At 47.8% G+C, this 576716-nt stretch overlaps 1 protein-coding gene, 2 long non-coding RNA genes and 1 pseudogene across 4 annotated transcripts; 2 read left to right on the top strand and 2 right to left on the bottom strand.

Moving 5' to 3' along the window:
• Positions 1-123169: 123169 nt before the first annotated feature.
• Positions 123170-398148, bottom strand: LOC138498520 (zinc finger protein 268-like). Its single transcript, XM_069622300.1, has 5 exons — positions 398011-398148; positions 393554-393604; positions 385832-385965; positions 341811-343446; positions 123170-125744 (listed from the first exon to the last, which is right to left on the bottom strand). Exons 4-5 carry the CDS (start codon positions 342943-342945, stop codon positions 125059-125061), a joined length of 1821 nt encoding a protein of 606 aa, XP_069478401.1. The 5' UTR covers positions 342946-343446; positions 385832-385965; positions 393554-393604; positions 398011-398148; the 3' UTR covers positions 123170-125058.
• On the top strand, positions 225752-288611 carry LOC138498526 (uncharacterized). Its single transcript, XR_011278731.1, has 3 exons — positions 225752-225877; positions 273292-273416; positions 288173-288611. It is a non-coding gene; the product is annotated as an uncharacterized lncRNA (long non-coding RNA).
• Positions 264817-267367, top strand: LOC138498743 (zinc finger protein 432-like; annotated as a pseudogene).
• Positions 398149-399433: 1285 nt separating the features above from the next.
• On the bottom strand, positions 399434-529350 carry LOC138498522 (uncharacterized). 2 transcript variants are annotated; one of them, XR_011278727.1, is made up of 4 exons: positions 529246-529350; positions 529012-529072; positions 399836-399955; positions 399434-399688 (listed from the first exon to the last, which is right to left on the bottom strand). It is a non-coding gene; the product is annotated as an uncharacterized lncRNA (long non-coding RNA). The 2 variants fall into 2 exon arrangements; XR_011278726.1 differs by lacking the exons at positions 399434-399688; positions 399836-399955 and adding exons at positions 402337-402688; positions 402836-402956.
• Between the last annotated feature and the right edge of the window lie 47366 nt (positions 529351-576716).

Below are 576716 nucleotides of genomic sequence, written 5' to 3'. Positions count from 1 at the left end.
CTGGGATCTAAGATGCAATGGAGAAGGCTCAGTAACTGTGGCAACATGTTAAATCCTCCACCAAACTGTCTTTATGAAGATCTAACTTTAATGATAGAAAAATCTTCACCTCCATCTATTCTAGCATTTAAGAATCAAATGCTGGACTTGTTAAAACTCATAGCCATGGAACCGGATGATTTAATTTGGCGTCCTAATGTGGTAAAAAAGAAAATGTATCAGTATTATTGGGCATCAATATCAGATCACATTGGGACATGCAGTGCTTTCACTGAATATGCAAAATTTAGACATAAACAACTGCCTAGATTACCGTATATTATTTGTTTACCCTGTACCAGGCTAGGAATCTCTACCTGAGATATAGATTGAATTTATATCATACGTATGCCCGAATTAAACTCTGGAAGAATTCCAAGTAGATCATTAATGATGGTTCATGTCGATTTTGCCATAATAATATTGAGTCTGAGACCTTGAAACATCTGATTCTGGTTTGTCCATTTTTCAAAGATCGAAGAAATGTAACCTTGGGAAAGCAATTGGGAGATGGAACATTATGTTCTTCTGAAATGTTATGGTTGAAATGTATGTGGTGAAGGAGTAATAGTTTTGATTATTGGCTCATATCCAGTCCAAACTCAATGAATTAGACTTTTTGAACCGAGTGGAATGGTTATAGTGTGTTACGCTCACCTGGTATCCAGGGGGATGCCACCCAGCCCAGGTTGGATGATTTGCACTCTCGAACTGTCTCCCGGTCACTTGGTAAGGCCTCTGGTTAAAGATGGGTCTGCAATATAGGAGAGCTGGATTCAATACCAGATTGTCTTTATGTTTTCCCGCCTCCCTTGGCCTCTACTCCTTCCTCCCCTTAAACCCTCTCCTCACCTTAATATTGTAAAAGGTGGATTATCCGTCCTGCTCCTCGTGGCAGGGGCGCGTAGATGTGGGGGGCGGGCAGCAACCAAGTTACTTCACTGGTGCAAGCCCCCCTGTGGTAATCCAGGCCTGCTGCGACTCCGTAGATTTGCTTCTTTACAGTCTCTAAATGCAGTTCTTATGTTCCTCTTAGTTTGAATAATAATGTCTTGCTTCTTTCCTTTTAGGTATGGAAAGGTATTTTGGTGTTGTCATGCAGTTTGAAGATGAGCATGGGCCGGTAGGCGAACGCGTGGTGTGCGCGATGCTGTCCGGTGACTAATGTACGATGCGCAGTGCTGTTTCGCCTTTTATATTGCTAACCTGTGTCTTTTCTCTCCTTGAGGTTGCGATGTTCCTCGCCGAGTGCCGTAATGTTCCAGCAATGATAATAACCAGGAGATGACTACCCAGGTAAGAATTGTGTGGCTTTCTTCAATCGGGAGGAAACGACTTGCCAGTGAGGGCCAGAGGCTAGGGTCATGACAGCACTCCCCCCCCAAGGCCCCTCTCACGGTGGCACTTCTGCCTTGTCCTGGTTTGGCTGGATAATTCTGATGGAACTTTTTAATTAAGCGAGGTGCATGGATGTATTCACTAGGTTCCCATGATCTGTCTTGAGGGCCGTATCCCTTCCAATCAACTAAGTAGTATAGTTTGGATCTGGTGTATTTTGAGTCTAGGATATCCTTTACTTCAAACTCTGGTTCTCCGTCAACTAATACTGGTTTTGGTGGTGTTGTAACCCAAGTACCGGTTTGTACCGGTTTCAGGAGTGATACGTGAAACACAGGATGAATCTGCATAGTGGGTGTTAGGGCTAATTTAACTGCCACTGGATTTATTATGGATTCAATAGAATAAGTTCCCAGATATCGGGGACAAAAGGTCCTTTTATGGGCACATATTTTGATGCTAACCAGACGTCTCCAATTTGATAGTCGGGGGCTTTACTATGATGTTGGTCGGCAAATTTCTTTTGTCTGTTCTTGGCTTGGAGTAAATGTTCTGCTGCTTCTGTGAAGGCCTGGGAAATAGTTGTATGTATGGTTTTAACCGCTGGCATTTCCAAAGGGGTTGGGAGATCCAATTCTGAAGTACGTGGATGTCTACCATATAATTCTGAAGTACGTGGATGTCTACCATATATAGTGTAGAAAGGGGTTTGTCCAGTGCTGGTGTGTAATGAATTATTATAGGCATATTCTGCTATCTATAACAAGTCCTTCCAATTTCTTTCCACTTGATGTTACATGCAACGTAAGTATTGCTCGAGGGTTTGGTTTGTTCTATATGTTTGGCCATCTGTTTGAGGATGGTGACTTGTGGATAGTCGAATGTCAATTTGGGCCATTGAACAGAATTTCCTCCAGAAGTCAGATACAAACTGACTACCTTAATCTGAGATCAAGACCGATGGAAAGCCATGTAGCTGTACGATTTCCTCCAGGAATACTTTTGCTAAATTGGATGCATTTGAAAGACCCTTAAAAGGAATAAAGTGTGCCATTTTAGAGAACAAGTCTACAACTACTAAGATGGTGTTGAATCCTTGACTGTGAGGTAGATCTGTAATGAAATCAAGGGACAGTGTGTGCCATGGTGCGGGAGGAATTTCCAATGGTTGGAGAAGACCAGCTGGTTTCTGCTTTTGGAACTTGTTTTGTGCACACATAGCGCAAGATTGGATAAATTGTATGATGTCTTTACGCCATGTGGGCCACCAATAGTTTAGTTTGACTTTAGCTAGAGTTTTGGCAATTCCAGGATGTCCTTCAATCAGGGAGTTGTGATAATCCGAAATAACCTGCTCTTGTAAATCTTTACTTGGCAAGTATAGACGGTTCCTAAAATATGGTAACTGGTCTTTAATGGTGTAATGTTTTCCTTGAGTACACCACTCTTGTGAGAAAGTGGGATCCATTAAGAGTGGATTTTGTTTTGGAGTTCACCCTGTGTCAATGTTGTCGTAAGACCCAGGAGTTTGTCTTCTGGAATGATGTCTACTGGATCTGGAGTTATGTATACCTTCTCATCAACACCCATGCGGGACAAGGCATCAGCCTTTCTGTTTTGGACTCCTGGCCGGTAGGTGATCACATAGTCATATTCAGCAAAGAAAAGACCCCACCGCAGTTGACAGGATGATGGAGCCTTTGATGTTTTTAGTTATTGCAGGTTTCGATGATCAGTTATGACCGTGACAGTATGTCTAGCACCAAGGAGATAGTGTCGCCATGCCTTGAAAGCTGATTTTATAGCCAAGAGTTCTTTGTCTGTGATAGCATAGTTGAGTTCGGGAGGTGAAACTTTTCATGACCAGAAGGCCACAGGGTGTAACTGGCCAGTTCCTGGGTCCCTTTGTGAGAGAACAGCTCCCATAGCCATGCTAGAGGCATCTGTTCCAACTATTTAAGGGCGATCTGGGTGAGGTTGCCATAGAACTGGAGCAGAAGTGTATTTTTTCTTAAGTTCTTGAAAGGCCTTCTCTGCTTCTTCAGTCCAATGGAACTTTTTATTGTTTTTTTCTCAATCGTGATGTAATTGGATACACTATTTGGGGAAAATCTGGGATGAATCGGCGGTAAAAGTTTGCAAAGCCCAACATACTCTGGATTCCTTTAAATGAAGTTGGTGACGGCCAGTTAAGAATGGCATCTACCTTGTGCCTATCCATTCTGATACCTTTTGTTGTGAGGATAAAACTGAGGAACTCCACTTCGGTGACATGAAAAGAGCATTTTTCAAGTTTAGCATACAGTTTATGTTGGCAGAGTTTAGTAAGGACGGAGCGGACATGCCTGACATGGTCTTCTTTCGTAGCAAAATACACTAAGATGTCATCAATGTAAACCAGGGCGCAAACGTTGATTAACTCCCGCAAAACATCATTCATTAACTACTGGAATGCAGCAGGAGCATTGCAAAGTCCAAAAGGCATTACCTGGTATTCATACAAGCCGTATTTGTTACAAAAGGCGGTTTTCCATTTGTCTCCTTTCTTCACTCAAACAAGATGGTACGGCCCCCTAAGGTCCAGTTTGGTATAGATTTGGGCGTCTTTGACTTGATCCAATAATTCAGGAATAAGGGGCAGTGGATAACGTTTTTTTACTGTGATCTGGTTTAATGCGCGATAGTCGATGCAAGTCCTCAAATCTCCTTCCTTCTTTGGCACGAAGAATAAGGGACTGGCTGCCAGTGATTTAGATGGGCGGATAAATTCATTTGCCAGGTACTGATCAAGATAAGATTTCAAATGGAGGTTTTCTGGTTCCGTAAGTGCATAGATTCGACCACAAGGAATTTGCGCACCAGGTATGAGGTCGATCTGACAATCGTAGGGCCTGTGCGGTGGTAGAGTATTGGCTTGTTCTTTCTGGAACACGTCTTGAAAATCTTGGTATTCATTTGGTAGAGTACTAGTCACACCTAGTACAATCGCCACCGTACTGGGAGTAGCAGATGTACATAAGTCTGTTTTCCTCTTTTCTTGGTAATAACAGGTGCGAGCACAATCATCGGAAAAGGCCAACTTCTTGGCAAGCCAATCTATTAGAGTGTTGTGAGCTACCAACCATGGCATCACTAAGATTAGTCGAAACTGAGGAGCTTTGATGAGTTTGAATGCAATAGATTCTCGGTGTCCATCCTCGCACAGTAGGGTTAGTGCTGCTGTGCATTGGGTTACTGGTCCCGAAGCTATTTCTGTCCCATCAACTGTAGTAACTTTTTCAGTAGTCGACTTAGAGCATAAGGGTAACCCCATCTCTGCTGCCAGATCTTGGTCTACATAATTCGAAACTGCTCCGCTGTCTGTGTATGCTTCGACAGCATGCATCTGAGACGGTTGTTGATGATTGATCAAAATTACTGGTAATGCAAAGTGTGAGGTCTGTGGCTCATCCTTCTCGCTCGACAAGCGGACCTCTATGCTTGCCGGGCTTGGTAGTTTTCCGACTCCTTCTTATTATCTTCCTTCACTGTGGCTCCAATAGTTCTCCTTGGTGGTTTCACTGGACATTCTTTGAGGAAGTTGCCTGATGTTCCGCAATATAAGCATAATTGCTGTTGCCTTCTCTTGTCTCTTTCAGTTTTAGTTAAAGGGGGTCATACACCTCCGATTTGCATGGGTTTTACCGTCTTTTCCAATGTACGTGGAACATTATCCTTTGACCAGACATACACAGCTCGAGTGTCTACCCTTATCCGGTCCGCTTTTCGGTCTTGTAATCTGTGATCTAACTGCACTACAAGGTTGATGAATTCTCCACAGTCTTTAGGTGGGTTAACCACTTGAGCAAGTACATCCTTTAGTTCCCCTCGTAGACCCCGATGAAATAGTGTGGTCCTTTTTTCCTCAGGCCACCCAGCTTCAACGACTAGTCTGTTGAATGTTGCTATATATGTAAGCAAGTCTTGACTTCCTTGACGGAGTGACAAAAGGTTGTTGTCTAATGCTTGGCCTTGGGTATGACGAGCAAAGAGTTTTTCCATTTCCATCTGGAAACCCCCAAAGTCATGTAACAACAGGTTATCCTGACTTACCAATGGAACCGACCAATCCGCAGCACTGCCACTCAGATATGACAAGACAAAAGCAACCCGCGCTTGGTCGTTAGGAAAAGCCCCAGGTCTGCAAAGGAAATGAAGACGACACTGGTTCATGAACGTTGCATGCTTCTTGGGGTCTCCTGTAAATTGTTCAGGGGGAGCTAAAGGAACTGCCCTAGGAAGGGTTATTTGTACTGGATTGGTGGAAGAAGTTGGTACAGGTGCTGGCGGCATGTTACCAGGCAATGGGGTCTGTCCTGCCTGTGATTGGAGCAATTGTCTACTTATTTCATCGCTACGATCCTTAGTAACAATCAAATCCCTCCTAAGAGCATTGGTTTCTTGCCTGGCTGAATACACTTCAGCGCGTAATTGTCCCAACAACTGAACTAACTGGTCAGTCTCTGAAGTCTCCATGACGCCCAGGTGGATAATATTATTGAGGCTTTGCGTTCTGTTACGCTCACCTGGTATCCACGGGGACACCACCCAGCCCTGGTCGGATGATGTGCACTCTCGAACCCTCTCCCAGTCCCTTGGTAAGGCCTCTGGTTAAAGATGGGTCTGCAATATAGGAGAGCTGGATTCAATACCAGATTGTCTTTATGTTTTCCCACCACCCTTGGCTTCTACTCCTTCCTCCCTCTTGGGCCCTCTCCTCACCTTAATATTGTAAAAGGTGGATTCTCCGTCCTGCGCCTCGTGGCAGGGGCGCGTATATGTGGGGGCGAGCAGCGACCAAGTTACTTCACTTGTGCTAGCCATCCTGTGAGAATCCAGGCCTGCTGCGACTCCGTAGATTTGCTTCTTTACAGTCTTTAAATGCAGTTCTTATGTTCCTCTTAGTTCGAATAATAATGTCTTGCTTCTTTCCTTTTAGGTATGGAAAGGTATTTTGGTGTTGTCATGCAGTTTGAAGATGAGCATTGGCCGGTAGGCGAAAGCACGGTGTGCGCGATGCTGTCCGGTGACTAATGTACGATGCGCAGTGCTGTTTCACCTTTTATATTGTTAACCTGTGTCTTTTCTCTCCTAGCAGGTTGCAATGTTCCTCGCCGAGTGCCGTAATGTTCCAGCAATGATACTGACCAGGAGATGACTACCCAGGTAAGAATTTTGTGGCTTTCTTCATTCGGGAGGAAACATGAGTAAACACTTACTAATGCTGTCTTTCTTTCTCCTCTTTCCAGGTTATGGTATTCCAGGATGCATGCGGTGCCGGATGATGGAGTTCGTACCTTCAGGTGAGTGGAAATGAAGTTGGCGATGGATTGAAGACAGGATACTGAGCCAGGTAAGTTTTGTATTGTTCTTTCTCTCTCTGCATGTCCTTGGGTTCAGGTAAGCTGGCATCAAAGAACTGGACAAGGTGAGCGTTACGCTGCCCACAGCAGAATAACGCAAAGCATGTTCTGCTGTTTGGGTGCGGTTTAAATAGTCTCAGGTAAAGTAGTCCAGGTAAAATAGTCCCAGGCCTGCCACACCCAAAGTAGTCCAGGTAAAGTAGTCCCAGGCCTGCCACACCCAAAAGACTAGACCGCATAGCTCAGTTCCTTGTAACTGAGCTATGTGTGTGCCTCCATGTTGGCTGAACCCCCCCAAGTTAAATAGTCCCAAGTAAATATTCCCATTCTAATGCTGGTCTGCATGATGGTTATGAGCCTGGTGCCAAAAGCGCCAGGACTGACTCCAAGAGAGTCTTGGATGAGGTTTTAAGGCCTTTGACCTGGCCCTAACTGGAAGGTTGACTTACCAGTGAGGGCCAGAGGCAAGGGTCATGACATAGTGCTTTAGAGTGATGAATTTTTTGGAGTGAACTTGAAAAGTGTATGTCATTGCTACCAGTAGGCCAGGACTACCATCTCTATTAGACATTCAGGTAATCCGGATTAGACAAATGTTAAGCAATTCTCATGTTATATAGGCCAACTTTAATAACGAGATCCAATATATGATCGGTGCCTTTGTTGATATGTGAAAAAATAAGTATGCATATCGTTATTTGGCCCTTGTCAATATGAATTGGAAATGTATAATATATGATGAAGGTACATACTTTGATCCAATTGGGATAGATGTGAAGCGGAAAGTGATGATCCTTAAGAAATATTGTCAGATTGATGGATATGTTGGACGTATAACCATGAGTTGTGAAATTTGAATGGGGCTTTATCTTGTATATGAAAAAAAACCTCTGTATACTGTCATTTTGTCCTTTGACAATATGAGTTGGAATTGATTACAATATGAAAAGGACACTAACTCTGTTCTATTTTAAGATAGTCGTATGGAGAAAAGAGCTGTATTTTAAGAAACATTGGGCCTCATTACGAGTCCGGCGGTAACCAAGGCGGTAAAACTGCCTGGTTACCGCCGGACTCGTATTACCATTCAGCCTCCGTGACTCCCGGAAACACCAGGGTATTACGACCCTGGTGTCCTGGGAATTCCGGAGGTGGAATTCGGTAAATCCCCATTCCCAATCTGATAGGACTCAATGGGAATGGGGAAGTGGAAACACAGGCACCATCTCGTGATGGTGCTGGTGTTTCCACGTCCGCCTGCAGGCGGGCGGTGTTAAACCCGCCAGGTCAGACCTGGCGGGAACATCACCTCCTGCCTGCAGGAGTCGGGATCGGCAGTTCTGTAATGAGGCCATTGTTAGAATTATGTATACGATGGATTTATTAGAGTCACACTTTTAGTTGATCACAGGATATTAGAATTTATTTAGTTATGATGATTTTTATACTTTATAGTTTCATGTAAATATGGCAAGGCTTGTACAAATGTGTAAAGTTTTCTTTTATTGTTTGTAAAGGTGCAATAAGCACCAAACACACATTTAAAAAAAGAAAAGAAGCCTTGTGGCAGTATCTCGATGAGCATTTACAGAACCTTCCAAATCCCCAGGAGGGGCATCTTTGTTTTTTGTGCTTAAAAAGGAGTCAACTGAACTAAGACCGCGCCTTGACTACCGTGGCTTGAATAAAATCACAAAGAAAGACAAGTACCTCCTGCCACTCATCCCAGACATCCTGGAGGCCGTCTTTGGTGCCAAGATATTCACCAAGCTGGACCTTTGTGGCGCCTATTATCCAATCCGATTAAGAGTGGGGAGGAGTGCAAGACTCTTTCCGAACACCTTTTGGCCTTTTCCAGTATCAGTTGATGGCAATCGGCCTGGCCATTGCTCGGGCAGTCTTCCAGAGATACATGGACCACATCTTGGCCGATTTACTGATGCATTCAGTCATGGTTTAGTTTAGTTAGATGATATCTTTGCGTTTTCTAAATCCCCCGAAGAATACGAAAATCATGTCTGTCAGGCCCTGGAGAGACTACAGGCCCAGCGACTGAAGGTGAAACTTGAGAAATGCCAATTTGATGTACCTTTTGTACCTTACCTGGGGTACATTCTTTCCAAGGATGGTGTTTCCATGGATCAACGGAAAGTACTGTCAATCTTGCAGATGCCTTCCCCTCGTTCAATCAAGGAGCTTCCGCGATTTCTTGGCATGGCAAATTTCTATAGGAAGTTTATTCAGAACTTCTCAAGTACTGTGCTCCCCTTGACTTTTCTACTCAAGAAGAATGTCAGATTCATTTGGTCGTCTTCAGCCCAAAAGACCTTTGAGGAACTTAAGCATGTATTCACGTCAGTGCCCTTGTTGAAACAGCCTGATTACAGGTGCCCTTTCATACTCGATTCTGATGCTTCCGACTTGGCTGTCGGAGCCATCCTCAAACAAGAATTCAAGAACCACAAAGAACACCCGGTTGCCTTTTTTTCCAAGACCCTCTCAGGGGCGGAGTGCAACTACTCAGTATTGGAGAAAGAGCTGAGGACTTTTCGGCAGATCTAGAGACTCGCGTGGTGGAAGGCGAATCTTTCCTACTTCCTACTTCAGCTGTTCACAATCCTACAGCTCCGCGCTTCGTTCCCAGGAGGGGGCGGAGCCTCGTTGGTCACGTGAGGAGTCACGTGACAGGAAACAAGAACAAAACACACTCGCTCTCTGCCGAGTGGCGTACTACAGATGCTGAGGACTTTTCGGCAGATCTAGAGACTCGCGTGGTGGAAGGCGAATCTTTCCTACTTCCTACTTCAGCTGTTCACAATCCTACAGCTCCGCGCTTCGTTCCCAGGAGGGGGCGGAGCCTCGTTGGTCACGTGAGGAGTCACGTGACAGGAAACAAGAACAAAACACACTCGCTCTCACCCTCGCGGCGTAAGCCCTGGTGGCAGAAGGGCTGGTGCTATACTGTTAGGCTGTTCGGCGACTTCGGCATAAGGCAAGAAAAGCCTACAGTCAGCAAAGAGGCCAGCAGACGAGTCAGGTAAGAAGGAAAGGATATGGTGGAGGTGGGACCACAAACACGCTCTAAGCAAAAGCTTGGCACACGGCTTATTGAAAATCCTGCAACTATGAGTGAGAAAACATGTACCAAACCACATGGTTTGGAGGGTTATAATTGGTCGAGTTTCGATCAGCAAACGACAAACAAGGTTTGTTTGGTACAGGAGGTGCCTAGGACATCAACAAGTGCAAACTCAAAAAAATCCAATAATGAATCTTTTTCTGTGTCTCCGCTTGCGCAAATAATCACCAAATATTTGGCTAGTCGCTCCACTAAAAACAGCCAAAGAGAGGTCATGGTGGGAAATGGACACCTCACACAAGCGCAAACATTTACTGGCGCTAATTACAATCTTGAGGCAAATTGTAACATCAATACCAGCGGAATAAACATGGCCAATATAGATACCATAATGCTCGAGTGCGAAAATACTGATGATCAAAATCAACGCAGAGAAAAAACCGACTTGAATGGTGAAAATGACGTTGAAAAAGAAATCCAAGACGGAGCAGTACTTGTCCACCCCATTGAAATCAATACATTAATGTTTGATTCGCCCTTCGACGTGACCGATCACGAACTGCTACAATTAGCGGTCCCAGAGCGGTCAGGCGAAGAGAGTCTTATGCGCTTTGTTTATCCTCCCTCAGACCACAAGAAAAATGATAAAGAAGATAGAAAAGCGCAAACAACTAAAAGCTCAGAGAAACTGGGACTTTGTGAGCTCAATATCTCAGTTGGATCGGATAAAGGAAAGGAAAAAAAAGACATGGCCAAAAAATCAAGGGTCATGGAAGAGAATATGGAAATCAATTTACAACCAGGGCTACAAACATTACACAAACAAACTTATGCTCAATATAATAATGAAAGTTGGCAGAAAAACACGCCAAAACAGACCGCTAGTTTTGACTTTGCAGGTCGAGAAGCACGCCTAGCGGAACGTTTAAAAGCAGATGTTGAAGCCATGAGGCATAAACTTACTGAAAGCTTCACAGACAAATATAAAAACAAAGACAGACGTGATATAACGGGACCTATTGAAACGATCGAAAAGAACAAAAATAACATAACTATCGATCTGTCTCCTAAAAACCATACTCAAATAGAACAAAGTGCGTCGTTCACCGGAAGGCAAACGCCAAAAAAAAATCAGATGCTGGAAAATTCCTCACTTAGCTCAAGCAGCAAGTTACATGAACAGCAGAGGAAAAAAAGCCGCCAAAATAACTACTCACACTTGATGTCATGTTGTTCAACGCCTAGTATAACACAAGTTGATAACATGAATCCAGGGACATCAGCTCCAAACACCGTAAGACATAAAGTCGGAACTGAAAGGGAGCCCGAAGAGAAAGAGGCTTCAAATCAAGATCTGGAAAATGAGGCTGCGACAAAAACCAATATATCAACGGCAGCTGCCATTCAAATACATAATAATGTCCTCGCTGCCACCTCGTTGGCTCTAATTCCCTTCATTAAATTATATGAATCACTTCATGACGAACTTCAAAATAACAACGCATTATTAAGTCAGTTAAATGGCAAGTTCAATAGATTGGAAACCGCTAATAGGGAGCTATTTCATCAAATAGGCAATGAAGCCTCCAGAAACTGGTCACGACACACTGAATTAAGTACACAGATTAAAAATGATTGCATGGGAAAAAGCCGCCTAATGAAATTTCTGAAGGAAAACACGAGGCAAGAATCAAGTACACAAGATAGAGAGATGGAAAATGCGGCCGGCATGACAGACCTTGAAGTAAGAACGCCTAGTCAGACGTGTGGAGATAGGAGTCCTAACAGGCTTACAATACAAAATAACAAAGAAGTAACAAATATCGAGCAAAAAGACCTACCGCAGGAAAAAACTGCACTAAATCAAATAAATAAATATCCAGCAAACAAAGAAAAACAATCAACTATGGAGAACTGCAGTACATTGCTTAAAGAAGTACAAACAAAGTCTACAGACATTCTGCCTGCAAAAGATCTGCAAAGTGATCCAGCAGATGACGCTCAAGCTGGGCCATCTACGTACCTGCAAAATGCAATAATCAAAAAGACAACTTATGACATATTTGGAGGAGCAGCAAAAACCATTACTCACGACGCAAAGGCGGATCAATCAAATTTGGAAAACCTAAAATCGCATAGAAAAAAAACGGAAAAAAAAAAAAACCTAGATGTAACAAAAAAGAAAAAAAATTCCTCTGGTTCAAGAAAGTTTATTCGAAATTTACCCACACCAACAAAACAAAGTTTTTTTGCAAGAGAAAAATCGGCATTAATCGATAAACAAGAAAAGGAAAAACCCTTGATAAAAATAACGGGGATAACAGACAATCCTATCCCATCAAATATGAAAAAAAGAATGAGAATAGACTCTGACAATGCTTCTGTGCAATCGATAGAATCCTCAGTAGACCTATGTGATTTGTCAACTTATACTGACAATTTTGTGGAGGAGCAAACAGATGATTCCGATGTGGACGAAACTAGCGAGTCAGCTTTGAAAGAATCTCGCAAAGGATTTCAAAAAGGTCACTTTGAAAAACAAAGAGCAACAACAACAAACATAAAAGCGGTTAGAGAAAAACTGATCGTAATGAATAATGAAAATAAACAACATGAGAAAGAGAGTGGTAAAAAGGATAGCACGGAGACAAAAAATCAAGCCTCGCTAAATCCAAAATTAACACGTGCACAATCACAGATTAAACTGCGTTCAGAAGAAAGTCAACAACAAACTGAACAGAAAGAAAAACTAGGAAAAATAAGGATTGAAAACATTTTTCAGGAAGAAAACGATGTAAACCTAAACAGAGGGAATGTTATGAGACTATTACATTCAGTCCCTATCCTAAGAACAATCACATCATATGACATAAGAATCGTCGAATACCTCTCAGAAGAACGAGGAGATCTAGTACTGCTACATATCAACTCGAATGCCGTAAGGAAAACACTCATGGGAGCCAAAGATGAATTATTGTTCATGGGATTTGAAATCACAGAGGAGGAAGAATCCAGTTCCCAACCCCCTAGAAGCTCAAATACCAGAAAATCAGAAATTGAGGCTAAGGAACAGCGTCGTGATACCATAAGAAACCAGATGAAAATCTGTCAGGTGAAAAATGTGAAAAAAAATGAGGCGAATCATAAGTTAAGAAAACAATAGGTAGAGGAAAATGGCCGAGAGGAGGTTGTAACTTTAATCTCATGGAACACACGAGGTTTTCAGCACCTCTTTGAAGAATTTCCAGTCGACTTGACGGACAATTTTCTAATTTGTTTACAAGAAACATGGTTGTGTAGTTCGCCGGTAAAGGACGGTTACCTCACTCTGCTAAATCCAGCTGAAAAAAATGCTCGAGGACGTCCGCAGTCTGGACTAATAACCATGGTCAAACATGGATTAGGATGGGAAATATGTGAAACTAACAATCCAAATAGTTTCGTACAAGCTACATTAATGCGGAGATCAACCAGCCAAGAAACGGAGGTTAAATACATACTTTTAATCAACCTTTACTGGAATCCAACAAAGATCTCAATCGAACTGTTCATCCAAACAGTAACATTGATAATTGACAAAAATCAAAAGAAATATCAAGATTTATCAATAATCATATGTGGAGACATGAACCTATCATGGTTCAATACAGAAAGGAAACTCATAACATCAAATATAAAAGAAAAACGAACCTCTGGCGAAAGAAGAGTGCGCTGGGATCATGAAATGGAAGCGAGAGATTGCGATCTAGTAAATGGACATATACCAGGAGATATCCCTCCATTGTTCACTTGGAGAAACTTTGGATACAAAAAAATACTAGATTACATTTGGACATCCAGAAATGTTTGGATAAAGATCTTAAATTTAAGTATTATCGAAACAGAGCGGAGTGACCATAACATTCTAAAAATGTCTTGGCCAATACATCGTAAAAAGGAAGCAGTCACATATAATCAACCGGTGGAAATAAATCAAGGACGCAACCGGCTTCGCATAAATGAACAGCAGATAAAGAACCTCACTAAGGAATTTCGAGTAAGACCAAACAAAGACAAAGATTCAATCAACTACACGTCGTTGTTGCCTTACCAACAAAAGAGCAGCCAAAGTTTCTTAAACAACAAACAAACACACAAGCACGAATGGAGCAATTTGGTTAAAAGCCAAAAAAAAAAACTCAACAAGGACATACGAAAATTGAAGCGTCACTGGGGTACACATACCTATCAACAAATAAAACAAAGGCGTCAGACATATCGTAATTGGCAGAAATCATTTGCCATAATAAGAGATCAAGAACGAGGACAACAAATGATATCTCTGTTTCAATCCAATAACACGCGCGAGATCTGGCGAATTCTAAACAATAATAATGCGCACCAAACTGATATGCTTGCAAACGGAGTGTCTGAGAGAGCGTGGCACCAACACTTTACAGGCGTATTTAACCAAACAAAACAAGTCTTAGCACGTGATGTGAGTTGTGAACCAACCAACTGGAATGTAGTTGAATCTACAGAAGCTATTCAAATCGCAATCTGCAATTTAAAAAACTCAAGAGCAGCAGGTCCTGACGGTGTATCCAATGTACAATTAAAAGCTCAGAAAACTGAATGGGCAAGCTTTATTGCGATTCTGTTTGAAAGAATTGCGAAACAGAAACAACTACCGGAATCTTGGACAGAAGCTATTGTGATACCAGTGTTCAAGAAGGGAGATCGTGCTGACCCAGCAAATTATCGACCCATCGCCCTTCTTGACACAATGGGGAAAATAATGGCAACATTCCTACAACAAAAGATCACTTTATGGGCCACTAAGAAAGGTATAATGGACCACCGTCAAACTGGGTTCACAAAAGGAGTGGGGACAGATATTAATCTGACCATAATAAATCTGCTAAAACTAGAAACCATGGCAAAAAAAACTAATTTATACATAGCATTTGTAGATATGCAACAGGCTTTCGACACAGTTAATCGAGATCTTCTGTGGAAAAAACTTGTAAATTGGGGATGTCCAACCAACATTTTGCACCCAATAATGGCTTTTCACACGAAAACCTCGATTCGAGTAAGATTAAACGGCAAAGGAGATCTAACCGAAGCCATAAATACCACCAGAGGGGTGAAACAAGGATGTCCGTTGGCTGCAGTCCTATTTAAATTGTTTATTGCCGACATTCCAAATGCACTGAACAAGATCCATCGTTTCTCACCGAAAATAAATGGCCAACAAATCTGGTGTATAACCTATGCAGATGACCTAGTCCTTCTGGATCAAACACAAATAGGGCTCCAACATCTACTTCAGGGTCTACATCACTATATGAAGGAAAATGAACTAAAAATCAACGTAAACAAGACCAAAATAATGAAATTTGGACCAGCCAAAGGAAAGAAAAACCGAGATTTTACATGGAGGATTGACGACGACAAAATAGAAGTTGTTAAAGAAATTCGATACTTAGGAGTCTTAATTAATACGTCAATTTGTGAAAACAATTGGGTTACACACCTGATACAACGTATGAAAACATTCTCTCTGCAAGGGGCAAAAATTAACAGCTTGTATGGAAAGTTCAGTCTGCTTCCAGTACGACAATTTTATATTCAAAAAGTAATTCCTGGAATTACATATGGGTCGGAAACCATATGGAACTTGGATTATGAAATTTGGACAAAACTGGAGGGCATTTTTTGGCGGAAAGTGTTATGCTTACCTAATTACATCTCAACTATCGCAATAAGACATGAACTTGCCCTAGAAGAACTGCATGGCTGCGTTATATGGAAATCTCTCGCAATGTTAAGGAAAATGCGGATCACAAACCCTGAACCTGCATATAAAATACTAATGACAACTGGCAATTCAAAGACCAGCAATTTACTTGAGAAATGGGTACACAAGCTCGAGAAAATTTTGAATGTAACTGACATCACACTCAAAACACTTCTCGAACAGCCACAAATAGCAAAGAAAAAACTACAACAATGGCTGTGGATAAAAAATACAGAAAAACTAAAAGATCTCTCATCCACCTTGGACAAAAGTCAGTTAACAAACAAATTAAATAACATGCCCAAATATTTGCAGAGATTTCCCTCGAGACACCATCGGAACGGCTTCTTGAAATTAAGATTAAATGCTATAAAAACAAATCAAATGCTCGTGGCACGTCACATGGTAAAAACAAAAGATGAAGCATGCAGATTTTGTAAAATACACACTGAAACACCTAAACATCTTATAACAGTATGCCCAGAGCTTAAGCTTAGGAGAAAACTCCATCTTGGGAAATTTGCGCCAAAAAATGATAACATGGACGATTGGTGGCAAAGAATATTAGGTGGAAGTTCGATACATCTAACTTGCTCGACAATAAACTTTCTAGATGATTGTTTGGCAAATGAAACTTAAGCCTGGGTGATGAAGAGTGAAATGTAACAGTAGATGTTCTTAAAAGATTTTAAACAAATGTAAAGGAAAATGTTGTGATAAAAGTTTGATTTAAAACTAAAAAATTACAATAAAAAACAAAGAGCTGATCGCTATTAAATTAGCTTGTGCTGAATGGAGACACCTACTCCTTGGTGCCCGGACACCCACCGAAGTATGAACTGATCATCGGAACCTAATGACATTACAGAACTATGAATGCCAGAGTAGCAGGCAGGCACGGTGGGAGCATTTCTTCTCACATTATTTCTTGGTAATGACTTACATCCCTGAAACCAGAAATGTCATTGCAGATCTCCTATCCCAGAATGGCTACAATAATACTGAAAGGGTGCCTCATGGGAAGATGTTTCCTACCATATCCTTTGTATGTTTTATTGAGACGTGGTTACAACAATTAAAAAGAGAGACAGTCGGGGAGCCTCTAGCGGCAGGACTCAGGAAGATACTTAACCTCCAAAATGGCTTGTTCTACCACCAATCTGCTGCCTTTGTGCCATCTTGTGCATTTCATCTCAAAATCCTGGAATTAGGTCACAATTCTTTGGTAGCCGGTCATCGAAGCCACAAGGCCACCTTACAACTGATAGGACATTATTTATGGTGGCCTGCTTTGCCCAAAGACGTTAAGGAATATGTCAGAACCAGTGTGACCTGTTCCCAGAACAAGACACCCCACCAGTTGCCCATTGACGACTTTGTTCTCCTTGTCACCAGCTCGTACCTGGCAGAAGATATTGACAGACTTTATTGTGGATCTCCCAGAGTCCCAAGGATGCACTGTGATCATGGTTACGGTAGATACATACACCAAGTTGCCACATTTTTCTGGTTTACAATAGATTCCTACGGCAGAAGGCATGAGTGCTGTTTTTCTAAAAGACATATTTCGTTTGCACTATCTCCCAGAGGTGATACTTTCCGACCGCTGTTTTCAATACACCTCAAAGTTCTGGGCTGACGTGTAAAAAACGAGGTATTTCTAGGGTTATGTCATCACGTTATCATCCCTAGATCAACGGCCAAACTGAGCACCTGAACCAAACCCTGGAGCAGTATTTGAGGTGTTTCACCAACCTCTCCCAGGATAACTGGTGTTCGTTGCTGCCCCTTGCAGAATTCTCATACAACGCAGTTCATACTGCTCTTGGCAAATCACCTTTCTTTTGCTACTATGGATACCATCCCACTTGGTTTGCTAGGATCGTTCCAGGGTTCACTCCGTCCCCTCCGTGGAACAGCATTTGGAACACCTCCATGTGGTTCAACAAGGGACCCTTCAGGCCCTACAATATGCCCAAAGCAGCGTGACAAAATTTGCCAACTGTAAAAGAAGAGACATAGGCAGTTACCAAGCAGGGGAACTGGTACGGCTTTCTTCCAATCATCTTCCTAGAAGACTTAAACCCGGAAGTTCTCTCCAAGATATTTCAGTCCCTTCAAGATTCTCAGATGCATTAATCACGTGGCCTACAAACTAAGGTTGTCCTCTACGTGGAGTCGAATACACCCTGTATTCCACATTTCGTTGCTAAAGACATTCCAGGGGAGACTCCACAAGGATATAATTCCTCCTTATGAAGACAAAACCGAGGAATATGAACTGAACAAGATCTGTGACTCCAGGTACTATCATGGAACTTTACAGTATTTGTTTGACTGGAAAGATTATCCCAGTTCTGAACGGTCTTGGGAATCTTCAAAGAATATATATGCCTTGCGATTGGTTCACCGGTTCCATCAGCGAAACCTGTGAAAACCAGGAGAAACCAGGTACAGAAGGGGGCATGATGTCATGAGGCTAATCAGCTGGCGCTTGTGTGACATGGTTTCCTTATCATGGCGTTTCCATTTCTTGACCTGATCCAAGAGGGCATCTGGATGCCTCAAACATGCTCTTATGTCATCACGTGTGCATGCAGTGACCGCCCATCATCCAGAAATAAAACAGTAACAGACGGTAAGAGCCGCACATTGCAGTTGCCCTACATTGCTCTACACTGTGTTGCGCTCTTATCCTCTGTGCTTCTGCCTTTCCTTGAACTCATTTTGTCCTGGTTTCCCGTGCCTCGCGTTTAATCCTGGTTGCGCTTGGCTCCTCTTGCGGCCAGGCCGCCACTCTTTCTCCTTTATTCCTGGACTTCATAATGTTTTCCCTTTTTCTTCCCTTCTCCCGCGTACTCTCCTGCCTGCTTTTGTAACACGCCGAAGGAACTGGCGTGTGTGGACCAAGTGGTGCTTGGACGGCCATTAATCTCCCCACCACGTTGTTTCCCACGTTGCATTGTGACGGTCTACAGCCCCGGGCGCGAGACGCCTTTTTTCGTCAGCCGCGACTGGAAGCCTACGCGTTGCAAACCATTCGCGTTAGGCTCCGGGTGAAACGCTGACATTGTTTTCCTCGCTCCGCTGTGTCTTCGCTTCGATTTGCTCTCCTTTCCTGGGCATTCTGTGCCTTGCTCTTTTGTGCTCCCTCCTCGCTTTTCTTGGTTATTTTCCATTTCTCTGTCTGTCGCATTTCTGATGCGACTTTTTTTCCTTCCTCTTCCTCTTACTTGTTATTTCTTGTGTTTGTTCAGCTCGGTTCCGCCTCTACTGCAATTTGATTGATCCTTGTATTTCTCCTTACTGTTTCCATTTTTCCTTTCTTTTTTTTATTATTCAGTTTGCTTTTTTGTCCGCAACCTCTGCAGACCTTTTCTTCAGCACGTGTGCTACTTGTATTTGGATTCCTGGCTCCACCTTCAGTTTGAAAAGTAACAGCCTCTGGAACCTTTTCTTTTTTTGCCCAGAGAGGTTTTTTTTGTGCCGTCAGGCTTTTTCCCCCAAATTGTTTGTTCCGGAAGAGGGTCCCCCAGACTTCTCTGTCTTAAGGTCAGAGTGGCTTCCTTTCGGGGCAGACCTTATCTGCTAACCAAAAAAAAGGCTCTGTGGAAAAAAGAAGTTTGTGCGCCCAGTGGACTCCGAGACTTCAGGTGAGGAGGAGGGTGACTGGTGTGACCAGGAATCGGGGACTACTACAGCTGATATGGACTGCTTTTGCTGCTTCCTTCCAGTCCCTGGTAGCTGGTCCTCTTGCTCTGCGCTTCAGAGCCTCGTAGGACCTATTCTGTCACCGCCATTGGAGATTCATTCTTCCCTCCTCATACTTGCGCAGCAGATTCCTTCTGCTAGTTCTGTTACTTGGCCTTCTTTCACATCCTCAAAGACTCTTCCTGGGATTGTGCCACTTGGACTCTCTACTCTGCAACTTGTTTAATTTTTTTCACCCTTCTTTTTTCCCTGGGACCTGGCTCTCAGGGCAGCCACCGTACTTACCTGTATTCTACTAACCAGGTTGCACAGTGGCTACCTGTAAGGACAGGCCTTAGCTCTTCACACCAAAGGATTCCAGAAGCAAAGAGGTGAGGACTGATCAAGGCACCGGGACATGGATATTTGTTCCAGACGGGCCCACTCACACAGGATCTTGTCCCTAATTTCCGAAATTAAGAGAAGGCCCAGTTTAGGAGAATGTTTGTACTGACGACAGAAGGCCTCTGCAGCCCGTTCCACCACAGATGGCGCCTGAGAACACATGGAGACTTACATCTGGTCCATTACCAGTTGGACCTCTTCCTGGTCCAAGTATTTCCCAGTGGTCTCCTCGTCCTCAGAGAAAGGGGAGGCAGTAGAGGCAGAAGAACAGGAAGATGAAGCATCCGGGGCAAGTTTAGACACCCCCAGACCTTCATTGGAAACACCAGGGGCATCCACCTTTCTCTTCTTAAAAGGCCTGGACGCAGAAGAAGAAGCCTCCTCAGAATGGTGCCGCTTAGAATTGTGCTTCCCCATCTTAGAATGCAGCCGTGGAAAGAAGGAAACACCTCCCGAGGCAAGCAATCCATTTGAAAAAAAAGTCTGGGAGGGGTCAGAAGCCCCGCAACTTCCTCCCCGCCCACACTCACTATTGACCCGAGGCAGGGCATGTAACCCCCTCATCCCAGCCCCAGAAGCGATGACACACCGGGAGGCCAACCACAACACCCGGCAGGCGGAGGCCACTGGAGACCTCCAATGGGCATCCATGCACCCAGTAACACTCCAAGCCCCGCAAAGGAGCAACTGAACTAGGGTTGCCAGCTATTGTGCTCAAGAGCCCCACAAGGAGAGGATACACCAGTTCCGGCAGGAACAAAAGAACTGCCTTGGATTGGGTAAGTGGGAGGTTATACCTCCTGGGTGGGAGGGGCCAGAAGAGGCCAGCTTGTAGAAATGAGTTCCAGTGAGCATGAACATACTCAAAGGTAAGTATTGGGACGAGGAAGAGGAACTTGGAGGTAATGCTCTAACAAGAGACACTCATAATACAACTCTTGAGTGGCTTGACCTCAAAGAAAGTATTGCGAACTTGAAGGGAATCATTTCTTTCACATATCTGAAATACATAACAACATTATGAGGCACCTGGCAGGGACATTTTCTCAAAAAAATCAGGAGAATGCTTTTTTCCAATTGGGTATGAATTATTTTAGGAGGGAGAAAGTAAATAATAGCAACATTGTTATTAAAAGAACTGTATGTCTCCCACCTAAATCGGGAGGGTTGGCATGTTTTTTATTTGGTGAAGATATAGTGTAGCTAAGTAACGTACATGCCAACCCTGCTGATGTAGGCACGAGACTACAGATTAATATATATATATATATGTATATATATATATTCAGGGAAAAAACTTTGTTAAAGGGACGTTATGGTTAAGTTGCGCTGCTAAAAACCTTTCAAATTCAGTGAAAAAACTTTGTTAAAGGGACGTTATGGTTAAGTTGCGCTGTTAAAAACCTATGAAATTCAGTGCAAAAACTTTGTCAAAGGGACGTTATGGTTCCAAGTAAAACCGAAAAACCCTTGAAATTCGCCAGTTATGGTAAGCTAAGCAACCATAACTCACGCCACCACCGTGCACTGCTTAGACTAACACCCAGGACTTCAAAGATGACCTCACAAATGTCATTGATGACATCACTGATGACATCACATGTGTATGTACTTTTCATGAAATATGTGTACAAGGGATTCTTATTATAATGTTGCGAAACAAGTGTCAAGGATCATTGCAATAAATATCATACCCTAATTAGTGCATTGAACGATGCATTGATATAAATAGCATTCTATTATGGGGTTCTAGCTAGTATACTAAGCAACTCATACAGAAACATAACATTGTGTGCAGTGTACAAGATGAAGGTATAATAATCGTAATGTTAATATGTTGAATAATGATATGATAATTGTTTTCTTAATAGATTTTTGTGTACTGTGAAATATGTAATAAGTAACTAATAAAACACATGTATTACATAATTGCATTACTATAGACAAAACACAAAGACGCAAGAACACATACCAATATGGGTATATACAGGGAAAGTGAATTTAGCAAAAAAGCACAAGTAGTAGCAGAAGCAATTCATAATTTAACTGATTATTTTCATGCAAATAAATGATTGCTCTGTTTCAAAGCTGCTATTTACCCTAGGTATATGTATCACTTGATGTGATTGGACCCTAAGGAAAGTAGTGTGAGTACAATGTATACAAACATGACCATATACAGGGAAATTACAGCCATAAAAAAACAACAGAACTATCAGAAAGTGCTCATAAGTCTATTGATTATCTTTATGCACAAAAAGGATTGCTGTCTTTCAAGCTTGTGTTTTCCCCTATGTATATGTTTCATATGATGTGAGTGGACTCTAAGGGAATTACTGTAAGAACCTACTTGAAGGATACATCTACAAATAAAATAACATTTTTAGTTTCTGACTGTTACTGAAGAAAACCATGTGGCCTAGATATGTCAGCAAAAGAAAAAAGAGTGAGCCAGACATGTGATGTCATCAGTGATGTCATCAATGACATTTTTGATGTCATCTTTGATGTCCTGGGTGTTAGTCTTAGCAGTGCACGGTGGTGGCGCGAGTTATGGTTGCTTAGCTTACCATAACTGGCGAATTTCAAGGGTTTTTTGGTTTTACTTGGAACCATAACGTCCCTTTGACAAAGTTTTTGCACTGAATTTCATAGGTTTTTATCAGCGCAACTTAACCATAACGTCCCTTTAACAAAGTTTTTTCACTGAATTTCATAGGTTTTTAATATCGCAACTTAACCATAACGTCCATTTAACAAAGTTTTTTCACTGAATTTCTTAGGTTTTTAGTAGTGCAACTTAACCATAAGATCCATTTAACCAAGTTTTTTCACTGAATTTCATAGGTTTTTAGTAGTGCAACTTAACAATAATGACTTTCTGGTCGATTCATGGAATTAATGTGCGCCGAAAATTCCCGCGCAGAGGTGCCAAAACGTGCGATTCGCAGTAAAAGTGCAAAAATCGCAGTGCAACTGTGAAAATCGCAGGGAAACCAGCGCACATCGATTCATGGAAGTCTGTGCGCGAGAAAAACATTGGATGTGCGCTGAAAAAGTGCACTGCGCATGCCAGCGCACAGGTCATCCAACGGCGTGGCCACGGCCACTGCGAAATCGCACATAGCGCGGCGCACATCACAAAAGTAGGCGGAACACGGGGCGTAACACTCGGAATGGGGAACAACGCGTGAAAATATGGGCGTCACGGGGGAAGTACAGGAGGCAAGTGCGCGGAACGCCCACACGCTCGCCTACAACCCGTATTCATGGAATCGAATAGGGCAAACCAGCGCACGGTGAAAGACGCGCACAGGGCCAAACAAGTACGCCACAGGAAAGCACTCGGTAGCGTCCCTGTGCCTGAAATAAATGTGCGCCAAAATGTGCACTAACAAAACGCACCAATATACAGCTATGATGAATGGTCCATACAGTGGCCCTCTAGGACAAATGAGGTGCAAATTGGTACCGACAAACACGGACACCCGCTGTGTGAAAAATAGCGTGTGCGTGTATTACGGGGTTCGCGGGAAGTTCCACATGCAATTGGCCTGGGCACGTTTATTCCGGGGTGCGCGTGAAGTTTCCCACGTGAATTAGCAGGGTACGTGTATTACGGGGTTTGCAGGAAGTTCCACACGCGATTGCCCTGGGTCCGTGTATTTCGGGGTGCGCGGAAAGTTTCACACGCGAATTAGCAGGGTACGTGTATTTCGGTGTGCGGGGGAAGTTTCACACGTGAATTAGCAGAGTATGTGTATTTCGGTGTGCGCATGAAGTTCCACACACAATTTCAGCAGGGTACGTGTACTCCGGGTGCGCGGCAAATTCCACACGCGAATCCAGCAGCCTACGTGTATTTCGGGGGTGCCGGGGAGACCCACACGTGAATTGGCTTTGTGGGTTCTCCCAGCTGTTCCCTCTACACCCTCCACAGCCCCTGCAGGCGGCCCACACCACAGGGGACTACCCTGCACCCCTGCACATGTCCCGCAGGCAGCCCATTCATCATGGCCATGCCCCTCAGCCAGCCCACATGTCACCTTGCACTACTTCCCACCAACGCATGTCTCCCAGCACCCCCAACCCCCACCAGTCATTGGCAGCCGCCACCAGGCCCCCACTCATGTCTCCCTGCATCCCCAAACCCCAGCACTGTGGGGCACCCTCCACCAGGCCCCCACACATGTCTCCCAGCACCCCCACCCCCCTGCATCCAGGGGCACCCTCCACCAGGCCCCCACTCATGTCTCCCAGCACCCCCACCCCCCAGCATCCAGGGGCACCCTCCACCAGGCCCCCACTCATGGCCCCCTGCACCCCTACCCCCAGCATCCAGGGGCACCCTCCACCAGGCCCCCACTCATGTCTCCCAGCACCTCCACCCCCCAGCACTGTGGGGCACCCTCCACCAGGCCACCACTCATGTCCCCCTGCACCCCAAGCCCACACCAGTCAGGGGCACCCTCCACCAGGCCCCACTCCTGTCTCCCAGCACCCCCACCCCCCAGCACTGTGGGGCAGCCTCCACCATGCCCCCACTCATGTCCCCCTGCACCCCTGTTAGGGAGAATTCTCTGTTTAGGCTTCAATTTCCTAACCTAGTGAGTCCCCCAGCAGCTTTGCTGGATTTCTGGAGTTTGTTTTTTCCATCCTGCCAAGAGTGAGACTCTTTTTCTCCCACTCTTGGACATGAATGTGTGTAATTCCTTTAAATGTCAATGGGCCTCATTACGACCCAGGCCGTAAGTTACCGCCTGGGTCGTACCTTTACCATCATGGGTAAACTATGTTTACGCCATGGTGGTTGGAGGACTTACCGCCCCATTCCGAGGTTGGCGGGGCGGTAAGTCCCCATTAACCCATTTACCCTTCCCCATTCCCATTTTTGCCCCATAGGGCATAATGGGAGTGGGGAAGGCGTTAATTACGCCACCGTAAATTACGGTGGCGTAATTAACAACAAGGTCCCTTAGTGCCATGGATTTTAACACCTGCTAAAAGCAGTTGTTAAATCCTCCATGGCGCTAAGGGACCTCAGAATCAGGCGGTAAGGGTCAGCGCTGTTTACGCCGCCGTAAACCCCTTACCGCCTGGGTCGTAATGAGGACCAATGTGTTCTATCGGCTATGGGGTCTTTTACTCCATAGGGTCTCATATGTTTTTCTATGTGTGTTACCCCGCACCCTACGTGCCGTAACACTGGGGCGTCCTAGCGGACCTCCATCATAGACTCCATACCCGGGGACTGACTACTGTCTCCCCGGGCATGTAAAGTCACCATTGGCTTTACTAGACCTAAATTTACTAACAGAACTAGTACAAACCATCCTATTGTGGACGTACTAGTAGGGGTAATTCGATTACTCCTGGGTCTGTTATTCGAGGGGGCACTGTCCCGTCCCCCCTCGTCGAGTTTTGGCTGGTGGCAGTGGAAACTACTTGTTATATTTGACCCCGAATATAACCCTATGGGATTCTTCCCATTGTTGGAGATTGATACCTTTTTCCTTATTAATCTCTAACATACCACCGGTTTACTTATCTTAAATAAGTCTATCGGATGGTATTTGCTGCCAGAACTTGGTTTTTAAAATGGTGTCTGTGTTCGTCTCTGTGACTCCTAAACCAAAGGTTGAGCCCTTTGTTCCACTTTTGGCGGGCTTCTGTACAGAGACCCTCCAAAGTGGTGCCATTCTGTCTCGGTTACCACAGGGGTGTGGGAGGAGTTTAGGCACCCTGGACCGAGTTGCCTTGCCAACTCCGGTCGCACTCTGGTGTGATTGGCCCAAGTGGTGAGCCTCCCCGCTCACCACTTAGCATGTTTTGAGTAACAGCTAGGCTGAATGAATGGGGGTTTTCTGCATAAAAGCAGGGCTTTTGGGACTGGATCTTCAGAAGTCGCCACAGGACCTAAGAATCCGACGAGGGTAAAGCTGAGCTGACCTGCAACGACGACACCTCCGGTGGAGCCCTGCTGAACCGACTCACCACTTCCCGATGACCAGGGGCGTTGCTAGGAGGGGGCTAAGGGGGCTGGTTGTAGCCCCAGATGGAATCTCAGGAGCTACAGCCAAAAGACTAGCTAGCCCCCAGTCCCAACAGTTCCAACAACAGCTTAGCCCTGGGTCTTTTCCAGACCTAGCAACTCCCCCGCCGATGACAGAGGAGATCTCCCTGCCGGAGAGTTTCTTCCCCTGACTGGTGGGAACAACCAGTCCCCTTTGCTTTTTCTTCGCTCCAGGACACAGTGGTCGAATTGCCTGGCCAAAGCCCTCGACGATCGGATAGCCACTACCTCTGTACCGTGACCAAAAGGTGGTGCCTTGTGACGGAGCACTCCGCGGCTGGTCTCTTCCCTGGTGGTGCAACGATCTTCAACTTTCCTTCGACGACGAGATCCTCTCTTCTCTTGGCAAAGACGGACGTGCATCCACCACCAGGAACAACTGCCCCCGCCGGAGCTGTCTCTCCACAAACAAGGTACTGTGTCCGTCTGGCTTCCCTTGTTGCCGGATAGAATAATAAGAATGAGGTGTCTTAATGCTCGCCTCTCCATAGGGTCGCCTCCAAGCTTTCTCTAGCGTGTTGTTCTGAACTGATCCAATCTGCCGACAACATTTTGCTACAAAGACTCGAACGCATTTCCACTAAGATACTTTTTGGGACATATTTCGCCTTGCCTCTCTCCGAGTGGGCCTGGCCTCTGAACTTTTGGAATCTACAGTGGTTCTTGTCTTCTTGCCTTGCACCTTTTTTCTTACAAGTATTGGTATCGAGTTGATTTCTTAACCCGCCTTTTCTCTCCCGTCCTAACGTATACTAGAGTGCCATCTAGGTTAAAGCATACACCTCTGTCTGCAAATAAGTGATGCCGTTGAACCTAGCCTTGTTGAACTATTGTTAGGGGGATTGATCTTTTTCTGATAGTAATTGCGATTGAAGTTATTTGCCATATTAGTGCCAGAGTGTTTTACATAGATGTGTCGTTATAAATAAATACCTTTATATCTTTACAACGAAGCCTTGTTGCGTGTTTGCTTGTCTTACTGTGTAGAATTACCCTATTTTGTATACTCCACATACTGTCTAACTCTTCTTGAGGGAAGTCTGACTGCTCAGCCACAGCTACCAAGTGAATCTGTGTGGTACGGACTGCTACCAAGTGGGTTTACTGCCAAACACCTGTAGTCCTAAATCTTTTGCAGTGGTCCCAGAGGGAGCTGCACAGGTTTCCACCTAACACTGGTGTACAGCGGTGGGATTTGTATCGAGTATACAGTTTAGAATGCTTTTCGACACTTTAGGATAACTAACCACAAAGCTTAGCACTAAAAAGCAACTTTCAAAAACATGTCTACTATGGAAGCTTACAGTCAAGAATCCTTCTCAGGTGAAAATACTGAGAGTTTACGAGCTCTCTGTAGGAAAGAGAATCTTTCTGTAAGGGGCAAGAGGTTAGAACTAATCGAGAGATTGCTGGCGAACCAAAGTCTGGGTAATGGTTCAGAGGAACCAATTTCTCCAGCAAATGTAGATAACAGTGATGGTGTTGATCTAAATCATAATTCTGATGATAGTGATGAAGAGGCTGAAGAGGAAGGAGAGGCTAACGAAACTGTCTCCCCTGCTCCTCTACCTGCCTTACCAGCTGTACCTACGGGGCCCATACCAGGTCCCACATGTAACCCTGCTTATTTTGAACTTGAAAAAATGAAGCTCAAATTAGAATACAAACGGTTCTTGGCTCAATCTGAACGAAACCAAGAGCTCGAGTTCAGACGGATGAATGCCCAGGCTGAGCAGAAGCAAGCTGAGTTAAGACTCAGGGAAATAGAACTTAATCACGAGTTAGAGATGAAAAAGTTCTCTGTGGAAAATGCTTCTCTCTCCTCTGGTTCCTCTAGGAGCTCCAGTCCCAAAAGACCCCAGATGACGAAGGAATTAGTGGGTATGTATGAACCGAGATTGGATGTGTTGGATTGCTTAAAACTGTTTGAGTACAATCATGGGCTCCAGGACATCACCGGGAATGATTTTCTTCCCTGGTTGTTCTCTAGGCTACCCCCTGTTGTGACTGATGTGGTAATGGAGTTGGGGAGGCGGATAAGAGGGATTACGAATGTGTGAAACTAGCTTTGATAGCTAGATTCGGGAAGACCCCTTCCCAGTATCTTAAGAGGTTTAGAACCCTCAAAAAGCATGAGGGTACCCCTTGGGCTACCTGGGTGAGTGAAGGGTTGAAGAACTTAGAGGGATGGATTAAGGGTTACAAAGTGAACACTTTTGAGGGTATGAAGAATCTTTTTATGTTGGAGTCGATTTATGATGCCTGTTCTCCTGAGCTCAGACAGCACTTGGCCGATTCGAAGGAATTGGATTCCCGGAAGCTGGCTAAGGCTGCTGACTTGTGGGTTGCCAACAGGGCTACTCATAAGGATTCTGGGGCAACTCAGGAAAAGGATGAGGGGAAAACAGCCTAAAAAAGACTCAAAAGAGAATTCGAATAACTCAAATTCCAAAGAGGGCCCCAAACAAAACCAGAAGGTTAAGCCACAAGAAAAACCACAGCAGAATAGTGTGTCTTCTGGTGCCAAACCGGAAGGAGGCCAGATCAAGCCACCATTCCAGAAAGCATTCAGTAAATGCTTTGTTTGTGGCTCGACTGACCACGTGAAAGGAGATCCCAGATGTAAGGGTAAACCTTCAGGGGTCCAGCTTGTCTCCTTAGCCTTCGCTCCAGAGGAGGAAGTCCAAATGGCAAGTGGAAACTTTCTACTGCTGGCTGATGAACCCATCAGAGTCTCAGCCAGCATTTCTTTAGTATCTCTGGGGTTGTGGGAACAACAGAATTTAGATGTCTATAATTCTATCCCCGATAATACTAAAGAGTATTATAAGGACAGTGTCCAGGTGAATGGTCAGGCGACTCCTGCCATTAGGGACACTGGGGCCAGCATAACTGTGGTGGATAAATCGTTTTTTCAGGCTGAGGATGTTGCTAAGGCACCCAAACGCCTCACCAAGTTAGCTGGAGGGCCTGTGCAGATGCTTCCCCAATTACCAGTTCTCATCCAGTGTAACGACATGACTGTGAAGATACCTGTCAGCATACAGAGTGAGGTACCAGGATGCGTACTGTTGGGTAACGATTTGAAAACGCTCGGAGTTGTATCGCATACTCCCAGACCTCCTAGTAAATGGTTACAGGAGCTAACGAGACCCGCAAGAGAGAGGACCATGCGCGGTACTCTCCAGGAGATGAAGAAAGAAATCACTCCTGCTCCACTGGAATTGTCGGCAGCTGTCTCGAAGAAATCAGAAGCGAAAGGGAAACCTAAAACTTCTATCACGAAACCAGCAGCCAGCACTTCAGTGCAGCCAACAAGGACTTCCCCGCGGTTGTCCAACGTTACACCCATAACTCCACCTCCAGCTGAGGCTGAGAGGGAGGTACAACCCTGTGTGGTAGAGTTACACTCTGAGGAAGAGCTAATGGAAGGCCAGGAACTCATTGGAGATCTGGATCCTGTTGACCATCCTGAGCTGCAGTCTTTACTGGCAGAAGGTGGACCCAGCAGGGCAGACTTCAGTAAGGGACAGAGAGAATGTCCAACTCTGGAAGGTCTTCGCCACCAGGCAGAAGCTCAGGCTGAAGGGCAAGAGCCTGGGAACTACAGGTTGCACTGGGAAGATAGCCTCTTCTACAGTGAACCGACTGAGTCTGAACCTGGAGACTACAAGCGACTTGTAGTACTCCAAGAGAACAGACCACAGTTCTTGCAGTTAGCCCACGAGATTCCTTTGGCTGGTCACTTGAGTTTCAAGAAGACTAAGGAAAGGCTCTCGCTCTACTTCTATTGGCCAAAGATGGGGGCCGAAGTGGAAAAACACTGCAGGAGCTGCCACACCTGCCAGACGTCTGGTAAGGTTGGCTCCAAGAATGTGGCACCTTTAGTGCCTCTCCCAGTTGTGGGAGTCCCATTTGAGGGAGTAGGGATTGACATTGTTGGTCCCCTTGATCCTCCAACCTCCTCAGGCAACAGGTTTATACTTGTTGTAGTAGACCATGCTACTAGGTATCCTGAGGCAATTCCTATGAGGACTGTTACAGCTCCGGCTGTGGCTAAGGCCCTCCTTGGTATTTTTACTAGGGTCGGGTTTCCTAAGGAAGTAATCTCTGACAGGGGGTCAAACTTTACGTCCCACTACATGAAAGCCATGTGGAAAACCTGTGGAGTTACTTACAAGTTCTCAACAGCTTACCACCCACAAACTAATGGGTTGGTAGAACGGTTCAACCGAACCATGAAGAGCATGATAGGTGCTTTAGAGGAACCCCTTAAGCGTAAGTGGGACCTTCTACTGCCATGCCTTCTCTTTGCTTATAGAGAAGTCCCTCAGGAGGGAGTAGGTTATTCTCCCTTCGAGCTTCTCTATGGTCATCCCGTCAGAGGTCCATTGGCCCTGATTAAGGAGGGGTTGGAGAGTGCTCCTTCTCCAAGCCAGTCAGAGTGACTGACTACGTGATAGGTCTCCGGAGGAGAATGTCACACATGATGACGGAAGCAAGTGATTGAAAGCTGGGCAAGCATTGGTCAAGCACTGGCACGATCAAAAGGCTAACATGGTTGAGTTCGCTCAAGACCAGCTCGTTCTCGTTATGATCCCAACAAGGCAGAGGGCCTTGCAAGACAAATGGATGGGACCCTTCAGAGTTGTGGGTAAACTCGGAGAGGTCAACTAGCTGGTGGATTTGGGCAATCCCAAGGAGGCTCCGACAGTCTTCCACACCAACCGACTCAAAGCGTATGTCTCAAGACCTGATGTAGGAGCGTTGCTTCTAGCATCATCCGAGGAAGAAGAAGAGAGTGAAGCTCTCCCGGATCTCCTCAGAGGCTTACCTTTGGACGAAAAAGTTGAAGGAGTAAATCTCTCTTCAAATCTGACACCCGAGCAGCAAGAAGAGTGCAAATCTATGTTAAATCAGTTTGCCTCTCTGTTCTCGCTTTCACCAGGCTTGACCCCTTGGGGCTAGCATGACATACTCACTGGTGATTGTCTGCCAGTCAAAAGCAGAGGATACCGATAGTCAGAAAACGTACGAACCCACATCAAAGGTGAGGTCAGCAAGATGCTAAATCTCGGGGTAATAGAGCCCTCTACTAGTCCATGGTCTAGCCCAGTTGTGTTAGTACCAAAGGCTGGATCTAACGAGCTTAGATTCTGCGTGGATTATAGAGCTCTTAATGCAGTCACCAAGACTGATGCCCACCCTTTGCCAAGAGCAGATGAGTTGGTGGATAAACTTGCCGCTGCCAAGTTCCTCAGCACATTTGACTTGACGTCAGGCTATTGGCAAATACCCTGACAGACCATGCCAAGGAGAAAACTGCATTTTCTACCCCCGCTGGCTTATACCAGTTTAAGGTAATGCCTTTTGGACTGAAGAATGCACCTGCTACGTTTCAACGGATGGTAAACCAGGTTCTGAATGGGATGGAGGACTGCTGCATGGCATACTTGGATGACATAGCAGTGGTCAGCAATTCCTGGGAAGAACATGTAACCCACCTGAGAGATGTTTTGCAGGCTCTTGGACGAGCCAATCTGACCATAAAGGCAAGTAAATGCCAAATTGGACAGAGTAAGGTAGTCTATCTTGGACATGAGGTAGGAGGGGGAGAAATAAGGCCTTTGCTCAGTAAGATTGAAGCTGTGCAAAATTGGACAACACCTACTACTCAAACCCAAGTGAGAGCCTTCCTAGGCCTCACTGGGTATTACAGGAATTTCATAGAGAACTATGGGACCATAGCTTCTCCACTGAATGTCATCTCATCGCCCAAATTTCCTAAAAAGGTTAGATGGAACGAGGAGTGCAATCAAGCTTTTGAAACCTGAAAAAGGCTCTTTGCCAAGCCCCAGTACTCAGAGCTCCTGATTACCGCCAACACTTCATTGTGCAGACAGATGCTTCGAATGTAGGAATAGGTGCCATACTCAGTCAACTGGATGGGAAAGGTAGGGAGCACCCCGTTTTCTTCATCAGCCGCAAGCTGAAGGATCCTGAAACAAAGTGGGCAACAATCGAAAGAGAGTGCTTTGCAATCGTGTGGGCTCTGAAGAAGTTTAGGCCGTACTTGTATGGTTCTACTTTCGTCATTCAGACTGACCACCAACCCTTGAGATGGTTAATGCAAATGAAAGGGGAAAACCCAAAACTATTGAGATGGTCGATCTGCCTGCAAGGGTTTGATTTCACCATTGAGCACAGGTCAGGGTGTCACCACCAAAATGCTGATGGTCTCTCTAGGATGTATGTAATCGACTAGAGGTATGAGATTCATCCAGGAGTGGATTAAATCCTCCTGTCCCTTAGTCTGGGGGGGGGGGGGCGAGTGTTAGGGAGAATTCTCTGTTTAGGCTGAATTTCCTAACCTAGTGAGTCCCCCAGCAGTTTTGCTGGATTTCTGGAGTTTGTTTTTTCCATCCTGCCAAGAGTGAGACTCTTTTTCTCCCAATCTTGGACATGAATGTGTATAATTCCTTTAAATGTCAATCTGTTCTATGGGCTATGGGGTCTTTTACTCCATAGGGTCTCATATGTTTTTCTATGTGTGCTACCCCGCACCCTACGTGCCGTAACACTGGGGCGTCCTAGCGGACCTCCATCATAGACTCCATACCCGGGGACTGACTACTGTCTCCCCGGGCATGTAAAGTCACCATTGGCTTTACTAGACCTAAATTTACTAACAGAACTAGTACATACCATCCTATTGTGGCCGTACTAGTAGGGGTAATTCGATTACTCCTGGGTCTGTTATTCGAGGGGGAACTGTCCCGTCCCCCCTCGTAGAGTTTTGGGTGGTGGCAGTGGAAACTACTTGTTATATTTGACCCAGGAATATAACCCTATGGGATTCTTGCCATTGTTGGAGATTGATACCTTTTTCCTTATTAATCTCTAACATACCACCGGTTTACTTACCTTAAATAAGTCTATCGGATGGTATTTGCTGCCAGAACTCGGTTTTTAAAATGGCGTCTGTGTTCGTCTCTGTGACTCCTAAACCAAAGGTTGAGCCCTTTGTTCCACTTTTGGCGGGCTTCTGTACAGAGACCCTCCATGTGGTAGCATTCTGTCTGGGTTACCACAGGGGTGTGGGAGGGGTTTAGGCACCCTGGACCGAGTTGCCTTGCCAACTCCGGTCGCACTCTGGTGTGATTGACCCAAGTGGTGAGCCTCCCCGCTCACCACTTAGCATGTTTTGAGTGACAGCTAGGCTGAATGAATGGGGGTTTTCTGCATAAAAGCAGGGCTTTTGGGACTGGATCTTCAGAAGTCGCCACAGGACCTAAGAATCCGACGAGGGTAAAGCTGAGCCGACCTGCAACAACGACACCTCCGGTGGAGCCCTGCTGAACCGACTCACCACTTCCCGATGACAGAGTCCCCTTTGCTTTTTCTTCGCTCCAGGAACAGTGGTCGAATTGCCTGGGCAGAGCCCTCGGCGACCGGATAGCCACTACCCCTGTGCCGCGACCAAAAGGTGGTGCCTTATGACGGAGCACTCCGTGGCTGGTCTCTTCCCTGGTGGTGCAACGATCTTGAACTTTCCTTCGACGACGAGATCCTCTCTTCTCTTGGCAAAGACGGACGTGCATCCACCACCAGGAACAACTGCCCCCGCTGGAGCTGTCTCTCCACAAACAAGGTACTGTGTCCGCCTGGCTTCCCTTGTTGCCGGATAGAGTGAGGTGTCTTAATCCTCGCCTCTCTTTAGGGTCGCCTCCAAGCTTTCTCTAGCGTGTTGTTCTGAACTGATCCAATCTGCCGATAACATTTTGCTACAAAGATTCGAACGCATTTCCACTAAGATACTTTTTGGGACATATTTCGCCTTGCCTCTCTCCGAGTGGGCCTGGCCTCTGAACTTTTGGAATCTACAGTGGTTCTTGTCTTCTTGCCTTGCACCTTTGTTCTTACAAGTATTGGTATCAAGTTGATTTCTTAACCCGCCTTTTCTCTCCCGTCCTAACGTATACTAGAGTGCCATATAGGTTAAAGCATACACCTCTGTCTGCAAATAAGTGATGCCGTTGAACCTAGACTTGTCGAACTATTGTTAGGGGGATTGATCTTTTTCTGATAGTAATTGCGATTGAAGTTGTTTGCCATATTAGTGCCAGAGTGTTTTACATAGATGTGTCGTTATAAATAAATACCTTTATATCTTTACACCGAAGGCTTGTTGCGTGTTTGCTTGTCTTAGTGTGTAGAATTGCCCTATTTTGTATACTCCACATACTGTCTAACTCTTCTTGAGGGAAGTCTGACTGCTCAGCCACAGCTACCAAGTGAATCTGTGTGGTACGGACTGCTACCAAGTGGGTTTACTGCCAAACACCTGTAGTCCTAAATCTTTTGCAGTGGTCCCAGAGGGAACTGCACAGGTTTCTGCCTAACAACCCCCACCCCCCAGCATCCAGGGGCACCCTCCACCAGGCCCCCACTCCTGTCTCCCAGCATCCCCACCCCCCAGCACTGTGGGGCACCCTCCACCAGGCCCCCACTCATGTCCCCCTGCACCCACACCCCCCAGCACTGTGGGGCACCCTCCACCAGTCCCCCACTCATGTCTCCCTGCACCCCCACCCCCCTGCATCCAGGAGCACCCTCCACCAGGCCCCCACTCATGTCTCCCAGCACCCCCACCCCCCTGCATCCAGGGGCACCCTCCACCAGGCCCCCACTCATGTCTCCCTGCATCCCCACCCCCCACCAGTCAGGGGCACCCTCCACCAGGCCCCCACTCATGTCTCCCAGCACTCCCACCCCCAGCACTGTAGGGCACCCTCCACCAGGCCCCCACTCATGTCCGCCTGCACCCCCACCCCCCAGCATCCAGGGGCACCCTCCACCAGGCCCCCAATCCTGTCTCCCAGCACCCACACCCCCCTGAATCCAGGGGCACCCTCCACCAGGCCCCCACTCATGTCTCCCAGCACCCCCACCCCCCAGCACTGTGGGGCACCCTCCACCAGGCCCCCACTCATGTCCCCCTGCACCCCCACCCCCCAGCATTCAGGGGCACCCTTCACCAGGCCCCCACTCTTGTCTCCCAGCACCCCCCTGCATCCAGGGGCACCCTCCACCAGGCCCCCACTCATGTCTCCCAGCACCCCCACCCCCCAGCCGTGCGATTTGCCTTGGTACGTGTACTCCAGGGGTGCGCGAGTAGTCTCACACGCGATTCCATCAGGGTACGTGTATCATGGGTCTGCGTGAACTTCCACACGCGATACCAGCAGTCTCCATGTATTTCGGTGTGCGGGGGAAGTTTCATATGCAAATTAGCAGGGTACGTGTATTTCGGTGTGCGCGTGAAGTTCCAAACGCAATTTCAGCAGGATACGTGTACTCCGGGTGCGCGGCAAATTCCACACTCGAATCCAGCAGCCTACGTGTATTTCGGGGGTGCCGGGGAGTCCCACACGTGATTTGGCTTTGTGGGTTCTCCCAGCTGTTCCCTCTACACCCTCCACAGCCCCTGCAGGCGGCCCACACCACAAGGGACTACCCTGTACCCCTGCACATGTCCCGCAGGCAGCCCATCCATCATGGCCATGCCCCTCAGCCAACCCACATGTCACCTTGCACTACTGCCCACCAACACATGTCTCCCAGCACCCCCAACCCCACAAGTCAGGGGCACCCTCCACCATGCCCCCACTCATGTCGCCCTGCATCCCCACGCCCCAGCACTGTGGGGCACCCTCCACCAGGCCCCCACTCATGTCTCCCTGCACCCCCACCCCCCTGCATCCAGGGGCACCCTCCACCAGGCCCCCACTCATGTCTCCCTACATCCCCACCGCCCACCAGGCAGGGGCACCCTCCACCAGGCCCCCACTCATGTCTCCCAGCACCCCCCTGCATCCAGGGGCACCCTCCACCAGGCCCCCCCTCATGTTCCCCTCCACCCCCACCCCCCAGCATCCAGGGGCACCCTCCACCAGGCCCCCACTCATGTCCCCCTGCACCCCCACCTCCCACCAGTCAGGGGCAGCCTCCACCAGGCCCCCACTCCTGTCTCCCAGCACCCCCACCCCCCAGCACTGTGGGGTACCCTCCACCAGGCACCCACTCATGTCCCCCTGCACCCCCACCCCCCAGCATCCAGGGGTACCCTCCACCAGGCCCCCACTCCTGCCTCCCAGCACCCCCACCCCCAGCACTGTGGGGCACCCTCCACCAGGCCCCCACTCATGTCTCCCTGCACCCCCAACCCCCTCCATCCAGGGGCACCCTCCACCAGGCCCCCACTCATATCTCCCTGCATCACCAGGCCCCCACCAGTCAGGGGCACCCTCCACCAGGCCCCCACTCATATCTCCCTGCATCACCAGGCCCCCACCAGTCAGGGGCACCCTCCACCAGGCCCCCACACATGTCTCCCAGCACCCCCACCCCCCTGCATCCAGGGGCACCCTCCACCAGGCCCCCACTCATGTCTCCCAGCACCCCCACCCCCAGCATCCAGGGGCACCCTCCACCAGGCCCCCACTCATGGACCCTGCACCCCTACCCCCCAGCATCCAGGGGCACCCTCCACCAGGCCCCCACTCATGTCTCCCAGCACCCCCACCCCCAGCACTGTGGGGCACCCTCCACCAAGCCCCCACTCATGTCCCCCTGCACCCCCACCCCCCAGCACTGTGGGGCACCCTCCAACGGGCCCCCACTGATGTCCCCCTGCACCCCCACCCGTCAGAGGCACCCTCCACCAGGCCCCCACTCATGGTCCCCTGCACCCCCACCCCCCAGCACTGTGGGGCACTCTCCACCAGGCCCCCATTCATGTCTCCCAGCACCCCCACCCCCCAGCACTGTGGGGCACCCTCCACCAGGCCCCCACTCATGTCTCCCAGCACCCCCACCCCCCAGCACTGTGGGGCACCCTCCACCAGGCCCCCACTCATGTCCCCCTGCACCCCCATCCCCCACCAGTCAGGGGCACCTTCCACCAGGCCCCCACTCCTGTCTCCCAGCACCCCCACCCCCCAGCACTGTGGGGCACCCTCCACCAAGCCCCCACTCATGTCCCCCTGCACCCCCACCCATCAGCATCCAGGGGCACCCTCCACCAGGCACCCACTCATGTCTCCCAGCACCCCCACCCCCCAGCACTGTGGGGCACCCTCCACCAGGCCCCCACGCATGTCCCCCTGCACCCCCACCCCCCAGCATCCAGGGGCACCCTCCACCAGGCCCCCACTCATGTCCCCCTGCACCCCCACCCCCCACCAGTCAGGGGCACCCTCCACCAGGCCCCCACTCCTGTCTCCCAGCACCCCCACCCCCCAGCACTGTGGGGCACCCTTTACCAGGCCCCCACTCATGTCTCCCTGCATCCCCACACCCACCAGTCAGGGGCACCCTCCACCAGGCCCCCACTCATGTCTCCCAGCACCCCCACCCCCCAGCACTGTGGGCACCCTCCACCAGGCCCCCACTCATGTCTCCCAGCACCCCCACCCCCCAGCCGTGCGATTTGCCTGGGTACGTGTACTCCAGGGGTGCGTGGGTAGTCTCACACGCGATTCCATCAGGGTATGTGTATCATGGGTCCGCGTGAACTTCCACACGCGATAACAGCAGGGTACGTGTATTTCGGTGTGTGCGCGTGAAGTTCCACACGCGACTGTGCCTGTGAGAGTGGGGTATGTGTATTCCAGGGGTGGGCGGGATTATTTACTCGCGACTGGGCCTGGGAGAGCGTGTTACATGTATTCCTGGGGTGGGCGGGAAGATTTAACCGCTCGCCTACAACGCGCCAAAAAATAAATGGACCAATCCTGAAACACGTACGCCAACATGAAGCAGGTGCACGTCCCGCGCAGCATGAAAAAGTGCGCAAACAACAAACAAGCTCAGACGCCAGGATGAATATACCGTTCCTAGCAGCAGTGGCCATGGGATACCGCAAGAGGAGGAGAAGGATAGTCAGGGCCAGAATATTCACACCCAGAACCAGCCTATTTGGTATGCCAGATGACCAGGTTTATGGGAGGTACAGGTTTCCACCACACATAATACTCGACCTGGTCAGTGAGTGGGAGGATGACCTCACATCAACCACCCTGTGCTCCCAAGCACTCAGCCCCCTGGAGAAGGTCCTCAATGTACTGCACTTCTTGGCTACCGGAACATTTCAGCGGACAAGTGCCATAGTCGGGGGGGGTGTCACAGGCCACGCAGTCACGGTGCCTACACCAGGTTTTGGCCATCATCACTGCACTCCCATCAGTCCGCAGGCACATATACCTGCCCAGAACACCTGCAGAAAGGCAGGCTGTCAGCCAGGATTTCTACAGGGTGGCACAATTCCCCAAAGTGCTAGGTGCCATTAATTGCACCCATGTGGCTCTACGTCCCCCCAGGGCATCTGAGCACATCTATAGAAACCGCAAGCACTGGCATGTCATCAACGTCCAGGTAGTATGTGATGCAAAGGCAATCATCACCTCAGTATATGCCAACTATCCAGGGTCCACCCACGACAGCTTCATTTACAGAATGTCAACCCTAAACCGGGACATGGAAGCTGGCCGGCATGGCGATGCATGGCTGCTTGGTGAGTAGAAATGCCACAGCACACGCATGCATGACAGATACAGAGTAATGCCAATACCCCACTAATGATCCCCATCACCACCTCCCCAGGGGACAGTGTCTACCTTCTGAGCACACACATGATGACGCCAATTCGGAACCCCATCACGCCTCCCGAGGTAAGATACAACACAGCTCATATTGCAACACGGGGCATAGTGGAGCGCACATTCGGAGTGCTCAAGCCACGCTTTCGCTCCCTTGACCGTTCTGGCGGGCAGTTGTTATACGCTCCCCCAGTAGTGTGCAGGATCATAGCGGCAGCATGTGTCCTGCACAATGTTGCAACACGCCGGGGCCTGGCTGTGGACATGGTGGTGCCCCCACATCCCCAACCACATGCAAGCCCGCTGCGCATGGGAGGGGAAAGGGCACGGGGTGAGGAGGCCCGTACGCAGCTGGTGGCTAATTACTTCACATAGAAAGCACACCCCTGTGGAGTGCACACAGCCCTGGCACATACCATCTGACAATCAATGATGACTCAATCTGACAATTATGATGAACAAAGGAACAGTCAACTGTCAGAACCATAGCAGCCTGAGATTGTTCGTCTGGAAGTGTCACAATGTGTGCATCCCTACCTACACAAACACAACCAATGCAGTGTCATCAAAAGACACACTTCCATGCACCAAAAATGAATACCCACTTGCAAAATACAACATGAGAACAGTGGCATGTCACCCAACCCCTCCCCGGCACGGCCACACAACACACCATGGCATGTCATGCAATGTGAGAGCAAACAAATTAATCCCCACAACATGCCCCAAGTGTCACCAACTACAGTGTCCCTAATGGAAACTGGCCACACATGAAATGCTCACAGTTATGCAGGACCAACAACACACATTACCAAATACTTACCAAGAATACCAATCACCTACACAACCTCCAACCTACCATAAACATGACAGTACGGACTTAAAAAATTGGTAGCCTCACTACCTGATAATGGCAGCACTTCGAACACTTCCAAGTATACAGTGTTAGCGCCACGCAAGAGTGTATGTGCACTGCTTACAACATGGACTCCAGTCCCAAAGTAGACCACCTTGTGAAGACATGAGAAATGGACCTGAAAATTAGGAGGATGAGATGGATGCAGAGGCACATAACAATACACCATGCAGTGTACAATACAACAACAATATGCACTAGGAATGTATACACAGTATTGACTACAGACTGCCCACACATCAAATGGGAGTCCAACGTCACCGTGTAAGTCAATGTCACTTGGGCACACCCTTTGCAAGCCCATGGAAACGGGAAGCAGGAGGGGTGTGTGTCACACAAACCCAAGCATCTGACCCAAATTCAGGACAAGCCTGCATGTGCCCAGCCACAATACAGCGTATACCCACGGGAGCCACACAAGGCTACACACTGTCCAAAAAATCAAAAATCAAAAAAAAAAAAAAAATCAAAAATGGCCATGAATGGGCCCAGGGGGGTGGGGGAGGCCACCCAGGAGGTCCGAGGACAGGGTGCACACCAAAACCCACCTGTGTGGATCTTGTGGGAAAGAAAACACCTCCATGGGCTCATGGCCTGCACGGCTACCCTATTGTGGGAGAATCGCTGCTGTCGCTCTCCTCAGTTACCAGTCAATTGGTGGAAAACATTTGGTCGACAGGACAACTGGTCGACACCATTTGGTCGAATGCCAAATGGTCGAATTTTTTTTTTTTTTTTACCCTTTTTTTGATTTTTTTGGGGGGGTCCCCCCCCCCAACCCCCTTTTTTTCTTTTTTTTTTTCCCACACGAAAACCCACAAAACACATATATATATATATAAAAAAAAAAATTCGACCATTTGGCATTCGACCAAATGGTGTCGACCAAATTGCAGTCGACCAGTTTGCTGTCGACCAATTGACTGGACACCGCTCTCCTCACCCTCTGCAGCTGCATCAGGAGGTGGTGGCACTATGGGAGGCAGCCCACGCAAAGCCCTAGTCTAGTCCTCCATGGCAGCAAGCATGCGGGTGTGGGAGGTCTGGTTCTGGAGGATAATTGTGCGGAGGTCCCCATGCAACAACTCACGGGATGCCCGGACCTCTGCCCTAGTTGCCTGCATCTCAGCTGAGAGAGTACGTGTGAGCCGCTCCAGCTGCTGATCTGTCCTCGTGTTAGCTGAAGCCTAAAGCTCAACCAGAGTTGCCCTGAGCTGACGGAGTTCCACCCTCAGGGCTTCCCTATGGCCCTGGGACTCAATGGAAATGGCTTCCCGCAGAGTCTCCAGTGCCGCCTGCTTGTCCCTGTTGGACGCCAACATGTCCTCCCTGTGTGACTGGCTAATGGAGTCTGTTGCCTGCTGTAGTTGTTCAATTAGCCTTTCTTGGGGGACAATGGAAGTGGCCACCCTATCCATAGCCTGAGCCATCATCTCAGTTGATGCTGCCTGTTGGTTTGCCATACCGTATATGGATTGCTCCCATGGGGTATTGCCAGGTGGCGTACGGCCACCGCGTCGGCGGGCACCACACCTGTCTGGGGCAAGGCGAACTGCGCCTTGCTGTCCCAGCACTGCCTGAGGCTGCAGGACTGCATTCCCCCTCTGATCTGCTGGCCCAGGAACAGGATCAGATGTATCAGAGTGTGACCCTGCATCCGTAACCACCAAAGGCTGACCTACCAACACTGACATCCCCATTGAGGGTTTTACCCCTGGTGCAGGTGGGTTGGACAGTACAGAATCCCTCCCAGAGACACTTAACTGCGACGCAACATAGATCTCATCATCCGAATCGACACCTGAATAGAGCTCGGGGGAGGTGCACCCAGAGACACCCCTTGAGATGACAGCCTGCCGCAAGTGTAGGTTCTCACCCACCACCACACCACGTCCCTCACTGGTGCCCGGTCGGGCCTGAGACCCCTCCTGGGTCTGCACCATCTCCACAACCCCAGCAGTATCAAGTGCGTCATCCCCTGCAAAGACATGAAAGAAAAGAAATGGGAACAGGCATTAGCAACATGGAACACAATTAGGGCTGAGAAACAACAGAAACAGTACTTCATTGACACATGTACCACATGACTATAACCCTCCCATGCATGCACTGTCACGGCGTATGAAGGCGAGGAAAATGGCACACATTGATGACACCAAGATGGAAGACCAACAAATTTGCTGCATGCTGCCTAGCAGTGCCATCACACATTGGCCTGTGATTGGCATGTCCAATACACATACATGACACATGTCATCACACAGATGGCATGTACCCTAGCCATGTCACACATGTGACAATAGGACTGAGAAATGCCTAGTGAAAGTGGTGGAATGCAGACAATCAGCCTGAATGAACACAGAATAACATGCAACTATGTTGTGGCAAGATGACAATTCAAGGGCAACTGGCGTGAGGTTGGGCTGAATGTCTACTGTTGCCAGAAGGGATACTGCAACACCCAAATCCTGGTGCGCAAAATGTATTGGATGAAGCACATGGGTGACCCAAACCACTCAGGCACACACCCCCTCATCTGGCACTCAATCAGAAGCACTCACACACACGCCATGCACATGGATGACACACACATGCATGTGCACTCACCGGACAATGCCTCGTAATATGGCAGGTCTCCCACGCCTTGGATCTGTTTCTCCGTGACGTAGGTCCCAGCAACATACTCATGAGGAGTGAGTTCTATGTCCTCTGCCGGAGACCCACCTCCAGTCGCTAGAGTTGTGGCATGACTTGAGGCCAGCTTTTTCTTTGCCCTGCGCTTAAGGTCATTCCAGCGCTTGTAGCAATCATTAGCTGTGCGCCTCACGAATCCAAGGGCACTTATGAGTTCTGCAATGGTCTGCCAGTGTGCCTGACGTTGTTCAGGTGTGGTCTTGCATCCTGCAGTAATCACCATTTCGCTGTCATGTGCGGACACATACTCCACAAGTGCATCAAGTTCGACCCGATTGAAGCTGGGCTTCTTTGGTGGGCCGGACTGTGGAGCCGTGTCTGGGGCATCAGCCTGTACTGGACGAGCACTCTTCCTCTTCCGCTTGGAAGGTGGTGATACTGAGTGTCCTACGCCGCTCTGGACACTAGGGGCAGGAGTGTGGGAATGAACACTCACCATGGGACTTGGTGCAGGCATTAGCTGAAGTGTGATGTAGTCAGCAGGATGGACTAGGACCAAAACTGTCCTGGCTGGGACACTCAGAGCTGGGGTGGATGGAGCTGCAGCTGCCCCTGCAGCCTCCCCACCCTGCCTACTCGGGGCAGCAGATGACTTAGCTGCCCCTGATCCACGTGGGCTGGTGACACCAACGTGCACCGCCACACGTGGCCTAGACCTGCTGACCTGGAAGTCAGCCATGGAGTCACCCAGTGCCAGGTCTGATGCCACAATGGGCTGGTCCAACAAGGGCTGAGCAGGGATGGTGTCAGCCACGTTACCCTCAACCGGGGGGGGCATGGGTATCCCTGACTGGTCACCCACACATGGGGGCTAGGGGCACCCTGCAAGTCCTGGCCACGTCCCCTACCGTATCCACCACGGCCACCTCTTGTGGCTCACCCACCTTTGCCACCCTTACCACGTGCTCGCCTCCCAACCATGGCACTGATGTAGTTGTGCGTATGGGAGTTGCAGTAAACTATTGTCCTGGGCAATTGGGGGTCAAAGGGGTAGGGTACTAGATGGAATTCGTACCCTAGTGCTCTAGCAAGGCTGTATGTGACCCCTGGGGGAAGATGACGGGTCACGCAACGCACAGGCACCCCGAAAAAGGGAGATATTGTGCACGCAACCCCTCCTAGACCACGTGCGTGGAAAAAAAAACCTGCACTACGCTGTGGCACACAGAAACACAAAAATGAACGTATGCATGTCACACGCAGCCTAGAGTGACCTCTGAAGGGGTAGGCAACACACGGGGCAAGCACAGATGTCAAATATGTGCGCAACTCACCGTCTGCCAGGAAAAATTGTGTGTAAAATACGCACATGTGCGCGTATGCAACACCCCCCGCCAAAAGAAGAATTGTACGCTGTCTGAGGAGACAGGACAACAGGAGAAGTGAACGCTGTTTGAGGAAACAGGCCCAGGAAAAAGACAAGAAGAGAAAAAGCTGTCAGAGGTAACAGGGAGTACGAACTTGAAACGCCGTGAAGTAAATCGCGTGTGAACCGACAAGAAGTACAGATTTCACCCACTCGCTCTCCACGAAAAGCATGTACAAGGAAATGGAGTTCTACACGTACCTTTTAAACATGCCCACACGTCCAGCGTCACTTCTGCGTGTACGCGCTAAGGCCCCATCCTCCAATTACACGCGCTGACACTCTGACGTGCAGTCATTGGACGTGTAACATGCACCCGTGTACAGGGAAACGCCCGCGTACGCACGTCACAGACGCGCATATGCGCTGTTGGCCTTTGGGCCAATGAATTCGCGTATGTGTGCTGACGCGCTTACGCGCTAAGGCCCTTTCCTCGAATTACACGCAGACGTGCTGGATTTTCACGTGCCAAATCAATCCGTATCAAGCTGGCCACGCGTAAGCACTCGGGAGACCACGCTCCTGCCCAGAAGGCCGAATTACTGCCCCCCAGAGCCCCGAGCACGCTCCCACCTGCCATCTGCTGCTGCCTGATTGCCTGCTGCCCACGTGCCCTGCCATTTGCTGCCTGCACATCAGCCAGGGGTGCTGTTGCTGTGACCACCCCTGCTGGAACCGAAGACTCCCGACTGGGATTCCATCGCTCCACAGCCCAGCCCCAGGACCCAGTTGCCCACCCACTCCTGCCTCTGGGGTTGTCATGCCGGGCACTGCAACATCTGACACCACTTACAACCCCCGGCCAGAGAGGCAGAGGGGCACCAGCTTCACTGCCACCGAAGTTGATGTCCTGGTGGAGCAAGTCCTGGGGCAGTATGATGCCCTCTTTGGAAGTTTGCGCGCCGACAAGGAAGGATGGACTCGGATCTGGACGGACATCATGACTGCCATCTACGCAGAGGGGGTGGCAGTCCACGACTTCCAACATGTCAAGAAGCGCTGGGAGGACTTCAGGTCCAGGACCCTCAACAAGGCCTGGTGCCTCTTGAAGGCAGCGGATGCTAAGGGGCGCCGGGGCCACTTGTCGGACGATCAGATGAGGGTCCTGGAACCCATATCCCCAGCACTCCACGTCCAGGTCCTTGAGAGGCAGACCCATCTGGAGTCGAGCGGTAAGTGTACATGCATCATGATTGTAAGCTGTGTGTGTGGTGATGTGCCAGTAGTGTGCAGGTTGCACATCTGTTTGTATGGGGCCGAATATGGGTGGGGGTGTACAGGGCCGTGAGGCTAACACATCCGAGGGCTGTCATGTGTGAGACATGGATGGTCCTTGTGTGTGTAGGCTTGCATGCCAAATGCAGTTGTGTGGACACACATGTTTGGATGAATGTGTATGTAAGTAGGCATGTTCGTGATGTCACACATGGATGTTGTTTTCAGCTGCATGTATCAGCACTGTGTACATGTGCATGTGTGTGTATTTGACAAGGGTGCAACAGTGATGCAACATGGATGCATGTGACAGCGGGATGTGGAAGCCTGATTGGCAGATGTGACATGGATGCCCATCTGAACACTGCGACAGTTGGCAGAGGTGTACACATGCATGCAAGTGTGGTGGTGTGCGTGCATGTGTAGTGCACTCCCTGTGTTGCATGTGATGTCTGGCTCACCTTTGCCTGCTCATGCTGTTGTATGTGTATGGATGGTGCTGGCAGTTGCGATATGGCTGTGGTATGGCTCATGTGTGCAAGTTGAAATGGCATGTGTGTTGGCGATTGTGATGCCATGTCTGAGGTTTGCCAATGCCACTCATGTACAACTGTCATGTGTGTATGTGTCCATTTTACAGTGCCCTGATGCCTGTGTTTTATTTTTCCCTGTCTGCAGCGTCAACTGATGAAGAGGGCGCAGAAGGTGCTGTGGAGCACAGCGGCGGGGATCGCACCGCCAGCCGGAGACGCAAGGCCCGGCTCCCCTCCCAGGTTGTGATCTCGTCGGGGAGTGAGGAGTCCGGTGCTGCATCCCAGGCCACAGCTGCCGGGTTGAGGTCCAAGAGGCGGAGGTCGGCGTTGGACTCCTCGGCAGCAGAAGGGGCAGCTGGGACCCCACAGGGCCCAACGGGGGAAGATGGCACAGAGTCATCCAGGTTGGTGGGGGGTTTGGTGGAGGAGGAGGCCATTCAAGCAACAGAGACGGGGTCTGGAGGTGGGGATTCCACTGGTGCTAGTGGTGCAGTGCAGGACCAGGGACAGGAGGCAGCACAGGCCGCCGCGGAGGTGCCTGTGTGCAATCCTGTCCCTGATCCTGTCACTGCATCATCTTGCACCAGCAGGGATGCCTACGTCCAGACCCGTTTTCAGGCAGGGGATGAGCTCACAACAACTGGCCTTCCACTGCCTGCAGACGTGGCTATCCGGGTCCGGGTTGAGCCTGTCCTGACTGGTGTGGCGTTGCGTCAACGGGCCATGCGAGGTGACCTACAGTCTTCTCATGAGGAGACTGCACATCATCTCGAATGGCTCGTTGACCACGTCGGCCTAGTGTGACAGGTCACCCAGGCCGGATTCCTCCGTTTGATGGGGCTTGCTCAGACCCTCTCCTCAACTGAACCCCCTATGCGCCAGTCATCCTCCGTGCCATCTTCCCACCCTTTAGTCACCTGGGTGCCCTGTGGAGCTGCCTCTGACGGTGCGGCCAGGCTGGTGGAGGAGGCATCCCTGCCACAGTCGGGAGTCGGACGTCCAGCAGGGGTGGCCACATCAACGACTGCACCCCAGCCAGTGGAGGATGTGCAGGCAGCAGGAGGCAGGGCACAGGCAGAGGCACAGCAGCAGCAGCAACGAGGTGGGAGCCATGATGGCTCGGGGCCATCGACATCGGAGGGGCAGGCATCGGCCAGAGGGCAGGAGGACCCAGGACGGGAAGTGTCTTCCGTGTGGCAGCGGTTGGGCCACGCCATAGATGCGGAGCCGCAGCGGGCGGAAGAGGCACGGCTCACGATGGTCAAGGCAGAGAACTCCATGCGGAGGGCCCTGAGGCAGGCCGAGTGCCTCGAGGCAATCCGCAGGGAATTGGAGGTGAACATGTCGACGGCCCTGCGGACCCTCGGGACCATGGAGGAGGACCGCCCTCGGGACATTGAGCAGGAGTTCGATGATGCCATGGCCCAGAACATCCTGAAGTGAACCGTCGGACTAGCCCGCTGCCCATTTTTATTGGACCTTTTGGACAATGGGCCACATTTTTATATATAGTTTTTTTTATTAGGTAGTGTTATTAGATAGGTTTCATTTCTTCTGTTGGGATCATGGACCCTGGATTGTTTATCTGTATATAGTTGACTGTTGGATTTTCATTTTTTTTTTTTATGATTTACCCATGGAGCAATGGTTTTCGATTTTAATTTTCCATTGGATTTACTTTTGTGGACTGTGACTTTGGACACCTTTCCTTTGGATCATGATTTGTGGTTTTACATTATTTCACGGACATGCTGCTTTTTTTTTTTTTAAATTCCCATCTTTGTTTGTTTATTTTTGATTCAATTTATGTTGCTTTTAATACATATTTTTTCTTCAAACTTCAATGTGTAGTATCATCTCATTGGTTCATGCATATCATGATATGGGTTTTGACATTCACTGACACCCATTGTGTGTATGTGAGGGACATGTGTTCATTTACAAACTTGCAATTGGGGTACTATCATGTAATTGACATTTCCAAGTGGGTGGATGCAATACTCGGGTGGGTGTTTGGCATTTGGAGGCTGACCATAAGGGCCAGGGATCTAGATTGTGATGACATGTTGGCTGGGGGACATGTGTGGGGGCCTGGTGGAGGGTGCCCCACAGTGCTGGGGGGAGGGGGTGCAGGGAGACATGAGTGGGGGCCTGGTGGAGGGTGCCCCACAGTGCTGAGGGGTGGGGGTGCAGGGGGACATGAGTGGGGGCCTGGTGGAGGATGCCCCTGGATGCTGGGGGGTGGGGGTTCAGGGGGACATGAGTGGGGGCCTGGTGGAGGGTGCCCCACAGTGCTGGGGGGTGGGGGTGCAGAGAGACATGAGTGGGGGCCTGGTGGAGGGTGCCCCTGGATGCAGGGGGGTGGGGGTGCAGGGGGACATGAGTGGGGGCCTGGTGGAGGGTGCCCCACAGTGCTGGGGAGTGGGGGTGCAGGGGGACATGAGTGGTGGCCTGGTGGAGGGTGCCCCTGGATGCAGAGGGGTGGGGGTGCTGGGAGACATGAGTGGGGGCCTGGTGGAGGGTGCACCTGGATGCAGGGGGGTGGGGGTGCTGGGAGACATGAGTGGGGGCCTGGTGGAGGGTGCCCCTGGATGCAGGGGGGTGGGGGTGCTGGGAGACATGAGTGGGGGCCTGGTGGAGGGTGCCCCTGAATGCAGGGGGTGGGGGTGCTGGGAGACATGAGTGGGGGCCTGGTGGAGGGTGCCCCTGACTGGTGGGGGGTGGGGGTGCAGGGAGACATGAGTGGGGGCCTGGTGGAGGGTGCACCACAGTGCTGGGGGTGGGGGTGCAGGGAGACATGAGTGGGGGTCTGGTGGAGGGTGCCCCTGGATGCAGGGGGGTGGGGGTGCAGGGGGACATGAGTAGGGGCCTGGTGGAGGGTGTCCACAGTGCTGGGGGGTGGGGGTGCAGGGAGACATGAGTGGGGGCCTGGTGGAGGGTGCCCCTGGATGCAGGGGGGTGGGGGTGCAGGGGGACATGAGTGGGGGCCTGGTGGAGGGTGCCCCACAGTGCTGGGTGGTGGGAGTGCCGGGAGACATGAGTGGGGGCCTGGTGGAGGGTGCCCCTGGATGCAGGGGGGTAGGGGTGCAGGGGGACATGAGTGGGGGGCTGGTGGAGGGTGCGCCACAGTGCTGGGGGGTGGGGGTGCAGGGAAACATGAGTGGGGGCCTGGTGGAGGGTGCCCCTGGATGCAGGGGGGTGGGGGCGCAGGGGGACATGAGTGGGGGCCTGGTGGAGGGTGCCCCACAGTGCTGGGTGGTGGGGGTGCTGGGAGACATGAGTGGGGGCCTGGTGAAGGGTGCCCCTGGATGCAGGGGGGTGGGGGTGCTGGGAGACATGAGTGGGGGCCTGGTGGAGGGTGCCCCTGGATGCAGAGCGGTGGGGGTGCAGGGGGACATGAGTGGGGGCCTAGTGGAGGGTGCCCCACAGTGCTGGGGCGTGGGGGTGCAGGGAGACATGAGTGGGGGCCTGGTGGAGGGTGCCCCTGGATGCAGGGGGGTGGGGGTGCTGGGAGACATGAGTGGGGGCCTGGTGAAGGGTGCCCCTGGATGCAGGGGGGTGGGGGTGCTGGGAGACATGAGTGGGGGCCTGGTGGAGGGTGCCCCTAGATGCAGGGGGGTGGGGGTGCTGGGAGACATGAGTGGGGGCCTGGTGGAGGGTGCCCCACAGTGCTGGGGGTGGGGGTGCAGGGGGACATGAGTTGGACATGTGTGGGGTCTGCTGGCAGGTGCCCCACAGTGCTGGGGGGTGGGGGTGCTGGGAGATATGCGTTGGTGGGCAGTAGTGCAAGGTGACATGTGGGTTGGCTGGGGGGCATGGGCATGGTGGATCGGCTGCCTTCGGGACATGTGCAGGGTAGTCCCTTGTGGTGTGGGCCACCTGCAGGGACCGTGGAGGGTGTCGGTTGAACAGCTGGGAGGACCCACACGGCGGATTCACGTGTAGGACGGCTCGGCACCCCCGAATCCACGTAGGCTGCTGGATTCGCGTGTGGAATTTCACTTGCACCTTGGAATACCCGTACCCTGCTGAAATCGCGTGTGGAACTTCCCGCGCACCTTGGAATACACATACCCTGCTGAAATCGTGTGTGGAACTTCCCGCGCACCTTGGAATACACGTACCCTGCTGAAATCACATGTGGAACTTCCCGCGCACCCCGAAATACACGTACCCAGGGCAATCGCGTGTGGAACTTCCCGCGAACCCCGTAATACACGTACCCTGCTGATATCGCGTGTCAGACTACACGTGCAACCCTGATATACACGTACACAGGCGAATCGCACTGCTGGGGGGTGGGGGGATGGTAGGGTGCCCCTGACTGGTGGGGGGTGGGGATGCAGGGAGACATGAGTGGGGGCCTGGTGGAGGGTGTCCCTGGATGCTGGGGGGTGGGGATGCTGGGAGACATGAGTGGGGGCCTGTGGAGGGTGCCACTGGATGCAGGGGGGTGGGGTTGCTGGGAGACATGAGTGGGGGCCTGGTGGAGGGTGCCCCTGGATGCAGGGGGGTGGATGGGGACATGAGTGGGGGCCTGGGGGAGGGTGCCCCACAGTGCTGGGGGGTGGGGGTGCAGGGAGACATGAGTAGGAGCCTGGTGGACGGTGCCCCTGGATGCAGTGGGGTGGGGGTGCTAGGAGACATGAATGAGGGCTTGGTGGAGGGTGCCCCTGGATGCAGGGGGGTGGGGGTGCAGGGGGACATGAGTGGGGGCCTGGTGGAGGGTGCCCCACAGTGCTGGGGGGTAGGGGTGCAGGGAGACATGGTTGGGGGCCTCGTGGAGGGTGCCCCTGGATGCAGGGGGGTGGGGGTGCTGGGAGACATGAGTGGGGGCCTGGTGGAGGGTGCCCCTGGATGCTGGGGGGTGAGGGTGCAGGGAGACATGAATTGGACATGAGTGGGGGCCTGGTGGAGGGTGCACCACAGTTCTGGGGGGTGGAGGTGCAGGGAGACATGAGTTGGACATGAGTGGGGGCCTGGTGGAGGGTGGCCCTGACTGGTGGGGGGTGGGGGTGCAGGGAGACAAGAGTGGGGGCCTGGTGGAGGGTGCACCACAGTGCTGGCGGGCGGGGGTACAGGGAGACATGAGTGGGGGCCTGGTGGAGGGTGCCCCTGGATGCTGGGGGGTGAGGGTGCTGGGAGACATGAGTGGGGGCCTGGTGGAGGGTGCCCCTGACTGGTGGGGGGTGGGGGTGCAGGGAGACATGAGTGGGGGCCTGGTGGAGGGTGCCCCTGGATTCTGGGGGGTGGGTGTGCAGGGCGACATGAGTTGGACATGAGTGGGGGCCTGGTGGAGGGTGCACCACAGTGCTGGGGGCTGGGGGTGCAGGGAGACATGAGTGGGGGCCTGGTGGAGGGTGCCCCTGTATGCAGGGGGTGGGGGTACAGGGGGACATGAATGGGGGCCTGGTGGAGGGTGCCCCACAGTGCTGGGGGGTGGCGGTGCTGGGAGACATGAGTGGGGGCCTGGTGAAGGGAGCCCCTGGATGCAGGGGGGTGGGGATGCAGGGGGACATGAGTGGGGGCCTGGTGGAGGGTGCCCCACAGTGCTGGGGGGTGGGGGGTGCAGTGAGACATGAGTGGGGGCCTGGTGGAGGGTGCCCCTGGATTGCTGGGGGGTGGGGGTGCAGGAAGACATGAGTTGGACATGAGTGAGGGCCTGGTGGAGGGTGGCCCTGACTGGTGGGGGGTGGGGGTGCAGGGAGACATGAGTGGGGGCCTGGTGGAGGGTGCACCACAGTGCTGGGGGGTGGGGGTGCAGGGAGACATGAGTGGGGGCCTGGTGGAGGGTGCTCCTGGATGCAGGGGGGTGGGGGTGCAGGGGGACATGAGTGGGGGCCTGGTGGAGGGTGCCCCACAGTGCTGGGGGTCGGGGGTGCTGGGAGACATGAGTGGGGGCCTGGTGGAGGGTGCCCCTGGATGCAGGGGGGTGGGGGTGCTGGGAGACATGAGTTGGGGCCTGGTGGAGGGTGCCCCTGGATGCAGGGGGGTGGGGGTGCAGGGGGACATGAGTGGGGGCCTGGTGGAGGGTGCCCCACAGTGCTGGGGCGTGGGGGTGCAGGGAGACATGAGTGGGGGCCTGGTGGAGGGTGCCCCTGGATGCAGGGGGTGGGGGTGCTGGGAGACATGAATGGGGGCCTGGTGGAGGGTGCCCCTGACTGGTGGGGGGTGGGGGTGCAGGGAGACATGAGTGGCGGCCTGGTGGAGGGTGCCCCTGAATGCTGGAGGGTGGGGATGCTGGGATACATGAGTGTGGGCCTGGTGGAGGGTGCCCCACAGAACTGGGGGGTGGGGGTGCTGGGAGATATGCGTTGGTGGGCAGTAGTGCAAGGTGACATGTGGGTTGGCTGGGGGGCATGGGCATGGTGGATCGGCTGCCTTCGGGACATGTGCAGGGTAGTCCCCTGTGGTGTGGGCCGCCTGCAGGGGCCGTGGAGGGTGTCGGTTGAACAGCTGGGAGGACCCACATGGCGGATTCACGTGTAGGACGGCTCGGCACCCCCGAATCCACGTAGGCTGCTGCATTCGCGTGTGGAATTTCACTTGCACCTTGGAATACATGTACCCTGCTGAAATCGCGTGTGGAACTTCCCGCGCACCTTGGAATACACGTACCCTGCTGAAATCGTGTGTGGAACTTCCCGCGCACCTTGGAATACACGTACCCTGCTGAAATCACATGTGGAACTTCCCACGCACCCCGAAATACACGTACCCAGGCCAATCACTTGTGGAACTTCCCGCGAACCCCGTAATACACGTACCCTGCTGATATCGCATGTCAGACTACACGCGCAACCCTGATATACACGTACACAGGCGAATCGCACTGCTGGGGGGTGGGGGGTGGTAGGAAGGAGTGGGGGCCTGTTGGAGGGTGCCCATGGATGCTGGGGGGTGGGGGTGCTGGGAGACATGAGTGGGGGCCTGGTGGAGGGTGCCACTGGATGCAGGGGGGTGGGGTTGCTGGGGGACATGAGTGGGGGCCTGGTGGAGGGTGCCCCTGGATGCAGGGGGTTGGAGGGGGACATGAGTGGGGGTCTGGGGGAGGGTGCCCCACAGTGCTGGGGGGTGGGGGTGCAGGGAGACATGAGTGGGAGCCTGGTGGATGGTGCCCCTGGATGCAGGGGGTTGGGGGTGCAGGGAGACATGAGTGGGGGCTTGGTGGAGGGTGCCCCTGGATGCAGGGGGGTAGGGGTGCAGGGGGACATGAGTGGGGGCCTGGTGGAGGGGGCCCCACAGTGCTGGGGGCTAGGGGTGCAGGGAGACATGAGTGGGGCCTGGTGGAGGGTGCCACTGGATGCAGGGGGGGGTGCTGGGAGACATGTGTGGGGGCCTGGTGGAGGGTGCCCCTGGATGCTGGGGGGTGAGGGTGCAGGGAGACATGAGTTGGACATGAGTGGGGGCCTGGTGGAGGGTGCACCACAATCCTCGGGGGTGGAGGTGCAGGGAGACATGAGTTGGACATGAGTGGGGGCCTGGTTGAGGGTGGCCCTGACTGGTGGGGGGTGGGGGTGCAGAGAGACATGAGTGGGGGCCTGGTGGAGGGTGCACCACAGTGCTGGGGGGGTGGGGGTGCAGGGAGACATGAGTGAGGCCTGGTGGAGGGTGCCCCTGGATGCTGGGGGGTGGGGGTGCTGGGAGACATGAGTGGGGGCCTGGTGGAGGGTGCCCCTGACTGGTGGGGGGTGGGGGTGCAGGGAGACATGAGTGGGGGCCTGGTGGAAGGTGCCCCTGGATGCTGGGGGGTGGGGGTGCAGGGCGACATGAGTTGGACATGAGTGGGGGCCTGGTGGAGGGTGCACCACAGTGTTGGGGGCTGGGGGTGCAGGGAGACATGATTTGGACATGAGTGGGGGCCTGGTGGAGGGTGGCCCTGACTGGTGGGGGGTGGGGGTGCAGGGAGACATGAGTGGGGGCCTGGTGGAGGGTGCACCACAGTGCTGGGGGCTGGGGGTGCAGGGAGACATGAGTGGGGGCCTGGTGGAGGGAGCCCCTGTATGCAGGGGGGTGGGGGTGCAGGGGGACATGAGTGGGGGCCTGGTGGAGGGTGCCCCACAGTGCTGGGGGATGGGGGTGCAGGGAGACATGAGTGGGGGCCTGGTGGAGGGTTCCCTAGATGCAGGGGGGTGGGGGTGCTGGGAGACATGAGTGGGGGCCTGGTGGAGGGTGCCCCTGGATGCTGGGGGGTGGGGGTGCAGGGAGACATGAGTTGGACATGAGTGGGGGCCTGGTGGAGGGTGGCCCTGACTGGTGGGGGGTGGGGGTGCAGGGAGACATGAGTGGGGGCCTGGTGTAGGGTGCACCACAGTGCTGGGGGGTGGGGGTGCAGGGAGATATGAGTGTGGGCCTGGTGGAGGGTGCCCCACAGTGCTGGGGGGTGGGGGTGCAGGGGGACATGAGTTGGACATGTGTGGGGGCCTTCTGGCAGGTGCCCCACAGTGCTGGGGGGTGAGGGTGCTGGGAGACATGCGTTGTTGATCAGTAGTGCAAGGTGACATGTGGCTTGGCTGGGGGGCATGGCCATGGTGGATGGGCTGCCTGCGGGACATGGGCAGGGGTGCAGGGTGGTCCCCTGTGGTGTGGGCTGGCTTCAGGGGCCGTGGAGGGTGCAGAGGGAACACCTGGGAGGACCCACACGGCCAATTTACGTGTAGTGCTCCCCGCGCACCTCTGAAATATACGTGTCCTGATGGAATCGCGTGTGATACTTCCCGCGCACCCCTGGAATACACGTACCCTGATGGAATCGCGTGTGATACTTCCCATGCACCCCTGAAATACACGTACCCTGCTGATTTTGCATGTGATACTTCCCGCGCACCCCTGGAATACACGTGCCCTGATGGAATCGCGTGTGATACTTCCCGCGCACCCCTGGAATACACGTGCCCTGATGGAATTGTGTGTGATACTTCCCGCGCACCCCTGGAATACACGTACCCTGATGGAATTGTGTGTGATACTTCCTGCGCACCCCTGGAATACACGTACCCTGCTGATTTTGTGTGTGATACTTCCCACGCACCCCTGGAATACATGTGCCCTGATGGAATCGCGTGTGTTACTTCACGCGCACCCCTGATGTACACGTACCCAGGACAATCGTGTGTGATACTTCCCGCGAACCACTGAAATACACGTTCCCCGCTTGGCGTTTGCTGTTTGGCAGCCCTGTGAACTGGTCCAGGGTTAGCGCAGCCCTTTGCGATGAATTGGGAATTTTGAAGGCTTTTCCTTGCGCGAGGGCGTTCTTGGGGGTGTAACTGGCACTGCTGCAGGGTCGCTGCGCCACTCTGTGCCACGGCTGGTTTTGGAGGCTGGAATCCATGAATACGCTGTGCAATGAAATGGATTTTATCGCACGCGGCTGGTGCAGTGTATCGCACGGGGACACTGTGCGCCAGCCGCGTGCGCCACTTTTGTGCGAAATTCTATGAATTACCCTGTTTGACTTTATATACATATCATATGGAACTGACTGAATCTTTTCCACTGTACTTGATGTCCGCGAACTCACTTAATGTTCGCGGACATGTTCGAAGTACAGTACCACTACCTAAAAACTCTGGGGGGGTATGTTTGATTGTTATATCATAACATAGGAACATTTAACAAATTCAAAAAGAAGCACACAAACACATTATATGTACTAATACATAAGAAATGTAACCCATATATACAACACACTAACCATTCATTTAAATGCACTATGTTCTAAAATGGAATATACCACAAGAAAATAAATTGTCTTCCAACATAATTACCTCACAAACACGACAGAACTGAGAACAAGAGCAAACCCACTGAGTGCATAGGACATATCTTACCTGAAATAGTAAGTGTACTTAATTTTATTCATATATTTATAAACTTTCTGTATTAGATAAAAAAATATATTATCTTTTTTTTTTTCTCTCACAGAAATGTCTAGTATTCTAGAATGGCCAGAGGAGCATTTCCCACATGAAGAAATGTCACAAGATAGTGAAACTAATGGTAAACACTTTATAATATAAACCATTTAATTATTATTATTTTGTATACATTTAACATATATATATTTTTTTTGTACAGAGCATACCAAAATAGAAAATACTTCAGAAAAACCTGTTATGGATAACACTTTTCACAGTATAGAAGAAGAAATGGATTTATTGTTGACTAATTTTAATAATTTGAAAACTTTTGTGGAAGATCATTTTAAACCAAAAACCTCGTACCATTGCCCCACATGTACTTGTCCCTCCTCACCATATCCCAGTCAATTATCCCCAAACCCTCTCCATAACCCAAAACGTTTTGATGAGACTTCCATCCCTTCTTCACCTAATAACAATCATGTTGAAACCCCTAATTCTCCTGTTTTTGTTTCTGTTTCTGCCTCACTTTCTCTGTCATAAATTATTAATATATGTTAAATAAAGTTTAATTTTGAAATTGTGTTGTAAATAGTTTCGTTTTTTTTTAAAAACAATGTAGGTGTCCACAGACAGTGCAGGTGTTCTGAAATGTTCGTAAATAAACGAAAATGGAGGTGTCCTGAAGAACACTATACTTGTTCGTACTGTTCGCTAGCAAGATGAAACTATTCTAAGAACACACGCGGTGTCCTGAAATGTTCGTAAAAAAAAAAATTAAAGTGTGCTAAAGAACACTATGGCCCTCATTACAACTCAGGTGTTAAGGGTTTAACGGCGCCGTCGGCGCCGTTAACCCTTAACGCCTGATTACAAGGGTCCCTTTGCGGGTTGGTGTTTAACTCCTGCTTTTAGCAGGCGTTAAGAATCCAACCCGCAAAGGGACTTTGGAGCTAATTACGGCACCGTAATTTACGGTGCCGTAATTTGCGCCTTCCCCATTCCCATTATGCCCTATGGGGGCAAAAATGGGAATGGGGAAGGGCAAATGGCGAATGGGGAATTACCGCCCCTCTCACCTTGGAATGGGGCGGTAATTCCGCCATCCACCATGGCGGAATCGTAACCTTAGCGGCATGGACCATGGTGCTAATAGCACCATGGTCCTCCGCCAAGGTTGTAATGAGGGCCTATATCTGTCCGTAGTGTTCGCTATCAAGTTTAAACTCTTCTAAGAACACAATTGGTGTCCTGAAATGTTCGTACGTAAACAAAAATGGAGGTGTCCTGAAGAACACTATACCTGTTCGTAGTGTTCGCTAGCAAGTTCAAACTGTTCTAAGAACACACGCGGTGTCCTGAATTGTTCGTAATTAAATGAAAATGGAGGTGTCTTAAAGAACACTATACCTGTCTGTACTGTTCGCTAGCAAGTTGAAAATGTTCTAAGAACACAATTGGTGTCCTTAAATGTTCATACATAAACGAAATTGAACGTGTCCTGAAGAACACTATATCTGTCCTTACTGTTCGCTAGCAAGTTTAAACTTTTCTAAGAACACATGCAGTGTTCTGAAATGTTCGTTTCACGTGTGACGCAATTTAAATTAGTTCAGGACCCGAACAGTGTCCATAGAACATCAACGCGCATGCGCTACCCAATCTCCGTGCATTTGGTGTCCTGAGGACATTCGCTTCCTTCGCGGACTTGTTCGCAACCGGATCATATGACCGCACCCAAGCTGATCGCGTGTTCTGAATGCCGACACTGTCCGGGTCCCCGAACAAATTGAAAGTACATTTTCAATTAATCCATAATATTTTTCAATAAAATCTCACCATGGCACAAGTCCCACATAGTAATCCTGAGTTTCTACATACCTTTTGAAACTTTTCAAACTTTTTTTGTGTTCGATCTGTCCGTGGACAGCGCGCATGTCCGCGGACCGCGCACAAGCACCCCTATAAAAGACCACGCCCTAGAGCTTATTCTCATTGTGTTTCTGGCTATTCTTCAAAACACAGCGATTTTTGCTGCCACCTGCAGATTACACCATCATCGAGATGGCATCCCTGGCTGCTGAACTGCCACCTGGTGCTGCACCTGCTTCAGCACCACCCCCACCCCCTCCACCACCACCACCTCCCCAAGGGCCTGAAGAGGGGAACAGGAGTGAGGATGCAGAGGAGGAAGAAGAGGATGATGAGAATGAGGTAGAGGAAAACCCTACTACCCGCACTAGGCGTGAGTCTTGGGTGTGGCGGTTATTTACCATTCATGGGAATGTTCCTAAGGCTTGTGCGAACCGTGTTACCTGCAATGAGTGCAAAATGATACTCAGTCGCGGGAAGCACGGTAAGTACAGCTTTGGGACCACTACTATGAAGCGACACCTGAGGTCATTTCACTCTGGGGCTATTCGCAGGTTTGTACCTTGCGAAGAATGTAGCAGGTTGATTTCCTCTACTTCATCCTCTGTTTCTGATCCTGTCACCACAAGGACCACCTCTGTGGGACAGCGTCTTCCTCAAGCTGCCTCACAGGCCATACAGAATGCTGATGACCCTTACCTTTCGAGGGTCACAGTTGTATGTATGTACTGTGACACAGTACTCTGCAGGGGGGAGCGACTTCGTAGTTCTTTTGAGACTATCGTCTCAGAGCACAAGAAGATCTGCTCACTACCCAAATAAAACCCACTCTACATCTTCCTCTCTCAGCTCGCCCTTTCTTTACCCTGTGGTTGGTGTCCCCCATTTACCTTCCTTTCCCCTCCTCTCCTAGTGTGTCATGTATAAAAAACCCAAAAAAATACAAAATATCAAAAATCCCCAAAAAAATAAGGCTCTTTTCAGAGCCGCCTTTCACAGTTAAAAAATAGAAGTGAAAATAAATGAAGCAGGGCCCTTTGTATTTTTTAGAAGTCCGCAGACAGTTCGCAAACATTTAAAAAATTGGGTTGCTACCCTATCACAAACATTGCAATTTTCTCTGGGAGGAAGTGGTGGCTCTGAAAAGAGCTTTTGGGAGGTGTTTGTAAGTCAAAAATTATAAATGCTTAACACCTACTTCAAAATGGATGTTGTAATTCCAAAAAAGGTTGCAATGCATTTTGTACATTTCTCAGAAAAATCTGATTGCCACCATAAGTAAGATGCACTCCATCTTTGCGAAAAATGTTTGTACTACGAAACAGAATATTTTCATTGTGAAAAGAAGACATGCCAAAATCTTTTAGAAAGGCACACACAGCTTTATTAACATTGCGCCTTGCTTTTTCTATTTGTGGACCAAATGAAGAAGAATGAAGCCACATTTGTCTCTGCGCAATCTGTGAAAATATCACTTGAGAATTAGGAAACATGTCCATAACCTTCCCAAGTCCTTCTTTCATAGCAAATTGCAAATACATTCCAGTCACATGTCCTAAACTGTTCCCTCCACAATGAATTACAATTATGTCTGGATGTTGCTCTGTCTCCAAAGTAGCACAGAGAGGTAGCAAGTCCAACCACTTCATTCCACATACTCCATGCCAGTGTACTTCCACATGTGGGAATCCAAGATCTACAGCTACTCCACAGCTTTCTGCATGCACCTTCAACCAATATATCCATGAATCTCCCAAAATTCATACAATCTTTTTCCTAAAATACACAGACATAGCTATCTGTTGTTCTCTCTGCAAAAACAGTATATGAGAAACTCTCCTCTGGCACAACACACCCAATACACTTTCCTGACCAATCCCTTTTAGTACTCATTCTCATTTGCATGACTTCTGAACCCAAAAATCCCCAGATGTAACTCCCGATGTCCGCGAACTACCGCCATGTCCGCGGACATATCGTAACATGAACAGCCCTTCTACCATTTCCACTTCACTCTCTCTGCCATTCCCTCATTGGATGTAGCTAAGAAATCACATGACCATGCACCAATCACATTCAAGACCTCTACATCTAACTGCATCATCATAGATCAGCACTGCAAATGTACTGTGAATCTCTCTGAGTACAAGTGTCATATCATTGGCAAGCACCATCTACCAGAAATACTGTACAAGTCTCCAAGATTTCTACTTGCAGCTCCATGCATATCCATATGCATGAACACAAACTTCAGGTATGCATATTTTCTGTACACTAGATGAACACATTTTCAAACAGACTTTTAGCTTGTGTAATCTGTAAAATGAATTTACTGTATTTTTTTCAATTTCCTAAAATCAACTCTCACTTATAAACCTTTATACTATTTACTTTCTTTATACACACACACTCAAATCATGTTAAACTAACATTGTTTAAATGAAATGTATAGACTACATATATTCAAACAAAATTGCATGCAAGCACAATCTATGTTTAAATCTTTAAAACAAATACTTATACAATTTCATATTTTTTTGTTTTTATTTATTTATTTACTCAATTACTTTAGTTTAGACATGACATTGAGGCGCTATTACCTAGAACAGCTTAGTTACAGAAATAGTGGTATTCACTGGTATATTATAAATTTCACAAGGCATAGTAAAGATATTTATTTTGCTACAGTTAGTCATTCAATACAAGTTGTTCATTAAGAACATATAATATGTACTGAACTGATGCAATGTATCTTATGTAAATAAATTAGTTTAATGGTTTTAAAGAAGGCACTGAGGATTTCAATTAAAAAAATCAATATCTAAATTAAAAACAGCACTATATACAAACAAAGTTACTAATTTGAAGCTTTTACAATTGCAGTGAAGACCAGTCTCCTGAAAAGAAGCAGCCCAATTTGAAGAACAAAGAAGAACTAAGAAGTTACCTGTTAATTTAAGAAAAAAAGTAAGTAGAATATCACCATAATATTTGTATTATTACTCAAACATACTATAACGTTGATACAAGCTATTTCTGTGCCTAAAAATAGAGATTGTGTACCATTTTGTCCAAAAATCTCCATGTCTTAAACAGCGATTTACAGCCAGAATGGCCCACAAATTCCTATTTTTGGACACACAAATTACCCAACTGAACCGCTACAATTTTCATATTATAGAACAAACAACTGTTTTAATTGTATACATCAGATTTACTATTTGTACTTTTCCACACCACTAGCTTACTTTTATTTTGTCATCTGAACCCCAGTTTAGTAACACATAAATTCAAGAATACCTATTCCTACTAGTTGTAGTTCCCAATGCACAATCACACACCATTACATACATCTTTATCATCTTACTCAAACACTCATGCACACAGCACACATACATTCCAGAACACCCCAACCCATATCTTCTTTATTTTTTTCAACAGACCCTAAAGAATGCCTACCAAAAATCAAGTCCGTAGAAAGCAACGCAAAAGTAGAGCAAATGAAAATAAAAGTGTCCAACATAAGCATCCATCTCTAGCAGAATTTGTAAAAAAAAGTTGAAACAAAACAGCTAATACAGTCATTTAGTGAAACACAAGAAGTTTCAAGTACAAAAACGTTGCCTCCTCTATCAAAATGTAAAACAAACCAAAAAACAATTAACAGAAAATCAGCTATCACTACAGATAAAACTACTTCTTCAAATTTTAATATAGTGCAAAGTAAGCATACCAAGAAAAGTATTTTAGCCAAAATGTACCGTCACAAAGTCCTTCAAAATCTTATAAAAACAGGAGAGAAATCAGGTTCAATGCTTAAAACCTATCGTAGGAAATTAATCTTAGAAGCGTTGATGGACAGTGCAATTCTTCTCAAAACAAAGTTATTTATTTTAATGTTAAACAAAATGAAACCACTAACAAAACTAATAAATAAATTACAAAAAAGACTTCTCAATAATCAAAATGTCAACAGAAAGAACTTCTTAAGTATCTGCAGAGGTGAATGGAATCACACTACGAGCACAGAACCATATTTTAATGAAGAAGCGTACAAACAAAAGCAAACAAATACAATTGCCATACATAGCAGTGGTCGAGGTTATGAAAAAGTGAATAATACCATAATGGAACAAGAAGTACTCCTTACAAAAATATGCCCTGAAAACTTAGAATTACCCCTCCATTCAACTGAATCAGAATGTCTAGTGTACAAATGGCCATGCACGTCAATGTGTAACATTCCCAAACAATGTTTCAAATCTTTACGCCAATTCCTCAATAAATATGTAAAAAGCAAAGACAAAATCAAAATTAAATTACTGCAAAATATGGATACCTGTCCAGTGCGCAAGTACACAGGACTACAAGGACATTCATTGGCCTGCATTACAGGACCTACTTTAAAACCACTTTCCATGATATCAAAAGGATATCAACACATCATTCAACTATAAGAAATCTAGTCTATAAACTGTACTATGCTAAAAGTCCTGCTTTACCACTAGCAAAGTTGAATAACATCCTTCTACATGGTACAGCAAAAGACCTACTTGAAGAAATTCACTATATCCAGAAAAAATATTTTGGAAGTGAAAGCCATTTACAGAATGAAACAGCTTTAAACCAATTAAGCAACAATTCTACATATGGCAACCTTTTGCTAAACACATACAAAAAAGGAAATACTAAAATTTAAAAGTACATCAGCTGAAGTACCAAACCATGTATGTGTATGTTGCCGTAAAACTTTTTATGAAAGGAACACAAAAACTGTAGACCCATCATACAAAATAGAAGACAATGAAGATTCTAAATGGTTTGAATTAGCTCTCTACCTTGTAGCAGAAAACAAATACGAAATAACTGAGCCCTTAATACTTTGCAGTTACTGCACTACAAAACTTGACAACAACCAAACTCCTTCACGTGCTATCACAAATAATTTGGAATTATACCCAGTACCAAAACCCCTACAACAACTTAATTTATATGAGAGCATCATAATTCAAACAGTACACCCATTTCAAGCAATAATGCGTCTTCAACCAAAAACAGCAAAATTACCTCCCTCTGAATTGGTAAAAGGCATTCGTGGAAAAGTAGTTTATTTACCATTAGATCTAAAAGAAAATGTGCATACTATAGGAGTGCAACGTCCAATGCAGCAATCTTTAATTATCTTAGTAAATGGAGTACCTACAAAAGACAAAAAAATATGACAACAGCTGGTAGATTTATATAAAGTTAGACAAGCCTTCCAATATCTTAAATAGAATAATTAATATTACAAAGAAATTAATATTGAAGAAAACTTGAAAGATACAACTGAAATAATTCAAGAAACACAAGAAGCTGGTCAATTTGAGCTACTAGATCCTGCTACAATATCAAATACTTTAGACCATTATACAATTCATCCTTTGCACTGTAATGGCACCGTAGAAGATGTACTGGAAACTTACCAAATGCGTCAAACAAAAGGATCGCCAATCAGCATATGGGAAAAAAGTATAGAAGCACGTGCTTTTCCTCTACTCTTTTCCTACTGGCAAAGGAAGAAGGTATGATGATAGACTTATTCAAATATCAGCTTCAGAATACCGCTCATTACGGATGTATTCTGAAGATCCCAGATTTAGACAAAATGTGGAATACATATTCCACCTACTCTTTGAAAGTGAACTAGCAACTTTATGTTACAGAGTTGCACACATATTAAAATCAGGATCACACTTTCAAAATATGACAGCTACACAATTATTAGAAAAAGTGCAACAAAAGGATGAGGTTTTACAGTCAAATATTACAAATCTATTAGCAAATATGCGTGGTACTAAAGAGTACTGGTTTTGACGTCATGGAGATGTACGTTGTATGATCAGAAACCTTGGCCCACCCACTTGGTTTGTTACATTAAGTTGTGCAGAATATGCATGGGAAGATTTACGTGATTTCCTACGCATATCAAATAAAAACAAAACAAACATAGATATACTAACACCTGGAGAACTTTGTTCTCAGGATCCTGTTAATGTTTCTAGATATTTTCACCATCGCTTCATTGCTATGCTACATTTTATTTGTAATAAATTCTTGTAAAAATCTGATTTTTGTTTATATACAAGTAATAATATGGAGAAGTGCAACACTTCTTTTGGAGAAAAGAATACCAAGCCAGAGGAGCACCACATATCCACATGCTTTTATGGATTAAAGATGCTCCTAAATTTGGTCAAGACAGTGATGCCACTGTTTTACAGTTCATTGAAAAATATGTCACTTGTGAAATTCCATCAGAAGCCACAAATAGTGATCTTCATGCACAAATTTTACAATTTCAAAGACACAAATGTGGAAAATATTGTCGTCGCAAATACAAAAACAAAGGGAAATACTACACCAAATGCCGATTTGGTTTCCCTAGACCAGTTACAAATACAGGTCAAGTGAACAACCTCATCTCTTCAGTTAGACATAGTGTTAAAGGTAAGTCACCTAAAAATACATATTACATAAAAAGAAAAGAAGAAGAAAAATATATATCAATGATTATAATGCAATCATTGCCCACTTATGGAATGCAAACATAGATGTGCAGTACATTGCAGACAATTCTACTGCAGTTGCACGATATGTCACAGCATACTTAACTAAAGCAGAAAAGACAGAGCTCCAAGACCTCTGGAATGACCTGTCATCAGAGAAAACAGTGTCTCAGAAATTATACAGCTTGGGCATAAAAATGCTCACCCATAGAGAATGTGGATAATATGAAGCAGCTGATTGTTTAACTGGTACTGCATTGTATGGTAAATCTGAAAATATAGTATGGCTAAGTGTTGGTCCAGCTAAATCTAGAAAAAGAGTTCTAAAATCATATGAAGATATAGAAACAATAGCCAAACATGATCCCAACAGCCAAGACATTTTAAAAAACAATTTATTAGACACATACTACCCAAACAGAAGTAATACTTTGGAAAACATGTGTCTATACCACATAGCCCAAAACTACACATACAAAAATAATATGAAACCTGATGAAAAAAAAGGTAAATATAGAGTGACAAACTGTGACGGCAGCTTAGTTAAACTCACTAAACCAAATTTAATTAATCATATCAAATTGTCATTAAAGACTCCTCAACATAAAGAAGTATATTACATGTCCCTGCCACAACTCTTCAAACCATGGAGAAAAGAAGAACAATCACTAGATAACTATGACTCATATGAGGATGCTTTCAAAGCAAATGAAAGCACTATAACTGATGTAAACTTTACACAGTACAAAACAATGTTGCACAATGAACAGCAACACGAAGAAGAACTCCAAGCCCAACTAGATAAGGACACTCCTGACAGTAGTCAACCTTCTGTAACAGGAAGCCAAGAACCACTGCGAGAACCACTAATAATAAATGAGGCAGAATTAGCTATGATAGAAGTAGAAAACACCATGTGTCAGTCTGAAGATAAAGAAGACTTAACTATACTACAATCAAAACTAAACAATGAGCAAAATAGCATTTTTCAAGAAGTAACAAAACAAATTGCACATGGTATAAAACATGAAAATAAAGAATGTTCCTGCCATAATTATAAACCTATACTACTGTACGTCAGTTGTGAAGCTGGTTCTGGCAAAACATTCCTAATCAAAATCATTAGTAAGTTCCTTCAACAATTGATAAACAACAAACTGTCCGCTGTTGTCACTGCACCCACAGGTTTAGCTGCCTACAACATAGGTGGTGTTACATTACACCGATTACTACTATTACCAGTAGAACACCAGAACAAATTAGATTATTACAAACTTTCTGCAGAAGCTGCAATGGAATTACGCAGAGTATTGAAACAAATGAAAATGCTACTGATAGATGAAGTGAGCATGGTCTGCAACCTGATGTTAGCTTTGATTCACCTCAGATTACAAGAAGTACTCAAAACAGACTATGAAAAGCTCTTTGCAGGAAAACACATGATTGTTTTTGGAGATCTGCTTCAATTAACACCAGTAAAAGGTGAGCCTATTTTTAAAACATTAGGACACAAACTCTGCCGTAAAACTGTTGGCAGCATTGGAAATGTCAACCTTTGGCAACATTTCCAATACAGAGAATTAACAGAAAACATGCGGCAATCTGCAGATCTCACTTATGCCAACATTTTAAAAAGTATCAGATTTGGTATACTTTCTAAAGAAGCAGAAGCAATATTTAAAACCCGGCACATTAATGCACTTTATGGCGATAATGCATGTGCTACAGATGTTATGGAACAATTAGCCCACAAAAATGTCAATTGTATGGCCTTAATGCCAACTCTTGCAAGCTGTTTCAAATTCAATGAAATCATGCTAAGTAAAGAAATGCAACCAATCATGGAAATTAGCGCCACAGGCAAACTAGATGTACATGGTATGACACTACCCATGTGTGACCAAGCCACAACAAGACTAAATAGTTTAGAAAAATCAATCTCAAATACAGCAGGCTTAGAAAAGATATTAAAATTATCTTTAAATTGCAGAGTAATGCTTAAACGTAACCTTGACGTGGACCAAGGACTAGTTAATGGAGCACTGGGTACAGTTGTTGGCTTTCAAACATACCCACGCAACAACAAAATTCAGTTTGTCAATATACTCTTTGACAAACTTTCAGAAGTAAAAAGGATAGGACGCTCAACAGCAAGATTCCTTCTCTTCAAAGATATGTATGTACGCAGAGAACAATTTTCTCTAACTCTTGCATACGCAGTCACGATTCATTAATCACAAGGTCTTACCCTAGACAAAGCAATGATAGATATTGGTAACACAGTCTTTAAAGAAGGCATGAAGAAGTAGCACTTTCACGCTTACGTACACTTGACGGTCTATTTCTAAACAACTTTGATGCAAGTAAAATAAACGCTGATATTCCTTGCATTTTAGAATACAATAGACTCCGCTCACTATACACCCCCCATTTAAACACATATTCTGTTCCACAAAAAGTAAAACGTTATAAAAGAAAAATAAATCAAACAGAAATGCAACAGGATGTAACTGCAAATCCTCCAAAGAGAGTAAAAGAAACTAATACTTCATCAAGTACCACAAGCAAAAAAGAATCAATTAGGGAAAGTAAACCAGGTACGTCTTTAAAGAAGGAAGACAAACTCCAAAAAAAGCAGTTAGATACAGAACTACCTGGACCATTTAAATTCTCAAATATAGTTGGTGTAAGTTGCTACGCAAATGTAGCAATGAATATTCTATTTCAATAACCACCAATTGTTGACAACATTTACTTACACAGTACAGACCCATTGTGTTTGCAAATGTTAGTACTTCACAGAAATGCAGCAAACAATCCTGAAAACACGTATAGTGTTTATGGAATAAGACAACAATTGGACTACTGTGCTGGAATGGTGAAATTCACTATAAACTCACAGGAAGATCCACAAGAATTTCTAATGTACTTACTACAAGTACTGGAAAACAAAAACATACCTATAAATGAAGTCTTTCAGATTTCATACATGTGGAAACATACATGCACTCTCTGCAACAATGTGACACAAGAAGAAATCCCCAATGAACGCTTCATATATATATATCAATACCAAATTGTGAATCCATTCCATTTCAGCGACTTGTACAAAATGCAAACCATGGTAGATTATGCTCTACCTGCAATTCAGATAATCGGTCCACGTTAGTAATACAAACACATAGTAAATACATAAGATTAATGCTTCTATGTTACAATGCAGATGGTACCAAAAACAACTGCAAGCTGACTGGATTCACACATGGTCAAATATCACTTGGTAAGAAAACCTTCACAACAATAGGTATAATCTACCACGCAGGAGCCACAACCAATTCAGGGCACTACACTGCATATATAAAAAAAGAAATGTGGATGGTTTGAATGTAATGATAGTACCATTACTCTAAAGCAGAGATTACCAGGAAATCTTACAAATGCTTATTTGATGTTCTTAAAACCAAAATTTGATAACTAAACTGTATTTAAACCCTAAGTAAACTTGTGTTAAACAATATAAACTGTTAGAATACTCCAAAAGCTATCTAACTGCTCAAAGATTCTACAACAACTAATCAGATAAATGAATACTACTAAATTAGACCAAAAAATACACAGTTAGAATACGCCAATTGGTATCTAACTGTCCCAAAATTTAACAATATCCAAATAGATAAATCAATACCACTAAAATATATAAAAGAAATAGACAGTTAGAATACGCCAATTGGTATCTAACTGCTCCAAAATTTTGTAATATCCAAACAAATAAATAATATGTTACTGCTCCAAAAAAATGCAACAAGCCAAAGTATAAAGCATTAGCCAGAAACAACAGGTGGTCACTGAAAACAAACAAACAAATAAACTGTAGCATAACAGAAAAAGGTTTTTTTTTTAATCCAACATGGATTTTTTTTTCTCCCACAGACCCAATGATTTTAGCAACAAATACAGAAACTGAGCAAATTGCACAGTACTCTGATTTGTAATCTACCAAATACGAGGTAAAAAAAGTATGTTGATTATACAATGTAATAAGTCATTACAAAATAATAATACTAACATGCTATTTTCTTTTATCACAGAAATTAACAAGAAATACATGTACTCCGGTTACTAGACCAAACAGTAAGTATACAATAATAAGGAGAACCATAGCAGCATATCACATCCATTGTATCTAATACCTTTGTTCCTTATACATTTGTTTTTCACCCAAAGTTATAAGCAAATATGAATGTGATATGCTGCGGTGGTTGTGGCCAGGGCATAGAGTCTTGGGTGCATGGCCAAATGGCACCCAAGACTCTATGCCCTGGCCACAACCACCGCAGCATATCACATTCATAGAGTCAACCATTTCAACCATGGACTATGGAAACTTTTAATGTCAGCGGACATTACGAGTGTTCTTAGAACACTTTCAACTTGCCAGCGAACAATACAGACAGCATTTTCAGGACACCCCCTACGAACATTTCAGAACAACGCGATAGTTCTTAGAAGACTTTCAACTTGACAACGAACAATACGGACAGTGTCCTCAGAACACCCCCATTTCGTTTATTTGCGAACATTTCAGGGCACCGCGAGTGTTCTAAGAACACATTCAACTTGCCATCGAACAATACGAACAGAATCTTCAGGACACCCCCTACGAACATTTCAGAACAACGCGAGAGTTCTTAGAACACATTCAACTTGACAGAGAACAATACGGACAGCGTCCTCAGGACATCCCCATTTTGTTTATTTGCGAACATTTCAGGACACCGCGAGAGTTCTTAGAACACATTCAACTTGCCAGCCACAACCCCCCATTCATATTTGTGAACATTTCAGGACACAGCGAGTGTTCGACAACGTCTTCAGAACACCCCCATTTTGTGTATTTGCGAACATTTCAGGACACCGCGAGTGTTCTTAGAACACATTCAACTTGACAGAGAACAATGCGGACAGCGTCCTCAGGACACCCCCTACGAACATTCCCCGGACACCGCGAGTGTTCTTAGAAACGTCTTCAGAACACCCCCATTTTGTTTATTTGCGAACATTTCAGGACACCGCGAGTGTTCTTAGAACACATTCAACTTGCCAGCCACAACCCCCCATTCATATTTACGAACATTTCAGGACACAGCGAGTGTTCGACAACGTCTTCAGAACACCCCCATTTTGTGTATTTGCGAACATTTCAGGACACCGCAAGTGTTCTTAGAACACATTCAACTTGACAGAGAACAATACGGAAAGCGTCCTCAGGACACCCCCTAGGAACATTTCCCAGACACCGCGAGTGTTCTTAGAAACGTCTTCAGAACACCCCCATTTTGTTTATTTGACAACATTTCAGGACACCGCGAGTGTTCTTAGAACACATTCAACGTGACAGAGAACAATACGGACAGCGTCCTCAGGACACCCCCATTTTGTTCATTTGCGAACATTTCAGGACACCGCGAGTATTCTTCGAACACATTCAACTTGCCAGCCACAACCCCCCATTTATATTTGCGAACATTTCAGGACACAGCGAGTTTTCAACAACGTCTTCAGAACACCCCCATTTTGTGTATTTGCGAACATTTCAGGACACCGCGAGTGTTCTTAGAACACATTCAACTTGACAGAGAACAATACGGACAGCATCCTCAGGACACCCCCTACGAACATTCCCTGGACAGCGCAAGTGTTCTTAGAAACGTCTTCAGAACACCCCCATTTTGTTTATTTGCGAACATTTCAGGACACCATGGGCCTCATTACGACCCAGGCGGTAAGTTACCGCCTGGGCCGTGACTTTACCACCATGGCGTAAACTACGTTTACGCCATGGTGGTTGGCGGACTTACCGCCCCATTCCGAGTTTGGCGGGGCGGTAAGTCCCCAATCCCCATTTACCCTTCCCCATTCCCATTTTTGCCCCATAGGGCATAATGGGAGTGGGGAAGGCGTTAATTATGCCACCGTAAATTACGGTGGCGTAATTAACTCCATGGTCCCTTAGCGCCATGGATTTTAACACCTGCTAAAAGCAGGTGTTAAATCCGCCATGGCGCTAAGGGACCTCGTACTCAGGCGGTAAGGGTCGGCGCTGTTTACGGCGCCGTAAACCCCTTACCGCCTGAGTTGTAATGAGGCCCCATGAGTGTTCTTAGAACACATTCAACTTGCCAGCCACAACCCCCCATTCATATTTGCGAACATTTCAGGACACAGCGAGTGTTCGACAATGTCTTCAGAACACCACCATTTTGTGTATTTGTGAACATTTCAGGACACCGCGAGTGTTCTTAGAACACATTCAACTTGACAGAGAACAATACGGACAGCATCCTCAGGACACCCCCTATGAACATTCCCCGGACACCGCAAGTGTTCTTAGAAGACTTTCAACTTGACAACGAACAATACGGACAGTGTCCTCAGAACACCCCATTTCGGTTTTTTGCGAACATTTCAGGACACCGCGAGTGTTCTAAGAACACATTCAACTTGCCATCGAACAATACGAACAGAATCTTCAGGACACCCCCTACGAAAATTTCAGAACAACGCGAGAGTTCTTAGAACACATTCAACTTGACAGAGAACAATACAGACAGCGTCCTCAGGACATCCCCATTTTGTTTATTTGCGAACATTTCAGGACACCGCGAGAGTTCTTAGAACACATTCAACTTGCCAGCCACAACCCCCCATTCAAATTTGCGAACATTTCAGGACACAGCGAGTGTTCGACAACGTCTTCAGAACACCCCCATTTTCTTTATTTGCGAACATTTCAGGACACCGCGAGTGTTCTTAGAACACATTCAACTTGACAGAGAACAATACGGACAGCGTCCTCAGGACACCCCCTACGAACATTCCCCGGACACCGCAAGTGTTCTTAGAAACGTCTTCAGAACATCCAAATTTTGTTTATTTGTGAACATTTCACGACACCGCGAGTTTTCTTAGAACACATTCAACTTGCCAGCCACAACCCCCCATTCATATTTGCGAACATTTCAGGACACAGCGAGTGTTCGACAACGTCTTCAGAACACCCCCATTTTGTGTATTTGCAAACATTTCAGGACACCGCGAGTGTTCTTAGAACAAATTCAAAATGACAGAGAACAATACGGACAGCGTCCTCAGGACACCCCCTACGAACATTCCCCGGACAGCGCAAGTGTTCTTAGAAACGTCTTCAGAACACCCCCATTTTGTTTATTTGCGAACATTTCAGGACACCACGAGTGTTCTTAGAACACATTCAACTTGCCAGCCACAACCCCCCATTCATATTTGCGAACATTTCAGGACACAGCGCGTGTTCGACAACGTCTTCAGAACACCCCCATTTTGTGTATTTGCGAACATTTCAGGACACCGCGAGTGTTCTTAGAACACATTCAACTTGACAGAGAACAATCCGGACAGCGTCCGCAGGACACCCCCATTTTGTTTATTTGCAAACATTTCAGGACACCGCAAGTGTTCTTAGAACACATTCAACTTGCCAGCCACAACCCCCCATTCATATTTGCGAACATTTCATGACACAGCGAGTGTTCTTAGAAACATCTTCAGACCACCCCCATTTTGTTTATTTGCGAACATTTCAGGACATTGCAAGTGTTCTTAGAACACATTCAATGTGACAGAGAACAATACGGACAGCGTCCTCAGAACACCCCAATTTTGTTTATTTGCGAACATTTCAGGACACCGCGAGTGTTCTTAGAACACATTCAACTTGACAGAGAACAATACGGACAGCGTCCTCAGGACACCCCCATGAACATTCCCGGGACACTGCAAGTGTTCTTAGAAACGTCTTCAGAACACCCCCATTTTGTTTATTTGTGAACATTTCAGGACACCGCGAGTGTTCTTAGAACACATTCAACTTGACAGAGAACAATCCGGACAGCGTCCGCAGGACACCCCCATTTTGTTTATTTGCAAACATTTCAGGACACCGCAAGTGTTCTTAGAACACATTCAACTTGCCAGCCACAACCCCCCATTCATATTTGCGAACATTTCATGACACAGCGAGTGTTCTTAGAAACATCTTCAGACCACCCCCATTTTGTTTATTTGCGAACATTTCAGGACATTGCAAGTGTTCTTAGAACACATTCAACGTGACAGAGAACAATACGGACAGCGTCCTCAGGACCTCACCATTTTGTTTATTTGCGAACATTTCAGGACACCGCGAGAGTTCTTAGAACACATTCAACTTGCCAGCCACAACCCCCGATTCATTTTTGCGAACATTTCAGGACACAGCGAGTGTTCGACAACGTCTTCAGAACACCTCCATTTTGTGTATTTGCGAACATTTCAGGACACTGCGAGTGTTCTTAGAACACATTCAACTTGACAGAGAACAATACGGACAGCGTCCTCAGGACACCCCCTACGAACATTCCCCGGTCACCGCAAGTGTTCTTAGAAACGTCTTCAGAACACCCCCATTTTGTTTATTTGCGAACATTTCAGGACACCACGAGTGTTCTTAGAACAGATTCAACTTGCCAGCCACAACCCCCCATTCATATTTGCGAACATTTCAGGACACAGCAAGTTTTTGACAACGTCTTCAGAACACCCCCATTTTGTGTATTTGCAAACATTTCAGGACAACGCGAGTGTTCTTAGAACAAATTCAACTTGACAGAGAACAATACGGACAGCGTCCTCAGGACACCCCCTACGAACATTCCCCGGACAGCGCAAGTGTTCTTAGAAACGTCTTCAGAACACCCCCATTTTGTTTATTTGCGAACATTTCAGGACACCACGAGTGTTCTTAGAACACATTCAACTTGCCAGCCACAACCCCCCATTCATATTTGCGAACATTTCAGGACACAGCGCGTGTTCGACAACGTCTTCAGAACACCCCCATTTTGTGTATTTGCGAACATTTCAGGACACCGCGAGTGTTCTTAGAACACATTCAACTTGACAGAGAACAATACGGACAGTGTCCTCAGGACACCCCCTATGAACATTCCCCGGACACCGCAAGTGTTCTTAGAAACGTCTTGAGAACACCCCCATTTTGTTTATTTGTGAACATTTCAGGACACCGCGAGTGTTCTTAGAACACATTCAACTTGCCAGCCACAACCCCCCATTCATATTTGCGAACATTTCAGGACACAGCGAGTGTTCTTAGAAACATCTTCAGAACACCCCCATTTTGTTTATTTGCGAACATTTCAGGACATCGCAAGTGTTCTTAGAACACATTCAACGTGACAGAGAACAATACGGACAGCGTCCTCAGGACACCCCCATTTTGTTTATTTCCGAACATTTCAGGACACCGCGAGTGTTCTTAGAACACATTCAACTTGACAGAGAACAATACGGGCAGCGTCCTCAGGACACCCCCTACGAACATTCCCCGGACACCGCGAGTGTTCTTAGAAACGTCTTCAGAACACCCCCATTTTGTTTATTTGCGAACATTTCAGGACATCGCGAGTGTTCTTAGAACACATTCAACACATACGGACAGCGTCCTCAGAACACCCCCATTTTGTTTATTTGCGAACATTTCAGGACACCGCGAGTGTTCTTAGAAGCGTCTTCAGAACACCACCATCTTGTTTATTTGAGAACATTTCAGGACACCGCGAGTGTTCTTAGAACACATTCAACTTGACAGAGAACAATACGGACAGCATCCTCAGGACACCCCCATTTTGTTTATTTGCGAACATTTCAGGACACCGCAAGTGTTCTTAAAACACATTCAACTTGCCAGCCACAACCCCCCATTCATATTTGCGAACATTTCAGGACACAGCGAGTGTTCGACAACGTCTTCAGAAACCCCCATTTTGTGTATTTGCGAACATTTCAGGACACCGCGAGTGTTCTTAGAACACATTCAACTTGACAGAGAACAATACGGACAGCGTCCTCAGGACACCCCTACGAACATTCCCCGGACACCGCAAGTGTTCTTGGAAACATCTTCAGAACACCCCCATTTTGTTTATTTGCGAACATTTCAGGACACTGCGAGTGTTCTTAGAACACATTCAATGTGACAGAGAACAATACGGACAGCGTCCTCAGAACCCCCCCCCCCATTTTGTTTATTTGCGAACATTTCAGGACACCGCGAGTGTTCTTAGAAGCGTCTTCAGAACACCACCATCTTGTTTATTTGCGAACATTTCAGGACACCGCAAGTGTTCTTAGAGCACATTCAACTTGACAGAGAACAATACGGACAGCGTCCTCAGGACACCCCATTTTGTTTATTTGCGAACATTTCAGGACACCGCGAGTGTTCTTAGAAGTGTCTTCAGAACAGCACCATCTTGTTTATTTGCGAACATTTCAGGACACCGCGAGTGTTCTTAGAACACATTCAACTTGACAGAGAACAATACGGACAGCGTCCTCAGGACACCCCCATTTTGTTTATTTGCGAACATTTCAGGACACCGCGAGTGTTCTTAGAACACATTCAACTTGCCAGCCACAACCCCCCATTTATATTTGCAAACATTTCAGGACACAGCGAGTGTTCGACAACGTCTTCAGAACACCCCCATTTTGTTTATTTGCAAACATTTCAGGACACCGCAAGTGTTCTTAGAACAGTTTCAGCTTGCTTGCGAACAAAACGGACACATATTGAGTCCTCAGAACACCCCCCATTCAGTTTATTTAGAACATTTCAGAACACCCGTGATGTCCACAGACAAATCGAACACAAAAAGAACGTCTAACACATAAAAAAACACAACTTTCATCCTATCTCATACACTCCCACCCTCCCCAAACACTCCTACACACCAACACAGTCTACTAAATACAAATTTTGAACAAAGTTTCACCGCGCTGTCCGCAGACGTCCGCGAATCCAAGATGGCGGGCGCTACCAAAAATCTGACGCACTTCACGCTCATGCTGTCCAATCAGCAAACACGTTGCATGTCTGTGGACATCACGCAAGCCGATTGGCCAATCAGGACACTGTCCGCAGAGCGAACAGGGAAGTGTGTCCGCGGACTGAACACAGATATCACTAATTTTTTTTACCTACTTTTTGGTCATTTAAAAAAAAAAATTCCGGACCGGATTTTCACCAAATTTGCAAAAGCACGCTTTCTGGACCAAGCCTCTGCTCCTGGTCCGAATTTGGTGAAAATCCGTCCAGCGGTTTGGGCTGTAGCCGCGAGCAAATTTTTTTTCCCATTCACTCTATAGGGAAAAAAAAAAAGTTTTGGGACCCTCCCTATAACTTTGCCCCCCTGGACGAATCCTCCCCAAACTTTGCAAAAAAATTCAGAGTGACCCAAATACTTTTTTTGCAAAGATTGGTGAGGATTCGTCCAGGGAGAGCGAAGCTATAAGCCGCCCAAAAAGTGCTCTTCCTATGGAAACACCAACTTAACCATAACTACACTGCCACTATCGTGGCAGTGTAATACGTCTTTTATCATAAAAGATGGTTTTAGTTTCTCCTGCAGTGATGTCTCAGGCGATCCCAGCAGGAGAAAAAAGAGGGAGATGTATGAGACGAGATACTGGAGATGTGTAGGGAGAGATAATGGAGATGTAGGGATACTGTATATGAGGGGCAGTGTGTGGGACATGACATTATATTCAGAGGAGGCAGTAAACTGAATACAAAAATACTGACAGCAAATGTAAATGCACAGTAAGCACGTTTTAAAATGATCCACTTCAGGGTGTGTAGAGGAGTAGCCAAGTACCCCCACCTCAACCACGTCATCTATAATGCCTATAGATTTTAAACCAGAGTATGGAACATACACAGAGCAGTTGAAACGGCAAAAGGCAGAGTATGAAAAACGTGCAGTACCTTTGAGAATAGTAATCCTAGAAACAAAATTCCAGAGGAAGCCATACTTGCTTCCACGGAAGTATGACAATCATTTGAATGATATTCCTGAACAAGCAGGTCAGATAAACAATGGGCCTCATTACAACCCTGGTGTTAAGGGGTTAACGGCGCTGTAAAAGGCTGCGGCGCCGTTATACCCTTAACGCCAGATTCACACTTTAACGCCTGCTTTTTCAGGCGTTAAAGTCCAACCCGCTAAGGGACCTTGGTGCTAATTACGGCACCGTAATTTATGGTGCCGTAATTAGTGCCTTCCCCATTCCCATTGAGCCCTATGGGCCAAAAATGGGAATGGGGAAGGGGCCATGGTGAATGGGGATTTACCGCCCCGCCAACCTTGGAATGGGGCGGTAAATCCGCCATCCACCATGGCGGAATCCGGCATGGACCATGGTGCTAATAGCACCATGGTCCAACGCCAGGGTTGTAATGGGGCCCAATGAAGAGGAATGGGGACATCGCACTAAGTCGAGTGACGCACATAAAGGATGCAGAGACATAAAGAAAATGAAGATATTCTATAAGGCATCAAGAAAATATTAAGGAAAAGTGACATCTTGGGATCAAGGTGAAGAAGCTTATGCCACAGAATGAAGAAGACATCAAGTTGTTTTACACGTGGAAAGATGCAAGAAACATAAGCAGCATAGTAATCATGAAGCTAGCCTTATGCTTTATAGTGAATAGTTGCGGCGAGTGCCAAGTGTATATTCAGTGCAAATGATCAAGTAAAGGATCGATGTTTCCACTATACATTATAGCAGTGCTGAACAGTAACAAGAAGGCCTCATTTTCAGTGTGTCGCAGTTAAGAAAGCAATTGAATTACAGGAGTGAATCTCAGAAGACAACGTTGGATGAGCCAAAAAGCCATGGTCTTATCAAACCAGAGCAGACTGACATTAAATACAAAATGTGTGAAAGAGAAATTACTGTTTTAAATACACTAGATACACTAGAAGCTCGATTCCATGGTCTCCAGTCACGTGGAAGGATGAAGTTGGACGAACAAGGTGGTCACACCTACGCACAAGTGCAGTCCGTGCCCTCACTCCCTGAATTTCTCAGAGCACAGAACACTTTCAAGGACGAGCTTCAAAGCCCTAATTGACAGTGAACCATTCAGGTGATGATGGATTATTATGCTAATTGGTGGGAAGCAAGTGTTAAAACATGCTCACAAGCACCTGGATGTTCAGCCTGCCTGCAGCTAGACATAGGTGGTAAAGTACTGACGGGGGTTAGAAGCCAACCAATTGTAGAGGACCGCATACTTAAGGGTTCTAGAGTTTGTTTGTTTGTTTGTTTATTTTATTTCTATAGCGCTCCGGACTCGGGAGTAAAAGGGCGCTTAGTACAAGTTACAAGGCACAGTACATGGTTATAAGCAGTAATAGTAGAGCAACATATATATACAGAATATACAGACAGTGGAGGTGATAGCAACCAATAAAGACAAAAATGAGACATGTGCAATATGTACAATTGAAAGCTAAGTCTAACTTAAAGGTTGACTTTTGTCAAAAGCCACCCAATGGCAAGTTTCCTGAACGACTGGAAAGATTTGGATGACTTAATATTAAGTGGCAGGGCGTTCCAGAGTTGGGAGGCGAGGACAGTGAAGCTCGAGCCTCCGGCTCTTTTAGAGGTAAATCTGGGTACTGTGAGGCATAAGGTATTGGAAGATCTTGTGGTTCTGATGGAAGATTTCATGGTGAATTTGTTAGTCAGGTATGGGGGGGCTAGATGATTGAGAGCTTTGTAAGTGAGGCAGAGGGTTTTTAGATCGGTTTTGTGTTGGATAGTGAGCCATTTGCATGTAGTTCTGGTGGCAGAGATGTGCTCACGCCTGGGAATGTTTAGCGCTGCCCGTAGCGCATTATTTTGAAGGACTTGGAGTTTACTAATTATCGCTTGGTCAGCCCCTAAGTAGAGGCTATTACAGTAATCTAGTTTAGATTGTATAAGAGCTCTAGCTAGTGTGAGGCAGCTGTTAGAGGAAAAAAATGGTCTAGAAGCTCTAATTAGTTTTTCTGTATAGGCCGTGGCTGAGGCTGTTGAGTTGACTTGCTTAGTGAGGTTAATATTGGCATCGAGGTAGAAGCCAAGTGTTTTCATGTTTTTGGCGACCGGGATGGTATTGTCATCAATTGTGATGTTGGAATGGTTGGGACTAAGTTTTTGTAGGTTGTTCGGAGAACCAACAATGAGCAGTTCAGTCTTCTCGTCGTTCAGGCAGAGGCCATGTGTGGCCATCCATGCCTGAATGACAGAGAAGATTTCATTGATCCTGACTACATCGGTATTGTAGTTGCACGAGATGGTGAGGAGTATATGGGTGTCATCCGCGTAATTAGTGTAGGTGACACCCAGACGATCCAGTTTATCAAAGAGGGGCTTTGTAAAGATATTGTATAGGGTGGGTGAAACACAGGAGCCTTGTGGGACACCGCAGGTGATAGGGATGGGGTGTGCTGCTGCCACCGGAGAGAAGACTCTCATAGTTCTATTGGCCAGGAATGACTGTATCCACATGACAGCAGAGGGGGAAAAGTGGGCGGCCGAGGAGAGGTGGCTGCAGAGTATTTTATGGTCGACCAAGTCAAAGGCTGCTGAGAGATCTAAAAGGAGTAGGATGGCAGCCTTATCCTTATCTTTGATTTCGTCAATCTGACTTTTAAGATCAACAAGGGCCGTTTCTGTTCCATGTTGAGGCTGGAAGCCAGACTGCCGCAATCCAAGTAATTGGTTGGACTCTAGGTAATGCTGAATTTGCAAGTAAGCAACTCTGTCAAGGATTTTTAACAGGAAGGGAACGGTTGTGATATGCCTGTAATTTGTGGGGATGGCTGGGTGCAAGGTCTGTTTTTTTAGTAGCGGGAGGACCCAAGACTGTTTCAAATTGTTGGATACCAAATTGGTGGAGAATGACACGTTTATGAGCTTGGAAATGAAAGGGGCGAGGTCTCTTGCTGCATCTTTCATAATCTGTGCGGGACAGCTGTCCCCTTTGCAATTTGACGGTTTGAGGGAGGTTATGATTTTTTGCACTTCTAGTACGGTTACTTTTTTGAAGGTGAAGCCATTGTTAGTGTTAGGTGTGGTAGGTGGGCTAGGGATAGGGGGGCTAGGGGTGGGGCTACTATTAGAGAGTTGTAGCCAGTGATTTTGTTTGCAAGGGCGTCTTGGATACTGGTGCACCAGGGTTGGTCCTTCACGGACATGTGCGTAGGTGGATTGGGATTTTCTAACTCCTTCAGGGTGGTGAATAATTCTTTGGTATTGGAACTTGCATTACTTATTCTTGTATTGTAGGCTTCCTTTTTAGTGTGAATTATTTCTTTTTTATAAAGGGGGGATGCATTTTTGAGATTAATTTTGTGTTCCTCTGATGGGTTCATTTTCCAAAGAGTTTCCATTTTGGACTTTTTATTTCTTAGTATTTTAAGTTCTGGCGTGTACCAGGAGTTAAGGTGTGCTTTGGGTTTACCTTTACGTAGTTTTAGAGGGGCAATAAGGTCGATAGCTTTGGTCATGGCGTTATTGTAGGTCTCTACTAGTGAGTTAAGGTCCGATGTGTTAGGGATCATGTTTAGAGTGGGTAGAGCCAATGGGATGATGGCTTCAGTGGGGATGTTCCGCTTATTTCTCGTCAGACATGCTGGTGCAGGTGGCCACTGTATGTGGTGTGGGTTGTTAGTGCTAATGTCAAATGGAAGTAGGAGGTGGTTGGTCCATATAAGTGGTTGGGGGTCTTTGCAGGTAATGTTACAGTTGTGGGCAGCGAGCCAGTCTAAGGTTCTGCCTTTCTGATGTGTAGGTAAGGTGTTAAATTGAGTGTAGTTGTGTTCGCAAAGTGCAGTAGCAAGGGATGATGTTGGAGTGTCGTGAGGATCATTGTATCCCAAGTTAAAGTCACCTAGAATAATATTCTGTGATAAAGGTTTAGATTTTTCAGCTATGAGGCAGGTTATGTCTTCCTCGAAGGAGCCTATGGGACCAGGGGGTCTGTATATAAGTTCCAGGGTGATAGTATTCTTAGGAGTGGTTTGAATTTTAATGGATAAGTGTTCACAGGAATTTAGAGGGAGGGAGGGAGTTTGTGTAGCCAATGGGACGTCGTACATTTAGTGACGTTCACAGTGGCCATTTTGAGAGGAGGGCTTAGTTGCCCCACCAGATGTTAAGTACCCTATCATTTTCCTTCATAACTCATATTAGTATAGAATGTATGCTTAGATATTCCCTTAACACCAATCCCTACAGACCATAGGTTTTTGTAGTTTGCCATGTAGGATGACGCAGTTTAACTTCATTGATGACAAATTTTGGGTACAAGAACCCAGTTTTTTATGAGATGCTTTGAGTAAGAGGATCGAGCAAGTGCATTGATGTTCGTTGTACTCCCTGTTTTAGATACATGAAAATAAAACAGTTACCCTTTGCCAAACTACCTGAGTCGTTTTGATTATTGGTGTATGAATAAAATTCTGCATCCCCATCCATCTCCAGGGTATTGCTACTCGCATTAAAGGGAGGGGAACAAACCAGTTCAGGTGAATAGGTCATCTGTCCAGTTTGCACTGTATACATATATGAACCCAATTAAACAACTAACACTTTCCCATTAATTAAAAATGTACCCTTAACAAAGCAGTGCAAAATTCTTCAGATGAAATGTCAAAATAATGTGCTGTTTTACAGTAGAATTATAACATGCAGGCAGTTTGCTGGCTGTGACTTCATCGCACAAACTGTGAAGGAAAATATGTGCTCTGGTGAAAAGTGCCATTGTACCGGAGGAAATGATTGTTGCAAATTTTTTTTTGTGAAGCTATGCTTCCAGAGAAGCCAGCTCGGATGATGTGTATACGTCAGGAGAATGGGCAGGTCTTAGTGAGATTGACAGGGTTAGGGTATACATTTTGCTGACAGAAGGGGTGGATGCAGATGTGGTTCTGAGAAAGACGGGAGAGCAGCAGGCAGAGGAAGCAGAATCGTGCACTGCAAGATTTTCCATGAAGCTGGGGCCTTGAGCGGTCCTTCCAGCGTGGCAGAGCTCTGCAGAATTCACAATACTCTCGTGTGCTGATAATCCACTTCAGAGAGGGGTTTCCCATGATAACAGTGCAGAAGTCTCACACACTGCAAGTGAGTATTGGTAAAATTGAGGAGCATGTACAGATAACTGAGTTTATCTTTACAGTCAGTCAGGCCGATTAAGTGGTAACTTTATGACCAGTTTATTTTTAGCATTTGCTGAAGTGTAGTCAGAGAAAAGAAAGTTGGCATACTGTCATGCTTTTGTTTTAGTTTCTTCTCTTAGACTGAATAGTTTGCCAATTGCCTCGGGACCCAAGTTCTGGGTAAGATATGAAATGCAAATGTTTTGTTATGAACACAGGCTGGTCATGTAATCTAATGTAGAGGTGATATTATGTATTAATGTTCATACACATGACCTGTTTTCAAACAAAATTGCATATTAAAAAAAGGCATTTTTAAAACTGAATCAGTGGGGTTATGTTTTTCTGTATCTAAGTGCATTCAATGACAAAGAGGGTGTGAAATTACAGTGAAGAGCCCCAGTGTGTAAAGAAAAAAGGCAACACATTTTACCATGGGTGGCAAAACAGGAGGTAAAGTTTGGGGTCCTAGCAAGTAAGTTTAAAAACGTATGTTGCATGTGTGATTGGTAAATTATTCAAAATGAAACGTGTCTTATAAACAAATCTGTCCAAGACAGTAGTCCAGACTTGTAGATAAGTGACTGGAATGAAAGTTAGTACTGTCGAGTTTCTGTGTGTGCGAGAACCATCGTTCTGTGTTTAGAGTTGACCCTAAATAAAATACAGGTATAAAAGGGAGACTTGTCACCCCACATAGGGCATCACCATAACCACGCTGTACCACCATTTTACCACCATACTAAAATATCACCAAATTATGTATAGCCCTCTGACAAAATTCCTAACATTTCTCTTTGTAGTTCTGCATTGCAGAATGTTTCCTTCTTCAGACTTCAATGGGAGTGAAGGTACTCATTACCTTGTCTGGAGTTAAGAATACATCCTATTTTCAGCCTTTGATTCACCTGATAAGAGAGCATGATTTTGTCCATTTTGCAAGCCTTTTCCATGTCTTTAATTGTTCAGGACTTGGCATCAACAGTTCTTTCCTGCACCTAATCCAAGAGAATGTGTCTTATGCACCTGTCTTCTTAGATTCGTAGGTAGCGGGGCCTTGGTGAGCCCGTCTTGACTTTGAGCCAGATCGCCTCCCCTGGTGTTCTCCATGCATCTGTTATTCCATTGCTGAAGCATCAGCTTTTCTCTTCATGATTTCTTGCTTACTATTTTCATAGTACCGACGTCCATCTTGCTTATAATGGTGGCTTTGCCTGTGTTCGGTTATAGGTCAAAGGATCGAATCAAAAGGATCGAAATACAATAGTAATTTACTATATACAATAGTAAATAGACACAGGGGTGTTCGGTCAAAGATTTGAATACAAAAGGTTCGAATACAATAGGGTCCAATCAAAAGGACTTTTTTTGGGGGGGGGCCCAACCCCCGTTTTTGTGGTAAAACCCCCTTTTTTTTACCTATACAGAAACCCCAAAAAATATATAACAAAAAAAAATTCAAACCTTTTGTTTTCGGTGCTATTGACTCAACCCTATTGCATTCGAACCTTTTGTCTACAAACCTTTGACCGGACACCCCTGTGTTCTATTTACTACTTTAGCAAGCCTCCAAGATTACTTTATCTACCCTGCATTTCAGCATATGTACATCAACTAAGCTTCTTGTCATTTGTCTTCTATTTGCATATACTTCTTTCTCTTTACATCTGTATTTACTTTGTTTCATTGTTTTCATTGTCACTTCGTCAATATTTATACATCGTCTTCAGTGTATCATCTTGCTTCACCATCAGAGTCATATGTGCCTCTTTGTATCACATCCGCTCATGACGTCACTGGGTCTTTTGCTTGGTTCTTGTTATATTCCTTCAGGCATTGGTTCTTGGAGGCTTTCATCAACTCTGGGATACATTCAATATGGTTGTCTCAATGGGAACTGCCTCCCAAAAGCTTGCTGCGGTAATAACTTTATAGCACGTGTCAGGCACTGTACAGTCTCATGTCTCCAGTACATCAGAGGTTACTGGGTGGGGTCTCCTGATGACGTATATTTCTGCTCCTCCACAACTACTTCCCACTACGGTGCTTCTTGGGCCCGGCCCTATGAGGTATTAGAAAGAAGTGGCGTGTGCAACTATCAGATTGCACGACCCGATAGAAGGCTTAAGACACAGATATACCACATTAACCTCTTGAAGGAATGGAACGAAGACCCTGTTCTGTCTTTCTCTGTGGTCATGGCTGGCTTATTGTCAGAAGAGAAAGACAAAAATAATTTGGTACCCTCAGACCTTCCCTTGCACCAACAAATAGATATCCAACACCTCTTCGAACAATTTCCCAATGTCTTCTATGGCGAACCTGGGAGAGTCTAAGGAATCTTCCACCATATCCGCATGCCCTCTGTTTAAGTTGTTATTTGAAACCATTCAGGATCCCCGAGATCTGAAAAGAAATAGTCCTCCAAGATATGGAGAAAATGTTGGCCGCCGATAACATAGAAATATCACAAAGTCCCTGCTCCTCACCAGTAGTCCTGGTAGCTAAACCCAATTAATCGTGAAGGTTTTGATATTTTGCATAGACTTTAGGGAAGCTCAATGCCATATCCCAGTTTGATAACTACTCGATGCCTCGGATAGACGACCCCATTGATCAACTGCAATCAGCTGTCTATCTCTCCACTATTGATCTGGCCATGGGCTATTGGCCGGTCCCCTTAAATTCAGCAGACAAAGAAAAGACTGCATTCTCCAACTATTCCACCTTAAAGTCATTCCATTTGGGCTTCATGGCGCTCCTGCTACTTTCCAGAGATTAATTAACCTAATTTTGCGGCCCTACTCCAGCTTTTGCAGTGCATATCTGGATGATATAGTCATTCATAGTCAATCCTGGCAAGAGCATATGTTACACCTGTATTAAATAACCAGAGCCCTGTTACAAGCAGGCATAAACGCCAACCCCAAGAAATGCCACTTGGCCCAGTCGGCAGTAGAATAGTTGTTTTTTTGGGTGGGAAATGGATTAGTCCCACCCCAAATAGAAAAAGTCTGTTTTGTCCAAGAAACACCAGCCCTAAAGACTAATCGGGATCTGAGAACCATTTTAGGGCTTACCGAATATTGCAGGAAGTTATTTACAACTTATTCAGCCATCACCTCCTGTTTGACCGATAAGTTAAAGAACGTAGAACGACAAAAAATATGATGGAAAAGAGAAGACCAAACTAGTTTTGACACTAAAATCAATCCTTTATAGTTGTAACGCTCACCTGATTCCCGCCGGTCTTGACTGGGTGAATGCCGTATCTTCAAAGGTGATGTGTAACACACGGTTGGCTCTTTGGGCTGGACCTCTGTGCACTGTATGTCTGACTCGAAGAGTAAGATGTCTGCAGATAGAAAATATGGGATTAATGAACTGGGGTTATTGGGTGCCTCTCTCCTCTTCCCTTTCTCTTCTCCTGTAGAACCCCAAAGGTTAACGCCCTCACCTTAGGTAAGTGAACGCCGAGCTTTCCATCTGCCTCGGGGCAGGGTGCCTTAACCAGTTTCTTCACTGGATAAGGGTGCAGGCCTCTTGACCTCAGAGGACTGCTGTCCGTCGTTAACTGCACGAACGGTAACTTCTGGGCACTTCAAATGTCTTAAAAGTCTTTTGTAATGATATCCCTTGTTTTGCAGGGTTCCGGCGATGGCGGATGGCGGGCTGATGAGAATTGAGGATCGAACCCGCGTGAGGAATAGAAGCGCCTGGAAGCACGTAAGTAAGCGCTTGTAGCCTGCTTCACGATGCGCACTTACTGTCCCTTTTATCTTGCAGGTACAAGTTCGGAGCTTTAGAGAAGCTGAAGGGTGCTGGAATACCCACTGGATTCGGCGTGGGAAGGAGTAATGGCACGTGAGTAATAAAGTTGCCCAATGTCTTTAAACGCACCTTCTTTTGTCTTTCAGATGCGGGATGCAGCGCCGAAGGCCTCCGGAGCGTGCGAAGAGCTGGTAAGCTTTTGTCTTTCAGATGCCGGAATGCAGTGCGAAGACCTCCGGAGCATGCGAAGAGTAGGTAAGCCTTTGTCTTTCAGATGCCGGAATGCAGCGCGAGGCGTTGGTGACAGCCGATGGACCAGGTAAGAGATGCGCTGCCACTGAAGACCGTTCTTTCTTTGTCTTTACAGGTGCTGCTGAAGACTGGATTCCAGGATGGTAAGCCTTTGTTCCCTTAAGCCCAGGATCAGAAGCAGAAGACACGATGAGCGTTCTGCTGCAGAGAATGCAGAATAACGCAAAGCAAGATTCATCCATCGGGTGTGGTTTAAATAGCCTCCTGTAGTGCTTAGGTGTCTCCTTCCACAGCCACGCCTAGGTAAGAAAAGAGTTCCTGCTTTCCAGAAGAGTTCCAGTGTTCTGAACCTAGGGAGTGGCTCCTGCCCCACCCAACAGGAAAAGTAGTCCCAAACAGAAGAGGATCAGGGGTTCAACTGGCAGGTAAGTAAGCAGCATGGTCTGCTGCAGGTAAGTCCACCCAAGCATTATGAGCCCGGCGCTTCCAGCGCTGGGACTGGGCATCTTTATGAGCCTGGTGCCACTGGCGCCAGGACAGGGTCCAAAAGGTCCTAATTGGGACTGGCTGGCACTCGGAACCGGGGTTATGGATCTGCTTCCAAGGGAGTCGGGCAAGTCCTGATCTTTTGGAAGCAGAGATCATGACAATAGTGTGCCTGTGTTGAAGGTTTCCAACATCATACTCCAGACGGATGACTCCAAGGTGGGGATAGGGGCCGTTCTCTCACAAGAGTACAAGGACGTGGAACATCCCTTGCTATAGATCTGCCGGGAACTATTCCCTCAGGGACGGAATTATGCCACCATCGGATTATAGGCACTAGTGATAAAATGGGCCATAGATTACTTGAGGTACTTCTTGACGGGTAGGAAGTTTAAATTAATAGCAGACTATTCGCTCCTTACTTGCCTCATTCTTGGAAAGGATACCAACCCGAGGATAAAGCGCTGGTCTTTAGATCTGCAGCTCTTTTGCTTTAGTGTGGAACATAGAAAGGGAAAAGGTCAAGGGAACGTTGATTTCTTATCAAGCGAGAGATGGGGACGCTAGCAGCATTAGGGGAAGGGTATGTGACGAATCCCTAGAGGTCGTCACTTCTCCCCAGGGACAGTGTGGTGAGGCCTCTACCTGATAGTCCCCCCTTGGGTGGTATAATGAGGATGGGGAGGGACTCGATCTCTGGGAACAGAGACAACTATCTAGGATATGGTCCGGGACAGCACAACAAAACCACACACCTCTCCTTTTCTATCTCCTGAGAACTCAGTATCTAGTCAAGAGATGTGCTATTGTAATACTCAATCTTTATCTTGAAAGTACTGGGATGAAAAAGAACATACCAGACTTAATTGGATCTAGGACTGAGACAATTTGGCCCCGCGGAACCATGAAGGAAATGTGGGGATTATCAGAACAAGGGGTGGCACAGACCAAAAAAGATTGGGCCAATGTTTGGAAGAAATATCTCAAATATCTGACATGGCTCAGGGAGCCAGAGAAATCTGTTAAGATCCAGTTACTTGCACGTTTTTTGTTTGTGTTTTAAGGGCGATGGCACAGTACCTGTTCGCACAAATGGGAACAGCAGCTACACACTTTGTGTCGCTGATTTGGCTCGAGGTACATCAGCACTCCTTGATGTGTTTTAGTCTTGTAGATAGTTTGCAAATCAACAATGACCTCCAGCCTGGCGAGGGGTGTGCAGTCTCACTGCATTGCATGTGCCTATCCTTATTGTTCCCTACAACATCTGACACTTGCCTGTTTTGTCCCCTGCGCCCCTTAAGTCACCAGACATGAACACCTTGTTGACTTTGCCTGAACGTGGAGTAGTGAAATTGTTGACTAGAACTAAAAGATCAAATTACATATCCCCAGTAACTACAGAAGCTCTGATGAACATTCCTGAGCAGCATCGGTTATTCAGCGGAACTGAGATGTTCTTTTCTTCTCTTTTGCCACCTGGCGGTTCAAGAAATCGCAAATACAAAGTGGCTTCAGGTCACCCACTATAAGTTTTTACTGTTTGTAAAAAATTTTGGAGTCAACATTCAGTGCAATAAAAGAAGAACTGCGGGCTGTGAGGCTCATGGCTCTGAAAAACAGGTACACCCTCAACCTCCTCACAGCTATGGAGTGGGGAGTGTGCCAAAATATTGGGAGCACGTGCTGTACCTCTGACTTCCTATTGATTCAGGAAATGGGACTCTGACATAGACAATTGCTGCATTACATAATCTAAGGGGGGGGTCATGCAGAAGGAAACAGAAATCACAAATGACCCTTGGATGGACTCTCTTTTCTATTAGGTGCCAATGTGAATAAGCAAAGCTGTGAAGATCCTCATGCCAATTTGTTTTTTTTTTATTGATGATCTTTTGTGCTTGTTAGAATCTCTTATGATGCTGTTCTGCTAAGATACCAACAGCAGCTGCCATGATGACTGCAACACTGTCAAAAGCTAGGAGCAAGGCTAGGATCACTGCCATTTCATATCACAGAGTCAGAGATGGATCCAGATTTGATTGGGCTCCAGGTGCAGCGCTATGTCCTCCACCAAATTGGCATTAGCAGCGTGTAGATTGTGGAACTGTGGGGGGGGGGTGAGCTGGGTTAGTTCAGTGGAGGAGTATGTTTATAGGGGGAATAGTATGAGAGATGTTTGTAGGGTCTTGTTTCCCCAAGATGTTTTACAAGAACAAACAATTGGTGTGTTAGTTAATAAATTAACTAAAGAGGGAAATGTTGGGGTGGTCAATAATGGTTTCAATAGGGAAGAAGGGTTTTTGTTGCGCATGCTATATAGGTGATTGGGGTAGATACAATTTTAGCGGCATGTATCTAGTGTATATAATGGGAATGAAAGGAGTGCTACTATTAGTGTTATTTTGTGTATAGTTGATACATTTTAGATACACACACCTGTAGCAACACAATGACTAATCTGGTGATACAATGTCAACCTAATGTAACCGTGTGGCGTGCAACACAGAACCTAAAAGATGGGAAGCGAAGAGCTTCATATGCGAACAGTGTGGGACAGTTGGGGAACAAAAGGGTACATAGTGAATGCATGAATCTGTATACCGCCCCATAATTAGGTTTGGTGTAGGCCACAGAAACCTGGAGTGGTGAGATAAACTCTACGAGACCTGGAATGCTGGTTGATTAAGTATGAAGGCTAGGGGAAGACGGCCAAACTGCATTCAGGCATTTGTGATAACATCAATGGTCAGATGTGGCAAGGTAAGGGTTAACGACTTTGTGCTATTGTGGAGAGGAGATGTATTCTTCCTGAGTACGTTGGAGTTTTTTATTCAGTGACCACGGAAGTCTGGCCACCTGGTAGGGTCGTCTTGAGGCCAGGTAATAAACCCGGTACAAGGGGTGCTTAAGGGCAGAGTTGGTCAATGATTTATGGGTGGCAATCAGATTCTCAGAAATCACTAGGATGTGGCCAGAGGCCATGCGTGCTGAAATGGTAATCATATAATAGATTAGCGTGAAATAGGAGATCCCAGGGACGCCAGCAAGTCTGGGTGGATATGATGGCTGCCATCAGTTCAAAAAGAACTTGTTTGTCTCTCCCCCTCCTCATATTGTGGAATTGTCTTTGTCAAGCCATGTGCATCACAGCTGGGGTAAAGGCCCCTGACAAGATGGAACTTGTAATAAATTAGGTTTGTTGTACGTGAATATGTAACAATGTCCCTGCTGACTACAGAAAGATCCCACAAAGGGGTTTGCTGTTAACATGATTTCATGCAAATATATGTTGAAAGTACTTGAATGTATCATATGGGAATATGTGAACTTGGGGGAATTATATTTCTTTGTATATGTTTGAACAATCATGTTTGGAGGGATCACTTTATAATAAAATATGTGGGAGTGTGTTAAATGTTGCAAAATGTATATAATGTGTAACCTTTGTGTGGTTAGGAGATAATCAGGTTAGTTTGGCACAGTGTCATCTAGCCCATCCCAGCCGTTTGTACAATAAACTTGCTTTACGGACAAACGTGCACTTACTACTTATGAGGTGGGTCTATTTTGAGCAAGGAGATCGGAGGTCCACCCACACACCCTTTCCATGCACCCAATAGGAACAATGTGAATTTGAGTGTTTGGCCAAATGTCATTTGCGCTGCCTCTTTGGCACGTGGCTCTTGGCTGGCCCAGGTGTTGTTGAAAGCCGATGGGAGCAGTGCCGTGCTCTTCCCTGCTACAGGCTCCCGGGGGGAGTGGTGGTCAATGGCGGGTCAAACCCCTGGGCCTGCAAGTGCACAAGAGGAACTTGCAGGGAGTGCATAAGGGACTCAAACATTGCCAAAATACCCTAATTTCCCTCATGGACATTTTGGGGCAGGATGATTAGGGAAGTGGTGGTACGGCCTTGTTAGTGTGTACTTCTGCGGCTGCTGGCCTGGATGCACTCACGCAGCAGCCTCAACTCAGTTAGCTGCTGCTAGGCAAGAGTGGTCATTGCCCCATGCCTTTCCTCCATTGCAAGTAGTCGCCCATCCATGTCTCCATGTCTTGGATGATGGGCATGGGTAGAGAAGGGGGCTGTGCAGTGTTGCCGGGCTGAAAGACAGGGTCGGGTAGGGGTTGTGGTGGTCATCCTCCATGCTGTACCTGCCACAACGGCTTGGTGGCTGGTGTGCTCATGGTGGTTTGGAGGGCACAGGAGTGGTATGCTGGTGGCAGATGGCAGTCGTCCTGGCACAGCTGGCAGTGGGGCCTTCCCAGGCCTGCCTGCACACGCTGAGACTAGCATTGAACGCCAGGCACACCGCTGTCTGAGTATGTGCCAGTTGGGGTGAGAGTAGTATGCCGTTAGTCTTCTGCGAGTCACATCTGTGGCCTTGCATTACACTCGCGCTACATTGTGTGTGTCCTGCTCTTGACATGCTGTTTCTTCAGTCTGTTTGCTCCAACGTGTGTTTCTACATGTGGGTGGCAGGAGTGCACATTGACCGTCTACCAAGATAGCTTGCTGTTGCATGTGCTGTGGGCCTATGATTCCCGTCCTGGTTTCCCTTGGCACACATGGGCGCTTGTCATGTGTCCATGTGTGAGGCTGTCCATTTTGGCTACGCTGCTTGTGCATGGCTATATCTGCAGGTGTGTGTGGGAATGGGTCATTTGCTGTGACTCACACGTGTTGGACCTGTTCCCTTGCCCATTTGGTGGTTCTCTGCCTGCTGATGCATGTATTTAGACTCAACATTTGCATTTACATGGTGTCTGTTGTACTTGCCACCATTGCCTTGCATCCCAGCTCCTACCTCGGTCATCCCAACTTGCTCTATGCCCTCCATGTGCATGATGGAGCTGCAAGTCTCCCCCCGGGGCATGTGGGTCACGGGTGCCACTGTCCCTCCTCCTGTGACAGCAGATTCCCTCCTGTGGGTGGCCAGGAGGTTTTGGACCCTCTGCCACAAGTCGTCTCTACACTTATGCAAGTCCTGTGGTGTGCGTGGGACAGTCCCCACAGCTATGCCCTCATCTGCCAGCGCCTGCCAGATGTCTGTCTTGCTCCTCTGGCTGATCCTCCAGTTGCAATTCCCAAAGAGGGCCTTGGCATGCATCACAGATGTGTCCGTGAGTTCAGCAAGCTCTGGCGCAGCGAACTTCAGCTTCCTTAGCCAGACCACAGGGAACCGCGATTTGGCACTCCCAGGCGTATCTGCACTTCCGGTTCTGGTGGATGGCAGCAGGAAGTGGGGTAATTAAAGTGAAATGAGTTTTCAAAATGGCCACCGGAGAGCTTCCTGTTCCTGCGGTGATGCCATTTCCGGTGCTGGAAATAGAAGCGCCAGTGATTCCAGCAGTTTGCATGCCAGCACTGCCTTTTCTGGCACATTTCTCATTGGGCCAATAGCCTGGCTGCTTAGAAGGATACTCACTCGCCAGCAAGTTTATGTCCAGGGCCTTCCCACACACTGCAGTGGCTTCTGCAGCACGATACATACTGTGGAGTCATATTTCTTTTGGTCAGAGGCCACCACATCTTACTCCAACCGAGACGGCATGACAACCCAAGGAATGGAGTTCTATTTTTGGGTACATAAAGGGCAAATCGGATAGATAATTGTACAGTCCTACCTGGGATCCTTGGGCTGATTTAAAATTTGCAGATTCGTTGGTTGGCGCCCAGTTCAGGTACTCATGTCTCTTTTTTTTCTTCTGTAAAACAGTGCCTTTCCTGCAGTGTTTAGGGAAATAGGATAGCTGGTGTGTAAAATATCATTGCAACATGAAACTCACTTATACTTTGTGTGCGTGGCGTACAGTGCACACTATTCAAAATTACCACCATGAGAGAGAGCGTCCACACATTATTATTAGAAATATAATCTTTATCTAAAAACACACCACACTTACAGGTAAGTAAACTTAAAAAAGAAAGTGCCACAATGTATCAGGCACATGAATAAATTCAAGGAGAGCGTTTGAGAAAAGTCTCTTTCGTGGAAGGAAAAATGTGGTAATACGTAAAACAAAGGCCTACCAAGGTCAGCAGTTCTGAGGGTAGACAAGGGAGGTCACTTGTGCAAATAGGGACAGTCTTTGGCAAGACAGGGCTACCTTTAGCAAAATTGTTTCAAAAGAGCTTTTCTGGAGTACCAGTGAGCAGGGGTGGGAGGAGATGTTTTGACCACTCAAGCCATAGAAACCCATTGATCGGAAATAAAAAGCCAAGAGTTAAGAAACATGCAAAGTAAATGATTGCCAGTAAAGGCAAAGAGTCAGTATAGCAATGCACTGTGACTGAGAAAGCAGTTCTGCGGATGGTGTTTCCCTGGGGCTGTTGCTATGCACGTTGTTTTGGGACTTCCTTAGGCTTCAGCAAGCAAAGAGACACTGGTGCAGAATGGATTCCAGGCACTTAGAAGATGGACTATTGAATATTGATGTATACAGGGTCCCGGCCACAGGAGTGGAAATCCAGAACAGCTGCGGTCATTCTCTGGCACAGAACGGGGCTTATAATGCTGGGGTTGTGGAGACGAGACCCCGGGAAGAAAGATTATTGAAAACTTGCTTGTAGAGTCACAGGAGAGATGTAGCAGACATAGAGGAAAGACCAAGTGGAGTGCTCACCGGTGTCGCTCAGGCTCGAAGGCAGCACAGGACATTTCAGCATCCCACACAGGTGAGAATGAACCAGGGTGCTTGCGTCCTGGGATGAACATTCTCAGGTCGGTTCAGCATGTCCGATTTCTGGCACTGCCTTCTGGTTCAAGTGATGCCAGTGAGGCGGTCATTTGTTTTGTGCAGCACACCTGCCGAAATTTGACACCAGCTGAAATGACTTTAATGGGTAATCTGAGTGAATTAAATAGAACTGCAAACTGAGTGCCAATTTCTCCATTTTGGGCATGTTGAAACCTCATCAGTAGTCGCATTTGCTGTTTTTTATTGCTCCAACATGGGCACCACTACTTGACCACCAGAGTGCTTTGGGGGGTTTGTTCCTTGTTCCTTGAGGGCCAGTGATTGGCCGTGGCCTAACACTCAGGGCCAATCAGCATCACCAGCAGGCGAATACCAGCCCCCCTCCAAAGGCCCACTCTTAAAGCCCCTGCCTGTGCTCTGCAGGCCCTGTATCATACTACAGGCTAAGAATGTGCAATGATGCTGTGTACTTCATCCTCCCGCACTTGGACTTTGACATCCGCCCTTTCTGTTTTTACGCAAATACTGACTGTTTGCTCTGTTGCCTGCCTTTTCCCTCCTCGACTCTGTGCCTGTGCCACCGCTGACATTCTCATCACTGGTCTATCTCAGCTGGCACTTCTCTCTACTTCATGATCAAAAACTCCTACATTGTCTTCTCTTCCTAATCTCTCACTCCCACTGCGTCCACTCCTGTACTGCTGCTGTCCTGCAATGCATGTGTCTTAAAAATAGAATTTAGGTGTGCTCACATCCTGCACAGTTCTGCGGCTGTTACTCTTACCATCCACTTGCTGCCCGTGCATTGAGGTCAGAACTGTGCACTGCGGCACCCAACCTCATTATCTCTCCACCTCTCCTTTCCTTCTTCCAAGAAGGCACTCTCCATTTCTCCAATCGACTCCAACTGCTTCACTATCAACTATACTCCCTCTCTCACAAAATCTGGATGAAAAAAAAAACATAAAGACACCTTTGCTGCAAATCCTGGTCTCCCAAATGCAGACACCTATGTCAGTGCATCCTCCAGAGAGATCTTCACTGACATCCTTTTCTCTGTCCCATCCCCAGACCTATGGACTTCCCATATAATCTCCCATCCCATCCCATATAATGTCCCATCCCCTTACTCTTCCTCTCCCATTAATGTCGGCACAAAGTGGGAAGTTCTCTTGGAGGGCTTCTTCTCATCTCGCTGCTGCATTGTCTACTTCACAGGCACCATCCTGGTTCAAGGCTCCCAGGCCAACCTTCTCTTTGACCGGATCCTGCCGTCCCTCATCATCTTCCTTCCTTTTCCTGCTTCTCCCCCCAGCTCGGCCACCTCTTACTTTATTACCACGCCCCAGGACTCCACCTCAAAAGACGTTCAAAGGCAGCGATCATCTCGACCTGGCGACCCTCAAATCACGCTCAGCCAACAAACACTATGCTGACATCTGAGGACACTGACCTTGACATACTCGCACTCAGTGAGACGTGGTTCAATGCCAGCTCTGTCACTTACTTTGACTCTCTCTGTTAGGAACACCCCTAGAAGTCTTTGGAAACACTGGAAGATTCACCATCATCGGCGCACCCAGTGGAATCCAAGATGGCGCCTGTTGGATCACGTTTCCACTACCTAATAGTACAGGTCTAGTTCTCGCACTCAGTTTCCACGTGATCACTCCTACTTATACACAGGAAATCTAATACACTCTGCGTTGCTACTCGCTCCCGTGTATGCATTGCTTCCTAACCCATGGTTCTGTGCTCTCCAGCAGTCCTGTCTCCCGCATTTTCATTTTCCTTTCTTCAGTTCAGCTCTGCCGACCCTGGCATTGCGGCGCCTTTTTCCCCGCTCGGCTTTTGCCGTATTAGCTGCTCGCAGCGCCTTTCCTCAGCTCGGCGTCTACCAAACTTTGGCAGTTCGCTGCGTCCTTTTCCACACGGCTTGCCGTGTTAGCTGCTGCTAGCCCCACTCGGCATCTTCTTCTCCGCTCCGGCGCCTGCCGCTCCTGTGCTCGCAGCTTCTGTTGCACTTACCTCTCTCTGTTTCTTTCCGCCGTCGGCCTCTCTCATCCGCGGCTCCTCTCCTCCTGCTGTCACTTTGTTTCTTTCTCCTCTCTCACCTCTGGAGTCTCGTCTCTCGAGTGTCAGTTCGCTTCTCCTGGTATTGTTGGGTTCTCACCAGCTCCTTACCTTGGATTATTCGTATTCCGCATCCAGTCTTCAATTGAACAACAAGCTTACTATTCTACTTCTTCATTGATCCTGTGGACTACCATTCTACACAATCGGAACCTGTCTGATTCTGGGTTTTCTTCCCCACGAGGGTTTCCCAGGGGGGTGGCCCCCTAGGAGCACAGAGTACTACTCACGGTCTCTGGACTCCTGGGGGGACGTCTCTCTACTCTACAAACATCCGGATAAAGCCCGAAGATTCGTGAGTACCATTCCTGGCATAAAAAGAAGGCGAGGTGTTGAAAGAGATTGTAAGAGATAGCAACGCCATGGAGCAGCAGATACAGCAGCTCGTAGCAGCTGTACAAAATCTCAATACCGAAATGCAAACCTTGCGCAATGAAAACACCATGCTTCGCCAAGTAGTACACTCAAGAATCGAACTGCCTCCAGGACCCCTCCCAATGGGGAAATATGACGGCAGTCCCAAGAAGCTAAAAGAATTTATTGACTCTTGTACGGTACAATTTACATTAAAACCGGCCTTTTTTCCAAACGACCGATCCAAGGTCAGCTTCATGATATCCAACCTATCAGGGAGTGCTCTGGCTTGGGCCACACCCCTGGTGACTACTAATAATCAAATCTTAGACTCTCTAGTCGGGTTCTCCAACAGCCTACAGGCCATGTTTGGACGCAGAGAATTAGTGGTCTCTGCACAAGAAAATCTCTTAGACCTGAAACAAGGAACAATGGAGATTCTGGAGTACATCACACAGTTCAAGCAACTGGCACATGAAACGGCCTGGGCAGATGACGCCCTCATTACTATTTTTAGGAGAAATGTAAACGAAGACTTGAAGGACGAACTGTCTCGGGTGCCTCGCCCGCATAACCTCGCAGAGATGATTACACTCGTTCTACAGATGGATTATCGTATCCAAGAAAGGTACTTAGAAAGGAAGAAAGGAAAAGCCAAAGGACTTTCTCCAACTGTACGAAGCGAATTTGCCAAGACCTCACGAACCCATGAGGAAGAACCTATGCAAATAGGAATCACCAGAGGTCCTCTTACCTCAGAAGAGAGAAACCGAAGACGCTCTCTGGGTCTCTGTATGTACTGTGGTTCGGACAAGCATGTTTTGAAGGACTGTAATCTAGTCCCTCCCCGCCGCTCGGGAAACGCCTTCACCCGTTCATAAAGGGAACCATGAACGGGCATGGAACTCCGAGTTCCCTCAACGGAGTGGCTAATTCAACTCAAATGGTGGTTTTACCGGTAACCCTCCGATTCAATGACGTTTCCCTCGAAAACGTTCCAGCTCTTGTAGATTGCGGGGCAGCGGGTCTTTTTATGGATACCGATTGGGCTTACAAGAACAAGATACCCCATATAGCTAAGGAATTACCTGTCCCAGTCGAAGGAGTAGATGGAAAATCCTTATCCTCTGGACCCATACGAGCCAATACCTCCGTCCTCACAATGAGGATAGCTTCCCATGAAGAGGAGGTGATCTTTGACCTCATTAAGGCAGCTCACTACCCGGTAATCCTGGGAATACCTTGGTTGGCCAAACACAATCCCTATATCAATTGGAAAGCTGGAACCATGTTTTTGGGATCCGAATACTGTATCTCCACATGTCAACACAACGGTGCAACTGGTATACACGCCTCCAATGCACCTGTAATCTCTCAGAACTCTAACGCAGTGGTGCTAAATCTGAAATTGTTACCAGAATGTTACCACGAGTACCGTAATGTATTCTCTAACGAGGAATTCAAGGAACTGCCTCCGCACAGGAGAGACGATTGCAGTATAGATCTCCTGCCAGACGCGCAGATCCCATTTGGAAGGATGTACACCCTATCTAATCCCGAAAAGGAAGCCCTGAAGGAATATCTTCAGACAAATCTACGCAACAGACTTATCACTGAATCAAAGAGTCCAGCTGGAGCGTCCTTGTTTTTCATACCGAAAAAAGACTGCAAGGAGCTGAGACCCTGCATCGATTATAGGGGGTTAAATAGGGTCACCTACAAGGATCGATATCCCTTGCCTTTGATTCAAGACATTTTAGAAGCGGTAAGGGGTGCCTCCATTTTCACCAAACTGGACCTAAGAGGCGCTTATCATTTGATTCGGATCAAAAGCGGAGACGAATGGAAGACGGCATTCCGCACCCCTTTTGGGCATTACGAATATCACGTTATGCCTTTCGGCCTGGCCAATGCTCCATCAGTTTTCCAAAGATTTGTTGACCACTTGTTCTCGGATTTATTACTTCATTCACTGATCGTATATCTTGACGATATATTGATCTTTTCTACCAATATACAAGAGCACATTTCTCATGTTTCAGAGGTACTACGTCGCCTTCAAGACAATCACCTTTTTGCCAAATTAGAGAAATGCTCGTTTCATCAAGAAAAGATTCCTTATTTGGGCTTTATTCTTTCCAAAGAAGGGGCTTCCATGGACCCCAACAAGGTACAAGCCATTTTGCATTGGAAGGCTCCACAAGGAGTCAAAGAAATCCAAAGGTTTGTTGGCTTCGCGAATTTCTACAGGAAATTTATACCCAACTTCTCCAAAGTCATCAAACCATTGACAACGCTTCTACAGAAAGGAAGGAAATACGTTTGGTCTACGGAGACACAACAAGCCTTCGACGAACTTAAGTCTGCCTTTTCATCCGCTCCCATCCTTAGACTGCCGGACCAAACCAAACCATTCCTCCCAGAGACTGATGCCTCTCATTCGGCTATAGGAGCGGTCTTGAAACAGACGTCTCTTAGCGGCAAAGAGCATCCCATTGCCTATATGTCGAAGACCTTGACTTCCTCGGAACAAAATTACACGGTTCTGGAAAAGGAATTGCTCGCCATTAAAAAGGCATGCCAAGAATGGAGACATCTTCTGGTAGGAGCAAGACATCCCATAACTATCAGAACCGACCACAGGAACCTTAAAGTCCTTCAGAATTTCGAGTGCCAAAACAGCCGACAAGCCCGATGGGCCTATTTTTTCTCTTCTTTTGACTTTCAGATCACCCACATTCCAGGCACCTGTAACCAAATGGCTGATGCCTTGTCTCGCAGTACACAAACAGTAGACGGTACAGTTAAGGAGAAGATATTTCCGCAAACCACCTTTGTTTTTGTAGTCTCTTCATTTCTCCAAGATGTCCGCCGTCAAATAAAAGACATACAAGATAGTGATATCCAAAACTACCAGCTTCAGGAAGAACATGGTCTATATTACTATGGCACTAGTCTGTTTGTGCCTACAGAAGACCTAAGACAGCAAGTATTACACATGTGCCACGATCACAAAGTAGCAGGTCACAGAGGAATAGCAAACACTCAGGAACTGATCAGCCGTCATTTTTGGTGGCCCACCTTAACTGCAGACGTTAAAGACTACGTTTCTTCTTGTGTCATCTGTCTGCAAGAAAAGACACCAAGGAGACTCCCAGTAGGAAAACTGGTCCAACCCACTCTACCCGACCAACCTTGGGAAAAAATTTCTACAGATTTTATTGTAGAACTACCACCTTCAAATAATAATACCACTATAATGGTAACTGTGGATTCAATGACTAAAATGGCACATTTTATTCCCATGAAAAAACTCCCAACAGCAGCTCAGAAGGCCTCCTGTTTTTTGCAGACAATATTCCGATTGCATGGACTCCCCAAAAACATCATCTCCGATAGGGGACCACAATATATATCGTCATTCTGGAAAGATCTATGCCAATCCCTAGGAATACAACGAGATCTGACCTCTGGATACCATCCACAATCTAACGGTCAGACAGAGAGGCTGAACCAGTCTTTAGAACAATACCTTAGATGCTTTATTTCGGCTACCCAAGACAACTGGGACGACTTCCTTCCCTATGCGGAGATAGCATACAATAATTCTCAACACTCTGCTACCAAAATGTCTCCTTTCTACTGTACATACGGATATCATCCTGAAATAATCCCTACCACTCCTCCCAGAATTACCAACTCTCCTGCAGTAGAAGAATTGGTAGCCAACATTCAGTCTGGACATGCCCTGGCCCGTACAGCTCTCAAGGAAACACAAGAAAGGACTAAAAAACAAGCAGACAAGCGAAGGTCCCAAGAACCCACTTACCATCAAGGGGATTTGGTATGGTTATCCTCTCGATACCTCCCAAAAAGACTGATACCTACTAAACTGTCCCCCAAGTATTTTGGTCCATTTACTATTTCCGGAGCAGTAGGGAAAGTGGCATATCGCCTTCAGTTACCTCCTTCTTGGTCTAGGATACATAATGTTTTCCACGTCTCTCAGCTAAAGGCCAATGTTTCAGACAGGTTCCAAAGGCAAGATAGAAACAAACCTTTGCCTATTGACTCCTCCGAAGGACAGGAATATGAAGTATCGGCCATAGCGGACTCCAGATACCATCGGGGAATTCTTCAATATCTCCTAGATTGGAAAGGTCATGGACCGTCCGACAGGACTTGGGAACCAGCTTCTGCAGTTCATGCACCTGCATTGGTGCGCCGATTCCACAGGTCTCAACCGTGGAAACCTGGACCTTCCACCCCACGGGAAGGGCATACTGTTAGGAACACCCCAAGAAGTCTTTGGAAACACTGGAAGATTCACCATCATCGGCGCACCTAGTGGAATCCAAGATGGCGCCTGTTGGATCACGTTTCCACTACCTAATAGTACAGGTCTAGTTCTCGCACTCAGTTTCCACGTGATCACTCCTACTTATACACAGGAAATCTAATACACTCTGCGTTGCTACTCGCTCCCGTGTATGCATTGCTTCCTAACCCATGGTTCTGTGCTCTCCAGCAGTCCTGTCTCCCGCATTTTCATTTTCCTTTCTTCAGTTCAACTCTGCCGACCCTGGCATTGCGGCGCCTTTTTCCCCGCTCGGCTTTTGCTGTATTAGCTGCTCGCAGCGCCTTTCCTCAGCTCGGCGTCTACCAAACTTTGGCAGTTCGCTGCGTCCTTTTCCACACGGCTTGCCGTGTTAGCTGCTGCTAGCCCCACTCGGCATCTTCTTCTCCGCTCCGGCGCCTGCCGCTCCTGAGCTCGCAGCTTCTGTTGCACTTACCTCTCTCTGTTTCTTTCCGCCGTCGGCCTCTCTCATCCGCGGCTCCTCTCCTCCTGCTGTCACTTTGTTTCTTTCTCCTCTCTCACCTCTGGAGTCTCGTCTCTCGAGTGTCAGTTCGCTTCTCCTGGTATTGTTGGGTTCTCACCAGCTCCTTACCTTGGATTATTCGTATTCCGCATCCAGTCTTCAATTGAACAACAAGCTTACTATTCTACTTCTTCATTGATCCTGTGGACTACCATTCTACACAATCGGAACCTGTCTGATTCTGGGTTTTCTTCCCCACGAGGGTTTCCCAGGGGGGTGGCCCCCTAGGAGCACAGAGTACTACTCACGGTCTCTGGACTCCTGGGGGGACGTCTCTCTACTCTACAAACATCCAGATAAAGCCCGAAGATTCGTGAGTACCATTCCTGGCATAAAAAGAAGGCGAGGTGTTGAAAGAGATTGTAAGACTCTCTTACCAAACGGCTTTAATATCACCTCCAAGCCTCAACCTCGCCGGGCTGGCATTGCCTTAATCGTGTGCCTTAATCTTAATCTTAATCTAAATGGATTCCTTCTTCAATCCTTCCCACTCAGCCCCATTCATCCTTTGAGAGCCTATTCTGCAAATTGGTCATCTCTCCCTCCAGACCATTGCCACCATTTACCAGCCTCCAGGTGCTTCGTCTCTGTTTCTCTCCGAGTGGGCTGATTTCTGTTCCTCCCTACTCTCAATTACCTCCAACCTGCTACTCCTGGGTGACTTTAAATCCAATTAGACACCACTTGCACAGCATCCACCCTTTTCATTGACCTCTGCACCCCTTTATCACTCTCCATTCTTCCTTCTGTTCCAACCCACTCTGCCCGACACACATTGGACACCATCATCCATTCTGACCTCCCTCTCTCATCTCCTCTGGTCACACCTCTATCTTGGTCTGACCACTCTCTTCTCTCCTCCCACCAGGGTCCCTATGGCCTTATGACAACTCCTCCAAAAGCCCTGGCAACCTCGTTCACAGAAATCTGTCTGATGAAACGAGTGTCAGCTGCTGCCTCCACTTCCACTCCCACTTACCCACCCAACTCAGACTCTACCTCTGACTCTTCTCCCAGCAACCTCTATCTTTCCATCACCAACACTCTTGACATCCTTGCCCCAGTCACGAGGATCCACCTGAAACCTGCCTCCAAGCGTAACACCTGGTATGACTCAGAACTTGCAGACATGAAACGTAGGTGCAGGGCTGCAGAACGGAAGTGGCAAACCTGGGGTTCACCTTCTGACAAACTGGTCTGCCGCCTGCTCCAAAGGCATTACAGACTCTGCATCCGTACCAAGAAAAGGGCCGCCATTCAGGCAACAGTATCTGGCGCGTCCAACAACACGGCTGAACTCTTTAAAATCTGCAGGGAACTTGCCAACCCGTCTGCAGTATCCTCTGCCCCTACTCCTTCCCAGGCCCTCTGCAATGCACTTGCCACTCATTTCACCTCCAAAACCCATGCCATACTGAACAGCCTTGTCACACTTCTAACCCAAACCAACCGCCCTGCCTCCCCCAACCACTCACCCTCCTCCTTTACCTCTGTCTCTCCGGAAGAAGTCACCAGAGTTGTCAATTCCATGAAGGTCTCTTTCAAACAGGTTGCCCCTTATCTAGAACCATAAAGGACATTTTCTCTCTCGCTGATCTTTGTCATCTATTCCTTTGCTACTGGTTCCTTTCCATCCTCCCTCAAGCACTCTCTTGTGCATCAGAAGACCCTTCCTGCCCAGTAAACTATCACCCCATCTCCATCACCCCTTTCCTGGGGAAAAGGCTTGAGTAGTTGGCCCTGCCACAAGTTAACCTCCACACTGATCTTGTTGGCAGTCTCCACGACCATCAATCTGGGTTCTGAGAAGCCAGAAGCATAGAAACTGATCTTCAGAACACCCGTGACGAACTCCTTGCATCCCTCGATTCCAACTCCCCTGCTGTCCTCATCCTCCTTGATATCTCTTCTGCATTTGACACAGTGAACCACTCATAAAAAAGGCTCCATGACACCCTTCGTATCTCGTTGCAGGCACGGGACTGGCTGACTTCCTTCCTAACTTACCACTCTTCCAAAGTCATACTGGGCACCTTCTCCTCCCATACTTCCGTCTCCACCTGTGGCGTCCCCCAGGGCTCCATTCTTTTGCCTTGGCTCTATAACATATATCTTGCTCTATGAGCACACCTTGTTTCCTCCTTCTTCTCCCCCAAATTCCAGTGCTTTGCCGATGACACACAACTCTTCTTCAAACTTCCTACAGACGCCCATGCACCCTCCATCATCCCAGACTGCCTCTCAGACATCTAGGCCTGATGTATCTCCAATGACACTGCCCCAATGCCAGCAAAACGGAGACAAGAAACGCTGGATTAATCTTCACCTCCTCTCTCTCCTTCCTCACTGATACTCAGGACATTTACAAGAGGTCCCACTTTCAGCTTTTCCTTCTACCTTTCCTCACCTCCCCCCAGAGATTCAACTTTACACAGGCACTCGTTCTCTCTAGGCTTAACTATTGCAATACCTCCTGCTATAGCCTCCTCATCGGCATACTACTCCAAACTCATCTACGCAGCAAGACCCTTCCTATCCTCACAAAATGGCCTCACTATTGCTAGGGCCATCATAGGATCCAGGTTGGACTACTGCAACGCACTCCTTGGTGGGACCTCCGGTAAAAACATCGCTAAGCTCCAGCTTGCCCAGAACAACGCCCTCACGGCCGCTACAGGTTTTTCCAGGAAAGACCACATTTCTGACCTTAGGAGGCAGGTCCACTGGCTGCCCATTAGGCAGAGGATCATCTTTAAAATCCTCTCCCTCACCCATAAATGCCTCTATGACCTTGCTCCCCCCTACCTTGCCCAGAGAATTTCACGACCCACCTCGGCCAGGCCCACCAGATCTGCCTACACCAACCTGATTTCTACCCCCAAGACTTGTAGAGTACATGCGGGCAGCTCGAGCTTCTCAGCCCTAGCAGCCTCAAATAGGAATGCCCTACCTTCGCACCTCAGGGGGATTGACTCTCACCTAGCCTTCCGCAAAGCCTTAAAAACTAGGCTGTTTGTCTAAACCTACCTGCCTTTATATCTACAGGCAGACAAACGTCATTTGAAACTATGCTCCGCTCCTCTCCTCTCTCTGTAACTAAGTACCTTATGTTTTCTATGTTCACATAATCTTGCTGTTTACGTCTTCATGTAATAGCGCCTCAATGTCTATGGGCTGCAGTGCGCTCTACAAATGTGAAAAAAATAAATAAAAAAAAAATAAATGAATCTACCTTAATCCACACTTTCCCAGGCAGCCATCTGCATATGCCAACAAGAACTGGTTTCAGGCCAACTACAGCCCCCAATCATGGGATACAAGGACCCAGTTGCCAAAGTCGCCAGTGTTAGTTTATTTAAGATAATCAAAAAGAAAGAGAAAAAAAAAACACATGTTAAGGGTGTGGTGGCTTGTAGCAATGCTGTGGGGGTATTATGGACACTTCTGTGGGTTGGGGGAGGGATCGAGGTCAGGTTTTTTTTTCATTCATTTTATTTACTTATTTATACAGAGGAGGAACAATGCTCTTTTGATCACAAAAGAACATACAACAGATGAGAAATCAGATTTCGCGGTGAGTAGTGAGCTTCTTACAATGGGGTGCGCTTGAGGGGTTCACCAGAGTGTGGATGGGAGTAAATGGAGCAGTCAACTGGGACAATGCATGTGTATACTTACACAGATTAAGGCTAACCAACATTGGACATTTTTTAGGTTATGTTGATCAATACCACACACTGCTACCACCCAAGGCACAGTCTCCAGGCACTCAAGTGAAGGTAGGCGGTACGGCCAGCTGTGCTCGGGACGCGGACATTATGGGTGAAGTGCTAGAGTAGAGGAAGAGAAGGACAGAGGCAGGTTAAGGGTGAGGGGAAAAACGTTTGCTTGAAGTAGATGAAAGGTAGGGTAAGAGGATAACTTGGAGGTGAGCGTGTGGGGTCAGAAATGTGAGGCAGACAACTTTGTGAAGGTTTTTCAAAGATGCCATTTTATTAACTCAAATGGTTCAGATAAAACCTGAGGGTATTATCCCAGTAAAACCTCGAGAATCCCATATTCAGGTGGCCAGGAAACGCCCATTGCTGTTGGATCCAGTACCTGGGGATGGACATTTGTGATGTCATCTTTGATGTGGGTGTTAGTCTTAACAGTGCACGGTAGTGGCGCGAGTTATGGTTGCTTAGCTTACCATAACTGGCAAATTTCAAGGGTTTTTCGGTTTTACTTGGAACCATAACGTCCCTTTAACAAAGTTTTTTCACTGAATTTCATAGGTTTTTAGTAGCGCAACTTAACCATAACGTTCCTTTAACAAAGTTTTTTCACTGAATTTCATAGGTTTTTAGTAGCGCAACTTAACCATAACGTCCCTGTAACACAATTTTCTTTTACTGCATTTCATAGGTTTTTATTAGTGCAACGTCACCATAACATCCTTTTCAATAGATGAAGACCACTAGCATCTTAGGTCCTCAAAGTGGGAACCCCAGGTGGTAAAAAAGATTTTTCTTCCCAAACGGGGACGCCTGCGGCGTCCCGGTGCAGGAAGGAAAATCTTTTACCAAGATGGCCACCATGGAAAGGGAAGGCGGGGAGTATAAAGAGAACACAACAGGGCATGAACGGGGGGTGGGGAGGGAACAGGAGAGAGACACGGGGCATGAGCTGGGGTTGGGGGGATCACGAGGGAGACACAGGGCATGAGAGGGGGTGGGGGTAACAGGAGAGAGACACGGGGCATGAGAGGGGGTGGGGGTAACAGGAGAGAGACACGGGGCATAAGCGGGGGGTGGGGGGGCAACAGCAGGGAGACACGGGGCATGAGCTGGGGTTGGGGGGATCACGAGGGAGACACAGGGCATGAGAGGGGGTGGGGGTAACAGGAGAGAGACACGGGGCATGAGAGGGGGTGGGGGTAACAGGAGAGAGACACGGGGCATGAGCGGGGGGTGGGGGGAAACAGCAGGGAGACACGGGGCATGATTGGGGGGTGGGGGGCAACAGGAGAGAGACACGGGGCATGAGAGGGGGTGGGGGGTAACAGGAGAGAGACACGGGGCATGAGAGGGGGGTGGGGGGTAACAGGAGAGAGACGCGGGGCATGAGCAGGGGGTGGGGGGCAACAGCAGGGTGACACGGGGCATGAGCAGGGGGTGGGGGCAACAGCAGGGAGACACGGGGCATGACCGGGGGGTGGGGGGCAACAGAAGAGAGACACGGGGCATGACCGGGGGGTGGGGGGCAACAGAAGAGAGACACGGGCAACACCAGGGAGACACAGGGCATGACCGGGGGTGGGGGTAACAGGAGAGAGACACAGGGCATGAGCGGGGGGCAACAGCAGGGAGACACGGGGCATGACCGGAGGGTGGGGGCAACAGGAGAGAGACACGGGGCATGAGAGGGGAGTGGGGGGCAACAGCAGGGAGACACGGGGCATGAGTGGGGGGCAACAGCAGGGAGACATGGGGCATGAGCGGTTGGTGGGAGGCAACAGGAGAGAGACACAGGGCATGAGCGGGGGGTGGGGGGAACAGGAGAGAGACACGGGGCATGACCGGGGGGTGGGGTGGCAACAGCAGGGAGACACGGGGCATGACCGGGGGGTGGGAGGCAACAGGAGAGAGACACGGGGCATGAAAGGGGGGGTTGGGGGGCAACAGCAGGGAGACACGGGGCATGAGCGGGGAGTGGGGGAACACGAGGGAGACACAGGGCATGAGAGGGGGTGGGGGTAACAGGAGAGAGACACGGGGCATGAGAGGGGGTGCGGGTAACAGGAGAGAGACACGGGGCATGAGCGGGGGGTGGGGGGAAACAGCAGGGAGACACGGGGCATGAGAGGGGGTGGGGGTAACAGGAGAGAGACACGGGGCATGAGGGGGGGTGGGGGTAACAGGAGAGAGAGACACAGGGCATGAGCAGGGGGTGGGGGGCAACAGCAGGGAGACACAGGGCATGAGCGGGGAGTTGGGGGCAACAGCAGGGAGACACGGGCCATGACCGGGGGTGGGGTGCAACAGAAGAGAGACACGGGGCATCAGAGAGGGGTGGGGGGTAACAGGTGAGAGACACGGGGCATGAGCGGGGGTGGGGGGCAACACCAGGGAGTCACAGGGCATGACCGGGGGGTGGGGGTAACAGGAGAGAGACACGGGGCATGAGCGGGGGGCAACAGCAGAGAGACACGGGGCATGACCGGAGGGTGGGGGCAACAGGAGAGAGACACAGGGCATGAGAGGGGGTGGGGGGCAACAGCAGGGAGACACATGGCATGAGTGGGGGGCAACAGCAGGGAGACACGGGGCATGAGCGGGGGGTGGGAGTCAACAGGAGAGAGACACGGCATGAGCGGGGGGTGGGGGGAACAGGAGAGAGACACGGGGCATGACCGGGGGTGGGGGGCAACAGTAGTGAGACACGGGGCATGACCGGGGTGTGGGAGGCAACAGGAGAGATACACGGGGCATGAGCGGGGGGTGGGGGGCAACAGCAGGGAGACACGGGGCATGAGCGGGGGTGTAGGGAACACGAGGGAGACACGGGGCATGAGAGGGGGTGGGGGTAAAAGGAGAGGGACACGGGGCATGAGAGGGGGGTGGGGATAACAGGAGAGAGACACGGGGCATGAGAGGGGGGTGGGGGGTAACAGGAGAGAGACACGGGGCATGAGAGGGGGGTGGGAGGGCAACAGCAGGGAGACACGGGACATGACCGGGGGGTGGGGGGCAACAGAAGGGAGACACAGGACATGACCGGGGGTGGGGGCAACAGGAGAGAGACATGGGGCATGAGAGGGGGGCGGGGGGGTGGGGGGTAACAGGAGACAGACACGGGGCATGAGCGGGGGGTGGGGGGCAACAGCAGGGAGACACGGGGCATGAGCGGGGGGCGGGGGAAAACGAGGGAGACACGGGGCATGAGAGGGGGTGGGGGGTAACAGAAGAGAGACACGGGGCATGAGCGGGGGGTGGGGGGCAACAGGAGGGAGAAACAGGGCATGACCGGGGGGGTGGGGGGCAACAGGAGAGAGACACGGGGCTTGAGCGGGGGGTGGGGAGTAACATGAGAGAGACACAGGGCATGAGCGGGGGCAACAGCAGGGAGACATGGGGCATGAGCAGGGGGTGGGGGGAACACGAGGGAGACACGGGACATGAGAGGGGGGTGGGGGGTAACAGGAGAGAGACACGGGGCATGACCGGGGGGTGGGGGCAACAGCAGAGAGACACGGGGCATGACCGGGGGGTGGGGGCAACAGAAGGGAGACACGGGGCATGACCGGGGGGTGGGGGGCAACAGGAGAGAGACACGGGGCATAAGAAGGGGTGGGGGGTAACAGGAGAGAGACACAGGGCATGAGAGGGAGGTGGGGGTAACAGGAGAGAGACACGGGGCATGAGAGGGGGGTGGGGGGAAACAGCAGGGAGACACGGGGCATTATCGGGGAGGTGGGGGGCAACAGGAGAGAGACACGGGGCATGAGAGGCGGTGGGGGTAACAGGAGAGAGACACAGGGCATGAGAGGGGGGTGGGGGGTAACAGGAGAGAAACAAGGGGCATGAGAGGGGGTGGGGGGTAACAGGAAAGAGAGACACAGGGCATGAGCAGGGGGTGGGGGGCAACAGGAGGGAGACATGGGGCATGAGCGGGGAGTGGGGGGAAACAGCAGAGAGACACACGGGGCATGAGCAGGGGGTGGGCGGGAGAGGATAGAGACACACGGGGCATGAGCGGGGGGTGTGAGGGATACAGACACACGGGGCATGAGCGGGGGGTGGGTGGGAGGGATAGAGACACACGGGGCATGAGCGGGGGGTGGGCGGGAGGGATAGAGACACACGGGGCATGAGCGGGGGGTGGGTTGGAGGGATAGAGACACACGGGGCATGAGCGGGGGGGTGGGTGGTAGGGATAGACTCGCGGGGCATGAGCGGGGGCTGGGTGGGAGGGATAGAGACACACGAGGCATGAGCGGGGGGTGGGTGGGAGGGATAGAGACACACGGGGCATGAGCGGGGGGTCGGTGGGCGGGATAGAGACCCACGGGGCATGAGCGGGGGGTGGGTGGGAGGGATAGAGACACACGGGGCATGAGCAGAGGGTGGGGGGGGGGGAGAGACACACGGGGCATGAGCAGGGGGTGGGGGGAGGGGAGAGACACACAGGGCATGAGCAGGGGGTGGGGGGTGGGGAGAGACACACGGGGCATGAGCGGGGGTGGGGGGAGGGGAGAGAGACACAGGGCGTGAGCGGGGGGTGGGGGTAGGGGAGAGACACACAGGGCATGAGCGGGGGGTGGGTGGTAGGGATAGAGACACACGGGGCATGAGCGGGGGGTGGGAGGTATAGAGACACACGGGGCATGAGCGGGGGGGTGGGTGGGAGGGCTAGAGACACATGGGGCATGAGTGGGGGGTGGAGGGAGGGAGAGAGACACACGGGGCATGAGCGGGGGATGGGGGGAAGGGGAGAGACACACGGGGCATGAGCGGGGGTTGGGTGGGAGGGATAGAGACACACGGGGCATGAGCGGGGGTGGGTGGGAGGGCTAGAGATACACGGGGCATGAGCGGGGGTGGGTGGGAGGGCTAGAGATACACGGGGCATGAGCGGGGGGTGGGTGGGAGGGCTAGAGACACACGGGGCATGAGCAGGGGGTGGGTGAGAGGGCTAGAGACACACGGGGCATGAGCAGGGGGTGGGGGGAGGGAGAGAGACACACGAGGCATGAGCGGGGGGTGGGGGGAGGGAGAGAGACACACGAGGCATGAGCGTGGGGTGGGCGGGAGGGCTAGAGACACACGGGGCATGAGCGGGGGGTGGGTGGGAGAGCTAGAGACACAAGGGGCATGAGCGTGGGGTGGGTGGGAGGGCTAGAGACACACGGGGCATGAGCAGGGGGTGGGGGGAGAGACACACGGGGCATGAGCAGGGGGTGGGGGGGAGGGCTAGAGACACACAGGGAATGAGTGGGGGGTGGGTGGGAGGGCTAGAGACACACAGGGCATGAGCGGGGGGTGGGTGGGAGGGCTAGGGAGACACGGGGCATGAGCGGGGGGTGGTTGTTTGGGCTAGAGACACATGGGGCATGAGCGGCGGGTGGGTGGGAGGTCTTAGAGACACACGGGGCATGAGCGGGGGTGGGTGGGAGGCCTAGAGACACACGGGGCATGAGCGGGTGGTGGGAGGGATACAGACACACGGGGCATGAGCTGGGGGTGGGTGGGAGGGATACAGATACACGGGGCATGTGCGGGGGGTAGGTGGGAGGGATACAGACACACGGGGCATGAGCGGGGGGTGGGTGGGAGGGATAGAGACACACGGGGCATGAGCGGGGGGTGGGTGGGAGGGATAGAGACACACGGGGCATGAGCGGGGGGTGGGCGGGAGGGATAGAGACACATGGGGCATGAGCGGGGGGTGGGTTGGAGGGATAGAGACACGCGGGGCATGAGCGGGGGGGTGGGTGTTAGGGATAGACTCACGGGGCATGAGCGGGGGCTGGGTGGGAGGGATAGAGACACACGAGTCATGAGCGGGGGGTGGGTGGGAGGGATAGAGACACACGGGGCATGAGCGGGGGGTCGGTGGGCGGGATAGAGACCCACGGGGCATGAGCGGGGGGTGGGTGGGAGGGATAGAGACACACGGGGCATGAGCAGAGGGTGGGGGGAGGGGAGAGACACACGGGGCATGAGAAGGGGGTGGGGGGAGGGATAGAGACACACAGGGCATGAGCAGGGGGTGGGGGGTGGGGAGAGACACACGGGGCATGAGCGGGGGTGGGGGGAGGGGAGAGAGACACAGGGCGTGAGCGGGGGGTGGGGGTAGGGGAGAGACACACAGGGCATGAGCGGGGGGTGGGTGGTAGGGATAGAGACACACGGGGCATGAGTGGGGGGTGGGTGGGAGGTATAGAGACACACGGGGCATGAGCGGGGGGGTGGGTGGGAGGGCTAGAGACACACGGGGCATGAGCGGGGGGTGGGGGGAGGGAGAGAGACACACGGGGCATGAGCGGGGGGTGGGGGGAAGGGGAGAGACACACGGGGCATGAGCGGGGGGTGGGTGGGAGGGATAGAGACACACGGGGCATGAGCGGGGGTGGGTGGGAGGGATAGAGACACACGGGGCATGAGCGGGGGGTGGGTGGGAGGGCTAGAGACACACGGGGCATGAGCGGGGGGTCGGTGGGCGGGATAGAGGCCCACGGGGCATGAGCGGGTGGTGGGTGGGAGGGATAGAGACACACGGGGCATGAGCAGAGGGTGGGGGGAGGCGAGAGACACACGGGGCATGAGCAGGGGGTGGGGGGAGGGGAGAGACACACAGGGCATGAGCAGGGGGTGGGGGGTGGGGAGAGACACACGGGGCATGAGCGGGGGTGGGGGGAGGGGAGAGAGACACAGGGCGTGAGCGGGGGGTGGGGGGTAGGGGAGAGACACACAGGGCATGAGCGGGGGGTGGGTGGGAGGGATAGAGACACACGGGGCATGAGCGGGGGGTGGGTGGGAGGTATAGAGACACACGGGGCATGAGCGGGGGGGTGGGTGGGAGGGCTAGAGACACACGGGGCATGAGCGGGGGGTGGGGGGAGGGAGAGAGACACACGGGGCATGAGCGGGGGGTGGGGGGAGAGGAGAGACACACGGGGCATGAGCGGGGGGTGGGTGGGAGGGATAGAGACACACGGGGCATGAGCGGGGGGTGGGTGGGAGGGCTAGAGACACACGGGGCATGAGCGGGGGGTGGGGGAGGGAGAGAGACACACGAGGCATGAGTGGGGGGTGGGGGGAGGGAGAGAGACACACGAGGCATTAGCGTGGGGTGGGCAGGAGGGCTAGAGACACACGGGGCATGAGCGGGGGGTGGGTGGGAGAGCTAGAGACACAAGGGGCATGAGCGGGGGGTGGGTGGGAGGGCTAGAGACACACGGGGCATGAGCAGGGGGTGGGGGGAGAGACACACGGGGCATGAGCAGGGGGTGGGGGGAGGGCTAGAGACACACGGGAATGAGCGGGGGGTGGGTGGGAGGGCTAGAGACACACAGGGCATGAGCGGGGGGTGGGTGGGAGGGCTAGGGAGACACGGGGCATGAGCGGGGGGGTGGGTGGGAGGGCTAGAGACACACGGGGCATGAGCGGGGGGTGGGGGGAGGGAGAGAGACACACGGGGCATGAGCGGGGGGTGGGGGGAGAGGAGAGACACACGGGGCATGAGCGGGGGGTGGGTGGGAGGGATAGAGACACACGGGGCATGAGCGGGGGGTGGGTGGGAGGGCTAGAGACACACGGGGCATGAGCGGGGGGTGGGGGAGGGAGAGAGACACACGAGGCATGAGTGGGGGGTGGGGGGAGGGAGAGAGACACACGAGGCATTAGCGTGGGGTGGGCAGGAGGGCTAGAGACACACGGGGCATGAGCGGGGGGTGGGTGGGAGAGCTAGAGACACAAGGGGCATGAGCGGGGGGTGGGTGGGAGGGCTAGAGACACACGGGGCATGAGCAGGGGGTGGGGGGAGAGACACACGGGGCATGAGCAGGGGGTGGGGGGAGGGCTAGAGACACACGGGAATGAGCGGGGGGTGGGTGGGAGGGCTAGAGACACACAGGGCATGAGCGGGGGGTGGGTGGGAGGGCTAGGGAGACACGGGGCATGAGCGGGGAGTGGTTGTTTGGGCTAGAGACACATGGGGCATGAGCGGCGGGTGGGTGGGAGGGCTAGAGACACACGGGGCATGAGCGGGGGGTGGGTGGGAGGCCTAGAGACACACGGGGCATGAGCGGGGGGTGGGGGGGAGAGACACACGGGGCATGTGCAGGGGGTGGGGGGGAGGGAGAGACACACACGGGGCATGAGCAGGGGGTGGGGGGAGGGAGAGACGCACACGGGGCATGAGCGGGGGTGGGGGGGAGGGAGAGAAACACACGGGGCATGAGCGGGGGGTGGGTGGAAGGGCTTGAGACACACGGGGCATGAGCGGGTGGTGGGTGGGAGGGCTAGAGACACACGGGGCATGAGCGGGGGGCGGGTGGTAGGGCGCGAGACACACGGGGCATGAGCGGGGGGTGGGTGGGAGGGCTAGAGACACACGGGGCATGAGCGGGGGAGGGAGAGAGACACACGAGGCATGAGCGGGGGGTGGGCAGGAGGGAGAGAGACACACGGGGCATGAGCGGGGGTGAGGGGAGGGAGAGACACACGGGGCATGAGCGGGGGTGAGGGGAGGGAGAGACACACACCGGGCATGAGCGGGGGTGGCGGGAGGGAGAGAGACACACGGGGCATGAGCGGGGGGTGGGGGGGAGGGAGAGAGACACACGAGGCATGATGTGGGGGTGGGGGTGGGGGGACAAACAAAAACACGGACATGCCGCACGGACATGAGTTTGTGCGGCAGATCCCGCTCCTCGGCCCTCTGCTGGCCACCGTGTGCGATGGCGTGAGCGGTGGGCTGGAGGAACAGGGGACACACGGAGCATGAGCGGGGGTGGGGGGGACAGGAAGGACACACGGGGCATGAGCGGGGGTGGGGGGGACAGAAAGGACACAAGGGGCATGAGCGGGGGGTGGGGCAGACACGGGGCATGAGCGGGGGTGGGAGGAACAGGAGACAGACACGCACCTGCTGACCTGACAAAGCCTCTCATGCGGGAAAGAAAGATGGCGGGCGTCTCTGAAGTCAGACGCACTGCACGCTTTCACCGCATCCAATGAGAGAGCACGTCAGATGTCCGCGGACATCACGCAAGCTGCTGGCCCAATCATCGTCCTGTCCGCGGAGCGAACAGGGAAGTCCGTCCGCGGACCGAACACAGATATCACTAATTTTTTGCCCTACTTTTTGGTCATTTTAAAAAAAACTACTGGACGGATTTTCACCAAATTTGCAAAGACACACTTTCGGGACCAAGCCGCTGCTCCTGGTCCAAATTTGGTGAAAATCCGTCCAGCGGTTTGGGCTGTAGGCACAAGTAAAATTCTTTTCCCATTCAGTCTAGGGGAAAAACTGAAATTTTGGGACCCCCCCTATAACTTTTCCCCCGTGCACGAATCCTCACCAAACTTTGCAAAAACATTCAGAGTGGGCCATATACTTTTTTTTGCAAAGTTTGGTGAGGATTCGTCCAGGGGGAGCGAAGTTATAAGCCGCCCAAAAAGTGCTCTTCCTATGGAAACAGCAACTTAACCAGTGTAATACTCCCGAAGAAGTACCATAAGTATCCCATTAAGTATTTGGCTTTACAGAAAAATTGGGTTTCTCAGAGTTTAAATTGATAACGTTTAAAGACTCCTCTTCCTTATTACTCTGGGACTCATACAGCTTTTCATTTCTATGAATGTCATTAACTTTAAAAGGGGTTTTATTCCTCCTAATACATGACGGATTATGACTGTCCTTGTTAGGCGGAAACATGTGCAGTTCCCTCTGGGACCACTGCAAAAGTTTTAGGACTACAGGTGTTTGGCAGTAAACCCACTTGGAAGCAGTCTGTACCACACGGATTCACTTGGTAGCTGTGGCTGAGCAGTCATTGCCTCAGGATACCTAGTAGCATGGTCTACTACAACAAGTATAAACCTGTTGCCTGAGGATGTTGGAGGATCAAGGGGACCAACAATGTCAATCCCTACTCTCTCAAATGGGACTCCCACAACTGGGAGAGGCACTAAATGTGCCACAGTCTTGGAGCCAACCTTACCAGAGGTCTGGCAGGTGTGGCAGCTCCTGCAGTGTTTTTCTACTTCGGCGCCCATCTTTGGCCAAGAGAAGTAGAGAGAGACCCTTTCCTTAGTCTTCTTGAAACTCAAGTGACCAGCCAAAGGAATCTTGTGGGCTAACTGCAAGAACTGTGGTCTGTTCTCTTGGGGTACTACAAGTCGTTTGTAGTCTCCAGGTGCAGACTCGGTCGGTTCACTGTAGAAGAGGCCATCTTCCCAGTGCAACCTGTATTTCCCAGGCTCTTGCCCTTCAGCATGAGCTTCTGCCTGGTGGCGAAGACCTTCCAGAGTTGGACATTCTCTCTGTCCCTTACTGAAGTCTGCCCTGTTGGGTCCACCTTCTGCCAGTAAAGACTGCAGCTCAGGATGGTCAACAGGATCCAGATCTCCAATGAGTTCCTGGCCTTCCATTAGCTCTTCCTCAGAGTCTAATTCTACCACACAGGGTTGTACCTCCCTCTCAGGCTCAGCTGGAGGTGATGTTACGGGTGTAACGTTGGACAACCGCGGGGAAGTCCTCGTTGGCTGCACTGAAGTGCTGGCTGCTGGTTTTCGGGGTAGAAGTTTTAGGTTTCCCTTTCGCTTCTGATTTCTTCGAGACAGCTGCCGACAATTCCAGTGGAGCAGGAGTGATTTCTTTCTTCATCATCTCCTGGAGAGTACCGCGCATGGTCCTCTCTCTTGCGGGTCTGGTTAGCTCCTGTAACCGTTTACTAGGAGGTCTGGGAGTATGCGATACAACTCCGAGAGTTTTCAAATCGTTACCCAACAGTACGCATCCTGGTACCACACTCTGTATGCTGACAGGTATCTTTACAGTCATGTCGTTACACTGGATGAGAACTGGTAATTGGGGAAGCATCTGCACAGGCCCTCCAGCTAACTTGGTGAGGCGTTTGGGTGCCTTAGCAACATCCTCGGCCTGAAAAAAAGATTTATCCACCACAGTTATGCTGACCCCAGTGTCCCTAATGGCAGGAGTCTCCTGACCATTCACCTGGACACTGTCCTTATAATACTCTTTAGTATTATCGGGGATAGAATTATAGACATCTAAATTCTGTTGTTCCCACAACCCCAGAGATACTAAAGAAACGCTGGCTGAGTCTCTGATGGGTTCATCAGCTAGCAGTAGAAAGTTTCCACTTGCCATTTGGGCTTCCTCCTCTGGAGCAAAGGCTAAGGAGACAAGCTGGACCCCTGAAGGTTTACCCTTACACCTGGGATCTCCTTTCACGTGGTCAGTCGAGCCACAAACAAAGCATTTACCGAATGCTTTCTGGAATGGTGGCTTGTTCTGGCCTCCTTCCAGTTTGGCACCAGAAGTCACACTATTCGGCTGCGGTTTTCCTTGTGGCTTACCCTTCTGGTTTTGTTTGGGGCCCTCTTTGGAATTTGAGTTATTCGAATTCTCTTTTGAGTCTTTTTTAGGCTGTTTTCCCTCATCCTTTTTCTGAGTTGCCGCAGAATCCTTATGAGTAGCCCTGTTGGCAACCCATAAATCAGCAGCCTTAGCCAGCTTCCGGGAATCCAATTCCTTCGAATCAGCCAAGTGCTGTCTGAGCTCAGGAGAAGAGCCATCATAAATAGACTCCAACATAAAAGGATTCTTCATACCCTCATAAGTGTTCACTTTGTAACCCTTAATCCATCCCTCTAAGTTCTTCAACCCTTCACTCACCCAGGTAGCTCAAGGGGTACCATCATGCTTTTTGAGGGTTCTAAACCTCTTAAGATACTGGGAAGGGGTCCTCCCAAATCTAGCTATCAAAGCTAGTTTCACACTTTCGTAATCCGTCTTATCCGCCTCCCCCAACTCCATTACCACATCAGTCGCAACAGGGGGGAGCCTAGAGAACAACCATGGAAGTAAATCATTCCCGGTGATGTCCTGGAGCCCATGATTGTACTCAAACAGCTTTAACCAATCCAACACATCCAATCTCGGTTCATACATACCCACTAATTCCTTCGGCATCCATGGTCTTTTGGGACTGGAGCTCCTAGAGGAACCAGAGGAGAGAGAAGCATTTTCCACAGACAACTTTTTCATCTCTAACTCGTGATTAAGTTCCATTTCCCTGAGTCTTAACTCAGCTTGCTTCTGCTCAGCCTGGGCATTCATCCGTCTGAACTCGAGCTCTTGGTTTCGTTCAGATTGAGCCAAGAACCGTTTGTATTCTAATTCGAGCTTCATTTTTTCAAGTTCAAAATAAGCAGGGTTACATGTGGGACCTGGTATGGGCCCCGTAGGTACAGCTGGTAAGGCAGGTAGAGGAGCAGGGGAGACAGTTTCGTTAGCCTCTCCTTCCTCTTCGGCCTCTTCATCACTATCATCAGAATTATGATTTAGATCAACACCATCACTGTTATCTACATTTGCTGGAGAAATTGGTTCCTCTGAACCAGTACCCAGACTTTGGTTCACCAGCAATCGCTCTATTAGTTCTAACTTCTTGCCCCTTACAGAAAGATTCTCTTGCCTACAGAGAGCTCGTAAACTCTCAGTATTTTCACCTGACAAGGATTCTTGACTGTAAGCTTCCATAGTAGACATGTTTTTGAAAGTTGCTTTTTAGTGCTAAGCTTTGTGGTTAGTTATCCTAAAGTGTCGAAAAGCACTCTAAACTGTATACTCAATACAAATCCCACCGCTGTACACCAGTGTTAGGCAGAAACCTGTGCAGTTCCCTCTGGGACCACTGCAAAAGATTTAGGACTACAGGTCTTTGGCAGTAAACCCACTTGGTAGCAGTCTGTACCACACATATTCACTTGGTAGCTGTGGCTGAGCAGTCAGACTTCCCTCAAGAAGAGTTAGACAGTATGTGGAGTATACAAAATAGGGCAATTCTACACAGTAAGACAAGCAAACACGCAACAAGGCTTCGGTGTAAAGATATAAAGGTATGTATTTATAACGACACATCTATATTAAACACTCTGGCACTAATATGGCAAACAACTTCAATCGCAATTACTATCAGAAAAGATCAATCCCCCTAACAATAGTTCGACAAGTCTAGGTTCAACGGCATCACTTATTTGCAGACAGAGGTGTATGCTTTCACCTAGATGGCACTCTAGTATACGTTAGGACGGGAGAGAAAAGGCGGGTTTAAGAAATCAACTCGATACCAATACTCGTAAGAACAAAGGTGCAAGGCAAGAAGACAAGAACCACTGTAGATTCCAAAAGTTCAGAGGCCCGGCCCACTCGGAGAGAGGCGAGGTGATATGTCCCAAAAAGTATCTTAGTGGAAATGCGTTCGAGTCTTTGTAGCTAATTGTTATCGGCTGATTGGACCAGTTCAGAACAACACGCTAGAGAAAGCTTGGAGGCAACCCTATGGAGAGGCGAGGATTAAGACACCTCACTCTATCCGGCAACAAGGGAAGCCAGGCGGACACAGTACCTTGTTTGTGGAGAGACAGCTCCGGCGGGGGCAGTTGTTCCTGGTGGTGGATGCACGTCCGGTCTTTTCCAAGAGAAGAGATGATCTCGTCGTCGAAGGAAAGTTGAAGATCGTTGCACCACCAGGGAAGAGACCAGCCGTGGAGTGCTCCGTCACAAGGCACCACCTTTTGGTCGCGGTACAGGGGTAGTGGTTATCCGGTTGCTGAGGGCTCTGCCCGGGCAATTCGACCACTGCGTCCTGGAGCGAAGAAAAAGCAAAGGGGACTGGTTGTTCCCACCAGTCAGGGGAAGAGACTCTCCGGCAGGGAGATCTCCTCTGTCATCGGGAAGTGGTTAGACGGTTCAGCAGGGCTCCACCGGAGGTGTCGTCGTTGCAGGTCGGCTCAGCTTTACCCTCTTCGGATTCTTAGGTCTTGTGGCGACTTCTGAAGATCCAGTCCCAAAAGCCCTGCTTTTATGCAGAAAACCCCCATTCATTCAGCCTAGCTGTCACTCAAAACACGCTAAGTGGTGAGCGGGGAGGCTCACCACTTGGGCCAATCACACCAGAGTGCGACCGGAGTTGGCAAGGCAACTCGGTCCAGGGTGCCTAAAACCCCCTCCCACACCCCTGTGGTAACCCAGACAGAATGGCACCACTTTGGAGGGCCTCTGTACAGGAGCCCGCCAAAAGTGGAACAAAAGGCTCAACCTTTGGTTTAGGAGTCACAGAGACGAACACAGACGCCATTTTAAAAACCGAGTTCTGGCAGAAAATACCATCCGATAGACTTATTTAAGATAAGTAAACCCGTGGTATGTTAGAGATTAATGAGGAAAAAGGTATCAATCTCCAACAATGGGAAGAATCCCATAGGGTTATATTCGGGGTCGAATATAACAAGTAGTTTCCACTGCCACCAGCCAAAACTCGACGAGGGGGGACGGGACAGTGCCCCCTCGAATAACAGACCCAGGAGTAATCGAATTACCCCTACTAGTACGTCCACAATAGGATGGTTTGTACTAGTTCTGTTAGTAAATTTAGGTCTAGTAAAGCCAATGGTGACTTTACATGCCCGGGGTGACAGTAGTCAGTCCCCAGGTATGGAGTCTATGATGGAGGTCCGCTAGGACGCCCCAGTGTTACGGCACGTAGGGTGCGGTGTAACACACATAGAAAAACATATGAGACCCTATGGAGTAAAAGACCCCATAGCCCATAGAACACATTGACATTCAAAGGAATTACACACATTCATGTCCAAGAGTGGGAGAAAAAGAGTCTCACTCTTGGCAGGATGGAAAAAAACAAACTCCAAAAATCCAGCAAAGCTGCTGGGGGACTCACTAGGTTAGGAAATTCAGCCTAAACAGAGAATTCTCCCTAACAGTCCTCACCCCCATTCTGACAGTCAGTTTGAGAAAATAAAAGCTCTCTCTGACAAGCCATTTCATATTTTGGCATCAGGGATATTCTCTTCCTTGAGGAAGACTACTCCCACAAAATCCTCCTGTTCCCCTGGGGCCCTTCTCCTCCCAGTGATCCTCTGGGCCAATACTAATCCTGTGAAATTCTCCTATTCCCCTTCTCCTCAAGGCTAATACTAATCCCGTGAAATTCTCCTGTTCCCCTGGGGCCCTTCTCCTTCCAGTGATCCTCCAGGCTAATACTAATCCTGTGAAATCCTCCGGTTTCCCTGGGCCCTCCTCCTCCCAGTGATCCTCCGGGCTAATACTAATCCCATGAAATCCTCCTGTTCCCCTGGGGCCCTTCTCCTCTCAGTGATCCTCTGGGCTAATACTAATCCTGTGAAATCCTCCTGTTCCCCTGGGGCCCTTCTCCTCTCAGTGATCCTCTGGGATAATACCGCCCCCAGGGTCAGGAAGCATCTGCCTTTCCCTGGCCTCCTGGGAGGATATTTTAGGTAGGGTTTTGTGAGCACCAACGCTCAATTGAGTCTGCTATGCGGTTCATGGCCTGCCGCAGTTGGGCCATTTCACTGCAGATTTGGTTGGTGCATGCCTCCATGTTCTCCCTCATCTGCTGTGCAAGTGTAGCAATGTCCTCCCTCAGGCGGACTGTCTCTGCCACATGTTGCCCTACTAGGCCACTCATCTCGGTCTGCCTCTGAAAGATGGACGAGAGGTCATGTCGCATGGTGGGTGCTGGTGGGATGGCTGATGCACCTGGATCCATTGCACTTGCATCAGGAGAGAATACCTGGGGGCTCCATGGCCCTTCAGGGGTGGGTGATTCTCCATGACTACCCGGACCTGAAGAGAACCTCGGGCTTGCCAGTAAGGGGCTTGTTGGTCTGGGGCGCTGGCTTTCATCATCAATGGCAGATGTTTCCTCCTCATCTGAAGGTGGGGCAGTGGCTGCTGCCTCACCCGTTGAGCTGGTGGCAGCAGAATGCTTTCCCTCGATGCTGCCTTCACCTGCTGGGAGACACACTTCCGTGGGTGCCACGACGGGAGCAGGCATGGCCTGTGGATGCGTGCAACTGGTGTTCCGGCTGCCTTTGTCCCTGTGGTCATGGTCACTCGTTCTGGCTGCCCTTGCGGATGTGGCGGTGTCCCCTGTGGCATCCCTCCTGGGTTTTTTGCTGGATGTGGGAGCAGGTGTGGAAGTGCGTGCCTCCTCAGTGTCAGTGTGTGATCCTGTACGGGTGAGAAATGTGGAAAACCATCAGTCATGGGTCGACCTGCCTTGAGCTAAATGAATACGTCATGCCGTTCTATGCATTTAGGGCTCTTTAGTGTGGATGCAGGTAATGGGGATGTTGGGTGGGTCATGCATGAATGGCTCTGTGTTGTACGGGTATGTGGTCATGGCATGCATGTTTGTTTGTGGCTGGATCCACGGCATTCATATGGACACATGATTGGGGGGAACATCACACTTGTTTGATGCATACACTCACCTCCATCGGACGAAATGGCCACGACATGCTCCATTTGTCCAACCCCCTCGATGGATTCCACCCCGATAGTTGATGCACACGTCTCCTCCCACTCAGTGAGCTTGATTGGCGATTCACTGCCTCCTCCTGTGCCCGTAGCCAGGTTGCGGTTACACGGAGCCGGAGGTTATCCCACCTCTTTCGGCAGTCTTTAACTGTGCGGGTTGTGGTGCCTACCGTGCTGACCTTGTGGGCTACCTCTTCCCAGATGGCCTTCTTCTTCACAATGGTCTCCCGACGCATGTCATTATTGAAGACCACCTGTGCATTTTCTGCTAGTGTCTGCGTGAGCATAAGGAGCTCCTCCTTGCTAAATTTCTCCTTGCGTTGCCGCTCAGATGATTTTTTAACGGCTTTGGGCATCTTTACGGTGTCCTTGGTGTATTTTCCAACGTGGTTCCTGGTAAGGTGTCCTGGATAAGGAGGATGGCAATGGTTTGTGTTTTTAAAGATGGCCGCCGTGCTCTTTCCCGTTCCGGTGCGATGACGCTATTTCCAGTTCCGCAAAATTACAGTAACCGCTATTTGCATGTGGCGGCAGGTCGGGAGTGCTAACAGCGCTTTCGACGATGCCGTTAAGGGACTTTTTGGGGACTTTTGCGGCATGGCGGTAGGCTCATTACCGGCATGGCAGTAGGCTCGTGCCCGCGATCTCGTAATGGCACGCAATTTGCGGCCTCTTGCGAGGGCGGACACGCTAATTACGCCATGCCGGTAATTGGCGATTTTTACCGCCTACCGTGTAATGAGGCCCATTATCCTTTTCACCATAGAATTCATTTGTTTAGAGTTCGAGGGTCAGAATAGTACTTTGGGCAAAGGGTGGTTTTGTTTTGGACTTCGGACACAGGCGGATCCCTAGTTTTGAGTTTAGGTAGGGATACTTTGCTAGTGCAGGGACAGCGAGGCCTTTTCCCAACCCAGTTGGTGTTATAACAAAAGTCTTCAGCCAGTCTAACTTATGTCCCAGTATTATTCCAGACTCCACAGTTAGCACAATCCTATCGAAAAGAAAGTTCATCCATCGCTTTTGAAAAGTGGCAGGTCATGCTAGCAAATGTTTATACAAAAACAGAAAATGTAGAGTGCGGATTTACTTGACTGGATTGATTACACTATTTTGTATCAATCCATTGATTTGTAAACACTTATCTTAATTTCCTCCATTTTTTCTTTAATGCTGATGAAGGTTAAGGTATGGAAGGGCACACCTTGCAAATTTGAACACAAGCACCAACTCATCTTTACCCCACCTCCTCCGTCACTACCACCTCCCACCATGTTCACCTCTTTCCCACTGATCCACTAAAACGATTACCATCTCCTTCACGTGACCCCACCTCCTCAGTCACGATCAGCTCCCTACATGATCATTTAAGACAACATTCCCATCACAGTGTCTCAAGTAATCAAGACTCTGGGCATGTATCTCGAACCTAGCCTTACCATGGATAGGCAGGTCAATGCCATCGCATCTTCCACAGCCTATCACTCTAATGATCAATGCATGTATCTCGAGCCTAGCCTTACCATGGATAGGCAGGTCAATGCCATCGCATCCTCCGCAGCCTATCACTCTAATGATCAATGCATGTATCTCGAACCCAGCCTTACCATGGATAGGCAGGTCAATGCCATCGCATCCTCCGCAGCCTATCACTCTAATGATCAATGCATGTATCTCGAGCCTAGCCTTACCATGGATAGGCAGGCGAATGCCATTGCATCTTCCACAGCCTATCACTCTAATGATCAATGCATGTATCTCGAGCCCAGCCTTACCAAGGATAGGCAGGTCAATGCCATTGCATCCTCCGCAGCCTATCACTCTAATGATCAATGCATGTATCTCGAGCCAAGCCTTACCATGGATAGGCAGGACAATGCCATTGCATCTTCCGCAGCCTATCACTCTAATGATCAATGCATGTATCTCGAGCCAGCCTTACCATGGATAGGCAGGTCAATGCCATTGCATCTTCCGCAGCCTATCACTCTAATGATCAATGCATGTATCTCGAGCCTAGCCTTACCATGGATAGGCAGGTCAATGCCATTGCATCTTCCGCAGCCTATCACTCTAATGATCAATGCATGTATCTCGAACCTAGCCTTACCATGGATAGGCAGGTCAATGCCATTGCATCCTCCGCAGCCTATCACTCTAATGATCAATGCATGTATCTGGAGCCCAGCCTTACCATGGATAGGCAGGTCAATGCCATTGCATCTTCCACAGCCTATCACTCTAATGATCAATGCATGTATCTCGAACCAGCCTTACCATGGATAGGCAGGTCAATGCCATTGCATCTTCCGCAGCCTATCACTCTAATGATCAATGCATGTATCTCGAGCCTAGCCTTAGCATGGATAGGCAGGTCAATGCCATTGCATCTTCCACAGCCTATCACTCTAATGATCAATGCATGTATCTCGAGCCTAGCCTTACCATGGATAGGCAGGTCAATGCCATTGCATCTTCCGCAGCCTATCACTCTAATGATCAATGCATGTATCTCGAGCCTAGCCTTACCATGGATAGGCAGGTCAATGCCATTGCATCTTCCGCAGCCTATCACTCTAATGATCAATGCATGTATCTCGAGCCTAGCCTTACCATGGATAGGCAGGTCAATGCCATTGCATCTTCCGCAGCCTATCACTCTAATGATCAATGCATGTATCTCGAGCCTAGCCTTACCATGGATAGGCAGGTCAATGCCATTGCATCTTCCGCAGCCTATCACTCTAATGATCAATGCATGTATCTCGAACCAGCCTTACCATGGATAGGCAGGTCAATGCCATTGCATCTTCCGCAGCCTATCACTCTAATGATCAATGCATGTATCTCGAGCCTAGCCTTACCATGGATAGGCAGGTCAATGCCATTGCATCTTCCGCAGCCTATCACTCTAATGATCAATGCATGTATCTCGAGCCTAGCCTTACCATGGATAGGCAGGTCAATGCCATTGCATCCTCCACAGCCTATCACTCTAATGATCAATGCATGTATCTCGAGCCAGCCTTACCATGGATAGGCAGGCGAATGCCATTGCATCTTCCGCAGCCTAGCACTCTAAACTGATCAATGCAATAAGGTCCTTCCTCTCCCAACAGAACTGCATCACCATCACAATGGCCATCATTGGTTCAAGGCTGGACTATTGCAATGCCCTCTTTGTTGGGACATCCCAGAAGAATCAGGCTAAACTCCAAATAGCTCAGAACAATGCCTTAGGGGCCGCAACAGGCATCTCACGCAGGGATCACATTTCTGGGGGCAGGAGGCAGGTACACTGGCTACCTGTCAAGGAAAGGATTGTCTTCAAAGCACTGGCCCATGTCGTCATGGCCTGGCGCCCCCCTACTTAGCACACAGGATCACCAAACAGACCTCCTCCAGACCATCTAGGTCTGCCTATGCCAATCCTATCACTGCACCTTCCACACGTAGAGCACGTGCTGGGGGTTCCAGTTTCCCCAACCAGGGCTGCAACATTTTGGAACACCCTCACAGCCCCGATCAGGATGATTGATTGTCATGCAGCTTTCCGGAAGGCCATCAACACCAGGCTATTTGTCTGAATGGCCCATCCCATCATGCTATGCATTCTTGTATCTGTATTCTTTATGTCACTAATTGACTGTTTGTTCTGTAAAGTAACTTATTAGCCTGTAACCAAGTAAACTGTATTAAGCATTTCTCCATGGGCCGCACTCCTATAACCCTCGAGCAAGCTCCCTTACATGTCCTTATAGTGCCTCAATGCCTGTGGGCTGTAGCACGCTCTCCAAATCCAAAAATAAAATAAATACATTCCAGCATAAATCTGGAATAGAGGTGGTCCCACTAATTAAAACAAATGAATCGCCTGTTTCAGGATGCAGTTTACACACAAAGTCAGGGAAAAAGATTTAACACAAATGGAGTTACTAACAATTTATTTTTAATGTGAACACAGTGGCATATTGGCTGAAGCTCAATATTCATTTCAACAGCATTTCACTCAGTGTATGAATCCTGGTGGGAGACTTTTACATTAGACATGTCAGTTTATCCAAGACCAGCTTTATTTTATAAACATTTTTGTCCACTATTCCTTCTTGGAATTTAGAGAACAGCTGTGATATCATTACACCCACAACTCTCATTTCAGACTGAAAGGCACCATTTAATTTCCAAATGTTCATGCCTTTTACTGTCTCACAACACAGAGGATATGTCTATTCCATTTGCCCTTTCTACTCTATTCACAAAATGTCACTTTTCTAAAATAAATGTCCACATAATTTGACACCTTCTCTGTGCCCTTCTCATCAAACCAATTTCTTTTAATTTAGTGTTTTAATAGTGGGCATGCACCCTCCCTTGTGTAATCACACCCCCACATGTCGATCCCAGGCTAGGGAACCATCTACTAATCCTAAATGCTCCAACAGAGATAGGCAATAGTGTAATACAGTACAGGGGATCCTGAGGAGAAAAGAAAACTGTAGTGCTGTAGAACATGCTACAAAAAATGGAAACACTGCAGCATTCATCAAGGATGGCACTCCAGGTGAGGCATGCATTTCTTGGAAACGGGCTTCTAGAGTAATATTGGAGATTCCAGTTTTATGGATGCCATTATCCATGTTTTCCCTTTGCAAAACAGTCTTTGCACATGTGTTGTGCCAAGCTTAGTCTAAATGCCATGTGAGAATATAGCCTTCTCCATTTTTATTATTCAGGAGGGCTCCCAATAATTTACATTTGCAGTATTTTAATCCCTATGTGTTGATGTTGAGAGTAAAATTACCATATGGGGTTGTACAAATGTAATTCCCAGTAGAGGCATTTCTAAAGGATTCCTTCCTGCCACAGTTTACTCATTTATGATATCCATATGCCAGTGCAGCTGTTCTCTAGAAACATTTATGCCAGCAGGGAGGTTGGCCGGCTCTGTGTCTGGTCCGTCCAAAGCCTCTATGTGCTTTGCACCAGGAACAACATTGAGGCCAGTGTAAGTAATGGAGCCATGCCCCATGACCTCCGTTCCTTTTTCCTCATTCATGACTAAACGTGAGCTTGCCAGAGACCAGATATCCAGTTCCATTCATAGTAATTAGTATGTATTGGTAAGCACATGAACAATTTTATAAGTTAAAGGGACACACCCATTTATTTATTTTAGAATCAAGACTATGGGCACTATTATAACTTTGGTGGTAGGGTGTGAACGGTGCCGTTATGGAACCGGCACCGTTCACACTGTACCGCCAAAGTATGAGTTTTACTCGCGGGTGCCTGACAGCCCACCAGGTCTGACCTGGCGGGCTGTGCGGCACCCACGAGCAAAACTTGTGGATGCACCGGCACCGTTATTAACGGTGCTGATGCATCCATGCTCCCCATCTCCGGGAGTGCGGTAACACTGCCACCCGCGAATGGGCAATTACTGGCCCATTCAACTCATTATGGGCCGGTAATTGCCCATTCGCGGGTGACGGTGCCGGAGGCTGGCAGTAGCCAACCTCGCCATACAGGCACGGCTACCGCCAACCTCGTAATGAGGTCCTATTCTACTACACAGCAGTTACCAAGCGTTAGCATGAAAGAGAAAAGTTGAAGAGGGGCCATTAAGAATCACTGCAAAAAGGGAGTATACAAATTTGACTAATTTTTGATTCAGTGCTGGTAAATAAGACGGACCTTATGACTAAAGCAGTTCCCACATTCAATGCAGTTATGCATTTTCTTTTAACTGCATGTGTTCTCTGGTGGCTAATGAGATGTCCCTTCCAAGCAAACCCTTTCCCACATACAATGCATTCTTAAGGTTTCTCACCTGTATGTGTTCTCTGGTGCTTACTAAGAACTCCCTTTGAAGCAAACCCTTTCCCGCATTCAGTGCACTCATAAGGTTTCTCACCTGTATGTGTTCTCTGGTGGATAGTAAGTTGTTCTTTCCGAGCAAACCCATGTCCACATTCAGTGCACTCATAAGGTTTCTCACCTGTATGTGTTCTCTGGTGGTTAATAAGATGTCCCTTCTCAGCAAACTCTTTCCTACATTCAGTGCACTCATACGGTTTCACACCTGTATGTGTTCTCTGGTGCCTAATAAGTTGTCCTTTCTGAGCAAACCCTTTCCCACATTCAGTGCACTCATAAGGTTTCTCACCTGTATGTGTTCTCTGATGCTCACTAAGAACTCCCTTTGTAACAAACCAATTCCCACATTCAGTGCACTCATAAGGTTTCTCACCCGTATGTGTTCTCTGGTGGATGGTAAGATCTCCTTTCTGAGCAAACCCAATTCCACATTCAATGCACTCATAAGGCTTCTCACCTGTATGCGTTCTCTGGTGGATAGTAAGTTCTGGCTTTGTAGCAAACCCTTTCCCACATTCAGTGCACTCATAAGGCTTCACACCTGTATGTGTTCTCTGGTGCATAGTAAGTTGTCCTTTCTGAGCAAACCCATTTCCACATTCAATGCACTCATAAGGCTTCTCACCTGTATGCGTTCTCTGGTGGATAGTAAGTTGTCCTTTCCGTGCAAACCCTTTCCCACATTCAATGCACTCATAAGGCTTCTCACCTGTATGTGTTCTCTGGTGGATAGTAAGACCTCCCTTTGTAGCAAACCCTTTCTGACATTGAATGCACTCATAAGGTTTCTCACCTTTATTCATTTGCTGGTGGCTGATAACTGTATCATGCAAATGGACGTCATTATCAAATTCAGTGCACTGATACGGTTTTTCACCTATCTTCTCATGTGGGCAGTAAGTATGAGCTTGAGATGTCAATTGTTCCCACATTTTGTCCATGTGTAACGTGTCTTGGCAGTTTATTTTGTCAGGTTCTCTTAAGCGGAGCCCATTCAATTAACCATTTCCAAATTCAGAGCACAAATGAAAAATGCTTTTCTTACTGCACATTGTCATTTTCATGCTAGATATACCTCTCCCCTAGGATTTACAGAATGAACACGTTTGGTTACTGGATGTTACCACAAAGGGGTTGGATGGATGGAAGCCATCATGTATCAACAGGCTTCGCAATCCCAGTTCCTATTTACTCTGAAAAGGCAACTTGACCCCACATTTGTGCACTTCTAAGATGCTTGGAAATTGTATATTCCAACAATGAAGCTTTTCACTGCAATAGTCCAGAGAATCGAACCATCACTGTTGTTACATTTCTGGGGCAGTCACCTATTAACATAAAAGGAGAAGCACATTATTAGTTTTAATACGTTCACAATCGCAGGCAGCACATGTAACAAGACTCTACTCAGTAGTAGTGATGTGAACTCCTCCCGTAGTAACTTATTTGACTTTGAAGTGCCATCTATTGGGAAAAGGCACCCTAATAGGTGGCAGAGAAGTGGTGCTCCAATGGGAACATTTAGTGGAACAGAGGTAACATGCAGCAGGAATAATGCGATTCATTTTTATTTAGAAATGTTTTGCATCCAAAACACTAGGGAAAAACACAGGCTTGGTGAACAAACATTTTAAATGCATATTTTATATATTTATTCAGAAATGGCTAAATTAGCACATGGAAGCTCCCAATTTCCATACACAAACGATTAAAAGGCAGGCGTTTGCCACCAATCGGGCGCTTGTTTGACTGGAACAGTCCATTATGTAATCACTGATGACTTGTGTATTGGCCCAAACATGAATAATATAACCCAACAGCACAATCGAGGAAACAAGGACAGAATTGTGATTTAAAAGGGAAAGCACCAATCTCTTCCCATGGTGAGAATGGCACAGGCCATGCTGCCACTATATTCAAAACATTATGCCTCATTACACGGAAGGCAGTAAGGGTTAACGGTCACCGGTAAGGGTACCGGTGACCATTAACCCTTACCGCCATACTACGAGGTCCCTTTGCCCCCCAAAGGGACTTTGGGGGCAATTATGGTACCGCAATTTGTGGTACCGTAATTGCCGCCTTCCCCATTCCCACTGAGCCCTATGGGGGCTCAAATGGGAATGCGGAAGGGCCTTGGTGAATGGGGAATTACCGCCCCGCCAACCGTGGAATGGGGCAGTAATTCCCCATTTCCCAAGGCGGAATCGGTAAAATACCGGCGTCCGTGTAATGAGGCCCATTGACTTTAAACCTAGATAAGCTTATTTTTTCTGTCAATCCTGGAGATGAGGGATGGATTTGGAGTTTGTGTCAGAGACCAAAAGAATATAATGTATGAAAGACTCTGTGAACTCCACAATATCACCCCATTTGCATTCATAATTTTTTATATAAATGCCCCCTTGCCAAGAACTACATTTAATTGGCCAGAGGGATCCCACTTCCGTTTCCCTGTTCAAAATACCACAGTATTGTTGGGTGTAAATGGGTATGTTACCAGGCTCCTCTAACCCAACCCAGACCACTTTTTGTGGATTCTGATCCTTGCACCTTAGGTTGAATCTCAGCATGCCCTTGTACCCTCTCTGCTGTGACCAAAAACTGCTTTCATCACATCCCTAGTAACTAATGGAGATGTTGCCCATCGCAATTGATATCCACAAATTGATGCCACCATTTAGTGATTACACACATTATTCCTATTGATCTACTGTGGCAATGCTACTCCAGGGGAATCTGCTCAACATAATCCCACAGATCCATGACCTAAAAGGGCTAGAATTCCAAAGCCTGCATCTCTTGCAACCCATATGGCAGTGACCCTGGAATAAGATGTATGTACGTGTGAATAGTATGCATAACCCCAACTGTCCACCTGTTGGTCTGCCAGACCTACATTTATTGTGGGTCTAGTGTAGGTATTGTGTGTCTAGTGTAGGTATTGTGTGTCTAGTGTAGGTATTGTGTGTCTAGTGTAGGTAGCCATCACAATAGTATATGCGAGAACCTTTGAGCGTTCCAGTATGGGGGGACAAACACCAGTTTGAGGTGACACGACGAAATCATTTTTTTGGGAGTGCTCTATGCTCGGAGTGGATAATCCTTAGACGACAAGCTCCCCCTAATCTGCTCTCAAGTGTGTCATCTGTGTAGCCACCACCTTAGGCTGTGCGAGATTACCCACCCTTCAGAAGCAACACCTCTGTTTATTTATCATCTTCCTTTACCACAAAGTTGACTAGTCTAGTCAAAAAAGTTGCCCTACTTCATACCTGGATCGCAACAACTCTTGACGACATTGCCAAAGAAAAGCCCTTCACCCCATCACGCAAGAAAACTACAGAAAAATGGTTCACCCCACTACTCAAAGCCATTAAAAGCAAAAACCGAAAACTAGAATCTGAATGGAGGAACAACAACACCGCAAACAAATTGAAATACCTACAACAGATCCGTGCATATAAAAAGGAAATACAAAAAGTGAAGAGGAAACATTACGACAACCGAATCTTCAGAGCACCAAACGCTCAAAAAGAACTATTCAAAATCATAAACGAAATAAAAAACCCACCGGCCTGCAACAACATGCCAATCCCATCGACGAAACTTTGCAAGGACCTCGGAGACCACTTCAAAAACAACATAACCTCCGTCCAACACACCATACAAAACAGACCAAGCGTTCACAGCTCAAACCCCACCAACACAGACGAGGAACACACAAACAAACTATGAAACTTCCCAGAAATATCAGTTGAGGCTTTCGTCAAACTGGTAAACCAAAGCAACAAATCGGGCTCTCCTGAAGACCCTTGCCCCCCGGACATATACAAAACAATTCTCAAACAAGGAACCCCCATGGAATACCACAGGAACCTCCTCAACCTCTCAATCTCAACAGGTAAAGTACCGCAGGCCTTCATATCGGTTTACATCAAGTCACTAATCAAAGACACAACAGGAAACGTAGAGGACTTATCTAGCTATAGACCCATCTCCAACATACCCTACATAGCCAAACTGCTAGAAACGTATGTCTACCAAATAACCCAAGAATTCATAGAAGAGCATTGCCTACTAGACCAGGCACAAGTTGGCTTCAGACCTATGAGAGGAACAGAATCGGCTCTCCTCTCAATATGGGACGACCTAAAAACAAACGCAGACGCAGACAACAGCACCGCCCTGATTCTCCTTGATCTGTCTGCAGCCTTTGACACTGTCAACCATGCCCTCCTCATAAAGAGATTAGAAGGACTAGGGATAACAATCACTGCCCTACTATGGATCAAATCCTTCCTAACAAACAGAAAAGAAACAATATGGATGAAACCTTGTAAAACCAAACCCAGAGTCTCCACGTGCGGAGTACCACAAGGATCATCCTTCTCCCCGCTTCTATTCAACATCTACATGTACCTATTAATCAAACTCATCAAGAAACACGGCCTCACATGCTACAACTACGCCGACGATAATCAAATAATCTTCAACACACAAGACACCCGAGAAGAAAATACCACACTAGAGAATTGCCTTTGTGACATATTCAACTGGATGAATCTCAACCATCTCAAAATCAACCCAGGCAAAACAGAGATAATGATTGTTTCAAAAAAGGGAGGAGACATCAACTACATCCCCTGGCCAAGAGAGCTCGGCACCACACCAGAACCATCATCAACTGTAAAAAACCTAGGGGTCCTGATGGATAACAACCTCATTCTGGAGCCACAAGTAAACTCGGTAATCAAGAAATGTTTCTTCCTCCTGCGAGCAGCAAAAAGGATCCTACCGTTCCTGTCATTCGCCAACAAAACACTTACCATCATCGCTCTGATCATGTCCAGAGTGGACTATGCCAATAGCCTATACCTGGGCATGCCCGAACGACTTCTAAAAAAAACTGCAACGCATACAAAATGCTGCAGCCAGACTCCTCCTCAAGCTACCCAGAAGAGAACACATCACACCCGTGCTAAAAATACTACACTGGCTACCACTGAAACAGCAAATAAAGTTCAAGGCCATGTGCTTCACGCACAGAGCAATACACAAACAAGGCGCAGAATTCCTAAGCGACAAACTACGCCTACACCAACCGACAAGAACACTAAGATCAAGCACCGACATACGCCTGGTACCAAAACCCTACAACAGAAAAAAACTTGGAGGATCGTCTTTCTCTCACCAGGCACCCAAAACCTGGAATGACCTACCTAAGAATACACGGAATACAACAAAACACCTAGCATTCAGGAAACTCCTCAAATCATGGCTCTTCAAAGCGTAACCACAACGGAGACGCACTAGAATGCCCAGACATTAAAACAATGACAAAAATAACTCCAACCTCGACCACTCTCAAATTGGACAAACACTCAAACCAAAGAACCAACCACTCGACAGAGCATAAGACATCATGGAAAATAGCCACAAAGGAAGGCTGAAGAGACTGACCACATACCTAGACCCACACGAAAGCCCAATTGACTCTCCCACTCATACGTACCGGACGAACATATCCAGACCGGCAGACGCCTCTAGATAGACGTTGGTGTCATGCCTTCAGACTCACCCAATCAGGATCGCGTGGTATGCAGGCGGCGGAGAGAAACGTGGACCCCTCCCGCGATCACCTCCGTTCGACCTTTAGGGGGACGCTGCGCTCCGAGGCATCCCTGGCGTCGCTTTCCACGCCTGCATTGGGGATTGCCTTGGAGACTGCAGGCGCGGAGGGGAGCGCCACTCCATGCTGCGGTCCTCCGCTCGACACGGATTGTCACAAAGAAGGGGTCACGTGACACGGCCTCCAGGAAACAGGCACCAGATGAACCAGTGGGTCACGTGACCAAGTGAATGATCACATGACCAGGAAATCGTCCACGATTGGCCAGCGAAGCAGGAAGACTGCAATAAAAGGGGCTTGGCCTTTGCACACATTGCTTCTCAGCTGATCTCTTGGCTTTTAGCGATTTTCTGCATTTCTGAACTTCATGGTTATCGAATTCTTGGATTTTGGACTTCGTTTTCTCTTCTGGATTCCCTCAATTTTGACGCTTGGATTCTTACTGACCTGTATACCTGGATTACCTGAACTTTGGACCGATTCTTGGATTGTTTATAGATTGACCTTTGGATTTGGCGCTTGGTAAACCTTCAGCTACCGTTTGTCTGAACTCTTGGAACTCTGTCAAGTACTGTTTACCTTCAATCAGACCCTCTCCTCTCCCTTCAGATCCCGTGATCCCATCCTCTCCTCTGCACCACCCATCTGACCCCAGGGGGGGAATACAGCTAGGTTCAAGGCACTCATCATTCACCTCAAGGGTAGGTCTTTCTTATTATTATCTGTTTATGTTTGTTGTGAATACCGTGTAGCCACTAGCTAACCTGGTATTTTCTTTGCAGCCACCCGGGACCTGGTGTTTCCTGTTTACCTCCCCACCGGTGGCTCCAATAACCGGTCAGCGAGTATTTTTACCCCTCTCTGACTGGTGCTTGGGGACGGAGGTATACTAATCCACATGGACCTCAGGATTTGACAGACTGAGAAGCCTTTTTACCACTGGATTATGGATACCTCTGCCGGGGACCTGGTGGCTGCCCTTGTATAAGCAATCACTGTCTTAAGGGCTGATATGACAGCCGCTAATACGGCTATTCATCAGCGGTTAGATGCCTTAGAAAGTGAAAGACATGCCTTACCACCAGATGAGGAGTTTGGAGATGTACCCGAACAGGCTACACCGCCTGTAGGGGCAGTGGCACCAGCCCCAGTCTACGTCCCCACCCCATTTCCCTTGGCAGCCCCCGAGAAATTCCAGGGTGACCCACGTAAATTTCACACTTTCCTGAATACTAAGGCGGCCTTCACTTTATCTCATTTAAGCGGCATTGCCGCTACGTGGGTGAATCCCCTGTTGGAGAATAATAGCCCCATTTTGTACGATTTTGATAGGCTGGTGGCAGAAATGACTAAGGTTTTTGACACACGAAATAAAGCACAAACACGGGACCTAGAATTTCTAGATTTGACCCAAGGAAAAACCACCTTAATAGAATACATAACCTGATTTAACCAACTGTCTGTCTAAAACTGCCTGGCCAGAAGAAAAAAAGGCAGTTGTATTCTATAAAGGTCTCAGTGAACGTATGAAGGACGCTCTGTCCGTTATACCTACATTACCTACCCAATACCCTGAATTGGTTGACTTGGCCCTACAAGTTGATGCCCGGTTCAATGAGAGAAACACTGAAACCAAGAGAACAAATCCGGTATTTTCCCTAAGCTCGACCTCTACAGAACAAACTAGCGAACCCATGCAAATAGGGGGAATACACAGTCCCATATCGCCCTTAGAGAGAGAACGACGCAGACAGGCTAATGCTTGTTTTTACTGCAGAGTGTCAGGTTATTTCGTCAAGGAATGCCCCCAAAGGCCCAAACAAAGAGCAACGGGTTTTCCAAAGGCTCGTCCTTAGATAAGGGGGCGCAGACGAGCCTACCAGTACAACCGTACGTACCCCCTTCATTGCCGGATTCAACCCGGCCCTTGTTCCTTCCGGCACTTTTTTTTTTCCTCTGACAACGTCAAACACCAGGTACACTTGGTCATCGATTCAGGGGCGACAGGTAATTACGTTGGCAGTGCTTTGGCTGCGTCCCTAAATCTCCCATTACAGAATAAAAAACACCCAGAACCTGTACAAGCGGTAGATGGTTCTCTGTTGATTTCGGGCCCTATCAGACAACAGACGGCCCCAGTAACTCTCATAGTGCAGGACACACACCAGGAAATCCTTAGTTTTGACTTGATAACGACTCCTCAATACGGTATTATCCTTGGTATCCCCTGGTTACGCACACATAATCCGCTCATTACCTGGACCTTGGGCTCTATTTCTTTCGAATCTTTGTTCTGTCAGGAACATTGTTTGTTATCCCCAGAAAAGGTAACGACACCGGCACAAGCGCTTGGGGCATTAGCTCATTTGTCGATACAAGAACCACAAATGGAGGTTGACACCCCTAGGCATGTGGTCGGTCTGGTCTCGGCCCAGATACCCTCGCAATATCATGACTTTCTGGAAGTGTTTGATAAAAAATCCTCTGAACACTTACCCCCGCATCGTCCCTTTGATTGTCCTATAGATCTGGAACCAGGGGCTCTCGTGCCCCACGGGCGCATCTACTCCCTTTCAGCATCAGAAGATCTGATTCTTAAAGAGTACATACAACATTCTTTACGTTTAGGCCACATCAGACCCTCACAGTCTATTGCAGCCAGTCCTATTTTCTTTGTACCCAAGAGGGAAGGCGACCCTCGCCCTTGTATTGACTATTGTCGTTTGAACAACATCACGATCATGAATAGATACCCCATACCACTTATCACCCCGCTGTTAGATCGTCTCACACATGCCACTATCTTTACCAAGCTCAATCTACGAGGGGCGTATAATCTCATACGAAAAGGGGATGAATGGAAGACAGCTTTTTGTACCAAATGCGGCCTCTTTGAATATACTGTCATGCCCTTTGGGCTATGTAACGCACCCGCAACCTTTCAAAGGTTTATGAATGAAATTTTCCACGATATCATAGATAACTATGTGGTGGTATATTTGGATGATATTTTGGTATTCTCTCAATCACACCAAGAACATGTCACTCATGTACGAGAAGTCCTGAGTCAGCTGCGCACTCACTCCCTTTACGCTAAACCAGAAAAATGCCTATTTCACGCCAAGGAAGTAGACTTCCTAGGTTTTCACATCACACCTGGCGGCCTGGCTATGAATTCAACCAAGATCCCTGCAGTCGCAGACTGGCCCATTCCACAAACTGGCAAGGAAGTGCAGTCATTCCTTGGCTTCGCCAACTTCTACAGGCGATTTATTGCAGGGTTTTCGACCTTGGCTGCCCCCTTAACTCAACTCACTAGCCCCGTACCCCGTTTGTTTGGTCCTCTTCTCAACAAAATGCTTTCCTGGCTCTCAAGACGGCCTTCACCACAGCCCTTATTTTACAGCATCCTAATCCAGATCGCCCTTTTATTCTTGAAGCTGATGCCTCTTCCTATGCTTTGGGAGCTGTCTTATCTCAATCATGCCCATCCACAGGTCTCCTACATCTGGTTGCCTTTCATTCCCGAAAATTCACACAGGCTGAAATCCATTACACAGTCACAGAGAAATAACTTCTCTCCATTAAAGATGCCTTCCAAGTCTGGCGCCACCACCTGCTTGGGGCAAAACATCAGGTCAAGGTTTATACTGACCACCGCAATCTCCAGGATTTGGCCACATTCAAGTGCACTAATAGCCGCCAAGTCCGCTGGCATTTATTCTTTGCAGCATATGACTTTGTCATTAAACACCGACCGGGCATAGCACATGGCAAAGCTGACGCTCTCTCCCGCATCCCTGGGGGCTTTTCTTTGCCTGTCTTTCCGGAGACACTTCTGGACAGAAAACACATCATATGTCTCTGTACACCAACAAAAGACTTACTGACCTTAGTTCAACAATGGGTTAAGTTACATCCAGAACAACTTCGGGAGTGGGAGATAGAAACGTATGAAGGCCTACCATATATACAGGGGAGATTATACTTACCAACGCCAGACACTCGCTCCATCGCATTAGAATGGTCTCATGATGCCCCCATAAATGGTCATCCCGGCCAGAAGCGCACACTGGCCTTGCTCCAACGTTGATGTTGGTGGCCTTCCATGAACAGGGATACAGTGGCGTATGTTACTTCTTGTTCGGTGTGTGCTCAATGCAAAAACAGAAAGGGTCGTCCTCTAGGCCTACTACAACCATTGCCTCTCCCAGTTCAACCATGGCATACTGTTACTATGGATTTCGTCACTGATTTACCTAAAGTTAATGGGTTTGATACTATGTGGGTAGTGATCAATTCCTTCACGAAGATGGCCCGATTCATTCCCTGCACCGGTATACCTACAGCACCTGCCCTGGCTGACCTCTTCTTCCGCCATGTCTTTTGTCTTTTTGGGTTAACCGCTATTGTCATTTCTGATAGTGGCTCCCAGTTTACTTCCCGTTTTTGGCAATCCCTTACGAGACAACTAGGTATAGACACACGTTTCTCGTCCTCCTACCATACCGAAACTGACGGGCAGACAGAACATGTCAATCAAACCATGGAGCAATATCTCTGGTGTCTCTCTTTACAACATCAACAATCCTGGCACAAACTCTTGCATTTAGCTGAATTTGCGTACAATAAAGCACCCCACTCATCCACAGGCTACTCACCTTTCTATTCCTTGTACGGGCAACACCCTCGTATACTTCCTATTCCAGATGTACCTCCTCTACTCTCTCCTTCTGTTTCTTCATGTGTACAGAATCTTAAACGCATCCATCACCAGGTTACATTACATCTTCGGGAATCACAGGCTTCTATGTGTCAGGCTGCTGATAGGAAACAAACAATAGCCCCCACTTATGCAGTTGGGGACCGGGTATGGCTTTCCACCAGACATCTACCTATACCCGGTTGTCGTAAGCTGCTTCCTCGCTTTGTGGGGCCGTATCGTATTACCAAAGTCATCAACCCAGTAGCCTACAGAGTTTCCCTGCCAACTACTTGGCGTATAAACCCTGTGTTCCACACTTCCCTTCTCAAACCGTGTCCACTCTCCACTCGTATCATCCTTCCCCCTTCCCCTGTAATGAAAAGTACCTCTGAGGAATACGAGGTCAATGACATTCTTGGATCCCGACTCACGAAGGGCCGTCTCTACTACCTAGTGGACTGGTTGGGCTACGGGCCGGAGGAAAGGTCTTGGGAGCCTGCTGATCAGGTACATGCCCCGCTCCTGGTCGCCCGGTTTCATAGGAAAAACCCCCATAACCCACGAGGACGTGTGCCATTGAGGGGGGGCTCTGTCATGCCTTCAGACTCACCCGATCACGATCGCATGGTATGCAGGAGGCGGAGAGAAACGTGGACCCCTCCTGCGATCACCTCTGTTCGACCTTTAGGGGGACGCTGCGCTCCGAGGCATCCCTGGCGTTGCTTTCCATGCCTGAATTGGGGATTGCCTTGGAGACTGCAGGCGCGGAGGGGAGTGCCACTCCATGCTGCGGTCCTCCGCTCGACACGGATTGTCACGAAGAAGGGGTCACGTGACACGGCCTCCAGGAAACAGGCACCAGATGAACCAGTGGGTCATGTGACCAAGTGAATGATCACGTGACCAGGAAATTTTCCACGATTGGCAAACGAACCAGGAAGACTACAATAAAAGGGGCTTGGCCTTTGCACACATTGCTTCTCAGCTGATCTCTCGGCTTTTAGCGATTTTCTGCATTTCTGAACTTCATGGTTATCGAATTCTTGGATTTCGGACTTTGTTTTCTCTTCTGGATTGCCCTCAATTTTGACGCTTGGATTCTTACTGACCTGTATACCAGGATTACCTGAACTTTGGACTGATTCTTGGATTGTTTATGGATTGACCTTTGGATTTGGCGCTTGGTAAACCTTCAGCTACCTTTTGTCTGAACTCTTGGAACTCTGTCAAGTACTGTTTACCTTCAATCAGACCGTCTCCTCTCCCTTCACATCCCGTGATCCCATCCTCTCCTCTGCACCACCCATCTGACCCCAGTGGGGAATACAGCTAGGTTCAAGGCACTCATCATTCACCTCAAGGGTAGGTCTTTCTTATTATTATCTGTTTATGCTTGTTGTGAATACCGTGTAGCCACTAGCTAACCTGGTATTTTCTTTACAGCCACCCGGGACCTGGTGTTTCCTGTTTACCCCCCCACCTGTGGCTCCAATAACCGGTCAGCGAGTATTTTTACCCCTCTCTGACTGGTGCTTGGGGACGGAGGTATACTAGTTCACGTGGACCTCAGGATTTGACAGTTGGCTTGCGTCGCATCTGGATAGGATCGATTGAAGGATATGCCCGTACCTAGAACACCAGCCTGCGTGGCGCTCAGATGGAGTTGTGAATGTTAGCATGCCCACACCTGGATGGGTCTCTAGACACTAGCCTGCGCCATATCTGGGAGGGAGTGTGAATGTTGGCATGACTACACCTGGATGGAGTCCTAAGCATTGGCCTGCACTGCGTCTAGATGGGAATGTGAGGGCCAACAAGTGCCACACTCAGGCAGAACTGTGAATGTTAGCATGGTAAAGGTCAGGTAACCCACTAACCAATATAAGCTCAAACTCTGCATACTTATCTCACTCAAAAAACTCACACAACCATCTCTCGCACAACAAGCCGCGCGCACTTCACAACACTGTAACAACACATAAGCCGGATCAACAGCACACGCGGACTGACTCCGATCCGATACCCGCACCAAAGCTCAGCACCCAGTGTATACCGAGCTGAAGCTGCTAACAGAACACCACTCCTTTCACTATCCTACTCCCTTCTTCACTTTACTAACCCATCCCACCTTTATCGTTTACAGATCCGCCTGGGGACCAATTCCTTTGGTGGCGGTGCACGGTACAAATACCTTTAACATTTAACATTTAACATTACCAAATGTAATGCACAGGTTTTCCCAGATCCTTGCATTGTTTCACAAGTTGGCGAACTGCTCTCAGCTGGGCTGTCAGGAACCTACAGCTGCACACTACCACAAGTTGGCAATGTAATTCTAGCAGGAGTAAAGGCTGTGCATGGCCCAGGCCCTCTGCCTCCCTGCATCATTAATATCGCATCAGCCTGCCGTAATACTGCGAATAATTTGCCCGCCAGTGCTTGGTCTATTAAACCGCACCTTGCTGCTGCCTTCAGCCATGCCCATCTCTCTGTACTATAGTGCCTGGCTATCACCATCAATGCTTCCTTTTCCCAGGACGTTTTCCCAATGGACCATCCCACCATGGTAGGGGCAGACCTGCAGGAAGCCTGAGCAACGGGTTGGCGGGAGATCTCTGGAAATCCTAGATATGGATTGCTTATTCGTTCTCTCCTCGGCCTTACAGGTGTTGTATTGTGCTGTTGCCCTCCACAGCCGCCCTCCTCTGCATTGGGTATGCACGAGGAACGAGGCATACTCCTCTCCAGACCAGATGATCCATGTCCACTTGCCTTTCTGACATTCCCCTGCCCGGTAGTGTTGGAAGGTTTAGGAGTCTGTGTAGGCTCACATGAGATGCCATTTTGGCAAGCATATAGTCTAAGACGGTGTATATGCAAAGCTATCATAGTATACAATAAGTGGCGAGCACCAACGTTACTTGAGAAACTAAAAAACAAACTGGGGTGACATCTGTGAAGCAAATCACATTAATGTTGGTCTCAAATTAATGTATTCTATGCAAATGGACTCCATAAATTTGTTATAAGCAAATCTTTCTCCGTTGGCTAATTGTTGGCTAAGCCCAAATTGTCTTGTTATTACTTACAATCCATTACTGTTGTGTGTTTACGTTAGAAGTACGCAAGATAATTAAAACACATATTTCCTATAACCTAAAACCCACATTACATCAGTGTTTTATTAAAATCATCCATTTTAATTGATACACTCTAGAAAAAGTAAACTCAGAACAAAGCTCTAAGTACCTCGACACCACAGGTCCACCAACCACTTGTAAAACACAAAGTCAAGACACCTGCATTTTTACTGAATGATTCAATGATCTTTCTTTAATAGAGAGGGCCCGAAAGCCTCCTTTAATCCTTCATTCTGGGATGAGCTAGACCAACCCTAACTTTTTTAAAAACACACAAACTTAAGGCTAATCAAATAATGCCTAACATGTCAGCAAACCTCCATTACAAAATTACATTTTTTATTTTACAACAAAACAATCTAAACAAAATCTCAACAATTCATATCATTCAAATACCACGGGAACCTATGTGTGCATCATCGTGCCAACTGTTTAGCCTACACAGTTGGCACGATGAAATCTCTTGGCACGCTGAAATCCGCGCCTCCCTGAAATCTCCTCTTCTCCATCCCCCGCCCTGACCTCCTTCACTACCTTCACTTCTCTCTGACTTCCCTATTCTCCCTCCTGACCACCTTTCCTACCCTCTCCTTTCCCTCTTATGCCTCCTCCTATCCCCTTGAAACTTCATCTATAGTCCCCATGTTGACTCCCTCTGCTCTTCCCTTACTCCTCTCCCCTCCCTTCACCTTTCTACTACCTAGGTAAATTGTTTCATTGGTTTGTTTCATGTTTGTAAATATGCATCTATTTCATTATTCTTTGTAATCCTGTTATAATGTAAAGCACTTTGGATTAAAGCGCTATATAAACCTAATAAATACAAATAATAGACTTCACTGCAAATCAATGGACACATTTGAGAACACTAATGAGATCGTTATATTTTTTTCATAACATTTTATTAGGTTGTACAATTCAGCAATACATCAACAACAGCATTGTGATTGATAATCTCAACGTTCAGCAATATACATTTGTGTGGAAGATAGGTTATTAGTCGGCGTTAGGTAGAACTCCATTGTCCAATACTATATTTGATCTTGGTGGATATATCAGCAGTTATGGGCTAGGTGATTCTAATTGAAGGTTATGGGCTGATCAGTAGAGGGGGCTGCTTTGTAGCCATCTGGTGAGCGGTGGCCTTCTGGTCAGAGCCGGGAATCTTGTAGCATAGTCCATGAAGTGATCCCAGATATTCATGGATTTGGTGAAGGAATTATTTTGGATCGCGGTTACCTTTACCGCCACCGCAATGTCCCAACATTTGGACCACCATAATGCTATCGAAGGTCCCTCCTCATGTTTCCACAGGCGGGCCATATATCTAATTGGTTGTCTGTCGACACGCTGTGTTTCCGTCCACTTCAAGCTTAATGTCTTATGGCTATGCTGGAAAATGATGCGAGTACTTGGCCATATGATGTCAATGTGTGCCAAATGTCTATCCTATACACAAGCCAAAAGTCTTGGCTTTGCCAGTGCTTTTTTTTAACAATACATCAATGCAAGGAACAGATGTGAGGAGACGTATTGCTTATAAATCAAGTAGCTGAAGGCACACTCAGTGATGGTATCTTTATTACACCAAATGTTCCTTTACAGCTGCAATTGAGCCATTCTCAGACACAAATAACACTGGCAGGCCCTATATACACAGCATAACTTTTGATGTTGCTGCTAGACAAAGCTATCTCAAAGAGGTTTCAGAAGGGTGTGTTTTGAGTGGGGAAGGGTAGGTAGTGATTGGGAAAGGCCAAAGAGATTGGCCTGGCAATAGGCAGTCAATTGAGTCAGTAAAATGCCAAACACAGACAAGCTGTGTGTCCCTCACTCCTATCTGATCTCCCTCTTATCGATATTCTAAGGCAAAACATTTGGCTTCTAGCACCAGCTAATACCCAAAACTAAGAAGGGGTGTACAGATAACATGCAATCATCTTGTCACCCTCCTTTAGTAATAAAAGGGAAATAAGATGGTCGGTTTTCACAAAATGATTGTTCAATATAGGTAAAGAAAGAGAAGTTTTTTTTCTTAGAGGAGAGAGCTAGTCAATAATTAAAGTGGTATGCATAGTTTGCTAATGAGGTGCTAAACCTTTAAGGTTTTCTTCAGTTGTACAACTATTGAATAGTCAAAGATGATCGTTGCACGAGACGCGACGGAGGGCGTGCTATAAAAGGGCAAGGTGACCTTCTTGGTGTTCCAACCGCATCGGGAGAAGTACAGAAAAGCCAACAGCTTTTGGGTAGTACAATTCTTTTTACAGGTATTGGTATCCAATGGAAAGTTAAAGACAACAGGCAGTCAATTCAAATGGAAGGCACTCAGCATTATCAGGTATTGCTATTATGTGCAAGGTACTTGCAGAATTTGGCACAAGTTTTCCTTGCTGGTGCCTTGACACTCCTTCCCACGTTTGGACGCCTCTCACTCTTAACTAGTCATGGTCACCAATGCTGAGAGGCGGGGCACGATGAGAGAAAGGCATGGCCCTGAGTGGTCAGGAATAATCAATTTTTTCTCGCGCCAACCCAAGCACTTTCACCGGCTTCCAGTTGCTGCAAGGATTAAATTCTGCATGTTCCACAAGGCTTTCTGGGGCCTGTGACCCTACTACATCTAACTCTCTGTCCTGAAATACCTAACCACTAGAGCCCTTAGGTCACTGAGCTCCAACTTTCTTCAGATCAGGTGTTTCTCCAAGCAGAGAGTAAGGGGATAGAGCTCTCCTCCACAGGAGGCTTACGCTGGAATGGCCTCGTGAGCTGGATCTCCTTAAGTTCCGGAAGCTTCTCAAGATCCTCCTATTCTTCTTCCCTCCCTCTCCTACTCCCCTGCCACAGTGACTCAAGACCTTCCCTTTCTCTTCTTCCTTCCCTCTCCCCCTGCCAATTGTACCCCTCTGCCCTGGTTCCTTCAGAGTCTTACAGGGCACTAGCCCCCCCCCTGTCCAGTCCACCCATGCACTTGTTCTCCCCTGACCCACAACGCCCTCCCTCCCTGGTCCCCCCCCCCCACCTGCACATGACTGGATGGCTATTCCCTCCCTCTCCATTGCACTTAGCTTTATTCCCCTTCTCTTACCCGGCCATGTCCTCGTCACTGGCCCAACTGCCCTGTTCCAGCACTTCGCCCTTCCTTCTGCACTTCTGGTTACTGCACTTGCATGATCTCAATGTCACATGGCCTAGTAAGATCACTTTTCGTCTCCCCTGTTTCCATACCACCCCCCAGCCTTGTTGCACCTCGAAACACTTGTGTATAGGCACATTACAAATAAACAATATCCAGAGCTAATGATTTGCTACCGCTATACTTCCAGTTAGATGAAACTACATAGGGAAATATTGGTTCCCCGACGTCACCAGAACAGCCAGGTCTGTGGCTCAGTGGACTAATGCATCCACTACAGGGGCCTTTGTTTGACCTCATGGTCACAAGTTCGAATCCTGGCAGGTTCCCTCAGCCCTTCTTCCTTCCGAGGTCGATAGGAGTACCATTAAGTTGGGAAACAAGCAACTGCTATTAGCGCCAAGATGGGGGTGAAGGTGCGCTTTATAAATACACTGGTTATGTTACAGAGTTGATAGCGGGGGTGGGGGGAAAGGAGAGTGCAAGTAACTAGTAAGTGCTGCCAGGAAACGGCTCATATGTGCAGGGGGTCAGGGGATTGCAGGGTTGAAGATACAGTCCCTTAAGTGGCTGTGTAGTCCGGAGGCAGTGCAGGGGCAACTGATCATGCAGGAGCCTGGATCCGTAATATCAGTGGGTGGCCAGATAGCCAGTATGCACAGCAGTCAGGGACATCAGCAAGGGAGAGGAGGAGAGGAAGTGAAAAGGAAGATCTTGAGTTGCTTACAGAACCTGCTTGGAGAAGCGTCTGACCCTCAGAGAGTTGGAGGTGGATGAGCGGAGGACTCAAGAGGGAAGATGTTTAGGAAGATAACGTTGCATGTAGTGTGGTTCCTGGCCCCAGAAAGCCATGTGGACGATGCAGAGGGTCTTGAACTTGACCCTCGCAGCAGCTACAGAGAGCCAGTAGAGAGATTTCACATATAATGTATGGTATATATTTTCCTGTACTAAACTTTGGTTGTATTGTACCACATGTGTTGGTTGAAACTTCACGTTTACGGTTTCCAATATGGTAAATTAAAATTAAAAAAATATATATATTTCGGGTTCGCCCTGATCCCTTCTGTGTTACATATAGACGTGTCTACCTGGATGAGTCAGGGAAGTGCCAGGAGTCTCTTAACATATCCCAAGAGGAAGCACATTGAATTGAAAATGATGGTTGGATACATTGAGCTGCAGATGTTGGCAGTAGCCTGGAAAAGTCTGCATCATGTTGCCATGACATCGCCCTTCTTTTGCAGAGGGATATCTTGGAGGGTAATCATCCTGAATTTCTGGGATTTTACACATTTTCTTACTAGCGGTTAAGTCCAATACTGGCCTTTTGGTTTGTCTTTATTGGGTACACGGAAATCGTGAGAAAATACCCCCTACTTACCAAATGGCTGGTACTAGTTCTATTGCTCCTTTTTGTGGCAGTGCCTTGACCTCTTTAAGGAGATGTGAGAAATGATTGTGTGGAGGCAGCTCTAGTAATTCTCTGACCGCGCTTAACATCCGCTTGTCTGACAATCCCCTCCCGTTCGTGGGTGAATGTTGTTAATCAGTCCTAGGAACCGACACTTAGCGGGACCCAATCCAGGGACTGAAAGTGACCACTGCATCCACGACACCTGGACCGTCTGCAACCGAATTAAGGGATCCCAGTGAATTTAGGAAGCCTAGTGGTGGTTCTTAGATTAACTGGAATAAGGGGGACAAGCTTGCATATTAATTATACTGCGCACACACCCATAACAGGGATTAAGGGGTGGAAGGTAGTCACCCTACCTCTTCCTTGCCCTATCAGGATTGGTGTAGTTCTAGCCAAGGCCCCAGATGCTTTTTTTTTTAAGGATTAAGTTGACTGCTTTTAATGGAAAATATAAGCAGTAGAACATTTGCTTACATTGTAAAGAGCATGGGTCCCCCTGGACATCCTTTAGGCCCCAACAAAGGGGAGGGGGGCAACTTGTAGGTGGGGGGCCAGAAACAATATGTTTACTTAAAGCAGTGGTGGGGGGGCTAAGTATGAAACGGTTTGAAGACCACTGCACTAGTGTGATCAGATTGGGAAAGGACGCCTAATCTCCCACACTTCATTGGAACAATATACTCATCTGTTGGCTTTAAAGACTCTTGACTAACTACAAAAAATATTCTTCAAATTAAAGGCCACTGGGTCTACGTACCTTAACAGGGAAAGGCTCCACGCTAGAGGGCTTAAAGGCCACTGGGTCTACGTACCTTAACAGGGAAAGGCTTGAGCTAGAGGGCTTAAATGCCACTAGGTCTACGCACCTTAACAGGGAAAGGCTCCAAGCTAGAGGGCTTAAAGGCCACTGGGTCTACGTACCTTAACAGGGAAAGGCTCCACGCTAGAGGGCTTAAAGGCCACTGGGTCTACGTACCTTAACAGGGAAAGGCTCCACGCTAGAGGGCTTAAAGGCCGCTGGGTCTACGTAACTTAACAAGGAAAAGCTCCACGCTAGAGGGCTTAAGTGTATGATTGGAGGATTTACCATGATGAATGGCTGAGCGCAGAGTCTGCCCTGGTGACACATGGTTCATCGGAAAAACTCTGACACTCCACTAGGTCTTTGTTAGTCACAATGTACTGCCACTTGTATAAGGTTTGACAATCACCAAGAGCGAGCATAGTGACCACTCTATCCTCAATCTAATTATTAGGGATTGGGGAGAGGTTAGCAGACAGAAGATGGTTGGAGACTGTTAGGAAAAATTTCTCTGTACTGTACCTTTCCTACATCTTTATGGAACCCCCAAACTTTTTGCTTTTGTTTTTGATGCTGACTTACTCTTTTTGCAGTGCAGTGAAGCTTCAAGCTTCACTGCACTGGCTTTTGCTCATATGTCATGAGGAAACAGGCATGTCCTTCTCGCTGTTGGTACTGGAACACATTGTTTCCCTTAGTAGTGTTACAGTGTTACTACTTTTGGTTACTTTTTTTTATCACTTGTGGTTAACTTTTGTACAATTCAGCTGATACTGCAGTACAATGGGGTACACTTTTTGGTTTTGCCCTAAACTAACACTCAGAGGATTTTTGGTTACTCTAGGTGTGCTAAAAGGAATGGTGGCAGCAGTGACTTTTTCCCACTTTTTCGGGACTTTTCGTTTTAACCTTACCACGTTTAGCTACTAACTGTGGCTAGTTTCCAAACATGGCCGTGCCACATGGTTTTTCACATGTCCTTTGGCCATCTAGTTCTTTAGCCATCTTCCTGGTCTGTGAGGCCAGGGAAATCCTAATGTCATCCGCCGTCATGGCCATTGCCGTAATTGGCAGTTGTATCCGCATTGGAGCTGGAGACACAGAGGTAGAGTGTTTTAGTCCTTTCTCTGTGTTCTTGCTCCCAGTCCCAGTTACGTGACGCAGCACCGCTGGAAGTATTTAGACTCCCCGCCTCCGGGTAGTCGCTGCGTTGCAACCCACTTTGGACACTTCCTGTTTCTGGGTTTCCTCGCTCAGATCCTCTGCCGGATCTGCCAGAGGGTTTCCTGTTTTTCCTGTGTTTCCTGTTTCCTTCCTCGTAACGCCACTATTTCGTTCCGCTACTCCGGGCGGTACTCCGGGCGGTACTCCGGTGTGCCTATTTTCAATTTCTCTCTCTCTTCTGATTCCGGGAATCATTCCTGTTTCTCTCTTCCTGTTGGCTCCTCCAAGCTGGCTTGCTGCACACCTATTTTCCTCTTTCTGGAACCATTGCCATTTATTCTAAGTGCCACAAGGAGCCTCCGTCTCTCCTGACTCGACGATTGGACTTCTTCTACTCAACAACCCGCCTCGCTCCATTGCTCTCTTCAGCGACTATTCTGGGATTGAAGAGTCTACACTGCTTCGCAGGGTTTTTTCCCTTTTGGGTTTTTCCCTAATTCCGGCTTGGTTCCGGAAAGGGAGTCACGGGACAGCTGTTTATCCAGCGGTCACTGTGGCTTCCCTCCGTGACAAGCACATTCATCACAAGAAGGAAAGAGACTATCTTGCACGACGACGTCTACAAGAAACCGTCAACTCAGACAGCTCAGGTGAGGAGAGTGTGCTTGTGGGGGAGAAAGAGTTTGAATTGCACCACTCATCACAGATTGCAATGCCCAAAAGCTTCAAGGATGTCCGCTGAGGATCAGGTTCAAGAACTGTGGAAGGCTTTTCAAGCAATGTCTCAAGAGCTACAAGGAGTGAAGACCGAGAATGCTCTGCTTAAACAGATGGTATCAGCTAGAGAACCTGCCCCCCCGGAATTACCACCCATGGCGCTGTCCTCCGGGAAATTCGATGGATCTCCCAAAAAGGTGAAGGAGTTTCTGGAAGCCTGCATGGTTTATTTCACTTTTAGGCCTCATACCTTCGCTACAGATCAAGCCCGGGTGGGTTTCTTAATTTCAAATATGACAGGAAACACCCTGTCTTGGGCTGCACCATTGGTGACTAGTGGAAACGCCATTTTGCAGGATTTTCCAGGGTTTCAGAATTTGCTGAACAGACTTTTGAACAACCAGGCGGTAAAGGACTTTTGTCCTTTACCGCCCGCGAAGATTTACTGGATGTCAAACAAGGTTCTCTAGATGTATTATCTTACATCTCCTCTTTCAAAACCTTGGCAGCTGGAGCGGGGTGGCCTGAGACAGCACAATATGCCATATTCAGGAGAGGATTGAAGGTAGAAATCAAAGATGAACTGGCCAGGTCTCCTCGTTCACCCACTTTTTCAGACCTACTAGCGGCTGCTCTTCACATAAGAGTATCGTTTACAGGAAAGAAGGGCGGAGCGTCGCAAACAAAGAAGCCCTGGTTATCCTTCAGAACCCTCTGCACACTCACTCCCTGGGCGCTCTACTGATGCTTCTTCCGAAGAACCAATGCAGATCGGCGCCACCAGAGCACCGTTATCAGCTGCTGAAAGACGTCGCAGAAGAGAAAAAGGATTATGTGCCTACTGTGGTTCAGACCAACATCTTCTCAAGGACTGCACAGAATTACCAAACAAAAGGTCGGGAAACAAATACCCTCGGCGTCAGTAGGGACAAACGACTGGGGGTCTCCCAACATTTCTCATCGTCCCCATGTCTCTCTTTCAGTTGCATCTTCCGAGTCTAAAGAGGACTTCAGACTCATGGTGATTCCTGTTCATCTTGACCTAGAGAACAGACAAGTTAAGACCGTAGCCCTACTGGATTGTGGAGCAGCGGGTAACTTTGTTGACACCCTGTGGGCAGACAAGGTGGGTCTCCGCCGGATACCACGGAAGGAAGTTCAGAAGATTGAAGGAGTGGATGGGACACTATTGTCTTCTGGTCCTATTACCTATACTACAGAAGAGCTTTCTTTGACGATAGACCAACACAAGGAAACCTTATGTTTTGACATCATCAGAGCCGCCCATGTTCCCATTATATTGGGCATCACATGGCTCTGCAGACATAATCCATTGATAAACTGGTCTGAGAATAGGCTAAGCTTCAATTCCCCCTACTGCGCTACCAACTGTTTTCGGTTAGAGAGTAGGAGAGATCTACAGCCAGTCAAGATTTTTCCCAACAATCACGTGGGAGTCCATGCGTTGCCCAGTTTTTGCTCAGTATTTTCTGAAGTTTTTCAGGAGTGCCTTCATGCCAAATTGCCGCCTCATCGGCCAGAGGACTGTACCATCGACTTGGGACCCAATGCCCTGGTTCCGTTTGGTCGGATGTTCTCTCTCACACAAACGGAGAAACAGGTTCTTCAGAAATACTTAGATACAAATTTGGAGAATGGCCTGATACAACCTTCAAAATCCCCTGCAGGAGCCCCTTTATTTTTCATTAAGAAGAGAGACTCCATTGATCTTAGACCCTGTATAGACTACCGGGGTTTGAATAAGGTTACCATTCGTGATAGGTATCCGATGCCCCTTATCACTGACATCATTGAGGCTGTACAAGGAGCTAAAGTATTTACCAAGCTTGATCTTCGAAATGCATACCATCTGCTACGGATTGCCCAAGGAGACGAATGGAAGACTGCATTACGTACACCTCTGGGCCTGTTTGAATATAAGGTAATGCCGTTTGGTTAGGTGAATGCACCAGCGGTATTCCAGAGATTTATGGACCAGATGTTTTCCGACATGCTTTTGATATCAGTCATCATTTATCTGGATGATATCTTGATTTTTTCATCTAACTTGGAGGATCACATCGAACAAGTCAAGCAAGTTCTTAATCGCCTGCAAAAGAACAATCTTCTGGTTAAGGCAGAAAAATGCAAATTTGCTGTTCCTTCGGTTCACTATTTGGTATATGTACTGTCTGTGGAAGGGATCGCCATGGACCCAGACAAGGTACACGCCATTCTCAACTGGTCGACCCCTACTTCTGTTCGGGAGGTGCAGCGGTTCTTGGGTCTCTCGAATTATTATAGGAGATTCATTCGAAACTTTCAGAAGTTGTGTATCCCATTACCCGAGTGCTCAAAAAGGAGGCCTACTCGTTTTCCTGGTCCACTGAGGCGGAGGAGACCTTTTGGCATCTGAAAAGCCTTTTTTGCTCAGCCCGAATTCTACAACATCCGAATCAGACTCTACCATTTATTCTTGAGACGGACACTTCTGCCGTTGCTGTTGGGGCCATTTTGCTTCAGAACTTCCAGGATGTAGAACACCCGGTCACCTACTTATCTAAGACTCTCTCCTCCAATTCAATTATTCTGTTCTTGAAAAGGAGTTACTGGCGATGAAATTGGCTTGTGAAGAATGGTGGCACCTCCTCATGGGTGCCCGTCATCAGTTCCTCATTCGCACAGATCACAAGAATCTGAAAGCCTTACAAGAGATGGAATGTTCAAACTCCAGACAGGCAAGATGGGCTTATCTGTTTTCACAGTATGACTTCCAGATCACATACATTCTGGGGTCGCTCAATCGACTAGCTGACGCCTTGTCTCGAAAGGACTCCCATACTGAAACAGAGTCTGTCAAGACTGAGCCCATGTTCCAGCGAAACCAGATTCTAGCAGTTGTGGGTTCTTTTCTTCAAGAGGTGAAGGCTGCTGTCACGCAAGAATTGCCTCAAATCTCCTTATTTTCTGATTCCCCCTTTCAAGTAAAGGATGGATGGGTGTTTTATAAGAAGAAGTGGTATATCCTAGAAGGACCGCTACGCAGGAAGATTCTGAGATGGTGTCATGACTCACGCATGGTGGGACACATAAGTGTAGACGGCACCTTAGAACTCATCTCAAGGTCGTTTCTCTGGCCCAACATAAGAAAGGAGGTGTTGGAATATGTGAAATCTTGTCCAATTTGTGCCAAAGCCAAGTATGCCTCGGGCATACCTCTAGGACTCCTCACCCGGGTGGAAAAGCCGACTCGCCCATGGGGACTCATCTCCACAGACTTTATTGTGGATCTTCCGGAGTCCGAATCATGTACTTGTATCATGGTGACGGTGGATGCTTTTTCCAAATTGGCACATTTCTCGCCTCTTCTGAGATTACCTACCGCAACTAGGATGGCAGAGACCTTTGCCCAAGACAAAGGTAGAAAGAGCCCTTTCTTCCGGTTTCCATCCGCAAACAAATGGACAAACTGAGCGTCTCAACGCAACTCTCGAACAATAACTGAGATGTTTCATTTCTCAGCACCAAGACAATTGGGTCTCTTTACTTCCCACGGCAGAGTTCTCCTACTATAATTCCAAACACTCCGCCACAGGCCTTACTCCATTTTTTTGTACTTATGGAGTTCACCCGAGATTTCTAATACCAGATGTACCCCATTTTTCCAACTCGCCAGCAGCTGAAGAGGTTTTGAGGAGTATCCAAGAGCATAGACCAACGCATTGCAAGGAGTGGAAGATAGCAGACGAAGAAATAAGGTTGGAGCTGACAAGCACCATAGAGAATGCCCTTCATGGAAGCCAGGAGATAAGGTGTGGTTGTCTACTAAGTACCTTCCCCGATGGACAGGACCTTCCAAACTGTCTCCACGCTTCTTGGGGCCTTTTTCCATTCTCTCAAAGATCAATCCTGTGACCTATCATCTTCAACTCACCCCTTCTCTTAAACGCATTCACCCTGTTTTTCATTCCTCTCTCCTCAAAACTTACTATCCAGATCCCCACCACAGGTCTCTCTCCCGACAAATTCCTGTGCCTACATCCACTCAAGATGAGTATGAGGTTTCTGCGGTTAGAGATTCTAGGTTTTGTCGTGGTAGATTGGAATACCTTTTGTCATGGAAGGGTTACCCAGAGTCGGAGGACTCCTGGGAACCGGCTTCCCAGATACATGCCCCCGGTTACTTGCCAGATTCCACCGCTTGCACCCGGGGAAGCCGGGGTGTTCGGGGTCCATGGAGGAGCATACTGTCATCCGCCGTCACGGCCATTGCCGTAATTGGCGGTTGTATCCGCGTTGGAGCTGGAGACACAGAGGTAGAGTGTTTTAGTCCTTTCTCTGTATTCTTGCTCCCAGTCCCAGTTACGTGATGCAGCGCCGCTGGAAGTATTTAAACTCCCCGCCTCCGGGTAGTCGCTGCGTTGCAACCCACTTTGGACACTTCCTGTTTCCGGGTTTCCTCGCTCTGATCCTCTGCCGGATCTGCCAGAGGGTTTCCTGTTTTTCCTGTTTCCTTCCTCGGAACGCTACTATTTCCTTCCGCTACTCCGGGCAGTACTCCGGTGTGCCTATTTTCAATTTTTCTCTCTCTTCTGATTCCGGGAATCCTTCCAGTTTCTCTCTTCCTGTTGACTCCTCTGAGCTGGCTTGCTCCACACCTATTTTTCCTCTTTCTGGAACCATTGCCATTTATTCTAACTGCATCAAGGAGCCTCCGTCATTCCTGACTCGACGATTGGACTTCTTCTACTCAACAATCCGCCTCACTCCATTGCTCTCTTCAGCGACTATTCTGGGATTGAAGAGTCTACTCTGCTTTGCAGGGTTTTTTCCCTTTTGGGTTTTTCCCTGACTCCGGCTTGGTTCCGGAAAGGGAGTCACGGGACAGCTGTTTATCCAGCGGTCACTGTGGCTTCCCTCCGTGACAAGCACATTCATCACAAGAAGGAAAGAGACTATCTTGCACGACGACGTCTACAAGAAACCATCAACTCAGACAGCTCAGGTGAGGAGTGTGTGCTTGTGGGGGAGAAAGAGTTTGAATTGCACCACTCATCACACCTAAGCACTTCCAGTGCCCGGGAAAGCAGAAGCTTTTGGCGGGATACTGGTTTGCTGGCAGGATGTGGGCTGGGACTGTCTGGTTCCAATCCACAAACTGGTTTCAGTATGTCCGAGTCATATGCATGAGTGTTACCGCCAGTGGTGCTGATTGGACCACTGGAAGGGTGTGTGTAGGCTACCTCCGTCTTTGGCTAGTGAGGGCAGCTGCTCTTACCTGGCTTTTAGGATTAGAATGGAACTCCTGCATCAACTCTACAGAGATCCTGGAGAAACCTGAAGGAGGCAAGACTTCTATCCAACTGAGACCTGCGAAGAAACCAAAGACCCGTCGGAAGCAGACCTGGCTACCGACTTATGCTGCTGTCCTGGAGGAGCGCTGTCTTGCTGAAGATCTTCAGTGCTCCTGCGAAGGAGCTGCGACCCTGGGAGCGGAGGGAACATCCATGCCCGATGTCTGCTCGGTGCCCTGCACCAGCAGACCCGTCGGAAGCAGACCTGGCTACCGACTTATGCTGCTGTCCTGGAGGAGCGCTGTCTTGCTGAAGATCTTCAGCGATCCCGCGAAGGAGGTGCGACCCTGGGAGCGGAGGGAACATCCATGCCCGATGTCTGCTCGGTGCCCTGCAAAGAAAAGCCTTCGGAATTGCCCCTGGACCGTCCTGTGGCTGACCAGCTCAGAGTTTGGGCTACCGCGCTCCCGTCGTCACTGTTCCGTGTTTTGACTTGGAACTTTGGGGATCATCACCTGGCCCTACAAGACTTGCCTCTGCGAAATCTCGGCGTCCTAGCTTCAAGGGGAGTTCCTTTGCATCACTGTGCTGACCACCATTCAAAATCACTTACCTGACTCGAGACCAGTCCCGAGAGGGGTCCTGCATTGTGTTTAAATACATTCTTCATTCAAGAGTCCTTGCAACAGTGAAAGACACCAACCAGAAATCAGCTAGAACCTGCAACCCCTGCGAATCGAGGACTGCGACTTCGGTGGGAAAAGCAACCTCAGGCCCTCTTCCTTTGTCCTGCCAAATCTGGGGAAGAATCGGGAGTATGGGGGGAAGTTACAGAGCTTCTTCCCTACCCCTATACTCACATTATAAGTAAATGGGCTTATAATAAACCTTTATTCTAACTATTGGCTTTGCCATTGCTTGTGTAAGACTTCTGAAAGTTGGGGCTACTTCTGTTAGCTAGTTTAACTTGTACTCTGACAATTAGAAACCTTCACTGGACCCCAGAGACCCTACCTGCATTTTCTCCTGCCTCAAAAATTCTGAGGAACTTTACCTGAACTATTGGGCAAAAGACCCCAGACAACGTAGGGCTGGACACTTAGTTGGGGCTCATTCTCTGTAGACCTTGAGTGCATAAATATAACCTTACCTTTCCTTTGCAGGGGCTATGTATATTATGCCCTGTGATAAGTGAATGTATATATGTATCTATTTTGCCAGTAGTCATTTTTCTATAGTGTGTTTTTGGCCAATAAATAATAATTGTATTTTTATAAATCCTAAATGTCATTTGTGATTTCCATTGTGTGAACTCATGGTGGACCCTTTACAAGTTCATCACCTCTGAAGAACTTAGCCTGTCAATGCTACCTGAACTGGTTTGGGTACAGCTCCCCAGAGTTGTCTGTCACAATATAGGTTGGCATTCTATACATCCGTCAACCAGGCCAGAGTATAGAAAATCAGTCCTAACAGGGACCTCGACATACATTGTGGTGGAAATAGGATTAGCGGGTCGCACAGAAACTTGCAGAAAGTACACAATCTTGTCAGCAATCTTAGCACCACTGACTGGGGATCAGTTTGGCAGCCTATCGGTGGACGTGACGGAAGATCGGTTAAGAGAAACAGTGGCAGCAATACAAAAGGGTAGCTTTATAATATCATCCACAGTCCCTACTCAGTACTACTTCCATAAGGAAGTCAGAGACGCAAAGAGGGAGATGGGAAAGGCCAATCGGGGCATTAAGCGCAATACTCCTATAAAGTACTTAAGCGCAATACTCCTATAAAGTACTTAAGCGCAATACTCCTATAAAGTACTTAAGCGCAATACTCCTATAAAGTACTTAAGCGCAATACTCCTATAAAGTACTTAAGCGCAATACTCCTATAAAGTACTTAAGCGCAATACTCCTATAAAGTACACAGAGATCAAGGTGATCAGGTTGAATAAAAGCAAGTATAGGAGATTTAATCAATCATCACCATAAAAGCTTTATTTTGACATACAATGGCCCTCATTACAACCCAAGCGTTAAGGGTTTAACGGCGCCGTTAACCCTTAACGCCTGATTCCCATTTTAACGCCTGCTTTTAGCAGGCGTTAAAATGCAAGGCGCTAAGCCGCCTTGGTGCTAATTACGGTGCCGTAATTAGCGCCTTCCCCACTCCCATTATGCCCTATGGGGCAAAAATGGGAATGGGGAAGGGGCCATGGTGAATGGGGATTTACCGCCCCGCCAAGCTTGGAATGGGGCGGTAAATCCGCCATCCACCATGGCGTTAACGTAAATTACGCCTTGGCGGTAAAGTTGAAAACTTACCGCCAAGGTTGTAATGAGGGCCAATGTAATTAAAGCACATGCATACAATACACATTGTAAAAAGAATATAATAAAAATACAATGAATGTCAATATTCATAAATATTACACCCTATTGCACAGAATTGGTTTATTTTTTTATTGAACATGTGTTAGGTGCTTGTACAACAAGTAAATTGTGTTTCAAAGCGCCCACAGGGAAACAGGGAGGGGACATGGGATAGAAAACAATACACTGGAGGATAAAGACAAATCTACTAGGCCTTGTGAGCATTCAGAGCATGCAAGTGCAGAGAGAGGAGAGGGGAAGGGTGGAGTGGGGGTAAGTGCTGAAGTGCTCGTGCGTGAGCAGCAGGTGTAAAAGTGCAGGTCTGCAGTGGCAAAGGCCAGTAAGTGTCAAGGCAAGTGCAGCGTGCAGGCAGTGGCAGAGGCGATTGGGTGTGGAAGGCCAGGGCCCCAAACACCAATCACAGCGACTGAGATTAGCAGAGGAGGGAAGAAGGGATGGACGAGGTGAAAAGGAAAGTCTTGAGGAGCTTCCTGAATTTGAGGAGATCCGGCTCAAGAGGAAGGGGGAGGCTATTAAATAAGAGGGCGCCAACTGAGGAAAGAGATTTGCCTCCGGCCCTCTGTTTAGTGAAACGATTGACACACAGATACTTGGTACCAGAGGAATGTAGAGGTCTAGAGGGTGAGTATTTAGTAAGAGCAAGTTGTAGATAGCGTGGCCCCAGACATCTGTATTGGATGATACAAAGGGATTTGAACTTGATCTTTGCAGAAACTCATAGCCAGTGAAGAGTTTTTAGGGAAGGAGAGATGCGGTCCCTGGTCTTTAGGCCAAGGATAAGTCTTGCTGCCCTATTCTGGATTAGCTGGAGGGGTCATGGAGAGGAAGAGGGTAGATTCAAGAGAAGGCTGTTGTAGTAGTCTAGCCTAGAGAGAACCAAAGCGTTGGTAACATTGAGCTTTTGTGGGAAAGTGAGAAATGGGAGAATTCCTTTGAGAAGGAAGAGTTGAAAGTTGAACTTCTTAACTAAGGCCTTAACGGATGAGGTCCATCCCGCACCCCTCCTGCCAGGATGGTCCAATATCAGGATTTTAGATCCCTCACATAGCACGTCATGCAGAGCTAGTCACGTGTCATGACTGAATCATGCTGCTGTTCGGAACAGTAGCTGCAGGGTGAGAAGACCTAGGCCCAGTTAATGGAGCCACATCTTGGAGCTTCCCTCCCAGGGCAATTTGTGGGAGAGTGCTTCAAAGTGGGTTGCCGTCAGGAATGCACACGGGTTGCTAGCCAATAGGGGATCCCAACACCTACCAATGGCAGTTGGTCATTTTATCCCATAACTGGCGACAATAAGTTAATAACTAAGGGATGCAGATGATTTCAGGAGCCTGCAATACTCGGGTCACCTGACTTGCTAACAGTTCATGAACGCGTGCAAGTGGGCATGCCACTGTCCTTGACTCACCGTCCTTCACAATCATGAGGGCGACCGTTTCAATCACCTCATGTTGTGACTGCTCTGGCGGGTGGGCAGGCAAGGGGAGTGTGTGTATCTGTGATACTTCTGCACTCCATACCATCCTTTCCATTGACTCTACCGTATGCCCTCAATTCCCCTCCAGAACGCTCACTCATTCATGCCTAGAAACAAAACACCCACCAAAGTGCAGATCTGGTGTTCCGTTTCACTCAGCCCCTCCCGATTAAGGCTTTACCATCAATCCCTTGCTCCCTAGGTGATCAGCAAAGAGGACAACCAACACTAGGTGTAGCTACCAATGTGCTTATTTAACTCACTTTTACAACTCCACTCCTCCACCCCTATAGAAAAGTGCTGAGATCCACCATACAGGCCCAATAGCGAATTACCAATTGAGTTTAATAGGACGGCACAGAGGAAAGGATTAACATAACATACTATGTGTATTTGCAGAGTGCACCCCATCCCCCCTTTTCCCCCCCACACACACACACACACTGATGTATTTTGGTGTTATAGACAGAAGGTAACATTGGTCATTGTTACGTAACTCTGAGGCTCATTCTTTCAATCTTGGATGGAGGGCTGGGTGGACATGCAGGATTCAAACTAGTGACTATGAGATCACACAACCATGGCACCATAGAATGCACTAGTCCACTGAGCCAAAGACTTGTGGGTGGGAGACCGGCTATCTCAGAAGCATAGAACAACCTGTGCAAACAAAAACTACAGCCGTTATTTACCTTCTGGTGCCTGTGCTTCTTATGTTTTGCAGTGTCGGATGACGCAAAAAATTTTTGAGTTCTAGAAATGGAAGACATTATTACGTTATTAAATACTACAAACGCAAGACATCCTAAAACGATATATAATCGAAACATCCAAAGAGGAGCTCCCGTCCTCTCCCCGCCTAGGAATGCACCCTCCATCACATACACAGAAGACAGGATTAACTGGAGGAATATGTAGAACAAGCAGAGACAACGTAAATAACACTTGGCAAAAACAGATGATCACTTTCTCACTAAAAGAGGAGTGAATAGTCACTGGTCTCTCACCCACAGCAAATGATTCCCCAATGACTCCTTAAGACATATTTTATGTTTAAAAACGTAGCATTTGCAGTCCCAGGGAGACAAAAAGGAGACCATCCACCAAGGACAGTTACTAGTCCAGTTGGTGCCCAGGGCGAAACACTACAATGCGCTGGCTGCGCTCGGCATGCACGCCACTCCCAAACTACACCCCACAGTTAAGTACCTCCTACCCAATATCAATAAATCACTGCTATACAAAGGAAACCAGTTTTATTACATTGCTAGTCAAGAACTTTGCAAAAGCGCACAATGCTAGTGGGGGAGCTTTTTCAGTCAAAGTGCGCCACTTTGAACTAGTAGTTTTGGACACTGTAGCTAAATAAATATCATTTAAATTGCACAATTTGCATTACATATTATCAACCACAACCCCCCCCCAAATGGGTACTATTCAAACAGCCTGCAGTAAAAGTAATGAATTGCATTTTGCAAGTATGGTGCACTTTTTCATTGGCATTTTATTTGTATCGTGCTCGTACACAAGTGTTTCAGAGCGTGACAAGGCAAGGGAGGGGGACAATGGAGAACATAAACACCACCACTCATCCTCCTATGTACATCCTTAAATACATCTGCGCTGCCTTCACCACCGCCTGTAACCTGTCCGATTTCGACTGACACTCAGCCGTCATATTAATAGTTGTGATAATAAAACACAACAAAACCGCCATTCTGATAGTGACACCCCCTCCAATCACTCCATCAACCGCCAAAGACTGCACCTCCCCCACCTCCAGTCGCTTCACCACTACAGCAGGACTACCCACCACAACCACCTGCTCCTCCCGCACCTTCTGAACTGCTGCAGCATAACTGATGTTATCGGCCACCTTCGTACTGACAACCTTACAGGCCTCCACCTGTGCAAAACACCCCCTAAAGGAAGCAACATGATCCCCACCACAATTGCAATACTTCAGTGTACATACCGAGACACTCTGTAATATCATGGGGACCACCACACTTGCCACACCTCCTCTCCCTCCTACAAGATCGTGCCACGTGATCGCACTCCTGACACTTATAGGACCAAAAAGGCGCTGGAACATAAGGATTCACCCAAAAACGCTGAAACCCCAAAAACACATGCTCCGGCACCTCACTCCCCCTAAACCTAATAGCCACAGTCATAGAAACTACACCTCCATTGGGATCTTTCCTAACCAAATGCCACACCTCCAAAAAACCCAACTCCTGCAAGGAACTCACAATATCCTTGTCATACACACACAGAGGCACCCTATAAATCCCCCCCTACACACCACACTGCCATGTTCTGACACGGAAACAGGATGTCTCCCAAGACATCCCAAATTCAACACCTCATTCCTGGTCCCGTCACCCACACCCTTAACCAACAAACACCCCCACAGATTACCTGGACAGACTGCACAGCACCAATGCCTTTCCAGACCCACTCTGATGCCACAAAAGGGCTAAACCCACTAAGATGCTGATCAGGCTTCTTTCAGAGAAGTCCTGTTATAAATAAAAGCATTGGCAAAGCCAACAGTTGCTGGCTTGTGTATAGGCAGAAGGCTTTTGTGAGGCACTAATAGATGCCCAAAATCAGAAGAGTATAAGCATCTCTAATAGGACTTTTTCTGCATTTTCCTCAGTTCTCTCCTTTTCTTCCTTCAAAGAAAGACTTTCCCGCCTAGTGATTCTTAGCCTGGCATTGCCAAGACAGGATCAAATCAACATTTTCAAAACAATCACTGCAAAAGGTGTTGTCGTCATTGTAGTAAAGTGATCTCCAGGCTTCTGTCTTACCCTCCTACTATGAATTGTAACATTAAAGAAGCGTACCTTTTCTACGTGCCTGGCTCTGGAATGGTTCCTGTGTGTCCTGCCTAAGTAAATTACCACTCCAGAGCCAGGCACGTAGAAAAGGTAAGCTTCTTTAATGTTACAGTTCTTTAATTGCTTACATTCGTGCCAGGAGTTCTGCTACTGTTCGAGCTGTTTACGCTGGTAATACGCGGCGTGATGGAGAGAGCAGTCATACGAAAGGTTGACGTTTGAGGAGAGGACCCAAAGAAGCATGCTGACGTGAACCGGAAGTCTGTGCAACGTGAAACCAAGGTTGCATCAAGTTTAAAAGTTTGTCGAGAGACCTTGCGCATACATGGAGAGGAATGTAGTGACAAAGGAACTACTGCTTTGAACTAAGGCACGCAGAGGCCTTAAGAAGTGACCAGCAAGGGGAAGATTGTGGGCGATGTGGACATGTAGAACAGTGAAACACTTCACTGAAGGTGCTACAGTGGAGTAATAAGTTACTGGGTAAACGCAGAGATCCTTCTCCAGCCAGCATGGGATTCCAGGGATTGGAGACCCAGCTCATAACGTAACCTAGCCATTGATAAAGAAGGTCTTAGATTGAGTACTTTATCCTTTTCCAGCCAGCATGGGGTTCCAGAGATTGGAGACCCAGCTCATAACGTAACGTAGCCATTGATAAAGAAGGTGTTAGATTGACTACTTTACCCTTCTCCAGCCAGCATGGGGTTCCAGAGATTAGAGATGCAGCTCATAACGTAACCTAGCCATTGATAAAGAAGGCGTTAGATTGAGTACTTTATCCTTCTCCAGCCAGCATGGGATTCCAGAGATTGGAGACCCAGCTCATAACGTAACCTAGCCATTGATAATGAAGGCATTAGATTGAGTATGTTATCCTTCTCCAGCCAGCATGGGATTCCATAGATTATAGACCCAGCTCATAACGTAACGTAGCCATTGATAAAGAGGGTCTTGAATTCAGTACTTTATCCTTCTCCAGCCAGCAGGGGATTCCAGAGATTGGAGACCCAGCTCATAACGTAACCTAGCCATTAATAAAGAAGGTGATGGATTGAGTACTTTATCCTTCTCCAGCCAGCATGGGATTCCAGATTGTCATATTCAATGTGACAATGATATCTAATCTGTGGTCACACTGTCTTTCGGTCCACTTCAAGCTCAATGTCTTATGGCTCTGGCTAGTAGGGGACCTTTATCGGGACAAACAATTGAATATGTGACATAACAATTACCTCCCATGTGTGTTTTGTAAAGTATCACAGATTCCTGTTGGAATAATTTGTTATGTGCCAATCTTTCTAAATGTCACTTAAATACAAACATTTTACTAACCTTTGCCAAAAATCTTAAGGTCAGGCAATTATTTCTTGTATTTCCACTAGTGACATGATTCACAGTGTCATCCTCATGTCTGAAAATTGCATGTGTCTGCAATATCTATATACATCTTTCTATATGCCTCAAATTGATCTGTGAATTGAATACATCCCTCCTGATGCGAGGGAAATCCTGCAGCAGCTAAGCACTTTCAACTGTATTTCTCCTCTAAATCAATCACTGTCCTCTGGGTCATACTACCCCCATCCAATGACAGTCCTCTCCCTAAGCTCCACCACTGGTGGCCATCATCAGATTTGGTAAGCAAGTGGCAGTATGAACCAAGAAGCGCCACAGAGGGGAAGGTGGGAGGGTTTGCATGTGAATACATGCCAGAACCATACTGGAGAACAATAGTTACAGGTAAGTAACTTAAACATTCTCCAGCATGGGGTCAGGCATGGATTCAAATGCTCATGAATAACGAGTACACAGCAGTACATATACACAACCATGGGAGGCGGCAAGGCTCAACAGAAGCAATAAACACACACCTCTGGAACAGACTTACTTCAAGCAAACAGATTGCATAGCACGGCTTAGCCGACTCAGACCTCCTCCCTGGAATCCCCATCAACGCAGTAGAACCTTGTGAAGGTGTGCGTGGACCTCTGTGTCGGAGCCCAACATATGTCGAGCAGAGGCACACCAGAAAGAAACGCTGTTGTCACTGTAATGGCTCTGGTGGAGTGGGCTCTCGGCTGGTCAGGTAGCTGTCTGCCAGCTAGTCGATGCCAGTGCCTGATGAAGCAAGAGAGCCACCTGGAGATGGAAGGCCATTCCTTGATTTACAGGTCCAAAGTTGACGAAAAACTGGGAAGTCTTCTGAAAACTCTTTGTATTTGCCACATAGAACTTCAAGGCATGAGCAACGTCCAGAGAATACTAGGTCTTTCCGCTGGTGACGACGAGTTTGGGAAGAAGACAGGTAACACCAAAGGTTTGTTGTGGTGGAATTCCAATGGCACCTTTGGCATAAAGGTTGGTTGGGTACTCAGTACCACCTTTGAAGCGTGGAAAAACAAGAAAGGCTGCCTGCAAGGCCGTGCCTGACTCTCCTCGAACTGCCTGGCCAGGGTGATAGCCACGAGGAAAGCCGTTTTCCATGAGAGAAACTTGAGCGGGGTTGTCATCGGCATAAACGGCATCCTCCTCGATATCTCGGAGATCAGCGTATTCAGCGTACAGAGAATGTCCACTGAGAGGTCTCTAGGGCAAAGCTGATGCGCAGGGCATATTGGAAGCTGGGGCACAGGAGCAGAGCCCAGGACCTTGTCATCCCGAGGCCCTCGTCGCCTTCCTCACTGGTATTTTCGTCATTGTCGCCCTCATCTGTACTCTCGTCGTAGGGCGCGACTCCGATATTTCCCTCGTTGCCATAGCCTTCCTGGACAGTCTGTAGGTAGACGAGTTCCTCCACTGAGGAGATATCCGTGCCCTGGAGGACTTCCGCATGCACCCCTTTCGTGGAGTCCAGAGGGAACTGTCTCGGGGCGATGATCGGCATCCCCTTCTCCAGGGTCTTCTGGGTGGGTTGGAACGCAGCCTCCCTCCTCGGAGGGAGGGACACTCTTGCCTTAGGAAGGGTGCCCTGTGGGTCCGCCCCCACGGCTTTCGAAAGGGATACTACCACCACCTCGATGGAAGGAGGCACCTTCGTCTGATGCACCTGGGCCTTCATGGTCTGACAGGTCTCTTGTCCTCCGTGGTCATCCCAGACACCTTGTCCTTCTTGACTTCTCCTTGGGGGGCGGGTCGGGACTGGGCCTCCTTTGGCCTTTTTTCCAACAAGGGTAGGCCGGACGTCATACCCTGTTTGGTCTTCTCTTTGGTTGCCTCTGGGGCCTCCTTGAGCTTGCCCGGGTGGTCCGACTTCCTCTTAGATGAAGATTCAGAGTGATGACTGGCAACCGAAGCAGCTGGACATGTCGAACGTGCCCTGGCCACCGAGGAGCCCGCTGCAACGGCGCTCCAGACAGTAGTGGAGGGGCACCCTCAAAGGACTTTGAAGCCAGCTCAGCTTTCCCAGAGCCGGAAGAGACATGCCCCTGGGTGCCACCCAGGGTAGAGGCCTTGGCCTGCAGCCACTCCTCCAGTGGTTTACGTCGGTCCTTCAATGTGCGTTTCGCGAGCTCACTGCAAAATGCACAATCTTCCTCCTTGTGCGCTGGGTGCAGGCAGTAGAGGCACTGGGGATGTGTTTTGTCCATATAAACATTCTGCAAACCGTATTCAGTACAAAGCTTAAAGAGAGAGGGAGAATCCTTCTCCTCGTCGCTATGATCCACGCGGTGTAGGCCTTGAAGAATCTTCTGGAAGCCTCCATGAAGAAACTCGATGAAATCCGCCCTTGAGGGGTGCTGAAGAATCCAAAAAACGGGTGCCCGTTAATCGGAAGGTTGATAGATGAAGCACAAGGGCTCAAATGACCGAAAAATAGAGTAAAACTCTTCCAAAAAGTGAAAAACGCAGTAAAATCTCGAGAGCTAAGCATGAGGACTCCCAACACTTGAACGAGCGGTAAAAATTTGAAGATGGCTGCCAGAGGAGGGGCTTATGTAGAGCACAGTCATTGGCTAGGGGCATTATGACCCAGAGCTCAGGGATTAGTTAGGAGAAATACAGTTCAGAAATGAAACAGATTATTTTTCTGTTACCGAGGATTCTCAGCCTGACGACAGGGAATATTCATGAGCATGTGAATCCATGCCAGACCCCATTCTGGAGAAATATTAATTAGCAAAGGCTGCTAGTCAATTTTTGAAAACTAATTTATGCTCTGTGAGAAACCTGAAGGTGTCTCACCCGCTAGTCCCCGAGGATCTGTCATCCAGGTGACCAAGACATGGTCATCGCTATTGGATACAGTTCCTGGGGGTGGACGGGTGTGGGAGGATCGCCTGGATGAGGGGTCCTTGGGGAGTGCAAGTGGGACACCAACGGGTGAGACGCGGTACCACCTTCCCTATAACACATTTTCCCCATCCTAACCCATAGGATACTCAGATATTCTATCCCCTACCTCTTTTCCAACACAAACACTTTCCAACACCGTGACAGACAACGGCCTAACAACCAAGACGTTTACCTGACATGTCCCAACACAAGGGTAGACGAGAGAGACCTGGTGGTCTCGGGCTTCCTTGAACACTCCAAAGTAACCATTGTATCAGTCTACTGCCGAAACACAGGCCAAATGCAAGTTCTGAGGGAAGCCATGTGTGAGATATTGAGTAGGACAGAGGGTCTTCTTATCCTGGGGGGAGACTTCAACATGTGGGCAGACAAGGAAATGGACCACAGGAGGGCAAATCACCTGCGGGGGCAGATCTGGAGCCACGCGAGAGGGACTGGGAGTCTTCATGTGGGACCGGGGGTTGGATGATGTATGGCGAGACGCCAACCCGACCGTGAAGGGTTTTACATTTTACTCGGCAGTCCACAGGTCTAGAACGAGGATAGATTACTAGTTCATGCAACACCAGCAAATCAACAGGGCTAGTGTTAGGACAGTTTTTCTGAAGTGCTACCCACTTCTTCAAAACCATTCAACTGAGGCAGTACAAGACTCCACTCTTAGTATAAGACTGTACCACCTGAGTACATGGTAGCGTAGGCAGAGCAGCCAGGCTTATTTTAGGAGGGAGAGAGGGCAGTAGATACAGTACAAGTGAACATTTTAATACAACTGATCCAAAGAAACACTGAAACACTATGGGCCTCATTACGACCCAGGCGGTAAGTTACCGCCTGGGCCGTGACTTTACCACCATGGTGTAAACTACGTTTACACCATGGTGGTTGGCGGACTTACCGCCCCATTCCGACCTTGGCGGGGCGGTAAGTCCCCAATCCCCATTTACCCTTCCCCATTCCCATTTTTGCCCCATAGGGCATAATGGGAGTGGGGAAGGCGTTAATTACGCCACCGTAATTAACTCCATGGTCCCTTAGCGCCATGGATTTTAACACCCGCTGAAAGCGGGTGTTAAGACCTCCATGGCGCTAAGGGACCTCGTAATTGGCGGTAAGGGGTCGGCGCAGCTAACGCTGGCGTAAACCCCTTACCGCCAGGGTCGTAATGAGGCCCTATGTATTGTAAAAATAAAGGATTTATTTAAATACAGGTAGGCCCAGATAAATCTAGGGGTTAAGTAAGTACTAACACATTATATGAAATCACAATATAAAACACACACTATACTTGAAAGCACACAGGCCCAAGTATAAACCTTATTTGGAACACCTAACAGTAGTTCTAGTGAAGTCGAAACCTTGTTATACACATTTAGTATAAGTCAAGCCTATTCTTTGGGAGTAAAAAACCAATGGTTACTTTTAGATTACTTTTGGTAATACAAGGACAGTAGGCCCTTCCAGTTGTAGAGTGACTCTTGGAACAAATCACATAAACAGTCAACTGGACAATATACTTTTGGTGAATAGTGAAACACTTATTCTAGGTGCAGTAAAAACCTATAACTACTTTTGCCATAACACACAGTTATACCAGGTAAGTAAAACCTAAGGATGTAATATACAATTACAGATGTTTGGAAATCAGGGAACCCCAGATTGAGGTAAGCAATAACTCTGTTAACTTGTTTTGGATGGCACCCAGCTAACACAAGGTAAGTAAAACCCACTTACTTTAACTTCACAATGAAGGGGAAAGTAAAACCCAATGTCACACTTTACTGAATAGTTATTCTAGGTAGGCAACAACCTAATGTAGACTTATTAAAGACAGTCTAGCAGCAAGTCAGGGGAAGCAAGACCCAGTTGGGGGACACTCATACAGTTATGCTAGCAGGACGAACCTGGTGATACCAACAGTTGGAGGACACTCATACAATTACCCTACAGGAATAATCTAGTGGAACCAACACATTACTTTTGTAAAGAGGCACAACCTAATCACAGGGGAGTAAAATACCTTTGCATCTACTTTCTTTTAGACTGGCAATACAGTGGCTAAGGAAGAAAAGATGTTAACCATACTTTTAAGAATAGTGTATCACACATTCAAGATCAGTAAGAACTTTTGTAACTGTTCACTCTTAGAATTACAGTTACCAACTAACCAACTCTTTAGAGTGTTATTGTTCAAAGGCAATCCCATGCTTAACATATGGACTTGAGCTTTGTTCAGAGGCTTTGGTACCTTATTTGAAAACAATTGAAGCACAAGTGTGGCGTAAGGTTTTAAGATACATACCGAAATGTTTACCAATGGAACTTTTACATTACGAGCTGGGCTTGCCCTCTTTAAAGAGTATTATACATTGGAAAAAGCTGTCATTATTACGCAAATGTCTTGTCTCAGAAGCAAATACGCTGTATTACTTTCTAGGAACAGAATTTGAAGGGTTTTTATGTGTGAGCTAAAAAGTGATTGTGATAAAATACTAAGTGATTTGGGTCTTTCTATGGAGATTCTCATAAGGAATCCGGTTGAAGTGAAAGAACTGTTAAAAGCCTCGGATTGGTTGGATGATAATGTGATGATTTTAAACTCTCGGTTGTACTCACAAGCAATTTCATTTTGGAAATGGAAACCTGCCCCCGAGAATTATCTAGAAAAACATCCATCAAGAGTATATAGAAATTTGACCATGAGATTCCGTTTTAATGTTGTAAACACTCACGAAATTCAGAATATAAGGAATAGTAATGCTGTAATCAAATATTGTAGACACTGTAATGAAAATGGTGTCATTGAATCTCTAATGCACTTACTGTTGATATGCCCAGCACTTTTGAAACAAAGAATTGAATATTTTGCAATGTTTGTACAGGATACTTCAAATGTGAATAGACTTAACCTATGGTATGAAATGCTGCATGGGAACTCCACGGTTTTGAAAATACGAATTAATGAATTTTTAAGAATTATTTGTGATTTAGTATGATATTGCTCCTGTTTTTGGCTAAATGTTTTATGTATTTGGTAGGATATTTTAAAATTGTTATATGTAGATTTGGTCTGTTAATATTCTTAAGGAAATTCTGATTACATTCTTATTCAGTAATAATAATTCTTGTTTTATCTTGTAATTGGATTCAAGTGTATTAATATGTAAATGTTTAAGTAAGTATGTTTGTAGCTGTTTTAGATAAGAAATGTTTTGTACTTTCGGTAATCATTCAATTGTACTTTGTACAAAAATTTTGTAAAGGTTTATACAAACCAAAAACAATAAAGATAATAACAAGTAAGTAAAAAACTTGATTTCTTTTCTAGGCAGAAGTCCCAATCCCTTCAAAGTCTTTCTCTTAGAGCATGAATGTTCTCAGTGGCAGAAGCGGGAACTAGGACTAGTGACCAACAGGCAGTGTTAGAATAAGTTCTTTAGTAGCAAAAGTCAGAGTTCCTTAGGAAAACTGGCAAACAAGTGAGTACTTTACTTCTAGGGTTAGAAGAGGGTCCAAGTGCTTCACAGAAGGCACCCCAGCAGGATTCTAGCAGTGGGACTGGGTGTACTGGATGAGGGACCTCCCAATCACAGAAAACACCCCAGGACTACACAGAAATCCCAACAGGCTTAAGGTAAGTATATACCCAAGCCAACACAGTACCTCAGCAATGAAGAAGAGATTGCAGCAGGAGAATTTCAGGGACTGCAGTCAAATACCCGGTCAGTGGATTCCTTGTCCTGGAGACTGAACACAAGACCTCAGAAGGGACTTTGCAGCAGGGATCGATGAAGAAGGCTCTAGGCAAGATTTCTCTTGTGGCTGAATGCAGTTCTGCGGGTTTGGTGCCTTTTCAAGGAGCACAGAAAAAGACAGAAAATCGCAGTTGAATTCTCGTGGTTTAAAAGGTCCAGCACTCTTCTGAGGGTACTTTTTGGACTTGCTTCATGTCTCTGGAGATACACCAGGATGCCCATGAAGATTCAGCGAGATTCGGAATTCGGAAGACCGTGCACCGCACAGTGGCTGGAGGTCCCAGGGTATTCGGGTATTGCAAGAACGCAAGGTTGCAGCAACCCGTTGGATGGCTCAAAATGCAGGTCGTCTTGAGTCTAGTGGGAATCACCAGGCTCTTGGTTCGGGTCGTCGTTTTTGGAGACCCCAGGTCAATCGGAAGGAAGGGCGGCAGCAGGCTCTGGTTACACAGCAGGCTCTCCGGTCGCTGGAAATCATTCCCGCCGATTTTCCTTCGTCATCCTCTTTGGTTTTCTGTTCCAGTGGTCGACATCCCTTCAGCTTCCAGGTTTCCAGTATTTATCAGGAACTGCAATACAACCTCTGCATTCTCTCCCCGCATTTTACAAGAAAGGGGCGTCTGGCTGTCCAATCAGGACAGCCAATCCCCCACTGGGATTTGGCCCAGTTGAAGGAAGGCCTAAGACAAAGGAGGGGGAAGTTTTGGACTCCTCCCCCAATTCCTGTGCTTTCAGACTGACTGGAGCCTGGGCGGGGTGTCCAGGGGACTCCCGCCAAAGACAAAACACAAACAAAGGAATGTCCCACCCTGGATGTCAAGGGAAGGAACAAGAAACGACAAGAAACACTAAAATGGCAGAAAAAGAAGACAGGGGCCATTTTGGGAAAATTAGCACCCTTAGGTGCCTTTACTGCAGCTGTGATCACAGCCCGCGGTAAAGGTGCACCAAATTAATACAAGGTATCACTGCCACCAGCCATTAAAGGTAAGCTTGTCACTGTAACAGAATTGTTACAGTTTTAATGTGAAAGGGGATACATTGTATCTCCCCAGCACTCCACACAAGGTGGGGTGTGCTGGTTTCACAGAATAAAATGTAAAAGGGGTCCAAAGATCCTTTCTACCCTTGGGAACTGTAGTTCACTCAAGGTTAGCACAAGAAAGTTAAATGGGAAGCCCCTAGGGCAACCCAGCAACAACAGGCACTTATTGCCAATAAGTTGTTAGACATGATAACTTTAAAAAGACACTATGGAGAGTCTTAAAAATGACACCCATAAAAAGAGTTAACGACAGGTGAGTGTGGAAAAAGGTTCCCACTCACTCAGGTATTAATGAAAAATATCCCACTAGAAAAGCAAAAAGTTCTGGAGTTGAACCAGCAAAGGAAGATTTACCAGCTCTGTGGAAATCTTACCTAACAGCTAGTAAAAGCGAGCATCTCCCGATCAGCTGGTCAGACCATGACATGGTGAGACTCGACGTGGTCCTGTCAGGCCTGAGACCACGGGAATCTATTTGGAGATGCAATGACCTCCTGCTCAGGGACACAGTCTTCGCCGAAGAAATGAAGGAGGCAATTGGGGAATACTTCTGTCTCAATGACACAGGGGATGTCGAGAAGGGTATGGTCTGGGACGCGGCAAAGGCAACATGGCGGGGTCTCCTTATTAGGGAGGGCGAGGCCAAAAAGAGAATTAGGACCCTACTAGCCCGAAACCTCTGGGGGGAGATTTGCAACCTAAAGGGGGTGGAAGGTAAGAACGACGCAAAACTGGCTGAAACCTTGGGGCGACAAGGGGAAAATGCCAGGAACTCAGAGACATAGAGATGGGTAGGTTGTTGTCGAGCCTGCAGTTCCTGAAAAAAAAATATTATGAAGAATGGGACAAGGCAGACACAATAATGGCGGCGAAACTCCAGGGCCAGAGGGCGGAGAGGTGGGTGACGGCGGTCCAGGGGGACGAAGGGCCCAAGCGCACTGAGGCAGGGGAAATCGCTGGCAAATTAGCTGCATTCTACGAATATTTATACAGAAAAGAGGAGACCCTGGATGAGGACTCCCTAAAACGGTACTTGGCCAAGGTCCCCCTCCCAAGCCTCCAGGATGGAGAGAGCCTTGAGTTAGGCAAGCCAATCACACCGGAAGAGGTCCTGAAAGCCATAGCGGGGTTGAAACTGGGAAAAGCCCCGGAGGAGGATGGTTATACAGCAGGCTTTTACAAGACCTTTGCAGGGCCCCTGGCGTGACACTTGGCAGACCTCTTCTCCAACATTATAGCCACAGGCACCCCTCCCCCTTTTGGGAAAGCATTGATTACTGTTATACCGAAGGCAGATAAGAACCCAGAGATCTGTAAATCGTATCGTGCCATTTCCTTGCTCAATGCCAAGATCTTCACCAGAATTTTGTCCAAACGAATGGAGGGCCTCATGCCGAGAATGATTCACTTCGGACCAGGTGGGGTTCATCGAAGGTAGACAGGGAGCCGACACCATGCGCAAGACCCTGCATCTTATGGAGGCCTCTGCAGGAAAGGGGGGCAACCCGGTCCTGCCGGCCATAGAAACAGAGAAGGCTTTGGATCAGGTGGGCTGGGGCTTTCTGTATGTGGTTCTTCAGAAATGTGGGTTTGGCAAAGGGATTCAGCAGGCTATTCGGGTGTTGTATGAAAACCTGACGGCCAGAATTACGGCCAGAGTTACAGTCAACGGAAGGTTGTCACAGACCTTCTCTCTTCAAAGGGGAACCAGACAGGGGTCCCCTCTGTCACACCTGCTCTTTGCTTTAACGATGGAAGTGCTAGCAGAGGATCTGAGAAGGACCCCGCAAGTAGAAGGTATCAGAGTTGGTGATCGAGAGTTCAAACTTGGGTTGTATGCTGACGACATCATGCTACACTTGAGGAATCCTGTTCAGTCCATCCCTGCTTCCATGGAAGTGATAGAGAACTTTGGGAGGCATTCGGGATTTAAGGTAAATATAGGAAATCAGTGGTATTCCCGTTTGCGCCAGATGGGGACAGACAGGTGGGAGAACTGAGACCCCTGGGGCTTCAGATTTGGTTGGAGGCAGTGATGTACCTTGGAGTTAACATTGCCTGGCCTAGGCAAGATCTGGGCCTAGCTATCTACCCCCTGTCTCCATTTGACAAACTTTTCAACGAAATGGAGGCATGGTGTAAGGGACAGATGTCTTGGATGCCATAAAGATGAACCTACTTCTGAGGGTGGTTTACCTCTTCCAAATGCTTCCAATTTGACCACCGGAGGTATACCTGAAAGAGGCCAAACGGCGTATCCTGCGGTTCCTGTGGCCAGAACCCCAGGGAGGTATATGAGAGTCTTATTCTGCCCAAAGATGAGGCAGGGGTAGGTCTCTCAGACCTGACAATGTACTATAGAGCGGCACAACTTAGAGTGCTGGTGCCACACTTGAGGGAGGACGCGGACAAACAGTGGGTGTTCCTGGAAAATCAACACCTACTCCCTGTAACAGTGGGAGAATGGCTCTGGGTTCCTTGAAATAACTCCCGAGGCGGATCAGAGATCATCCAATACTGGGGTCCACTTTGAGGTACTGGCCAAAGGAGCTAGGGGGGGAGAAGATCACCGCTTGGCCCTCCCTGATGAGCCACAACTGGGCACCACCAGTCAGGGACGCTATTCCGGAGGTCGAGCATTACCAGGCCTGGTTCGAAGGGGGATTAGCCAGAGTGGGTCAACTAGTAAAAAAAGGGGATTTCACAAGCATTTAGGAGTTGGAGGAGGCACTGGGCCTAGGCACACAGTCAGTACTGTTATACCTTAGAGTGAGGGAATGCTCATGTCTGAGAAATGTAAAAAAGAATGCCCCCAGAGAGACCTCCTTCCAGTTGAGAGGGTTCTAGACGAACCTCCGGATATGAGGGGACTTATCTCCCGCCTCTATGGAGCCCTACTAGAGCCCAGGGGAGGGGCTGTACAAGGGCTCTGAACACACTGGGGGGAAAGACTTAAGCATGGAGCTGGGAGACAACCGGTGGAGGCAGATGTGTAGGCAGGCTTTTAAAACATCCATCTCCTGTCAGTACAAGTTGCATGCCATAAAGCTGCTTCATCGTTGGCAATATGACTCTGTACACCTCTCCAGAATGTTTCCAGCAGTTGATCCCTACTGCTGGCATGGATGCGGAGCTAGGGCCAACTACTGGCACATGTGGTGGGACTGCCCCAGGGTTCAGGTGTTCTGGACAGAGGTCCTGGGATGGATCAGGGACGCGGGCGGAATAGTACTCAGGTTAGACCCGATGCTGGTTCTCTTCGGCTTAAAAGATGGGGAGGAGAGATGGGTAACACCCACGCCCTTAGTGCATTTTTTGCTACTGGCGGCTTGCGCATGTCAGGCCAGATTCTGGAAAAGGGGGTCCCTTCCCACGATGCAAGAGTGGTCGTCAACAGCAAAGGACATTTACCTTACGGAAAAGATAACGGCAGCACTCCACCGGAGTAACGCCACAGTGGAATCAGAATGGTTGCAATTCCACAATAGGTTTCAGTGAAAGGACAGGCCCGGCGTGACAAAACGTTGAACATGAGAGGAAAGACACAGCTCGAAAGGTAAAGAGCTCTCTCGTAAATAGTCCACTTGGTCCAGGACTTACACTGTTCCAATCATAAAATTACGAAGAGAACGAAAAACTCTGGTTGCAAAGGGGTGGGCGCAGAGGGGTTAACAAGGCCGTAATGTGTCCAATTGATTACAGTACGTTAAGAGAGTCCACCCCTCATGTTGTTGAAGTGCTTCAATGCTTGACCCTGTCAAAAGTTAATAAAAAGAAATTTACAAAAAAAACAAATTGGTATAGAAAGCTGCATGTCCCTCAGCTCTCTGGTTCTCATCTTGGAATAAAGGCTACAAAAATCTTACTTTGGTAGCATTTTTCAATCAGCTGTCAATGCTCCAAAACAACTTTTCCAGACAGTGGGCCTCATTACACGGACGGCGGTAAGGGTTTACTGGTACCGGTAAGGGCACCGGTACCGGTAAACCCTTACTGCCTTACTACGAGGTCCCTTTGCGGGTAGGTACTTTAACGCATGCTGTTTAGCAGGCGTTAAAAACCAACCCGCAAAGGGACCAGGGTGCTAATTACGGTACCGCAATTTGCAGCACCGTAATTAGCGCCTTCCCCATTCCCATAGAGCCCTATGGGGCAAAAATGGGAATGGGGAAGGGCAATGGGGGAAGGGGGAATTACCGCCCCGCCAACCTTGGAATAGGGCAGTAATTCCCCTTTCCACCAAGGAGGTGCCGGTATTTTACCGGCATGGACCAAGGTGCTAGCAGCACCTTGGTCCTCCGCCTACTGTGGAATGAGGCCCAGTGAAAGATCTTTCTGGCATCAGTAGCACTAGATTCCCAGAAACGTTGCAACAATCGGGTCTCCCCCCACCCAAAAATAAAATCAAGGTTATTAGGGATAACATCAGAAACCAAGTGTACCTCCTTCCGAGACTGTGGTACCTTTACAGAGGTTCCAGTCTTTCCAACTTATTAGCCTCTCCACAACAGTAAACGCTGGGTTTGTCTAAAATCGGCCTCATCTCTAGATGAGAATCTTCTTTCCATCTTTAACTCTATAGCCAAGGAGATAGGTGTGTTTCTCGCTGGAGACCTCAATTCGTCCCTTGCTCATGGTTTCTTTCCTGCCACTCTGAAACATGCGTTGGTTATCCCACTATTGAAGAAACCATCTTTGGATGCTACAGTGGTAGCAAACTATAGTCCCATTTCTTTACTCCCTTTCTTTATGAAATTGTTGGAGTCAGTAGTCACTCCCCAGCGTAGGTCTTTTCTGGAAGACCAGCAAGTTCTGGATCCTGCACAATTGGGTTTCTGCTCACTTATGGGCACTGAGCCTGTACTGGTTTCCGTCCTGGATGATCTAGCCTGAATTAAAGATCAGGGCGGTGTGACAGGTGTGATGAATCCTGTGGAGTCATCACTGATTCCCTGGCGTCAATCTCCTCCCATGTCACCAAGGGACAGTAGTCGCTACCTGTTCCTCACCCTGGGGGTGGTACTAGGGGGGAGGATCACATGGAAGGAGTTGGCTATATCAGAAGCATAGAGCAAGCTGTGCAGAGAAAAAAATATAAAAGTTATTTACCTTTTGGTGCCTGTGCTTCTTACGTTGTGCAGAGTAGGATGACACAATAGTGTGTGCAGATCTAGAAATGGAAGACATTCTTATGTTATTAATTAAATAGTACAAACACAAGACATCTCCTCTCCCCACCAGTAATGCATCCTCCATCACATACACAGAAGACAGGATTAACTGGAGGTTTATGAAGAACAAGCAGAGACAACTTAGCACGAGGCCAAAAAAGATGATCACTTTCTCACCAAGAGGAATGAATAGTTGCAGGTTACGGATTGTGAAGGATTCCGTGGTCAATATGTTTTTTAAAAATGTGTGGAACTATGTTCCCTCACCCTGCCCCCATTTCTGCCCACTCCCCCATACTCATGGGTCCTTCCTTTCCTCCACTGCGCCCTGCAACATTGTGCTTTACAACAGTTCTAGTAAAACTGAAGAAAACGGAAGGAAATGGATTTCAATGACCACCATTAGTGTCCCATTCAGCATGCAGCTTCATGCAGTCTCCCCTTCACTGTTCACACCTCTTTAAAAACATGCCTAGCCACATGCAACCCCCACCCACCCCCCACCCATTGCCTGCAAACACAATCCCACAATAGGCAGATCCAGATCACTGTCACACTGGGCTTCTTGGCTGTTTGGGAATGGGTTTTACATCCCAGGATATTGAAATAAATGATCCCTTTCCCACACGTGAGAGATAGAGCAGTGCAAGGCTACACTGGCTTGATCTCGGGGAGGCCCAGGTTCGAGTCTCCAGTAGAGATGAATTTGAAAAGAAAGTATTCTTTAAAAAAAAAAAAAGGGTACATCGTACCCTTTAGTTTCCGCCCACTTTGATCGCTGGATGTATTTCACAAAAGGCTCGGTCCTCGAAGAGTGAGTGTAGATTGGCCGAAATAAAGATCTGCATCAGCAAAACCGAAGAACAGACATGCGCAGTGCCGAGACTACTCCTCAGAGCATGCGCAGTGCTCAGACACGGTTCCGAAGATCTTGCGCACTGCTGAGAATGCTCCTCAGAGGATGCGCAGTGCTCAGACACTCTTCCGAAGATCTTGCGCACTGCTGAGAATGCTCCTCTGAGCATGCGCACTGTTCAGATATTGTTCTGAAGATCTTGCGTACTGCTGAGAATGCTCCTCATAGCATGTGTAATGACGAGACCACAGATGTGCATGCGCATTGCCGAGTGTCCTCCTGAGAACATGCGTAGTGCTGAGACATGATCCCAGAGCATACGTTTGCTCAGATATCATCCCCGAGGCACGCGCAGTGCTGAGATGTGAGATACTGATCCCCAGAATATGCGTTCTGCTGAGAAACGCATCCTCAGAGCATGCGCACTAAAGACATGATGAGACGGGCATGCGCAAATCTTGGAACACCGGATGCTGAAAGATCCAAATCTTACTCAGAGGCGTAAACATGCCGCGCGCTGAGAGAGCAATAACACGTGCAGAGCACTGAGAGAGAAGCACCAAGTATACGCAGGAAAAGGAACACACTGCGCATGCTCAAGGATCTGCGCATGCTCAAAGATCCAAGTCTTATGCTGAGGAGTAAACATGCCGCGTGCTGAGAGAGCAATAGCACGTGCAGAGCCCTGAGAGCGAATCACCGAAGAATACGCAGGAAAAGGAATAAACTGCGCATGCTCAAGGATCTGCGCATGCTCAAATATCCAAGTCTTATGCAGAGGTGTAAACATGTCGAGCCCTGAGAGCGAATCACCGAAGTATACGCAGGAAAAGGAGCAAACTGCGCATGCTCAAAGACCAGCACTGGCACGTGATGAGCGCTGAGAGAGAATCCCCAAAGTATACACAGGAAAAGGAACAAACTGCGCATGATCAAGGATCTGCGCATGCTCAAAGATCCAAGTCTTATGCAGAGGTTAAACATGTCGAGCCCTGAGACATCAATGGCACGTGCTGAGCGCTGAGAGAATCACCAAAGTATATGCAGGAAAAGGAACAAACTGCGCATGCTCAATGACCAGACATCCATGTGATGAGCGCTGAGAGAGAATCCCCAAAGTATACGCAGGAAAAGGAACAAACTGCGCATAAAAAGGGACAATAGGGGCGAGGGGGGCACTATCTTTCCCTTGTCAGCTTGCCTTTAATTCTAGCCACTAAACCTGCATCTGCCGACATTACAAGGTAGTCATTTATCAGCGAGCTATTCCGCTCAGTTCCTTCATATTGCTGCTATGCGTGCATGCATGTACTATTTAAAATTTTGAGCACAACACATAATGGGTCACAGTGGAATGTTTTTCTCTTTTCATATGCGCAGAGGTACAGAAACAGCTGTGACTTATGTGATATCTTGGAGGGGACCGCCTCACGCTGCATACATATTCAGCCTCTCGTCATGCACACAAGAAGGAGGCCGACAGCTTGTTCTTCTTCTTGCTGATAGATTTTTATCTATCAGCAGTGATTTTTTGATACCGAGGCTTGAGCCTCATTACTCCATCTTCCCGGGTGAGTATTTAGTCGTGGGTTTTTTATTCTTCTTGGAGCTGGGGTGCAACACCTCTTTATTCATACAGTGGCCGCCAGGAATTGGAGCCTTTCCCTTCCATGGCTCCTCCCCTTCCCTCTGTCCCCGGGTACTCCTCACGTGACATGAGTGCAGCGGCGACACCACAACTTACATAACAGACAAGTCCCTGCAGTCTCTTCATTGGACCCCTTGCCTTCCTTCTTGACCTATCGCTGACCTTTAACACTGTTTATCACTGCACCCTCATAAGCATTGTGCAATTCCACTTTGGCATTCACAGCACATCCCTCCAATCAATCCCCTCTTACCTGTTTTACCAGACCTTGCCAGAGCATGCTGAATTGATACAGATCTGTAATTATTAACCGTACAATCCTACTCTGCAAACACTTGAATTTCACAATTTAAAACTCAAAATCTTTCTCTTTAAATAATCATTTGCTGGGCCTCAGGTTCAGGGGGCAGAACAAGAGGCTGCATTGATGGAGGCAGCATGTCAGAAATTGTGCAGGAGGCCTGCCAACATGGACTGCATCACTGCAGGAACTGTGGAGAATTGATTGTTGCATAATGCCATTATACATTCCTGAACGCTGTTAAGATGGCTTAGCAAATTAAGAGCTTGCTAGAGTTATCTGTGAAACATGCAGACACAGGTTCACATCCTGGCAGGACCAAGCCCACCATCCATCCATGTATTGTCAATTACACGCCATCCCATGAAACTGGGTCTAATTACCACCTGTGGTGGTCTCCTCTTTCTTTGTTGCCAGGCCCACCGCCCTAAAATATCTGGGGATTCACCACGCCACCCCTGCTTGCCACCAATAAAAACAACTTGTTTTTTTTGTATTGTTATGTCTGAAATTATTCAACCTTACAATACAATTAAAATCTCATACATTAGCAAAAGAAAACATTTATTCCAAACTCAATGTCATAAGACAATCAAATATCAGATTCTTATTTACTCTGCGTATGCCCTGAATCAGGTAAAATGTCAATTGCAAGCAAAACATCTAATAGTCCCTAAAATCAATGATATACATTGTCCACTAAAAATCATCACCCGTCCTTTTTCTTCAGATAAATGTCTATAGTTCACAAAGTGCTTAGTCAGGTATACATTTCTTATTTCTGTTAATTTAGGTCAAGATACCAGTAAACGTTTCAACGTTTCCAGTTCATCAGGATTATCACGAAAGGGACAGCATCGCTCCTTTTCAGACCAATTCGGCCTTCTCTCTCTGACTTCCTTCTTGGCCACAAATGAAAACGTAGTCTCAGAAACCAGGTGCAACATTTATGTCATGGGAACTTCTTTAAATAATAAGGTATGCAATTAACTGGCTTTATCTCATATTTACATTTTTTAAAAACCTTTACATTGTTCCAATTTCATAGACCAATCATACCACCATAGTTTCTGTTTTGCCTTATCCGGGGTCAACAACAAGATATCTAGGGAGATATCCACTGCGGATAGCAATTTGAAACATGTTCTCTTCCATTTCAGCATTAATCCGTCAGTTTCAGCCTCTAACGAATTTCCAATAAGGGGGAGAATCGAATTTGTACTAACAAGCACTTCCTCGAGAATGCTAGGGCTCTCCACTTAACCAGGATACACCAAGGTTGGGGCCAGCTTTTGCTTATAATATATTACCACAAGGTCATATGAGTACCTACCAAACCTCCTGTGAATGATCAGCCCTTGTGAGACAGCTTTTTTGGACTTCTGCCTTAGCTCAGCTCTATAAAGGGCCTCTATGGTATTATCATTGCTACAGACGCCCAAACATCTATATTCTTTCAAACGTGGCTTTATACAGATATCATTTAAGACAAGATTTTTTCCTGACTGTTTTTGATGTAAAAATCATCACATTTGATTTATTCAGATTAATGCTCTATTGCAAATGCTTCGAGCATCGTTAACTGTCTCTGTAGGCCAACCAGCATCTGGTCCAACAGGATGAGATGGACTACGTATAATAACCATGAAATTGGGCTTTTGCCTAATTTAGGAGGAAAAGAGGCTGCCTTAGTGGGAACATTTTAATTTGAATTGAACTCAACAACCCAGTAGAAGGGAGCCATACTCCTGGACAACAAACACTTTATTTGCCTTTAGTTTAATACAAGTGTGAGGGACAGAAGTAGGGATTTTGACACAGGACGGTAGATGTTTAAGTCGATCAGACATTCTGACACAATCCTAGGTGTTTTCGTTGAGGCTGGGAAATCCCTCATAGAAGTAGGTACAAATAGGTTTTCTTCCATTCATTTAAGACTAAACAAAAGTATATAGCCAAAACCATGCCATCTGCTTGTCCTTCTCTTCCTCCTGCACCCTTACAAATGGTGTGATCTGTGTGATTGGACCCAGTTGACATAAACTGGGGCACCCTAAAATTCTAAAAGTTAAGTGGCCGAGCCTCAAAACCCTCTTTAGCTACCAGTGAGTCTATAGGGTTTGACCTCTCCAGTAGGTGAGGTATCACTATAGAGCCTGGAGAGCGACAACTGATACCCCACAGGCCTAGTTTTAGTAGCTCCCAAGGGCACATACATCCATCTACTATACAAGTCTGGTCTTGCCTGGAAACATGACTTGGACGTTATGGCCAGGGTAAAAGATTCAGACTACAGAGGGGATGTCAACATTTAAATCCAAAATAACAGGAAATGTGCTTATCATATCAAGACTGGGAAAAAAATTGCCATGGGAACCTTAGAGAATGCCCGATTTCCCAAACTCTTGGAAGTGCCTGAACAAGATCTAACAGATAGGGGGACTAAGGGCTTTGGAGAGGCATATTAAGAGCCAGACCCGATCATGGAGACCCCCAGCACAACGTACAGTAGAGGAAGAACCCAAGATTTTTCCTGATCTAGCACTTGCTTAATGCAATTACCTTTTTTAGCCTGCCTCATAGTTAACTCTGAGGAAGAAGGAATAACAAACGATGGCCCATTCTTTTCTCTTAAAACAGTGATTGCTGTACCATGGAGTCACCATTAATCAGGGGCCCCTAGAACCCAGCTAATGGCACCGAGAAGTAATTGAAGTGTTGTTAGAAATCACCCACTTAAATTCAGGACACTTGGGGATGGCCAAAACCCAAGGGCAAGTGGTGAGCAGGTTCTACTGGCCGGGTGTGTACGCTGACATGAAAAACTTTGTTGCAACATGGTCCCTGTGCCAGAAGACCACCCCATCTAACCTTCCACTAGCACCATTGCAACCTTAATAGACATTCCTTTCCTCCAAGTAGGGATGGACATAGTTGGCCCGTTAGAACCCTCTAGACTAGGAACCAAATATATTTTGGTCTTCATAAATTATGCTACATGATACTCTGATGCCTTCACAAGAGGAGCAATATATCACAACAGATCCTCAAACACTGTATCCCTCTTCTCTCACATTTTGATTTCATGAAGGAGATATTAACCGACCAAGGAACTACTTTTATGAGCAACAATTATGGCAGAGGTTAAATAAATCTTGCAAATTAAAACCCTGAGAACCTTTGCGTATCATGCCCAGACCGACGGCCTAGTAGAATTCTTTAATAAAACCCTCAAAAGCAAACTAAACAATTTAGTAGAAGCTGACAGTCAGAACTGGGTCATGATGGTGCCCTGGCCAATATTCGCCAAACAGAAAGCACTCCAAGCTTCCCTCAGATTTTCTTGGACATGTTGCGGGAGACATGGGAAGAAAGGGAGGAGGCTATATTACCTCTATCCCAAGCTGCATAGCAGATTAAGGAACCCATGGCTGTGGTGAGAGATATAGTCCACTCCCAACTCAAGGAAGTACAGGAACAACAAAAGACCCAATATGCTAAAAAGGCAGTCAGTCTGTCTTTTTCTGTGGGATAAAAGGTATTAGTACTACTTCACACTTCGGAACATAAAATGCCACCTCTCTGGCACGTCCCCTTTGAGGTATTTGAAAGAAGTGTGCAGGATTCCAAGATGCCCGCCGTGCACTGAGGATGTGAACTGTTCCAGAAGCGTTGATAAAGGGCACATGTAACGGTGTTTGTCGGATGGCCTCCTCTTTCAATGAAGGTCTGGGCCGCACTGCGGTGGTTGGTACTCCACTGGACTTAACTTGGTTTGAATTTGGAGTCAAATTCAGAGGCTGAAGGGGAGATATGCGGTCTGACCATGCCCGAAATTTTGCTACGCGGCCCAACCCCATAACAAGCATGGGTTGTTCTCAACACATGGCCCGTATAAGCTAAGCATGTCAAGCTGCATCAAGCTTTGCACGGACCTTCTGGAGACATTGGTGGGCAAATGATAAGTCGGCATGATGCACTGAAAGATCCTCCTTTTCTGCTGCGGCACAGCAGAGGATTAAGCAAACTCGTCAGGTGGACGCCACCTGTCCTCATAAAAAAGGGCCAACATTGGGCCTCATTAGGAGTTTGGAGGTAGCCATTGCGTTTTTAGTGGCATGGCAACTCCCAAACCGGGTACCGGGTCCGGGTCCCAAAAATAGGGAATTACCGGGCCATGCTGACTTTGGCAGGCCCGGTAATTCCCATTCTCGGGACCCGGACCCAGACCCGGTACCCGGTTTGGGAGTTGCCATGCCGCTAAAAACGGTACCCGGTACATCCCCATTCCCATTTGAGCCCCCATAGGGCTCAATGGGAATGGGGAGGATGCTAACAACGGGCCTGTTAATGACGGGCCCGTTGTTAGCATCCTGGACTACTAGCGGGTCCCGCTCTGCACGTCTGGTCTGGCCAGGCGTCCAGAGCGGGACCCGCTGTAGACCTCGTAATGGGGCAGCCCAGAATAAACGGTGCCGGTCCCCTACCAGCACCGTTCATTCCACGGCCGCCCTCATTGTTATGAAGCCCACCTTGACCCCAAGCTAGTACCACGTATAAGGATACGATAAGGCTACAAAGTGTGGGTCATCCCTGATGAACCTTAGCATGGCACATTTAAGCCATGACTTTTTGAGGTCTGGAAGCTCACAAGCCTATGGGATGCCTAGTCACAGGTTCCCGGTTCCTCTGCCAGTATCCATTTAGGACTGTGGCAGTTCCCCTCTTGCTGCAGTAAACTTCTAGAGGCGGATCTGAAGCTTTAGTCTGTTCTGGGTAAATAACAGACAAGTGGTTGGCCCTAGAGTGGGAAGGATACACAATTCTGGATTTTGGCTGTCTTTGTTTTTTATACTGTGTAATCACACCCTCAGAGATTGTGCCTAATGCTTCTGCATGGACGGAAAACTACAGGTGGATTAGGTTCTGGGGGCAACTGTCCAGCAAAGATAGCTAAGTGCGCTGTTGAGTAGCACCACCAAGTATCACCAGGGGGGTCAGATATTATCTACACTGCCTTGGCCACAAGCTTAATATAACGGAGGATACCCCAATAGTAGTAGGCACATATGCCAGGGATAAAAAAGAAAGTCGGTGTGCCTGGCCAATCTACGCCCCAAGTAACTCAGGTCAGTCCATTGCAGGACATATGGGCCAGGACTTCCAGGCTTCAACAACCCAGTACTCCCACTTCTCTGACAATCCTCACCCCAGCAATGGCGGGAGATAAAGAAGATTTCACAAAGAGTTTTCAAGACTTTCAAAGCTCATTTACTGCCTCATTCCAAACGCAATTTAGGACATTCACTTCGGAGATCAAACAAATGATTAACGACTTTAAGAAAGGTCTAACAAACCTGGGGGAACGTATGTAAGCAAATGAACGGGCGATACAGGAATACACTCAAGACAACAGACAAATGGAGGAACTCGTGGACCATTTGGTGAAAACAACACATAATTTAGAGATACACAGGCTAATTCATAGAATCCAGCGCACAAGTAGCGCACGCGGCTGGCGCTCAGCGTGCGCCTGCGATAGTCTGCGCCAGGCACGTGCGCTAAAACGGACTTCCGCGCACAGCGTATTCATGGATTTCAAGCTCCCAAAACAGCCGTGGCGCAGAGAATCGCAGCGAGCCTGCAGCAGCGCCAGTAACGCCCCCAAGAACGCCCTCGCGCACGGAAAAGCCATCAAAAGCGCTAAATCATCGCTAAGGGCTGCGCTAACCCCGGACCACTTCACAGGGCAGGCAAACAAGGAAAGCAAAGCGGGCAATCTCCAAATCAGGAGTACGCGGGAAGTACTACACGCGACTAGGCAGGGAACGTGAATCACAGGGGTACGCGGGAATCATCACACGCGAACAGCCAGGGTGCGTGTATTACAGGGGTAGCGGGAAGTCCAACACGCGATGGGCCAGGGAACGTGTATTACAGGGGGACGCGTGAAGTAGAACACGCGATAGGCCAGGGAACGTGCATCACAGGGGTACGCGGGAATCATCACACGCGAACAGCCAGGGTGCGTGTATTACAGGGGTAGCGGGAAGTTCAACACGCGAAGGGCCAGGGAACGTGTATTACAGGGGGACGCGTGAAGTAGAACAAGCGATAGGCCAGGGAACGTGCATCACAGGGGTACGCGGGAATCATCACACGCGAACAGCCAGGGTGCGTGTATTACAGGGGTAGCGGGAAGTTCAACACGCGATGGGCCAGGGAACGTGTATTACAGGGGGACGCGTGAAGTAGAACACGCGATAGGCCAGGGAACGTGTATTACAGGGGTACGCGGGAATCATCACACGCGAACAGGCAGGGTGCGTGTATTACAGGGGTAGCGGGAAGTTCAACACGCGATTGGCCAGGGTACGTGTATCACAGGGGTGCGTGGGAATTATCACATGCGAATAGGCTGGGTGGGCCCCCACAGGTGTACCCTGTACACCCTCCCCGGCCCCTGCAGGCAGCCCACAAAACAGTGGACTACCCTGCACACCTGATCATGTCCCCCTGCACCCCCATCCACCAGGGGCACCCTCCACCAGGCCCCCACCCATGTCTCCCACCACCCCCACCCCCCAGCAGTGCAGGGGCACCTGCCATCAGGCCCCCATCCATGTCTCCCACCACCCCCAACCCCCATCCACCAGGGGCACCCTCCACCAGGCCCCCACCCATGTCTCCCACCACCCCCACCCACCAGCACTGTGGGGCACGTGGCCAGCAGGCAGTCAGGCAGCAGCCGATGGCAGGTGGGAGCGTGCTCAGGGTTCTTGGGGACTTAAAATCGGCCTCCTGGCCAGGAGCGTGGTCTTTCGTGTTAGAACGCGTGGACAGCCTGATAGGGAGTGATTTTGCACCTGAAAACCCCACACTCATCGCGCGAAAACCCGCATCGCGCGAAAACCCGTCACCAGCATATGTGCGTCAATAGTTACCTGCACGTGCAGTGTCAAAGCGTGTGATTGGTGAAAAGTGAGCGACACGCAGGAGTGTCGAAGCGCGTGATTGGTGAAAAAGGATCCACATGCAGGAGTGACAAAGCGTGTGATTGGTGAAAAGATACCTACACGCAGGAGTGCCAAAGCGTGTGATTGGTGAAAATGGGCCAAGCACGTACACGCCGTAAGTGACGATGTACGTGTGGGCCTGTATAAAAGGTAGTGTTGAACACTATTTCCTTGTACGTGCTTTTCGTGGAGAGCGAGTGGGTGAATTCGGTACTTCTTGTCGTTTCACACGCGATTTACTTCACGGCGTTTCCAGTTCGTACTCCCTGTTACCTCTGACAGCTCTTTTCTCTTTTTCCTCTTGTACTGGTTTTCCTGGGCCTGTTCCCTCAAACAGTGTCCCCTTCTACAGTTGTCCTGTCTCCTCAGACAGCGTACACCTCTTCTTTTGGCGGGGGTGTTGCCAACCAAAAGTGCTATTTTTTCACGCTCTTTTACCTGGCAGACGGTGAGTCACGCACGTATCTAACATCTGTGCTTGCCCCGTGTGTAGCCTACCCCTTCAGAGGTCAATCTAGGCCGCGTGTGACACGCATACGTTCATTGTGTTACTGGATGCCACAGCGTAGTGCAGGGTTTTCCATCAGCACACGTGGTCTAGGAGGGGTATTGTGCACGTTCCTTAACTTTTTTGGGGTGCCTGTGCGTTGCGTGACCCGTCATCTTTCCCCAGGGGTGTCATATAGCCTTGCCACTGCACTAGGGTACGAATACCATCTGGTACCCAACCCCTTTGACACCCAATTGCCCAGGACAATTGTGCACACCCACTCCCATACGCACAATACCATCAGTGCCATGGTTGGGAGGCGTGCAAGCCGTAAGGGTGGCAAAGGTGGCCGAGCCACACGTGGTGGCCGTGGAGGATCCAACAGGGGACGTGGTTGTGACTTGCAGGGCGCCCCTGTTCCCCCCAGTCTGGAGGAACAGTCAGGGACACCCATGCCCTCCCCCCCCCCCCCCCCCCAGTTGAGAGTCATGTGGCTGATACCAACCCTGATCAGCCCATGTCGGACCAGGCCATTGTGGCACCAGACCTGTCCGAGGGTGATTCCATCGCTGACATCCAGGTCAGCAGGTCCACTGTACGTGCACCGGTGCACATTGGTGTCATCAGGGCACGCGCATCTATGCCAGATAGGTCATCTGCTGGCCCCCGTAGCCAGGGTGTGGCTCAATCCACCCCACCTCTCATACACCCTGCCAAGACTGTGTCGGTCCTAGTTCATGCACCTCAGATCAGGCCTGACCCCATCCCACTACCCCCAATGCCTGCACCTACTCCCATGCTGAGTGGGCAATCACACACACCCAGTACAGAGTCCACCACGGCTCCTGCCCCTAGTGTCCACAGCGGCGTAGGACACTCTGGATCCCCACCCCCTTCCAAGCGCAAGAGGAAGAGTGCACGTCCGGCACAGGCTGATGCCCCAGACACGGCTGCACAGTCCGGCCCATCAAGGAAGCCAAGCTTCACAGACGCCGAACTTAATGCACTTGTTCAGTATGTGTCAGATCATGATAGGGAAATGGTCATCGTTGCAGGGTCCAAGACCACACATGCCAGACGCCAGGCACACTGGCAGACCATTGCTGACAGAATAAGTGCCCTTGGAGTAGTGAGGCGCACAGCTAGTGATTGCCAGAAGCGCTGGAATGACCTTAAGCGCAGGGCAAAGGATAAGCTGGCCTCAAGTCATGCCGCAACCTTGGTGACTGGAGGTGGGTCCCCAGCACAGGAAATAGAACTCACACCACACGAGTCCGTAGCTGGATCCTACGTCACCGAGGGACAACTCCAAGGTGTGGGAGACCTCCCTGATTACGAGGCATCATCCGGTGAGTGCACATGCATGTGTGTATCATCCATGTGCATGTTGTGTGTGTGAAGCATTCATGTTGGGTGCCTGTCAAGGGGGTGTGTGGCAGAGTTGATAGTGGCACCCATGTGCCTCATCCAGTATGTTCAGTGCAACACCATCTGGCCACAGCACTATCCCTACTGGCAACAGTGCACATATGGGCCAACACCATGGAAGTTGCCCTTGATTAGTAATTTTGTCACTACATTGTTGCTCATACTCCCCTGTCTATTCATCTGATGTCTTACATACCATTCCTCTCCTTTCCCCCAGCCATCAAAGTTTCATCTTCACATGCCTGACATGCAATGATACCACATGCTAATGCGTCCTCTGTATATAAATGCCTACCAACATGCAGTCATAATGTGGATGTAGCCTTGACATCCACCTCCTTCCTGGGTCCTTTGGTACCGTCTGGTTTCGAGCCCCATTCCCTCACACTCCATGCTGCTCTTCATGGTCTATCTTCCATGACTTCTACAGTTCAGACCATCGTGCCCTACGCACGACACCTGCTTGCCAAAAGTCAAATGAGGGCAGCCTGCCCTCCAATGCGACCCACCCTATTGCTGACCAGTGCATCTGAGCCTACTCTAAGCTAACTCTCACTGACATCTGCTCATACATGCCTTTGCCTGTCCCATAGACCCTTCACATGGTCCCTGTCCTCTCTCCTTGCTCCTCTTCCACCATCATAGGTGGGACCCATTGGGGTGTACTCCTGGCCTCCTTCCAATCCTCAGATACCACTAATGATGTGCATGGTAATGGGAGCGTCTCAGTCCAAGGCCCTTAGGCCAACCTCAATCTCCTTGAGAAATGCTACCCACATCTCATCAACTTCCTTACCTCTCCTGCTGTCCCCCCTCCTCTCTCCTCATCAATCCTGCACTGCCTCCCTGCACCCTCCCATGAACCTTCTCCGCCTCCCACTCCAACTCCTACACATGCGGCACCTCTGATCTCTAGCACTCCCCGTAAGTCCTACAAGGCTGTCAACCTCCTCCACAATTACACTCCTTTCACTGCGGCTGCATCAGGCATTCCTCCGATAACTGTCACTTACATGAGGTTATGCATCTTGACATCCTTGGTCTCATGGAAACATGTCTGACGGCCAGCTCTGTCTGCATCCTTGACCCTCTCCTTGGCCCGCCACCACTGTGCAGGGGGTGTGTGCCCTTGTCTTCCCTGAGGGTATTCCTGCCACTGTCACACCTACTTAGACCTACTCCACTCTGGAATGGCTTGTGTGAGGTTTCTGTCCACCACACCTTGACATTCCAAACAGTGCGTACTGTGTCTGGGAAAACTGGTCAAATGTACTACTTCCTTTCTGAGTGTCCTCACCTCTCCTCCTCACTCATGTCCCCAGACACAGAATTCCTCATCCTTGGTGCGGTACGCATCCACCTGCATGCCTGTTGACGCCCCCACCTGACCTTTCTGTGACCTCAGCAACTCCCTCTCACCCTCTAGACTCCCGTCTGTCCCTACTCATTCTGCAGGGCACACTCTTGATGCTCTGATCTCATCTGACTTTCCCCTCTCCGTCCATCTCTGCACTCCTCTCTCCTGGAGTGATCACATTCTCCTCTCCTCCCAGCTCACCCTCAACACCCCACAGGCAAAGCCACCCTCACCACTGTCACACACCTTCTTGGTATTCCGACCCATGAAGTGTGTGTCAGTCGAGGCTCATGCTGCCAAAATGTCCCCCCCATCCAGCTCCCCCTTAGGCTCACTCCCATCCTGACAGGGCCCACTCCATGCTCCACTCCATGTCAGGTACACTGGATGTCTTAGCCACGGTCATGACCACCTGTCTGAAGCCCCATGCCAATGCAGAGTCCTGGCATGACTCGGATCTTGGGAACCCAAACCACAGGTGCCGGGTGGCAGAGAGGGAATGTCCTGCATCATGGCCATCCTCTGGCAAACTGGCCTGCCACATGCTCCAAAGGCAATAGCGCCTCACCCTTCTCACCAAGATGAGATCCCCAATCCAAGGGCACATATCTGCGGCATGTGACAACTCTGCAGGACACATAGAAATCTGAAAGGACCTTGCCGAGCCAGAGGCAGTGTGTACCTCCCCTGTCCCCTCCGAGCCCACAGCACAGCATGATTGTCTCTGTACCCCTATAGGCCACCCCCCCAGCACTTGTCTGCGCCTAACACCATCTGCCCTTGACGTCAAGTCCTACTTACCTTGTACAGCACTTCCAGCCGCCACTCCCCCTTGCACTTCATTGTGCCACCCACCCCTGCACTTGCGTGACATGAATGACACCAGCACCAGTAGTATTGTTGACTGGCATCCCCTTCTGCCCCACCACCCCTCAGTGCTCCGCTGCACCTACAAACATTACTTGACCGGTGCTTCACGAATGCAAAATTATTCCGTTACAGGTGTTGGGGAGGTGGAATCACAATGTTTACTGCATTATGTTGATCTAGACAAGGCACTGTGCATCGTTGCCAATTTGGACTAGCAGATCCATGTACAACATGTATACTAATTGATGTGACGATGCAATGTCAGGACCAGAGTGGTTGAAATCCAAAAAAGTAGCCCTCCTCTCCCTCTTCACTTGGTGGCTATGTCACATGCCATGTGTGTGATGGCATGTGCCTTTGACATGGCAATCACCGCCCAATGTGTGATGGCAGTGCTAGGCATCAAGGTGAGCAGGCGTTGCTCTCCAATCAGTACATAGTATGCCCTGAGCCTCCCCTACAGACCCAGTGATGGTGAATGCATAGGAGGACTCCCAGTCATGTAGGACATGTGTTGTAGGACTACTGCCTATGTTGTTCATCAGCCCTTGTTGCATGCCATGGTGCTAATGCCTGTTTCCATTTTTCTCTTTCATGTCTTTGCAGGGGACGAAGCACTTGTTGATGCTGGGGATGTGGTGGTGGAGCCGTCCCAGGAGGGCAACCCGGGCCGACCTACCACAAGTGAGGGACGTGGTGTGTTTGTGGGTGAAAACCCACAAGTGCTGCAGGCCGTGCTGTCGAGGGGTGTCTCTGGGGGTTCCTCCCCCGAGCAGTATTCAGGTGTAGACTCGGAGGATGACACCTATGTGCAGTCGCAGGTGAGTGTTCTTGGGAGAGAATCTCCTCTGTCCGACCCACCTGCAGCCAGGCCATTGGCCTCAATGGGGATGTCAGTGTCGGCAGATCAGCCTCCGGTGGTTACGGATGCAGGGCCACACCACCCAATCTCTGATCCTGTTCCTGGGGCTGCAGATCAGAGAGGGAATGCAGTCCTGCAGCCTGAGGCCTTGCCGGCACAGCAAGGCGCAGTCCGCCTTGCCCCAGGCAGGTGTGGTGCCCGTCAACGTGGTGGCCGTATGCCACCTGGCAATACCGTATGGGAGCAATCCATCTACGGTATGGCCACCCAACAGGCAGCATCATCCGAGATGATTGCACAGGCCATGGATAGGGTGGCCACTTCCATTGTCCCCCCAGAAAGGCTGATGGAGCGACTGGAGCAGGCTACAGAGTCCATCTGCCAGGCACACAGGGAGGATATGTTGGCGTCCAACATGGACAGGCGGGCGGCACTGGCGACTCTGGGGGAATCACTTTCCATGGAGTCCCAGCGCCACAGGGAAGCCCTGAGGGAAGAACTCCGTCACCTCAGGTCGACCCTGTTAGAGCTTGAGGCTTCATCCCATAGAAGGACAGAGGAGCAGCTGGAGCGTCTGACACGGACGCTCTCGGCCGAGATGCAGGCAACTCGTGCGGAGGTCAGGTCATCCCGGGAGTTACTGCATGGGGACCTCCGCATGATTATAACCCAGAACCAGAACTACCAGACCCGCCTGCTTGCAGCCATGGAGGAGCAAACTCGTGCTTTGCGTGGGCTGCCTCCCATTGTCACACCATCTTCTGAGGCAGCTCCCCCACCTCCAGAGTCAGCTGCAGGGTCTGGGCAGATCCATAGCGACTCATCTCCCACAACAGAGTAGCCGTGTGGGCCACGAGCCTATGGGGTGTTTTCCTTTCCCATGATCCACACAGGTGGATTGTGGCGTGCATCCTGTCCTCGGACCTCATAGGTGGCCCCCCCCCCCCGCCGGCCCTTTCATGGCCATTTTTTCTCTTTTTCATTTTTATTTTGCAAGAGTGTTGCCTTGTGTGGGTACCTGGGCATACACTGTATTGTGGCTGGGCACATGCAGGCTTGTCCTGAGTTTGGTTTCGATGCTTGGGTAGCAGACATCCACACCCCTCCTGCTTCCCTTTCCATGGGCTTGCAAAGGGTGTGCCCAAGTGACAGCAAATTACACGGTGACATTGGACTCCCATGAGCTGTTGGCCAGTCCATAGTCAATACTGTGTAGACATTCATAGTGTTCATTGTTGTTGCACCTAACTATGCATGATGGTATGATATGTGCCTCTACTTACATATGTTTTGCAGGTATTTCACAGGTATTTCACACAGATCTTCACAAGGGCATTCTCTCTGGAGTCACACTACATGTCGGTAGATGTGCACTGACACTTTTGCATGGCGCCATCACTGTACATCTGGACGGTGAGGACATACCAGCTGAATCAGGTAATGAGACTACCATTGATTACATGCAATGTGTCTTGTTTGGGTGGGCTTCAGGGTGGGTTGGTGTGTAATTTGATAGAAATTACTCTTACACAGGTGTGTAGTAGTGGCTCCAGGGCGGTTAGCTGCTCAAGTGCGGCTATGTTCCATTTGGGGCACTGCTATTTGTGACACTGGTGTCATGTTGTGATGGCCAGTTTGTTTGCTGTCACATACCATGACATGGTGTCCTCAGTGGCGGGACTGTGAAGGGAGTGGGTGACATGGCAATGTTGTCATGTAGTGAATCGCCTGTGGCAATGCATTTTAGATTGATGGAGTTGTGTCTTTGCGTTGTGATGCATAGCTGGTGTATGTGTAGCTAGGGGTGCACACATATTGACACTTCCATGTTAACAATCTCAGGCTGATGTGTATCTGACAGTTCATTGTCAAGTAATTTTCAGACATTGTCAGGTAGAGTCATCATTGATTGTCAGATGGTATGTGCCAGAGCAGTGTGCACTAGCCAGCACTGTGATTCCTAGGTGAAGAAGTTGGCCACCAGTTGCGTACGGGCTGCCTCCCCCCGTGCCCTTTCCCCTCCCATGCGCAGCGGGCGTGCATGTGGTTGTGGATGTGGGGGCACCACCATGTCCACGGGCAGGCCCCGGCGTGTTGCAACGTTGTGCAGGACACATGCTGCCACTATGATCCTGCACACTATTCGGGGAGCATATAACAGCTGCCCGCCAGAACGGTCAAGGGAGCGAAAGCGTGACTTGAGCACTCCGAATGTGCGCTCCACTATGCCCCGTGTAGCAATGTGGGCTGTGTTGTACCTTACCTGGGGTGGCGTGGTGGGGTTCCGGATTGGGGTCATCATGTGGGGGCTGATAGGGTAGGCACTGTCCCCTGCGGAGGTGGTGATGGGTATCATTAGTGGTGTTGTGTCATGACCCAGTATCTGACATGCATGCATGTGGAGTGGCATTCATGCTCACCAAGCAGCCATGTATCTCCATGCTGGCCAGCCTCTAGGTCCCGGCATAGGGTAGACATTCTGTAGATGAAGCTGTCGTGGGTGGACCCTGGATAGTTGGCATATACTGATGTGATGATTCCCTTGGCATTGCATACAACTTGGACGTTGATGGAATGCCAGTGCTTGCGGTTTCTATAGATGTGCTCTGTTGCCCTGGGTGGACGTAGAGCCACATGTGTGCAGTCAATTGCACCAAGCACTTTGGGGAATTGAGCCACACCATAGAATTCCTGGATGCACGTCCGCCTTTCTGCATGAGTCCTGGGGAGATATATGTGCCTGCGGACTGAAGGCCGTGCAGTGATGATGTTCAAGACCTGGTGTAGGCAGCGTGACTGCGTGGCCTGTGACACACCACCCACTATGGCACTTGTCCGCTGAAAGGATCCAGTGGCCAAGAAGTGCAGTACATTCAGGACCTTCTGCAGGGGGCTGAGTGCTTGGGAGCACAGGGTGGGTGATGTGAGGTCATCCTCCCACTCACTGACCAGGTCCAGTATGATGTGTGCTGGAAACCTGTACCTCCCATACACCTGGTCATCAGGCATCCCGAATAGGCTGGTTCTGGGTGTGAATATTCTGGCCCTGACTCTCCTCCTCATCCTCCTTTGGTAGCCCACTGCCACTGCTGCTAGGAACGGTATGTTCATCCTGGCATCTGGCTTGTTTATTGAAAAGTGCGCAAATTAATGCCTTGCGCGTGTAGTAGGCAGCGTGTGAGCCTCGCACCCCTGGAATTGGGTTCCCACTCCAATCGCGTGTGGAAATTCCCACGCTGCAGGCATACAGGTGCGCTGACGTACTTGCCTGTGTAAGTGGCCGCGCGCCCCTGAAATACACGTATATAGGCCAATGGCGTGTAAGCGCACTTTTGGCCAATTACACGCGATGAAATACACGTACATAGGCCAATGGCGTGTACGCGCACTTTTGGCCAATTACACGCGATGACACTCTGACGTGCAGGATTTCCACGTGTGCTCCGTCTTCACGTGCTGAGTGGGGAACGCCCGTGCGGATCACGTCAGACGCGCTTACGCGATGAGGGACTCTGGTCCAATAGAATCGCGTATGCGTGCTGACGCACTTACGCGCTAAGGGCCTTTCCTCGGATTTCACGCTGACGTGCAGGAATTTCACGTGCCAAATCACTCCGTATCAAGCTGGCCACCCGAAAACACACGGAACACCACGCTCCTGCCCCGAAGGCCGAGTTACTGCCCCCCAAGTGCCCTGAGCAGCCTCCCACGTGCTATCTGCTGCTGCCTGCCTGCCTGCCTGCCTGCTGCCACCGTGCCCTGCCATTTGGTGCCTGCACATCAGCCATCTGCAGGGGTCCAGTTGCTGTGTCCACCCCTGCTGGAACTGAAGACTCCCAACTGGGATTACATCGCTCCACAGCCCAGCCCCAGGACCCAGTTGCCCACCCACACCTGCCTCTGGGGTTGCCATGTCGGGCACTTCTACATCTGGCACCAGTGGCAACCCCAGGCCAGAGGGGCAGAGGGGCACCAGCTTCACTGCCACCGAAGTTGGTGTCCTGGTGGAGCATGTCCTGGGGCAGTATGATGCCCTCTTTGGATCGTCCCGCGCCAGCAAGGAAGGACGGGAGAGGATCTGGGCCGACTGTGTGGTTGCCATCAACGCGGAGGGGGTGGCAACCCGCAACGTCTTGAAGATCAAGAAGCGCTGGGAGGACTTGAGGTCCAGGACCCTTGTGAAGGCCCGGCGCCTCGTGGAGGGGGGCCGGGGCCACATGAGTTCCATCCAGAAGAGGGTCCTGGAACGCGTACGCCCAGCGCTCCACGCCCAGATCCTTGAGAGGGAGACCCGTCTGGAGTTGAGCGGTAAGTGTCCAAGCATCACTGTGTGAGACAGGGCATGTTGCGGTGTGCTGGTTCTATGATACTTGCCTGTATGTGTGCCATGTGCCATGTATGCATGTATGTGTGCTGGGACATCATGGTAATGCATGTGCGACCAGTGATGTGTGACCCACATGGTTGTTGCATGTGTAGAAATGCGGCATGGGGAGCACTATGCAGATTTGGGACATGAGAGCATGCCAGTCTCTGTACCTGGACATGGATGGGGGTGAGGATGGGTGCTGATGCCAGGTACATATATGGTAGCCATGTCTGTGTGCCTGACCTGCATGTCTGTGACTTGTGCATGCCATGGATGCATGACTCATGTGTGTGACAATGCACAGATTCAGTGACGCACCCACCTTACCCTTGTTTTGCCTGTGTTTGGTGTGATTGTGGCCAGATGGATGTGACTGAGGTGTAGTGTGTGCATGTGATATGCATGAGCCATGATGCATGTGAGTTACATTTCATTGAATGTTTCAAGAGTCAATTGGACATGCATGGAAATGTGCATGGCATGCACCATGCCTGTTACTGTGTGTGTTTTGCCTGGACTGACCCATGTGTTGTGGAGGGACATGATGGAAGTGTACTTTGACAGGGGTGCTCATCTGCTATTGCTTCCTGTCTAGGGGACCATTGTACAGTAGCCTGATGCTTGTGTTCTTTGTCTCCCTCTACGCAGCGGCTAGTGAAGAAGAGGGCGGAGACGGCGCTGTGGAGCAAGGCGGCGGGGATGCCCCCACGGCTGCAGCGGAAGGGGTGGGTGAGCCCCCACAGGGGCCTGCTACGGCGGGAGACGGTGAGGAGCCATCCAGGTTGGTGGTTTGCACAGAGGAGGAGGAGGCCGACACTGGTGCACACATGGGCCCTGGTGGGAGCATCCCTGCTGGTGCAAGTGGTGCAGTCCAGGGCCAGGGGCAGGAGGCAGCACAGGTCACCGTGGAGGGGCCTGTGCATGTCGCTGTCCCTGACCCTGTGAGTGCACCACCATGCACCAGCAGGGATGCCCCGTCCCAGGCCCGTCCGCAGGTAGAGGGGATGTCCATGTCAACTGACTCCCCTCCACCTGCGGCCGTGGGAACCCCTGGCCGCGTGGAGCAGGTCCTGATTGGGGTCGCGATGCGCACGGCTGTGATTCGTGATGCCGTGCGTGCTTCCCGGGAGGAGCACGCACGTCATCACGAAGTGCACCGTGCCGACGTGGCCCAATTGGGATCAGCCATGTTCGGGGGGTTCCTGCATGTGTTGGCCAATCTGACGGCCCTCTCCTCCTCTGTGCAGGCTATCCACCAGTCGTTCTCCTTGCCGTCTTCCGGCCCAGATGCCACCATGGCCCCCTGTGGACCTGCCCCGACCAATGCAGCCAGCTCGGTGGGGATCCCATCCCTGCCACAGTTGGGAGTCGGAGGTCCAGCAGGGGTGGACGACACAGCAAGTGGACCCCAGCAGATGGAAGATGTGCCGGCATCATCGGGCAGGGCACGTGCACGACGGCGTCGGTGGTTACCATCAGCCTGGATGCCGTCGTGCTGGCAGAGGCAGTGGCGTCGCAGGCAGCAGCGGGCTCGACGTGGGAGGCATCATGGCTCAGGGCCATCAAGATCGGAGGGGCAGGCATCGGCCGGAGGGCAGGGCAACCCTGGCATGGCGGTGTGTTCCGTGTGGGAGGAGTTTGGCCAGCGGATAGGTGCGGAGCGGCAGCGGGCGGAAGAGGAGCGGCTCGCCATGGCCAGGGCGGAGATCTCCATGCATCAGGCATTGAGGCGGGCTGAGTGCCTCGAGGAGGCTCGCAGGGAATTTGGAGAGCACATGGGGTTGTCCCTGCGAGACCTCGGGGCCAGGACTGAGTCCCGCCTCCAGGACATTGACGTGGAGTTCGAGGATGCCCTGGCCAGCATCACCAAGTGAGCCGCAGGACTAGCCCGCTGCCTTTGTATATAGTTTTTTAGTTAGTTAGTGCTAGGTTTCCTTTATTTAATTTTTTTTTTTTGGACCGCTTGGACAATGGCCACTTCTTTGTACATATTTTTTTAGATAGTTAGTATTAGGTTTAATTTTTGGTGTTGGGCTCATGGACCCTTGAACAATCCTGTAAATATAGTTATTTTTTGTGAGATTAATTTTTTAACTTTCATATTGGTCACACCATGTCGTAATGGTTTATCTTTCATTTCATTCTACATGTGTTTACTTTGGACAAAATCTATTCTTTTTTCTATCCTTTGTTTTTTGGTTTCTCAATTTTGTTCCCGGACATGGACCTTTTATTTGCTTTACCAGATAGTTGTCAGAGTTTACTTTATTTTTATTTTTAATACATTTTGATATTATCTTACACTTGTGTCATTTTTTCTTTGGTTTCTTACATGCCATGATATGGGTTTTGACATTGACTTGCACCCATTGTGTATGTGTGTGTGGCGGCCATGTGTTCTTTTGCTTACTTGCCTTTGGGGTTGTGTCATGTGATTGCATTCACTATGTGGGTGCATGCAATCCTTGCCTGGGTGTTTGTGCTGGGTATGCTGGTCATTACTGCCATTATTGTGTATCGTCAGGGCCAGGGGGACATGGGTGGGGGCCTGGTGGAGGGTGCCCCAGGTGGATGGGGGGTTGGGGGTGGTGGGAGACATGGGTTGGCCATGGGTGGGGGCCTGCTGGCAGGTTCCCCACAGTGCTGGGGGTGGGGGTGGTGGGAGACATGGGTTGGCCATGGGTGGGGGCCTGCTGGCAGGTTGCCCACAGTGCTGGGGGTGGGGGTGGTGGGAGACATGGGTTGGCCATGGGTGGGGGCCTGCTGGCAGGTTGCCCACAGTGCTGGGGGTGGGGGTGGTGGGAGACATGGGTTGGCCATGGGTGGGGGCCTGCTGGCAGGTTCCCCACAGTGCTGGGGGTGGGGGTGGTGGGAGACATGGGTTGGCCATGGGTGGGGGCCTGCTGGCAGGTTGCCCACAGTGCTGGGGGTGGTGGGAGACATGGGTTGGCCATGGGTGGGGGCCTGCTGGCAGGTTGCCCACAGTGCTGGGGGTGGGGGTGGTGGGAGACATGGGTTGGCCATGGGTGGGGGCCTGCTGGCAGGTTGCCCACAGTGCTGGGGGTGGGGGTGGTGGGAGACATGGGTTGGCCATGGGTGGGGGCCTGCTGGCAGGTTCCCCACAGTGCTGGGGGTGGGGGTGGTGGGAGACATGGGTTGGCCATGGGTGGGGGCCTGCTGGCAGGTTGCCCACAGTGCTGGGGGTGGGGGTGGTGGGAGACATGGGTTGGCCATGGGTGGGGGCCTGCTGGCAGGTTCCCCACAGTGCTGGGGGTGGGGGTGGTGGGAGACATGGGTTGGCCATGGGTGGGGGCCTGCTGGCAGGTTCCCCACAGTGCTGGGGGTGGGGGTGGTGGGAGACATGGGTTGGCCATGGGTGGGGGCCTGCTGGCAGGTTGCCCACAGTGCTGGGGGTGGTGGGAGACATGGGTTGGCCATGGGTGGGGGCCTGCTGGCAGGTTGCCCACAGTGCTGGGGGTGGGGGTGGTGGGAGACATGGGTTGGCCATGGGTGGGGGCCTGCTGGCAGGTTCCCCACAGTGCTGGGGGTGGGGGTGGTGGGAGACATGGGTTGGCCATGGGTGGGGGCCTGCTGGCAGGTTGCCCACAGTGCTGGGGGTGGGGGTGGTGGGAGACATGGGTTGGCCATGGGTGGGGGCCTGCTGGCAGGTTCCCCACAGTGCTGGGGGTGGGGGTGGTGGGAGACATGGGTTGGCCATGGGTGGGGGCCTGCTGGCAGGTTGCCCACAGTGCTGGGGGTGGTGGGAGACATGGGTTGGCCATGGGTGGGGGCCTGCTGGCAGGTTGCCCACAGTGCTGGGGGTGGGGGTGGTGGGAGACATGGGTTGGCCATGGGTGGGGGCCTGCTGGCAGGTTGCCCACAGTGCTGGGGGTGGGGGTGGTGGGAGACATGGGTTGGCCATGGGTGGGGGCCTGCTGGCAGGTTGCCCACAGTGCTGGGGGTGGGGGTGGTGGGAGACATGGGTTGGCCATGGGTGGGGGCCTGCTGGCAGGTTGCCCACAGTGCTGGGGGTGGGGGTGGTGGGAGACATGGGTTGGCCATGGGTGGGGGCCTGCTGGCAGGTTGCCCACAGTGCTGGGGGTGGGGGTGGTGGGAGACATGAGCAGGTGTGCAGGGTAGTTCCCTGTGGTGTGTGCTGCCTGCAGGGGCCGTGGAGGGTGTACAGGTAATGCCTGGGAGCTCACAGCCAAATCGCGTGTGCAACTTCCCGCGCACCCCTCAAATCCACGTTCCCTGCCATATCGCGTGTGGAACTTCCCGCGCGCCCCAGTAATCCACGTACCCGGCCATTTCGCGTGTGCAACTTCCAGCGCACTCCTGCAATCCACGTACCCGGCCATATCGCGTGTGGAACTTCCCGCGCACCCCTGAAAACCACGTACCCGGCCATTTCGCGTGTGCAACTTCCCGCGCACCCCTCGAATCCACGTTCCCTGCCATATCGCGTGTGGAACTTCCCGCGCGCCCCAGAAATCCACGTACCCGGCCATATCGCGTGTGGAACTTCCCGCGCGCCCCTGAAAACCACGTACCCGGCCATTTCGCGTGTGCAACTTCCCGCGCACCCCTCGAATCCACGTTCCCTGCCATATCGCGTGTGGGACTTCCCGCGCGCCCCAGAAATCCACGTACCCGGCCATATCGCGTGTGGAACTTCCCGCGCGCCCCTGAAAATCACGTACCCGGCCATTTCGCTTGTGCAACTTCCCGCGCACCCCTCGAATCCACGTTCCCTGCCATATCGCGTGTGGAACTTCCCGCGCGCCCCAGAAATCCACGTACCCGGCCATATCGCGTGTGGAACTTCCCGCGCGCCCCTGAAAACCACGTACCCGGCCATTTCGCGTGTGCAACTTCCCGCGCACCCCTCGAATCCACGTTCCCTGCCATATCGCGTGTGGAACTTCCCGCGCGCCCCAGAAATCCACGTACCCGGCCATATCGCGTGTGGAACTTCCCGCGCGCCCCTGAAAACCACGTACCCGGCCATTTCGCGTGTGCAACTTCCCGCGCACCCCTCGAATCCACGTTCCCTGCCATATCGCGTCTGGAACTTCCCGCGCGCCCCAGAAATCCACGTACCCGGCCATGTCGCGTGTGGAACTTCCCGCGCGCCCCTGAAAACCACGTACCCGGCCATATCGCGTGTGCAACTTCCCGCGCACCCCTCGAATCCACGTTCCCTGCCATATCGCGTGTGGGACTTCCCGCGCGCCCCTGAAAGCCACGTACCCGGCCATTTCGCGTGTGCAACTTCCCGCGCACCCCTCGAATCCACGTTCCCTGCCATATCGCGTGTGGAACTTCCCGCGCACCCCTGCAATCCACGTACCCGCCAAGCCCATATCGCGTGTGGAACTTACCGCGCACCCCGGTATGCACGCACACGTTTATTTTTTCTCTCTGCGCGTGTCTGTGTTTGTGGGTACCCCTTTGTACGTCATTTGTCCAGGAGGGCAACAGTATTGTACATTGGTTATGTCTGTATATAGGTGCTATTTGTTGGCGCGCCTTTTAGCGCACATTTCTTGCAGCCGCAGACACGCTACCGCCTGCTTTCTTGTGGCGGTCGTGTTTGTGCCTGTTTGTGCCTGTGCGCTGCTTTGAGCGTGCGCTTTTTTGCCCTATTCTATTCCATGAATACGTGTTGTATGCGAGCGTGTGGGCGTTCCGCGCACTTGCCTCATGAACTTTCCCCGTGCCGCCCACATTCTTCCCCATTCCGAGTGTTGTGCCCCATTTTATTCCCCATTCCGAGTGTCCCGCCCTGTGTTCCGCCTACTTTAGAGCTGTGCGCTGCGCTCGGAGTGATGGCGCAGTGGCCGTGGCGCACGACGTTGGTTGACCTGTGCGCCGGCCTGCGCCGCGCGCTTTTTCGGCGCACGTCCTCTGCTTTTCTTGCGCACGGACTTCCATGAATCGACGTGCGCTGGTTTCCCTGCGCTTTGCGCTGATTTTCGGCGCAGCGCACGTATTGGCCCCTCTGCGCCGGGATTTTCGGCGCACATTTATTCCATGAATCGGCCTGACAGTGTGAAGACCTAGCGAACAGGTCCCGCAGTGCATATATCTGAGTTACAAACCTTTCGGAAACAGTTGGGGATCCTGACTTAGAAGAAGCAATAATTTCTATCTTTAAAGAGATATTGGGTTCAGATGAAGAAGCGACAGTACCAATAGATTGCGTCCATAGGGTGGCCCCAAAAAGATCGGGTCCTGGAATGCACCCTAGAGACGTCCTGTTGGCAAGCAGAGACTATCCACAAAAGGAAAGAATACTGAGGGCAGCCAGGCAAGTCAACCCTATCAGATTCAATGGCTCAACTATACAATTGTTTCAGGATCTTTCCCAGCTCACACTTCAGAAATGCGAATAGTAGTTAAAACGTGGCAAGTCAGAAAGATTAAGTATAGATGGACATTCCCATTTGGTTTAACGTTTGCAATTGACAGGGAGACAACATAGGGTCACTTCCCGGAAAGAAGGTATGGATCTGCTAAAAATTGCAGAGGATGAAGGGGACATTGCTCAGGATCAACAGCTACAAAGGAGCAACCTTACATCTGGAGCTGTGCAAGGAAATCACAACTGCGACAAGGGAGACACACAAAGTAGAACTTCAAGCTGGACCCGGTGGAACCCCTGTCTTAAAGGCCTGCAAAATAGGTCTACTAAGTGAAACTGAATGAGAGGGCGAAAGGAATTGGATGAGCATTGGGCCAGATATGCAACAAAACTACAGGTTCAGGTTGAGTTACTCCGACTTGGAATCAGTGGTGTGGAGGTGAAGAGGGTGCTAGTATACCCTAGTGAGGTCCCTGGAGGAAGAGATTACCCAAAGCAGAAGAGTGATGGTAGTAGGTACTTTAGGTACAATGGGTCACACCAGGGAGAGCTGTTGGGGAGGGTGAGGGTTATTGTGGTAAATGTTATACCTTTTGGGGGATTTAGGTTAAATATTTGGGGTTCGGGGTTGGTCCACACTGCAGTTGTTTATTGATATACGACCAGGGAGCAAGGTCTGACATTAGGGCAGTGTACATATTTTTAAATTAAAATCTCAAAACTTTGAAGTGTATAACCCTTAATATTCGGGGGTTTAATACCCCAGTAAAACACAAGAAATTGGCATCGACCAGACATTTTAGCTTTACAGGAAACCCATATACAACAACAGGACAGGTCCCGACTTTATATTACACACTATTCCATTATCATATTATCATTATCATTATATTCAGAGAGATAACCCTAAGCATGTCCCTCTTAGCCATTGTCGTGGTGCGCCCATCAGAATGCATCTGTGGTTGACAGCCTTTGATTGGGACCCCATCCCCTCCCCCACTTCCGTTTCCCTTCCCCCTACCCCACACCTCTCCACTGTGCGGGCTCAACCAGCCTCTAGCCCCTCACTGACCCTCCGTCTCACGAGTTGAGCCCTAGCTCCATCCCAGCGTATTTCTGTGCTGGTACCCTTGACCCATGAAATATTCCAAGATAGCCTTTTCTCTTAACCCTCTCCCGGTGCCTCCTTCTAAACACCCAACCCAGGTGGGCCTTATGCATAATCCTGTGGGACCAAAATCAATCACTTTGTAGTGATCTTGGACACCGTCCGGGGGTAAAGGGGGTCCCATCTCCCTCTGACCCTCTGTGTGGGCCATTTGGAACACATTTCTTCTTGGAGCTCTTCGATGTGTGTTTAGTCCACTCCCAGGACTTCCTCTTGACCGGCACCCTTTGTAGATTTCTAGGTCCAATTGTGGTCTCCTTCCTCTTCAATTCCCAAGAGTCTCATTCCTTCTTCACATGAGGTGATCCTGTGCTGCCTCCCTTTCCATTCAAGCAAGAGACCGAATGGAAATGTCCATCTGTACTATATCTAATTTTTCCTCAGTTCTCTGACCACTGAACCCATCATCTGTCCCTTTGTCAAGGTGATCTGTGCTACATCCTGATAAAGTTGCATGCTGGATCCGTTATACATGATTGCCTTTACTCTTCTTGCCACTGCCAACACTCTCTCTTTTTGCTCATAGTTATGAAGTGCGACCAGCGCATCCCTGGGTCTTGCACCCGGTTTGCTCCTCTTGGGTCTGATGCACTTTTATCTCTGTACCATCTTTCAGCTCTATTAAGCCTTCAAGCACTTGTTTGGCCATCAAGCTCAGGTCATTGTCACGCACTTCTTCCGCCAGGACTTTAATCCTTATGTTAGAGTGTCTTGATCAATTTGTGAGGTCCTCAATTTGGATCTCTAGGTCTGCGTAACCCTGGATAGGTGCTCTACAAGTTCATCAATCTTCTGTGTCTCCTCGGATAGATCCTGCACTGCAGTTTCCATCATGTCGACTCTCTCCTCAAGCTTACTCATGTCCCCCTTAACCTCTTGCAGAGCTGAAGAGAAGTGATATCTCATCTTGCTCATTTGTGTCTGCAGGTTGTTCGCAATTTTGTCACCAAAGTGCTGGAAGCACTAGCAAAGGACTTCTTGAGTAACTACCTGGTCATTTGCTGGCTTGTCTCGGGGCCCCACCTCCATTGGTCCTTCCTGGTCCTGCCCGCCCTCTAACAGATGTCCATCATCTTTACACCACAGTTTCTGCAAGTTGCCCTCTTATTTGTTTGTGTGGATTTCGTTAGATTTTGGGCTTCTTTTCCTTTACTTTTAGGCATCTTATCCAGTGATGGCAGGGGAAGGTACTAGTGGTCCTAATAGTGGTTGAGGATCGACATGCTAGACCCTGCAGTGTTGAGGTATGTGCCAAGGGCTGTCCCTCAGTGAACTGTGATCCTAGCTCTTGCACCTGTCTTCTCCGGGGTGGGATGCTTATTTCCTCTTGCTGTTTCAGGCCAACCCTGCCGAACCCTGTCCGTGGACAAGGAGTCTCCCCTAGTCCTCTGGCCACCCGGGTCCTGGCACACTAACCGGCACATTCTCCGTGCTGGCTAGTCTACTCGCCAGTGACCAGGGGCTGGATATCAACAGCTTGTGGTGCCCCAGTGGTGCCTTTCCTTGGCTCTTCACGCTCTGTGGGGGGTCTCCAACCAGCTGTCTCTGCCGGTCTGCCACTCCTCCACAAGTTTTGCCATTGATCTAGGTGTGGGGCTAGGGGTCCTCCTCTCCCCCCCCACCGCAGTCGGCTCTGCACCCGAGTGCTTCTTAGCTTTCCCTGCATCAGACCCGGTTGGCCGCACTGTGCTGTGGTCTCCTTAGTTCAGTAATATGTCCCTCAGTTCAGTAGCAATGGTTTCGGCAGTTACTTGTTTACGTAGCCTGCACTTTAATGACTTTTTTGTATTCCTTTTGAATCTTTTGATGGGTAATCTATAATGCCTTTTTGTTTTGCAGAGTGCACATGCTTAGTGTCCTTTTCTGCATTCTGTTGTCCTTTGTACGCAGATTACACATGTCCCAATGTCATTTCTAAGTTTTGTTTTGCCGATGACTGTAGAATTTGGCGGCCACGAGGGCATTAGATCTTATAACGGAGTGCCGCGAAGTTATGGGTAAGTGGCAGCACGATCCGAGAATGATGCTGTATTGTGCAGTGGTAAAAGCGGATTGCTCGCTAGTGACTGCGTTGGGTGTTTGCCGGGACGGGAATGAAACTGGTGATCACGTCAGGTTTATGAGCTGAAAGCAGAGCTGAATGCCGGTGGTCACGTTGGGTGCTGGAGCTGTTATCTTGTCCGTTTGCTCACTGGTGTTCACTTTTTCTCCATTGAGATTCTGGGCAAGCGGATTGTTGATTATGGTGAACCATGGCAGGCTCCCTGCTGGCGCTGACAACAGGACTTTGGTAAGCCCCAGCTTCCCGGGCTCTTTATGCTCTGTGCGTTGGGTTCACATGGCTATCTCACTCTTTTTGCCGCACCTCCACAAGTTTCGTTGTAGAACTAGGTGAGGGGATGGGAGTGCCCCTGCTTGGCTCCAAACACGGCGTCTTCCCAGTGACTCTCATATAGGAGTCCTGTGTGCCGTGTTGAGCCCACCCCCGTTACCCTCAACAGGGGGCTAGCAGTATCTCAGATGCTGCTGAACTGCTGTCCCCACAGGCGGGCCTGTGGGGCTACTCCTCTCCTGCTTCCCTTGTGGCCGCACTGCAACCGCGGGGGACCTCTGTCCCACATGTCTCACTCTATTGCTTGCCCATTCACTGCTTTGTTGCTGGCCCCCAACCACCGCTCCGGGCAGTTTGCACTCTATTTCGTGCCAGTGGGGCTGTGGATCACCTGGGGGAAGGAGGACTCTGTTTACACAGCTCTCCGCATGGCAGCCATTTTTGGAATCCCCTGATAAGAGATTTGAAGCTCACCTCTTAATATGGGTCCCACATAACAGATTTTAAGGTCATCTTCCCATCCAAACTTGATTGCCAGACTTTCAATGTTTAAAAAAAAGTTGCCACAATCCTCACCTTCATGGTATAGTTGTAAAATCCCTTGTGGGAGACGGCGTCTGGTTTGTATGGCAATAAATTGTTCTAACCCAGTTTGTAAGCGAGTTTTGGCCTGTAATTTGTGAGCAGCCAAGCAGATTACGGCGTTCTCTAGGGAGGCCATGTGAAAACCTGGAGTTAAGGTCTGATCAGACTCGCTTCTGAATTCCGAGCAAACTGAAAGAGACTCAAGTTTATGCATGCCTTGGGTCTACCAATGAGTTTATCCATGAACAACTTCAGATTCGAACTGGGCCTTAGATCACTAAAATCTCAAGCGGGGTCGAAACTGATGGTCTTGTATCATCGTATTATGACAACCCAAGATCATTCATTATATACAGACATGAGAAAACATCTGGAGGCAGGTAGCTCTCAATATCTGGCAAGGCTAGACTAGCTGGTGAAGGAGTGGCTTGGGAGCGCGGACATAGACACAAGATTGTTGGAGGAAAACCCAACAAAGGCCAAAAAAAATGGGAGGAAATGGATTGGATCCAGACTCTTGATAAAATAAGATCAGGGCCTAATCCGAATCCTCTCCAAATGTCAGAATGAAAACTGGGCTTCCTCAGTAAATATCTAATACAATTCCCAGATTGGAGACTGCGGAACACATTTCTGAGATTAAGATTAAACATCCTCCATACTGGGGAAATTCTAGCGAGAAGAGGATTGGGTGCCTTAGCCTTGAATCTGTGTCAGTCCTGTGCCAAGCCAGAAAATCAGTCAATCAATCATCTGACGATGGAGTGTGAGGGCACGAGAAACTCCAGACAACAGTTCTTTAGCAGATTCATTTTTGAATCAACGTATTGGGTACATGACCATTTTTGGGAAAGCCTGATTGATGGTCAATCCCAACAAAAGACGATCGCTGTAGTTAAGATGCTGGAGGACTGTAAGTTAGAACTGTAAAATCTATGCAAATGTCTGCCCGGGGGTCTGGAGAGAAAAAATGTTGTCCCCTAGGAGCGCCAAAGCTTGGACAATTTGATTTCCTGCGGAAGTTCCCTCTATTTCTCCTCAGTTTTCACTCCTTTCCTCTTTTCCTCTTTTCTCTTTCAATTATTCTAGTCTGTGTTTCCTTGTTCTTTTTTTTGTAAGAGTCGAAGGTTGGAAAAAAATAGTTTTTTCTGTTTTGGATCTGCTTCTTTTTAAGCATTTGGTTTTATTCTCAGCTTAAATATTTTGTATGTTTGTGAAAGGTTACAATTTTGTAACCATATAAAATAAAATAAAAATAGAAAAGAGTTTATCCTCTGCGTAACACTCAAGAATGAATTCTGATTGCGCTATATCCGAATCAGTTTTATGAGGGGAGGATTGATCTTTTACTTTAGGAAAAAGAACATTTTAATTGGAAGGTAGGTTAATTCCAGAGAGTTTTCCTTGCCAGTGTAATCCCTAAAGTGCTGGGTTTTATATAAGCTTGGGGAGCTCTGATTTTTAGAACAATATGGTCCCACTGTTTCAACTGGAAATGGAAAGCAGTAAGAGTATCCCACATTATTTGAGACCAGAAAACTAAGTCCTGGGGCCTCATTACGACTCAGGCGGTAAGGGGTTAACGGCAGCGTTAACAGCGCCGCCCCTTACCGCCTGATTACGAGGTCCCCTAGCGCCATGGTGCTTTTAACACCTGCTTTTAGCAGGTGTTAAAATCCATGGCGCTAAGGGACCATGGAGTTAATTACGCCACTGTAATTTACGGTGGCGTAATTAACGCCTTCCCCACTCCCATTATGCCCTATGGGGCAAAAATGGGAATGGGGAAGGGTAAATGGGGATTGGGGACTTACCGCCCCGCCTAGGTCGGAATGGGGCGGTAAGTCCGCCAACCACCATGGCGTAAACATAGTTTACGCCATGGTGGTAAAGTCACGGCCCAGGCGGTAACTTACCGCCTGGGTCGTAATGAGGCCCCTGGTCTCTTACAGGAGTATGGGTCTGTAAGAAGATTGATTGTCTGATGGCTTGTATCCTGTCTGTGCTCTCAATATTTACAAGAATTCTTTACTCAACGGGAGGTAATATAATTAGAAGCATAGATTCCTCAACTTGTTTCAGTTGAGACGCATCCCGCAGCTGACACCATATGCGAGGCATGCATGGTATCACAAGTGAAGACACAGAAACAAAAGCTTCAACATTTATTAAGTTTGACTGGGGTTGGAGACTTCCTATCTGGCCCTAACTCTATAATGGGAGTAGTCACGACCATCAAAGTAAACCAAATAGTCCAAGTCAGTCAGTCAACAAAAGGAATAGTCTGTGTCATAAACCTATACTTGCCCTCATGCTTTACAATATCTAAGTGTGGGTAAATGAATGTAAAAATAAAAGAGTGTATTCAAAAGAATGTCAGAATGGCTGACAAAATGGCCCTCCACTGCCTTCCCCAAGTTAAGTTCACTGGGGTATTCACAACGTTCTTCAAGGTAGTTAGAATGCACAATTCACCAGTTCTCACAAGTTCCATAGGATTCCTCTTCCTATGCTGCTTAACCGTTCAATACTTGACAATGGTAATTTCACTTGACTTTCTCCGGGCTTCCCTCGCTCATGTGAAGTTTCTCAAACAATATGTTCTTTTACTTATTATTCGCTCTGGCGAATTACTTGATTCACAATGGTTCAAAACCAACACACATCTGTCTGTGCATCACACTGTTCTTCAAGGTAGCTCCACCTCGTAGAGCTTGGGAAAAAATCCTTCCCCCAACCTTTATACTTGGTACTTTTCGTCTGTTAGAGACCTTTGCAACTGATGGTACTATCACCCCCATATGTGACCACTCCAACAGCAGGGTTCAAATTAGGTTAAATATCAGCACTTTTGTCAGAGACCTTCGCAACCACACAGTATTGTCACCCCTGTGTGTGACCACTCCAACAAAAAGGGTTTCTCTTTATAGTTAATTTACAGGTCACTTAGGTAGGCCCACAGCCCCACAATCAGAAACAGCTAACACCCTTCGCCGACCATTTTTAGCCTTAAGGATCGCAGCAAATCTCTTATCCCTTTTTTCGCCCGTTCCATTGAAATATCCTTGACATTCGTTCATTCGTTACTTTCATCTTACTGAGGCATATTTCCAATGTGCCTCCTCTTATGGCACCGCTCCGTTACTTTATATTGCTCTCTGAGTCCCCTGCCGGTTTATCACAAAGTCTCTCCTTAATTAAAAAGCACTTTTCCTCTTCACACGCAGCCTCGCATGCAACATTGTCATTTTGTTTTCACTCGTGCATATCACATATCGGCTGTTCCCTTTACAAACTCAATGGCAGTGAATACAATGTTGCGCTCTTTGGTTTTCTCCACGACTGAGGTCAGGGTCTTGCCCACCTGCTCCTCAGATGCTCCCAGGCACTCTCGCAGCCTTGTGGTAGCAACAAGCACTTTGGAGTCTCTCGAAGCCAATGGTCGAGCACACCTGCTCGCTGCCCTCGTAGTCGACTCTTTGGTTACTTGGAGACATGGCTCCCTTGCCACGCGGCTTGCAGCCCTATCCTGCAGCTTACCAGCGTCTCAGCATCCCATTCTCCATGACCTGCTTTCTGAATCCTTCGTCGCTCCTCTGCTCCGCCATTCAGCTCGCCTGCCCCGGTCTTGCCTCTTTACATTTCTTGTGCTCATCTTTTTATACTCATTACAGCCCTCAATATTATTCAGTTGTGTGCGATTGGGAGTAAGTGCCTGACCCCATTAGTGGGACAGGGCTGTAGACCAGCACAAGTGGTAATCCTCACAACCTCACTCTTCCTCGTCTCAGTAGTTCGGTTTGCATGTAAAGAGGGGGGTATGAGATGTGCAATATCCCATGAAGGCTGAGGGAATATGGGATATGTGGTTGGCAGGGACAGAGGGATACCTTGTCTTGCCGTCGGGAATTTCGTCCCCACTCGCCAAGGACCCTCTATCCAGGTGATCCTCCCTCGCTTATCCACCTCCAGGGTTGGGATCCAAAGTGATGGCCACCTGAAAAAAGGATCCCCTGGGACTTGGTTGTGAAACACCCTTAGGTTTTTCACAATAGTCAGACTAAGAAGGAGTGAGTTTAGGGTGTCCTATGGCTGGCGAGGATGGTTGGAGTGAGATTCAATGAGGGTCATGTAGAATTCCCTTTTTGCTCTACTAAGAGTGGACTTATTTGTATTTATTTATTTAATGTATTTATTGTTTGCTTGTTAGGGTCTTATAATATAAGAACATACTGTTTCAAAGCGCCAACAGGGAAGAGAGGGAGCAAGGCTGGGAAATACATTACAACACAATATTTAAGATCAGTGGGGGGGAGGGACAAACCTACTATGCCTTGTGATTATTCAGAACATGGAAGTGCAGCAAGAAAGAGGGATGAGGGAATAGGGGGTAAGTGCTGAGAGACTTCACGGCAGGGAGGTAGAGTTGCAAGTCCTAATGCGTGTGGGTAATCCTACATTTGTGCAGCAGCCGACACATGTCTGTTCTGAGATAGCGTATGAATGGGGTGACCCATGGTTGAGGATTCTGAGACCTTGTGGTGAAAGTAAGCAGTTGGAAGGGAGAGGAGAATGAGTAATATAGTAGGGATTGGAAGCGGGCGAAGGCATAATTAGTATAAGAGGCCTCAGGTATGAAGGAGGAGAGAACTGTAGGTCTGAGAGAAAGGGAGGAATAGCAGAAAGTTTACATTTCCTTTTAGTAATATGTGAATCAAGCGGTGAGGAAAGGTCAGAGGATGGAAAGGAGATGGGGACACAATTGCGTGGTCAGATAGGGATGGTGTGACAGTAGTATTAGTGGCTGAGAGCGAGGTGGGGATGAATATGAGATCCAGAGAGTTACCCCTTTGTAAGAAAAGACTGAAGTTCAGATTTCTGAGAAGTGGTTGGAGAGGGAAGGTTAAATAGAGGTCATTTACCCATAGACATGCAAGAAGAATGCACCCTATCAGAACAGCTTTGCCTTTAGAGATTTAAAACATGCAGGGCCTCGTTACATGGTAGGCGGTAACCATGGCGCCATGGTTGCCGCTGGTACCGTACCGAGTCCGCCATGGTGAATGGCAGAAATACCGCCACATTCCAAGGTTGGGGGGGTGGTAATTCCCCATTCACCATGGCACTTCCCCATTCCCATTTGAGCCCCCATAGGGCTCAATGGGAAGGTGAAAATAACGGTACCGCTGTTAGCGGTACCGTAATTTGCTCTGGAGTCCCTCAGCGGGTCCCTTTCTTAACGTGTGGTCTGACCACATGTTAAGGACGGGACCTGCTGAGGGACCCCGTAGTATGGCGGTAGGGGATTACCGGCACCGGTGCCCTTACCGGTGCCGATAATCCCCTACCGCCATCCGTGTAATGAGGCCACCAGCGTTTAGCCCAGGGTTGCAGGTGTACAATATGTATTGTAGTTTAAAGGAATGTTTTTTCAAAAAGCGCTCTTGCAACCACAATAATTGGAGGATATAACAGCAAACCTACGGCCCCACCAAAACATTTATATTTTCCATTCCCTTCCATGTGGGATGGTGCCAATAGGATGCATTGGCACGTTTACCCTTATAAACACTGGCAGAGTGCTTAATAATTACATCAGCACAACATGCTGCCATTTAGAAAATTCCACTAAGCTTCTGACTACTGCAGACAAGGGTCATCAGCCCTTCTCGCCTTATGCTTTCACTTACCCATAAACCTGCTTTTCTGTCCTATGGATTGATTCTGTGATCGTCAGCGGTGTTAGTGTAATACAGAGGATATTGTGCCCTTTCCCATGGACCATAGAGATCATGGACTGGGTCTTCTAGCAACACAAAGGTCAAGGACAGCCATGGGTCCTGGTGCCTGTTAGAGAGAATTCTCAAGAATGTGCTAATTTCCCTTACCGTTTGAGACCCCCAGCAACTTTGCCGGATTTCTAGGATTTTATTTCTTAACCTGGAAACAGTGTAAGCCTTTTATCCCACTCTTTCATGTATTTTGATGTGTGTTTTACTTATGTGTTCTTTGGATATGGAATTTTAAAACAACTCCATAGGCATCGTCTTTTTCTGTGTGTCACACAGCACCTTCAGTGCAGTGTCACACGGGTGTCTTTCAGACTCCCCAAGGTTTAAATACCTTCTCTGGGGCTAACTACTGTCTCACAGAGCATGTAAAGTTAAATTGACTTTACTAGTCTCTTTAAATTTACAGACCCAGCACACCCTATCTTACTATAGAGTGCTCATGTAACAGTCAAATGTTACCCTTTCCCTCTTGAAATGGCTGGTGGCAGTGGTTTTAAACAAACTACCATGATTTTTCCCGACCGCAAACACCGGTAGCTAAAAATTAGGTCAGCCATGTTTTCCAATATGGCGCCCACGACCTATCTGTAAAAACAGACTCCGGTAGGGGGCGTGGCTTGGAGCCATGATGGTCGGATCGGCTCCATAAGAGCTCCCAGTTTACACCACGCATCCAACCGTAATGCTCCAGTGAAAGGCGACCTCCAGCTTATCCCGACGGTGCTCCTGATGGCTAAAGCGACCCTGCATAGAAGGGTCTAACCCCGGTCACTACACGACGCTTGGACCCCGAGGCGAATTGAGCCTGAAGTGGTGCCGGGGGGTAGCGTTAACCCGCTCTCAAAATTGTGGGTGTCACCATAAGGTTCGCCTAACCGCTACGGAGACGCACTGAGGCACAAGCATCCCCCTGAGCGAGGCAACCACCAGCCTGCTGTGCGCAGCACCCAGGCGGCGGGGAACACTCGCTGCGGACAGTTCCAGCCAAGGTGCCCCAGCCGAAGCAGCAAACCGGCACTGTCATCCCCGAGCAAGCGGCTACACTGGACCAGACGCTGCACATCGGCGCTGGGGGCACTGAACCATCGGGCCCTAGCGAACCGGGCGAGCCACCAGCCCCGGGACGGAGACACACTGTGCGCATCCCAGGAAGACGGTCCAACAGAAAAACACCGAAGCGCATAGGGGGTACCACCAACATGAGGAATCCGAAGTGGCAGACTGCACCCAACACACTCCTCAGCATCTCCAGGAAATCAATAGCACCCCGCGTAGTACGCAGTGCTGTGGAGGTGAGAGGAGGGGGGACCGCGGCTGCGAGCCGTGGCTGGGTAATTCACCTTCCCCGAAGCCCGACCCACAGGAGAGAGCAGCAGATCGGAGGTGAGGGCGGTCCTGGGCTCCCATCGCTTCCCAGCACCGAGGCAGAGCCGGGCCGCGGTGCTGCCTGGCAGAGCGGGCAACCTACATCACCTCCTGCAGGGAGGACAGCAGACCCTGATTGACTGGGAGTGGTGGAGTCCCGGGATCTGGGGACCTCCCGTGGGAGCAGCCGCAGTGGCCCTGGGCCCTTGTCGCACAACACACATCAACCCGGTGAAACACGGTGAGGCATGCCACCTCTTCAGCCCCGCTTCCGCACCCACAGCTGAAGCAGAGCCAGGTCCAGCAGCAGACGCAGCCCAGGGCCCCCCTGCAGCTCCACCCCCCCTCCAACAGGGGCAGAGAACGCTCACCCTCAGGACACAAACATTGCAGGTGCTGGCACCTGGGGGACTGGAGGTCCTCAACTCTGCATCTGGCAATGGGGATCCTTGGAGCATCCAGCCAACAGCAACATCCTAGCTCCTGCCGTGCTGCAAACTCAAAGCGGGAGAACTAGCCCGTCTAACGAACCCCCCCATCCCCACCCGTACCACTGGGATAGAACCGAGCAGTGTGGCTGTTCAACAACATAATCGGCCTGGCACCCACATGGCACTCTCACATCAATGGAAGCACTGAATCCTAACAGCAACGGCGAGGGGGAAGAGGGACGCCCGAAGCGGTCAATCACCAACAAGAACTGGGCCCACACCGCACATCGCACTCAGGGCCAAGGAGCCAGGCCACAACGCCACCCAATCTGCAAGCCCCGCGGAGGAGACCCCACCACAGGGGCATGCAGATAAGGGCAAACTACACTACAGCAGTCAGACCCAAGCGCACCACACAACAGCGCAAGTGACAGCAGCCGGGAGTAGGATAGGCCGGCCAACCCCATGAGAGACCGGTCCGCCGGGAAGAACCTGCACACCCGCACCCAGTCGAAGCCCACGGAAGGGTCCCACCCAAACTCTCACTGGAAGGGCTCAGGGCAATCCATACAAACCCACAGGGGTGTCATAAAGCCCTGTATATGCTGAAGTGACCCACAGCCCGGGAAGCACGTCACCTGCCACTGGTCGCCGGCCCAGAACACTCGCGCTAGCACCAAAGGAAGGAGTGAGGGCCATACCCAGGAAGCCTCAGGAGGAGAGTAGCCACCTAACACCGGCGGGCCCCTACCCTTGGAGTGTCCTACCAAAGGCAACCAGGCACACCCGGACACAGCTCCCCCCGCCCTGAGGCTACCCAGTGAACGCCTGACTAACCTTCTCCTCTGTAACCCCAGCACGCTGCACTCCAGTCCCAGGGACAGCCTGGAACTCACCATGGCTAAAAAGACAACCAAGCAAGCAGACATTGCAACTCTGCTATCCACCCTTGCACCAGATGGATCCAGAAGAGGGGACCGCCTGGAGCTAGGATAAACAATCGCCGAGAGCACACAAGCAGAATCACTCTGGGAAGCCTCAACCCAGGCGGTCACGAAATTGAACCTCCAGGACCTTCTGGCAGCATTATCCAAGGAATTCCAGAGGGGCACTGAAGAGGTGAAGAGCACCATCACGGTCCTCGAGGCGATAGTGGAGGAACTGGCGACAAGGACAACAGAGGTTGAAACAACCATATGCGAGCAAACCTACAAGATCGAGAAGGGGCGGACAGGCTAGCCGTTTTAGAAGCCAGGTGTGAAGCCCTTGAACTCAAACAGGAGGACTCAGAGAACCGCTCCCGCCGCAATAATATACGCCTGAGAGGAATTCCCACATCCGTCCCAGAGGCAGACTTGGAGCATTACGTGAGCGACCTCTTTCACTTTATCCTGACTCTACCGGATGACTACCCCCCTGGTGCTCGACAGGGTCCACAGAACCAGAGTTAGATTGAACTCCTCGGCTCCGCCATATGTCCTCGCTAGACTACATTATTTCAAAGTCAAGTCGAGAAACTCTCTGCGAATACTTTTCAGAGATGCCTCCATCTCCCTATACCAAGACCTTGCCTCAATCACACTTCTGAAAAGGAAAGCACTGAAACCAGTCACGGAATGGATGAGGGAGAAAGGCACACCGTACCACTGGGGCTTCCCCACAGCCCTAATCTTCACCTGGAACGGGACCGTCCGCCATATACGCAAAGTGCACGAAGCAGAGAGACTGTTGAACCCAGACGCGGGAGAAGGAACCAACAACGAAGAAGCTCCTTCAGAACAGGAAGAACCACAGGACCCCAACTGTTCATGGTCGCAAGTTGAGAGGTGACGCCGGAGAATCAGGGGCCCCCCACTCAGAAGCAAATACCCAAGTAAAGATGGCTAAAGTGGGGTGATACCGGTGCCCCGAACCCTCGGATCCAACAAGCACCACGAAGTTCCAGATGCCAGCCACAACCACGGGCCACACATCGTACTCCCGAAGCAAGACAACACTCTAATCTTACATTCAGCTTTCATCGCCATACAGCAGAGGCCTAAGTGCCTCATCCTCAGCAGGATGCGTTGGTCCAGCCGGAGTCCCCGTTGGTCGAAGGCTGGCCCAAGCAACCAAGTTTTGTTCTATTAGGGGGGGATGAGGGGTGGACACCGAAAGGGGCACAAATCACCAAGACATGATCCAACCCAACCGACGGCCACCCACACGGGCCAGTGGCACATGGAGCATAACAGCACCCACCAACCGCATCCAGATTGCCCCAAAATGGGTTCAACCATAAAAAATCTGACTATGAGCAACTGGAATGTCCAGGGCTTGAATTCCCCCAGGAAACTGAAGTCCGTGGAACACCGCCGAGCCCAACTGGAAGCAGACATTAGGGGTGTCACGGTATTAGTTTTATGACGGTACAATAACCTTCTTGCCAAATGACGGTATATCATGGTTATAGCGGTATAGCAGGTGGAGTTAACTAATCTTAACAAATATTTTCTAAAAGGTCATAAATTGTCAGGTTTATCATCACAAACAAAACCAGGCACCCAGGGCCAGAATTGGGCTTTTCAACATACTTTCCACTGAAATGCCACCCCTTGCTTGCACCGAACACAAACGCACGTGTGGAGAGGAGGGGGGGGGGAGCCCTGCTGCAACTGGCAAAGCAAACTGAATAGCTTTTCCTAAATGGTCCTTTAGGCTTTTAGCTCCCCCACTGGCTACTGGTGAAGATGAACATGTTGCCATCTTGATAATCTGCATACCACAGATCAATGGAGCCTGATGGTAGTATACGCTTGTGCGCATACACACGCACACACACTCTCTCTTAATGTTACAGCCTTTAGTTTACTTCCTGGCCACAAGGTGTTCAGTAATCACAGACATGTTACCCTTTGGTATGGCAGCAGGGAATACCCACAGAGATGATTACATTTCGCAGTGTGACTTATTATATGTAAATTCAATGAAAGAACCAGGCAAATCCCCCAATGTCATATGTTTAGAAAACGTTATCCATTATAAATATATAAACCCCAAAGCCACAAACCCAAAGTCCCGGGAGGATAGCTCAGCGGCAACGTGCGTGCCTTGGAAGCAAGACGACACGAAGCAACACAGGTTCGATCCCTGGGTCCGCGCTTAGAAACCTCTGGGTGCTTAAGTGGGTTATAAATACGCAACGAAGACAAAAACAATTACGCAACTAAATAAACAAAACCAATTTCTTTAACAGTGCCTCGATGCCCGCAGGCTGTATGAGCACTTTAAAAAAAAATGTACATAAAAAAAACCTCTTCCTTCTTGGCACTGTATTTATTCTTCCTATTGCTAACATATTGCTTTTGTGTCAGGCACGTGTGGTTTATGGAATGGCATTAAAAATTGCTCAAACCGAAACTACTTAGCAGACGGCACATCCAACAGTGCAAGACCAAGACTGTGCAGCACTTGCTTACTGCAGCCTTTCCAAATCAGATTGAAAAGCCCACTTAACGGTATGAACGGTATACCGGTATAAACAATGTGACGGTTATTATTGTTCAATTAAGTGGTTCACAGTATCTTTAACGGTATACCGTAATACCGTTACATCCCTAGCAGACATAGGGCCTCATCATGAGTTTGGCGGTAACCCTTAAATGCGGTGGTAGCGCTTTTACCGCCGCATTTAAGGGTCCGCCAGATCATGGCCTTGGCGGATTTCTCCCCAGCTCTGAGCTTGGGGGAAATCCGCCAAAATTTCACGCTCTTACTGCCGACGGGAAATCCGCCGGCGGTATGAGCACGAAATTTCCCCATTGAGCCCCATGGGGAATGGGGAATTCCTGAATGGGCTCAATGGGGAATGGGCAATACCCGTTCCGCCGAACCCGTGATCCGGCGCTATTAGCGCCGGGGGGTTCAGCGGTAGGGCTATTAGCGCTGGCGCTAATAGCGCCAGCGTTACCGCCCAACTTGTGATGAGGCCCATAGTCTGCCTATAAGAAACCCACCTCTTGTCCGCGGATGAGCAACGTGTCAAATACCAAAGATTCCCTAAAAGATATTTCGCATCCTCTGGACAGAAGAGAGGAGAGGTGGCGATCTTGCTCAGCCAATTAGTGATTCTGTCAAGGGTTACAGTCAAGCGGGACCCCGAGGGTAGGTTTTTGCTAATCAGGGGCCTCCTGGTTGAACTCCCAATAACTATCATAGCAATTTATTGGCCAAATGAGTCCCAGGAGTGCTTCCTGCTAAGGATTCTCCCAGTGATAACGTCCTTCACAGAAGGCAAACTGCTAATTGGAGGCGACTTCAATCTCACCCTGGACCCAACTACGGACAAAACCCTACCACCCTCAGGAACTGACTTCTCAAAGGCACTGGGGCTCGCAGAATTTCTGAGAGAGACGGGAACGGTGGACGCCTGGAGGCTATCGAATGATAAAGCTTGTGACTACACCTTCTCACATGTCCACAGGGGCCTCTCCAGAATAGATCTCCTACTCGTATCAAGTGTGCTGGTCCCCCTGCATCGCGGATATCTACATAGGGCTAAGGGTAATCTCCGACCATGCCCCAGTTAATGCACAGCTCCATACAGAGGGTCTACCAACACCGCAGCAAAGGACCTGAAAGCTGCAGGACTATCTCCATGTGGACATAGCAGACAGCCAGGAACTATCGGGAGCTCTAATCAGCTATTTCGTAGAGAACTTAGGCAAAGGACCCTCGGAGGCTACAGAATGGGACACCATGAAGTCAGTGATTAGAGGGGTGGCCATGAACTGTTGAGGGGCACACAGGCGCAGACACCAGCTCAGACTAGAAGAACTGGAAACGGAGGTGGCACAGAAAGAAGCAAACCACAAAAAACGCCAATCGACAAGGTCATGGAATGAGCTACGCAAAGCTAAAGTAATCCTGGAAATGCACCTGGCAGACCGAATAGCCTGAGTTTTAACATACACGAAACAGTATTACTACTTGAACACCAACAAGGCCAACCGCCTGCTCATGCACAAGCTCAAGAAAGTACACACCAGAAACAACATCACAGTCCTACGGGATCGAGATGGGATTCCCCGTTGCTCGGACCCCGAAAAGCTAACTATCATGACCGAGCATCACAGGAAGATGATGTCAGGGAAGCCCACAGAGGCGGTAGCACATGCCACCTACCTGCGAACAGTCCCAGAAATGCCCCACCATCCGCAGATCGACACTCGTTGCATCCCTGCTGTCAAAGAGTGATTAATAGCTTTTTAGTGGGCATTTAGTTAGTCAGCTCCCCACTGGCTGCCTATCCATGATAAAGTCCAGATCTAGCGATGTGCACACCTATTATTGAGTTTTTAGAAAAGATGCTGAATGTGTGTTGTTAATTCTGACAGAGTATGTTGTGGATGCGGGGGAGAACACGCAGCTCTGGCACTAAAAGCTGCTACTATGTAACAAGAAACAAATAGTGTCCCAATTAATGGACACTCCAGTCCCCTGCACACCAAAACTGTCTGGGAGAACTCAGTCAAGGTTCAAGCATGTTCATATACAATTAGACAATCGATTCATTTATGGTTTGTTCTGACAAAAGTAGTGGTAGACCTTTGTTTACATAACGTCACTGACGTGATGTCCTCCTGCCCACATTGATGGGAAAACACGCGGTTCTTAAAGCAGCCATTTTGACCACAGTGTGCTGGTGTTTTTGCCCTCACAGCCGAACAAGACAAAGTTAAGACTCAGTACTGCTTATTTGGAACTTATTACATCCATGGAATGGCAATACCTATGGCCATACTCATGATACTGATCACTATATACCTCATATTTACAGAGTCAATTGAGCTGAATCCAACCATTCACTCTTTTGAGTTGAATTTACATCGACCACATCCAGATCCTCGAATTGACCTCTGCATCCATGATTATTTGAATCCTTCACAATGTGAGTATGTCTCACTGCTCTAACATTGACCATATGTGTTTTTATATGCATGATCATATATTGTTAAGATTCTTTTATGATTACAGTATGCATATATGTTTTCAGAATATCTATGGTGAATCAGCAGTTAATAAATGCCCATGAGGGGCCCCACTGCCTTCTACCTACCTGTGAGGTGGCTACCTCTATTATAGGGTAGGCATTACTCTAGTCAGACAACTCTATCCTACCAGTTTAAGTATACATTTTGTACATTGTACCTTCCTCATATTTTACAAAAGGTGGAGCAACATCCTTCTCCTTATGTTGAAACTCATTCAGAGTACCTTTCCTTGGAAGAATTGATAAGTTTATTGAGTCGCAAGTAATGACCAAGGGGACGTTATATTGCACTTATCCCACATCACAGTCGAAATTAACATACTTAAACATAAAATATTGACTCTGCTAAAAGATCCTTGGACGTAAAGCATTTTTTTTCTCATTTACCTTGTTGTAGAAGCTTGAAGATAAATTGTCACTTTATTTAAGAAGTATTGCACCTGACGAAGGCACTAGGATCCCGAAACACATAGAGCGCATGATTTTTGTTCATCATTATTTACTACATACTATATCACAAATTAAAGTCTGACTTTTGGATAATTGTTTAATTGTATATTTATTTTATTTCATTAATAAAGCTTGCAGAAACCCGTAGGCATTGAGGCGCTGTTACAAACCAGTTACTTGCATAAGAGATAAACAGACAGGTGAGCAGTTTGAATCAGAACACAATGTATCATGTCTTTAGTAGGGAAGGCAATTAGGCGAACAACCAGGTTTTGAGGTATTTCTGGAAATACTCAGTAAGAGGGTTCTGCGCTCAGAGTGGGAGGAAGTGAGTTCCTTTGATCGGCTGCAATGGATGGGAAGTTTGGGCCTCCGGCTTTTGCACGTCTGACTTTGGAGGAGGCAGTGTGCATAGGTCATGGTAGGCTTTGATGACTAAGCGTTGCTGATTTTCTGAGAGTGGCGGGGGAGCACAGTGTTGGACAGGCATCTGTGAGTAAAGGGCATGGTTTTCAAAATTGCCTGTTCTTGGATTGGCAGCCAGTGAGCTGCTTTTCTAGTGGCAGAGATGCCTTCCCATTTGGGAATGTTGAGAGCTGTTTGGAGCCTAGAGAGACCGCTCCGCCTCCTCAAGCCCAGCACCCTCCTCCCAGACACTGCTCCGCCCTGCCTGAGTCCGCTCGGATCTAGTTCCCATCTGAGGAACGGACCCTAGCAATGCAGTGTGTGCACACGTCGGGCGTGCCCGCGACTAGTTCCCATCACAGGATTAGCCCACTGTGCTTCTATAGCTACTTGCCAGTCTCACTTCTAAAACACTGCTTCTGTGCACATGCGCACTGTGCTTCTATAGCTACTTGCCAGGCTCCCTGAAGACAGACTTCTTCTCTGCACATGCGCAGTATGAGTTCTTACCCGCGCTGTATTTGAGGGCCATTAGATTGAAGACCCAGGGCCATTTTAGGGACCTCGTAGTATGGCCCTGTACGCCATCCGTGAAATGAGGCCCACAGCGTTTAGCCCAGGGTTGCAGGTGTACAATATGTATTGTAGTTTAAAGGAATGTTTTTTCAAAAAAAGAGCTCTTGCAACCACAATAATTGGAGGATATAACAGCAAACCTACGGCCCCACCAAAACATTTATATTTTCCATTTCCTTCCATGTGGGATGGTGTCAATAGGATGCATTGGCACGTTTACCCTTATAAACACTGGCAGAGTGCTTAATAATTACATCAGCACAACATGCTGCCATCTAGAAAATTCCACTAAACTTCTGACTACTGCAGACAAGGGTCATCAGCCCTTCTCGCCTTATGCTTTCACTTACCCATAAACTTGCTTTTCTGTCCTATGGATTGATTCTGTGATAGTCAGCGGTGTTAGTGTAATACAGAGGATATTTTGCCCTTTCCCATGGACCATAGAGATCATGGACTGGGTCTTCTAGCAACACAAAGGTCAAGGACAGCCATGGGTCCTGGTGCCTGTTAGAATTCTCAAGAATGTGCTAATTTCCCTTACCGTTTGAGACCCCCAGCAACTTTGCCGAATTTCTAGGATTTTATTTCTTAACCTGGGAACAGTGTGAGCATTTTATCCCACTCTTTCATGTATTTTGATGTGTGTTTTACTTATGTGTTCTTTGGATATGGAGTTTTAAAACAACTCCATAGGCATCGTCTTTTTCTGTGTGTCACACAGCACCTTCAGTGCAGTGGCACACGGGTGTCTTTCAGACTCCACAAGGTTTAAATACCTTCTCTGGGGCTGACTACTGTCTCACAGAGCATGTAAAGTTAAATTGACTTTACTAGTCTCTTTAGATTTACAGACCGAGCACACCCTATCTTACTATAGAGTGCTCATGTAACAGTCAAATGTTACCCTTTCCCACTTGAAATGGCTGGTGGCAGTGGTTTTAAACAAACTACCATGATTTTTCCCAACCGCAAACACCGGTAGCTAAAAATCAGGTCAGCCATGTTTTCCAATATGGCGCCCAAGACCGGTAGGGGGCGTGGCTTGGAGCCATGTTGGTCGGATCGGCTCCATAAGAGCTCCCAGTTTACACCACGCATCCAACCGTAATGCTCCAGTGAAAGGCGACCTCCAGCTTATCCCGACGGTGCTCCTGATGGCTAAAGCGACCCTGCATAGAAGGGTCTAACCCCGGTCACTACACGATGCTTGGACCCCGAGGCGAATTGAGCCTGAAGAGGTGCCGGGGGGTAGCGTTAACCCGCTCTCAAAATTGTGGGTGTCACCATAAGGTTCGCCTAACCGCTACGGAGACGCACTGAGGTGCAAGCATCCCCCTGAGTGAGCCAACCACTAGCCTGCTGTGCGCAGCACCCAGGCGGAGGGGAACACTCGCTGCGGACAGTTCCAGCCAAGGTGCCCCAGCCGAAGCAGCAAACCGGCACTGTCATCCCCGAGCAAGCGGCTACACTGGACCAGACGCTGCACATCGGCGCTGGGGGCACTGAACCATCGGGCCCTAGCGAACCGGGCGAGCCACCAGCCCCGGGACGGAGACACACTGTGCGCATCCCAGGAAGACGGTCCAACAGAAAAACACCGAAGCGCAGAGGGGGTACCACCAACATGAGGAATCCGAAGTGGCGGACTGCACCCAACACACTCCCCAGCATCTCCAGGAAATCAATAGCACCCCGCGTAGTACGCCGTGCTGTGGAGGTGAGAGGAGGGGGGACCGCTGCTGCGAGCCGTGGCTGGATAATTCCCCTTCCCCGACCCACAGGAGAGAGCAGCAGATCGGAGGTGAGGGCGGTCCTGGGCTCCCATCGCTTCCCAGCACCAAGGCAGAACCGGCCCGCGGTGCTGCCTGGCAGAGCGAGCAACCTGCATCCCCTCCTGCAGGGAGGACAGCAGACCCTGATTGACTGGGAGTGGTGGAGGCCCGGGGATCTGGGAACCCCCCGCGGGAGCAGTCGCAGCGGCCCTGGGCCCTTGTCGCACAACACACATCAACCGGTGAAGCACGGTGAGGCATGCCACCTCTTCAGCCCCACTTCCGCAACCACAGCTGAAGCAGAGCCAGGTCCAGCAGCAGACGCAGCCCATGGCCCCCCCGCAGCTCCATCCCACTCCAACAGGGGCAGAGAAGGTTCACCCTCAGGACACAAACATTGCAGGTGCTGGGACCTGGGGGACTGGAGGTCCTCAACTCTGCATCTGGCAAGGGGGATCCTTGGAGCATCCAGCCATCAGCAACGGCCTAGCTCCTGCCGTGCTGCAAACTCATAGCGGGAGAACTAGCCCGTCCAACGAACCCCCCCATCCCCACCCGCACCACTGGGACAGAACCGAGCAGTGTGGCTGTTCAACAACATAAGCGGCCCGGGCACCCACATGGCACTCTCACATCAATGGAAGCACTGAATCCTAAAAGCAACGGCGAGGGGGAAGAGGGCCCCCCGAAGCAGTCAACCACCAACAAGAACTGGGCCCACACTGCACATCGGGCTCAGGGCCAAGGAGCTAGGCCACAACACCACCTAATCTGCAAACCCCCCGGAGGAGACCCCACCACAGGGGCATGCAGATAAGGGTAAACTACACTTCAGCAGTCAGACCCAAGCGCACCACACAACAGCGCAAGTGACAGCAGCCGGGAGTAGGATAGGCCGGCCAACCCCATGAGAGACCGGTCCGCCGGGAAGAACCTGCACACCCGCACCCAGTCGAAGCCCACGGGAGGGTCCCAGGTCCCACCCAAACTCTCACTGGAAGGGCTCAGGGCCATCCATACAAACCCACAGGGGTGTCATAAAGCCCTGTATATGCCGAAGTGACCCACAGCCCGGGAAGCACGTCACCTGCCACTGGTCGCCGGCCCAGAACACTCGTGCTAGCACCACAGGAAGGAGTGAGGGCCATACCCAGGAAGCCTCAGGAGGAGAGTAGCCACCTAACACCGGCAGGCCCCTGCCCTTGGAGTGTCCTACCAAAGGCAACCAGGCACACCCGGACACAGCTCCCCCCGCCCTGAGGCTACCCAGTGAACGCCTGACTAACCTTGTCCTCTGTAACCCCAGCACGCTGGACTCCAGTCCCCGGGACAGCCTGGAACTCACCATAGCTAAAAAGTCAACCAAGGAAGCAGACATTGCAACTCTGCTATCCACCCTTGCACCAGATGGATCCAGAAGAGGGGACCGCCTGGAGCTAGGATAAACAATCGCCAAGAGCACACAAGCAGAATCACTCTGGGAAGCCTCAACCCAGGCGGTCACGAAATTCAACCTCCAGGACCTTCTGGCAGCATTATCCAAGGAATTCCAGAGGGGCACTGAAGAGGTGAAGAGCACCATCACGGTCCTTGAGGCGAGAGTGGAGGAATTGGCGACAAGGACAACAGAGGTTGAAACAACCATATGCGAGCAAAGCTACGAGATCGAGAAGGGGGCGGACAGGCTAGCCGTTTTAGAAGCCAGGTGTGAAGCCCTTGAACTCAAACAGGAGGACTCAGAGAACCGCTCCCGCCGCAATAATATACGCCTAAGAGGAATTCCCACATCCATCCCGGAGGCAGACTTGGAGCATTACGTGAGCGACCTCTTTCACTTTATCCTGACTCTACCGGATGACTACCCCCCTGGTGCTCTACAGGGTCCACAGAACCAGAGTTAGATTGAACTCCTCGGCTCCGCCATATGTCCTCGCTAGACTACATTATTTCAAAGTCAAGGAAGAAATCATGTTGGAAGCGAGAAACTCTCCGCGAATACTGTTCAGAGATGCCTCCATCTCCCTATACCAAGACCTTGCCTCAATCACACTTCTGAAAAGGAAAGCACTAAAACCTGTCACGGAATGGCTGAGGGAGAAAGGCACACCGTACCACTGGGGCTTCCCCACAGCCCTAATCTTCACCTGGAAAGGGACTGTCCGCCATATACGCAAAGTGCACGAAGCAGAGAGACTGTTGAACCCAGACGCGGGAGAAGGAACCAACAACGAAGAAGCTCCTTCAGAACAGGAAGAACCACAGGACCCCAACTGTTCATGGTCGCAAGTTGAGAGGCGACGCCGGAGAATCAGGAACCCCCACTCAGAAGCAACTACCCAAGTAAAGATGGCTAAAGTGGGGCGATACCGGTGCCCCGAACCCTCGGATCCAACAAGCACCACGAAGTTCCAGATGCCACAACCGCGGGCCACACATCGTACTCCCGAAGCAAGACAACACTCTAATCTTACATTCAGCTTTCATCGCCATAAAGCAGAGGCCTAAGTGCCTCATCCTCAGCAGGATGCGTTGGTCCAGCCGGAGTCCCCGTTGGTCGAAGGCTGGCCCAAGCAACCAAGTTTTGTTCTATTAGGGGGGGATGAGGGGTGGACACCGAAAGGGGCACAAATCACCAAGACATGATCCAACCCAACCGACGGCCACCCACACGGGCCAGTAGCACATGGAGCATAACAGCACCCACCAACCGCATCCAGATCGCCCCAAAATGGGTTCAACCATAAAAAATCTGACTATGAGCAACTGGAATGTCCAGGGCTTGAATTCCCCCAGGAAACTGAAGTCCGTGGAACACCGCCGAGCCCAACTGGAAGCAGACATTAGGGGTGTCGCGGTATTAGTTTTATGACGGTACAATAACCTTCTTGCCAAATGACGGTATATCATGGTTATAGCGGTATAGCAGGTGGAGTTAACTAATCTTAACAAATATTTTCTAAAAGGTCATAAATTGTCAGGTTTATCATCACGAACAAAACCAGGCACCCAGGGCCAGAATTGGGCTTTTCAACATACTTTCCACTGAAATGCCACCCCTTGCTTCCACCAAACACAAACACGTGTGGAAAGGGGGGGGCCTGCTGCAACTGGCAAAGCAAACTGAATAGCTTTTCCTAAATGGTCCTTTAGGCTTTTAGCTCCCCCCACTGGCTACTGGTGAAGATGAACATGTTGCCATCTTGATAATCTGCATGCCACAGATCAATGGAGTCTGATGGTAGTATACGCTTGTGCGCATACACACGCACACACACTCTCTCTTAATGTTACAGCCTTTAGAATTCCCCCAGGAAACTGAAGTCCGTGGAACACCGCCGAGCCCAACTGAAAGCAGACATAGGGCCTCATCATGAGTTTGGCGGTAACCCTTAAATGCGGTGGTAGCGCTTTTACCGCCGCATTTAAGGGTCCGCCAGATCATGGCCTTGGCGGATTTCTCCCCAGCTCTGAGCTGGGGGGAAATCCGCCAAAATTTCACACTCTTACCGCCGGCGGGAAATCTGCCGGCGGTATGAGCACGAAATTTCCCCATTGAGCCCAATGGGGAATGGGGAATTCCTGAATGGGCTCAATGGGGAATGGGCAATACCCGTTCCGCCGAACCCGTGATCCGGCGCTATCAACGCCGGGTGGTTCGGCGGTAGGGCTATTAGCGCCGGCGCTAATAGCGCCAGCGTTACCGCCCAACTTGTGATGAGGCCCATAGCCTGCCTATAAGAAACCCATCTCTTGTCCGCGGATGAGCAACGTGTCAAATACCAAAGATTCCCTAAAAGATATTTCGCATCCTCTGGACAGAAGAGAGGAGGGGTGGCGATCTTGCTCAGGCAAACAGTGATTCTGTCAAGGGTCACAGTGAAGCGGGACCCCGAGGGTAGGTTTCTGCTAATCAGGGGCCTCCTGGTTGAACTCCCAATAACTATCATAGCGATTTATTGGCCAAATGAGTCCCAGGAGTGCTTCCTGCTCAGGATTCTCCCAGTGATAACGTCCTTCACAGAAGGCAAACTGCTAATTGGAGGCGACTTCAATCTCACCCTGGACCCAACTACGGACAAAACCCTACCACCCTCAGGAACTGACTTCTCAAAGGCACTGGGGCTCGCAGAATTTCGGAGAGAGACGGGAACGGTGGACGCCTGGAGGCTATCGAATGATAAAGCTTGTGACTACACCTTCTCACATGTCCACAGGGGCCTCTCCAGAATAGATCTCCTACTCGTATCAAGTGTGCTGGTCACCCTGCATCGCGGATATTTACATAGGGCTAAGGGTAATCTCCGACCATGCCCCAGTTAATGCACAGCTCCATACAGAGGATCTACCAACACCGCAGCGAAGGACCTGGAAGCTGCAGGACTATCTATTTGTGGACATAGCAGACAGCCAGGAACTATCGGGAGCTCTAATCAGCTATTTCACAGAGAACTTAGGCAAAGGACCCTCGGAGGCTACGGAATGGGACGCCATGAAGTCAGTGATTAGAGGGGTGGCCATGAACTGCTGAGGGGCACACAGGCGCAAGCAACAGCTCAGACTAGAAGAACTGGAAACGGAGGTGGCACAGAAAGAAGCAAACCACAAAAAACGCCAATCGACAAGGTCATGGAATGAGCTACGCAAAGCTAAAGTAATCCTGGAAATGCACCTGGCAGACCGAATAGCCTGAGTTTTAACATACACGAAACAGTATTACTACTTGAACACCAACAAGGCCAACCGCCTGCTCATGCACAAGCTCAAGAAAGTACACACCAGAAACAAAATCACAGTCCTACGGGATCGAGATGGGATTCCCCGCTGCTCGGACCCCGAAAAGCTAACTATCATGACCGAGCATCACAGGAACGTGATGTCAGGGAAGCCCACAGAGGCGGTAGCACACACCACCTACCTGCAAACGGTCCCAGAAATGCCCCACCATCCGCAGATCGACTCTCGTTGCATCCCTGCTGTCAAAGAGTGATTAATAGCTTTTTAGTGGGCATTTAGTTAGTCAGCTCCCCACTGGCTGCCTATCCATGATAAAGTCCAGATCTAGCGATGTGCACACCTATTATTGAGTTTTTAGAAAAGATGCTGAATGTGTGTTGTTAATTCTGATAGAGTACGTTGTGGATGCGGGGGAGAACACGCAGTTCTGGCACTAAAAGCTGCTACTATGTAACAAGAAACAAATAGTGTCCCAATTAATGGACACTCCAGTCCCATGCACACCAAAACTGTCTGGGAGAACTCAGTCAAGGTTCAAGCATGTTCATATACAATTAGACAATCGATTCATTTATGGTTTCTTCTGACAAAAGTAGTGGTAGACCTTTGTTTACATAACGTCACTGACGTGATGTCCTCCTGCCCACATTGATGGGAAAACACGCGGTTCTTAAAGCAGCCATTTTGACCACGGTGTGCTGGTGTTTTTGCCCTCACAGCCGAACAAGACAAAGTTAAGACTCAGTACTGCTTATTAGGAACTTATTACATCCATGGAATAGCAATACCTATGGTTATACTCAGGATACTGATCACTATATACCTCATATTTACAGAGTCAATTGAGCTGAATCCAGCCATTCACTCTTTTGAGTTGAATTTACATCGACCACATCCAGATCCTCGAATTGACCTCTGCATCCATGATTAGTTGAATCCTTCACCATGTGAGTATGTCTCACTGGTGTAGCATTGATAATATGTGTTTTATATGCATGATTATATATTGTTAAGATTATTTTCTGATTACAGTATGCATATATGCTTTCAGAATATCTATGGTGAATAAGCACGGTTATAAGCTGCCCATGAGGGGCCCCACTGCCTTCTACCTACCTGTGAGGTGGCTACCTCTATTATAGGGTAGGCATTCCTCTAGTCAATTAAACAACTCTATCCTACCAGTTTGAGTATACATTTTGTACATTGTACCTTCCTCATATTTTACAAGAGGTGGAGCAACATCCTTCTCCTTATGTTGAAACTCATTCAGAGTACCTTTCCTTGGAAGAATTGATAAGTTTATTGAGTCACAAGTAATGACCAAGGTGACGTTATATTGCACTTATCTGACATCACAGTCGAAATTAACATACTTAAATATAAAATATTGACCCTGCTAAACGATCCTTGGACGTAAAGCATTTTTTTTCTCATTTACCTTTTTGTAGAAGCTTGAAGATAAATGGACACTTTATTTAAGAAGTATTGCACCTGACAAAGGCACTAGGATCCCGAAACACATAGAGTGCATGATTTTTGTTCATCATTATTTACTACATACTATATCACAAATTAAAGTTTGACTTTTGGATAATTGTTTAATTGCATATTTATTTTATTTCATTAATAAAGCTTGCAGAAACCCGTAGGCATTGAGGCGCTGTTACAAACCAGTTACTTGCATAAGAGATAAGCAGACAGGTGAGCAGTTTGAATCAGAACACAATGCAGCATGTCTTTAGTAGGGAAGGCAATTAGGCGAACAACCAGGTTTTGAGGTATTTCTGGAAATACTTAGTAAGAGGGTTCTGCGCTCAGAGCGGGAGGAAGTGAATTCCTTTGTTTGGCTGCAATGGATGGGAAGTTTGGGCCTCCGGCTTTTGCACGTCTGACTTTGGATTGCGGAGGTGGTGTGCTAGGTCATGGTAGGCTTTGATGACTGAGCGTTGCTGATTTTCTGAGAGTGGCGCGGGAGCACAGTGTTGGACAGGCATCTGTGAGTAAAGGGCATGCTTTTCAAAATTGCCTGTTCTTGGATACGCAGCCAGGGAGCTGCTTTTCTAGTGGCAGAGATGCCTTCCCATTTGGGAATGTTGAGAGCTGTTTGGAGCCTAGAGAGACCGCTCCGCCTCCTCAAGCCCAGCACCCTCTTCCCAGACACTGCTCCGCCCTGCCTGAGTCCGCTCGGATCTAGTTCCCATCTGAGGAACGGACCCTAGCAACGCAGTGTGTGCACACGTCGGGCGTGCCCGCGACTAGTTCCAATCACGTTCCCATCACAGGATTAGCCCACTGTGCTTCTATAGCTACTTGCCAGTCTCACTTCTAAAACACTGCTTCTGTGCACATGCGCACTGTGCTTCTATAGCTACTTGCCAGGCTCCCTGAAGACAGACTTCTTCTCTGCACATGCGCAGTATGAACTCTTACCCGCGCTGTATTTGAGGGCCATCAGATTGAAGACCCAGGGCCACCTTGTTTGCCTCGAGACCTCTTCTTCGGCTCTGGAGTTTTGCCCGCCTTTGCACCTCGTGGTGACATGAGAGAGGTGAAAGTTTTTTTTATCCCTGACTGTAGCTTGGGTCCTTTAAAAAGGAGGACTGGTCAAATGATCCTACACCACGCTCGGCATTTGGCATAGCAGTTGTAGTAGCAGTGGCCTCAGAGGCAGTACTGAGAACTGGTGCAGTAGCCTTGCAATCATTAGGCACAGGAGCATTACAATCATTAGGTATGGCATTTGGCATGGCAATTGTACTAGCAGTGGGCTTGCAGGCAGTACTGAGAACTGGTGCAGGAGCCTTGCAATCATTAGGTATGGCATTTGGCATGGCAATTGTACTAGCAGTGGGCTTGCAGGCAGTACTGAGAACTGGTGCAGTAGCCTTGCAATCATTAGGTATGGCATTTGGCATGGCAATTGTACTAGCAGTGGGCTTGCAGGCAGTACTGAGAACTGGTGCAGGAGCCTTGCAATCATTAGGTATGGCATTTGGCATGGCAATTGTACTAGCAGTGGGCTTGCAGGCAGTACTGAGAACTGGTGCAGGAGCCTTGCAATCATTAGGTATGGCATTTGGCATGGCAATTGTGTTAGCAGTGGGCTCATAGGCAGTACTGAGAACTGGTGCAGGAGCCTTGCAATCATTAGGTATGGCATTTGGCATGGCAATTGTACTAGCAGTGGGCTTGCAGGCAGTACTGAGAACTGGTGCAGTAGCCTTGCAATCATTAGGTATGGCATTTGGCATGGCAATTGTACTAGCAGTGGGCTTGCAGGCAGTACTGAGAACTGGTGCAGGAGCCTTGCAATCATTAGGTATGGCATTTGGCATGGCAATTGTACTAGCAGTGGGCTTGCAGGCAGTACTGAGAACTGGTGCAGGAGCCTTGCAATCATTAGGTATGGCATTTGGCATGGCAATTGTGTTAGCAGTGGGCTCATAGGCAGTACTGAGAACTGGTGCAGGAGCCTTGCAATCATTAGGTATGGCATTTGGCATGGCAATTGTAGTAGCAGTGGGCTCATAGGCAGTACTGAGAACTGGTGCAGGAGCCTTGCAATCATTAAGCACATGAGCATTACAATCATTAGGTATGGCATATGTCATGGCAATTGTACTAGCAGTGGGCTCATAGGCAGTACTGAGAACTGGTGCAGGAGCCTTGCAATCATTAGGTATGGCATTTGGCATGGCAATTGTGTTAGCAGTGGGCTCATAGGCAGTACTGAGAACTGGTGCAGGAGCCTTGCAATCATTAGGTATGGCATTTGGCATGGCAATTGTGCTAGCAGTGGGATCGCAGGCAGTACTGAGAACTGGTGCAGGAGCCTTGCAATCATTAAGCACATGAGCATTACAATCATTAGGTATGGCATTTGGCATAGCAGTTGTACTAGCAGTGGGCTCATAGGCAGTATTGAGAACTCGTGCAAGAGCCTTGCAATCATTTGGTATGGCATATGTCATGGCAATTGTACTAGCAGTGGGCACGCAGTCAGTACTGAGAACCAGTGCAGGAGCCTTGCAATCATTTGGTATGGCATTTGTAGTTGCAGTGGGCTTGCAGGCAGTACTGAGAACTGGTGCAAGAGCATTGCAATCATTTGGTATGGCATATGTCATGGCAATTGTACTAGCAGTGGGCTCTAAGGCAGTACTGAGAACTGGTGCAAGAGCATTGCAATCATTTGGTATGGCATTTGGCATGGCAATTGTACTAGCAGTGGGATCGCAGGAAGTACTGAGAACTGGTGCAGTAGCCTTGCAATCATTAGGTATGGCATTTGTCATGGTATTTGTACTAGCAGTGGGATCGCAGGCAGTATAGAGAACTGGTGCAGGAGCCTTGCAATCATTAGGTACGGCATTTGGCATGGCAATTGTAGTAGCAGTGGACTCGGAGGCAATACTGAGAACTGGTGCAGTAACCTTTCAATCATTAGGCACATGAGCATTACAATAATTAGGTATGGCATTTGGCATGGCAATTGTGCTAGCAGTGGGCTCTAAGGCAGTACTGAGAACTGGTGCAGGAGCTTCGCAATCATTAGGCACAGGAGCATTCCAATCATTAGGTATGGCATTTGGCATGGCAATCATTTGGTATGGATGGCATTTGTAGTAGCAGTGGGCTTGCAGGCAGTACCGAGAACTGGTGCAGGAGCCTTGCAATCATTAGGCACAGGAGCATTACAATAATTAGGTATGGCATATGTCATGGCAATTGTACTAGCAGTGGGCTCTAAGGCAGTACTGAGAACTGGTGCAGTAGCCTTGCAATCATTAGGCACAGGAGCATTACAATCATTAGGTACAGCATTTGGCATGGCAATTGTGCTAGCAGTGGACTCGGAGGCAGTTCAGAGAACTGGTGCAGGAGCATTGCAACCATTAGGCACAGGAGCATTGCAATCATTAGGCACAGCATTTGGCATGGCAATTGTGCTAGCAGTGGGCTCAGAGGCAGTACTGAGAACTGGTGCAGGAGCATTCGAATCATTAGGCACAGGAGCATTGCAATCATTAGGCACAGCATTTGGCATGGCAATTGTGCTAGCAGTGGGCTCAGAGGCAGTACTGAGAATTGGTGCAGGAGCATTCCAATCATTTGGAGGAGTTGTTGGGAAACAAGTTAATCAAGTTGTGTTATGGGTAGTGTAGTAAAGAATGTTAACTATGTTAGAAGATTTGGACTATGACTAGTGCTGTTTGGAACAATGCAAAAATGTGTTTGTGAAACAGATGCATATCTTGGTTAGTTTTGTGCTGGTGATTTTATAAGAGAAATGCGGAGTGAGGCAGCAGAGTGTAGTTGCAGACATTGGCAGACTGTATCCGGTGTCCTGGAACCCGAGTCTTTCTACTGCTACTATTGTGGAAGGTGGAGCCTGTTACCATTCAACACCTTTAAAAATCGATTGCGGCTGCGGAGCGGGCTACAGAGTGAGGCAACAGAGTGTAGCTGCAGACCTTGGCAGACTGTGGCGGGCATTGCGGCTTGGGCGTCTGCAAAAGGTGAAGAGGTAAAGGCTTTTCAATCAAGGAAAAGACGGCGTGCGTGCTTTGTTTTTGATTGTACTTCCTGGCTCGGAACTCGCTTTCCGCAAGTACCTTATGAGGAGTTAACGTATTATTGACATTAGCAACACTCAATCAGGGGCTTTGTCCCGTGTATTAATTCTGTCTTACGACTGTCTGCTTCAGGGTACTTTGCCTCTCGAACGGATTTTGACATTATTGTTTGCTTTAGCTGCTAGCCGCTGCAGCATCCGTGATAGCCACTGATAGCTGCTGTGGCGTCCGTGTTCTGAGATGACACAGTGATACACATACAGTCGGCTCGATTTGCATATCCTGTGAATAGTGCCCAGTACCGATTTATGAGTCGGGTGGGGACTGCGGGTAACTTACCTTTGACCCACCTGACGGTTGTTGGGCTAGTTGCGTCATCACTGTGAAATTGCTCTCTTGCCGAGTAAACCAGGCAAAGTCCTCTGCTGGGGTGGGGACTGCGTTCCGGCTGCTCTCTGTGTTATCGGGTGGTTGCAGCACATTACTCTACTCTTCTGTGAGTTCGGTTAAGTTTCTTTTCTCCTTGGAGGGCGGGGGGAAGGAAAGGAAGAGAAGAAGGGAAAGAGAAGAGAGCCAAGGGTAAAAAAAAGGGGGGAGGGGAAAGAGAGACCTCTACCTTTGATCTAATGAAGACCTATAATTTGAGAAGTGCATCAGCTGGCTTAGACCTCCGTACTCCCGAATTAGAGGATTGTGGCACCAGTTCATCTATTACACCAAGAGTTAACAGAATCACATCTTTAGAGGCCTTGAGGAGTTGGAGATTGACGTGCATCCGAGAATGGATTGCAAGAAGACCGACAGAGATGGTAGCGTGAAGGGAATCGGAAAACAAGGAAAAGAAAAACATATCTGAGAATCGTCAGCATAGAAATTACTTTCATCAAAGATCCTAATCTACCAGCCAACACATTCTTTACGTTCTCTTGACCAACATCTGCTGGTGGTACCTCGTTCTAGATCAGTTTATTGGGTAACAGACGATTCTCTTCTAGGGAGGACCTCGGCTGTGGAATGACCTTCTTTTGGAACTCCGTCAAATAGACTCTTACAATTGTGTTAGAAAAAGTTTATAAACTAACTTGTTAAGCTGAGTTGGCTGTTGTTGGTGTTTTGTTATAACAGCTGCGTCCATATGCAGGTTCCCTGCTTGGTTCCCAGAGATATGCACTTCATAAATAATTAAATCAAATCAAATGAGTAGATAGCCAAAATGAAGAGGAAATATTAGCGTGACACAATTTAGTAGGGGAAAAGTGGAAGAACATTTCCTAGCCCAGGAAATTGAGAAAACATGATTAGATAGATAGAAGGAAGACCATTGCAGAAAGGACCCAAAGAAATCCTGCGACAATGAGTAAGAGTGGGAGTAGAGTGGTCAACGATATCAAATAGAGAAGAACGGTCAGGGAGAAAGTGAATAGAAGAAAGTTTGGAATGAGGAGCCGTTAGAAGTGAGTTAGATATGCTAAGGATAGCAGTGTTAGTGAAGAGCAATGTTCAGTTGATGAGGTGTGGAAGAGTAGAGAATTTGGGTCTCAGAGGAAGAGAGGGGAGGTGAATAGGTGTAAGAGGACGTATGGTTACCTTGTCAGCTTTGTTTGTTGGAAGGTTGTGGAAGAGATGGAGTAGTAGGAGGATCAGCAGGAGTGAACGCGTTATAGGTGAGTAGTACAGGGTGGAGTGACAGTACAGTAATTAGGGAGCGTGGGGTACTCACAGATGCAACAGGGAGAAAGGCAAAGGCTCATAGGCAAGGGCCTAGTTATGAGTCTGGCAGTAATCTGCTTGTGCTACCGGCAGGTTTCCAGTGGACTCATTACACAGTTTCCGCCGCCTGAGATCCCGGTGCCACCGTGACATTACAAGTCCCGGCAGCCAGGGTATCAGGCAGCAGAAAGTGTAAGTCCCCATTCCCATGGAATCCGATAGGACTCCATGTGTCCTTGGGAATGGGGACACAGAAGCACCGGCACCGGTGCTAACAGTGCTGATGATTCTGTAACAACCCTGCCTACTGGGACCGTTGTTCCCCCTAGGTCTGACCTGCCGGAGGCAACAGCCCACGGAGCCAGAGTTGTAGTGTGGTGGTCCGGAAAGGGTGCCGGTACGGTGCGACCGGCAGCCTTATTTCTGGACCACCTAATGTGGCCCAAATAGGCTGGTCAACAGCTGGTCTTCACCCTTCACGGTTTCACCCTTAACTGGGACGCCCATAGGTAGTTCAGAAGGGATGACACACGCTCTGTTCCATCAGTGGCTGGTCTCTCTGATATTGTCCCTGCTGTTGCTGGGATGAAGTAATTTCTTCCTGATTGATGTTCCCAGAGGAGCCCCTTGTGGCCTTTAGCTTTTTTGCCACTATTGCCAGTAATAAATGCAGGCCTAGAATGCAGTGCAATGGGAGCCTAAAAATTCGGGACACTCTCTGCCTCTCAAATGGGCTAACAAGAGATTTCTTTAAGAGATATGTGTGATAACATCACCTGATGTTAGTCATTATTTGATAAAGAAGTGATTGTTATTGTTGTGCATGGTGTGAAAACAAGTTGCATTCCCACATAAAATCTAAACATACAGTAAGTTAGAGGAATCAAATGGTGTTTTCGACTTTTAGAATACCGTTTTACTTTGAGGGTTTAATTTTGGGAGAAATTAGAATTCTCTGGGCTCAGAGGATTGTAGCAAGGAGGGGGTTGGGCTCAGAGGATTGTAGGTGGCAAGGAGGGTGGTGGGCTCAGGGGACTGAGCATGGAGGGGGCTGGGCTCAGCCGGATTGTAGCAAGGAGAGTGCTGGGCTCAGCTGGATTGTAGCAAGGAGGAGACTGGGTGCACCTGGATACTGTGATAAGGCCTGCTGGCACACTCGGATGTGAGAGAGTGCTGGGCATGGGGGAGTTAAGTCCTAATGACATTCGTCAATACTGTATTTCATTCCCTGCCAGGCAAATGCTGCCAAAAAAATGTTCCAGGCCACAGCAAAATAAGGGCCAGACTCTTTAATTCTTTAGTCGTTTCAAAATTGTATATTTAACTTTGACTATCATGGCAATGCGGTTCACATGAGCATATGCTTTATGAAAGAAACACTTAAAATACAAGTAATAACGTGTACATTTTGCCAGCACATGCACGGTGTGGGTCAGGGTGGGTGAATTGTAAAAATCTTTTTCTCTAAGAAAGTGCCTCTGCTAGTTAAAGCTCAATTTTTGATTTTTCCGATGTATATTGTGTCAGTGGTGGAACATCCATCACCCTGCAGGTCACCCAGCGGTTTAAGCATTCCAATGGATGTGTTGTCTTTTACATTTTGCTTTGTACATGCAGGTGGCTCCTCGTAGTTGGGGTCAGAGACCTAGGATTAATGTGTTTGAATTGAGCACTGCTCCGATGGTGCTCAGCTACCAATAGCGATGAGTATTCACTCGTCCCTTTAATGAAAGCGTGCTCCGATGGTGCTCCGCTACCAATAGCGATTAGTATTCACTCTTCTCTTTAATGAAAGCGTGCTCCGATGGTGCTCAGCTACCAATAGCGATGAGTATTCACTCGTCCCTTTAATGAAAGCGTGCTCCGATGGTGCTCAGCTACCAATAGCGATGAGTATTCACGTGTCCCTTTAATGAAAGCGCGCTCCGATGGTGCTCAGCTACCAATAGCTATGAGTATTCACTCGTCCCTTTTAATGAAAGCGTGCTCCGATGGTGCTCAGCTACCAATAGAGATGATTATTCACTCGTCCCTTTAATGAAAGCGTGCTCCGATGGTGCTCAGCTACGAATAGCGATGATTATTCACTCGTCCCTTTAGCGAAAGCCTGCTCCGAGGGTGCTCAGCTACCCATAGCGATGGTGCTCAGCTACCAATAGCGATGATTATTCACTCATCCCTTAAATGAAAGCGTGCTCCGATGGTGCTCAGCTACCAATAGCGATGATTATTCACTCGTCCCTTTGATGAAAGCGTGCTCCGATGGTGCTCAGCTACCAATACCGATGAGTATTCACTCGTCCTTTGATGAAAGCGTGCTCCGATGGTGCTCAGCTACCAATAGCGATGATTATTCACTCATCCCTTAAATGAAAGCGTGCTCCGATGGTGCTCAGCTACCAATAGCGATGATTATTCACTCGTCCCTTTGATGAAAGCGTGCTCCGATGGTGCTCAGCTACCAATAGCGATGAGTATTCACTCGTCCCTTTAATGAAAGCGTGCTCTGATGGTGCTCAGCTACCAATAGCGATGAGTATTCACTCGTCCCTTTAATGAAAGCGTGCTCTGATGGTGCTCAGCTACCAATAGCGATGAGTATTCACTCGTCCCTTTAATGAAAGCGTGCTCCGATGGTGCTCAGCTACCAGTAGCGATGAGTATTCACTCGACCCTTTAATGAAAGCGTGCTCCGATGGTGCTCAGCTACCAGTAGCGATGAGTATTCACTCGACCCTTTAATGAAAGCGTGCTCCGATGGTGCTCAGCTACCAATAGCAATGAGTATTCACGTGTCCCTTTAATGAAAGCGCGCTCCGATGGTGCTCAGCTACCAATAGCGATGAGTATTCACTTGTCCCTTTAATGAAAGCATGCTCCGATGGTGCTCATCTACCAATAGCCATGATTATTCACTCGTCCCTTTAATGAAAGCGTGCTCCGATGGTGCTCAGCTATCAATAGTGATGAGTATTCACTCGTCCCTTTAATGAAAGCGTGCTCCGATGGTGCTCAGATACCAATAGCGATGAGTATTCACTCGTCCCTTTAATGAAAGCGTGCTCCGATGGTGCTCAGATACCAATAGCGATGAGTATTCACTCGTCCCTTTAATGAAAGCGTGCTCCGATGGTGCTCAGCTACCAATAGCGATGACTATTCACTCGTCCCTTTAATGAAAGCGTGCTCCGATGGTGCTCAGCTACCAATAGCGATGAGTATTCACTCGTCCCTTTAATGAAAGCGTGCTCCGATGGTGCTCAGCTACCAATAGCGATGAGTAGTCACTCGTCTCTTTAATGAAAGCGTGCTCCGATGGTGCTCACCTACCAATAGCCATGAGTAGTCACTCGTCCCTTTAATGAAAGCGTGCTCCGATGGTGCTCAGCTACCAATAGCGATGAGTGTTCACTCTTCCCTTTAATGAAAGCGTGCTCCGATGGTGCTCAGATACCAATAGCGATTAGTGTTCACTCGTCCCTTTAATGAAAGCGTGCTCCGATGGTGCTCAGCTACCAATAGCTGTGAGTATTCACTCGTCCCTTTAATGAAAGCCTGCTCCGATGGTGCTCAGCTACCAATTGCGATGAGTATTCACTCTTCTTGTGACACATTTATGTAGATTGTTTTAATTTACAGAACGTTTTAAATATTTGCAGCAAATTCAAATGTGTATCTTGTTCTCTTTTAAAGCACACTAGCTTTTATTCATCCGTTCCTTTATGCCACTTAAAGTTGTTCAATTAATTTGGATATTATTTTGCGTAGACTGATAAATAATGTTCCTGATTCCGTTTAGTTTGTGTCTGTTGCTGTACTGCCCAAGCCAACGTCGCCAGTGGCTGCTACAAAAAGTGGAAATGTGATTTGACCATGTATGTTCGGTGCCGATGAACAACTTTACTTCAATACTTTGTGTTGTGGTACAATTTAACACGACACACCTATGTGTCTTGTTAAATTTACCGGCCAATAACGACAGTCCCCTTTCTACTCAAAATCATTGATTAAAATAGGCTACAATCAAGTACAAACCCATTTAGAAAATAACCAACTTCTTGGCTCAAGACAATCCGGATTTAGGCCAAACGACAGCACCGAAACGGCTCTAGTGGACCTTCAAATCCAAATGGATACTATTAGAGACTCAGGCAAACTATGTATTCTCCTGCTATTAGACCTTTCTGCTGCTTTCGACTTAGTGGATCATGTGCTACCCTAGCTAATGACTTCAATTTTTCCACGGATGCAACCAGGTGGATTAAATCCTTCCTAGCTGAGCGAACTTCTAGAGTCACTATAGGAAAGGAAGCAGCTGACCCCATCCCCGTCCCCATTGGAGTGCCACAAGGCTCCTGCCTTTCACCCACACTTTATAACGCATACACTAAGCTCCTATTCTCAGCGTTAGATGATATGGGTGTCATCTACACCAACTTTGGAGATGACACCCAGATCTTCATCCCGCTCTCAGGCAACTACATCCAAGATACCTTATTCATTAGTAAAATATATGCTATCATCCAAAACTGGTTGGCTCTAAATAGCCTTTGTCTCAACGATGAGAAGAACGAAATTTTGATGGTGGGCTCTCCATTAGCACCCTCCACTCTGACTATGCATCCATCAACATTGATGGTACCACCAAACCAGTCTCAAAACAAGTAAAAACCCCAGGAGTTTACTTGGATTCCAATCTCTCCATGACTAAACATATCAGTAATCTCTTGTCCACCACAGCACGCACAGCAAAATTAATCTCACTAAGTGGACAATTCCTCACCCCTACCAACTGCGTCACCCTGGCTAGAGCACTGATTCTTTCGCGACTCGACTATTGTGATGTTTTACTATTAGGTACCTCTAAATCTAACTTTAAAAAATTACAACTCATACAAAACAAAGCCCTAAGAGCAGCTCTAGGCATCAGGAAATCAGACCATATTTCTAAGATCAGGAAAGACCACCACTGGCTTCCTGTTGCAGAAATAATCTTATTTAAGACACTCTACATAACCTACAAATGCCAACCGGACACAGCTCCTAAGAACTTAAAAAAAGCCATTCAAAAAATAGTTTTCACTAGAATACTAAGGTCCAATAATCTCCAACTTCTAGAGACACCCAGATACAAGAATACCAAAGTAGGAGGCAGCAGCTTCCTATATTTAGCCCCCAAACATTGGAACTCCCTCCCCAACAGCATCAAAGAAGAAGGCTCCTTCTCTGGATTAAAAATAAATCACTCAAAACTTGGCTATTTAAATAGCGGTAATGACAATGGTTTTGAGCGGGTTTAAAATATGCTTTATGTAATCTGTATCATCCAATTGTGACTAAATGTAATCATGTTTTTTAATAACTGCTCTGTGCAATATGTGAATTATTGTGTGTAATATGCTAACTTTGCGCTGTTACCTCGCCGTGACACCTAAGGGTCTGGGCGTGTAACAAATATAATAAATAAAATAAATAAATATGTGACCACTGACTTAGACGTGTTATTCACACGGCCTTTTGCTCAGTTGAGTTGGGTAGGGTTGGTTGCTTTGTGAAGCGTTTCGTGGTTTCGGATTTGTTACAGTGGCTGCGCATTAGAACATGACTAACTACTACCTAGTCCGGATCAAATCTAAGAACTGATTTACGTTGTCATTAAACTGCTGTGCATTGGTCTCTTGCGCCGTAAAAGCATGATTTCAGTACACCCCAAATGGCTCAAACAGCAGCTGCCTATCATTTCAGAAGATTAAAAGGAGCACATGTATTACATCTGCAGACGGAAAGTCCCCCTGGGGCTGGACTCTGTTACTTTGAAGTGATCTGGATGACTTGAATGCAGTGCACCCTCCATCGCTGAAGGATACATTGAACGTATTAAGTGAACAGAGGTAATTGGGCATGTTGTTTGTCCGTGTTTCAACAGGCCTTTTAAATTTGGTGTCTCCTGTTTGCCCTTTCTTGCTTTGCTGACTAAGCCAGGTTGGGTAACTTGACATGCCCTTTTCCCCAGCCCGACATTTCATTGAACAGTTTGGTAAATAGAGGTTGAAAGGTGGCCTCAGCCAAGTCTCTCCCCGGATTAAATAAGATAACCCCAAGGTACTGTATTTTTTTCTGTCTCAACTTCCAACCCCAGGGGCCGCAGGATCTCCACCTCTCTTAGGCTCGCCCCCGCAAATATAAAGATAATGGATTTCCCCTTATTTACCATGAAGCTGGAATATCTTCTGTATTTTTCAAAAATGTCTAGGGCTGGCAGGACCGAGCTCGATGGATTCACCAGATGGAGCAGGGCATCGTCTGCACATAGTCTTAGCTTAAATTCCCTCTCCCCACCCTAAACTCCTCCATCTGTGGGACCTGCTGGAGCTGCTCCGCCAGCAGTTACATTGACAGAGCGAAGGGAAGCAGTGATAGGGGACAGCCCTGCCTCGTGCCCTTCCACAATCTAATAGAACTAGATAGCCATCCATTGGCTGCCACCCTCGCCACTGGGGAAGCATACAATGCTCTGATTCCCTTCAACAAATCCATATTTCTGCAGTAGCCCATCGAGAAAGCCCCAATTCACCCAGTCGAATGCCTTCTCGGTGTCAAGAGCCACCAGCACCGACTAACCTGTCCCCTTCCCCGCCTCCTCCATCAAGTGCCACGTTTTACCCAATGTGTCTGCCCCCTGCTTCTCCTGTATAAACCCCACCTGGTCCCCTTCCATCCGAGTGGCCAGTATTCTGGTGAAAATGTTGGCGTCCACATTTAAAAGCGATATTGGGTCTAGGACTCTAGGGTCTTTCCGCTCCTTGGGTATAATTGTTTTCAATGTCCTACCAAAGGAGGCGGGCACCTTCCCCGTGAACAGGATGTGATTGAACAATCTAGTCATGCGGTACGCCAGGCTGCCTTAGAACACCTTATAAAATCCTGCTGTGAATTTGTCCTCACCGGGGGCCTTCCCCACCTTCAACCGGTTGATTGCCTCAAGTACCTCCTCCTGGGTGATAGGGGTCTCCATGTCTTCCAGCTCCTTCTCCCTCAATCGCGGAAGAGACATTTTTCTTAAGTACCCCTCCACCTCCTCCACTTCCAAGCCCCCTTCTTCTCGGTATAACTGCTCATAGAATACCACAAATCCGTACAAAACAGCCCCCGTGCTTGTATGCAGGACCCCCTTGCATCCTCAACAGCTGATACCCATCTGTCCGATTTCTGTCCCCATAGCTCCGCTGCCAGATGGGCATCAGCTTTATGCCCCTTCTTGTAATATTGCTGTCTCGATGATTAGAAGCCTAGGCCCACCCTCCCCACCTCGATTTCCCTCAACTCCTGCCATTTACCCCTGGCCACTTCCAGGTTCTCTCTGATGTTATCCCTCCACCCCTGGGTCTCCTGCCTCGGGGTCCTGATTTCCCTCCTAAGTGTTTCCGCTCGAAGTGTCCGGATTGTCTTTTTAGTTGAGCCCTCACGTATCAGAAGGCCCCGCCATGTGGCTTCAGCCGCATCTCAGACCATACCCAGATCCACCTCCCCTGTGTCATTGATGCTAAAGTATTCTCCTATGACAGCCTTCATTTCCTCGAGAAAGACTGCGTCTTTCAACAATATGTTGTTGCAGTGCCAGAGAGATTCCCTTGTTTATAGGCCCAACAAAGACACTGACATGACGACTATGTCATGGTCTGACCAACTAATGGGGATATGTGTACTAATTACCACCCTCTGTAAAACCAGTAACCAATACGAGTCCTGGACCCATGAGATGAGGAAAAAAAGGTGTAACTCCTGTCAGCCGGGGGACCTTACCTCCACCCTCCACACATCCACCATGTCCTGACGCCTCATAAGGTCCAGTTAGCTCCCCCATGCTTCCCCCGTCCTCCCGCTCCCTTCGCTACGCCCCCCCACTGCACTGTGATCCATGCTCTGGTCCGCTCACATATTAAAGTCCCCCCAGTAGCAGTAACCCCACTGCCTGGCCCAGTAGTTCGCCCATAACCTCCTGTAGAAACTGGGGCTGTCCCGTGTTTGGGCAATACATGGTAGCTAGGGACACCTGCACTCCTTCCAAGATCCCCGAGACCACCATGGACCTCACGTCCGCCCATTTCCACACCCGTGGCTCGCCAAAGCTGATTCTCGTATTGATGAGGATGCCCACCCCCCCTTTCTTAACCCCACTAGATGCCCAGAAGAGCGGCCCGATCTGAGAACCTGGAATACGTCGTTCTCCCCCCGAGCAGCCTCGTCTCCTGGACTACCAGCACATCCAACCCTCCATTACGGAATCCCCACCCCAGTAGTGGTGGTTTCCTTGGTGAGTTCATTCCTTTCACATTTAGGCTTCCCACCTGTAATACATCGGCCCGGCCACTGTTGTCATCCTCCACCATTCAGAGTTTCCTTCCAACCTCTCGGCCCCTCCACTCCCTGCTGACCACTCACACAAGCTGTTCACTATATTCTCTATTCTCCCCCCTTCCAACTCCCTCCCCTTCCACCCTCTCTTCCTCCCCTCCTCCTACCTCTGCCTCCTAACAGAGAACCACCTTCCTTTCAAGACGCCCACCTTGTGGTAGGCCACCAGGGGTGACTATTTGCCTCGCCCCATCTCAATTAACCCCTCACTTCCCCCCAAAGTCACTTCAGTCTTTTCCAGCAAGATCTCTGCCCTTATGTGACTCAAAGGGTGGGTCCCCCCTCTCAGGGGTCCATGTGCTTCATCTGTGGAGGGGAGTTAAGCTTTTTGAATTTCGTGCCACCCGGCATCTTCTTCTTTGCTCCCTGGGGTCCCTCCTGCCCTCGTTGCTCCGCCACTCCAGCCACAGCCCCTTCCGGGCTTTCATTCGGGTCTTCTCCCTTGATGACCTGCAGGACCTGGTGTGCCTCCTGGCCACTGGTCACCCGATTGTCCGCCTCACCTCTTTCGAAAGACAGGGAGAATGTAAAGGACCAATGGTATCTGATACCCTTCTCCGTCAAACATTGCTTTAGGGGGTGACAATCCCTCCGGTGAGACATGGTGACGCCCGAAAGTTCCTGGAACACCCTGACCATGTCCCCCTTTTATTGGAAGCTCCTCAGACGCATTGTCTTCTCCAGGAGCTCCATATTTTCTCTATTTCTTAGGAAGCGTACTACTTTTGACTTTAGCCCTCTTCCTCCACCACCTCTGCCTCTGTGTGCCCCCTCCAGTTGCACCTCCTTTCTGCCCTCCAGAACAAAGAGCTGGTTGATCAGTCCTTGAACCTTTCTTCCGACCTCTGCCGCCATTTCTCCCTTCTGCTCTCTGACCCCCAAATTGCGCAGATTATTCCGGTGCTCCCTGTCTTCCAAATCCTCCAATTTCAGCAGGGTTTCTTCTTCCCTTACTTACAGGTCCGTCAGTCGTGCCTCGTATTTCATGTCCAGGAGGTCCATCTGTAAGTGGTTATTCTCCATCCCCTCCATCTTATCCTCCAACCTATCCACTCGGCCCTTGAGATCACAAATTGACGCCTGGATGTCTGTCCGGATTGCCTTAATTTCTTGGAAGATGTCCTTTAAATCCTCCCTAGTCAGGGCTGGAGCCGGTGCACCTTCACCTGCCGCCTTCTTGTTTTGGGGCGCAGGGGCTTCCCTTGGGCCACTGCCAGAGCTTCTCCTGAAGCGCTGTAGGGACACGATCCCAGTCAATTCACTGCCTCTCAGTCTAAGGGGTCCCTGGGGCTTCTCCAGTGTGGTCGTGGACAAAAGTCTGCTGGACACTTCCACCCCCAAAACACCTTTAAACCACCACAAAGTCACTCTTCAATCCCTCTTCTCCATGTGGCCTACTGAGCACTTGCACTTACTTTTGAGTTCAAACTCTGGGCCCTTCTGGATCCACTCCCACAGGCCTCTGTGTGGCCCCTTTGCCCCCAATCTCTGTCCTCCTCCTGCTCCTGTATGTCCCTCAGCCCCTGTGTCCAATGCGCGTTGTCCTCCCTGGCTTGTTGACGCCGTCCGCTCCGTTCCTTCTCCCCTTTGTGACGGGGATCACCCATGTAATGTGGGCGAGCCTGTTAGCCCGTCTGGTCTGCGCTAGCTCAGAGGGACCCCCGGGCCTCCTGAGAACTGCTCCAGATCTCAGCTCTCTGGGCCCAACCGCTCACCTTCTCTCTTCTCTGTGGCCCGACTCTCTGTGGCCCAGCACTGCTCCAGTGGAGGTACGGCCGGGTCTCCTCCTCCGCTTCACCCTTGTTTGCAGGTCCGCTCCTTCCTCCCAGCACCATGCTGCTGGATTAGCTTGTCCGGGTTCTCCTCTGCCCTCTCCAGCCTCCCCTGGGCGGCGTGTCTTCTTGTCCCATCCGTGCCTTCCTCCATTAGCCGGCTCGCCCCTTGCAGCTCCGCTGTGCTTCCCTGTCCTGGAATTCCTCTCACCACTCTGGCCTCGCCTGGCCCATAGTTCCTCTCCTGACGTCCGCTGCTCCCTCTCTGACCCAGTGGGCCCTGCTCAGCACTGCTGGGCTCCTCTGTCCGGGTGTGCTCACCACGACTCCCGCCTCACCTGTGCCGCGTCTCTACACCTCCCGTTGTGGGATGCAGCCAGCCACCACGGACCAAACATCTGCTGCACTGCGGCCTCGGACACTAGTACACCCTTCCGGGTGGCTCGGCAGGGACTGGGAGGAATCTAACTTTTTTAACTAACTAATCTAACTTTTCTCACTGTGGACGGCCTGTGGCTGAGCACCGCCACTATGTGGCCATCTTGGTCCGCGCCCCCTGGTGGTCTCCAGTGTGTCTTTTTAATGTGGCTTTCTCAATGCACACTAAAAACGGTCACTTTAAGTTCCAGAAAGCATCATAGCTTTTCAGTGTGACTTTCTCAATGCCACACACCATTTGTTTTTACCTCATGTATTCCCCTCCGACGCCATGAGTCACCAGGTCTTTGCTCAGTCTCCTCTCCAGAGTAAATGCTAATCCCAGGGACTCCGGGCTAGTCCTTGGTCTCAGCATTCATCCATGAGCCTTCCACCTTCCCTTGGTTCTCTCCTCCCCCTGCCCTCTTCTCCTTGTCCACATGTTAGGGCCCCCCCTCTAGTGCCTCACACTTTTCCTTTACTCCCAGCTCTAGTCATCTCTCTGCGTCACCATTATCTGTGCTGATCTGACAGGTGTTCTTTTCTCATCTTGAAATGTTGCTTAGGGACTCCCGGGAAGGCTTTTGCCTACTCTATAGGACCTCGGCCCTTCTCCTTGGCCTCAGAGATGGAGTGTTTACATCAGCGACAATGCCTCTCTTGCAGTTCCATGGGCCTTTACTGCTGGCCCCGGTGCCATGGCCTGGGCCACCTGGTTACAGCAGTCAGGGAAGAGTGTGTGTACAAACACCACCATTACAACGACCATAAAGAAGCAGCAAATATTACACATATCATATATGTCAATGTGTTATGCGTGTTTTACACTGTGCCACTTTGCAGTAATTTTGGATGGTGAAAGAGCAGACCGCTTACGTCGACCCCTGAAAAGGTCATCATATAGGAATCTGTGCACCTCCGATGACCCTGGCTTGCCTCATGTTCTATAATGCGCTGGTAAATATGTCTTCAGTTTATCGTCCCACGGTTGAAAGGACCCCTCTCGCCACATTTAGTAAACGCCAAACAAACTGTGACAAAAATGTCCTTTTGTATTTCAGAGTAACTTAACCAATGTCTTTTACTCCCATCTTTCCTCCAAAATGCTATCTCTGCTTTAATTTGTTTATGTTTGGGAGGTTGAATTGGATGGCGCTGAAAGAATTGGGAAAGTTGATCTGTTTTTGGACGTTGACAGTAATAGTCTGCCACCTGTGGATCATCTTTCCGTGGTCTGTGCTGCACACACCAGTTCCCTGAGTCTTCAGTATGTGGTAACGCAGATAAAGATTCTACCGAATGACTAGTACCTGCCACTTCTTCTGGAGGGCAGGGGTGATGCCTCTATTCTTTCAGACAGACTGGTTTCTGCCACGTCGTCCTTGGGGGAATCTTCAATTGTTTGTGACAGCAGACTGGTCCCACTACCACCTGCCACTTTGTTAGGGATAATTTTTATTTCTGTGCAAAATTCCTCCGACCTTGGAGACTCCCAGCTCTTTGGATGATATTAGGATTTTTTAATTTTAACTCCTGAGTGAGTGGGAACTTGTTATCACTCTCTCTCATGTGTTTTCCCTGATTTGGATTTTATGAGTTTGACAAACTCCATAGGCATCTGATTTTTGTTTATTGACACACAGCACCTTCTGTGCAGTGTCACCGAGACGTCCTTTGGATTTCTCTTACGGTGTAAATACCTTTTCTTGGGTAAACTACAGTTCCCAAGAATAGTAAAGTGACATTGATCTTATTTACCTTTCTACTTTGTAGATCCAGCACACACCACCGTATGTGGAATGCTGGGGGGTTACTTAATAGCCCCTTATCCTACTTTCTCCTGTAACATTTGTTGTTACCATCACTATTTTAAATGGCTGGTGGCAGTGGTTTAATTTTTACTCCCATTGTGCGTTTCTACCGCAGGCTGAATACTCGGCTGCAGTCCAGCACCCATGGGTGTCCATTTTGTCTTCATTGTTTGCCATTTTCTATCTGTGAGGTCTTTTTTGGCTTTTACTCTGTGCAGTGAAACAGATTTCAGTCCTTTGCGTGTTTTGCCTTTGGCGGGCTTCAGCCCTGAAGCCCGCCCCTGGCACCAGTATGTCCGGAAGGACAGGATGTGAGGGAGGGTCCTGAAACTCAACTGTCCTTTGTCTCTAGGAGTGCCTGAACGAAACCAGTGCTGATTGGCTGGCTGGCTGTCCTGAAAGGACAGTCACCCTACTGTGTGATTGACAGCCTAGGCAGGGCATGAATGGGAAAATGTGCTTAAAAGGCGAGGGTTTTGGGACTAGAGGCTGTTAAGGAGAATTCTCAGAAATGTGCTAATTCCTCTACCTTAGAGACCCCCAGCAACTTTGCTGGATTTTGTGAGACCCTTTTTCCCCACTCTCTCATGTATTTTAATGTGATTTTGTGCACTGTGTTTCTTTTGGTAGTGGAGTCTGACAAACTCCATAGGGTCATCTTTTACATTGTGTCACACAGCACCTTCAGTGCAGTGACACAGGGAAGTCTTTCAGATTTCCCCGAGGTTTAAATACCTTCTCTGGGATAAAAGTGAAATTGACTTTACTTACATTTGTAACTTTTCTAGGCCAAGCAGACACTATCTTTCAATAGGGTGCTGGAGGGGTTACTTAGTATCCCCTTTGTCTAGCTTCTCCTGTAAGTTTTGTTATGTTACCCTTTCCTCAATGAATGGCTGGTGGCAGTGGTTTACTTTTACTACAATTGTGTGTTTTTACCGCGGGCTGCTTTCGTAGCCACAGTAAAGCACCTATGGGTGCCATTTTTGTCAAAATGGCCCCAGTTTTCTTTTTACGCCATTTCTTTGTGGAAAGGTCCTTCTTGAGATTTACTCTGCGCGCCAAACCAGGTTTGGTCCCTTTGTCCATTTTGCCTTTGGTGGGATTCCCGAGTGAAGCCCGCCTCTGGCTCCAGTGTGACTGGCGGGGGCAGGAAGCGAGGAAGGTGCCCGAAACTCCCTGTGCTTAGTCTCCTAGGAGACAGGTATGCACTCTTAGGTGATTGATCGGCTGGCTGTCCGGCAAGGACAGCCACCCTCCTGGGTGACTGACAGCTAGGCCGGAAAAGAATGGGAGAAACTGTCATAAAAGGCGAGGTTTTATGGCTTGGAAGGCAGAGTTGACCACTGGACGTAGGAATCCGAAGAAGAACCTGAAGATGATGCCTGCTGCAACTCCTGGACCATTGGTTTGCCCGGTGAAGTCCTGCTGCTGTGCTGAAACTCCAAATTCGTATCGACAGAGAAGCCCCTGCATGGACGACTTCTCCCTTTGAGTTGGTGGGACCAATCAACTCCAAAGTAAGCCACCTGGACAGCCTCTCGGAGCTGGTTGAAATTCCACTGCAGTTGCTGCTGGAACCGAATAGCCAGGGAGAGGAACGCTATATCGTTTGTGTTGCTTTTAAGCTGGCCAAGAGCTCCAGGAAGATCCTCCAGACTCCCAGGATGCAGGACTCACCGTGCCTGAGCCTCCTCAACAGAGTGCGGGATCCCAGATGCAAGGAAATCCCATCTCAACACCCAGGAACCGCAGTGCTGCTATTTGTGGTAGACATAAGGAGCTGTAACACCGAAGTGCCACTTGTTTGAAGTTTGCCGGTTGCGAGCGATGACCGTCCCATTACATTGCAGGAATCCCCAGACGTCCTCCCTCTTGTCTCCATTACCTAGGCCCAGGAACAACAGGATCTGCAGAGCTGCACAGGAACAGAAGTCATCTGCTGCACGTTTTCTTCAACCTAAAGGTACTGTAAAGTCTGAGAGAACTTACCTCTAGTTGTGCTACCTTGCTTGTCCTCGCTGGAGACTTGTCTCGGTTGCTATTGTAGAGTTGCTTGCAGCTTCTCTACCTCACACGCCTAATCAGCTTGTGGCCCTACTTTGATTTCCTCTATTCTACAAAGACTTTTTAAACATTGTGAAAGACTTTCTACTTACCTGTAAGAAGTGCTTCAGCTCACCTTGACTTTTGCTAACTTAACTTTGGCTGGTCTGGCTCCCTGAATGACTCTTCTCTCCCCTGCTTGTGTGTTTTGCCTTCCTTCTAGGAAAGGGTTATCTGACTTTGCATTGGGGGTTATTTTGAAAGTACTTACTAGCTTAAGATAACTGTGAATACTTTTATTCTGAGCTCTCTTTTCTTTGACACTCCTCTCAAGAATATTCTAAATGCAACAGTGATATATTAATGCCAACAGCACCCTAGCTATTGAAGTCACCTGAGGGTGTAGCTAGTGCCTGTATGCCATTCCAAATGGGTATTTGCTGATTTAGAAAACTAAGAGTGTGTATTTGGTGGAGTATATTTGCGTGTTGCTTTATATTGCTCTGTTCTGACGAAGGCTTATTCTAACTGACTGATAAATAAATTAATACTTGTTTAATCAAGAAACCTTGTGTGTAAGAGTTTATTTGAATACTTGTCACTGTGATTCTCTGTGTAACTCCCCTACAGCTCACATCGACCCCTCTTGAGTTAGGCCTGGCTACTCAACCACACTACCAACCTGTGTAGTACAGGTTATACTATAGACTTATACCAAAGGTTGGGTTCGTACTGCCAGGAGGTCCGGGTTGTTGTAGTGAACCCAAAGGGTACTGCATACAATCTTGCCTAACAGAGGCAGAGTGGACCACTTGAAGAAACACCCGAAGCAGAAATTGTGAAGAGAAGCATGCTGCAACCTCCTGGACCTCGAAGTACCAGTGTAGCGCTGCTGTTGTGCGGACCTCCTTTTTCGAATCGACAGAGAAGCTCCGGAAGGAACGACTTCTTCTCTGTGCGCGGTAATGATGAAGCGAACTTGCGGCTTGTATTCAAGTGTCCATAACTTTGTGATGGATACTGAAAATGCACAATGCTGCCTGAAATTCCAGATTAGTAACTCTCTCTTATTACCTCTTTCCCCTCCTTGCAGGTTGTGGGACCGCGGCTGGATGGTGGAGCAGTGAGAAAGAAGAAAGCCGACGTTCGAAAGGTTCACAGAAGCCAGCCCAGCTGCTCGAGCTGAAGAAGACACTGCTGTGGTACTGGTGAGTATTACTATGACTGTCTTTTGCTCAGAATAAAGTACTGACTTTGATTTTCCTCTCTTTTTCAGGACAGGACCGGGACTGTGGGTAAGCGTTGTACAGCGTACTGCAGGAAACAACGCGAAGCACGGGCTCAGTCTTGGGCGTGGCTTAAATAGGCAGCCACGCTCAATGACTAGAGCTTTCATTAGCAATGTCAGCAGCCAACTAGTCGGCCACCTTAGGAATACCAGGAAGTGCCTGATTCTCAATGTTAAAGGCCTTTTGAGACTAAAATAAATGCCAGGAGCACTAGGCTAACACCCAACTGGCCCCCATATTCTTGATCTGGTCCCCGTTAAGACCCCGGTGGGAAGCATACCCTGGCAACTTGGTGGTGATCATGACAGTGCCCCCCACACACCAAAGCCACCCCTCCAAGGATGAGTGCCCTGAACCGGGTTTAGTTTGATGATTTCAATGGAATCATCTTAGAAATCGGGGGGGGGCATGAAAATTCTTGCTGGGTTCCCATGTTCTGTCTTGTGGCCCATACCCCTTCCAATCCACTAACTAAAACAGTTTTTTCCTCACTACCTTGGAGTCTAATATGTCTTTCACTTCGTATTCGGGTTGATCTCCTTCAACATCTACTGGAGCTGGTGGTGTCTGCACTCGGGTATCTTCTGGGTGGACGGGTTTTAGTAGGGAGATGTGAAACACTGGGTGCATCTTCATATGGGCCTGTAACGCCAGTTTCATGGCCACCATAATGGCCACGGGATGGATCAACGCTACTATAGCGTATGAGCCCAAGCATTTTGGATGGAATATCTGCTATCCTTTCAATGCAATGTGTTTCGAGGCTAACCAAACTGCATCACCCACTTGGTACCTCGGTGCTTCCCTGCAATTACGATCTGCAAACTTATTTTGTGTCTCTTTTGCGGCTGTAAAGTGTGCCCTGGCATTCTGTACAGCTTGAGAAATGTCTTTGTGTAAGGTCTTCACTGCTGGCTTTTCCAGGGGTTTTGGAGGGTCATAGACTGAGGTTCATAGGTGTCATCCGTGCAAGATATAGAAGGGGCTGAGTCCTGTAGATGCGTGCACTGAGTTGTTATAGGCTTACTCCGCCACCCATAGGATATACAACCACAAAGGTATTGCTCTAGCATTTGATTGGTACGTTCCGTTTGCCCGTCCGTCTAAGGATGGTGACTCGTGGAGAGACGCACCTAAATCTTGGCCAGGTCACAGCATTTCCTCCAGAACCTTGATATGAACTGACTACCCTGATCCAATACCACAGCGGACTGGAAACCATGGAGCTTCACAATGCTTTCTAGGAAGGTTTTTGCCAGAATTGGGCCGTGGGGATTCCCTTCAGAGCCACGAAATGAGCCATTTTGGAAAACATGTCTACCAAAACTAGGATGGTGTTAAATCCTGTGCAAGAGGGCAGATTGGTAATAAAATCCATGGAGACAGTGTGCTATGGTATCGGTGCCACCGTTAGAGGACGGAGTAGGCCTGCTGGTTTCTGTTTTTGGGCTTTATTTTGGACGCAGATTCCGCATGTCTGAATTAAATGATTGAAGTCCTTGCGCCAGGTTGGCCACTGTTAGGCAGAAGCCTGTGCATTCCCTCTGGGACCACTGCAAAAGATTTAAGACTACAGGTGTTTGGCAGTAAACCCACTTGGTAGCAGTCTGTACCACACAGATTCACTTGGTAGCTGTGGCTGAGCAGTCAGACCTCCCTCAAGAAGAGTTAGGCAGTATACAGAGCATACCTAATAGGTACAAAGGCACAGTAGCACAAGCAAACACTGACCAGAGCTTGTGTAAAAGTATATAATTATTTATTTAAAAGACACACTTGTAAATTACACTAGTACAGAAAAAGGTAAGTACATTCAAAACACAGTCCTAATTACTATATGTACATCCCTAGTTATTTGTTGGACAAGTCTTAGTTAACACCACTTATTTCCAGACAGAGGTGAGCGCTTAACGTTAGATGGCACTCCAACAAGTTGTTTAAAAAGGGAGGAAAAAGGCAGAATTAAGAAGCAATACAGCAAAACACTTTTCAGAGAACCACAGTAAGTATTAGAGAAGGCAGTCTATTGAGGAGCAAGGAAGTTCAGTGCCAGGCCCACTTTAGAGAGAGCCAGGCCAAATATGCCCAAGATCACACAATGTTACGAAGTCTCAAAAGTCTTTACAGGTGAGTAGAAAAGTTCTGTTAAGCTTAGAAAAGTTTAGTTAGGGTGTCCCAGGCGGTCACATACACCCCCTGAGGTGTTAATTGGTGAAGGTTTGTGCCTGTTTGACTTGGCCCAGCAGAACCGGAATGAGTGGGAGCGGGTACCGGTTTTTAACTGTGATTTGGTTCAGCACACAATAATCAAAGCATGTTCTTAAATCTCCCTATTTCTTAGGCATGAAGAAGAGGGGAGAGGCTGTGGGTGACTTCGAAGGTCGGATAAACCTATTGGCTAAGTACTGATCTATATACGCCTTCAGAACAATATTTGCCTGTTTGGTCCGTGCGTAGATTCGACTGCACGGAACTTGGGACCCTGGTATCAGATGGATCTGGCAGTTGTATGGCCGATGCAGTGGTGTGTATTTGCCTGCTCCTTCTCAAACACATCCTGGAAATCGTGGTATTCGGGAGGCAAAACGCCTACTAAACCTAGGGTCGTTTCGCTTTTCGGGATGGTTCATATTGGACTCTTGGGTGTATGGTGGTCCACCCCTTAACACAAGTGTTTACAGTTGGGGGCAAAGGTCAGTGTTCATGGGCCTCATTACGACCCAGGTGGAAAACCATGGTGCTAATAGCACCATGGTCCATGCCGGTAACTTACCGACTCCGCCATGGAGCAAGGGGGAATTACCACCCCATTACAAGGTTGGCGGGGTGGTAATTCCCCCTTCCTCCATGGCCCTTCCCCATTCCCATTTTTGTCCCATAAGGCTCAATGGGAATGTGAAAGGCGCTAAGTACGGTACCGCAAATTGCGGTACCGTACTTAGCACCAAGGTCCCTTTGCGGGTCCCTACTTTAAAGGCTGGTGTAGACCAGCCGTTAAGGTCGGGTCCCGCAAAGGGACCTCGTAATCAGGCACTAATGGGTTTACGGGGCTGCAGCCTTTTACGGCGCCGTTAACCCATTAGCGCCAGGGTCGTAATGAGGATGTGCGGATTGTGTGTTTGTAGCCAAGGTAAGCCTAAAATGATCTTAAACTGCGGGGCACTGATAAGGTTGAATGAGATCCTCTCCCTGTGTATTTCTTGGCAAAGCAAAGTTAGCTTGTCAGTGCACTGTGTTACCGGTCCTGACACTAACTGGGTGCCGTCGACAGCGGTGACATTCTCGGTCTCTGATTTGGAACGAACCGGAAATCCAATTCTGCTTGCCAAGCTGCAATCCATGTAATTACTGATAGCTTTGCTATTCACGTATGCTTGCAAGGCGGGCATCCGGGAGTGTTGCTGGTGGCAAATCAGGATTATGGGAACAACAAAGTGTAAGGTCTGTAATACCTTTTCTGCGCTCGACATGTTGACCTCTACACTTGTCGGGCGCTGGAGTTTTCCAGACAGCTCTCCTCTTCAGTCTTTTCCAATGCCCCCAAAGCCTTTCGGGGTGGTTTTACCGGACAGTCTCGGAGGAAGTGTCCAGCCTTACAGCAATAAAGACATAACTGCTGTTGCCTTCTCTTCTCCCTCTCAGCCTTTGTGATGGGGCCCCAAACTCCTCCCAACTGCATTGGCTCTGGATGGGTATCTGGAGCATGTCGCACTGGACTTCCTTTTGGGCGGACATAATATGTCTGCTCTCCGAGCCTGCACGATATGCTATGCGATCTTGCAATCAGTGATCCAACTGTATGGTTAAATCGATATACCCTTCACACCCCTCGGGAAGATTTACCACCTGAGCCAAGACATCTTTGAGCTCCCCCCTTAAGCCTTGCTAAAACAATATCGTCCTTTTCTCCTCTGGCCAATTCCTTTCTGCAACCAATCGGTTAAAAGTAGCCACATAGGCCAATAGGTCCTGGCTACCCTGTCACAGTGAGAGTAATTTGTTGTCCAATGCCTGTCCCTGAGTATGACGAGCAAAGAGTTTCTCAAGTTCCTGTTGAAAACAGGGGAAGTTCCGTAACAAAGGATTGTCTCTGTTCACTAACGGAATTGACCAGTCCGACGCATGTCCCACAAGATACGACAGCACAAAGGCAACCTTTGCCTGATCTGTGGGAAATACTCCAGGTCTGCAGAGGGAGTGCAGGCAGCATTGATTCATGAAGAACGAAAAGCACTTAGGGTCCCCTATGAACCGCTCCGGGGGTGCCAGCGGAATGTTCCCGGGTTCCACCACTTGAACCGGAGCCACAGGTGGTGGTGGTGGTGGGGGCGCGGGCGAAACTCCACCCAGAAGGACCACCTGCCCCGCTTGCGCCTGTAATACTTGTCGGGCCAACTCATCTGCCCGATCCCTGTTTATGACCCATTCTCTTCGCAGAGCATTTGTCTCGGACCGGGCTGCGTGTACCTCGGCCCTCAGCTCACCAAACAGCTGGTACAAGTGATCTACCTCCGAGGTCTCCTTAATGCCCAGGTAGAGTAGTTTCAGTAGGGCTTTGCATTCTGTAACGCTTATCTGATCTCTACGGGAGCGTACAGAAGCCTCTTCTCTCAGGGGGCCTATGGGCATGATCTGGCTTATGGCTGGCGCCATGCTCTGCAAAAACGTGAGACACAGATTAGTCCCTTGACGATTCCCGGGTCATGCCCTCCCTGCAATGTCCTGCTCTCCCCTCGAACCTCTATAATGCGAGTGGATCCCAGCTCACCTGTAGGTTATGTAATGTGGGCTTTCCGTCCTGCATTCTTGCATGGGCGCTGATTCTGAAGAAGGGTTTTCCCAGTTAATTCACTGGAGTCCTGTTAGTCTTGGTATGGCTTAGAGTTCTGCTAAGCACAACTGATGCTTCTCATACTGCTGCTGGTCAACTAGTAAGTTCGTTTGGCGACTTCCTTTGCTCTGATGTGCACTTTTCATCTCTGTATTCTTTCTCCTCTTCCTTTGCAGGTGAACGTGCAAATCCTGTGATGGTGAGTAAAGTGTTCGTAGGAACAAGCATTTTATGGTAGGTCTTGTAGCTGGGGAGACAATTTAACTCAGTGCACGGTAATGCTGCGGCGCACATGCTGCTTGTCCGTAAATGTTCTGAACTCTGTGCGCGTTAATGATGCAGCGCATGTGCTGCTTGTCTTTTGAGGTTTATAACTATGTGCGCAGTAATGATGCGGCACACGTGCTGCTTGTCTGTTAATGTTTATAACTCTGTGCACGGTAATGATGAAGCGCACTTGCGGCTTGTATTAGAGTGTCCATAACTTTGTGCGCGATACTGAAAATGCACACTGCTGCGTGAAATTCCAGATTAGTAACTCCATCTCTTTACCTCTTTTCTCTCCTTGCAGGTTATCGGACGGTGGCTGGATGGAGCAGCGGGAACGAACAAAGCCAATGTTTGAAAAGTTCACAGAAGCCAGCCCAACTGCTCGAGCTGAAGAAGGCGGCGCTACAGTACTGGTGAGTATTACTATGAATGTCTTTTGCTCGGAATAAAGTACTGACTGTGATTTTCCTCTCTTGTTCAGGACAGGACCGGGACCGTGGGTAAGCGTTGCACTGCGTACTGCAGGAAACAACGCGAAGCACGGGCTCAGTCTTGGGCGTGGCTTAAATAGGCAGCCACGCTTAATGACTAGAGCTTTCATTAGCAATGTCAGCAACCAACTAGTCGGCCATTTTCGGAATACCAGGAAGTGCCTGATTCTCAATGCTAGAGGCTTTCTGAGACTGAAATAAATGCCAGGAGCTCCAGGCTAACACCCATCTGGCCCCCATATTAGTGCTCTGGTCGCCCTTAAGAACCCAGTGGGAAGCATACCCTGGCAACTTGGTGGTGGTCATACACATATCCTACTTTCTCATGTAACATTTTTTGTTACCCTCATTACTTTAAATGGCTGGTGGCAGGGGTTTAATTTTTACTACCATTGTGCTTATCTACCGCAGGCTCAATCCTCAGCTGCAGTACAGTGCCCATGGGTATCTACTTTGTCAAAATGGCCCCTGTCTTCTTTTTTTTGCCATTTTCTGTCTGTGAGGTCTTTTTTTGCTTTTACTCTATGCATTGAGACAGATTTGAGAGCTGGCTCCAGTGTGTCTGGAAGAACAGGATGTGAGGGAGGGTCTTGAAACTCCCCTGTCCTTTGTCTCTAGGTGTGCCTGAATGAAACCAGTCCTGATCGCTGGCTGTCCTGAAAGGACAGTCACCTTACTGTGCGGTTGACAGCCTAGGCTGTGTATGCATGGGAAAACTTGCTTAAAAGGCGAGGCGTTTGGGGACTAGAGGCAGAGTCGACCACTGGAAGAAACACCCAAAGCAGAAATCGCAACGAGAAGCCCACTGCATTCTCCCAGACCTCGAAGTACTGGTGAAGCCCTGCTGATGTGCCGAGTTCCTTTTTTGTATCAACAGAGAAGCTCCGGAAGGGACGACTTCCCTTGGATTAGTGGGAAAAACGAACCCCGAAACGAACTCCACTTTGCGCAATCCCCGACTTGCTGTGCCTCTCCCTTGCTGCAGAAGCCCAATGCTAGGGGTTGAGTGTCCATAACCGAGTGCAACATCTGCCGCAAAATGAATCCGGATAACTGTTCCAGGAGCCTCCTAAGGACACTCCAAAAGCAGGAAATCCCGATCCAGAGTCCCTTCACCAGGGTCCCGGACCGAGGGAGTAAGGAAAGTCCAACCGGAGATATTCGATCTGTATCAGTGCTGTTTACGAAGCGCTGAAACCCGCGAAGTGCTGCTGAATTCAAGAGAGCCCGTAGCTGTTAACGACCTTCCTGAGTACCGCCGCAGGAGCCCTCCAGACGTCTTCCCTCTTGTTCCCACGACTGAGGCTCAGGAACCAGGGCCTGCTTGGCTGTAGCAAGATGGAATCCAGCTGCACCGCTTTTCTTCTAACCAGAGGTACTGTTTGGGCTTGGGGGTACTTACATTCTTGCCTTAAATCGTGCTGTCTCACTTGAGATTTGCACTTGCTTAACTTTCTTAGTTGATTTCAACCCCCCTTTGCACAGGCCTAACAGCTTGTGTGTCGTCAGTGATTTCCTTTGAACTGTTTAACTTTGTGAAAGACTTTAGCCAAGAAGTGCATCAGAACTATAGACATTGCCCAACAGACAGTGGCTGTCCTGGCTCCCTAAAGGCACCTTTCTGAATCCATTGACTTTGGCATTGCTTGTGCCTCCATAGGCTGTAGCTTGTTGAATACTGTTACTGCGGGGAACGGCTTACCTAGATTTCAATGGAGGATTCAGTCATCCTTACATTATAAGAAACTGCTCTAACCTTATATTTTCCTTAACCCTTCCTTCCTGAAACTCAGAATCTGAGAAGTTGTGTAGTACAGACTTATACCAAAAGGTGCGTTACCTAATACCAAGCAGATAAGTCTGGTGTAGACTCACGCAGTGTGACTGCACCAGTGTTTACCTAACGCACTCCGCCTAAAGGGGTGTCCTCCGTTCTTTCCGACACACTGGTTTCTGCCACTCCCTCCTTGGGGGAATCTTCAATTATTTGTGTCAGAATGGTACCACCACCAGCTCCCAGTGCCACTTCCTCCAAAGGGGTGTCCTCAATTCTTTCGAACTAACTTGTTTCTGACACTTTCTCTGTGGGTGCATTTTCAATGGTAAGAGAATGGTACCCCCCATGGCCACTTCCTCGGGGCTATCCTTAGAGAATGGTATCACTGGTGGCCACTTTCTCTTGGCTATCCTTAGAGAATCGTTCGACTGGCGGCCACTTCTTCTTGACTATCCTAAGAGAATGGTACCACTGGCGGCCACTTCCTCTTGGCTATCCCAAGAGAATGGTACCACTGGCGGCCACTTCCTCGGGGCTATCCTTAGAGAATGGTATCACTGGTGGCCACTTTCTCTTGGCTATCCTTAGAGAATCGTTCGACTGGCGGCCACTTCTTCTTGACTATCCTAAGAGAATGGTACCACTGGCGGCCACTTCCTCTTGGCTATCCCAAGAGAATGGTACCACTGGCGGCTACTTCCCCTTGACTAGCCTAAGAGAATGGTACCACTGGCGGCCACTTCCCCTTGTCTATCCCAAGAGAATGGTACCACTGGTGGCCACTTCCTCTTGGCTATCCCAAGAGAATGGTGCCACTGGGGCCACTTCCCCTTGACTATCCTAAGAGAATGGTATCACTGGTGGCCACTTCCAGAATGGTACCACTGGTGGCTGTTAGGCAGAAACCTGTGCAGTTCCCTCTGGGACCACTGCAAAAGATTTAAGACTACAGGTGTTTGGCAGTAAACCCACTTGGTAGCAGTCTGTACCACACAGATTCACTTGGTAGCTGTGGCTGAGCAGTCAGACTTCCCTCAAGAAGAGTTAGGCAGTATACAGAGTATTCACAATAGGTCAAAAGAACACAGTAGAACAAGTAAACACTGACCAGGGCTTGGTGTAAAAGAGATATAATTATTTATTTAAAACCACATCTAGAAAAACACACAGGCACTAATAGTAAGCAATTGAAAAACACGGTCACTAAAAGATATACACTCCCTTAGAAGAATATTAGACAAGTCTTAAGTAAAGCCCCACTTATTTACAGACAGCGGTGAGCGCTTAACACAGATGGCACTCTAATAATTCGTTTTAAAAGGGAGAGAAAAACAGAGAATAAATTGAAACAGGTCCCAACACTTTTACAAGAACACATCAAGAGAGGAAGGCAAAGTAGAACCGTGAAGTTAGAGTTCAGTAGGCTGGATCCACTTTAAGAGGATCAAACGAAATGTGTCCAAGGTCACACGGTTGCAGTGCACAAAAGTCTTGAAAAGGTTCAAAAAAAGACTTGGACCAAAGAAAGGGACCAGTTAGAAGGTCAAGGCGGCCAGCCCAGTCCAGAAGGTTAAGGGGTTATTATTACCTTGTAGCAATCTTTAGAAAGGCAGGGCTGGCGGACACGGTACCTTAAAGTGGTGAGAATACTCCAGCGGGGGCAGTTGTTCCTGGCAGCGGATGCAAGTCGGTGCTTCGTCCGGGGGAAGAGAGGATCTCGTCGGGGAGGAAGACCAGAGTCTGTTGCACTGCCAGGGAAGAAACCAGCCGCGGAGTTTCTCAGGTAAAAGGAGCGATCCTTTGGTTCGCGGTCCAGTGGTAAGTGGCTATCCGGTTGCCGGGGTGCTTGGCACGGGCAATTCGACCACAAGCCGGTCTGGGGTGCGAAGAGAAGAAGGTAAACTGGTTGTGCCCACCAGTCAGGGGAAGAAGCCTCTCCAGCCGGGAGATCTTCTCTGTCGTCGGGAAGTGGTGAGTCGGACCGCAGGGCTCCACCGGTGGTGTCGTTGTGGTAGGTCGGCTCAGCTTCTCCCTCGTCGGATTCTCAGGTCCTGTGGCGACTTCTGAAGTTCCAGTCCCCAAAACCCTGCTTTTATGCAGCACACCCCCATTCACTCAGCCTAGCTGTCAGTCAAACATGCTAAGTGGTGAGCCGGCAAGAGTGCGACTTGAGTTACCAAGGTAACTCAGTCCAGGGTGCCTAAACCCCCTCCCACACCCCCTGTGGTACCCAGACAGAGTGGCACCACTTTTGGAGGCTTCTGTGGAGAAGCCCGCGAAAAAGTGGAACAAAGGGCTCGACTTGGGTTGAAGTCACAGAAGAGAACACAAACGCCATTTTAGAATCGAGTCCTGGCAAAAAATACCAACCGGCGAATTAATATTAAATAAATAAACCGGCGGTATGTTCGAGGCTATGAGAATTAAATAATTAAAGTTGGTAGCCTCGAACAATGGGAAAATCCCATAGGGATATATTCGCGGTCGAATATAAAAAGTAGTATCCACTGCCACCAGCCAAAACTCGATCAGGGGGGAACGGAGACGTGCCCCCTCGACTAACAGACCCTGGGACAATCAAATTGCCCCGACCAGTACGTCCACAATATGATGGTTTGTACTGGTTTCTGTTAATAATTTGGGACTAGTAAAGCCAATGGTGACTTTACATGCCCTGGGAGACAGTAGTCAGTCCCAGGGTATGGAGTCTATGGTGGGGTGTCACTATGACACCCCTGTGTCTCTGCACGGAGGGTGCTGTGTAACACACATAGTAAAAACACATGAGACCCTATGGAGTAAAGGACCCCATAGCCCATAAAACACAATGGGCCTCATTACGACCCAGGCGGTAAGTTACCGCCTGGGTCGTACCTTTACCACCATGGCGTAAACTATGTTTACGCCATGGTGGTTGGCGGACTTACTGCCCCATTCCGAGGTTGGCGGGGCGGTAAGTCCCCAATCCCCATTTACCCTTCCCCATTCCCATTTTTGCCCCATAGGGCATAATGGGAGTGGGGAAGGCGTTAATTACGCCACCGTAAATTACGGTGGCGTAATTAACAACAAGGTCCCTTAGCGCCATGGATTTTAACACCTGCTAAAAGCAGGTGTTAAATCCTCCATGGCGCTAAGGGACCTCGGAATCAGGCGGTAAGGGTTGGCGCTGTTTACGCCGCCGTAAACCCCTTACCGCCTGGGTCCTAATGAGGCCCATTAACAGTCAAAGGAACACCATAAATCATGTCCAAGAGTAGGAGAAAAAAAGAGTCTCACTCTTGGCAGGAGAAAAAAACAAACTCCAGAAATCCAGCAAAGCTGCTGGGGGACTCACTAGGTTAGGAAATTCAGCCTAAACAGAGAATTCTCCCTAACACTCGCCTCCCCCCCCAGACTAAGGGACAGGAGGATTTAATCCACTCCTGGATGAATCTCATACCTCTAGTCGATGACATACATCCTAGAGAGAGCATCAGCATTTTGGTGGTGACACCCTGACCTGTGCTCAATGGTGAAATCAAACCCTTGGAGGCAGATTGACCATCTCAATAGTTTTAGGTTTTCCCCTTTCATTTGCATTAACCATCTCAAGGGTTGGTGGTCAGTCTGAATGACAAAAGTAGAACCATACAAGTATGGCCTAAACTTCTTCAGAGCCCACAAAATAGCAAAACACTCTCGTTCAATGGTTGCCCACCTTGTTTCAGGATCCTTCAGTTTTCTACTGATGAAGCAAAAGGGGTTCTCCCTACCTTTCCCATCCAGTTGACTGAGGACTGCACCTATTCCTACATTTGAAGCATCTGTTTGCACAATGAAAGTTTGGTGATAGTCAGGAGCTCTGAGTACTGGGGCTTGGCAAAGAGCCTTTTTCAGGGTTTGAAAGGCCCGATTGCATTCCTCATTCCACCTAACCTTTTTAGGGAATTTAGGAGAAGAGATGACATTCAGTGGAGAAGCTATGGACCCATAGTTCTCAATGAAATTCCTGTAATAACCAGTGAGACCTAAGAAGGCTCTCACCTGGGTCTGAGTAGTAGGTGTTGTCCAATTTTGCACAGCTTCAATCTTACTGGGCAAAGGCCTTATTTTGCAACCTCCTACCTCATGTCTAAGGTAGACCACTTTACTCTGTCCAATCTGGCATTTACATGCCTTTATGGTCAGATTGGCCTTTCCAAGAGTCTGCAAAACATATCTCAGGTGGTCCACATGTTCTTCCCAGGAATTGCTGAACACTGCTATGTCATCCAAGTATGCCATGCAGAGGTCCTCCATCCCATTCAGAACCTGGTTTACCATCCTTTGAAATGTAGCAGGTGCATTTTTCAATCCAAAAGGCAAAACCTTAAACTGGTATAAGCCAACTGGGGTAGAGAATGCAGTTTTCTCCTTGGCATGGTCTGTCAGGGCTATTTGCCAATAGCCTGACGTCAAGTCAAATGTGATGAGGAACTTGGCTGCACCAAGTCTGTCCTTGGCAAAGGGTGGGCATCAGTCTTAGTGACTGCATTAAGAGCTCTGTAATCCACACAGAATCTAAGTTCTTTAGATCCGGCCTTTGGTACTAACACAACTGGGCTAGACCATGGACTAGTAGAGCCCTCTATTACCCCGAGATCAAGCATCTTGTTGACCTCACCTTTGATGTGGGTTCTTACATTTTCTGACATTCAATATCCTCTGCTTTTGACTGGCAGACAGTCACCAGTGAGTATGTCATGCTGTCCCCAAGGGGTCAAGCCTGGTGAAAGTGAGAACAGAGAGGCAAACTGATTTAACATTGATTTGCACTCTTCCTGTTGCTCAGGTGTCAGATTTGAAGAGAGATTTACTCCTTCAATCTTTTTGTCTAAAGGTAAGCCTCTGAGGAGATCAGGAAGAGCTTCACTCTCTTCTTCCTCCTCTGATGATGCTAGAAGCAAAGCTCCTACATCAGGTCTGGAGACATACGCTTTTAGTCTGTTGGTGTGGAAGACTTTTGGAGCCTCCTTGGGGTTCGCCAGATAGTTGACCTCTCCAAATTTACCCACAACTTTGAAGGGTCCCATCCATTTGTCTTGTAAGGCCCTCTGCCTTGTGGGAATCATAACGAGAACTAGCTGGTCCTGAGTAAACTGTACCATGTTAGCCTTTTGGTCATGCCAGTGCTTGACCAATGCTTGTCCAGCTTTCAAGTTATCACTTGCTTCTGCCATCATTTGTGACATTCTCCTTCAGAGACCTATCACATAGTCAGTCACTGCGACTGGCTTGGGGGAAGGAGCACTCTCCAACCCCTCCTTGATCAGGGCCAATGGACCTCTGACCGGATGACCATAAAGAAGTTCAAAGGGAGAATAACCTACTCCCTCCCGAGGGACTTCTCTATAAGCAAAGAGAAGGCATGGCAGTAGAAGGCCCCACTTTCTTTTAAGGGGGTCCTCTAAAGCACCCATCATGCTCTTCATGGTTCTGTTGAACCTTTCAACCAGTCCATTTGTCTGAGGGTGGTATGCGGTTGAGAACTTGTAAGTAACTCTGCAGGTTTTCCATATGGCTTTCATGTAGTGGGTTTCAAAATAGGGATTGCCTTACTGCCACAGGTTCTTAAGGCTAAATATAATGGGACAACAAAAATGAACCTGGGCGAAATGAGATCAGAACATCTATACACATTTAAACAATACCAGGTCTTGTCAAAAAATATATATATTTATTTATAAACAATTTACACAAATATTTATTGTTCTCAACATCCCCATTTAAACACCACCATTCATTTACACTCTCACTATACATGTCAATATTCCACACTTGTGGCACTCAGACCACCTAGAACCAAAATATTAACATAAATTTAAACACCTCTTGGTGATTACAGTAAGTGTTAATACAAAGACAAATAGCACCATGCTTATTTGCTGTAACTCAACATATGTTTCGGTCGTCACAATAGGCCTCTAATTTAAGCCGGTAAATATAAGCGACCTTCTTCAGGAGACGGATGGTTCTGTTGCAACCATTCCAAAATGTCAAAAGGTGGAGGATGTCATCAAACCTCAATCTACAAACAATATACATAACATCAGAATTCCGATCTCTTATTTGTTTAGACACAGATATATCTTGTGTGTATATCTCAGTTTATGTGTATACAGATTGGCACTCACCTCCACGGGAAATAATGGAGACGCGTGTCAACGATGGACTAAATCCTGCAGTGGTGCTAGATAACTCTGCACCTATACTGCAACGTAAGAGGAGGACAAAGCATCTTAGTAAGCCTGCCCTATAAACAATACACCATTGTATAAATGGTCTGGACACACTGTCTTACCTGATCAAAGATTCAGGTATGGGGGTGTCTTGCGTCTTTAGTCAATAAATCCAAAGAGGAAAAATCCCTGTTCTCGCCTGAAATGCAACACAGAGACTCAATACTCAAATATTTTCATCTTGACCGCTCATTAGCAAACTATGGATACCACTTTAATTATTGACTAGCTCTCTCCTCTAAGAAAAATAATTTCTCTTTCTTTACCTATATTGAACAATCATTTTGTGAAAATCGACCATCTTATTTCCCTTTTATTACTAAAGCAGGGTGACCAGATGATTGCATGTTATCTGTACACCCCTTCTTAGTTTTGGGTATTAGCTGGCGCTAGAAGCCAAATGTTTTGCCTTAGAAGATCAGATAGGAGTGAAGGACACACAGCTTGTCTGTGTTTGGCATTTTGCTGACTCAATTGACTGCCTATTGCCAGGCCAATCTCTATGGGCATTCCCACGCACTACCTACCCTTCCCCACCCAAAACACATCCTTCTGAAACCTATTTGAATTAGCTCTGTCTAGCAGAAACATCAAACGTTATGCTGTGTATATAGGGCCTGCCAGTGTTATTTTTATCTGAGAATGGCTCAGTTGCAGCCTTCGGTGTAATAAAGATACCATCACTGAGTGTGCCTTCAGCTGCTCGATTTATAAGCAATACGTCTCCTCGCATCTGTTCCTTGCATTGAAGTTTTGTTAAAAAAAGCACTGGCAAAGCCAACACTTTTGGCTTGTCTATAGGATAGACATTTGGCACACACTGACATCATATGGCCAGGTACTCGCATCATTTTCCAGCTGTTATCATCGTATTGCCAGGTACTAGGGCCTGGTAAATGCTGAGCCCTTGTCCATACAAAAGCCAAAACGAATGGTTTTGCCAATGCTTGTTTTTGTCCTGATGAAGGTCCCCTACTAGCCATAGCCATAAGACACTAATCTCGAAGTGGACGCAAACACAGCGTGTCGACAGACAACCAATTAGATATAAATGTCACATTAAATATAACAATCTCATTAGTGTCTTCAAATGCGTCCATTGATTTGCAGTGAAGTCTATTATTTGTATTTATAAGGTTTATATAGAATAATGAAATTGAAGCATATTTACAAACGTGAAACAAACCAATGAAACAATATGTAGAACAATTTACCTAGGTAGTAGAAAGGTGAAGGGAGAGGTGAGGAGTAAGGGAAGAGAAGAGAGTGTCAAGATGGGCAGTATAGATGAAGTTTCCAGGGGCCTAGGAGGAGGCATAAGAGGGAAAGGAGAGGTAGGAAAGGTGGGTAGGAGGGAGAATTGGGAAATAAGAGAAGTGAAGGAGGTCAGGGCAGGGGATGGAGAAGAGGAGATTTCAGGGAGCCACGGATTTAATCGTGCCAAGAGATTTCAAACTGTTATGCTAAACAGTTGGCACGATGATGCACACATAGGTTCCCGTGGTATTTGAATGATATGAAGTGTTGAGATTTTGTTTGTTTACATAGTTTTGTTGTAAAATAAAATATGTAATTTTGTAATAGGTGTGCTGACATATTAGGCATTGTTTGATTAGCCTTAAGTTTGTGTGTTTTTAAGAAAGTTAGGGTTGATCCAGCTTATCCCAGAATGATGGATTAAAGGAGGCTTGCAGGCCCTCTCTATTAAAGAAAGATCATTGAATCATTCAGTAACAAAACACTGAGGTAATGTGGGTTTTTAGGTTGTATATGTGTATTCATTATCTTGCGTACTTCTAACGTAAACACACAGCGTTAATAGATTGTAAGTAATAACCAGACAATTTGGGCTTAGCTAACAATTAGCCAACGGAGAAAGCTTTACGTATAACAAATTTGTGGAGTCCATTTGCATAGAATACATTAATTTGAGACCAACATTAATGTGATTTGCTTCACAGATGTCACCCCAGTTTGGATTTTAGTTTCTCAAGTAACGTTGGTGCTCGCCACGTATTGTATACTATGATAGCTTTGCATATACACTGTCTTAGACTATGTGCTTCCAAAATGGCATCTCATGTGAGCCTACACAGACTTCCAAACCTTCCAACACTACCCAGCAGGGGAATGTCAGAAAGGCAAGTGGACAAGGATCATCTGGTCTTGAGAGGAGTATGCCTCGTTCCTCATGCATACCCAATGCAGAGTAGGGGGGCTGTGGAAGGCAACAGCGCAATACAAAACCTGTGAGGCCGAGGAGAGAACGAATGAGCAATCTCCCACCGACCCGTTGCACAAGCTTCCTGCAGGTTTGCCCCTACCATGTTGGGATGGTCCATTGTGCAGACATACTGGGAAAGGAAGCATTGACGATGATAGCCAGGCACTAGAGTACAGAGAGATGGGCATGGTTGAAGGCAGCAACAAGGTGCGGTTTAATAGACCAAGCACTAGCGGGCCAATAATTCGCAGTATTACGGCAGGCTGGTGCGATATTAATGATGCAGGGAGGCAAATGACCGGGGCCATGCACCGCCTTTACTCCTGCTAAAATTACATTGCCAACTTGTGGTGGTGTTCAGCTGTAGATTCCTAACAGCCCAGCTGAGAGCAGTTCACCAACTTGTGAAACACACTAGGGAAAAACACAGGCTTGGTGAACAAACCTAGAGTGCATAGAGCACTCCCAAAAAATGATTTCTTTTTGTCACCTCAAACTGGTGTTTGTCCCCCATACTGGAGCGCTCAAAGGTTCTCGCATATACTGTGGTGATAGCTACCTACACTAGGCCCGCAATAAATGTCGGTCTGGCAGAGAAACAGGTGGACAGTTGGGGTGACTATGCATACTATTAACACATACAAAAATTTTATTCCAGGGTCGCTGCCATATGGGTTGCAAGAGATGCAGGCTTTAGAATTCTCACCCTTTCAGATCATGGATCTGTGGGATTATGTTGAGCAGATTCCCCTGGAGTAGGTTGAGTAGAATTTCCACAGTAGATCAACAGGAATGATGTGTGTAATCACTAAATGGTGGCATCAATTTGTGGATATCAATGGTGATGGGGCAACATTCTCATTAGTTACCAGGGATGTGATGAAAGCGGTTTTTGGTCACAGCACAGAGGATACAATGGCATGCTGAAATTGGACATAAGGTGCAAGGATCAGAATCCACAAAAATGGGTCTGGGCCAGGTTAGGGGAGCCTGGTAAGTAACAGACCCATTTACACCCACTCCTTAACAGTAAAACAGAGTGTGTACCACCTCCTGAAAACGACACTGTGGTATTTTGAACAGGGAAACGGAAATGGGATCCCTCTCGCCAATTAAATTTAGTACTTGGCAAGGGGGCATTTATATGAAAATTAGGAAGGCAAATGGGGTGATATTGTGGAGTTCAGTCTTTAATACACTTTTTATTCTTTTGGTCTCTGACACAAACTCCAAATCCATCCCTCATCTCCAGTTTATCTAGGTTTAAAGTCAATGGGCCTCATTACGAGTCCGGCAGTAATCGCGGTGGTAAAACCGCCTGGTTACCGCCGGCCTCGTATTACCATTCCGCCTCCATGATTCCTGGAATTACCGGGGCATTACAACCCCGGTTTTTCGGGAATCACGGAGGCGGAATGGTGTTAATCCCCATTCCCATTGAGTCCTAAGGGACTCTATGGGAATGGGGATCATGGAAACACCGGCAGCATCTCGTAATGCTGCCGGTGTTTCCTCGGCCGCCTGCAGGCGGGCGGTGTTAAACCTGCCAGGTCAGACCTGGCGGGAACATCACCTCCCGCCTGCAGGACTCGGGATCAGGCGGTCCGGAAACAACGGTGGCGGTGGGTTTACCGCCACCGTTATTTCCAGACCGCCTGAGTTATAATGAGGTCCAATGTTTTGAATGTAGTGGCAGCATGGCCTGTGCCATTCTTACTATGGAAAGAGATTGGCGCTTTCCTTTTTTAAATCACAATTCTGTCCTTGTATCCTCGATAGTGCTGTTTGTTGGGTTATATTATTCATGTTTGGGCCAATACACAAGCCATGAGTGATTACATAATGGACTGGTTAAGCAGGCGTCCGATTGGTGCAAACGCCTGCCTTTTATCATTTGTGTATGGAAAATGGGAGCTTCCATGTGCTAATTTAGTCCTTTCTGAATAAATATATAAAATATGCATTTAAAATGTTTGTTCACCAAGCCTGTGTTTTTCCCTAGTGTTTTGGATGCAAACATTTCTAAATAAAAATGAATCGTATTATTCCTGCTGCATGTTACCTCTGTTCCACTAAATGTTCCCATTGGAGCACCACTTCTCTGCCGCCTATTAGGGCGCCTTTCCCCAATAGATGGCACTTCAAAGCCAAATAAGTTACTACGTGAGGAGTTAACGTCACTACTACTGAGTAGAGTCTTATTAAATATGCTGCCTGCGATTGTGAACATATTGAAACTAATAATGTGCTTCTCCTTTTATGTTAATAGGTGACTGCTCCAGAAATGCAAAAACAATGATTGTTCGATTCTCTGGACTATCGTAGTGAAAAGCTTCATTGTTGGAATATGCAATTTCCAAGCATCTTAGAAGTGCGAAAATTTTGGGTCCAGTTGCCTTTTCAGAGTATTTAGGAACTGGGCTGCGAAGCCTGTTCATACATGATGGCTTCCATCCATGCAACCACTCCTTGGTAACATCCAGTAACCAAGCCTGTTCAGTCTGTAAATCCTGGGGGAGAGGTATATCTAGCATGAAAATGACAATGTGTTATGTGCAGTAAAGAAAGCATTTTTCATTTGAGCTCTGAATTTGGAAAAGGTTAATTGAAAAGGTTCCTCTTACGAGAAAAAGGGGGAGCTTGCTATCCACCAGAGAACACATACAGAAACCTTATGAGTGCACTGAATGTGGTAAAGGGTTTGCTACAAAGCAAGAGCTTACTGTCCACCAGAGAACGCATAAAGGTGAGAAGCCTTATGAGTGCATTGAATGTGGAAAAGGATTTGCTCAGAAAGGAAAACCTATTAGGCACCAGAGAACACATACAGGAGAGAAGCCTTATGAGTGCACTGAATGTGGGAAAGGGTTTGCTACAAAGCAAGAGCTTACTAGCCACCAGAGAACACATACAGGTGGGAAGCCTTATGAGTGCATTGAATGTGGAAAAGGATTTGCTTGGAAAGGAAAACTTACAATCCACCAGAGAACACATACAGGTGAGAAGCCTCATGAGTGCACTGAATGTGGGAAAGGGTTTCCTCAGATCAGAGGTTTTATTATCCACCAGAGAACACATACAGGTGAGACGCCTTATGAGTTCACTGAATGTGGGAAAGGGTTTGCTACAAAGCAAGCGTTTACTGTCCACCAGAGACGCATACAGGTGTGTGAAGCCTTATGAGTGCATTAAATGTGGAAAAGGATTTGCTTGGAAAGGAAAACTTACAATCCACCAGAGAACACATACAGGTGAGAAGCCTCATGAGTGCATTGAACTTGGAAAAGGGTTTGCTACAAAGCAAGAGCTTACTATCCACCAGAGCATGCATACAGGTGAGAAGCCTTATGAGTGCACTGCATGTGGACATGGCTTTGCTTGGAAAGAACATCTTATTAATCACCAGATAACACATACAGGTGAGAACCCTTATGAGTGCACTGAATATGGCAAAGGGTTTGCTACAAAGGGATTTCTTAGTAAGCACCAGAGAACACATACAGGTGGGAAACCTTAAGAATGCATTGAATGTGGGAAAGGGTTTGCTTGGAAGGGACATCTTATTAGCCACCAGAGAACACATGCAGGTACAAAAAAATGCATAACTGTGTTGTCTGGGAACTGGTTTCGTCATAAGGTACGTCTTATTTACCAGCACTGAATCAAAAATTGTCACATTTGTATACTCCCTTTTTGCAGTGATTCTTAATGGCCCCTCTTCAACTTTTCTCTTTCATGCAAACGCTTGGTAACTCTGCTGTGTAGTAGAATAGGACCTCATTACGAGGTTGGCGGTAGCCGTCCCTGTGTGGCATGCATGGCTACCGCCACCAGCGAATGGGCAATTACTGTCCCATTACGAGTTGAATGGGCCGGTAATTGCGGGTGGCGTTGTTGGGCAGAATGGAGATGGGGAGCATGGATGCACCGTTCACACCGTACTGCCAAAGTTATAATGAGGCCCATAGTCTTGATTCTAAAATAAATAAATGGGTGTGTCTCTAACTTATAACATTGTTCATGTGCTTACCAGTACATACTAATTACTATGAATGGAACTGGATAGCTGGTCTCTGGCATGCTCACGTTTAGTCATGAATGAGGAAAAAGGAACAGAGGTCATGGGATCGTGGTTCCACTACTTACACTGGCCTCATTGTCTTTTCTGGTGCAAAGCGCATAGAGGCACAGAGCCGTGCCGAGCTCCCTGATGGCAGAAATGTTTCTAGGGAACAGCTGCATTGGGATATTGATATCATAAATGAGTAAACTGTGTCAGGAAGGAATACATTAGAAATGCCTCTACTGGTACACCCCCATAAAGTAATTTTACTTTCAACATCAACACATAGGGATTAAAATACTCCAAATTTCTATTATTTGGAGCCCTCCTGAGTAATAAAAATGGAGAAGGCTATATTCTCATATGACAGTTAGACTGAGCTTGGCACAACACGTTTGCAAAGACTTTTGCAAAGGGAAAACATGGATAATGGCATCCATAAAACTGGAATCTCCAATATTACTCTAGAAGCCTGTTTCCAAGAAATGCATGCCTCGCCAGGAGTGCCATCCTCGCTGAATGCTGCAGTGTTTCCACTGTTTGTAGCATGTTCTACAGTTTCCTTTTCTCCTCAGGATCTCCTGTACTGTATTACACTATTGCCTTTCTCTGTTGGAGCATGTAGGATTAGTAGATGGTTCCCTAACCTGGGATCGACATGTGGGCGTGTGATTACACAAGGGAGGGTGCATGCCCACTATTAAAGCACTAACTTAAAAGAAATTGGATTGATGAGCAGGGCACAGAGAAGATGTCAAATTATGTGGACATGTATTTTAGAAAAGCGACATTTTGTGAATAGAGTAGAAAGCACAAATGGAATAGAAATATGCACTGTGTTGTGAGACAATAAATGTCATGCAAATTTGGAAATGAAATTGTGTCTTTCTGTCTGAAATGAGAGTTGTGGGTGTAATGATATCACAGCTGTTCTCTAAATTCCAAGAAGGAATAGTGGACATAAATGTTTATAAAATAAAGCTGGTCTTGGATAAACTAACATGTCTAATGTAAGTGTCTCCCACCTGGATTCATACACTGAGTGAAATGCTGATGAAATGAATATTGAGCTTCAGCTATTATGTCAATGTGTTCACATTAAAAATAAATTGTTAGTAATTCCATTTGTATTAAATCTTTTTCCCTGACTTTTTGTGTAAACTGCATCCTGAAACAGAGGCGATTCATTTGTCTTAATTAGTGAGACCACCTCTATTCCAGATTTATGCTAGAATGTATTTGTTTTATTTTTGGGTTTGTAGAGCAAGCTACAGCCCACAGGCATTGAGGCGCTATAAGGACATGTAAGAGAGCTTGCTTGAGGGTTACAGGAGTGCACCCCATGGAGAAATGCGTAATACAATTTGCTTGTTTACAGGCTAATAAGTTACTTTACAGAACAAACAGTAAATGAGCGACGGGAAGAACACAGATAGAAGAATGCATAGCATGATGGGATGGGCCATTCAGACAAATAGCCTGGTTTTGAAGCTGCATGAGAATCAATCATCCTGATCGGGGCAGGGAGGGTGTTCCAAAATTTTGCGGCCATGGTTGGGAAACTGGAACCCCCAGCATGTATTCTACGTGTGGGAGGTGCAGTGATACAATTGGCATAGGCAGACCTAGATGGTCTGGAGGAGGTCTGTTTGGTGATCGTGTGTGCTAAGAAGGGGCGTGCCAGGCCATGAAGACATTTATGTGTGAGGGCCAGTCTTTTGAAGACAATCCTTTCCTTGACAGATAGCCAGTGTACCTGCCTCCTGACCCCAGAAATGTTGCCCCTGCGTGAAATGCCTGTTGCAGCCCTTAAGGCATTGTTGTGAGCTATTTCGAGTTTAGCCAGATTCTTCTGGGATGTCCCAACAAAGAGGGCTTCATAGTCCAGCCTTGAACCAAGAGATGAACATTGTGGGAGGTGGTAATGACAGAGGAGGTGAGTTAAGGGGGTGGGAAAGAGGTGATCATGGTGGGAGGTGGTAGTGACGGAGGAGGTGGGGTAAAGAGAAGGAGGTGGTGATGGGTTCAGTGGATGGGTGGGAAAGAGTTGATCATGTAGGGAGCTGATCGTGACTGGGGAGGTGGGGTAACGTGAAGGAGGTGGTAATGGTTTCAGTGGATGGGTGGGAAAGAGGTGAATATGGTGGGAGGTGGTAGTGACGGAAGAGGTGGGGTAAAGAGAAGGAGGTGGTGATGGGTTCAGTGGATGGGTGGGAAAGAGGTGAACATGGTGGGAGGTGGTAGTGACGGAGGATGTGGGATAAGGAGGAGGTGGTGCTTGTGTTCAAATTTGCAGGGTGTGCCCTTCCATACCTTAACCCTCATCGGCATTATAGAAAAAATGACGGAAATTAGTGTTTACAAATCAATGGATTGATACAAAATTGTGTAATCAATCCAGTCAAGTAAACCCGCACTCTACATTTGCTGTATTTGTATAAACATTTGCTAGCATGACCTGCCACTTTCCTTACAACAAAAGCGATGGATGAACTTTATTTTCCATAGGATTGCGCTAACTGTGGAGTCCAGAATGATACAGGGACATAAGTTAGACTGGCTGAAGACTTTTGTTATAACACCAACTGGGTTGGGAAAAGGCCCTGCTGTCCCTGCATTAGCGAAGTATCCCTACCTAAACTCAAAACTAGGGATCCGCCTGTGTCCGAAGTCCAAAACCAAGCCATCCTGTGTCCAAAGTACTATTCTGACCCTCGCACTCTAAACAAATGAATTCTAAGGTCAAAAGGATTATGTCTTTGGCCTTCAGTGTTTTTTAATTGTTCAAAAGAAAGGAAACCTGTAGAACTCCCACAAAAAATAAGTCTTTCAAGTCTGGGCATCCTTGCTCCAGAGGTTCTTCCATTCCCCTGGATTCTTCATCCCTTTTTTTGGGTTACAAATATAGATTTCCCCCCCCCCCCTTGCCGTGGCGGACGTGGCGTTTAACGGCCCACCAGCCTGAGCGTTGCAGGCCCGAGCTGTGGGGCGTTAAACCTGGCTATGGATAGCTTTTTTTGTTGTTTTTTCCTGATGGGGGGGATGACTCTGCGTGAGCGCATCTCTTGACGGAGAAAAAAAAATGACATACAAAATGACATCTGCCCTAATAATGGAAGATGGATTAGGTTCCTTTCGGATGACAGCAGCCATTGAAAATATGTATTTTAGAAAAATCTCGCCAGGGAAAGGTGGATTCTGATTGGTCGTAGGCACATTTTTTTTGGCACAGAAGGAGCAGATGTCTCTATTAGAGAGTGGAGTTCTTAGGACTGGTGTGAGCGTGATCATTTTTCTGGAGGTGCGAGATAGTGGTTTTAGCTTCTCGCTTGCCATGGGAGGAGTATTTATCAACAGACCTAAAGAATCAGGCATGTTCGATTTCAAGGAGTACAAACGGTGTAGCATATACTCTTGTTGTCCCTCTCTTTAATTCACAACTTTCTTTCCCAAGGCACAAAATTCCCAATACACACCACAAAGACAGTTCCTACTACTACTTCTGATAGAATGAGTTAGTGAAATCTGGCAACACCCTGTATAAGTAGCTGTTTGAAAAAGGCGCAGAGCAGCAGCAAAGCAGCACAGCAGCAAAGCGGATAAGCAGTACTTGAAAGGTACTTGCTAGGTGCGCGCGCGTGCACAATATATAGTACGCCTCAAAAGGGGTGTGTCACTTGCCCCAATGCCTACAGAAAAACAAGGAAAAAGGTGCTGTAAGTAAAATTTCCTTAGTGTAAATTGTAGGCAATAATGTCCTTTCAATTTGTTCACCTTCTGGGGCAGTTAGTTTCAATGTAAAAGTCCAATAGTCTCGAGGATTGCAGCCGCCGTTTAAACGCACAGTCTCACTGTGGCACTTGAAAGGTACTTGCAAGGTGCGATTCTATTCTCAAAGTCTGGATTGTCCAACCCAGAAACGTGTTGGTTTTTAATTCTGAATTGTGGGATCTCCTCCCTTTCCATTATTCGCTGAACTAGTTTCTCATTAATAAAACTCCTTTCTTGCTCAAGCGCTAACAGGGCTTTTATCAATTCAGAATGACCGTTTAAACCAATATGGATCCATGGCTGTTCATCACCCATGTGTATTTCAGAAAGGGTTGTAATATGTTTTCCTGTTGTCACCTCAGGGATAGTATTTTGCTTGTACTTCTCTTCTTTTAAGTAAAAGCGTAATGTATGCTCATCTATTTCAGTCTGCCATTTTTTCCTAAGATCCAAATCAATCTCCATGGATTGTTTCTCTTTTTCACTTCGCATTTCACCCTGTCGCATCAGGATGACGGTGACACTAGGCACACAACCATTTTGAAGACACACTTCCACTGCATCATTTGATTTAGCAACAGTATGGCATTTGCTTACACTGTTGTTTTGTGACTTTGTTTTCTTAGGCCTCAATAGTTTTTTTTGTTAGAGACCACAGGACTCTATTTACCCCATCAATGAGGGGTGACAAGATCTTCAGGCAATCTATTCCCATCAAGAATGGGATTTCACTGATAGATGTGATTAACACTTCCTGTCTCATTCTGTGTTTTCCTATCTTTATGTTAACCTCAGTGACACCTTCGATAGATATCTCCTCACCATTGACATTATGTACTGGGCCTTCATTTTGTCTGTCGATGTGATTTTGTGAGGATCACCCTTCAGTGATACTTTTTACCAACTCTTTGGATATAATTGTGGCCTTTGACCTGTGTCAATCATTGCAAATGTATGGCACTTCTCCTCCGCAGTAATGGAAGCATAATACCTGTCGTCAACTTCTTCTAATACACACAAAAAGTGAGAATTTTTGATGATTCAGGACCCACTTTTTTGCTAAGCACAGGGGCAAGTGAAAGGATATCTTTCCCTCCTTTTTGCCCATTTCACTTTGAGAAACTTTGTTTATCTCCCCATGTTCAGAAGTCATCTGGAGTGTAGCCACTGTTCGTCCTCCATCCGGGGACCATCAATGTTCACACTGCATTCCTTTGACTGAGCATCCTTACAAAAATCATGCGGTGACTTATCCTTTGTTGCTCAGGATGTTCATCTCCCTCTGATGCGGTTACTGTATCTTAATCTCGTGAAATAGGTGTGGCCCAAAGTACTCCTCGGGTGATCGATCTGTACCCTCTTTTTTGGTACTCATTTTTTCTGTCAGCATTTTATAGGCATTTTGAGCATCTAGGGAGGATGTTTTACCAGTCAAGCCTACTCCTTCATCACTTGTCTTATCATGGCATGTGATGTCTTTTTTGAATCTGCCTCTTTGCTCTTTTGGAGTTTCTTGTTCATTTTCTCCTTTCCCTTTTTCATTTGCACACACTTCGATAGTCTGGTTCAATGCTAAATTAAACCAACTCCCCTTTTTATGTGCATTTGCATCCCCTACCTCATTCTCATGTGTCGTCATCTTCATGTTTAAGTCAGCAAGCAACTCGGGGCCATTACACAAGACTGGTTCATGGGATTCTGTACCTTTATCATTGCAGGATCTATAAGTACTTAGTAACTTATTATCAGAAGGCGCTAGATCGCTCCTGCAATGTTCTGCCCCCTCATTTGATGGCAGTTTTTGAACTGCACAGAGCTTTCCTATTTGTTCAGACAGCATCTTAACTTGGGCATCAATGCATTGAAATCTGTCCATTTCTCTAGCATCTTCTCTTGGCAGTCTAGGCTGGTACTGGTTACTTTCGCCCTGGTTGAATCTGTTCTGGTATCTCTCGGGAGATTGATTTCTATTTGAGTTATTCCTGAACTCTTGATTCATGGGAGGTGGGGAGCGGGGTGTAACCATTCTTTGGTTGTGATCCACTGGTGGTGGTGATTGATTATAATGGCGTGGGCCATAGTACATGTTTTGTGGTAACTGTCCCCTATGCTGATTTCCATTTTCAATTAACCGATCCATGTATCGTGGTCTGTCCCGATTGACATATACCATGGTATTGGGGTCAAAACTGCGTTGTGCTCCCAATGTCTGGTATGGACCATTGTTTCTTTGATCTTGATTTTGTCTTTGATTGTTATTTATGCCTGACATAGCGGGTCGGTACCCCCCCACCCCCGGGTCTGTCTCCCATATACCTTGGACTAATGTAAGTCTCGCTATTGCTCGAATCATGTGACTGGAAAATCAGCATTTGGGATGGTGGCCTCAGTGGAGCGCCTCTCTGATCAGATGTCATATTATTTCTGACTTGAGTTTGGGCTGATTCAAGTGGCATTTTTGCAGATCTGATTTCCATTACTGTTGCTGAGGAGTCGTTAGATTTTGTCTCTTTAATTCTATCTCTCTCTCTCCACTCTGACAATATTTGACTTCATATAGTTTGGTCCCTTGTTCTACAATCCACTCCGGTGACTTCTCGCGATCAAACATGTGAATTAACTGTGATATAATGTCTTTCTGTAAGCCATAAAAGTAGGCAGTCTTAAATTTAGTTGAATTAGGACTAAAGGATACATCAAAGCTAGAGAAAGCCCTTTTTAAATCTTGGAGACATTGACGAGGCGATACATTTGGCTTGGCTGTCATGGTATATGCGGCTTTCTTTGCATCCTGCAATGACTGATATAGTGAAAAATGATGTCTAACCTCTTTTTCAAATTCTGCCCATGACCTGTTTCTTGTTCATTTAAGCCCTGGATAATGCACTGTTCCCAGGTGGTCCTCTATGCAGCAATCACCTCCCTTTTTGAATTTTTTAATTAGGGCCTTGATTGATTTCATTATTTTGATAGGGCTACTTGGCACTGTATTTGGAGTTGCATTATTCTGTTGTGCGCGCACCCAGCAGAGTACCATATGAGTACTGACTGCAGTACCTGCACACCTGGCTGCCAGTTTCAGCGCCGCTCGAGGATCGAGGGTTTTTCTCCATTTTCCATCTCTACTGCCACTCTGGTACAAGCACTGAACTTTCTACATGATTCTATACTATAACAGATGTTATTCTGAACTTCAACAACCGGATTGTAACTAAATATATATGTTTTTTACTTTGTAGATGACAAGCCACGCCCCCAACTTCCCATGGCTTGACAAATACAGAGACGTGCATGCACCCAGCAGAGTACCAGACGAGTACTGACTGCTGACCGCGGCGCAGCGAGTCAGCGTGTAACTCTACTAGTAAGAACCTTTTTCTATCTTATTCTTTCTTTTTTCTTTTTTACCTCTATCAGAGTAGACTGAGGCAATAGAATTGTATTGTGATATTATGTAAATCAACTTTATAAATAATTTCCTAAATTCATTTTTTTTTTTTTTTTAATTAAAGTTTGATAATTGACTGGTGTTGTGCTACCACTTACCAACATCTGCTATAGTACATTGTAGTGCGGAGGCGCGATCATGAATCGCTTAACTTCAGGGATGCCCCGGGTCCCAAGTCTATTAACGAGCAATACCTCAAATAAGTCCCCAAGTAATATTGGCGCCCCTAAACCAGCAATTCTATCAACAACAAAAAAAATCTTGGCTTCTCGCCAGACATACGCCAGTTTTTGGCAACTCTGCATTCTGACTGTGATATTAACAATATGCCGGCCAACATGGAATTACTTGACCATCTTCATAAAAACTCTGATAAACATACAATGTTCTTGTCTGATAAAACTATGCAGCGCTGTGCATCGTTTTCCTCAAGCCCCGCAAGTAATGCTTCTTTCCATACTTCTACTTATTTACCAGAATTCACTATGGAAGCACAACAAATTACATCTGAATTATTGGCTGAAGCCACAAATCAAAAATCGCTTTACTCTGATATTGTAACTCCTGATATAATTAAACCTTTGCCTATAATACAAACAGTGGCAATTGATCCTTGCTTGCCTCAAGCTCCTTGCTTCCTCTACACAAAATTTTGATGCGAATAATTTGAATCAATTACCGATTCCAAATGAAGTAACAAATGCTTCGAACGCTTCGGTACCTATTAAGACACCTGAGCCCTATAAAACAGATGTTCCTGATTATATCATCTCCCCAAATGAGGTGACAACTATTCCGAACACTTCTGCTCTCCCCAAGACACCGGAGCTCTATACAACAGATGCTCCAGACGACATCATTTCCCTAAATGAATCTCCTTCTTCCTTTGTTGCTTCGTTTTCCAAACCGACAGCATGTCCATCGTTTGGCTTTCCTTCTGTTAACAATCCTTCACTGGACGCTGCTTTAACAGCTATTAACACAACTATTTTTTCACTAGTTAAGCTTTTTGAAGTGTTGGACCATAGATCGACAGGTCAGCAAGATTCTTTATCTCTTTTGCACAATAAAATAGACTGGATTGCAGCCTCAAGTATCAAGTGTACTTCTCCTGTGGAAAGAAATGAGCTTCAATCTGTGATGCCTTTGGAGAGTTCTGGCCCTGAATTACTAAGTGAAGATGTACATTCACACCTTGACTCATTTCCAGCAATTAACGAAGATGATTTAATTATAAATTCCCCTGATGTGCAAATTGTTGAAAAACCTCTATATGAAGCTTTCAGTAAATCGGCTCAAATCTCCAAAAGAAGGAGAGGAAATCACAAAATCTAAATTTCTCTGCTAGAAATCCTGATATTGAACAAAGACCAACAAAAAAATCTCCGAAAAATAAAAAGAGCCAAAAAGCTAAAACAAAAAAGTTTCTTGCAAATTTAGCATCTGGGGATAAATTGTCTCATGATCTATCGAATCAGGATTTGGAAGAGCCAAATAAATGCCCTTTGCCTCCAAGTGCTGTTACATCGACTCTGTCTTCAGTTCCAGAAATATCTGAAAGTAAGAAGCCAATTCATCCTCAACCAAGCTGCACTGTAAGTGAAGATTCAAATGCAGTTGAGTCTAATGACATTCAAGATGAGCTTATGAATATGTCTGTGTACCCTAATGGTTCAGTTACTGAAGTTGTTCACCGCGGTTTACATAATCCTACATCTAACAAACAACAAGGGCTAACTACATTTCGTGTTAATTTTGGTACTAACTCCATAGCCGTCGAGTCCCTTGGTCAAAGGTGGAAAGACTTGCAAGCAAACTGTCTATGTCTGCAGGATAGGACCGATCAGTTAGATACCCCTATGGTGGGCAGTCATAATGTCGACAGTCAAAATGTCGACAGTCAAAATTTCGAAAAATAAATGTCGAAAAAAATAATGTCGACAAACAATAATGTCGACATTTTTTCGATATTTTTTCGAAATTTTGTATTTATTGTATGAATAAATAAATAAATATATATAACTAAGATATGTTGAGTATGAGGGGTGGGGGATTTGGGGGGTGGCAAGGGGTCTTGGGTGAGAGGGGTTGGAGGGACATCCCCATAGTAAATGATACTCTTTTTATTTATTTAATTATTGAATAAATAAATAAATATATAATTACTATGTGTTGAGAATGAGGGTGAGAGGGTGGTTGGGGGGGTGTGTGGGGGTGGCAGGGGGGTGTTGGGTGAGGGGGGGTTGGGGGGACCCCCCCATAGTAAATTAAACTCTTTTTGGTTATTTATTTATTGAAAAAATAAATAAATAAATATATAATTAGAATGTGTTGAGTATGAGGGGTGAGAGGGTGGTTGGGGGGTGTGGGGGGGTGGCAGGGGGTTGTTGGGTGAGGGGGGTTTGGGGGGGACCCCTCCCAATAGTAAATAATACTCTTTTTGGTTATTTATTTATTGAAAAAATAAATAAATATATAATTGGAATGTGTTGAGTATGAGGGGTGGGAGGGTGGTGGTGGGGGGTGTGGGGGAGGGGTGGCAGGGGGGTGTTGGGTGAGGTGTTGATACTTCTAAGTGACATTTTTTTTGTCGACATTTTTTTTTTCTAAAAAATGACTTTTTACATTATAAGTATAGGATGTCGACATTTTTGTTTTCGAAATTTTTTTGTCGACATTATGACTATAAACCTACCCCTATATTAACCAATCTTAAATATTGTGGAGATGTATCACAAAAAGGCTTAATCTCAGAGCAACCTTTGGCAAATACGGATATTATCCATGATGAGCATAGGCCAGACATATATCTTCCAAATCCTTCAATGCTAAGAGACGAATGTTTGCAGATGACAATGCTTGATAGGATACACTTGGATCCATTCCCAAAACGTAAGACTATAATACATATATTGAATACAATACCTACACTATCCCAAGTTAACTCAAATGACATTGCTTCCCTATGGTACCCAATTCCAGCACAACAAGATGTCAGTGCGATTGATGTGGACTCGGTAATTGTTAAAAACCTTATCTGGAATGAAAGATAGGAACTGTACAACAGAGGGTTAAAGATTGAAGCCTTCTTTCCTCCTCCTAAGATTGACAAAACTATGTCCAAAAATGCTAATTCAAATATACCACATGCGCTCAATACTGAATTGACTTGCTGTATGTGTCAACAGAAAAAGGCCCAAATCAAGGCCCTCCACCATCCAAATGGGACTGGCTTAAACATGACAAAAATGTCAAAAGCTTTCAACTAAATCACTAGACTAACCCTCCTAAACTATCTCATTCCTGCACTCTGGCATCATGGAACACAAGAGGGTTTTCACACTTATTATCCACCAATAAATCGAATCTCAATTCTTATGACGTAGTTCTACTCCAGGAAACCTGGCTACAAACTAGTCCCTGTTGGATTGATCATCACCTTACCATTGTTCCGGCCTCTAAGCCAACTAAAGGGCGTCCTGCTGCTGGCCTCTTGGTTGCTGTCCGGAATGATAGCCAGCTTACTCTTAAAGCTTGGCCATCACCTGACAGTGGAATTCAGGTTGCTCAATTATCAATGACAAATCACTCATCCTTTCTTTCCCTCTTGTTTGATACTCAATGTCTATTGGAATCCGCTTTCTCCTTCTGAGTTTCGATTTGTGGATGAAATGGAAAATGTGTTAAATCAGGCTTTATCCATTCCCAGTATTAGAACAGTGATTATCTCTGGTGATTTTAATTTAAATTGCTTGAGCACGAAGAGAAAGTACAATTCAAGATCCTATAAGTGGTCCAAGCTTATTGAAGAAAGAAAGATGTCTATGTTAAATGGATCCTTCTCTACCGATACTCCACCCAAACCAACGTGGGAAAGACACAATAGTAGTTCTATATTAGACTATGTTTTCGTATCTGTTGAGGCCATCCCCTTAATAATATCATTTAAGGTATTAATGACCAAACTCAGCGATCATAACATCCTAGAAGTCTCTTGGTCACCCCATGAGGTTAGAAGTCAGGATTACTATAACTTGACAATTGAAACAAATAATGAAGGTAACCGTCTCAAATGGTATCCTTCGCAGATAGCTAAATTGGAGAAAAAAATATTTGAATTAGCAAATGATAATTCTACTATAGATAATGTGTTTTATAGTGACTGCATTCAAATTTTAAATCAGGAAACAACTATACTACCACGTACGATATATTCACACAAATACCCGCGATTAACACAGGTAGCAAATTTAAAGAAAGCAATGAATAAGGAATTGAGATCCATAACTGCAAAGTCATGTAAAAATATCAAGAATCAAATAAGAAACCTCTATAAAAATCTAATTAAACAACTCTTGTACAATTATAATCAGGATAGAGCTGAAACTATGTTAAAGCGTTAGTCTCCAAGTCTACTGGAGAGATCTGGAAAGTTCTAAATTCCACGCCTCGTAATGCCCAAAGATCTATTTTGCTAAATCCTATTGATGAGTCATCATGGTCAATCCATTTTGAGTCACTGTTACAAGAAGCAAATCAGAACTGGGATTTACAACTTATACCGAATCCTCGTTTATCTGACCTTGTATTTGACGAAGTAGACATTTTACTGCTAATTAAAAAACTAACTTAATCTCGAGCTCCTGGACCTGATTTACTCACAAACGCTATCTTAAAGAAAAATCCAGAACTGTGGGCTAATGTCTTAAAATCTATTTTTACGAGAGTCATCGATGCAAACCAAATACCTGTGTCATGGCAACAAGCAATTATTATTCTGATATTCAAAAAAGGAAACAGATCAGACCATGTGAACTATAGACCGATAGCCCTGTTCGATGCTCCAGGGAAAATTTTTGCTAAACTTATTCTTAGAGACTTCTCTAAATGGCTGAATAAAGAACGACATTTCGACATCAATCAATCTGGTTTTGTGGCTGGTATCGGCACTGTTTTAAATCTTTTCATTTTATCAGTATTAAAATATTAAGCGATTTTAACCAAACAACTGGTTTTTATGGCTTTTATAGATTTTAAACAAGCTTTTGACTCATTGTCTAGAGTAGTTTTATAGAAGAAACTCAGAGATATTAATTGTCCTACATACATTAGATTCTTAATTACTACATTTTACTCTGACACTTCTATAAGAATCAAGCTTACATCGAATGGACTATTATCAGAGCCAATTAGAACAAACTCTGGTTTAAAACAAGGATGTACTTTTGTGGCAATTCTATTTAATCTGTATATTAATGATATTTGTACTGTTTTTAATTCTGTACTATCCTTTCCTCCAAAAATCAATGTCTGCGATATGTCATATTTATTATACGCTGATGATCTGGTGGTAATAGACAGAACCCATATTGGGCTACATAGGAAATGAACAGCACTTTATGAGTATACATCAAAAAACGAAATAATAATCAATACCTCAAAATCTAATATTATGATGTTTCACCATGGTCGTTTGCCAGCCAAAACAAATTTTACCTGGAAACTAGGAAACTGTAACCTAGATATGATTAAAGAATATAAATATCTTGGTGTTAATGTTAATTCGCACTTGCTTGACTTACCGTATCAAGATGAAATTGCTTGCACAATTAAACTGCTTGCGATTCAAGGGAAAGCACTTCCAAAAAACTATGGAAACTGTTCAATCATACCAGCAAGAATATTCTATCTACAGAAAGTGGTCCCAATAATAACTTATGGTAGTCAAACTAAAATTAATCCAAAAGGTGTAAAATGGGACTATATCGAGGGCCTATTCTGGAAACATATTTTACCAATACCAGTATGTACTCCTATCGCCCTCATTAGATTCAAACTAGGTCTTGTGTCACTAAATGCTACAGTCTCTTGGTTTATGTTATCTCTGTACCGAAAATGCCTAATTGCCACTGATTTAGATATGAACTTATTTCCAGTTCTAAAAAATGCTCTTGAGAAACCACTATATAAACCACTATAACAATGGAAAAACCGCTGTTTGTCAATTCTCAATGATGCTGAGATATCTCTAGATTTGTTACTAAATTTTCCTGACAAAGCCAAATTGAAACTTTGGAGAAGTGATTGGATCAGTACTATCAAACATATTAGTGCATATCAGGCTTACAAAAAAGGTGCCTTTCAATTACGAGCAGTCAATGTGCTTCCACAGTATCTAATCAAATTCCCTGAGAGAAAATATGCCGATGCATTCCTACGGTTTAGGTTTAACTTAATACCTACAAAAGATAAAATAGCTTCCCTTAACCACTTGGTTCCTCTATCTAGAATATGCTCTTATTGTAATGAAAGTGATGCTATCGAAACTACAAGACACCTTCTGGTTGAATGTCCAGCACTTTTGGATATTACAACTCGGTATCTATATAAACATTTTAAATACAGATTGTTAATATCAAAAGATGAATTATGGGACTCAATTTTTAATACTGCTAACACTTCTTTGATTATCGTTATTATTGAATTCCTGAAAGAGCTTAAATTGTTATCACTAGATTAACAATATTTTTATAACCATGAGTAATTAAGTTATAATTACATATATAATTAAATGACTTTTTCTTCCGATTATTGTGAATTGATATTATTAATTATTAATTCTCAAATTGGATTTTATACAAATAACAAGTTTTATGTCTAGAAATGCAGTCTAATAATCAATTAATTTTGAATGTGTTTTGATATTATGCTATTTAAGGATGTTCAGTGATTCTAATTGTTTATGAAATATTCTCTTATCTTGTGTAAATTCGAGTTGAATGATAAAGCCAAAAGTGAAATGTAAAATAATTGATAAAGTTGTAAACTCAGCTAAAACAATAAATACATTAAAAAAAATATTCGGTTGTTCATTCTTCTTTTCAGGTGTATGGGACTGGTGGCAACCCCCAATGGGTGAGACAAACCTCCCGAATGCGTTACAACCAGGCCCAGCCACCTGTATAGCCACTGGGACATTATTCCCCCGTGTAGAAATTGGGCTAACCTCAATCCCATTGAATGTGGCGTCTTGTTGCTTTTCCTGAGATCTGAAATTGCACGTTTGCTTTTCCAAATCTTTGAACTTTTTTTGAAGCCAGTCTACCTCCTGACACAGGTCATTATTTCCATCGCCCAATTTATTAATCTCATCCTGCATCTCACTTATTTTCATTTGGCATTGATTAAACTCCCTATTCTTTCTGTCCTTCTCTTGGAACATTTTAGCTATCTCTTGTTCAGTAGCTTGGATCTCACCTTCCTTCTCCATGCTGTCCCTCTGGAGAGTTTGCATCTCTAAGATAACATCATCTTTATCTTGCCTAATGTCGCTTACCAACCCTTTCACGTCTTAGTTATTGCTCGCTGTCTTCTAATTGTTTCCTTCTCTGAGACACTTGTGTCTCTAATTCTTGGCATTTTGACTGCATTTCTTTTTGACATAACTCTTATTCAGATTTTAGATTTTTCTCCTGCTCAGCAGCTTCATCTAATTTGATCTGTAATCTGCTAATTATCTCAGCATCATTTTCCTGCATCCGTAAAGATCGATTCACAATGAACCAGATCTTGGCACAGAGCCTTGTCAGTCTTTTTCAGCATTTCTGTCAGTAGCTCTAAACAATCTCAAAAGACACACCTGGATTATACTGCCCTCTTCAAAGATGCTGTTCAGTGGTTCTTTCTGCACTTCTCCACAAACGCGGCCATGCTACTGTATGGCATTGTCTGATTACCACACCCCATGCGTATCTGTTATTGCAATTATTATTTCGTAATTCAGCTAACTCCCAGCTCCGAGAGGCGGACGGTGGCTACAATCCAAATGGGTTCTGAACATGGAAAAATAGACAAAGATTCCCAAAATGAAATTGGGCAAAAAGGAGGGAAAGATATCATTTCACTTGCCCATGTGTTTGGCAAAAAGTGAAAAGGGACTGAGAAAGGCGAGTCCTGAAATCAGCAAAAATGCACACTTTTGTGTGTGCTGGAAGAAGTTGAGGACAGGTATTATGCTCCCATCACTGTGGAAGAGAAATGCAAGGCGTTTGCAATGATTGACACGGGTGCACAGGCCACGATCATGTCCAAAGAGCTAGTCAAAAGTATCAATGAAGGGAGATCCCCACAAAATGATACCAAAGTGAGACAAAATGAAGGTCTGGTGCACAATTTTAATGGTGAGGAGATACCTATCGAAGGTGTCACTGAGGTTGACATAAACATAGTGAAACACAGGATGAGACAGGAAGTATTGGATACATCTCTCAGTGAAATCCTGTTTCTGATGGGAACACATTGTCTGAAAAGGTTGTCGCCCCTCATTGATGGGGTAAATGGGGTCTTATGGTCCCTAACCAAAAAGCCTTTGAGGCCTAAGTAGTTGAGGTCACAAAACAACAGAATAAAAGAATGCCATACAGTGGCTAAATCAGATGATGCAGTGGAAGTGTATCTTCAGAATGGCTGTGTGCCTAGTATCACTGTCATTCTAATGTGTCAGGGTGAAATGCAGGGTAAAGAAGAGAAGCAGTCTCTAGAGATTTATTTGGACCCAAGAAAAAATGACAAACAAAAATAGATGCAACACATTATGCTTTTTCTGGAAAGAAGAAAAATGTAAGCCACCTGTCATGCCAGAGATGAACACAGAGAAACACATTTCGACCCTTTCTGAAATACAAATGGGAGATGGGCAGCCATGGATCCCTACCCGTGTAAATGGTCATTCTTAAATGATAGAAGCCACTTTAGCACTGGAGCATGAAAGAAGTTTCATTAATGAGAAAATACTCCAGTGAATAATTGATTCCGAAATTCAGAATATAAAAACACATTTTTGTGTTGGATGATCCGGACTCAGGGAATAGAGTCATAGGAAGATGCATGTTAAAAATCACAATTGGTCCTAAAACTATCTGTCACAATGTGTGGATAGTGAGTGGGGCACAGAATACATTTTATTTGGGAAATTACATTATGCATAGAATTTGTAAGGTGCTGGACTTCCAAAATCACAAAGTGTGGTCCAGATTGGGGGGGGCCTGCACCTGAATTTGAAGACAAGACAGGCTTATCATTGTGCACAGATGGTATCATATGCGATTGAGCTACAGGGGAAGAAGGATGTTACCATTCCTGCATTCACCAGGCAGGTTACCATGATGCTAAAACACAGAAAGGGACAGCAGATGATGGATTCTGATGCATTTATGTGTCTAAATGAATCCATGAGGCAGCAAGGGCTAGAATGTGAATATACATCACTGATGGAGATTAGGGATGGACCCCTTAAGATACTGGTGGACAACTAATGGTGCCAGGATATTAATTTAGAAGAGAATTCAGCATTAGGAATGGCAATACAAAAATCACATTATACTGCAGATTTTAATAATGCAGTGATCGGGAACATCCCTGTAGGATATGTGAATGCATAGGATGAGTTGTCAGGGTATTTGGATTCTCAACCTAATGGAATATTTAAAATTCAATCTGTGTATCCTTATGAATCAAGTGAGACAGTGTGCCGTCACCAAGATTGCATCCTATTTGACTTAAATGAGACTGAAACAGGAAAACCGCATGTTGAACTGGAAGCCAAGATTCCAAAATATTTCAAATGTGTCAACTCTCCAAAGAGATACAGCCACACAGAGGAGAGCACAGAGGTTCCTCCATTGGAGGATGTCCCAGAATGTTCAAAAATGGTAGAGGAACAGCTTCAAGCTGCAGATGCATGCACAAATGAAGAGGAGAGAGATCAGTTGAGAAAAATATTTATGGAGTTTAAAGAGGTTTTTGCTAAAGACGCGTATGATTGCGGCCTAACCGATCTGCATGCTGCCATATTACCGGAGGGACACGGTAGGAAACCAGTATTTGTGCTTCAATATCAGTTGCCCTTAGCATGTTTGGAATCATTAGCTGAGATAATTAAGAATTTAGAATTTAGAGGAATCATTAGGCCTATTCATAAGACATCAAATACTCCCATTTTGGCATGCTAAAACCTAATGGCCAGTGGCGTTTGTGTGCAGACTTACGAGAATTAAACAAAAAGCTGCCTGTTTCCTGGTGGCCACTCCCATGTATTGATCAGGGCCTCGCACAGGTACACAGTTCAAGGGTGTTTACCACATTGGATCTTACAGCTGGATACTGGTGTGTGAAGCGCCACTGGCTGAAGATATACAAAATGTGTTTACATTTTTGTTTGATAAATCCCAATGTGCATGGTCCCATACACCTTTCGAGCATGTCAATAGTGGGAGTGAATTCGGAATATTTTTGAGGCAGGCACTACCAGATGCTGCAGAGAGGGGGGACAATAGTTTATGGAGATGATGTGCTCATTAACCATGAGAATCTGGAAAGTCATTTTATTGAGATTAGACATGTGCTTGGCCAGTTACAGAAGGCGGGAGCCAAGGTATCTTTGCAAAAGGCAAAAAAAAAAGTAAACTTCTTAGGCCACGAGGTGACTGAGAATGGGTTGAATCCAAAAAAAAAGGTGGAGGCAATACAGAAGTTGAAAGATCCTACTAATTTGAAAGGATTAAAGAGTTTATTTGGGATGACAGGCTATAACAGAACATGTATTGAAAATTATGCAGGGATTACCCAAACTTTAACTAGGTTATTGAAACAGGATGTACCCTGGAGGTGGTAAAAGGAGCATTGTGAAGCGGTGGCGAGGCTGAAAGAATGCCTCATGAAGGCACCATATCTGGCATATCCTATAAAGAACCAAGATTTCTTTGTAGATATAGGGTTCACTGATCAGTGTTATCTCAGAGGCATGATTTAAATATTAAGACTATTGCATATGCGAGCAAGGCATTATCTCAGGTTGAAACTAAATTCAGTGAATGTGAGAAAGCACTCCTGGCCACTGTCTGGGCATTGCAACATTGATGTCCCATCATTCAAGGGGAAAGAGTAATTATTGAAACGAATCACCAACCCTTACCGTTTCTGCAAAGTAAAAGAATTGAATCAGGGAATTTGGCACAGTCCGGTATTACCTCCTGGATGTTGGCATTATAGGTGTTCCCTGTGGAAGTAAAATATGGACAGAATATAAAGAGCCCAGTTGCCCAAGGGCTGGCGGATCAGCACGATTGCACGGCTGAATGGGCACCTGATAAAGCAGAAATCTTTTTTTTTTTTTAATTGAAACTTCAGCTCAGTAAGCCTGGTAGCGAATTAACAGGCAACCAAACTTTTGTTACAGTAGGACATCATTGTTCCTTTGATAAAAAGACTTCCCATTGAAGACATTGTGTGACATTGTCATCTATTGACATTTTGTTTTGCACAAATTCCTTAAAGTTATTTCCCATTTAGGTATAGAGAATCTACAAAGTTCACAATGGCACAGGTCAACTTGAAGTTCTTCCCTGTTACCGCGTAAGACCACCAGTTCTGGGAATTGGAATCCACAGGTGTAAAGTCTCCTAGATTGCACACTCGTGTGGTTGTGTGGTTATCGCAGGGCATCTTGTGATTAAATGTTCGATGGATTCAATTTGGAGATTACAAAAGCGGCAAAGATTGCCATTTATTTTGTCAATGTGTCGTAGAGATTGTATTTCTCTGGTGTGCAGGGCATTCAAACGCAGCCTCAAAAATTGGTTATGATGATGTCGTGATGGACACGTGACCAGATAACGACTTTGGACATTGAGTTTGTGCTCGTTGATTCCTGATCTCAAGAATGTAGGTTTTGTTAGTAGCAAGTCGTAATCCTGAATCCAACACCATAATTCAAATTTCTTTTTGACACATTGCGGTCGGTTAAGTAGATCATCTAGACTTAGATCTGCGTTGGTTAAGGCTGCTTCCAGGAGCTGTTGCCAGGTTTTAAGTAGGCTTGGTAGCCCGCTTCCCGATTGATGTTCAAATATTTTGTATGCTGGGTTTAATGGATTCAGCTTCATCTTGCGTAGTAACATTAGGGACTTCCACATGACACAACTAAAGCCGAAATACAATCCAATTTGAATGAATTTGAACAATCTTCCCACAAAGCATTTAATGAGGATGTGTGTAGGGATTTACCAACAGTGTATGTAGATGGGTGCGCATATCATGTGGAAAATAATACGGAAAAATAGCTTGTGGCAGGAATAGGAAATATATGGTTTAAATGTGACAACATCCCAATAGTGAGCATGAGAATTGGATCTGGGAGTAGTCAAATAGCAGTTATCTGCTATTTATAAGGCAATTGCTACCGCAGTAGAAAATAAACTCAGGGAGAGTTTTAGTGACTGACTGAATAGTTTTGTGGAATATTTACCTGGCTGGAAAGCGAAAGGTATGCTCACATATAACAAAAAATATGGATAGACAAACTAGTGTCAGAAAATGATTTAATAGTATATTGGAGAAAAATCTGAGGCCATTTAAAGACGCCAGGTGAGGACAAGGAGGGTAATGACAACGCAGATCAATTGGCCAAAATGAGAGCTGTAATGGGAGAGTTGTTTCCCATTGAACACCTGCTTGGTGAAATACAGGTAGATGCGATCACACGCTCCAAATCTCCAAAAGAAGTCGAACAGCCTGTAGTGCAATGGAGTTATGATACCCCAGACCAGGACCTAATCAAAGAGCAAAAAGAAGACCCAATGTAGTGCCTGTTTTATAATCACTTGGCGGATGCAGAACACAATCCCCCAACTGAAAATGAAGGGAAAGAGGAATGAAGGGAACTGTTGAAGAACAAAAGAGAATTAAGTTACAAGATGGATTGATGATTAGAGAATCTCTAACATGGCAAATCCCATGGGTGGTGCCTTTGTCATTGCGGGGACTGATGTTACATCATGCACATGATGCAATAACTGCGGGACACAGGGGTTCACAAAAACTTTGGATATTTTAAAAGATTACGCCTATTGGCCACATATGTCTCAGGATGTTGAACTATACAGCAGAGGGTGTCTAGTATGTGCACAATTTCAGCCTCCTTCCCCTATGCATAGGGCTCCATTAATGAAAAGAGGTTTGACCCTTCCATGGTCAGATTTGCCAATTGACTATATTAGGCCTGTAAAAAGATCAGCCAGGGGAAAGAAATAATTATCAACAGTGGTTTGTCTGTCCAAGACGGTGGAATGCATTCCCGCATTGGATTGCAGTGCACAAATAGCAGCCACGCTACTGGTAAATCATATCTTTTCAAGATTTGGGTTACCCCAAAGGATAGAATCAGACTGAGGAAGTCATTTCATGAGTCCCCTTGATGACTAAAGGTTGGCAAATATTGGGCGTGAAAAGGAAACTACACATCTCATATCGGCCACCTTCTTCAGGTAGGGTGGAAAGGAACAATAGGTCCATTGTGGACATATTGAAGAAGTATGTTGCTGAGGCAGGTTCTAGTTGGGACCTTCGGTTGCTCTTAGTATTGAGGGCCACAAGATCGTCCCCCGCTAAATCAACAGACCGGAGTCCTCATGAAATAATGACAGGGAGAAAGATGGTGTGGCCACAACACTTATTGTACAGAACCCATGAACAAACACTTCTAAATGCCTCCACAATTCACGAATATGTGGAAGAGTTGAGGAAACACTTACAAGATGCATTTGCATTTGTGCAGTGGAATTTGGAGAAGGCCACTGATTGTGCAAAAATATATTATGATAGGAAGGCATCTACAAGGGAATACAAGGTGGGAGATCAGGTATATAAATTCAATTTTGGGAAAAATAAGCATAAACACTCTAAGTTTCTTGCAGTGTGGCAAGGGCCATTTAAAACAATAGACAAGGGGCCTCATTACGGCTTTGGCGGTAGCCATGCCCTTAATAAGGACATGGCTGCCACAAAAACCGGGTCCGGGTTCCCTGAATTACCGGGCCATTCCAAGTTTGGAGGTCCCAGTAATTCCTCCTACAGGGAACCCGGGCCCGGACCTTCCCCATTCCCATTTGAGCCCACATAGGGCTCAATGGGAATTGGACCAGGGAGCTAAAAATGGGCCGATCACGACCGGCCCGTTGTTTGCTCCCTGGTCCCCTCGCGGGACCCAGGAATGATGCCTGGTTTTACCAGGCGTCCTTACGGGGTCCCGCGAGGGGACCTCATAATATTGCAGAATGGGTTAACGGGCGCCGCCACCATTAGCGCCGCCCGTTAACCCATTCCGCAATAGTCGGAATGAGGCCCAAGGTGTCCCCTGTGGTATACTGAATAGTTAAAATGGAGGGTGAAATGACAGTGGTACAGTTTGTCCTTGTAAATCAAATCAAGCCTTTCCACCCGAAACATGAGGTGAGAAGTCTGGAGCAGATTGAGACTAGTTGAATGGAAACAAGGTGTGCCGAGTAAAAAGAAATTGAGTTAACAGGGGAATTAGGATAAACATACCCGTCTTTCAGTGACATTATTGAGGAATACTGAGTGGTTCTGAGATGAAGAGATATAACATGAGGAGGCGTGCATTTTTGTCAATTATTTTAGTTGTATGATGTGGGATGTATGTTTTAAATTGTATAATGATAAACTTATTTTCAGGTGTTCCAGTGTGGCAAATAAACCCCATGGAGCCACCATAAGGATAACAATAATCTAATTTTATTTTCAGACATTGCAGCAGAAGAGGGATAGAAAATTGTGTTCTGCTAGGTAATTAATTTGTTTTGTTTCTTTTACTTTAGATGACTAATTCATTGCCCCGGCAGGGCTGGATTCTTGGAGCACTCGACCCTTGGGGATGCCACGGGATTGAAGGCCCCGGGAAAGCCCCCAGACCGAGAGAAGGGGGTGAAGATAAGGAGCCCAAGAGGCCATAAAGATGACGCCTGTGGAGGAGATTCCATGGACTGCCGGATTGGAGAAGTTCTGCTGATGACAGCGTTGTGTCTTTGTAGTGCAGAGACTTTTTGACAGGACATCCCGGCAACGTGGTCCTGCATATTAGGAGTACCAGGAATCAAAAAGACTGGTCTTCACTATTGTTTTTATTTTTAATTTATATACATTCCGAGATAGTGATCAGATAAAAAAAGGGATCGCAAACTCTATTAAAAAAAATATTAAAAGAGACATATTCTAAAAAATAATACAATGAAAATGGATATCGGACCACTGATAAAAGATGTGATCTTTTTTTTTTAAAGTTACTAAAAATATATACTATTTATTGATGTGTTGACACAGCATTAATGTATGTGATTGAATAGTTGTATGTTGTGTAAAACTGGGGGATATATGTAATTTATGATGCCTGGGGTTAAATGTATATGATGTGTATTTTAAATGTGGATATTTCATTTATCTCAAATATGGACCCTTCAATTGGGAATACACACACACACATATATATATATATATATATATATATCTTTTATCTTGAAAGATGGTTTTAGTTTCTCGTGCAGTGATGTCTCAGGCGATCCCAGCAGGAGGAAAAGGAGGGAGATATATGAGACAAGATACTGCAGAAGTGTAGGGAGAGATAATGGAGATGTAGGGATACTGTGTATTTGGGGCAGTGTGTGGGTCATGACATTATATTCAGAGGAGGCAGTAAACTGAATAAAAAAGAATGAAAAACGTGCAGTACCTTTGAGAATAGCAATTCTAGAAACAAGATTCCAGAGGAAGCCATACTTGCATCCACGGAAGTATGACAATCATTTGAATGAGATTCCTGAACAAGCAGATCAGATAAACAACTAGGAGGAATGGTGACGTCGCACTAAGTCGAGTGACGCGCATAAAGGATGCAGAGACATAAAGAAAATGAAGATATTCTATAAGGGATCAAGAAAGTATTAAGGAAAAGTGACATCTTGGGATCAAGGTGAAGAAGCTTATGCCACAGAATGAAGAAGACATCAAGTTGTTTTACACATGGAAAGATGCAAGAAACATAAGCAGCATAGTAATCATGAAGCTAGCCTTATGCTTTATAGTGAATAGTTGCGGCGAGTGCCAAGTGTATATTCAATGCAAATGATCAAGTAAAGGATCGATGTTTCCACTATACATTATAGCAGTGCTGAACAGTAACAAGAAGGCCTCATTTTCAGTGTGTCGCAGTTAAGAAAGCAATTGAATTACAGGAGTGAATCTCAGAAGACAACGTTGGATGAGCCAAAAAGCCATGGTCTTATCAAACCGGAGCAGACTGACATTAAATACAAAATGTGTGAAAGAGAAATTACTGTTTTAAATACACTAGATACACTAGAAGCTCGATTCCATGGTCTCCAGTCACGTGGAAGGATGAAGTTGGACGAACAAGGTGGTCACACCTACGCACAAGTGCAGTCCGTGCCCTCACTCCCCGAATTTCTCAGAGCACAGAACACTTTCAAGGACGAGCGTCAAAGCCCTAATTGACAGTGAACCATTCAGGTGATGATGGATTATTATGCTAATTGGTGGGAAGCAAGTGTTAAAACATGCTCACAAGCACCTGGATGTTCAGCCTGCCTGCAGCTAGACATAGGTGGTAAAGTACTGATGGGGATAGAAGCCAACCAATTGTAGAGGACCACGTACTTAAGGGTTCTATAGTTTGTGTAACCAATAGAACATCACCTCCCGCCTGCAGGATTCGGGATCAGTCGGTCCGGAAACAACGGTGGCGGCGGGTTTACCGCCACCGTTATTTCCGGACCGCCTGATTTGTAATGAGACCCCTTCTCTGTCGTCGGGAAGTGGTGAGGCGATTCAGCAGGGCTCCACCGGTGGTGTCGTCGTTGTAGGTCGGCTCAGCTTCTCCCTCTTCGGATTCTTTGGTCCTGTGGCGACTTCTCAAGTTCCAGTACCAAAGGCCCTGCTTTTATGCAGAAAACCCCCATTCATCAGTCCTAGCTGCCACTCAAACATGCTAAGTGGTGAGCCGGTAGGCTCACCTCTGGGCCAATCAGAGGAGAGTGCGACTTGGGTTGCCGAGGCAACGCAGTCCAGGGTGCCTAAACCCCCCTCCACCCCTCCTAAGGAACCCAGACAAAGTGGCACCACTTTGGGGGCTTCTGTGCAGAAGCCCGCCAAAATAGTGGAACAAAGGGCTCAACCTTTGTTGGAGTCACAGAGGCGAACACAAACGCCATTTTGGAACCGAGTTCTGTCAAAAAATACCAACCGGTGAATTAATATTAAATAAACCGGCGGTAAGTTCGAGGCTATATTATTTATATATTAAAAAGTGGTAGCCTCGAACAATGGGAAAATCCCATAGGAATATAGTTGCGGTCGAATATAAAAAGTAGTATCCACTACCACCAGCCAAACCTCGATCAGGGGGGACTGGACAGTGCCCCCTCAATCAACAGACCCAGGGGCAATCGAATTGCCCCTACCAGTACGCCCACAATATGATGGTTTGTACTGGTTCTGTTCATAATTTAAGACTAGTAAAGTCAATGGTGACTTTACATGCCCTCGGAGACAGTAGTCAGTCCCAGGATATGGAGTCTATGTTTGGGGGTCACTATGACACCCCTGTGTTACTGCACTGAGGGTGCTGTGTAACACACATACCAAAAGCATATGAAGCCCTATGGAGTAAAAGACCCCATAGCCCATAAAACACATTTAAAGTCAAAGGAACACTCTCAAATCATGCATACGAGTGGGAGTAAAAGAGTCTCACTCTTAGCAGGAGAAAAAATAAACCCCAAAAAATCCAGCAAAGCTGCTGGGTGACTCACTAGGTTTGGAAAATTAGCCTTTACAGAGAATTCTCCCTAACAGAGAAGTATTCCAACTTTTCATGAGATGGCCAGGTAATGGGGAGCTTTCACAGTCACAATTATCAGGCAAGCTAGCGATGCTACTATGTCTCACATCGTGCCGAGGAGTATCAGATGTCAAAGCACTAGAAATTGTCAGGAAAACATTCTATCCTGAAGGAGTGGCTTTTACCATAGCTAAACGAATGAAAACAGACTCTTGAGTTATCTTGTACCCATATTTCACAGAAAATAAGAAATTATGTTTGGCCCAGTGTATCAAAGATTACACGACCGCCACAGCCCAGTTGAGGCCACTAGGCACGACACAGTTGCTAATAGCACGCAGGAAGCCTTATCACACAGTAGCATCAGTGACAATTGCTAGATGGGTGCGCGAGGTTATGCATTGGGCAGGGATAGACTTGTCTCAGTTTGGCACGTCTAGAGCTTTCATAGCAGGGGTTCCACTTCAAGATATAATGAAAGCAGCGGATTGGTCTTCTGAGTCGACCTTTAAGACATTTTATTTCAAGCCTGTATCTGATATAACGAATACGGTGGTAGGAAGCTTTGAACAAGCATAATGCAAGCCTCCTGTCTTGTCATAGAATAAAGATTGCCCACGCTTACAGCTCAGGAAAGTCTTCATTCAATTAAAGACAAGGAGGCGAGCATTATATCCCACCCAGATGATGACGAAAGTTGAACTTATGTAGTGCATATTGAATGCTCACCTTTGTCTGGATACCCACCCTCAAATAATTTTCTCCGTTTCTCGTAGGAGATGACCAGAAAGCAGCTTGATCGCAATCAGAGAAGATCAGCTTGAAATCACGTTTCATGAGCCCATGGTTTCGGGCATTTCAGTTCAGAGTCTCTGTTCACAGTTCCATTAGTGGTCTTGTTGACGGACCACAAGACTGTTCGTGTTATTACAGTTCTGGAAGGAAGAAAAAAAGAAAAAGGAAAGGGCCTGATGCAGAGGGTTCTTATGGGCTGACCTGAGAGCGGATAGGTGCAAGAGAGAAGCTCAAGAGTTCTAGACTCCATAGGTTTTTTGGGACTTTTAGTTTAAATGGACTAAAGATAGAAGAGATCCTTGGAGAACTTTGAAACCTAAATTGGTGTATTTTTATGTTGGAAATAAAAAAGTGCAAATGTTATGTTCTAAAAGTTTATTTTGAGAAGTTATTGGCAGTAATAAAAAGAAAGTAAAGCATAATGCTTGCCTCCTTGTCTTTAATAGAATGAAGACTTTCCTGAGCTGTAAGCCTGGGAAATCTTTATTAATCCACAAAACACCACTTTAGTGGTTTCTTCAAATTCTATTTCAAGATGTTTAACCACACAATAGTACTTCAGTGGCTTCTACCTGGTCCACCTGGTCCACTCACCTGCCAGGTGTCAGAAACCCGTGGGTTTTCTCCCAGTAAGACCTCGAGAATCACATATTCAGGTGGCAAGGACACGGCCATCTCTGTCTGATCCAGTTCCTGGGGGTGGACCAGTGGGGGAGGGTCACCTGCTGTTTTTTTTGGTTATTCCATTTCTACCTCCCTTCCACCCACAGAAGATCCCTTAGTAAAGTCCTATCAACCCTACACCTCTGGTAAACTAACTGGAAGTCCAGACCCCGTGGCATCTCAAAACCATGTCTCCCAGAACCTCTGTTTCCCTGTTTGATACCTGCATACTCCCGGCCATTCTTTTCCACGCCCCGCTAGTCAGTATTCCCTGCGCTTCCCATTTGCGCAGAAGAAACACTACCGTTCCCACAACTCCCCTTGTTTATTTTGTGAACCCTATCAATCCCATCCCTTTGATTGTCATCTTCCGAACATCCAATCTGCTCAGATAAAATGCTACAATTCCCACAATCCCCCATGTTCTATCCTCCATCCCAGTCATTCTCGGCCATTTCACAAACCCTACCCATTCCGTTATTCTCAGTCTACCCATCCACCCCCTTCTTACAATAGCACCGTTTGCCGATCCTATCCCGTAGGACATTCCGAGATGTATTCTGCTTTACCGACTGGTAATAAAGCTGTTTACCTGACATGTCCCAACAAGAAGGTCAGGCAATTACTTCTTATAACACACACCTGATGGCCCTTCCTTTTCTCCGCAGGAATAAAAGGTGAACAAGAAGGTACAGGACGAGCAAGGTGAGTATAGAAGAAAGCACGTTGAGACGGCTAACACTCGGCAGTTCAAGAGAAGGAGAAAGACTGCAGGGAGCGAGAGGGTGACGAGGAGAGAAGACCCGCAAACAATAGCACAAGAGTCCTGCACCAGATGTCACTTTTACACGAGGCAAGCCTATGCCAATAGGCAGGAGCGAGGGAAGCTCCTGCGGCCGCGGTACCGGCCTTAACTCTAGAGAGAAAAGTCAAACGGTTCATTACAACTAGAGGATCGAAGAGGGCACCAATAAGAACTGGGCTGTGTTGAATGAGAAGCGCAGAGTGGCTAATTTGAACTGTTTTCCAAGAAACCTTGAGTGAAATGTAAAGTGGTAAAGGGGAGACCAGCTACAGAGGGAAAACTGCACCACGTGGGTGCTAAATCAAGAGACTCTGGTCGATATCCCCATGTGAAAGAACTACAGAAACCAGTAGGCCATAGGAAGGCCACCAAAGGAATCAAAGTGGTCATACGTGAGGGTCAAGCAAAATCCCTGTACAAGCGAAAGACTTTGATCTAAAAGTTGATTGAATGCAAGGGAAGTGAATCCCGTAAATATTGACGTGTATAAAAAGTAAAGAGGGGTGAACCACTATTGCCCTGCTCGAGATCCAAAGAAGATTTGGTGAGGAGAGGCTAAAAATCGAAGGATCAGAGCCCGGCAGAGGGGGATCTAAGGCCAAAAGGTTGTTGCCCCGACATAAAAGAAGAGTAAAAGCTTTCACATAAAGAAACGGCAAGAGTGGACCAGAGGGAGGGATGCCGCAGATGGAGCCATCACCCAAGTACTAACCGTCAAGAGGTGTCCAAGCCCGAACGAGGGAGATCCAGGAGGGGTGGAGCTAGCATCCAAACTTCAAGTGAGAAAGAAACTGAAATATATATCTCATATGACGATCAATTATGTTTCTGCCCTCTGCACCTTTTTAAATCAACTTGGTTCACAACAGAAGAATGTTTTACATTATTGCAGTATTCAAAATGATTCTTCCCTTGATCACCCCTCCACCAGTAAGTAGTACGTATCAGACATCCCCATATAGACCTCCCAAAATACTAACAATACAAGTTCAGGCATCATACCGATTGGCAACACTAATCACTCGTATGCGAACATAACCTCAATTGCCCATATCAAGTTAACATGCACAGAAATGTAAATACATTGAACACAGTCCCACATAAACAAAAGGTGATCTAGGCACCACCCACTCTTAGAACAATCAACCATATCTACCTTTGCATAGTAGACCCGACCTTAGACATGTCCTACTTTATGTACCCTCCCGGAGCATGAATAAAAATAACCCAAAGTTCTCTTAAACACCCCAATATCCCCCATAAAAGCATACAGATACTTTCCTCTCAATTGACGATACGACAACCAGTTCACCACTTCGTACTCCATTAAAATGAAACCCTTCATTGAAAGTGCTCAACAATTCATCCATCCGAGATTGCCTCAACTTATATCGCTTATATAATATAACTCTAACAACACATTAGGACCAGGCCCCATCCCAGAAAACAAGTGGTAGATAATAAATAGGCCTGGAAAATGGAGGACATGCAAGGAAAATGAATAACCAACTATTGAAAAGACAAGAAATCTAAGAAATGTAATGGAGCACCCCAAGAAAAAATTGTATTATACAAATATACTGCATAGTTGGTGTAGGTACACCATCCCACCAACCCAAAGACCCCCCATAGGTGACATAAACATCAAAATGAAATCAACATATATAATAGAACAAAGCCATCAGTACCTAAAAAGAAATCATGGATGTATACTTTTGGCCTCATTACCGCCCAGGCGGAGAACCATGGTGCTATTAGCACCATGGTTCATGCCGGTAACTTACCGACTCCGCCATGGAGAAAGGGGGAATTACCACCCCATTCCGAGGTGAGCAGGGCGGTAATTCCCCCTTTCTCCATGGCCCTTCCCCATTCCCATTTTTGCCCCCTAGGGCTCAATGGGAATGGAGAAGGCGCTAATTACGGTACTGCACATTGCAGTACCGTAATTAGCACCAAGGTCCCTTTGCGGTCGGGACCAGCCGTTAAGGTCGGGAGCCGCAAAGGGATCTCGTAGTAAGGCGCTGAGTGGTTAACGGCGCCGCAGCCTTTTACGGCGCCGTTAATCACTTAGCGCCTGGGTCGTAATGACCCCCTTTGTGTGTGGATTGCTCATGGTGATGGAGAGATTATTATGCATGATCTCTACAGATATTGAGGTGAGTGTCATGATGGAATTGTTTCTACATAAGGTAGCGTTTGACTTGTTGGAATATCTTTGGGGGTTTGTTTTTAGAGAGTGTTCTTAGGCTTATAGGAGGGGTGTCCAGGACTCTGGACTATTTAGAATGTTAGATCTAGGGTACAGTCTTTATCTTTTGTTGCTGACTTGCTTCTATTTCAGAGGGGGGGGGGGGTTTGTTCACATCTTGTGGTTGTCTTTTGAGATTTTCTGGTTTAGTGGAGGATCCCGTTATTGATATATTTGTCATTGATAGTGGGTCAGAGAAAATGGCTAATGATTTACGTGTGCTTACGTGGAATGTAAATGGACTAAATAATTCAAAGAAAAGGATAAAGATCATGAGTCACATGAGAGAGCTGAAGTGCAACATTAGTTTTATTCAGGAGACTCATCTGCTTAAAGATGAGGTTGGTAATCTTAGAAAAGGTTGGGTTGGAAGGGTTTATGGCTCATGTTATTCCACTCGATCGAGAGGTGTGGCGATTTTGGTTAGGAGGAATTTTCCATTGAAGATTTTACGTGAAATGTCGGATGGTGAGGGCAGAATGGTGGCTTTGTTGGTTAATATTCAGGGTTGTTTGGTGATGCTATGCAATATTTATGCCCCTTCTATAGATGATGGTTCATTCTTTAGGAAGGTGGCTCAGACGCTTCAAGATTTGGGTTCTGATAACATCATTCTTGGTGGTGACTTTAATACTGTTTTGATTAAGGATTTGTATAGGAGTGTACCGGGAAATTTTAGACATAGTGATCGCCATTATGTTTCTCTTACGAATTTACTAGAAGAACACGCTTTGAGGGATTGTTGGTGGTTGTAACACCCCCATGCTAGAGAATATAGTTTTTACTCAGGTGCACATTCGGTTTATTCCAGGCTGGACATGCTGTTGACGGCTGGACTAATGACAAAGAATTTTAAATCAAGCGAAATAGGCACAATCCTATTGACGGATCATGCACACGTGACGATGTGTATCGACTTGGAAGGTCCTGTTCAGAGACAATATACATGGAGAATGGATAATAAGTATTTGAAAATGGATAAGGAAGTGGACAAGTTGAAGGCAGAAATTGATTTCTTTGTTTCAGTAAATCACAATGGCAATTTGAGGCCGGAGGTAGTTTGGGAGGCTTTAAAATGCACTACGAGGGGTTACCTGATTAGACTAGAGAGGGGAACGCGACAAGGCTGCCCGCTTTCGCCCTTGTTATTTGTTCTGGCGATTGAAGCTTTGGCGGCTGTCATACGAAATGAACTGGATGTGGAAGGTGTCTTGTGTTGGGGTTTACAACAGAAAATTTGGTTGCTTGCAGATGATGTACTTTTGATACTGCGGGACCTACATCTGTCTTTACCGACGTTAATGGATGTCTTAACTTCATTCCAGGGTATATCTGGTTATAGAGTAAATTGGAGCAAATCAGAAGTGATGCCGGTAGCTCCTGGGTGTAACAAAAAATATGTTACTGATCTAGGATTTCGATGGTGTCCGGATAAGATGTTGTATTTGGAGATTTGGATCACTCCGAAGATTTGAAACTTGGTAAGAGTGAACATGAATGTGATAATTGTGGCTTTCAGAAATGACTTGGAAGATGGAGTCTTTCTGAATCTGTCACTTTGGGGGAAGGTCAATGCATTAAAAATGATGTCGGCCCCTAAAATCAACTATATTTTAAGCATGATCCCATTGAATATTAAGGCTTCTTATTGGAAAGAATTGGACAGGTTTATACAAGGATTCTTGTGGGACGGTAAACCAGCAAGATTGAGTTTGTGGAAGTTACCATTACCTTTGGAGAAGGGCGGGTTAGGTGTACCTAATTTCAAGACCTATCATCTAGCCTTTAGATGTGCTTTCATGGTAGATTTCATGGAAACAATTCCTAGTGTATGGGCTGTGGCCGAGGCTAGTGCTAATGGTCCTTTGTCACCTAGGACGTTCTTGACCACAGTATCGAAAGGTGTGAAAGATGTATTGACTACTTCATTGAGGAATTCATGGAAGAATTTGAATGTCTTGTTGGGTGTGGCTGCATGCAGGGATCCAAATGCATCAGTATGGATGAATCTGACTATTACATTGAATGGTAAATCGTTTTTCTGGACTGAATGGTTTTTGGGTGGTATCATTTGGATTGGTGACCTCTTCACTGAGGGTGGATGGAAAAGCGCTAGAGATTTACAAAGGGAATTCTGCATTGAAGGTTTCAGATTCTCGGACTATAGGAAACTGAAGCAGGCTGTTGGTGAGATTGATTTTCAGAATAGTCTAAATCTGGGATTTCTTACAAGGAACTCATCGTTGAATGAAGGCGGCTTGGCGAGCTGGATATATAGGCAGATCCTACTTGAGTATAAAGGCAATGATTTGCTAAGAATTGAATGGGGTCGGAGAATTGGGGCGGACGTTACTGTGGAAAGTTGGACTAGGATTTGTGAGAATGTCAAACTGTGTTCCTTGGGTTTGACAGAACGGACAAGACAAATTAAGATCCTAAATAGGCTCTATTGGACCCCAGAACAATTGTGGAGGAGAGGTTTGAAGGACGGTCCAGAATGTTGGGCGTGTATTCAGGAGGAGGGTACGATGGAACATATGATGTGGGATTGTGTGAAAGTTCGAGGGTTTTAGAGCGATGTTGGTGGAATATGTGATGAAATACTAGATGTGACGATTGATTTCAATTTTGAGACAATTATTCTGGGGAATGATTCAATATTGGATGATCTCTCTCAATGCCAAAACAAGTTGTTATTTAGAGGGGCTGCAATGGGTAAGAAAATTATCCTTCGAAATTGGAAATCTGTTGCTATAATAAATAAAGAAATGTGGCTGAGTGAAATGCAAGATTTGGCAGCTATGGAGGAACGTTTGTATAGGAGACAGGGCAAGGAAGGTTTGTTTGCAAAGATATGGGGGACATTTGTGGAACTGTATTGATTGCTCAGTTTGTAGGTAATGAGATGTGAACAAAGGGTGCGGTGGGTTTCTGTGACTTTTTATTTACATTCTTTACTTTCTTATGTATATATGTTCTTGTATTATATGTTGATATTCTGGATTTCTGCATTGAAAATAAATGTTCAAAAAGATTCTTCCTCTTTAATGCTACTGTGTTTATCTCGTTTCTGTCGTTCAAATCGATGGACTTGGCCAGCGGACAGTCACAGAGTGCTATGGGGTCACAATGTAACAGTGAACTCACCGGGTCTGGCGGGCACATCCGTTCTCCTCGTTACCTCCAGGTCTTCTTCTTGAGTTTCCCTGCACAGCCCAGCAATATCTCCTTTGCAGTTTCTTCTGCTCTGCGTCTGCCAACCTCAGAGCTCTCCTGGCTCCCACTGCTTACCAGCCCTCGTCTGCCAATGGTGCTCATCTCACAGAGGGGAAAACTGTTAAATGGAGTGCTTGCCGCTGAGCGATCTCTAGTTGAAAACTCGAGCATAGGAGACCCTCTGAGGACCAGCATTCAAATTACACACCACGGTGGTTCCGTCATTTCGACTCACATACAACTTCTGCTGTTAGATGAGGTGGGAAAACTACCCCACCTTCTTCCTTATGGCCTGCATCTGAAGGGGCTTTTTATGCCTCTCAGCCTCCATTAGGTGTGGGCCATGTTTCCTAAATGACTGCAACTTGCAGTCTTATGTCTCTTAAATCCTCTTCTTCGTCCCAGTATTTTGGGAGTTATAAGGCTTAAAGCCCACAACGTCAGATTCAGCTTTACCAATGAATTCATCATCACCAGGGTAATTACTCTCCTTATATATGTGTACTCCCCGAAGAAGTACCATAAGGATCCCATTAAGTATTACTCTCCTTACATTTGTATACTCCCCGAAGAAGTACCATAAGGATCCCATTAAGTATTACTCTCCGTACATGTGTATACTCCCCGAAGGAGTGCCATAAGGATCCCATTTTTTTTTTTTTTATTTATTGTTTGGCTGTATAGAACAACCTTTCAACAATTACAAAATAGATAAAACCATATCGAAAACATATTGCAATTCAATTCATCTATATATAACACATTTTTTAAATTTTGCACCTGACGCCCAATATATAAAAGAGTTTTATAGCAGCAGCATTTTGTTTTTTTTTTTTTTTTGTTTTTTTTTTTTTTTTTCCCCTTTCTTTCTTTCCCTTCTATCATCATTCTCTCAAGACAGCATTCACAATCACCTTGGATATATTTCGTTTAAAAAGCCCGTTGTAGCTAATCTAATTGACATTCTCTTTGTACCAAAAATCAATAGCCATAATTTTTCCATATCAGTTACAGTTTGCGTTGTAAAGCAATGGAAATAGTATTTACAACGTATGACATATAATGCAGGACAGTAGACAATAACATGTTTCAACGTTTCTGCGTTTGCAGGATCTAGACAAAAGCGACAGATGTTCTCGCTGGCATCAATTAGTTTTCGCCTAAGTAAAATATCCCTTGTGTGCCACAAATTTAGACGAAAACGAATATAGTCATCTCTGAATTTTGGAGATGGGTATTTTAAAATGTATGGTTCCGCAACTCTAAATTTTTTATGGCCAAACTGGGCAGTGTTCCAATCTTTAGAGTGGGAACATTTTTCTAAGGTATGTATCCAGTCTTGCCGATATAATTTGGTTTTAGCCTGCGTTGGATTATGAATTAAAATATCTACGGAAATGTCCGCATCTGAAAGGATATTTATAGCTGTGTTTAACCAGCGTTTTGGGTATTGATGATCGGAGTACAGTAAGTATTTACCCAAGATACCAGATATGTCTAGACATTGTAATGACAGAATGCATTTTCTCAACAAGGCTATCAATTTCCATGCAATAGTACTGTATAGCGATAGCAGCCCTAATTCAAAACGAATCATTGCAATGGGGACACAGGCAGGCAAATTAAAAATTGAGCGCCAATATTTTCCTTCTAATCGATCCCACACTAAACGGGGCAGCATCGATGCAGCTTCAGAGCCATACGAGATAATGGGTTTTACTTTCATGGAGTAGAATGTTATTATATGATTGCATGTAAACTTTCCAAATTTATATAAGATGGCCTTAGATTGGGAAATTAGGGTTTGCAGTTTCAATTAGAGTTCTTTTTTGATCACCTTATCATTGTTATCCTGGGTGATCATAATACCCAAGTATTTATATGTTGAGGTTAGAAGAATCGGCTCTTTTTTTATATACCATTTGTATTGTAGGTGTTTTGTCATTTTACGATTTTGGCATATCATAATTTGAGTTTTCGTTAGGTTTACAGTCATGGCATTTTCTACAATATACTCCGATAATCCATTAATCAAACGTTGCAAACCTGCAGGAGTTTTTGATAATAAAACAAGATCGTCTGCATAAAGGATCCATGGTATCTGTTCTTGGTCCAATTTAGGAGCATCAGAGTTAACGTTCTGAAACTTTTCACCCATATCAAGGATAAATAAGTTAAACAATGTAGCTGCCAGGATGCATCCCTGTTTTAGTCCTCGATATGTAAAAATGGGGCGGGTTAATATCCCGTCACGGGTAAGACGAATATGAACTGATGTATTTTCATGAAAGATAGATATTGACTTAAGCAAAGAATAGGGGCAGCCCAATAGTAACAGTTTTTGCAGCATTAGATTGCGATCTATAGAATCGAAAGCTTCCTTGAAATCTACAAAGGCAATGAATAGCGATTGTTTTTGTTGAGAACAAAGTGCCTTGATTGCAGTCAAGGAGACAATATTAATAGCCGTTCCCTTACCAGCTACAAATCCTGTTTGAAACCTATCTCTCATATTTGATGAATTAATCCATTGTTGAAGATCTCTTAGAATTAATGAGGCAAAGATTTTCCCAGGAGCGTCTAACAGGGCAATTGGCCTATAGTTTGCGGGGTTTTGTCTGTCGCCTTTTTTATAAATGGGTACAATCAATGAAGTACACCATGATTTGGGGATCTTTTGGGTAAGTACAACTTGAGAGAAGATTTCAAACAGGATGGGGGCCCATAGGTTCGGAAATTCTTTTAGCATGGCATTAGAAAGGCCATCGGGGCCTGGAGCACGGGATCTACTTGCTTTGTGGATAAGATTAAGAATATCATCTATTGTAAAATCTATTGAGAAGGATCCCTCAAGTTTTACAGGAGGTACGCAGTTAGTAGAAGGGAGAAGAGCATAGAGATCAGTAAAATGGGAGATCCATGTGGAGGAAGCAACGTCATTAGTCTGCATCTGACATTGGGTGGTGTTATATGTGTCTGATATTAATGTCCAACATCCTGCAGTGTTTTTAGTCAACATTTTAGCTAACATTGCCTCTCCATCTTTCTGGTATAATAGAGAACGATAAGTTCTTCTCCAGTTCCTATATTTGGTTTTAATTGCTTTAAGAGCGGCCAAGCGCTGATCCACTGGTAGAGATTGAATCGTTTTCTTATTTTTTCGGAATAGAGCTTTCGCTTTCTGCATATCTTGGTTATAGGAGTGTGCTGCTACCGAAGATCTTGTTATCTTAGTAGAACTGGCAAATTGATACATTAATTTTGTGTAATCAATATCAGAATTATAGTGGTTTAGCGAGGTTTCGCTTGATATTTTAAGAGAATCTGTGAAATGTAATATAAGGATCCCATTAAGTATTACTCTCCTTATATATGTATACTCCCCAAAGAAGTACCATAAGGATCCCATTAAGCATTACTCTCCTTACATGTGTATACTCCCGAAGAAGTGCCATAAGGATCCCATTAAGCATTACTCTCCTTAGTACCATAAGGATCCCATTAAGCATTACTCTCCTTACATATGTATACTCCCCGAAGAAGTACCATAAGGATCCCATTAAGTATTACTCTCCTTACATATGTATACTCCCTGAAGAAGTACCATAAGGATCCCATTAAGTATTACTCTCCTTACATATGTATACTCCCCGAAGGAGTACCATAAGGATCCCATTAAGTATTACTCTCCTTATATATGTATACTCCCCGAAGAAGTACCATAAGGATCCCATTAAGCATTACTCTCCTTATGTATGCATACACGCCAAAGAAGTACCATAAGGATCCCATTAAGTATTACTCTCCTTATGTATGCATACACGCCAAAGAAGTACCATAAGGATCCCATTAAGTATTTGGCTTTACAGAAATTGTGTTTCTCAGAGTTTAAATTGGTAATGTTTAAAGACTCATCTTCCTTATTACTCTGGGATTCGTACAGCTTTTCATTTCTATGAATGTCATTAACTTTAAAAGAGTTTTTCTTCCTCCTAATTAATACATGACGGATTATGACTGTCTGTCAAGGTGTGTGTCCCGGGATCGGGCAGCACCTGTGGAGGCAGGATTCCTGGAAGGTGTCCGAACTGGGGAGGCCAGGCTGGTGGGAAGTGTCACCGGCTGATGGTATACAATAGTAGCAACTCCAACCCTGCTCGGTAGGACAAGGGAATAGGATACACCTCCAGACGTTACAAGACTTCCCCTGCGGGTCAGATGAAGTGACTGCAGCGGGAGGGATGGTGATGCTACAGATGAAAGGAGTGGGAGATGCACAGGAGGTTCTTGCAGAGTCTGGAAACCACAGCGAGATGGGCGGAGGGAGAACCAGAAGCGTGGTGTTCAGGAGACTGGAGATGAGGAGGAGCAGGCAAACTTGAGAAACCAAGGGGAACAGGAGAGGAGATCCGATTGGCGAGGCAAATTGTCAGAAACCAATCAAGGTGGCTAATAGGCTGGCTGATTCCAGAGCAGACAGCACAGGAGGGGCCCACAAAGGGACCCAAGGGAGACTAGGGCCAGTGAACCGGCTGGAGAAGTCTGGAAACCGGTAAGGCAGGCAGAGCAGGAAACAAAGAACCAGGGAACCGGCAAGGAAGGGCAGAAGCAGGTGAAGAAAGCAGAAACTGGACACTGGCGCTGCTACGGCTGGTCATGAATGAACCGCGTTAAGACGCGATTCGTTCTCTGACTCAACCGCTATTTACGGCCCTCGGCATGAAGCCGAGGCCTGAAGCGCAGGCTGGACCACACATGCGCAGCCGCCCTGGCCAGAAGCGAAAACGAGGGTTGACACGCAAGCCGCCGGCCTCTGCGTATTGTGGTACATGCGCGCGCCGAAAACAATTAGAGGTTTCTGACGTCGGGAGGCTTCTCCCGACTAGCAGAAACCTCGGATAGACCCGCCAAAACCGGCAGCGTCTCGCCGTCCCCCAGGTAAGTGGCCTAACACCATGACCCCCCGCAGAAGGACCAGGAGCACCAGGCTTCCAGGGATGAGCGAGATAGAACTCCCGAACCAGACGAGGTGCATGAACATTGGCAACTGGTTCCCAGGTGCGATCACAGGGGGGGTAGCCCTTCCAGTCCACTAAATATTGCAATTTTCCCCTATAAAAACGGGAATCACAAATCTCCTGGACCTCAAATTCTGGTGTACCCAAAACATCAATGGCTGCAGGTCGAGGATGGGAACGACCATAGGAGTTGGGACGACAGGGTTTCCGCAGTGAAACATGAAAGACTGGGTGAACATGCGAAGAGGTAGGTAAAGCCAGTCTAAAGGCTACCGGAGACACCTGCTTAATTATACGGAAAGGACCATGGAATCTAGGGAACAATTTCAGTGGAAGATTTCGGGCAGGAAGATTTCTGGAAGATAACCACACCAGGTCTCCTACTTGAAAAACCGGACCAAGACTCTGACGCTTGTCAGCAGCCTTTTTCATACTCGCCCTGGCCATAGTCAAGGAACCTGTCGCCTGGCGGTGACAACCTTGTACATTGGCTATCAACCGATCAGCCGAAGGAACTGAGCTGGGTTGTACGGGAGGGAGAGGTAGTAACTTGGGGTGTAGGCCAGAGGAACAGTAGAAGGGACTAAACCCGGTAGCCTTGTGCACAGAGTTGTTGTAAGCTACTTCTGCCAGGGCTAAATGAGACATCCAATTGGACTGGGAAACATTAGTGAAACAGCGTAAATACTGTTCCAAAGTCTGATTGGTCCTCTCCGTCTGCCCGTTAGTTTGTGGTTGATGACCAGAGCTAAGGGCTCTATGTATACTCAAATGTCGGCAGAGTTGACCCCAAAAGGCAGAAACAAATTGAGAGCCCCTATCTGATATCATCTTCTCTGGCAAACCATGTAGACGGTAAATGTTCTGTAAAAAGGACTGGGCCATCTGAGCAGCTGTGGGTATCTTCGGGAAAGGAATGAAGTGGGCCATCTTAGTAAAGCAGTCTACTACTACCATGATGCAGGTCTGGCCCTCGGAACATGGAAGATCCACAATAAAGTCAGTGGCTAGTGTGTGCCAAGGGTAAGGTGGAATTTCAGTAGGATGCAATAGGCCTACAGGTCTCTGTCTCGGAGTCTTAGCCTGGGCACAAATCGGACAGGACTCCACATATTGCTTGACTTGGGTAGCCCAGCCAGGCCACCAAAATTGACGGGCAATCACCTCTTGTGTAGCTCGAATCCCGCGATGTCCTCCTATTTTGGAATCATGTAGTCCCTGCAATACAGCTCTACAGAGATCTTCAGTGGGTAAGTACAATCTTTTCCGAAAGAGCAGAAGGCCATCTCTTTCGCTTATTTGTAGAATCTTCAATAAGTTGGTACATTTAGGGTCCACTGTCGTCTCCTGGGCTACTCTCTGTAAGTAGGGTACTAGGGCTAGGAGAAAATGTTTCGGGGCTAGCACTGGTTCTCCCTTGTTTTCCTGCACAATATCGTCTTCCAGAGAGTGAGATAAAGCATCGGCTTTGACATTCTTATTGTTGGATATGTAAGTGATATGGAAATCAAAATGTGAAAAGAAGAAGGCCCACCGAGCCTGGCGTGATGTTCTACATTGTAAGGAACGTAGAAACTGTAAGTTTCAGTGGTCCGTGCGCACTTCCACTGGGAATGCCCTCCTAATAGATGGTGGCGCCATTCTTCGTAAGCAGTTTTTATGGCTAGGAGCTCCTTCTCGATGATAGGATAGTTTTGTTCACTGGCGGTGAGTTTTCGGGAATAGTATGCTAGGGGAAATTCAGTCTCCAAATCTGGATCAAGTTGTAACAATACAGCCCCCACAGCGTAGTCCGACGCATCAGCTTCCACAATAAAGGGTCTGTCCTCCCGTGGGTGTTGAAGAATGGGAGAGGTGCTGAAGGCTTCTTTTAATCGCAGAAAGGAATCAGCGGCCTCCGGTCCCCACTCAAAGGCCCACTTAACACTGGTCAGGTTAGAAAGAGGAGCTGCCCATTTGGAAAATGATGGTATGAATAGACGATAAAAATGTACGAATCCAAGGAAGTGTTGAAGCGATCGCCGATCTCTGGGAGGCTTCCACTCCAGAACAGCACGGACTTTAGCAGGATCCATATGTATACCTGTAGCACTGATGACATATCCCAGGAACTCCACTTGATCTTGATGGAAATGGCACTTTTCTGGCTTGACGTATAAGTGATTCTGCTGTAACCTCTCTAGAACCTCTTTAACTTGAACTATGTGTTCCTTGCAATCCTTGGATTACACAAGGACATCATCCAAGAAAACCCAAACTGATACTCCGATTAAATCAGGAAATATGTGATCCATAAGATGTTGAAAAACTGAGGGAGCGTTGCACAAGCCAAAGGGCATCACGCGGTACTCGTAATGCCCCATTGGAGTCTTAAAGGCGGTCTTCCACTCATCACCAGATCTTATGCGCACTAGGTGATAAGCTCCTCGGAGGTCCAGCTTGGTGAACACCCGGGCTTCATGTAGTGACTCCATAATGGTTCGTATCAAGGGGAGTGGATACCGGTCTTTCTTTGTGATCTTATTTAATTGACAATAATCGATGCATGGCCGAAGGGTGCCCTCTTTCTTCTTAACAAAGAATAAAGGAAATCCCGCAGGAGAGGTGAAGGGTACGATGTATCCCTTTTGTAGGCAATCCTGTAGATATTCCTGTAGTACCTCCCTTTCTTGTGCTGTTAGGGAGTACACCTTGCCATGTGGTATAGTAGTGTCTGGAAGAAGATCTATGGAACAATCAAAGCTTCTGTGCGGAGGCAACGGGATATCCTTTGGGTCAGAAAAAACCTCCTGGAATTCAATGTATTCTGACGGTATTGTAGAGACCGAGTAAAGACTTGTTCTACTGCAAACATCGGTCTGGGTTGAGGTTGTGGTCTTCATTGCCGGATGGTAGGTGCCTAAGCATTCTTGTGTGCAACGGGCTGAACAAAACTCTAGAGTCCTTGTCTCCCAATTGATGTTAGGATTGTGATGCAACAACCAAGGTAAGCCCAGGATAATTGGGTACGAAGGTGTCTTGATGACATCAAAAGAGATCAGTTCCAGATGCTCCTCTATTTGTAGTTGTAATGTTCTTGTGTGCTGATGAACCGGTCCAGAAGACAGAGGAGTCCCATCAATAACTTGCACCACGGAAGCACATCTCTTCTCCAGCAAAGCGATCCCGTTTTTGGCTACAAAGTCAGCATCAATATAGTTACCGGAAGCTCCACAATCCAAAAGACCAAGGACCTCTACAGGTTTGTTTCTTGCCCACGTAACCTTGATTCTTAAGGCCATGAGTACCACTGGCTGCATTGGTTGTTTTTCCCGGTGATCATCCAGAAGGACTGAAATTAAGGAAGAGGGGCCTGTCGTTGCCTTCCCTACATACGACAGGCTGTTTAGTTTTACGATTTACGGAGAGGTTGTTGAGGGCACGTAGAGAGGGAATGCCCGGAGGCCCCACAGTACAGGCACAACCTGAGATCTCGCCTTCTTTTCCTTTCGGCGTCTGACATGGAACCTCTTAGGGCTCCCAATTGCATGGGTTCCGATGCTTGTTCTTGAGAGCTTGAGACTTTAGGGATTTCTGACAGGACTCTCGAAAGCATCTTTTCAGATCTACGCCTCTCGTTCCGTCTCTTAGTCAATCTATGGTCGATACGTAGGACTTGTTCTTGAAGAGCCTGCAAGGTCTCTGGTTCTGGTATATGTAACAACTCGTCCTTGTATTCCTCCCTTAGTGCCCTACGAAAGAGCGTCTTCTGGGTTACTTCCGGCCATTGGGAATCCGTGGCCAACTGGTGAAAACGACTGATATATGCAATAATGTCACTGGAGCCTTGTTTTAAGTCCATGGGCCTCATTACACGGAAGGCGGTAATGGTTAACGGTCACTGTTAATGGTAACGGTGACGTTAACCATTACCGCCTTACTACGAGGTCCCTTAGTGGGTTGGTGCTTTAACGCCTGCTTTTTGCAGGCGTTAAGAACCAACCCGCTAAGGGACCTCGGAGCTAATTACGGCACCGCAAAATTGCAGTGCCGTAATTAGCGCCTTCCCCATTCCCATAGAGCCCTATGGGGCAGAAATGGGAATGGGGAAGGGCAATGGCGGAAGGGGGATTTACCGCCCCACCAACCTTGGAATGGGGCGGTAAATCCGCTTTCCGCAAAGGCGGTGCCGGTAATTTACCGGCATGGTCCAGGGTGCTAATAGCACTCTGGATCACCGCCTTCCGTGTAATGAGGCCCCATTAGTTGGTTCTGGGCTGTAGCTGCTAGGTTTGGTGACTGGAAAACTTCCAAAAAGGCCTTTTCAAAGGCTACAAAATCCTCCAATATTGGGCTCTTGGCGTAGCCCAGGCCAACGCATTGCCAACCAGATTGCCCAAAATATATCCAATCTTGGCCTTATCCTGATTGAAATGGGTTGGACGACACAAGAAATGGATTTGGCAATGATTGCAAAATTCAGCAACTCGTCTGGGATCTCCGTCGAATTTCACAGGGCTGGTCTGTGCCATCACAGTCTCAGGCGAAATATTAGCACTGGCCCCTTGAGCCACCATCTGTCTTAATGCCAATTTCTCCTGATGAAGTGCCGACATCTCGGCACGTAAGGCTCTGATCTCACTCCTTAAATCCTCCATGTCATCCATCCCTGGATCAGTACAGATAGGTAGGCGTCTTAATCTGTTAAGGTGTGTGTCCCGGGATCGGGCAGCACCTGTGGAGGAAGGATTCCTGGAAGGCGTCCGAACTGGGGAGGCCAGGCTGGTGGGAAGTGTCACCGGCTGATGGTATACAATAGTAGCAACTCCAACCCTGCTCGGTAGGACAAGGGAATAGGATACACCTCCAGACGTTACAAGACTTCCCCTGCGGGTCAGATGAAGTGACTGCAGCGGGAGGGATGGTGATGCTACAGATGAAAGGAGTGGGAGATGCACAGGAGGTTCTTGCAGAGTCTGGAAACCACAGCGAGATGGGCGGAGGGAGAACCAGAAGCGTGGTGTTCAGGAGACTGGAGATGAGGAGGAGCAGGCAAACTTGAGAAACCAAGGGGAACAGGAGAGGAGATCCGATTGGCGAGGCAAATTGTCAGAAACCAATCAAGGTGGCTAATAGGCTGGCTGATTCCAGAGCAGACAGCACAGGAGGGGCCCACAAAGGGACCCAAGGGAGACTAGGGCCAGTGAACCGGCTGGAGAAGTCTGGAAACCGGTAAGGCAGGCAGAGCAGGAAACAAAGAACCAGGGAACCGGCAAGGAAGGGCAGAAGCAGGTGAAGAAAGCAGAAACTGGACACTGGCGCTGCTACGGCTGGTCATGAATGAACCGCGTTAAGACGCGATTCGTTCTCTGACTCAACCGCTATTTACGGCCCTCGGCATGAAGCCGAGGCCTGAAGCGCAGGCTGGACCACACATGCGCAGCCGCCCTGGCCAGAAGCGAAAACGAGGGTTGACACGCAAGCCGCCGGCCTCTGCGTATTGTGGTACATGCGCGCGCCGAAAACAATTAGAGGTTTCTGACGTCGGGAGGCTTCTCCCGACTAGCAGAAACCTTGGATAGACCCGCCAAAACCGGCAGCGTCTCGCCGTCCCCCAGGTAAGTGGCCTAACACCATGACCCCCCGCAGAAGGACCAGGAGCACCAGGCTTCCAGGGATGAGCGAGATAGAACTCCCGAACCAGACGAGGTGCATGAACATTCGCAACTGGTTCCCAGGTGCGATCACAGGGGGGGTAGCCCTTCCAGTCCACTAAATATTGCAATTTTCCCCTATAAAAACGGGAATCACAAATCTCCTGGACCTCAAATTCTGGTGTACCCAAAACATCAATGGCTGCAGGTCGAGGATGGGAACGACCATAGGAGTTGGGACGACAGGGTTTCCGCAGGGAAACATGAAAGACTGGGTGAACATGCGAAGAGGTAGGTAAAGCCAGTCTAAAGGCTACCGGAGACACCTGCTTAATTATACGGAAAGGACCATGGAATCTAGGGGCCAATTTCAGTGGAAGATTTCGGGCAGGAAGATTTCTGGAAGATAACCACACCAGGTCTCCTACTTGAAAAACCGGACCAAGACTCTGACGCTTGTCAGCAGCCTTTTTCATACTCGCCCTGGCCATAGTCAAGGAACCTGTCGCCTGGCGGTGACAACCTTGTACATTGGCTATCAACCGATCAGCCGAAGGAACTGAGCTGGGTTGTACGGGAGGGAGAGGTAGTAACTTGGGGTGTAGGCCAGAGGAACAGTAGAAGGGACTAAACCCGGTAGCCTTGTGCACAGAGTTGTTGTAAGCTACTTCTGCCAGGGCTAAATGAGACATCCAATTGGACTGGGAAACATTAGTGAAACAGCGTAAATACTGTTCCAAAGTCTGATTGGTCCTCTCCGTCTGCCCGTTAGTTTGTGGTTGATGACCAGAGCTAAGGGCTCTATGTATACTCAAATGTCGGCAGAGTTGACCCCAAAAGGCAGAAACAAATTGAGAGCCCCTATCTGATATCATCTTCTCTGGCAAACCATGTAGACGGTAAATGTTCTGTAAAAAGGACTGGGCCATCTGAGCAGCTGTGGGTATCTTCGGGAAAGGAATGAAGTGGGCCATCTTAGTAAAGCAGTCTACTACTACCATGATGCAGGTCTGGCCCTCGGAACATGGAAGATCCACAATAAAGTCAGTGGCTAGTGTGTGCCAAGGGTAAGGTGGAATTTCAGTAGGATGCAATAGGCCTACAGGTCTCTGTCTCGGAGTCTTAGCCTGGGCACAAATCGGACAGGACTCCACATATTGCTTGACTTGGGTAGCCCAGCCAGGCCACCAAAATTGACGGGCAATCACCTCTTGTGTAGCTCGAATCCCGCGATGTCCTCCTATTTTGGAATCATGTAGTCCCTGCAATACAGCTCTACAGAGATCTTCAGTGGGTAAGTACAATCTTTTCCGAAAGAGCAGAAGGCCATCTCTTTCGCTTATTTGTAGAATCTTCAATAAGTTGGTACATTTAGGGTCCACTGTCGTCTCCTGGGCTACTCTCTGTAAGTAGGGTACTAGGGCTAGGAGAAAATGTTTCGGGGCTAGCACTGGTTCTCCCTTGTTTTCCTGCACAATATCGTCTTCCAGAGAGTGAGATAAAGCATCGGCTTTGACATTCTTATTGTTGGATATGTAAGTGATATGGAAATCAAAATGTGAAAAGAAGAAGGCCCACCGAGCCTGGCGTGATGTTCTACCTTGTAAGGAACGTAGAAACTGTAAGTTTCAGTGGTCCGTGCGCACTTCCACTGGGAATGCCCTCCTAATAGATGGTGGCGCCATTCTTCGAAAGCAGTTTTTATGGCTAGGAGCTCCTTCTCGATGATAGGATAGTTTCGTTCACTGGCGGTGAGTTTTCGGGAATAGTATGCTAGGGGAAATTCAGTCTCCAAATCTGGATCAAGTTGTAACAATACAGCCCCCACAGCGTAGTCCGACGCATCAGCTTCCACAATAAAGGGTCTGTCCTCCCGTGGGTGTTGAAGAATGGGAGAGGTGCTGAAGGCTTCTTTTAATCGCAGAAAGGAATCAGCGGCCTCCGGTCCCCACTCAAAGGCCCACTTACACTGGTCAGGTTAGAAAGAGGAGCTGCCCATTTGGAAAATGATGGTATGAATAGACGATAAAAATGTACGAATCCAAGGAAGTGTTGAAGCGATCGCCGATCTCTGGGAGGCTTCCACTCCAGAACAGCATGGACTTTAGCAGGATCCATATGTATACCTGTAGCACTGATGACATATCCCAGGAACTCCACTTGATCTTGATGGAAATGGCACTTTTCTGGCTTGACGTATAAGTGATTCTGCTGTAACCTCCCTAGAACCTCTTTAACTTGAACTATGTGTTCCTTGCAATCCTTGGATTACACAAGGACATCATCCAAGAAAACCCAAACTGATACTCCGATTAAATCAGGAAATATGTGATCCATAAGATGTTGAAAAACTGAGGGAGCGTTGCACAAGCCAAAGGGCATCACGCGGTACTCGTAATGCCCCATTGGAGTCTTAAAGGCGGTCTTCCACTCATCACCAGATCTTATGCGCACTAGGTGATAAGCTCCTCGGAGGTCCAGCTTGGTGAACACCCGGGCTTCATGTAGTGACTCCATAATGGTTCGTATCAAGGGGAGTGGATACCGGTCTTTCTTTGTGATCTTATTTAATTGACAATAATCGATGCATGGCCGAAGGGTGCCCTCTTTCTTCTTAACAAAGAATAAAGGAAATCCCGCAGGAGAGGTGAAGGGTACGATGTATCCCTTTTGTAGGCAATCCTGTAGATATTCCTGTAGTACCTCCCTTTCTTGTGCTGTTAGGGAGTACACCTTGCCATGTGGTATAGTAGTGTCTGGAAGAAGATCTATGGAACAATCAAAGCTTCTGTGCGGAGGCAACGGGATATCCTTTGGGTCAGAAAAAACCTCCTGGAATTCAATGTATTCTGACGGTATTGTAGAGACCGAGTAAAGACTTGTTCTACTGCAAACATCGGTCTGGGTTGAGGTTGTGGTCTTCATTGCCGGATGGTAGGTGCCTAAGCATTCTTGTGTGCAACGGGCTGAACAAAACTCTAGAGTCCTTGTCTCCCAATTGATGTTAGGATTGTGATGCAACAACCAAGGTAAGCCCAGGATAATTGGGTACGAAGGTGTCTTGATGACATCAAAAGAGATCAGTTCCAGATGCTCCTCTATTTGTAGTTGTAATGTTCTTGTGTGCTGATGAACCGGTCCAGAAGACAGAGGAGTCCCATCAATAACTTGCACCACGGAAGCACATCTCTTCTCCAGCAAAGCGATCCCGTTTTTGGCTACAAAGTCAGCATCAATATAGTTACCGGAAGCTCCACAATCCAAAAGACCAAGGACCTCTACAGGTTTGTTTCTTGCCCACGTAACCTTGATTCTTAAGGCCATGAGTACCACTGGCTGCATTGGTTGTTTTTCCCGGTGATCATCCAGAAGGACTGAAATTAAGGAAGAGGGGCCTGTCGTTGCCTTCCCTACATACGACAGGCTGTTTAGTTTTACGATTTACGGAGAGGTTGTTGAGGGCACGTAGAGAGGGAATGCCCGGAGGCCCCACAGTACAGGCACAACCTGAGATCTCGCCTTCTTTTCCTTTCGGCGTCTGACATGGAACCTCTTAGGGCTCCCAATTGCATGGGTTCAGATGCTTGTTCTTGAGAGCTTGAGACTTTAGGGATTTCTGACAGGACTCTCGAAAGCATCTTTTCAGATCTACGCCTCTCGTTCCGTCTCTTAGTCAATCTATGGTCGATACGTAGGACTTGTTCTTGAAGAGCCTGCAAGGTCTCTGGTTCTGGTATATGTAACAACTCGTCCTTGTATTCCTCCCTTAGTGCCCTACGAAAGAGCGTCTTCTGGGTTACTTCCGGCCATTGGGAATCCGTGGCCAACTGGTGAAAACGACTGATATATGCAATAATGTCACTGGAGCCTTGTTTTAAGTCCATGGGCCTCATTACACGGAAGGCGGTAATGGTTAACGGCCACTGTTAATGGTAACGGTGACGTTAACCATTACCGCCTTACTACGAGGTCCCTTAGTGGGTTGGTGCTTTAACGCCTGCTTTTTGCAGGCGTTAAGAACCAACCCGCTAAGGGACCTCGGAGCTAATTACGGCACCGCAAAATTGCAGTGCCGTAATTAGCGCCTTCCCCATTCCCATAGAGCCCTATGGGGCAGAAATGGGAATGGGGAAGGGCAATGGCGGAAGGGGGATTTACCGCCCCACCAACCTTGGAATGGGGCGGTAAATCCGCTTTCCGCAAAGGCGGTGCCGGTAATTTACCGGCATGGTCCAGGGTGCTAATAGCACTCTGGATCACCGCCTTCCGTGTAATGAGGCCCCATTAGTTGGTTCTGGGCTGTAGCTGCTAGGTTTGGTGACTGGAAAACTTCCAAAAAGGCCTTTTCAAAGGCTACAAAATCCTCCAATATTGGGCTCTTGGCGTAGCCCAGGCCAACGCATTGCCAACCAGATTGCCCAAAATATATCCAATCTTGGCCTTATCCTGATTGAAATGGGTTGGACGACACAAGAAATGGATTTGGCAATGATTGCAAAATTCAGCAACTCGTCTGGGATCTCCGTCGAATTTCACAGGGCTGGTCTGTGCCATCACAGTCTCAGGCGAAATATTAGCACTGGCCCCTTGAGCCACCATCTGTCTTAATGCCAATTTCTCCTGATGAAGTGCCGACATCTCGGCACGTAAGGCTCTGATCTCACTCCTTAAATCCTCCATGTCATCCATCCCTGGATCAGTACAGATAGGTAGGCGTCTTAATCTGTTAAGGTGTGTGTCCCGGGATCGGGCAGCACCTGTGGAGGAAGGATTCCTGGAAGGCGTCCGAACTGGGGAGGCCAGGCTGGTGGGAAGTGTCACCGGCTGATGGTATACAATAGTAGCAACTCCAACCCTTCTCGGTAGGACAAGGGAATAGGATACACCTCCAGACGTTACAAGACTTCCCCTGCGGGTCAGATGAAGTGACTGCACCGGGAGGGATGGTGATGCTACAGACGAAAAGAGTGGGAGATGCACAGGAGGTTCTTGCAGAGTCTGGAAACCACAGCGAGATGGGCGAAGGGAGAACCAGAAGAGTGGTGTTCAGGAGACTGGAGATAAGGAGGCGCAGGCAAACTTGAGAAACCAAGGGGAACAGGAGAGGAGATCCGATTGGCGAGGCAAATGGTCAGAAACCAATCAAAGTGGCTAATAGGCTGGCTGATTCCAGAGCAGACAGCACAGGAGGGGCCCACAAAGGGACCCAAGGGAGACTAGGGCCAGTGAACCGGCTGGAGAAGTATGGAAACCGGTAAGGCAGGCAGAGCAGGAAACAGAGAACCAGGGAACCGGCAGGGAAGGGCTGAAGCATCTGAAGAAAGCAGAAACTGGATACTGGCGCTGCTACGGCTGGTCAGGAACGAACCACGTTAAGACGCGATTCGTTCTCTGACTCAGCCGCTATTTACGGCCCTCGGCATGAAGCCGAGGCCTGAAGCGCAGGCTGGACCGCGCATGTGCAGCCGCCCTGGCCAGGAGCGAAAACGAGGCTTGACACGCAAGCCGCTGGCCTCCGCGTATTGTGGCACATGCGTGCGCCGAAAACAATCCGAGGATTCGGACGTCGGGAGGCTCCTCTCCCGACTAGCCAAAACCTCAGATAGACCCACCAAAACCGGCAGCGTCTCGCCGTCCCCCTAAGTGGCCTAACACTGTCTTCACCCTCATTCTTACAGTCAGTTTGAGAAAATAAAAGCTCTCTCTGACAAGCCATTACCTATTTTGGCGTCAGGGATATTCTCTTCCTTGAGGAAGACTAATGCCGTGGAAGCCTCCTGTTCCCCTGGGGCCCTTCTCCTTCCAGTGATCCTCTGGGCCAATACTAATCCCGTGAAATCCTCCTGTTCCCCTGGGGCCCTTCTCCTCCAGGCTGGTACTAATCCCTTGAAATTCTCCTGTTCCCCTAGGGCCCTTCTCCTCCCAGTGATCCTCTGGGATAATACCCTCCCAGGGTCAGGAAGCATCTGCCTCTGGGGAGGATATTTTAGTTAGGGTTTTGTGAGGACTCTGCAGGATTCATCACATAGGGAGGTAGGCTTTTAATTTGCTTTCGAACAAATCCATGTGGACTTTCTCAGATGTCCTGTGGAAGAGAATTCCATGCAAGTGAAGCATGAAAAGAGAAGGGAAGCAAAAGGTGGGTGAGGAGCCTCAAGGGTAATCAAGGATGCAGAAAAGAGATTGGAAGAAGGCTTGTAGATTTGGATAGATACATGGTGGCCAGGAGAAACAATTTAAATCTGGTCCTGTTTTGCATTAGCAGCCATACAGCCTGGTGGCGGTATGAGGAAGAAGGTGTGAAGTAGTTCAAAGAGAGTCCTGGTAGCAAAGTTAATGATATTGTCGAGTGTACAAAAAGCCTAGTTGGGGAGACACACAAGGATGCTAGCACAGTTGTCTACTTTAAAGAAGGCACTCTCCCCAACACCCTTACAAACCACCTTCTTATTTCCACCAATCTCTTTTTTAACCCCCCTACCTTAGCAGGAATAGGGGCGGGGGTGGTTGAGAGGCGGGGGGTGTAAGGATAAATACATAACGGCTGATGCCATAAACTCTGCTTAACACATGTTTCACTTCTCAACTATTTCAGATTTCAGGAGCACATGGTGCCCAGCTGCATCGTCATAAATTGGGATGCATGGACTCAGCATCACCCTCACATCAACACATTAACACCCGAATCCCATTTGAATTCCACAGTGAAACAGCACTCGGCCACGCTTCAATCCTCCTCACCACTCCCACCAGTCTCTCCGATTTCTGATGCCTTCTGCACTGTTGCCAACATCTTCCTTTTTGTCTGTTGCACCACCTGGCTTGTATTGCTACCCAATTACTGGTCCTCATTACGAGGTGGGCGGAATGGGTTTAACAGCTCCGGGAATGGTGCTGGCGCCGTTAATCCCATTCTGCCCTATTATGAGGTTCCAGAGCGGGTCCCGGGAGGGGACGAGGGAGCTAACAATGGGCCTGTAATTAACGGGCCCGTTATTAGTTCCATTCCCATTGAGCCCTATGGGGGCTCGAATGGGGAAGGTCCGGGTCCGGGTTCCCTGAAAGGGGAAATACCGGGCCCTTCTAGGTCGAAATGGCCCAGTATTTCCCCATTCAGGGAACCCAGACCCGGACCCAAGTTTGGAGGCAGCCATGCCCTTATTAAGGGCATGGCTGCCTCCAAACTCGTAATGAGGCCCACTGAAATGCCTGCTTTTCTCCTCCTTGCGTTTTGCAACATCCTCTTGATCCCCGCTATCAGAGGAGTTCCGCAAGTGCCTATTCTTTGACCTCTACAAGTTACTCTTTACAAGCAGCTCCTAAGCAAGCACATCTCCTGCTGTGGGTTCCCGTACCAGCTCTTATCCAAATACTTTTCTCTTTCCCTCTTTTAACCAGAGCGTTCTTCCCACAGCACTGATTATCTGTCTAAAATTCCCCAGTGTGCGACAATTTACCACCCGATACTCAATTTCTCGAAAACTCATGTCATCACCACCAAAACCTTTCCTCAAATTCTTGCCCCTTTCCCTCCACCATGAGAGGTTCACTTTCCCCATGACTAGGAACCCATAATGACCTTTCTGACTCCAATAGGAAAACAGGTGGATTCTGGGTGGGCACAATGTTTTTATGCCCTGAATGAGGCAGGAGTCTGAAACTGTCACACTCACCTGTGTCTCTGCAGGAGCGATGGACGAGCCTCCCTTGACCCCGAGTCTTCACTTCCCCTGTTTCACCCAGAGGAATACCTATCAAATACAAGGTGTACACTCAGACCTGAATTCACCCGATTCCCCATGGCCCTTCCCTTCTCTTTACTGTGTGCTGTGATGTCCCCCTATGGGCTTACCTTGATCGTTAGTAGGGTGTGCACTCCATCCTGCATTTGCAGGGGCACGATTCACTCATGTGATTGGTGCCGATGTCTGTAGGCTGAGTTCAGATGCCAAACGCTTTTTTATGCCTTCACAGCGAGGCCGAGAGTTCAAGGGGCCAGTTTCTTCACTGGCTAGAAAGTCCTTCCCACAAGTGAACGTTGCGCGGAGAATGTCGAGTGTCCAAAATTGTCTGTATTGTCTTTGTTTGTAGGGTTTTTTGTGGGTGAATAGCGCTGCGTGTAGGAGCTAGCTGCTGGTAGGTTTGCGGAGCGCCTTCAATACGAATGCGCCTTGTAATGTCTCTCCCTTTCCCTTGCAGGAGAAATTATGTGGTATTAGCGCCTCGAGTCCGGGTTCAGCGCTACTGGAGACTTGGTGGTTAGGTGAGTTTGCAGAGGCTTTTGGTAAGTATGCACCGCGTAGAGAGAGAGAGCGGTTAGGCAGAAACCTGTGCAGTTCCCTCTGGGACCACTGCAAAAGATTTAAGACTACAGGTGTTTGGCAGTAAACCCACTTGGTAGCAGTCTGTACCACACAGATTCACTTGGTAGCTGTGGCTGAGCAGTCAGGCTTCCCTCAAGAAGAGTTAGGCAGTATACAGAGTATTCCCAATAGGTCAAGAGAACACAATAGAACAAGTAAACGCTGACCAGAGCTTGGTGTAAAAGAGATATAATTATTTATTTAAAAACCACATCTAGAAAAACACACAGGCACTAATAGTAAGCAATTCAAAAACACGGTCACTAAAAGATATACACTCCCTTAAAAGAATATTAGACAAGTCTTAAGTAAAGCCCCACTTATTTACAGACAGCGGTGAGCGCTTAACGTAGATGGCACTCTAATAGTTTGTTTTTAAAAAGGGAGAGAAAAGCAGAGAACAAGTTGAAACAGATCCCAACACTTTTACAAGAACATAACAAGAGAGGAAGGCAAAGTAAAACCGTGAAGTTAGAGTTCAATAGGCTGGATCCACTGTAAGAGGATCAAACGAAATGTGTCCAAGGTCACACGGTTGCAGTGCACAAAAGTCTTGTAACGGTTCAAAAAGGAGTTGGACCAAAGAAAGGGACCAGTTAGAGGGTCAAGGCGGCCAGCCCAGTCCAGAATGTTAAGGAGTTATTATTACCTTGTAGCAATCTTTAGAAAGGGAGGCCTGGCGGACACGGTACCTTAAAGTGGTGCGAACACTCCAGCGGGGGCAGTTGTTCCTGGCAGCGGGTGCAAGTCGGTGCTTCGTCCGGGGGAAGAGAGGATCTCATCGTGGAGGAAGACAGGGGTCCGTCACACTGCCAGGAAGGAAACCAGCCGCGGAGTTTCTCAGGTACAAGGAGCGGTCCATTGATTTGCGGTCCAGTGGTGAGTGGCTATCCGGCCACCGGGGTGCTTGGCACGGGCAGTTCGACCACAAACCGGTCTGGGGTGCGAAGAAGGAAGGTAAAACTGGTTGTGCACACCAGTCAGAGGAAGAAGCTTCTCCAGCCGGGAGATCTTCGCTGTCGTCGGGAAGTGGTGAGTCGGTTCCGCAGGGCTCCACCGGTGGTGTTGTCGTGGTAGGTCAGCTCAGCTTCTCCCTCGTCGGATTCTCAGGTCCTGTGGCGACTTCTGAAGTTCCAGTCCCCAAAGCCCTGGTTTTATGCAGCATACCCCCAAGGTAACTCAGTCCAGGGTGCCTAAACCCCCTCCGACCCCCCCTTTGGTACCAAGACAGAGTGGCACCACTTTTGGAGGCTTCTGTGGAGAAGCCCACCAAAATGTGGAACAAAGGGCTCGACTTGGGTTGGAGTCACAGAAGAGAACACAAACGCCATTTTAGAATCGAGTCCTGGCAAAAAATACCAACCGGCGAATTAATATTAATTAAATAAACCGGCAGTATGTTCGAGGCTATGAGAATTTAATAATTAAAGTTGGTAGCCTCGAACAATGGGAAAATCCCATAGGCAAATATTTGCGGTCGAATATAATCAGTAGTTTCCACTGCCACCAGCCAAAACTCGATCAGGGGGGACGGAGACGTGCCCCCTCGACTAACAGACCCCGGGGCAATCAAATTGCCCCGACCAGTACGTCCACAATATGATGGTTTGTACTGGTTTCTGTTAATAATTTGGGACTAGTAAAGCCAATGGTGACTTTACATGCCCTGGGAGACAGTAGTCAGTCCCAGGGTATGGAGTCTATGGTGGGGTGTCACTATGACACCCCTGTGTTACTGCACAGAGGGTGCTGTGTAACACACATAGTAAAACCACATGAGACCCTATGGAGTAAAGGACCCCATAGCCCATAAAACACATTACCAGTCAAAGGAACACCATAAATCATGTCCAAGAGTGGGAGAAAAAGAGTCTCACTCTTGGCAGGAGGAAAAAACAAACTCCAGAAATCCAGCAAAGCTGCTGGGGGACTCACTAGGTTAGGAAATTCAGCCTAAAGAGATAATTCTGCCTAACAGTAGCCCCTGTCATAAATCACCAATGTATCAATTGAAAAGGATATGGTAACCAAAAAAGGATACAATTGGTAGGGTTCTTCCGGATCCTTTTTCACACAACTTGATTGTAGGTAGGTCAAATTAGACCTTCCAAATGATACAACTCTCTGACTGATGAAACAGGCAGAGAGATGGATCACTGGAAAGGGCGTGGGCATTGTATTGAAAGTACGCCTAGGATAGATAAAGTATCATAAGAAACTGTCCCAAACTCAAATCACTATGATAGCACAGTATTAGCATTAATTCAAAACACTGACCTTATGGCAAAAAACTGAAGTATTCAACTAAAGTCTCTTGAAGAAAACCAGGAGTTGAACCAACGACAAAGGAGGGGAAGATTAGTAAGGGAGATTTATCCCGAACGACACGAGGCTCACGCTAGATACCGGGTTGGTGCACCACAGGATAGCGTCCAAAGTACTGTGCACAATCACCTTCCAATAGTTCATGAAATACTTCCTTTCCCACGAAGAACAAAAATTAGAAGTTCACCTGTTAACTGTCACAGGTACCAAAGGTTCAAAGTAGTTCAGAAAACCACGTGCAGGATTGCACGCGACAGCGTACACGCAGCCAGGACAGCCGCGCTTGGAGACAGCGTTTCTGCATGGAGATTTAGTACACAAACGGAATACATGCAGCCCAGGACAGCCGCGCTTGCAGACAGCGTCTGCGTGGAGATTTGGCACGCGAACAGGATACACGCAGCCCACGACAGCCGCGCTTGGAGACAGCGTCCGCGTGGAGATTGGGCACACGAACAGGATACACGCAGCTCAGGACAGCCGTGCTTGAAGACAGCGTCCGCGTGGAGATTTGACACGCGAACAGGATACACAGCTCAAGGAATTAGCGTGTGGAGGAAAACACGCTCCAAAAGGCCAAAGAAGTTGCTGAGGGGAATGCGAGGACACAGGTCCAGAGTTCAGCTACAAAACGCCAAATAAGAATTAATCAGAAGCAGCGATCGACGTTTCCACACTGCTTATGTACGTACTGCCGTGATACACGTGACGAAATTAAGTCACGTGAATTTAACAACGTGAAAAATGCATGTCGTTTTCTGGGCAATGCATCGAACAACCTCAATTTCGAATAGAATGGTCTAGCGGTTCTATGGGCGTAACTCATTTTGTATGGAGAGGTTGTTCCCGGTCCAGAGATATGTCCAGCAGGCATGACAATGCCACCCCCCAAAGGAGCAACCTCTCCCCTTTTCGAGTGGAATCGCCTTAATAAAGCAGGAGCATGAATGTTAGACAGTGGTTCCCAGGATCTATCCTCGGGACCATAGCCTTTCCAATCCACCAGATAATACGGCTTCCCAGACCGTAGCCTCATGTCCAGTATGTCCTGTACTTCATATTCGTCTGACCCTTTCACAGAAATAGCAACAGGCCGTATAGGCAATCTAGTAGCATCAGAGCACAGTTTGATGAGTGACACCTGAAATACAGGATGCACCCGCCACCGTTGTGGCAATGCCAGACGGACAGCAGCCGGATTTATAACGTGGAGCACTTCATATGGCCCGATGTATTTAGGCAACAATTTCTTTTTACCGGGTATCCTCAAGTTTTTAGTGGACAGCCATACCTTCATACCTGCTTTGTAGACAGGTGCAGGGATTCTATGAGCATCGGCATAGGTCTTATCTCGTTTTTTAGCTTGCTCCAATTGCTGCATAACTTTCGTCTGTAGACTCTTTAGATCTCTAATATTACATCCTGCTGCAGGAGTATCCAAAGACAAACTGGAATCCAAAGGAATGGATCAGGGGTGTTGCCCATACAGAGCATAGAAAGGCGAAGTACCTAAGGCACTATGGTAGGAATTATTATAGGCAAACTCTGCTGCTGGCAGGACATTGAGCCAATCTGACTGAAACTGCAGACACAAACATCGCAGATATTGTTCCATAGTGCTATTGACTCTCTCAGTCTGTCCATCTGTTTGAGGGTGATAAGCACCCGACAACCTGTCATCAATTAGTAATGCCGAATTTAGTGCTCTCCAAAAACGTGACACAAATTGTGAGCCCTTGTCAGTGATTATCACTGAAGGTAGGCCAAAGAACCGGAATATATGCCGGATGAATAAATCAGCCAGACCAGCAGCTTGTTGGTAAACCAATACAGGGGATAAAAAGCGCCAATTTTGTAAAGTAGTCCACCACAACCCATATGGTATCGTAGCAATTATTTCTTGGAAGTTCTACCACAAAATCCATTGATATCATGTCCCATGGTTTTTTAGGAACAGGTAGGGACTGGAGTAAACCCACTGGTTTGCCTGGAGTGTTCTTGCATTGACTGCATACAGAACATGTTGAAACATAATTTATAACATCTTGTGTTATAGACGGCCACCAACACCATATTTTCAGCAACTCTAGGGTCTTCTTCTGTCCAGGATGGGCTGCAATCAAGGAATAATGACCCCAACTGAGGGCCTTGTTCTGAGTGGTACCAGTTGGTAGATAGAGTACTCCTTGTTTGAAAGGCAAACCATTGTATATATCAAGATTCAATTCCTGAATCAATTGTGGATCTAGTTTCACCCACTCCTGTAACTCGTTTTTTAGGGAAGGTTGTGCAGAACAACTACATATCACTTGATCTGCCAACAACTTATTTTGCATAGATGGTTCTTCCTTCATCTCTTCACCAATGCGAGACAAAGCATCCGACTTGACATGTTGTCTGGCAGGGCGATAAGTAATCTGTAAATCGTATTGAGCAAAAAAAACATGCCATCTGGCCTGTCTAGCTGTAAGACATTTCATAGTTTTGAATGCCTGAAGATTTCTATGATCCGAGTACACCAGCACCTGATGTTTGGCCCCAAGAAGATGATGTCGCCATTCTCAGAAAGCATCCTTGATTGCAAGTAATTCACGCTCAGTGACAGTATAGTTCTGTTCGTATGAGGTAAGCTTACGTGAGAAGAAAGCAACTGGATGCTCCTCCTTGGTTTCTGCACAAACCTGCGAAAGTACAGCTCCTGTAGCGACACTGGAAGCATCTGCTTCAACGATAAACTGACAATCCGGATCAGGATGTTGAACTACAGGTGCAGTGGTAAATGCTTCCTTTAACATCTCAAAAGATGCTTGGGCATTCTGGTTCCAACAGAATGGAACTTTGAAACGAGTTAAAGCTGTCAATGGGGCCACTGTTTTGGAGAAAGAACGAATAAATCTGCGATAATAATTTGCAAAACCTAGGAATGACTGTAATGACTTGACATTGTGTGCAACGGGCCAATTCAATATGGCCTTCACTTTGGAACGACTCATTCGAACACTTTGATTGGTAATGTCGTAACCCAGAAATTCCACTTCTTGTGTATGAAAGACATTTCTCGGCTTTAACAAAAAGCTTGTTCTCTCTCAGTCTTTGTAAAACAGCTAACACGTGTTTAACATGTTCTGGAAAAGACGATGAATATATCAAAATTTCATCCAAGTAAATCACCACAAATTGGTCCATCATATCTCTGAAGATATCGTTCATGAAGAACTGAAATGTGGCGGGAGCGTTACAAAGACCAAAAGGCATCACTAAATATTCATAAAGGCCGTACCTTAAAAGCAGTCTTCCATTCGTCTCCTTCACGAATGCGAACCAGATTGTAAGCACTGCCCAAGTCCAATTTAGAGAAGTACTTGGAAGTTCTTAATTGATCTAATAGACCATTTATCAGTGGTAAAGGGTACTGATTCTTTATGGTGATGTCGTTAAGAGCCCTGTAATCAATGCAAGGCCTTAGATCTCCTTCTTTCTTCGGAACAAAGAATAAAGGAGAGGCAGCCGGCGATTGAGATGGCCGTATAAATCCCATATCAAGAGCTTTATCAATGTATTCTTTCAAGACAACATCTTCTTTGGGAGTTAAAGAATAGACTTGACCAGTAGGGATTTTAGCTCCAGGAATTAGTTCAATTGGACAATCATACTGTCTATGTGGAGGCAGCTGTTCTGCCTGGCCTTAGTCAAACACATCAGCAAAATCTGTATATTCACTTCGTATATGTGTACCGCTCTGATGTACCACACTAATAGTGGAAATTCCCTCCATAGAGGCCAAAATATGTGATTTATTTGACACCACCTGACTGGTAAAGCAATGTTCATTGCAAAAAATGGAAGGATATTGGATCAATCCTGTAACCCAGTCAATGGCGGGATTATGAAGAGTCAACCAAGCAAGTCCAAGTAATATTTTGTAGTGAGGAGCCGCAATAACATCGAAGACTATTTCCTCCAAATGACCATTTAATAAAGTCATCTGAATAGGTACAGTCTCCTGAGTTACCATACCGGAAATCAAGACTGATCCATCCACAGTATTAACAGTTTCAGGTTTGTTCTTGTCTACAAGGGGTATAGAACATTTCTTGGCATATGTGATATCGAAGTAATTATTAGTGGCTCCAGAATCAACCATAGCCTTGGAAACCAATTCTTGATCATCAAAACGTAAAGTCATCTCAACAGCTATAGGTGCGTGCGCTGGAAATGTAATGGAGTCTGATGTAACACTCGACACAGGGACTCCTGCTACTGTCGAGTTTTGGTGTTTCCCAAAGGCTTAACTGTTTTTTTAGGACATGCCGCCAGTAAATGCTCAGATGAACCGCAATACATAAATAAATTGTTTTTTCTTCGGTTCTATCTTTCTGCTCTAGACAACCGGCCTCTCACCGCACCAATTTGTATTGGTTCAGGATCATTCGAAGAAGCTGCCGGTGTCTAAGAACGAACCGGTGCATGCAGGAAAGGTTTTCTCTCTCCTTTGCGAGCATTTCTTCTGGCATCAATTTGTAAAATCAAATCAAGAAATTCTGAGAAACCTGTAGGAACCACTGGGACCGTGGACAAGGCATCTTTGAGTTCTTCTGAGAGACCCTTGTAGAAAACAGCCGTCTTCCTGTCTTCATGCCATTGGGTTTCGGCTGTTAATTGGTTGAATCGGGCGATGTAAGACAACAGAGGTTGACTGCCTTGTTGTAGATTCAGCAACTCCAGATCTGTGGCTTGAGTAGCGTAGCGCATATCAAAGACTTTGCTCATAGCAGCCAGAAGATCATCGTAATCGTAGAACAAGGGGCTATTTGATTCCAATAAAGGATTAGCCCAAGCAGCCACTGTACCCCCCAAATGGGAAAGCACGAATGCTGCTTTAGTAGTTAGGTCAGGAAACAAATTAGGCCGGCAAAGAAAATGAAGTCGGCACTGATTAACAAAAGTTCTATAGGTTTTAGGATCACCTGTGAACTTTTCCGGGGGAGCCAAGGGAAACTGTGTTGGCATAACCATTTTAAGAGTTTCCTGTGATAATGATGGTGCCATAGTCCCTAGATCCAGATGCAGTGGCTACTGGAACCTGTGCTCCCTGAGGAGTGGCATGCATGGCATCTTGCATAACATCCATTCGATGCCGTAGCATGTCCTGTGCCGTAATCATTTAATTTCTCAAGTCAGTGATTAACTGAGTCAAAACAGTTAAAGGGTCCGTACCCTCCATGGCTTCTGATTCTGTCATAAATCACCAATGTATCAATTGAAAAGGATACAATTGGTAGGGCTCTTCCAGATCCTTTTTCACACGACTTGATTGTAGATAGGTCAAATTAGACCTTCCAAATGATACAACTCTCTGACTGATGAAACAGGCAGAGAGATGGATCACTGGAAAGGGCATGGGTATTGTATCGTAAGATATGCCTAGGATAGATAAAGTATCATAAGAAACTGTCCCAAACTCAAATCACTATGATAGCACAGTATTAGCATTAATTCAAAACACTGACCTTATGGCAAAAAACTGAAGTATTCAACAAAAGTCTCTTGAAGAAAACCAGGAGTTGAACCAACGACAAAGGAGGGGAAGATTAGTAAGGGAGACTTATCCCAAACGGCACGAGGCTCACGCTAGATACCGGGTTGGTGCACCACAGGATAGCGTCCAAAGTACTGTGCACAATCACCTTCCAATAGTTCATGAAATACTTCCTTTCCCACAAAGAGCAAAAATTAGAAGTTCACCTGTTAACTGTCACAGGTACCAAAGGTTCAAAGTAGTTCAGAAAACCACGTGCAGGATTGCACGCAACAGCGTACATGCAGCCAGGACAGCCGTGCTTGGAGACAGCGTTTCCGCGTGGAGATTTAGTACGTGAACAGAACAGAATACACGCAGCCCAGGACAGCCGCGCTTGAAAACAGCATCCGCGTGTGGCGATTTGGCACGCGAACAGGATACACGCAGCCCAGGACAGCCGCGCTTTGAAACAGCATCCGCGTGTGGCGATTTGGCACGCGAACAGGATACACGCAGCCCAGGACAGCCACGCTTGAAGACAGCGTCCGCGTGGAGATTTGGCACGTGAACAGGATAAACGCAGCTCAGGACAGCCACGCTTGAAGACAGCGTCCGCGTGGAGATTTGACACGCGAACAGGATGCATGTGTGGAGGAAAACACGCTCCAAAAGGCCAAAGAAGTTGCTGAAGGGAATGCAAGGACACAGGTCCGGAGTTCAGCTACAAAACGCCAAAAATGAATTAATCAGAAGCAGCGATCAACGTTTCCATGCTGCTTATGTATCTACTGCCGTGATACACGTGACGGAACTAAGTCACGTGATTTTAACGAAGTGAAAAATGCAGACGTCGTTTTCCGGGCAATGCATCGAACAACCTCCATTTCGAATAGAATGGTCTAGCGGTTCTATGGGCGTAACTCATTTTGTATGGAGAGGTTGTTCCCGGTCCAGAGATATGTCCAGCAGGCATGACAGCCACCCCCCCCAGACTAAGGGACAGGAGGATTTAATCCACTCCTGGATGAATCTCATACCTCTAGTCGATGACATACATCCTAGAGAGACCATCAGCATTTTGGTGGTGACATCCTGACCTGTGCTCAATGGTGAAATCAAACCCTTGCAGGCAGAGTGACCATCTCAATAGTTTTGGGTCTTCCCCTTTCATTTGCATGAACCATCTCAAGGGTTGGTGGTCAGTCTGAATGACAAAAGTAGAACCATACAAGTATGGCCTAAACTTCTTCAGAGCCCACACAATAGCAAAACACTCTCGTTCAATGGTTGCCCACCTTGTTTCAGGATCCTTCAGTTTTCTACTGATGAAGCAAATGGGGTGCTCCCTACCTTTCCCATCCAGTTGACTGAGGACTGCACCTATTCCTACATTTGAAGCATCTGTTTGCACAATGAAAGTTTGGTGGTAGTCAGGGGATCTGAGTACTGGGGCTTGGCAAAGAGCCTTTTTCAGGGTTTCAAAGGCCTGATTGCATTCCTCATTCCACCTAACCTTTTTAGGGAATTTAGGAGAGGAGATGACATTCAGTGGAGAAGCTGTGGACCCACAGTTCTCAATTAAATTCCTGTAATACCCAGTGAGACCTAAGAAGGCTCTCACCTGGGTCTGAGTAGTAGGTGTTGTCCAATTTTGCACAGCTTCAATTTTACTGGGCAAAGGCCTTATTTCTCCACCTCCTATTCTGTCCAATCTGGCATTTACTTGCCTTTATGGTCAGATTGGCCTTTCCAAGAGCCTGCAAAACATATCTCCGGTGGTCCACATGTTCTTCCCAGGAATTGTTGAACACTGCTATGTCATCCAAGTATGCCATGCAGAAGTCCTCCATCCCATTCAGAACCTGGTTTACCATCCTTTTAGGTACGAGTTCTGTCAGCAGGTGGAGCACCTTCATGAGAAGGTGCTGGGACAAGGAACTGATATTTTATTTATTGTTTGCTTGTTAGGCACTTTTAACCAGATTGAATTGGCTGTATAAGAGCCCACAGGGCAACAGCGGGGGGACATGGAATTGAAGTACATTAAAAACACAAATATAAATATAGTGGGGGAAGGAACGGTCAAACCTACGATGCCTTGTGAATATTTAGACTGTACAAGTGCAGGAAGAGGGCAGCGTAGTAGGTGCTGGGCTGTCCGTGCTCATGGGTGTCTATATGGAAGTAATGCAGACTCCCATGTAAAAAACAGAGCAATCACTGTCCCGTACAAAGAACCAGCAGAGGGATCAAAACCCTGTGCACAAAACAGAGGAATCACAATCCCATGCTAAAAGCATCAGTAATGTGATATATTTGATGGTATCATCACTCCTTTACCTGTGGTAACCTCCTCCCATGTGGCCGGGGACGGCTGTCAGTACCTGACCCTGGGGGGCAGTTGTATGAGGGAGGATCACATGGGGGGGATAGCCTCCAGGAGAGGGTTATGGCATGATCGGGTGAGACAATGTACCCCCCTTTAATTTCTGAAGATACAACTCCAATTCCCCATAGCCTATTGTAACACCTTCCCTCTTTCCCCCATGGAGAGTAGTACAAATCATGTTACACCCCGAAGGCCAACTCTCAAAATCTAAAGGGCCTTACAAAACCCTTTTTCCAACTCCACCTACTCTTCTTCCAAACAGTCTGCCTTGAATACCCATTGCAAACATTCATACAGTGCATTCAGTAAGGCACTACTATTCCCACAACACTGGGATGAGGAAGAGGAGTGGAGTAATGCAGAGCACAGGTATCCACGAGCACAGGCAGCGCTCTAGTGGCAGCAAGTGCACACCTGTGTCCTGTAAGGAAGGCACCACTATCCCCACAACATGGGGAAGAGGAGTGGAGTAATGCAGAGCACAGGTATCCACGAGCACAGGCAGCACTCTAGTGGCAGCAAGTGCACACCTGTGTCCTTTAAGGAAGGCACCACTATTCCCACAACACTGGGATGAGGAAGAGGAGCGGAGTAATGCAGAGCACAGGTATCCACGAGCACAGGCAGCACTCTAGTGGCAGCAAGTGCACACCTGTGTCCTGTAAGGAAGGCACCACTATTCCCACAACACTGGGATGAGGAAGAGGAGCGGAGTAATGCAGAGCAAAGGTATCCACAAGCACAGGCAGCGCTCTAGTGGCAGCAAGTGCACACCTGTGTCCTGTAAGGAAGGCATGGGTTCAAAGTAAGACAGACACAAGTGATCACAGTTCAAGGGTGTTTATTGAACTGTAAAAAAATGTGAGAGATAAATTCTTGATCTAAATCTAAGATGGGGGCAAGCTACAACCATCAAACAATAATAATAATAATTATACAGTCCTAGTGGAGTCTAATCAGATAAAAAAGGGCCTATACTAAAAAATAAAACTATTGCCAATCCTTACTGCTATGCTACAAGCTAGAGTGGGATAATGTTCACAAGAAAAGAAAGAGTGTTCACAAAATGATACGTCAGGATGCTACGGTCCGGGTCTCCCTTCACCACTTTTTTAGCACAGGACAAGGCGGGACTCTTGAGCACAGCGCACTTTAGGGTTTCTCCAGCACAAGCGTAAAGTTTCTTTCCACAATATCAAGGCCTCCTGTACCCAAGTCTCGCTCAAGCAAAGACTGTTGCTTCTGAGGACCTGATAGCTATAGACACAAAACAAAAGTTCCTTCTATTAATCTTCACGTCGGCCGATTATTCTTCACCCTTGGTCCCCCTCAGCCGGGGTCCGATCCTTTTCTCAAAGTTAGCCTCCCTCAATCTGGCTCAAACCATCAACTCACTGTGGACATCCCTCAGTCGGGTTCATGCTTGTCATCACAATGCTCACGGGTATCTTACTATTTACCCCAATTGGCAGGCATCCCTCAGTCAGGTTCACGTTTGCCAATTATAACCGTTCACTTCGTTTTCACAACATGTCAAAGACTTTCGACTGTACGAGGGGCTTGGCTTGACCCTTGTATGACCACTTTGACACTTCACGCTCACCTCTGCAAGGCATCTTGGTCTCTGTAGTTTCACTAACCAAAAGGTTCTCAGTTCAATACTTGCTCTTTCTTTCAGGTGAGGGGTGCCAGCTTGAGTCTTTCGAACGAGCACCCATGTGACACTGGACCACTCTATTGCTGGTACCGATTTCACTCACAAAATACCTCTGTTATCCTCACATACAATGTTGCCACTGCAACCTTGAGCCGAACACAGTCTGGTCTACTATCCGCTTATTCCGACTCACTGGCTGTGCTGAACTCATTAGCATTTTCTTCGCCTCTGGCTTCAAGGATGGTACCACGATGGAAACCATTTCTCCCCACCCTGGCAATCAGTGTGGGAGGGTTCCACATACCGCTGACATCTGACACCACTCACCAGCTGCGATTTCCAGTGTTCTGTTTCCTTTCACTGAGGTTTTGCAGGTCTGGGTTGAAAAGAGCAGGGGTAATTTCCTCCTTTCTCCATTTTAACTGCTGTCCCGGAATGGCTGCTTCCTCGTGCGTTCAGACTTGCTCAAGTGTGCTCTCGTGAGCCGCCTTTTATCCCAGTGGGGAAGGGAAAGGGCAGTCAGGTGTGTGCATTTATCGGCAATTGCCTGACCCTTGTGTTGGGACATGCCAGGAAAATCGCTCTGGTGTTTGTCTGTTTTTCACAGTGTGAGAAAGGGTTTGTGTTGGAAAGCGGGCAAGGGTAGAACTTCTATGTATCCTACAGAGGGGGTGGGGAAAAGGTGTCATAAGGAAGGGGATACCGCATCTCATCCTTCTGTGTTCAACTTCCATGCCCAAAGACCACCCCATCCATGAGATCCCCCACACTGGTCCACCCCTAGGAACTTGTTCCAAAAGCGTTGGCCATATCCTGGCCACCTGGATGACAGATGCTCAGGGACTAACAGGTGAGACACGTTCAGATATCTCTCACAGTTTGGGATATTTGAATCACTCAAGCAAGAAACGCAAGCAGGCTGCTGGCAGGAGAGAGTTGCTAGTCTCCGTGCAAATTGAGGTCTGGAAGGAAGTTGGAGAAGCCAACTGTGTCAGAAGGGAGAAGGCTGCTGGAAGGGATAACACAGCTTGAACACCAAAAAGCCAGCTCCTGGGCATAGCGCTTTGCTCACCGGAATCCCATGCAGAGCAGACAAGCACAGCAGAAGCGTCCGTAAGCATGAAAACAGCAGAGAAACGGTTGCAAGCAGAAAGCAGCAGGAGCCCATCAACAGCAGACCATAGAACAAACGAGATTCCATCAAGAACCGGTGCATCCATAAACCAGGGTGGATTGGCGGCCGCACCAAACTTAAATTACTGATAGCGGTGCCAAGAAAGAGAAAAAAGGAATGGTTTCTAAAACCAGAGAAAGACTGAAAGAGCAGTTTTCTAAGAGGAGAGACTTTCAAGTTCGTCAATACATGCAAGCATTTAAGAGACAAAGACCATATATAAGAAACCAATTATATTTGCCAATGAGGCTAAAAAGTGGGCAGAAGTTGACATATGAAAAGCCCTGGCAGGAGAGTGTACCAGGTTTCCGAATCACACATAAAAAGGAAGACAACCAGTTTGAAGAGAACTTTTGTTGTTGACCCAAGGGAACGCCAAGAACTGTTCTTCGCACCCAGGAAAGACGGTCTGACCCATCAGAATCCATATTTCCCGGGCAAGATTTTTCTAAAATACATATTTTTCAATGGCTGCTGTCATCCAAAAGGGACCTAGTCCATCTTCCATTTTAAGGGCGGACAACATTTTTTATGTCATTTTTTCCTCGGTCAAGAGATGCGCTCACGCAGAGTGCATCTCCCATCAGGCAAAAACAAAAAAAAAAGCCATCCATACCCAGGTTCAATGCCCCACAGCTCGGGCCTACAAAGCTCAGGCTGGTGGCCCGTTAAACGCCACGTTCGCCCCGGCAGCGGGGTGTGAAAACTATATTTGTAACCTATAAAAAGGAATGAAGAATCCAGGGGAAGAGAAGAACCTCTGGAGCAAGGAGGCCCATACTTGAAAGACTTCTTTTTTTTGTGGGACTTCTACAGGTTTCCTTTCTTTTGAACAAATAAAAAACACTCAAGGCCAAAAGACATGATCCTTTTCGCCTTAAAATTCATTTGTTTAGAGTTCGAGGGTGAGAATAGTACTTTGGACACAGGATGGTTTTGTTTTGGACTTCGGACACAGGCGGATCCCTAGTTTTGAGTTTAGGTAGGGATACTTCGCTAGTGCAGGGACAGCAAGGCCTTTTCCCAACCCAGTTGGTGTTATAACAAAAGTCTTCCGCAAGTCTAACTTATGTCCCAGTATCATTCCGGACTCCACAGTTAGCGCAATCCTATGGAAAAGAAAGTTCATCCATCGCTTTTGTTGTAAGAAAAGTGGCAGGTCATGCTAGCAAATGTTTATACAAAAACAGCAAATGTAGAGTGTGGGTTTACTTGACTGGATTTATTACACTATTTTGTATCAATCCATTGATTTGTAAACACTTATCTTAATTTCCTTTAATGCTGATGAAGATTAAGGTATGGAAGGGCACACCCTGCAAATTTGAACACAAGCACCAACTCCTCTTTACCCCTCTTTACCCCACCTCCTCTGTCACTACCCACTCCCCCCATGGTAATGACCAGAAAGTTTAAGACAACATTCCCATCACAGTGTCTCAAGTAATCAAGACTCTGGGCATTTATCTTGAACCAGCCTTACCATGGATAGGCAGGTCAATGCCATTGCATCTTCCACAGCCTATCACTCTAATGATCAATGCATGTTTGTTTTATGTTTGTTTTATTATTTATAATGCGCGAGCGTACCCGGGGGTATCAGGGTGCAGACTTTACAAGAATTTTCGAAGCTTGGTTACACTACACGAGGAAAATACATAATACAAATATAGGTGCACAAATGTTATATACAATATATACAAATCAACAGTAGGCCAGCAGGCCGTAATGTAATATACAGATAAGCAAGAGGCACACGTGGTTACGATGTGTGCGTGTAGCGCTGGACACTACCTGGTTTTAGTGGGTCTCCAGTTTCAGCCAGGAGATTAACTTGGAACGGAAGTTCTGATAAGGCAAGTCTGCTCTGAGGTTTGGAGGCAGGGAGTTCCAGAACTTGGCAGCTTTTACCGGGAAGCTGTTGCCTCCTATAGTGGCCCGTTTGTAGTGGGGGACAGATAAGCAATCTTTGTATGCGGTTCTGATGGGTCTTGAGGAGGATAGTTTGTGGAACCTGTTGATCAGGTAGGTTGGGGCTGCGTTGTTGAGAGACTTGTGGGTGAGGGTTGCCGTTTTTAAGAGAATTTTATCTCTGGTGGGGAGCCAATTGTTCTGTTGGCTGAATCCTGTAATGTGTTCTCTTCTGGAGATGCCCAGAGCTGCTCTGAGAGCGTTGTTCTGAAGGGTTTGCAGTTTATTGGTGATGGCCTTGGTGGATCCTAGGTAGAGGGCGTTACAATAGTCAAGGCGAGACAGTATGAGGGCTCTGGCGAGTGTCAGACAACTAGTGTCGGACAGGAAAGGTTTGGCTGCACGGATTAATTTGCACGTGTAAGCCGTGGAGGATGCAAGGGAGCTCACTTGTCTTTTGAGGGAAAAATTGGAGTCTAGATAGAATCCCAATGTTTTGACCTCCAGTCCGACTTTGATGTTGTTCCCGTCAATCATGAAGGATTTATAAGCCGGGCCAAGTTTCTTTATACTGATTGTGGTGCCTAAGATGATGAGTTCTGTTTTATCATCATTCAGGCATAGTCCATGAGTAGCCATCCATGCCTGGATGATGATGTACACCCTATTTAACAAGGCCAAATCCTTTCCATAATCTCCTGAAAGCGGAAGGAGGATCTGAGTATCATCTGCATAGTTAGTGTAGGTGATACCAAGATGATCCAAATCATCGAAAAGGGGCTTGGTAAATATGTTATATAATGTGGGGGAGACACAAGAGCCCTGAGGAACACCACAGGTGATGGGTATAGGGTCTGCTGCCGCTGTGGGAGAGAAGACCCTCATAGTCCTGCCGTTAAGGAAGGATGTGATCCAGGTGATGGCCTCGCTGGAGAAATGAGCCGAGGAGTGGAGGTGTGAGCAAAGGACGGAGTGATCGACCAGATCGAAGGCTGCAGATAGGTCGAGGAGGAGGAGTAGGGCGGCTTGTCCGTTGTCTCTGAGCGAATCGATCTGCGCTTTCAAGTCAATAAGGGCGGTTTCAGTCCCGTGTTGGGGACGGAATCCAGATTGTCTAGAGCCTAAGAGGTTGTGTTCTTCCAAGTGCTTCTGTATTTGTACATAGGCAACCTTGTCCAGAATTTTTAGTAGAAAGGGAACAGTAGTTATGGGTCGGTAGTTTGTGGGTGTGGCTGGGTCGAGTGTAGGTTTTTTCAGTAGAGGTAGTACCCAGGATTGTTTTAGGTTAGTAGGGATGGAGCCAGTGGCAAAGGAGGCATTGATCAATTTTGTAATGAAAGGGGAGAGGTCGCGGGCAGCATCTTTAATGAGCTGTGCAGGGCATAGATCTCCCTGGCAGTTAGACGGTTTCAAGGACAGGATAATTTTTTCGACTTCCAGTATGTTGACTTTGGTGAATTGGAAGCGGGCTAGGTCAGTGGGTGTGGGTTTGTCTGGAATTATTGAGTTGAGGGTGTCATTCAGGGATGCTCTTTTGCTAGTGATTTTACTTTGAAGAGTCGCAATCTTGTTGGCTAGGGCACTTTGAATTTCTGAGCACCAGTTTTTATCTTTGGTGCACGTGTCAAGGGGTGCTATGGGGGTTTCTATTTCTTTGAGGATGGAGAAAAGTTCTTTCATGTTAGATTTCGCTTGGGATATACGAGAGTCAAAGGAGGCTCGTTTGGCCAGGTAGATTTCTTTTTTGTAGAGTGCGGCTAGTTTGGAGAGTTTTAGTTTATTAGAGACTGAAGGGGATTTTTTACAGATGGCCTCGCAGTTTCTTTTTTGCTGTCTTAGTTTTTTGAGGAATGGTGAGTACCATTTGTTGAGGTGCGTTTTCGGTTTACTGGATCTCAGTTTAAAGGGGGCGATGCGGTCCAGTGAGGTGGCCATAATCTTGTTATATTCTTCAACTAAGGACTCAGGGTCCAGGTTATCAGGAAGTGAGTTGAGAATGGGGAGGAGGTCAGGGATAAGTCTTTCTGCTGTCATGTTCTTCTTGTTTCTAGTGAGAGTGGGTGGGGCCTTGATGGTGGGCGGGAGTGGGGGTCTGTCGGTGGAGAGCATGAATGATACCAAATGGTGGTCGGTCCAGGCTTGGGGTGAGATATTAGTGATGTTCGCTAGGCAGTTATGGTCGGCCACCCAGTCAAGTGTTCTACCTTTCGTGTGCGTAGGTGTCATACATCTTTGCACAAAGCCTAATTCAGTAAGAGTATTAGCTATGGTACTAGCGGAATGGTCTTCTAAGTCATTGTAGCCCAAGTTAAAGTCTCCTAAGGTGAGGGCTTGAGTGGAGCTTTTGAGGTTGCTGGATAGGATGGAGTTAAGGTCTTCATCGAAGGTGCCGATGGGGCCTGGCGGACGGTAGATCAGGTAGATGTTAAGAGTTTGGGAGTTAGTGAGTGGTATTTTGACTGCTAGTGATTCGCAAGAGAGGGCGTCGGTCGAGGTGGTTAGTCTCATGGTAAAACTGCACTTGTGGATAAAGGCGACACCACCTCCTCTAGAGTTAGGGCGGTCTTGTCTCAGGATAGAATAGTTATCTGGGACTGCCAACATAAGCATAGGGCCTGCTGCTGGGTGTAGCCAGGTCTCAGTGATGGCGAGGAAGTCAAGGTTTTCGGTGAGTATTAGGTCTGCAATTTCTGTAGCATGAGCTACTAGCGACCTGGCATTGATCAACGCTCCCTTGATATTGGGGCTAGCTTTGTTTTTAGAGATGGTAGCTATATTTTTTGAGGTAGTAGTATGGCGCTTGTCTTGTGTAAGTTTAGGGGTACCCTGGTTGCGGGAGTTCTGAAGGGTTTGTAGTGGGTTACTGGGTTGTGTGGAGGTAATAGGTCGCGGTGGCAGCGATCTAGAGTTATGTGTAGTGGACAGTGAGCGGGCAAGTGGTTCATGGATTTTGGCTAGTCTGGCTCTAAGTCCTAAGTTCCTTTCTGTGGTGGTGCGAGGGTGACTGGAAGATAGTGTCTGAGAGGCGTTTAAATCTGAGTAAGGTACTTGGTTGTTACGCCTGGGTAGGGCTGGCATGTTGGGTAGGTGTGGAGCCATCTTGGTTGGAAATGTGGTATTGAGGCTGGTCATGACGTAGGCAAGCAAGATGGAGGTGAGTAGATACATGCTAAATGGTGGGGTCGAGAATGTTATGGAAACGCTGAGTAATACCTGGTTAAGGTGACCGTGGTTGGGATGGTCTATGTAGCCCATAGATAAAGGTAGTTGATAGGGTTGTGATGCCGGGGGTCTGGCCGTCGGCAGGCACTGGCGTGTAACAGGTATGAAATAGGCACCCGCCTTGTTTCAATAGTGTGGTCTAAATACGACCATAGGCACAGCACAGTAGTGTGGTCTAAATATGACCATAAGGCACGACACAGTAGTGTGGTCACTATGCGACCATAAGGCACGACACAGTAGTGTAGTCTAAATACGACCATAAGGCACAACACAGTAGTGTGGTCTAAATACGACCATAAGGCACAACACAGTGGTGTAGTCTAAATACGACCATAAGGCACAACACAATAGTGTGGTCACTATGCGACCATAAGGCACAACACAGTAGTGTAGTCTAAATACGACCATAAGGCACAACACAGTAGTGTGGTCTAGATACGACCATAAGGCACAGCACAGTAGTGTGGTCTAGATACGACCATAAGGCACAACACAATAGTGTGGTCTAAATACGACCATAAGGCACAACACAGTAGTGAGGTCACTATGCGACCATAGGGCACAACACAGTAGTGTGGTCACTGTGCGACCATAAGGTACAGCACAGTAGTGTGGTCTAAATACGACCATAAGGCACAACACAGTAGTGTGGTCTAAATACGACCATAAGGCACAACACAGTAGTGTGGTCTAAATACGACCCTAAGGCACAACACAGTAGTGTGGTCTAAATACGACCATAGGCACAACACAGTAGTGTAGTCTAAATACGACCATAAGGCACAACACAGTAGTGTGGTCTAAATACGACCATAGGTACAACACAGTAGTGTAGTCTAAATACGACCATAAGGCACAACACAGTAGTGTGGTCTAAATACGACCATGAGGCACAACACAGAAGTGTGGTCTAGATATGACCATAAGGCACAACACAGTAGTGTGGTCTAGATACGACCATAAGGCACAACACAGTAGTGTGGTCTAGATACGACCATAAGGCACAACACAGTAGTGTGGTCTAAATACGACCATAGGCACAACACAGTAGTGTAGTCTAAGTACGACCATAAGGCACAACACAGTAGTGTGGTCTAGATACGACCATAAGGCACAACACAGTAGTGTGGTCTAGATACGACCATGAGGCACAACACAGAAGTGTGGTCTATATACGACCATAAGGCACAACACAGTAGTGTGGTCTAGATACGACCATAAGGCACAACACAGAAGTGTGGTCTAAATACGACCATGAGGCACAACACAGTAGTGTGGTCTAAATACGACCATAGGCACAACACAGTAGTGTGGTCTAAATACGACCAAAGGGTGTGTGACTGGTAGTAGTGACCATAGACCATCTCAGTAGAGGTGGCTAAAAGTACATGCATGCAGTAATGTCCCGGTACTTGCAGGAACTTACAGTACGTTCTCCTTATGCGAGAGGGTTCTGGTGGAGGGTAGGGTGTAAGTTGAGCCGAGTTGATGGCCACTCCGCGCTGCCATGCGCGTAACAGGCGCAGAACAGGCCTTTGTATGGCTTTAGGATTGGCCGCTGGCGATTCCGCCTGCCGGCGGTTCTTTCGAATCAAATCGAGGTTCAGCCTCGATATCGTGCCGCGATGCGCCCGGCATGGGCGAGTCAGGCACTTCTTCAGGACAGGGTCAGGCAGGCCCTGCACAGTGGCACGCTCCGTATCTGGGTCCTGCTGTGGATCCTCTGCTGGGCTGTGGGGGCTCCTGCCCTCACCCCTCTGGGTGTATAGGAGAAGTGGGGGAACCTGGGCGCAGAACAGGCCTTTGTATGGCCTTAGGATTGGCCGCCGGCGATTCCGCCTGCCGGCGGTTCTTTCGAATCAAATCGAGGTTCAGCCTCGATATCGAGCCGCGATGCGCCCGGCATGGGCGAGTCAGGCACTTCTTCAGGACAGGGTCAGGCAGGCCCTGCACAGTGGCACGCTCCGTACCTGGGTCCTGCTGTGGATCCTCTGCTGGGCTGTGGGGCTGGGGGGGCTCCTGCCCTCACCCCTCTGGGTGTATAGGAGAAGTATCTCGAGCCTAGCCTTACCATGGATAGGCAGGTCAATGCCATCGCATCTTCCACAGCCTATCACTCTAATGATCAATGCATGTATCTCGAGCCTAGCCTTAGCATGGATAGGCAGGTCAATGCCATTGCATCTTCCGCAGCCTATCACTCTAATGATCAATGCATGTATCTCGAGCCTAGCCTTACCATGGATAGGCAGGTCAATGCCATTGCATCCTCCGCAGCCTATCACTCTAATGATCAATGCATGTATCTCGAACCTAGCCTTACCATGGATAGGCAGGTCAATGCCATTGCATCTTCCGCAGCCTATCACTCTAATGATCAATGCATGTATCTCGAGCCAGCCTTACCATGGATAGGCAGGTCAATGCCATTGCATCCTCCGCAGCCTATCACTCTAATGATCAATGCATGTATCTCGAACCTAGCCTTACCATGGATAGGCAGGTCAATGCCATTGCATCTTCCGCAGCCTATCACTCTAATGATCAATGCATGTATCTCGAGCCAGCCTTACCATGGATAGGCAGGTCAATGCCATTGCATCTTCCGCAGCCTATCACTCTAATGATCAATGCATGTATCTCGAGCCTAGCCTTACCATGGATAGGCAGGTCAATGCCATTGCATCTTCCGCAGCCTATCACTCTAATGATCAATGCATGTATCTCGAGCCTAGCCTTACCATGGATAGGCAGGTCAATGCCATTGCATCTTCCGCAGCCTATCACTCTAATGATCAATGCATGTATCTCGAGCCTAGCCTTACCACGGATAGGCAGGTCAATGCCATTGCATATTCTGCAGCCTATCACTCTAATGATCAATGCATGTATCTCGAGCCTAGCCTTACCATGGATAGGCAGGTCAATGCCATTGCATCCTCCACAGCCTATCACTCTAAACTGATCAATGCAATAAGGCCCTTCCTCTCCCAACAGAACTGCATCACCATCGCAAGGGCCATCATTGGTTCAAGGCTGGACTATTGCAATGCCCTTTTTGTTGCGACATCCCAGAAGAATCAGGCTAAACTCCAAATAGCTCAGAACAATGCCTTAAGGGCCGCAACAGGCATCTCATGCAGGGACCACATTTCTGGGGTCAGGTGGCAGGTACACTGGCTACCTGTCAAGGAAAGGATTGTCTTCAAAGCACTGGCCCTCACACATAAATATGTTCATGGCCTGGCACCCCCCTACTTAGCACACAGGATCACCAAACAGACTTCCTCCAGACCATCTAGGTCTGCTTATGACAATCCTATCACTGCACCTTCCACACGTAGAGTACGTGCTGGGGGCTCCAGTTTCCCAACCATGGCTGCAACATTTTGGAACACCCTCCCAGCCCCGATCAGGATAATTGATTCTCATGCAGCTTTCGGGAAGGCCATCAAAACCAGGCTATTTGTCTGAATGGCCCATCCCATCATGCTATGCATTCTTGTATCTGTGTTCTTTCTGTCACTCATTTACTGTTTGTTCTGTAAGGTAACTTATTAGCCTGTAACCAAGCAAATATGTATTAAGCATTTCTCCATGGGCCGCACTCCTATAACCCTCGAGCAAGCTCTCTTACATGTCCTTATAGCGCCTCGATGCCTGTGGGCTGTAGCGCACTCTCCAAATCCAAAAATAAAATACATTCCAGCATAAATCTGGAATAGAGGTGATCCCACCAATTAAAACAAATGAATCACCTGTTTCAGGATGCAGTTTAAAGTAGGGGAAAAAGATTTAACACAAATGGAGCTACTAACAATTTATTTTTAATGTGAACACAGTGACATTTTGGCTGAATCTCAATATTCATTTAATCAGCATTTCACTCAGTGTATGAATCCCGGTGGGAGACTTTTAAATTAGACATGTCAGTTTATCCAAGACCAACTTTATTTTATAAACATTTATGTCCACTATTCCTTCTTGGAATTTAGAGAACAGCTGTGATATCATTACACCAACAACTCTCATTTCAGACCTAAAGGCACCATTGCATTTCCAAATTTTCATGCTTTTTACTGTCTCACAACACAGAGGATATGTCTATTGCATTTGCCCTTTCTACTCTATTCATAAAATGTCACTTTTCTAAAATACATGTCCACATAATTTGACACCTTCTCTGTGCCCTTCTCATCAAACCAATTTCTTTTAAGTTAGTGCTTTAATAGTGGCCATACACCCTCACACCCCTACATGTCGATCCCAAGCTAGGGAACCATCTAATAATCCTAAATGCTCCGACAGAGATAGGCAATAGTGTAATACAGTACAGAGGATCCTGAGGAGAAAAGGAAACTGTGGTGCTGTAGAACACGATACACAAAGTGGAAACACTGCAGCATTCAGCGAGGATGGCACTCCTTGTGAGGCCTGCATTTCTTGGAAACGGGCTTCTAGAGTAACATTGGAGATTCCAGTTTTATGGATGCCATTATCCATGTTTTCCCTTGGCAAAACAGTCTTTGCACATGTGTTGTGCCAAGCTTAGTCTAATTGCCGTGTGAGAATATAGCCTTCTGCTTATTTATTATTCAGGAGGGCTCCAAATAATTGAAATGTGCAGCATTTTAATCCCTATGTGTTGATGTTGAATTTAAAATTACTTTATGGGGGTGTACCAGTAGAGGCATTTCTAATGGATTCCTTCCTACCACAGTTTACTCATTTATGATATCCATATCCCAGTGCAGCTGTTCTCTAGAAACATTTCTGCCATCAGGGAGCTCGGCACGGCTCTGTGCCTCTATGCGTTTTGCACCAGAAAAGACATTGAGGCCAGTGTAAGTAGTGGAACCACGATCCCATGACCTCTGTTCCTTTTTCCTCATTCATGACTAAACGTGAGCTTGCCAGAGACCAGCTATCCAGTTCCATTCATAGTAATTAGTATGTACTGGTAAGCACATGAACAATGTTATAAGTTAGAGACACACCCATTTATTTATTCTAGAATCAAGACTATGGGCCTCATTATAACTTTGGCGGTACGGTGTGAACGGTGCATCCATGCTCCCCATCTCCATTCTGCCCAACAACGCCACCCGCAATTACCGGCCCATTCAACTCGTAATGGGACAGTAATTGCCCATTCGCTGGTGGCGGTAGCCATGCATGCTACACAGGGACGGCTACCACCAACCTCGTAATGAGGCCCTATTCTACCACACAGCAGAGTTACCAAGCGTTTGCATGAAAGAGAAAAGTTGAAGAGGGGCCATTAAGAATCACTGCAAAAAGGGAGTTTACAAATTTGACCATTTTTGATTCAGTGCTGGTAAACAAGACGTACCTTATGACTAAACCAGTTCCTGCACTCAATGCAGTTAGGCATTTTTTTTTACCTGCATGCGTTCTCTGGTGGCTAATAAGATGTCCCTGCCAAGCAAACCCGTTACCACATTCAATGCACTCATAAGGTTTCTTGCCTGTATGTGTTCTCTGGTGCTTACTAAGAACTCCCTTTGTAGCAAACCCATTCCCACATTCATTGCACTCATAAGGTTTCACACCTGTGTGTGTTCACTGGTGCTTACTAAGAACTCCCTTTGTAGCAAACCCATTCCCACATTCAGTGTATTAATAAGGTTTCTCACCTGTATGTGTTCTCTCGTGATTAATTAGATGTTCTTTCTGAGCAAATCCTTTTCCACATTCAATGCACTCATAAGGTTTCTCACCTGTATGTGTTCTCTGGTGGATAGTAAGATTTCCACTCCAAGCAAATCCTTCCCCACATTCAGAGCACACATAGGGTTTCTCACCTGTATGTGTTCTCAGGTGAATAGTAAGTTCTTGCTTTGTAGCAAACCCTTTCCCACATTCAGTGCACTTATAAGGTTTCTCACCTGTATGTGTTCTCTGGTGCCTAATAAGGTGTCCTTTCCGAGCAAACCGTTTTCCACATTCAATGCACTCATAAGGCTTCTCACCTGTATGTGTTCTCTGGTGGACAGTAAGCTCTTGCTTTGTAGCAAACCCTTTCCCACATTCAGTGCACTTATAAGGTTTCTCACCTGTATGTGTTCTCTGGTGGATAGTAAGCTCTTGCTTTGTAGTAAACCCTTTCCCACATTCAGTGCACTCATAAGGTTTCACACCTGTATGTGTTCTCTGGTGCCTAATAAGGTGTCCATTCTGAGCAAACCGTTTTCCACATTCAATGCACACATAAGGCTTCGCACCTGTATGCGTTCTCTGGTGGTCAGTAAGAACTTCCTTTCTAGCAAACCCTTTCCCACATTCAATGCACTCATAAGGTTTCTCACCTGTATGTATTTTCTGGTGGATAGTAAGATTTCCCTTCCAGGCAAACCCTTTCCCACATTCAGTGCACTCATAAGGTTTCTCACCTGTATGTGTTATCTGGTGATTAATAAGATGTTCTTTCTGAGCAAACCCTTTTCCACATTCAATGCACTCAAACTGTTTCTCACCTGTATGTGTTCTCTGGTGGATAGTAAGCATTCCTTTTGTAGTAAACCCTTTCCCACATTCAGTGCACCCATAAGGCTTCTCTCCTGTATGTGTTCTCTGGTGGATAGTAAGCGTTCCTTTTGTAGTAAACCCTTTCCCACATTCAGTGCACCCATAAGGCTTCTCTCCTGTATGTGTTCTCTGGTGGCTACTAAGCGCTCCCTTCAGAACAAACCCTTTCCCACATTCAACGCACTCATAAGGTTTCTCACCTTTATTCATTTGCTGGTGGCTCATAATGACGTCCATTTGCATGATGCCGTTATCAAATTCAGTGCACTGATAAGGTTTTTCACCTATGTCCTCATGTGGGCAGTAAGTATGCTCTTGATGGCAATTGTTCCCACATTTTGTGCATGTGTAACGTGTCTTGCCAGTTTATTTTGTCAGGTGCCTTCTCTTAAGAGGAGCCTTTTCAATTAACCTTTTCCAAATTCAGAGCTCAAATGAAAAATGCTTTCCTTACTGCACATAACACATTATCATTTTCTTGCTAGATATACCTCTCCCCCAGGATTTACAGAAGGAACACGCTTGAATACTGGATGTTACCACGAAGTGGTTGCATGTATGGAAGCCATCAATGTATCAACAGACTTCCCAGCCCAGTTCCTAAATACTCTGAAAAGGTAACTGGAGCCCAAATTTGCGCACTTCTAAGATGCTTGGAAATTGCATATTCCAACAATGAGGCTTTTCACTGCAATAGTCCAGAGAATCGAACAATCACTGTTTTTGCATTTCTGGGGCAGTCACCTATTAACATAAAAGGAGAAGCACATTATTAGTTTCAATACGTTCACAATCGCAGGCAGCATATTTAATAAGACTTTACTCAGTAGTAGTGATGTGAACTCCTCACGTAGTAACTTATTTGACTTTGAAGTGCCATCTATTGGGGAACAGCACCCCAATAGGTGGCAGAGAAGTGGCGCTCCAATGGGAACAGAGGTAACATGCAGCAGGAATAATGCGATTAATTTTTATTTAGAAATGTTTTGCATCCAAAACACTAGGGAAAAACACAGGCTTGGTGAACAAACATTTTAAATGCATATTTTATATATTTATATGGAAATGACAAAATTAGCACATGGAAGCTCCCAATTGCCATACACAAATGATAAAAAGCAGATGTTTGCCACCAATTGGACATCTGCTTCACCAGTCCATTATGTAATCACTGATGACTTGTGTATTGGCCCAAACATGAGTAATATAACCCAACAAACAGCACTATCGAGGAAACAAGGACAGAATTGTGATTTAAAAAAGGAAAGCGCAAATCTCTTCCCATGGTGAGAATGGCACAGTGTCATGCCCGCACCGCTGGCGCACGCATTGGCAACCATCATGGACTACTTGGTACTCATTTATCCTCCTAATACTCCTTGAACAACTCCTTTTCACGCCTTGGTCTTTTATTTCCATTTGCTCAACTTCGGTTCTTTCTTATTTTATTCAATTAACTACATTTACCATAATGCACCTGGCTGCAGTCCTTAATTCCTGGCTATTCTCATTCATCGTTATTGGGATCACAATCCCCAGAAGCCCTAGCAGCCAATGCTGCTTCCACCTGCTCAGGACCAGAGAGGGAGGAGGCAGATTGTCTTCAGGTGTGCTGCTACAGGTGCTGTCAATTAGCCTGCCTCAGAACAGGGCAGGGCTGTATATAAGCAGCTGCCTGCAGGAGCACAGTGTCTTGCATCTTGAGTTCTCCCCGCTCCTGTTTGCCTCGACCCTTTACTTTGTATGCTGTTCCTGTTGCTGCATTATCCTGTTTTGTTCCAGTGCCCTTTCCGGGCTCCCTGCCTTGCAGCCGATCACGCTCCGCTGCCTTCTACCTACAGCCCTTGTCCTCTGGGCATCCTGCCTTGCAGCCTATTACAGTCCTATGCAGCCCTCTACAGTCAGCGGCCCTGCTCCTCTGGGCTCACTCCTTGCTGCCCTGCTCCTCTGGGCTCCTTGCCCTGCAGCCTGCCTCACTCCGGCTTACTACAGTCCTTGTCCTCTGGGCTCCCTGCCCTGCAGCCTGCCTCACTCCGGCTGCCTACAATCCTTGTCCTCTAGGCTCCCTTCCCTGCAGCCTGCCTCACTCCGGCCGTCTACAATCCTTGTCCTCTGGGCTCCCTGCCCTGCAGCCTGCCTCACTCCGGCTGCCTACAATCCTTGTCCTCTAGGCTCCCTTCCCTGCAGCCTGCCTCACTCCGGCTGCCTACAATCCTTGTCCTCTGGGCTCCCTGCCCTGCAGCCTGCCTCACTCCGGCTGCCTACAATCCTTGTCCTCTGGGCTCCCTTCCCTGCCTCACTCCGGCTGTCTACAATCCTTGTCCTCTGGGCTCCCTGCCCTGCAGCCTGCCTCACTCCGGCTGCCTACCGTCCTTGTCCGCTGGGCTCTCTGCCCTGCAGCCTGCCTCACTCCGGCTGCCTACAGCCCTTGTCCTCTGGGCTCCTTCCTTGCAGCCTGCTCACTCTGCTGCCTTCAGCCCGTATCCTCTGGGCTCCTTCCTTGCAGCCTGTCTCCCTCCGCTGCCTACAGCCCTTGTCCTCTGGGCTCCTTCCTTGCAGCCTGCTCACTCTGCTGCCTTCAGCCCGTGTCCTCTGGGCTCCTTCCTTGCAGCCTGTCTCCCTCCGCTGCCTACAGCCCTGCTCCTCTGGGCTCCTTACCTCGTGGCCCTATTCTTTTGGGCACTCAGTCTGTCGCCTACTACTAATCTCTCTCTGTCCTGTTCTTCTGGACTTCCTGCCTTGCAGCCTACTACAGTCCTCCGCAGTCCAATACAGTTTGCCTGCACCTAGTGCCACTCTTGACTGCAGACCACCTTCCTACTTGCAGCCCTTCTGTTTTCCTGACTGCTGCTCCTTGTTCTCTTCCTTGAGTCCTCTGTACTCCACCTTAGGTTATCTAACTGCCTTTCCTTCATTTCCTTCTGCTAGATTGCTCATTGACTTCCTTTTCGCTGCATATTTCTGTTCTTGTCTTCTCATGTGTCTTATGTAATCCCTTTGTACAGAGCTTGCCTGTTGGTTTCCGGCAGGCAACCTCAGCCCCTTCCTTTGTCGCGTTTTCAGTGTTACAGACACCCACTGCTGTTGTTCCCAGCCATGAGCATACAGCGTGGGCCTCTGTTATAGCAATCTGTGCAGAAGGCTGGCGTTTCCTAAGGTTCGTGGAACACTCTTTCCCTTTTCAGCATACACCCCAAGAGGGAATCCAGTTTGTTTGTACCTTTGTATCTTTTGCCCCTTTTGGCTCACAGCTACAGTTTCCTATTCTTCTTTCTTGTTGAACTTCCTGCTGTGTGTGCTTATCTGCTACCTTACTTCAGCACAGCCACCCAAACCCTACCTGGGTACACTGTGCCACTCTTGACAGAGTGCCATTTGTGACACACAGGCCATGCTGCCACTACATTCAAAACATTGGGCCTCATTACAAATCGCCCGGTATGGAAACAACGGTTGCGGTAAACCCGCCGCCACTGTTGTTTCCATGCCGGGCGTTAGGTAGAACTCCATTGTCCAATACTATATTTGATCTTGGTGGATATATCAGCAGTTATGGGCTAGGTGATTCTAATTGAAGGTTATGGGCTGATCAGTAGAGGGGGCTGCTTTGTAGCCATCTGGTGAGCGGTGGCCTTCTGGTCAGAGCCGGGAATCTTGTAGCATAGTCCATGAAGTGATCCCAGATATTCATGGATTTGGTGAAGGAATTATTTTGGATCGCGGTTACCTTTACCGCCACCGCAATGTCCCAACATTTGGACCACCATAATGCTATCGAAGGTCCCTCCTCATGTTTCCACAGGCGGGCCATATATCTAATTGGTTGTCTGTCGACACGCTGTGTTTCCGTCCACTTCAAGCTTAATGTCTTATGGCTATGGCTAGTATGGGACCTTCATCAGGACAAAAACAAGCATTGGCAAAACCATTCGTTTTGGCTTTTGTATGGACAGGGGCTCAGCATTTACCAGGCCCTTCCATAAGACTAGTACCTGGCAATAAGATGATAACAGCTAGAAAATGGTGCGACTACTTGGCCATATGATGTCAGTGTGTGCCAAATGTCTATCCTATACACAAGCCAAAAGTGTTGGCTTTGCCAGTGCTTTTTTAAACAAAACTTCAATGCAAGGAACAGATGTGAGGAGACGTATTGCTTATAAATCGAGCAGCTGAAGGCACACTCAGTGATGGTATCTTTATTACACCAAAGGTTCCTTTACAGCTGCAATTGAGCCATTCCCAGACAAAAATAACATTGGCAGGCCCTATATACACAACATAACGTTTGATGTTGCTGGTAGACAGAGTAAAATAGGTATCAGAAGGATGCGTTTTGGGTGGGAAGGGTAGGTAGTGAGTGGGAATGGCCATAGAGATTGGCCTGACAATAGGCTGTCAATTGAGTCAGTAAAATGCCAAACAAAGACAAGCTGTGTGTCCTTCACTCCTATCTGATCTCCCTCTTATCGATATTCTAAGGCAAAACATTTGGCTTCTAGCACCAGCTAATACCCAAAACTAAGAAGGGGTGTACAGATAACATGCAATCATCTGGTCACCCTCCTTTAGTAATAAAAGGGAAATAAGATGGTCGGTTTTCACAAAATGATTGTTCAATATAGGTAAAGAAAGAGAAATTATTTTTCTTAGAGGAGAGAGCTAGTCAATAATTAAAGTGGTATGCATAGTTTGCTAATGAGGTGCTAAAACTTTAAGGTTTTATTCAGTTGTACAACTATTGAATAGTCAAAGATGATCGTTGCACGAGACGCGACGGAGGGCGTGCTATAAAAGGGCAGGATGACATTCTTGGTGTTCCCACCGCATCGGGAGAAGTACAGAAAATCCAACTGCTTTTGGGTAGTACAATTCTTTTTACAGTTATTGGTATCAAATGGAAAGTTAAAGACAACAGGTGGTCAATTGAAATGGAAGACACTCAAATCATTGTCAGGCATTGCTATTATGTGCAAGGTACTTGCACAATATGGCACAAGTTTTCCTTGCTGAAGCCTTAACACTCCTTCGCACATTTGGACGCCTCTCACCCTTAACTAGTCATGGTCACCATTGCTGAGAAGCGGGGGACGATGCGAGAAAAAGGATGGCCTTGAGGGGTCAGGAATAAGCCATTTTTAAAAACATAGCATTTGACGTCCCAGGGAGACAAAAATGAGCCCCTCCACCCAGGCGCAGCTTCTAGTCGATGTGGTGCCCAGGCTGAAACACTACAATGCATAGCACCCATAGATGCACACTGCAGAGCCCCCATACAGATGCCCACGGCACAGCACCCGTACGGATGCCCACTGGAAAGCCCCATGTAGAGCTGTCCACTGCGTATCCCTCTTGCAGATGCCCACAGCACAGTCCTCTGCAAAGGCGCCCACAGCATATTGCCTCCTTGCAGACACCCACAGCACAGCCCCATGTAGAGCTGCACTGCATAACCCCTTTTGCAGACATTCACTGCACAGCCCCCGTACAGATGCACACTGCACAGCCCCCTGCACAGTCTCCCACTGCACAGTCCACTGTACTGGTGCCCACTGCATATCCCCCCCTTGCAGACGCCCACAGCACATACCCCTGTAGACATGCACACAGCACAAACCCCTGTACAGATGCCCACAGGATATCCCCCCTGTGTGAATGTCCATCTCACAGCACCAGTGGTGGAGTGGTCTAGGGGGAACTCCTGCGATTTCCCGGTGGGTCTCTGTACCATGGGCCACTTTTGAGTGGGATGAAGTCAAGTTACAAAACCTCCAATATATGTTAACATGGGGCCACTTGGAAACATTTCCAGGGCCACTTTCGGTTCCAGTGCCCTGCACTGGTGCCCAATACACCCCCACACCGTGCAGATGCCCACTACACGGCCCTTTTGTAGATGCCCATTACACCCCCACCCTGTGCCGATGCCCACTGCGCGACTCTTGTGTACGTGCCCACTACACCTCCACCCCATGCAGATACCCACTACACCCCCACCCCGTGCAGATGGCCACTACACCCCCACCCCGTGCAGATGGCCACTGTGCGGCCCTTGTGTAGATGCCCATTACACCCCCACCCCATGCAGATGGCCACTACACCCCCACCCCCTGCATATGCCCACTGCACAGCCCTTGTGTAGATGCCCACTGGACAGCCCTTGTGTAGAGGCCCATTACACCCCCACCCCTTGCAGAGGCCCATTACACCCCAACCCTCTGGAGAAGGCCTTTCTAACACCCAGTGAGCGGGATCTGATGTTTGCATCGGGGAGCGGCAGGGAACCCAAAGAAACTGTGAGTGATCGGAGCATTGCTGGAGAATTACCCGTTATTAATTGTACCTGCATGATGTATAGCGCTGTGATGCAACCGTGGTGCTTAAAGGCACTGTAGAACCCTATGGAAGGTAATGTGCCCCCACCCAGGCTGCAGGTGCAATTCCATAATGTATGTAAGAGGCAGCACCTCAAGACAATGTGAGCTCCGGTAACTCGTGGAATGACTGCCGATTGCTGGGGCGACGGGGTGCAAACCCAAAGAACAGACATGAGACATGAGACATTGCCCACCAGAGCATGCGCAGTAAGGCACGCATGCACCATGGAACACACTGCGCATGCCCAGTATTCGTGTCTTTCATCACGGAACACATTGCACATGCTCAGTATTTGTGTCTTTCGCAGAGGTGATAAACATGCCGAGCGGTGAGACACTCATCACAGAAGTCTGCACAGGGAAAGTATGGTGAGCAGCGCATGCGTACATCGTGGCATGGACTGCGCATGCTCAGTGATCGCGTACTATGCAGACGGCAAGGGATTAATCACTTCAGCATGCGCAGGAAAGGACGCGAGGCATGCGCCGGGAGAGCACCTGCAAAGACAGGAATACGAATCAGCAGAGCATGCGCAGTAAAAGGTTGCACAGTATTCATGGTTTACACAGAAGCGATAAACACTCAGAGCCCCGAGGTACCACTCAGGCGGTACCAAGGATTGGAGGTTCTGTGTGGACTACAGAGGGGTCAATGCCGTCACCAAAACTGACGCACACCCATTGGCCAGGGCTGATGAGCTTGTGGACACCATAGGTGCTGCCATATTTGTGAGCACCTTTGACCTTACCTCAGGCTATTGACAAATAGCTCTGACGGACCATTCCAAGGAAAAGACTGCATTCTCAACACCTGAGGGCCTCTACCAGTTTAGAGCCATGCCTTTTGGGTTGAAAAATGCACCTGCCACCTTCCAGAGATTGGGCAATCATGTGCTCAGTGGGCTGGAGGCCTTTTGTGTGGCCTACCTAGACGACATTGCCGTCTACAGTTCCACCTGGGAAGAGCATTTGACACATCTGGATAAGGTGTTGCAGGCCTTGAAAAGGGCTAACCTCACTACCAAGGCCACCAAGTGCTAGATAGCTCAGGAGAAAAGTCACATATCTTGGTCATGAGGTAGGAGGGCGTCAAATCCAACCCCTCCCAGTAAGGTACAGGATGTACATGACTGGGCGACTCCCACTACTCAAACCCCGGTGAGAGTCTTTTTGGGCCTCTCTGGGTATTATTACAACTTAATGGCAGACTATGTTTGTTTGTTTGTTTAGTATTTATTATGCGCACCAGACCCTAGGGTATAAGGGCGCAGGAGGTAAGAAAACTTACAGCTTTGTGGAAAGTTACAGGTTACAGAGTGTCATACATGTGAAAGGTTAACAAGTGATGATTGGAAAAATAGCCGTCAGGGGATAACAGTTGTGGCAGGCATGTCGGTAAGCAGACAGGTGCAAGTTCATTCATTCATTCATTTAACATGTGTTACTATCAGCCAGCTAATCACATTTTGCCTGAATTTGGTAAAGGATTGTTCTGTTCTCAATGTGACGGGTAACTTGTTCCACAATTGCGCAGCTTTGACTGGGAAGCTAGTTCCGCCTATAGTGGTGAGTTTGAATCGGGGTACTTGGAGGTGATTAGTGTTAGCTAGTCTAGTTTGTCTAGTGGAGTTCGTTCTGGAGAATCTGTCGGCTAAGTATTGAGGGGCGTTATTGTGTGTGAGGGACACAGTTTTAAGTCTAATTTTCTCATAAGTGGTAAGCCATTTGTGTTTCCTTCTTGTTTCCGAGATATGTTCTCTCTTAGGAATGTTCAGTGCTGCTCGAAGTGCATTGTTTTGTTGTATCTGAATTTTGTTGATGGTGGATTTAGTTGCTCCAATGTACAGGGCATTACAATATTCTAGTTTGGAAAGGATTAAAGCTCTGGCTAGAGTTAGGCAGCTATTCTGAGATAGGAATTGTTTCCCCGCTCTAATTAGTTTACATGTGTAAGCTGTTGATGAGGCTAGAGTATTTACCTGTTTGGTAAATGATAAGGTAGAGTCAAGGTATATGCCTAACGTTTTTACTTTCTTAGCTACTTGGATGCAATATTCGTCAATGATGAAGGAAGAGTAATTTGTACTTCGTTTGTTGATGAGGGAGGTGGGGCCCAGGACATGGAGCTCTGTTTGGTCATCGTTCAGGCAGAGGCCATGAGTGGCCATCCATGCCTGAACGATGCTGTACATTCTGTTCACCATTGCTAGATCCTCATCGTAGTACCCTGTGAGAGGGAGGTGGATCTGGGTATCATCTGCATAATTGGTGTAGGTGATACCCAGATGGTCCAAGTCATCAAACAGGGGTTTAGTGAAGATGTTATATAGCGTTGGCGAAACGCACGAGCCCTGTGGCACGCCGCAAGTGATCGGGATGGGGTCAGCTGCTGCTGTAGGTGAGAAGACCCTCATGGTACGGTCACTAAGGAATGATTGGATCCACACTATTGCCTCAGTAGAGAAGTGTGCTGCTGTGTCTAGGTGGTTGCAGAGTACCTTGTGATCCACTAGGTCGAATGCGGCAGATAGGTCTAATAGTAGGAGTAGTGCTGCTTTTCCAATGTCTCGTAGTTTATCAATGTGGGCTTTTAGATCGATAAGTGCGGTTTCTGTGCCGTGCAGTGGTTGGAAACCAGATTGATGAGAGCCTAGTAACTGGTTCAGTTCAAGGAAGTTCTGGATTTGGGTGTATGCCACCTTGTCTAGAATCTTCAGGAGGAACGGCACAGTAGTGATTGGTTTATAATTGGTAGGTATAGCCGGGTCCAAGGTTTGCTTTTTGAGGAGCGGGAGCACCCAAGATTCCTTGAGGTTGCTCAGGATGGTACCGGTGGTAAAGGAGGCATTAATCAGTTTAGTGATGAATGGTGCTAGGTCTCATGCAGTGTCTTTGATCAGTTGTGCTGGGCAGAGATCTCTTTACAGTTTGAAGGTTTGAGTCCAAGTATTGCTTTCTCCACCTCCATTATAGAGACTTTGGAGAAGTGGAATTGGGTGGAAGGTTTAGTTTTGGGAGATGTTATTTTATTGGGCAATGTGGAAGTGGCTAGTGTCTCTCTCTTTAGTTCTGTTTTCTTTTGGAGTTTGAGGACTTTGTTGGATAATGCATACTGGATTTCAGAGCACCATTTTTTATCTTTAGTACAGTTGTCTTGAGGGGTTATGAGATTTTCTATCTCTCCAAGTATAGAGAATAACTCTTTCATGCTTGAGTTGGCTTGTGTAATTCTGTTATTGTAGGTCTCTTGCTTTGCTGAGAGGATCCCTTTTTTTATATTGGGATGAAATATTGATTAGATTCAATTTGTTTTCCAGCATGGGGTGAAGTTTCCAAGTGTTTTCGCATTTTCTTTTTTCTAGTCTGAGGTTTTTTAGGAGGGGGGTGAACCAATTGTTTAGATGGCTGTGTGGTTTACTATTTCTAAGATTTAGCGGGGCAATATTATCAAGAGTTATGTTCATGATTTTGTTGAATTCTTCGACTAGAATATTAAGATCCGAGTTGTCTGGTATAGCATTTAAAGGGGGCAGGATACCAGGGAGTAGTTTGTCTAATGTCATATTTTTTTTTATTTCTGGTAAGTGTAGGTGGTGCACAGAGTCGTTGGGGTTTAGGGATTTTTGTATCTAGTGAGAATGATATTAGATGATGATCTGTCCAAATTTGAGGTGAGATAAATAGGGTAGAGATGTTGCAGTTGTGGTCAGCAACCCAGTCTAGGATTCTCCCTTGGATGTGTGTGGGCTCATTCACTCTTTGGGAGAAGCCCAGTTCTGTCAGGATGTTAGATACTGGTGTTGCTTGTGGATCGTTGATGACATTATAGCCTATATCAAGGTCGCCAAGTAGTAATGTTTGGGTAGTGTCTTTTTAATTTTCTGAGAGGATGATAGATGGGTCTTCTATGAATGTCTGGATAGGACCAGGAGGTCTGTGTATCAAGTGGATGTTGAGTGTTTGAGAGTTGGCCATAGGTATTTTGGTAGACATTATTTCGCAAGAGTCAGTGGCAGGTGAGGGAGCAAGTCTCATGCCAAGCTTAGTTTTGAGAATAATGGCTAAGCCGCCGCCTCGGGCTTCGTGTCTATCCATTCTGAGGATAGTGTAGTTGTTTGGAACTGCTAAGGACAGTGCTGGGCCCAATGCTTCATGGAGCCATGTTTCAGTAATGGCTATAAAGTCATAGCCTTCAGTGGAGATAATTTCAGATATTTCTATAGCATGGGCGACTAGAGATCTGGCATTAATTAGGGCGCCTTTGAGTTTTGGTATAGATTTGGTTGGAGGGAGTAAGGTGATACTTGTTGGCATTGTATGGCTAGTAGTTTTGTCTCTATTTATTTGAAGGTTATTATGACTTTTATAGTTTGTGAGAGATAGATTTGGGAGTAGGTTCGGATGCCGCTTTAGTACGGCGGGTGGGTTCCATGTGATAATATCCCCGCACAAATATCACCATACAAAAGTGTTGCCGTAGCTTTGCGCCGATATTACCCCATGGAACCTGCGGGGGACACCCCCGCAACCCCCATATGTTTTTAAAAGGAGCGGGGGACATCCCCGCAATCCCCGCTCCTAATATTATCCACACCAAAAATATTGCCTATGACCATATATACGGCGATATTTTTGGTGGGGATAATATTACCTGATACCGGCGGGTGTTAGTTTCATATTTAATAAGAGGATCACAGATTCTAGGTAGTTGTGCACGTAGTCTAGCATTTCTCATGGCTACTGTTAGGGAGAATTCTCTGTTAAGGCTAATTTCCCAAACCTAGTGAGTCCCCCAGCAGCTTTGCTGGATTTTTGGGGTTTATTTTTTTTCTCCTGCTAAGAGTGAGACTCTTTTCCTCCCACTCTTAGGCATGATTTGAGAGTGTCCTTTGACTGTGAATGTGTTTTATGGGCTATGGGGTCTTTTACTCCATAGGGCTTCATGTGTTTTTGGTATGTGTGTTACACAGCACCCTCAGTGCAGTAACACAGGGGTGTCATAGTGACCCCCAAACATAGACTCCATACCCTGGGACTGACTACTGTCTCCCAGGGCATGTAAAGTCACCATTGGCTTTACTAGTCCTAAATTGTGAACAGAACCAGTACAAACCATCATATTGTGGACATACTGGTAGGGGCAATTCGATTGCCCCTGGGTCTGTTGTTCGAGGGGGCACTGTCCAGTCCCCCCTGATCGAATTTTGGCTGGTGGCAGTGGATACTACTTTTTATATTCGACCGCGAATATATTCCTATGGGATTTTCCCATTGTTCGAGGCTACCACTTTTTAACATAGCCTCAAACATACCTCCGGTTTATTAAATTAATATTAATTCACCGGTTGGGATTTTTTGCAACAACTCGGTGCCAAAATGGCGTCTGTGTTCGCTTCTGTAACTCCAAACCAGGTTGAGCACTTTGTTCCACTTTTTTGGTGGGCTTCTCCACAGAAGTACCTTTTAAACAGCGAACTCCGTGGCTGGTTTCTTCCCTGGCAGTGCAACGACCTTCAGCTTTCCTCCTCGTCGAGATCATCTCTTCCTCTGGACAAAGCCGTGTCTTGTACTCGCTGCCAGGAACAACTTCCCCCGCTGGAACGTCCTCTCCATTTAAGGTACTGTGTCCGCCTGTCCGCCCTTGCAACGGTCTGTGTAAGGTGTCCCTTAAATCCTTGCCTTTCCAACTGGGTTGACCCTAGGCTGGCTAACCTAACTTTTCTGAACTGATCCAACTCCTTTTTGAAATATCTGCAAAGACTTTTAAAGTGTACTTCAACTGTGTGATCTTGGGCACATTCAGCCTGGCTCTCTCCAAGAGTGGGCCTGGCCTATGAACTTTTTGCTCTACAGTAGACTCTGCCTTCCCTGACTTGCCGTGGTTCTTTTAAAGTGTTGGTATTGTGTGCTTTTCTAATTCTGCCTTTTCCTTCCCTTTTTAACTAACTTATTGGAGTGCCATCTTAGGTTAAGCGCTCACCTCTGTCTGTAAAAAAGTGGTGTTTTCAACCTAAGACTTGTCCAATAAGTAATCAGGGATGTATATATATTAATAGTGAATGTGTTATGAACTTGCTTGCCATATTAGTGCTAGTGTATTTTTACAAGTGTGTTTTTAAATAAATAATTATATATTTTTATACCAAAGCTCTGGTCAGTGTTTGCTTGTGCTACTGTATTTTGGTACCTAATGTGTATACGCTATATACTGCCTAACTCTTCTTGAGGGAAGTCTGACTGCTCAGCCACAGCTACCAGGTAAATCTGTGTGGTACAGACTGCTACCAAGTGGGTTTACTGCCAACACCTGTAGTCCTTATCTTTTTGCAGTGCTCCCTAAGGGAACTGCACAGGATTCTGCCTAACAGCTACAATGCATTGGGTAGTCAGCTGTTGTGGATTATGCCGATGGCTAGTTAGTGTAGTCGATAGGAGATTATTGGGGGTGTCTGTTGTGGTTCCTGTAGAGGATGACATGGTGTGCAATAATACTATTGTGAGTAAATAAGTGCATTGTAGGATGTAGGAGGTGTGCTAGGTCTGTGTGGTTGGACTGGCTGGTCAATTAGTGTAAGGCAAATAAGGTAGCAGGTTGCGGGTACATGGTGATAGGTTCAAGTAGGACAGTTATTTAACTCGGGGCTAAAGAGTGGTACTTATGTTGCAAAGTCTAGGCTAAACAATGGTTTAGGCTGTTCTGTGGCCATATGGACTCATGTTTCATTAAACACCAGGGTCATTAGATTATACAGCATTCACTGGCTGGAGGTGCGCCTAGATTTGAATGTCCATGAAAATGCCCAGATTCAGATTTTCTAAAATGACAGAAATCACAAGATATGCATCATTCACTGGCTGAAGGTGCACCCAGGTTTGCTAACAGGCAGGGTGGGAGCTGGCTGCCGTAGTCGTAGTAGGCAAGTGGCTAGCCTAAGTTCTAAATAGAAGTATACGCGTGTTTGTAGTAATTACTTGGATGGCATAGCAAGTGGGAATAGTGCAGTAGTTAAGTTGTAGATGTAGTGAGGGCCGTGAGGCCAAAAAGGCTAGATGAATGGCAGTTGAATACTCCTAATGTCAGTGGGCTGCTTAGGTAAGGCACTATGTCGTAGGGTTAGCGACAGTATTCCGTGTAGAAGTGGAACAGTACATGAGGCCATATGACACGTAAATATACGTGCTTTAGCTCTTACCGCAAAGTGTGAAACAGAGTCGCTGTGGACTTTAGGAAGGAATCGTGCAGAGCACCAATGGGGCAGCAGTATATGTAAGGGAAACCTCCAGGCCTCCCGGCCTCCGACAGGCTCGGACAGGCGTTAGCCTTTGTTGCCAGCCTTCGTTGTAAAGCCGGTTACGCCTTCCGGCTTGATTCTGATAGGATCTTAAGATGCTTGCGGCCAATCAACTGTGCAATCAGGAATTCTCCAGGCTGCCAGGGTGGAAATCGCTATTCAGTGGAGACGGCATCCATCTTGTAGAGATGGAACCCTCGTGGATCGTAAAGGCGAAGAGATGAGGGATGCTGGTTTGCGTGTTTGGATGGCAGTTTGCAGGTTGCAGAAGTGATTTAAGTATCAGACGAAATATTCTGTGCTCGAGCTGTGCTTTTTCCAACTTGCATTGGGGCCCATGTAATGCCCGCAATTGTAAGGGGAAAGGAGTTTCTGCTTACTTTCTCATCGAGGCAGGGTGGGGGCGACGCTGCTCCTGCAGCATGGTGTGAGCTCCAGCTCCACGAAAGGCTTCTGCTGGTTTCAGGCTCGGACAGGGGTTAGCCTTTGTTGCCAGCCTTCGTTGTAAAGCCGGTTACGCCTTCCGGCTTGATTCTGATAGGATTGAACTATAGCTGCACCTGCTCTGACTTCACCCAAGCAACCAAGGAAGGTTAATTGGACTGAAGACTACCTGTGTTTTGTGCGCCCGACTACAGCAAACCCTTTATTATTCAAACTGACGCCTGCAACACCGGAATTGGAGTGGTCTTGCCCCAGTTAGAAGAAAAAGGAAGAGAACATCCGATCATATTCATCAGTAGACAACTCAAGGGTAGGGAACTTAGGCGGGCTACTGTTGAAAAGGAATGTTTTAGTATAGTCTGTAGCCTTAGGCGTTTTAGGACCTACCTTACCGGGTCGACCTTCAAGGTCCCAACAGACCATAAGCCCCTGAAGCAGCTTATGCAGATGAAGGGTGAAAACCCGAAACTGCTGAGGTGGTCCATTAGCCTACAAGGGCTAGACATCACCATTGAGCACAGACCAGGGAAGAGTCCCGATAATGCAGATGGCCTTTCCAGAAGGTATGTTGACCGTGTGATGCTGGAAATGCATCGGAGGGACAGGGCCTCTGTATCCTTGCCCTTTATTGCTTGTTATCGTGTGTTCTGTTGTGTTTTCCACGCAGGAGTTCATGTGGGACTCCTAGGGGTGCAGTTCCCTCTTTTGGTTTGGTGAATTGACCCCTGGGATACCCTTAGGGCACCCATGGGTGGGAGTAAAACCCTGTACTCCTAGTGTATGTTTTTGGGCACCTGTTTGTGGCCCACAGAGCACCGTACGGGCTGGTGGCAGCTCCGTGCTGAATTTGCAGGTACCCTGAGGATCCTCTATTTTGGGATGCCCAGGTCCTGTCATTGGGATCTGTGGATACCTGATGGAGACAAGATGGCCACCGTGGCCTCTTGCTTTCCATTGCATGTTACCTTGTTTCCCGAAGTCCCGGAAGCCCTGACTCTGTCCCTTTCCCCGGACTGGCTGTTGGGTGGAAGTTCCATATATGGTAGTGTGGGGAAGTGACTGGCTGGAACCTTCACAACGACCGTATGTTGTGGGTATGCCATGGGGTGGGACTTAGGTGAATGGAGTGTGTGACGAATATGCATTTCTTGTTGTGGATGTCTAGTATTTGGTATGTATCAAAACAAAAAGGTACTGTTACGTAAAGGATTGGTCCTTTTGGTTGAATTATTTGAACACATTTACACAGTTACCTAGTCCAATCCGTTTTTTAACAAAGTTTAATTTCTGCATTCAATCATAAAGAACAAAAAATACCTCATCAGTGTGTATAAAAAATCAACAATGATTAAAAAACAAATCATAAAAAAGTATTCAATATGACAATCACAAAGAGGAATAAAGGAAAACAACAGTGAAGCCCAACTCATAGGGCCACATTGAAAAAAGTTGACATTTACATCAACAAATATATATTCTTGAACATGATGTATATATAGTTAACACAAATCAGAAATAAATGCAAGAACCATTAATTGAGGAGAACTTAAATCCAAAAGCAATTACATAAAACACAGTGAATCAAAAGAAACCGGTTTAAATTGACCGATATCTGAAATAGGACAAACACAGAGGAGGGCCTGTGGAAACTACATGCTCGATCCATTCATCTTTCAATTGAAGAAAAAGCTATCTTTGAATCCAGGTGTTGTTACTGGTTCAAATCAAAATAACTGGTTTGAGATGAGAGAAGGAAATAGATCCTTTTCTAAAATTGTAGAAATGTCCACGAGTCAGAAACAATTCTTATCTGGGATTGGGTCTGCCAACGCAGAAGGGGGAACCAAGATGGCACCCGAGGGGTGCTCCTACAGTTGGTGGGGTATTAATAGTTCACGGTCCATGTTAATGAAATGGTCTGTGAATGACCTTCAATCCCCTCTTGTAGCAGTGTGTTGTATTTGGTATGTGACACAAAGACTGAGACAGCCCTGCCCGATACTTGTATGAATGCAGTATGGAGTGTTGAATGGCTGGGTACTTGTCCCAATACACATTACTTGTTGTGGGTGTCTGGAGAGAAGTGAATGGCCTGAATGCACTGTGCGCCTGATTGGCTGCCCGACTGCCTGAATGCCCTTCTGAGTGATTGGTTGCCTGAGTGTGACACAGCAGAATGAAGGAGAGACCAACTAGTATATCTGGGGGCCTCTCACTGCTAGAAATCGTTCAGAAGCTGAAGTAGAAACCAACATTGAAAATAATGTTTATTCTTGAAGCACTGCTGGAACAGAAGAATTGCTGTTGCTCTACTCGTCGATCTGAAAGCTGTCGGGTCTCCAAGAACTGATCCAAGAGAGGACCTGGTAAGGAGGCCTCTTCCCGAGCAACAAGGGACCATCGTGTACTGCTAACCTTCACCGAAGCGTCCTGAAGCCAGCCTACAAAAGACTGTCAACCGAAGACCGGAACCACCGACGAGACCGAACAGAAGCACCGGACATTCCATTCACCGTCGTCGCCCACGGTTCGCAGTTTGCTATAACCACTGGAGGCCCATCGAAGCCGTGTTGCCCAGAATTGGGAACCACTTGACGCCGTGCCGCCAACGACTGGAGCCGCAACGCTCCACCTGATTAAGACATTTGAATCCAAGGAATCTCTCGCTTGCCCTGTCGACTGCTTTGTCCCGGAGAAAGTCAAGGCCAGTGGGGTTCCCGCCACCGGACGACTCGACATCCTTGCTGGTCCAAAGTTCTTCATAGACTCTTTGAGGTCCCGAACTATCGACGATGAGGTGCCACGCATGCCTCTTCCTCGCAGGACGTCCACGACCGATCATCGACGAGCACCGCCAGGACCGAAGCTGCCGCCTCACCGCCATTGTTCACCCTTTTCTTCGTAGGATCTTGATGATCCGTGGCTCCTGCCTTATAGGGAGCCGCTCAAGAAGGATCCACCGACGACCCGACGTCAAACTCTGCAATTCCAGTTACATTGGGGTTGTAGAACTATTTAGAAGGAAATAAGACTTGTATTGAACAATATATGGACTGGTCTTGTGTTATATCTTTATTTACAGGTTGCCCAGGTGGGGGGGATCCTCACACAGAAGTATGTTTAGCGGTAGGGGCCAGTATTCTGACCATTGTTCTAACCAACTGCTTTCCCCCCATGTCTATTGTTGGTTCCCTTTATTAATCTGTGTGACATTTGACCACAGTACAGTTGATGCACTTTAATGAAATCTGATAGTAATTGTGGTACCACGTAGAACTGTGCATATATTTGCCATTGTAGATTAACTAAGCACATAGTGCATTATTGTGTATATAACCTTAAACATACACACAAAGACTTTTTTCACTAATACAGTGCGTGGACATTCCTTTGTGGCGGCTTAGGGACTACACTGTACTTAAGAACCAGCCTGCATCACCTCCTGAGAAGCTAGGCCTTGATTGCTCGCCAACGTTTTACCAAACACCGCCGTTTATACCTGAAGGTGTCTCCCTAGCTAGTCCCCGGGGGATCGGTCATCCAGGTGCCCAGGACACGGCCATCGCTAGTGGATCCAGTTCCTGGGGGTGGACCAGTGAGGGAGGATCACCTGGATGTGGGGTCCTTGGAGAGTGGAAGTGGGACACATACGGGTGAGACGCGGTATCCCCCTTCTTTCAACACCTTTTCCCGCATCCTACCATGTAGGATATTCCGAAACACTGCCTTCTCCCCTTTTCGACGCCGACACTTTGCACACCACAAACAATGGAATAACACCTAAGCAGTTAACCTAATATGCCCCAATAAAAGGCAATTGACCAGAATCACACACCCAAAGGCCCTTTCTCTTCCCCAAAAGGGATAAAAGGTGGAGCACAAAAGCATGCGACGAGCAGATGAGCCAGCTACCCAGGCACGGTAGTTCAAGAGGAGGAAAAAGGTGGTAAATATCAATAGGCTGACAAGGAGAGACACGGCCTTGCCCTTTCCGACCCAGACGCGCAAAACCTCAAGAAGAATTCATCATAAAACCACGGACAATAGCTCAAGGGTGTTGCAGCAGATGTCAACAGTACACAGAGTGCTTACGCTGATAAGCAGGGCAGAGGGAGGCGCCTGCTACAGACTCCAGATATTCTGAAAAGCAAAGTGGTTCATCACAACCGGTGACTCAAGGGGAGAACCGATAAGAAACCAGAACTGTGTTGAATGAAAGCTGCAAAGTAGCAACTTAAGGGAAGTTCAAGAACTGTTAAAATAAGGGGAGACCAGCTGCAGAGGGATCCGGCGCCACGTGGGTGCTTACATGAGAGACTCTGGTTACTCCCACGTTTGTTGAAACAGCTAATGCCAGAAGGCCTCGGGAAGGCTGCAAAAGAACAGTCAAATTGGTCATACAGGGGGTCTTGTAAAATCCTCTGTAGTCGAAAGTCTGACTTACAGATGATTGTGAAGCAAAGGGAAATTAATCCCGCTTGGTGAAGTTGGCAATAGTGAATCCAGCAAAGGGATGCTGACAAAAAGGGGCGAAGCATGAAGTCCCCATGAACAGTGTGTTGACAGGAGTGAAGCCGACTGAGGGATGTCCACAGTGAATGGTCTGAAAAGACATTAAGACTTGTGAAAGTAAGAAAAACCACAGTGAACTCGGCAGAGGGAGGCTGACGTCTGAAAGGGATCCGAGCCTGAACAAGGGAGATCCAAGGGTGAGCCATTATCACCTTAACTACCGTATAAAAGGAACTTTTTGCTTTGTTATTTTCCGACCCTCGAAGGCAAGAGACTTTTTGTAGGAAAAGAGACTTGGCCGTCGAGGTTCTTGAAGGTTGAGCGGAACGGTTGTCTCGGGCTGGGAAAGCCCGAGACCTGTGCTATGCTCAGAGGTTCCGCCTTATCTCGTGCTCAAAATGTGGGGAAGGGAGACCCGGACTACTGCATCCGGACACATTATTTGCGAACACTTCTTTCTTTGTTATGAAATCTATCCCACACTCTTTGTAATTAGCATAAGGACTGGAAATAGGTTTTTCTTAGTATAGGCCCTTTTATTTGATACAACGCCACTGGGACTGCCTTATTTTCATTTGATGGTCGAAGCTTGCTCCCATCGTAGATTTAGGTTTACATTAGGCGTTTATCTCACCTCATTTGCAGTTTAATAAACACCCTTGAACTGTGATCACTTGTGTCGTCTTTACTGTTGCCATCATGAGTTCCTTACAGGTGTGAGGGGGCATGAGAGAGGCGGCAAATGAAGCTACTTGCACTTGCTTCATCATTCGAATGATGGCAAAGGAGACTGGCATTGTGGGCAGAGGCTTAGCCGGGGAGCCCAGGAGCTCCAGCGGAGAGCATGGTCAGACTAAGAGGTGTAGTGAGGGTTGGGGAAAGGGATGTCAGTAGAGAAGAGTGCATCCAAGGTGTGCATGGCTGAGTGAGTCGGACCAGAGGAAAGAATGGTGAGGGGAAAGACAGAGGTTGCAGAAGAGTAATCTAGCCGCATCAGGAGAATCGAGATGAATATTGAAGTCTCTGAGGAAGAGAAGCTTAGAGGTCAGGAGAGAAGAGGCGAGGTTGGCACACGTCGAGAGGAAGAGGGAGACCAGCCCAGGGGTCCTGTAGATGGTGGCAAGTGTAGGAGAGACACAATGCTTGCATACAAGGCAATCAAAGGGAGAGAAGGATTGTGTGGGTATAATGGAAGCAGGGACCCATTCAGGGAAAACAAGGGGCATTCCACCACCAGACCGGTTAGGCCTGGACTTGGAGAGGATCTTGTAGCTCTCAAGAAGGAGAATGTCAAAAGCAGTGACAACATTGAACCACATCTCAGTGAGGGCAAGGACGTCAAGGCCAAAGTCTTCAAAGAGCTGACAGATGACAGAGGAATGTTTAACAGCAGATCAAGAGTTCATGGTAGCTAAGTGAAGCTGGTTGCTATCTTTAATTTAAAGGTCTTCCGGGGAGGGGTACAGGGACGAGGAACACCCGTCGGTGGGGGGCAAAGAGCCCAGCAGGGTGGCAGATAGAGGAGTGGCAGAAGAAGGAAGAAGTTATTGAGAGATGGGAGGAGCATGTCAAGAAGGAGGTGGTTGGGCTGATAGCCTTGGGCCATGATTGTGCATCATTCATGTGTACCGGATTGGCACTTAGATGAGAAGTGAGCCAAAGGCACTTCCCATCTGGTTCCTCCATTAATGATCGAAGAAGAGAAAGGGGAGAGGACTGAGACCATATGGGGAGTCCATAGGTCCAGTAAGAGAACGACAAAGAGGATGTCAGTAATAGTCTGCCTGGAGGAAACATGGACATAGGTGCCAGCAATGGGAAGGCCTGGGTTAGAGACCAGGAGACCTTAGACATTTTCCTTCCAGGCTTCGTAAGAGAGGGAGGATAGGCAATAGAGTCAAAATTAGAATAGACAGGGGAGATGGAGAGCACCATCGGTGGGCGGTGAGGGGTGTGTAGAGGCATACCAAGAGGAGAGGGAGAGAGAGAACTGCACAATGCACGAAAGAACGCACCAGGCGGCTTAACAGCAACAAGTGAATCAGGTGCAGGGAATTTAAACAAGGGCAGCAGATTTAAAAAAAACATCCAGGTTTGGAATTCGGGGATGCAGGAAAGATTCCAATATTTAAAAAAGGGCAGCAGAATTAGAAACATCCAGATTTGGGATACCAAAATACAGGAGAATTCCAACATTTAAGTTAAATGTTGAAGATAGATTGGAGATGGCCCAGACCCAAAGAATGCTGCCGTGTAAAACGGACGTAGTAGCAGAACAAGGTATTTTCTTTACGAGACAGAAATTCTGGGAATGCGGGGATAAGAGTGGAAAGTTGCTAGCTAACAGATTAAATGGGATAGCAGAGAGGTTGCTTATTCAGAGCGTTGAGAATGAACAAGGTTGTATGTTAAAAAATACGGACATATGTAAATGCTTCAAGAGATTCTATGAGAAATTGTGTACAGAAGAAGTATTTCCGTTGGAGGATTTATTTGCAAATTTAGATATCCCTAAGCTAACATTAGAGGAAAAGGCATGTCTGGAAGAGGAAGTGGAGGCTAACGAGATCCTGCTGGCAATTGAACAACTTAGGGTAGGAAAATCCCCAGGAATGGATGATCTGCCGCTGGAATTTTATCAGAGATTTAAGACTTTTAGCACCTATTTTGTGTAATTAGCCAATCTTTTATACAGGAAGGGGAAATAGGCCAATCGATGAGTGGAGCAATGATCACTTTGATACCAAAAGAGGGAAGAGAATGTAAAAATTGAAGTACAGACCCATTTCATTACTGAATGTGAAAATCATTTGCTAACATTATGGCAAATAGATTGGAAACATGTATTGGAAAATTGATTGATGAGTCACAGGTAGGATTTATGACCAACATATTTGGTGTGTGTTGTTGGCTGGAACTCTGGGACATGCCTATCCTTCAATAGTGGATGCCTGTCCTCTTCTTCGGCCCAGTACTTGAGTGGAGTTTCATATAGGAAGTGTGCATTACTCCAGTCCCCTTCTTCATCTCAGTACTAGGTAGGGGTGAATGGGGAGATATGGGTTGGGATTGCATATAACCCATAAAGGCTGAGGAAGGGTAGGGTGGGCCAGGTCAGTGAGGGGTTACCATATCTCACCCTCAGCTACTCTATCCCCAAGGACCGTCCACCCAGGTAATCCTCCCTCACTTGTCCGCTGCCAGGGTCAGGATGCAAAAGTGATAGCCCTTCCCTGGCCACCTGAATAGTAGATCCCTGGGAGTGTTTGTGAGAGTATGATATGATAGGTTATTTATAACGCGCTTAATACCCAGAGATTTCTAAGCGCGGACCTGGGGATCAAACCTGTGGTGTTCTGTATCGTCTTGCTTCCAAGGCGAGCATGTTGCCACTGAGCTATCCTCCCAAGTACCTTCAGGTTTCTCACATACCCTTCCCCTATGCACGGGGACAGTCATGCTTCACAGGGGAACAGGGAGAGGAAGTCCACATTCCCTTGCACTCGACCTTCCCGTTTTCCACTGAGAGGCAGTATGGTTGGTGGTCCCGAAACCACCACATATCCCTAGGGTTCGATTCCTCTCTCTGGTGAATCCAGACTAATGGAGAGTGGTCTGTAATAAGTCTGAATCTTGATCCTAGTAAGTAGTATTTAAGATGTAATATCACACATTTTATGGGTAGTGCTTCCAGTTCAAAAACTGTATATTTTTTTTGCCTGAGGAACAACTTCCTACTGATGTACAGGATGTGATGTTCTATGCCATCAAGATTTTGAGATAAGACGGCACCCAGAACTGACGCTAGACCCAACGGGTGTAAGGAACTCATGGTGGCAACAGTAAAGACAAACAAAAGTGAATATGATTCAAGGGTGTTTAAACAGTATGCAGGTTGAAAAAACGCCAAATCTAACCTAAATCTAAGATGGGTGCAAGCTTCGACCATCAAATGAAAAATAAGGCAGTCCTTTTGGCATCTGGTTAAAGTAAAAGGGCCTATACTAAAAAACCTATTGCCAGTCCTTACAACTAATATAGAAAGATTTTGGGATAAGGTGTACCATAAAGTGTTCACAAATAAGTCAGGATGTGCTAGCCAGGTTTCTCCCTTCCCCACGTTTTGAGCACAAGACAAGGTGGCAAATCTGAGTACAGCACAAACTCGAGCTTTCCCAGCACGAGCTGACAGCTACCAGGTTCCCAGACAGTTAAGTCTCCTTGCACAAAAACTTAAGTTCCTAGTTACGGTGATAGTGGTTCACCCCTGTGTCCCACTCTTCCAGGCGCAGGCCCCTCTGAATTCTCAGCCTCCCTCTGTCGGGTTGACTATGGCTCTCATTCACAACTTTTCTCCTGTTCTTTCGATTTATAGTGAGTATTTCAAATGACATTTTTTCAAATGCCATTATCTTGAAAACATTAAGTCGAATTTTTTTTCCGAATGTTTATTTTTTTTATTGTAATTTTTTTTAATGGGTGGGGGCTTCCCCCCAAAACCCCTGTTTTTTTTAACACTTTTTTACTTACAAAACCCCCAAAAAAACGTATTAAATAAAAAAAGAATACATATGGAGAAAAAAAATTCGACAAAATGTTTGAGATAATTGCATTTCGAAAAAATGCATTCAAAAAAATGACCGGATCCCGTTCTTTCACCAGTCTTTGGGTAATGACTTTTCACCAGAGTGGTTTCGAGTACTCACCCACGTGGTGCCAGACCCCTCTGCAGCTGGTTTTCCCTTAAAGTAAACAGTTCTTTGAACTTCCCTTTGTTTGCTACTTTGCAAGTTTCACTCACAGTTCGATTTCTTATCATCACTCCCCTCAACTCAACGACTGTGATGAACTGTTTGGTTTCTCTGGTATCTGGAGTCAAGGACAGTACCATGGTAGCAAGTGTCTCTCCCGGGCATGCTTCATTGACATCTATTGCTACACACATAAACTATCGTCCACAGTCTTACAGTTCCTTTCAGGGAGGTGCCGCAGGTCTGGATCAGAAAGGGCAATGTCGCATCTCTCCTTGTTGCCCCTTCGGTTCTCACCACCTTTCGCCTCCTCTTGAATTGCTGTGATGGGTTAGCCATCTCATCGTGCAGTTTGCCTTGCTCAGTGTGCTCTTGTGTTCCACCTTTTATCACGGGGGTGGGGGAAGGGCTGTTGGGTGTGCATGGTTTTGGTCTATTGCCTGACTTTGCCCGACCCTCATATTAGGACATATTAGATAAATTGCTCTGGTGTTAGTCTGTTGTCTTTTGTGGTGTGTGCTTGTGTCGGAAAAGGGGGGTAGTGTTTCTGAATATCCTACGTGGTAGGATTAGGTAAAGGTGTTGCAAGAATGGGGGGATACCGCATCTCATCCGGTGTCCCACTCCCCAAGAACCCTCCCCACCCCCATCCAGGTGATCCTCCCTCACTGGTCCACCCCAAGGAACTGGATCCAATAGCGATGGCCATGTCCTGGCCACCTGGATGACAGATCCCCGGGGACTAGCCAGGGAGACACCTTCAGGTTTCTCACATACCCTTCCTCCATGCGATGAAGCCACATTTGTTCACAGGGGAAAATGGGAAGAAAAGAAATCCACATTTCCCTGGTCTTTTCCCTTCCGGTGTTCCACTGTGAAACAATAGGGTTGTAGGTCTAGAAACCATTGCATGACCCGAGGGTTGGACTCTTTGCGTTGGCTATTCCAAACTAGGGGTGAGTGGTCTGTAACGAGTTTGAACTTTTGTCCCTATAGGTAGTACCTAAGATGGATAATGGCCCACTTGATGGCTAGGGCCTCTAGTTCCACCACAGAGTCATCTTTTTCACGTGGGAACAATTTATGACTGGTATATAGTATGGGATTTTCAAGTCCATCGCAAATTTGGGTCAGGACGGCTCCTAACCCTGTAAGAGAGGGGTCCATCTGTAAGACAAACTCCTTTGAGAAGTCAACTACCTTCAGGAGTGGGTCCTGGCATAGAGTCTGCTTTAGGAGGTTATAGCATACTTCATCGTCGCCGTTCCAATAAAGTTTCTGGGGTAGAGCATTTTAAAATTTGTGAGCTGGGCCATTTTATCTAAAAAGATGGGGATAAACGTATGGTAATATTCTACCAACCGAAGGAAAGCTCCAAGGTGTCTTTTGGTCTTGAGAGTTGGTGTATCTAAGACAGCGTTTACCTTTTCATATTGGGGCTGTACACTCCCATTCCCTATGAAGAAGCAAAGATATTTCACGGTTGATTGGACCAATCTGCATTTAGCTGGATTAGCAGTTAAGCCAGCATTTCTGAGGACTTTCACGATGGTATAACGATGAAGAGATGGTCCTTCCTGGTCATACTATAAATGACGATATCATCAATGTAAGCTCCACAGAAATGAGAATAGGGCTGTAGGATTTTATCCATGAGGCGCTGGAACATAGCTGGCGCACAGTGTAGGCAGAAAGGGAGGACTTTAAACTGGAATAATCCTAGGGGTGTTTGAGAAAGCAGTATTTTTCCCTTATCTGGCCCATATACGGGAACTTGCCAGTACCCCTTGGTCAAATCTAGGGTGGATAGAAAGGAGGCTGTTCCAGGGTATCAATTAGGTAATCAATGTGTGGCATGGGATAGGCATCGAAGTCCGATATGGCATTAACTTGACGGACGTATGTGCAGAATCTACAGGAACGGTCATGTTCATTGACCAGCATGATAGGAGAGGACCATGGACAAGGAGGGCTCAATAACATTGGCTCTCAACATTTTGTTGACTTTCTCGATCACCATCTGTTTAAGGGCTTCTGGTAGACGATGGGGTTTTAAGTGAACCACTTTGTCGTTAGGTGTTCGAATATAATGGAATGTACCTTTTACGCTTCCTGGTTTTTCTGAGAATACATCAGGAAATGAGACCACTACATCTTTTAGATCTTCTCGTTGTTGGATAGCTAACATAGAAGGAATGAAGTCAAAGTTATCTATGGGCCTCATTACACGGATGGCGGTAAGGATTTACCGGTACCGGTAAAATACTGGTAGCGGTAATTCCTTACCGCCTTACTACGAGGTCCCTTTGTGGTTTGGGGGATTTAACGCCTGCTTTTTGCAGGCGTTAAAAACCAACCCGCAAAGGGACCCAGGGAGCTAATTACGGTACCGCAATTTGCGGTACCGTAATTAGCGCCTTCCCCATTCCATTGAGCCTTATGGGGCAAAAATGGGAATGGGGAAGGGCAATGGTGGAAGGGGGAATTACCGCCCCGCTAGCCTTGGAATGGGGCGGTAATTCCCCTTTCAGCCAAGGCGGTGCTGGTATTTTACCGGCATGAACCATGGTGCTAATAGAGCCATGGTTCTCCGCCATCCGTGTAATGAGGCCCTATGTCTTCAGGAAACAGGCAGGATAGTACTTTGGTATGGGCGGCATTCTCTTTCCACTCCTTCAAGAGGTTCATGCGATATACGGGAACTTTCTGTTTTCTGTCTAGTTGGGCGATTGAATCCTTGAAGAAATATGACATCTTCTATAAATCAGGCCGGCAGGCAAATAAGGGACATTCACCCCAAACTAAAAGATCACTTCTAAAAAAGAAAAACCTTGACCAAGCACTCTGAGCAACACAAAACAGCAAAACCGCCCTGTAAAAGAGGACAGATTAAATGTGCAGGTAGTCAAAAACTGGGAATTAGAAACATCATTGTTCCAAAGACAAGTGGTCTGTCTGCTGATGCAAGATAAAGGTCCGGATAAAGGTCCTCCCGAACAGGCGGAACACGTGAGGCCCTTCAACCCCAACATCAGACGCCGATAGAGCATACCAATGCTGAAGACGACATGACTAATCTTTCGACATATACCATTACGGAAAGTGAGAATAGCACAATGGAAGTAGACACCTGTGAAACGACACTCATCTCCCGTAAGGTTGAGCAAATCGAAGTTGCAGGAGAGGGAGTGACCCTAGTGGATGAGGAAGAGCTATCACCATTCCACAGGGTTGCTCCCAGGAGGGGCACTCCTAATAGAAAAATCATTGAGCTTGATCTCTCTTTGGGAACACAAGTTAAAAAAGGAGGCACCTCTCATTGGTCACGTAAGAAGATGCAGATGAACCACCTTCCCCTTTATTCGGTTAAAGTGCCCTAGGTTGACTGAAACAACGTCCCGGCGATTTCAAACAGATCAAAAAAGAAATAGCCTAAGAAAGGTATTCATGGAAATCGGGAGACTTGGCTGGCCTAAAAGGAGCCCAGGACAGACGATCAAAGTGAAATACTTAAAGATCAAACTGTCCAATGGCTGCTCTTCCAAAGAATCATACCATTTAAAGATGATCTGATTCTAAACAGGGCAAATACACTACGCTTCCTGCATTGTGTACATCCGTTAAGATGTCTAAAATTGTCAGAGGAGGAATTACTTGATAAAGTCATTGTGTATGTCTGAACTCTACAGAAGAAACATCTCTTAACGCGAGACGGGAAAAAACAAATGCCTCTAGGCTTTGCCCAATCAAATTATGATAGGGGGGGACGAGTTGCCTGATTCCAAGATAGAGAATCAGCAAGATCAAAGATGGAAAAGAGCAGACAACAGCAGAAGGGCTAACCTGATGTTGGTGGCCCAGAAACACCAAGTCGAGGAGATCACTGGGACCAAATCTACAAGGCCCAGAAAGGCAACCTGCAAATTACAGTCGAAAACACTCGGCCACGGACGCATGTACATCATAGTGATAACAACTCAAGGAGTGGCTCTGAAGAACCCTCTTGGGCAGGGTTGGCAGAGGTGTTGGCCAAAAATCAGCGATCAGCATAGCCGTTACCAGGCTATGCTGATGGCTCCTGGGAAGAACCGCCCAATGACATCTCACTAGTCTCCTGGAACACAAGAGGCTTCACCCATCCATGACATTGTGTGTCATCAGGAGACATGGCTCAGTGATAAACCACTCATACAGGACTTTACAGTTTACATAAATCCAGCCATCAAGGGATCTACTGGCTGTCCCATGGTGGGCATTTGTACGGCATTGAAAAATACATCTGCAATGAGAGTGATTATGGACAAGTGTCCATCCCCTCTGATTCAGGCACTTCTAATAATAACAGGTGTGACAGAGTAAAGACCTGTGCAACCACTTCTATCTCTACTGGAACATCGATTCTCCAGTCGCAGAGATATAAGCTGTCTTGTCTCTAATTGAAGAGGCAATGGGGACCTGGGCGACCTTGGATATTCTAATTTGTAGTGATTTAAATATTCACTTATATCATACTGTTCCGATGCCTCTACTACACAGGAAATGAGGGTCCTATCCTGGAGGGCTGACTTGGACAGGAATGTCTATATGGCCAAACCTCTCCCCAGGCAGCCATTATTCCTAGTGCCGTTACAGAGGGTGCATGGAGAAAACATTATAGTGACCTTTTAAGATCAGTGAAACAGAACATCTGACCAGGGTAACTTGAAAGGAGGTTGGTCATTTCCAACCGATAGAGAGACCCTAGAGATACTAATAAAAGTAGCAAGTAATTACAGGGCGGCAGTGCCCGATGGAATATCTACATCATATTGAAGATGCACATAAATGGGCTCACACTCTTTTCCTTGAGATTAAAAGAACAGGGTCTATTCTGATATCTTGGTGATCCTCGATTGTAGTTCCTATCTTCAAGAAGAGTGATAGGTCTGTAGTTTGCCGGGTCTGACCCATCGCCCTCTTGGACGTCTCAGGCAAGTTATTCAGAGCTTTACTGCTGAAAGCCATCACATCTTGGAGTACGAATACAAGCCGAAATGACAGGTGGCAGGCGGGCTTCGTCAAGGGGATAGGGACTACCCTTAACCTCTTCTTGATTAATCGCTTTAAGTCAACAATAAAATAGAAAGCAACGGGCAAGATATAGCTTGTGCAAATAGATCTGACCCAGGCGTTCAACACCATCGAACAACATCTCTGGCAGAAATTAAAACCATATAACTGCCCTAATGACATTACGGAAGCTTTGATAGCGCTCCATTCTAATACCATTCTGCGGGTCAGTCTCGACAGAAAAGGTTCCCTGTCTGCGCCTATTAACCAAGTCAAGGGCCTGAAGCAGGGGTGTACTTTAGCGCCTACAACATTTAATCTGTTAATCTCAGGTATGGACAATGTTTTCAATGCCATCAGATGTTGTCCACAGCGATAAGCAGGTGTACCAGTAATCGACTGCTATACACAGATGACGTTATTCTGCTAGATCAAATCAGGGTCTACAAAGACAACTGTATGCCCTAGAGCTTTATGTCGAGGATAACGGATTGAAAATTAAAAGCATAGTCCAGTAAAAAATTTTATTCTCCCTATGGGTCGGCCATGTTTTTTTAAGCCTAAGTGACTCGATTTTAGAAAACTTTCCTATGGACCTTACCCGAGTTTTCGTCCATTAAACGCACGTGAAAACAGGCACCAGGGAGCCGCCATTTTGTGATAATCCTATCACTTGCCGCATCGCCCTGGCTGACCTGCTTCTGCGGCACTAAATCAATTCCCCTGCCCCTGAGCCAGTCATCAGCAGACTCGTTCCGCCCATTTCCCAATGCCAAAGCACGTCTTTTGTCAACATTCGCTGCGCTTCAGCTAATGACGTGTCGCCATGGAAATGGCAGGACGCCTCTTTCCTCAATAAGTATAAACAGACCGTTTCACAACACAAAGCAGCAGATTTTCGATTCCATTCCTCTCTCTGTGTTAGAGTATTTTGTGACTCGTTTCTGTGCTCTGGTCAGCTACCTTCGCCGCTTGTAGCCCGTGTGAACACCTGTACCATCTCAGTAAATTATTTTATTTTGTTTACCTCACAATGGCTACAATAAAGCCCTACATGTACGAACCCGAGTATACCGAGGAGGAACTACTGGAAAGGGAAGCATGCGAAAACGATGGGGATTCGGATGGCAGTTGGCAGGACGAATCAACAGATGAAGAGCCTGGGCCTAGTCGCATGGACGGTGTCTCCACCTGGTGCACATGCAATCGGTGCGAGCTAATCCAACCGAGGAGGAGAACTGCTGCTGCCGAGAAAACTCAGGATGCCTGGCCCACATTTCGGAAGGCGAGCCACGACCGCAATGCATCACCGAGCTGCCAGACTTCAGGGCAGCCTGCCTCACACAGGCCGTGTTGAGAATAATGATGGTGCTTATGCACAAACTTTGCGAAACTGTTCGTCCTCATAATCCGAGTAACGAGTAAGTATACTCTGCTTGTCATGCCACTCCTATTTCATGGTCTTCTACTATATCCAAAATTATATATTCATATCATAGTAACGCATGAAAGTCGTTCAATAGTGTGCATTGTCTAGATAGCATTTGTGCGTGCAGAATGCCATTAGTTACAAGAATTGTCATTGACAACAAACGTTTATTAAACTTATCTTGGTCATTTAAAAACAGTTTGTTTCATTCCTTTTCACGGGTGGTACAGGCTGGTGGCCCATCGTTCCTTTACATGGTGGCTCCACGGGAGGCTTGGACACCGCGCTCGAAGAGTGATACCCGCCTGTGCCGTTCGTGCCATAAGAGAAACGTTCCCGAGTGGCAGCGGTCAGTACAGGGGATTTTCTCTCGCTGTGCTGCAACCTGACCTGTATAATCTTTAAAGTCTTGTATTTTTGTGTCATGAAAATAAGATACAAAATAAAACACCACATATATTTTAACAACGGTTGTCTCGATTTTTTAAATGAATCAAGTGTGTCTCCATTCAAGGATGGACGCCAGACTTCTGTGCTCCGAATGGGTGAAGGTCTGGTCGCTGTGAAGCAGGGTGGTCACTATCTATCGAACCTAACATAACATATTCTCGATAGTGCATGCACTAAATAACACTTGTTCAAAGTCTTTCAGTAGGTTATGTCTCTATAAAAGTCACACATATATCTATACTAACAATTACCATTGGATTATACAGGCCTTAGGGTCTTGACCACTATAATACACCGGTTAAAGTGTGGGTCTGTGCTCACAAGAATCTCCAGTATGTGGCATTTGTTATTGATAAGCAACGGTATACTATCAAAGGCGGTTCGCGCCAGTGGATGAGCGCTGGCATGGGGGGCTGTCACGGGCGTGAAAGGCCAAGGTGCCAAACTGCATGTACACTTCAAAAGGTATCCCACGCCAAGGGGCCATCGGTCACATCGTCTCTTCAGACTCGGTGTCTCCAGCCAGGCCTCCCCGTGAAACAGGCCGCCCCCCTGCAATCCACATAGTTTGTCTCCATTCAGCAGTCTTCCTGTGCCTTATCTGAACGCCCGAGGCCCCTCCATCCCACCCACCCTCTATCAAAGGCGGTTCGCGCCAGTGGATGAACGCTGGCATGGGGGGCTGCCAGGGACGCGAAAGGCCAAGGTGCCAAACTACATGTACACTTCAAAAGGTATCCCATGCCAAGGGGCCATCGGTCACATGGCCTCCTCAGACCCCGTGTCTCCAGCCAGGCCTCCCCTTGAAGCAGGCCGCCCCCCTAATACCATGACATACATACGTCATTCATTCACAAACAGACCCGTTTCTAATACTTTATAAACCACTTGATATGTCTCATGAGAACATCTTTGTGCTTTGCAAGTCAACTCCTGAAAGTGCTACCTGGCAACCACTGAGATCTACGCTAATCTGCTCGTCGTCGTGCTATCCGTGAACTTCTGTGACCGCTTAGAGCAAACCCATCAGTGTGCTACCCATGGCCACCCACCTCTTCTCCTGCAACATACTGCTCTGCTTGCTGAATCCAACTGTTTGTTGGTCAAGGTAAGGCCATGTATCCTAGTCATATTTCGTTGAATTTTAAATTTCTATCTATTTGCGAGTAGAGTACCCAATAATGCTATGTTCATTGGTCTCATTGCTATTGACTTGAGTTTCAATTGCTATGCTATCAATAGATCTATTTATTTTCATCGGCGTCTGTTGTCATCGAATTGCATCCTTCGGGGGTCCAGTCTATAATGTAAGCATGTTTCCTTCTCGTGCAAGACAGAACATCCAAGGGACGAGTCACATGTTCAGATTTTAGTCACATCATTTATACATTTCTGCAACTTATGCAAATACTAAGCCGCACATAATGAACTGGTATAGTTCCTGCGACCAAAACAAACCTTGCATTGATCATTGTATGATTCATTTACTTTTGTATCAAATCTTTATTCTTGAAGATTGTATAATAATGTCGATATTTACTTTTCAGATTTATCAACAATGCCTGCCTGTTCGATTAGCGGTTGCCCTTCGAAGACCCATGCGAAATCTGAAGGTACTACAATGCATGTATTCCCGAAAACTGTTGATCGAATAAGAGAATGGGTCAGACATTGCGCATATCCACTGGATGAGCTGGAAAGTAGAGTCCAACAAGTTTTACAGGACAAGAAGGCTGATCGATACCGCATCTACAGCCGGCACTTTTCCTTGGACATGTACACACCATCTTGGGTAACAAAGAAGAATAAACGACGAGCGACACGGAAATTGCTCGAAAACGCTATTCCCACTCTATTCGTCCACATTTAGCTTTAGGCCTTGCAGTAGTGTGTAGGTACCCAAATGGAGTAATTGATATTGTAGGTGTTCTATCCCTTGAAATAATTTTGATATTGATATGAGTTTATAGTTTTTTTAATAATGACATTCATCAATATATTCTTTTTCAATTTCATAACCCACAAACGCACTGTATATATATGGGAACAGAGAAATGTGCTGTATTGAGTATTTTTCAAGTATTCGGTCGCCTTACATGGCTATTTTTAATATTGGAATTTCATTATCAATCATTAATTTACCTTTGCAACTTCTTGACTATCCCTTGAATCTGAAGCAAGAACATTCTACATCCTTGACGTGGTCGCAGTTATCAACCACTTGTAGCGTGTATCAGGTAATCTTACTAGGCTAATCCGCTACAGACTTGTTTTATGCATGTCAAGTAATAGTTTTATTCTATCGTGTAATTATTTTACCGAATGTTTGGTTAGTGCTTTCCAATTGATATACACCTTAGTTATCGTCCACTAGTGTTTGTTTTCAGTTATAATTAGTGTTATCCATACTAATGCAAGTACTGTCTTTCAGGGAGATGCTGAAGCGTCCGCCACATCTACAACATTTCTAGATGTTCTTCACCAGCAGGAGGTATGGCTACTGACAGCTCCAACGAGCGTCATCATCAGAGCTGGAATTCTTGTCGTTTGATCTACACAATGTTTCATTCGTGGTTAGCCGTTGATATGTACCTGTGCTGTCGACCCCAGGTGTGTGTTATGTTTTCACTATTGTAATCCTCACTAATGCAAGTACTATGTTTCAGGCCGTTGATGGAGCGTCAACCCCTGCACTTGATGCAGAGCCTGACATTGAAGTAATTCCAGGGGAAGTGGAAGCGGGACCATGCGTATACGAATCGGAGCAACAGCTTTCGGAAGTGCGCACTACATTTGCAACATCCATAGATATTCTTCAGCAGCACGAGGTATGGATAATGACAGCTCCATCATGCGTGATCATATAACGTGATTCCATTTGCTATACTTTCTTCCCTATTAACGCAAATGCTGTGTTTCAGGGAGACGACAGAGCTTCCACTACAATCACAACATCCCATTTAGATGATGCAGATGTAAATAAATCGGAGAAATAAGTCGATGAAATGTGATCATATTTAGATTTTCCTTGATTCTTTTAGACAATGCATCATTTGTGGTTATCTCTTTATATGGTCCTGTGCCTTCGACCCCAAGTGTGTGTTATGTTTCCAATATTGAAAACCATACTAATGCAAGTACTGTGTTTCAGGGAGACGGCAGAGCTTCCACTACAATCACAACATCCCATTTTGATGATGCAGATGTAAAGGAATCTGAGAAATAAGTCGATTAAATCTGCATATTTATATTTTCCTTGATTGTTTTAGACAATGCATCATTTGTGGTTATCTCTTTATATGTACCTGTGCCGTCGACCCCAAGTGTGTGTTATGTTTCCAATATTGAAAACCATACTAATGCAAGTACTGTGTTTCAGGGAGATGCTCCTCTCCAATACAACCATTCATGGCAGTCGATGCAGAGCCAGAGGTATGGATACTGACAGTTCCATCGAAATAGATCATCACGGGTCGTTTGATTGTTGCACACAATGTTTAAATCGTGTTTGGCTATTGAGATGTACCTGTGTGTTCGTCCTCACGTGTGTTTTATGCTAACAATATTTTGACACATAGTAATGAAAGTAATATGTTTCAGGGAGACGATGGAGCCTCATTCCGTGCTGTCTATGCGGATACAGAAAATATAGTCGTTGCAGCGCAAGAGGAAGGGAGGACATGCGGAAATGAATCGGAGCTACAGCGTGCAGATGTTGTGTCAAAAAAGTTGCAAAGAAAAAAAACCAAAAAAAGGTTAGTTACAAACAGTTCATAACTTTAAAAAAATGTTTGTGCTGGGGACTATTTTATGTTTTTTTCCAGTCAATTGGACTACACTTTATCTTGTGTTTAAACTGAACATGCCTTTTCCAATCTCTCCTCTAGTTACCCGTGGGTGTCAGAACTATACATACACAGACAGTGAAGCGAATGAGAGATGTTGCTTGCCAGACCATGTACACTATGGAGGAACTATTAATTGAGGCAAGGCGTGTTCAGGCTCGAGATGCTCATGTCCAATGGCCAGAACATGAATTAACTGTGTTTGGAGAATACATCAAATTTGCATTGGACCATTGCTACAGTGCGACCGCACCACCACAAGAAGATGATATTGAATGTATTGAAGATAGCTCTGAAGTAGTTGCAGATCAATTCACACAATCTACACCCGCCAAAAAATTGCCACCCAAAAACCTGTCGACATTTTTCTGTTCTCCCATCAATGTTGAAGTAACAGATGTCGAAATGACAGAGAATGAACCAGCCGCAGCATCCATAGACGCATCAGAACTTGATATCAGCGATATTACTTTCCAATGTGTTGAAATCTCTGCAACGTCACAGGCCGAAACAACGTTGACGCAGGATGACAGTCTAATGAAAGAGGGCAAATACATTGTATTCAACAGTTGTTTGATGGAAATTATAAGTATGCTGAAATGTGTGCATTCCGTTTGAGGGAAAGTATGTGGGAAGCCATTGATTAATGTGACTCGTCAAATAAAAGGCAGTAACGTCAAAATAAATGCCGCCTGTAGATTAAATCATAGGTTCTCATGGTCTGCACAAATGATGCTGGGGAAAATGCCAGCAGGCAATCTACTGTGTGCAGCTGCATCACTTTTTAGTGGCTCCAGTTTTAGAAAGTTAGAGGCTTTCTTTCAGTTTGTGGGACTCCATTTCATTTCTAAATCGCTGTACTACATATACCAACGTGATTATCTGTTTCCGGCCATTAGTGATGTTTGGAAAATTGAACAATTGTCTCTAGTAAGTACATTCGAAGGGAAACTTTTCAGGCTAGCCGGCGATGGACAGTGTGACAGCCCTGGATTTTCTGCCAAGTACTGCACCTACCACTTTCAGGACATGGATAGTAAGAAAATTGTGAGTTTGGTGGTCGTGCAGGTAACGCAATGTACATCCTCAGTGGCCATGGAGAAACTAGGATTTATAAAATCAGTGGAATATCTACAATCAAGGGGAATGCACATCGACCTCATAGCCACGGACAGACACGTTTCAATTGCCAAGACAATGAGAGAGCAGTTCCCACATATTAAACATCAATTTGACGTATGGCATCTTGCTAAATCAATCAGTAAGAAAATCTCAGCTGCAGGAAAAAAAAAAGGTTTTGAAAGTATTTTGCAGTGGTCCCAGTCTATCACCAACCATCTTTGGTGGAGCTCAAAAACTTGTGAAGAGTCAGTGGAAATACTACTTGAAAAATGGCGGTCACTGATGCACCACTGTACCAACGTTCACCACTGGTCAGAAAACCTACATTTCCGCCAATGTGAACATGGCCCTTTGTCCCCAGAGGAGGCACGGAAGAAGAAGTGGTTGATTCCATCTTCACCGACACACAAAGCCATTGAGAAGATTGTTTTCGACAAAACTCTCATCAAGAGATTTGAGAGGACTGACAGAATTCTGTCACACAGGAGATTTGGAGGTGTTCCACAATATGTGCCTAAAGTACAGGCCAAAGCGCTTGCCTTTTAGCTTTCGGGGCATGAAACATCGCACTCTACTAGCAGTCTTGTCCCATAACAGCAATGTCGGACGTGAACAATCTAGGACTAGGGGTAAAGTAAGGATGCCTTGCTACACTAAGGTGTTTTCAAAACGAAGTAAGCAATGGGTGATCAAACCAGTCTATGATGAAATGCAGTTCGACTTTGTGAAAGGCCTTATTGTTGCTGTGTTAGAGAAGCAGAGATATGGAATTTTGGACGCTTCTGTGCAGAGCAGTGATCCATTGCCACCGAACATTGCAACTGTGCCATGTCCACCAGACGCACAGCTGGTTGTGAAGTACAAATCCCGGTTTAAATAATTGCAATACGATTGTCTTTTTGTAAATAAATGTTATTGTACAGTGTACCTGTAACCCTAACCCCTACCTTCACCATCATGGGTGGCGAACAAACTGGGTGTCATCTTTGAACTCTCTCTATTCACCTCATATATTTGTATGTATATATTTTTCTCATGTCTCATCTCATGGAAATGTAAATGCTGCACACTGTTAACGGAGGGAAAGCTTGCGTATTGCAAATAATAAAACAAACAAACAAACAATAAATCTCACTTTTAACTCAACTCCTGTGGTACTTTATACTTTCCCTGACCTTCCGCCAAAAATTAAATGTCTCCATTTGGGCTGCAAAGCTCGCAGACAATGGGGACAAAATTGGGGGCCTTAGAACGTGCCAAGCGGGCCGTGGCATTTGGGAGAGAAGCCAATTCGCATTTGCACATTGAGGCGCACTACATAGAGGGATTCTAAACTTCAAAGTTCTCACAGATGCCTTTACTACGGGATGTTGCAAATAAAGAATGCGAAGGACAGCGGCTTTGATTTTCAGCTCGCGCCCAGAAGAGGCCCACAAGTCGCACTGGAAGTTTAAGCGTCTATTGTTTTTTTACCTTGAGACAGGGACCATGCCGAAAGGACTTCATTTGAAGGGGGTGCGCAATAACGCAAGAGACGATAAGGCAGAAAATTCAGAAACTAGACCGAGTTTCATTTTAGTTCAGTATACGAAAAATCGTTGTCAAGAGCACGGTCCGTTTTACAGACTGCATTACGAAGAGACACAATGGAAATTTAAAATATAATGTGAGTAAATCTTTAGAAGCTTTTATACCGGAATGAAGAATTAATGAATGGATGCATGAATAAATGAATGAACGAAGAGCTAGGAAAAGCAAAGAAAACGTGTTCGTAGTGGGCACATGGGCATGCAGGTTCACTGGTCTCACCGATCTCGGTCCTTGGCCCAGCTACTTTTCCCTGCACTGCCTACCTGCACTACGGGACTGTCTCTGTATCCTTTAGGCCCTTTCTCCCGGCATTTACCTTGCACTTGCCACCAGCTGGCCCTATTATTTATCTTGTATTCTACTAACCATGTCCAGCACTTTTACCCCCCTCTTCCCTTCCCCATGCACAATCTGAAAGACACCTGGCCTGGTAGGATCGTTGTCTGTCTGCCCTTGTTCCCCCCTCCCTCGTCGCGCCTTGAAACACTTGTGTATAGGCGCGTTACAAATGCCATATCATATCAAATCATTCCACACGCATGTAGACTAACTGTCGTTTCTCATTGTGTGTTGGCCTCGATTTATTTTGTTACTTTTCGCATTGATTTTAGAGCCGAACATACTCCATTGAACTATCCTTGCAAGCAAATAGTTTCTGATCGGCCGTAATAAATAAAATGAGTAATATTAATGAAGATCGGCTGGCGGGACTAATTATATTTTTTTTGTTTTCATAACAGGTATTTGCTCCCCTTCTGCTACTGTCATTGGTTTGAGACACCGGCAGACGGTTTTTTCGTCAGACACCTGCAGCTTCGTGTGAACAACTGGAGCACACTGACAATTTTATGGGACGATCGCCAAGGGCCCACATCCCCTTACGCTGTACTAGAGGAGCTAGAGGCAACATATCAACCTTTACGATGGACTAGTGCCTAGTTGATGGAACAGCCTTGCGGTTCACCGTGCTTCCAAAGTGCTTCTTTTAACGAAAAGCAACACCCTGTGTACCATTGCGGATTCAGATAAAAGAAAATAAATGGCTTTCGGAGTTCATATGGCAATTGCTGAATATTCTCTAAACATTTAATGTCAAATAAATGTACTTTATCAAATATACTGTGTTGCTGTTTGATTTTAAAGTACAGTTTCATATTCTGAATTGTGGCGCGCTGTGTTTTGAGATGGTCTGTGTTGGTTTCCGGGTTCTGTGTGGAGTCGCGTAGAAGACGACTAGGCGCGTTTGCCTACGCAGCACAGTAACGTCACAGAGAGAGGCGGGAAATATGAATGTTTTGATAATGTCAGGCTCAGGGGCCGGGGAATTGATTTAGTGCCGCAGAAGCAGGTCAGCCAGGGCGATGCGGCAAGTGATAGGATTATCACAAAATGGCGGCTCCCTGGTGCCTGTTTTCGCGTGCATTTAATGGACGAAAACTCGGCTAAGGTCCATAGGAAAGTTTTCTAAAATCGAGCCACTTAGGCTTAAAAAACATGGCCGACCCATAGGGACAATACATTTTTTTACTGGACTATGCCTTTAATGTGTCCAAATCGAGAATACCAACGTTGGGAGGAAAAACAAATATTCGCAAAGTGCTACTTGGTTCCTGAAAGGAGAAAAACGAATTGCCGTCTCATCTATTCCGTGTCTGGGAATGATCATTAACAGTGCAGCTGATGCTCAAAGGGAGGTCACGCTTCGAAGTAAGACCCGAAACCTGGCTTCACAGGCTTGTCTACTGGCAGCCAAATACTGCAAGTTCTCACTGAAGCCAATCATTGAATTTTATTGTCTTAAGGTCGCCCCCATTCTCACATACAGAGCAGAGACCTCATTTACATTGTCGGCTTTGGCCTGGCACAAAATTGAGGGTATCTTTTGGAGAAGGGTCCTCCACCTTCCGCAGAGCATACCCATTCAGATAATTCAATCCGAGCATACCCACTCACATCTCTATATGCCATCACAGTATGGAAATCCTGGGCCTTTAATAGGAAATGCCTACTGGGCGACCCAGAAGGGGGTGTGAATACTGCATTCCAGTCGACCTTGGAACCAGTGCTTCACGAATGGAAGCAGATCTGTGTTGCAATATGCCATCATCTGGGTTCTTCGGAAGGTTTTTTTAAATCTTCATCGGGAAAAGTGAAATGCAGGCTATGCGACCAAGATTGGATTGACACCTGTGAAAACAAGACCAAAAAGAATCTCTATGGTTGTAAACTTGGAGTGTAGAGCAAGACGAACCATCCCCCAATATCTCAGAAGATTCCCAAGCTGTCCACTAAGAAATCAATTTATGACATTTCACATGAACCTTCTGCTAACAAGATAAGGCTACGAAGTAAGAATTAAAAACCAAACACAGGAGAAACGTTAATGCAGACTCTGCAACGTGTCTTGAGAAACCCTTTTCCAACTAACATTAATATGTCCGTCTCTGTGTGAACAAAGAAGTAGGTGGTTGGAAAGGTTCCTGACACCATTTACAACTCTGTCAGTAGAGGACTCAGTTCACATAAACTGTGGCTCATTTGATTAAGACTAGGGGACTCTTCCCCCTTATAAGAAATGTCACAAATGTTTTGTTTTTCTTGTACTTTATTTATATTCAACTTTTATTAATTCTATGAAATCGTATGTGTATATAGTGTAAGATTTGACTTGTTTAAACCATGACTAATAAAAAAAAGAAATGTAAAATAATTTTTTTTTTAAAAAAAGATAGGGAACAGGAAAAGTCTGAACATACTTTGTAAGTGATGAAATAGTAGATTCTTCCAGAGGGATGTAGGCAGTCTTTCATCATCCCAGCAATAATAGTGTCCAACAATTAACCTCTAAGGGAACAAGCACTGCCAAAGCCATTGGGATCAGACAGGGGCCTTTAGGGAGCCAGGACAGCCAAAGTCAATGGGCCAGTGCAAAGTTCTGATGCTTGCTTCTTAGAAAAGGTTTTAAGAAATAGTCAGTAGCTCAGTAGAAAATCACAGAAGCTCAAGAGGAGCCACCTTGAAGAAATACCCACCTGCAAGAAGGCACAAGGAGGGATGCAGAGCACCCAGGGCACATTTAGGACAGGGTCTCCACCAGCAGGAAGGCACAGGGATCCAGGGAACATCTAGGACACGGTCTCCAACAGCAGGATGGCACAGGGATCCAGGGCATATCTAGGACAGGGTCTCTATCATCAGAAAGGCACAGAGATGCGGAGCACCCAGGGCACATCTAGGACAGTCTGTCCACCGGCAGGAAGGCACAGGGAGGGATGCAGAGCACCAAGGGCACATCTAGAACAGGCTCTCTGCCAGCAGGAAGGCACAGAGATGCAGACCACCCAGGGCAGATCTAGGACAGGCTCTCCACCAGCAGGAAGGCACAGGGATCCAGGGCACATCTAGGACAGGCTCTCCACCAGCAAGTAGGCACAGGGATGCAGAGCACCCAGGGCACATCTAGGATAGGCGCTCCATCAGCAGGAATGCACAGGGATGCAGAGCACCTAGGGCACATCTAGGATAGGCGCTCCACCAGCAGGAAGGCACAGGGATGCAGAGCACCAGGGCACATCTAGGACAGGGACTCCACCAGCAGGAAGGGACAGGGATGCAGAGCACCCAGGGCACATCTCGGACAGGGACTCCACCAGCAGGAAGGCACAGGGATGCAGAGCACCCAGGGCACATCTAGGACAGGGACTCCACCAGCAGGAAGGCACAGGGATGCAGAGCCCCCAGGGCACATCTAGGACAGGGTCTCCACCAGCAGGAATGCACAGGGATGCAGAGTACTCAGGGCACATCTAGGATAGGGTCTCCACCAGCAGGAATGCACAGGGATGCAGAGCAAGATGGCACATCTAGGACAGGGAATCCACCAGCAAGAAGGCACAGGGATGCAGAGCACCCAGAGCACATCTAGGACAGGGTCTCCACCGGCAGGAATGAAGAGCACCCAGCACACATCTAGGACAGGGTCTCCACCAGCAGGAATGCACTGTGATGCAGACCACCCAGGGCACATCTAGGACAGGGTCTCCATCAGTAGGAAGGAACAGGGATGCAGAGCACCAAGGGCACATCTAGGACAGATTTCCCAACAGCAGGAAGGCACAGGGATGCAGAGCACCAAGTGCACATCTAGGACAAAATTCTCCACCAACAGGAAGGCACAGGGATACAGAGCAGATCTGGGACAGGGTCTCCACCTGCAGGAAGGCACAGGGATGCAGAGCACCCAGGGAACATCTAAGACAGGGTCTCCACCTAGGTACATGGAGGGATGCAGAGCACCCAGGGCATATCTAGGACAGGGTCTCCACCAGCAGGAATTCACAGGGATTCAGAGCACATCTAGGACATCTAGGACAGGGTCTTTACCAGCAGGAAGGCACAGGGATTCAGAGCAACCAGCACACATCTAGAATAGTGTCTCCACCAGCAGGAAGGCACAGGGATGCAGAGCACAAGGAACCCAGGGCCCAGCTATTATGGCTAGACAAAAGATCCTCTGGAGCAACCCATACTCCCAAGCAGTCCTCAAGGCATTCAATTAAGTAAGAGAGGGACCAGCACATGGTCTTCTTTGGATATCTACCTCCACACATCAACCAGCTGAGGGACATTATTTTAGATTGAAGATTAAACCTCCTCCCCTTATCCCACCTTAGTACTGTTCCATGATCTTTTGCCATTTCTGGATGTGCTTCCACTGGATCCCTGTCGACTGTTTCCACCTGAAGGGATGGGCATGTTTAGACATCACGTGTTTCTTTAACAAATATGAAATGTGTTTTGTATGTGATGTGTAGGACTGCCCCTCTCCATCTTCTCATTGAGCCCACTAGCATTCCGCATCCAGTATGTAAGCACCCATTCCTTCACCTCGTCTGCCATATTGGTCCCCCAGATATCTTATATCTGCTGGTCCCTTAGAATATCCATCCGCCTACCATCTTATCACTGTTTTTGTACACCCAACTAAAGCCCAGCCCACCTTTCCCACTTTCTAAAAAGAAGAACTACCAGTCCTTGGGGGGAATGGATACCTCCGGAATGCAAAAGCCAGGCTCTGAAAGACTATCTGACCTGCTCTTCATAACTTACAATATAAATGTGGCCAGGCGTTTGGTGCGGTCAAGGACTGTCCTCATACTGACATTAAGCTTGGAGATGCTTGAGCTGACGTGGCCAATCCGCTTCCCAATTGACTCTTCTTTAGTAAGATAGGTCTCCATAACCAGCCATCACTTCCCCTGTAAATTGGTCCTGTACTCAATGTCATGATTTGTTATGCATGATTACAAAAAAGGTAGCAGGCGCCCCTCTCTATTGACTACTTGAATAATAGCAGCTCAAGATGCAGCAAATGTAACGTGTGACTTTCTATTGTACTAAGCCAAGAATGGTATTGGAGAATATCAATGGCAATTTGACATTTTGAATAATTTATCAACAGTGCCCTGAGACCTGACAAGTGCAAAAGATATTTACAACTTCGGGCACATGCAGATCTTAATATTTTATAATGGCTTTTTAGCTAAGCAAGGCAGCAAGCAAAACGCGCCATCTGACAGGCGTACTATTAATTGTGACAAGCAAGAGGCAGAAAATTCCAATAAATGCCTGGATCTGTGAAGGTCATGTCTATTGCTCTGCCAAGAAGGTCGTACACACAACATTTTGTGTTGGGCCTCATTTTTGCTGCAAGAATCGTTCACATTTAAGATTCCACCTATAGGCCCTGTAAGCGTTTGTTCCAACCAATACTGTGAAATGGAAATAAATCAGTGTTTCAAATGTCCTAATAAACAGTCAAGACGGGATTGCTGAGCCTGGTTAATAGTAGCCAATGTTCTGATAACAATAACTAAGTACTGAACGACTACAATTGTCTACCAGGCTTCTGGGCTAGGCTGGATATGAGGGAGATTGTTCAGTGATGTCAGGATTGAGCAGCAAAAGAGGGGCAGGTTCTCCATAACACAGACCCCAGCCCACATAAAAACACCAGGAAGGGGAGGCACAGTACACCCCTTATTCACAAAGGAAGCCCTATTGTGTATATATTAAGCCATACCACACTTGGAGGCAAAGGGGCTCTGTGTGCATGGTTTGTCTTGGACTTCTGCGGTCTGTGCACAGAAATCAAACTATCTTTCCCAGAATGCCCAGCCGCCATCATCTTGGGAAACAAAGCCTATAAAAGGCCACGCCATGATGCAACCCGTGCTCAGCGTTTGCAGTTCAAGTGAGTAACGCTTACCTGTTAGACACCCGGAAAGGTGGCGCGTTTTCTTCATATGTCGTTGCCTCCTTGTTTCTTCCTGGAAGTTTTTCATTCGTTGGACTCCCGTCTGGCTTCAGGATGAACCCCTGCCCTCTGCACAGTTTCCGAACCTGAAAGAAGAAAAGAAGCAGGTAAGTGTTATGGCGCGGCATGGCCATGCAAGCTGAATCCATTGTAAGATCTGAAAGACCTGTTGCGTGCTGGAGTGCGTTGGACACTAGCGCACTACCTTCTTATCTGGTAAACTACGCTAGAGACCTGTTGAGTGCTTGAAGTGCAGTGGACCTTTGGGCTAAATTGTATCTGTTAAACAACGCTCGATGTGAAGTAACACTGAGCTTATGAAAGGGTGATGATTTAGCGTAGCTATTGAAGAGTGGCACTATCATCGCGGCTGGCCCGCCTGTATGCAACCAGTGAACTTTTCATCATTAACCTATCAAACCGCGTTGTGATCCCCTTTCAAAAACGCCAGGTAAAGATCAGTGATGGGAGGGGAAAGAAACAAGGGGAAAGTGGGGAAGAAGAGAGTTGGAGCCTGGGTTACATGCTCATTGCTTTTACCTCTTTCTCCCCTCTATGAAGGCAGTGCAATTCACAGCTAGGGATTACGGACTATATTACTGTTTGATTCCACCACAAGAAGGTACAGCACACAGAACCCTTCTCTTTGGGGGGTGCTTGGGTGGAGGGGCTGTTTCATTCCAGTGCCGCCATCCAGTCCCACTTCGGAGTCTGGGTGCTATCATCACTTGCACCTATGTGTTCCCTTGGGAAATTAGTGCTGACCCCACAGGACTTCAGGTAAGGAATTACAACTGATAGGAATGGAGAAAAAAAAAGCTTCAAGCGTTTCGACAGATAAAAGCTTCAGGTTTTTATAGATTAAAAAGTTTCAGGCTTCTGGTAAACAAACGTGCTAATGCTATAAAGAGGCCAGCTGCTTGGAAGGGGCAGGCAGTACTTTTTGTGAATCTGGACGGAATGCTATCTGATTGGAGAGCAGAGCTGGAGAACGAGCAGTAAACTGGAACTACACCTTCCCCTTTTTGTTTTGGTAAAGAGACTTGGCCGCAGAAGGCCCAGATACATATGTGTTGAACTGCCTCCTCGTGGCAGAGAAGCCAGAGCGTGTGCAAAGCTCGAGTGTGCCACCTTGCCCCGTGCTGAAAATGTGGGGAAGGGAAGCCAACTGCTCAACTATCCTGACATATCATTTCTTGAACACTTTTCCTTCTTGCATACATTGATATCCCACACCATTTCTTATTAGAGCAATGATTGGCAATAGGTTTATTAGTATAGGCCTTTTTATTTTGACAGAGACTCCACTAGGACTGCGTTATTATTATTTGATGGTCGTAGCTTGCTTCCATCCCATTGTAAGCAAGGCATGGTATCACAAGTAGACACTGACAAGAGTTGCAAGTTTCAAAACCTTTATTGTATTGAATTGTTTATTCATGTATATGGCGCTCCCAACCCTGAGGTTTCTGGGCGCAGTACAGTTTAACGGTTACAGCCGGTACAAAGACACATATTTGCACATACACTTTACAATATTGACATCATCTTTACAGTATTATTTATATATGCAGAGAACAGATCTATTGCCATTGTCACTAAGGTCTTGCCTCGTGGTCAAAGGAGCGCAGCAAAGGCTTTAGCATCCTTCTTGAAGGTTGGAAAGGTTGGTGTAGATCTAAGGAAGACAGGCATTATTGTTAAATTCAAGGGGGTTGGAAAAACTCCTGTCTAGCCCTATAACTAAGACATGAGTAATCTCGACCACCAAATAATAAAGAAACAGTCCTATTCAGTCTTAGTCAAACAATAAAGGCCTATACTAACATAACCTGATGCCTGCCCTCACTCTAACACTGTAATGTGAAATAGGGATATGTATCAACAAAAGGAAAAATCAGTGATAAAACGAAATGTCAGAATGGCAATATAAATCAGTATAAATTCTCGTCCCCACGTATTATAGCACAGGGTTAGATGGAACACTTGATGTATGAACACACTTTGGCTTGCAAATACAGTTATACGGCTGGCTATGCCCGCCAGAGCTTTCTTGGCAGTTCAAGTCTGAGTCACAAGTTCACAGGTTTAACTGGCTGCTACCGGCATATCTCTCACTGAAGCACTGGCACCGTTAGCAACATTGCTGGTTCTTCAGTGTCCCCATTGCCATGGAGTTCCATGGGAATGGGGATTTACCGTTCCACGACTACTTGTGATATCCCGGTGGCACGGGATATCAGGCGGCGGAATCAGAGTAATGGGTTGGAAGCAACACCAGCGGGTTACCGCCTACCTCGTAATGAGGCCCATGGTCTTGGGGCACAGCCGGTCTGAAAAGAAATTCAGAAGAACTCTCCATGGCTTGCTTTGAATGCCTGCCACCCAACTCAACACCGCTGTTGCTCCATTCATAAACAAATCTGGGTGCACGGATACTCCCCTAATAGTGCCATCACTGAACAATGCTCTTGTTCTCGCCAAAACCCTAGCATAACAGATTCCTGGTGTTGAACACACTACCCCTCCTTCTGCGGATGAAATGGTCATATTCAGTTTGCTTAACAAAACGTTCTTCAAAGTGAGTGCCATAATCAAGTGTATGGCCCTCATCACGACCTCGGCGGTAACGCCGGCGGTATTAGCGCGGGGGCTATTAGCACGACCGCCATAGCCCCTGGCGCTAATAGCGCGGGATCACGAGTTGGGCGGACTTGGAAGTCCCCATTCCCCATTGAGCCCATTCGGGAATGCCCCATTCCCCATTGGGCACAATGGGGAAATTTCGCGCTCATACCACCGGCGGATTTCCCGCCAGCGGTATGAGCGCAGATTCTCAGCGGATTTCACACCAGCTCAGAGCTGGGTTGAAAACCGCTGAGACCCTGATTCGGCGGACCCTTAAATCCGGCGGTAAAAGCGCTACCGCTGGATTTAAGGGTTACCGCTGAGGTCGTGATGAGGCCCTTTGTCTGGTGTACCAGGATATGCATTTTTTAAAACTGCCCACACTATCCCGACAATGACTGAAGTGTGTTCCATCATGATTGTAATCACCAATCCGTATCCATGGATATCCTGCTTTTTTCCAAACATCCGATTTGTCACCTAACACTGCGGCAAACAAACTTTTCACATCTCCCACTGCCAACGTAATGCTTGCTGTTTGCTTCTGAAACAGATATATCCACTTGCCTGCACCTGTGGCGAGCAAGGGCAGCACCTTAATCAAATTGTCTCTATCCATTTGTGGCCAGGGCCTTTACTTAACAACAGAAAATGTGTTACACCTGCTTCGCTGGTAACTTCTTCCCCCATCGATTCTCTTTTACCACTGCCATACAACCTGGTCACACTCTTAACCATGGGGCAACAAACTCTCTACTCTTAGTGTCACTCGGGGTGGGGCCCCTTTTCTCCCTTCTCATCTGTCCCCCCACTCGTCCTCCTTTGCTACTCTGGCTTCAACATCTGAACAGATAGATTCATAATCTAGACTGTCTGTCTGCTGGTGGTCACCCTCCCCTGCATCCTTCATCATTATGACCATAATCCCTCATTTCAACATATATCCAATTGCAGTACTGTCAATTCTACACACATACTCGGGTTGGTATACCCTGCAGCTGCTTGCATGGATTAACACCCATGTGGGTGGGGCGGCTGTGGATGTTGCAGTCATTGTGGGGTGTTCACAGGATACAGTTTGGGGCATTAGGTGTGGGAGTAACACAGCGCTTGTACTACTATTTCTCCCCTCTGTTTGTTCCTTCTTTGGACCAGGGCTTGTACATTCCCCCTCTCGTATCATTAACCCACTTGTTGTGATACTTCATGTTTTTTTCCCGATGCAACAGAAGTGCTGTAAACATATATTCGAGGGGCCTCAGGGAACCCAAGTTGTACCTAAGCCTAACCTTATAGCACTATTTCACCTCTTAAGCACTGATCCAGCAGTATCAATCACCCTTTTCCTCCCACTATTATCCACCATTCTCATTACCCCTCGCTTCCTTCATGACCTCCTCAACACCACAAAATAATACCCCACACACAACTCTCCCCACAACTAATAACACCTTAAACCACAAGTCAATAAAAACTCATATATATATACAATGCTTTAGAGCCTTCCTCAATCTCCACTTCGAGCTGAGAAATGTACCTCCTTACGTCCCCTTTGCCGGGGCAAAGTGATCCAAGGTCTGCAATATAATGGACTTACACAACAACAACAAAAAAATCACACTTCTTGACAAATGGTATATACCCTTCCTTTCTCCCCTTGCCTTGGGAAAAGGGAATTTACCTCATCACACTCCCTTGTGCTGAGTGGAGGGATCCCAAGTCCTCCATATATTGGACTTCACCTCTTATTTTATTCGGCAGTGCTGCCTTTTCTCCACAATCAGAGAAGTTCCTGTTTACTCTCTTCATCGTTTACCTCATAATACATACTGTGACGTCACCTTATAAAAACCACAATATATTACCACATGGTTTTACACGCTCCATCCATTCACCACATATTACTCCACACATACCCACTCTCCCCTTATTGTTTTATCCGGCAAAAGGTGCACTTACATCTATGCGTTCTCCCAGGTTCATCCAATATGGGGTCCCGCCAATGAGCTGCACACTCTGGGAGCAGCACCAGGATCTAAAGAGCAGACAGGGCTTCTGGCAACAGCACCTGTGAACCTCTCTTAAAGTGGTTCACTTTATGCACTGCTCGCTGTAGATGGGTGCCGCACCGCAGTTGCACGGCTAGGACACAACAACCTCACAGACTGCCTTTAGCAGGCGTTAAAAAACGAACCCGCAAAGGGACCAGTGTGCTAATTACAGTACCACAATTTGCGGGACAGCAATTATCACCTTCCCCATTCCCATTATGCCTTATGGGGCAAAAATGGGAATGGGGAATTACCGCCTTCCCAACCTTGGAATAGGGCGGTAATTCCCCTTTCCTCCATGGCGGTACCAGTAATTTACCGGCATGCTTTAGGTGCTAATAGCACCTAAATTTAGGTGGTAATAGCACCTCGGTTTATCGCCTACCGTGTAATGAGGCCCATACTCTCAGGCCGGAAAAGTGAGCCTGGCAGTGGTGTGGGCCTGCAAGTACATTCACCTCTTCCATTTTGAGAAGGCATTCACAGTCATCACCGACCATTGGGCCCGCCCTCCTGACGATATTCAACAACACCAAGGTGAGAACTACCCCGGAATAACCAGGTGTGGACTGCGGCTACAGGACTATACGGTTGAGATAGTGCATCGCCCGGGCAAGGAGCACAACCCCGCCAACTACCTGTCCAGGCACCCCACAGGCTCCCCACATGTGGGCCCCTCCATTGCCGATTCTTACATTAAATATGTTATCCACCACCTGCAACCCCTGCCAGTGGACTGGGCCACTGTGGGAAAAGCATGCGAAAATGACCCGGATTTGGCAATCGTGACCCACTGCATCAGAACAGGCAAGATGGCGCATATCAATAATAAAGCCAGACTGGAGCAAGAGTCGGTGAGGGGTGACATAAGATCCCTGGAGCAAGTAAAAGACAAAGCTGACAGTGGTGGACGATCACATCATCATGAAGGGCTGCAAGGTTGTCCTCCCTTCAGCCCTGTGAGAACAGACAGTCATGCTGGCGAACGAAGGCCACCGGGGAGGTGGTGTCCACAAAAGGGGCCTTGCGTCAAAAGATGTGGTTCCCCAAGCTGGATTCCCAAGTAGACGAGGTTGTGGGCAGGTGCGACATCTGCACGCTGGTGGCGCAACCGGCGCTCCCCAACCCACTGCAGATGTCCCTGCTCCCAGAAGGTGTCTGGGAAGAAGTGGCCGTAGACTTCTCCGGACCGCTACGCAATGGTATCTATGCGCTGGTGATAATTGATTAACATTCTCGCTTCCCGGATGTACAGCTGATTGTGTCTACAGTTGTGACACGCGTCACCCCCACCCTAGACTGCATGTTGTCGACCTATGGTATACCGAAGATCATAAAGTCTGATAACGGTCCACCGTTCAAGAGCCACAACTTCGAGAACTTCACACGGTACATGGGGTTCCAAAAGATAACTCTGCAATGGCCCCAAGCCAATGGCATAGTGAAACCTTTTATAGCTAACATCAAGAAACCCCTGAGGACAGCCAACCTCATCAATAAACTATTTGAGCACGCGCTATACCAACTTCTATGGGAATACCGGCACACGCCGCACAGCACCAACGGGGACAGCCCATTGGACCTCATGTTTCGTCGAGTCATCAGAACGAGACTGCCTGAAGCCCCCGTTCCCACTCAGACCACACCCCAAGAACAACTGGTCAAGGCTCGAGATCAGGCAGGAACAGAAAGAATGAATGAATGAATGAATGAAAGCGCCGACGCGCGGCAGGGATCGAAAGACTGCAAAATGTAACCTGAGAGAAAGTGGTGGTATGCCAGCTGATGTCGAGAAAAGAGGACCAACATTCGTGCCTGAACGGCTGGTAGTAACCAGCTGAAAAGGCACCATGATAACTGCCAGTGGAGAACACCAGCACTCCATAACAAGGAAAACAAGAGTGCGGGATAACTAGATTGTGTGTGCGCTGAGATTACAAATTACCACATGTGTAAATTAGACTGATGACTCAATATCCCCTGTAAAAAACAGCTGCAGTAGGTGTGGAACTGAAAGGCTTAGCCAGCCAGTCGCAGAAGATTAATTTGTTAAAATGTTCCACTAGTCCACGCTGAACTCTAAATGATATTTCAAACTAAGCACTCTTAAAAAAAAAAAAGAAAACATATCTGGTATATGCCTGGAGAATGTTGTAATTTAATGAATATCGGTACATATTAGAGCATTCACTTTAATGTTCAAGAAACACAAGAACTAAAGTATGTCTAAAAGTCAGCCATATTCATGAACCACCGAGATCAGCCCGGACTAGTGGAATATTTTAAAAAATTACTCCATAACAAGGAACTCACCCCAATTAAAAAAACTGGCAGGCACCCCGACACAGAGGTGGGAGCAATGGCCACCATGACAGATGGCCTGTTTTTCGATGATCCTTATCAAGGTGATGACGAGCAGTCAGAAGAAGAGACAAATGGAGGTGACAGGGCATTTGTCCAGGAACTCCCTCTCCCCATGAGGCCTCAACGTTGCTGCATAAAACCCCAAAGACTAATTGAAGAAATGGGGTGAAGGCAGCAGTGACGCTGCATGTAAAAAAGGGGGGAGGAGTCACGTTGTGACATACTAAGCCTGCACGCGCTCTCGCATCATTGTGGGGGCGGCCCCAAGTTGGGGCCCGATTCTTGGGGAAGTGACGTTGGGCTGGGGAGGGTAAAGGAAGGGAAGTTAAGTCACAGTTACGGAGAGAAACAATGAAGAAGGTTCTCCATATCATGCTGCGTGTGTTGCCTTTATTGAAATAGGCGTGTGTTTTGCGGTGGAAGCCCCACTTGTGGGTGAGCGAGGTCCGCTCACACCACAACAGACCCTAAACCTGGATCTGGACACCACTTCCAGGAAGAGGCAGGAGGAATGGAGATAGGACAGGAGAGAAGGGGGGCATGAAGGGTCCAGGAACATAGGGGGGAAGACATGCGATCTCAAAAGCAAAGATCAACCTGTGCAGAGAAACAAACTACAGCAGTTATTTACCTTTCAGTGCCTACGCCTCTTACGTTTTGCAGAGTAGGATGACACAATAGTCTAGAAATGGAAGACATGTGTTATTAATTAAATAGTATAAACACAAGACATCATATGATATGGCATTTATAACGCGCCTATACACAAGTGTTTCAAGGCGCGACGAGGCAAGGGAGGAGAACAGGGAAGACAGACAATGATCCTACTAGGTCAGGTGTCATTCAGATCGCGCAAGGGAAGGGGGGGAAAAGGGGAAGGTGCGGGAGGGAAGGGGGTGGGACAGTTCAGTACATGGGATTAAAAAAGTATAAATAATTAAATAACAAAAAGTAAAGTACAGCCAGAAAGTGGCAAGTGCAAGGGTAAGTGCGGACATCAGGTTTCAAGTGCTGGTAGTGGGCTCTAGGGAAACAGAAAACAGTCCCCAAGTGTGGGGGTTGCCAGGAAGGCAGTGCAGGTGTGCTACTGGTGGGGGCAGGGACCTCGGCCTAAGATCAAAGGATGGCCAGGTAACCAGTGCAGTATCAGTTTCAGCCAGGAAGTCAGGAGAGGAGAGGAGGAGAAAAAGCAGAAGCAAAGAGAAAGGTTTTGAGGAGCTTCCGGAACCAGAGAGGATTCTCATCAAGTTTCAGGGTTGCAGGGAGGCTGTTCCAGAGGGAGGCCCCAGCCGAAGAAAGAGATCTACCACAAATCGCTGCTTGGAGAAGTGACTGACCCTGAGGGAGTTGGAGGTGGAAGAGCGAAGAGCTCAAGAAGGAAGATTCTTAGGAAGAGAGAGTTGAAGGTATTGAGGACTCAGGCCCCAGAAGGCCTTGTGGACCATGCAGAGGGTTTTGTACTTAATCCTCGCAGCCACTGGGAGCTGGTGTGGAGATTTCAGTCTGGAGGGATACGATCCCTGGGCTTGAGGCCAAGGGCAAGTCTCGCATCCTGTTCTGGATGAGTTGCAGAGGGCGGAGAGTAGTAGCAGGCAGATTTAGAAAGCGGCTGTCGCAATAGTCCAGCTTAGAGAGAACCAGAGCTCTGGAGACAGCGAGCTTCTGGGGGAAGGAGAGAAAAGGAAGAATACCTGTGAGGAGGTGCAGCAGGTAGTGTGACTTCTTAGAGATATCAGAGATGTGAGGAGAGAAGGGGTCTGTGGAGTCAAAGATGACCCTGAGGTTTTTAACCTAACAGGTGGGAGCAGGAAGAGGGCCAAGAGAGGCCGGCCAGAGAGTGACAGGAAAGGAGGGAGCGGGTGTGCCAATGAGAATGTCTGTCTTACTGGCATTAAGGCAGAGATCATTGGTGGCACACCACTCCTGGATGGCAGACAGTCAGAGATGAGAGAGGGAGAAGAGGTAACTGAGGGTAGCCTGAAAATGAGCTGAGTGTTATCTGCATTTCACTGGAGGTTAGGGCAGACTCAGAGCACAGCAATGCGGTCGGCAATAAGTGCCAGGTATTGGTTGAACAGCCAGGGAGTGAGGTTAGACCCCTGGGGAACACCACAGGTGAGCTAAAGATAGAGGAGAGAAAGGACCCAAGTTGAACCTGGGAGGATCGATCAGAGAGGAAAGAACTCGGCCACGCCAGGGCCTGGTCTGTGATCGCCAGGTTATCACAGAGATGGTTGAACAGGATGGCATGGTTAACCATGTCAAAGGCAGAAGAGAGATCAAGTAAGATGAGGACACAGGGGGTGTTTGAATCAAGGTTGGAGAGCAGGTGTTCACGGATGTTCAGGAGAGCAGTTTCTGTGCTTCTGGCAGCTCTGAAGCCATACTGATGATTGATCATGGATACAACCAACAGATTCAGTGTGAAGATTGAGCTGGGAGATGGCCAGCATTTCCAAGAGTTTGCCCAGGAAAGGAGTGATGCAGATTGGGCAATAGTTAGCCGGGCAGGATCGGTGGGCAGAGGGTTTCTTAAGAAGAGGTTGCACAAGGGCGTGCGTCAGGGGGAAGCGAAGACTCCCATGGTGAAGGAGTGGTTGAAGAAGTCAGCCAGGGCAGGGGCCAGGGAGTCAATATGGTCCTTGGTGGTGTTTCAGGAACAGGGATGGACCGGTAGACAAGACTTTCATAGATCAGACTTGTCTAGAGACTGCATCTGGGGAGAACAGGGGAAATGCAGAGAAGGAGAGGGGAAGAGGTGGCCGAAGAGGGGCCAGAGGAGGAGAGAGAGGACAAGATGTCCTGAGTTTTAGAGATGAAATGAGAAGCCAGTGCAGTGCAGCGGGCCAGGAAAGGGAGAGCAGAGGTAGAGACGGACGCAGGATTGGCCAGTTCCTTGCAGATTTTAAAGAGTTCAGCCGAGTTGTTAAATGCTGCAGAGACGCGGGCTTGGATGTGAGCTCTCTACTTGGTGAGGACAGAGAGCCGGTATTGCCTTTGGAGTAGGCGGCAGCCCAGTTTGTCAGAGGATGTACATGAAGCACGCCATTTCCTCTCAACCACCCTGCACTTGTGTTTAAGGGTGACAAGGTCTGAGTCATATCAAGAGTTAAACGTGACTGTGCGCTTCAGGCGGATTCTCATGACAGGGGCAAGAACATTGAGTGTGTCAGATATAGCAGAGTGGAGCATGGAAAGGGCTGTGTCAGGGTGTGAGTCAGCCAAAGGGGGTGGGGGGTGAGAAAGTGGCAGCGGAAGCCTCAACTGACATGCGCTTCATGGGTCGGATGACCGAGAAGGTGGGTGGCAGTGATGGAGTTGGCTTGAGATAGGGATCACTCAAGGAGAGAGGAGTGGTGAGAGGGATAGAAAGGGGGAGGTCTGAGGGATCAGAACATTCAGAGTGTGTCCTGCAGAGTGAGTCGGGCCAGATGGGAGAATAGAGAGTGAGAGAGAGTCGCAAATGTCACGAAAGAATGCAGAGTAAGGACATGGAGCCTCAAGGTGGATGTTGAAGTATCCGAGAAGGAGGAGTTGACTGGTCGAGACCAGTAGGGTAGAGGAGAGGTCCGCCCACTCACAGAGGAAGGAGGGGATCTGACCAGGTGGACGATAGATGGTAGCCACGGTAAGGGAATGGCTAGGAGAGAGAGAGCCTGCAGACGAGTTATTCGAATGAGGAATAGGCCTGCGTAGGAATGACAGAGGCAGGGATCTACTCAGGGAAGATCCAGAGTTGGACCTGGGTGCAGAGACGATCTTGTAGCCGTCAGGGAGCAGACTGTCAAAGCTCGTGACAGAGCTGGCAGTGAACCATGTCTCGGTGAGACCGAGGACATTGAGGTCAACTTCCTACAGAAGGCGGAGGAGTGTTCGACAGCTGAGCTAAGTTAAGAGTGGCAATATGAAGAAGGTTGCCTCCTTGAAAGACTTCCGGGGAGGGGTACAGATCAGAGGTACGCCCTGCGGAGTTGTAGAAGAAGCCCGATGGGGGGGGGGGGGGCAGAAAGGGAAGGAGGTGAGGGTAAGGTAGCCAAGGAGGAGGCAAGGAAGCCGTGGATGGGGGAGAGGAGACAGCAGGTGAAGAACAGAAATTGATAAGGCGCGGGAAACCTCTATCAAAGAGGAGAAGGTTGGCCTGAGGGCCTCGAACCAAGACGGTACCATTCAACATAAACTTTAATGATGACCTTAGAAGAGTGGAAGGAGCCCAGGAGGGCCTCCCACCGGGTGCCACCATTAACGGGAGAGGAAGAGAAGGGAGAGAGCACAGAGACCATATTTAGAGTCCATAGGTCTGGTGAGGTCACGACAAAGAGGATGTCGGTGAAAGTTTGCCTGGTGGAGGCACTGGTATAGGTGTCAACGATAGGGAGGTCTGGGTTGGAGACCAGGATGTCCTTTTTAAATTTCTTCCTACCAGATTTAGTGAGGAGAGCAGGATAGTCGATAGAGCGCCATAGAGTAGGTAGGGAGAGGAGAGAAGAGGAAGGGAAGTGGAAAACACAGTGCCGGGTGCAGGCAGACGAGACAGAGAGAGGCGAGACAAGTTGAACAAGGCGGCAGTTACTCAGAGTAAAAGACTATCCCAATCAATATTGAAAGCAGGGGAAAAAAATACACCTAAGTTTGTGAGTCCTAAATAGAGGGGAAAAAAGGCATAGGTTTCAGAGTGCAATTTTAAAAACTTTCACAGTGCAATTTTAAAACTGGCAAAAACACACCAAGTTTGAGAGTCAACTGGGAGGGCAGGGGCTGCCCTAGGAAGGTCAGCAATGCAGAAGGGGCAGCCCATCAGGGTGGGGGGCAGACCATTAGGGTGGGGGCGGGCAGGATCAAGCACAAGGAGGCACAGAGGGGGAATGGAACAGGTTGCAAGACTCAGGGGAGAGGCTATATAAAGATATATCATCGAAACAGCCAAAGAGGAGCTGCTGATCCCCTCTCGCCGGCCAGGAATGCATCCTCCAACCCATACACAAGAAGGATTAACTGGAGGTTTATGAAGAACAAGCAGAGACAACTCAACACAAAAAAAGATGATCACTTTCTCACCAAAAAAGGTGTGATTAGTCGCCGGTCACTCACCTACAGCAAATGATTCCCCAAAAAGATTGGGATGTATTTCACATTTAAGAAAAAGTAGCTTTTGTGGTCCTCGGAGAGTGACTGCATATCGGGGGACGAAATATAACCCTCTGCAAAGCCAAGCCGCCAACATGAAAAATAGACATGCACTGTGCTGAGATACTGATGCCCGGAGCATGCGCAGTGATCAAATATTGATCCCGAGCATGATCCTGAACATGCGCAGTGCTGAGATAATGATCTCTAGAACATGCGCATTGCTAGGATACCGATCGCCGAGCTTGCAGTTCTGATATCGATCCCAGGAGCATGCGCCTTGCTGAGAGACTACCTCCAGAGCATGCGCAGTAAAAAGATAATGAGTGGGAAGAACTAGGCATGAACTGCGCATGCTCAGTGAATGTTGTCCGACGTCGCCTTACTAAACAACCGGGCCACAAACACATTAATCACCGAAGTATGTGCTAGAAATGAGGAGGAGGGAGGGGAGGGAGGGGGAGGGAGGGGGAAGGGGGGAGGGAATGAACGCTCAGTGATGACAGCACACGCAAAGACAAAAGATAAGAATCATGAAGGGTTTAGGGCAGAACATGCTAGAAGGAAAGGCACGCTCCAACAAGAGACACCCATAATTGGGTCAAAGATGGGGGGAACTAAAGGGTACGACGTTCCCTTACTTTATGCGACCCACAAACACACCCCTGCCCACCGTTCCAGGACGGAAACTTAAAAAAAAACGTTTTTAATGTTATTAAATTCCCATTAGGGACTGGAACCGGAGCCCTGCTGCTATCAGGCCAGTGCAGCATCGCACAGCCCTATCTCGCAGGTGCTGAAAGATAATTATTTATTTCAATAGGCTGCTTGTGATATAAACCCCATTCCCAAGCAGCCAAAACACCCAGCTTGATCGCGATCTGCGTATGGAGGGCTGTAGGCTCAGCCTTGTTAGCAGGCAATGGGAGGGGTGTGTCTGTAGCTGGCCGCAGGCAATGGGAGGGGTGTGCCTGTAGCTGGCCATGTTCTTTAAGAGGTGCAGGCAATGGGAGGGGTGTGTCTGTGGCTGGCCATGTTCTTTAAGAGGTGCAGGCAATGGGAGGGGTGTGTCTGTGGATGGCCATGTTCTTTAAGAGGTGCAGGCAATGGGAGAGGTGTGTCTGTGGATGGCCATGTTGTTTGAGAGGTGCAGGCAATGGGAGGGGTATGTCTACAGCTGCCATGTTCTTTAAGAGGTGTAGGCAATGGGAGGGGTGTGTATGTAGCTGGATATGTTATTTAAGAGGTGCAGGCAATGGGAGGGGTGTGTCTGTGGCTGGCCATGTTTTTTGAGCGGTGCAGGCAATGGGAGAGGTGAAAAAATGAATGGAATGTGGGAAAAAAGTTACTCAAATGCACCAGTTTTTTAAGAAATAGAAGGTTTCTGTTAGGCGAGTCAAATAAAGTTTATTGACACGATCTTCAATTCATAGTTGTTATGCAGAAATCAATTCTCAATGTTATCTTCACACTGGTTCCACATGTCATATTATACAAAATTTAATCCCATTAATCAATTCTCCACATTGGTTCCACATGTCATATTATCCAAAATCAAATCCCATTAATCAATTCTCAACACGTGTTTCCCCATTGATAGTTACAATGGTTCATCAGGAGAAAAAAGGGATAATTCTGGTCTCTGGAAAGAAAAAGTAGAAAAGGAGAAAAAGAAAGAAAATATGTTTAAGATACATGTCTTCCTAGTCTGTTACTGTTTCATCAAAGAAGAAAAGAAAAAGAAATGTTGCTTTTTTGTTACTTAAGTTATTGAAATGTATTGACTCACCCATTTGGTGTACCCGATTGCTTGTTTAATAATTGTGCTTGGTATCATAGGTCAGGAGTTCATATATTGGTCCCATATAGTAAGTTAGGTTTCATTAGTGATTTTCATTTTTCAAAAATGCTAGGGGAAGAGAAATAGAAGAAAAGAATATTTTTTTCTTTTTTCGTTTTAAAGTTCTATGGCTTCAGGAGAAAATAAGAGTAGAGTAATCAAACATTCTGGTTTCGATGGGGGCTTGAGATTTAAAAGGTAGAAGGCAAAAAGGTCCAGTTCTGACTTACCTAGTCAACCAGAAAAGTAGCTGAGGAAGGCTATGCTGAGCCGTGCTTTCTTCTCAGATGCTGTCGCATTTTAAATGCGTTGAAATGCGCCATTTATAGCGTGCAGGCCGGCATGATGAGTCACTACGCCGCGCCCAACGTTAATGAGCGCGGCGCAATGACGTCACCACGCCGGGACGTCCGCAACGCTCTCGGTGGCCATTTTGGAACAATAATTCCATTGGAAACCGAGCGCAACATCAGTTTCAGTTATATGTGTTGGATATTCAAAGCGCTGTTTGTTTATTAACCAAAAAAAAAGGGGGAGGGCAAAGATAGCCACTCCCATGTCGAATGGCTAATCTATGAAAACAAGTTGTATGACATGAATTATATTTACTAATTATTTTTCTAGGAAAGAGGGGCATTGATAACAGATGCCAGAAATTATCTTTGGCTAATATTTGGACAATGTTTGTTTAACTAATGAGTGTGAGAAGAAAAAGGACAAAGATGGGAATAAAAATAGTTGATGTGACAAATACAAATAAAATATCAATTTTCTCAGATTTACTACATTATATGAAACATATAGACATTATTTATAACCAGCTATACATCTCTGAGTCACAATTTAATCCTGAAGCACATGCATCCAGGATACAAATCCATTTACTTTCATGCTTGCGTAATGTTTCCTCTTTGTTTCCTCCCCTTGGATGGGCGGAAATCTTCTCCAGGCCAAAGATTTTAAGAGATGAGGTTTCAAAGTCAGAATGCTCATTAATGATGTGAACAAACAGGGGCGATCTTAGATCCTTATTTCTGAGGGCTCTAATATGTTCAAATATTCTCACTTTAAGTTTGCGTATGGTGCTTCCAATATAAAGGTTTTGACAAACACATTCAATACCATAGATCACAAAGGTAGAGTTGCAATTAATCCATTGATTTATTTGTTTTGTCCTGCCATTTGGTAAGTAAATTTCCTTCTTCCCTTGGTACATCAGTGGACATAACTTGCAGTGCCCACATTTGTGTGTACCCCTGATATTGGTTTGAAAAAATGTTTTTTTAACAGTTGGAATCGGGCTTAGGAAACTTGGACTGATCAGGTTCCTAATTGTTGGCGCCCTTCGAAAGCAAATGTTAGGCGAGTTATTAAGATGCTTTTGCAAACTTGGGTCAGTGAGTAGAATGTTCCAATTGTCTGACAAAATGCATTTCATTTGTTTTGCTTCAGTACTGTAGGTTGTGATGAACTGAATCTTATGATTCAGGTGCAGGCAGTGGGAGAGGTGAGTCTGTGGATGGTTAGGTTCTTTAAGAGGTGTAGGCAATGGGAGGGGTGTGTCTGTAACTGGCCGCAGGCAATGGGAGGGGTGTGTCTGTAGCTGGTCATGTTCTTTAAAAGGTGCAGGCAATGGGAGGGGTGTGTCTGTGGCTGGCCATGTTCTTTAAGAGGTGCAGGCAATGGGAGGGGTGTGTCTGTGGCTGGTCATGTTGTTTAAGAGGTGCAGGCAATGGGAGAGGTGTGTCTGTGGCTGGCCATGTTCTTTAAGAGGTGCAGGCAATGGGAGGGGTATGTCTGTAGTTGGCCATCTTCTTAAAGAGGAGCAGGCAATGGGAGGGGTGTGTCTGTGGCTGGTCATGTTCTCTAAGAGGTGCAGGCAATGGGAGGGGTGTGTCTGTGGCTGGCCATGTTCTTTAAGAGGTACAGGCAATGGGAGGGCTGTGTCTGTGGCTGGCCATGTTCATTAAGAGGTGCAGGCAATGGGAGGGGTGTGTCTGTGGCTGGCCATGTTCTTTAAGAGGTGCAGGCAATGGGAGGGGTGCGTCTGTAGCTGGCCATGTTCTTTCAGAGGTGTAGGCAATGGAAGGGGTGTGTCTGTAACTGGCTGCAGGCAATTGGAGGGGTGTGTCTGTGGGTGGTAATGTTCTTTAAGAGGTCCAGGCAACGGGAGGGGTTTGTCTGTAGTTGACCATGTTCTTAAAGGGATGCAGGCAATGGGAGAGGTGTGTCTGTGGATGGCCATGTTCTTTGAGAGGTGCAGGCAATGGGAGGGGTATGTCTACAGCTGCCATGTTCTTTAAGAGGTGTAGGCAATGGGAGGGGTGTGTATGTAGCTGGATATGTTATTTAAGAGGTGAAGGCAATGGGAGGGTTGTGTCTGCAGCTGGCCATGTTCTTTAAGAGGTGCAGGCAATGGGAGGGGTGTGTCTGTGGCTGGCCATGTTCTTTGAGAGGTGCAGGCAATGGGAGAGGTGAAACAATGAATGGTATATGGGAAAAAAGTTACTCAAATGCACCAGTTCTTTAAGAAATAGAAGGTTTCTGTTAGGTGAGTCAAATAAAGTTTAATGACACGATCCTCAATTCATAGTTGTTATGCAGAAATCAATTCTCAATGTTATCTTCACACTGGTTCCACATGTCATATTATCCAAAATTAAATCCCATTAATCAATTCTCCACATTGGTTCCACATGTCATATTATCCAAAATCAAATCCCATTAATCAATTCTCAACACGCGTTTCCCCATTGATAGTTACAATGGTTCATCAGGAGAAAAAAGGGATAATGCTGGTCTCTGGAAAGAAAAAGTAGAAAAGGAGAAAAAGAAAGAAAATATGTTTAAGATAAATGTCTTACTAGTCTGTTACTGTTTCATCAAAGAAGAAAAGAAAAAGAAATGTTGCTTTTTTGTTACTTAAGGTATTGAAATGTATTGACTCACCCATTTGGTGTACCCGATTGCTTGTTTAATAATTGTGCTTGGTATCATAGGTCAGGAGTTCATATATTGGTCCCATATAGTAAGTTAGGTTTCATTAGTGATTTTCATTTTTCAAAAAATGCTAGGGGAAGAGAAATAGAAGAAAAGAAAAGAATATTTTTTTCTTTTTTCTTTTTAAAGTTCTATGGCTTCAGGAGAAAATAAGAGTAGAGTAATCAAAACATTCTGGTTTCGATGGGGGCTTGAGATTTATAAAGTAGAAGGCAAAAAGGTCCAGTTCTGACTTACCTAGTTAACCAGAAAAGTAGCTGAGGAAGGTTATGGTGAGCCGTGCTTTCTTCTCGGATGCTTTCGCATTTTAAATGCGTTGAAATGTGCCATTTATAGCGTGCAGGCTGGCGTGATGACGTCACTACGCCGCGCCCAACGTTAATGAGCGCGGCGCGATGACGTCACCACATCGGGACGTCCGCAACGCAACATCAGTTTCAGTTATATGTGTTGGATATTCAAAGCGCTGTTTGTTTATTAAACAAAAAAAGGGGAGGGCAAAGATAGCCACTCCCATGTCGAATGGCTAATCTATGAAAACAAGTTGTATGACATGAATTATATTTACTAATTATTTTTCTAGGAAAGAGGGGCATTGATAACAGATGCCAGAAATTATCTTTGGCTAATATTTGGACAATGTTTGTTCAACTAATGAGTGTGAGAAGAAAAAGGACAAAGATAGGAATAAAAATAGGTGATGTGAAAAATACAAATAAAATATCAATTTTCTCAGATTTACTACATTATATGAAACATATAGACATTATTTATAACCAGCTATACATCTCTGAGTCACAATTTAATCCTGAAGCACATGCATCCAGGATACAAATCCATTTACTTTCATGCTTGCGTAAGGTTTCCTCTTTGTTTCCTCCCCTTGGATGGGCGGAAATTTTCTCCAGGCCAAAGATTTTAAGAGATGAGGTTTCAAAGTCAGAATGCTCATTAATGATGTGAACAGACAGGGGCGATCTTAGATCCTTATTTCCGATGGCTCTAATATGTTCAAATATTCTCACTTTAAGTTTGCGTATGGTGCTTCCAATATAAAGCTTTTGACAAACACATTCAATACCATAGATCACAAAGGTAGAGTTGCAATTAATCCATTGATTTATTTGTTTTGTCCTGCCATTTGGTAAGTGAATTTCCTTCTTCCCTTGGTCCATCTGCATAACTTGCAGTGCCCACATTTGTGTGTACCCCTGATATTGGTTTGAAAAAATGTTTTTTAACAGTTGGAATCGGGCTTAGGAAGCTTGGACTGATCAGGTTCCTAATTGTTGGCGCCCTTTGAAAGCAAATGTTAGGCGAGTTATTAAGATGCTTTTGCAAACTTGGGTCAGTGAGTAGAATTTTCCAATTGTCTGACAAAATGCGTTTCATTTGTTTTGCTTCAGTACTGTAGGTTGTGATGAACTGAATCTTATGATTCAGGTGCAGGCAGTGGGAGAGGTGAGTCTGTGGATGGCTATGTTCTTTAAGAGGTGCAGGCAATGGGAGGGGATTGTCTGTAACTGGCCGCAGGCAATGGGAGGGGTGTGTCTGTGGGTGGTCATGTTCTTTAAGAGGTGCAGGCAATGGGAGGGGTGTGTCTGTAGCTGGCCATGTTCTTTAAGAGGTGCAGGCAATGGGAGGGGTGTGTCTGTGGCTGGCCATGTTCTTTAAGAGGTGCAGGCAATGGGAGGGGTGTGTCTGTGGCTGGTCATGTTGTTTAAGAGGTGCAGGCAATGGGAGGGGTGTGTCTGTGGCTGGCCATGTTCTTTAAGAGGTGCAGGCAATGGGAGGGGTGTGTCTGTGGGTGGTCATGTTCTTTAAGAGGTGCAGGCAATGGGAGGGGTGTGTCCGTGGCTGGCCATGTTCTTAAAGAGGTGCAGGCAATGGGAGGGGTGTGTCTGTAGTTGGCCATGTTTTTAAAGAGGTGCAGGCAATGGGAGGGGTGTGTCTGTGGCTGGCCATGTTCTCCAAGAGGTGCAGGCAATGGGGGGGGGTGTGTCTGTGGCTGGTCATGATCTCTAAGAGGTGCAGGCAAGGGGAGGGGTGTGTCTGTGACTGGCCATGTTCTTTAAGAGGTGCAAGCAATGGACGGGGTGTGTCTGTGGCTGGCCATGTTCTCTAAGAGGTGCAGGGAATGGAAGGGGTGTGTCTGTAGCTGGCCATGTTCTCTAAGAGGTGCAGGCAATGGGAGGGGTGTGTCTGTGGCTGCCCATGTTCTTTAAGAGGTGCAGGCAATGGGAGGGGTGTGTCTGTGGCTGGCCATGTTCTTAAAGAGGTGCAGGCAATGGGAGGGGTGTGTCTGTGGCTTGCCATGTTCTTTAAGAGGTGCAGGCAATGGGAGGGGTGTGTCTGTGGCTGGCCATGTTCTTTAAGAGGTGCAGGCAGTGGGAGGGGTGTGTCTGTGGCTGGCCATGTTCTTCAAGAGGTGCAGGCAATGGGAGGGGTGCGTCTGTAGCTGGCCATGTTCTTTAAGAGGTGTAGGCAATGGAAGGGGTGTGTCTGTAACTGGCCGCAGGCAATTGGAGGGCTGTGTCTGTGGGTGGACATGTTCTTTAAGAGGTCCAGTCAATGGGAGGGGTGTGTCTGTAGTTGGCCATGTTCTTAAAGAGGTGCTGGCAATGGGAGGGTTGTGTCTGTGGCTGGCCATGTTCTCTAAGAGGTGCAGGCAATGGGAGGGGTGTGTCTGTGGCTGGCCATGTTCTCTAAGAGGTGCAAGCAATGGGAGGGGTGTGTCTGTGGCTGGCCATGCTCTTTAAGAGGTGCAGGCAATGGGAGGGGGTGTGTCTGTTGCTGGCCATGCTCTTTAAGAGGTGCAGTTAATGGGAGGGGTGTGTCTGTGGCTGGCCATGCTCTTTAAGAGGTGCAGGTAATCGAAGGGGTGTGTCTGTGGCTGGCCATGTTCTTTAAGAGGTGCAGGCAATGGGACGGGTGTGTCTGTAGCTGGCCATGTTCTTTAAGAGGTGTAGGCAATGGTAGAGATGCGTCTGTAGCTGGCCATGTTCTTTAAGAGGTGTAGGCAATGGGAGGGGTGTGTCTGTAACTGGCCGCAGGCAATGGGAGGGGTGTGTGTAGCTGGCCATGTTCTTTAAGATGTGCATGCAATGGGAGGCGTGTGTCTGTGGCTGACCATGTTCTTTAAGAGGTGCAGGCAGTGTGAGGGGTGTGTCTGTAGCTAGCCATGTTCTTTAAGAGGTGCGAGCAGGGATGGTGAATGGGAGGCTGCATAAAGGTGCATGCTGAGTGGGACAATGACACACTAATAGATGTCATTTAAATGCATTGTTTCGACTGTATTTTCTTCAGATTTCCTAGAACTGTTGTAAAACACAATGTTGCAGGGTGGAGTGGACCCAGGTGTGGGGTTTGAATCAGGGAGGCGGTGACGGTGACAGTGAGTAGGGGAAGAGTTGGCAGACAAGGGGCTGGGCAGATGGAACATAGTTCCACTACTTTGTTTTGTACAGTTCGACCACTGCCCACAATGTAACACTTTAGTGGCTTACCTAAAAGAAAGGATTGCAAACCTGCACAGAATAATTTCACATATTTGAAATGCATACCAAAAATTTGAGGCACCCGGCAGGGACATTTTCTCGCAGAAATCAGGAGAATGAATGTTTCTGATGGTTTTGCATTCGGGTATGAATTCTTTTAGGAGGAAGAAATTAAATAATATCAACATTGTTTGTTAAAAACAAATTGTGTGTCTCCGTCCTAAATCTGGAGGGTTGACATGTTTGTATTTGGTGAAGATATGGTTTAGCTAAGTAACGTACATGGCAACCCTCCCGATTTCCCTTTCTCCTGCCTAATATAATTCTTAACCCCAATGCAAGTCTACGGGAAAACTCATTTCTCCCACTTTCCATGGCAACATCGTCCCTCCCACGCTCAGAATGTTGGCATGTATGAAGTAAGGATGGGGTCCATACACTATCAGTTCGTGGCCATACAGTCTTACCATCTGCATACTCCACCATTTCACAGCCCTGGTGGGTGAAATCATATTTGGAGGAAGACAGCCCATTGAAATCTATGGAAAGGCACGAGAATGGCCTGGGATTGACCACCATCGAGTATTTTGCGGGACTGTCCTGATGTACAGGGGCGTGGCCCATATCCTGTCCCATATCCTGTCCCTGTGCGGGATAGTTAAATGTCCCGACCTTGCATCTGTGCTCCTTATCAGCAGTCCAAAGCCTTCCTGGCTCAGAGTTCACATGTTCCGTGTGTTTGTTCTAAGCACAGCGCTTCCTCTGTGGCATCACTCTGTGCATACATGCCAACTCTCCTGATTTAGGTGAGAGACTCACGATTTTTCGATTGAAAATAGTGTGATTATTTACTGTGTCCTGCCTAAAATAATTATAACCCCAATGTAATGCTATGGGACAATTACACTCTCCCGATTTCTGTGGTGAAATCTCCCTCTCAGGGGCTCCAGAATGTTGGCATGTCTGGCTCTGTGTTAGCAGAACATTACAATAAGATCGACTGCAGATTGACCAGGAAGGGCTAACGCATTGCTCTCAACATTTTGTGGCCCCCGGATGGGTGAAAACACACAGTTTAGTTTTTCTGAAGGGTGAAAGCCCATTGCCTTATTTATATGGGTGGGAGGGAGCTGTGTGGGTGAGAGAGCTGCTTACAAAGCGGGTGACAACCGCCAAAAGCATGTGAGGTGAGAGGTCTGGTTAACGTCCTCAATGGGAGGAGAGCATAAGACTGCATAGTGTGTGAAATAATCACTCTAGCAATTGACCCCATATTGTGTTGCATTTACTGTCACTGAAGTGAGGTTTATTTATTTATTGTGCATTTGTAAAGTGCTTATACATCAAGTAAATGGTGTTTCAAAGCACCCACAGGGACACAGGGAGGGAACCTGGGAATAAAAAGCAAATATAACAATGAAAGATAGAGGCGGACCTACTAGGCCTTGTGAGCATTCAGAACGTGCAAGTGCAGAGAGAGAGAAGGGATGAGGGAGTGGGGCTTAAGTACTGGGTGTTCCAAAGAGGGAAGTGCTAGGGAGTAAGCAGCTATTAAGTGACTGGGTGAGAGTGGTCAGCTGCCAATAAATAAATAAGTGCAGGGCTGTGGTGGCATAGACCAGTGGGTGCCAAGGCAAGTGCTAGGAGCGGGCAGGGGCTGAAGGCGATTGGAGGCCAGGACCGAGGAGGACACGTAAGGGTCCTGGTCCCCAATCTCAGCAACTGTGGGGTTTAACAGAGGAGGGAGGGAGGAAGGGAAGGAGGAGGTGAAAACGAAGGTCTTGAGGATCTACCGGAACTTGAGGAGATCTGGCTCAAGACTAAGAGGAATGGGGAGCCTGTTCCATAGGAGGTGTACATATGTTTGGGGAGACCAGGTATAAAGGCGTTGTGGCTTAAGTGAGAAATAGTGTGTCAAATCCGTTGACAGCCGCAGACTATGGAACTCTAGGCTACCCCTGCCTAGTGTAGCAAAACAGATATTTAGAATTGTTCCTTGTACATGCGCAGGTATTTGCAAGATAACTGTTGTTGCATAACAAAACTGATCAACATGTATACACTGAAATGTCAATATATATTCAATGGTCAATACTAATTATGCCGACACATGTTCCAACCAAATCAGTCTTTTTCAAGGCTCAATATATGATCCGACATTCACATGTGTCCTGGCCAATTAGCCCAGATGGGTGTCTGATTTTGCCATTGTCTGGCCTGCCTCCTACTGCGCGGGCCAAACGATGGCAGGGTCGCTTACCAGGCAGACCAGTAATAACTAATGCTACCGGCAACATGCTTTTTCCATGGCAGAAACTGTGCAAATTTAAGACCCACCGTTCGCATTACGGCATTAACGCCAGTTTATCTGCAACCAACCAGATACCAAAATCAGACACCCATCTGGCCTAATTGGCCAGGACACATGTGAATGTCCGATCAAATATTGTGCCTTGAAAAAGACTGATGTGGTCGAAACACGTGTCGGCATAATTAGTATTGACCATGGAATAAATATTGACATTTCAGCATATACATGCTGATCAGTTTTGTTATGCAACAACAGTTATCTTGCAAATACCAGCGCATGTACATGTTCCATAGGAGGAGCCTGCCGAGGAAAGAGATCGGCCACCAGCTCGCTGTTTAGCAAAGCGCTTGACACACAGAGAGTTGGCGCCAGAGGAACATACAGATCTGGAGGGTGAGTATTTAGTGTTAGCCAGTTGTAGATAGCGTGGTCCCCTGTCCCAGACAGCCTTATGGATGATGCAGAGGGATTTGACTTTGATCCTTGCAGCAACCGGGAGCCAGTGGAGAGATTTAAGGATTGCAGTGATACAGTACCTAGGCTTGAGGCCAAGGGTAAGTCTTGCATCCCTGGAGCTGGAGGGGTCATAGAGAAGAAGAAGGTAGATTAAGGACAAGGCTTTTGCAGTAGTCTAGCCGAGAGAGACATTGAGCTTCTGGGGGAAGTGAGGAAGGGAAGAATTCCATTGAGGAGGTGGAGTTGAAAGTGGGCATCCTTGGCAAGGTCCTGCATGTGAGGGAGGAAGGAAAGAGAAGAGTCGAAGATGACTCCACGGTTTCTAGCTTCAGATGAAGGAGAAAGTGTAGAGCCCATAGAGGATGGCCAGAGCGAGGGGAAGAAAGAGGGAGCAGGAGACCCAATAGGAAGGATCTCAGTCTTGCTGGCATTGAAGCAGAGATCATTCGAAGTACACCAGAACTTGATGGAAGATAGGCAGTCAGGAATGATGGAGGAAGTAAGGAAAGGATCAGAGGGAAGTTTGAAGAAGAGTTGTGTGTCATCTGTATACCACTGGGAGTTGGGGGAGATGGTGGAAATGTGGTGTGCAAGCAAAGCAAGATAGGTGTTAAAGAGCCAGGGAGAAAGGTTGGAGCCCTGGGGGACAATGATGGTGGAGATAGAGGTGTGGGAGGAGAAAGAGCCCAGAATAACCTGGGGCAGACAGTCATTGAGGAAGGAGGTCAACCAGTTCAGTCCCCGCTTCAAGTTACCTAGGGTATCGTGAAGCCGTGTTATGAGGATAAAGTAGTTGACCGTATCAAATGCAGAGTAGAGGTCAAGTAGACTGAGAACAGCTAGAGAGTTGGAGTCAAGAGATGCAAGCAGTTTGTCATAGGTGTTCAGAAGAGCAGTTTCCATGCCTCTGTATGCTCAGAATCCAGATAGATGGTCATGTAGGTAACCGACAGGTTCTGTGTCGCCGGGTCAGTTATGGGAAGACCAGCTTTTCCAAGAGTTTCCCAAGGAAGGGGTTGATAAATATGGGGCGGTAGTTGGCTGGACAAGACAGGCTGCAGAATGTTTTTTTCACGAGGGGCTGCACAAGCGAGTGTTTGAGGGAGGAACAAGTGCTTGAGAGAGGAGGGGAAAGGTCCAGTAGCAAGAGAGTGGTTGCAGAAATCAACAAGTGCAAGGGGAAAGAGAGAAAATATTGTCCTTAATGGTCCTGGAGGTACAGGGGCAGACCTGTTTGGAGGAGACCTTCATGGAGCGGACAACTCTGGTGACCTCATCAGGTGCTATATAAGAGAAGGAGGAGAGAAAGGCAGAGTGGGGATGGGAAGCCATAGGAGGCAGGAGGTGGTGGAAGGGGAGGGGAAGAGGGACGCAAGGATGTCCTGAGTTTTTGCAGTGAAGTGTGTGGCCAGTGCATTGCAGAGGGCCTGGGAGGGACGAGATGAGGAGGAGACTGTGGAAGGGTTGGCCAGTTCCTTGCTGATTTTAAAGAGTTCATGCGTGTTGTTGGATGCACCAGAGATGCAACCCTGTATGTGGGCCCTTTTCTTGGAGCAAATGGAGAGTCAGTATTGCCTTTGGAGCAGGCGACAAGCCCGTTTGTCAGAGAGTGAGTCTGAGGTCTGCCAATTCTATTCCACAGCTCTGCACTTGAGTTTTAGGGCTGCAAGTTCAGAGTCGTACCAGGTGTTACACTTTGAGGCATGTTTTAATCGGATCCTGATGACTGGGGCAAGGAGGTCAATGGATTTAGTGATGGCAAGATTGAGGTTGCTGAGAGCAGAGTCAGAGGTAGAATCTGTAGTTGGGAGAGAGGGGGGTGAAGGTACATGCGAAGGCAGCAGATGACACTCGTTTCCTCAGACGGATGTTCATGAACGAGTTTGGCAGGGCTGGGGGAGATGCGGTCAGAGGGCCAAGAGGACCCAGGTGAGAGGAGGGAATGGTCTGACCAGGAGAGTGGGATGATCAGATGGAGCCAGAGCGAAAGATCAGTGTGGATGTGGGCACCAAGAGTGTCTCCAGACGAGTAGGTAGGACCAGAAGGGAGAATGGAGAGGGAGAGCGAGGTGCAGAGGTCACAGAAGAGATTGGAAGCCATGATTGAGGACTCAAAGTGGATGATGATGTCACCCAGGAGAAGGAGTTTACAGGTGGTTGTGAGGAGAGAGGAGGATACATCAGCCCATTCAGAGAGGAACAGACTGGCAGAACCCGGTGGCCTGAAAGTGGCAGTGGGTCAGAGAGGAGGTGGGAGAAATGACCGGCTTGCAAATCCGCTCTCTAAGGAAGAGTAAGCCTGGGTGGGTATGAGGGAAGAAGGGACCCACTCAGGGAAAATCACTGCCAGCACGGCTATGGCAAGGCTTGGAGGTGATTTTATAGCCATCAGGGAGAAGGGAGTCAAAAGCAGTGACTGAGCTGGCTTTGAACCCCATCTCAGTAAGAGCAAAGATAACAAGTTCAAAGTCTTCAAGAAGGAGGCACATGTCGGCAGACTAATGGCAGAACTAGCATTAAACGTGGCCAGATGTAAGAGGTCACCACCTTTGATGGTTTTCCAAAGAGGGGTACAGGGGTGTGCTTCACCAGTCGGAGGTGGGAGAGAGATAGTGGAAGAAGGAGTGGCAGGTGTGGGCAGGAAGTTGATGAGGGACATCATGTGCCGGTTAAAGAGGAGGAGGTTGGTTGAGGACCCTGAACCAAGATAGTGCCAGCATGATAGACATTAATGATGCACCTGGATGATGGTAAAACCGCCAAGAGTACTTCCCGTCTAGTGCTACCATTAATGGGTGAAGATGTGAGAGGAGAGAGAGTAGAACTGAAATGAGGAGTCCATAGATCTGGAGAGGGGACAGAGAAGAGGATATCAGTGTAGATCTGTCGGAAAGTTGTGCTGGTGCTGACATGGGTGTCTGCAATAGGTAGGCCAGGGTCAGTGGTCAAGATGTCTTTTTAAAGCTTTTTTCTAATAGACTTCGTGAGAGGGGGAGGGCAGGTGATAATATAGCGATTAGAAAAGATAGGGGAGATGGTAAGTGCCATAGGGCAGCAGAGGATAGGAAGAAGAAAGAAGAGGAGGGGCTGCACAGCACAGTATGAGGTTTATGTATGTATGCATGCTGCAACCATAATTTCCCTTTCAGGATAGGGACAGTTAATCTACAACCATATTGATTTTGCTCCACATGTGCATATGTTTGCATGATGTTACCATAATTTTCCATTCAGGATATGTACAGTACATTGTATGAAACTCTGGAGCAAAGGACAAACATAAAATGAACGGAGAAAAGCCAGTCCCAATTCATGTCTCCTGTTGGACTGAACATCTTAATAGATGCCAAGATGAAAAGGCATACCTCTGTAAGATGCAAGGTGCAAATAACGGTGCACTCGCCCAAGAAATCTTTTTTAAAGTGAATTTCAAAAGACGGCAACATTCCTAAGGCCTGTTAATTGAATTTAGAGACTGGCTTATCGATACTGAAGTTATGCTGAAAATTGTAGTTACTGTAATGGGTCCAGAATGGGAGGCAGACTTCTGCTGCATCAGGCTTTAACAAAAGCCATTTTACTAACTTAAAAAGTGTCATGTCGCAGCAAAGCCGACCACATGGGACACTTACCCGCTGCAAAACAGCTCGGGTCCGCTCATCAGCGGTTCTATGTCCCGCAGTGCATGCGGGAGGGGCCGGTTGCTGCAGCGGAGGTCGCGGTTTCCGCGGCGCAGGTTGCTGCCACACTAGAGGTTACCATGGTGACTACAGGACGCTAGGATGGTGCCTGTAGTCGCTCGCTCTCAACGTGGTCAGTCACGTGAGGCGTCACCATGGCATCGGCCGTAAAACCCGTCCGGAAACAGAGAACGCCACTTCTCAGCTGTTTGTTTCACAGCCTGCGCAGCGTTCTGCCTGGTCTTGCATTTACTTTGTTGCTACAGACTTCTGGACTGTTTTTCCTCGGACTCTCGTTTGGATTGCCCTTCTCTTTTGGTTCAAAGGATTTGGACTGCTTCCTCCGGTTATTACGACGCCTGGCTCTGTTTATTTGGACTGTTCTTGGATTACTCCCTTTGCCTTTGGCTGACCAATTTCAACGGTTTTCTGGAGCAGTTTTCCTGGACCCTTGCAATTGATTGCCCCTGGTATTGTGCTCTTCTGGGGGTTTGCTGTCTCGATTGCTTTTGGCATTTAGGCATCTTTGACAATCGCAGCACCATTAGAAACTCCCACAGGTGTTTTCTGGAATCCTGTTATCTAAGCAGCTTTTGGGCGACGAGTTACCTTTGGGCTTCCTGAATACTGGCACCTCTCCTTACCCATACAGTTCCTGCAGAAAACCTCTTAGGTAGGTGCAATAGTTGATTTCCTGGTTTTCTCAAAGTTGGTTCGACCATACATTGCTTAACCTTGCCATTTCCTCCTTTCTAGCCATCTGGGGGTCCTGCTGCTGCCGTTCCAGTTAACCTGTGGCCTCAATGACTGGCCAGTGAGTGATGTACTCTCTCCTTGGCTGGTACTTGGGGACGGAGGTATTCCATATCTTCGCTGCAACCACTGCTTTTGACAAAAAGAATGTATAAATGCCTCACTATCCCTACCCTAAAACACAATTGCCTACCTAACATAAACTAACAACAGATCTAGCTATCCCTGACACTAATACATAAACACAACAAGGAATACATGACATTTAACATAAACTCACAGCAACGTGTATCTTCAACAGAACCCTTCCCCAGGTTTTCACCAGGAATCTGATTGAAAATTAAAGGTATCGTCTTTTAGATTGTTCCACTGAAAGCAAGGATACATTTCCAATCAGTTCTTCTGATAAGGCAACAACACAGTACGTCCGGCAGGATGGTTTTTCCTTGCCTTAACAAAATCCGGTGAAGCAACTCAAACATAAATCAGGATTGTTCTCTTCACAGTTCCATCAACTTTGCAGCATCAATAGTTCACGGTTCTGTCTGGTCCACTCTCCTGCCAGACCTACTCTTAAAGTCCCTTGCCCTGGTCCACTCTCCTGCCAACCCTACTCTAAAGTCCCTTGCCCTGGTCCACTCTCCTGCCAGACCTACTCTTAAAGTCCCTTGCCCTGGTCCACTCTCCTGCCAACCCTACTCTAAAGTCCCTTGCCCTGGTCCACTCTCCTGCCAAGACTGAGCTCCTACCACTGCTAGCACTTTATTTTTAGCATCTCCTTGATGGTTTGTGTAACACGTTAAACATCAGCTGCCTCTTGACTTTGCCAATGCCAGTTCAACACAAATCCTCTTAGCAACCTTCCCTTACCACAGACAACAACGTCCCAGTATTGTTTTACAAGATTCCCAACACCCTCTTGGCTTGGGCAATGTGCGTGCACAGTTCTTTCCCCTCTTTCAGCTGATTCGGCGTTAAACGGTTTTCAACAGAACAAGATTAAAAGACTCAACTGTTCGATAATGGGAACGCTTACTTGCAATGAATTGTGTGTTCCCTATCTCTGCCCCCTGCAACGGTTCCTATTGTGGGTTAAGGGTCATTGACAGGTCTGGACACGCAAGCGCTCTCTGTGGGCTGTCCTAGGCAGGGTATGTGTCTGTCCCAGGGAATGAAAAAGGGTTTCCCCCTACCACTGTAGCGCCTTGAAACAGTTCCACTGTGCCATTTGGCGCACTGTCGAAGGCATTCATGTTCCCCGCTTGTTGCATGGTGGGGCGGGGCTGATACTGTTGCACTGCTTGTTGCAGGTGCTGCTTCTGAGGGGGCCGCGTATATATAGGGGCAGCTGCGTGTAAGGTTGATGGATCTCATATGGTATGGAGGACATCCTAGGGGTTGTCCTTGAGGTGTCCCTTATAGTGTGGGGCCCTAATTTTGCTGATGGTAGTTATACCCCATACCCCGACTAATCCGGGACTCTCTTGAAAAATGCCCCTACTTCCTGCATGTCCAACACTGTCCTGTTCCTCCTCCACATGGACCTAACCCCCAAACCCACCTCCTCTCGGTCCTCGAAACCCACCTCAACCTCGTTGCTGTCTTCCTTGTCACTGTGGTCCAGAGAATTGCAGGTTCCTGCCCCACTGTGCTTGCCCACCTTTGGCCCACACCTGAGCTATTCTGGCATTCGTAGTGGTAGGGGCGTACCCTCCGTCTTCTGTCTGGGTAAATTCTTGGCCCCAACACCACGGCAGCTACTTTGGCTAGCTTCGTTTTTATTAGTTTTGCTTTCTCTGCCTGTTGCCTCAGAGTCATTTCTTTCTCAGGCTGTATTATTCTTCTACAGTGGTGAACTATAATGCTTTAAATTTCTGGCCACACCTTTGCTTCTATCCCTGCTATTTTATCTAGGCCTTTCCTTGGGTAGGCCCTGTTTCACTATACAATAGAAAAAGGGCTATCAGAAGGCTCAAATTGAACAGTTTCCTCCATATCGGATTCATTTTCCCAACCACCCCCAATAAACCATTCCGTGGGGACCACTGAACCGAGAGCTATATTGATGAGGTGGAAAAGTGTAACCCCGCCAACTAAAGAGGACTGGGAAAGGGACATGACATGGACAAAAGATACAGAAGAACTATATTCGCCATGGTGCCCTCCCATTCCAAGCCTAGAAATATATGGGCAAGGTTCAAACAATACCTATCAGACAAAGCTGATGATGTGGATGTGGGCTCTGAGGGAAATGTTTGTGTATAATATACACCAATGTAATGATATGAAGTATGCATACATGTGTGCTGTACATATGTGCAATAATAAATAAGGTTTAAAAAAAAAAAGAAATAGAAAAAGGGGGTTGACTGGTCCCAGGTGTTTCCCGATTCCACCCTGCACATCTCTTGGACATGAAGGATAAATTGTACAGCTTCCTCGTCATCCCCAATCATACAATGCATGATTGACTGTACATCTGGAGTGTCTGGGAATGCTCGCCTCAGTGCATCCCATACCCTGGCCCTAATCTTATTGAATGAGGCTCCATCATAGGCGTCGTTACTCAATGTTGCTCCTGGGTACCCAGCCTTTACCCACACATCGGCAGCTTGGTCCCCAACTGCAGCCACCAATAAGCTTTTAAGGTCTCCTATTACCAAGGGCACCCCCGCTGTGTTCATTTCAAAAGCATGTATCAATTTCCCCACAGCAGCCGCGAGTGCCGGAAGGAGATTATTCTTATCCATCTGTGCCCATGGTATGTATTGCAGCCCGACTCCTTGTGTATTAGGGGCATCTGCATTCTCATCTTATTTTTTCTGCCCTTGGTTGCACTTCTCTATTTTCTTGCTAATGCTATCCTGCCAAACCTCTCCCTCAATCTTCTATCCCACAAACTTTACACCCTTGGGGTGTGTTGAGGTGCCTGTTCTGCATCTCCCTCCTCCTTGACGTCATCAAATTCACTCCAGTCTTGCTCATCTCTCCGCTGTGACCCTTCATTCTCGTAAATCAAGCTGTCTGTTTCTCCATCGGACTCTACGTGGACGGTTCTTATGGGTGCTTTGTCTATTCTAAATTAGAAGTCTCCTGACTTCCACTCATCCCTGTTGGCTGCACTGGTGTGTCTGTCTATGTTATGGCAAACGCTGCCCGTAGTCTGGCTAACTCTGTTTGGGTTGATGCCAGTACTACTTTCCAGATCTCTTGTGCTCACCCCTGTTTGTGTAGTTACCTCTGGGGGAGAAACATAAGGTGGAGGTGGGACTGTGGCCTGTGTCACTACAATCGTACCCGTAGAGATGCATGTTGGTTTTGTATACCCCTCCGCAGGAATGGTCGACAGAGGATATATTAATTTTATTCTCACCAAGTTCTTCCCGCCTTCTCCTGGGTCTGTATCTTTATTACTGTCATGTGTCATTCTTTCACCCTTGTCATCCTCTGTATCCTCAAACATTTTTCAGAGGTTCAATACTTCCCTTCTTTTCTGAAACTGTCTCCCCTTATACTTTGCTGTCAAGAAGGTGGACATGTCTTCTAACACGTTTCTGTCAAAGGAGCCCTTGTCCGGCCAGGATCGGGACATCCCTCCTCCTCTAGTCATGGTCACCCATTGGTTGTGATACTTCTTAATCTTCTCACAATACAGCGGCAGGGCCTTGCACATGTGCTCTATGGGCGTTTATCCCCCCATGGTCTCATGCCTCGTGTGTCTGGCAGTGGGGCTACGCCTATGCTACTGCGCCACAGTTATACAATAATTCGTCCTTAAAATGCACTTCAGTTTTGTTCACAATACAACTTAATGTCATCAAGAACAAAATCGAGTTCACTCCCCCTCCCACCCCTTCATTCCCAGTTAGGGCTTTTGATCACACACAAGTCCCACTCTCCTCACATGCCTACACCAAACCCACACGTGCCCCTCCTCCCTACACCATAAAATACACAAACAAAACAAACTAAAATAACAAATGAAAACAACAGCCACTACCTTTCTAGAGCTCTCTACTTATAAGGAGCTCCTATGTATGTCCTCTTCTTCCTTGTTGTTTAATAATAATTGTGGTGCAACCTTCTACCCTCACTCGGGCGGATCCCTCCTTTCTGTTGTATTTCCAATTTTCCCTTGTTGTTTAACAATAATTGTGGCACCACCTTCTGCCCTCTCTCGGGGAGGATCCCTCCTTTCTGTTGTATTTCCTCTTTTCCCTTGTTGTTTATTAATAATTGTGGTGCCACCTTCTACCTTCACTCGGGGAGGATACCTCCTTTCTGTTGTATTTCCTTTTTTCCCTTGTTGATGTTTAATAATAATTGTGGTGCCACCTTCTACCCTCAATCGGGGAGGATCCCTCCTTTCTGTTGTATTTCCTCTTTTCCCTTGTTGTTTAATAATAATTGTGGCGCCACTGTTAGGCGGAAACCTGTGCAGTTCCCTCTGGGACCAATGCAAAAGATTTAGGACTACAGGTGTTTGGCAGTAAACCCACTTGGTAGCAGTCTGTACCACACAGATTCACTTGGTAGCTGTGGCTGAGCAGTCAGACTTCCCTCAAGAAGAGTTAGGCAGTATGTGGAGTATACAATATAGGGCAATCTACACAGTAGAACAAGCAAACACGGAACAAGGCTTCGGTGTAAAGATATAAAGGCATTTATTTATAACAACACATCTATAGAAAACCCTCTGGCACTCTTACGGTAAAATAATTTCAATCACAAATTACTATACGAAGAAATAGATCAATCCCCCTAACAATATTTCGACAAGTCTAGGTTCACCAGCATCACTTATTTGCAGACAGCGGTGTATGCGTTAACCTAGATGGCACTCTAATATTTGTTTAGAAAGGGAGAGAAAGAGGCAGGGTATGAAATCAACTCGGTACCAATACTTTGCGGACAAATGCAAGGCAAGTAAGGCAGGTTACTGCAGATCACAAAGTACAGAGGCCAGGCCCACTCGGAGAGAGGCAAGGCAATATGTCCAAAAGTGTCTCAGTGGAAATGCGCTTCAAGTCTTTATCGCAAATTGTTATGGAAAGGTTGGACCAGTTCAGAACAGAAAAGTTAATGAAAGCTTGGAGGCGACCCCAGGGAAAGGCGAGGATTAAGACACCTCACTCGATCCGGCAGAACGGGAAGCCAGGCGGGTACGGTACCTTGTTTGTGGAGAGACAGCTCTGGCGGGGGCAGTTGTTCCTGGTGGTGGATGCACGTCGGGTCTTTGCCAAGAGTAGAGAGGATCTCGTCGTCGAAGAAAAGTGAAGTCCGGTGCACCACCAGGGAAGAGACCAGCCGCGGAGTGCTCCGTCACAAGGCACCACCTTTTGGTCGCGGTACAGGGGTAGTGGCTATCCAGTTGCCGCTGTGCTCTGCACGGGCAATTCGACCACTGCGTCCTGGGTGAAGAAAAAGCAAAGGTGACTCGTTGTTCCCACCAGTCAGGGGAAGAGACGGTTCAGCAGGGCTCCACCGGAGGTGTCGTCGTTGCAGGTCGGCTCAGCTTTACTCTCGTCGGATTCTTAGGTCCTGTGGCGACTTCTGAAGATCCAGTCCCAAAAGCCCTGCTTTTATGCAGAAAACCCCCATTCATTCAGCCTAGCTGTCACTCAAAACACACTAAGTGGTGAGCGGGGAGGCTCACCACTTGGGCCAATCACACCAGAGTGCGACCAGAGTTGGCAAGGCAACTCGGTCCAGGGTGCCAAAACCCCCTCCCACACCCCTGTGGTAACCCAGACAGAATGGCACCACTTTGGAGGGTCTCGGTACAGAAGCCCGCCAAAAGTGGAACAAAGGGCTCAACCTTTGGTTTAGGAGTCACAGAGACGAACACAGACGCCATTTTAAAAACCGAGTTCTGGCAGAAAATACCATCCGATAGACTTATTTAAGATAAGTAAACTGGTGGTACGTTAGAGATTAACAGGAAAAAGGTATCAATCTCCAACAATGGGAAGAATCCCATAGGGTTATACTCGGGGTCGAATATAACAAGTAGTTTCCACTGCCACCAGCCAAAACTCGACGAGGCGGGCCGGGACAGTGCCCCCTCGACTAACAGGCCCAGGAGTAATCGAATTACCCCCACTAGTACGTCCACAATACGATGGTTTGTACTAGTTCTGTTAGTAAATTTAGGTCTAGTAAAGCCAATGGTGACTGTACATGCCCGGGGAGACAGTAGTCAGTCCCCGGGTATGGAGTCTATGATGGAGGTCCGCTAGGATGCCCCCGTGTTACGGCACGTAGGGTGCGGTGTAACACACATAGAAAAACATATGAGACCCTGTGGAGTAAAAGACCCCATAGCCCATAGAACACATTGACATTTCAAGGAATTACACACATACATGTCCAAGAGTGGGAAAAAAAAGAGTCTCACTCTTGGCAGGATGGAAAAAAAACAAACTCCACAAATCCAGCAAAGCTGCTGGGGGACTCACTAGGTTAGGAAATTCAGCCTAAACAGAGAATTCTCCCTTACACTCGCCCCCCCTCCCCAGACTAAGGGACAGGAGGATTTAATCCACTCCTGGATGAATCTCATACCTCTAGTCGATGACATACATCCTAGAGAGACCATCAGCATTTTGGTGGTGATACCTTGACCTATGCTCTACGATCAACGCAAAGGTTTTCCTTTGTAAGCTATATGACCTACAAACCCTTTGAGGAACATCCGTTTTTTTAAAGTTATAGGGGATCTGGTTGACCAGTCCCTCAGAAGTTGTTAAAAGTTCTGAACCTGTGTTAGGCTTTTTCAAGGGGTCCTTATAAAGGATTCCCTTAGATCTAGAGGGGCCTCCAGAGGTCCTCACCACTTCTCGGTTGGGAGAAGGTTGGGTTTTAGGCCTAGTGGTTGGAGGGGGTGGAGCTAAGCAAGGTACATGCTGCTCCTTCCTCTGAGATCGTACCTTACCTATTTTAGGAGTTTCCCCCTTAAGTCTAGGAAGTGGGTTGGAGTCTTCTGTGGAAGGTCCAACAGTCTGAAGGTTTGTGGCCTTAGACTTGTCTTTTCTGGTTTTCCACCAGTACTGAGAATTACCAGTTCTCTAAGGCCTAGTTAGGGTTCCAGTAGGTCTATCCACCTCTTCCTCAGAAGCATGGGGAGTCACAGACTCTATAACTGGGGGAACAATGATGGAGCTTGGTTGGGGCTCCCACTTCCCTAACATGTTAGCCTGAAATTTGCCTGGGTCAGAGGTCAACTTACCAACACCAGGGCTTGTAGTGGGGTTCTCAGTAGAGGTTCCCACAGGCGTAGAGGGGTTCCTTAAGGTGGCCCCCCTAGCCAATTTGGTTTGGTTCTGTTCCTCCATACTCGGAGGCCTGGGGGTACTGGATACTACTCCTTGAGTTTTTAGATCATTCCCCAACAGGACTCTCCCAGGCACCTCAGTCTGAACAATGACAGGAATCAACACTGTCATGTCATTACACTGAATGAGGGCTGGTAGAATTGGAACCATTTGGACAGGGCCTCCAGACAGGACCTTTGGGTGCCTTAGCAACATCCTCAGGCCTGAAAAAGCTTTCGTCCACTACTGTTCTGCTGGCCCCAGAGTCTCGCCTGGCAGGAGTATCCTGGCCATTGACAAGTACACTGTCCACATAATAACATTTAGAGTTTTCTGGTATAGAGTCATACACACTCCTATTCTGATTACTAACCAGATCCATTGACTCTACTGATACACTTGCTTGAAGAACCCAAGGTTCTTCAGCAAAGACTTCAAAGTGAGCACTAGTCATTTGGACTTCCTACTCAGGAGTGAAGGCTAAGGAGACTGTGCTGATATCAGTAGGTTTACCCTTACATTTTGGATCTCCTTTGATATGGTCAGTTGCCCCACAGAGATAGCACGTTCCAAATGCTCTCTGGAATGGTGGCTTGCTCTGACCGCCTTCTGGTTTGTGGCCAGAAGGTACACTATTCTGCTGCGGTTTTCCTTGTGGCTTACCCTTCTGGTTTTGTTTGGGGCCCTCTTTGGAATTTGAGTTATTCAAATTCTCTATAGAGTCTTTTATAGGCTGTTTTCCCTCATCCTTTTTCTGAGTTGCCCCAGAATCCTTATGAGTAGCCCTGTTGGCAACCCACAAGTCAGCAGCCTTCGCCAGCTTCCGGGAATCTAATTCCTTCGAATCAGCCAAGTGCTGTCTGAGCTCAGGAGAACAGGCATCATAAATAGACTCCAACATAAAAAGATTTCTCATACCCTCATAAGTGTTCACTTTGTAACCCTTAATCCATCCCTCTAAGTTTTTCAACCCTTCACTCACCCAGGTAGCCCAAGGGGTACCATCATGCTTTTTGAGGGTTCTAAACCTCTTAAGATACTGGGAAGGGGTCTTCCCGAATCTAGCTATCAAAGCTAGTTTCACACTTTCGTAATCCGTTTTATCCGCCTCCCCCAACTCCATTACCACATCAGTCGCAACAGGGGGGAGCCTACAGAACAACCAGGGAAACAAATCATTCCCTGTGATGTCCTGAAGCCCATGATTGTACTCAAACAGTTTTAACCAATCTAACACATCCAATCTCGCTTCATACATACCCACTAATTCCTTCGGCATCCGGGGTCTTTTTAGACTGGAGCTCCTAGAGGAACCAGAGGAGAGAGAAGCATTTTCTATAGACAACGTTTTCATCTCTAACTCGTGATTAAGTTCTATTTCCCTGAGCCTCAACTCAGCTTGCTTCTGCTCAGCCTGGGCATTCATCCGTCTGAACTCGAGCTCTTGGTTTCTTTCAGATTCTGCCAAGAACCGTTTGTATTCTAATTCGAGCTTCATTTTTTCAAGTTCAAAATAAGCAGGGTTACATGGGGGACCTGGTATGGGCCCCGTAGGTACAGCTGGTAAGGCAGGTAGAGGAGCAGGGGAGACATTTCCGTTAGCCTCTCCTTCCTCTTCAGCCTCTTCATCACTATCATCAGAATTATGATTTAGATCAACACCATCACTGTTATCTACATTTGCTGGAGACATTGGTTCCTCTGAACCAGTACCCAGACTTTGGTTTTCCAGCAATCTCGCTATCAGTTCTAACTTCTTGCCTCTTACAGAAAGATTCTCTTGCCTACAGAGAGCTCGTAAACTCTCAGTATTTTCACCTGAAAAGGACTCTTGACTGTAAGCTTCCATAGTAGACATATTTTTGAAAGTTGCTTTTTAGTGCTAAGCTTTGTGGTTAGTTATCCTAAAGTGTCAAAAAGCACTCTAAACTGTATACTCGATACAAATCCCACCGCTGTACACCAGTGTTAGGCGGAAACCTGTGCAGTTCCCTCTGGGACCACTGCAAAAGATTTAGGACTACACGTGTTTGGCAGTAAACCCACTTGGTAGCAGTCTGTACCACACAGATTCACTTGGTAGCTGTGGCTGAGCAGTCAGACTTCCCTCAAGAAGAGTTAGGCAGTATGTGGAGTATACAATATAGGGCAATCTACACAGTAGAACAAGCATACACGGAACAAGGCTTCGGTGTAAAGATATAAAGGCATTTATTTATAACAACACATCTATAGAAAAAACTCTGGCACTCTTACGGTAAAATAACTTCAATCACAAATTACTATACAAAGAAATAGATCAATCCCCCTAACAATATTTCGACAAGTCTAGGTTCCCAGCATCACTTATTTGCAGACAGAGGTGTATGCGTTAACCTAGATGGCACTCTAGTATTCGTTAGGATGGGAGAGAAAAATAAGGCAGGTTATGAAATCAACTCGGTACCAATATTTTACGGACAAATGCAAGGCAAGTAAAGCAGGTTACTGCAGATCACAAAGTTCAGAGGCCAGGCCCACTCGGAGAGAGGCAAGGCGATATGTCCAAAAGTGTCTCAGTGGAAATGCGCTTCGAGTCTTTATCGCAAATTGTTATGGAAAGGTTGGACCAGTTCAGAACAGAAAAGTTAAAGAAAGCTTGGAGGCGACCCCAGGGAAAGGCGAGGATTAAGACACCTTACTCGATCCGGCAGAACGGGAAGCCAGGCGGGTACGGTACCTTGTTTGTGGAGAGACAGCTCCGGCGGGGGCAGTTTTTCCTGGTGGTGGATGCACGTCGGATCTTTGTCAAGAGTAGAGAGGATCTCGTCGTCGAAGAAAATTGAATTCCGGTGCACCACCAGGGAAGAGACCAGCCGCGGAGTGCTCCGTCACAAGGCACCACCTTTTGGTCGTGGCACAGGGGTAGTGGCTATCTGGTTGCCGCTGTGCTCTGCACGGGCAAATCGCCCACTGCGTCCTGGGTGAAGAAAAAGCAAAGGTGACTGGTTGTTCCCACCAGTCAGAGGAAGCGACTCTCCGGCAGGGAGATCTCCTCTGTCGTCAGGAAGTGGTGAGTCGGTTCAGCAGGGCTCCACCGGAGGTGTCGTCGTTGCAGGTCGGCTCAGCTTTACCCTCGTCGGATTCTTAGGTCCTGTGGCGACTTCTGAAGATCCAGTCCCAAAAGCCCTGATTTTATGCAGAAAACCCCCATTCATTCAGCCTAGCTGTCACTCAAAACACGCTAAGTGGTGAGCGGGGAGGCTCACCACTTGGGCCAATCACACCAGAGTGCGACCGGAGTTGGCAAGGCAACTCGGTCCAGGGTGCTTAAACCCCCTCCCACACCCCTGTGGTAACCCAGACAGAATGGCACCACTCTGGAGGGTCTCGGTACAGAAGCCCGCCAAAAGTGGAACAAAGGGCTCAACCTTTGGTTTAGGAGTCACAGAGACGAACACAGACGCCATTTTAAAAACCGAGTTCTGGCAGAAAATACCCTCCGATAGACTTATTTAAGATAAGTAAACCGGTGGTACGTTAGAGATTAACGGGAAAAAGGTATCAATCTCCAACAATGGGAAGAATCCCATAGGGTTATACTCAGGGCCGAATATAACAAGTAGTTTCCACTGCCACCAGCCAAAACTCGACGAGGGAGCCGGGACAGTGCCCCCTCGACTAACAGGCCCAGGAGTAATCGAATTACCCCCACTAGTACGTCCTCAATACGATGGTTTGTACGAGTTCTGTTAGTAAATTTAGGTCTAGTAAAGCCAATGTTGACTTTACATGCCCAGGGACACAGTAGTCAGTCCCCGGGTATGGAGTCTATGATGGAGGTCCGCTTGGACGCCCCCGTGTTATGGCACGTAGGGTGCGGTGTAACACACATAGAAAAACATATGAGACCCTATGGAGTAAAAGACCCCATAGCCCATAGAACACATTGACATTTCAAGGAATTACACACATACATGTCCAAGAGTGGGAGAAAAAGAGTCTCACTCTTGGCAGGATGGAAAAAAACAAACTCCAGAAATCCAGCAAAGCTGCTGGGGGACTCACTAGGTTAGGAAATTCAGCCTAAACAGGGAATTCTCCTTAACAGCCACCTTCTACCCTCACTCAGGGAGGATCCCTCCTTTCTGTTGTATTTCCTCTTTTCCCTTGTTGTTTAATAATAATTGTGGCGCCACCTTCTACCCTCACTCGGGGAGGATCCCTCCTTTCTGTTGTATTTCCTCTTCTCCCTTGTTGTTTAATAATAATTATGGCGCCACCTTCTACCCTCACTCGGGGAGGATCCCTCCTTTCCATTTTCCTTTTCCTTATTATCCTTAAAAATTGATAAAAGAAAAATCAACACAATCTACAGGCATGCCACGCTCCCACTTTGTCTTTGTGTGTTCACACTACTCACACTCCTACATACATACAACCCTACTTTGTTATCCCTTACAGGCTATACTCATGTGCATGTTCACCCGAACTCCTCCGTTCACAGGGTTCAACACCGGCCTGCACATCTCCTTGGGGCATCCCCCGGCTCAAAGAGCGGGCACGATTCTGCAAAGATGGCTCCTGCAGGGCCACTGGGGAGTACATGTTTTGGCCTGGTCGCAGTAGGTGGGCGCAGCCCTTCTGGATAGGTCACCTGGATACCTCGGAAGGTACGGGGACATGGGATCGTGTCTGGGTCACCAAATGAAGGCAAGTCCCTGTTACCGTCACGCCAGAAAGAATACAACCCTCTAGGGCAAAAATGCCAAGAGACTGCTTGCAAGGATAACAATGTTTAAGTGTACAGAAAGTAAAAGGGTCAGCAGAGGACTCTGCAGCTCGAGAATGTTCTTCCGAATTATCATCATCAGTACATTATAAGAGTCCACAGTGTCACTAGGGACATCATCCATAGGGACTAAACCTGCACAGCTGATTGGTGAGACTGTATACAGGTTCCTGGTCCATAGGGGACGCCAGGCTATGATTGGTACTTGTCCCTGCCATCTGTCGGTCTCCACGTGGGTCCGCTGGGCTCATCTCTCCATGGACTGAAGGTCAGGCGCTTCACATGTTGCTGTTCCAAGGCCGCTATTGTTAGCTAATGCTACTACATCATTTTGGCATGTACCTGGGAGGTTCATGGACTGGCACCAGGGGGGATGGGAAGGAATGCAATCACGCTGACCCACACATTCTGTGCTCCTACTACATCATTTTGGCATGCACCCGGGAGGTTCATGGACTGGTACCAGGGGGATGGGAAGGAATGCAATCATGCTGACCCACACATTCTGTGCTGTCTATATCACACTCCTCGCACCCATGACTTCCACCCTCGTTTTGACCTATAATTTATACCTCCCAGTACCTCGAAATACAAAGGGTGCATTTATGGGAAAGGGCGACATGGTGGTGCATGTTCAGATCTTTTATGAGCATTTGCTTTATTGCTTATGGACTGGGGTCATCCACTATCGTGGAATGCAGGGATGCTTGAACCGGGGCAGTGGTGGGTGCTAGTATTCCCGGTGGGCTGGGTGGGGGTTGGAGGTCTGCTGTTGGCCTGGTTGTGATGAATGGACATTGCGAAGAGCCTGGTGTTGTCTCATGGCCTTGCAGGGCACATTCCTCTCTGCAATGCTAAATAATTGCAACAGTCAGGGGGGGACTAAGGGAATTTCTGTGAGAATTAGCAGCGCAAGCTAATCTGTCCTCACCTGTTTGGGCCTGTTCATGATTCTTCCTCTGGCTTTACCGCGCCGCCATGTAGGGCACCATGTGTCTTCCATAACTATAAAATGGCATCTCTTTATATGAGCGCACTAAGTCTATACATCTATAATGCCCGTGATATGGTTCTCCCTTGTATTCGTGCTGGGGTTCTTTAGCACGGCCCTTCCCCCCTATCACACAGCACAGATATTTATGGGATTCGCCTCACTCTAAAGCACCTAGGGGGGATGGGAAAGGCTCATTCCCATCCCAATACATGGATCTTGAGTGCTGCAGTGTATTAAACAGTGTCACTGTATGGCCACAAATTGCTTCCTTCTGTCATGCAAAACCACCTCTTGTGTCATTATATTGATTTACCAGTTACAGCTGGTATTTCAGTACCATTCTGCATAGAAATAGCAAGTGTGCAATACTCTCTCCAGTACAGAAATGCCAAGTTTGAAAATTAAATGTTCATTTAGTTCTTCTTTAAAAGGATAACAAAAAAGATGTACTAATTAGATTCATGTAACCCCTGGGCCAAATGGGGCCCTTAAAATAGGGTGGGGATGTGGAAAAATATATAAATAAATATATAAGAAAAGGCAAGTCACAAGAAGGAGTTTTAAAGCTTTTATTAAATGTGTATGTGCGTAACATGAACCTACCTGACTGTACCACGTTCCCCACAATGGGAGACACATGGAACCTTGAGGCTGAGGCACAATGGGCAGGCCTCCCCTGCCAACAGACAATGTGGTCTCATTACAAATCAGGTGGTCTGGAAATAACGGTGGTGGTAAACCCGCCGCCACCGTTCTTTCCGGACCGCCTGATCCTGACTCCTGCAGGCGGGAGGTGATGTTCCCGCCAGGTTTGACCTGGCGGGTTTAACACCGCCCGCCTGCAGGCGGACGAGGAAACACCGGCAGCATTACGAGATGCTGCCGGTGTTTCCATGATCCCCATTCCCATTGAGTCCCATAGGACTCAATGGGAATGGGGATTTACACCATTCCGCCTCCGTGATTCCCGGAAAACCGGGGTTGTAATGCCCCGGTAATTCCGGGAATCACGGAGGCAGAATGGTAATACGAGTCCGGCGGTAGGTTTTACCGCCTCGGTTACCGCCTGACTCGTAATGAGGCCCTTGGACTGGAATTTCCTGAAGAGGGAAGAACCGTTAGAAGGTGACAGTTGAAAGGCAGCGAATGTAAAAAGGACAGAAAGAAAGGAAAGAGCTGTACTCCCTGAGGGGGAAGAGCCTTGAGCACCCTTACCCCTGGGCCAACAGAAGGGGCCGAGCTGGGCCGCGGGCCAGGCCAGAGCAGAGAAGGTGAAAGCCATGGGCCGCATGTGCAGTGCGGCCTGGTTAAAGAGTAACGCCTGTGCCCAAGGCCTCATGTGCAGATAATGCCCCAGTCCAGGGCCGAGTATCACCGCAACCTGACCCGGAGCGTGGCCTGAGGTGATTAGTCTGCCCGGTGGCCAAACCGCGGAGATCAGAGAAGGCGAAACCCCCGGGCCAAGTGCGCCGTGTGGCAAGGGTGAAAAAATGGTATGGAAGTAAGGCCAAGAAAAAATGGCAGACTGGCTTCTTCCGACATCTCGCGCTTGGCTGTCAGAGGCCTGTGCACCATCCACTGTCCTCGGGGAGAGAAGAGAGAGCAGGACTTACCCGGAGCCCCGGCAGCAATGTCTAAAGTGGCCGAGACTCAGTGTGAAGAGCAGTGGCTGGACGCTGACTCCGGCTCAGGTGGGCAGAGCCCAACAAGGACTCCCTGCCTGCACCACTACGGGGGAAAGGAAGGAAATTAATTGAAGGACTTCCGTAGGCCTGAAAGCAACATCCCTGCCAGCATTAAGTGGTGGGGTGCCACCACAGGAAGGAAAGGACACATCAAGCCCCTTCAGTTTTAAGACCACCACCACAGAGGGAAGCATAATGAGGGGCTTTCAAAGCTCTGGAAGCAACGTTTTAAAGCCACCAACACAGAGGGAAGCAGAATGAGGGGCTTTCAAAGGCCTGGAAGCAAAACCACCACCACAGAGGAAATTAGGGCTCCAACAGCCCAATAGGGACTCAGGGCGCCTCCAAAGCACTATATGAACACAGGGCTCCCAATGCCCAGGAAGTGCAGACAAGCGTCCCGTGACAGCCACCAACAGCGGGGGCTGGAGATAATCCTCAGAGGCGCCCCTGCACAGATGCTGCTGCGAGAGGGTACTGTGCACTATTGGGCTGTTACGTTATGTGACTGAATAATACAGACTGACGAGAAGACTGGGATTTAAATGCAAGTGATGTAAGTGATGGCAGTCTGCAGCTGCCAGGTTAGTGCAAAAGGGGGAAATGCATGACATTTTGGCAATGGGCTAATCAAAGGGTTGGCATGAAGGTGTGAGACAAAGGGAATGACATGCATTACTCACTGTAATAGAATTTCTGATGATTGTATCTGCTTAGATTCACATGCTGTGCATATAGTCCGTCATCTAGTGGTAATTGCAGGGTATTTCTTCTTACTTTCGGGGATCGAAAGGGGACGTCGACATGGGCGTGACTATAACACTATCTCTAACGTGTTGTGTAGCCAAAATCCCTCCCACGTCGAGGTCCCTCCAATTCGGTTTCTGCCGTGAGGGATCCTTATAGTCAGCGTGAGTGAGTACATAATAGAAAAGGTCTACGATGCCCATGTTCCTTCTACTCCATGATTGGAGGAAGGGAGGGCACCGTGAATCTAAGCAGATACAATCATCAGAAATGCTATTACGGTGAGTAATGCATGTCTTCTGATGCTTGTTAATCTGCTTAGAATCACATGCTGTGCATAGACTAGTGAGCAGTACCCAGAGATGGTGGTGGGATGTGTGAAGGAACAGTAGCAAAGAGATGTCTTAGCACTGAGTCTGTATCTAGGCTGTAGTGTTGTGTAAAGGTGTGTACAGAACTCCAGGATGCTGCTTTAAAAATAAACTCAACAAGAACATTTGCAATGAATGCTATGATAGCTCCTGTGTCCAGAGTAGAGTTTGCTCTAGGCGTGAATGTCAGATCTCTCTTGGCAAGAGTGTAGCACAGTGTGATGCAGTTTACAATCCACTTTGAAATAGCTGTTTTAGAGACAGGGCCCCCTTCTCTACCAGATGTCAGTTAAACAAAAACTGGTTTGTCTTTCTTAGTGGTTTTGTCTTTTCCAGGTAATAGATCACCGCTCTCCTCACATCTACTGTGTGGAGGCTTCATTCTGCCACGTTAGTGGGGTTCTGGAAAAAAGGTGGCTAGTGCTATGGACTGGCTCACATGAAACATGGAAATAAATGTAGGCGCAAATCATGGGTGAGTGCACAGGACCACCTTATCCTTGTGAATAGTGACGAATGGGTCTTGAACTGAAAGTGCCTGCAGTTCACTAACTCTCCTTATTGATGTGACTGCCACCAGGAAGGCGGTCTTGCCGGTGAGTGCATTAAGACTAGCCGTATGCATAGGTTCAAAGGGAGGCCCCATTCGTCTAGTCAGTACAACGTTCAGGCCCCATCCGGGAGCTGAGTTGGAAATAGGGGGATTAAGTTGTTTTACCCCCTCCATAAATGCCTTCATTACTGGAACTTTCCACCACAACACTGTCTTCTGGGATGTGGTGTAAACTGAAAGTGCAGCTAAGTGGACCTTTAAGGAATTGAAAACCAGGCCTGAATCTAACAAGTGAGTTAGGTACATGACAATGTGTGTAGGTGTGCATTGAACTGGGTTGAGGCTTTTGCCATTACACCAGATGACAAAGCCATAGCTCTCATCTCACATATTTTTGGTGGGTGTCACCTGCCTTGTAAAGGACTGACTCACCCGCCAAGCCTCCTGCACGCCCATTCATTCCAATGGGCGTCTCACCCGCCAAAAACAAAATCGGGTGATTTCACCCGCCTTTGCGACACAAATGGTTGAGAGCTATGCAAAGCGTTCCCTTTTGCTGGAGTAGCAATGTCTAGTGTTGGGGTTCCGTGCTTCCCAGAGTATGTCCATGCATCTTTTCGGGAGTTGGAGATGCCTGATCTCTATGACTTCAGGAGTCAGGCTGCTAAATTGAGAGTTTGAGGGCATGGATCTAGTGTTTTCCCCTTGTCTTACGACAGCATGTTGTAAGGGCATGACAGCTTAATGGGAAGGGAGACTGACATTGCCATGAGATGGGAGAACCAAGGTTGATGGGGGGCCCACATCATGGGCAAGGTGGGGATGGGCGGTTCTGCGGGTACTTGGAGGCTTGATATGGGCATTCTGCATTCTCGAGAGATCCGAACAAATTGATCTCTGGGAAGCCCAAGTCTACGAAGACATTGAGAACAATGTCTTGGTGTAACCACCACTCGCACTCTACGGGTAGTGGGAATTTGAGTATGTCTGCCAGAATATTGAGATACCCTTGAACATGTTGTGATAGGAGGAACATCTTGTGTTTGAGAGCCCATTTTGAAATGTTCTGTGACAGTCTGGATAGCCCTGGAGAGTGAGTACCCCCTTGTTTGTTTAGGTAATATATGCCTGTAATATTGTCTGTTAGGACTAGATCCGCCTTCCCCTGGAGGTGAGTCTGGAATGCCTTCAGGACTTAGAACACCGCTAGCAGTTCCAACAGACTTATGTGGTTGGTTACTACCTCTGGGGACCACACGCTGTGGGTCGTCTGATGGAGGAGGTGGGCTCCCACCCCATCAGAGATCTGTCTGTGGTGTGAGTGGCTTCTTTTTTTTTGGTTTGCACAAAACCTTTACAAAAAAGATTTAAGAGAATTACAAACAGATAAGATAAACAGTTTAAAAGTAAAGGACACATACATTTATTTCCATATAAGTTAGTACTTTCCTTATAAAAACATCATTAAAGGAAGGAATCAATGCACAATCACATCGATAAGAGACTGTATGAAGCCCAATATGTAGAAACTACACACAAAATACCAACAATGAGGGGTTTCCACTGCCAATTTAGTTTAAACAGCGCATGTTCATGTCCATCATCACTTGTGAGCATGTAAACATTTAGGGGTCGATTCATGGAAATAATGTGCACCGAAAATTCCCGCGCAGAGGTGCCAAAACGTGCAAATCGCAGAAAAAGTGTGAAAATCACAGTGCAAGTGCGAAAAATCGCAGGGAAACCAGCGCACATCGATTCATGGAAGTCAGTGCGCGAGAAAAACATTGGATGTGCGCTAAAAATGTGCGCCGCGCTCGCCGGCGCACAGGTCATCCAACAGCCTGCGCCACGGCCACTGCGAAATCGCACATAGCGCGGCGCACATCACAAAAGTAGGCGGAACATGGGGCGTAACACTCGGAATGGGGAACAACGCGTGAAAATATGGGCGTCATGGGGGAAGTACAGGAGGCAAGTGCGCGGAACGCCCACACGCTCGCCTACAACCCGTATTCATGGAATCGAATAAGGCAAACCAGCGCACAGTCAAAGACGCGCACAGGGCCAAACAAGTACGCCACAAGAAAGCAGGCGGTAGCGCCCCTGCGACTGAAAAAAATGTGCGCCAAAATGTGCGCTAACAAAAAGCACCCATATACAGCCATGATGAATGGGCCATACAGTGGCCCTCTAGGACAAATGAGGTGCAAAGGGGCACCGACAAACACGGACACCCGCTTTGTGAAAAATAGCGTGTGCGCGTGTTCCTGGGTGCGCGGGAAGTTCCACACGCGATTGGCCTGGGTACGTGTACTTCGGGGTGCGCGGGAAGTTCCACACGCCATTAGCCTGGGTACGTGTACTACGGGGTGCGCGGGAAGTTCCACACGCGATTGGCCTGGGTAGGTGTACTTCGGGGTGCGCGGGAAGTTCCACATGCGATTGGCCTGGGTACGTGTACTTCGGGGTGCGCGGGAAGATTCACACGCGATTTCAGCAGGGTACGTGTATTTCGGTGGTGCCGGGGAATGCTACACGTGATTTGGCCATGTGGGTCCTCCCAGGTGTTCCCTCTACACCCTCCACGGCCCCTGCAGGCAGCCCACACCACAGGGTACTACCCTGCACCCCTGCTCATGTCCCACAGGCAACCCATCCACCATGGCCTTGCCCACCAGCCAACCCACATGTCACCTTGCACTACTGATCACCAACACATGTCCAAATCACCCCCACCCCCCAGCAGTGTAGGGGCAGCCTCCACCAGGCCCCCACCCATGTCTACCACCACCCCCAACCCCAGCCACCAGGGGCAGCCTCCACCAGGCCCCCACCCATGTCTACCACCACCCCCACCCCCCAGCCACCAGGGGCAGCCTCCACCAGGCCCCCACACATGTCTCCCATCACCCCCACCCCCCAGCCACCAGGGGCAGCCTCCACCAGGCCCCACCCATGTCTACCACCACCCCCACCCCCAGCCACCAGGGGCAGCCTCCACCAGGCACCCACCCATGTCTACCACCACCCCCAAGCCCCAGCCACCAGGGGCAGACGCCACCAGGCCCCCACTCATGTCTCCCATCACCCCCACCCCCCAGCATTGCAGGGGCAGCCTCCACCAGGTCCCCACTCATGTTTACCACCACCCCCACCACCAGCAGTGCAGGGGCAGCCTCCACGAGGCCCCCACCCATGTCTACCACCACCCCCACCCCCCAGCCACCAGGGGCAGCCTCCACCAGGCCCCCACTCATGTCTCCCATCACCCCCACCCCCCAGCAGTGCAGGGGCAGCCTCCACCAGGCTCCCACACATGTCCCCCTGCACCCCCACCCCCAGCCACCAGGGGCAGCCTCCACCAGGCCCCCACTCATGAGTCCCATCACCCCCACCCCCCAGCAGTGCAGGGGCAGCCTCCGCCAGGCCCCCACCCATGTCTACCACCACCCCCACCCCCCACCCCCCAGCGGCAGCCACCACCAGGCACCCACTCATGTCTCCCACCACCCCCACCCCCCCAGCAGTGCAGGGGCAGCCTCCACCAGGCCCCCACTCATGTCCCCTATCACCCCCACCCATCAGCAGTGCAGGGGCAGCCTCCACCAGGCCCCCACTCATGTCTACCAACACCCCCAACCCCCAGCAGTGCAGGGGCAGCCTCCACCAGGCCCTACCCATGTCTACCCCCACCCCCAAGCCCCCAGGGGCAGCCTCCACCGGCCCCCACCCATGTCTACCACCACCCCCAACCCCCAGCCACCAGGGGCAGCCTCCACCAGGCCTCCACTCATGTCTCCCATCACCCCCACCCCCCAGCAGTGCAGTGGCAGCCTCACCAGGTCCCCACTCATGTCTACCACCACCCCCACCCCCCAGCAGTGCAGGGGCAGCCTCCACCAGGCCCCCACCCATGTCTACCGTCACCCCCACCCCCCAGCCACCAGGGGCAGCCTCCACCAGGCCCCCACCCATGTCTCCCATCACCCCCACCCCCCAGCAGTGCAGGGGCAGCCTCCACCAGGCCCCCACCCATGTCTACCACCACCCCCACCCCCCAGCCACCAGGGGCAGCCTCCACCAGGCCCCACCCATGTCTCCCATCACCCCAACCCCCAGCAGTGCAGGGGCAGCCTCCACCAGGCCCCCACCCATGTCTACCACCACCCCCACCCCCCAGCCACCAGGGGCAGCCTCCACCAGGCCCCCACTCATGTCTCCCATCACCCCCACCCCCCAGCAGTGCAGGGGCAGCCTCCACCAGGCTCCCACACATGTCCCCCTGCACCCCCAACCCCCGGCCACCAGGGGCAGCCTCCACCAGGCCCCCACTCATGTCTCCCACCACCCCCCAGCAGTGCAGGGGCAGCCTCCACCAGGCTCACACTCATGTCCCCTATCACCCCCACCCCCCAGCAGTGCAGGGGCAGCCTCCACCAGGCCCCCACCCATGTCTACCACCACCCCCACCCCCCAGCCACCAGGGGCAGCCTCCACCAGGCCCCCACCCATGTCTACCACCACCCACCCCCCAGCCACCAGGGGCAGCCTCCACCAGGCCCCCACTCATGTCTCCCATCACCCCCACCCCCCAGCAGTGCAGGGGCAGCCTCCACCAGGCTCCCACACATGTCCCCCTGCACCCCCACCCCCCAGCCACCAGGGGCAGCCTCCACCAGGCCCCCACTCATGTCTCCCATCACCCCCACCCCCCAGCAGTGCAGGGGCAGCCTCCACCAGGCCCCCACTCATGTCTACCACCACCCCCACCCCCAGCAGTGCAGGGGCATCCTCCACCAGGCCCCCACCCATGTCTACCACCACCCCCACTCCCCAGCCACCAGGGGCAGCCTCCACCAGGCCCCCACCCATGTCTACCACCACCCCCACCCCCCAGCCACCAGGGGAAGCCTCCACCAGGCCCCCACTCATGTCTCCCATCACCCCACCCCACAGCAGCGCAGGGGCAGCCTCCACCAGGCCCCCACCCATGTCTACCACCAACCCCACCCCTCAGCAGTGCAGGGGCAGCCTCCACCAGGCCCCCACCCATGTCTACCACCACCCCCACCCCCCAGCTACCAGGGGCAGCCTCCACCAGGCTCTCACACATGTCCCCCTGCACCACCCCCCCAGCAGTGCAGGGGCAGCCTCCACCAGGCCCCCACTCATGTCCCCCTGCACCCCCACCCCCCAGCAGTGCAGGGGCAGCCTCCACCAGGCCCCCACTCATGTCTACCACCACCCCCACCCCCCAGCAGTGCAGGGGCAGCCTCCACCAGGCCCCCACCCATGTCTACCACCACCCCCACCCCCCAGCCACCAGGGGCAGCCTCCACCAGGCCCCCACCCATGTCTACTACCACCCCCACCCCCCAGCCACCAGGGGCAGCCTCCACCAGGCCCCCACTCATGTCTCCCATCACCCCCACCCCCCAGCAGTGCAGGGGCAGCCTCCACCAGGCTCCCACACTTGTCCCCCTGCACCCCCACCCCCCAGCAGTGCAGGGGCAGCCTCCACCAGGCCCCCACTCATGTCCCCTATCACCCCCACCCCCAGCCGTGTGATTGGCCTTGGTACGTGTACTACGGGGTGCGCGGGAAGTTCCACACGCGATTGGCCTGGGTGCGTGTACTTCGGGGTGCGCGGGCGGTTCCACACGCGATTGGTCTGGGTACGTGTACTTCGGGGTGCGCGGGAAGTTCCAAACGCGATTGGCATGGGTACATGTACTATGGGGTGCGCGGGAAGTTCCACACGTGATTGGCCTGGGTACGTGTACTTCGGGGTGCGCGTGAAGTTCCACACGTGATTGGCCTGGGTACGTGTACTTCGGGGTGCGCGTGAAGTTCCACACGCGATTGGCCTGGGTATGTGTACTACGGGGTGCGCGGGAGGTTCCACACGCGATTGGCCTGGGTACGTGTACTTCGGGGTGCGCAGGAAGTTCCACACGCGATTGGCCTGGGTACGTGTACTACGGGGTGCGCGGGAAGTTCCACACGCGATTGGCCTGGGTACGTGTACTTCGGGGTGCACATTAACTTCCACACGCGACTGGGCCTGTGAGAGTGGGGTACGTGTATTCCAGGGGTGGGCGGGAATATTTACTCGCGACTGGGCCTGGGAGAGCGTGCTACGTGTGTATTCCTGGGGTGGGCGGGAAGATTCACACGTTCGCCTACGACGTTCCGAAAAATAAATGGTCCAATCCTGAAACACGTACGCCAGCATGAAGCAGGCGTACGTCGACCCGCGCAGCATAAAAGTGCGCGCAAACAACAAACAAGCTCATACGCCAGGATGAATATACCGTTCCTAGCAGCAGTGGCCATGGGTTACCAAAGGAGGAGGAGGAGGATAGTGAGGGCCAGAATGTTCACTCCCAGAACCAGCCTTTTTGGGATGCCTGATGACCAGGTGTATGGGAGGTGCAGGTTTCCACCACACATAATACTGGGCCTGGTCAGTGAGTGGGAGGATGTCACGCTGCCTACACCAGGTCTTGAACATCATCACTACACGCCCATCAGTCTGTAGTCACATATACCTTCCCAGGACACCTGCAGAAAGACAGGCTGCCACCCTCGATTTCTACGGTGTGGCACAATTCCCAAAAGTGCTAGGTGCCATTGACTGCACCCATGTGGCACTACGTCCCCCAGGGCATCTGAGCACATCTACAGGAACCGCAAGCACTGGCATTCCATCAACGTGCAGGTAGTATGTAATGCTAAGGGAATCATCACCTCAGTATATGCCAACTATCCAGGGTCCATCCACGACAGCTTCATTTACCGAATGTCTACCCTAAGCCGGGACCTAGAAGCTTGGCGGCATGGCGATACATGGCTGTTTGGTGAGTATGAATGCCACTGCACATGCATGCATGTCAGATGCAGAGTTATGTCACTACCCCACTAATGATACCCATCACCTCCTCACCAGGGGACAGTGCCTACCCTCTGAGCACCCACATGATGACACCAATTCGGAACCCCATCACGCCTCCAGAGGTAAGATACAACACAGCCCATATTGCAACCCGGGGCATAGTGGAGCGCACATTCGGAGTGCTCAAGTCACGCTTTAGCTCCCTTGACCGTTCTGGCGGGCATCTGTTATATGCGCCCCCAGTAGTGTGCAGGATCATAGTGGCAGCATGTATCCTGCACAATGTTGCAACACGCCGGGGCCTGGCTGTGGACATGGTGGTGCTCCCACATCCCCAACCACATGCACGCCCGCTGCGCATGGGAGGGGAGAGGGCATGGGGTGAGGCAGCCCGTACGCAGCTGGTGGCTAATTACTTCACATAGAAATCACACCCCAGTGGAGTGCACACAGCCCTGGCACATACCATCTGATAAGCAATGATGACTCGACCTGACAATTAAGACGAACAAAGGGACAGTCAACTGTCAGAACCATAGCAGTCTGAGATTGTTCATGTGGAAGTGTCACAATGTGTGCATCCCTACCTACACAAACACCACCAATGCAGTGTCATCAAAAGACACTTCCATGCTGCAGAAATGAATACCCACTCGCAAAATACTACATGAAAACAGTGCCATGTCACCCAACCCCTCCCCGGAACGGCCACACAACACACCATGGCATGTCATGCAATGTGAGAGCAAACAAATTAATCCCCACAACATGCCCCAAGTGTCACCAGCTACAGTGTCCCTAATGGAAACATGTCCACACATGAAATTCTCACAGTAATGCAGGACCTACAACACACATTACCGAATACTTAACAAGAATACCAATCAGCTACACAACCTCCAACCTACCTTAAACATGACATTACAGACTTAAACATTTGCTAGCCTCACTACCTGATGATGCCAGCCCTCCGAACACTTCCAAGTATACAGTGTTAGCGCCACGTAAGAGTGTAGGTGCACTGCTTACAACATGGACTCCAGTTCCAAGGTGGACCGCATTGTGGAGACATGAGGAATAGACCTGCAAATATGGAGGATGAGATGGATGCAGAGGCACATATCAATACACCATGCAGTGTACAATACAACAACAATATGCACTATGAATGTATACACAGTATTGACTAAAGACTGCCCACACATCGAATGGGAGTCCAATGTCATCATGTACGTCAATGTCACTTGGGCACACCCTTTGCAAGCCCATGGAAACGGGAAGCAGGAGGGGTGTGTGTCACAAAAACCCAAGCATCTGAACCAAATTCATGACAAGCCTGCATGTGCCCAGCCACAATGCAGCGTATGCCCACGGGAGCCACACAAGGCAAAACACTGTCCCAACAAAAATAACAAAATTAAAATAAAAAAAATCACAAATGGCCATTAATGGGCCTGGGGGATGGGGGAGGCCACCCAGGAGGTCCGAGGACACGGTGCACACCAAAACCCATCTGTGTGGATCTTGCGGAAAAAAAACACCTCCATGGGCTCATGGCCTACACGGCTACCCTATTGTGGGAGTATCACTGCTGTCGCTCTCCTCACCCTCTGCAGCTGCATCAGGAGGTGGTGGCACTATGGGAGGCAGCCCACGCAAAGCCCTAGTCTGTTCCTCCATAGCTGCAAGCATGCAGGTGTGGTAGGTCTCGTTCTGGAGGATAAGTGTGCAGAGGTCCCCATGCAACAACCCACGGGATGCCCGGACCTCCGCCCTAGTTGCCTGCATCTCAGCTGAGAGCGTACGTGTGAGACGCTCCAGCTGTTGTTCTGTCCTTCGGTTTGCTGAAGCCTCAAGCTCGACAAGAGTCGTACTGAGGTGAAGGAGTTTCACCCTCAGGGCTTCCCTGTGGCCCTGGGACTCTATAGAAATGGCTTCCTGCAGAGTCGCCAGTGCCGCCCGCCTGTCCCTGTCGGACGCCAACATGTCCTCCCTGTGTGACTGCAGATGGAGTCGGTTGCCTGCTCTAGTCGCTCCATCAGCCTTTCGGGGGGAACAATGGAAGTGGTCACCCTATCCATGGCCTGAGCCATCATCTCTGATGATGCTGCCTGTTGGGTCGCGATACTGTATATGGATTGCTCCCATGCGGTATTGCCAGGTGGCGTACGGCCACCACATCGGCGGGCACCACACCTGTCTGGGGCAAGGCGAACTGCGCCTTGCTGTGCCGGCACTGCCTGAGGCTGCAGGACTGCATTCCCCCTCTGATCTGCTGGCCCAGGAACAGGATCAGATGTCACGGAGTGTGACCCTGCAACCATAACCACCAAAGGCGTACCTGCCAAAACTGACATCCCCATTGAGGGTTCTAACCCTGGTGCAGGTGGGTCGGACAGAACAGAATCCCTCCCAGGAACACTCACCTGCGACGGCACATAGGTCTCATCATCCGAATCGACACCTGAATACAGCTCGGGGGAGGTGCAGCCAGCGACACCCCTTGAGAGCATGACCTGCAGCAGTTGTGGGTTCTCACCCACCACCACACCACGTCCTCACTGGTGGTCGGTCGGCCCTCAGACCCCTCCTGGGTCTGCACCATCTCCACAACCACAGCAGTATCAAGTGCGTCATCCCCTGCAAAGACATAAAAGAAAACAAATGGAAACAGGCATTAGCACTATGGCACACAATTAGGGCTGAGAGGCTACAGAAACAGTACTTGATTGACACATGTCCCACATGACTAAAACCCTCCCATGCATGCACCGTCACTGCGTGTGAAGGGGAGGCAGATGGCACACATTGATGACACCAAGATGGAAGATGAACACATTTGCTGCATGCTGCCTAGCAGTGGCATCACACATTGGCCAGTGATTGGCAGGTAAAATACACATGCCATCACACAGATGAAAATGTACACTAGCCATGAAGTGAGAAGGGAGAGGAGATCACCAATTGTTCATTCAGTCCAGTTTGCTCTTGTAATTGATTTTTTCATTGAAATGGTTCAAATGTTTCACCTGCAGCTGCCAGTCCAAAATGGTCCTATAGCACAGGGACATGTCTAAACTAATCATGTCCAGGAAACTAAGCCAGTCCACTGTACCATAGCCATGCCAGACATGTGACAATAGGACTGAGTAATCCAGAGTAAAAGTGGTGGTATGCAAACAATCTGCCTGACTAAACAGAGGTAAATAAGCAACAATGTTGTGGCAAGATGACACTCCAAGGGCAACTGGCGTGGTGTTGGGCTGGATGTCTAATGTTGGCAGAAGGGATGCTGCTATACCCAAATGCTGGTGCCAAGGATGTATAGGAAGAGGCACATGGGTGACCCAAACCACTCAGGCACACACACCCTCATCTGGCACCCAAACAGAAGCCCTCCAACACACACCATGCACATGGATGACACACACATGCATGTGCACTCACCGGACAATGCCTCGTAATCTGCCAGCTCTCCCACGCCTTGGATCTGTTCCTCCGTGACATAGGTCCCAGCAACCTGCTCATGTGGAGTGAGTTCTATGTCGTCTGCTGGAGACCCAGCTCCAGTCACTAGAGTTGCGGCATGACTTGAGGCCAGCTTATTCTTTGCCCTGCGCTTCAGGTCATTCCAGTGCTTGTAGCATTCATTAACTGTGCGCCTCACGATTCCAAGGGCACTTATGATGTCCGCAATGGTCTGCCAGTGTGCCTGACGTTGTGCAGGTGTGGTCTTGGATCCTGCAACAATCACCATTTTGCGGTCATGTGCGGACACATACTCTACAAGTGCATTCAGTTCGGCCTCATTGAAGCTGGGCTTCCTTGACGGGCCGGACTGTGTAGCCGTGTCTGGGGCATCAGCCTCTACTGGACGAGCACTCTTCCTCTTCCGCTTGGAAAGTGGTGGGGATCCTGAGTGTCCTACGCCGCTCTGGACACTAGGGGCAGGAGCATGGGATTGCACACTCAGCATGGGAGTTGGTGCAGGCATTAGATCAAGTGTGATGGTGTCAGGGGGAATGTCAGCATGATGGACTTGGACCGACACTGTCCTGGCTGGGTGTGTGAGAGGTGGGGTGGATGGAGCCGCAGCTGCCCCTGCAGCCTCCCCAGCCTGCCTACGTGGGGCAGCAGATGACCTAGCTGCCCCTGATCCACGTGGCCTGATGACACCAACGTTCACCGGCGCACGTGGCCTAGACCTGCTGACCTGGAAGTCAGCCATGGAGTCACCCTGTGCCAGGTCTGGTTCCACAGTGGGCTGGTCCAACAAGGGCTGAGCATGGATGGTGTCAGCCATGTTAACCTCAACCAGGGGGGGGCATGGGTGTCCCTGACTGCTCCTCCATACATGGGGGGCTAGGTGCACCCTGCAAGTCACGGCCACGTCCCCTACCGGATCCACCACGGCCACCACTTGGGGCTCGGCCACCTTTGCCACCCTTACGGCTTGGTCGCCTCCCAGCCATGGCACTGATGTTATTGTGCATATGGGAGTCGATGTGAACTATTGTCCTGGGCAATTGGGGGTCAAAGGGGTTGGGTACCAGATGGTAATCGTACCCTAGTGCTCTAGCAAGGCTGTATGTCACCCCTGGGGAAAGATGACGGGTCACGCAACGCACAGGCACCCCAAAAAAGGGAAGTAAGGTGCACGCAACCCCTCCTAGACCACGTGCGTGGAAAAGTAAACCTGCACTACGCTGTGGCACCCAGAAACACAAGAATGAACGTATGCGTGTCACACGCAGCCTAGAATGACCTCTGAAGGGGTACGCGACACACGAGGCAAGCACAGATGTTAAATACGTGCACGACTCACCATCTGCCAGGAACAAAAGCGTGAAAAATATGCGCGTGTGCGCGTTGGCAACACCCCCGCCAAAAGAAGAATTGTACGCTGTGTGAGGAGACAGGACAACAGTAGAAGGGAACGCTGTTTGAGGAAACAGGCCCAGGAAAAAGAGGAAAAGAGAAAAAGCTGTCAGAGGTAACAGGGAGTACGAACTGGAAACGCCGTGAAATAAATCGCGTGTGAACCGACAAGAAGTACAGATTTCACCCACTCGCTCTCCACGAAAAGCACGCACAAGGAAATGGCGTTCTACACGTACCTTTTATACACATGTCACAGACGCGCATACGCGATGAGGCCATTTCCACCAATTACGCGCTTTGAAACTCGGACGTGTATCTCTTTTTTTTTACACGCGCCATTCTCTACGACCATGCACGTGACGTCACAGCTGCGCATGGTGGCCTTTGGGCCAAAGAAATCGCATATGCAAGCACACGTGGTAAAACTGCACGTCCGAGTGTCATTGCATGTAATCAGAGGGAAGTGAGCGTACACGCGATTGGCCTGGGTACGTGTATTTCTGGGGTGCGCAGGAAGTTTCACTCGCGATTGGTGGAAATCCACGTGTGCTCTGTCATCACGTGTAATGAGGGAAACACCCGCGCGCGTCACGTCACAGACGTGCTTACGCGCTAAGGGCCTTTGGTCCAATGAAATCGCATATGCGTGCTGACGTGCATACGCGCTAAGGGCCTTTCCTCGATTTACACGCAGATGTGCAGGATTTTCACGTGCCAAATCACTCCGTATCAAGCTGGCCACGCGTAACCACACGGAAGACCACGCTCCTGCCCACAAGGCCGAATTACTGCCCCCCAGAGCCCCGAGCACGCTCCCACCTGCCATCTGCTGCTGCCTGACTGCCTGCAGCCCACGTGCCCTGCCATTTGCTGCCTGCACATCAGCCAGGGGTGCTGTTGCTGTGACCACCCCTGCTGGAACCGAAGACTCCCGACTGGGATTCCATCGCTCCACAGCCCATCCCCAGGATCCAGTTGCCCACCCACTCCTGCCTCTGGGGTTGTCATGTCGGGCACTGCAACATCTGGCACCACTGACAACCCCCAGCCAGAGAGGCAGAGGGGCACCAGCTTCAGTGCCAGGAAAGTTGGTGTCCTTGTGGAGCAAGTCCTGGGGCAGTATGATGCCCTCTACGGAAGTGTGCGCGCCGACAAGGAAGGACGGACTCAGATCTGGACGGACATTGTGACTGCCATCAACACGGAGGGGGTGGCAGACCGCGACTTCCAACATGTCAAGAAGCGCTGGGAGGACTTCAGGTCCAGGACCCTGAACAAGGCCCGGCGCCTCTTGAAGGCAGCGGATGCTAAGGGGCGCCGGGGCTACTTGTCGGAAGATCAGATGAGGGTCCTGGAACGCATATCCCCAGCGCTCCACGTCCAGGTCCTTGAGAGGCAGACCCGTCTGGAGTCGAGCGGTAAGTGTACATGCATCATGATTGTAAGCTGTGCGTGTGATGTGTGATGTGCCAGTAGTGTGCCGGTTGCACATCTGTTTGTATGGGGCCGAGTATGGGTGGGGGTGTACAGGACCGTGAGGCTAACACATGCGAGGGTTGTCATGTGTGAGACATGGATGTTGCTTGTGTGTGTAGGCTTGCATGCCAAATGCAGTTGTGTGGGCACACATGTTTGGATGAATGTGTATGTAAGTGGGCATGTTCGTGATGTCACGCATGTATGTTGTTTTCAGCTGCATGTATCAGCACTGTGTACATGTGCATGTGTGTGTATTTTACATGGGTGCAACGGTGATGCAACATGGATGCATGTGACAGCGGGATGTGGAAGCCTGATTGGCAGATGTGACATGGATGCCCATCGGAATACTGCGACAGTTGGCTGAGGTGTACACATGCATGCAAGTGTGGTTCTGTGCGTGCATGTGTAATGCACTCCCTGTGTTGCATGTGATGTCTGGCTCACCTTTGCCTGCTCATGCAGTTGTATGTGTATGGATGGTGCTGGCAGTTGCGATGTGGCTGTGGTATGGCTCATGTGTGCAAGTTGAAATGACATGTGTGTTGCCGATTGTGATGCCATGTCTGAGGTTTGCCAATGCCACTCATGTGCAACTGTCATGTGTGTATGTGTCCATTGTACAGTGCCCTGATGCCTGTGTTTTATTTCTCCCTGTCTGCAGCATCAACTGATGAAGAGGGCGTGTTAGGGAGAATTCTCTGTTTAGGCTGAATTTCCTAACCTAGCGAGTCCGCCAGCAGCTTTGCTGGATTTCTGGAGTTGGTTTTTTTCCATCCTGCCAAGAGTGATACTCTTTCCTCCCACTCTTGGACATGTATGTGTGTAATTCCTTTGAAATGTCAATGTGTTCGATGGGCTACGGGGTCTTTTACTCCATAGGGTCTCATATATTTTTCTATGTGTGTTACACCGCACCCTACGTGCCGTAACACGGGGGCGCCCTAGCGGGTCCCCCACCATAGACTCCATACCCGGGGACTGACTACTGTCTCCCCGGGCATGTAAAGTCACCATTGGCTTTACTAGACCTAAATTTACTAACAGAACTAGTACCAACCATCTTATTGTGGACGTACTAGTAGGGGTAATTCGATTACTCCTGGATCTGTTACTCGAGGGGGCACTGTCCCGTCCCCCCTCGTCGAGTTTTGGCTGGTGGCAGTGGAAACTTCTTGTTATGTTCGACCCCGAACATAACCCTATGGGATTCGTCCCATTGTTGGAGATTGATACTTTTTCTCATTAATCTCTGACGTACCACGATCTACTTATCTTAAATAAGTTTATCGAGTGGTATTTTCTGCCAGAACTCGGTTTTTAAAATGGCGTCTGTGTTCGTCTCTGTGACTCCTAAACCAAAGGTCGAGCCCTTTGTTCCACTTTTGGCGGGCTCTGTACAGAGACCCTCCAAAGTGGTGCCATTCTGTCTGGGTTACCACAGGGGTGTGGGAGGGGAGATTTAGGCACCCTGGACCGAGTTGCCTTGCCAACTCCGGTCGCACTCTGGAGTGATTGGCCCAGGTGGTGAGCCTTCCCGCTCACCACTTAGCATGTGTTGATTGACCGCTAGGCTGAATGAATGGGGGTCTTCTGCATAAAAGCAGGGCCTTTGGGACTGGATCTTCAGAAGTCACCACAGGACCTAAGAATCCGACGAGGGTAACGCTGAGCCGACCTGCAACGACGACACCTCCGGTGGAGCCCTGCTGAGCCAAATCACCACTTCCCGACGACAGAGGAGATCTCCCTGCCGGAGAGTCTCTTGCCCTGACTGGTGGGAACAACCAGTCCTATTTGCTTTTTATTCGCCTCAGGACGCAGTGGTTGAATTGCCCGTGCAGAGCTCCTCGGCAACCGGATAGCCACTACCCCTGTACCGCGACCAAAAGGTGGTGCCTTGTGACGGAGCACTCTGCGGCTGGTCTCTTCCCTGGTGGTGACCGGACTTCACTTTCCTTCGACGACAAGATCATCTCTACTCTTGGCCAAGACCCGACGTGCATCCACCACCAGGAACAACTGCCCCCGCCGGAGCTGCCCTCCACAACAAGGTACCGTGTCCGCCTGGCTACCCTTTCGCCTTTCGTTCGGGTCGAGTGAGGTGTCTTAATCCTCTCCGTTCCGCTGGGTCGCCTCCAAGCTTTGCTCATTCTTTGTTCTGAACTGATTCAATCTGCCGATAACAATTTGCTATAAAGACTTGAATGCATCTCCACTAGAGACATTTTTTGGGACATCGCGCCTTGCCTCTCTCCGAGTGGGCCTGGCCTCTGAACTTCATGATCTATTGTGATTCATGCCTTCCTGCCTTGCATTGTATCCACGTAGGATTGAACTGTGTTGATTTCATAACCTGCCTATCTTTTTCTCTCCCTTCCTAACTAATATTCGAGTATAATATACACCTCTGTCTGAAAATAAGTGATACCAGTAGAACCTAGAGTTGTCGATATTTTTCTAGGGGGATTGATCGTTTTCTACTTCGTAGAGTAATTGTGTTTGATTTGTTTGCCGTGATTTAGTTTAGTGTTTTCCATAGATGTTGTGTTATAAATAAATACCTTGATATCTTTACACTAAGCCTCGTTGCGTGTTTGCTTGTCTTGCTGTGAAGAATTGCCCTATTTTGTATACTCCCCATACTGCTCAACTTTTCTTGAGAGAAGTCTGACTGCTCAGCCACAGCTACCAAGTGAATCTGTGTGGTACAGACTGCTTCCAAGTGGGTTCACTGCCAACGCCTGTAGTCCTAAATATTTTGCAGTGGTCCCAGAGGGAACTGCGCAGGTTTCCGCCTAACACTGGTGTACAGCGGTAGGATTTGTATCGAGTAAACAGTTTAGAGTGCTTTTCGACACTGTAGGATAACTAACCACAAAACTTTGCACAAAAAGAAACTTTAAAAAAAAAAACATGTCTACTATGGAAACTTACAGTCAAGAGTCTTTGTCAGGTGAAAATACTGAGAGTTTGCGAGCTCTCTGTAGGCAAGCAAATCTTTCTATAAGAGGCAAGAAGTTAGAACTAATAGAGAGATTGCTGGCGAACCAAAGTCTGGGTACTGGTTCAGAGGAACCAATCTCCCCAGCGAATGTAGACGACAGTAATGGTGTTGATCTGAATCGTAATTCTGATGATAGCGATGAAGAGGCTGACGAGGACGGGGAGGCTAACGAAACTGTCTCCCCCGCTCCTCTACCTGCCTTACCAGCTGTGCCTATGGGGCCCATACCAGGTCCCACAAGTAACCCTGCTTATTTTGAACTTGAAAAAATGAAGCTCGAATTAGAATATAAACGGTTCTTGGCTCAATCTGAACGAAACCAAGAGCTCGAGTTCAGACGGATGAATGCCCAGGCTGAGCAGAAGCAAGCTGAGTTAAGACTCAGAGAAATAGAACTTAATCACGAGTTAGAGATGAAAAAGTTGTCTATGGAAAATGCTTCTCTCTCCTCTGGTTCCTCTAGGAGCTCCAGTCCCAAAAGTCCCCAGATGCCGAAGGAATTAGTGGGTATGTATGAACCGAGATTGGATGTGTTGGATTGGTTGAAACTTTTTGAATACAATCATGGGCTCCAGGACATCACCGGGAATGCGTTGCTTCCCTGGTTGTTCTCTAGGCTCCCTCCTGTTGCGACTGATGTGGTCATGGAGTTGGGGGAGGCAGATAAGACGGATTACGAAAGTGTGAAACTAGCTTTGATAGCTAGATTCAGGAAGACCCCTTCCCAGTATCTTAAGAGTTTTAGAACCCTCAAAAAGCATGATGGTACCCCTTGGGCTACCTGGGTGAGTGAAGGGTTGAAACACTTAGAGGGATGGATTAAGGGTTACAAAGTGAACACTTATGAGGGTATGAGAAATCTTTTTATGTTGGAGTCTATTTATGATCCCTGTTCTCCTGAGCTCAGACAGCACTTGGCTGATTCGAAGGAATTGGATTCCAGGGCACTAGCTAAGGCTGCTGACTTGTGGGTTTCCAACAGGGCTACTCATAAGGATTCTGGGGCAACTCAGAAAAAGGATGAGGGAAAACAGCCTAAAAAAGACTCAAAAGAGAATTCGAATAACTCACCTTCCAAAGAGGGCCCCAAACAAAACCAGAAGGGTGAGCCACCGGGAAAACCACAGCAGAATAGTGTGTCTTCCGGTGCCAAACCGGAAGGAGGTCAGAACAAGCCACCATTCCAAAATTACTATCATTAACCCATAAGTGGAGAGCAACATTGCAATATCATTTATTTTAACTACAAGGGATAATGGATATGAACTATGCCTGGGATTACTCGTCCATAGTATCAGGGCACCGGATATTCAGACAAGAGAATGCTTTTCACACAATCTGCCTCATTTCCAAGTGTTCAGAGTTCCTTGGGCATAGACCGTCACACATTATATGGTAACTCGCTGCTATGCAAAAACTGTTTCACTGCGCACTGTGTAATCCTACAAAATGATATAAGGGTGGGTGTGTTGCAAACAATCTTGTATGCACTGCAAAAGAATTGCGTACATGCAGTCATGACATTCTTAAAATGCACATAATGCCAGTCAATAAGCCTTGCTTGCAAAGTATTGTGGGTCTGCAAATATCCCAGTGAGTATTTACTGCTACAATCCCTCATTTTTTACAGTGCTCGAACAACTAGTATTGGTGGCGAGCACAGGGGCCGGGGAAGGGTATGGGTGGAAGAGCACAGGTCATCTCTCCTTGTGGGTGATGAACAAAGCAGCAAATTTACAAAAACCAAGTCAGGCATTTGTTGCTTGTTTGCTAAAGGACAGGAAATTCTAGTACCTGCCTAAACAACAGCACCTTTTTTCTATTTCTATGCTCAGCTGCTGAGGGCTTTACAATATAACCATGTGCTCTGTATCATCTCTAGCATCTCCCTGCATCTTATTTAACTTATAACAAAGAATTACATAAGAGGGCTCAATAGTTAGAAGAAGGGACTCAATCTGTTGTATCTCTTCAGATTTGATGCCATTACCTTAAAAGGCATGTGTATGGGATTTTCTGACACAGGGATCCATAATAAACCCCAATAAAGCTCTTATTTAATTTGTCTAGGCTCTGGCGTGGAAGGGTGGGCAAAACTATAGACTACATTATGTTGCCTGTCATTTCACTTTCTATGTCAGGGTAACAAGCAAGGCTCTAATCAGATTTTGCTCCCTACTTGGAGTCAAATGATTTTTATGTGAGAAAAAAGAGTTATTAGCTTTGCCAATAGGGATACTTTCTGCTTATTAAAAGATGTTCTTCCCCTTAAAATTCCTGTTGAGATCAGGCATTAATACCATTAGAGTTCATTCCTATGCCATTGCTCTAATGGTCACTAATTTCGAAAGGATATCAGTGGGTGTAACGCTCACCTGATTCCCGCAGAGGCGCCGGTCTTGACTGGGTGAATGCCGTATCTTCAAAGGTGATGTGTAACACACGGTTGGCTCTTTGGGCTGGACCTCTGTGCACTGTATGTCTGACTCGAAGAGTAAGATGTCTGCAGATAGAAAATATGGGATTAATGAACTGGGGTTATTGGGTGCCTCTCTACTCTTCCCTTTCTCTTCTCCTGTAGAACCCCAAAGGTTAACGCCCTCACCTTAGGTAAGTGAACGCCGAGCTCTCCATCTGCCTCGGGGCAGGGTGCCATAACCAGTTTCTTCACTGGATAAGGGTGCAGGCCTCTTGACCTCAGAGGACTGCTGTCCGTCGTTAACTGCACGAACGGTAAGTTCTGGGCACTTCAAATGTCTTAAAAGTCTTCTGTAATGATATCTCTTGTTTTGCAGGGTTCCGGCGATGGCGGATGGGGGGCTGATGAGAGTTGTGGATCGAACCCGCACGAGGAATAGAAGCGCCTGGAAGCACGTAACTAAGCGCTTGTAGCCTGCTTCACGATGCGCACTAACTGTCCCTTTTATCTTGCAGGTACAAGTTCGGAGCTTTAGAGAAGCTGAAGGGTGCTGGAATACCCACTGGATTCGGCGTGGGAAGGAGTAATGGCACGTGAGTAATAAAGTTGCCCAATGTCTTTAAACGCACCTTCTTTTGTCTTTCAGATGCGGGATGCAGCGCCGAAGGCCTCCGGAGCGTGCGAAGAGCTGGTAAGCTTTTGTCTTTCAGATGCCGGAATGCAGTGCGAAGACCTCCGGAGCATGCGAAGAGTAGGTAAGCCTTTGTCTTTCAGATGCCGGAATGCAGCGCGAGGCGTTGGTGACAGCCGATGGACCAGGTAAGAGATGCGCTGCCACTGAAGACCGTAGTGCTAACCTGTTCTTTCTTTGTCTTTACAGGTGCTGCTGAAGACTGGATTCCAGGATGGTAAGCCTTTGTTCCCTTAGGCCCAGGATCAGAAGCAGAAGACACGATGAGCGTTCTGCTGCAGAGAATGCAGAATAACGCAAAGCAAGATTCATCCATCGGGTGTGGTTTAAATAGCCTCCTGTAGTGCTTAGGTGTCTCCTTCCACAGCCACGCCTAGGTAAGAAAAGAGTTCCTGCTTTCCAGAAGAGTTCCAGTGTTCTGAACCTAGGGAGTGGCTCCTGCCCCACCCAACAGGAAAAGTAGTCCCAAACAGAAGAGGATCAGGGGTTCAACTGGCAGGTAAGTAAGCAGCATGGTCTGCTGCAGGTAAGTCCACCCAAGCATTATGAGCCCGGCGCTTCCAGCGCTGGGACTGGGCATCTTTATGAGCCTGGTGCCACTGGCGCCAGGACAGGGTCCAAAAGGTCCCAATTGGGACTGGCTGGCACTCGGAACCGGGGTTATGGGTCTGCTTCCAAGGGAGTCGGGCAAGTCCTGATCTTTTGGAAGCAGAGATCATGACAGCACCCCCCCTCAAGGCCCCTCCCAAACCGGGCTTCTCCGGGGGTTTGGGCTTGTTAGGAAATGTTCGATGAAATATTTTGATTAGACGAGGCGCGTGGACATATTCTGCAGGTTCCCAGGATCTTTCTTGGGGACCGTAGTCTTTCCAGTCAATCAGGTAAAATAGTTTAGATTTGGAGATCTTGGAATCCAGGATGCTTTTGACTTCAAACTCGAGTTCTCCATCAACTAGAATAGGTTTTGGAGATGTAGTTAGTCGGGTTTGAGGTTGCACGGGTTTTAATAGAGAGACGTGGAAGACCGGATGTATCTTCATGTGAGGGGGCAAGTCCAACTTGACCGCTACTGGATTTACTATGGTAGTGATGGAATAGGGACCAAGGTATCTTGGGTTGAATGTGCGTGGTCCTTTTAGAGGTAGATATTTGGTGGATAACCAGACTTGATCTCCTACTTGATATTGGGGGGCTTCCTTCCGATGTTGGTCTGCTCCTTTCTTGTATTGTTCTTTAGCCCTTTGAAGGTGAGAAACGGCTTCCTTAAAGGCTTGGGTGATTGTAGAATGCAGGTGGTCTACGGCTGGTGTTGCAAGATCTTGGAGTGGATCCAACTCCGAGGTTCGAGGGTGACTACCGTATAAAAGAAAAAACGGGGTCTTCCCAGTTCCCGAGTGGACAGAGTTATTGTAGGCATATTCGGCTATCCAAAGGATATCTTTCCAAGTTTTTTCAGTTTGTTGTAGCATGCAGCGCAAATACTGTTCCAGAGTTTGATTGGTCCTCTCGGTTTGTCCGTCGGTTTGAGGGTGGTGGCTGGTCGAAAGTCTCACATCAATTTGAGCCGACCGACAGCAACTTCGCCAAAAATGAGAAATAAATTGACTACCTCGATCCGAAATTAGAACTGAAGGAAAACCGTGCAGTCGGACGATGTTTTCGAGAAATTCTCGGGCCAGAGTTGCTGCTGTTGGTAAGCCTTTGAGTGGAATGAAATGCGCCATCTTGGAGAATAGGTCCACGATTACTAGGATCGTATTGTATCCGGAGCATGGAGGTAGATCGGTGATGAAGTCCATAGAAAGCGTATGTGAAGGGCGAGGCGGGATGTCAATAGGGCGTAAGAGGCCGGCTGGTTTTTCCTTTTGACTCTTGTTTTGGGCGCATACTCCACAGGACATTATAAAGTCTCTGATATCTTTTTTCCAAGACGGCCACCAGAAGTAGCGCTTGATCTTTTCCGAGGTCTTGGTCATACCGGGATGTCCTTCCATTAAAGAATCGTGATAACAAGAGATTACCTTTTTCTGTAAATCTGTGCTGGGCAGGTGTAACCGTTCTTGGAAATATAATAGGTTGTCCTTCACCGTAAAGTCCTTTCCCTGCAGATGCCAATTCTGTATGTCTGCTGGAGTTACCAGTAGCCTGGCTTTATCCTTAACTTCCTCTATGGATTGTGTGGCGATTACACCTAGAATTCTTTGTTCGGGAATGATAGGTACAGGTTTAGGATTGATCAAATGTTCTTCCACTCCCATCCGAGAAAGGGCATCAGCTTTACCGTTTTTTGTACCAGGTCGATAGGTAATTATGAAGTCAAACTTGGCAAAGAATAGTGCCCAACGGAGTTGCCTAGAGGATTGAGCTTTTGCGGTTTTCAAATATTGCAGGTTTCGGTGATCTGTAATCACAGTAACGGTGTGTAGGGCCCCCAGAAGATAATGCCGCCAAGCCTTAAAGGCGGACTTGATAGCTAGAAGTTCCTTATCAGTAATAGTGTAATTGATTTCAGGAGGCGAGAATTTGCGGGACCAAAATGCCACGGGATGCAACTGATTGGTTACTGGGTCCTTTTGTGATAGAACTGCCCCCATGGCAAGGCTCGAAGCATCAGTTTCAACGATGTAGGGGAGTTCTGGGCGAGGATGTTTTAAGATCGGTGCAGAGATAAATCTAGTCTTCAAATTCTGGAAAGCTTGTTCCGCCTCGGTAGACCATTCAAAACGTTTGTTTTTCTTTAACAAGGCGGTGATGGGCTGGACTATTCGAGAGAATTCGGGGATAAACCTGCGGTAAAAGTTAGCGAAGCCTAACATGCTTTGAACACCTTTTACGGAGGATGGCGATGGCCATTTGAGAATTGCATCGACCTTCTTTGAATCCATACGCACTCCGCTAGGTGATAATATGAATCCCAAGAATTCAACTTCAGTCACGTTGAAAACACATTTTTCCAACTTAGCGAAAAGTTTGTGTTGACGCAATCTCTCGAGGACCATTTTCACATGTTTCCGATGTTCAGTTTCCGATGAAGAATAAACGAGGATGTCGTCAATGTAAACAACAACACACACATCTATAAGCTCTCTGAGGACATCGTTCATAAAATATTGAAAGGCGGCCGGGGCATTGCAAAGTCCGAAGGGCATGACCTGATATTCAAATAGCCCATACTTGGTGCGGAAGGCCGTCTTCCATTCATCGCCCTCTTTTACTCGTACCAAGTGGTAGGCTCCTCTAAGATCCAGCTTTGTATATATGCATGCTTTTCTGACTTGGTCCAGGAGTTCAGGGATCAAAGGTAACGGATATCTATTATTAACGGTGATCTGGTTCAGGGCGCGATAATCCATACAAGTTCTAAGGTCCCCTTCTTTTTTTGGAACGAAGAACAAAGCTGAGGAAGCAGGGGACTTGGAAGGACGAATAAACCCATTCGCTAGGTATTGATCCAGGTATTGTCGGAGGTGAAGATTCTCAGTCTCGGTGAGGGCATACATTCTACTACAAGGAGGAGTAGATCCAGGTATCAGGTCTATCTGGCAGTCATAAGACCTATGAGGAGGTAGAGAGTTAGCCTGATCCTTCCTGAAAACATCTTGGAATTCTAGGTATTCAGGAGGTAACTGAGGAGCCTCCGAGGAAATTGCTGCCAGTGCAACACCAGGTCGAGGGTGACAAGTAGAGACACATTCTGGAAACTGAACCGTTCTTGCTCGCCAATCGATCTGAGGATTGTGCTTCTCTAACCAAGGAATTCATAGAATAATCTGGAACTGGGGGGGCCTTGATCACATCGAACACGATCTTCTCATGGTGTCCATCTTGACTTACTAGCGTCACTTCTTGGGTGGTATGCGTTACTGGTCCGGAGGCTATCTCCGTACCATCCACCATAGTAATGACGTCCTTTACAGCCTTTGGACAAAGAGTCAGATTCATCCTCAAAACCATTTCATGATCCACATAATTGCCGATGGCACCGCTGTCGACGTAAGCTTCAATCGCATGTAATCGATCCGGATGTTCAGGGCTAATGAGGACCATAGGTATCACGAAATGCGAGGTCACGGAACTGGTTTTAACGCTCGGCAAGAGGACCTCTATTCTTGTCGGGCGAGGTCGTTTCCCTGCTCAGAGTTTGTGACCCTGGTAACTGCAGCTCCTACTGCCTTCTTGGCTGGTTTCACCGGACAGTCTCGAAGAAAGTGCCCCGAGTTTCCGCAATAGAGGCATAATTGCAGCTGTTTTCTCCTTTCCTGCTCCTTTTGTGTTAGTGGTCCTTTCAGGCCCCCTATTTGCATGGGTTCCCCGGAGTCTACTCCTTTGGTAGGAGTTGGTGGTTTGACAAATACTCGAGCATCAAACTTGGAACGATCGGCCTTCCTGTTCTGCAATCTGTGGTCAATTTGAACGACTAAGTCAATATAGTCCGAACAGTCTTGCGAGGGATTCACTACTTGGGCTAACACATCTTTGAGCTCTCCACGTAGACCTCTATAAAACAGCGTAATCCTTTTGTCCTCAGGCCATCGAGTTTCCACTATCAGTCTGTTGAAAGACGCAATATAAGCCAAAAGGTCTTGATTACCCTGTCGCAATGAAAGGAGCTCATTGTCCAAGGCCTGCCCCTGTGAATGTCTTGCAAACAGTTTTTCCATACTGAGCTGAAAAGCTCGAAAATCATGGAGAACCGGATCATCTTGATTAACTAGAGGGATGGACAAGTCTGCCGCATTGCCACTAAGGTACGAAAGCACGAAAGCTACCTTAGCTTGATCAGTTGGAAAGGCTGCTGGCCGGCATAAGAAGTGCAACCGGCACTGATTAATAAATACTGCAAACCTCTTTGGGTCACCAGAAAATCGTTCGGGCGGAGCCAGAGGTACATTCCCAGGTAGGTTGATCTGCACTGGGTTCGTAGAGGATGTTGAAGGAAGATTTGCCCCTGATGCGGGTAACAGAGTTTGTCCGGCTTGTGACTGTAGCAATTGTCTAGCGAGATCGTCTGTTCGCTCCTTGGAAATAATCAGTTCCCTTCTTAAAGCATTCGTTTCCTGACGGGCTGCATGCACTTCTGCTCTTAGTTCCCCAAGTAACTGGGCTAGCTGGTTGGTATCCGAGGTTTCCATAGCGCCTGGGTGGGAGTTTTGCGATAGGCTTTGCGTTCTGTAACGCTCACCTGATTCCCGCAGAGGCGCCGGTCTTGACTGGGTGAATGCTGTATCTTCAAAGGTGATGTGTAACACACGGTTGGCTCTTTGGGCTGGACCTCTGTGCACTGTATGTCTGACTCGAAGAGTAAGATGTCTGCAGATAGAAAATATGGGATTAATGAACTGGGGTTATTGGGTGCCTCTCTCCTCTTCCCTTTCTCTTCTCCTGTAGAACCCCAAAGGTTAACACCCTCACCTTAGGTAAGTGAACGCCGAGCTCTCCATCTGCCTCGGGGCAGGGTGCCGTAACCAGTTTCTTCACTGGATAAGGGTGCAGGCCTCTTGACCTCAGAGGACTGCTGTCCGTCGTTAACTGCACGAACGGTAAGTTCTGGGCACTTCAAATGTCTTAAAAGTCTTTTGTAATGATATCTCTTGTTTTGCAGGGTTCCGACGATGGCGGATGGCGGGCTGATGAGAGTTGAGGATCGAACCCGCGTGAGGAATAGAAGCGCCTGGAAGCACGTAAGTAAGCGCTTGTTGCCTGCTTCACGATGCGCACTAACTGTCCCTTTTATCTTGCAGGTACAAGTTCGGAGCTTTAGAGAAGCTGAAGGGTGCTGGAATACCCACTGGATTCGGCGTGGGAAGGAGTAATGGCACGTGAGTAATAAAGTTGCCCAATGTCTTTAAACGCACCTTCTTTTGTCTTTCAGATGCGGGATGCAGCGCCGAAGGCCTCCGGAGCGTGCGAAGAGCTGGTAAGCTTTTGTCTTTCAGATGCCGGAATGCAGTGCGAAGACCTCCGGAGCATGCGAAGAGTAGGTAAGCCTTTGTCTTTCAGATGCCGGAATGCAGCGCGAGGCATTGGTGACAGCCGATGGACCAGGTAAGAGATACGCTGCCACTGAAGACCGTAGTGCTAACCTGTTCTTTCTTTGTCTTTACAGGTGCTGCTGAAGACTGGATTCCAGGATGGTAAGCCTTTGTTCCCTTAGGCCCAGGATCAGAAGCAGAAGACACGATGAGCGTTCTGCTGCAGAGAATGCAGAATAACGCAAAGCAAGATTCATCCATCGGGTGTGGTTTAAATAGCCTCCTGTAGTGCTTAGGTGTCTCCTTCCACAGCCACGCCTAAGAAAAGAGTTCCTGCTTTCCAGAAGAGTTCCAGTGTTCTGAACCTAGGGAGTGGCTCCTGCCCCACCCAACAGGAAAATTAGTCCCAAACAGAAGAGGATCAGGGGTTCAACTGGCAGGTAAGTAAGCAGCATGGTCTGCTGCAGGTAAGTCCACCCAAGCATTATGAGCCCGGCGCTTCCAGCGCTGGGACTGGGCATCTTTATGAGCCTGGTGCCACTGGCGCCAGGACAGGGTCCAAAAGGTCCCAATTGGGACTGGCTGGCACTCGGAACCGGGGTTATGGGTCTGCTTCCAAGGGAGTCGGGCAAGTCCTGATCTTTTGGAAGCAGAGATCATGACACTTACACCTGCAAACTGATAAGAGCCGGTAAACCATTCCTTTCTAATAATAGTTGTTTGATCCTGGCCAGAGCCTTAATACTCTCCAGAACTGATTACTGTAATGCACTATATTCCGGAGCCAATAAAACAATAATTCAAAGACTACAAATATTACAGAATAATGCCTTGAGAGCAGCACTGGGCATAAACAAAAGAACCCATATTTCCTGCACCAGACGCCATCACAAATGGCTGACCACTGGCAACAAAATACAACTCAAGATGCTACCTCTGACCCATAAAGCCCTCAATAACTCCGCCCCGAGATACCTGATAGACACGTTCCAAAGGAGAACATCTCTCAGACCGACCAGAGCTGTCAATTCTAACTGTTTGATAATACCTAACTTCAGACTCACCACGATTGGAGGAAATAGCTTCCCTGTAAAGGCTGCAAAAACTTGCAATTCACTGCCACAAGACTTAAGAGTGGACTTGCCCTACCTTCGCTTCAGGAAAAATGTCATTCAACTCCTAACCTCTACTGACCTTAGCTGACCTGTATTACCTCCCACTGTAATCATTTGCATCAAGCTCTATTGTATATTTCTGTAATTCCGATTGACCACACCTTTTACATTGTATATTTTGCAATAATCTGTGATCTAGAGACCTATATTGTACATTGCACATCATTCTATGTTGTAACCATGTAAGTTTTGCATTTTCTTACTGTTGCGCCCTGCTACCCTTGGGTCTGGCGCGCATAAAAAGTGAATAAAACAAACAAACAAGCAAACTCGTCGTCCGAGGAGACAGCACCCACGGGGAAACAACTGTCAGGCTGCATTGCGTAGGCCGCCCACCGCTTTGTACCTGTATCCTTTAATGAAAGAGTTTGCAGGACATACAGGAACGCTTGTCGTGGTCACAAGGTAAGCACCTATTGCATTTGCAATGGGTGTCTTTCCAGTGGTATTTTCTGTTGCAGGATGGACAAAATTTAAATGGAGTCCTCTCCATAGCAGAGGTAAAAGGCAGTAGCCAGACCAGAAGGGGCAAGAGAGGGGAAAAAGGAAATACATTCTTAGAAAGAATCAACCCAGGGCCCCACTCTCCCTACTTTAAGGGCCTGGCCGGAAGGCCGAGGCCACCCGGTCGACAGACATCGATCGATTCACCAGTCGCCGAACAGCAGCGGATGTCTCTGGCCTAGGGGTCTACTAAGCAGTCGTCGAGGAGTAGTCGAAAGTAGACGGCCATCAGTCGTGGAAAACAAAATAACTATTTTGCAATATCAACTCTTGCGAGCTCCGCATAAGGCAATCAACTATTTGGGTGGAAAAATTAATCTGAGGGACCTCAATGCGTGAGGGTTTTGGGTACACTACACGTCACGTTAGGGATAGTGTTACAGTCCCGCCCATGTCAACGTCCCCTTTCGATCCTCGAAAGATGCAATACTCCATGATTACCACTAGATGTCGGACTATATGCACAGCATGTGTTTCTAAGAAGATTAGTAAGCATCAGAAGTATAATTAGGAACTTGGTCAAAGTTCATAAGTTGGAGGGCTATTTCACATGGTATTTTTTATCGAGTTGAATGAGAAAATGAAAGGGACATACTCACAAGGGGAAGGAAAGATGGGAAGTGATGTGTTTTATATGTACGCCCGTATCTGGCACCAAAACTCCCCTCTGGGGTACTTTGCCTTATTTGAGATTGTGGCCATCTCCTGAATTAACATCCTTGTTATATGCAGGGTGCTCAGTGCCTCACCAGAACAGGTGGACTGGGATGGTTCCAGTGGGGTATATCTCTGGCCCGGAGTATTTTTGAATACTGTACGCTCCTGGGCCAGGATAAAAAAAAACAGGGGCTACATTAACAAAATCCAACATCTCTAAAACGTTTTTAAGATTATTTCAAATTTCATACATATTTACATGCTCTAAGAAGTAAATCCATTATTTCTCCTGAAAGTGCCTTTCATCTTTAAGAGAAACAGAGAATGCCAAGGAATTGACCAGTCAATAATGTGATCAAGTATTTCAATCGCTTTACCTCTCCATCAAAAACTTCCACCATTGCTGAATACGTGGCGTGCCAAAGATTTCAAGAAGCGTACAGTCACCCCGTGACTGGCTACATAGTGAGGGATCGGGAACAGCATGTTTTGAACCCTCTCGTTGGAGGGAAAGAAGAGACCGTCTTTGGTCTGAATTAGAGCCCCCAGAAACTGTTTGACTTGGCTGGGGTCTAGGCTCAACTTTTTCTTGTTGATCGAGAACCCAGACTGAAGAGGATATCCACCGTCTTTTGGATATTTGTTAGACGTGTTCCATAAGAATCCCCTGTTATTAGCCAGTAATCAAGGTAAGGGAAAACTGGGATGGAACTGCATGCACAGGTGAGCAGCTGTTTCCGCCAGTAACTTCATGAACACCCGTGCAGCTGAGGAAATGCCGAAGAGAAGAACCTTGAACTGATAGTGCTTGTCCTCTATCATGAAACTAAGGTACTTTCTGTGCACTGGCAACATTGAAATATGAAAGTATGCAGCTTTCATATCCAATGTTGCCATGTAATCCCCCGGCACCAGCAGAGGGATTACTTCCTGCAGTGTTGTCATTCTGAACTTTGGTGGTTTGACATATTTGTTTGCTGGGTGCAAGTCTAGCACAGGGCGCATGGTGAGATCCTTTTTGGGTACAAGAAAGTACACTGAATAAATACCCTTGTTTACCCGGTGAATGGGGACAACTTCTATGGCGCCCTTTTCCTGAAGGTTCTGCACCTCTTCCAGTAGGATTTGCAGGTGTGCTGGTGATAGGCACCTGCTCCTTGGTGGATGGTATTGAGGTGGCCAGTGGAACTCGATACAATAACCATGGGTGACGGTCTTGAGCACCCACTGATCTGATGTGACCCCTTCCCATGTGTGAATGAAAGCTGACAACCGTCTCCCGACCGGGAGGCATGGAAGGGGACCCAGACTGGCGAGTCATTTGATGCAGAGGGCGGGGAGCCTCTTGTGGTGGAGTTTATGCTTCTACCCTTGCCTCTGCACTGTCACCTTTGCTGATATTGGCTGTTTCCAGATGAACCTTGTCCGGAGGACCATTGGGTACCTCCAGTGCCATATTGTCCATAAGGAGAATGGGAGAAGGACTGACCCTAAAGGTACAAGAGTTTGACCCTCCCCACTGTTGGAAAGGCGTGGCTGTAATCTATTGAGAGATTTCAGTGTTTCATGTTCTTTTTTTTAGCCATTTCCGAGGTGTCATCCACAGCCTTACCAAATAAATGTGTTTCTTCCACGGGCTTATTTATCAGGGATGCCTGAGTTTCCGGCTTGAAGCCTGAATCATTTAGCCAGGTGTGCCTCTTGAGGAAAGTTCCCTGTGCCAGAGTGTGTACCACAGTTTCAGCAGCATCCAGGGCATTTTTGAGAATATTATGGGTCACCTGCCTACCCTCGGAGACGACTGCCAGCAGGCGTGATGGCTGGAGTTCAGGGACCTCTTGTAGGCCTTCTTGGAGCAGGCCCCATTGCACTTTGTTGTAACTAGCGAGAAGGTTCATATTAGTCGCAATTCTGGTCGGATAGGCTGTGGATGGGGTAATCCATTTGCCAAGGGCGAACAGTTTTTTGCAGTCCTTATCCAGGGGATCCTCTGCCATAGACAGTGGTACCCCCGCCCTTTTCCTGGTGGTTGTAACAAGCATAGAATCTGGTGTGGTATGACCTCCAATGTACATAGGGTAAGATGGAGAGGGGCGAGGGTTGATGGCTCTTGTTAGGGAAGGAGACAGTAAGGGAGGAGCAAGGTGCTTTTTGATGGAGTTCCGCAGAGGAATAGCTTGACTTGTGGAAACACCCTTCAATCCCTAATCTCTGGGTTTCCCCAACTGACAGCCCCCCCCAGCTCTTCCTCCAAATGTAGTGCAAAAGCTGCCTCCTCACCAGAAGAGCTGGTGCTGCTGCAAGGTTCCTTCCACCGTCCTCTTCGGCGGAAGTCTTTCTTTTTTTGTAGAGATATGGCCTACCTCGGTTAGAAGCCACTATGCCTGAGATGCGAACTAAGGGGCAAGAGGATTCCTGACCGAAGCAGCCAAATGCTGGGAAAAAGCAAGGCTTGGCATAAAAAATGGGGAAAGCAGAAAACTAGCATAGAGCAAACCACAAAACAGGCTACATGGGTTGCAAAGCAACGGACTGCCGGAAATGGAGGGCTACGTAGTGTCTGGCATCCGTGCGAAAGGAAAGAAAGCTACACTGCTACAAGTCGTTGGAACGGAATGTGGTGGCCCGTTAATGGCGCTACCACCCCCTATGCTTACATAAGTACCAGCATGGGCGCGTGGCAGTATGCCACCCTCCCCTCCGGGGGCACCCCGGCTTACCCGGGTGCAAGCAGTGGTAACTTCTGACAAGTCAGGTGGCATGGACAAAAGACCCAGGTTCCCAAGTATCTTCAGAGTCAGGATAGCCCTTCCAACTCACTAGGTATTCCAGACGCCCCATTCTGTAACAAGAGTCTTTGATCCGAGAAACGTCATACTCCGGGGGAGTGTTGACCCGCTGCACTGGAGCTGGTAGAGTGGTTCCATCGGTGATCACCGGCCGGAGTAGGGATGCATGGAATACAGGATGGATGCGACTAAGGGCCTTGGGAAGTTTCAGTCGGAAGGGAACAGGATTGATCCTGGACAACACTGAGTAAGGCCCCAGAAAACGAGGAGACAACTTGGAAGGTCTCACCCACCGAGGCAGATACTTTGTGGAGAGCCAAACTTTAGAACCAGCGACCCAATCAGGCCCTTTTTGGCGATGACGGTCCACCTGCCTCTTGTAAATCCTTTGGCAGTCTAGAAGAAGCTGTCGGACGAGCTTCTGTGCAGCAGAGAATCTGGATAATGTGGAATCAATAGCCGGCAAGTTGGATGTGATCTGTGTAATGGGACACAAACCTCGAGGGTTCTGACCATAAGAACAGTAGAATGGCCTCATACCTGTGGCAGTGTGCTTGGTATCGTTATACAAAACTTCAGCCGTGGGGAGGAGAGATACCCAATTGTCTTGCTGGTGGTTGGTGAAACAATGTAAGCATTGTTCCAAAGTCCCATTCAAATGCATGGTTTGGCCATTGGTATGGGGGTGAAAGCCAGAGGAAAGCGCTCTTCCTATGCCCAGAAGGTTACAAAGTGTCTTCCAGAACCGGGAGGTGTATTGACTACCCCTGTCTGATATGATCTTGTCTGGTAGTCCAAGCAGGTAGAATATGTACCGGATAAAAACAGCAGCCATTCCAGAAGCAGATGGTATCGATGGCAATGGAGAAAAATGAGCCAAGCTGGAAAGAGAGTCTACGGTGACCATTTTACAAGTACAGCCCTCACATGACTCCACAGCCTCTGAGGTGCGGTATCTTGATGCAGTAAGCCAATGGGTTTTTACTATCTGTACTTACTTCGGGTACATGTAAAGCAGGCCTTGGTGTACTCCTCCACATGTGCCCAGAAAAAAGACCACCTGGCAAGGTCCAGGGTACTAGAACAGCCACAATGACCCACAAGTTTACTATCATGACACCACGTGAGTACCCGGAGTCGGAGATTCCCCTCCGGAACGAATAGTCGGTGATTAAAAAAATACAGTCCATTGTTCCTTACTATCTGGTCCTTGATCCTGGGTAGGAAATCGGGAGGGCGTACTATTATGGCTTCTTTGACCCCCTGAAGAAATTAAGAAACCTGAGAGACTATCCGCTTTCTTGAGAAAAGACGGTCAGGTCGTATCTCTGGTGTTTGTCTTGGCACACAGCGACGAGACAATGCATCTGCCAGGGTGTTTTGACTATCGGGGAGGTAGGTGATGGTAAACTCATATTGGGCCAAAAAGTGAGCCCATCTAGCTTGGCGGGAATTGATGCACTCCATTTGTTCCAGAATTCTTCGGTTCTTATGGTCCGTACAGATAAGGAAAGGATGTGCGCTGCCTTGAAGCAAATCCTGCCACTCCTCACAGGCAAGTTTCATGGCTTGCAGTTCTCTTTCAATGACCAAATAGTTATTTTGGCTGGGCGTGCTTGGATAGATAAGCCACGGGATGTTCAACTCCAGCGTGTTCCTGTAGGAGGGCAGCCCCACTGCTGTGGATTGTTGATATTTTATTGATATGAAGCGTCAGATTCCACTATGAAAGGCAGGTTCTGATCTGGTTGTTGAAGAACCGGAGCCAAACAAAAGAGCTCCTTAAGTTGACAGAATCCTTCCTCAGCTTTGTTGGACCACCTAAACGGAGCCAAATCTTTCTTGAGAAGCTTGGTCATGGGCAATACCACTGCAGAGAAATCAGGAATACATTTCCAATAAAGGTTAGTAAGTCCAAGGAATCTTTGGATGTCCTTGACTGACTAAGGAGTCGGCCAGTCCAGAATGGCAGACACTTTATAGGGATCCATCTTGACCCCCTGCTTGGCAAGGATAAACCCCAAGTAGGAGACAGATTCTACCTTGAATTGACATTTCTTGGGCTTGACTAGTAGGTGAGAAGATTGTAAACCCTGTAAGACTTCTCTTAGGTGATTCTGATGAGCGGAGTTAGAGGCAGACAATACCAGTATATAATCCAGGTAAACTATGGTGGAGTGAAATAACAGATCTGAGAAAAACTGGTCCATGAACCTCTGAAAGATGGCAGGAGCATTCACTAAACCAAACAGCATGACTCTGTACTCATGATGGACGAACGGGGTCCGAAAGGCCATTTTCCTCTCATCTCCTTCGCGCATCCGTAGGAGATGGTAAGCACTTCTCAGGTCTCACTTAGCGAACATGACTGCTCCTTGCACTTCCTCCAGGACACCTTTAATAAGAGGCATAGGATACCGGTCCCTAATGGTCTGCAGTAATCTATGCAAGGCCAGAGTTCTGAGCAGCCTCTCTTAGGGATGAAAAATAGTGAGCTTCCGGCTGGAGAGCAGGACGGTTGGATGAGAGCGTTCTGTAGGTTAGCATCTAAATAGGCTCGGAGGGCCTGTTTCACCATGAGGGAAAGAGAAAACATCCTCCTGAAGGGCACCAGAGCCCCTGGAAGCACCTCAATCGCACAGTCCTCAGGTCTGTGCAGAAGTAGGTCCATGGGGATCTTCTCTACAAAGACCTGCCTGAATTCTGTTAACTTAGATGGTAAGCAATGAACCCCTACTGGCTATGGGGGTGATAAGGTTTGGATCTTTACCGGCTTTAACCAAACTCCAGGTAAGCAGGTCTACCTGCAGTACTCCAATGTGAACTCCAGTGTATTTTTTGATCAATCTATGCTTGGGTTGTGCAACCAAGTGATGCCCAATATAACTGGGAAGTGGGCTGCTCTTATGATGTCAAAGCGGATGACTTCAGAATGTTGAAGGAGGAAAATTGGACTTCTTCTGTGGTGTGCGTAATGGGCCCAGAACTCAACGGCTGTCTGTCCACCCCTTCTACCATCTGGTCTTCTGATCTTTTAAGCCGATGTAAGCCCACCTTCTCTACCCATATGGTATCAACAAAATTGCTGGCAGCCACACAATCTATGAGGATCAGCGTGTCTACTCTTTGTTGGTGGATCATGAGCTGGAAGGCCACTACCATAAGGCGGGAATCCTGTGTGGTAGCTGGAGTAGAAACCATCAGGGTTACATAAGAACTGGAACTAGGACCTTGGTACTCCGTTCCTCTTAGTACCGAGGCCGCCCATTTACCAATTGACGTGGTGGGACTTCTGGACAGTCACGAAGAAGGTGTGTGTTAGAGCCGCAATACATGCACAAACCCTTTTCTCGGCGATGAGTGCTTTCTTCTGGGGTGAGAGGTGTTCTTGCCGAGCCTACTTGCATAGGTTCCTCTTTAGTGAGCCGTGAAGTCATAGGGATGAATGGTGCTGAAGGCTCCAGAGGACCTGGTGTGCCATGATATCTCCTTCTCTCTGACTTGTGTTCCGAAAGACGGTATTCGATCTGTAGCACGGTGGAAAGTAACTCTGGGTAAGTGTTGGGATGTTGGGTTCGGGCTAGCTCGTACTAAATATCCTCTTTCAACCTCTGGTGAAAGATTATGAACTGCGTGATTTCCGGCTAGCCAGCTTCAGTGGCAAGCTTTTTGAAGGAGGTAATATAAGGGAGGAGATCCATATTACCATGGCGAATGTCGAGTAATTCTTTGCATGTGACGTACGTGGTCTCAGGTCATTCGAATGCTTGTTTCAATAATGCCAGAAAACCCCCAAAATCATGTAGAACCGGACTCGATCCTGTTACCAGTGGTGTAGCCCAGGCTAAGGCATTCCCGACCATATTCGAGATCATGAACCTGACTCGGGCATGCTCGGAGGTATAGGTGCTGGCTCTAAAGGTAAAGTGGACCAAGCAGGTATCCACACATTTTTTTAGCCTCTTCGGGGACCCATCGTACTTCCCAGAAGCAAGTGCCATGGGGGGAACTTCTGCAGGATGTTGTTCCCTGGCTGTGACCAGCTGTCGCAAAACCACGTTGAGGATCTGTACCTCTTGAGTAAGTCCTTGTACTGCTGCTACCAACTCCTGTACCTGCTCAGCAGTGGCCATCGAGAATCTAATGCGTTGCAAACTGTCAGCTCCTCCAAGCTCTTCCTCTGAAAGTAGTGCAAAAGCCTCCTCCTCACCTGAAGAGCTGGTGTTGCTGGAAGGTCCGTTCCTCCTTCCTCTTCGGCGGAAGTCTTTCTTTTTTTTATTGAGATACGGCCTACCTCGGTTAGAAGCCACTGTAACTGAGATGAGAACTAAGGGGAAAGTGGTTTCCTGACCGAAGCAGCCAAACGCGGGGAAAAAGCAAGGCTTGGCACATAAAATCCCAAGGAAGTTGGAATGGTAAGTGTCCGTTCTCCTCTTGACTGTAGGAATGACGAGATGAATCCGGAAGTGGTCCTTTCCAGACTCCGACTCCCATGAGTAAGTATGGAAGATGAGGAGGACTCGTCCGTTGCCAGTGAGATGGGTAAGAACCCGGTGACGGAAAGGGTAGGACCAGGGAGAACCAGTGCAAGAACTGGGAGGTAAGCCAGGAATGAGGGGTACCACATGGAGCAGATGAGAATAGAAGGGACAGATGGAAAGCCGGGGGGGGGGGGGGTCCTGGGAACAGAGCAGCGAAATGAGAAGGGAGCCAAGCGGAAAGACGCTCCGCTAGTAAACCCAGCTGCAAACCAGAGCACGGGGGGAAACCCTGAAAGAAGACAGGAGTAAGAGGAAGGAAGACATTCGGAAAACTGAACGGGGAAAGCAGAAAACTAGCATAGAGCAAGCCACACTACAGGCTAAATGGGTTGCAATGCAACCGACTGCCGGAAAGGGAGGGCTAAGTAGTGACCATCATCCGTGCAAAAGGAAAGAAAGCTAGACCGATATGAGCCGTTGGAATGGAACGTGGCAGCCCATTAATGGCGTAACCACCCACCCCCATCTCTTCCATAAGCGCCAGCATGGGCGCGTGACACTAACCAAATCTATGGGATTTCCTAACTAACCAAAACTAACTATTCTGATTGCACCCAGGGTGGGATACCTGTGAGGATTATCATTGCCCCCTTGAAGAGTTCACTATGAGAATTCTGATAGATCCCACTAGCTACGTGGATTGAGATGGACCACTTTAAATAGCCCTAAAGGGGGCTTAGATAGAGGAGGCAACTGCTTTTTGGGCCTTACTGTAGAAATTAGACTGTAGGGGGCAATGTGATCTAGATACTAATCTGGGGGATAAGGACGCCTGATCGAGGGTGGAAATGGCTTCATCAAGACGAGAGTGATGGATGGCCCTAGCGCTCTACCTGAACATTTAATAAAAACTCTTGAACCTTCTCCGGGGGTTAGAGGGCTCTTTCAGCATCTCTGACAACTGGGCATTCATCTAGCACTTCTTGCTGCTCTTCTGGGACTCTCCAAACATCTTGCACTTCAGAATACCAGAATAACAGATGGGTCTTTATTTAGATATCAGGATCCTCAGCATTTAGGGATGGCCTCTGGGAGAGACCTGAATACTAAGTGCTGAGAAACCAGACCTCTTGTTTCCTGTAATTCATTTCAGGTCTCAAGTAGACATCTTGGTTGTCAGCATTCACTTGTTAGGTCTCTTCTAGACCAATGGCGGTAGTCACACCCTTGTATCAGAGTCCAGGATGCAAGCAGGATCTCCAGCAAAATGGCCTCGTTGTACCATGTGAGCATGTCTAACTCGACAGAAAGCAGCTGCCCCCTTCCTGGTTTACTGATGACACTGCTATCATCAACCAACCTATTTTATAATGTTTCAGCCATGCATGTATTTGTGTTGCCCCTTCTGATAGGCGGAGACTGCCGGGGTGTTGTGTCATTTATTTGGGTTGGTCTATTTCCATGGTTTCCCTTAATTGACCCCCAAAACATGTAACCAGCAATTTCTCTTCAATGTTAAATTGCAGTATTAGTCTCACCTGGCAGTTCCGTGTTATAAGTCTAATGCAATGTCAGCAATGTCATGGATTTCTACTTGCATCCCATGATGTTCTCACTTCTCCTCGTGGGGGAGCTCCCATTGGAAAAGGGAAGACCATCTAGGGTATGTCCCTGGGACAACACACCAAAACCACACACCCTCACTCTCCTTCTCTATCGCCGGAGAGCTCTGTATCTAGTAAATAGATGTATTATTGTAGTACTCAAGACCTTGTCTGTCTTGAATATACTGGGACGAAAAAGAACATACCACACTTAAGTGGGTCTAGAGATGAGTTGGCCTCGCAGAACCATGAAGATCACACCCGGGAGACAGAATAAGGACTTGGCCTTTAAGTCAAACCAATACTCCAATCTTGGTATAGAGTTGGACAAGGGACTAGACCAGTTGTCAAATCCAGCCAAAGGAGGCAGCAGGTGTATGTGATCTCCAACGCAGAATATCTGCATCCTGTCCACAAGTCGACGTGGAGCGGGGGACCCCATCGGGGAGCCGCTAGAGTTCCTGGAGGGCTTGGCATGAGTGGAGCCATGTCAAGAGCTCTGGAGCAGGGAAGCTGAGCTCCACAACACCCAGTGATGCCAGACAACCGCTGCAGCAGCAGACGAGAGCCCAGAGAGCAGTGTCCAGCCCCAGGAAGCTCCGGAAAGTACCACACCCCAAAGCAAAGTAACGGGTCATAAGAGAAGAAGGGATGGGGTAAAGGGACAGTCACCACGCAGACACAGACTGTACCTTCGGGAATGGTAGTAACAGGCAGCTACAAACTCATCGGATAGGTAAGAAGGTGCTGGGGTGTCATGAAAAATACTCATGGGGTAGAGAAAAACCCCTCAAACAGGAAAAAGACTGGTCGGGACCCACGCCAATCACGCCATCTTCCTTGTGGCAGTACTTGGCTGGGGAGTGAACCAAGTATGCAAAAGTCAAGAAATGGGGAGACCTGGGTCAGCGACCTTCAATGCATTTTGATATGTAATTGTGTCCTAAAGGACAGATCAAAGATAACAGGGGAAGGGAGTCATTCCCCCTGGTTTTGTGCAACTGTAAAATATGAGCTACGAGGAGAAGGGAGTCATTCTCCTGGTAGCCTGTAATCTGAAGAGGTGGATCCAAGAGTCTGGGGAATCGAGTCATTCCCCCAGACTAGTGTAAAGCAGAAGACCAAGAGAAGGGAGTAATTATCTTGGCTATTGAAGAAACCAGCCACAAAGTCTACAACCAGGGGAAGGAAGCCATTCCTCCTGGTATTTATAATGCACAGATACCTAGGCGTTAGAACATTCTAAGATTATTTTGTGAACATTTTTGACCTGGGGAAGGGAGTCATTCCCCCTGCTGAGAACATTTACATTTGAATTTAACTCTGAACAACAGTCCAGGCGAAGGAAGCCATTCTCCTGGACAACACACACTTTAATTGCCTTTAGTTTAATACAAGCGTGAGGGACAGAAGTAGGGATTTAGACACAAGACAGTGGACTTTTAAATTGATCGGACATTCTGACACAATCCTTAGTATTTTAGTTGAGGCTGGGAAATCCCTCATAGAAGTAGGGACAGATAGGTTTTCTTCCATTCATTTAAGACTAAATAAAAGTCTATAATCAAAACCATGCCACCTGCGTGTCCATCTCCTCATTCAGCACCCTTACCTATGGTGTCAGCTGTGGGATTGGAACCAGTCGACATAAACTTTCGAACCCTAAAAATTCTCAAAGTTAAGTGACCAAGCATCCAAACCCTCTGTAGCTACTAGTGAGTCTACAGGGTTTGACATCTCCAGTAGCTGAGATATCACTATCGAGCCTGGAGAGAGACAAGTGATACCCCACAGGCCTAGATTTGGCCTGCTCCGAAGTGCACGTACATCCGCCTAGTATACAATTCCAGTCTTGCCTGGAAACATGGCTTGGATGTTACGGCTAGAGTAATTGATTCAGACTATAGAGGGGAAATCAAAATTTGAATCCAAAATAACAGCAAATGTGCTCATCACATTAAGACTGGGAATCCAATCGGAACCTTAGAAAATGCCCTATTTCCCAAACTCTTAGAGTTACCTGAACAAGATCTAACAGAGGGGAATTAAGGGCTTTGGAGTGGCTGACCAAGAGGTAGACCCGATCATAGAGACCCCCGGCACAAAGTACAGAAGAGGAATAACCCGAGCTAATTCCTAATCTAACACTTGCTCAATGCAATGACCCTGTATTAGCCAAAGCCTTCCTCAAAATTACCTCTGAGGAAGAAAAACAGATGGACCATTCTTTTTTTTAAAACAAGGATTGCAGTACTAGGGAGACACCACTAATGAGGGGCCCCTAAACTCTAGAACTCAGATAGTGGTACAGAGAAGCCACTGAAGGGCTGTGCTAGAAATCCCAATGCCCACTTAACTTCAGGCCAACTGGAGATGGCCAAAACCCAAGGGCAACTGGTGAATAGGTTCTACTGGCCAAATGTGTACACTGACATGAAAAACATTGTTGTGACTTGGTGCATATGCCAGAAGAGCACCCTACCTAACCTTCCAACAGCACCTTTGCACCATTTACCTATAATAGATGTTCCTTTCCTTGAAATAGAGATGGATATAGTTGGCCCGTTAGAACCATCTACACTAGGGAAGAAATACATCTTGGTCATCTTAGATTATGCTACATGATACTCTGATGCCTTAGGGGAGGAGCAACAAATCACAACAGATCCTCAAACACCTTATCCCTTTTCTGTCATGGATTTGTTTCCTGAACGACACATTAACCGACCAAGGAACTACTTTCAAGAGCAAAATAATGGTGGAGGTTAAACAAAACATACAAATTAAAACCCTGAGAACCTTTGTGTATCATCCCAGACCGACGGCCTAGTGAATTGTTTTAATAAAACACGCAAAAGTGTACTAAACAATTTAGTAGAAGCGGACAGTCAGAACTGGGACATGATGGTGCCCTGGGCATTATTCGCCATCCAGAAAAATCCAAGCATCCCTTGAATTTTCACCTTTCCAAATCCATTATGGGCGAGATCCTAAGGATGCCTTGGACATGGTGAGGGAGAAGTGGGAAGAAAGGGAGAAGGCAATATTACCCCTATCTCAAACCGCACAGAAGATTAAGGAACCCATGGTTGTGGTGAGAGATATAGTCCACTCCCAACTCGAGAAGGTACAGGAACACCAAAAGACCCAATATGATGAAAAGGAAGTCATTCTGTCTTTTCCTGTGGGATAAAAGGTCTTGGTACTACTTCCCACTTCAGAACATAAAATGCTGCCTCTCTGGCACAGCCCTTATAAGGTGTTATAAAGAGGTGGCACAACCCGATGGAAGGCTTATGACCCAGCTATACCACATTAACCTCTTTAAGAAATGGAAAGAAGACCCTGTTGAGTCTTCCTCTGTGATCATGGCCAGCTTGTTGTCAGAAGAGGCAGACTGAAATAGCTTGTTAACATCAGATCTTCTCTTGCACCAACAAGAAGACATTCAAAACCTCTTGGAACATTTTCCTGATTTCTTTAATAGCAAACCTGGGAGAGTGAAAGGAATCTTCCACCATATTCACATGCCCTCTCGGAAAATTGTTAATTTGAAACCACATAGGATTCCAGGGATCTGAAAATAAATAATCCTCAAGAAATGGAGAAAATGTTGGCTGCCGATGTTATAGAAACATCACAAAGTCACAGATCCCTGCCAGTTGTCCTGGTAGCCAAACCCGATTAATCATGGAGGTTTTGCATAGACTTTAGGGAAGTTCAATGCCATATGCCAGTTTGATAACTACTCAATGGGCCTCATTACAAGTACTCCGGTCCGGAATCAACACTGCCGGTAAAACCACACCGGCACCGTTTCCATGTCCGCGCAATCATGACCCGCGGCCCCGGTAACAGCACCACCTTAAACCGCCACCGCGGAAATAGGGTTCCCCTTAATTCCGCCTGCACGGAAACCCCTCCGTTACCGGCAACACGAAACACCGTGAGCATCACAACTAGCGCGGACACGGAAATACCGGGAAAAAAATGGCGGAAATACCGTGGTCACGGTGGCGGAACCGCCGCCACCGCGAACATGGCGTTATACACTGCCTGCTGACCTGAATCAGGGCACAGGTGCACCAAATCAGCCCAGCTGGACCTAGCAGGCCACTGGGAGCCTACAAAAGGGCCACACCCAGCCCAACACAACACAGAACCATGCAGGCAGCAGGGCTAGTAGCACTGGGACTGGGCCTACTCAACCAACAGGCAGCACTGCACATGGTGGCAGTAATGGCGCAGAGGAGGAGGCGTAGGCGGAGGAGGCGCAGGCGGCAACCAGCCAACCCTGCAGCTATGGCAAACCCCATTGCCCAGCCAGCCCGACCCCGCCGCCAGCCACCAATACCACGCATCAGGGCCTCACCCTGGAACCTCACCCCAGGACAGATCCACACCCTATACCGGCTGGACCGTGCAACTATCCTGCACATCACCGCCATGATTGAGGACAACATCAGCAGCCTAATTGACACCCCCACCGCCATCCCCCCCCTCTTGAAGGTTGTCTCAGTCCTGCATTTCCTTGGCACTGGCACCTATCAACACACGGTTGGTGAGCTGCACGGCATATCACAACCGTGTTTCTCAAAAATCCTGGTACAGGTACTGGATGCCCTGTTGCGCCATGTGTCGGAACACATAGCCCTACCCCGCACCCTCCCCGAGGTCATTGCCACCAAGTTGGCCTTCCATGCCATAGCAGGCATGCCAAATTGCATAGGCGCAGTTGACTGCACCCACGTCGAGCTGACAGTACCACATGCAATTGAGGCGGTGTTCCGCAATAGGAAACAGTATCACTCTTTGAATGTCCAGATGGTTTGTGATGCCATGCAACTGATTACACACTGCTGTGCACGTTTCCCAGGCTCATCACATGACTCAATGGTACTGCGGAATTCCACGTTGCCACGGTACATGGAACGCTATGCCGGACAAAGCACATGGCTATTGGGTGAGTACAGCTGACGTTGCTACAACCCTGTCGGAGTGGTGTGTGTGTGTCCAGGCCAATGAGCATTGTGAGTGTGCCACTGTGACCGCACATGCATCACCCCCCTTCCATCTACCAAATACACAGCGGATGCCAAACATCATGAGGGAAGACATGACAGGGCACCACAATGTGCCCGTGCACACGCTGCCACAGCCAATCCCGTCACTGTCCCATGAACCCTGTGCCACTGCAGACACCCACCCTCAATTGAAACACTGCCCCGAAAAGCACCGAAGGCGTGTAAATGATATGACGTGTATTTACTACTTCCGTACAGTGGAGTCACTCTGCCATGTGTGGACAGCACTGCACCATGACATGCACACAATCAAATGTCACCCGCAGGGCACAGCAAACATGCAAGTTTATGTGTAGGCCCATATGCAGTCAGCGACATTCCCCGTGATGGCCAAAACATACCTCCAGACACAGCATGGTACATATGCATGAATGAATGATGATACAAGAATGCACAGCAGCAGATGAGGACATGATGCCACAAACACTGACATGTTCCCCCATCTACATCCCATGTAGGTGACGCGGGTTATGCACTCACGCCATGGATGATGACACCTGTACGGAGACCAAGGAACAGGCATGAAGAGGCATACAATAGGGCACATATCCGCACACGTGGAATCATTGAGAGGACATTTGGACTGCTGAAGGCCCGTTTCCGCTGTCTGAGCAGATCTGGCGGATCACTGCTGTACAGCCCAGTGAAGACGGGCAAAATCACGCTGGCATGTGCCATGCTGCACAATATATGCCTGCGCAGGAACATCCCAATGCCACCAGACGCAGATGAGGAAGATGGAGATGGGGATGGGGATGGAGATGGGGATGGGGATGGGGATGGGGATGGAGATGGGGATGGGGATGGTGATGGGGATGGGATGGCACCGCCTCCCCCTGGGGGTGCACATGATGGCCAGAGAGCACGGGATGCCCTGATTCGCATTTACTTTTGAGTCACAGCACAATCACAGTAATGCACAAACATGGCAACGACAATGAATTAATAGTTGCACTGCTAAATAAATGATCAATGTCCACACATGTATGTCTTGATTTGAAATGGTGATGTATTGATGTAATAACAACAGGGAAGAAGGTGCATTGGTTAGGGAAGCTGTACACCCGGGGCCACCCACCACCCAAACGTGCCCACCCCCACCCAGAGCCCATTGTCCAAACCCCCAGAACTACCTACCCCACCACCCAAACGTGCCCACCCCCACCCAGAGCCCATTGTCCAAACCCCCAGAACTACCTACCCCACCACCCAAACGTGCCCACCCCCACCCAGAGCCCATTGTCCAAACCCCCAAAACTACCTACCCCACCACCCAAACGTGCCCACCCCTCTCACACCCTTGTAGTCCACATGTGTCCTGCACTGCCCCACACACATGCCATCACTTCCGTGTGCGCTTCTGTGCAACCTTGCCCAAGGGACCCGTTAGCCTACTCGAGCGCCTCCTCGGACTGGCAGTAGTGGAGCTGGATGGGGTGGTAGTGTTTGATTGGCCTGAATCAGGGATTGAGGGCATCCGTGCCAGATTAGCCTGTTGGCCAACCAACATGGCCTCCACAAGCCTGGAGGTGTTGTCATTGCCCTCCCGCACATGGCGTGCAAGGGTCACTATGGTGCTCGCAAAGCGTCCAATGGACCTCGACATGCGACGCACTGAGGCGCTGTAGCTCTCCCTCTGCAGCCTGGATTCCTCTAGCTGCCTCTCCACCAGCTGGGTGAGGGTAGCCTGCTGGTCCTCCATCCGCTGCATGCGGGCATTCAGTTCGGCCATGGATGGGGTGGGCGACCTCATGGGACTCCCCAGTGAAGTGGGGCTGAAGCCCAGCTCATGGAAGGAGCCCAGGTCTTCCAATGCGGGCATCTCCCCCTGTGGCCCCGTTTCCAAGTGCTCTTGCGGGGCACTGTTATCACTGCAGGCCGCCCCCTCTGCAGTGCTGCTGCCGTCGGTGTTGTGTTGGGTGGCCATGATAGGTTCCCGTGGCACCTGTCTGGACTCAGCCAGTGTGGAGACGGTGGGGATGTTGGTGGTGGTGGTGGTGTGCCGCACATCTGTACTGGCTGGTAGTGTGGCCAGAGGTGCAGTACTGCTGGCAGCATCCTCCTGTGTGGTGGCGGTGGCTAGTGTACTTGCCGATGCTGAATGGCTGGCCTGTTGTGCAGTGTCACTGTCACTTGAAACGGCTGTGGGGACACAAAGGGCATGCAATTAGTGTTGTTGTGGTGGCAGATGGGTGCATCACATGCGTCATTAAAATTGTACATTGAATGGTGTTAGTCACATGCATCTGATTGCTGGTGTCTGCGTTCAGTGATGTTGGTTGCCATACGGCTCATAATGGGTCCTTTGGCCCACACATGCACTGCCTGGGGGGGGGGGATTGTTAATGGGTCCTTTGGCCCACACATGCACTGCCTGGGGGGGGGGGATTGTTAATGGGTCCTTTGGCCCACACATGCACTGCCTGGGGGGGGGGGGGGGGGATTGTTAATGGGTCCTTTGGCCCACACATGCACTGCCTGGGGGGGGGGGATTGTTAATGGGTCCTTTGGCCCACACATGCACTGCCTGGGGGGGGGGGATTGTTAATGGGTCCTTTGGCCCACACATGCACTGCCTGGGGGGGGGGGATTGTTAATGGGTCCTTTGGCCCACACATGCACTGCCTGGGGGGGGGGGATTGTTAATGGGTCCTTTGGCCCACACATGCACTGCCTGGGGGGGGGGGGATTGTTAATGGGTCCTTTGGCCCACACATGCACTGCCTGGGGGGGGGGGGATTGTTAATGGGTCCTTTGGCCCACACATGCACTGCCTGGGGGGGGGGGATTGTTAATGGGTCCTTTGGCCCACACATGCACTGCCTGGGGGGGGGGGGATTGTTAATGGGTCCTTTGGCCCACACATGCACTGCCTGGGGGGGGGGGGGATTGTTAATGGGTCCTTTGGCCCACACATGCACTGCCTGGGGGGGGGGGGGTTGTTAATGGGTCCTTTGGCCCACACATGCACTGCCTGGGGGGGGAGGATTGTTAATGGGTCCTTTGGCCCACACATGCACTGCCTGGGGGGGGGGGGGATTGTTAATGGGTCCTTTGGCCCACACATGCACTGCCTGGGGGGGGGGGATTGTTAATGGGTCCTTTGGCCCACACATGCACTGCCTGGGGGGGGGGGGGATTGTTAATGGGTCCTTTGGCCCACACATGCACTGCCTGGGGGGGGGGGATTGTTAATGGGTCCTTTGGCCCACACATGCACTGCCTGGGGGGGGGGGATTGTTAATGGGTCCTTTGGCCCACACATGCACTGCCTGGGGGGGGGGATTGTTAATGGGTCCTTTGGCCCACACATGCACTGCCTGGGGGGGGGGGGGATTGTTAATGGGTCCTTTGGCCCACACATGCACTGCCTGGGGGGGGGGATTGTTAATGGGTTCTTTGGCCCAGTACTCACAACTGCATATTCACATGTGGCATTCATGTTTGGGCACTTACCGGCATCTGCAGGTGGGCTCACTCCTGCCTCAGCCTGCCCAATCCCGTGGATTCCCTCTAGGTGGAGGACGCTGCTGCAACGCTCCTCCCATGCTTGCAGCCTCAGTGGGGAAGGGGGTCCTCCGCCTGTCCCACTGCTGCGTTGGCGGTGCGTGGAAATGAGGTTGCGTACCCTCAGCCTCAGGTCGTCCCAACGCTTGTGGCAGTCCTTCACGCTCCTCACTGCCACGCCCACGGCGGTGCACTTGCGTGCAGCTTCGGCCCACACCTCCTTCCTCCGCTGCTGTGTGGCACGCCGTTGGTCGGCGCTGAACAGCATCTCTGCATTGTCCACGATGTGCTCCACCAAGACGGTTAGCTCCGCCTCGCTGAAGCGCTGTTTGCGCTGCCTCTGAGCAGGAATCCTGGCAGACATGCTGGTGGTCCCTTTTGGCTTCTCAGAGTCAGGATTGTGCTTGTGCTGGCTCTGGATGGCAATGGATTGTGCTTTTATATGATGGCCGCCTCTCTGTTTCCTGTTTTGTCGATCATGGTATTTCCGGTTCCGTGTCCGTGGCGGCGGAGGCGGAAACGGGTTTTGCGCCACTTGCGGCTTCGTTATTTCCATTTCCGTGGGGTATTCCGTGACGGCGGTAACAACGTTTCCGAGTCCGTGTGGTGCGCGCGACCGACAGCGTGTAATCGGACGGTTTTTCCGCACCCTTGCGGACACGGAAACGTTTTTACCGCCATCACGGATTTTGCACGGCCCCGGACTGGCAGGTTGTAATGAGGCCAGAGACAACCTCATTGATCAACTGCGATCAGCTGTCTATCTCTCCACCTTTGATTTGACCAAGGGCTCTTGGCAGGTCCCCTTAAATCCAGCAGACAAAGAAAAGACGGCATTCTCCACTCCTAGAATACTATTTCAATCTAGAGTGCCTCTATTTGGGCTTCATGCAGATAACAAGGGGGGTCCTGGGAGACTCTCTGCCAGACATGAGTCCTGGTTACAAGAGCCTTACCCAGAGTCTTTAGCTCACTATGTTTCACAGAGAAGACATATCCCAAACATATCAGTCATTGTCCTGCCCTGGGGCAGTCCAGCACCGAAATGCTAGGCAATTCTCCTCTGAACAAGAGTACCAACAGCAACCCCAGACAAGTGTTTCATTCTGGCTGAACCTCATCAGTAGGGTGTAGCTGTGCCTCTCTAAGAATAGTGACCAAGGGGTCCACGTCTGGATTCCCCTAGTAACTTAGGGTGAGACCCAAAGTTACTTGAAATATGCAGATAACAAGGTGGGTCCTGGGAGACTCTCTGCCAGACATGATTCCTGGTTACAAGAGCCTTACCCAGAGTCTTTAGCTCACTATCTTTCACAGAGAAGAAATATCCCAAACATATCAGTCTTTGTCCTGCCCTGGGGCAGTCCAGCACCGAAATGCTAGGCAATTCTCCTCTGAACAAGAGTACCAACAGCAACCCTAGACACATGTTTCGGTCTGGTTGAACCTCATCAGTAGGGTGTAGCTGTGCCTCTCTAAGAATAGTGAGCAAGGGTTCCACGTCTGGATTCCCTTAGTAACTTAGGGTGAGACCCAAAGTTACTTGAAATATGCAGATAACAAGGGGGGTCCTGGGAGACTCTCTGCCAGACATGAGCCCTGGTTACAAGAGCCTTAACCAGAGTCTTTAGCTCACTATCTTTCACAGAGAAGAAATATCCCAAACATATCAGTCTTTGTCCTGCCTAGCATTTCGGTGCTGGACTGCCCCAGTGCAGGACAAAGACTGATATGTGTAGGATATTTCTCCTCTGTGAAAGATAGTGAGCTAAAGACTCTGGGTAAGGCTCTTGTAACCAGGACTCATGTCTGGCAGAGAGTCTCCCAGGACCCCCTTTGTTATTTCCATTTGGGCTTCATGGCGCTCCTGCTACTTTCCAGAGATTCATGGACCATTTTTGTTTGGCCCTACTCAAACTTCTGCGGTGCATATCTGGATGATATAATCTTTGATAGCCAATCCTGGGAAGAGCATTTGTTCCACGAGTGTTAAAAATCCATAGCCCTGTTACAATCAGGCCTAACCACCAACCCCAAGAAATGCCACTTGGCCTAGTCGGCAGTGAAATATCTTTTTATTTTTTTGTGTGGAAAATGGATTAGTCCAACCCCAACTAGAAAAGGTCTGTTCCATCCAAGAAACACCAGCTCCAAAGAATAAGCGGGGTCTGAGAGCCTTCTTAGGGCTTACCGGATATTACAGGAAGTACAGCTTATTCAGCCATCAGCATTTGTTTGACCGATAAGTTAAAGAACGTAGAACCACAAATTATATGATGGAAAAAAAGACCAAGGTAGTGTTAACACTCTAAAATTAATCCTTTGTAGTGAGCCCGTGTTGAAGGTTCCCAACTTTAATAAGGACTTCATGCTCCAGACGGATGCCTCCAAGCTGCGGATAGGGTCATTCTCTCACAAGAGTATGATGGCGTGGTACATCCCATGCTATAGATCAGCCAGCAACTATTCCCTCAGGAACAGAATTACACCTCCATCGAATTAGAGGCACTAGCGATAAAATGTGCTGTAGATTACTTGAAGCACTACCTGACAGGTAGGAAGTTTAAATTAATCACAAACCATTCGCTCCTTACTTGGCTCAGTCTTAGAAAGGAAACAACCGGAGGATAAAGCGCTGGTTTTTAGATCTCCAGCACTTTTGCTTTAGTGTGGAACTTAGAAAGGGAAAAGATCAAGGGAATGTTGATTTCCTATCCAGTTTCCCTAGAGCAAGAAACGGGATGTCAGCAGCATTAGTGGAAGGGTATGTGACGAATTGCTAGAGGTCGTCACTTCTCCTTGACGGGGAGGCCCTTCCCGTGAGGCCAGAGTGGTGAAGCCTCTACCTGATAGTCCCCCCTGGGGTGGTATAATGAGGGGGGATCTAATTGGGATAGACTCTCCTCCTGGGAACAGAGAAGACTATGGGCCGCATCACGAGTTGGGCAGTAACGCCAGTGCTATTAGCACCGGCGCTAATAGCCCTACCGCCGGCGCTAATCGTGCTGAAAATCGGCAATTTTGTAGCGGATTTCCCCCCAGCTCAGAGCTGGGGGTATATCCGCTAAAGCCATGATCTGGCGGACCATTATATGCAGCGGTAATAGCGCTACCGCCGCATTTAAGGGATACCGCCAGACTCGTGATGAGGCCCTATATGTAGGGTATGGCCTGGGACATCACACCAAAACCACACAGCATTGCTGTCCTTTTCCATCTCCTGAGAACCCCAGTATCTAGTAAAGAGATGTGCTATTGTAATACTCAAGGCATTGGGGGTCATTCCGAGGTTGGAGGTAAGGGATTACCGGCGCCTGTAAGGGCACCGATGGCGGTAATCCCTTACCTCCGTATTCCGAGTTCCCTTTGCGGGTCCCTCTTTACCTCCTGCTTTTAGCAGGAGTAAATTACGGGACCCGCAAAGTGACCTTGGAGTAAATTACGGCACCGTAATTTACGGTGCCGTAATTACCTCCTTCCCCATTCCCATTGAGCCCTATGGGGGCAGAAATGGGGATGGGGAAGGGCTATGGTGAATGGGGAATTACCGGTCCATCCAACCTTGGAATGGACCGGTAATTACTCCATTCACCATGCCGGTATTCCATGGAGTAAATAGCTCCATGGTTGCCAACCATGGAGCTATTTACTCCATGGTGTAGTCCTAACTCGGAATGAGGGCCATTGTCTATCCTGAAAGTACTGGGATGAAAAAGAACATACCAGACTTACGTTGATCTAGGACTGAGCCGAGTTGGCCCTGCAGAACCATGAAGGGAATGGGAATATTATCGGAAGAAGGGGTGGCACAGACCAACAAAGATTGTGGAAATGTATAGAAGAAATATCTAAAATGTTTGACGTTGGCTCAGGGAGCCAGAAAAACCTGTTAGGATCCAGCTAATCACATGTTTTCTCTGTGTTTTAAGGGCGATAGCACTGTACCTGTTTGTACAAATGGGAACTGCAGCTGCACGCGGCACATTGCTAATCTGGCTCAAGATAGATCAGCACTCCTTGATGTGTTTTGGTCTTGTGGGCAGTTTGCATATCAACAAATACCTCCAGCCTGGTGAGTGGTGAGCAGTCTTACTGCATTACATGTTCCTGTCCTTATTGTTCCCTCCAAACATATGACGCTTGTCCACCCGACACCTAAAGCTACAGGTGTAATAATTGCTTGGGAAGGTAAACCTATATCTAAAGGCCCTTTACAACACACACCAGGACACTTCCAGAAAGCACTGAGGTACGAAGGCAGCGGCCATTAATAAAGCTTCTGCAGTCTTCAGCTTAATACACCAATAGCACTCAAAGTGAGCACAGGACATTCTGTAACTTTGTACAAATTGTACCCTGATGCCTCTGGGCCTGATGGTTTGCGCGTTATAAATAAAACAAATACAAATACATTGCAGCTACAGGTCAGATGGAACCAGGGTGCTTACATCCTGGGATGAAGATTCTCAGGTCAGTTCAGCAAGTCAACAGATACCTGGAAGCCACTTCTGGTTCAAACGGTGCAGGCAGGGTCAAGAGATCCAGGGAGACAATGGCTTTGGGCAGGATGTCACCACTGGATCTTAAGGAAAGGAGCTCTGCTGTGGGTTTCTTCTGGTCTTCCAAAGAAGTAGAGCTACAAAAGAAGGCAGGTGCAGAGCTTTGATCCTTCTTCGAGCATCAGGCCTCCCAGAGTGCAGGTAGAGTTCCGTCTATAGACAAGGTGATAGGTAAGGAGGATTGCTTATATCCTCTCTTGGGTGGCAATGAGAAAGCAAATGACCCCGTCACACATCAAGCATGTATTCAAAAACTGGGATGTCTTAGCCATTTTTCCAAGCACACCAATGCAAACAGGAACACTCACACAAGAAAGTGAATCCACACTTTCCCAGACAGACCTCTGCAAATGCCAACCAAAACTGGTTTCAGGCCAACTACAGCCCCCAATGATGGGCTACAAGGATACAGTAGCCAAAGTGGCCATTTTTTGTTTTAAATAAATCAAAAGGAAAGAGCTTAAGCCAACATTTTCTTGGTGTGGTGGCTTGCAGCAATGTTGTGCGGCTATTATGGATACTTCTGTGGGTTGGGGGGATGAGGTCAGATTTTTTTGTTTTCATTCATTGTATTTACTTATTTATATTCAGGAGGAACAATGCTCTTTTAATCAGAAAAGGACATACATAGATGAGAAATCAGATTTGTCTACAAGTAGTGAGCTTCTTACAAGGCAGTGGGCCTCATTACAAGTCCGGCGGTAACCACCGGACTCGTATTACCATTCCACCTCCGTGATTGCCGGAATCACCGGGGCATTACAACCCTGGTGATCCGGTAATTCCGGAGGCGGAAAGCGGTAAATTCCCATGACCGACCGGTTCGTAATGAGGCCCAGTGAGTTTTAGGGGCATTCCGACCAGGTTGTGGAGGGGGGTGAATGGAGCAATCACTGGGGACAATGCATGTGTATACTTACATAAATGAAGGTCAACCAACATTGGCAATTTTTAAGTTATGTTGTGTTGAATTATACTACACACCGCTACCACCGAAGGGCAATCTCCAGGCACTCAAGTGCCGGTAGGCCGTACGGCAGCTGTGCTCGGGATGCAACCATAAAGGATGAAGTGCTAGAGTGGAGGAAGAGGACGAGGAAGAGAGGGCCAGAGGCAGGTTAGATGAGGGGAAAAATGTTAGCTTGAAGCAGATGAGAGGAAGGTTAAGGGGATAACTTGGAGGCGGGTGTGAGGGGTCAGAAATGTGAGGCAGACAACATTGTGACGGTTTTTCAAAAGATGCCATTTTAAAAACTCAAATGGTTCGATAAACGCCTCACTATCCCTAACCTGATGTGGATTTCCCTGCCTAAAATAAACTAAAGGAAACCCTCTAACAAAAGCATTATATCCCTCACACTTGAAGATACGTAACTTAACAAGGCAATATATGGCAGTTCATCAGCAACAAATATAACAGTAAAACTCACATTATAACAAATGCATCTCATTCTAATCTCGGTAAATTACCCTTTCCCAAATTCAAGCAGGATTTTGACAAACCGTTCCAAAAAAGGTAAAGAAAATCCTGTCTCATAACAAAGTTCCACTTAAGTTTCCTTTTGGTTGCAAATTGATAACAAAGTTCCAACGTGTATTCAGCCAACAAAAAGGTCTTTGAACTGGCACAGAAATATCCTGACAACCACTTGTTTGACAGTATTAAAAACCTCTGTGGCAGTTCACACAACACTTGCTTCAATGATATTAATTTGTCATGATGTTTCAGCATTGATCCACAAAACAACACTTTAGTGGTTTCTTTACGTTTACATTAAGATTTCTAATCACGCAATAGTACTTCAGTGGCTTCCACCTGGTCCACTCACCTGCCAGGCCTACTAGGATAAAGCGCTCTGCTCTGGTGTACTCTCCTGTCAGAACAGATCCAAAATACTACAATGTTTTTGGACCTGGTGTATTCCCTGCCAGGCCATAATAAAGTACTACTTGAAAGTACTTCTGTTGTAAAGGTTAAGCTTCAACATGTTAGCAATGCATTTTGCTCCGTTACATCAAATATAAGAAACTCTTTAAGGGAAACAAGAACCACACTGGTGCTGTTTGTAATACCTTTGTGATTTTCACACTCTGCAGGTTAAGCTCCACTCCCTCTGAATGTGCTCTTCCAGAAGGGCAGCCGTCCTGCCACTCTGGTTTTTCCCCTTCCACACTAATCAATTGCTGTTAAGGATTCTGTTTTGCTTTCACACTTCTCCGGCTTTGGCAATATGGGGTTTTAGGACCTCCTTCTCATATCACATTAGTTTTTACCAACATAGTAATTCTCAAAGGCCTTCCTTTGGCTTGGGCACTTCAGATTATTTCTGAATTGCCTAGGAATATTCCTCTTTTGGCTTTGGCATTGATGGTTTATATTTTCTTCTATGAATATTGCCCTTTATTGTTGCTGGTTCTTATTATGCCTCACAAAGTCATAATCACACTCTCCTCATATGATGATCAAGTTATTTTTCTGCCCTCTGCACCTTTTTAAATCAACTCGGTTCACAACAGAAGAATGCTTTACATTAGTTTGGTATTCAAAATGATTCTTCCTCTTTAATGCTACTGTGTTTATCTAGTTTCTGGGGTTCAAATCCCTGGACTTTGCCAGCGGGCGGTTACAGAGCACTCTGGGGTCACAATGTAACAGTGAACTCACCGGGTCTGGCGCACGTGTCCGTTCGTCTCGCTACCTCCAGGTCTTCTGCTTTGGTTTCCCTGCATGACTCAGAAATCTCTCCTTTGTTGCTTTGTGCAGCTTGTGTCTGCCAACCTCAGAGCGCTCCTGGCTCCCACTGCTTACTGGCCCTCGTCTGCCATAGGTGCTCATCTGACAAAGGACAAAACTGCTGAATGGTGCACTTTCCACTGCACAATCTCTGCAGTTGAAAACTCAAGCATAAGAGACCCTCTCAGGACCAGCATCCAAATTATAAACCGCAGTGGTCCCGGCATCTCGACTCACATACGACTTCTGCTGGTAGATGGAGGTGGGAAAACTACCCCACCTTCTGCTACTGCTCTTCTCCACCTTCTTCCTTATGGCCTGCACCTGAGGGGGCTTTTATGCCTCCCAGTCCATCAGGTGTGGGCCATTTTTCCTAATTGACTGCAACTTGCAGTCTTGCGTCTCTGGAGTCCTCTTCTTCATCTCAGTATTTTAGGAATTATGAGATTTAAAGCTCATGTTAAATTCAGCTTTTCCAATGAATTTAACACCAGGTTCATTAGTACCATGAGGATCCCATTAAGTATTACTCTCCTTATATATCTATACTCCCCGAAGAAGTACCATGAGGATCCCATTAAGTATTACTCTCCTTATATATGTATACTCCCCGAAGGAGTACCAAGAGGATCCTATTAAGTATTACTCTCCTTATATATGTATACTCCCCAAAGAAGTACCATGAGGATCCCATTAAGCATTACTCTCCTTATATATGTATACTCCCCAAAGAAGTACCATAAGGATCCCATTAAGCATTACTCTCCTTATATATGTATGCTCCCCGAAGGAGTACCAAGAGGATCCTATTAAGTATTACTCTCCTTATATATGTATACTCCCCAAAGAAGTACCATGAGGATCCCATTAAGCATTACTCTCCTTATATATGTATACTCCCCAAAGAAGTACCATAAGGATCCTATTAAGCATTACTCTCCTTATATATGTATACTCCCCAGAAAAGTACCATAAGGATCCCATTAAGCATTACTCTCCTTATATATGTATACTCCCCAAAGAAGTACCATAAGGATTCCATTAAGCATTACTCTCCTTATATATGTATACTCCCCAAAGGAGTACCATAAGGATTCCATTAAGCATTACTCTCCTTATATATGCATACTCCCAAAGAAGTACCATAAGGATCCCATTAAGCATTACTCTCCTTATATATGTATACTCCCCGAAGGAGTACCATGAGGATCCTATTAAGCATTACTCTCCTTATATATGTATACTCCCCAAATAAGTACCATGAGGATCCCATTAAGCATTACTCTCCTTATATATGTATACTCCCCAAAGAAGTACCATAAGGATTCCATTAAGCATTACTCTCCTTATATATGTATACTCCCCAAAGGAGTACCATAAGGATTCCATTAAGCATTACTCTCCTTATATATGCATACTCCCAAAGAAGTACCATAAGGATCCCATTAAGCATTACTCTCCTTATATATGCATACTCCCAAAGAAGTACCATGAGGATCCCATTAAGTATTACTCTCCTTATATATGCATACTCCCAAAGAAGTACCATGAGGATCCCATTAAGTATTACTCTCCTTACATATGTATACTCCCCAAAGAAGTACCATGAGGATCCCATTAAGTATTACTCTCCTTATATAGGTGTACTCCACGAAGAAGTACCATAAGGATTCCATTAAGCATTACTCTCCTTATATATGTATACTCCCCAAAGGAGTACCATAAGGATTCCATTAAGCATTACTCTCCTTATATATGCATACTCCCAAAGAAGTACCATAAGGATCCCATTAAGCATTACTCTCCTTATATATGCATACTCCCAAAGAAGTACCATGAGGATCCCATTAAGTATTACTCTCCTTATATATGTATACTCCCCAAAGGAGTACCATAAGGATTCCATTAAGCATTACTCTCCTTATATATGCATACTCCCAAAGAAGTACCATAAGGATCCCATTAAGCATTACTCTCCTTATATATGTATACTCCCCAAAGAAGTACCATAAGGATCCCATTAAGTATTACTCTCCTTATATATGTATACTCCCCAAAGGAGTACCATAAGGATTCCATTAAGCATTACTCTCCTTATATATGCATACTCCCAAAGAAGTACCATAAGGATCCCATTAAGCATTACTCTCCTTATATATGCATACTCCCAAAGAAGTACCATGAGGATCCCATTAAGTATTACTCTCCTTATATATGTATACTCCCCAAAGAAGTACCATGAGGATCCCATTAAGTATTACTCTCCTTACATATGTATACTCCCCAAAGAAGTACCATCAGGATCCCATTAAGTATTACTCTCCTTATATATGTGTACTCCACGAAGAAGTAGCATACGAATTGCATTAAGTATTTGGCTTTACAGACAAATGGGGTTTCTGAGAGTTTAAATTGGTAACATTTAAAGACTCCTCTTCCTTATTTCTTCCTCCTAATACACGACAGATTATGACTGTCTTCACCCCCATTCTGACAGTCAGTTTGAGAAAATAAAAGCTCTCTCTAACAAGTCATTACATATTTTGGCGTCAAGAATATTCTCTTCCTTGAGGAAGACTAATCCTGTGAAATCCTCCTGTTCCACTGGGGCCCTTCTCCCAGTGATCCTCTGGGATAATACCGCCCCCAGGGTGGCCTCCCTGGCCACCTGGGAGGATATTTTAGTGAGGGTTTGTGAGGACTCTGCAAGATTCATCACATGAGGAGGTAGGCTTTTAGTTTGCTTTTGAACACATCTGGGTGGACTGTTTCTCAGATGTCCTGGGGAAGAGAATTCCATCCAAGCGTAGCAAGAAAAGAGGGAAAGCAAAAGGAAGCAAAGGGTGGGCGTGGAGCCACAAGGGTAGTCAAAGATGCAGAACAGAGGCAGATTGTAGAGGATGATAGATACAGTGGTGACTTACCGTGAATAGATATGTGAACCAGGAGAAGAAATTAAAATTTGGTCCCGTTTATTCATCAGCAGACATACAGCCTGGTGGCGGCAACAAGGAAGTAGGTGTGAAGTGTAGGAGGTCAAGGAGTGTCCGGGTAACAAAGTTAATGACCTTGCCGAGTGGACCAGAAGCGTAGTTGGGGAGACACAAAAGGATTCTGGCACAGTTGTCCACTTTAGAGACCGTAAGAGTGGTTAAGCAATGCTTGGCGGGGTTGAAAGGAAGAAGGTACCCAATTTTCCTAAATTTTTGGAAGTTGAGGCATGCTGCTGTTCCAGGTTTGGAGCTGAAAGAAGTTGTGAAAAGGGTCATAGATGACGCAGATGTTTCTAACTGAGGAAGTGTAGGTATCAGGTGTGCACTGGATAGACAGAGGAAGAGATATAAGAGAGTGTTTAGCAGGGAAGAAGATCACCTCTGTGTTGGTAGAGTTTAACATCAAAGAGTGCAAAGCCATCCAATATATAATGGCATAGAGACAGTTGACAATTTTGATAGAGACCAGAGGAGAGTGCAGGAAAAGAGAAGAAGGTTTGGGTGTCGTCCGCGAAGAGTTGGTACGAGAACCCAAAGGAGGAGATAAGTGCCCCAAGAGATGAGGTGTAGAGTGTAATGAGGAGCGGACCCAAGAAAATGCCTTGTGGAACACCAACAGTTAGAGGAGTGAGTTGAGAGGAGTTGTTGCTCCAGGACACAGAATTGGTGAGGTACAGGATAGGGTTCAATCCAGGCAAGAGCTTGATCACAAATCCCAAGAAGAAAAAGAATTAAGGAGATCATGCTTGACGACTGTTTAGTTTAGTTTAGTTTCTTTATTTGTACCGCGCGCCGAACCCTGGAGTAACCGGGCGCCGGAGACTTAGATACAGTTACAACATGGCAAGACTTAGATACAGTTACAACATGGCAAGAATATACAGTACAGACTGTGAAATATCAACAATAAGTGTGGTAGACCAGGTTACAAGCTGGTCGACAAGGAAATGCGGATAGGAAGTACATTAAGCAGAGTTTTTGTTGGAAAGCCATGTTTTAGTTTTGGCTCTAAAAGTCCAAAAGGAGGGTTCTGTTCTAAGGTTCAGTGGCATAGCGTTCCATAGTTTGGCAGCTAGGACCGGGAAGCTGGCGCCACCAGCTTTTTTTAGGGAGAATTTGGGAATGGAAAGGCAATGTGAGTATGGTGTTCTAGTTGGTCTAGTTGATGTGTGATTGTGGAACTTGTCTGCTAGGTATTTGGGTGCATCATTGGAGCGGCATTTATGGACAATGACGAGGGATCTGAGAGTGATTCTGTCTCGAACAGGGAGCCAGTGTGCATCTTGCCTGATGCTGGAGATATGGGCGTGTCGTGGGATACTGAGGGCGGCTCTGAGGGCATTATTTTGAAGCATCTGTAGTTTGTTCAGGTTGCTTTCTGATGTGCCGAGAAAGAGTGTATTGCAGTAGTCAATTTTTGAAAGCACTAGCGCTCTGGCTAGAGTAATGCAGCTGGAGGCAGAAAGGAAAGGTTTGCAGGTGTTGATAAGCTTATTTGTGTAAACTGTGGATGAGGCTGTGGCATTTACCTGTCTTTTGAGCGAGAGAGTAGAGTCTAGATAAACCCCAAGGGTTTTAATTTCTTTGGCAACTGTGATTAGGTTACCGTCTATGTTGATGGACGCGTAACGGGGGTCTAGTTTGTTTAGCCGTGGTTGGGAGCCGACAAGAAGGAGCTCAGTTTTCTCATCGTTGAGGCATAGACCGTGCTCTGCCATCCAGGCTTGGATCTCCAAATATAGATTGTTGATTCTGGTGGGGTCCTCGTCGTAGAACCTTGATAGGGTGATGAGAACCTGGGTATCGTCAACATAGTTTGTGTATGTGGCACCCAGGTTGTCTAGGCGGTCAAACAATAGCTTAGTGAAGATATTGTATAGGGTCGGCGAGACGCACAAGCCTTGAGGGACGCCGCATGTGATAGGGACTGGGAGTGCTGAGGCGCCCGGGGAGAAGACCCGGATGGTTCGGTTAGCTAGGAAGGACTGGATCCAGGCAGTTGCCTGGCTAGAGAAGGCCGCTGAGGTCATCAGATGTTCCGTGAGGATCTGATGGTCGACGAGGTAGAAGGCTGCTGATAGATCTAGCAGCAAGAGAATGGCTAGGTTACCCTTGTCCTTTGCCTCGTCCATCTGGATTTTTAGGTCCAGTAGGGCTGACTCTGTTATGTGCCTTGGCCTGAAGCCGGATTGTCTGAGACCCAGGAGGTTGTTGTCCTCCAGGTGCTTCTGTATTTTCAGGTAGGCCACTCTGTCTAAGATCTTTAGGATGTAAGGAACGGTGGTGATTGGCCTGTAGTTGGTTGGGTTATTGGGGTCTAGATTATGTTTTTTTAGTAGTGGCATGACCCAAGCCTCCTTGAGGGTGCTAGGCACTTAGCTTGATTTGAAGGATGCGTTGATAAGGGCTGTTATGAAGGGGGCCAGAATGTTGGCGCCTTCCACGATGATGGGAGCTGGGCATGAGTCCCCTTGGCGTCTAGAGGGTTTGAGGCCCTTAATGATGCTTTCTACTTCTTTAGTGGATACTGGTGAGAAGGAGAAGGGGGGCAGGTAGGTGTTTTGGGAGTAGTGGATGGTGGATGGTTTGTTTTTTTGGCTAGGTTAAGCTTTTTCTGTTCGATTTTGGATTGTAACATGGTGATTTTCTCTGCTAGAGCTTTTTGAATCCTCTCACACCAGTCTGCATCTTTCACGCAGGTTTCTGCCAGTGGGGGGGGGGGGGGTTCGAGTTCCCTGAGGATATTGAAAAGCTCTTTTGTTTTGGATTTGGCGCTCTCAATTCTGTTGTCATATGTCTCTTTTTTGGCCTTGAGGATGGCAGTTTTGTAGGTGGTGGCTGCTATTGAGAGTTGTGTTTTGTTGAAGAGGTTGGGCGTTTTTTTTCCAGGTGGCTTCTGCGGCTCATTTGGAGTTTCGGAGGATTTTTAGCTCTGGTGTGAACCATTTATTCATGTGGGCTGCTGGTTTGGCTTTGGTGAGTTTGAGTAGAGCAATGGTGTCTACTGCTGATTCTAGCGTTTTGTTGTATAGGTCAGCAAGTTTCTCCGCATCTAGGTTAACATAGTTTGTGGGGGTAAGGATGTTGTCTATAAGTGGGCTGAGGTTTTGTAAGGTAATGTTGCGGTTATTTCTGGTGAGGGCTTGAGGGATGATGGGGGTTGGAGCGCTTGGTTGTGATTTCCCTTGGATGGAGAAGGAGATGGCGTGGTGGTCAGACCATGCAGTTTGTTCGTTTTTTGTGATGGCCGTAGAGCAGTTGAGAGCCGCTAGCCAGTCCAAGATCTTACCTTTGTTGTGGGTGGGGTCTGTGATTCTGAGCTTGAACCCTAGTTGGGAGATGGTGCTTTCCAGGGAGAGCGTATTGGCATTGTTTGGGTCACCGAGACCGAGGTTGAGGTCGCCAAGGAGGATAATTTGAGATCCTGTTTTGGTGTTGGTGGTCAAGAGGTCAGATATCTCTTCCTCAAATGTGGTGATGGTGCCTGGGGGTCTGTAGAGGAGGTGTAATAGTACAGTTTGTGTACCTGAGAGTTGGAGCTTGGCTGACAGAAGTTCTGCAGACCGGAAGCTAGGCGGTGGGGTTAATCTGAGGCCAAGGGATGTTTTGGCGATGAAGGCTACTCCTCCTCCTTTACCTATGTCCCGGTCTTTCCTTAGTATTGAATAACCTTCAGGGATGGCGAGGGATAGCGCTGGGCCTGCTGCTTGGTGCAGCCAGGTTTCAGTGATCGCCAGGAAGTGCAGGTTGTTGGCAGAGATGAAGTCTGCGATATCTAGCGCATGGACAACCAGGGAGCGGGCATTGATGAGGGCGCCCTTGATCAGCGGCTGTTCAGTTGTGCTCAAGGGGGCTGTTTGGGTGATGTTCAAAATTTGAGCGGTGTTAGCTTGATTGTGGGTGGGAAGAGGGGAGTGTCTTTTGGCTAGTGTCGTGGGGGTTATGAACCGAGAGCCGAGTCTCAGGTTTCTGTCTTTCAATGTGCATGGGTTCCAGGGAGTGGGCGGAGCAGCAAATTGGCGGATCCATTCTATGGGGCTGAGGGTGCCGTTAGGCTGGTCAATATGTTGGGCCTCGAAACAACCCATAGTCGAGGTGTATGAGGGATGTTGGGTTGGGTGTGAATGTGGTCGAGGTTTGTGGCGGGTGGCGTTGTTGTGGTGGAGCAAGGCGAGTGTAGCCGTTAAGGTGAGAGTGGCTAAGTAGAGGTTTGCCATGGGTGGTCAGTGTGAGGCCTGGATGTGGTAGGGTGAGGTTGACTAGATGGCAGTAGAGTAGATTGCGGTGGATCGAGAGCCGACTAGGTTGGGAGGGGCAGGAAGGCAAGTAGTCAGACTCAGAGTAAAGGTGCGATGGGCAGGCACAGTGACACAAACTAAGGCGCAATGTCTAGCAGGTAGGCACATTCAGAAGTGAGGCGCAGTGGTCAGCAGACTAAGGCACAATGGCTCGCAAGTAGACTGCCCTTAAATGCACCTAGTATTAACTGTTCCAAAACACACTGAAATGCATGTGTGCCAGAGGGCACCTAGAATTAACTGTCCCAAAACACACTAAAAAGCATATGTGCCAGAGGGCACCTAGAATTGACTGTCCCAGATCACATTAGAATGCATATGTGCCAGAGGCACTTAGAATTGACATGTAGTATACATGCAGTGGTACAGGTATAGTTTATATGAAATTCACCAGAGCGATCAAAATAGGGCATGTTGTGGGCAGATCTGCATATAGTTCACTGTAATGGTTAGGAGAAGGGCGGATTTAGGACAGTAGCTATAGATATATATATATATATAGCTATACTCAATAGCTACAGAGCTGTGCGGCTTGGCCACTGCAGGTATAGTATAGAGCTAGAAAACATTACAGTTGGACATCCTGCTAATAGCCGTATGTTAATTAGATTTGCATGTTAGGTCTAGGCAGACAATTATTCGGGCTAGACATCAGAGGTTATACACAAAGCATATTCAGTAAGCAAAGTATTCAGTTAGTAGTACCTTTCTACATGGGGAATTGCAACGTGAATATAATAACATCGGTAGTCAAAGATCATAACAATGCAGGTAGGAGTATGCTTCCAATACGCCGTGTGGGTACAGTGGTCGTGCTTGAAATGCATAGGTTCATTGATAGTGGGTAAAGTTTAGTGTTATGCGGAAAGTCAGCGGTCAGCAGAGATGCGGTTTGGTGTGTGGTAGTCACTGTGTGTGGGCAGCTGATAAACAGTTGATATACACAATACGCTTCGCGCTGCATGGGCGTTGCCTTATGCATTTGAATGGATTTGCTTCGGGGGCACTGGTAGGTGACAAACCCAATTAGCGAGGCATGCTTACAGTGCAGTGCTTACCAGGTGCTTTTCGCTGGAGTGTCAGATCGCTGCGTGCAGGGGTTCTGGATTGGGCTCTGGACTGTCTCTGGGCAGGCTCAGGGCAGGTAAGAGCCTAGCAAAATGTGAGCCTTACAAAAAGGTGGGCCGGCTTACGCCTGCCGGTCGTGGATAGGCCGTGATAAAGCGGTGTGCACCCAATCCGGTGCTTGGTTTACACATTCAGGAAGTCTTGTGCCTTCTGAATTACGGATGGCATCGGGGCGGCCATCTTGGATTGGTCGGAGCCTCGTGGAGTGCAATGGGCGAAATGCACACAGGGCTTCGTCTGCAAGCAGGCTAGAAGAAATTCAAGTGCTGATAAATGCTACGGATCGTAGCGATCGCGGAGGGGCAACGCAGGCTTACATTTGGAATGTGATGGGCATCATCCAGATGGTGTCAGCGTGGGTTGGGGAAGCCAGCTGGCTTACCTCATCGCTGTCAGGTTCCAGGGCGACGCTGCTCCGGATAGTGGAGGGCTCCTGCTCCACTTTGACTGTGTCAAAGGCAGCAGACAGGTCAAGGAGAATAAGGATAGATGATAGGTTGGAGTGCTTAGAAGAGGCGATGAAGTTGGACACATACACAAGAGCAGTTTCTGTGGAGTGACAGGAGCACAAGCATGCTTGTAGGGGGTATTAAAGGGTGTGTATGTCTAAGTTCACTTATTAGATTCTAAACATCCCTTCTAACGCACTGACTCCTTGGAGCCTCCAGTTTATGTTGTCCCGTCACACTGTCATCCATGTTTACTTGTTATGTACCCTGACGCCTGCGGGCCTGGCACTATATAAATATATAAAAAATCAATAAAAATAAAGACAGTTGCTCACAACCCTTTCAAGCACTTTAGAGTAATGCGGCAGAGTAGACACAGGGCCAAAGTCAGCCAGTAGGTTTGGGTCAGCCCCTTGCTTTTTAATAGACGGATGACCGTGGCTGTTTTTAAAACACAAGGAACACAAGCAGAGTCAAAGGACAGGTTTTAAAGAGTTCAGTTAGGTGAGAGGCCACTGAAGGGGCTGTAGGCTTGACTAGCTGAGGAGTAAGAGGGTCTGATGAGGAACAAAAAGGGTCAGCCTTCATCAGTAGAGAGTACTTTGTCAGTATTAGTGTGAATCAATTGGGAGATGGAGGCATAGGATGATGGTAGAGTAGTCAGAGTATACAATGTAGGAGGAGGGGCTGTGAGGAAGGGCAGGAGAGAGTCTCCAATTATGTACACCTCTGCAGTGAAGTATTCAGATAGGTCATTAGCTGTGGGTGTCACGTTGATAGTCAGACTTAGGAGTGAGTTTAGGGTGCTCTGTGGCCAACAAGGATGGTTGGAGTTTTAGCTTTATCAAGAGTGGACTTGAGAGTATTCAGGGCATAGAGGTAGAGTTGCAGGTCCTCCTGTCAGTGGGTACACCTCCATTTGCGCAGCAGCCGAAGCAGGTCTATTCAGAGAGAGCAGATGAATCAGACTTTGGGGTGAAAGTAAGCAGTGGGAAGCGAGAGGATAGCGAGTCATGTGGTAGGGATTAGAAGATGGAGCAGGCAGTTAGTAGAAGAGGCATCAAGTGTGAAGGCAGAGAGAACTGTAGATCAGAGAGAAGGGGAGGACTGGCAGAAGGATTACATTTCCTTTTAGTAATAGTAAAGCAAGTGGTGAGGAAACGTCAGAGGCTGGAAAGGAGATGGTGGTGGTGGACACAATTGAGTGGCCAGATGTGGATGGTGAGACAGTAGTATTAGTTGCTGAGAGAGAAGTGGAGATGAATAAGATATCCAAGGAGTTACCCCTTTGTGGGTAGGTAGGTAGGCTATTGATAAGAGTGGAGAGGGTAGTCACTAAAAAAAAGACTGAAGTTTATATTTCTGAGAAGTGGTTGGAGAGCAAAGGTTAACTATAGGTTATTTACCCATACACATGCAAGAAGCATAAACCCTATTAGTACAGCTTTGCCTGAAGTGATTGGAAACATACAGTATTTTGTTAATGTGTGGGGTGGTAGCCCAGGGTTGCAGGTGTAGAATGTTTATTGTGCTTTAAAAGGAATGTTGTTTCAAGAAAGCGCTCTTTGCAACCACAATAATTGGAGGACAACAGCAAAACTAAGACCCCCACCACTAAAAGTCCACATTTATGTATTCTCACGTTTACCCTAACAAACACTGGCAGAGTGCTTAACAACATGCTGCCATCTAGAAAATTCCACTAAGCGATTTTTGTGAAAATTCCACTAAGTGGGATTGTTGCGATGGAACTGTCTAATAAAACGCAGAGCATGATGTGTTCACTGTTCGGTCTTGAGGTCCGTAACCTTTCCAGTCAATTAGGTAATACAATTTTGATCGAACCACCATGGAGTCCAGGATGGATTTGACTTCATATTCTGGTTCTCCATCTATTACTTTGGGCTCTGGCAGAGAACTAAGCTGTGTATTGGATTTCATTGAGAGAGGCATGAAATACAGGGTGGATTTTCATGTGAGATTGTAACTCCAATTTCATGGCGAAAGGATTGATTATGGACTTTATAGTATAGGGGCTCAGGTATTTTGGGTGGAAAGCTCTTTGACCCTTCAGGGGAATATATTTGGATGCTAAGCACACCTTTTCTCCAATCTGGTAGGCGGGAGCTTCCTTCCGATGTTGATCAGCAAACAGTTTTTGTCTTTCCTTAGCCTTGGTCAGATGCTCTGTCGCCTCCAACAGAACCTGAGTGATGGTTTTATGCAAGTTTTTTTATGGCTGGCATTTCCAGGGTATCGGATGGATCAAATACTGATGTCCTCGGATGTGTTCCGTGCAGAGTGTAGAATGGAGTTTGCTCTGTGCTTGTGTGAACTGAGTTGTTGTATGCATACTCAGCTATCCAGAGTATATTTTTCCAAGAATCCTTGGTCTGTTGCAACATACACCTGCGATATTGCTCTAAAGTTTGGTTGGTTCATTCAGTTTGCCCATCAGTTTGAGGGTGATGGCTTGTGGACAACCGGAGATCGATTTTGGCAATCGTACAACACTTTCTCCAAAAGGCAGAAACAAATTGAGTTCCGCAATCAGATACTAATATTGATGGAAATCCATGCAATCGAACAATTTGCTCTAGGGACACAGAAGAGAGAGTTGACGCTGTTGGGAGTCCCTTCAGAGGGATGAAATGGGCCATTTTGTAGAATAAATCCACAATGACTAATATGGTGTTGTATCCATTGCAGGGTGGAAGATCCGTGATGAAGTCCATCGACAGGGTATGCCAAGGTGCTTGCGGTACTGTTAGGGCATGTAGTAAACCAGCGGGGTTCTGTTTCTGAGACTTGTGCTGTGCACAGGCACCGCAGGTTTCAATAAATTGGGCAATGTCTTTTCGCCAGGTTGGCCACCAATAGTTTTGTTTTACCTTAGCCTGAGTTTTGGCTATTCCTGGGTGTCCTTCCACTAATGAATCGTGGTAATTTGTGATGATTAGCTTTTGCAGTTCTTGGTCTTGGACATTTAATGGTCCTTGGAAATACGGTAGATTTGTATTTGATGGTATACTGGTCACCTTTTAACAGCCATTCCTGTTGTGTTGATTGTTCCATCAGGGATTGCAAACTGGTTCTTTGGTCATCCACACACATGGTGGCAGCTATTCCGGTTTGAATCCTTTCCTCAGGAATTATGGCCACGGTTTGGATGCTGTAAAAGCCTCTTTTTCTTCACTCATGCGCGATAGAGCGCCTGCTTTCTCATTGCGTACTCCAGGTCTATAAGTGATAATAAAATCGTATTCCGTGTAAAAGAGAGCCCAACGAAGTTGACGCGAGGATTGTGCTTTGGCGGTTTTCAAGTATTGCAAGTTACGGTGGTCCGTGATGACAGTGACCATTTGTCTCGCCCCAAGAAGGTAATGTCTCCAGGCCTTGAATGCTTCTTTAATCGCCAGTAATTCCTTATCTGTGATTGCGTGGTTCAACTCGGGGGCTGATAAATTTGCGGGACCAGAATGCGACGGGGTGAAGTTCTCCTGTTTCAGGGTCTCGTTGTGACAATACTGCTCGCATTGCTATTTTTGAAGCATCTGTCTCAACTATTTAAGGTAGGTCTAGTCGTGGGTGTCGAAGGACTGATGCTGTAGCGAATGCTAGTTTCAACTTCTGGAAGGCTTCTTCAGCTTCTGTCGACCAATGGAACTTTTGATTTTTCTTTAACAAGAAGGTAATTGGATGTACAATTTGTGAAAACCCAGGTATAAACCGGCGGCAAAAGTTGGCGAATCCAAGCACGCATTGCACTCCTTTCGTGGATGTTGGTGAGGGCCATTGGAGGATTGCATCCACCTTTCGTGTATCCATATGTATGCCTTGTGGTGTGAGCATGAAACCGAGAAACTCGACTTCGTGCGGAAGGCCGTTTTCCACTGGTGTCCCTCTTTTACTCTTACAAGATGGTATGCTCCTCTTAAATCCAGTATTGGGTAGATTTGCTCCAGGAGCTCTAGTATAAGTGGTAAAGGATATCGATTTTTCTACTGTGATCTGATTGATGGCTCTATAGCCGATGCAAGTTCTTAAGTCCCCCTCCTTTTTAGGCATGAAGAAGAAGGGCAAGGATGCAGGTGACTTGGACGGGCGAATGAAACCGTTTGCCAGGTACTGATCCAGGTAACTTCTAAGATGCTGATTTTCCTGTTCTGTCAGAGCGTAAATTCATCTGCAAGGGATCTGGGCTTCGGGTACAAGATCTATTTGACAATTGTTGGGTCTGTGCGGGGGCAGAACGTTGGCTTGCTCTTTTTTGAAGACGTCCTGGTAATCTTGGTATTCAAGTGGAAAGGAGCTGATGAGGCTCAACACGATTCCTTTCTTCGGTTCAGATTGGTGTCATCTTTTTTGTAACATGTGTCGGCACAATCATGAGGAAATGTCAGAACTCGTTTTCACCAGTCGATCCTTGGATTGTGGGTCGCCAGCCAGGGCATTCCCGATATAATCTGGAACTGAGGAGCACTGATGAGATCGAAAGTAATGTCCTCTTGATGCCCGTCCTGACACAGAAGCTTGACTTTCTCGGTGTATTGTGTCACCAGACCGGATGATAGCTGAGAACCATCCACAGCATTGACATTTTCTGATTTCTGCTTCTGTCGGGGAGGAAGGCCTATTCGGAGAGCCAAATCTTGGTCAATGTAGTTACCCACAGTTCCACAATCATTATATGCCTCCAAGGCATGTATTTTTGATGGTTGCTTGTGATTCACCAAAAGCACTGGATGGACTAGATGTGAGGTCTGTACGGGTTCCTTTCTCATGATCGACAAGCAGACCCCTACACTTGCCGGGCATTGGCGTTTCCCGAGTTCTGGTCTTCTTCTTCGTCAGTTTTATCTGTTGCCCCAACTGTTTTCTTGGCTGGTTTTACCGGGAAGTCACGGAGGAAGTGACCTGCTTGTCCACAATATAAGCAAAGCTGTTGTTGTCTTCTTTTTTCACTTTCTGCTTTGGTAAGGGGACTTCGTAATCCACCAATTTGCATTGGCTCAGACTGTTCATGTGGTTTAGTCTGATTCTCACAAGGTCGTACGCAAACAGACCATCCCTCTGATCTAGCTCGATCCATTTTCCGATTCTGCAACCTATGATCGAGTTGCACCGTCAGATCTATGTAGTCCGCACACCTCTCAGGGGGATTCACCACTTGCGCCAACACATCCTTAAGTTCTCCACGTTAAAGAGTGTAGACCTCTTCTCTTCTGGCCATTTGGTCTGGGCTATGAGACAATTGAAGGTTGCAACATAGGTTAATAGATCTTGACTCCCTTGTCTGAGTGACAACAACTCGTTGTCCAGAGCATAGACTTGAGTATGACGGGCAAACAATTTCTCGATCTCATGTTGGAAATTCCCAAAGTTCCGGAGTAAAGGGTCATCTTGATTTACCAGTCCGCTGCACTACCTCCTAAACATGAGAGTACAAACGCCACTTTGGCTTGGTCATTAGGAAAGGCTCCTGGTCTGCACAAGAAATGAATGTGACATAGGTTCATAAATACAGCGAACTTGTTTGGGTCACTGATGAATCGTTCAGGAGAGGCTAGAGGCACTGCTCCTGGAAGAACAACCTGAACCGGTGGAAGAATGAGAAGAAGGGGTCACTCCAGGCAGTGGAACCTGTCCTGCTTGTGCTTGTAGCATTTGTCTTGCCAATTCGTCAGTTCCTCCGTAATGCATTGGTTTCCTGTCTTGAAGCATGTACTTCAGCCCGTAATTCCCCTAGTAAGAGGGCTAACTGATCTGTTTCTGAAGTTTCCATAACGGCCAGGCAGAGAGTATTAGAGGCTTCGCGTTCTTTTATGCTCACCTGGTCTCTGCGGAGGCGTTGGGGCACGGTTGCAGCCCTCCCTGAACTTGAATCACCGCCTTCAGGCCTCTCCCTCAGTAGAAAAGCTGTGAGCGGTGGTACATGGTGATACTGCTCCTGCGTGGAGTGCACCCATCTGTGATTGTTGTACCTCTCGAACCCTTCACCCCAAAGACAGTTTATGTGAAGATGCGACGGCCCATAAAGCTCACCTGTGAATTATGGAAGATAAGCTCTCTGTCCTGCTAATTCTGGCCGGGGCGCGTCAAATGGGATCTAGTTCTTTCACTGATCCCTGATAAGGATTAGTCCAGTCCAGCTGCGACTATGCTTCTCCATATGATTGGTAAGTCTTTCTTGAGCTCTTGTGATGCTGTTCGTTCTGTTTAATGTCTTTATATGTTGCTCCTATTTATACCGGCAATAATGTCTCTCTTCTGTTTTCTTCCCTTAGATGGAAATGCAGCCTCAATGAAGCTGTGAGACGCGAGACGCGGCCGAATGGAAGATGGATGCTACCGCAATGTTCGACAGCAGGTAAGTGATGGTTTAAGGAAAAGCTCGAAGTATGGCGAAGCGCAACCTTAAACTGACTGTTTTTTGGAAGTCTAACCTTGTCTTCTGTTTTTCATTGCAGGCGCTGCTGTCAACGATGGAGCTTGTCGTGTTGCGGTGCCAAGATGAAGATTTCTGCATTCCGGAAAATGTAAAGATGAATACTTGGTTTGCTGAAGAGTTGTAAAGGTAAGAACAGCTTCCCCCAGTTGGTAAGATGCTGGCAGGAAGCAGGATGTCCAGGAAGCAGGATCTTCAAAGGTAAGTCTGACCTCAGGCGACAGTGAGCGTTACTCTGCTTGCAAGTGCAGAATAACGCAAAGTGTCTGTCTTGAGGATTGGGGCAGCTTACATAGCTGAGATTGTGGGCACGCCCATTAGGGCCGGCTTACCAACCGCACCCTGCCACTCCTAGAGAGTGAGCACGTGCAAAAGCAATCCATTAGCAGCCACACCCAAGAATACACTTGGGTCTGCTTAATGGATGGAATGTTCAAGGTTAATGCATCCTGCTTAATGGATGGAATGTTCAAGGTTAATGCATCTGAAGTGATATGTCCATAATAAAAGCTTTTTGGTGTTAAATGGATGGTCTGTTAAATGGATTGTTTACTTTTGTTCATGAGCCTTGCACCAAAGGCACCAGGACAGTGATCACCCAGGTCTCCTGTGCATGCGACCCCTGCATGCCTGTTCCCCTGACTTCATGACCATGACACTTTGCCACCAAAACTCAGGACACCCTAAACACCATTGCTACCCACCCTCCCAACCCATCCCACGCCCCCTAGCCTCCCTTGGACACTCACTCTTCTCCTTCTCCCTGTCACATTTGAAGAAGTTGCCAGAGTTGTTCGCACCATGAAGGTCTCTTCTAAACAGGTTTCCCCTTGCTCATCCAGGTCCATGAAGGATAACATTGGCTCTCTTGCCCCCGCACTCGCCGATTTCTGCAATCACTCTTTTGACACTGAACTTTTCCCTCCTCCCATAAGCACTCCCTTGTGCACCCACTCCCGAAAAAAACCTTCAGCAGACCCTACCTGCCCTGCCAACTACCTTCCTATTTCCATCACCCCCTTCCTGGGGAAGCTGCTGGAGAAGTTTGGATTGCCCCAACTCAACTCACACACCAAACGTGTTGATTGTCTCCACGATCATCCATCTGGATTCTGAGCATGCCGAGGCATGTAAACTTCTCTTCTGAACACCCGTGAAGAACTGCTCACATCTCTGGACTCCAACTCCACTGCTGTCCTCATACTTCTCGATCTCTCCTCTGCCTTTGATACAGTCAATCATTCCATCCTCATACTAAAGCTCCACAATACCCTTGGTATCTTGAAACAGGCACTGGACTGGCTGACATCCTTCCTTACAGTCCGCTCTTCCAAAGTCTTCCTAGGCATCTTCTCCTCTTGTACTTCCTTCTCCACCTGTGGTGTCCCCCAGGGTTCTATCATCTCCCCTTGGTTCTTTAACATCTACCTTGCTTTGCTTGCATGTTTCATCTCCTCCTTCTCCTCCAGCTTCCAGTGTTATGCAGACGACACACAGCTCGTTTTCAAACTTCCTGCTGACCCTCTTGCACCCTCCATCACCCGTGACTGCCTATCTGCCATCCAGTCCTGCTGCACCTGCAACAAGCTCTACCTCAACACCTGAAAAACGGAGATCCTTCCCATCGGGACCCCTGCTCCCTCCTTACATTCTCTCTGGCATTCCTCCTTGGGTTCTCCCCCTGCTTCTTGTTCTAAAGCCAGAAACCTTGGCGTCATCTTCGACTCCTCTCTCTCCTTCTACCTTCACACTCAGGACATGAAGTGCCACTTTCAGCTATTCCTTCTCAAAGGATTCCTCCCTTTTCCACCTTTCGCCCAGAGGCTCAATGGTACCCGAGCCCTGGTTCTCTCCAGGGTTGACTATTGCAATAGCCTCCTCCTGAATCTACCTTCTTCCACTCTTCAAAACACTCCGCAAACACTCCAGCTAATCCAGAATAGGGCAGCAAGACTTATCCTTGGCCTTAAGCCCAGGGACTGCATCTCTCCTGCCCTAAAAAGCCCTTATTGGCTCCCAGTTGCTGCACAGATTAAATTAAAATCCCTCTGCAACATCCACAAGGCTTTCTGGGCCCTGGGACCACACTATCTTCAACTTTATTTTACTAAATACTCTCCCTCTAGATAAATACATTCCTCTGGTACACACTTTTTGTGTGCAAAGCGTTTTTCTAAACAGAAGGTAGGTGGTCAATCGCTTTGCTGAGCTGGCTCCCTCCTATGGAACAGCCTCCACCTGCAGCTGCCACTTGAGCTGGATGTTCTTAAATTCCGGAAGCTCCTCAAGACTTTCCTCTTTACCTCCACCTTCCCTTCTTCTCTTCTCTGCTAATCCGACAGTTGCGGTGATTGGTGTCCGGGGCCCTTATGCATCCTCGGGCCCCTGACCTCCCACACCCAATCAACCTAGCTTCTGTCTACCTTCAACACTTGCCTTGGCACACCCTCAACCCTGGAGGTTCACACTTACTTCCAACGTGGCCCCTGGCCGAGTAGCACTTCAACAACCCTTGAACTTCATCTGTGGCTCACCCATGAGCCCGGACTCCCCAGCACTTACGCCCTCTTCCCTCTTCCCTGCTGAACTTGCACGTTCTGAATGCTCACAAGGGCTAGTAGTTTCGTCCCTCCTTCCTTTTCCCTCCACTGCCCTCGTTAAATATTGAGTTTCGTAAAGTGTATTGCGCTCCCTTGTTGCCTCCAATCGCCCTGTGGGTGCTTTGAAATGGTATTTTACTTGCTGTATAAGTGCCTAATAAGCAACCAATAAATAAATAAACAATAAATAAATTCATATCATCCAAATGAGTGGATAAATTCATCAGCAGGAGCATGTTCTCTTCCACTGCATTGCGTGTGTATATAATCTTTTGAGACACAACCCGAAATGTGGCTACTTCACTTGAGCCTTCAGGGAACATTTCTCTGGATTCAGAGGTCTTGGGAGGTTCTGCATAAAAGCTCTAGAGCCGTTTTATTTGACTTTTTTTAGGCAGCTGTTGGTTTTTTGCTTTTTTTTTGGTTTACGATCGTGATGCTCAAGTTTCCAAAGAAATAACTTTCTACTTTCTGTCCTTGGCATATTTGAGTATGAATTTGTTGGTACTGCATCTGTCTTTTCGGTTTTAATGTCGGACTCCGACTTAACCGGTATAAGTTGGTGTTGAGCAGATTCCACCATCGTTAGATCTCGTCTTTTCCCCTTCCAGTTATCCTCCGAACATCTCGATGGGACGAGCTCACAGGATGTACTGGGGCCCTTAGTCGAGCAGTCTCCCCTTATATCCACTGGAGGCGGAATATTAGTGGGGGCAATGTACGAGGGCCCTTGGTCACTGGCTCCGATCACCTCTCACTCATGAAATCTCTTTTGATGTCTTGACCATTTCAATATTTCCAAAATTGAAGTCATTATTAGAGTATTTTTATCCACTGCCTCACCTCTAGCAAGGTCGAAGTGCCTAGCTTGCCATTGGGCAGATAATTCTGCTTCCTTATCAAGCGTTTACTGCACTGAACCTGAGAAGGATTCAAGAAAGATGAGCTTGCTGTGATTCATCGCTAACAGAGTAGCCTGGTCCTTAATTGTTTCACTCAGTCTCATACAGTTTTATAAAGGGATTGATTGATACATTCAAAGCAGCCATCATCAAGTTCTGGAGTTGGATGTGGTCTATTCCTTCAGATAGCAAAGCTTGGTGTGAGTTGGCCAGTTCATTCCTCATAAAGGTTAAACTCGCTCAAGATTCAAAGGAGACTGAGGATGCTCATGGGGCAAACTTGAATTTGGTGAATCTTGAGGTCGGGTCCTTTTTAAGATATCCTTTGGAATCGTCTTTATGTTGCTAACGTCACCTCCATATTGCCTCCAGGCAAGACATTTGGTGGTTTGTTCCTTAGCGTTTATGGTTTAGTGGTAGACCGCCACTTAGCAGATTGACTTGAGGTAGCAATTCATTCCATTCACTTTAACATTAGGGGTCAGGGAACCTGATTGCCCACTTAGCATAGAGGTTGCCATTTCCTCTCATAGCTTCCCCTGCCCTCTGGTGCACGGACCGTTCGGTAGCATACTGCTTCACTACTTCACCACTCGTACGAACTCGAGGAGGCACTTCAGATAAATTGAAGTAAACATGCTATACAGGCAGAGGGCAGTACTTTAGTCGCACAGTAGCCGTGTTCTTACTTTCAGGCCAAAATCCGATTGTGCAAGAGCTGCAGACCAGAGCTGAAAACCAGAAACCTCACCAGAGAAGTTTTTTCCCTGCTTCCAGCCTGCACAGCTGCGCGGCATGCTCTGCGCTGCCTCCCAGTAGACGCAGGAAAAACACTCCCCTTCCAGTGATAGAAAGCAGGACTCTCTCCTCAAAATAACTACACAGCACAGCTGCACAGCGCCCCCTACAGCCTATTGTAACACCTTCCCTTTTTCCCCCATGGAGAGTAGTAAACATCTTTTGTTACATCCTGAAGGCAAACTCTCAAAATCTAAATGGCCTTGTAAATTTACAAAACCCTTTTTCCAGCTCCACCTACTTTTCTTCCAAACCTAGTTAGCCTTTAAAACCTTCGTACAGTGTTTTCAGGAAGCGACTACTATTTCCACAACATTGGGATGAGGAAGAGGAGTGCAGTAATGCAGAGCACAGGAATCCACGAGCACAGGCAGTGCTCTAGTGGCATCAAGCGCACACCTGTGTCAGGGACATTTAAATCACAGAAGCAAGAAATACAAGCAGGCTGCTGGCTGGAGGGAGTTGCTCATCTCCGTGCGAAGGGACATCTGGAAGGAAGTTGGTGGAGCTCACCGGCTCAGGAACCTTAAGAGAGAAGACTGCTGGAAGCGGATGACATGGAGAGAATGCCAGAAGCCAGTGGAGAGCTCCTGGGTGCTCGCCGGCATTGGAGCACAGCGATTTGCTCACCGGGATTCCCATGCGTCGCAGACAAGCACAGTGGAAGCATGAAAACAGTGGAGAAACTGTTGCGAAGCAGAAAGCAGCAGGAGACCAATGGTGGACCACAGAAGAAATGAGACGCCACCAAGAACCAGTCAGTCCACAAAGTGACTGAGAGAAACGGGGTGTATTAGCAGCCGCACCAAGCTTAAATTACTCATAGCAAAACCAATAGAGGAAAGGAATGGTTTCGAAAAAACTGGAGAAAGACTGAGAGAGACTTTCAAGTCTATCAATGCATGCTGCAAGCATATAAGAGACAAAGTGACCATATATAAAGAAACCAAGTATATTAGCCAAGGAGGCCGAAAAGCAGAACCATCAAAGGTGGCAGAGAGGCAGGAGTTCACATATGAAAAGCCCTGGCAGGAGAGTATACCATACTGTTGCAAAGATGCAAAAGAAATCCTCACAGGGAAATACACTAGGAGAGTTGGAAGTGAATAAGGCTGTGTTTGTTTAAGAGACTTGGAAACAAAATCCTTGGCAGGAGAGTACACTAGGTATCCTAACCATACATAAAAAGACAACGGGTTTGAAGATAAATGTTGCTGTTGACCCATGGGAACGTCAAGAACTGTTCTTCTCAACCGGGAAAGGCAGTCTGACCAATCACTATTGCATTCCGAGGGCCTAGAAAAGAAGAGATCCATTGAGTTGCCCAGGAGAGCCACCAACTACAGTGCAGATCAACAAGATCAAAAGCAGAGGACAGATCCAGCAGAATCAATACTACTGGTTGCCCACGATCAATACTATGTAGGTGGTTTTGGTGCCATGCCCCATTCTGAACCCTGACTGCTGGGCCAGGAGAATGTCATTCTCCTGGACAAAATTCTGAAATTGGGTATAGGCCACTTTATCCAACGTTTTTATAAGAAAGGGAACGTTTGTAATAGGGCGATAGTTATTCACAAGGAAGGGAACGAGATTCTCCTTTTTTAAAAGAGGGGTGACCCAGGCCTCTTTCAGAAATAATGTAACAGACCCCTCGGCAAAGGAGAGGTTAATAAATGTTGTAACCCGGGGGGGGGTTGGGGCAGAGTACATCATACATTTAATGAGGAGGCTAGAGGGGCAAACATGGCCCTGGCAGAATGTGGGATTCATCCTGGGAATCATTTGCCAGATGGTGGCTTCAGAGCAGGGAACGAAGGAGAATAAAGAAGAAGGAGGTGTGGGAAGATCCCCTTCCTTACTGCCCATATTAAAAGTAGCCCGGCCATAGCAAGCATCCCTGCTAGACTGAATACTGGTTTGATGCGTATTAACCTTGTTGATAAGAGTCATTAATGGTTTGACACCAGCTTTTGTCTGTCACTGGGGCCTGCACAGATCCAGGCTTACCCTTGAATTCACTTAGAATTGCAAAGAATTCCTTAGAGCTGGATTTTGCATTCAGAATCCTGTCATTATACAAGGAGGATTTAGCCGTGATAATGGCGTCCTTGTATTGTTTGACCCAGAGTTTATAGTTGGCCAGAGTCGTTGCTAAAGGGTTATTTCACCAGCAATGTTCAGTGGTCCGTTTCTTGAGCCTGAGTTGCATTATGTTATCATTAAACCAGCCTTCGTGATTGGATTCACTTTTAATGGACCAATCCTTTAGGGGAGCTAACTGATCAGTAACTGCCTCAAGGATATTTGTAATGTGACGAGATAGCTCATCAGCATTTCCAAAGTCCTCCAAAACACCAAGCTTGTCGCCAAGTAGGAGAGAGAACCTCTCGGGAGTTAAGGGCTTCTGGATACGCATACGCACGACAGATCGAGTATTAGTATCAAGTCTAGTGGGGGGGTGGCGCTGGAAGAATAATGTCGAATGACAACAGGGAGGGGTCAGACCAAATGTAGGGAGAGATAATCAGATTAGTGAGCACGAGATGATGAACCAGAAGCCAATCACGGGCATGCCCAGCAATATGAGTGGGCGTGGGGGAGGACACCATTGGGAGAAACCCATACTATCAATAATGCACATTAATGAGACGGTGGCAGCGTCGGGAGGGCATCAAACCAGTAATTAAAATCCCCCAACACCAGGGAGTAGCTGTTGGGAACAGCAAGAAGTGCTTCTGACGGTGTAGCTTCATCAAGCCAGGACTCAGTAGTAGCAAGTAAGTCGGGACTGGTGGACAGCAAAAGATCTGCAATCTCCACACTGTGACGACGCTGAGAACGGGTATTGAGAAGTGCAGCTTGAAGGAGAGGGGCACCTCTAGCAGGGGCTGTAAGTGGGATAGTGGAGGGAGGGGCTTGAGAGAGCACATCCACCTTGGCATCGAGGGGGTAGCAGGGTTCTACCTGTTCAATACCCAAAATGTATAAAGGGTTCATGACAGTAGCCAGCATGGGGTGGTTAGTAGGATAGAGCTAAGCTGTGACAGAGGCCTCAGGGTTGACATCAGAGTGTGAGCTTACGGTGCAACCGTCAGGTCTGGTGGAATTAGAGAGCTGGGATGCATGTAAATTGAAGGCCTGTTATCATATATTGTGCTGCAAGTCCGGCTTGTCTATTCTTCTGAATATTCCTGACTAAATCTGCATGAGACATTAAAGAGGTGGGAGAAAATGTAAGCCCTACGGAATCTACCTTGGGTAGAGGAAGCATCCAGGGAGAAAGGAAGTGAGTCCGATGCACCCGAAACACACCGGACACAAACTGAAACTGACCGGACAGTCACGCCTGGAGGCGGGCTCAATACTACGAAGGACTACAATAATGCTGGGAGATGAGGTCCCAAATCAGCGTGCAGCGAGGAAACGCTGTTTCAAATCACTCAGGATCTAAAATAGGGTGAAGTCATATGCTAAAATGCAATAAATAAAAACAGGATAAATGGAGGCAAAAGTGGCAAAATAAAATATATAAAACCAATCACAGATTCTAGTGCTAAAACGCGGGATAAAACGATAAGGAAACTGCTATTTAGATAAAATACACAGAAGGAAACAAAGTATCACGGAGCGCACATCATGCAGATTTGAACACCAGCAACTCCTTCTCTTTACCCCACCTGCTCCGTCACGACCAGCTCCCTCATAGTACTCCACATTTCCCCCCTCCACTGACCCTATTACCACCTCATCTTTAACCCACCTCCTGTCACGACCAGCTCCCTCCATGTTCACCTCTTTCCGACTCCTCCACTGAACCCATTACGACCATCTCTTTACCCCACCTCCTCCTTCACAACCTACTTTCTCTCCATGTTCATGACAATAGTGTTTAAAAAGTGGACAATAACATTAATTCCAGCATAAACTGCAAACTGCAAACGAGGTGGTCACCCCATTAATTAAAACAAATGAATCACCTCTGTTCCAGGAAGCAGTTTACACAAAAAGTGAAGCCAGAAAAAAAGAGATTTAACACAAATGGAGTTACTACCAACAATTTACATTTAATATTAACACAGTGACATATTGGCGGAAGTTCAATATTAATTTCATTCAGTGTATGAATCCCGGTGGGAGACTTTTACATTAGACATGTCTGTTTATCCAAGATCAGCTTTATTTTGTAAACATTTATGTCCACTATTCCTTCTTGGAATTTAGAGAACAGCTAGGATACCATTACACGCGCAACTCTTTCAATTCAGACAGAAAGGTACCATTTTATTTCCAAATGTGCATGAGTTTTATTGTCTCACAACACAGCAAACATTTCTATTCCATTTGCCCTTTGTTCTCTATTCACAAAATGCCACTTTTCTAAAATACATGTCAACATAATTTAATGGAACACTTGACATCTTCTCCGGGCCCTTTACACCAAACCAATTTCTTATAAGATAGTGCTTTAATAGTGGGCATGCACCCTCTGTTGTGCAATTACACCTCCATATTTCGATCCCAGGCTAGGCAACCATCTACTAATCCTAAATGCTCCAATAGAGATAGGCAATAGTGTAATACAGTACAGAAATCCAGAGGAGAAAAGGAAACTAGTTCTGTAGAACATGCTACAAAAAGTGGAAACGCTGCAGCATTCAGCGAGGATGCACTCCTGGTGATGAATGCATTTCTTGGAAACTGATTTCTGGAGTAATATTGAAGATAAGTACAAAAATGAGAAAGATGAGAAAACTGGCTACCCCACTCTATGTCCAACCAGTACTGGCAAAATGATCTACAGATTTATTGTGATCATGGCTTTCACCTTCAAATTTAGTGAGCCAAATTAGTACAAGGCATATCTCGTATTTTGTGCAAAGGACAAGGAACCATTCAACTACCCCACGGTTCACTTTCAAGCGACAAAATAATGTTAGAGATCTAGTAGTGCACTCGTACCCCAGAAAAGAGACAATATCCCCCCAGACCACCTTGTGGAAATTACCACCAGTGTAGGGTCATTATAAATGCGGTAAATGCGTTGCCTGCGCATCTACAACTAATTTAAAGGAAATTAACCTCAATGGAAACAACTGGGTATTCCGCACCTTCACCAACTGTGGATCATCTTGGGTCATTTACGGAATTAAATGCCCATGTAATTTGATCTACATTGGCAAAACTAAAAGATGTATCAGACAACGTATTTGCGAACACAAATCTTGTCTGAAGAACAAAGTGCCAACAAACCGTTAGTTGCACATTATGAAACAAAAAAAACACAAACATACCGACAACTTATGGTTTGTGTTACAAACAATCCTGGCAACTGAAAGAGGAGGCAATAGGGAAATGTTATTGAGCCTGGGTGAACAAAGGTGGATATATTCCCTTAACACAGCAAATACAGGTCTGAACTCAGCGATAGAGTGGAACTCTCTTATCACCTTGAGATAATCCAGTTTAGAACTGACGATAAAGATTGCCCTAGATGATGGAGAGAATATGCGGGGTCCCCCGATTCTGTCCGGGTGTGCCTACATTAGACTGGGCTTTTTGTAGGGATATGTCTGTTCTTTTCCTTTTTCCTTTGTCTAGAACGTAGGACCAATGTGCATACATAGCTAGGATGTATCTTCCCTATTTTTCCAGGATTCCAACATGGGGGCTCCACTCCTCACAGTTTGTTTTGCTTTTATCTTTTGCTTTTATTTCTGAAAAGCACTCTGTGAGAAATGGAAGGCACAGTTGTCAATATGCATTTTGCTGCACACTGAATACTATCATCTATAGCACTGTGTGTACCCGTCACATAGTATGTCTGGGGCTCCTTTTTTCCACGGCTCCGAGCAAGATAATACAACGTTGTTACTTTAAAAGCCCTGAGGGGCTACGGTCACGTCAATGTCACGTGAACGCGTTAGCCAATTATCAAACAAGAAGGTATTTGCACACACAATTCGAACACGACAGCTTGGACGCGTTCGCGAAGCCTTGCCGGACCTATACGAAAGTATTAAGGTAAGCCCGACTTCTAAGAGTTCTTTCAAGCCTGCGAGACTGCCTACTGACGTTCTGAATTATGCATGGCTGAGTATAAAAGCAATGCTGCGTTCGCCATTTAATTGTGGTGTATGGGGAAAATTCCCAGTCGGTTTTGAAAAGAGTCAGGCGGTTTGTGTGGGGACCATAGTGGTTTTGCAGATTATGGAGAGGAAACTGACCAAATCTGCGCAATACCCACCCTCATCCCCTTTGTTATGTTTCCATAGGTAGTCGAGCGAAACGCACGGATTGTTTTGACGCGTTCGCATTGATGGCTGTTCCAAATTGTGGAGCTGCGTAGTACTTTGAAGTGCTGCCCGCGCAGCGAATAGAACAGATTTGGTGGCGTGTCCGTTATAACCAGCGGAAATAAAGTAAGCTAATGATTGACTATGATTGTGTATATAGTCTGACTCTTAGCTGTTGAATATGCTAGAAACGGGGCTAGAAACGGGGCTAATGAACTTTGGAAAAAAGGAAAAAAGTTCAAGAGAATTGTTAAAAAAAAATTGTTAAAAGTATTGAACAAATCAAGTAATACAGAATAACTAACCTATGGATGTAATGCAGAGAAAGTATGGGATATACACTAATGGTTGTCATTTTGAATAAGTATTACACCATGAGCATGCTGAGAGTGCTGTGTACTGGATTAAGATTAATCAAATGAACATGTACTAAAATAATACTGGGCTTTCTAATGCCAAATAGGTTTCCCACACAGCCAAGAAATAACCTAAAATAAACTAGAGTTGATCTGTGAAATTGGGGAAGTAGGAACTAAGACCTGCCATGACTAGGTTTCTCCTAGAAAAAAGCTCAAGTCCAACCAGGATGTAAGTAAAGGCGAGTGTGATCGATAGATATAAAATTATTGTGAACAATTTAAGTAATTGCAAGAGATTATGAGAATACGATGCATTGAATTAGATTAAAGAACAAAGAAAACTTGTGCGTTTGGAATGGAACCATTGTTTTACTATGTGATTAATGTATAAATGTATGTTTGTTTTTAGATTATCCTGTTACTGGGGATTTGAAATAGAGGTGTCCACCAACTGAAAAGAAATTGTCTGTCCTGAAAAAGGTCCCAAAATGTATTGGTTGTAGAGACACTAGGGATAGTGTTTTCATCTCCAAAAATGGCCGAAAGATGTCGACACTTAACAATAGACTAGCTAAAGAATGTAGTCTTGTATCTATAAACTACTGAAGCGTTCAGAGTGTTTTTTTACTAAAACAACAAACCCCATATGAAGCATTCTGTTTTTTAAGAAGCGAGTGAGAAGAATATGTTGATGCACCACGATTAATGTGTGTTCTATTTGATCCGTTCTCTCTCTTTTTAACTTTTCTAAAGTGGTCTTAACACTGAATAAATTGATATGGATATATTGAAAAATTGCTATGTTTAGTGTGTATTAATTGAGTTGAAAGGTTCCTTGTCCTTTGTACAAAATACGATATATGTCTTGTACTAATTTGGCTCACTAAATTTGAAGGTGAAAGCCATGATTACAATAAATCTGTAGATCATTTTGCCAGTACTGGTTGGCCATAGAGTGGGGTAGCCAGTTTTCTCATTTTTGTACTTTTCTGATAGTGTGTCTCCCGTTCCGAGATACTGGCCCCCCGAAAACAAAAATTGAGGGAGACTACCTCTGTAGAGATAACTGGTATAGGACAGCCCTTTGGCTGGAAGGTAAAAATTGGTTTAAACTTATTTTGAGCCTGGTATCTGTAGAATACCGATAAACCGATAAATACCTGCACAGACTAATGACCTTGAACTCTTGTTCCAAAAAAAGAAGAAATTAATCAGGACAGAATCACATGGACAGATGATGCTGGCCTATTTAAAGGCAGGCACCATACCGGAAGGGTTACAAATTAAAAATGTACCATGTATTTTCATGGATAACCCTAAGTTTAAAGGGAGTTTCAGTGCTGTGGGAAATAAATGTTCGAGAGACTTTTTGATTTTGATGATAGATACTGCCGCAGAAGAGTCTAGTAAACAAAAGATTGAGATTGAAACCCTAGAAACTAAACTAAAAGGAGACCAACTCATCAAAGCTATTAAAGAGAAACTAGAGAAAATGGAGGAAGAAGTGGTAAGATTTAAAAAGTTTACGTTGGATAAAAAGATATGGAAGTATAAAAAAGACATAGAAACATATAAGGAGACCAATACCTACCCCTATCTTGTTGAATCCTACTATGAAGATCAGAATAAACTAGTGAGAAATAAAGGAAAAAATACTAATCGTTAGAGGAACAAATTCATAACCTTTTCCAACACCTCGAACACTACTAGTAGCGATTCTGATAGTACAAATTCGGGAGGCAACAGCAATCCCAACAACCAGCCCCATTTTCAGAGAGGTCGTGGGAGGAAACCCCGCAACTGGCAGCAGGGGCTCCCCAGAATGCAAACCCGCAACTGGAGAGGCCCCTCGATGACATGGTAATCCCAGTCTTTAATTTATCAAATCATCAACTAACCAAGTCTGAAATGCAAGCCCTTAAAAAGGGCTTACGTTTTGTGCCCACGGCCAAAGCAAAGGATTTTGAAACTCAAATAGAATTACAGAAATTCTTTCGAGTTATTAGACTCCAATACTTTTTCAAAAATTCACCTACATCGAATAAAAAACAGAGTATAACGGGTCTCAAACTACCCTCAATTTTTACTCCCCTTAGTAGCATGGTATCTCCAGCTATATTGGCTTTCGAAAATAAAATAATTGAAGAAAGTAAAAAATTAATATCTTCTAACAATCGACATAAGGACAGCATGAGTCGAGAAGAAAGAAAAGACCTATTATCATTACAAACGAATCAGACTTTCCACATCAAACCAGCGGACAAGGGTGGAGGGATTGTCCTATGGGATAAACTACTCTATGACAGAGAGATCGAAATACATCTCCAGAATCCCCTTTTCTATCATAAGCTTGATCGAGATCCCACAATTCGCCTTAAAGATGAAATCAAAAGTTTGATGGACCATGCAATGTTAGAAGGATGGATAGAAAAAGATGAACACGCTTTTCTGGTCAAAGAAAATCCGGGTTACCAGACATTTGGTCGAAAAAAATTGGCCGACCAGACAAATGGTCGAACCAATTTGGTCGAAAACCAAATGGTCGAATTTTGTTTTTTTTTTTTATTTTCACTCCTTTTATTTTTTTTGGGGGGGGCCCCCCCCAACCCCCTTTTCTTTCTAAAAAACCCTTTTTTTAAAAAACGAAAACCCGAAAAATAAATATATAATTAAAAAAAATTTTCGACCATTTGGTTTTCGACCAAATTGCGTCGACCAAATGTCATTCGACCAGTTTTAATTCGACCAAATGACTGGACACCGAAAATCCGACCATTCCAGCATTTTACCTTTTGCCAAAAGTGCATAAAAATGCAGTGACACCTCCGGGCAGACCTATTGTGTCTGCCATAAACTCAGTTTTGGAACCTCTTTCAATGTACTCAGACTGTTTTTTGAGACCGTTTGTAAGAATTATGAAGTCTTTTGTAAAAGACACTACAAGCATGGTTAACATCATCAATGACCTACCATGTCAGAAAGATAGTTTATTCGTAACACTGGATGTAACGGCTTTATATACAAGCATACCCCAAGGTGAGTGTCTGAAAATTATGGAAGGGGTTCTAAATAGAAGAACATCGACCCTTGATTCGGTCCCCACTCTGTTCATTTTGGAGTGCATTCGCTTGGCACTCACAGAAAATGTCTTCCTCTGCGACGGAGTTTTCTTTCGACAAATCCATGGAACAAGCATGGGGGCAACCTTTGCCCCAGACCTGGCAAATCTATACATGGATTATCACGAAACCACGTCTATATACCATGGCAATAATCCATTTAAAGAACAGATGGGACATTGGTATAGATATATAGACAATGTTTTTATGATTTGGAAGAGTGATGTAGCTATGTTAGAATATTTCCTGGTGTGGCTCAATAACCAGAGCACGTACATAAAATTTACCATGACATGGAATCCATCGTCTATTGCTTTCCTCGACCTACTGATTCTAAAAACCGAACATGGTCATCTGTCGACCACGTTGTTTAGAAAGCCTACAGACAAGAACACCCTTCTGCAATTTGACAGTTTCCACCCATTTGCCCTACGCAAAAACCTTCCCATCGGGCAATTTTTGCGTATCAGGAGAAACTGTTCAAACATAGTCGATTATGTAAAGGAAGGAAAGGACCTAAAAGCAAAACTCAAAACCAGAGGATATCCTAAGAGAATAGTACATGCTGCGTATAAGCGAGCAAAACATTCAAACAGAGATAGATGCCTCCGCCCGGAACCAAAAGTACAACAAGAAAAAATTACATTTTTGACCACATTTAGTCCAATTAGTAACCAGCTTAGATGGACCATTAAAAAGAGCTGGCATATCCTAAAAACGTTTGATTTCGAACCAGCTAACCCACGGTTCGCTTTCAAGCGACAAAATAATGTTAGAGATCTAGTAGTGCATTCGTACCCCAGAAAAGAGAAAATATCCACCCAGACCACCTTGTGGCAATTACCACCAGTGGTGGGACATTATAAATGCGGTAAATGCGTTGCCTGCGCATCTACAACTAATTTAAAGGAAATTTACCTCAATGGAAAGAACTGGGTATTCCGCACCTTCACCAACTGTGGATCATCTTGGGTCATTTACGGAATTAAATGCCCATGTAATTTGATCTACATTGACAAAACTAAAAGATGTATCAGACAACTTATTTGCGAACACAAATCTTGTCTAAAGAACAAAGTGCCTAACAAGCCGTTAGTTGTACATTTTGAAACAAAAAAACACAAACATACCGACATCTTATGGTTTGTGTTACAAAACAATCCCGGCAACTAAAAGAGGAGGCAATAGGGAAATGTTATTGAGCCTGGGTGAACAAAGGTAGATATATTCCCTTAACATGGCAAATACAGGTCTGAACTCAGCGGTAGAGTGGAACTCTCTTATCACCTTAAGGTAATCCAGTTTATAACTGACGATAAAGAATTCCCTAGACGATGGAGAGAATATGCGGGGTCCCCAGATTCTGTCCGGGTGTGCCTACATTAGACCGGGCTTTTTGTAGGGATATGTTTGTTCTTTTCGTTTTTCCTTTGTCTAGAATGTAGGACCAATGTGCATACATAGCCAGGATGTATCTTCCCTATTTTTCCGGGGTTCCAACATGGGGGCTCCACTCCACCCCTCCCAGTTTGTTTTGCTTTTATCTTTTGCTTTTATTTCTGAAAAGCACTCTGTGAGAAATGGTAAGGCACAGTTGTCAATATGCATTTTGCTGCACACTGAATACTATCATCTATAGCACTGTGTGTACCCGTCACATAGTATGCCTGGGTCTCCTTTTTTCCACGGCTCCGAGCAAGATAATACAACGTTGTTGCTTTATAAGCCCTGAGGAGCTACGTTCACGTCAATGTCACGTGAACGCGTTAGCCAATTATAAAACAAGAAGGTATTTGCACACACAATTCGAACACGACAGCTTGGACGCGTTCGCGAAGCCTTGCTGGACCTATACGAAAGTATCAAGGTAAGCCCGACTCTCTAAGAGTTCTTTCAAGCCTGCGAGACTGCCGACTCGCGTTCTGAATTATGCACGGCTGAGTATAAAAGCAATGCTGCGTTCGCCGTTTAATTGCGGTGTATGGGAAAAATTCCCAGTTGGTTTTGAAAAGAGTCAGGCGGTTTGTGTGGGGACCATAGTGGTTTTGCAGATTATGGAGAGGAAACTGACCAAATCTGCGCAATACCCACCCTCATCCCCTTTGTTATGTTTCCATAGGTAGTCGAGCGAAACGCACGGATTGTTTTGACGCGTTCGCATTGATGGCTGTTCCAAATTGTGGAGCTGCGTAGTACTTTGAAGTGCTGCCCGCGCAGCGAATAGAACAGATTTGGTGGCGTGTCCCTTATAACCAGCAGAAATAAAGTAAGCTAATGATTGACTATGATTGTGTTTATAGTCTGACTCTTAGCTGTTGAATATGCTAGAAACGGGGCTAATGAACTTTGGAAAAAAGGAAAAAAGTTCAACAGAATAGTTTAAAAAATAATTTGTTAAAAGTATTGAACAAATCAAGTAATACAGAATAACTAACCTATGGATGTAATGCAGAGAAAGTATGGGATATACACTAATGGTTGTCATTTTGAATAAGTTATAACACCAGGAGCATGCTAAGAGTGCTGTATTCTGGATTAAGATTAATCAAATGAACATGTACTAAAATGATACTGGGCTTTCTTATGCCAAATAGCTTTCCCACACAGCCAAGAAATAACCTAAAATAAACTAGAGTTGATCCGTGAAATCGGGGAAGTAGGAACTAAGTCCTGCCACGACTAGGTTTCTCATAGAAAAAAGCTCAAGTCCAACCAGGATGTAAGTAAAGGCGAGTGTGATCGATAGATATAAAATTATTGTGAACAATTTAAGTCATTGCAAGAGATTATGAGAATACAATGCATTGAAATAGATTAAAGAACAAAGAAAATGTGTGCGTTGGAATGGAACTATTGTTTTTCTATGTGATTAATGTATAAATGTATGTTTGTTTTTAGATTATCCTGTTACGGGGGATTTGAAATAGAGGTGTCCACCAACTGAAAAGAAATTGTCTGTCCTAAAGAAGGCCCCAAAAATTATTGGTTGTAGAGACACTAGGGGTAGTGTTTTCATCTCCAAAAATGGCCGAAACATGTCGACACTTGACAATAGACTAGCTAAAGAATGTAGTCTTGTATCTATAAACTACTGAAGCGTTCAGAGTGGTTTTTTTACTAAGAAAACAAACCCCATATGAAGCATTCTGTTTTTTAAGAAGCGAGTGAGAAGAATATGTTGATGCACCACGATTAATGTGTGTTCTATTTGATCCATTCTCTCTCTTTTTAACTTCTCAAAAGTGGTCTTAACACTGAATAAATTCGATATGGATATATTGAAAAATTGCTATGTTTAGTGTGTATTAATTGAGTTGAATGGTTCCTTGTCCTTTGCACAAAATATGAGATATGTCTTTTACTAATTTGGCTCACTAAATTTGAAGGTGAAAGCCATGATCACAATAAATCTGTAGATCATTTTGCCAGTACTAGTTGGACATAGAATGGGGTAGCCAGTTTTCTCATTTTTGTACTTTTCTGATAGTGTGTCTCCCATTCCGAGATACTGGCCCCCCGAAAACAATAATTGAGAGAGACTACCTCTGTAGAGATAACGTAATATTGAAGATTACAGTTTTGTAAAACCATCTTTGCACATGTATTGTGCCAAGCTTAGTCTAATTAGCCAAAGGAGATATAGCTTTCTCCAATTTTATTTTAATTTAAATTTGGGGTATTTTAATCCCTATGTGTTGATGTTGAAAGTAAAATTACTTCATGGGAGGTGTACAAATGTAATTCCCAGTAGAGCCATTTCTAATGGATTCCTTCCTGCCACGGATTCCACATCTACGATATCCATATCCCAACCCAGCTGTTCTCCGTAACCATTTCTTCCGCCAGGGGGCTCCGCACAACTCTGTGTCAGGTCCATCCAAAGCCTCTTTGCAGCTTGCACCAGAAATGACATTGAGGCCAGCATAAGTAGTGGAGCCACGCCCCATGACCTCAGTTCCTTTTCCCACGCATTCACGCTTCAACAACGTCACGCCATGGACTCTGCGACTCTGTGGGAATATTTCCTGCATTCCATCAACACTTTTATGTTGAAAAGTATGACACAATAAGGATGGCGACCAGATCCCATTTGGGTTGGAGCCCATTTGTTCTAGAGAGGAGAGGGACTTCCCTGAGGAGTTCTATGGGAGTGGCGACATGCTGGACCTGGCAGCTGACCTGCCAGGGGCCAGCGGTATGGACACTTCCCTGGAGTTGCACATTCTACCAACACCAACACCTTTAGTGCCTGATGGGAAAGGTGGCCGATACCCTGAGTTTCTCTGCGCCGCCCAGATCCATAGTGCAATACGAACTGTGCGACATTCTGGAAGATGCGCCAAAGAACCGCTGCTGCCCTTCAACGTTGTGAGAGAGGCACCAGTGTTGGACACGTGGTCGAATCCTGCCTCGGTTGCCCCAATGGGCAGGGATCTATCATGAAGCAGTGTCATGCACCTTCGGACTCAGCTTTCCTCCCCGACCCACACATCACCTGCAAACCTGGACCAGGCCACTACGGCGAGCATGAATGCATCCTGTGCCATGGCGAAGTTGTCCTTTGGCCTCTGGTCGGCTGTAGTCGGTGCGGCAGAGCACGGCGAGATGAAGGAGGGGTTTCTGTCCCTGGTCTCATACAAGGACGCAGAGTGGCAGAAGCTGCAATCTGGCCCATACACAGCAGACTGCATGGGCATGTCCATGATCACTAGCATGGTGGTCAAGCACCATTCATGGCGAAGGACGCCTGGGTTTGCCACCGACATCCAGTCAAGGCTGCTAGAAATGCCTTCTGATGGACAGAACTTATTTGCCACTGATGAGGCCATCCAGGAAGTCCAAACATCTAAGAAGACCACCAAGATATTGGGACTCACAGTTCGGCAGCCTACCATGCTATTCTTGCCACAGAGCAGGGATTTTTGCCCATTTCCTGCGTTTGCCCAGAGGTGCTGTGGACAACCTTCCCCCGGGTAGAGGCCAAAGCAGATACTTCCAGGGAGGCAGAGGGAGAATTTCAGACTCAGGAGATATTGCAGCAGCCACTATCCACTCTCCACGGGCACCCAACCTCAGCGACTGGCTCAGGCACCTTTCACCAGTGGGGAGAAGGCTGTCCCTGTTCAGAAGGGAGTGGTCGGAGCCCCCCAGAAATCCCTGTAGACTACCATCCACTGGTACTGCCTGGCTGGCATCACTGGGCTGAACATATTCATGAACCTGAGTGGGAGAAAGCAGGAAGGCTGGCACCTATTTGTCCATCGCTTCCAATTTTACAGTTGGGAGTTTTGCTACGTTTGTGAAGGAAGTAATTGCCCATTCTTGGGGAGTAAATGGTTAATATACCGCTTATCTGTAACGCTGGTATTAAGAGCTGCCTTTTTATTTTTAATTAAGAACATCTTTCTCTATGGCACTCATTCACTCTAAGGTATAGGGGTTCTACCAGCAGGTGGACATAAAAACATAGCATAATCCAGCAAAATTAAGGAACGAAACCAGCACAGATGGGTCTTCAGCAAGCATCTGAAGGTCATTTAGCCTGTGGTGGCGTGCAATATTAGAGAGAGGGCATTCCAGATTTGGGGAGCAAACCCCCAAAAAAGAGGTACATCACCTCCTCATCTAGATGAATAGATTTAAAGGTACAGGTAGGACAAGGGTGAAAGGATGCAATGCAGAAAGGGGGACATTTGCCATAAAAGACACAATGAGCTAGACAAAGCACCTTAAACCCAATCTGAGAGGTCACAGGAAGCCAGTGCGGACAGTAATGAAAGTGATATGGCCACATTTCTCAATGGATGAAAAAAGCAGGTTGGCACTTTGTGACACCTGAAGTTAGTCAGACCTGCTAAGGAGCATAGGAAAAAACAGCATTGCCATAGTAAAATCTAGAAATAATTAGGGTTATAACAACTGACATTAGAGCATGAAGGTTGAGAAGCATCTATACAAGGGCTGGTTGGCAGACTAGCTGAGGTGGTGCTATGCTGAGATCCTGTGAGAGGGAGAAGGGGGTGTACACTTAAAGCTTCACCTGTGAGTCTTGATCTGGGATATTATTGCAATGGGCTTTGCTTTACTCAATATGCTCCAAATTTGGTTTTTATGGGATGATGCAGTGATATTTTGCTATGCATTTTAACATTATGATGATTTACATTGAAATGTATTGCTTGATATAGTGTGATTTGCCATAAGATAGGTTTGACGAGCCTATACAAGCTATCACGTTAGAGGTTAAACCTTTGTTAGTTTCCTTAAACAGAAGGGGCAAGATTGGACAGGACTTGTGTCTGTCAATGTAAAGGTGATTTAAACCCCAGGTGGAGTTAGACAGGGATGTATATGCTTGACATTTATTTGAATATCCATGACTAAAGTGATGTAGATTGATTTGATTACAGAACATGAGACTTGATGCTTACCAGACAAACAAATGTTGGAATTCTACGCGAACGAACGTGGAGAGTTGGAATATTGTGTTATTCTATCGAGAATGTGTAAATAAATACTTCTTTTTTTACAACGTTAGTCATTCTTGGCTCTAAGAGGTTAGTACAGTGAAATGCCAATTGATAACACTTATGTAATACTTACTATGCCTCTTTCCCTGAAGCCTTTCTGTTTTGTGAAAACATTCTCTATCCATATATATGTGCATTAGATGCAACAGGAACTGTTGTGGATGTGTTGCAGATCCCGGGAATTTAGTACGTTGTAAGGGTTGTACATTGATAGAGCTGTGCAATGGAGTTGGGAAGGGAAACTGATTCTGAGCACCTCGGAATCCACTTTTAGAATTGATGAACCAAGAGCATAATATCAATACTTAAAAAGACGAGGAGGCGCCCTCTGGGTTCCATTTCAGTAGCTGGTAGCTTCCCTGACGCATAAGAAGGGCGCTAGACCTTAGCTAAGCCGAGAGCTAGGGGCGGGGTGGGAGCCCTCACCACTGAGTCTTTAAGCTTTTCGAAAATGTTGGTGCCCATTAATTTGCATGAAGTCCTTATGCTAAGTGTTCAATGGGAAAGTTACATTAACACAGAAGGTGCAGTCTCCCTTCTGAATAATCCAGAAGGGATGCATTTCAGACAGTGATTCAACAATCATAATCAACCATCATTTGTATTAGTCAACAGCCATGCAAAACTCTGTAGCATTGTAGACGCACCTTCTTCTCTCTGAAGCATCTTCGATTGCAGACGAGATTTGACCACCTACATGTCCTCTCTCATGGCAGATAAGTACATCCTGTTTACTGAGGTATTCGCCACATTCACTAAGCTGAAATAGACCCAGGCATGCATGTTTTGGCTGGTGCCCAATAAGGTTTATCACCTGTATGTGTTCTCTGGTGGCGAATAAGTGGTCCCTTTGTAGCAAACCCTTTCCCACATTCAGTGCACTCATAAGGTTTATCACCTGTATGTGTTCTCTGGTGGCCAAAAAGTGGTCCCTTTGTAGCAAACCCTTTCCCACATTCAGTGCACTCATGAGGTTTCCCACCTGTATGTGTTCTCTGGTGGTGAATAAGTTGTCCCTTTTGAGCAAGTCGTCTGGGATGATGCCCCGATCAAGGAATACGTTAATAAATGTACGCATCATCTCCAAAAGGGACGGTGGGCAGGTCTTAATAATGGAGGAAGAACATGGATCACTCATTCATTTAGTGGCCTTGAGTTGTGTGATAACCTTCTTAAATTCCTCCGTTGAAATAGGGCAAAAGTTGAAGGCAGGAATGGCAGGATCTCTAATGAAAGATTTGGGATGACCCATGTCAAGATTCGAGGCCAGGAGTTTTCTATTTTGACATTATTATCTCGAATGTCCCTACAGTTTTTGAGACATTGCCTTTTGAATCTGCAAGCACCAGTTTGCTTCTTTAATGATAGTAGAGGCCAACGGCTCTTTCGAGTCAGAGGTTGCTTGGGAGATCCTGAGATTATGAAAGTTCTTTTTCAAAAATATTATGGCAGATTTATCATTTCTAGCGGCTCTTTTATAGGCCTCTAAGGCTATAAGGTTAAGGTTTGCTTTCCAGACATATAATGCTTTACGTGCAGAGGATTTCAAAATGTGCAGGTCCGGTGAGAACCAAGATTTGCTTATTTTTCCCTCAAGTTGTTTCTTTTTTAGCTTCCAGGGAGCCAGTGCATTAGCAACATGTTCAAGATTAGCTGTGAGACTGGAGGAAATTGAATCTGACGAGTCTAATTCCATAAAATTTAATGTTGGCTCCAGAAGGGGTTCGATATTCTCTAAGGTCAGCTGTTTCAAATTCTGTGCAAAGAGATCTTTTCAGCTTATTTTTTATTGGGAAGGTACGGTAATGGGAGAAATGCACGAAGGCAAGATCTGACCATGGACAAGGGGAGATCCGCATATCGTGGCAATGGAGGTTGGTGGTAGAAATCCAATCCAGGGAATGGCCTAGTATGTGGGTAGGGGCATGAATGATTTGGACTAGCCCCAAATCTGAAAGCGACACTTGCAGTTCAGTAGCTGCAGGGTCATCAGGATGGTCTAACCAGAAATTAAAATCAACAAGCAGCATAAAGCGAGAGGTTGGCTTGAGAAGAGGAAGTAGATAATTAGACAGAGCTAAGATAAAGTTGTCCGAAAAATAAGAGGGCCGATAGATCAATAGAAGATTGACAGTGCCTTCCACATTCATACCTACTTTAACATGCATACATTCTATGCCCTCGATTGTGCGATAGAAGATTGACAGGTGCCTTCCGCATTCATTCCTACTTTAACATGCATACATTCTATGCCCTCGATTGTGTGTCCTTGTATTTCCCAAGCTGGTAAAGTGTCTTTAAATATCATTGCGACACCTCCTCCCTGACCTGTACGTCTGTCTCGTCTTAACATAGTATATCCTGTTGGAATGGAGAGGTTTAGAGCTGGTCCTGCAGAACTGAAACCCTAAGTTTCTTTCAGAAAACAAATGTCAAGATTATGGAGCTCTATGTAGTCAGCCACCTCATGAGCATGTTTTACCAGAGACCTGGTGTTAAGAAGCATACAATGTAGGATATCTACAGGAGCCACAGAATTTAAAACAGGTTCTAGAGAAGGGGGATTGTGTTCTGATTGTAAAGAGGGCTGGGAGGCCTCCTCACACGATAAGGTGTCCTGCGGCATAATTGCCATTACTGGAATGCAAGAACACACTAATTCCTCAGAAAAGCTAGCTGTATTAGGCACCTGTAAACTTCACACAATATTAGTAAGGGCGTCTGCTAACTGATAGGCGTCCCCATTGGGATGTGCGGCAGCGAATAAAGTGGTGGCCACGGAGGTAGCACTTACCTTAGGGCTAATGTTTTGTGGAGGGGAAGGGCGGTTAAAGATGTTTCTGGTTGCTTCTATAGTATCCAGGACTGCTTGCAATCCCATAGCTGACAATAGGGAAGTGAACCACCAACAGCCGTCCGTCCGGCACGTCCGGCACAGACCGGCTAGCTCCTTCGCGAAGGCACGTTCGCGCCGGGGTTCAACTCAAGAGCGCGAAGGAGAACTGCAAATCCGATGGGATTTGTGGGGGTTTTTTGTAGCAAAGCTACGTGCATGCAGACTAAATCTGCTTTAACTCGCACTGCAAAAGGTGATTAGGAAAATCAACAAAGTGCAATTTTAAAAGCAGAAAAATAAAATATACAAATTTGATTTTCAGACAAGCACAATACTGAGTACTGTTATCCCATTCTAAGTTACCCGCTAATAAAACTATGACATCTGTAACAAAGTAGCAAGCAATGAAATCAATCTATCATGGCTCAGGGTCCTCAACCCAACCTCCTCCTCCTCCTCTTTGACCACGGCTTGCCGTCCCTCATCAACTTCCTTCCCGCACCTGCTACTCCTTCCTCTCTCTCTGTGTTCCCCCTCCTCTGACTGGTGTACCACACCCCTGAAGCCCTCCTCGGAAAACCCTCAAAGGCAGTGACCTCTTGCATCTAGCCACACTTAATGTTCGTTCAGCCATCAAACACTCTGCTAACATCTGCCTCCTCCTTGAAAACCTTGACCTCGACATCCTTGCTCTGACCGAGATGTGGTTCACTGTCAGCTCAGTCACTGCTTTTGACTCCCTTCTCACTGATGGCTATAAGATCATCTCAGAGCCTCACCCCAACCGTGCTGGCGGTGGGTTTGCTCTGATCTTCCCTGATGGGCCCCTTCTTCCCCCATACCCACCCAGCCTTACTCTTCCTTCGAGAGCCTGGTTTGCAAGCTGGTCATCTCTTGCACTTCCTCCCTGACCATTGCTACTATCTACAGGCCACAGGACTCTACCACCCCGTTCCTCTCTGAATGGGCCAATTTCTCCTCCTCTCTCCACCCAGCCTCCTCTAAACTCCTTCTCATGGGTGACTTCAACATCTACCTTGACTCCTTAATCACAGCATCCCTTCTCTTTCGTGACCTCTGCACCTCGCTCTCCCTCTCCATTCTCCCCTATAGTCCTACCCACTCGGCTGGTCACACTCTTAATGCCTTAATTCACACTGATCTCCTGCTCTCCCCCCCCACCCCACTCTCCTGGTCTGAACATTCACTCCTCTCCTCTCACCTGGGTCCTCTCTGCCGTCTGACCGCACCTCCCCAGACCTGCCAACCTCGTTCACGAACATCCGTCCAATGAAACAAGGGTCAGCTGCTGCCTTTGCATCAACCTTCATCCCCCCAAGCTCCCACTGCAGACTCTACTTCTGACTGCGCTCTCAGCAACCTCCACCTTGCCATCACTAATGCTCTTGACACTCTGGCCCCAGTCATGAGGATCTGCCTGAAACATGTCTCCAAGCATAACACCTGGTATGACTCCGAACTTGCAGCCCTGGTGAAGCGCAAGTGCAGAGCTGCGGAACAGAAGTGACAGACCTCAGGCTCACCCTCTGACAAAATGGCCTGTCGCCTGCTCCAAAGGCATAACCGACTATCCATTCGCTCCAGAAAAGGGCCCACCTCCAGGCTTGCGTCTCTGGTGCACCCAACAACACGGCTGAACTTTTTAAAATGTGCAAAGAACTAGCCAACCCTTCCGCAGTCTCCACCTCACCTCTTCCCTTCCAAGTCCTCTGCAAAGCACTGGCCACACACTTTACTGCAAAAACGCAGTACATCCTGAGCACCCTTGCTTCTCTTTCTACCTCTCCTTCCTGCGCCCCACTGCCTCCTATGACTTCCGATCCCCCCGCTACCTTTCTCTCCTTCTTCTCTCTAATCACACCTGATGAGGTCACCAGATTTGTCTGCACTATGACGGTCTCCTCCAAACAGGTCTCCCCCTGTTCCTCCAGGACCATTAAGGACAATATTGGCTCTCTGGCCCCTGCACTTGCTGATTTCTGCAACCTTTCTGCTGGATCTGTCCCCTCTTTACTCAAGCACTTCCGTGTGCACCCCCTCATGAAAAATCCTTCTGCAGACTTGTCTTGTCTGGCTAACTTCCGCCCTGTCTCTATCACCCCTCCCTTGGGAATCTCCTGGAGAAGATGGTCTTCCCCCCAGCTGTTCCCATTCTGCTTGATCTCTCCTCTGCATTTGACACAGTCAAAAATCCATCCTCATAATACGGCTCCACAATACCCTTGGTATCTCACAGCGGGCACTGGACTGGCTGACCTCCTTCCTCAATGACTGTCCTTCCCAGGTTATTCTGAGCTCCTTCTCCTCCCCCACCTCTTTCTCCACCTGCGGCGTCTCCCAGGATTCCAACCTTTCTCTCTGGCTCTTTAACATCTGTCTTGCTCCACTCGCAAACCTAATTTGCACCTTCTCCCCTAACTTCCACTGTTATGTAGATGACACACAACTCTTCTTCATACTTACCTCTGATCCTCTCCTTACTTCCTCCATCATTCCTGAATATCTATGAGTGCTTCCAATGATCTCTGCTTCAATGCCAGCAAGACTGAGGTCCTTCCCATTGGGACTCCTGCTCCCTCTTTCTTCCCCTCACTCTGGCCTCCCTCCATGGGCTCTCCACCTTCTCCTTCATCCAAAGCCAGAAACCTTGGAGTCATCTTCATCTCCTCTCTTTCCTTCCTCACATTCAGGACCTTGCCAAGAAGACCTGCTTTCAGCTCCACCCCTACAAAGGGAACCTTCCTTTCCGCACTTTCTCGAAGAAGCTCAATGTCTCTAGAGCCCTGGTTCTCTGTAGGCTAGACTACTGCAAATGCCTCTTCCTCTCTACAACCCCTCAAGCTAATCCAGAATAGGGCTGCGAGACTTATCATTGGCTTAAAGCCCAAGTACCACATCTCTTCAACCCTAAAATCTCTTCATTGGCTCCCAGTTGCTCCAAGGATCAAATTCAAATCCCTCTGCATCTTCCATAAGGCTGTCTGGGGCGGGGACTACGCTATCTACAACTTGCTCTCACTAAATAATCTCCCTCCAGATATTTAAGTTCCTACGGAACCAACTCTATTTGTGTCAAGTGCTTCACTAAACAGCAAGCTGGTGGCCAATCTCTTTCCTCAGCTGGCTCCCTCCTAAGGAACAGCCTCCCCCTTCCTCTTGAGCAGGATCTCCTCAAATTCCGGAAGCTCCTCAAGACCTTCCTTTTGTGCCTCCTCCTTCACTCCCTCCCTCCTCTGCCAAGCCCGACAGTAGCTGAGATTGGTGGTCAGGGCTCTAGGAGTCTTGCCTCCCACACACAGCCTCCATCTGCTCCCAGCACTTGTCTAGGCATCCACTGGCCTGTGCTATTACAGGCTTGTACTTATTTATTGTCTGTTGACCACTCTTACCAAGTCACTTAACAGCTGCTTACTCCCTAGCACTTCCCTCTATGGTACCCCTAGCACTTACCCCCCCCTCTCTCTATCTGCACTGGCACGTTCTGAATGCTCATAAGGCCTAGTAGGTCCGCCTCTATCTTTCATTGTTATATTTGCATTTAATTCCCATGTTCTCTCCCTGATGCCCTGTGGGAGCTTTGAAACACAATTTACTTGATGTATAAAAGCCTTACAAATGCACAATAATTAAAATTAATCCAAAAAGTATAAAGCTATGTTTGGAGCGTAGATGAGCAGCCACCACTGCGATTAACTTGAGGAAGACAAGGCACCGATGGAATCGCAGGAGGAAGCTCACTGAATTGAAAATTATGTTTTGCTACATTGAGCTGCAGATATTTGCAGTGGCCTGGAAAAGTATGCATCATGTTGCCAGAGGGATATCTTGGAGGGTAACCATCCTGAATTTCTGGGATTTTACAAATATTCCTACTGCAGTAGGTTCGACAATGGCCTTTTGGTTTGTCTTTATTTGGCACAAGGATATTGTGAGAAAATACCCCCTACTTAGCAAGTGGCTGGTACTGGTTCTATTGCTCCTTTTAGTAGCAGCGTCTTGACCTCTTGTTGGAGCAGTGAGAAATGATTGTGTGAAGGCAGGACCAACTAATTCTCTGACCGCGCTTAACACCCACTTATCTGACATAATCCCCTCCCATGTGTGGGTGAATGTTGTTAATCAGTCCTAGGAACCTCCACGTAGCCGGACCCAATCCAGAGACTGAAAATGACCACTGCATCCACAACCCTGGACCCTCTTTAACTGAATTAAGTGATCCCAGTGTATTTAGGAACCCTAGTGGTGGTTCTTAGAAGTTCTATGTTCCGTCAACGACGGTTTTCGATGGGATTTTGCGTCATTTATTTTTTCTGAAAAAAACCCATTGAACATTTGATTTGTGGGGGGTTCTGTCCCAAACCTACCTTCCCCGTTAGTTTTACTCTGTGAGAGACCCCCCATATATACCCTAAACCACCCCCCCCACCATTTTCCAATGTTTTTTTCTAGAAAATAAAAATCAGCAAAAAACCCATCGAAAAACATTTGTCGATTAATGAACATTGTATCGTTCTTAACTGAAATCAGGAAGACACGCATGGATAGGAATTTTACTATGCCTTGCCTGATCGTGATTGGTGTAGTTCTGGCCAAGGCTACTCGACCGGGCTTCAGAGGAGTGGTCTTCAAACAGGGGGGCTGGCCTACCTGGGGGCCGGAAGGATGTGCAAGGGGAGACCACAGAATCGTTTAAAAGGGATCAAGATGACTGTTTTTAATATTAAAAAAGGAGGAAAGTGGCTACTTTTAAAAGAAAATATAAGCAGTAGAAAAGAAAAGCTAGCAAGATAGCAACACAATTTCCGAAATAAAAATCTGGATTTCCCTTCCTTGCAACAAGTAGGTTTACCTTTCTTTGCTGCCCACTTTCACATGTAATTGACAACATCATTATTTTACAGTGAGGTGAGTGCAGGTATGAGTCAAGAGAGGGAGATTATTCCTGAAAACAAAATATATTGGTTCTAAAAAATCTGCGTTCCTCCCCAACAGGTGGTACCATAACACAGAGGGCAGGTTACTATGGCCTAAAACCAAGACTCTTAATGCTATACTTTCACAATAAAGCCTTTGTCACATCAGTGATTGAGACCTTAACAGATGAGGTCCATCCCTCACCCCTCCTTCCCGGATGGTCCAATATTAGAATTTTAGATCCCTCACACTGCACGCCATGGAGAGCTCGTTAGGTGTTATGACTGAATCATGCTGCTGTTAGCAACAGTATCTGCAGGGTGTAAGCTGTGAGGACTGGATGAAAACCTAGGTCCAGTTGATGGAGCCACAGCTTGGAGCTTCCTTCCCAGGGCAATGTGTGGGAGAGTGCTTCAAAGTGGGTCTTCATCAGGAATGCACACAGGATGCTAGCCAAGAGGGGGTCCTAACACCTAACCATGCCAGTTGGTCATTATTTCCCAGAACCAGAGACCAGAAAATATTTAGGGATACCGATAAATTCAAGAGCCTGTAACACTCGGATCACCTGACTTGCTAACCGTTTACGAACGGGTGCAAGTGGGTATGTCACTGCCCTTGACTTTCCTTCACAAGCGTGAGAAAGGGGTTTTCCTTTTCAATCACCTCATGGTGTGGCCCCTCTAGCGGGTGGGCAGGCAAGGGAAGTGTGGGTCTGTCATAAATCCACACTCCATACCACCCTTTCCATCGACTCTACCTCACGCTCTCAATTCCCCTCCAGAATGCTCACTCATTCATGCCTAGACACAAAACCACACACAAATGTACAAGATGCCGTAACAAGCCACCAAAGTGCAGTTCTGGCGTCTCGTTTCATTCAGCCCCTCCTGATTTAGGCTTTATCATCACTGCCTTGCTTCCCAAGTGATCTGGAAAGAGAAAAACCAACAGTACTTGTAGATACCAATGTGCTTATTTAATTTTTTATTTATGTGTTTATATAGCGCTGCAGCCCGCAGGCATCAGAGCGCATTACATGAAGTCAAGGACTTTGTGACAGGACAATGAATAAAGTGCATTTAGGTTTGAAGGTTAAATTGACAGTGGTTTATTTGAAGATTAACGTCTTCAGTTTTTTTTTTAAACAATGGTGGTTTGTTTCAGCTCTTATTGTCACAGTTAGTTTGTTCCATTTAGTTGTTGCTATAGCCGGGAAGGCTCTACCTAGACCTTTTGTCCTTTTGGATGACACGGCTTGTAGTAGATCTTTGTTTGTGGATCTGAGATTACGATTAGGTTCATATCTCCTAAGTTGTCGCATTTCCATAAAGACAGCGATGGAGTAGTGTCAGTGATTTGAATGTTGTGCGTTCTTCTATGGCTAGCCAGTGAAGGTCTCTCCTCTCTCCTGTGATGGGCTCTCTTTTTTGTCTGCCGGTTATGGTTCTTACGGCGTTGTTCTGAATTATTTGGGATTGTTTTAGGCATTTATTGACAGCACCCAACAGTAGAGCGTTTCCATTGTCTAACCTAAGTATGATGGCCCTGGCGATTGTTGTACTGTTTTGTTTGTCTAGTAAGGGTCTGATTTTTCTCAATGGTTTTTGATGATAGCGACAGTTCCTTTTAAAGGTATGCTACTTGTCTTCAGCTCCCAATGATGCCTGCAAATAGACGCCTAGCGTTTTAACTTTTTCCGATACTACAATGGGTGTTTCTTTTACGTTGAATGTGGAATAGGCCGGGCAGAGTTTTTTCCAAGCATGGGAAGAGCCAAAGATCATGAGCTTTGTTTTGGAGCCATTAAGGCACATCCCATTTGCCTTCATCCAGGATTTGATGGTGTTATATATGGATGTTAGTTTGTTGCTATCTTGATTGTAGTCCCCACTGAGTTCGAACACCAGTTGTGTATCGTCGGCGAAGTTGGTAAAGAATATGCCGAGATGGGTCAACAGGGTGCATACACACCACAGGTATAGGTTGAACAGCAGTGGGGAAAAACTAGCTCCGTGAGGGACGCCGTAATCCACTGATTTGGATGATGATGCGTGATTTCCCCAAATTATTTTAGATTGTCTATATTGAAGGAAAGAGGTCACCCAATCGATGGCTCCTTGGGAGCAATTTCCAAATAGATCTAGGGCCTCTCAGAGCTTCCGATGATATAACAAATCGAAAGCTGCCGAAAGGTGCAACAGGATCAGCAGGCCTGCTTTGAGCTGGTCCAGTAATCCCAGCATCTCAGTCTGAAGATCGATTAAAGTTGACTCTGTGCTGTGGGCTTGTCTGAATCCTGACTGTTGGGGATGAAGTAGATTGTTGTTGTCTACATACTCTTGCAATTAACTTGTACAACTTCACTCCTCCACTACCTATAGCAAAGTGCTGTGATCCACCATAGAGGTTCAATAGTGAATTACAAATTGAGTTTAATAGGATGGCACAGAGAAAGGTAATACCAAAACAGGTGTATTTGTAAAGTGCACTACCCACCCCTCAAACCCTCACTACTGGCACATTTTGGTGTTATAGACAGAAGGTAACAGATGTTCATTGTTACACAACTCAGTGGTACTCCTTCAGTTAATCTTGGACGGATGAAGGGCTGGGTGGATCTGCAGGGATTCAAACCAGTGACTATGAGGTCACAAGCATGGATCCTTCTAGAGAATGCAGTACTCCACGGGGGCACAGACCTGGACCCTAAACCTGGACACCACTTCAAGGAAGAGGCAGGAAGGAGGAATGAGACAAGACAGAAGGATATGAAGGGCCCGGGAGCGCAGGGTGGGAGACAGGCTATCGCAGAAGCCTAGAACAACCTGTGCAGAGAAACAAACCACAGCAGTTATTTACCTTTCAGTCCCTGTGCTGCTTACGATTTGCAGAGTAGGATGACACAATAGTGTGTTTAGATCTAGAAACGGAAGACATTATTATGTTATTAATTAAATATTAACAACACAAGACATCCTATAACGATATATAATCAAAATGTCCAAAGAGGAGCTGCCGTTTCCCTCTCCCCACCCAGGAATGCATCCTCCATCACATACACAAGACAGGAGTGAATAGTCGCTGGTCACTCACCTACAGCAAATGATTCATTAAAACACTGGGATGTATTTCACATTTATCATTTGAGGTCTCTGGGAGATGAAAAGGAGCCAATCACACAGTCGGGCCGCAAACGCGGAGAACAGACATGCGCAGTGCACAGATACAGGTTATCAGAGCATGCGCATAAAAAGATTACGAGCCGAGGACGCGTATGTCCGGAACGTAGTGCGCATGCTCAGTGATTGCGAAAGCCGCAGATCCGATAAACACGCAGATCCGATAAACACACAGATCACAGAGGCCGAATTACTAAAGCATGCGCAGAAAAAACTGTGAAGAGGCAAGGCATGCGTACATCTGAGAAATCACTGCCTATAGCTTGGAACTCCCTGCGCATGCTCAGTGATCAAGACCAATCAGAGGTAAACCATTTGCCGGGCGCTGAGACACTAATCGCCAAAGTACACATAGGAAAGGATGATCAGGGCATGCGTACATCTCGGAACAGTTGCCGCAGGCTTAGTGATCTCAGTACTATAATCAGGACACCGTGACGAAAATCATCAAAGTATGCGCGGGAAAAGGGTGATGAGCCGGGCACGCGCACTTTTCGGAAGTAACTGCGCATGCTCACTGATCCCGATCTCATGTTACTGCGATGAATATGGAGGATGCGAGACACGTTCACTGGAGCATGCGCAGTAGTAGGATGAGAAGCTGCGCATACGTACATTTTGGAACTGACTGCGCATGCTCAGTGATCGGATCTGCAGAAGAAGTGATAAACGTGCGGCACACCGAGACACGACTAGCTTGAGCATGCGTAGGAATGTACGAGAAGTGGGGGGGCCTGCAGTGATGACATCATGAGCAAATACAGCAAATGACTCGCGGGGGCGCGGCTTGCGACTAAGCAGGATGGGCTCATAGCCTATGAGCTCGTCTGATGGAGCTCAACAAGTAGATTAATGGGACGAGTGGACGTGGAGGTAATGTTCTGATTACTTACCGGTAATCTTCATTACTCCTAGTCCTACTCTTCCTCGTCACAATACTTACCTCATGAGGCACCCGCCTCCGACACAGGACCTTCTTCTATTTCTTCTTATTTCTATAACTCCTCCCCCACACCCACATCACTTAGTTTCATATTACCAAGCCGTAGCATGGGACCTTCCCCGCAGGGAGGGTGAGGAGGGTCGTCAGTACTGTGACCAGGAAGAGTAGGACTAGGAGTAATGAAGATTACCGGTAAGTAATCAGAACATTACCTCCATGTCCACTCTTCCTCGTCCCAGTACTTACCTCATGAGGTATACCAAAGCAACAAACGGGGGAAAAAGGACCCAATGAGACACAGAGTCAAAACAGTGCAGAAACACACACCTTTAATAACTCAAATTTTACATCCTCACAGACAAAGCTCCAACCCCGAAGGAACCAACCCCCGAGTGGGAGACATTCAACCTATAGTGGTTGATGAAGGTGCTCTGATCAGCCCAAGTGGCAGCTCTACATATCTCCTGTAGAGAAACCCCCCTAGCATCGGCCCATGGGGCCGCCAAACCTCTGGTGGACCGCCCCTGAACGTGCGCAGGCACAGGCAGGCCCGAAGCCACATAGGCCATGGAGACCACAAGACGGATCCATCGGCTAATGGACACTACAGATGCCTTACGCCCAGCCCCAGCCGGGTCAAAAGTAATCAGAAGACTGTCAGAGCGGCAGAAAGGGGCAGTTCTAGCCAAGTACACCAACACCGCCCGCCGCACATCAATGTTATGCCAAGCCACTTCCTCTGGCGTTTGCGGATTTTGAAAAAAGGCAGGGAGAACCAGATCCTGAGAGGTGTGAAAACGATAAACAACTTTAGGGAGAAACTTCGGATCACACCTCAGCACCACCGAGTCCGGCAGAACCCTCAGGAAAGGGGGGTGACATAACAGAGCCCCGATCTCCCCAAGCCTACGGGCAAAAGTTATGGCAATCAGAAAAGCAGTCTTCAGCGTCAGATGTTTCATATCAATTTCGGAAATGGGCTCAAAGGGAGGCCCTTTGAAGAAACTTTAAGACAAGAGGGAGATCCCAAGGAGGAAGCCCCTTATAAGTACAAGGACGGGAAGAAGAAAAACCCCTGAGCAACTTCCCCACCAACGCCTCCCAATCCAAGTGCCCATCAGAGTCCCCCAAAAGGAATTTTATGGAGGTCCACTGAGAGCGAAGCGTGGAAACCACCAGGCCCTTGTCAAACCCATCCCGGAGGAATTGAAGGATAGCGGGGAGGCCAGAACGCAGGGGGGGGGGATCCCAGACCGCCCACACGAGTCCCGGAAATGGCTCCAATGTCTGCCGTAAGCCTTCAGAGTAGAGGGTCTAAGAGCATTCATTATGGAATCCACCACAGGACCAGAAAACCCCTGAGATATCAGCCTAGCCCGTGCAATATCCACACTGCCCATTGTATATGGCGGACCCCCAACCGTAGCTCCCCCAGAAGGGGACAAGGCCACTTCGGAACCAGCCAAGGCTCCTGGCACCGAAGCTCCAACAGAGAGGGGAACCAACTCCGGCGGGGCCAGTACGGAGCGAACAACAATACAGTCACCCTGGATATTCTGATGCGCTGAACCACCCGAGGCAGAAGAGGAATAGGTGGAAAAGCATAAAGGAGACCCTGAGGCCACTGCACAGAGAGGGCGTCCACCCCCCACGCACCCTCTGTCTGAAAACGAGAGCAGAAGAGGGGAACTTTTGCTGAGGCTGGAGACGCAAACAGGTCCAGAATAGGGGTCCCGAATCTGAGACAGATCTCTGCAAAAACCTGGGTCGAGAGGACCAGTTCCACCGAGGAGGGAAACCGGCGGCTGAGTAGATCCGCCCGAACATTGTCCACCCCCCTGATATGTGAAGCCACCAGGGACACCAGATGTGATTCCCCCCAAGCACCTATCTGAGCTGCCAGGGCATTCAAGGAGCGGCCGGTTGACGTAAGCCAAAGCTGTCGTATTGTCCGTCCGGACCAAAACTGCCCGGCCCATCAGCAACCTCCTGAAGTACACCAGAGCCCGGAGAATGGCACACAACTCTCGCCAATTGGATGTCCGATGGCTCTCTTCCGGGTCCAACAACCCCTGAGCAGAGAGGACTCCCAACGTAGCTCCCCAGCCCCTTCCACTGGCGTCGGTAGTAAGTGTGGTCACAGGAGGAATGATCAGGGACACCCCAGCCCGTAGTTTCGGAACCCTCAACCACCACTGCAGGGAGACCCGCAGCGCCAGAGACACCGGAATCAAAGCCTCAAAAGCTTGAGATGAAGGGAGCCAGTGGGAGAGAAGGTAGGACACCAGGGGGCGTAGATGAAGACGGGCCCAGGGAACTAGAAACACGCAAGAAGCCATGTGCCCCTGCAATTTCAGCAATAGGCGGGTCGGGACATACTGCCTCCCGAGAACACTGCCCAGAACAGTCAGCAAGCGACAGACCCTCTCCAGGGACAGGAACACCTTCCCCATCCTGGTGCAAACCTGTGCATCAATGAAAACTAGATCCTGAGAAGCCTCCAGTTGGGACGTCTGCCAGTTCACCAGGAAACCCCAGTCCTACAATGCCTGGCAGACCAATCAGAGATGAGAAATGACAGTCTGCCGACAGGACGCTTTGATCAACCAATCGTCCAGGTAGGGAAATATCTGAATGCCCCGCAGATGTAAGTGCTCCACCAGGGGAGCCACCAGCTTGGTGAAAACTCTGGGGGCAGATCGCAGTCCGAACGGGAGCACCCTGAACTGAAAATGTCGGGATCCCACTGCAAAGCGGAAGAACTGCATGTGCCAGGGACGGAGAGCCACATTGTAATAAGCGTCCTGGAGATCCAGAGATGTCATCCAATCCCCCTTTAATAACATCGGAAGAATGTTCTGTAAAGTCTCCATCTTGAAGTGTTCCTTTTGGACGAAGCAGTTCAGGGCTTTGAGGTCCAGAATTAGACGGTACTTCCCCGAAGGTTTGGGGACCAGGAACACCCGTGAGTAGAACCCCTGACCATGCACAGGGAGAGGAACGGGCATGATGGCTGCCTTCAACACTAATTCGGAGAGCGCGGCGTCCATGGCCAACCTCTTGAGCCGAGACCTGGGAACCACAGTTCGAACCATGCAATGCTGGACAGGAGGAGACAGGAAATGCACTCGATACCCCCATTGTACTGTGTCCAGAACCCATGAGTCGGAACACCACCTTTCCCATACTGGAAAAAACTGCCGGAGCCGCCCGCCCACTGGCAATTCCAAACCGTCAGGACTTAGGTGCTGGCCCAGGACGTGAAGAGCGTGGAGGACCCCGACTCCCCCTAGCTCTCCGAAAAGAATGTGATGAGGAGCCAGGAAAAGACCTGCTGGTCACTGGACCAGCCCCAGAGGAAGATTTCTTGGCCGTTGAAGGAGGCCTGTGTCAAAGTTTGTCAGCATGTTTGTCCGTCCTAAAAACTTTGTGCACCTTATCCTCAAGGCAATCACCAAAAAGCCTGGACCCAGTGAAAGGAAGTTTCAGGGCAGCCACCTTCTGAGACCCATCAGTCTTCCAGTCCCTTAGGTGCAAATGCCTCCGGGCAGCTATACCAGCCCCCATGGCCATGGCTGAACCACGCACCCCATCAAAAGCCAGATCGGCCAAAAACTCAACCTGTCTCTGCATGTCTGTAAGCAAAGGGGCACAATTAGAGCCTTCATTGACAGCCTTTTTCAACTCCCTGAAACCATTCAACACCGTTTCAGCTGTGTAGGAACCATAGATATGTGCTCGAAGGGCCAGATGCGCCCCTGCATGAACCTTCTTAAGGCCGGAATTAACTCGGCGGTCCACTGGATCCAGGACGGCCGCCTCCTCGGCCGACATAGAGGAGCGACCCACCAGGCTGGCGAGGATATCGTCAACCTCAACTGGATCAGACAGCAAAGTCTCACCCTTCAAAGGGTAAAGTTTGGACATGAAGCAGTGCATTGCAATCTTCTCCGGATCATGCCATTCCCGGAGGATTTTTTCCCGGATATCGGAAACCAATGGCAACCCCTTCCTAGGTGTATGCCTATACTGGCGAATAGAAGGGTCGGCCCCCTCCACCGGCACCAGGGGCTCTGAAAATCCCATGCAATCCCCAACTTGAGCCAGCACCTCCTCCACTCCCTCTCTGTCCAGATACTTCCCTTCAGCATTAGCCGAAGAGGAACAAGAAGAGGCAGATGACTCAGGGCCAGAAGAAGAGACAATCACTATTCTCATGGTCTAGAAGACAATTTTGGATATCCCCACGAGTCAGAACCAGGTAGGCTTCATACTTTTAATGAGAAACATTTTGCTCTTCAATGGTACAGCATGGTGCCATAGAATATACTCAAACGCTGAACGTGTCTTAGTCTCAAAAGTATGAAGCCTACCTGGTTTGGACTCGTGGGGTTATCCAAAAGTGGCTTCTAGACCATGAGGATAGTGATTGCCTCACGTGCTGGTTAAGTGTTTCTCATAGGCCAATCTGGAGGCTTTGAAGAAGTGAGGTAAGTGATGCATGGTAAACGTCCACCTAGTGAAAGATTAATTCACTTGTCCTGCTTTTAAGCTTTTAAGCAGGACAAGTGAATTAATCTTTCACTAGGTGGACGTTTACCATGCATAAAGAACAGAAAATGGTTATATGAGAATCTCACCCAAGATACAACATTCGGAAACTTATTAAGGATTTAACGAGGATAGCCCCTGATGAATGTCCAAGCAATGTGGTGCTAGGGACTGAAACATGTTGGGTTCTTCTAAGATCATTATGCCATTGTTTGTCCCATTGTGTCTTTATCATGTTTTCTATGAGTGTGTTATAAATCATGTGTCAATTCATTTTTTTGTTTCTAGTTTTGCATTTGAATATCACTCTATGGGTGATCTTAGTATGTTTTAGAATTGAATTACAATGAAATAAAATTGAATATGAACTTTTAGATTGTGACTACTTAGTACATTTTTGCAGGACTGAACAATAGTATGGAAGAGGAGTTAGTAACCATCTATTTTCTGAATTGTCAATCCCCATCCCTTCCTTTTGTTTATTATATTTTGTCTATCCCAGACAGTTGAGATAGGTTTGCCCTGGTGGGGGTGAATTGTTTTGGGTACCCTTCTACCTGTATTATAAGGACCACAATTATTCCAATTCCTCAATAGATCTCACTTCTACCACTAAAGGTATGGAGAACATTTTAATTGAGCTCTCCACTATTCAGGCATCCATATCAGTTTTAGACAGTTTCCGCGCACAGCGTATTCATGGATTTTAGCTACCAAAACCAGCCGTGGCGCACAGTGGGGCAGCGACCCTGCAGCAGCAACAGTTACGTCCCCAAGAACGCCCCTCGCACAAGGAAAAGCCATCAAAATCCCCAATCCAGCGCAAAAGGCTGCGCTAACCCTGTACCAGTATACAGGGCTGCCACACAGCAAACGGCAAGCGGGGAACGTGTATTACTGGGGTGCGCAGGAAGTTTCACACGCGATACGCCCTATGCTAGTGGGGTAAGTGTATTTCAGGGGTGCGCGGGAAGTTTCACACGCGATAGGCCCTGTGCGAGTGGGGTACGTGTATTACTGGGGTTCACGGGAAGTTTCACATGCGATTGGATCCAGGTACGTGTATTTCGGGAGTGCGCAGGAAGTTTCACGCAATTGGATCCGCGTATGTGTATTTCAAGGGTTGCGTGGGAAGTTTCACATGCGATTGACCCTGTGCTAGTGATGTACGTGTATTACTGGGGTTCGCGGGAAGTTTCACACACGATTGGATCCGGTACATGTATTTCGGGGGTGCGCGGGAAGTTTCACACGCGATTGGATCAGGGTACATGTATTTCGGGGGTACGCGGGAAGTTTCATACGCGATTGGCCCTGTGCGAGTGGGGTACGTGTATTCCTGGGGTGCGCGGGAAGTTTCACACGCGATAGGTCCTGTGCGAGTGGGGTACGTGAATTTCGGGGGTGCGCGGGGAGTCCTACATGTGAATTGGCAGTGTGGGTCCTCCCAGGTGTTCCCTCTACACCCTCCACGGCCCCTGCAGGCAGCCCACACCACAGGGGACTACCCCGCACCCCTGGTCATGTCCCGCAGGCAGCCCATCCACCATGGATATGCCCCCCAGCCAAGACACATGTAAGCTTGCACCACTGATCACCAACTCATGTCCCCTTGCACACCCACCCCCCAACAGTCAGGGGCACCTGCCAGCAGGCCCCCAATCATGTCGCCCAGCAACCCTACCCCCCAGCAGTCAGGGGCACCTGCCAACAGGCCCCTGCTCATGTCCCACTCATATCCCCCTGCACCCCCACACCCCAGCAGTCAGGGGCACCTGCCAGCAGGCCCCCAATCATGTCCCCCAGCACCCCCACCCCCCAGCAGTCAGCGGCACCTGCCAGCAGGCCCCCACTCATGTCCCCCTGCCCCCCCCCACCCCCAGCGGTCAGGGGCACCTGTCAGCAGGCCCCCACTCATGTCCCCCTGCACCTCCACCCCCCAGCAGTCAGGGGCACCTGCCAGCAGGCCCCCACTCATGTCCCACTCATGTCCCCTGCACCCTCACCCCCCAGCAGTCAGGGGCACCTGCCAGCAGGCCCCCAATCATGTCCCCCAGCACCCCCACCCCACAGCAGTCAGGGGCACCTTCCAGCAGGCCCCCACTCATGTCCCACTCATGTCTCCCTGCACCCCCATCCCCCAGCAGTCTGGGGCACATGCCAGCAAGCCCCTAATCATGTTCAACAGCACCCCCTGCCCCCAGCAGTCAGGGGCACCTGCCAGCAGGCCCCCACTCATGTCCCACTCATGTCACCCTGCACCTCCACCCCCCAGCAGTCAGGGGCACCTGCCAGCAGGCCCCCACTCATGTCCCACTCATGTCCCCTGCACCCCCACCCTCCAGCAGTCAAGGGCACCTGCCAGCAGGCCCACAATCATGTCCCCCAGCACCCCCACCTCCCAGCAGTCAGAGGCACCTGCCAGAAGGCCCCCACTCATGTCCCCCTGCACCCTTACCCCCCAGCAGTCAGGAGCACCTGTCAGCAGGCCCCGACTCATGTCCCCCTGCACCCCCACCCCCCAGCAGTCAGGGATACCTGCCAGCAGGCCCTCACTCATTTCCCACTCATGTCCCCTGCACCCTCACCCCCCAGCAGTCAGGGGCATCTGCCAGCAGGCCCCCAATCATGTCCCCCAGGACCCCCACCCCCCAGCAGTCAGGGGCACCTGCCAGCAGGCCCCCACTCATGTCCTCCTGCACCCCCACCCCCCAGCAGTCAGGGGCACATGCCAGCAGGCCCCCAATCATGTTCCCCAGCACCCCCACCCCCCAGCAGTCATGGGCACCTGCCAGCAGGCCCCCACTCATGTCCCACACATGTCCCCCTGCACCCCCACCCCCCAGCAGTCAGGGGCACCTGCCAGCAGGCCCCCACTCATGTCCCACTCATGTCCCCCTGTACCCCCACCCTCCAGCAGTCAGGTGCACCTGCCAGCAGACACCTAATCATGTCCCCCAGCACCCCACCCCCCAGCAGTCAGGGGCAACTGCCAGCAGGCCCCCAATCATGTCCCCCAGCACCCCCTACCCCTCAGCAGTTAGGGGCACCTGCCAGCAGGCCCCCACTCATGTCCCCCTGCACCCCCACCCCCCAGCAGTCAGGGGCACATGCCAGCAGGCCCCCAATCATGTCCCTCAGCACCCCCACCCCCCAGCAGTCAGGGGCACCTTCCAGCAGGCCCCCACTCATGTCCCACTCATGTCCCCCTGCACCCCCACCCCCCAGCAGTCAGGGGCACCTGCCAGCAGGCCCCCACTCATGTGCCACTCATGTCCCCCTGCACCCCCACCCCCCAGCAGTCAGGGGCACCTGCCAGCAGACCCCAACTCATGTCCCCCTGCACCCCCATCCCCCCATTAGTCAGGGGCACATGCCAGCAGGCCCCCACTCATGCCCCCTTGCACCCCCACCCCCAGCAGTCAGGAGCACATGCCAGCAGGCCCCCAATCATGTTCCCCAGCACCCCCATCCCCCAGCAGTCATGGGCACCTGCAAGCAGGCCCCCACTCATGTCCCACTCATGTCCCCCTGCACCCCCACCCCCAGCAGTCAGGGGCACCTGCCAGCAGGCCCCCAATCATGTCCCCCTGTACCCCCACCCCAGGAAGTCAGGTGCACCTGCCAGCAGACACCTAATCATGTCCCCCAGCACCCCACCCCCCAGCAGTCAGGGGCACCTGCCAGCAGGCCCCCATTCATGTCCCCCAGCACCCCCCACCCCTCAGCAGTTAGGGGCAACTGCCAGCAGGCCCCCACTCATGTCCCCCTTCACCCCAACCCCCCAGCAGTCAGGGGCACATGCCAGCAGGCCCCCAATCATGTCCCCCAGCACCTCCACCCCCCAGCAGTCAGGGGCACCTGCCAGCAGGCCCCCACTCATGTCCCACTCATGTCCCCCTGCACCCCCACCCCCCAGCAGTCAGGGGCACCTGCCAGCAGGCCCCCACTCATGTGCCACTCATGTCCCCCTGCACCCCCACCCCCCATCAGTCAGGGTCACCTGCCAGCAGGCCCCCACTCATGTCCCCCTGCACCCCCACCCCCCAGCAGTCAGGGGCACCTGCCAGCAGGCACCCAATCATGTCCTCCAGCACCCCCACCCCCCAGCAGTCAGGGGCACCTGCCAGAAGGCCCCCAATAATGTCCCCCAGCACGTCCACGCCCCAGCAGGCAGGGGCACCTGCCAGCAGGCCCCCACTCATGTCCCACTCATGTCCCCCTGCACCCCCACCCCCCAGCAGTCAGGGGCACCTGCCAGCAGGCCCCCAATCATGTCCCCCAGCACCCCCACCCCCCAGCAGTCAGGGGCACCTGCCAGCAGGCCCCCACTCATGTCCCCCTGCACCCCCACCCCCCAGCAGTCAGGGGCACCTGCCAGCAGGCCCCCACTCATGTCCCCCTGCACCCCACCCCCCAGCAGTCAGGGGCACCTGCCAGCAGGCCCCCACTCATGTCCCACTCAAGTCCCCCAGCACCCCCAGCAGTTAGGTGCTCCTGCCAGCAGGCCCCCACTCATGTCCCCCAGCACCCCCACCCCCAGCAGACAGGGGCACTTGCCAGGAGCCCCCCCCCTCATGTCCCCCAGCACCCCCACCCCCCAGAAGTCAGGTGCACCTGCCAGCAGTCCCCCACCCATGCCCCCCTGCACCCCCACCCTCCAGCAGTCAGGGGCACCAGCCTGCAGGCCCCACCCATGTCCCCCTGCATCCCCACCCCCCAGCAGTCAGGGGCACCAGCCTGCAGGCCCCCACTCATGTCCCACTCATTTCCCCCTGCACCCCCACCCCCCCAGCAGTCAGGAGCACCTGCCAGCAGGCCCCCAATCATGTCCCCCAGCACCCCCACCCCCTGCAGGCAGGGGCACCTGCCAGCAGGCCCCCACTCATGTTCCACTCATGTCCCCCTGCACCCCCACCCTCCCAGCAGTCAGGGGCACCTGCCAGAAGGCCCCCACTCATGTCCCACTCATGTCCCCCTACACCCCCACCCCCCAGCAATCAGGGGCACCTGCCAGCAGGCCCCCACTCATGTCCCCCTGCACCTGCACCTGCACCCCCACCCCCCAGCAGTCAGGGGCACCTGCCAGCAGGCCCCCACTCATGTTCCACTCATGTCCCCCTGCACCCCCACCCTCCCAGCAGTCAGGGGCACCTGCCAGCAGGCCCCCACTCATGTCCCCCTGCACCCCCACCCCCCAGCAGTCAGGGGCACATGCCAGCAGGCCCCACCCATGTCCCCCTGCACCCCCACCCCCAGCAGTCAGGGGCACCAGCCTGCAGGCCCCCACTCATGTCCCACTCATGTCCCCCAGCACCCCCACCCCCAGCAGACAGGGGCACTTGCCAGGAGCCCCCCCCTCATGTCCCCCAGCACCCCCACCCCCCAGAAGTCAGGTGCACCTGCCAGCAGTCCCCCACCCATGCCCCCCTGCACCCCCACCCTCCAGCAGTCAGGGGCACCAGCCTGCAGGCCCCACCCATGTCCCCCTGCATCCCCACCCCCCAGCAGTCAGGGGCACCAGCCTGCAGGCCCCCACTCATGTCCCACTCATTTCCCCCTGCACCCCCACCCCCCCAGCAGTCAGGAGCACCTGCCAGCAGGCCCCCAATCATGTCCCCCAGCACCCCCACCCCCTGCAGGCAGGGGCACCTGCCAGCAGGCCCCCACTCATGTTCCACTCATGTCCCCCTGCACCCCCACCCTCCCAGCAGTCAGGGGCACCTGCCAGAAGGCCCCCACTCATGTCCCACTCATGTCCCCCTACACCCCCACCCCCCAGCAATCAGGGGCACCTGCCAGCAGGCCCCCACTCATGTCCCCCTGCACCTGCACCTGCACCCCCACCCCCCAGCAGTCAGGGGCACCTGCCAGCAGGCCCCCACTCATGTTCCACTCATGTCCCCCTGCACCCCCACCCTCCCAGCAGTCAGGGGCACCTGCCAGCAGGCCCCCACTCATGTCCCCCTGCACCCCCACCCCCCAGCAGTCAGGGGCACATGCCAGCAGGCCCCACCCATGTCCCCCTGCACCCCCACCCCCAGCAGTCAGGGGCACCAGCCTGCAGGCCCCCACTCATGTCCCACTCATTTCCCCCTGCACCCCCACCCCCCCAGCAGTCAGGAGCACCTGCCAGCAGGCCCCCAATCATGTCCCCCAGCACCCCCACCCCCAGCAAGCAGGGGCACCTGCCAGCAGGCCCCCACTCATGTTCCACTCATGTCCCCCTGCACCCCCACCCTCCCAGCAGTCAGGGGCACCTGCCAGAAGGCCCCCACTCATGTCCCACTCATGTCCCCCTGCACCCCCACCCCCCAGCAATCAGGGGCACCTGCCAGCAGGCCCCCACTCATGTCCCCCTGCACATGCACCCCCACCCCCCAGCAGTCAGGGGCACCTGCCAGCAGGCCCCCACTCATGTTCCACTCATGTCCCCCTGCACCCCCACCCTCCCAGCAGTCAGGGGCACCTGCCAGCAGGCCCCCACATGTCCCCCTGTGCCGCCACCCCCCAGCAGTCAGGGGCACATGCCAGCAGGCCCCAATCATGTCCCCCTGCACCCCCACCCCCCAGCAGTCAGGGGCACCTGCCAGCAGGCCCCCACTCATGTCCCCCAGCACCCCCACCCCCCAGCAGTCAGGGGCACCTGCCAGAAGGCCCCTACTCATGTCCCACTCATGTCCCCCTACACCCCCACTCCCCAGCAATCAGGGGCACCTGCCAGCAGGCCCCCACTCATGTCCCCCTGCACCTGCACCACCACCCCCCAGCAGTCAGGGGCACCTGCCAGCAGGCCCCCACTCATGTTCCACTCATGTCCCCTTGCACCTGCACCCCCACCCCCCAGCAATCGGGCACCTGCCAGCAGGCCCCCACTCATGTCCCCCTGCACCTGCACCCCCACCCTCCCAGCAGTCAGGGGCACCTGCCAGCAGGCCCCCACTCATGTCCCCCTGCACCCCCACCCCCCAGCAGTCAGGGGCACATGCCAGCAGGCCCCAATCATGTCCCCCTGCACCCCCACCCCCCAGCAGTCAGGGGCACCTGCCAGCAGGCCCCCACGCATGTGCCACTCATGTCCCCCTGCACCCCCACACCCCAGCAGTCAGGGGCACCTGCCAGCAGGCCCCCACTCATGTCCCCCTGCACCCCCATCCCCCAGCAGTCAGGAGCACCTGCCAGCAGGCACCCAACCATGTCCTCCAGCACCCCCACCCCCCAGCAGTCAGGGGCACCAGCCAGCAGGCCCCCACTCATGTCCTCCAGCACCCCCACCCCCAGCAGTCAGGGGCACCTGCCAGCAGGCCCCCACTCATGTCCCCCTGCACCCCCACCCCCCAGCAGTCAGGGGCACATGCCAGCAGGCCCCAATCATGTCCCCCAGCACCCCCACCCCCCAGCAGTCAGGGGCACCTGCCAGAAGGCCCCCACTCATGCCCCCCTGCACCCCCACCCCCCACCCCCCACCAGTCAGGGGCACCTGCCAGCAGGCCCCACTCATGTGCCACTCATGTCCCCCTGCACCCACACCCCCCAGCAGTCAGGGGCACCTGCCAGCAGGCCCCCACTCATGTCCCCCTGCACCCCCACCCCCCAGCAGTCAGGGGCACCTGCCAACAGGCACCCAATCATGTCCTCCAGCACCCCCACCCCCCAGCAGTCAGGGGCACCTGACAGCAGGCCCCCCAATCATGTCCCCCAGCACCCCCACCCCCCAGCAGTCAGGGGCACCTGCCAGCAGGCCCCCACTCATGTCCCACTCATGTCCCCCTGCACCCCCACCCCCAGCAGTCAGGGGCACCTGCCAGCAGGCCCCCTGTCATGTCCCCCTGCACCCCCACCCCCAGCAGTCAGGGGCACCTGCCAGAAGGCCCCCACTCATGTCCCCCTGCACCCCACCCCCCAGCAATCAGGGGCACCTGCCAGCAGGCCCCCACTCATGTCCCACACATGTCCCCCTGCACCCCCACCCCCCAGCAGTCAGGGGCACCTGCCAGCAGGCCCCCACTCATGTCCCACTCATGTCCCCCAGCAATCCCAGCAGTCAGGGGCTCCAGCCAGCAGGCCCCAACTCATGCCCCCCTGCACCCCCACCCCCCAGCAGTCAGGGGCACTTGCCAGCAGGCCCCCACTCATGTCCCACTCATGTCCCACTCATGTCCCCCTGCACCCCTGCACCCCTGCACCCCCACCCCCAGCAGCCAGGGGCACCTTCCAGCAGGCCCCCAATCATGTCCCCCAGCACCCCCACCCCCCAGAAGTCAGGGGCACCTGCCAGCAGGCCCCCATTCATGTCCCCCTGCACCCCCACCCCCCCAGCAGTCAGGGGCACCTGCCAGCAGGCCCCCAATCATGTCCCCCAGCACCCCCACCCCCAGCAGTCAGGGGCAACTGCCAGCAGGCCCCCACTCATGTCCCCCAGCACCCGCACCCACCAGCAGTCAGGGGCACCTGCCAGCAGGCCTCCACTCATGTTCCACTCATGTCCCTGTTAGGGAGAATTCTCCGTTTAGGCTGAATTTCCTAACCTAGTGAGTCCCCCAGCAGCTTTGCTGGATTTCTGGAGTTTGTTTTTTTCCATCCTGCCAAGAGTGAGACTCTTTTCTCCCACTCTTGGACATGTATGTGTGTAATTCCTTTGAAATGTCAATGTGTTCGATGGGCTATGGGGTCTTTTACTCCATAGAGTCTCATATGTTTTTCTATGTGTGTTACACCGCACCCTACGTGCCGTCACACTGGGGCGTCCTAGCGGACCCCCATCATAGACTCCATACCCGGGGACTGACTACTGTCTCCCCGGGCATGTAAAGTCACCATTGGCTTTACTAGACCTAAATTTACTAACAGAACTAGTACAAACCATCTTATTGTGGACGTACTAGTAGGGGTAATTCGATTACTCCTAGATCTGTTACTCGAGGGGGCACTGTCCCATCCCCCCTCATCGAGTTTTGTGTTGATTGACAGCTAGGCTGAATGACTGGGGGTTTTCTGCATAAAAGCAGGGCTTTTGGGACTGGATCTTCAGAAGTCGCCACAGGACCTAAGAATCCGACGAGGGTAACGCTGAGCCGACCTGCAAAGACGATACATCCGGTGGGGCCCTGCGGAACCGACTCACCACTTCCCGACGACAGAGGAGATCTCCCTGCCGGAGAGTCTCTTCCCCTGACTGGTGGGAACAACCAGTCCCCTTTGCTTTTTATTCGCCTCAGGACGCAGTGGTCGAATTGCCCGTGCAGAGCACCTCGCCAACCGGATAGCCACTACCCCTGTACCGCGGCCAAAAGGTGGTGCCTTGTGACGGAGCACTCCGCGGCCGGTCTCTTCCCTGGTGGTGCACCAGACTTCACTTTTCTTCGACGACGAGATCCTCTCTACTCTTGCCAAAGACCCGACGTGCATCCACCACCAGGAACTACTGCCCCCGCCAGAGCTGCCCTCCACAAGAAGGTACCATGTCCGCCTGGCTTCCCTTTCAATCGGTTCGAGTGTGGTGTCTTAATCCTCTCCGTTCCGTTGGGTCGCCTCCAAGCTTTTCTCATTCATTGTTCTGAACTGGTTCAATCTGCCGATAACAATTTGCTACAAAGACTTGAATGCATCTCCGCTAGAGACTTTTGGGACATCGCGCCTTGCCTCTCTCCGAGTGGGCCTGGCCTCTGAACTTTATGACCTGTTGTGATTCTTGCCTTCTTGCCTTGCATTTTATCCGCGTAGGATTGAACTGGGCCTCATTACGACCCTGGCGGTAAGTTACCGCCAGGGCCGTGACTTTACCGCCATGGTGCTAACTACGTTAACGCCATGGCGGTAAGGGGATTTACCGCCCCATTCCGACCTTGGCGGGGCGGTAAATCCCCAATCCCCATTTACCCTTCCCCATTCCCATTTTTGCCCCATAGGGCATAATGGGAGTGGGGAAGGCGTTAATTACGCCACCGTAAATTACGGTGGCGTAATTAACACCAAGTTCCCTTACCGCCATGGTTTTTTACACCCGCTAAAAGCAGGTGTAAAAACCGCCATGGCGGAAAGGGAACTCGTAATTGGCGGTAAGGGGTCGGCGCAGCTAACGCTGGCGCTAACCCCTAACTGTGTTGATTTCATAACCTGCCGATCTTTTTCTCTCCCGTCCTAACTAATATTCGAGTGTCATCTAGGTTGAGGTATACACCTCTGTCTGAAAATAAGTGGTACCAGTAGAACCTAGAGTTGTCGAAATATTGCTAGGGGGATTGATCGTTTTCTGCTTCGTAGAGTAATTGTGTTTGATTTGTTTGCCGTGAATTTGCTATAGTGTTTTTCGTAGATGTTTTATTATAAATAAATACCTTAATATCTTTACACTAAGCCTCGTTGCGTGTTTGCTTGTCTTGCTGTGAAGGATTGCCCTATTTTGTATACTCCACATACTGCTCAACTTTCTTGAGAGAAGTCTGACTGCTCAGCCACAGCTACCAAGTGAATCTGTGTGGTGCAGACTGCTACCAAGTGGGTTCACCGCCAAACGCCTGTAGTCCTAAATATTTTGCAGTGGTCCAGAGGGAACTGCACAGGTTTCCGCCTAACAGTCCCCCTGCACCCCCGCAGTCAGGGGCACCTGCCAGCAGGCCCCCACTCATGTCCCCCTGCACCTGCACCCCCACCCCCCAGCAGTCAGGGGCACCTGCCAGCAGGCCCCCACTCATGTCCCACTCATGTCCCCCTGTACCCCCACCCCCAGCAGTCAGGTGCACCTGCCAGCAGGCCCCACTCATGTCCCCCTGCACCCCCACCCCCCAGCAGTCAGGGGCACCTGCCAGCAGGCCCCCAATCATGTCCCCCTGTACCCCCACCCCCAGCAGTCAGGGGCACCTGCCAGCAGGCCCCCACTCATGTCCCCCTGCACCCCCACCCCCCAGCAGTCAGGGGCACCTGCCAGCAGGCCCCCACTCATGCCCCACACATGTCCCCCTGCACCCCCACCCCCCAGCAGCCAGGGGCACCTGCTAGCAGGCCCCCACTCATTTCCCACTCATGTCCTCCTGCACCCCCACCCCCAGCAGTCAGGGTCACCTGTCAGCAGGCACCCAATCATGTCCCCCAGCACCCCCACCCCCCAGCAGTCAGGGGCACCTGCCAGCAGGCCCCCAATCATGTCCCCGAGCAACCCCACCCCCCAGCAGTCAGGGGCACCTGCCAGCAGGCCCCCACTCATGTCTCCTACACCCCCATCCCCCAGCAGTCAGGGGCACCTGCCAGCAGGCCCCCACTCATGTCCCACTCATGTCCCCCTGCACCCCCACCCCCCAGCAGTCAGGGGCACCTGCCAGCAGGCCCCCACTCATGTCCCCCTGCACCCCCACCCCCCAGCAGTCAGGGGCACCTGCCAGCAGGCACCCAATCACGTCCCCCAGCACCCCCACCCCTCAGCAGTCAGGGGCACCTGCCGCAGGCCCCCAATCATGTCCCCCAGCACCCCCACCCACCCAGCAGTCAAGGGCAAATGCCAGCAGGCCCCCACTCATGTCCCACTCATGTCCCCCTGCACCCTCACCCCCCAGAAGTCAGGGGCACCTGCCAGCAGGCCCCCACTCATGTCCCCCAGCACCCCCACCCCCCAGCAGACAGGGGCACCTGCCAGCAGGCCCCCACTCATGTCCCCCTGCACCCCAACCCCCCACCAGCAGTCAGGGGCACATGCCAGCAGGCCCCCAATCATGTCCCCGAGCACCCACACCCCCTAGCAGTCAGGGGCACCTGCCAGCAGGCCCCCACTCATGTCCCCTACACCCCCATCCCCAGCAGTCAGGGGCACCAGCCAGCAGGCCCCCACTCATGTCCCACTCATGTCCCCCTGCACCCCACCCCCAGCAGTCAGGGGCACCGGCCAGCTGGCCCCTACTCATGTCCCACACATGTCCCCCTGCACCCCCACCCCCCAGCAGTCAGGGGCACCTGCCAGCAGGCCCCCACTCATGTCCCACTCATGTCCCCCAGCACCCCCCAGCAGTCAGGGGACCTGCCAGCAGGCCCGCACTCATGTCCCCCTGCACCCCCACCCCCCAGCAGTCAGGGGCATCTGCCAGCAGGCCCCCACTCATGTCCCACTCATGTCCCCCTGCACCCCTGCACCTCAACCCCCCAGCAGTCAGGGGCACCTGCCAGCAGGCCCCCAATCATGTCCCCCAGCACCCCCACCCCCAGCAGTCAGGGGCACCTGCCTGCAGGCCCCCACTCATGTCCCCCTTCACCCCCACCCCAAGCAGTCAGGGGCACCTGCCAGCAGGCCCCCTCTCATGTCCCACTCATGTCCCCCTGCACCCCCACCCCCCCAGCAGTCAGGGGCACCTGCCAGCAGGTCCCCAATCATGACCCCCAGCACCCCCACCCCTAGCAGTCAGGGCACCTGCCAGCAGGCCCCCACTCATGTCCCCCAGCACTCCCACCCCCCCGCAGTCAGGGGCACCTGCCAGCAGGCCCCCACTCATGTCCCATTCATGTCCACCTGCACCCCCACCCCCAGCAGTCAGGAGCACCTGCCAGCAGGCCCCCACTCATTTCCCCCTGCACCCCCGCCCCCCAGCAGTCAGGTGCACCTTTCCAGCAGGCCCCCGCTCATGTCCCACTCATGTACCCCTGCACCCCCACCCCAGCAGTCATGGGCACCTGCCAGAAGGCCCCCACTCATGTCCCACCCATGTCCCACCCATGTCCTCCTGCACCCGCACCCCCCAGCAGTCAGGGGCACCTGCCAGCAGGCCCACAATCATGTCCCCCAGCACCCCCACACCCCAGCAGTCAGGGGAACCTGCCAGCAGGCCCCCACTCATGTCCCACTCATGTCCCCCCCTACACGAAATAAAGATGCACAATCACGGCCCACTTCTACACCAAAAAACCACATCACGCCACCCCATTCTTGAGACGCAATGATTTCCCAATCCACCCCACACTGACATGCCTATGTCAAGACACAAACCAAAAGTCAACTATGTACATCAACACATGTCCGTCACACACATACACCAGTTGGCATTGATTGTGTAAACCCACATTTTCACATTCATCAACCCAATGAGCGAATCCCACACATGGAACTAAAATATGAAAATGTATTATGTACATAAATAAATAAATGAAATGAAAGCATACCAAAATATCAAACATGAAATGAAAAGCATGTGAAAAAGATGAGTGAATGAAAATGATAATCAATACATATTTTTTTAAAAGAAAAACATTTCAAACTCTCCCTCCACCAACGCAAATCCAAAGGAAAGGTAAAATAAAATATCCATTGCTTCATGTTCATAATGAAAAATAAAAAAGAGAAATGAATCCATAGTCCAACTATTTACAATACATTGTCCCTAAAAAAAAATCCATTACTCCATGTCCATAATGAAAAAAAAAATTCAAATCAATCCATTGTCCAACTATGTAAAGGCAGGCCTATATACAATTGTCCGTGGCATTGTCCATTGACCACAAATAAAAGGAAAAGGAAACCTAACTATAAAAACTATTTACAATGGCAGCGGGCTAGTCCGACAGCTCACTTCCCGATGTCCCGGGCCAGGGCATCATCGAACACCTGCTCGATGTCCCGGAGGTGGTCCTCTTCCATGGCCCCGAGGGTTTGCAGGGACGATGACATGTGGACCTCCAAGTCCCCGCGAATCGCCTCGAGGCACTCGTGCCGCCTAAGAGCCCTCCGCATGGAGTTTTCCGCCCTGACCATTGTGAGCCGTGCCTCTTCCGCCTGCTGCCGCTCCGCATCTATAGGTGGGAAGATGGCATGGAGGACGACTGGCGCATAGGGAGTTCAGGTGAGGAGAGGGTCGGAACAAGGTCCAGCAAACGGAGGAATCCGGCCCTGGTGACCTGTCCCAGTAGGTCAACGTGGCCAACGAGACATTTGAGATGACGTGCAGTGTCCTCATGAAAACACTGCAGGTCATCTCGCATGTCCCGTTGACGCAACGCCATCCCACTCCGGACAGACTCAACCCGGTCCCGGATAGCCACGTCTGCAGGGAGAGGAAGGCCAGTTGTTGTAAGCGGATCCCCTCCCTGAAAACGGGTCTGGACGTAAGCTTCCCTGCTGGTGCAGGATAATGCAGTCACAGGATTGGGGACAGGATTACACACAGGCACATCCGTGGCGGCCTGTGCTGCCTCCTATCCCTGCCCCTGCACTGCACCACTAGCACCAGTGGAATCCCCACCTCCAGACCCCGTGTCTGTCCCTTCCACGGCCTCCTACTCCACCAAACCCCCCACCAACCTGAATGATTCCATGCCATCTTCCTCCGTCGGACCCTGTGGGGTCTTAGCTGCCACTTCTGCTGCCGAGGAGTCCAACTCCGACCTCCGCCTCTTGGACCTACCCTCGGCAGCTGCGGCCTGGGACACGGCACCGGACTCCTCACTCCCTGATGAGATGACAAGTTGGGAGGGGAGCCGGGCCTTGCATCTCCGGCTGGCGTTGCGATCCCTGGCGCTGTGCACCACAGCACCCTCTCCGCCCTCTTCATCAGTTAACGCTGCAGACAGGGAGAGATAGAACACATGCATCAGGGCACTGTACAGTGGACTGATACACACATGACAGTTGCACATGAGTGCCAGTGTCAAACTTCAGACATGGCATCACAATCCCCAACACACATGTCATTTCAACTCACACACATGAGCAATTCTACAGCCATATCGCACCAGCCAGCACCATCCATACGCATACAACAGCATGAGCAGCCAAAGGTGAGCCAGACATCACATGAAACACAGGGAGTGCACTAGACATGCACACAAGGCACCACACTTACATGCATGTGCACACCTCCACTAACTGTCGCAGTGATGAGATCGGCATCCATGTCACATCTGGCATTCAGCCTTCTACATATCAGTGACACATGCATCCATGTTGCATCACAGTTGCACACTAGTCAAATACACACATGCACATGTACACAGTGCAGATACATGCAGCTGGAACCAACATCCATGTGTGACACCACAACCTTGCAAACTTACATACACAGTCATTCAAACATGTGTGCTCACACATCTGCATTTGGCCTGCATGCTTACCCACACATACACCATCCATGTGTCTCACACATGAGAGGACTCGCATGTGTCAGCCTCACAGCCCTGTACATACACATCCATACATGGCCAAACAAAAAAACATGTGCAACCTGCACACTACTGGCACACCACGACACGCACAGCGTCCTATCAGTATGCATGTACACTTACTGCTCGACTCCAGACAGGTCTGCATCTCAAGGACCTGGATGTGGAGCACTGGGCATATGCGTTCCAGGACCCTCATTTGGTGGTCAGACAGGTGGCCCTGGCGCCCCTTAGCATCCGCTGCCTTCAAGAGACGCCAAGCCTTGTTGAGGGTCCTGGACCTGAAGTCCTCCCAGTGCTTCTTGACATGTTGTAAGTCGCGGACTGCCACCACTTCCGCGTTGATGGCAGTCACGATGTCCGTCCAGATCCTGGTCCGTCCTTCCTTGTCGGCGCGCGAACTTCCAAAGAGGGCATCATACTGCCCCAGGACCTGCTCCACCAGGACACCAACTTCGGTGGCAGTGAAGCTGGTGGCCCTCTGCATCTCTGGCTGGGGGTTGCCAGTGGTTCCAGATGGTCGTGTGCCCGACATGGCAACCCCAGAGGCAGGTGTGGGTGGGCAACTGGGTCCTGGGGCTGGGCTGTGGAGCGATGGTATTGCAGTCACGAGTCTTCAGTTCCAGCAGGGATGGTCACAGCAACTGCACCCTGGCTGATGTGAAGGCAGCAAATAGCAGGGCACGTGGGCAGCAGGCAGTCAGGCAGCAGCAGATGGCAGATGGGAGCGTGCTCGGGGCTCTGGGGGGCAGTAATTCAGCCTTCTGGGCAGGAGCGTGGTCTTCCGTGTGTTGTTGCTTGGCCAGCTTGATACGGAGTGATTTGGCACGTGAAAATCTTGCACGTCTGCGTTTAATTCGAGGAAAGGACCTAAGCGCATAAGCGCATCAGGACACGTACGCGGTTTCATTGGACCAAAGGCCCTTACTGCGTAAGCGCGTCTGTGACGTGACGCACGCGGGTGTTTCCCTCATAGCACGTGATGACAGAGCACACGTGGAAAAACTGCACGTACGAGTGTCAGTGCGTGTAATTGGAGGAAAGGGCCCGCGTAGATGCGTAAGTGACGTGTACGTGTGGGCCGGTTTAAAAGGTATGTGTAGGACGCCATTTTCTTGTACGTGCTTTTCATGGAGAGCGAGTGGGTGAATTCTGTACTTCTTGTCGGTTCACACGCAATTACTTCACAGCGGTTCAATTTCATACTCTCTGTTACTTCTGACAGATTTCTTCTTTTTTTTTGGGCTTGTTACCTCAAACAGCATTCACTTCTCCTTTTGTCCTGTCTCCTCAGACAGCGTACAATTCTCCTTCTGGCGGGGGTGTTGCCAACGCTCACACGTGCGTCTTTTTCACGTTCTTTTTCCAGGCAGACGGTGAATCGCGCACGTATTTACCACTGTGCTTGCCCCATGTGTCGCGTGCCCCTTCAGAAATCATTGTAGGCTGCGTGTATTACGTGTATGCTTATTTTTGGGTTTCTGGGTGCCACAGCGTAGTGCGGGTTCATTTTTCCATGCATGTGGTCTACGAGGGGTTGCGTGCACGTTCATTTTTGTTTTTGGGGTGCCTGTGCATTGCGTGACCCGTCATCTTCCCCCAGGGGTCACAGACAGCCTTGTTAAAGCACTAGGGTACGAATTCCATCTAGTACCCTACCCCTTTCACCCCCAATTGCCCAGGACAATAGTTTACTGCTACTCCCATATGGACAACAACATCAGTGCCATGGTTGGGAGGCAACCAAGCGGTAAGGGAGGCAAAGGTGGCCGACCTTCAAAAGGTGGGCATGGTGGGCGCAGTAGGGGATGTGGCCAGGATTTGCAGGGTGCTCCTAGATCCCCATGTGTGGAGGAGCAATCAATGACGCCCATGCCCCCCCCATGGTTGAGGGAAACGTGGCTGACACCATCACAGCTCAGCCCTTGTTGGACCAGCCCATTGTGGCACCTGACCTGGCACAGGATGACTCCAAGGCTGACTTCCAGGTCAGCAAGTCTAGGCCACGTGTGGTGATGCAAGGTGGTGTCACAAGGCCACGCGGTTCTGGGGCAGATATGTCATCTGCTTCCCCAAGTAGGCAGGGTGGGGAGGCTGCAGGGGCATGCATGCCAGGGTTATAGTCATGTGGGACATGTGTAAATCACCCCTCCTGCTTCCCGTTTCCCTGGGCTTGCAAAGGGTGTGCCCAAGTGACAGTGAATTACACAGTGATGTTAGGCTCCCATAAGCTGTGTGGGCAGTCTGTAGTCAATACTGTGTATACATTCCTAGTGGATATTGTTGTTGTATTGTACACTGCATGGTGTATTGATATGTGCTTGTGCATCCATGTCTTCCTGCTAATTTGCAGGTTCATTCCTCATGTCTTCACAAGGCCGTCTAGGTTGGAGATGGAGTTCATGTTGTATGCAGTACACTTACACATTTGCGTGTCGGCAACACTGTACAGTTGGAAGGGGTCGATGTGCTGGCATAATCAGGTTGTAAGACTACCACTACTTTAACTTAGTACTGTCATGTTTTTGCTATTTTTGATGTGTTGCTGCATTGTATTGTTGGTAAGTATTTGGTCATGTGTGTTGTTGAGTCTACATTACTGTGAGTATATTGTGTGTGGGCAGTTTCCATTGGGGACAGTGTACTTTGTGACACTTGTGTCAGGTTTTGTGCATTGCTTTGTTTGCTTTCACATTGCATGACATGCCATGGTGTGTTTGTTGGTGGAGCTGGGGAGGGGTTGGGTGACATAGCGCTGTTCTCATGTTGTATTTTGCAAGGGGGTAATGAGTTTTTCAGCATAGATGTGCATCATTTGATGACACAGCATTGGTGGTGTTTGGGTAGGTAACACTTCCAGGTGACCAATCTCAGGCTGGTATGGTTGTGACAGTTGACTGTCCCTTATGTCATCATCATTGATTGTCAGCTGGTATGTGCCAGGGTTGTGTGCACTCCACAGGGGTGTGATTTTATGTGAAGTAATTAGCCACCAGCTGCGTACGGGCTGCCTCACCACGTGCCCTTTCCCCTCCCATGCGCAACGGGCGTGCATGTGGTTGGGGATGTGGGTGCACCACCATGTCCACCGGCAGGCCCCGGCGTGTTGCAATGTTGTGCTGGACACATGCTGCCACTATGATCCTGCACACTACTGGGGGAGCGTATAACAGCTGCCGGCGAGAACGGTCAAGGGAGCGAAAGTGTGACTTGAGCACTCCGAATGTGCCCTCCACTATGCCCCGGGTTGCAATATGGGCTGTGTTGTATCTTACCTCGGGTGGCGTGGTGGGGTTCCGAATTGGCGTCATCATGTGGGTGCTCAGAGGGTAGGCACTGTCCCCTGGGGAGGTGGTGATGGGTATCATTAGTGGGGTTGTGACATTACTCAGTATCTAACATACATGCATGTGCAGTGGCATTTATACTCACCTAGCAGCCATGTATCGCAATGCCGCCCAGCTCTAGGTCCCGGTTTAGGGTTGACATTCTGTAAATGAAACTGTCGTGGGTGGACCCTGGATAGTTGGCATATACTGAGGTGATGATTCCCTTGGCATCACATCCTACCTGGACGTTGATGGAATGCCAGTGCTTGCGGTTTCTGTAGATGTGTTCAGATGCCCTGGGGGGACGTAGAGCCACATGGGTGCAATCAATGGCACCTAGCACTTTGGGGAATTGTGCCACCCCGTAGAAATCCTGGACGGCAGCCTGCCTTTCTGCAGGTGTTCTGGGCAGGTATATGTGCTTTCGGACTGATGGGCGTGCAGTCATGATGTCCAACACCTGGTGTAGGCAGCGTGACTGCGTGGCCTGTGACACCCCCCCCCCACTATAGCACTTGCCCGCTGAAATGATCCAGTGGCCAAGAAGTGCAGTACATTGAGGACCTTCTCCAGAGGGCTGATGGCTTGGGAGCACAGGGTGGGTGATATGAGGTCATCCTCCCACTCACTCACCAGGTCGAGTATTATGTGAGGTGGAAACCTGTACCTCCCATACACCTGGTCATCAGGCATCCCAAAAAGGCTGTTTCTGGGTGTAAAAATTCTGGGCCTGACTATCCTCATCCTCCTCCTGCGGTATCCCACGACCACTGCTGCTAGGAACGGTATATTCATCCTGGCGTCTGAGCTTGTTTGTTGTTTGCGCGCACTTTTATGCTGCGCGGGTCCACGTACGCCTGCTTCCTGCTTCCTGCTGGCGTACATGTTTCCGGATTAGCGCGTCTTTTTTGGCACACATGTTAGCCCCGTTCGATTCCATGAATACTAGTTGTAGGCGAGCGTGTGGGCGTTCCGCGTACTTGTCTCCTGTACTTCGCTCGTGACGCCCACATTTTCACTCGTTGTTCCCGATTCCGCGTGTCACGCCCCGTGTTATGCCTACTTTTGTTGTGTGCGCCGCGCTATGTGTGCTTTCGCTGTGCGCTTAGCGCATGCTGCTTGAAGACGTGTGCGCCAGCATGCGCCAAGCAGGATGTTAGCGCACCTCCATGGATTTCCACGCGCATGGACTTCCATGAATCGCTGTGCGGGGGTTACGCTGCGATTTTCGCACTAGCACTGCGATTCGCACGCTTTCGCGCGCTTGCACTGAAATTTTCAGCGCACGTTAATTCCATGAATCGGCCTGTAAATCTCTTCAATCTTCCGATATGGACACTTCCTCCTGCGCAGCGTCCTCATCGACAACAGGCCCTGGTCTGCAACAACCACTTGATGTTCACAACGCATCCAGTCGTAATATGGTCAAATTTGGTAACACACATCATTCTAGGAGGAGATCGTATCATAACCTGCCCTTAAATTCTTTTGATAGCCCGGACAAACAGAGAGAAATCCAAATCTCCTATCAAGCAAATTGATTCAGTGCAGGGGGGCCCAGTCAGTTAAAGTTACTTCTTTGTTTTACAGCATTTGCAACTTGTCCATTCATAGGTGTTGCAACCACTATTTCATCATTATTGTCAGAATCCGAGGTAGTAGAACCTAAGGTTATACCCGTAGTGTAGCCGTCGAGTTCTTCCTACCAATGTAACCCTCTGAACACACAAGGTAAATTACAGAAGGATCTATTAGTCAAAATATAAGGAACATCACACAAATGACCAGGCACTGCAAAGGCACAAGGGCAAGTTACTTGGAAAGTCAATTTCACTTTAAGCAATGAACACAGTAAAGAAATACCAAAGCACTGACCAGAATGAACAAGAATTCTTCCTGGTTGCTCTGGGTCAATTCGGAACACAAGACTGGATGGTACTACGCAATCTAATGAGACATAAGATTGTCATGAGACAAGGATAGGATTGAGGATCAAGGAATGAGAAACAGCAATTGCAGAGACTTACCAATAACCTTTCTGATGATACTCCTGTACCAACATTACACCCAGTGTGTTCTATTCCTAGCCCAATGGCACGAGGATGCCTAAACGAATTGAGGCAGTCTCTAGTCCCAGTTCTATCCTGCCGGCACGAGGACGCCTAACGACTTCAGCGCATGTAGGCAGTCTCAAGTTCAGCGCTTTCTTATGATACACTAGGGTTTTGTTGGTGTCTTCCAAGACGTGAGGAATGAAAGGTTGGCAATCCAAGTAGGTGAATTCCAAATCAGCGGGCAAGCGGGAGTGTCAGAATGCAGACCGGGATCGGTAAACAGGAAGGCAGGCAGTTCCTTATCAGCAGGCAAGCTGAAAGACGGAAAGCAGACCAGGTTTGGTACACCGGTAAGCAAACAGGTCCGAATTGGCAGACAAACGGGATGTCAGTATAAAGGTCCAGGTCACAATGATCACAGGAGTACAAGGCAAGGAAAAAGGAGCAAGTCGAAAGTTCACAGGAAACAAGAAATGAAGCAAAGCAAAGCCGCGATTGATTCAAAATCAGAAGTGGCGAGGTGAGCATCCCGGTAGTGTTATATAGGTTGCCATGGGAGTTAAACTCCATGCCCTCCGCGTGACACATTGTAAGAGGAAAGTAATGGATGCCACAGTCGCCATGGTAACCCGTGTCCATTATATCTATGGAATCGGGAACAGCGTAGATGATGCGGGAGATTAGACGACCGTATAAGCAGCGGTCCTTTACTGTTCAAGCACTGTTTCACGCCCGGACACCCATTTCTGAATGAATGGGAAATATTTGATGTAGGGCTAATCCTGGCAGTACCCCTCCTCAAAGATGCCCTCCCCCTGAGAGACCAAAATTGAGTTATCAACGTTGGGGCACATTTGATCCGTAAAGAATCCCAAGTCCTGTACTCAAGACCGTAGCCGTTCCAGTCTACTAGGTAGAGAAGCACCCCACGTGAGACCTTAGTTACGAGTATGCGATTGACTTCATACTTGTCCAAACCCTGTACGGTAATCGGGGGTGGATGATCAGACAACCTGGTGGAAGGATGAAATGGTTTAAGGAGGGAGACATGGAAGACCGGGTGGATGCGCCAAGATGTAGGCAGATCCAGACGCACCGTGACTGGATTCACAAGAGCAGTATCTGGATAAGGACCCACAAAACGAGGCAGGAGTAAACGACGACCTGGCAACCATAGGTTACGTGTGGACAACCAGACCCTTGAACCTACCACATAACAGGGGGCAGGAGATCTATGGGCGTCTGCATGTTTCTTTTGATGGAGTTTGGCTTCATACAAATGGTTGGACACAATCTTCCGAACTTTAGTCAGATCACGTACCCAGGCCATGGCGGCAGGACTATTTGAGGACAATGCAGGCTCCAATGGAAGGGTACAGGGATGTCTACCTTACATAGCGTAAAAGGGCAAAGTACCAGTAGAAGTATGTAATGAGTTATTGAAAGCGAATTCCGCCATTACAAGAACAGACAACCAGGTATCCTGGTGTTGAAGGATAGACATTGCAGGTATTGTTCAAGAGTGGCATTCAGATGTTCCGCCTGGCCATCTGTCTGCGGATGATAGGCTGTAGAAAAACAGTCCTCGATACCCAAGGACTTCGTGAGAGCCCTCCAAAATTTAGAGGTGAGTTGAGTTCCACGATCAGATATGATAATGTGTGAGAGACCAAATAAATGATATACCTGTTGCAGAATCAAATCCGCCAATTCAGGTGCGTTAGGAAGACCTTTACATGGTACAAAGAGGGCCATCTTGGAAAAAGAATCAATAACAACCCAGATAGTGTTAAAACCATGATCGTCTGGTAGTTCAACAATGAAGTCCATGGACAACATTTCCCAAGGTTGGTCAGGAACGGGTAAAGGACGTAACAAACCAATAGGTTTGTACAGTACATTTTTGCACTGAGCACAGAACGCACAGGATTTTATGTATTCGGGTATGTCCTCCTTCATGAAAGACCACCAGCACCAACATTGTAATAGTTCAAGCGTTTTCCGTACATCTGGGTGGGCTGCGAACCTGGAGTCGTGACACCACTGGAGTCGGAATCAGGAAGATATATTAAGCCCAGGTGATAACGTAAACTCTTGAGTACTGTTAGTCCCAGCTCCTGCACAAGTGTGGGATTGGAACAAACCCACTGCAACAGTGAAGTGTGTAAAGGGGCTTGCATAACACAAGCGCAAACAACCTGATGTGGAAGAAGGAGGTGATTGCCTTTATGGTCACGTGATGGGACACCATGTATGCGAGACAGTGTATCGGCCTTGCAATGTTTGGAACCAGGTCTGTACGTGATTTCAAAATGATACATGGAAAATAATTGAGTGTGTCTGGCTGTATGCATTTCACAGAGTGCAGAGCCAGGCGGTTCCGGTGGTCTGTGATGACCTGTACACGGACTGAAGTACCTAGGAGGTGATGACACCAGACTAAAATGGCATCATGAACAGCCAACCACTCCTTTTCGGTTATCGTGTAATTGGCCTCATAAGATGTCAATATCCTGGAATGGAAAGCCACTGGATGCAATATTCCTGTGTCAGGGCATTCTTGCAAAAGAATCGCACCAACTGCCACATCGGAGGCATCTACTTCGACTATGTAAGGCAAGGCAGGATTAGGATGTAACAATACTGGGGCCGTAGTAAAGGCTGATTTGAGGAGGTCAAAAGCATCCTGTGCTGAATGATTCCAAGCAAAAGTATTCTTAGAACTCGTAAGAGAATTCAGGGGGGTTGCCATGGAGGAGAATGACTTGATAAAACGGCTGTAAAAATTGGTGAAACCAAGAAAGGATTTAGTTGCTTCAAAGTAGAAGGGATCGGCCAATCCAGAATGGCCTGTACTTTGGCGTTACTCCTTCGTATACCTCGATCGGTGATATCATAGCCCAAAAACTCCACTGAGGTGGCATTGAAAATACATTTCTCCAATTTTGCATACAACTGATTCTCCCAGAGTCGTTGCAAAACGGAGGATACGTGTAAGACATGTGACTCGTAATCAGGAGAATAGATGAGAATGTCGTCTAGATACACTACGACATATATACCCAACATATCTTTGAACACATCATTGATGAAATGTTGGAAAGTGGCGGGGGTGTTGCATAGCCCGAATGGCATGACACAATATTCAAACAGCCCATATTTTGTTTTAAAGGCTGTCTTCCACTCATCACCAGAACGCATCCGTACCAGATTGTAAGCTCCTCTCAAATCTAGTTTAGTAAACATTTTGGAAGAACCCAATTGGTCGAGTAAAACTGAAATCAGAGGGATTGGGTATTGGTTTTGTAAGTCATGTACACATGAGGCAAAGACACTGAGAAAACCGCCCCCACGGTAAGTGTGATCCCCAACAAGGATCGGCAGGGATTAGTAAGCATGGTTTCGTGTCAGAAGGCAGTGGTCATCGCAAAATGTAGACAAAACACAGAGTTCCCCAGTCACCCAATCAATGGCTGGGTTATGTAGCTCCAGCCATGGTAAGCCCAGAATCATTCAGGCGCAGTTATTATGTTAAAAGTGCCGATTTCCGTATTTCCTGAATCGGAGGTCATGACCAAGGGCACAGTGTGTTTGGTAACCAAGCCTGAGAGCAAGGTGCTACCATCTACTGCATTTACCAGTTCAGGATGGTCTTTTGGGACAAGAGGCACAAAACGGGGAACCCCATGCATTTCTGAAAAGAGGACATCCATGGGAATCCGCAGAGGTCTGAATTGCGCAAATCGGCCCAGAATGTACCCAGAAACCCTGGCAAAGACCAAAATGTTTCGGAAAAAAGTAAATTTCCGCACATTTCACCCGGCTCACCCACTGAAACATGCCACCAACAACACATGGCCTACCATCCCGCGTTCCCACAGGAGTCCCGATGAAAACCGTACCTCACATGTGTGGGTGCACCTACCTGGGCGCCAAGGGGAAAGCCTAAAACACCCCTAACCCCAAGTCTTTTCCGACAGCTGAATTTCACAATATTTTCAGATGGGCACACCATAAAGAAATGGGCCTAGTGTGTCCAAGCCACCAAGGAAAACAGGGAACCCCATGGATTTCTGAAATGAGGACATCCGTGGGAATCCGCAGAGGTCTGACTTGCGCAAATCGGCCCAGAATTTATCACCCAGAAACCCCGGCATAGTCCGAAATGTGGTGAAAAAACCCAATTTTCGGCACATTTCACTCGGCTCTCCCACCGAAACACGCCGCCAACAACACATGGCCTACCGTCCTGCTTTCCCACAGGTGTCCCAAAAAAAAAGCTACCTCACATGTGAGGGTGCACCTACCTGGCGCTGTTAGGCAGAATTATATGCAGTACCCTTTGGGAACACCACACACAATTAAGACTACAAGTGACGTTACATTTTCACATTTGGTACAAGCCTGTACTACACAGTTAAAGTGGTAGCAGTAGCAGAGCAGCCAGACTTATCTCAACAGTAAGTGAGCAGTATCAAATAGTTACACACAACACAGCAATTACTATGATTCAGGCAAACACTGACTCAAGGTTTCTAAGTAAAAGAATATATATATTTATTTACTCAACAGTTGTATAACATTTCACTATTATAAGCAAGTTAAAAATCACAATCATAAATACACCACACCACTTCCCTTAAATTCCACACAAGTTAAGTTCACAAAATGAAGTGGGAGCAAAATGGCACTCCAGCAATTTAAAAGGGAGGAAAAGACAAAGTTATTAGAAACCAGGCAAACCAACAGGTAAGTACTCAGGGCAATTGAACAAGAGGAACTTCAGTGAGGAGATCAGCTAGAAAAGGGTTAAGGCCAAAGTCAATGGGTCAAAAGACTTTTGCTGAAGATCACACAGTTCAGGGTAGTTTGCAGTAAAGTTTGTGGCACAGATTCCGGATGAGGTTGGTTGGTAGAAAAGTTAGTTTAAAGAGAAGAGAAGGACAAGCCCTCGGATTGGCAAAAGATTTAAAACACTTTTACCGCGGTTGAACGGAACGAGCAACCGGATTTGCACAGTACTTTAAAACGGAGAGGGAGTTGTAGCTGAGGCAAACGTTCCTGGTGGTTCCTGCAGCCTCACTGTTCCTGAAGCGACTGTCTGACTGACATGAAGTAGGAAGACTGAAAGGTCCTGCACCACCCAGGGAAGAAACCAGCAGCAGAGCAAAACAACAAATAAAAGGTGCGCTCCTTAAAACCCAAGCAGCTTCCGACCTTCCTAGCTATCCGGCCCACTGTAGCTCACTGTAGCTCTGTACAGCGAATTGGACCAGAGGAAGGGTCCTGGCTTGCAGTTCTGGCGAACTGGTTGGTCCCATCAGCTCAAGGGAAGAAGTTTCCTGGAGGATCTTCTCTGTCGTCGAAAGAGTTTCGGACCTGCAGCAGGTCTTCGCCGAGCGGTTCAGTCGTGGTAGGGGTCCTGTTCTTCCAGTTCCTCGTTGGTTCTTTCATTCCAGTGGCCTCTCTGCTCTTCCAGTCCCAGAACCTGCTTTTTATGCAGTTTTCCCCCATTCATACAGCCTGGCTGTCAATCGCACAGCAGGGTGGCTGGCCTAGCAAGGCCAATCCCCTTAGCCAATCAGACAGGAGTGCGACTTGGGTTACCAAGGGAACCCATGGCAGGGTTCTGAAGATCCCTCCCTCACATCCTGCCTACCTCGACTTTCAGGCGCATTAAGGAGGGCTTATGTGCAGAAGACTGCGAAAAGACAGCGAACAAAGGAATCATCCCTGGTTTGGCGCGCAGAGTAAAACACGAGGAAGACATTTACAAAAAGAAATGGTGAATAAACCCAGCCCGAACCAAAATAAAATGTATTTGGTCAAGCGGGTTTATATTTGAGGCTAGTATAATAGCCTAAAACAATACCATGGTTATTTAAGATAACCGCGGTATAAAAAATAGGGTAGATACTATTACCACCAGCCAAGCCTTGATGTAAAGGGAGCGAAACAATTCTCCAAGAGGCACAGACAAAAAGGGATGAGTTAACCCTTTCCAATACTCCATGTAAGATGGGGTGTACTGGGTCTGTGGTTTAAAGTGACTACATAAAGTTAATGGCAACTTTACATGTTTCTGGGGAGTCGTAGTTAGCCCCAGAAAAATGGAGTCAGTGGGAAGTCTCAAAGAAAACCCTGTGTCACTGCACTGGAGGTGCTGTGTAACACACACAAAAAGTGGTGCCCATGGAGTAGGTGAGGCTCCAGAGCCCAAGAGCACACAAAATGGTAAAAACACACATGGCAAAACGCATGTAAGAGTGGGAAAAAGGCTCACACTCTCACCAGGTGAAAAACAAAATCCTAGAAATCCAGCAAAGCTGCTGAGGGACTCATTAGGTAAGGGAAATCAGCCATTTATGAGAATTCTCCCTAACACTCACCCCCTCCAGACTAAGGGACAGGAGGATTTTTACTTCCATTGGATTATCCACAAGGTCTTTTTATGATAACTGGCATTTCCGCAGCAAGGCTAAAGATTCATCATTCAGATCACGCAAATATACATTGGTGTTTTTTGTCATCAGAACACCAATGTCAGCATAAAGAGTGTTGTCTTGAGGATTAATGTTTGATATACAGAACGAGATCCTTCTCCAGCCAGCATGGGATCCAGAGATTGGAGACCCAGCGCATAACGTAACCTAACCATTGATAAAGAAGGTGTTAGATTGAGTACCTTTTTCCATAAACAGCCCTCAATTCTTACCCAGTTGATTTTCTCGGCCATTATTTCAATATCAATGACATATATTATGACGGGGATATCTTTGCCTTTGTAGAATTTGATTAAGGATGGTAAAGTAAATCTACAGTAAACCGAAAGGATTTTATTAATTTGACACATGAGCTGGGTCACCTTCTTTCCAAGAACTGCACCCAATGCTGTCATAGAGGGACTTGATCGAATCATAAAGCCTAGATATTTTACTTCCTTTACCACATGCAACCTTTCACCTGCCAGCCACCATTTACAACATGCAGTTCTCCTCTTTGTTGTATGTTTATATGTCATGACTGATGTTTTACTAGGATTCATAACAAGGTCATTTGAATTAGCATAATTTTCAAAAGCTGTAATCCAATGTTGTAGGCCTATCGGGCTGTGATCCAAACGGACCACATCATCAGCACATGCTAGACAGGGAGCTGCAATACACCCCTGTCTTAAACCTTTACTAGTTCTGATCGGCGAGGACAAATGACCCTCCATGACCAATCACACTTGTTTCCTGGTGTTTTCATGTAGGTGGATCAACATTGCCAGCAGACCATCCGGGATACCCCAATCTCTTAATTTGCACCATAGTTTGCCTCTATTGATGGTGTCGAAAGCCCTAGATAGGTCTATCCACACCCCATAGAGTCTCTGTTGGTTAGTTTGTTTAACATTTAGGATATTGAGGACCAAACCATTCCAAAAGGTTGACAAACCCTTCCGGAATCCTGTCTGGAATTTTGATAGAATATTAGAATGTGCGGCCCAATTTTCTAGTTCTTTCAGGACAATACGTGCAAACACTTTTCTCTTAGTGTCCCTCAATGCAATTGGGCGATCATTCGAAGGGTTCCTGCGCTCTCCTTTTTTAGATGTTAGGATTATTATTGCTGTGCTCCAGGATACGGGGCATTGTCGTGTTTTTATGATGTTGTTAAAAAGGAGTAGAATATTTGAGGTCCAAATGCCAACCGAAGACCCTAATATTTCATTTGTAAGGTCCTTGGGGCCTGCCACTCTGGAGCACGAAGAGTTGCGTATCAGTTTTTCTATCACCTCTGCTTCAATATTTAAATCCCATGTTGTGTTAGGGATTACTATACAATTCATGGGATTTGATTCCTCAAAGACCCCAGAGAAGTATTTTGTCCATGTCATTTCCGTGATACAGTTTGACTGAACCACGGACTGATATCGGATCTGTGGGTTTATAAGGTCCCAAAAGTTATGAGAATTGATATATGATATGATATGGCATTTATAACGGGCCTATAAACAAGTGTTTCAAGGCACAACAAGGCAAGAGAGGGGGGACAAAGGGAGGACAGAGACAGTGATCTTACTAGGCCAAGTGACATTGAGATTGCGCAAGTGCAGGGGCGAGGGGTGGGGAAAAGTGTGAGGGGAAAGGAGAGAGGGGAAGTGCAGTACAAGAGGACAACAGATTACAAGAAGTGCGGCCACCAACGGGTGGCGGTAAAAGGGTAAGTGCAGTCACAGGTGTCTAAGTGCAGGTAGGGGACTGTAGGGTTACAGATACAGACCCAAGTGCAGTGGTTGCCGGAGGGCAGTGCAGGTGTTCAACTGGGTGGTAAGGAACCTGGGCCGATATTAGAGGGTAGCCAGGTGACCAGTGTGGTTTCGGCCAAGACATCAGCAGGGGAGAGGGAAAGAGAAGGCAGAAGCAAAGAAGAAGGTCTTGAGGTGCTTCCGGAACCGGAGATGTTTCTCCTCAAGTTTCAGAGAGGCAGGGAGGCTGTTCCAGAGGAAGGCCCCAGCTGAGGAAAGAAATCTACCACTAACTCGTTGCTTGAAGAAGTGACTGACCCTGAGGGAGTTGGAGGCATAGGGGCGAAGAGCTCGAGTAGGAAAGTATTTACGAAGAGAAAGTTGGAGGTATGGAGGCACCAGGCCCCAGAAGGCCTTGTCTTGATCCTTGCAGCCACTGGGAGCCAATACAGAGATTTCAGTGCTGGAGAGATGCAATCCCTGGGCTTGAGGCCAAGGACATGTCTTGCAGTCCTGTTCTGGATGAATTGCAGAGGGCGGAGAGTAGAAGCAGGTAGATTTAGAAAGAGGCTGTTGCAGTAATCCAGCCGAGAGAGCACCAGAGCTCTGGAGACAGTGAGCTTCTGGGGGAAGGAGAGGAAAGGAAGAATACCTCTGAGGAGGTGCAGTTGGAAGTGTGACTTCTTAGAGATTTCAGAGATGTAAGGAGAAAAGGAGAGTGTGGAGTCGAAGATGACCCAGAGGTTCTTATCCTCACAGGTAGGAGCAGGAAGTTGCCCAATGGTGGGCGGCCAGAGAGTGGCAGGAAAGGAGGGTGTAGGTGTGCCGATGAAGAGAATCTCAGTATTACTGGCATTAAGGCAGAGGTCGTTGGTGGCACACCACTCCTGGATAGCAGACAGGCAGTCAGAGATGAGAGAAGGAGAAGACGTGGCAGAAGGGAGCCTGTAAATTAACGTTGTGTCATCCGCATAGCACTGAAAGTTGTAGCAGAGAGCGGCAATGCGGTGGGCAAGAAGTGCCACGGCCTGGTTGAACATCCAGGCCGTGAGGTTAAACCCTCACTAGAGAGTGAGATAGAGGAAAGCAAGGACCCAAATTGAACCTGGGAAGGTCGGTCCCTGTTTGTTTTCTGTGACGGCTCTTAACATAGACAAGCCATCCAAGTTACTTCTCTCAAGCTATATTGACCTTAACCAATTGCGATATTTGTAACACAGGGACCTCTTCTATGTAATGACATTTTTCATTTCAAGAATACTACTTTGCAGATCTCTTTTACGATCCATTACATCTTTATCCTAACTATGGGAATGAATCACCTGGTTTGGAACTCTTATCTACTTCCCATAGAAGCTCAAGAAAAGATCCCGGGTCAGATACCAGGTCTAACGATGTATTGCTAGAACTCCTCATCATATCTTCCAACTTGGAATTAAGAATTTCACCCTTGGATTTAAAAGTCACAACACGATTTCTGCCCTGATTAACCCATAGCAGTGCTATATACACAGGTTTCGGAGGTCCTGCTATGGTATATTATATTAAAAAACTGCTGTTAGAAGTATATGGTCGCTGGTATCTATGTCCAATGATCGCTGGTATCTATGTCCACAGCTCTAAACTCTCTACACTCCTTAAACAGAAGTTCCCACATTATGATGTAGTCCACGATTTAGCTGGAGGAACGTACCCAGTTATAGAACCATTTGCCAGAAATAAATTCCATTCCTCCAAAAATCGCTGACCATTCCTAGTAGATGCCCCTCTCTTCATTTCTCTAGAACCTAAACCCAGACAATCGGAGTTCAAATCAGCCACCATCAAGACACTGGGCCTCATGACAAGTTTGCCGGTCCAGATATAACGGTGCCGGTAAAACCGTATCGGTACCGTTTTCCAGAACGCTAACTATGAGTTCTGTGGCCGTGTGGTGGTACACCCGGCAGGTCTGACCTGGCGGGCGTAACGCCACACACCCATAGACAGAGGAGGAAGCACCGGTACCATTACAACATGGTGCCAGTGTTTCCACGTGCCCATTCCCGCCTAGTCCTATCGGACTCCGCGGGAATGAGGATTTACAGAATTCCCGGCTCCGGATTTACCAGATCACCAGGGCTTTAATGCCACGGTAATTCTGGCAAGTCCGGAGCCGGTAAATCCCTATGGGTAAATGGCAGCCTGCTGGTTTTACCGGCACGGCTACCGCCAGACTCGTAATGAGGCCCACTGTCCCCCGGGTAACTAATATGTATCATCAACAGTATCTCTGCCAAATCCTCCAAAAACTAAATCAGATTAGAATGCGCCGGGCTCCAGTATATATTAATTAGTACCAATGTTTTGCAAATAGAATTTTCTACAAGACATATCCTGACAGGCAAACTTCCCAATCTTTTTGAGGGCAGTTGTTCAATTGTCTCAACCTTTGGATTGCAAACTGCCACTATTAACCTACCCGATGGCCGTCCACCATTCAGGTTAGTTGCCGGCTGACTTACTAAGGTAAAACCGTCCAATTTCAGGGGATCCCTCGACCATGTTTCTTGTAATAAAACTAAATCATGATCTTGGAAAATATACTTCTTCATCCCGTCCCCCTTAAATGAACTGGAGACCCGAATATTCCAACTGACAAGTCGCAAGCTATCCGCCACTAAAGTAACTCTTCTACAGCATTTAGTTTCTGAAATACATCAGTCAGGATTCCCGGTAGCAGTGCCCACATTTTGCTTTCCCACCCTTGATTCCTCCTCTCACTTCTCTCTCCCTTGGAAACCCCATGAACTTCCTTTTCAAGCGACCCCTCTGTGTACATTATGTTTGAGGAAGTTTTTCCAGCCCTTTGTTTTCGTTTAAATGGTGGAATGGACGGGGATACTTTCAACCCTCGGTCTAAGAATTCCCTTGACGCCTTCAACATTGCTCGTGCCCCCAACTGTGAGTTCATTACCACCTCTCCTATGTAAGTTACTTGTTCATATGGAAAACATATGTTCGATGTCATGTGAGGATAGTAAAAATCAGTCTGGTATTTGTTTTGTTATTACCAGAATGTTTCACCAATTCAAACTTGGTTGACCCTAGATGGTCTCAGTTCTCTGTAGCCATATTCTCGGAATTGAAAAAGGACCGTGTTCCTTCATGTTAGTGGACTAATTTTCCTCAACCAACGTCGCCTTCATTTCTGGCACAAACTTGCCTCCTATGGGCTTTAAGTCGACTTTCTCTGCTTCTGTAATCCCTCCTTTATGTTGTCCTTTTGAATTTATTACCATCACATCTCTGCTGAGTAGAAGGCCTCGACTTGTTTTGGTTGAAGTGCTTTGCTCATATTCCATTCTCGCATTACCCTTCAAGAAGATCAGGGCCCAGTGTAGTGGGGCCTTTTCCACTGCTTTGTATCGTCCGTTTGAAGGCCCATGCTGATTTTGGTAATTAGTGGACCTGAGCGATTTTTCAATGTAGAATCCTCATTGCCAGTGCTGTCATCCGCTTCTTTCATTACTTTATTTGTGTCTGCTTGTTGAAAAGTGGACTGATTTAATACCTCCGGTCTGATCCTATTCAAAGCTTTATTTAACGCTTAAAAAAACTGCCCTTTTTTGGAATTGTTTTGCTTAGTTTATTTTATGATCTTGGTTTTCTTTGATTGAGATTTGATATTTTCTTTGGCGATTGCTTTCCTTTGTTGGGGTTCTCCCCATTTTTTACTTTTTACTATTTTATTTTTGGTTCTTGTTACTTGCCGTTACTGTATTCGATGTAGAAGCAGAGTTTGAGGACTCCCTACTACGTAAGTTCAGTGACTGCTGAGCAATAGCACTTGATGTGGAAGCAGTTTTAGAAATCTGGTTCCTGGATGGATTCGCTGGTTTGATGGCACGGTCTGTTTCTTGATCCATGATTGTCGCTGCTGGACCATCTGTTTAATTTGGCACTTTCGTAGGAGGATTTGAGAGTGCGTCACCAGATTGGGCAAGTCTTATGAATTCTTCTAGTGTTGCTGAGACAGCTGGGTAGCGTCCAGCGGAACATCCATAATCAGATTATTCCTTTCATTTAGCTCTCTCCCCAGGATTGGTACCTCTGATTTCATTGATTGGAATTCCTGTTCCAACATTATCAGATATGACTTGATGTCCTTAGATATCATTGATTGCATCTGACTTTCTTCCTTTAATGAGCACAAGGCATTAGAAACTGACGAGTTAATCAAGCCACTAAGGCCCACTGCCGAGGATTCACATGCCCGACTTCCCTAGTTAATTCAAGCAGGGTACCTGGTTGCATTTTAACTTCGGTTTTCAAAAGTTCAAATATGTATATATGTATTCAAAGCTGGTCTCGTAATAATCCTGAGAACTATCGATTACTCTCATTATTAGATACCACGAGCAAGATCTTTGCAGCAATTGTCTTGAACCACCTCGAAGACTGGTCTAATTCTAAAAACATTTTACATCACTTTTAAACAGGTTTTCGTGTAGGTTTCAATACACTGGTTAATATCAGATTACTAGATGCTACTTTTTGATAGAGCTAAACAACATCACAGCCCCTCGATCTATGTAACATTTGTAGACTTCAGTAGAGCCTTCGATAATGTTGATAGAAATAAAGTTTGGGAAGTATTGCGCCAACATAAATGCCCAGAATGGCTTCTCGAGATTCTAGTCAAGTTGCATCAGAACAACAGTGCCTGGATACGCTTGGACAATAGAGGCTCCCTGTCACGCCCAATTGTAATTAATAAAGGTGTTAAACAGGGTTGCCTCTTGGAGGCACTTTTATTTAATTTATATATTGCCGAGCTCATACGAAGACTGGAAAAATGTGCCCTCAATCCTGTCAGATTTGCATCTTCTAACGTCACAGCTTTATTATACGCTTACAATCTCGTTATTGTGGATCGTACCATCCACAAAATGAAGGCTCTTCTTGAAGAGTTGGGACGTTTCTCTAAAGAATATGGAATGACTGTTAATTTAAAGAAAACTAAGGTCATGCTTGCTTCTGCCAGAAAAATCAATCGCTTACTATGTGTACCAGCTGGGGTACTATTGAATAAACTGACTCCTATAAATATCTGGGAGTCGAAATGGATAGTAAATTAGGCTACATTTCCTTAATAGATAGTACATGCACATGAGACAGATAACAATGTTAGTGAGAAAGTTTGATAAGGACTACGCTGGTTACACGTTGAGACGAATAATGAGCTTGTATACCCAATGGTTTATACAGGTTGTGTCCTATGGCTTGGAAGCATTTACTATGGGTTGTCTTCAATGGCTAGATAGGGTAGAGGGATACTTTTGGTGGACTGTGCAGTGTTTACCGCCATCATGTCCAATTAACTATATAACAGCTGAATTCGGCTTGGATTCTCTTAGAGCATTGATACAATCCCGTTGCGCCCTTCTCCCTTTAAAAGCTCTTTGTCACTCTAAGAGCGAACTGCTTTTTCTGATAGGCAAGGCTGTTGATCCATTGGAATCCAGTAAAAAAACAGTGTCATCCTATGTTACTAGCTGTTTTTCTTATTATGTTAAGTTGAACTGGTCATTCAAATGCTCCTTTCGTGCGAATTACGAGATTATAAAACAAGTATTTAAAAACAACGTTAAGCTAAAAGATTGGGAAGATAACTTTAGCCAATTAAGTTTATTACATAATTACCAATATCTTGCAGGAATTGACTATAAGTATCTCTCTCCTCAATTTTATCTAATAAGGTGTCCATGCCCTAAAGTACGCAGGTTTCGCTTAATGTTGCGCTTTAACCAATTGCCGGTTAGAGCCACCCATGGAGCAAGGTGGAAAATGGCCCTTGATCAGCGTACCTGCAGAATTTGTGAGATAGGGTCAAACTTTCAAACTGTACAACACATCCTTACTGCATGTCCCAAAATGGAGGATGTTTACTTTTCTTTGTATGGACAATATTACCATCTGTTTGATGCTATTGCCTCAGTGCATTTCTGGAACTACTGTCTAAATACAAATTCACAAGCTATGATGATTGTTCTTTATGATGTATGGCAGATAGCGTTATCTCTTCTTATTCCATCGATAAGGATATAAGGCTGCGAACAATAGCACAAGTGTCTTACAGCAGATGTCAATGGTACACGGGGCAAGCTAACGCTGATAAGCAGGAATGAAGAGATGTCTGCCACCATGGTACTGGACTTGACGCCGAAAGATGGAAAGCCAAGCGGTTTATCACAGCCGGTGAGTTGAGGGAAGAACTGATAGAGTGAGGTGAAAATCACAAAGTGGCAAATTGAACTAAGTTCAAAGTACTGTAAAAGTGTAAAGGGGAGGACAGCTGCAGAGGGAACCAGCAACACATGGGTACTAACTTGAGATCCCCGTCTGAGCGTAACTACAGATACCAGAAGGCTGTAGAAAGGCCGCCATGACAGGTCAAAGTGGTCCTACAGGAGGTCAAGCAAAATCCCTGTACAATCAAAACACTTTGATCTACAAACTGTTGAAAAGCAAGGGAAGTGAATCCCACATGGAGAGAAAACAAGAGAAGCACATCCCACAAGCATTGAACTGTGTAAAAGAGCTTCGTTAAAAATAAAAAGGGGTCAGCGCCCAGAAGAGGGGGGCCCAGGGATGAGCTACTATCACCCTAATCTTGAGCTAGGGGGAACCTGAACAATGGATTCCAGTAAAGAGGGGAAAATTCCAAAGTCCCAAGAAACTGTGTGTTCACAAGAGTGAACACGAATGAGGAATGTCCACGTTGAACTGTTAAAAAAATGACATTAAGCTTTGCGGAAAGCAGAAGAGCCATAGTGAACCCAGAGTAGGAAGGCTGAAAGAATCAAGAGGGGTCAGCACCCAAAAGAGCGGAACCCAAGGGTTTAGAATCTTCACGCTAAGTAAAACAAAGATACAAACTTTCAGTTGTTGAAGGAACTTTTGTTTGTTTGATTATTTGAATTTGTCAGGTCCTCAAAGGCAACAGACTTTTCAAGAGAAACGAGACTTTGCCATCAATGGCCCTGATAGCTTAAATGAACTGTCATTGCAGGCTGCGAAACTTGAGAAAGCACAGTGCTCCAAGATCCCACTTTACCCTGTGCTCAAAACATTGGGAAGGTAGAACCAGGCTACCGCATACTGACATATTATTTGAGAACACATCTTTCTTTTCTTGAAAACTGTCCCACGCCCTTTTTGGTATTAGTTGTAAGGTTTGGCAATAGGTTTCTTAGTATAGGCCTTTTTATTTGACTCAACGCCACTAGGACTGCCTTATTTTTCTTTTGATGGTCGACGCTTGCACCCATCTTAGATTTAGGTTTAGATTAGGCGTTTTTCCATCCATGAGTTCTTTACATTATGCCTCTGCCAACCATACTGCCTTTCAGTGGAACATCGGAAAGGACAAGTGCAAGGAAATGTGCACTTCCTCTCCCTGTTCCCTGTGAAGCATTACTGTCCAACCCGCATAGGGGAAGGGTATGTGAGAAACCTGAAGATACTCTCACAACCACTCCCCTATTGAGGTGGCCAGGGAAGGTCCATCACTTTTGGATGCCGACCTTGGGGGCAGACAAGCGCGGGAGGATCACCTGGGTGGAGGGTCCTTGGGGATAGAGTACCTGAGTACGAGACATGGTATCTGCCCTTCCTTAACACTGACCTACCTTACTCTTCTTCAGTCTTTATGGGTTATGTAGAATCACAACCCATACCTCCCCATTCACCCCTACCTAGTGCTGAGAGGAAAAAGAGGGGACTGGGAGTAATGCCCATTTCCTATATGAAACTCCACTCTAGTACTGGGACGAAGAAGAGGGGTATACAGGCACCCACTATTGAAGGATAGGCCTGTCCCAGTAACTGAGTTTGCTATGGTCAGGCAACACCAGCCAACAAAACACACTGAGCCCCCTTAACAAGGCTCAGGTGTATAAAAGGTGGTACCCAAATCAGTATAGGGTATAGGGAGAGAGAGAGCTGCTTTGGTGGATTGAGACCAGGAGGTCGAGAGACTGGCAATTATCCCGGATGACCTGCAGGTCACGAAACAAATGAGTTGCATGGCGAGTGCAGGACCGGGAGCCTGTGAAATTGAAGGAAGAAAGCTGGAGCTGCCAAGCAACTGCAAAACAGAATGGCTGCAAGTGGCAGCCATTCCGAACGCTGGCGTGTGCAGAGAAATGCCGAACGAGGAAGCGAAGTAAGGCGCTCTGCATCCCGGATGTCAGGAAGTTGAGCGGGCACAGCAGGGACCGCCGCCATGGAGACATGAAGAGCCGTTGAAGATCACAGGACACAGAGAGAGTGGATCGCTCCCAGGGAACCACAGGCAAGTAGTGGTTCACGGAAATGAATAAATATTAGCAATATTGAAAACCGAACTGATCGGAAAGTACTGCTTGAATGCAATTATGCAATATTGAATACTAAACTGAACAGGAAGCACTGTTTGAAATGAAAATACACAATATTGAATGCCGAATGGAGTGGAAAATACTGTGTGAATTAAAACCACAGCATACAAAATAAAGAACAGAGATTGGAAAGTAAACTGAAGAGGAATGTCAGACAGGGTGTAAGCAGACAGGGTGAAAGCAGCCCCATGAACAGAACCAAAGTAAATAGGTTGATAAACCAATGTGGAGAACACTTGTAAATGGATGGAAAAAGCAAAAGACTGATGTGCACAAGTGTTGCAGCACTTAAAGAGAAAACAAATGTGGAAAGTCAACCAAGGGGGAATTTATGGCTGTGTGACCTGTGATTGGTGGACTGTGTGGTCTGACAACTGCCCCTAGACCAGGGAGCCCTAAATGTCTGACAACTGCGCCTAGACCACGCTACCCTAAAACATGACAAGCAAGAAACGTTGTGAAGAAATCACACAGCAGTGGAAATTGAATGTTAAAACAAGCTAGAAGGCAGGTCAAGTGGACCTATTATTTTTCTTATATTTCTGTGATGCAGACGTAGATTTTCTGGTACTTTCCTTTGATGGCAAATACGTGTTCCTGTACCACTCTCACTCTGCTCTTGCTATTCGCATTCCTCATCAAAATCGCATTGACTCCTCAGTAAGAGTCACGTACGCACCTCGATAGTGCGAGAAAAACCTATCCTGCCAAAATATGCCTGCTTTCTTACTTGCCTAACAATTTGTTTAATAACGTTTGTGGGGTTGTTATCAGGAGTGAGTCGATGCCAAATTGCTACAATCTGAAAAGTAGCAGTGCAATTTAGCGGGACGATTTAAAGGCACCAGAACCAGAAAATATGTCGATTTAGATCGAACTAGCATCTATTTTGTCCATCTCCCTGGGAATTCCCCCACAACTACAATGCCAATCCAGCCATGATGAAGTACCATCATGGACATCCAGTACATGCCCAGCAACACATCCCATGAGTGCTACAATAAGGAATGGCATGGATTAGACACTGAAAATATCATCCATGAAGCGTGTAATAAAAAAGGGGATGTCAGCGGGTAATAAAAAAGGGGATGTCAAATAAGAGAGTATCACTCAGTGTTTAGTATACTGTGCGAAGGAAGACTGATAGATCAAATAAACCTGGAGGAGGTTGGTGCTGATTTGGAATGAGAGAAGAGGTCAATGTAACACCAAATGTGGCAGGTCTACTAGTCGGAACTGACCGTGGAGGTCAATCCAACTCTCAGAAGGAGCATTCATCGACAGATATCGAGAATAAGGGCCAACCCTCGCTTCATCAACCATTCATTCTGATAACACGTTGCCAAACTCAACCTTATCAGCTTTGATTTGCGTCCTGAACTCCCTGTTCAGTGTATTTGAACTATTTTTATTTATTGTTGTTTTCAGTTAATAATAAAACTTTTACAACAAAATACCTTCATAAAATATCAATCTTTCTTAATATTTCAATAAAAATTCATACTTTCACATTCAACTATACAGTGTGTAAACTTCCATATTTCATTATACATTTGATATCATAAACTAAGAACAAACTAATATATTATGTTCATTTTTTTATCTCACTTTACAATTGAATTTGCTGACTAACTCCTACACAAACTACAAACCTCAACATCGCAGAACTGTGACAAAGGCACATGTCTTCAACCCAATAATGTTATTCTAAGATCACTAGGCATTCCCGATGGAATAAGAAGAGGTAACGCTATCTGCCATACATTATAAAGAACAATCATCATAGCTTGTGAAGATGTATTTAGACAGTAGTTTCAGAAATGCACTGAGGTAATAGCATCAAACCGATGGTAATATTGCCCATACAAAGAAAAGTAAACATCCTCCATTTTGGGACATGCAGTAAGGATGTGTTGTACAGTTTGAACGTTTTACCCTATCTCACAAATTCTGCAGGTACGCTGATCAAGGGCCATTTTCCACCTTGCTCCATGGGTGGCTCTAACCGGCAATTGGTTAAGGCGCAACATTAAGCGAAACCTGCGTACTTTAGGGCATGGACACCTTATTAGATAAAATTGAGGAGCGAGATACTTATAGTCAATTCCTGCAAGATATTGGTAATTATGTAATAAACTTAATTGGCTAAAGTTATCTTCCCAATCGTTTAGCTTAACTTTGTTTTTAAATACTTGTTTATAAACTCGTAATTCGCACAAAAGGAGCATTTGAATGACCAGTTCAACTTAACATAACAAGAAAAACAGCTAGTAACATAGGATGAAACTGTTTTTTTACTGGATTCCAATGGATCAACAGCCTTGCCTATCAGATAAAAGCAGTTCGCTCTGTGGGTGACAAAGAGCTTTTAAAGGGAGAAGGGCGCAACGGTATTGTATCAATGCTCTAAGAGAATCCAAGCCGAATTCAGCTGTTATATAGTTAATTGACATGATGGCGGTAAACACTGCACAGTCCACCAAAAGTATCCCTCTACCCTATCTAGCCATTGAAGACAACCCATAGTAAATGCTTCCAAGCCATAGGACACAACCGGTATAAACCATTGGGTATACAAGCTCATTATTCGTCTCAACGTGTAACCAGCGTAGTCCTTATCAAACTTTCTTACTAACATTGTTATCTGTCTCATGTGCATGTACTATCTATTAAGGAAATGTAGCCTAATTTACTATCCATTTCGACTCCCAGATATTTATAGGAGTCAGTGTATTCAATAGTACCCCAGCTGGTACACATAGTAGGCCGATTGATTTTTCTGGCAGAAACAAGCATGACCTTAGTTTTCTTTAAATTAACAGTCATTCCATATTCTTTAGAGAAACGTCCCAACTCTTCAAGAAGAGCCTTCATTCCGTGGATGGTATGATCCACAATAACTAGATTGTAAGCGTATAATAAAGCCGTGACGTTAGAAGATGAAAATCTGACAGGATTGAGGGCACATTTTTCCAGTCTTCGTATGAGCTCGGCAATATATAAATTAAATAAAAGTGCTGCCAAGAGGCAACCCTGTTTAACACCTTTATTAATTAAAATTGGGCGTGACAGGGAGCCTCTAATGTCCAAGCGTATCCAGGCACTGTTGTTCTGATGCAACTTGACTAGAATCTCGAGAAGCCATTCTGGGCATTTATGTTGGCGCAATACTTCCCAAAGTTTATTTCTATCAACATTATCAAAGGCTCTACTGAACTCTACAAATGTTACATAGATCGAGGGGCTGTGATGTTGTTTAGCTCTATCAAAAATAGCATCTAGTAATCTGACATTAACCAGTGTATTGGAACCTACACGAAAACCTGTTTAAGAGGGATGTAAAATGTTATTAGAATTAGACCAGTCTTCGAGGTGGTTCAAGACAATTGCTGCAAAGATCTTGCTCGTGGTATCTAATAATGAGAGTAATCGATAGTTCTCAGGATTATTACGAGACCAACTTTGAATACATATATATATATATTTGAACTTTTGAAGACCGAAGTTAAAATGCAACCAGGTACCCTGCTTGAATTAACTAGGAAAGTCGGGCATGTGAATCCTCGGCAGTGGGCCTTAGTGGCTTGATTAACTCGTCAGTTTCTAATGCCTTGTGCTCATTAAAGGAAGAAAGTCAGACGCAATCAATGATATCTAAGGACATCAAGTCATATCTGATTATGTTGGAACAGGAATTCCAATCAATGAAATCAGAGGTACCAATCCTGGGGAGAGAGCTAAATGAAAGGAATAATCTGATTATGGATGTTCCGCTGGACGCTACCCATCTGTCTCAGTCAACACTCGAAGAATGCATAAGACTTGCCCAATCTGGTGACGCACTCTCAAATCCTCCTACGAAAGTGCCAAATTAAACAGATGGTCCGGCAGCGACAATCATGGATCAAGAAACAGACCCTGCCATCAAACCAGCGAATCCATCCAGGAACCAGATTTCTAAAACTGCTTCCACATCAAGTGCTATTGCTCAGCAGTCACTGGACTTACGTAGTAGGGAGTCCTCAAACTCTGCTTCTACATCGAATACAGTAACGGCAAGTAACAAGAACCAAAAATAAAATAGTAAAAAGTAAAAAATGGGGAGAACCCCAACAAAGGAAAGCAATCGCCAAAGAAAATATCAAATCTCAATCAAAGAAAACCAAGATCATAAAATAAACTAAGCAAAACAATTCCAAAAAAAGGGCAATTTTTTTTAAGCGTTAAATAAAGCTTTGAATAGGATCAGACCGGAGGTATTAAATCAGTCCGCTTTTCAACAAGTAGACACAAATAAAGTAATGAAAGAAGCGGATGACAGCACTGGCAATGAGGATTCTACATTGAAAAATCGCTCAGGTCCACTAATTACCAAGATCAGCGTGGTCCTTCAAACGGACGATACAAAGCAGTGGAAAAGGCCCCACTATGCTGGGCCCTGAAATTCTTGAAGGGTAATGCGAGAATGGAATATGAGCAAAGCACTTCAACCAAAACAAGTCGAGGCCTTCTACTCAGCAGAGATGTGATGGTAATAAATTCAAAAGGACAACATAAAGGAGGGATTACAGAAGCAGAGAAAGTCGACTTAAAGCCCATAGGAGGCAAGTTTATGCCAGAAATGAAGGCGACGTTGGTTGAGGAAAATTAGTCCACTAACATGAAGGAACACGGTCCTTTTTCAATTCCGAGAATATGGCTACAGAGAACTGAGACCATT

The sequence above is a fragment of the Ambystoma mexicanum genome, chromosome 5q (genome assembly GCF_040938575.1).
Source record: "Ambystoma mexicanum isolate Mex_15411 chromosome 5q, UKY_AmexF1_1, whole genome shotgun sequence".
NCBI classification, from domain to species: domain Eukaryota; kingdom Metazoa; phylum Chordata; class Amphibia; order Caudata; family Ambystomatidae; genus Ambystoma; species Ambystoma mexicanum.
This window is presented reverse-complemented; position numbering and strand designations above follow the sequence as displayed.

Excerpts from the sequence above, each read along its gene's own strand:
- LOC138498520 (XM_069622300.1), bottom strand. The coding sequence starts at position 342,945 with ATGCAAATGGACGTCATTATGAGCCACCAGCAAATGAATAAAGGTGAG. Across the intron at positions 125,745-341,810 it reads TCACGAGAGAACACATACAG|GTGAGAAGCCTTATGAGTGC; the intron begins GTGAGAAACCTT and ends GAACGCATACAG.